Below are 576,716 nucleotides of genomic sequence, written 5' to 3'. Positions count from 1 at the left end.
TATGTGTGTTTGACTTGCAAATTAATGTAATAAAAGAAATACAGACCTTAAGCTTTTCAGACCAGTTCAGTTGACCATCTTGAAAAGTTTAAACTCTTCTTGCAAAACTTGTGCAAGAGGAATATCACTGAGTTAATTCCTACTCTTTAAAAACAGCTAAATACAAAATGCAGTATGCTATCCTAGATTTGAACCTGAAACAGAAAAAGGACGTTAGTGGGAAAAAGGGTCTGGAGCTTAGTTACCAGTAATATGCCAGCGTTGATTTCTTCCTTATGTCAGTCCTTCCTTCTTGAAATACACCCTTTGCCCAGGCTTCCAGAAAATTCCATTTCCTCGATTCTCCAAGCAACTTCTTTTCAATCTCCTTTGCTAGTTCCCTTTAGGTGCCAACCATGGAAACAAACCAGCTCAACCTAAGCAAAGCAAATGATAGTTCTTTGGAAAGACACGGGGGAAGGGAGGCACTCACTAAATAGCAGTGCAAAGCTGGACAACCAGGCTTGGGGATCAGCAAGAATCAAGGACACACTGGTGGCCCCCCAGATTGTCATGCAGCTAGAGCTGCGATAAGTGCCTCTGACAGTTCTCTTCATCCACTTGCTCCAGAATCAAGGTTCCAGCGAAATGTTTACAATTGCCCAGTGTGGATTAAGGACCTTTCTCCTATTGATCCATGGGGCCACAGGGGACTTACCCTCCCACCAATTCTTCCCTTAAGGCGAAGAGGTAATTCCTTAAAAGGAAAAAGAGGCATGGCTGCCAGCTAGCCATTAAAACACCAGCCCCTCTCCTCAGCAAGAATTTGGTAGATTTTGTTCTTAGTAATCTACATTAATTGGTCTTCCACTACTGTTGATTTTAGGTGATGTAGACCAGGATTTTTTTTTTCTCATTGAACTTTGTTTAAATGGGTGTCAAAATTCTGTGACGGGGCGCCTGGGTGGCACAGCGGTTAAGTGTCTGCCTTCGGTTCAGGGTGTGATCCCGGTGTTATGGGATCGAGCCCCACATCAGGCTTCTCGCTGGGAGTCTGCTTCTTCCTCTCCCACTCCCCCTGCTTGTGTTCCCTCTCTCGCTGGCTGTCTCTATCTCTGTCAAATAAATAAATAAAATCTTTAAAAAATAAAATTCTGTGACAGATTTATGGTCAAATTATTTCTATTAAAAATTACTGATTTTCACGGCACCTGGGTGGCTCAGGGGTTAAGGTGCATTTCAACAGTTTACTGTTTTGCTTCAGTTATACTTACTTCCTTTGTAGCGTTGACTGGAGCAAAGGGGACCACCATGCCAGGTTTGAAAACACCAATATCCACACAGCCCGCAGGGACAGTACCGATACCACCGGTTCTGTAGATGTCCTGAGGGGGCAGATGCAAGGGCTTGTCAGTTGGATGAGTTGGGGACACGATGCAGTCTGGAGCTTCAAGCCGCGTGATTCCACAGGCATTGCCTTTTTGCAGGTGAGTTTCCATCCCTCCAACCAACACACGATAGCACTTGGCTCAAGCGTGATGTCATCATTCCAACCAGAAATTGGCACAAATGCCACTGTGTTAGGGTTGTAACCAATTTTCCTGATGTAGGTGCAGATTTCCGTAACGCCTTCCTCATATCTCTTCTGGCTGTAGGGAGGATCCAGTAGAATCCACTTTCTTAACACTGACAATTAGTTGTTTTGCACCCCACGTATAATCCAGAAGACATGGGCACGGGTCTGCCCATTCTTGGAAGTACCTGGTGCAAATTCACCAACCCCAGCAGCAGTAGTCAGGGCAGTGGAGTCAGCCCATGAGCTATGTCTGTGATTGTGTTTTTTGATAAAGTCTCTATGTCCTGGGGCATTAGTGATGGTAACATAACACTTGCTGTTCTCAAATTTCCACAGGGAGATACATCAATGGCGATACGACTCTCACATCGGCTTCCAGTTTACCCACGACCCAGGCACAATTGAAGGACCCCTTTCCCATCTCAGCAGCCTCCTTCTCAAATTTTTCAGTGGTTCTTTTGTGGACCTCACCACGTTTGTAGATCAGATGGTGGGTATCGGTACACCTGCCCAGATCTACACATCCAGCAATGGTGATGCTGACATCTTTCTCTTTCCCACTGTGGCCTAGATTTAGTGGTGCACATCAGGACGCCTGTTGCCTGGCAGCAAACCTGTTGCAAAACAAACAAACAAACAAACAAACAAAACCCTAGATTGTGAATTTTTAAGGATCACAGACTCTCATTACATTTTAGTATATAAAGTGGGTCCTTGACATTATACAAAAAATAATCTGGCCCCAAAGGTCAATATTGCCCAAATCTAAGAACCTGCTTAAAGGCTTGACAGAGATGGTCTGAATATATTATTGATGGGCCTCAAGAAAAACATTTCAAGGCCTCACCCATTATCCCTGTTTCTATCATTTTTCCTTTGTCCCCAAGCAGTCTCAGGGACAAACTGAGGAGTATGTCAAAGGGTACTTCCAAATAGACACTTGCTTGGGGGGGGGGGTGTGCCTGGGTGGCTCAGTCGGTTAAGTATCCGACTCTTGATCTCAGCTCAGGTCTTGATCTCATGGTCCTGGGTTCGAGCCCCGTATTCCACACTGAGCATGGAGAATACTTAAAAAAAAAAAAAAAAGATCAACAACAACAAAAAAACCCAAATAGACATCTAGGCATGCTCAAGGTAAGCTGGGTGTCAGCTGTCCTTGCTGAGGCTCTTGCTAAGTCGAGTGCCTGACTCTGGAGCCCTAGCCCCACCATGGGAGGCAGGCTGGCATATGAGGAGACAATGGCAGAACCCCCAAATGTTAGAATTCGTTGTATAGTGTATAAGCTGAAGTGTTTGTCCCCACTAGCATTGTGTCACTATGGACCGAGTTATTTGGGGAAAATCATTTTCCCCACAGGAAAGATACATTATACCTATGATCAAAGAAAGCAACCTTAATAAATAGAAGAATATGGCACAATACAGATATTTGAAGTTTTTGCATAAAATTCTCCCTTTCCTTTTAATTGAGCTAGATAAATACCAGGCATTTACCAGGATGATGGATTTTTTTTAAAGTAATTTCTACACCCAGTGTGGGTCTCCATGACCCCGAGAACAGGAGCCACATGCTGCACCAACTGAGCCAGCCAGGCACCCCGATTTATTTTTAATTGTAGGCTATTCGACTTTGGGGTTAAAAAAGTAATGATTATCAACATGTAACATACATACAGGAAAGCAAGGTATCAAAAGCATGCAGTTCATTATGTTCACAAACCGAACACACTGTATAACCAGCACCCAGATCAAAAAAGGGGATCATATTCACTGCAGAAGCCCCCTTCCAATCTCTACCTCCAGCAGGGTGACCAGTACCCTTATTTCTAACAATGTTGGCTAGTTGTGCTTCTTTTTCTACTGGATTACTTTGGAATTTTAATTTTTAAAGTTTTGACTAAATACAGACATTTATTAGGATTGCATCAGTCCAAATTTTCAAAATTCATTTAAGAATTTCAGAATAAGTGCCAGAATTAATGTTAAAATGCAATCCAATAAGATTAATTTCAGAATTATCACACTTTGAAACTTACCAGATTCCAGTATTAAAACTACAGTAAAGTTGACATTTTTCTCTACTCCTCTTGGAAGTCCCGTAAAAGCAATAAGAGGAATGAGAAGCAGACCCACAAACAACGTCATAATGACACTAGGAGGAGACATCTGAAACTCTTCAAATTAAAAGGAGAAAGGGCTACTGAAAGCCATGCGGAACTAACAGGCAGATTAGATGCTTGTGGCCGCAGATGTTAGGAAAGGCCAGCAGAGGGCGCTTCTCCAAGGGGAGGGTCACAACTCAAGAGGCAAAACAATAATCCCTTGTTTGCAATGACAAGACTGGGATGTGCGGACAGCGCCTTGTCCTCACAGGGACAGATCCGTGTTTTGGGTATGGATTTGTCTTCCTCGCCTGGAGGGCTTCTACTAGCACCACCGTTTCCAGATTTAGACATTGCCAGGATTTACTGGTCCAGGAATCAAGGAGAGATGGGAGCGGTCCTTCCCACTATGACCCCTAAAAACTCACTGGAAGAACTTTTTGCTTTCCTTGCCAGTGATCTGGGCTCAGTGGGTCCAGAGGTCTAGTGCCCAAGGGAGAAATGTTTAGACCAGGAAACACCATCATGGGTCCATTCATTCGGAAGCCGAGACTTGCCCTTTGGCCATTTGGGATTCCTCGTGCTGTTTAAGACAAAGGAGTCACTGTTATGGGCTGAATGTTTATGTCGCCCCAAAATCTATATATTGAAGCCCTAATCCACAATGTTATGGTAGTAGGAAGGGGGCTTTGGGAAGTAATTAGATTTAGATGAGGTCATAAGGGTGGAGTCTCTCTCTCTCTCTTTCTCTCTCTGATACAGCTGGAGGTTCTGCAAGCCAGGAAGAGAGCTCCCAACCATGCTAGCACCCTGATCTCACACTTTCAGCCCCAGAACTGCAGAACTGTGAGAAAGAAATGTCTGTTGTTTAAGCCACCCAGTCTACGGTACTTGTTAGAGCAGCCATGACTGTCACTGAGCTAGCCTGTGTGATTGATACGATCACCAAGTGGAAAATGGCTCTGCTAGACAATGTCTGGAACCCAAGGATTTGCCTTTGTCCTCAAAACCTGGCTAATGGGAAAGTACAGCAACCTGATAAAGACAGGACTGCCAAGAACTCAAGTTCTGCAGGAACTAAGTTTTGGGTCTCCATACCAGCCATAGGGCTCTGCCCAACTGAGAGGAAGGAAAACAGAATAAGTAATGGAAGAAGGCAGCCTATTATGGCCATTTGTAGAAGAGGTCTCTAACACTATGTTTTATGTTAATTTGCTCTTTTTCCTTCTTTTTTCTTTCTACCTTATATAAAGAGTGGCTTTTATATATATAATATATATAATATATGTATATAATATATATATACACATACATACACACTCTTGTGTATATATATATATATATACTCTTGTATATACGTACGTGTGTGTGTGTGTGTGTGTGTGTGTGTGTGTGTGTGTGTGTATATATATATATACTACCTTATATAAAGTAGAGGCTAATGATTTTGGTATCACTTGATTACTAGCTGTATAACCTATCGGCCTTTATGTGCCTAAGTTATTCAACTGGAAGGGTAGTAAAAGCATCCCCTCCTAGGTTTATGTAAAGATGTAATATTTGAAATAGTGCTCAGTAGGTGCCAGCTATTATTATAATCATCATTATTACTAATAATAGATGTTCTTTTTAATTTCATTATAACATTAGACAGGGAAGTCCCTAAATTAAGAAAGGAAAAATTTCCCAATTTTATTATCATTAATTTAAAAGACTATTTATCGAACTGCAAGTGCATGTTTATATTGGATGTTCCAAAATTTGGAATTAGAATTTTTTTAAAAAACTTTCAAAATTAATTCATAAGACTTTTTTTTTTAAACAATAGTAGTTGCTATAGTCATAATAGGAAAAAAACATCCGAGAGAAGGGTAGAAACCCCAAGTTCAGCATAATGATTACCTCTAGGAAGGAAAGGAAATTGGATGAGGGAGGACATGAGGGGCTTCAACTGTGTAGTAGTTGTCTATTGCTGCAAGACAAATTACTCCCAAATTTGACAGCTTAAAATAATAAACATTATTAATCACACTTTCTGTGGCCCAGGAATCTGGGAGTGCTTTAGCTCGGTGATTCCGCTCAGGTCTCTCAAAGTTTTCAGTAAAGCTGCGGGTTGGGGCTGCAGTCTCATCTGAAGACTCAAGTGGGAAGGGTCTGCTTTCAAGCCCACTTTTTGACTTTTGGCTGAAGCTGTCAGTTTCTTGTCACATGAACCTCTCATAGACTGAGTGCCCTCCCAACTTAACAGCTGGCTTTCCCCAGAGTAAATGATCCAAAAGAAAGAGAGAATGCATACCCAAGATAAGAGTTTGGACTCGTTGCGGGGCGCCTGGGTGGCACAGCGGTTAAGCGTCTGCCTTCGGCTCAGGGCTTGATCCTGGCGTTGCAGGATCGAGCCCCACGTCAGGCTCCTCCACTATGAGCCTGCTTCTTCCTCTCCCACTCCCCCTGCTTGTGTTCCCTCTCTCGCTGGCTGTCTCTATCTCTGTCAAATAAATAAATAAATAATCTTTAAAAAAAAAAAAAAGAGTTTGGACTCTTTGTAACCTAATCTTGTAAGTGTATATTATCACTTCTTCTATATGCTATTGGTGACTCAGACCAGTCCTTCTACAATGTGAGAGGGGACTACACAGGGTGTGAACACCAGGAAGTGGGAGTTATGGGAGGCAAGCCATCTTGGAGACTACCAGCAACTATATAATTTTTAAAAATTAAATCTTTACTCTAAAATTATGATACCTCAACTATATTGACTAAACAGTAGTTTTTTTTTTTTAAGATTTTATTTATTTCTTTGACAGAGAGAGAGAACAAGCAAGGGGAGTGGCAAGCAGAGGGAGAGGGAGAAGCAGATTTCCCGCTGAGGAGGAAGCCCAATGCAGGGCTCGATCCCAGGACCCTGGGATCATGACCTGAGCTGAAGGCAGATGCTTAACCAACTGAGCCACCTAGGTGCCCCAGTAGTTTCTTTTTTAATTAGACCCTGTTTGAGACAGTACAATTTTTGGAATAATGGAAAAAGAGAGTAATTTTTTAATCTAAGAAAATATGAAGCAAATATAGAAAAAATGTCAAGATTTGACAAACCTGGGGCATGCTTATGCAAGTATTCACTATGTTATTCTCAATAACTTTCTAATTGCTTGTACTATTTCATAATAAAAATATCTTCTCTTAAAAATGTTTGGAGGAAGAGCACACCTCAAATAATGATGACAAAGAATCCTGAAGAGAATTTCAAGAAACAGGCATTCTCAGAAAAATACAAGAAGACATGGTCCTTGTAATCAGGAAATTATAAGAAGGGAGTAGACTGAGAAGAAAGAACAATACGATAAATAAAAAAGCCAACTAATAAGAATTCCTTAGCTTTGGGGCGCCTGGGTGGCACAGCGGTTGGGCGTCTGCCTTCGGCTCAGGGCATGATCCCGGCATTATGGGGTCGAACCCCACATCGGGCTCCTCCGCTATGAGCCTGCTTCTTCCTCTCCCGCTCCCCCTGCTTGTGTTCCCTCTCTCTCTGGCTGTCTCTATCCTCTCGAATAAATAAATAAAATCTTAAAAAAAAAAAAAAAGAATTCCTTAGCTTTAAAACCCAAAGGCAGAGTAGATAGTACTGAACACGAAATCAGGGACATGATGTATAGAAAAAAAAAAAAAAAAAAGAAAGAAAGAAAGAAAGAAAGAAAGAAAGTCTCCTAGAATGAAAAAGAAAAAGGGGTGCTTGGCTGGCTCAGTCAGAGGGGTGTGCACCTCTTGATCTTGGAGTTCTAAGTTTGAGCACAATGTTGGGTGTAGAGATTACTTTAGAAAAATAAATAAAACTGAAAAACTAAAAAAATAATTAAAAAGAAAAGGAAAAAGATCAAGAGATTAAAATGATGATGAAGATAAGATATATAGAAGACACCATCAGAAGAGCACTATTTAGGGGTGCCTCGCTGGCTCACTGGTAGAGCACGGGACTCTTGATCTTGGAGTTGTGAGTTCCAGCCCCACACTGGGCGTAGAGCTTACAAAGAAGATCAATATTAAGGAAGTGACAAAAGAATAGGAATATTCGATAGATTCTAAAGGTGAAAATGGTGTAGGAATACAGATAAAAACAACTTAATGAACTTGAAGCAAAATTAAGTGTTTAGCCACTTGAAAGTGAAACATTTGGGGCACCTGGGTGACTCAGTTGGCTAAGCGTCTGCCTTCAGTTCAGGTCCTGATCCCAGCGTCCTGGGATTGAGCCCCTCTTAGGTCTCCCTGCTCAGTAGGGAGTCTGCTTCTCCCTCCCCTGCTCTTGTGTGCACTCTCTTTCTCTCTCTCTCTCAAATAAATAAATTCTTTTTTTTTAAAAAAAGTGAAACATTTGAGGTATTCTCTATACATGAGGAAATACTAACAAAACAAAGATGATGACTATGATTGATATTATTCAACAAAGTTTGGAAAGTTCTTATCAATGCAATAAAGAAGTTAAAGATTTGCGAAGAGGAGGCAAAATATTTTTTAGATTACATGTTTTCCTTTGGGAAACCCAAGGAAATAAATTGAAAATAGTTTGGGGGGGGGCGCCTGGGTAGCGCAGTCGTTAAAGCGTCTGCCTTCGGCTCAGGGCGTGATCCTGGCGTACCGGGATCGAGTCCCACATCAGGCTCCTCCGCTATGAGCCTGCTTCTTCCTCTCCCACTCCCTCTGCTGTGTTCCCTCTCTCTCTGGCTGTCTCTCTGTCACATAAATAAATAAAATCTTTAAAAAAAAAATAGTTTGGGGGGCACCTGGCTGGCTCAGTTGGAAGAGTGTGTGGCTCTTGTTCTCAGGGTCATGAGTTCAAACCCCATGTTGGGTGTAGAGATTACTTAAAATAAATGAATAAATTAAAACTTAAAAAGAAAAAGAAAACTGGAATATTTTTGGATATACACAAATTGGGACATACAAAATGTATGGATATGTAAATTAGTAGCTTTTCTATATATCTGCCAAAAGCAGTTAGAAAATAAAAAAGACTGGGGAACCTGGGTGGCTTAGAGGGTTAAACGTCAGACTTCTGCTCAGAGTCCTGGGATCTCAGGGTCCTGGGATCTCAGGGTCCTGGGATCGAGCCTGAGCACTACATCAGGCTCCCTCCTTAGTGGGGAGTCTGCTTCTGCTCCTCCCACCACTGGTGTGCGCTCTCTCTCTCTCTCTCTCAAAATCTCTAAATAAAAAATATAAATAAACAAAATTTCTAAAAAAAAAGAAAATATAAAAGACAAAAAGATCTTTCCTACATTACATCAAAAACACAAAGTATCCAGGAAATAAATTTAACGTACAGATGTGTTGAGAGCTTAGATGAAGAAAATGAGGATATTCTAACGGGGTAAAGAAGACTCAAAGAAATATAGAGATATACCATCTTCATGGACAGAGAGACAATATTGGACAGCTGTCAATTCTCTTACAAACGAATCTATCCATGTAATGCAAATTCAAAAAATCCAACAGAATTTTCAAAATTTAGCAGAGTACACATGGGAAAACAAAACACTGTGATAGACAATTTTTTCAAAGAAAAATGTGTTATAATATCACTATAATTATAACAATGTCCCAATATGGGCATATAAGCATGGGGGTAGACAGAGAGAGTAACAGAAAATCTAAAAATAGACCTAAATTTATTAGAAGTTAATACTCTCTATGTTAAAGGTGACATCTCAAATTTAGAAAAGGATGGATTTATTTGCCAATTGGGTTGGACAACTTTCTAGTTATTTCAGAAAAAAATAAATTAGATTCTTACCTCATACTACATATCCAAATAAATTCCAGATGGAATCAAGACTTAACTACAAGCACTAGAAAAATAGAGGCTGATATATATATAAGCATTATATATATATATAATTTTGAGTTGGAGAATGGCTAAGCACAACACAAAGACACTGGGGACATTGTTAAACAAAAGACTGACGGATTTTACTCTACAAAATTTAAAAATTTGATTTGGCCAATAAATCACAAACAGGTTGAAAATCAACAAAATTTTGTGAGGAAATATTTGCAATATATATCGTGGACAAAGAGTTAAAATTCTTAGGCTGGAAATAGCTCCCCAAAGAGGAAAAGAAAATGAAAATCCTAATAAATAGACAAAGACTAAGAACAGGCTCTTCGCCAGAGAAGAAATCCAAATGGCCAATAAATCCACGAGAAAATCTACACTATCACCAGCAATCAAAGAAATACAAATTGAAACAAAGAGAAACTTTATTTTTTTAAAGATTTTATTTTTAAGTTATCTCTATGCCCTGTGTGGGGCTCAAACTCACAACCTGGAGATCAAGAGTCGCATGCTCCTCTGACTGAGCCAGCCAGGTATTCCAGAAACCCTTAAAAACCAAAACAAAAACCTTTTTGGAACAGCAAGGATATCAAATACAAATAATGTGATATCCCAATATGGAGAAATAGGCATTATTACATACCTACATTGATTGCTGGTCAGTATTTGGGGGCAATGTTTTTGGGGGACAAATCAGCAATATGTAGCAAAAACATTGAAATTATCATATATTTGACCCAGCGATACAATGTTTAGGAATTCAGTCATTAAAAATGACCATGGCTTGGGGTTGGGGGGGGGGCGCCTGGGTAGTGCAGTCGTTAGGCATCTGCCTTTGGCTCAGGGCGTGATCCCAGCGTTATGGGATCGAGCCCCACATCAGGCTTCTCCGCTATGAGCCTGCTTCTTCCTCTCCCACTCCCCCTGCTTGTGTTCCCTCTCTCGCTGGCTGGCTATCTCTGTTAAATAAATAAATAAATAATCTTAAAAAAAAAAAATGACCATGGGGGCACCTGGCTGGCTCAGTCAGAAGAGCATGGGACTCTTGATTTTGGGATTGTGAGTTCAAGCCCCACAACGAGTATAGAGGCTACTTGTAAATAAAAAAAATCTTTAAAAAATATTCTAAATACATACATACATATGATGGAATCCCATACTTATTGAAACAGAAAGATGTTGACATATCATTAACACTTTTTTTTACATATTTTATTTATTTATTTGAGAGAAAGAGAGAGAGAGCACAAGCAGTGGGGAGGGGCAGAGGGGAGAGAGAAGCAGGCTCCCCACTGATCAGGGAGCCCAGCGTGGGGCTGGCTGGCTGGATGGATCGCAAGACCCTGAGATCATGACCTGAGCCGAAGGCAGACGCTTAACCGACTGAGCCATCCAGGTGCCCCAATCCCACGTTTATATAAAGAAACTGTGTAACATATTTACATGCACATATGTGTAGAAAAAAGTCTAGAAATTGATACACCAAAATATCTATAATAGTTATTTCTAGATAATAGGATTGTCGTTGATTTTTTTCTTTTGTATTATCTATTCTGCAAAGAATATGTATTACTTATATATATTTTAAAGGCTTTTATAAAGTGATGGAAGATCATCACAAAAAAAGAGCCAACAGATTCGACTCTATGAACTAATAACATTTCTTACGTAAGATTTCAAAAATTATTAGGTCAATCAATAGAACACTTCCACCCCTCAGAAACCACCACCCCACCCCTGCCCTACTCTTTCCAGTACCTGCTCCCCGGAATATCCTGATTTTTTGCACCTTGGATTAGTTCTGTCTATTTAGGAACCCATAGAAATGAAATTACATAGCATACAGTGTTCGCGTCGGACTTCTTTTACTTGAGATCACGTTTATGACGTTGATCTATATTTGGCTTTTGTAGCTGCAGCTCATTTATTTTCATCGGTTTATAGCAACAAATGTGGTTCACGATTCTGTCTCCAGGAGACATTTGGCATCGTCCGGAGACAGTGTAGACTGCCATAACTGGAGGTGGGGAGCACTAGCGTCCAGTGGAAAGGCCAGGGGCACTGGTCAATGTCCTGCCCTGCACAACACAGAATTACCTCGGCCTGAATGGTCGTAGTGCCGAAGTTAAGAAGCCCTGCTCTAGTGACGTCTGGCTGGCTCAGCTGGTAGGGCACGCAGCTCTTCATCTCCGGAAAGCCCCACCGTGGGTGTAGAGATTACGTAAAAATAAAATCTTTAAAAACAAAAAAATCCCAAACTCTGTTCAGTAGTCTCCCGGTATGTCACAATATACCCATTCCTCTAATGACAGGGACACAGAAAGATTTACTATAGTAACGATCGTAAACAGCCTGAAAGGGTCACAAATTACGGTTTGCCCAAATGACCACATATTATGTAGTTATGAGATTTCACATTTCCAACGAGTTTTTAAATAGTATTTTGAACAGTTTTAATTGAGTAAGAGCTGGATACAAAATTGTACGCACAAAACATTTAATGGGGTAGCATTTCTGTCATGGTGTCATGTGAACAACACAGGATCCAAAATAGTGTAGACACTCCGCCCACACCTGTTAAGAACGATATCCCAGAAGGAGCCTGGAAAGAAATACCGGGAGAAGTGGTAAGGCCGGTGGGGCTCTGTAGTTCTTGTGTCTGCCCTTCTTTGTTTTCCAAATGTTCCCTTACGATAATGGAGAGTGATAGGGAAATACAACAAAGAATTTAAAAAACAGCTACTCACAACCTCTCCTGGACTCCCCGTTGTCTGTAGGGCCTCGAGGCTCTCCAGCACCTTCTTCCATCGAGGGTCCTTCCCTGGGGCGCCACCACGCTCCCGGGGCCTGGGTGGGCTCGTGATCGCTCACACTCCCGCCCGCAGGTGCCGCGGTCCTCCTGCAGCCCCGCCCTCCTTGGTGAAGCTGGGGAACCTCAGTCATTTTTCAAACCAGAGTTGATGTGGGACCTCCAGCCACCTTTACGTGGCCTCCAAGTTCTGTGAACCACACCTTTTTCTCGAACAGGTACAGCGTCTTCTTTTTTTAAAAGATATTATTTATTCATTTGAGACAGAGACAGAGAGAGCACAAGCAGGGGGAGACAGAGGGAGAGGGAGAAGCAGGCTCCTCGCTGAGCTGGGAGCCCCACATGGGCTCGATCCCAAGACCCTGAGGTCATGACCTGAGCTGAGCCAAAGGCAGACACTTCACCATCTGAGCCACCCAGGTGCCCCTAACACGTACAGCTCCTTAATTGTACTTCCCATTATAACTGAATGTTGTTTTCCACAGTGAGCCACGTGAGGGGAGGATTTATGTCCTAACATCCCAGGATCAAGCCCGATCCCTGTGGGAGTAAACCTAGGGGTTACCTTTGAAAGTCTGAAGACTTTGGGGAGACCCTGGTCGCCATCGAGATGGTTCTGAAATCGAAGAACTGGAACGTGACCGTCATTTACCTAATGGAAACCAAAGCAAATATTCCACTTTTTTTTGGAAGAATGAATATGACTGAGATTCCTGGCTTCTAACACAGTGCCTGGAACATAGTATTTTGATACCAACCGATGGGTAACTTCAGTTCTGGCACTCGTCACCCAGAGTTAGTGAAGACCCCACTATTTAAGGGGCGTCCTGCACAGCGATACCGCTCCAATTTCGGACCACCTGGCTACAGACCTGGGGCTTCTCATGATCCCCCACAGGTGTGAGAATTGTCTGTAACGCACAGAACTCAGGAAAGCACTCTACTTATGATTGCAATTTTAATATACAGGAGGCAAGTCAGGAAAGCTACACGAAGAGACACATAGGATGAGATCTGGAGGGCCCCAAATGCATACCTTCCGTGTTCTCTTTCCGTGGATTAGGGCCCATTGCCCTCCTAGCCCCTCACCAACCAGGCAGCGCCACTGAGCTTTCGCTGGGGTTTCATTACCTAGGCCGGATGGATTAAATCATTGGCCATGCAACTGAACCCAATCTACAGCCTCTCTCCCCTCCCTGGAGGTCAGGCAGGCTCAAAGTTCTGCCCCTCTAATCGCACGGTTGGTCTTTCTGGTGATGAGCTTCCATCCTGGAGCTATCAAGGAGCCCTCCAAGAGTCACCTCCTTTTTTTTTTTTTTTTTAAAGATTTTATTTATTCGACAGAGATAGAGACAGCCAGTGAGAGAGGGAACACAAGCAGGGGGAGTGGGAGAGGAAGAAGCAGGCTCCTAGCGGAGGAGCCTGATGCGGGGCTCGATCCCATAATGCCAGGATCACGCCCTGAGCTGAAGGCAGACACTCAACCGCTGTGCCATCCAGGCGCCCCTCCAAGGGTCACCTCTTAGCAAAAAACTCAGGTGTGATCCAGGAAGCTCATGAGTAACTACGACACTTCTGTCACCTGGGAAATTCCAAGGGTTTTAGAAGCTCCATGCCAGGAACCTGGCACAAATTCTTTATTATACAACACATAGTAGACACTCAATAAATATTTGCTAAGCGGAAAGATACACTAAAAATACCAGAAATTGGCAGGGGAGAGAAAAGCAGTTAGGCTCTTAGATTCTTCCAGCAGACAAGTGTATATACCTATTATGAAGACAGACACGTTAGGCTACGAAAGACCAATACCGTTAAACATTCCAATCCTATGACAAACTCTCTCTGCTCTGGTTTATATTACCAAGCACGCCGATGATAATTTGACTTCCCGTGTGCTTGTTTATAGAAAGACCATGCTAGCCAGGCTGACATGAGTAGCACGTCTGCCTGAGTTGATTTCTCGTCGTAAATTCATAAGCGGCGTTCTGGCTTACGTGGATCAGTCTCTGAGCTCTTTGTGCCGTCCACCATTAGTGTAGTTTCTGAGCCAGATGCTGCCCAAGACCCAACCCTGGACTCTGGCAAGTTCCTCCAGGCTGGTGCCACCCTGGAAGCCTCTAAGAGCCCGTGGGAGCCATCCAGCCGGCTCTCTGCCTCTACATTTCAGGGTGTGGGCTTCAGGGCATTCACAACATTCCTGCCACAGAAGAGTTTCGGGAACACCCCAAATCGGATCTGGGTGACTTGAATATAATCTCAAGCAAGCAGGTATGTCTGAGATGTGGTTGTAAATGAGAAAGCTTAAGCCTAATTAATTTTATTCCACTTGACTTAAAGAAAGAGCATGTGACAGAAGGGGATCTGAGGACATCTGTAAACTGGGCCTCAAGAACACAAGCCTCCGGAGGCTGGAGACACTGACTCTGGTGTACACAGGCTTTGCAGTGACTGGAGAGATTCACTCTTCTGGAGGAAACAGAAAACTCACTCCTCTAAAACCCAAATGAGGAAGATTAGCCCACCATGAGCTGCAATTCAATTTAGTGCTCAATAAGCAAATTTCTGGTTAATAATGAGATTGCTGAATCATCTTTACTATATCTTCTCCATTGCAAGTTAATGAATGATGGTCTGGTTTATACATCTTCCTCTTACGAGTTTGTTTAATATAAGTCAGTCCCACAAATCTGATGCATTGACATGAGTTTCAAGCTAAGGAAAGTTGAGGATCAGACTATAGAAAATAGTGAATCCCTACAACATATCATCAGCCTGTGACTAGCTAGCCAGCTCCTCTCTCAATGAATATATTTATCTCACTGTATCCCTCAAGCCACAGCACACCTATTCAGGAAACTGTTCTACAGTACTTTTTTTTTTTTTAAGTTTATTTATTTTTGGTAATCTCTACACCCCACATGGGGCTTGAACTCACACCCGGAGATCAAGAGAGGCGTGCTCTTCCGACTGAGCCAGCCAGGCTCCCCTGCTCTACAGTGAATGACATTATTCTCTTTGGATACCCACTATGGCTCCATTGCCACAACCCTTCAAAGTGGTCTGCTTTCCTGGAGATCTTGGTTGTTAGAATATCTTTTCTTAAATTGGAATTAAACATGTTCCTTCTAACTTCTACCTACTGGTTCTTTCACAAAACATCACAAATGTTTTTGAGTGCCTAGGCTGCTTAGCCTCCGTTCCTGTGAAGGAACTTGGTGATGGAGCCAAGCCTTCTCACTCCGCTTTGTTCTCCTAGCTTTCCAGTGTCTTTCTTGAAAACACGATCCCCCCCTGAATCTGGTCAGTCCACTAGCATTATTATTTTTGAGATATTGGCGCAGCAAAAGTTTGTTATTTCTTTTAGCAGCTGCATCTCACTCTTGGCTCATATGCTTCAGATAAAATGCCTTCACCTCAGTGCATTTCCCCTTCCTTTTGGGTTGGAAGCTGTTGAAATGAGATACACATTGGTGAGGCTGTGGGTTTACTATGGTGAGCTCCCCCCCCCCCTTGGTGAATGTTATTTCTGTTCAATCTGAGGAAGAGGGTCCTTAGCTCAGGACTCATACACAGAGTCGTTTCAAGAATTCGGACCTAAGCCGTGAATGAGTTTATTTTTCTAATAAAGAAAGAGAGAGAGAAAAACAAAAGATCTACCTTTCTCTAGGAGAGGAGCCATCATGAGAGCGCTGGAGAGGTGTTTTCCTCATTTTTCTCTCCTAGCACCTGGTTGGGTAAAAGGCACTCAGCATGGGCTTGATGAGTCTAGCCAAGGAGATACTAATTTCGATTGAGAGAGAGGAAAGAAAAAGAAAGGAAGGAAGAAAGGGAGGGAGGGAGGAAGGAAAGAAGGGAGGAAGGGAGGGAGGGAGGAAGGAAAGAAGAAAGAAAGGGAGGGAGGGAGGAAGGAAAGAAGGGAGGAAGGGAGGGAAGGAGGAAGGAAAGAAGGGAGGAAGGGAGGGAGGGAGGGAGGGAGGAAGGAAAGAAGGGAGGAAGGGAGGGAGGGAGGAAGGAAAGAAGGGAGGAAGGGAGGGATGGAGGGAGGAAGGGAGGAAGGAAGGAAGGGAGGGAGGGAGGAAAGAAGGGAGGAAGGAAGGGAGGGAGGGAGGGAGGGAGGAAAGAAGGGAGGAAGGGAGGGAGGGAGGGAGGGAGGAAGGGAGGAAGGAAAGAAGGGAGGGAGGGAGGGAGGGAGGAAAGAAGGGAGGAAGGGAGGGAGGGAGGGAGGGAGGGAGGGAGGAAGGGAGGAAGGAAAGAAGGGAGGAAGGGAGGAAGGAAAGAAGGGAGGAAGGGAGGAAGGAAAGAAGGGAGGAAGGGAGGAAGGAAAGAAGGGAGGAAGGGAGGAAGGAAAGAAGGGAGGAAGGGAGGGAGGAAGGGAGGGAGGAAAGAAGGGAGGAAGGGAGGAAGGAAAGAAGGGAGGAAGGGAGGAAGAAGGGAAAGGAGAAGGGAGAAGAGCGACTATTTTGCTGAAGGCTCTTTTTCCTTCTGGTTCTAGAATATAAAAATGGCATATATAGTAAAATAGTTTAACCAAACCTAGGCTTGGTTTCTCTCAGAACCCCTGACACATTCCCCGATGAATTTTTCCTGTCATCTTGAATCCCTTCCACAAGCCCAAGTTGTCTTCAGCACTCATCTGCCTATTTGTTGTTGACTTAATCTGGAAAAAACTTCCTATCACTCCTTCTCCCCCACCCTGTCCCTCAGCCCCTTAACACCCTTATTCTCTCCACTTGCCCCACCCTCTCCTCCCCCCTACCCCAGTCCGCAAAGCCACACGGGTTTCAAGTTGAGGATCTGATGTTGTCACTGCCCACAGACATTCGCAGGGACAACTTGGAGAGGCCATGTGGTTGTCCCCCCTTAGGAAGTGGGAGAAATCCCTGCAGCTCGGTTTTGTTCCAATGGTCTGTTCAGTGAATGATTCCCGTTTCCCCAAAGGCTGCCCCTCATTAGCATGAACGGGGGTGGGGGTGTGGAGAAGGGGTGGGGGGAGAGAAAGAGCAAAAGCCCAGGCTCAGTTTTAGAGCCTGGGAACCGTGTCTACGAAAATGACAGCTAGAGCTTTCTGGCTTCTCTGTTTGATCGTTGGATCATCTCCCGAAGCCCCAGTGGCGGAGAGAAAAGGTAGGATCGGTGAAATGCTGAGTCCTGGGAGAGGAGCAGGGGTGGGGTGGGGGGTGGGGGACAGGGGGAGAGGGCGCGCTGAAGGGCGGGACGAGAAAGGGGTCAGAGTGTGCAGGAGAGGGGACTCCGGGTCCGTGTTCGTGTTCGAAAGGAGCAAACTGTGTCCCCAAGATTTTGTGTGTCCTGGCAGCCGTTTCGGAAAGAAGCCAGTTCAGCTACTGCAATGATCTCGAGCGAGCCGGGCAGGCTGGAGAAAACTTTGCATGTTAAGTAGTTGCTCCATCACAGAGGAGGGAAAGTGTCAAAAGGGGTCGCGGCATGCCTTTCGGGCGCCGTGCGGGCCGGGCTCGCAGGACGCGGCGGGCGCCGGGAGGAGCGCGGGGTCCGCCCTGCGCCGGGGCCCGGGTCCCGCGGGCGATCTGAGGCGCTGGGTGCGCCCGCCGCGGCTGACGCCGGAGGGGAGCCCAAATCGGACATTTCTCCCCGCTCGCTGCAAGCCCCAACGAATGGCCCGGGGGATACCTGAGTCTTTAAAACACACACACACAGAGTTTCATGCATGAGATGAAAATAAGTTACTGAGGGAATGAAACAACGTAGTAAGGGATTCCCTGCGGGGAGGTTTTTGTTTTGCTTTTATTTGGATGTTCTGCTCGATTCACTATCTCTGGGAAAAACAGCTTCCGTACCTCACAGGGCAATTTACTTTGGGTTATTTTTCCACATGGAAATTGAATGACTTCAGTGGCATTTAACCCAAATATCAGACAGTCTTTCCCATGACAACAGATGGTGATATCAATGGGGAAGCAGTTGTGAGGTCAACAGTTGACAGTCAGGAATTGGATACCTACCAGAACTTTATTCAGCTGTGTATGGGACAGCGTTGGACACGATGAGTCAGAAACAACCTCTCTGCAAAAACATGAACTATAACCAGCTATTATTGCTGGGTGAAAGCCGATTTTAAAGGAGATTGTCAATTGGGCAACATAAATCACTTTAAATGCAGTGTTGCAAGAGCTGCGAACAGGCAGACCAAGCTCTTCGATGCAAGAGGAGACAAATGCAGAAAACCAGCCGTTGAGACAACAGAAAAAGAAAAATAAAGACAGGTTCTCATGCCTCTTTGGAGGGCACTGGGACCCAGGCAAACGGGGAGGTGATATTGTGTAACTGGGCATGGAAAGTTGCCCAGCTTCCAAGCTGGCTGAAGTTTGCTCACTAACCTGTCTGCAGAGCTGGGGGAAATCATGAATAATTTTAAAAATTTGTTTTCATGCCGTATCATTTAAGAGATTTTTTCTCCACCAGGGAAGGGGGAAATAGAAGCCGTGTGTGTGTGCGTTTATACTCAACCAGGGGCCTCGGCCTCCCAGCCATGCTTTAAAAATATTTCTTAGCTGTGGTTTACTAGTAAGTGGTGTCCAAGAAGCCAGATAAAAAATCCACTCACAGAGACCAAGATGACAGTGTAAACACGGATGGGAAAACCAAATAGTTCTGTTGTCAGGGGCGCTTAAACAATTAGGAGAACCTGTAATATGAGACCTTTCCCCCTGGGGTTTGCTCTTGGTACTTTCTCAACAAACTGTACATAGCAAAAAGGCGGATGTTTATATATATATTAAAGAAACGGCAAAAAGAGTTTGTTATTTAACCACAGTTGACAGTAGTGTTTAGTCCTAGAACAAATAGGTTGTTGCAATTTTAAAAGCTATAGATTTGAAAAGGTTTCTTAACAAAATGAAATGTTCCCATGTGGTGAGAAAATTTTTCTTAGTTGGCCACATTCTTAGAGGGCAAGACCCTCATCTCTGTCTTCCCCCCGGGGCCTAGGAAACCTGTGCTCCACTCGGACCTGAAGCTGAGGCTTCCCTCCCCTTACCACAGGGGCGCCTTCCTCTCCTCCTCCCGTTCCCCTGCCTTCACTTCCAGGTCTCCCGGACCCCCTCCCCCGCACCCCCGCCATCGCTCCTCTCGCAGGTGCTTGCTAAGTTTACATTGTCCCCATCTCCTCTCCCCTCCCAGAGCCCTTTCTTCTCCCGCCCGCCCATCGGCCTCTCCGACCCTCCGCCCGCCTTCCCACCCCCCCCCCCAACCTCGCCCGCTACTCGTCCCCTCCGCACTCGGCCTCCCCTGCCCTCCCCACAGGGTCTCCCCTCCCCTCTCGGCTTCTCCTCCCCTCCTCTAACCTTCCCCCCAGCCCCTGCCCTGCCCACTCGACTTCTTCCCCCACGCCCCAGCCTCTCCTCCCCTGACGGCCTCCCCGGCCTCTCCTCTTTTTTCCCCTACAGCCTCGCCGCCCCACAACAGGCAGCCCGACCCCGGCGGCGGCCCGAGTGCGGAGGAGACGCCGGGGCCCCGGGCGCAGCCGGTCCCTGAGGTACCGCGGCGGCCGCGCGCGGCCGAAGCCGCTCCCCGCGCTTGGTCCGACCCGCGACGCCGGAAGCCCCCGCCGCCCGCCGAGAACCAGGCGGGCTTCCGGGAGGCCGCGCGCGCGCCCGCCGGCCCGCCGAGCCCCCGCCTCGCGCAGGCCGAGAACCGCGCCTCGCCGCGCCGCGTGCCCGCGCTGGAGGACTCCCCGCGGCGCTCACGCGCCCGGGCCCTGCGCTTCCCAGCCGCGCGGCCCTCCGCGCGCGCCGCGGAGTCTCCCGCCGGCCCCGCCCACCCCAACCGGCCGCGCGCCGCCGCGCCGCCCTCCGGGCCCGCGCCCGCGCCGCCGCCGCGCCTCAGCCAGCCGCGGAGGGACGCGGAGCCCGGCGCCGAGTCTTGCGCGCGCGCCTGCAGGGTGGATCTGGACGAGCGCGAGTCCTACTGCGCGAGCGAATTCGGTGAGCCCCGCCCCGCAGCTCCTCCCGGGCCCGGGCTGCAGAGCCCAGACCGCGAGGCGAGCCTTTCCGAGCCCAGAGCGCCAGGCTGTGCTCGCGGACTCCCCTAGGGCAGACCCTGGAGAAACCCACTCACTCGGTCCTGCAGGCCCCAGACCCATGTGGACTCTTTCGTGATGTGTGCAAAACTCACTGGGGAAAGAGAGGAAATGAGCGTTATGCACTTCTCCAAACTTTTTGTTTTTTGAAAGCAGCAGTGAACGGAATCGTGCATGACGTGGACGTGCTGGGCACAGGGATCCGGCTGGTGACTCTGCTGGTGGACCGGGATGGGCTGTACAAGATGAACCGCCTGTACATCACTCCGGACGGGTTTTTCTTCCGAGTCCACATATTAGCCCTAGACTCCTCCAGCTGCAATAAGCCATGTCCAGAATTTAAACCTGGTATTGAACTGATCTGACCCACTTGTAACTTGGATGCCACAGCCTGGTCTGTTCGTTACCCCAGTACCGTTTTTTTTGGGGGGGGGAGTATTCTAAAATGAATAGAATTTAGACGACAGGTATTATTTCTGCCACTCCGATTTACGCTCCATCAGCCTCCCGGTGCCTCTGGTTAAAGGTGGGAACAGCATCGTTTGACAAAGCGGGCACTCAGGTATTTGTTGGCAAATGGAGTGACGAAACAACGTTGCTAGAGGGACACAGAAGAGGCTTTTAGAAAAAGTTTAGAATGGTCTTTTTTTGGAGGGGGGGATATCCACTCCCACATCTTCCTAGAGGTGTGCTCTGGAAAATCCTCCTCATACATTGTGATCAAGACCTTTGTTCTGTGATGTTGGCTGGTTACGGTCTGTTTGGTTATCTTCTAAAGGTCACTAGACTGTTTCCACCTGTTGTTTAAGGGTGAAACGTCTGAGATCCAACGAGTGCAGCAAAATCATAGATTTAAGCTTAGGGATTCCTTGACGGCCTTGCATTTTTACTGTTTCTTGGCATTTAAGACACTATTTACATGTTGGTTCCTTTCTTTCAGGCAGCAGGTATATTGTGATGGGCCACATCTACCATAAGAGACGCCAGCTCCCTACCGCTCTGCTTCAGGTCCTGAGAGGACGGCTCCGGCCAGGAGATGGACTGCTCGGGAGCAGCAGCAGCTATGTGAAGAGATTTAACCGAAAAAGGGATGGGCAAGTTCAAAGTGCAATTCACACCCAATGCGTCTGAAATGTACTACCCTTGCACTTCTGGATTATGAGAGACTTGTCGCATTCAGCAACAAGACAGGAGAGGTCTGTCTTCACGGAACGGGGTCCTCCTGTGGAGTAGGGCACACAGCTCCTTCTGGAACTGTGTAGTTCCAACTCTAATCTTGAAGTTGCCACTTTCTTATTTGCAAAATGCCTCTTCAGTGATATGCTTCTGAGCTCCCTGGCAAAGTTACTCAACTCTAGTGGCAATTATTCACACGGCTCAGATAACTGACCTGTCCAGTTAGCAGATCACTGCTTCATGTGGTTTATTTTTAATTATTTTAATTTAAATACATTCTTCAGTAGAAATAGTTCACAAAAAACACATTTCCTTGATTTTAAATATACAGCTTTGAATAGGTTATATCACGTATCAAACCAAGTTTCATACTAAAACCATCACATTTTAAAATTTTGTACATAACAGTGCACTAGTCAAAAGACACATATGAAATGTCATTTAGATCAAACACTAGGGTCAGAACTCAAGACAAGTATTACAGTTTTATACTTAAAGAGTACTAACGGGCTTAATTCAAGCAAAATATTATTCAAACAAGTGTTCCTGATGTACCAGAATGTAAGAAAGTTTATTTTCATGCCTCCCTGCTCCTAAAAACGTATGTTTTGTGCCAAACTGGCAGCTATCCCAATGCTAAACATATTCTGGGTGTATCTGATGTCATTTTTCTATTAAGACCAAGTATCATGTTTGTGTTTGTAAAGTAGTAAATCTTGCCTTGAAATCAGATCTTGGATGCACCTGGTTTTTTTAGCCTCACGGAGCTCTAAAGGTTTGGGAAAAAGCCTTTCTCAAACTTACTCCAAAAACACTGGAACCAATATTCAATGACAGCTTGCAAGTATGTGAATTTTCAACATTTTTCCAGTTGGTTTGGAAAAGGTTTAATCACTAGCTGAATTTAAGATTGATTTTTATACTTAAGTCCCCAAAGACATTAACAATTTTTTTTTCAGAAGACCAAGCTGTACATCAGTTAATTTGAAACACTTGACTAGAGATACAGATAATCCACAGTTGAAGATTATTGCCTAAGGAAAGATAAACAGGAACTGCACCAAGGAGGAAAAAAAAAAAACCCAGCCTATTCCGGTCTCAGAGAAGTGCTCAGGGAGCTCAAGATGGGTCTTGAATGACCATACAGAAGCACAATATACCTAAAGGATGTTTCGGACAGGAGAGTAGAGCACCCCCAAGGAAGCTAGTAGCAGTAGCGTAAGACGTAACATCTGATTGTGATGGGAGATACTCTTACCTTATTTGTCCCAAACAGGGGGCAAAGAGAAAAAATTAACATCTGAGAGCTTCTGACTATGCTGTGGTAAAGCATTACTGAGGGATTTTTAGAAAATTTTCCGAAAACGAGTCTTGCCCAGACTTACTAAAAATCATGCTGGAATTGCTTCTTGGGAATGAATCAACTGCATTAATTATAACACGAACTATCGGCAATAGGGTAAGCAGAGATTGAAGAGCGTCTGGCTTGGTTTTTTTGTATTTTTTTTTTTTTATTATAAACATTAACTGAGACATAAGTAGCACCAGTCACAAAAACCAAAGCCGAATTTTTAAATGTGAAAAGGCTAAGTGGTGATCTTGACTAACATGGTGAGGAAAATTGCAAAATGGCCAAATCGATAAATTATTGGTTAGATGGTCGCAAGTTAGGACGTGGAGAGGAGTTAAACCACTTTTACGTAAGCCTGAGGGTTAGGGTTTGATGAGACCACTTTGATGGTACTGTTTCTGAGAAGCTTTGGAAGCATACCCAGTGACAGAATCGTGTCATCTGTGTGACAGTTGGAGGTCATACAGTGTGTACGCATGGGCAAACACAAGCAGGCCAGCTTTTTAGAAACTGCCCAGAGTTAGGGCCATCATTCAAGACCAGGTCGCGATGAGACAGGTGAGGCTCCAGCGGGGTAGAAGAGCGGTGGGGGCGGGGTGCACCGAAGGCAGCGAGCAAATGGATAATCCCGGGTCAGGCAAAAAAGGGTACGAAGAATCTCATTTTCAACCATTCAGTCAGTACCTTGGATGCAATCTTTAATTTTATGGAAAATTTTAAGTGGCAAATTCACTATAGTTCTCAATCCTTTTGTCCCACTGAAAGATTTTTCCTAGCACGTGGATTTGTGCTCCAAAGACTATAAAAGGCCATGTGCCATGTAATCGTCCCTCATCAGTAAAACGCTCCACTGCCTTGACTCAGCAGCATCCCTCCTTTGAATTAAGCTGTTAGAACTCAAGGAAAAATGTGCTTGTCTTGCTTTTAGGTCTATAAAAAATATATACCTTTATTTGGTACTTTTATGTTTTTAAAGATCTCACTTGGCACTGTTTGTATTTCCCTTCAGTCATTTTCAAGGTTGATCAAACGCACGTAGAAACTGACCCGGCAACTGCCACCCAATTTCACGTCCAGGACTTTATCATTTAAGCTTTTCTTTAGTTGAATTGGGTCCAAATTGGATCAAATGGGCATGTGATCTTATAAGAAATGTCCTTTTTGGTAGCTGACTCAAAGTATCCAGAAGCACCTCAGAATATTTCAGATTATTAAAAATACTTCCCAGCTGGCTCTTTCCCCCGAAGCACTTACAAGACACTGCTCTGTCCATAAGATAGCACCATTCTTTGTGGACGAGAAACTGGAGGCTTCCAAGGAAGAGCCTCAATAACGAAGAGTGGGAGCTGACAATCACCGCTTAGCTCTGTCTAGCTCAGCCCGTCCGTCCGTGCACGTTTAGCAGGTGACACCAGGCTGGCTAATATCAGAAACACACACAGATGAATACAAAGAGGGAAAGAATCTCAATTTACAGATTCTGGGAAGGTAGATTATAAACAACGGCAAATCTCAGGGTCTCTAACACTCCAGACCATTTGAAATATAAAAAGACAACTGTTTTACTTTAGAAAAAGATCTCTGAAAGTTCAGTTTTTTTTTTTTTTTAACCTACTGCAGGACATTAGCGAAAATACAAATCCTGCAGACTCTGGATGGGAGAAAAAAACCTTACCAATATTATGAAAATACTTACTATGAAAGGTTTTCAAGGCTTGTGAACTTGGCAGATAAAACATAACAAGCACCGATAATACTTTTAGCCAAGGAAATCTGATGCAAATTACATGTATTTACAAGTCTAAAGACTAGGTAGAAAAATCCTAACCGCATATCACAAATGTGCATTCTACTACTTGGATTATTCAAAGTAAAATAGCTGTGATATGTCTATCTTATTGAATAGCAGGAGCTTGTCAAAGGATACTCATAGAAAAGCAGCTTTCGAAACTCATTGTGTTATAAGAATGTTTTTCAAAAATTACTTTTGAAACAAGACCAAAGCTCTGTAGTAGATAAAACTATAAAATGTCTATTTATATGGTGATAGAAACTGCAAAAGGCTTTATACTATTAAATACACATATGAAATTAGTATCTTCCTGGTCTGAGGATTCCCATAAAGTTTACCCTTTTTGGTACAATTTGGCAATGCCAACGGCTACAGAAAATATATCGACCAACCAAACCACTGTTTCATTAGAAACTGCACCAAATCCAATGTCAAAAACATTACTTTATTTTTCTAGGATGAAATGTCCTATTACGTACAAAAAGAATTGCTGTTTAGAATTTGCCACAATCTGTTAAAAACATAGCAATCTATTGCCTACAGGCAGGAAAATTCTTGCCGCAACAAGTTTTAAATGATTAAGCCCATATATATCTATATCTCTCTCTCTATACGAATAAATAGTACAGAAATACTGTGACGTGACGAGATGCAGAATGATTTTATAATTCATTAATATGTAGGATTCTTGCATCAGCACAGTGCATACAACAGGTAACATTTTTTTTAAAAGTAAAAGGACAAAATAACCTGTATTTGACTACTCCCATGTTAGTATTTTAAGCAAAACTTTGTTTCCATGTTTTCATATTGAGCAATTAGTCTCTTTAAGTTTTGTAAGCCTAGGTTTATAAGTGACATTTTTATGTACAAAAAGGAATGGGCTTCATGAGATAAAATTAACCCAGAATAACCTGCACACCTGAGTCTGGGATAAGGAAGAACTGGGAACCAGAGCAACATCTTTCTTTTAAGAAACTAAGGTCCCGGGAAGGTTTTGCATAGCAGGGTGATATTAAACAGAAGGAAACTTCTTAAAAACATGATTTGACAAATTCCAGAAATTGGTAGGACAAAGCTAATACGAATTAGTGCAAAATCTAGTAAAATTTTTGCAACGCTGCATAAACCCACTATGGCGGATCTCACAGAAGCTATTGATACAATGCGGTAGGTAATACAACGTGTAAGGTTAGAACACCGAAAGGAAAAACATGCAAAATACACCTTCCTCTGCTGTTTCCATTTCCCCCCTGCCGCTTACACTTTTTCTTATGTGGAAAAAACCCCCAAACAACTCAACCTACCAACAAAAAATACAAAATGGATGAAGTGATTTAAAAAATGCCCTGCATAAAATATCAGTAGCTGTAAAATATAAGTAACTGATCATTTGCCTGGGATTCTATAATGTACAGATGAAGGCGATGTGTATTTTGCCACATTGCCCTTTTTATTAGTATAATCAACTGATGCAACAGGATTAGCACCCCTCAAGATTCTTCTCTGATGTGATGACAGCGGGCTGGGAATTATAAACGAAGGGCCACTGCTGTCCTGGGGAAACCCAGGTACAATTGAATTCTTCAGCCTTCTATTTCCCTTGCAGCCCTCCCCTTCCCCTCCAAGGCTTACAGATAACCACTAGCGCACATTCAAAGACACCATCTGTGGGAGAAAAAGGATCTCCATTTATTTAGTTTCATATACATCCATAGTTGAATTTTAATACAAAAAGAAAAAAAATTAGAATCTGACAAATGTTTACAAACAAGATACCTTCAAATAGATTTTACTCAGTTTAGCCTGGTGCAGAGTAAATGACAAATTTTACTGTTATAGTCAAGGCAACAGAGTCTGTAGTCCAGGACCACTTAGCCCAACCTTTATGCAAGCTTAATTTTTATCTACCATGAACAATAAACTCATTGTTGATTCCCAGTTGTGTGTGTGTGTGTGTGTGTGTGTGTGTGTGCACATGTGTACATAGCAGCTCCTTTCATAGAAAGAAAAGACATCTAGAGGTCGTCTTGTACTTTTACCTACAGGAATCATGATAAGATACAGAATGGATTACATGTAACCAGGGCTGAATTTTATAAGAAAAAATAATTAGCTGACAAATGAGGGCAGCAATAAAAAAGCGTCTTTTTTGCAACAATAAATAAATACAGTCAAAAGTTTTCTGTGAGACTCTAAACCAGCTTCTTCACTGAAGAGCAGACGTGGCATTTCCATGGAGTTACACTTGACCCCATATTATCTTTTTTTCTTGCTTTCTTTTTTCTTTTTTTTTTTTTTTCAATAAACACAGTTTTCCCGCTTCTGCCACAATAGTAAAACCATTTGATCTTGACAAGATAATGGTGTCGTTGACTTTGCTTTTCCCTTGTCCGTTGGACAAAATTGGCCAAGAATATAATTGGACTGTTATGACCAATAAAAACGAAGTTTAGGTCAAGTCTTGTCAGGATAACCTGACTAAAAACATCTGGCTCCTTAATTTAAAATAGTTCAGACAACCAGATTCTTGCTGCGTTTTATGTTAGGTTAACACGCTGAACTTTAAGAAGCTGTAGACTGTAGCTTGTTGTTATGAGACCTACAGAATACAGAAAAAAGGGAACAATTAAGCACCCTTCATTTTTGAGAACAATGATGCTTTATGTGGATGCCAAGGTCGGTTTGTCTGGGGGAAGCAGCCATGTTCTTTCATTCACCCTTGGCAAGCAAATATAGGAGAACGAGTAAGAAATTTTTAACCTAAAATAGAAATTTTCACTGTACACTGAAACATGATAGTTCACTGGAAAAGGCCATTATTAAAATATATATATATGTATATATATTCATCTAATAAAGATTACACATTTTTAGCCAGAGGGACAGATAGAAACATTTATAGAAGTATTACCACTGCAGTAAAGACGTGTGTGTGTGTGTGTGTGTGTACGCTTATTTACATTGATTTGGGGGAATATGAAGAAAAAATTATATTAAAAAAGAAATAGCAGTATTAAAATCACATTTTTCTATTAAAGTCCAGAAAGTCTCCTTTCTAGTTTCACAGTTTTATTCACAACTTTCGTTAGTAAAACCAAATTACTGTACAGTTACCAGGACTAAGTCAAAGTATGGTCTATTGCAATAGTGTGTATATAAATACAGTATTCCAGGAGTTTACAATTCTTAAATACATTGTTCAACATGGCTGCTAGAATAAACTGTTTACTACTATACATATATTTTTAACATTAAAAAATTATATTAACTAATATGAACTTTGGGGGGCAATTTTGAATTAGGTAATCACGTGGTACAATAAAAGAAAGAGTGACCCCAACATCCAGTTCTGATTCCAGTTAAAAATTCAGACTAAAGATATCAGAATCTGTAAGAAAAGAAAGAACATGGATGGTATAAATGATGAATTATAACAAAGTACAGTAATGAAAATAATGTGCAAAAAATGCTGGAGATCATAAATTAAAAATGGGGAAAATATGGCAAAAGGAAATACTGGAAACCCATAAATCAATCAAATTTCAATGAATGGCTACATATATGTCTCATTCTGCCTTAACCCTGGAAATCAACAAAAATTCCCTAAAATCTCACATTTCATTTCATAGAACTGAGCAAACTTCTCAATTTGCTCCTGCGTTTCTTAATGAAAATGATGTAAACTCAAATAAAATAAAAAGCTACAAGAAATAACTAGGTGGCAGGCTCTCCGAAGTGGCCCCTTTACTGTGCAGACCCAGCCCCTGGGCCTCCTACTCTCCTTTCCCTAATTCCTTGGTTTTGTCACAGGCCCAAGGACACTCTCCTCTCCATCGGCAGCTGCTACCATCACCACTCTGGGTTCTGCCTGCAAGCCTGGCAGCAGGGTGGGATTCAAACCCCCCAGCTTCCACCTCACAGTTACCACCAAAGGCTAAAGCCTGTCCAATTTAAGAAAAAAAAGCAATTTTAGAAATTTAATTGGAGGAAGAACTGCATGAGGTGCGAATTAAAAAGCAGGGAGAGGCTTAAAGTGAGTCGTGGTCCTCTCTCCTCGAGGATCTTTACCCCACCTGAAGCCCAGGCTCCCTAGGACCAATTACTTTGAAGGTAGATATCTTACACTTCTATTTCTTGTTTTATCAAATTTATATCACTCAATCCTGTTACAGCAAATGAGAACTAAGCTCAGAGAATCATTTTCCCACCGCCCTTCTTGAATCCAAGTTTTACTTCCAGTTTTAAATTAAATCTTTCTGTGCTTTGTCTATAGCTTGATTCTAAAAGTTGAAAATCAATGTATTGTTTACATTACGAGGACTATGTAAATATTTTTCTCCTTGGGCACCTACTCCTTCGCTGAGAGGACATTCTTAACATTCCTATTCAACTTTCTGTTTTTCATGGAATCTTGAACAGCCTTTCATTTTTTCTTCTTACATTCTTAAGCTAATTATCTAATGTATGAATCACTTCTTCTCCCAGACACCTTCCTCTCGGAGTGCTCCATTCTCCTGCTCCAGTCTGGACTGCTTTCTGCTGCGCTGGCCTCTGCTGTACAAATGTCCTCCTGGGTCAGAGTCATGCCGACTGTTTTCTTGAACCTCTTGTTTCTTGGAGCCAAGGTTTTTTGTTTTCTTTATTTGCTTCTTTATTTTGCTAGTGCACATCTTAAAATAACTTGCTAAGAAAGGCTACATGGGAAGGAGTCCCTTTTTGAGTCCTTCCATGACTGAAGATGTATTTTTCTGTCCCTGCACTGGACTGTTTGGCTGGACACAGAATTCTAGGCCGAAAACCATTTTTCTTCAAACTTTTCAATTTATTCCCCCAAAGTCCTCTAGCATTCCATGTTGTTAGAGAAAAGTCTGATACCAGTCTAATTCTTGTTCCTTTATAGGTTGTTTCACCTTCTTTAGAAACTCTGAGAAGAGCTTCTTTCATCCTTGGCATCTGGGAATTTTACAGTGATTACATGTGGGATGGACTTTTTTCCCTTTGTCCAGCTGACTTATTACGTTTATCAACTGTCCTCATCAGCCCCCACCCCACTCCGTCTCCTTACTCCACAGGAACGTGAGCACCGTGGGGATTCACTACTGATGCACAGCACATCTGAAGAACCATGTGCTGAACGAATGAGCTCGTCCTCCTTGGGTTTGAAGTCTTGAGCCTCTCAGCATCAGTTCAGGGAATTTTTTTCCTTAGTCTTTTGACCATTTCTTCTCCTCACTCATCTCTATTCTTCCTTTCTGGAATTTCCATTAAGTGAATACTGGATATGCTATAGTGCATTTTTTCCTGATTTCATATTTTTTCATCTACTTGTCTTTTTGTTCGTCACATTCATTGAGAAAGTCCTTGATTTTAACTTTCACTGCTTCTAGTAAGCTTAGATTTTTTAGGTTTTTTTCTAGCCACTCTGATTGTTCTTTATTCCTAATATCCTGTTTGTCGTTTTGTAGATACGAGATCATCTTCTTTTTTTAAGTAAACTCTATCCCCAATGTGGGGCTTGACCCCAAGATCAAGAATTGCAAGCTCTACCAACCGAGCCCCTAGAGTCAATTACCTTCTAAAATTTCTCTTGGGACATGATTTAGAGGCTTGCTTTGTTTTTTTTTCAAGTTCTCTTTTGTTTTCTCTGGAATCTATTCTTCCGCTCTACCTTGACCTTTCTCTTTTACACTGCAAGCTTTCCTGACATATCTGGCCATCCCTTGCTGTCTGTTCACACTTAAGAAGAGTAAGTTAAAGGACCAGACAGGGGCCTGCAGAGCCCTATGTATGTGTGCAGGGCTGACTGGCAGGTGCTGCCTCCGATCAGGGTTCCTCGATCTCACCACTACTGACATTGGGGATTGGATGATTCTGCGCTGGGGGGGGGGGGCTGTCCTGTGCACTGAGGCTACTCAGTAGCATCTCTGACCTCGACCTATTAGACGCCAGCATGACTGCCCACCTCTCAGGATGACAACAGTGTCTCCAGGCATTGCTAAATATCCCGTGGGGGGCATGGGTGTGGGCAAATTATCCCCATCGAGGGCCACAACTTTAGGGTGACAGGGCTGTGGACCCAACCAAACTTCAGAGGTCAGGGGTCTTTACTCTGGGTCCAATTTTCTTTTGTCTACTCGAGTTCTCGGCAGACAGTTATATTCCATTTCCTCAGGGAAGAACCTTGTGTTTTTCCAGTTCTTTGGGCTTTCTACACAGGTCTATAGGTGGTTTAGGAATTCACAGATATTGTTAACTCTTCTCTTGCCTTCTATTATATTTTGGAATCTCCATGTTGGGAGGCTCTCAGTGGCTCTACTGGTCAGCAACTTGTTACCTCTGCTGAAGAGCCTCTAAGATGAGTCTGGGCTGTGGGGTCCTGGCTCTGTCAGCTCACCGTCTTTCATCTGCGTTCTGCATTCCACGATCTCTTAAAATCTCATCAGCTAACCAACTTTCACCATATTCTCCTCATATTCTGAGTTTATCCCTTTTTATTCCTTTATTATTACTTTACTAGGGGCTTCACCATATTGAGTAAATCCTCTTCCACTTTAGGTTTTACAGCTAATGGGTTAACAGACAGGAGATGATACAAATGGGAAAGTTTTAGAGATTTTGTAAAATCTCTTCGTTTTCGGTCTAGAGCTGGCCTACCGACCTGGTTTCCTTCCTTCCTGGCCTATACTTTTTGATTCCTGGGCCTGTCCCTCACCTTTAGTTTATGTACAGTTCTTGATCCACCTTGCTGCAGGACAAGGGGAGAGACAACACCCTATGGATCGTCCTCAGAGGAAAATAACTAAGCTGAGCACTGATTCTCACACTTTGGTATGCAGAGTTCACTAGATAACAGAGATGCTCAGGTCCCAAACCAGCCAAGATCTACCCAGTCTGAATATCTAGGGAGGATCAAAGTATGCAAGTTGGTGGATGGGGCATGGTGAGTAGTGAATCTCAGGGCTACAGAGTGGTGGTGGTTATCACAGCAAAGGAGAAGAGGCTTGTGCTGGAAGGAAGAAAGTCATGGGCTTGAGAAGCAGGGACTGAGGTTCAGACACAAAAAGGCAGAAGGTGCTACATCTGAATATCAGGCCAAGCTGCTCAATGTTTCTATGTTACTGGAGGTTCAAAGGAAAGGTCTGTGGACTTAGAAGTCTCGTTTCGGCCACAGAGAACTATACAGAGAAATAAAACATTTTATGATTTCAAAGATATAGCAAACATAAATTAAGGAGAAAGTACTTAAATCCCTCTTCCTGGTCTTCCCCTTACTCTACCCTATAAGCAGTCATTTTTATGCTTTTGTAAACTCAGTAAGGGCAAGAACTTGGTCTTGCTACTACCTTTGTATGAGCCCCATGGCATTTCTTAAAAAAAAAAAAAACAAAAAAAAAAAACACCATGCAAATAATACATAAATTATTAAGTAAACTCTACGCCCAGCCCAATGTGGGGCTCAAACTCATGATCCTGAGATCAAGAGTCACAAGTTCCACTGACTGAGCCCTCTAGGTGCCCCTGCCCCATGGCATTTAAGACAGCACCTTACATTCTGTAAGCATCTGATAAGTGCTTTTTTATTTTAAAAAATAACTTTAATTTTAAGCAGATCACCAACCCAACAATTTCTCATTACTGAGTCTGTCGTCTTGTCCCTGGCAGTATGTCATAATGCTAGTCTTGATTTTTTTTTTTTTTTTTAAAGATTCTTGATTTCAAGGTTCAAATTTACCATAAACAGCACTGGCTGATTCCCTAGACAAAACAGTATAGAATTTGAGGAACTGGAGTACTTTAGAACACTAAACACATCTGCTCACCTGCTAGCCTTGAACCCTTTCAATTTCTGTACGAAGAAGGACTCGAGAACTTCCGCACACTGGTAAAAAGGCGAGTCACTCGGATTGTAGTAGCGACAGTTATCAAAAATTTTGGTCATATCTGCCACAAATTCCGTCAGCTTTTCATAATATCGTCTTTGTACTCTTTCTTCCATGGTGGCAAGGTCTTAAAAACACAAAATGTAAAACATTTTCAAAGCTTTAAGGCAGATCCAATGTGAATATTGCCCACAGTTTCCGACTTACAAGAATATATGTTTCCTGCCCAAACAGTCCTAGAACCAAGCTGATTCACCACTGGAAACTACTTAACAATTCATGAAGAAAACAGAAGCACTTCTTCAATTTTGTTTTTGATTGGGGGAGTCAAAAATATAAATCTTGGCTACTGTTAAAAAGGTACTTTTACTTTCAGTTAACTGCAGAGGATATAGCCCTTTATTCAGCTGGGGTGAAATAAAAGCAGCTATACCAACACCATCAATATACATCTAAGTATAATACATTTTTACATGCAAACAATTATGTATATACATTACATGTACAAAGAGAAGGAGGGAATCCAAAATTACAAACAAAAAATCTTTGTGGTTTTGTGTTATCTGTGATACCTGTATTAGACTTTAATAACATGATTTTCTCTTTATGCATTTTTATTGTTACCTTATACTGGTGACAAGTGATACTGACTTAACACTTAAGGTGGCAAGGACATAAACTGTCTACTTAAAATAAAGGGAAAAAAATTAGCTGATATGAATAAAAATATTAGTACGTTAATAATACAGCTAGTATGCAGAAATGGCTAAAATAATTCAGGTGATACACAGGTAAGTGCTTTCAAATATACTGAACAAAATCTACCCAAAGTAACAGTAAGTCCTAGGAAAAAGTTGTATTTGAAGGAAAATTCCATATATGATTTTACATAAAAATCTGGGAGAATAAAAAGCTGGAGATCTCAAATCAATCTAGGATTCAGAGACTCATAGATAACACAATTCTAAATTAAATCTCAATGATTACTTTTGAATTTGAGAAAATGATTTTTTAAGATTTATTTATCTGCGAGAGAGAGAGAGAGAGAGTGTGTGTGTGCAAGTTGGGGGAGGGGCAGAAGGAGAGAGAATCTTCAAGCAGAGTTGGTGCTGAGCACAGAGCCCGATATGGGGCTCAGTCTCACAACCCTGAGATCATGACCTGAGCCGAAATCAAGAGTCAGATGTTTAACCGACTAAGTCCCCCAGGCGCCCTGAGAAAATGATTTTCAAGTCCAAGGATAACTAAGAAACATTTAAAAATAAAAGTAATAGGAGAGAACTTACTCTATAAGGCATTAAAGAAATCTCATAAAGCTGTGATAATGGACGGTGCGGCACTGCGCAGGACGACACAAACAGTAATGGAACCATACTCAAAACAGGAACAGACCTGACTGTATTCAGTGTAAGAATTTTATATATGGTGAGGATGTCATTTCAAATGAGCAGAGGAAGAAAAAACTCATTAATAAATTGGGTTGAGGCAACTATCTACATATCTGAAGAAAAAATTCTACCTCACGCAAATGCCAAAATAATTCTAGGTGGATTAAAATTTAAGGACAACAATGAAAACCATAAAAAGGACTAAAAGATACAACATTGTGGGAGGGGGGAGGAAGCAGACACCCGCCGAGCGTGGAGCCTGATGTGAGGCTCCATCTCACAACCCTGAGATCATGAACTGAAATCAAGAACTGGAGGCTTAACCAATTGAGCCCCCAGGCGCCCGTTATATTTTACCACACGCACGCACACATCGTTGATAGTTCCAGTTTATGTAGATAAGGGAAAAACCACCTGCGAACACGCTCTCAGCCTGATGAAATTTTAAGCAAGGCCTGTGCACACCTGCTGTGTATAGCAGGTCCAGTGAGCTGTACAGAAAAGAGTAAGCACTTAACACAGCACATCATCCTTGCACCTAAGTTCTGGGTACTTACTGCCTGGCTAATTTTAATAATGTATGTGAACAGTGCTTGGACATTTTGTGATTCCAACTTAATTACATACCTGTTAAAAAGAAATACTGGGGGGGGGGTACCTGAGTGGCACAGTCTGTTAAATGTACGAATCTTGGTTTTGGCCCAGGTCGTGATCTCGGGGTTGTGGGGTAAAGCCCCACATCAGGCTCCATCCTTGGTGCAGTGTCTGCTTGAGATGTTCTCTCCCTCTCCCTCCCGCTTGTGTGCTTGCTCTCTCTCTCAAAGAAATTAATTAAAAAAAAAAGGAAAGTACTAGGAGAACATTAACTGAGTATTTATAAATGTGGGGAAGGGCAAAGGACTAACGCATGACTCCAGAGGCAGAATTTAGAATGATGAATAGACTGAAACCCAACAATGATTACATGCTGGGGCGCCTGAGTGGCTCAGCAGGTTAAGTGTCCGACTCTTGATTTTAGCTCAGGTCATGATCTCAGGGTTATAGAATCGAGCCCTGTGTTGGGCTCTGCACTCAGCACAGAGTTTGCTTGTCCCTCTCCCTCTGCTCCTCCCCCTGCTTGCACACTCTCCCCCCACCCCAAATTAAAAAAAAAAATCATATGCCAAAAGAAAAAAAAAACAGTAAAAAACTTTGTTTTGAAGTAGTCTCCATACTGATCTCATGACCCTGAGATCAAGACTTGAGCTGAACTCAAGAGTCCGATGCCCAACCAACTCAGCCATCTAGGTCTTTGGTATATAAAGAGCCCTTAAAGAACAGTGACAACAATATGAATATCCCAAGAGAAAAATGGGCAAAATGCATAAACAGGAAACTCCCATAAAATTCGAACAGTTAAGTACACATCACTAGTTACTGAAGTCATGCAAAGCCAAAGAACCACTTTCTTTATCCAAATTAGCAGAAATTAAAAATAACGTATCAGCCTATTTTCAACCATTACCTCCAACCAAGACAGAGTATGAGAGTGGAAGCACGTTTTATACTTTACACTCTGCATCTCTGTAACATCGGTACACCATATTATTTTAAATAAATACTTTCAAAGAAAATATTTCCCCTCAAAAGTATGATAATACTCTTGTGTTTTCAAGAGTAGAGAGGGAAGGATACGTATATATACTAGTACTGGAAACTGGTTCAATTTGTAGAAGCGCAATTTGAAAATACGTATCAAAAGCCTAAAAAGTACATATGTCCTTTGACCTAGAAATTCTAATTCTAGGAATTTCTTCTCAGAAAATTAACAAGTGCAGGCAGGTGCATAAACAAAGATGTTCACAGAAGTGTTTATAGCAGCAAAAACTGCACACAAGGGAAAACCCATTAATTGGGGTGATTAAATAAATTATCTTAACGGCATACGATTAACAACGATGTAGGTCTATACCACATATTTTCACGTGGTATGAAAAAAGTACTGACAAGTTTATAAAGTATGTTATAAAACATGGTCTGTTTATATAATAACCCTATTTCTGTTTAAGAAAATTTATAAAAGCTGCTGACCTTGTTGGCCCCTTCACTCCCTGAAAAGAAACTACTATCTTCAATTTAGTCTCTATCTTCATAGACATCTTCTCTGCATTTCTAAATACATTTATGTGCCCTTGGAAAATACAGAACTGTTTGCTACTTGAAACCTAGGTATTTTTCTGTAACTTTGATTCTTCTTTCAACAGTATGTCTTAGAGATCTGTATTATCTTCATGTACATACCTACTACATAAGAGAGTGTTTACACCATGGTGGTATAAAAAGAATGAGGAAAAAAAAGAGCAGAAAACAATCCAGCTCTTCAAGAAAAGAATTTTTCATAGAATAAGTTAAGGTATATTCAATTCACAGACTACCAAAAGCCCTTACAGTCATGTTATTGAAGGTTAATGACACAGGAACATGTTTGTTAAACAGATGATTAAATAAATATATTTTTAAGTTTATTTATTTATTTTAGTAATCTCTACATCCAACATGGGGCTCGAACTCACAACCCCGAGGATCAAGAGTCACATGCTCCCGATTGAACCAGCCAGGTGCCCCTCAAACAGATCATATGACATCATTTCTCTCTCACACACACACACGCACACAAAGAGCACACAAAAATGGGATTGAGTGAGGAAAAGATAAAGGTGCATTTTATCGTTTCTTACTTTTTTATTTCCTAGATTTTCTAGAATTATGTTATGTTTAGAAGCAGAATTATCTATGTAAATAAATATCCCCAGATACTTTCTCAAAAGGGATTATACAAATCTAAAATATGTACACAGATTAACTTCTTCTACCTTCAACATCAAAACAAAGGTAGTGGCTACTTGTTTAGTTTTCAGATAGTTTTAACTAAGCCCTCACTTATTTCCCCTTCACATTTTCTCCCCCTCTTTGAAGCTGCGTCAAACACAAACCCTTCTCATTTTTAAAAATTGAGATACAACTGACATACAACATTGTATCAGTTTTAGGTGTACAACATGATTATCTGATGTATGTATATACTGCACAGTGATCACCCAATAGTTTAATTAACATCTATTACCAACCACATATAATAAAAAAGTTTTTTTTTCTTGTGATGAGAACTTTTCAGTAACTCTCTTAGCAACTTTCAAATACATAATAAAGTCCTTCCTATTTAAAAAATGCTTAGCTGGCTTTTGAAATACTTCTTTCATCAGCTGGAGCTAATCCTTTCTTTGGCAATTTTGGAAGCTTTTATCTATGTTTTAATTTTTATAATTTCATTTGCAGATAAACTATTTTTAACATCATCACCTGAAACTGTTCATCGTAATACAATCATTTGTGGCTGTTACTTATTACCATTTTTTGTCCTGGGAAATGAGGAATTTTCTCTCTTGGATCTTTTGTAGGCCCATCAAATTTGCTTTCCTTCAGGAAAAGGTGAGGAAAAGGTGACAGACCCTGACCCGGGCACTGATTTCATTCACCTTTTATACAGCTGCATAATATTCTGCTTACATGTCGTTTGATTCACCTAGTCCTTTACTGATGGCCACTGAGTTCATTTCTGGTTTTTCTGGACTTATAAACAGTGCTGCGATGAACAACATACTTGTACACATGTAAATCCTAAGAAATGAAATTGCTGGGTCCAAGGGAATGCAGATTTAAATGTTAATACACGCTCCCTTTTTATCCTACAAGTTACTACACTAATCTATTCTCCCACCAGCCTTGCTCAACATATCCTCACAACAGATCAGTTTCATGGATGATCGATATCTGCTGAGACATGCGACAACACTCCATATTCAACTCCAGTACCTACCCATAGGTTCCTTAATGACACCGTAATAATCTGGTGCATCATTAGGGTCCACTGGTTCAAGGAAAGGCCAGGCCATCTTATGGGCCTATAATGGGGGCAGAAAACATTACTGTCAGGTGGAAATACTAATTTCATTTAAGTTTCCCAACTGAGTTATTGTATCAATCAACCCTTAAACTCCGAAAGTCAGTTTTAAACCTGAGAGATGAAATTATTCTGTATTTAGAGGAGTTTTGCTCTAGTCATAAATCATTTCAGGTGAGCGTACTCCGTACTAAGGGTTCTCGAAGGGTGGTCTGAGGACCTCGGCTGGGGGGAGTGGAGCACTAGCTTAGAAGTCAGAAACTTGTACTCTCATTCCTACGTGACAACCTGCTACCTGTTCAACCGGAGTGGAACAGGTTCAAAGTGTGGAATGGTTCCCACTGCTACGAGGTGGCAGAGACATGCTATTAATAACTTCACCCACATATTGAGACCACTGTTCTCTTTTAGTTCTTTTTAAAAAATTTTTTATTTTCCTTTAAAGATTCTATTTTTAAGTAATCTCTACACCCAATGTGGGCTTGGACTCACGACCCCAAGATCAAGAGTCGCAAGCTCTTCTGACGGAGCCAGCCGGGTGGGCCCCCCACTAGAATTTAATCAAATTGTTTTTCAATCTATAGTGGTGAGGTAAACTTTTCTTTAAAAATTAAATCTATTAAAAAAAAGGGAGTCCTTTTAAAACCAAGTGTTAGATAGCAACAACTGAGCTCATGTGTGGAGATGGTTAACCTCCTGATATCGGCATGTAAAGGACTGAAGTCTGGAGTACTTCACTAGACTAGCCAGGAGTCAGGAAATAATCACAGACTCTGAGACTGGAAGGTTCAAACCCTAGAAACGTCTCCAAAGTCACGCTGGTTGACTTCCCCTTCACATGCTGTACACAGTGCGGTTTCTCACCTGTAAAGAACGAAGCACCCTTTTTAAACCCTCATAATCTTTCTCCGTGAGTGGCGTGAGCACTGTCATGGCATCCTCTGTTGACTGGCACTGTGGACAGACATACTCGTCAATGAGCTCTGCCTCACTTTGCAAGATGCCAACGCAGCGCCCATGGTACCAATTCTGACACCGATCACAGCCAATATAAAATCTGCAAGATCCGAAATGGAAATGTGAGTTCAAAACAGATGGGATCACATTACTTATAATTTACTTTAAAAAATACTAAAACATGCACCTGGAAAGATTCTAACTCTGGGTATAAAATAGTTTTAGTATTACAATTGTTTTAATACTTTTGCAGATTGACATTCAACTGTGTTAATTTAGTGTTTTGAATGTTAAGAACAAGCATTTAAAGTTTATTAAGAACACTGTGTAATACTGGAGAACTAATATGAAGAAAAAAGCAAAATATTTCATTGACTTTAAAGCTCAAAGCAAAATAAACCAAAAATATTTCAACTAGTACTGTATCAAATGGGAAGCTGGTATTGGCCACCCAACCGGGAGTTCAAAATCCTAAAAGCTAATAACAGAGTCTCAGAACTTATACCCAAATTAGTGTTTTTTTCCTAACCTACAATAAAGCACCATTTCAAACACTGATAAAGTCCAAACAAGTCAGGCTATTTTAATCTCATTAATTTCTATGTTACATATTGAAGAATCAAGTCTACCATTAAACCATATTTTTTCCCCAATGCATCTCAAACATTCACTATGAAGCAACATAAATTTTGAAGGGGAGGTAAAGAGGGAAAAAAAGAGAAAAAAAATTGGAAAGGAATTGGTAATGTAAGTGTATAATATATGCAGAAAAAGATCTTGCTTTTTATTTAAAAATAAATAAGTAACCAGTCAGAGCAATTTGGCTTCCTAAATTATTAAATATGATGCTCTTATCAGAACTCACTGTGACTCATCATAAGGTGTTCTGCAGATACAGTACAATTCCTCACTGCTGCCCTCTTGTGCCCGTTTACAATCATTACAGATGTACACATCCATTTTCTTAGCCTCCTTTTCTGTGATGCCAACACATTCTCCATGATACCAGTTAGTACAAAGATCACAGCCAATATAGAACCTAAAAGTATTCACAATGAAAATGACAATGTAATTGTCATTTTGAGCTGCATGATACTTAAATCTGTCTTCCCTTTCCTGATTCACTTTCTTACAGGATTACTTTCTGCAATGAGTCAGCTAAACATCCTGCATCCAACCGTTCTACCCCTGGCAAACTACAGCATCTGACACTGTATCAAGTGTAGAAACATAAAATCACTCACATCAATTTCAACAAATACACTGTTTAGTGAAATATGGGTCTTTAAAAACATACTGGAATTTGCAAAAATAAACAACACACTGATGGTAATGTCTCCCTCTTAATGAATGTGTGTAAAACTGTAACAGGCACAAAAACCAAAGCCAAAGAATCAAAGACTTACATCTGTCAAACCTATGCCACAGAAGCCATTTCAAATTCAGGGCTATTTCTTAGATAGGTTTGAAAATGTAGCTCACAGTTTAAATTTGGAAACAAAGCAAAGCGCAAACACCAAGGAGAAGTTATACTACAAGGAACATGCAGGTCAGCCAGGTGTAGAACATAAATGGTCAAAATATGATATGAAGAAGAAATCTAAGAAAGGTACATGTGGTAATTCAATTTGTACTAAGTTTTCTAAATTAACCTGGGAATTTAATCTAATTGTAACAGATTATGACATGGGCCAGTTTTTCAATGTAATGTATGTGACAATGTGGAGAGTGACCAGGTTAAGTACCCGGTAAGGAACTGCTTCAACTCAAAACGGGGGATACACAGCGTGGAGTGAGAAGTAAGAAAAGGTAGCCGAAACAGCAAGAGGTTCCGCAGTAACTGGCGAGCTGGGGCTGTATGAGTGTGTAACTGAGGGTAATCCCACTCAGTTAACCCTCAAGGCTTGAGTAAGGTAAGATCCCAAATGACAGAATGAATGAAAAGCATCTCTGTGACAAACACAGAGTGTATCTAAAAATGCTGACGGGAGCTATGTAGGAATGCCATGTAAAACTCATAGCAAGAACTCGTGTGACTCTCAAGGGATCAGACTGGCCTTGCTGATATGATTCTACCCAAGTGCTTCTTGGTAGATTCACTTGGAGAAATGGAAGTAGTCCTCAAACTAACCTGCCGTATGAATTTGTAAAGGAATAATATATGATTGTGTAGTTCATCCCATTCCATAATTTCGTAATTTTTTTCTTTTGAATTAAGACTCCTGCATGATTTTCACTGCCACGTGTGGGGGCTGAGCCTTCAAGGTGTTTCTGTATGTTGCCTTCACCAGACGGCAGGCTATGTATTCTGGAAATAAGCTCGGGACTTGAATTTCAAGTTTCAGTCACTCTCACTAGATTCCCAAACCAGCCTAGTCTGGTACAAGAGACTACAAAATACTCCTAAAAAACACTAACTCATCCCAACTAGAACAGGGAGTGAATGAACCTGGTACACTGGAATTTTAATAACAAGAAACTGAAAAATATGAAACACCCACAAGATAATGAGGCGAATGTAGCAGAATGAGCACGTGTTCATGCGTGCCTCAGATACGCAACTGCAGTATGACAAAAGTGTTGTGTGCGAAATGAATTTCTGCGGTCTGAATATTTTAAATAAGCCGAAGAAGTCTAATTATTTACATAAAGTCCATAAGCAGATATTTTTGTAAAGAAAGTAAACCATGTTGTTTTGTTCTGTAAATCATTGAGTATTCTTGTGCTTAAGGGGAAACATGCTTGTATTAGACTAAGGGCAAAATCAGTTAGCAGGGCCCCACTTTCCACATTATCTATCATTTCCAGTAAAGACAATGAAAAGGGAAGATGCCAAAACAGGTATTTAATTCATCGCACAGCTAAATCTAGCAACAAAAAGTGCTGCTCCAGCACCTGGTTATAATTCTAAATAGCACTGCCGAAGCAGCTTCAATGTTGCAACTTAAAAAAAAAATCACTGAAGAGATCACAATTTTATAAATTGGTTAGGCATCCACTGAAGGTAGATATTAAGCATGGCTAACCCTAAATAATATATTTTTAGCACAAACTTTTTCATACTGCAAAAAATACCGTAGTTAATCTTGGCTTTAAAAAGCTGGCCTACATTTAAATGCTCGAAATGAAAGCTAAATACTTCGTTGAATGATAATGATAAAAAAAAAATGAAACTGCATTAATGGATTAGTGTTTCTAAAATCTTGTATGCATCACTGAATACAAGTCACAACAGTCAAAAACAGCTTCCAGCTGCCATGCTTTATTATCACATATTTGAGCGTCATTCTTGAGGACTGAGTGAAAAGAACACTCCAGCTTTTGTCCCCAAAAAGAGAGTGGGAACTTCGACAAAAATAATATTAAGTTTCAGTATTCCAATATAAAAAACATAGAATTGCTTAAAATTAAACATAAAACCAAAACCACTCAAACTTGAAACCTTGGGCACCATTCATAGTCAGATAATCTCTAAGATTTGATGTAATCATAAGGCTGTGAACAGATTCCAGAAAGGATGCTCTCAACTTTGGGCAGTGGTAGTTATATACCTCCTTCTCCGGACAGCATTATCGATTGATGTGGAGTTAATCCAGAGAGAAGAGGAGAAAGCAAAAGAGCAACAGATAGCTTGTTTTTGACAGAAAAGAAAATGATGAAGAACAAACATAAATCATGAACACGTAAAATACAAAATTTTTACTTCTCTAGTGTCGAGTTTAAGAATATCAGCTTCAAGACCACAGATGAAACATCATGACCCTTACTTTCAAATACTTTCATTGACATTGCTACCAATATACTCATTTTCTTCACAACTGGAAATTTAACAGCTAAACTTTTAAGAAAATAAACTAGAGCCCAGAAAGATCTACTCACTTAGATTCATCGTAAGGCGTTTTACAGATACAGTAAAGCTTTGTGTCCTTCTTAGTTTCCTTTGAGGTAGTAGAGATCATTTTCTTCTTCTTGGACTTGGAGCTTGAGTCTCTTTCTTCTTCTCGCTTCCTCTTCTGGGAAGCTGCAGGCAGAGTGGCCGTGGCCGTGGACAGGGGGCCTGTGTGCTGCGGGGGAGGCGGAGGCGGGGGTGAAGGCGGAGGGGCCGGAGGCGCAGGCGGTGCTGCAGGCGAGGTGGCCGCCACTGCTGTGGCCTGCACCATGTCTTTTTCTTTCTTAATTTTCAAGTCTCTCTTGAGCTCTTCCTGTTGTCAATTAAAGACAATACGAGACCGTCATTCAACTTACGTAAATGCATGACTTGGCCAGAGGACTTTACATGACCTTCCTTCTTACCTTACACCTCCCTTGTCGGAGCAGCTCCACAGTTCAGCCTAGTGTGAGGAGGTGAGGAAATGCAGTGTCCTAACTATACTTTAAACCCAATCAAAACAACTAGAAATATAAAGTGAAGATTATTTAACAACTAGAAAGCTGCTAACTGTCTTCAAAGATCTGACAGAAAGATGACCAAATTTCTGAAAACAATGTCCCCTCCTGGCTTGCCCATGTTGTGTCCGGGTTATTTCAGTTGGTGCTCAGAATGGGGTTTCAAGTGTCCTCACCCACTGGCTGCTTCCTTCTCGCTGCTCTCCATCTGTGTCCTTAGAGTGAGACCCAACATGAACTGAACATGATATTCAAAAGCTGAATGAGAGACAGACTTGCCTTGTTTATTATGCTCCTATGTCTAGAATTTAAGAATGCAGGGAAAGCTATTTTATCAATATGCATTTTGACATAAGTTACAATCCTTATTTCTCTTCAGGTGAAATACTTTATAGACACACCTCTGTTACCTAGTGCTACAACTTATTCTTTGAAATGATTATTTCTCTAGAGAAAAAAAAGCCATTGTCATTGGCATCCATGTACAAACTTGGTGTAAATAAATCACTGCTATGAGCAAGCTTTTTTTTTTTTTTTTAAAGATTTTATTTATTTATTTGACAGAGAGAGAGAGAGACAGCCAGCGAGAGAGGGAACACAAGCAGGGGGAGTAGGAGAGGAAGAAGCAGGCTCATAGCGGAGGAGCCTGGTGTGGGGCTCGATCCCAGAGCACCGGGATCACGCCCTGAGCCGAAGGCAGACGCTTAACCGCTGTGCCACCCAGGCGCCCCTATGAGCAAGCCTTTAAACATCACACACAAAAAAACATTTTAGAGTAATCTCTACATCCAATGTGAGGTTCAAACTTGACCCCAAAATCAAGAGTCACATACTCCAATAACCCAGCCAGTCAGGTGCCCCATAAACATCACAAAAATTCTAACAACCAAACCTGAATGGTCCCTGTTTAATGAATCTATTTTTTCTCTCTAGCATCTAGATAGTCTTGTAAGTGAGAAGGTAAGTTGTACGACTATTCAGCAACCCTTCTGTATTTAAAAAGAAAGTCTAGGGGCACCTGGGTGGCTCAGTTGTTAAGCGTCTGCCTTCGGCTCAGGTCACGATCCCAGGGTCCTGGGATTGAGCCCCGCACTGGGCTCCATGCTTGGTGGGAAGCCTGCTTCTCCCTCTCCCACCCCCCCCCCCGCTGGTGTTCCCTCTCTCGCTGTGTCTCTCTGTCAAATAAATAGATACATAAATCTTAAAAAAAAAAAAAAAAAGTCTAAACTTCCTCCAAGGGAAGAAAGTAAATCTTGGGAGCCATTTGCCTAGTTAATATGATGTGTTTGTAACGTAATGAAACAGATTTTAGAAAAATCAAGATGGTATAGTGGGGGTGGGGCACCTGGCTGGCTCAGCTGGGAGAGCATGTGACTATCGACCTCGGGGTTATGAGTTTGAGGCCCGTATTGGGCACAGAAGTCACTTAAAAAAAAAAAAAGATGTTATAGTGGTTACACACTTTGATCCCCTGCTTCAAAAGCATACCAATGATAGTAAAATATAAAACAGAGAAAACTGAAAAGATAGAGCCATGCTTGAATAATAAAAAATGTCTCTGTGAAATGGAAACACAAAACTGCACAGGGCTAACACTGTAGGCCTGCAGACTTCAGATTCAGAACTAGGAGGTGGTAGCCCAACAACAACCAGTTTCTACACAGAGAAGGGGACTCAAGTGTGGGAGCGGGCCCCAAGAATAGGCTACCTGCTTGATGGAAGGTCTGGCTGGTCTACACTGGGCCTCCAGAGAGGAAACAAAAACAAAACTCTTCTCAATTAAAGACCAAATGCTGGGACGTCTGGATGGCTCAGCCAGTTCAGCGTCTGCCTTCAGCTCAGGTCATGATCCCAGGGTCTTGGGATCGAGTCCCACATCGGGCTCCCGGCTCAGTGGGGGGCCTGCTTCTCTCCCTCTGCTTGCTACTCTCCCTCCTGCTTGTGCTGACAACTAAATAAATAAAATCTTAAAAAAAAATCCAAATGCAAACCAAATGAAAACATGTGATATGAAAAAAAACCACCAACAAAATCAATAACTGAATCTGGGGAGCCCGGCTGGCTCCGTCGGTTAAGTGACTGACTCTTGATTTTGGCTCAGGTCATGATCCAGGGTTGTGAGATAGAGCCCTGCATCAGGCTCTGTGCTGGGGGTGAAACTTGCTTAAGAGTCTCTCTCTCTCTCCCTCTGTACCCCATCCCCACCCCGCTCGCACTCTCTCTCTTACAAAAAAACAAACAACTGAATCTGAATTCATTACAAATGAAATTAATTTTATAGAACAATTTGACAAAAACTGTGTAATACTATGTTTGAGGTGTTCAAAGAGCTAAATGAAGGTTTAATTTCTACTAAATAATAAATTATTTTATCAATAAGAGAAGAACAGGGGGATGGAGGAGAGAGAAAAATGTGGAACACAGGACATTTTTAGGTCAGTGAAATTATTCTGTACGATACTATAATGATAGGATTCTGTATTCTGTATGTAACATGGATACATGACATGATGCATTTGTCAAACTCCTAGGACTGCATAACACAAAGAGTGAAACAATGTAAACCATGGACTTTAGTTAATAATAATGCAATATTGGCTTATCAGCTGTAAAACATGGCCACACTAATGCAAGATGGTAACAGAGAAATCTGGGTGTGTATGTGGTGAGGGGGCGTGAGAGGATAGTATACAAGAATTCTTTCTCCATAATTTCTCTGTAAATTTAAAACTGCTCTAAAAAATAGCTTATTTAACAAAAAAAGAGACAAGTAGAAATCATACAAGAACATAAAGGACCAATCACATATCTTGAAAATAAAAAAATAAAATTAAAATTAAAAATTATTTTAAAAATATGCTAGTACATATACATTTGAATATTGCCCTTCAAAGCAAATTATCTTAGCCATAAATTCTAGTTAAAATAATACTGAACGTCTTCTTTCTTAAACTGTAACAAATTTTCTTCCTTATTAGATTATGTAATGTACTGTCAAGAAGACCACACTGAGAATGTTTATAGCAGAAATATTTTTAAATGGCTGCACAGTATAATGAATGCAGAAGAATGTTCAGTATATGTTGTCTCCAGTGTGATTCCATTTCTGTATAAATTACATTTATACACGAATATATCTATTAAAAATAATACATACAAGATACATTCTAAAATTATTTTAAAATGGTAATCTATGGCAGGGGTCACATTGACTTACAGATTATTTTTATTTGTTGGCCAAGGTAATTACTTTGAAAGACATCTGAATGTACATGTCCAATATACTTATTTATATGTAAAGAATACAGACTGTTAAGTATCTCCCCACTCTGTGCAGAATATGGAGTGGGAATAGCTAACGACACACATTAGATGTTAAATAAATACCTGCTGAATGAATTGAATGGGTAAGTCACAGTACAGATACTATTCTGCAACCTGAATTTTTCGTTGAAGCATTTATCATTGAGAATTTCCCCAAAGAATTAAAAACGAAAAGGACCAATCCTACACACACTGTTTTGTTAAAATGGTAGCCCATTGTGTGGACACTCTCAAGTGTATTTAATCCAGTGGTTCCCAGCTGAGGGTGCTGCTGGTACCTTGAGTATTTGAGAATGTAGGTAGAGGGGACAAGCTCATTTTTTGGGTTGAAGATGATGATACTAGCATTTAGTACCCAATGCTATACTTTCTACAGTGTGTAAAAATCTGGCCTGTGGAAAGGGCCCGAAGTGCTTCTGTTGAGAAATACTGATTACCAATCTCTTCTCTGTGGATTTCAGGCTGATTCCAAATTTTTGTTATATTTATTAACATTCACTATGTCCTTACTCATATATCTTGCCTGTTTCTTAGATGAATTTCTTGAACTGAAATTATGGAATATCAGAATATCCACATTTTAGAGTCTTTTTTTTTTTTAGAAGATTTTATTTGAGAGAGAGAGTAACAGAAAGCGCGAGAGGGTCACAGGGAGAAGCAGACTCCCTGCTAAGCTGATGTGGGACTCGATCCTGGGACTCCAAGGTCATGACCTGAGCCAAAGGCAGTTGTTTAACCAACTGAGCCACCCAGGTGCCCTAGAGTCTTTTGATATACGCTGACATAATGTTCTCTAGAAATACATGATATTTTCTCTAGAAAAACAGTATTTTCATTTCACTCCTAGTATTTAGGTTGACTTTTTTTTTTTTTTAAGATTTTATTTATTTGACAGAGAGAGCACAAGCAGGGCGAGCAGCAGGCAGAGGGAGAGGGAGAAGCAGGCCTCCCGCTGAGTGGGGAACCTGAGACGGGGCTCGAGGGCCCCTGAGATCACGACCTGAGCTGAAGGCAGACACTTAACCGAGCCACCCACGCGTCCCTAGGTTGACTATCTTTTTATATGTTTACTGGTATTTGGCATTTTTACATTTGAAAATTGCCTATTTGTATATCTTACACATTCTTGTACTAGAGTGTTCTTTTTTTTTAAATTTCAGCTTTATTGAGGTATCACTGACAAAAATTGCAAGATATTTGAAGTATATGTTGTAATAACTTGCTATACGTATATATTGTGATAGGATTCCCCTTATCTAATTAACCAATATTCATCTTTTTCTTACTGACCTAAGAGCTCTTTAAATTTTTGGAATACTAACTCGGTCATCAATGTCACGAAATTTTTTTCCTGTTCGTTACCTACTTTTCAATACTGTTTATGGTATTTTCTTTCTTCCTATATAAAATTTTTTTCTTGTCATCAAATCTTTTTCCTTTGTGGCATCTGAAATCTGTAATGCGCAGGAGTGGTTTTCCCTACTCTGAAATTACAAAAATGACAATCTTGTTTTCTTCTATTATTTTTGTGGTTTCCTTTCTCATATTAGAATTTTCTTTTAAAAGATTTTATTTATTTATTTGACAGAGAGAGACAGCCAGCAAGAGAGGGAACACAAGCAGGGGGAGTGGGAGAGAAAGAAGCAGGCTCCTAGCGGAGGAGCCTGATGTGGGGCTCGATCCCAGAACTCTGGGATCACGGCCTGAGCAGAAGGCAGACGCTTAACGACTGTGCCATCCATTAGAATTTTTGATGGGAAATGGATCTTAAGGTGAGAGGGAATATTTGCTACTGTGAACTGGCTCTTTTGTTTATGCAATTTCACAACGCGTGTAGTCTCAACATGTATCTAGCGTGTGACCACCTCACCGAAATCTCTCACAAATAAAATTCATCTTCTGGGGTTTTGATATAATAATTGTATCATATACAATAAGAATTTTATCTCCTTTTTTTTTCTTTTCTTGACTTAACACACTAGCTAGAAATTTTCGGAGGTGATAAATAATAACGTTGGGTTTTGGCACCGTCATCTGGCTTCTGACTTTAGTGGGAAGATCTCTCATGTCTCAGAGTTGTGTCATGTTGGTTGCTGGGATGATCACTTTTTAAAAAACACTTATCTTCTTAAAATATACAAGGTACTTCTAGGGATGTTTAGATAGCCTACTTCTTTTTAAAAAAGCTGTTCAAATATGTGTGAACAGATGTCTTTTTTTCACGAAACTTAGCTCCCGATAACTACTGGCAGGACTATGTCATAGAACATAAAAGCTATCCCAAAGAGGGTTCTCAAAATGTTTTTCTTTAAATCAATAGACTGCTTAGAGTGATTACATTAGAGATTACAATATACCTTCAAATATAAAACCTGTCCTATTTCAAAAGACCCATGTCCCACTGTTTTTAGTTTCTGTACAAAAATGTAAGTTCTGGAAACAAGCTGACATTTAAAGCTTAGCCAAAGTTGTAAGTGGAAAAAAGAATAAATTTAAATGCTAAATGTTGGACACAGAAGGAAAGGAAATACCTTCCTACCTGCACTTCAATCTGTAGGTCTTTGTCCAGGAGCGCTCTCTTTTTTAATATTTCAGCTTTGAGTTGTTCTTTGTGTTTGAAGAGCAGTGCGGAGAGCTTGGTGGCATTCTGCTTGCTACGTTTCTGTTCCACGCTCTCTTCACGCTTCCGTTTTTTTGCTGCCTGTTTTTCTTCTTTATCTATCTTATCCAAAATATACTTCATCACCTGGTTACAGACAATCATTCTAGAGAGAAATACACAATCCATGTAATGCTGGGCATTTCATTCCGAAAGGCTTAAGAAATAATTTTTCTATGTCTCTACGGCCGATAAACTTTCTGTGACTGGAAAGCTTCAAAGAGTGATTCAAACCAGTTACAAGCAGCTAATAGTGCCAAGTGTTCTCATTTAATGAACTTCAGCCAAGATTAAAAAAACACAAAACTCAGACCTCCGGTGCATGTGCACGCTAAAGAGGAAAGGCCTAGGTATACGAGTCCCTGTGTTCCTGGGTTATAAACATTTCTCCCTACCTTTGATTCTCTTCTCTTTCAGCTGGAGTCATGGTCTTTTTCTGCTTTAAATGTTCTATTACAGCATTATGCTTCATCACCACCTTCAGGACAGAACAAAATCCCAAAGTGCATATTTTATATAATGACTGCAAGTTGGTATAAGATAACAACAGCAGAAATCTGAGCACATGTATGTTTTCCAAAGAAACTGCAAGAATTTTATATCCTAATACAAATAAAATTAGAGCTACAACAATATGTCCTGGGTGCTTACCGTGTACTGGGCACTGTGCTAAGTAAGCACTTGATGTTACCTCAATTATTCCTCCTAACAACACTGAAAGGGATAATTTTGTAAATGAGATTCTAAGACATGAAAAACGTAACTCACTTGTTTGAGATTAAGTAAGTACTATAAGCTGTAATTTTAACCCAGCGATCATTCTCCAATAGCCCCCCCCCTTTTTTTAACATTACACTCTCTTCCTCGGCATTAATTTCAAGTACTTCCCCTCCTCCCCATCCCACTTGGCACAGAGATTAGGATAAAGACAGACATTGTAATAATTCTCAATTTACAGACTACACAATACTAAAAGCTGGGTAATGATGCATTTGAACATATACATGACATCAATTTATAAGAATATTACCATACACCTTTAAAATCCCTTTGCTGTTTAAAAAGTACTTCTAACCACGTTGTATTAGAATCATCAAACGTGCTAAGAGACCAGATCTTAATTATTCCCACCACTAAAAGACATGATGCTCACAGGACGTGACAGAGGTGCTGACTACCACTACAACAGCAATCATGTTCCAAGTATCAATGTATCAAATCAACACGTTGTACACCTTGAATTTATACAACGCCGTATGTCAAACATATCCCGATAAAAAATAAAAAATGCTTCTACATACATGACACCTCATTCAATCATTACAATAATCTTGTACGGCTGGAAAGAGAGGGAGTATTAATGAGATATAGAGCTCAGGGGAGAGAGATGAGTTTCACAGACTGTGAATGGAAGACCCCGGAACTGAACGCAGGTCTCATGACTTGGGAACACTTGAAATCCACACTCAATCTCCTGACTAATGCTGAGTGGTGCACGCTGTTGATGCCAAGACGGTTTTCTCCAGTGATGCTGCAGGATCTTATACCTGTGACTTCATTTTAAGCAGAATAATTCTAACTCCTCTAAATGGCCTTACTTCACTAAGACGCTACTGCAGGATGCCACTTTTTATTTAAGCTATGGAAGAGAAGAATGTCAGCCTTTTACAAAGGTGTGGCTGGAAATGCAAATGAGTTTCCACTGTCTAGAATTTGCTTAGTCTACATGCAAACTAAGGAATGACAACTGCAAATAACTTCAAACGAAGGGCTATGACGCCTGAAGTGGCTTTGAGCTTAGTCAGACCTTCAAGTTTTGTATTCATGGTACTTAAACTCCTAACTCCATTCTTCCCATCTTAGTTCTCCCCGAATACAGGTAGTTCTTCTAATAAGCACTGATTGTTTACATCCAGCAAAGAGTTCCAAGCCATGGTAGTCATTCGTTATTTCTTGTCAATCCAGTGCTGCTTCTAAATTGACCCATCAATGACTGTTGTCTCATGTCGGAAACCTAACACAACCAACACTAGGTCTACTGCACAGCACAATAATTCAAGCTACTGAACATGCTGCTTTTACTTAATAACTTTACCTGTTTCTGAATGATTTCACTTTGATTAGAAGCTTGGAGAGTGTGTTCCCGCTTAATTTCTATCTGTTGCTGCTTCTTCTTTTGCTGCTGATCCCTGAGTTGCTGAACCCTTTGCAACTGCTCTTGCACACTGGCTGCCTGCACTGTAACCACATTCTGAATCTGGTGAGTCTGCACAGGACTGCTTTGCTGGATTTGAATAGGTAACTGGAGTTTGATTTGCTGGGGCACACCACCTTGCTGAGCCTGTATCTGAGCCACAACCTGCGACTGGATCTGCGAGAGAACCTGGACTTGTTGTTGCAGCTGAGGCACAGCAATGACTTGGGGCTGTGGCTGCTGTATCTGTAGCTGAGGACGGGATGGGGATGAAACAGTAACTTGACTTAACGTCTGTCCTGATGAAAGAGTTTGAGTTGGAGACTGTACCTGGGGTTGTGATTGTGGCTGGCCCTGGGAAGGTATCTGAAGAGATGTATGTGGCTGAATTGGAATCGGTTGTGAGGTTGTAGTCTGAACCTGGGATTGCTGTCCAGGAGACACTTGGGATGGAGTCGATGGACGTATTCGAGTCAGTGGTGGACTTTGGACGCGAGCAGGAGACTGTCCTTGGACATTACTTTGAGGCTGACACTGCACTGCGACTTGGGATTTGGATGACTGTGCTGGGGTGGGTTGTGCTTCAGAAGGGACATGGGATGCGACAGTTGTTTGGGTCTGAACTTCAGGCTGAGTCTGAACTTCAGGCTGAGCTGGGGATGGGGGCTGGGTTTGGGGCTGGGGCTGAGCTGAAGGCTGAGCAGTCTGTGGCTGGGCTTCTGGAGGACTCACACTTGATGACTGAGCTGGTGGCAAGGTTTTGGCTTGTTGCACCTGTGTTGGGGGTGATAATTTACTCTGTCTTTGTTCACTTGTACCTGTGAAAAAGAAAGACCAAATATATCTATTACTCTAGAACACAGGACCTTGGTAAAAGAAGAATTTGAAGCAATTTTCTAAAGCTGAGAATTCTCAATTTCAGTACAGAAGACTGATGCCTCAGAAATGTTCCACAAACACACTTGAGTCAGACTCTCCTAACTGGGGAGCCGGGTCCCGCTTCAAGGCTGCCCTCTGCACACACTGTAAACTCTCCAGAGCGCTGGTTTTTAAAGGAAGGTGGTCTCTGGAAATCAGCCAGGACTTCCGGCACAGGCTAATGCTAACGCCTCATTTTTCTCCTATGGCACAGTGAGGGCAGCTTGCCAGAGGAGGCTAACGAAGTGGTTCTGGACCTGCAGCTCTCAGATGTAGGCTATGAGCTGGACAGGCCCACCTGCCCTGAGATTATCTGCATGACTCAATCAGTGCCTCCAAGGCCGGTCAAGAAGCAAGTGTGGGCACAGTTACCATGATAGCCACTATTTTTTGCTCCCCGCCCCAATTTTCTATATTTCTTATAGGGGGAAAGGGGGGGCAGGGGGCCTGCAGGAACAAGAGATCCTGTGAGGCTGACCAGTCATCTTGTAAGCTCACTGGCTTGAGGCATATCCTCTCAAAGATAAGCAGTGGGCCTCCCATCCCACTTGAGTAATAACATGCAGCATTTCTGGTGACCCCAAGTTCTACCTGCTGCTGTAGTGGAAACGGTGGTGGTGGTGGTGGTGGTGGCTGCTGTGGCTGCTGTTGCCAAAGGCGTGAAGAGGAACCGCTGAACGGTGCCATTTGGCATGGCGGCTTGCATCAGCTGCTGTCCTGGGCCCGGAAGTATAGTCACCCCTTGAGGTATCAACTGCAACTGTCCAGTCGTTTGACCTTGTCCTTGAATCACTACCGTCAAACCTTGATTGCCACCCTGCGGAAAAGAACAGACAACATGTAAACAGTATTCACAGCATCAATCTGTAAGTATATCACTTTGACGTTGGGAAGATCCTTTAATGCCATGAAAACATATACTTCGATGTCTACAGAATAGCATCAGAAGGAATTCAGATAAGCTAAAATAAGAATATTTATTTGGAAAGACTGATGTTATATAGTGGAAAAAACATGAACAACCCAGAGTTCCAGTCCAAACTCTCCAAATGGACGGCCAGGTATCTGTCTACAAGTAACATTACTCCTCCAGATCTAACTTTCCCCAACCTATAAAATAAGGGCACTGGGGTGAATGACTAACGTCCCCACCAAATTCTGATTTTAAACCATATTATATTCACATTATTTTATAATTTTCAAAGCATCTTTATACATGCTGTCTTGTTTGATCTTCATAATGGACTTGTGACTTTGTGGAGTAGGGAGAGAAAATATTACTATGATCTTATCACTAATTAGAAATTCAAGGTTTGAAAGTTCAAGTCACTTGCGCCTAAAGTTAGAGACCAAGTTATAGGTGAGATAAAATGAGAAGCCCCGGTCTCCCGGTTTCAGTTTTTCAACATGCACCGCGTTACCCATGGTGTGTGTCTGTGTGCGCTCAAGCATACAAAGCTTAGGGTTTAGACAGGGAATGCAAACATCAAGTCAGGAGGGCTGCTAATGCCACAGTTATCAAAATGGGGACCAGGAAGTAAAAGCTCTGTATGTACTCCCTCTTTTGTCCAGGACTTACTAATCCAGTGACCTTAACTACCAGGGACACGGCGGAGAGTTAGAAAGCGAAGTAAAAACAACCCACCCCAGATTCTCAACAGCCAAAACCGACACCACAAAGTTCATGTACTGAACTCCATATTCTTCACTCATGAATCCCTTATTCACTCTTGCATTTTGAAAATTTGGTTTTTTACATATTCAAAATGACATAAAACACAAGAGTAGTTTAAAAAACAATTATAAAGTAAACATCTACAGAATCAGCATTCAGGTCACCATTACGCCTCCAAGAAGCCCCCGCTGGGATCTGCTCTGACCTCCATCCCCTTCTATCCCCCCTGAGGTAACCACTACTCTCACTGCTACCACGACACTGCACTTCCTCATAGTGCTACTGCATAGGCATGGATTTTTTTTTTTTAAGATTTATCTTTAGAGAGAATGTGGGGCGGAGGGGAAGAGAGAATCTGGAGCAGACTCCCTGCTAAGAGGAGAGCCCGTCGCAGGGCTTGATCTCATGACCTGAGCTGAAACCAAGATTTGGACACTCAACTGACAACCATCTGGGCACCCCGTAATTTTGGATTTTTGCTTTTAAGATTTATTTTATTTACTTCAGAAGAGAGAGAACATGTGTGTGGAGGTGGGGGCAGAGGGAGAGGGAGAGAAAGAATCTCAAGCAGACTCCCCGCGGGGTGCAGAGCCCAACATGGAACTTAATCTCACAACCCCGAGATCATGACCTGAGTCAAAATCAAGAGTTGGACACTTAACTGACTGAGCCCCCGGCGCCAGTTAGAGATCTTTATAGGGCTACAGGTTCACAACTTCAAGAGCACCATCCATGAAGAACACGATGGGAATGATGCCCCTCCAGGTAGGCAACGCGACAGCCTATATCCCTACACAATAGAGCTAGTTTTGCCTGTTACTGAATTTTATCCAAATGGAATCATAATATATGTTTGTTACTTGCTCTTTTAGCTCAACCATGTGGTTCTGTGTGGCTGCAGTTTTTCATTTTCATTGCTGTAGGCATGTACCACAATTTACCTAATTGACAGTAGACAGACATTTGGGTCGTTGCCAGTTTTTTACTCTTGAGAACCATGCTGCTATGAATACTCATGTCCATTACCCTGGTGCTCACATGAACAAGAACGTCGTTAAGAAATACACACCTAGAAAAACTCCTGGACGTATGCACATATCCCTACTTTGCTAGATAATGTCTAGTTTTCCAAATGACTAAACCAATTTATACCACCAGCAGTTGTGCATGAAAGTTCATTTTGTTTCATGTCGTTGCCAATTCTTGATCCTGTCTGATATTTTAATTTATACCAAGCTCTTATGTACATGTTTTTTTTTTTTTTTAAAGATTTTATTTATTTATTTGACAGAGAGAGAGACAGCCAGCGAGAGAGGGAACACTAGCAGGGGGAGTGGGAGAGGAAGAAGCAGGCTTCCTGTGCAGGAGCCTGACGTGGGGCTCAATCCCAGAACTCTGGGATCACGCCCTGAGCCGAAGGCAGACGCTTAACGACTGAGCCACCCAGGAGCCCCTGTACATGGTTTTTTTTTTTTTTTTTTTTTTTAACATACTACCTTTATTCGACAGAGATAGAAACAGCCAGTGAGAGAGGGAACACAAGCAGGGGGAGTGGGAGAGGAAGAAGCAGGCTCATAGCGGAAGAGCCTGATGTGGGGCTCGATCCCATAACGCCGGGATCACGCCCTGAGCCGAAGGCAGACGCTTAACCGCTGTGCCACCCAGGCGCCCCTGTACATGGTTTTAATATGCATTTCCCTCATTACTAATAGAGTTCAGTACTTTTTTTGATTTTGGACATTTAGATTTCCTCTTTCCTCTTCAAGTTTGTTTGCCTTTTCTTTTTTTACTGAGCTTTGCCTTTTTTCCTTTTTGATTTTTAGTAATTCTTCATGTATTTTGGATAGTCCTTGTTTGACTGTATTTATATCTTCTCTCATTCTTTCCACTTTTATAATGTTTGCTGAACTGAAGTTCTTATTTTTGATGTAGTTGAATTTATAAATCTTTTCCTTTACCATTAGTCCTTTTTTTTTTTAAAGTAAGAAAGCCTTTCTCTTCCTACCTTAGGTTATGAAGGTTTTCTTCTATCATATCCTCTGAAAGCATTATAGCCTTACCCTTCAGAGGTAGGACTTTTATCCTCCTGGTATTGAGTTTATGAGTGAGGTAGTGGCCTAGTTTCATAGCTTCCCATATAAACTCAATTGTCCCAACACCATTTACTGAACAATCTGTCCTTTTCTCAGTGACATGTAATGACACCTCTATGGTAGAATAAGTGCCCACATATGGTCACTTTCTGCATTCTCTGCTGTGCTACTGGTCTATCAATCCTTGTTGTCTGTACCTTTCTGTATTAATGAGTGAGGCATTGTGAGAAGTTTTGGTATCAGGTTATCACATAGGGCAAAGCCTCCTGTTCTTCAAAAGTGTTATAGTTATTCTTTCTCCTCTCCACTTCCACATAAATTTTTAAGTTCCACAAAAAAATCTCTTGGGATTTTTATAGGAACTGCATTCAATCTACTGATTACTACTAGAAGAACTGATAATAATATTGAATCTTACAAGAAAGCAACTTACGTAATTCAAATTTTATTTCTCCCACGGAAATCGGTCAACTAGTAACGTTTTGGTAGTTAAAAAGATTATCCATCTGGCTGTTTTAGTTTACAGTCTAAGGACTCTAGACAACTGAAATTTATTACATCTCGCCCTTTAGAAGCATTTTTGTTCAACTCTAGGAAGCAGCCATTTCTTTAAAAAGTGCATTATAAACTTTTGAGAATAAGTACATGGTTTTGGTTTTTTTAAAAAAATGTATTTGAGAGAGAGAAAGCAGGCGGAGGGGCAGAGGGAGGAGAGAGAGAATCTCAAGCAGACTCCCTGCTCAGCATGGAGCCTGACCCAGGGAACCAATCTCATGACCTTGAGATCGTGACCTGAGCCAAAACCAAGAGCTGGATGCTTAACCGACTGAGTCACCCAGATGCCTTAAGTACATGTTTTTAAACTTACTGCAAGAATAAATAGATGATCACCTCTAAAGTTAAAATGAAGAATGTTAACTAAGTTGAAAAACTTTAAAAAAGGTTGAAATGAAGTTGCATTACTTACATGGCCCTGTGTTAACTGAGTGAGCTGAGCCATGGTAAGCTTCACCTGTCCCTGTTGGGGGCGAGGGGACTGTGAGGTTGAAGACTGCAGATTTGTGCTGGATGTTCCTGAAGTTAATCCTTTCTGCCCAGGTGCTGAGGAAACAGCACTAGGGGCGGAGATGGCGGTGGAGACGGGCTGCCCTCTGATGATCTGAGTCACCACTTGCTGAGGAGCACCTACACACACAGCAAACGCGATGAAGGCTTACACGTCCTTATGCAGTATTTTGAGTTGAAATATTGTTCAACATGTCAGATGAACATATACTTTTCAATTTTCAAAAACACCTACGTGATACTGTCAGTCCAAGGATGATGCACTGAGACATATACCCCCACCCAGAGTCCCGCCTGGCTGTCAGTGAACCTGTTTTCGCTCGGCTCACTGACACCCTTTCCCCAGTTCTTGCTATCTGCAGTAGAGTGAAAACACAATCAATATTCCTCCCACGAGTCTGAAGCTAAAATGACAATAGGGAAGACCGAAAAAAAAAAAAAACATATAAAAAGCCACTTTAGAAGGCTGCCTTTCCTCAGGAATATTTCAAATAAGAAGATAATCCAATACATAATGAATTCATATGAATTTCATATGAGTTTTAAACATAACAAACAGAATAGGACTATTTTGAACCAATTATGTTTATAAATGAGCTTTTCTCTTAGCTCTTCACCAGACAGTTTGGGAGAACCACGAGGTCAAGGATCACTTTATCCTCCATATCAGGGCAAAATGCTCAAAGAATACTTCCATAGTTCATTGTTCAAGATCTACTGAATGAATGAATTTAAATTAGAGTGGCTCTATAGTCTTCTAAGAACTTTCACTTCTCATTTAACTTGCTGAAACTAGAAGAAAAAACAGGTGGAATTTTTCCCTTGTGGAATAGTTGCTAAGAGTAATTATTTGGTAGCTAATTTTACCTTTATGATGTCCCAATTCATTATTAATTAGTAAATGCCATCACATTTCTGAAGTTTTAGACTCATTTCCTGTTTTTTCCCATTGTACATATACACAGATATTTCTTTTAATGAGTGGTGGTTATGTATAACATTGCATATGTATAACACTGAAAATCTTTTGACATTCAGAATACCTTCTCCTTCTATCTTTTTTAAAATAATGCTATTGTGAAATCCCTGTTTATAAATTTTTGTACACTTCTAGTTATTTCCTTAAAATAAACTTCCCCCAATATTCTAATAGGAACACAGTACTAAATTGAATTTTAGAGAGGCTATACCAACCCATACTCTCACAATCACTGAGTTTCTATTTCACTGAACCCTTGCCAACCCTAGGTACTATCACTAAAGTACAATATTCCAGCAATCAGAAATGATGTGAGAGCATCATGGTCTCTGAATTTCTTCAACTACTATAGAGGGTCAGCATCTAAATCTGTGTCAAGTCATTATGCTTCATCTGTGAATTCTCTCTCCACACTCTTCTCATTTCTTTTCTTTTCCTATTTATAGGTGCTTTTTACAGATTAAAGTTATAAATTACAATTATATATTCTTCCTGCTTCGCATTTTGCCTTTTATTTCTTCTTTTAAATCTCAGTTTTGTGGGGTTTTTTCAATATGTATGTGTGTATTTTTTCTTGTTCTGGCTTTAATTATTTCTTTTAAAGTTTTCCTGTATTCTCTAATCAGATATATCTTCTCAAGTACATTCTTAGTCATGGTATGTGTTGGCAGAGGTCTACCCCCACCAAAACTATAAACTGATTATTCCAGTATCATTTGCTGTAAGTCCAGTCTTCCCTTCCTAATTCAAAATGACACCACTGTCACAATGCAAATTCTCACCTGTAATGCCTCTTTAATTGCTTCTACTGGTCTCGTTTCCTTTGGTGTCACAGTGCTAATTCGGGCGGTGTACAACATGCTCTAACAAGCAGCAGTACACATTTTCCACCATTACTCTATCTTCTAAACTTTCCTCAGTCTCTCCCATTTATTCTTAAGATGGACCAAAAAAAAGTATATCATATGAAGTCAAGTGCTTTAATTTGAGAACTTCTGGACCCCACATTATGTCCTTGCACTGCAGTTTGAGGAACAATGCATGAACAATTACTTTAGTTGATACCCTGGTACTGATATGATGCCATCATGAACACAGATGGATTAAAGGGTTGGGGCTGCTCATTCAGATGATCCTCAACATGTACATGTTAATTTATTTTGAGATTATCACCAAAATGTAAATTCAAAAATTAAAAAATTTTTCTTATTACATCCAGGAAATCTGTGGATTCCATTTTGGGAAAGGCTAGTGTGGTGATAGGAATAGGATAAGCTGATCTGCACATGATCAGAGACACACTACACACACCCACCCACCCTCCACCTCTCTGGCCACAACTCCTAGGAATCTTCTACATCTTCACTGGGCCCCACCGGACCCACTGGCCATCTTGCTTTTCTTTGACACATGAGACACACTCATATGTATAACTACGGATTCACATATGCAAGTCAAACACATAATTCAAGCTACATAAGGCAATACGGAACAAAGGCTCTATAGATCTTGCAATTAACAAATTTTCAGTTTTGTAAGTATATTACCATTTGCCCTATAATTTTTTTTCTCCTTTACATTACTTTTATTGTTCCCTTTAGTTACCTGAGAGCTATTTTTAAATAGTAATAGATACTAAATTTTATCAATTGTCCCTGCAGCATTAAGTGAAATAATGGAGCATGCTTTCTTTTCTAGGGTAAATCCTGTTTAGACTTTAGAAAATTGCCTTTATTTAAATAAAAAAAAACAAAACAGTGCTTTATTTCATATTAGAACTGTGCTAAAACTGTAAAATAAATGGAAAAGATTTAATTTTTTCTTTCCCCTATGCCCTGGAACTTTTTTTTATAAGAAAAGTTGCTTTCTAATCATTTAAAAGAATTTTACCCATAAAACCATGAGGTCTGGAATTTTTTGTAGGAAATACTATGGCAACTTTCCAAACTTCTTTCCTTGATACGAGTCATTGAGACTTGAAACTTATAAGCATAGTATATACTTATGCGTCATTATTTAAATAGATTAAGTTCCTGAGTATGGGGAGTGAGAATTTTCCAAGGTCTTACTACATGGGTTCCTATACACAATTCTCTTTTGATTAAAAAAAGTTCACTCTAGAGGCTCCTGAGTGGCTCAGTTGGTTAAGCATTTGACTTTGGCTCAGGTCATAACCTTGGGGTCCTGGGATCTAGCCCTGCGTCAGTCTCCCTGCTCAGCGGGGAGTCTGCTTGTCGCTCTCCCTCTGCTTGCGTTCTCTCTCTTTCTAACACATAAAATCTTAAAAAAAAAGTTCATTCTATTTTTATAGCACTTTCTCAGTAATTTTGTAAACTAGCATTTTGTTCCCATTTCTCAAGATCAGACTTGCAAAAGAATGGTTTATCTTAATAACATTTTCCCTTTTCTCTCTTTTTTTAAAAGATTTTATTTTTAAGTAATGTCTATACCCAACATGGGGCTTGAACTCTCAACTCCCAGATCAAGAGTCACACACTCTATTGACCAAACAAGCCAGGCACCCGCCCTTCTCTGTTTTCTAATTATTACTTGTATTTTTATTCTACTTCCTTCTGTTTTCTTTAAGACTTGTTTTATATATTTTTCTAACTACTGATTAAAGACTTAAGAATATGGGTTTTTGGTCTGTTTTATCCTCCAGCGTATTTCAACTGCCTGGAGTAGGTACTCAAATATTTATTAAATAAATTTGCCTCTGAGTCCAGCTTTGGCAGCATGACTCAGCTGCTACTTGATAATCTGCCTGACCCTATGTATGTGATATCAAATAGTTTCAACTTTAAACACTCAAATGAAATCTTATTTGGTTCTTAAAAAAAAAAACAACTTATTTTTAAGTAATCTCTTAATCTCTTTTAAGTAACGTGGGGCTCGAACCTACAACCAACCCCAAGATCAAGAATCGCATGCTCCACCAATGAGCCAGTCAGGTGCCCCTTACTTGGTTCTTAAAGATTTCAAATTGCATCTTCATTGCAACTTTTTATCTTTAAGACAATGTAAAAATCATTGACTTTTGCTCTGTTCAGTTTTTTTCCCTTATTGGAAATGCCAGAAATGAAGTAATATGGATGTACCCCACAATGGATTAGAAATTTAGTATGCTTTGAAGTATTCGTTCAAAATCGGTATTTTTTTAGTATGTAGAGTGGCAAATACAGAGTATTACAGATTTCCTAGACTTGTTTAGATGTAAAATGAAAATGCTGGAGGGATGAATACCTGGCTGTACCATCACAGGTGTTCGGATAATTGCCTTTCCTAGTGTTGACTGTTGGAGTGGTGTTCTAATCACCGTCATACCAGGGCGGATCTGAGGCCCTGTGATTACCTACAAATGACACAAAGGACAATGAATTAAAATGTTTTTAAAAGACTAAAAGCATGATGGACTTAGAACACAGATCTTTAAACATTCTCTATTGATATACAGGGCTACAGAAATGACAAAAGCTCTTGGACATTACATCTTAAATTACATTAAGCATCAGAATAAAGATGGAATTCTGAGGGGAGAAAATTTAATTGAAATGAGAGCATATGAAATTCCTGGTCACTGATACCAAGTATAGTTTTGCAGACTAGAAGGGAGGGACAAGACCCAGTGAAGCGCTGTTCTATAACCACCATGGCCGCTCACAGGAAAATGTTGAGTCCTATTTTCCCTGAGGTCCAATACATATCTGTCACCCACAGAATATAATAGTAAGATTGGAAACCCAATGTTCTTTCACAGTTTTAGAGAAGAGACTACAGAGCATATTATTTTCAGTTTTACAATTAGGTTCAGAACATTTTCGAGTCTACAAAACTTCAAATCTTTTCCATGATACTAGAGCCAAAGAAATGATGTATCTGATATGTGTGCATACCAGCTGATAACAAACTAGTTATAATGCCATGGATTCTATTTTCATTCCACTTGTTAGCTGCACAGCAAGTTTCCCTGGGGGCTCTAATGCTGCCCAATGTTTCATATGAAGGAATTTTCTTTACAAAATCCTAGAAAGCATTTATGATGATTCATAACATATACGAATATGCTATTAATTAAATGTTAAAAATTAACATTTCACGTATGATTTATCCTTAGAAATATAGAAGGTTTTTTAAAAAAATCAGTACTTTGTCAAAGATTAAGTAAAAGGCAAAGGAAAATTAGAAGCTGGATTAATCCTGGAAAAGGCGGTTCTAAAACTTCCACTTAGTGTGCTTAACACTTTAAAACAAAATAAGCCCGTAAAGAATTCTTACTTGTGAAGTGGTTGTGGTTCCTCCAGAGCCTGAGGTATTGGGCCTAATTGTGACTGTTGCTGTCCTGGGCTGGAATGAAGTAAAGGTCTGCTGACTTGTACCTGTACTTGATGGAATGATACCCAGGACTTTCTGCTGTACTTGAACAACGCCTTAAAAAAAGATGAAGAAGTCATTAACAACTGCCCCTTTAATAAAATGCATCAGGTGTTGCTGGGTTTCTGAGGAGAAACTACGTGTGGCAGGGTTTTATAGTGGGCTACATAGAATGTGAGATCCGAGGACTGAAATCAGTGAAAAGGAAATGAAAAATAATGGCGACAGTATGATCTGGCAAATGTGAATTAAAACTCTTCACATTTCCCTTACCTCCTTGTGTTGCTGGCACATTTACAGCGACAATCTTGCTGTTTGCAGGAAGTGGCAGTTTGGTAATTACTTTTCCTGCCATAGTGACTGGATTGCCTGTAATTTGGAACGTCTGACCTGTGCTGGCAATGGTTGTAGCAGATGTGGCAGCTGTGCTGGTGGCTAATGGGGTATAAGACATTTAATAAGCTTTAGATTTAAAATAACCAGCAACGTAGTGACTTATAGGAAGGGCACCAATGCATGAAATGTGGCTCATTTTGTATTTTTAAGACAAACATTCCTCTCCACTCAAAGTAAGTGAACTATGTAAATGTTGAAAGTGAAATAATGTAAGAGAGGAGTTTCGCTAATGTAATAATTATGAATATTATTTGTAACAAACCAATTGTTGCAGCTTGTTTGCTCAACCAGCTGCAGAAGAAACACAATTTTCTAAAGAAATGTTTCATTTCAGTAAAGGAATGAAATTTCTTTTCCATGAATGAAAGTAATCTTTTCTTTAATAACTGTTGTGTACCTGAATTTGACTGGCCTTGCTTAACCCACGTAGCAAAGGTCTGATGGAAGTTCTTGTTTTGCTGGAATGTTACTGTAGCTGGAGATCCAACTTTAGTAGTGAGTACCATTTTAGTTCCAGTTGTAACTGAGCCACTTATGGGGGCCACCATAACTTTTTGTGCTGGAGAAATGGTACTAGTTGTACTGTTTGTTGGGGAAGTGGTGGAAGCTGCAATTACTGTAGGCTTCTGCTGTTCCAATCGTTTCTAGAAAAGCCAAGGAGAGAAAACATGAACAAAAACAGTTTAAATAAAAACAATACCATTCTACAAGAAGTCCAGCCCTAATTTCTCCAAATCTAAGAAACTGCGTCAAATTTCTAAAATATTTCTGAAAATATGTCCCTATAAATTTGCCTTTAAATTTAATTTCCTGAAGAAGGCAATATTTTTATAACTCTAAATCACAGCCTGTCCAAGCATTCAGACTGCAAATAAAAAGAGACATGGGTAATCTTACTGGAGACAGGAATACCTTGCTGCTTGGTGGCAGAATTTAGAGCACAGAGCAAATGATAAGAACTTTAAAAGGTTTCTGGTTTACTGTAATGTTAACTACTCCAATTATGAAAAACATGTCAATATTTAAATAATCCCTATTCAAGTTGATAAACATGTAAGCAAGCAAGCTGAAAATTATAATAAAACACATTTTCTAAACTTCTTGCACTACCCAGCTCAAACATTCTTACAGAAAAATATTTTAGACCATTTTATGCAGCGAGGGATAATGTGATCAGACTACGGGGTTTTTAAAGATAATTTGTATATCTTTTATCGTAGATTGTTAATATTTCCTGACCGTACCAACATGATGACGTAAGCTTCCACATGTAAGAACAAGAGGAGGCACTGATTTCACACCTGGTGGCGAATGCTTTATCATCATTATCTTATTTAATGCTCAGACCAACCCAAAAAAGTTACTCGTATTGTAACTTAAAGATGACAAAACTGAGACTCAGAGAGATTGTGTAACTGGCCTGGACAGAGCTAGTTAATGGTGGGGCTGAGATGTGTACTAAGACAAAATTGTAATGCTGACCTATCTCCTGCCATTGAAAACTGCTCACCAGTGACATCATAGCCAATCTATAGAGGATGGCTTCTGTACACACCCTATACACCTGAATATAATGTGAGGTATTTTACATAGTTTCTCGTTCCTCAGAAGAAAAGGATTTTAGTTTTGGATACTTAGAGATGTCATCTGACTGAATCAGTTAAAAAAAAGTGGGGGGGGAGACAAACTGAACACAGACTTAGTAGCTATTTCCTCAGGGTATGCCTTCAAAATTGGAAATGTTGACTATATTTGTAAATAAGCATTTTAAATAAATTTTTAAAAGTAAAACACTAGGTTTCACTATAGAGATGACAAAGCACATCCACAAAAATGAAAAACAAAACAACTATCTGGTTTTTCTCTGAATGGACGGACAGACATGAAAAAATCCAAGGGTGTTGTTATCTCAAACTTTGATGTAAGGGAGAGTACACCAAAGTAAAAGATGCATAAAAATGTAAAGGAATGTTTTATAAAATGTGAGAGGAAAAAGGAGTTTGAAAGGAATATTCTGGTTGATATAATATGCAATTTTTATATACTTACGGGTAACTAAGTTAGTGATATTGTAATTAGACCTTTATCGATTTCACCTATATCCTAAACGTTTACATATTTAAGTTGGATAAAAACTTTTATAGTATTTTCTCAAGAGAAAAAAGGGATAATCATCCTTTATGTGAGCCCCTAATATTCAGGCACATATAGTACATTATTTGTAGTGTGGAAATGCAAAGAAACCATCGGTAGCTTTATGATCCTCAATTATAACATACTCTTAGCGTTTTAGCACAACTTGCTTTTTCATAGCCTACGGAGATACTACAGATTGGAACTTGGCAGGAAAACATTATCTTTTTATTTTTTATTTTTTTTTAAGATTTTGTTATTTATTTGACAGAGATAGACAGCGAGAGAGGGAACACAAGCAAGGGGAATGTGAGAGAGAGAAGCAGGCTTCCCACCGAGCAGGGAGCCCAATGCAGGGCTCGATCCCAGTACCCTGGGATCATGACCTGAGCCGAAGGCAGACGCTCAACGGCTGAGCCACCCAGGCGCCCCAGAAAACATTATCTTTGAAAATTACGCACAAACACCTCAAGCTAATGTAACACTGTGTGCCAACAATACTTCAGTAACAACAAAAACTTACCCATTGAATTCTAGAGATAATAAATAAATAAAACCACATGAATATATCATTATTGTGCTTTTGGTGTGCATGAATTTGGCTAAAAATGTCAATCTGCTGCCAGGTGGGACTAGTACCAACTCCCCCACCTGCTGGACAGCCAAGCGCTGCTGTCTGAGGTGAGCCTCCATTTGGGCCTTGAAGTCCTCTGCCTTCTTCTGTTCACTAACCTTAGCCTGTTGCTCAACTGCTTGTGCCTTTTCTTTCTCCACTCTGCAGGGGGAGAAAAAAGGAGGAATTTTATCAGAAACTACACTATTAGACATCTGGTATCAAATATTAAGTGAAATCTGGTCGACTTTCATATTATAAAAAGATATCAAATTATTTCGGTTTAAAAATAAAGACTGAATGTAAGAGAATTAGAAAGTGACAAAGGGATAAAACACATTAAAATTAGAAACAGGACTTTAACAAACGGTCTATAGCTAGCACTTTAAATCAAGAGGGGAAATAAAATTAACCAGAATATACTGAAGTTAAGCTTCAAATATCTCATTACATGTTAACCATTTTCTTACCTTTCAGCAAACGCCCTGATCTCCCATAATTCCAACTCTTCCTCTGCTACCCAAGTTTCAATAATCACAGGGCCAGTCTGCTTGGGTGTTTCTGGTCTCTTTGGCCGCAATGCACTTGATCGAAGGCCTTTCCTCTGAGGTGTAGGTGTTTCTTTGGAAAAGAAATCAGAGCATTTTAAGCAAATATAGCTTCTAAAATTATAGTACTTCTGGCATCTCCTCTTATATCATGAAAAACAGGAGTTGGCAAACTTTTTCTTAAAGGGCCAGATGGTAAAGACTTTACACTACGCAGACCAGATGGTCTGTGTTACAACTGTTCAACTGTGCCTTTGTATCATGAAAAGAGCCAGAAACAATACATACATGAGTATGTATGGCTGTGTTCATATAAAAATTTATTAACAAAAGCAGGTGGCGGGTCAACGCGAGTCAAAGCTCATGGGCCAGGTTTGCTGGCCCCGGATACCATAGGCCCATGAGCCTTTACACAGCCTATTCCAACTGCCTGTAACACTATTCCTAGCCTCCGCCCCGCCTCACTTGACTAACGATAATGTATCCTTCAGACAGCGACATGGATACATGTCCTTCAAGAAGCCTAGAGTATTCCTCCCACATAGTTGGGCTGGGTGTCCTTGGCATGTACTGTTCTGGCAATGCGCATTTTCCATCACAGCACAGAGAAGGGGGATTTGAAAGCTGCCTGTGTAAAGAAGGACTCTGAAACTATTAAGTAGAGGTAAAATCTCCTAATGGTAAGATTTTAAACATAAAAAGTACGACCAGGCAAGCACTGAACCATCCCATTTGTTCAGGGAACAGGGAAGCAGCCGAAGAAAACAGAAACAGCGGTAGGACCTAGGTTATCCAAAGTGATAAAAGGCAAAGAAATGTGATCCAAGGAGACTGCGGTGGTTTGAAAGCTCTGGGTCAAGACTGAAGATAGGTCAGAAACTGCTTGTTCCTGTTTCTCTGCCCATCAACTGAGCTGTCTCAGCTCCACGACAATGCTGTTTTAATTATGCTAATTTTCACCCTCTACTAGGATGGGTATCCCTTCTTGAGGTTCTTTTTAAAACATCTATTCTCATTTATTCTGCAAGATGAACTTTTGAATTAATTCAATCAGATTTCAAAATGTAAACTGTATACATTTGGGGACAATTAGCTTCTATTATTAAATAATACGTTTCTTCTTTTTTTTTCTTCTTAAAGATTTTATTTATTTATTTGACAGAGAGAGACAGCCAGAGAGAGAGGGAACACAAGCAGGGGAGTGGGAGAGGAAGACGCAGGCTCCCAGCAGAGGAGCCTGATGCGGGGCTCGATCCCAGAACGCCAGGATCACGCCCTGAGCCGAAGGCAGACGCTTAATGACTGAGCCACCCAGGCGCCCCTAAATAATACATTTCTAAGGAAAGCATTCTCTTTTTACCCATTTCATAACAGATTTTTTTCCTAAATGTTTTTATTGCACACATGAAATAAAATTATTGATTTTAAGCTATTTATATCTCTTGAATCTGGTCACCTCACTGAACTCTTTTTAGCATTAACAGTTTTGATTGTCATGTTATAGAATTATAATACTATAACCTTTTCTTTGCTTCCTTGAGAATAGGGGCTGAATCCCTTTCTTCCATGTATTTGCTGCCTAGGGCTTATCATGTAGTTGCTCTATAAATGTTTACCGAATCACTCTATATGCCTCTTAGATTATTTTTACCCTGAGAACTGAAGTATTTTACAACAGCTTTAACCCTTGAATCAACAGCTGTTCAGTGACCACTTATGTGTCAGATTCTGCAGCAGGTGCCAGGACCACAACAAACTAGACAGACTCAATAGCTGCCCTCTTGGAGATGACAGTCTGGTGTCAATCACTGCTCCACATCTTAACTAAAGAGGTATTATTATTTTTTAAGATTTATTTATATTTATTTTGAGAGAGAGAGACAGAGAGAGAGAGAACGCGCTCATGTGCACGCATAAGCACGAATGGGTGGAGGGGCAGAGGAAGAGCATCTTTCAAGCAGACTTTCTGCTGAGCTAGAGCCTGACATGGGGCTCGATCCCACAATCCATCAGATCGTGACCTGAGCTGAAACCAAGTCAGATGCTCAATGAACTGAGCCACCCAGGTGCCCCTATAAGAGGTATTATTACAATTCTCTGTATCCTCCCTGTGCTTGGAACAATGGCTACAGATATGTGTGTCTAGTGAAATCCTGTTAAGGTTTATGACTTACATATCATTTAAAAAAATATAATGGATTGGGGCGCCTGGGTAGCGCAGTTGTTAAGCGTCTGCCTTCGGCTCAGGGCGTGATCCCGGCGTTTCGGGATCGAGTCCCACATCGGGCTCCTCTGCTGGGAGCCTGCTTCTTCCTCTCCCACTCCCCTGCTGTGTTCCCTCTCTCACTGGCTGTCTCTCTGTCACAAAAATAAATAAAATCTTTATAAAAAAAAATATATATATATAATGGATTGTAATGAAAAGATATCTTTTTCAAAAGTGGAATAAAGAGTTAAGGAAACAATTATAATCAAATTTTTATTTATTTATTTATTTATTTATTTATTTATTTATTTATTTATTTAATTTTATTTTTTAAAAAGATTTTATTTATTTACTTGACACAGAGAGAGACAGCCAGCGAGAGAGGGAACACAAGCAGGGGGAGTGGGAGAGGAAGAAGCAGGCTCCCAGCGTAGGAGCCCAATGTGGGGCTCGATCCCAGAACTGGGATCACGCCCTGAGCCGAAGGCAGACGCTTAAGGACTGAGCCACCCAGGCGCCCCATGATTTTATTTATTTGTCAGAGAGAGAGAGAGCGCACAAATGGGGAGTGGCAAGCAGAGAGAGAAGCAGGGAGCCCAATGCAGAACTCGATTCCAGGACCCTGGAATCATGACCGGAGCCGAAGGTAGATGCTTAATCAACTAAGCCACCCGGGTGTCCCTATAATCAAATTTTAATTCGTAAAAGATGTGGTTAACAGGTCAATAACAAAATAACAGAATTCTTTGTATTCCTTACCTTTTGGTGCTTCTGGAACTCCAATGGGGCAAATGATTTTCCGGATACAATATTCAGATCGAATGCCATAAGGACCAACATCTCGCCTTTTAATTATCTCTGTTGTTGTGATTTCAGTTTCAGATGTTTCTATGGTGATTTAATCCACATAGTATTAATAACCACCTAAAATATTCAGAGACTAAAAAGGTACAACATCTGGTGCTTTAAAAAGGAGACACACATGGAAGAAGCCTTTGAAAACATTTGATTAATTAATGACTTCAGGATCATTGCTTGAGTGCAATAAATACTGACTTTTTTCCTCACTGAAAAAAAAAATTTTTTTTTAAAAGATTTTATTTATTTATTTGACAGAGAAAGAGACAGCCAGCGAGAGAGGGAACACAAGCAGGGGGAATGGGAGAGGAAGAAGCAGGCTTCCAGCAGAGGAGCCTGATGTGGGGCTCAATCCCAGAACGCTGGGATCACGCCCTGAGCCGAAGGCAGACGCTTAACCGCTGTGCCACCCAGGCGCCCCTCACTGAAAATTTCTAAACTGGGCAAAATGCTATTAGGGGGCAGCTTAGTTTCTGGGGGCAGCTTAGTTTTTGGTAACAAAGCAGTCAAAATAATAAGAGAAGAAAGAAGCAGCAAGCATAGGGTTCCAGATGTCCCAGTTTAACTGACTTACACTCTACAATAATAAAGATCTTTTTTTAAAAAAAGATTTATTTTCCGAGGGAGAGCGAGTGAGCACACACACGCAAGTGAGCGAGCATGGGGGGGTTGGGGGTGGGGTGGGGAGGGAGCGATAGAATCTCAAGCAGACTACCTGCTGCGTGTGGAGCCCAAAGCAGGGCTCAATCTCACAACCCCAAGATCATGACCTGAGCCAAAATCAAGAGTCAGATGCTTAACCGATTGAGCCACCCAGGCGCTCCAATAAAGACCTTTTAAAAATTCAGATTGGTTCACCCGTAAGTGACTCACCTTATAATCTGATGTCCCCACCTTCCCTGCCCCTGGGATCTTATAGCATGTGCTGCCCAACTTTAGCAAAGCTGTATTTTTTTTTTAAGATTTTATTTATTTATTTGAGAGAGAGAGAGAGAGACAGAGATAGCAAGAGAGGGGAGGAGAGGGAGAAGCAGGCTCCCCACTGAGCAGGGAGCCCAATGCGGGGCTCGATCCCAAGACCCTGGGATCATGACCCAAGCTGAAGGCAGACACTTAACCAAATGAGCCACCCAGACGCCCCACAAAGCCGTATTTTTATACACAAGCATTATGTTTTAATAAATAACAGAAATGCTTCAAATTAAATGAACTGTCAAGTGATTTTTTTCCCTTTCTAACTTAAACTAGAACGTACGAAACCCTTACCTGTCCGCGTAGTCCCTCCTCCCGGAGGGGCCTTGGCTGCCATGTCATCCCATCTCAGGCTTGCCCACAGTAACCGTAACATAAGGCTCACTCCAGCTAAGGACTTTACAGTCTGAAGTCTATACCTGAAAGAAAAACCCAAGAAAATCTACATATGTATTGTCTATGTACATACGTGCATGCGTGCGCACGCACACACACACACACACACACACACACACACACACTCTATTATTAAACTGAAGGGCTGTATCTTGTCTTCATTATTTTAATAACTGTAATACAATTTTGTAAGCACTTTCGCTATTATACGTCCCTTTTTGTTCCTAGGCATAATATGCAACTAACAATTTAAAAGGGGTCTGCAGTTGCTTCAAATGTCATATAAATTTGTAAAATGAGCATGTTTCATTTTAAGACTAACATGGCAAGAATTTATGAAGATTTTATACATTTAGCCTAATTCCAAAATACTTGTTAGAGAAATTATGAAGGAGAACAAATATAGAGAAATAACTTACTAAAGGTGATAAAAGAGTTTTGAAGGATAAAATCTTAACTGATTGATTTGTGTTGAAACAAAATGAAACTGCTTAAATTTTCTCAAAACACAAAACAGAAAAAAAAAAAAAAGACTCCCCCACAAATCCAACAAGTCCTTTCCAAACGGACAGAAATGTTGTATCCAAATGGTGGTTCTGACAAAACATGAACTACTAGATGATGAATACCTGCTAATACTAATAAACACTTTCACCACATTAGTATAATAGTTTTAGAATTCTACAATACCATAAGTAATAAAAAAGGACAATACTAGATTAGTTACTGATCAGGAGACAAAGGAATTTCTGTGTTCAGGTTTTTTCTAAGCATTGGGTACAGTTATTGACCATTTTAGATATTCTTTTAAAATAATATTAATTCACAATATTAATTTAAAACTGCAATGAATATTATGTCCCAAGTGGGAACTAATGATAAAATAAATAACTAACCAAAAAATAAAATAAAGGAGCGTATCAATTCTCTATTGGTGTGGTCGTTGTGTAATCAAACTCTGCTGACAGTTTCGCATACTTAAATAAATATACTGGTTGATTGCAGTATACAGAAAAATCTATAAAACTAAAATAATTTCCTCCTCTAACAGAGGTAGAAGATAAACCTTAAGACAATTTGTATTTGAGAGGCAATGTTTTCTATTCTAAACATTAAGCTGGGAACATGAACCATGTAAGAAAGGGAGCACTCCAACCAAAGAGCTGCAGCAGGTTCTTAAATTTCCATCTCCACCTGTGACTCCAGGACTGCCTTTGTTGTGCTGTCGCCCTGTGAATCATCTGACCTGGACAGAACAATTCTTAAATGGAAGGGTGAATGTTCTCCAGTGCAGGGATGTCCTGAGAAGGGGGAAAGTATGTGTCACTTTCAGACCACACCCTACAGAAATGCCTAGGGAACTCTGGATGCCAAATGGATATGTATTTGGGAAGAGAAATGTTTCTCATTCTCTCCCTCACTCTCTACAGTCAAACAGCAACTTCAATGCATCTCTATTTTGCAATGGAAACACCACCAGGAGGGAAACACACCAAAAGCCTGTTCATTCATGTATTCATTCAAAAAATACTTGAGTGCTTTCTGTGTGTGTGAGACTAACTGAAAGGAGCTGGAGACAGGGAAATGAATCATAATCTGTTCTTGTATCCTCAGGAGCCGTAACAGAGATAAGTGCGAGGGGCACCTGACTCGGTTCTGGGATGGGGATCAGAGCTTTGCTTGAGTCTCAAAGGACAAAGATGTGGAGATGGCTACGCCACAGCAAGGGGCACACGTAAGCTCAGGAGCAAAGCGTACAAGAGCACACTCTTCGTCCCAGAAAGCACACCTGGCGTGCTCTGACTGGAGGGAAGGGGCGTAGAAGCGCAGCGAGACGAAGCCAGCATGAGAGTATGGCAGGGTCGGCACGTGCTGCACCATATGGAAGGATAAAAGAAGAGCAGTAAAGGTGATCTGTGTTAAGGCGTCTGGAACATATCCAGTATAGGAGGGGTTGTAAAGGGAAGTACTTCTCACAGATGTGGTGCAGAGGTGACGAACGCTTTCCCCCTCCCAGCCCTGCAGTTGCAGTTAATACTCTGAAGGCTGCTCAGCTTAGTCAGAACATTCACAGGATAGATCTGCTTTTAGGAGAATCATTTGGGCAGCACTGTGGAGACAACTACTGGTTCAAAGTGATAATGAAACACAGTATCAGGGCCCAGGAAAAAGGAAGTAAGGGAATGGACAGTGAGGAGGAAAAAAGAGGCCTAATGAGTTGACAAGACAAGTTTCACTTTTCACCACTGCTCAGCCTTAACATTAATAAAAATCAAACATGCACCTCTTGGCATTCTTAGCTTCTACTCTTAAGCATCAGACATATTTTATCCAAGTGTGACTATAAAAATGCATTTCGCATGCATGGTTTTTACAGCAATACACTTTTTAAAAATGCATTGTAAAGTCAAGAATATTTTACATATTTACCCATGCCTCTGTTAGATACAAGGGATTGTTTCCGTCAACTTCAGCAAATTTAGACGTTAGCATATATTTGACAGTAATATCTGTTTAAAATGTACAGGAAGGAATTTCCTTCCATTAAAAAATGAGAAATTAACTAAACAGGTACCAATTGTGCCCACAGTGCATATTAAAACATAACAATACAAGGCTCCTGAAACCCAGCCGTGCAGAAAAGGGCCCTGGGCAACACTTGATCAGAACTGGTTCAGAGAAAAGTGCTTCCCAGTTGAGCCTACCTTCCACTTCAGAAAAGAAAAGAGCAGAAAGGTTGGCCTCCACAACTGCCAGGTCATTTTAATTAAAGTATTTGTACATAGTAACTTTTCCAGTGGGAAAGAAGTTACCTGCAGGACAGTCAAGGATACATTTTGGGACCGCTCTCAATGAAGAAAGCAGAAAAGTGCAGAGTAATCCTATAAATCCATGAACTGTAATGAAGAGTTCCTTGATTCCCTGCAGGATTCTGCAAATCCTTCATTGCAGGCCCTGCAGAGAAATTGTACTTTTCAGCTGTCTCTATTGAATGTGTAATGGAGTGATGATATTTTAATTCAAACCAAAAGATGAGTTAAAAAAACCTTGGTCAAACCAACTATGACTGGTCATATTAATAAGTTAATTCCTTTAGAGAGAGTACTCATTTACACTTTGTTTTGTTTTTGTTTTATAATACTAATTATAATATAAAAGAAACTAAAAAAAAAAAAGGTATGGTTTTAACTTAAAGAAACTGGAACCATAATAAAGACACACAGAAATGAAGCTTAGAGTGGAGTGGAGTCTGCTCAGTCACTTGCTGAAATAACTTCAGGTTCCTATCAAAACCTAGTAGCAATCGAGACTGTTTCTGACTCTGAGCATGCCCCACAGAACACTTTTCGGTGTTTATGTTCCATCCTTTCCAGTTGTGAGGGTGAAAAGATAGAAAGACAAGGACATGAAAAAGGACAAAGCAAGGACAGATATGTGAAATGTGATATAGCAGATAAAGTACTAGACTAGAATTTAGGAAAACCGGGCACTATTCCTAACTCTGTCCCTCTGTGGCCAGAGGCAAATTATTACACATCTATAAAAGATAAGAATTTCTAAGATCCTTTCCCAATATAAAACTACACAATCTGACAACTGCCAACACTACGTACTTATGACTCATCCCCAAAGTTTAATGCCCGGAAAATTTTAAATTAAGACTATTTCTGGGTTTAAAAAAATCCCTAAGGAACCTCAGAGACTACCTCTTCTCACATAAATAACAGAGAACTCCAAAACAAATGTTTATCATGCAAATAAATTACACTGGGAAGATTTCCACATTATGATGAACTTTGTGTGATTCACAGGCATGTTTCCTATGTCTTATGTGTCTATGAATTACCTAACAGAAATAAAATACAAACATTCCAGAAAGTCCATTATCCAAGTCTGTAATTCTTTCCCAAGGCAAACACAAGGCAATAACTTGCAAAGTAAAACCACAAAAACAACTATGTTTGACATGTTTCTTCTGTCTTGTGAAAAGTAAAACTGAATTTCATTTCAAAGAATTCCCTTACATTTTTTTCAGTCTTTTAACATTTTTCCATAAGAAACTCGAGTACCTCCCAGCTGGCCAAATTCAAGATTCTCTGTACCTTATTTCCATCACTAAGTTGACCCATTAAATTTCTGCTTCCCTGTCTCATCTCTTATTATCTCATTTTTTTCTGTAAAAATGAGATACGCTTACTAGATAATGCTTTTAAGACTTTCTCCCTCCCAGCCCTGCAGTTGTAGTTAACACTCTGAAGGCTGCTCAGATAATGCTTACTAGATAATGCTTTAAAGACTTTCTCCCTTCCCCAAATACATTTTAAAGTACATACCTCCAAGTGATACCAAAGGTTGGTCTAGGAGAAGGATATGGCCATATATCCAAGGCAGGTTTTGCATTGTAATTAAAATAAGGGACTTCTCGGATTCCTCCTTTTCTGGCCAACTTTTTTAAGTCATCATTAGGCAAAACAAATATGCTCTTCTTGCTGCTCTTGGTGATGAACTTCCTATAGGATGGCAGAGCTGTACCTGAACGAGTCTTCTTGGGTCTTGAGAATTTCATGAGTTTCACTTTGTCTCTTGTAGAATATTCTTTGCTCACGGTCATAGATGTCACCAGAGTGCCCCCTGCAGTGGTCAGTGAGTCTGTCACTGTTGTGGTGACCACAGTTTTGCTCTGCTCCTTCACAGAGATGATGTCTACGCTGCTGCCTGTGGAGGGTGTGGAAAGCTTTGTTACTGTTGTAGTGGTGGTTGTGACAGTGGATTTGGCACAATTTTCTGTGGAAGATACCACAGTCTGCTTATCACCCTTGGCTACTTTGATTACGGTTTTTGATTCTGTGGCCACTGTGGATGTCATAGTGGTGACTTCTGTGATGACTGTTTTTCTCTTGGACTCTCCGTTGACATTTTCATCTTTGTGGGTGGGCAGACCATTTTCATCAACAAAATCATTACTGAGGTTAGATTCCTCTCCAGAAGTAATAGGTGAGGGAGTAACTTTCTTAACTTCTGAGGTTTCAATTTCCATATCTTCTACCTGATTTGTGGAACTGCTTTCTGGACAAGACAGTGGAGGCATGGTAGTGTGTGCACTCTCAGACTCTTTGGTTGGTGGCAGGGTCTCTAGGCCATCTTGGTAGTCGCCTTCAGCATCTGAAGAGCTCAGTAAACATGATTTTGTTTCCAAGTTGTTTTTTTCATTAAAATCTTCCATGATGACATCACCGTTCATGAATGGCTTTACAGCAGATTCTTTAGCAGTCAAAGACTTAATATCATTTTCAGGAATTATTTTATTTATATTATTAAGCTTTGGTTCAATGTCACCACTTACTACTTTGCTCTCTGAGACTTCTTTCAAGCACTCCCCTTTTAAATATGTTTTGGGTTTATTATCTTTTCCATTGATTTGAAAGGTACTTGCTTTCTGTCCTTTCTTTTCAGACTCTCGATTTTCATTATTCTTTTTGTCAGTGCTACTTTTTAGATTGACTTGATCAATACACTTATTAACTGATCTCTCCTCTAATTTCTGTTCTTGACTTGGCTTTCTACCATTTGCTTCAGTTACCTTACCCTGTGGTCTTTTATCATAGTTTCCAGTGGGCTTATCTGGAACAAACTCCCGTTTCAATGGTTCCAAGCCTTCAATACCTTGTTCCTGAGTTATGAACTGCTCAGAGAGACTTTCATTGCTATTCTGAACAATCATATCTTCTTCACTGCTGTCCTGAATAGACATAGTATCAGAACTATTTTCCAAAGTGCTGTTATATTCAGAGACACATCCTAGTTTTCCTTCAAAGTCCACTGCTTTTGACAGAGACGGGAGATCTCTATCATCAGTACTTTTAGGTACTGATGGAAGTGAAGGGCTCTGGGAAGGAGAAACAGTGGTGTCATTATCCTCCCGTATGAGTGGTTTTTTGTTCCTATAGATCAAAGTACCAATTTCATCTGCACTGGCTAGTTTGGAGTCACCAATGAGAAAGTCACTTCCTCTTGTTTTAATCTTACTAGGTTCCTGGCCTTGAGTGGCAGGTTCAGAGAGACTCTCATCTATGTCACTTCCAACAGAATTTTGTTTCTGACAGTTTGTCTCTGGGCTCTGAATGGAGACGTCACCTAACATTTGATCTTTTGGATAAAGTCTGTCTGATGTATGATCAGGATCACCAATTCCAAGAATTGAAGAATTGCTTTGGGAACATCCCCGAATCACATCTTCAGATTTACCATTACTTGCATTAGGGCTTTGTTCTTGTCTAAGTGAGTCACTCTGACACGCTTCTTTTGCTTTCATGGTTACTGGTGACTCAGAAAGGCTTTTCAAAGAACTTGTAGAGGTCTTTCCTATACCCTTAATTCCACCCTCCAACTTCATTTTCTCGAGACGCTGTTTTTCTTCCAGTGTAAACTGTTTAATTCTCCTTTCAAGAAGTCCATCTAGTTTAGATGATTTAATTTTCTTTTTATAACTAGTCCTTAGATGGAAGCCCTCACTGACATTGACCACATCTACTTGAGAACCTTCCTGACAGTTTATACGTGGCTCTGTTTTCACATCATCATCTATCTCCATTGGTTCTTCCTTATAGGGTTTCTCATTGTCAGAATCTAAAATTTCTTGTACATCTGTGAAACAAAGACATTTACGTAAGTGTAACTTTCAGTCTCAACTGTGGAATTCACAATATTTTTATTTTAAAAACTACCAATGTTTCTTATTTTCACTCAAGGGCTTCAATATAAATATATATTTGAAAGCTCCTGATACAGGATTAAGATAGGTCAACAGACAGGGCTAAACCTTATATATAAAATATCTCAGGGCTCATATATTATCTAGCATATCTGGTTTTTAAAAAATGACTTTTCACAAAAGACAATGTAAGTTCCTCAGAAGGCTGGACACAGAGTCATTAGCTGATGACCCAGTAATTCCGCTACTAGGTATCTACCCAAGAGGGATGAAAGCATATGTCCATATAAGAACTTGTACACGAATGTCCTTATCAGTATTCATAACAGCCAAAAAGTAGAAACAACCCAAATGTCCATCAACTGATGAATGGATAAACAAAATGTGGCATATCTATACAATGGCCTGTTATTCAGAAATAAAAAGCAACAATGAAATACTGACACACGCTACAACATGGATGAACCTTGAAAACATTATACCAAGTCAAAGAAGCCAGTCACAAAGGACCACATATTACATGATTCCATTTATACGGAATGTCTGAAATAGGGCAAATCCATAGAGACAGAAAGTAGACTAGTAGGCTGGGGGGATTTAGGGAGGACCAGAGACTGACTGCTACTGAGTATGAGGTTTACTTTTGGGGTGATGAAAATGTTCTAAAATTGATTGTGGTGACAGTTGAACAGCTCTGTGAAATACTAAAAACCACTGAACTGTACACTTTAAATGGGTTAGTTATATACCAAATGAGTTATGATTCAACAAAGCTGCTCTCAAAGAAAGATAAGAGAGTACCTCTCCTGCTGTGCGAACCAGATCCAGTGCAATCTTACACCCCCAGGCTGCCCTCCACACCTGACTCTCCTTACCTTGGTCCTTCTTCTCAGTAATCTTGGAAACGTCCATTTCACTTTGGTCTGCTCCTTTGGCAGCATCTGAATCTTTTACCTCGCCTTTCTCAGAATCCGGCTCTGTTTTTATTTTTTTTGGACTCCGTGGACTTTTTCTTCTATCTGACTCATCCATATTTTCATCCACATTGTTTTTGGCTAAAAAGAATTGAGTGTATATATAACTATGGATATTCTGAATATTAGCAATTTACTTTAATAAATCTAGTTTAGTGGAAATTATCAAGTAATTTCCAGCAATTTATACCATTGTTTTTTATTAAAAAAAAAAAACACAAAAGTTGAAGATAGTATATACTTTCCTAATATGCTCGGCTGACCTAAAGCATGAAAGGAATGACTGCATTTTAGGTGTTCTTCAGAATCCTTCACATATGAGACTATCTCAACTGCTCAACAACTCCACAAAGTCTACAACGGTGTTTTTAACACACTTTGTGTTAAAGAATCACATTAGAAAGATAAATACTTAAGTATTTTTCACCCAGAGTCCATGGATAGACTTCAAGGCTATCCAAGAGCCAGTGAAATTAATTACAGAAGTTTGTTTACGTATTTTTTTTCCTGGGTAGGGAATCATAGCATTTATCACAGAACAAAAGAGACTTCAGAGAAATAACCAAATGCAACATTTGGCCTTATTTGGACTTAATTTACTGCCAACAGTAAAATGGCATCTCTGGCACAACTGGGGTAATTGGAATAGGAACTGAGACTCTTGAGATGGATGCGTTAAATATCATTAGTTTATTGAACAGGTAATGTCATGATGGTTATGGAATGTCTACTCCAATTAGATATATATACTGAACTGGTAAATAACATGATTTCTGGAATTTGCTCTAAATACATGGGGGAAAAAAAACTCCAGGAAAAAAAGTAGGCGATGACAACTAACAGGAGAGCGACAGAAGTCGAATGATGGTTGCATGGGAGTTCATTATTCTATTCTCTTTTACTTTCGTGTAGCTTCAAATTTTCCATAAGAAAAAAAAAAATCAAGCCCACGATACAGTACTATTACCCAGATGAATTTTCCTGGGCCTTACAGGCATTTTCTACTTTTTATTTTCTTCACTTGATTCCAAATATCCCAAGAACTTAGCACCATATACCCACTTCTTATTTAAATAAATGACTTCTTCCAGAAAGATCTGGCTGAGAGAATGGAGAAGAGTGCAAAAAACAAACTAGCTATCTGTTAAGACAGTAGGATACTGGTGAAAGAAGAAAAAAACACAGAAGACGGTGACAGGATGTGTCTGGACCCCCAGGTACCAAATGGGCAAAAACTAAACTGATACTCTCCTTATTCAATGCTTCTTTAAGTTATTTCAGAATAACCGGGCAATACGTTTTTGATGTTAAGTTGCTCAGAGAGCTTTATATGATGGCAGTAGCCCCATTTAAAAGCTTTAAGAACGTGGATATTTAAAATAGGCAATTATAAAGTATTTGTGATTTCCTCTCCATTAAAGTTCTTCTTGACATACAGACTATTAATTAATATCTTCTGTTAATCCTTGCATATCAATACCTTTATTGACACTTATAAACTAATATGCAAAACAAATGGATCCAGTCTGAGTTAGAATGGAGGTTAGAGATAAGGGACACAGTCAGCAGTCAAACAAGTTGAACACTAGTCTTCTGATGCAAGGTCAAGGTTCCCTGAACTGCATTTCTGTTCTCCCTAACACATCTGTGCCTCTATCATATGATCAGACTATATCAGCCATTATTACAGGGACCATTAGTTCTGAGATTATAAATTGGTGGTTACTAAGGCCTTCACTATAATTCCTATTCTATAGTTAAATTAAGCTAACAATGTGCATTGCTACCACCTAAGAGAAAAGGCTCAAGAGATGCTGGAAGACCAACTTGGTACCCAACTGGATAAGGGCCCAGCAACTGGACAACAGAAACTGGATGCTAAGGAAAGTAGACATAAGATAAATTTAAAAAGCCTAAATATTTTGCTTATTGATAATCTGGATTTTACTACACAAGACAAACCACGTCAGACACAACTAAACAAAAGCTCTCTGTAATTCTAATTGCTACATGGCTAACTGGAGCAACAAAATAGCAATAAAAAAATGTTAATCTTTTACAATTTATTATAAAGGACATTTTAGCTTGAATATAATCCAATCATAATAGAATTTAATACTCAACAGTTCTATCTGGCAAACAGAAATACTCACTGAGCATCTATTATGTGAAAGACACTCCCAGTCCGTATAAATTCCAGTGAGCCTTATGAAATACGTATTTTTTTTCTGTTAAAGGTAATCCAAAATGATAACTTTACCACATTAACAGTTTCAAATATCTAACCAGTCCAGGATTCGCCAGAACCATCCACAAGGAAGTAAAATTAGTTAGCTACATATGTACATAGTACCCACTGTAGCACAGGCTTCATAGGAGAGAACACAGCACACCACACATTAGTAAAATTACACAGCACAGTGAGCAGAACTGCTTTTGAAAACTGCTCAGGTAACAGAGAGAGATGGCAATGTAGAGTGTAAAAAGGACAGTGGGAGCGAGGAGACATGGATTTCAGTCAGGGCTCTATCCCTATCTATGTGAACTGTATGTAACTTCACATCTTCATGAAATAATCTGCTCATGGAATGTGAGTTTCAAAATAGATGATCTCTTAATAGGGCAGTTCCCCTCTAGAGCTCTGTGATTCTAAATACTGAAGTTGTTAGCGAATAGCACAAACTGAGTTAATACCTCCCTCATTTATGTGGAAATGTTAGAGAAGTCTCTATCACTTCCTTTCTGGCTTTGCTATGTGCTATAACTTTGAGGTTACCAGAGAGGTGGTTCCTTAGGAAGTAAGGTAATACTGAATTTAAGATTTTAGAAAAACAATCAGGTGGCTGAGGCCTTTTTTCTTTTTCTTTTTTTAGTAAGTTCTATTCTATCACCTTTAACTGAAATCCTAGCTATAAAAATTCTGAGAATAAAAGTAATTTAAAGTATTTTACAGTTTATTATTAATAAACTACACTGGTAGTTTTGCGTGTTCTATTAAAAATTTCAGAAAAACAGTTTTAACAAAATATGGACAACATACTACAAATTTATAAAAAATAGTACAAAATCAGAAACTATAACATAGAAAAAATAACTTCAATTACTTACTTCCTTCTAACGACTTTCTGTAATTCACATTAGTATTGCCCGGCAATTTAGGAACAAACCTATAAACATGAGTTTTACTAATCCAGCTCCAACCACCATATCCTGTTACTCTGTATTCCTCTCCTTTTTGTTTCCAAACCTGGTGTAAATGAAAACATTTTGATTAAACAAGAATGAGAATGCTTATAAAGCACATCTGGTTTTATACATTTTTATCAAACAAGATCAACAGTCAGGCAAATAATTTTACCAATTTTATTTTCAACAGGAATCAAAGATTTATGAAAAAACTGATTACAGCTGACCCTTGAACAACATGGGGATTGCTGCCCCCCCAATGCAGTCAAAAATCCACATATAATTGATTTCCCCAAAACTTAACTACTGATACCTCCTGTTGACCAAAGTCTTACCAATAACATGAAGAGTTAATACATATTTTGTCTGTTATATGTATTACATACTGAATTCTTTACAGTAGAGTAAGCTAGAGAGAAGAAAATGTCATTAAGAAAATCATAAGGAAGGGGGCACCTGGGTGGTGCAGTTGGCTAAACGTCCGACTCTTACTTTTGGTTCAGGGTCATGAGATCGAGCCCTGTGACTGACGCCACGCTCAGCAGGGCGTCTGCTTAAGTCTCTCTCTGCCCCCCACCCCCACCCTTTCTCTAAAATAAATAAATCTTAAAAGAAAAAAAAGAAGAAAAATTAGAAGGAAGAAAAATACACTTACAGTACTATACTATATTTACCGGAAAAAAAGAAAAAAAACCTGTGTGTAAGTGGACCCACGCAGTTCAAACCTGTGTTCTTCTAAGGTCAATTGTACCCCTTTTTAATATGAAAAATGTAACACAATTTTACAGTTTCCTAACAATTTCAACAAATTAGTCTAAGAGCCCACCTATATTCTAGTAATATAATCCTATGCTTATAAAATTGCCAGAAAGATTTACTTTGTTCCAACTACATTAAATAAAAGATCGTGTCAAAAGTAAAACAATATTTAAGTATTCAAAGTTGCAGAATACAAGTCTCAGAAATGGCTAACCCTATTTTAAAAGACTACAATAAAAATTACCTGATGTTTAACTGGAAATGTATATTTTACCCATGTAGCTTGTTGCATCGTTTCTTCCTCTTCTTGTTTTTTCTCTTTTTTCTTGACTTTCTCCTTTTCTTCTCTTTCAATTGATGTCATCCTGTGTAACCTAAGAATATATGAATGGAAAGGCAGAACTGCATTTAACTTTGAAAAATAAATTAAAAAGATAAAAATACAGTACTGCAAACTAGGAAGACAGAATCCAAAGATGGTTAGCTATATTCCCATGACCTAGACAACTACAACTCACAAAAATAAGGATATATATAATTCCATAACAGGAAAAAATCAAACAGTAGAAAGAAGAAAAAACATGCCAACCTTCCCATATATGTCCCTATAAGAAATACACTCGCTTATGGCTTATTCCTGAAACTATTCATATATACACCAACATCATATTTACACAAAAGGGATACTACATAACAATCACAGCTACACAGCTTGTAATCAATGAATAATTGTACTAGAAGATCTTTTCATACCAGAAGATACAGACCTTTTCAAAGAACTAAATAATATACCCCACTGCATGGACATACTATAATTTATTGAATTAGCCCCCTATTAAAGAATACATTATTTCCTTCCCACCAAAAAGACCAATAAATCCAAAACCTTTTATTTTAACAACGAATATTTCTAATTCTATCTAGCACTGGGGGTTTTCAAGCCATCACAGGGTCCACTAATGTAGAATTCAGGCTTCCTACACCCACAGAGAAAAAGGCCCACAAGGCTCCCGCTTTTGGGTGAGGGGAAGGGCTGGGAAAGAAGGACCCACAGTGATTTGCGTCAGTCATTAAACACACTCTTTTTTCAGGACTGAAAATGGCTATCATTGCACCCAGCAGTAAGGAGACAGGCGGGCCTGTGGTAAGGCTCTACATTAAGATGATTAGACTGGATTTTTGTGAATGGGAATATCTCCCATAAACAAGGACATTGACCGAAAACTATGAAGAGAAGAGTCTGTCTCTAAGGGCTCCAGTGGTAGAAATACTGCTTTATCACACGCTACCCGGATGTAGCCAATCTTGCATGCATAGCTACGTGAAAAAGAAAACAGAGATCTTTTGTCAACTTGGGGGAGGAGGTGGTGCTGGAAAGATGTGCAAGGGGATTTAATTCTTTTTATCTCTATCCTCCCACTAAAAACTCCTTATTTATCTCCACTTTCAAGAAAGCTTTGTGTCCCTATGAATATAGGACCCTAAAATCCAGCCTACCCCAGGCCAAGAGAGCGCATGCCTATTAGCTGCACAACATGAGTATGGCAAACAATCTTCATTCTCTTACAACTGATGGGAGGAGGGGAAAGGGAGTAGATTCTCACCGGGGACTAACTTAGTCAAATACCATCAATGTGCCACTACTCTTGCAACCAGGGAGTGGGGAAGCTCTGTAGCTACAGCTTGGTGGATAACCTGACGGCCTCAGCCCGCCAGAGTAAGACAGGAATGACTAAGCCAGGATCAAGGAGTGTTTCTGAACATAGTTTTTGTGGGCTAAGCTTTAAAACTCTCTAAAGTTCAGGTCTGATACAGCAACTGAGCCATCTTCGCTGACAGTGGCCGGGAAGGGAGCACTGTGCGGGGAGACCACCAGTGCAGTGATAGGCTGGGAGCTCACAGCCGGGCTGGGCGCTCAGCTTGTGCTCTTGGTGTTCACATGGGAAACAGACACATTTTCATCACCAAATACAAAGGGTTCACTTTGCAGAGGATGCCAGGCCAGCGAGGTTGTACTGTAGCTGATCTGTGAGGTTAGCTACTCCAGAGTAAATTCTGTTGTTCTCACTGCCACCAAGACAAACCTTATGTTTTGGCAGCAATAAAGCTCAGCTCTGAAGGAGTTCTATTCTGTTTGGCTGGGCAGAAATCCTGGCTACTGCGGGCAGCCTAGAGGCCCCAGGAAGGAAGCTTGATCGGGCTGGTACTGTGCAGCCTCCAGCTGCCACTTCACACTGGCAGGAGCACTGGGTGGCAGGTGTTCCCTCCACACCTCCACGGTTCAACCGAGAGCCGACCACGCTTCAACTCCACTCCCATTCTGCACGACGTGCCTAGGGTCTTGTTGTGCTTGTTTTGCTGTTATAAACAAAGCTACAAGAAAAAAATGTTTTGTGTCTTTCTTGGCAAACTCGGAGGGTACCCCCAGTGTTGCCCAGTGGTGGGGTAGCTAGGTCCAAAGGTTCTGGCACTTAAAATGCTGACAAGTAAAGCCACAGAGCTCTTCAGAATTGTACCCTTCACACTGCCGCCGATTATAAAGCCACCCTTTCCCACACCTTCACTCAAGTTAGTACCAAACTTCTCAATTATTAGCCCAATTGAGAGAGAAGAAATTATATCCCACTGTTTTCATTTACATTTCCTTAATTATGAGAAAAGTAAACATTTTTTTTTATGTCCACTGGCCTTTCACATTTATTTTTCTGCAAAATGCCTGTTCAAATCCTTTGTCTTGTCTGTACTGGACTATTAGTCCTTTTCATTTATAAAAGATCTTTGTCAATTAAGGTAACTTCCCATTTGTGGTGCAAATATTTTTCCTCAGTTTGTCATCTGTCTTTTGAGTTTGATTATAATATTATTTTTCCACTCAGAATTTTAAATACATATATCCACTTTTTTCCTCTATGGCATCTGGGTTTTACATCTGTTTAAAAAGAAAGTATCACAACAAAAACATAATTAATCCATGGTTTCTTATTGAAGTTTTTTAGTTTTTGTTTTTTAAAAAAACCTTCCTTGATCTGAATGTTTTTGCTGAGGCAGGGATCTAGGTGATATTTTCTCCACACATGTCCTCTTTCCTTCACTTACATGTAATGCTGTCATTGCTAGATGCTCGCATGTGTTTAGGTCTAGTTCTATCCCGCTACCCTAAACCTTATTTTTTATTGTAGTTTCAAAAATGTTCTAATATCTATTCCTTTTTTCTCATACCTACTTCCCTTTTCTTGCAATTAATTTTTCTAGCTGAAATATTAGTATCATTTTGATCAAGCCTGTCTGCCCCCCAAGGAGGGAAAATCCTATTCATAATGGAAATGAATATGAATTTTGATAGATTAAGTAATCATAATGCATAGTTTTAGAAAATGTGTACGTATCTGTTTAGATATGTATACTACATATATAAAAGTATATCTTTTTGTATGTCTTTATACAAAAAGATAATGTATCTTTACCTTTTCATTTTTTAAAAAGATTTTATTTATTTGAGAGAGAGAACGTGAGCGAGAGAGCAGAACCAGGGGGAGCAGCAAAGGCAGAGGGAGAAGCAGACTCCCCGCTGAGCAGGGAGCCTGATGTGGGGCTCGATCTCAGGAAACCGAAAGCAGCTGCTCAACCAACTGAGCCACCAGGTGCCCCTCTTTACCTTTTCATTTACCAGGTATCCTTTCTATCTTTAGTAAAGTTTTAATAATTTCTTTACATGATCCTAAATATTTCTTGTTAAAGTTATTCCTAGTTATTTGAGAGTTTTTGCTGTTATGGGGATCTTTTCTTTCACTGTAATTTTTAAGAATATGTAAGATGGGGGTGCCTGGGTGGCTCAGTCGTTAAGCATCTGCCTTCAGCTCAGGGTGTAATCCTGGCATTCTGGGATCGGGCCCCACATCAGGCTCCTCCCCTGGGAGCCTGCTTCTTCCTCTCCCACTCCTCCTGCTTGTGTTCCCTGTCTCTCTCTCTGTCGAATGAATAAATAAAATCTTAAAAAAAAAAAAAAGTAAGATATAACCAGGTTAAGAAAGAGAACTTTGTATCAATAACCAAATACATCAGAAGCTAGTGTGTCCCACTCTCAGGCAGTCATTACCCTGACTTTTGGGTTATCGTCCCCTTGCTTTTCTTTATAGTTTTATCACTCATGTGTATATCCCAAACAGTATAAAGTTCGGCTTTTGAAAATTCACTAGCAAGAATAAAACTAGCTGCATGAGCAAAAGAGCAATATTGTTACTGTTAAAAGAAGGTTCCCAGGAAAAAAACTTGTCACTGGGTCACAGTAGCCTCTTCTGGTGAAATCTGAGGGTGAGGGTCTGAGTGAGGCCTGGAAGACACTGGGCTCACCATACTCATGGTTATCTGGCAGGACTGTGTAGAAGTAGGTACACTGCACAGATACGGTCCAAAATGGACTGCTATGGACTTCCTGCTCCTATGCCTTCTGATGATTCTCTGGTGTAACTCATGAAAATTCTCAGTTCTCCCCACTGACTTGGGCTATGGCCTTCCTAGGCAGTTTACCATTTGTTCACCTGTATTCTTGCTTCCACGGCTTTGCTGCTGCTGTATTCTCTGCTGTTCCCCTTTTCTCTGTGGGTTTATGCTTTAAAAAAAATCCCCCCGCCATGGTTTTCAGGGAGTTAAGGAACAAAATTAAATGTATTTATACAATTTGTTATTTTAACTCAGAACTCCCACGGTGTTTTCTACATGGTTACTGTTACATAAAATGTATTGTTCAGTGGGCGCTTGGGTGGCTCAGTTGGTTAAGCATCTGATCTCAGGTCAGACCTAAGCATATGGCTCAGGTCATGATTCCAGGGTCCTGGGACTGAGCCCAACATTGGGTTCCCTGCTCAGCAGGGAGTCTGCTTCTCCCTCTCCCTCTGCTCCGCCCCCAATTCGTGCACACGCGTGCGTTCTCTCTCTCAAATAAATAAAATCTTTACTTAGTTTTCAGATTGCTTCTGATAGTTTTTCAATTTTCTTGGGGTTTCTAAGCATCTAATTAGGTCAACTGCATATAATAATTACGCCTTATCTGCCAACACATACATACATATATATACACACATATATCTGTATGTTTTATTTCCCTTGACGAACTGCAGTAGCTAACACTTTTAAGAAAAGTTAAAAGACAGCATTGATGGTGGGCATTTTTGTTTTGTTCCATCTGAATGTTAATGGGAATGTATCAAGAAAGCATGATGGTTTGGTTTGGAATACATCTTTAGGGGGGAAAAAAACAAAAAAGACTATTTATTCTCTATTCCTATTTAAGAATTTTTAAAAGAAGAATTAATGAACTTATACCCTCTTGGTATCTAATGAGAGGATCAAAGTTTTCTCTCTTTGACTTCTTAAAACAACATGATATTATTAATCTCCTAAGAGTGGACAAGTCTTCCATGTCTAGGGGAAGCCAATTTAGCCATGGTTTACAATTTTTAAAATTTAGTCCTGAATATATTTGCTAGTGTTTTAAGAGTACCTGAATGCACATCTACTTGCCATTAATTATTAACCAATGATAAATATTAATAAAGGAGACAGGGCCATGATTTTCTAGTTATCTTTTGTCTATTTCTATGCATCAAGTTTTTTAATAGTATTATACTAACAATAATCTGCGAGATTTCCTTCTTTTTCCATTTTATAGAAGAGTTTGAATAGAATTATCTATTACCTGAAATCTGAAGAACTTCCTTATGAAGTCATCTGGTCCTGCCCACCTCCTTATTGGTAGGTACAGTGATATCCTTTAAACTGAACCAGAAATCCTTTTCCTGCCTGAGAAGAGAGCATGGCCTATGCCCTACTGTCCAGTAACTGAGATGGGGGTGGCAGACCCTCTTCCCCAATCCTTCTACCCAAAAGTAGGAGCCCAGTGGGCCCTTCCTCTATGGATGTAGGAAGCCTGAATACTATGTTAGTGGACCCTCTGAAGGTTTAAAATCTCTAGTGCCAGTGAGAGTGAATCAGAAATACTGATTGGCATAGTCCCTTTTCTATTTTTGATGGTTATTTGTGTTTTCTCCTTTATTTTTTCTTTCCTGATAATCTCATCAGAGGTTTGTAAAATTATAATGGGATCTAAGGCATGTTCTCTGTTTTATCAAATATTTAATGTTCAACAGTTCTTAATATTTCCTGTCTTCGGGGTGACTAATTAATTTGCAGCTCTTCTTTTCTAATGTAAGCACTGAGGGCTACCAATTTACCCCTGGGTACTCTTCAGTGGCAGCCTACAAATTTCAATATATGTAGGGTTCTCATGAACATTCAATTTGAAGTGTTTTCTAGTTTCCATTACAACTGTTCTTTGAATATTTGTTATTTATTTAGAAGTGTACTTCTTAGGTTTTAAGCATATATCTCCTGTATTTCTTTAAGCTTTTACCACAAATGTCTGTATCCACAAACAGCATTTTAACATACTAGAACACATGCTTTTAAACTTTACATAAATAGAATCATACTACATGTATTTTTAAGAAAAGAATTGTTTTTACTCTATTGTACATTCATGAGATTCAATCTCATTGACGCTTGCTCTAGTTTCATGGCTGTATAATGGCCCATTACAGAACCACCCCATAACTTAAATGTGCCTAATTATGGGCAGTTAGGGATTGTTACCAAATTTTACCATTACAAAGTACTGTAAGAAACATTTTGGGGCACACCTGAGTGGCCCAGTCGGTTAAGCGGCCGACTCGTGATCTCAGCTCAGGTCTTGATCTCAGGGTCATGAGTTCAAGTCCCATACTGGACTCCACGACGGGCGTGGAACCTACTAAAAAAAAAATTTCTTCCTACATATCTTCTCACGTACACATGTAAGGTCTCTCTAAGGTACTGAGTTAGAAGTAGAATTGCATTTTCAACTTTGTTTTTACCAGATGATTCTTTCCCATGGTTGCAGTACCCACTTCTCTGGTTGCTCTTTCTATTATGTCACCTATTTGCCTATATTCGTTAAATTTTTAACAATCCTATGGGCGTGGGGGTGAAATAACAGTCCCTAGTTTTAATGTGCATTTACCTCACCTTACCAGGGAAATTTTCATGTTTTTGGCTATTTGTGTCTCCTGTGAATTATATTTGTATCTTTGACCTTTTTTCCTACTAAATGGTTTGATTTTTCTCTTACTGAACTGTAGAAATTCTTGAATATATTATGAACACTAACCCTCTTTTGATTATACTATGATAAAAAAAATAAAAACTGTTAACCAGTCTATGACTTAGTTTTTTAGGATGACACATTATTATAAAACTCAAGCAACAGAAAACAATCCACCATTCACTGATCTATACATATGTGATAAAACTACATAGTCAAACAACGGATATAACAAAAAAAACTTAAAAATTACAGTTATCTCTCAGGGGAGGCAAGTAATGTGAATGGAAAGTAGATGCAATAATGATGATGTTCTTATTTTTGAAACTGGTTGATGAGTTCACAGGTGTTTTTTTTATTATGACCCATTCTTGCTTATATATTACAATCTTACGTATGTATTACAATATTAAACATGAAAAAGGAAAGTCACCTGTAGTAACAGCAGATACACAGATACCTATATGCACACTCATTCTTTTTTTTTTTTTTTTTTTTTTTTTTTTTTTTTTTTAAAGATTTTATTTATTTATTCGACAGAGATAGAGACAGCCAGCGAGAGAGGGAACACAAGCAGGGGGAGTGGGAGAGGAAGAAGCAGGCTCATAGCAGAGGAGCCTGATGTGGGGCTCGATCCCAGATCGCCGGGATCACGCCCTGAGCCGAAGGCAGATGCTTAACCGCTGTGCCACCCAGGCGCCCCCTGCACACTCATTCTTATCTGATAGATAACAGCTTAACAATGGAAGAAATAATGCCACACTTTGGTGCGTTCTGAAACAGAATGAATCAGGAAGGAAAGAAAACCATCAAGAGTAAGAGAAAAGGAACGAAGTATGGGAGGAAGTGGAGGGAGAAGGAAAAAATATGTGAAGGAGAGGCAAGGGGAAAAGGGAAATGGGATAGAAGGAAGAAAGGAAGGAAGTGGAGGAGACAGAAAGGGAGGAAGGGAGGAAACGTTCTTCATTCCAAAATCATTATCTCTTATATTTTCTTCCTGGGAGTTTTGCTTTTTACATTTAGGATTTACTCTACCTGGAACTGACTACTGTGTATGATATAAAGAATGGGATCCAATTTCCCACCATACAGATAACTCAAATTGCCACATCACACCTGCTAGTGAACAGTTCAACCTTTTTAAAATGCTACTCTATCATCTATTACATTTCTATATATGGGCTGGTCTCTTTCTGGATGGTATATTCTGTACCACTGGTTTATTTATCTTTGTATCTATACTGCAGGATTATTATAGCTACCAAATAAGTTTTTTTTATCTGGTAGGACAAGTCTTTCTACCCCGTCCTTTCTTTTCTCTTAAAAGATTTTATTTATTTATTTGTCAGAGAGACAGAGATAGAGAGAGCACAAGCAGGGGGAGCAGCAGGCAGAGGGAGAAGCAAACTTCCTTCTGAGCAGGGAGCCTGACATGGGACTTGATCATGACCTGAGCCGAAGGCAGACGTTTAACCAACTGAGCCACCCAGGCGTCCCTCTACCCTGTCCTTTAAATGTAAACCCTACTATTGCCCTTTTCCATATAAAATTTTTAATCATCTTGTCAAATTCTGCAGAAAGCCCAATGATAATTATTCATGCTATTAGAATTAATTTATGTAATAATATGAGAAAAATTAACACTATTAAGACACTGAGTAGTCCTATACATGAACATGAGATATATTTCTACTTATTTAGGTATTCTTCCATACCTAACATTGTTTTTCAACAAAGGCTTTATAATTTTCTCAAAAAAATCTTAATTTACTAATATTTTTTAAACGTCCTGCAACTGTTAGATATTTAGAAGGCTCTCAAAGCTTTATTATTGACAATCATAATAACCAATCATTTAACGAATAAAATAACTGGCTGAATTTGTAAACAGTTCCTTAAGGTCAAGTCTTAGAAGTTTGTCACCTGGAAGTTTTTGACCACAGTACTAAGAGAAGTTAGTGCCCTGTTATTAATCTCTAATTTTTCTGAATCGTAGTCTCTAATTTTTTAAAAATTCAGAGCATTCTATTTTACCTCATCGTATTAAAAAAGATTCTTTCATATATTACCAGATGTGTCATTAATACAAATACAATTCATGATATAATTTTATAACTCTAAGTGACATGCTTAGAAGGCTAGCCATTAATGACAAACCAGGAAGAAAAAAAACCAAACTCATTTTAAAAAAAAAGTTGAATTCCATCTTCCATTGGAATGTTTAAAATCGAGAAATGAATTTAGAAAAGGTATGATTTAGTCACTTTATTTTTTTTTTTAAGATTGTATTTTATTATTTATTTGACAGAGATAGAGACAGCCAGTGAAAGAGGGAACACAAGCAGGGGGAGTGGGAGAGGAAGAAGCAGGCTCATAGCAGAGGAGCCTGATGTGGGGCTCGATCCCAGAACTCCGGGATCACGCCCTGAGCCGAAGGCAGATGCTTAACCGCTGTGCCACCCAGGCGCCCCTGATTTAGTCACTTTAAGTTATATTTGAGTATTGGAGTTTATTTACTTAGCTAAGCTTCAGTTCTCAAAGTATTGATTTCTTTTTTTTTTTTTTTAAAGATTTTATTTATTTATTTGACAGAGAGAGACAGCCAGCGAGAGAGGGAACACAAGCAGGGGGAGTGGGAGAGGAAGAAGCAGGCTCATAGTGGAGGAGCCTGACGGGCTCGCTCCCGTAACGCCGGGATCACGCCCTGAGCCGGAGGCAGACACTTAACCGCTGTGCCACCCAGGCGCCCCAAAGTATTGATTTCTTGTCACTAGAGACATGGCTGCTTCAGGATGATCCCTGAATAGAAGAAAGTTGGGACAGAACAGTTTGGGGCAAGTCTGGAGGTAAATGCAAGAAGGAGCAACAGAAACCCAGCGTACTGCTTCACAATTGCCTCTGACTCTCTGCTCTACCTTGTAAAAGAGATCAGTAAGAAGTAGAATAAAGCTATGGCAGCCATTCAGCTCTCCTCTTCTAGCATGCAGTCTGTAGCACCTGAACTTAACCCTCTTTTTTTAATCCTAGGAAGAATTAAGTCCATTCCACTTGTGGAAGCCTCTATTGGCAGCAGCAATTACATTCAAAACAGGAGGTAGAAAAGAGAGAAAACAAAGTTATCTATAAGATTTATGTAAGGAGAGCACACACACACACAAAAATCTGAGAGCAATCCTTAGGAGATGAAAATTTGGCAGGTGTAAACTACTTTTCTTAAAAAAAAACTTTTCATCATAAAATAAAACACAGATGTGGGAAGCAACACAAAATATTATTTGTATTAACAAAATAAGTGTCATACCTTCAGAATGGGCTCTGTAGAGGGGCGGGGAAGGTAAAATGATTCCTTCTTTTCACTTTGAATAGTAATTTTCATTTTTTTTTACCATAAGCTTATATTAGTTTTTATAGTAATAACTTTTTAAAGACTAACTAAAGTTAAACAAATCCATTTGAATTAAAAAGTAGATTCAAGTCACAAAATTTATCAATTTTTTTTAACAGTCTGCTGAAGTCACACAACTCTGGTCTACTCAGGAGCTGAGTCATGTCTAGACATTCAATTCTAAGTAAATCAGATGCCCAGCACAGTAACTGAAACATTCTAGGATATTAAAAAAATGTGAGTGCTCTTTCTGTTCAATAAAAATGCTTTTTACTTTTAAATAATAATAGAAATAATATTTATTTGTGTTACATCTCACAGAGAAGGGAAAAGGCCAGGAAGAGTTTAATTTAATTGTAATATGGCCTTTTAAATACACGAACTTTCATTAACAGGCTAATATTCCAAAAGGGAGTATGGTACACCATTTACAAGGCTCAGAACTCACTTACCTGGTGTGGCCTAAAGATTCTCGCCATATTGGTAGCATCACAACAGGTTTGACTGCACACTCCAAAATCGCTAAAGCCAGTGCAAATTCTCTGGGTTTGCTACACATCTGAACTGCTTTGATCCAATTTGCCCTGTATTTCAGGAGGGAAAAAAAGTTATTTCACTTGTTGGTCTTAAAAGCACAAGAGCTGTAATTTCTGATCTTATAGGGCATATGTTCCTAGGCTAAGCAGGTTTAAATATACTGCTACTGGAAGTTCCTACCTCACAGAATCATAGATTTTTAAATTTTTATTTATTTATTTTGGTGCAAAATAGTGGTTTCATTAAAGCATGGGGACAGGACCTCTGAATCACAGATTTTTTTTTTTTTTTAAGATTTTATTTATTTATTTGACAGAGAGAGAGACAGCCAGCGAGAGAGGGAACACAAGCAGGGGGAGTGGGAGAGGAAGAAGCAGACTCCTAGCAGAGAAGCCTGATGTGGGGCTTGATCCCAGAACGCTGGGATCACGCCCTGAGCAGAAGGCAGATGCTTAACAACTGTGCCACCCAGGCGCCCCTGAATCACAGATTTTTAACACTAGAAGGAATCCCAGAGATCGATTAGTCTTCCAATTCCTTAAACCTTCTACAGTGTTCTGGAACTTTGAGTGGCCTCCTCTGGGCTCCAGAGGAGTCTTCCAAATGCTAATGCTGGTCCAGTAACTTAGAAGTATACTCACATCCCTAATGTGCTCAGTGTCTTGCTAACTAATTCATTGGTAATGCGTTTCAAGTGAGCACGTGCAATAATCACTTCGTAAATTTTTAGTATATCCACAGAAATAAATGAACCTTAGTTTCCTTTACCTGTGTGAAGCCCAATTTGGATGAAGAAAGGATGAAGGGATATTGTTTTCTAGTTGGGTGATAGTCAGTCTTAGAGTAGATATGGTAAGAACTTTGGACCCATGGACAGAACCATTCCATTTGAACTCTCCTGCTGGAGTCAGACAGAATTTATGTGCAAGATGTCTTCTCTTATCATGATCTTCTCTGTGCTGGTGCTTATTCAAAGCAAATGAATTGGTGGAGTACTGATTGTGGTAGACACGATACTTCCCTTCTTGACCCAACTTAAAATAATTGTTGATATTTCCTTTCATGACCACTTCCTTTTTGGTGCTCAACCGTGAAATTTCTCCTTGAGAGTTAACTACCAGTACCTGACCAAGAAAATAAAAAGACTGATTATTCATATCAAATATGTAAACTTAATCAACTGTCTTTCAATAATCTGTAATTTATCATTCAAAATAAAGTTCAGGTATATCTTACGACTGAACTTTTGAAATTTATCAGCGAAGTTAAAAGCTAAACATAATTGTTTATAATTAAACAACCAAGATCTTCCCATAAAAAGAACCTCTAAGTGCTTATTGTATGTCAGACTTTATGAAGTATTTTCATGTATCTCAAATATACACACAAAACCACATGTGTACATCATTCACCAACCATTACTTTAAGCTTATGATATATACGGTAGGGAAAACGTAAGGCACTACACGTACTATTCCCCAAAAAATATATTCCTAAAAATATCTTTTTTTCTGCTCCTTTTATCATTCCAGCTTTAGTATGAGAGCCCATGGATACTTTAAAAGCCTGTTTTCCAACAGCTGATCCCAATCCTTTAGTGAACCATGAGATCAATAGTGGATCTTTTCAACTTAAAAAAAAACAACAACAAAATATAACACAATCAACTAGACTAGAAAAGAAAATACCAGAGTGCTTCCCACATGGTAAGGTAAAATACTATTTCAGGAAACTTCTGAATGTGTGTACTGGAATGCTATGAAAAATGTCATACTGAGGGTCAGAGTGAAAAACCAGCTTCGAAGCTATTGCTTTAAAGAAATTCCTATGTTTAGAAAAGAACACTATATATTCTTGCATATCTACCTTGCAAATAATTCTTAAATATGGAAGACACAGTTGTGGCCTTATACTGCTACCCTAGCTAGCTGGGGAACAGAAACACCAAGTACTAGCTGAGGCACCCGGCTGGCTCAGTCAGTAAAGTGTATGACTCTTGATCTTTGGGTTGTGAGTTTGAGCCCCACACTGGGTATAGAGATTACTTCTTAAGAAATAAAAAATAAAACTACTAGAAGCACCTGGGTGGCTCAGTCGGTTAAGTGTCCAACTCTTGACTTCAGCTCAGGTCATGATCTCAGGGTTGTGAGATCGAGCCCCTCATTAGGTTCCCTACTCAGTGGGGAGTCTGCTTGAGATGCTCTCTCTCCCTATCCCCTGAGCCCCCAAGTGTGCATCTCTCTGAAATAATAAATAAATCTTAAAAAAGGGGGGAGATGCCTGGGTGGCTCAGTCGTTTCAGTGCCTGCCTTTGGCTCAGGTTATGAACTCAGGGTCCTGGGATCAAGCCCCGCATAAGGCTCCCCACGCAGCAGGGAGTCTGCTTCTCCCTCTCCCTCTCCCTCTGCCCCACTCCCCGCTCGTGCTCTCTAATAAATAAAATCTTTAAAAAAAATTATTACAGCTAGAACTGAGCATTAAATCACCTATAACTCTTTACTAGCCCACAAACAACGTACTCTTTACTGTATGTGAAAAAGAAGTCTCTACCTCTTTAGAATCATATACAATAAAACTAACTATACAGTAAGAAAGTATACCACCCAATTATAGCATTTCCCCACATGAACTGAAATTTGGGTATACAACTGTACTTATTGTATAAAATATGTATTATATGTATTATAGACCTAATCACTTTTAACCTGCTACCCACTACACTCTTGGAAGTAGAAAAATACAATTCAAGAGTAGGTCCACACTTCCTGCCCCTATTTTTCAGGTCTGATAAATAAAATTATTTCACATTCCAGAGATTTTTTGTTTTAAACAGAAAGAACATACCTCTTTGCCCTCCTTAAATAATTTATTTGCTTCATGGGCTGCAGCTGCCACCTGTTGGCTCTTCAGCTGGCTAAGTTTGCTGTCTGGATTCCGTAATCTGGTGATAATTCGAGTTGACCCAGATGCCCCTCTTCCTGCTCCAGGAGACTCACTTATTTCCCCATTAGACTTCTCTGATTTGAAATCACCTGTTATCAGATGAAAAGCCAAAAGTAATTGCTAACAGTAAGTTATTTATAACAACACCTTATTTATCCAAAACTCTTATCTGATGCACATCTAAGATCCAGAAAGTAAACAAAAAGTCCTTGAATAGCCAAAGCAAACATATTAATTCTTAAAGGTTTTACTTAAGAGAACTTTACTGTGAGTCAGTTATTACTGTACAGAAAATTCAAATTCAAACATGCCAAGTTATCTGTTTCAAAGCTCATCTACTAGAAAGCATGAAGGGCTACTACAAATGTATAAGCAACAAACATTGTAGCTCAAAATGCACACTAATAGAACTCTGCCTATATATTCAGTATGGTTCCTGTACAAAAAGTAAAGGGTATAATTAATTTTAGAAAGATTTCCATTGAAATTATTTAAAAACCTAATGGTTTAAAGTTTATAAATATAAATACCAAGTGAATTTTCACCTAAGGAACCTAGAATTATCTGTGTATGCAAATAATTATACATGTGAAATCAACTAAATTAGTTTTTTTACTATAATAAAGGCCTCTCACATTTTCATAACAACTTAATTTTTTAAAGTGACAGACTGCACCACCAAGGGACAATTACTGCTTTGCCATAAATCTCACTTTGGCTGAAAATTTCCCTACATTTTTAAAACTATCATATCACCATCCAATTTCCATTGGCCAGACAGTTGAACAAGATTTCTCTCTCTGTTTAATTTAAAGCTCTTTAAAATGAAGAACAGTGTGTCACTGGCAAATGAAAGGCCAAACATAAAATTTACAATATATTATAAAGATGGCATTGTGAGTAGAGAAAAAAATTAGACTGGGAAAACTGGCTATTCTGAAAAATATAAAAGACAATTTAGGAAACATTTCTTAATTTTATCTGACCAACACCCTTTCTTTCCTTTGGGAAGATGCTTTTCCCCCACTTCAATTATGATTCAGCGGGGGCCACAAATCCTACCATACTGGGTGAACAACCTCCTCCAGCTTAGCCATCACCACCTGGCCACAGTGACTGTCCTAGATCTGGCTATGTGGCCCAAGCCATTCAGCATACTATTCTAATTTTTAAATTCGGGAGATGAATAAAGGGTCTTTTTCTTTTTTTAAAAAAATTTTATTATTTATTTAAGTAATCTCTACACCCAACATGGGGCTTGAACTCACAAACCCGAGACCAAGGGTTGTATGTTCTTCCAATTGGGCCAGCCAGGTGCCCCAGTTGTGCTTTTTGTGTTAGCGAACAAAAAGAGTATAAATAAGAGGCTGTCTACTTTTTTTAACCCACAACATGGAAAAAACTTTTAATAATACGAGACAATAAGCTCATCATGGGGGCAGGTGGGAGGCGGGGGAAAGTGGAGATAAAAGGAAGACCCGCAATAACCTCATTTGGTGCCCAGGGTCCAATAATGCGCTACCTCTAGACTTGCCAATTGCATGACCCAATTAAATTCCCTTTTTATTTTAAGCAAGTCTGGTGGATTTCTGTCACTTACAACCAAAAAATTCTAAATAATCCAGAGTATTTTAAGATTTTTGACCCAATATATGGCACTGACTCAATCAAGATGGGTAAGGGATATTGGGTGTTTTTCCATCCCAGGCTGGAAAGCTAGAAACCTGCAATGTGTGACAGCAAAGCAGTTAATCGGACTATCAACAATTTTCTCTTGGGTCTCAGACCATGAGCCTATCCACGATAAAGTTTTATGCCAAGATATTGAACTATGGTGGCTACTTCCTGGGACCATCTATACGGACCTACAATAAAGACTTTTTAGACAGCATCTGATCTAAGCTGGACTTCCTAAAAGCAGAAAGGGAAGGCACAACACTTTTTAAATGCCCTTCAATTTAGAGCCAACGATCCAATACAGCTGAGAGTCAATCCTTTGACACTTGCTAAGGTGTTTTTTTTTTTAAGTTTATTTATTTATTTAAGTACTCTCTACCCTCAACATGGGGCTCGAACTCATTACCCAGAGCTCAAGAGTCAAGAGTAGCATGCTCTTCCGACTGAGCCGTTAGGCAACCTGACACTTGCTAAGTTTAATAAAACAAGGGAAAGGAGGCAGCAAATTCATCCCTAGGGGTAAGACCTGAAAGGGCCGAGGAAGAGAACAAGGCTTATCTAACATCCCCTGCCCAAAGGCCACATTCCTCCTCTTATAAAGGAGTGACTCACGGCCATGCAGCCTGGAGGCAGAGTACAGACAGAGCTGCTTTACCCCAGCCTCTGGAGCTCATTGTTTAAGGGTAGCAGGAGGCAGAATTCTGCCTAGGCAGGACTTCATCCACCTGAAGGCTAGGGAATTGGGTCTGCAAAGCAGACGACAGAGCCAGTAGAGGGGCTTTACCTTCAGAGACCCTGAGCAGAGTTTCTGGCTATTGGGTACCCAGGCAATCTATGAGGGATTGCTACTGCCAGATCCCCAGCAACCCATCCCTGACAACAGCCAGAAGGAACTAGGCTGCTAAAGCAGAATGGCCTCCAGAAGGGGGATCTTCCCATATAGTTCTCACGTTTCATCCACAGCCATCCTCCCAAAAACCAAGGGCAGCCAGGCGTTATCAAAGAACACCCTCCACTATCAGGACAACAAGTGTGACAGGCAGTTAAATTCATAATTTGGCTCATGGATTGTGAGATTGAGAGAAGCTATATCCAGACCTAATCAAAAATAATATACGACACACAGACGTTGTAAATAAAGTTACAACTACCAGAGGTAATTTTGGGAAGTTTCTGAAAAAAATCTTCAGTTGTGGGTGAGATCTTTGCATTGTGTTAGGCAGAAGCATTTTTGAATTTGAATAAATACGTTTGTGCTCAGCTACCAAAGGGTGTAACTGTGGGGATATTTGTTTCCTATCTTTGCAACATTCCTCTGTCTTTGGAAAACCATTCCTACCCCACTCCAATCATACACTTTTGCTGGAGCCATCAATTATAATACCTTGCCTGCCCTGGCCACAGGGGTGGGAACAATATGTCCAAGATAGGCCACTCAAATTCCTTCCTCAAGGACTTTTGATTTGGAGCAGGAGTAGGGGCCTTGCCTTTGGGTCACAGACCTTGGAAAGATATGAATACAAACCGCTGATGCCATCTTCCCTGCCACTTGGAAAAAGCCTGTCTGTATTAGGAGAGAATGAAGTTAACACACAAACATATGCACATCAAAAGGTGGAGAGAGAGAGAGAGAGAGAGAGAGAGAGAGAGGAAGACAGAAAAGCTTTGATACCTGGGACTCCAGTTATGCCTGATGATGGTTTGGACTTCCCAATTACATGAGCTAGTTAATTTCCCTTTTCACTTAAGCTAGTTTAAGCTGGTTTGGCAGCTTGCAACTGAAAACAAGTTCTAATTAAAACAGATCTCCATCTCCTACCATACACAAAATTATAGAGCAGGATTAAAAACAAAGTTACAGAAGTATTATGTGAAATTATTGTAAAACATGTGTATATGCTTGGGATAGGATCTTCCTTAGTAAGACACAAAATCCAGACAAACCCAAAAGAAAAAGATTAATAAATTTAACTATATAAAAATTTCTGTATAACAAGATAACAGGAAGAGGTAAAACAAGCGATGACTGTATAAGTATATACATAAAATCCAAGATAACAGCCATAATACATAAAGCATTCCTAAGACTCATTATGAAAAACTATCAAAATGCAATAGGAAAAAATGAGCAAAAGATATGATTAAGCAATTCACTGAAAGTTCAACAAACACATAAAGAGAAACTAAACCGCGTTAGTAAGCAGATATGCAAATTTTTAAAAGAAATACTTTTCATCATTAGCAAAAAAGAGACTGATGATGAATTTAGGTGAGAGTATGAAAAAATACATATGTATGTAAATTATTGGTATAAATCCCTTTTAAAGTACAACTGAGCAGCAGTCATCACTATTTTAAAAATGTACCTACCATTTGACCCAGCAATTCCACCTACTGGTCCTATACTGCCAGAAATCCTTGCGTAAGTACACAGAGATATATGCCAAGGATGTCAAAACAAACAAACAAACAAACAAAAACCACCACTATTTGTAATAATAAGAAAAACTGTTAACAGCCTGTATGTCCACTAACAGAGAAATAGTAAATGAGTTACTGTTTATCCATACTGTGGAGTACCATGCAGCAGTTGGAAAAAAAAAAAAAAAAAAAAAAGAATGAGTTCAATTTATATAATGAAAAGATCCCCTACATGTACTACTGAATGAAAAAAAGCAAGATGCAGAACAATGCATGCAGAATGATTCCATTTATGTAAAAAAATAATAATAATTTAAAAAAACCTTTTGGTAAACATAGATACATTAATGTAACCACATGGAGAAAGACAGAAAATGTTACACACCAAATTGTTGACGGTGGTTACCTCTGGGGAGGGTACCCAAAAAGATTTATTTTTTCCTCTGTGCTTTTGCATTTTTTTAAAATAAAAACAATGACAAGTGCTACTTGTGTTCAAAAAAAGAAAAAAAAAAAAAGGAAAAAAAGAAGAAAAGAAAATCTAAGTCTTCCCACCCCATCAAACTTTTATTTAAAAAATTAAAAAATTAAAAAAATTAAAAAGCTTGCTTTAATGCATGAAGTGTATTCTTACCTATCTCTTCTTGAATAGAGACAGGTGTATGAGACTCTCTTTCTCCATTTTCAGGCTCATCAGCTGCCTTAGCAGATTCACTCTGGGAAGAATCTAGTTCACTGCTGCTGTTACTGTTTTCCAGATTAGGCTGGATGGAGGTAGTGGTAGCACTAGTGTTACTGCTGTCACATGTCTTGTTAGGTTCTTCTAGAAAAATAGAATATCTGATTTTTAGATTAGAAGTCACATGAAAAGTAACTACTTTGTCAGAAAAGACATTTAATTGTTTGAGGACTGCATTGCAAAGCTAGAGTTAAAGAGAAAAGCTGCTCATGTATGAAGAATGCAACATCTGAGATCTATAAGCAACACCCTCTGAGTTATTTGTGAAGGCTCTCAGCCTACTAACTCAGACTCTTATTATCTTAGTCTCTAGTACAAGGCAGACAGTCTTTCAGATACCCCAGGGCTGAAGAAGAAGAATAAAGTGATGTAACTATCCCACAAAACTTAGAACTGGTTTTGAGATAATCCCTCAGAATCTGAAATTTATACTCTTACTTTTCAAAAAAGCAAACAGGGTTAGAAACAGCATTAAACTAGATTATTTATCTCTAAGATTTTCTGCTTGAATTCTGTGCTCCCAAATTAACTAGAAGGTAATGCTGAAGTCACTGTAAATTTTAACACAATTTAATAGTTATCACTAAGAATACTATTCCTAAAATTATATCAAAATGAACACTACCATGAACTGAAAGCCTAGGTCTTTCCATGGTAGTTCAGAAATTAAGAGCCTCCTTCCTTCTGTATTTCATTTTGTCACTAAGATATTCTTCAAATAGTTAAAAAAGTGGTTGACGGTATATCACAAAGGCTACCCCTAATGTATAACGAGCTATTATTCTTTTAGGAAAAAAAATCTCAACAACCTGATAGAAAAATGAAAAAATCTGTAAGCAGTCACAAAAAAAATGAAAACGGCCTTTAAGCATTTGGGAAAACGCTCACTTAATTCCAACTAAAAGAAATGCAAAGTAAAACTATATGGAGCTATCCAGCTATTTGGTTGGCAAAAATCCGAGCCTCACAATACATTCAGGTAAAGAGGCAGTTTGTTAATAGGCACTCCCACACAATACAGCAGGAGTGAAAAAAGGGGGAAAGTGGATAAAAAGGAACTGACAATATCTACACATGCACTCTTAACCTACCAATCCCATGCCCTGAAATCTATTCCAAAATACACTGGTTAAAATACTAAATTACTTATTTACAGAGCTATGCATTGCAGCATTATTTTTAATGGCCAAAGACGGAGACAAAATGTCCATCGATGGGGCACTGATTGAATAAAAGGTGATACACACAATGAAATATCATGTACCATAACAAGAATTGGGGAAATCACCAGATTCACACATGAATGATTAAGCGTAAAAAGAAAAGCGCAGAACAGTAGTTACAGTATGCTAACTTCTGTGTAAGAAGGGGAGAGAAATATAAATTTATAGGGAGATTTTGCCTTTATTTAAAAAATTTAAAAACACTGGAAAAATAACCAAAAATTAACAAATGTGGCTACCTATGAGGGAAGGAAAGGAAATGACTACCTAGAGAGGGAAAGGATGGATGTGAAAACTCTATAGTTACACAGTTTGATTATGGAATCATGTAAATGTTTTACATTTTTCTAAAAATTAAAGTTAGAAATGCAATCCCTAAAAATTGAAAACTGAAACAAATTAACCTAGTTGTATATCAAGTTGTTGGCATAACCAGACAGAGAAAGAAACTATTTCCAGTGACTTTGGAACACAGTATTTTGACTGTATGTGCTTACTAGAATCATGGCATAAGGATGAATAAGGAACTATAAATATCACCTTAAACGCTATTCAGTGGTCTTACTGTCAGCAGTAATACTGGTATTACAAAATTACTCTGATATATAAAATCATTTCTTATTAACGTACACCAAGATGTTAATAAGACATATATTAATAATATGCTATTATTAATGGACATTCATATCAGGACAAAGCAAATGTGTACTTAAGTTACTACTCTGTTAGGAACTAAAGCTTTCACTGTAAGGGAAGAGATACAAGTTTAAAACCAAGGGGGGAAAAAAGAAAGGGAAAGAAAAAGGAAAAAGAAAAAGAAAAAGAAAACTACATCTAAGTATGCAATCCTCAGACTGAAATCTGAAAGGTCAATATGAACTGATGATCTTTTTCTTTTCAAAAATACATACTTCCTAACACCACCCACCAAAAAAGCCTAAAGGCAATGACAGCCCAAGAGCAGTAAGCACCTCTGGGCCCAGATTGTGGTCTCTAAATATTCCCCACTAAAAGTAACAAGGACTTCTTGGAGGAATGACTGATTCCAGGTCTGGGGCAGGAAAGATGCAAGATAAGCTTCATACATCTTATTCTGTCAAAAAGCATGGAAGCTCTCTAAGAGTACCAGGGTCATGGAAAAAGGATGCAAATTTTGTCCGATGCTGGTCAATATAAGCAAATTGATAACTAAAACTGACTAAAACAAACTGAATACATAAAGACCCATGAGTTCAAACGGATATTTAAAATGAGGAAACAACGCCCCTGTATAAAAGTCCATAACTCATGAATCACCACTGTAGGTAACTGGACACCAACTCCTGACTCTGAAAAATAATTCAGCATTTATCCCTGCTCTAACTACATTTCAAAGTATTCAAACAGCCTCAGTTAATGAGGGAAAATTCTTCACAGAATTCCAGTTAAACAAATACAGAAAAAAGAATTAAAAACCACCATATTATAACCTCCAAACAAGCAACTGATTCTGAAATGATCATCAGTGAATGAGAGGTTAACAGGAAACTTTACAATGTCACTACCTGAACTCACTGATCACTTTCAGCATTTATAAAGGCAGACCACAAACAGACATCACGAGCCTTTTGATGCTATATGATATGAAGTACCCAGCACATAGCTTATGGAATATTCTTGCCAAAAACACTTAAAAATTATTTTAATCAAGATTTTAGAATAAAGAACACTAAGAGGAAGGCAACAGACAAATCCTGAATGTAGGATATCCCATAGCAAGATACACGATTCTTCAACAAGTCAACAGTGTATAGAGGAGAAAAGTCGGGGAAGGGGAGAGTGCTCTAGACTAAGAGACTCAAGAGATATAAAAATCAACTGTCACATCATATGGGAACCTTATTTGGAGTTATTACAAACACAACAAATGTAAAAAAAAATTTTTTTAAGTGAGGAAATTTTAACTGACAGCACAGATGATATTAAGGAATTGCTATCAATTTTACTAAAATGGCAATGGCACTGTAATTATGTAAGAAAATATTCATATTTTTTAGAGATTTATGTAAGATTGATATAACATGATGTCTGGGATTTGCTTTAAAATACTGCGGTAGGGGGGCGCCTGGGTGGCACCGCGGTTAAGCGTCTGCCTTCGGCTCAGGGCATGATCCTGGCGTTATGGGATCGAGCCCCACATCAGGCTCCTCCGCTATGAGCCTGCTTCTTCCTCTCCCACTCCCCCTGCTTGTGTTCCCTCTCTCGCTGGCTGTCTCTATCCTGTCGAATAAATAAATAAAATCTTAAAAAAATAAAATAAAATAAAATAAAATACTGCGGTAGGAAAGAACCCAAAATCATATTGACAAGAAAGGGGATAAAAAAAAACCCCAAAACTGTGGTATAGTTGCACAGAGGATATTACAATGCAATTAATATGAAAGAACTCCAGCAACATACATTATATTAGTAATATAATATAAAGTGAACAATTAAGTTCCAAAAAATTACACTTAACACATTACATTTAATAATATATATTTAACACAATACATTTGCAATAAAGTTTAAAACAACTAAAAGAAATATATAGTTTTTAGCAAATTATGTAAATCAACTCAGTGAAGCAAAAGCATGTGAATTATATATCACTTTGACCTCCAGTATCAACAGTCTTGATTCTACTGTGTATCCCTTATAAAAACAAAAGAAGATGTTAGTGAGAGCAGGATTCAGAGTGACAACTACTTCAGGTAAGGGAGACAGAGGCAGGGGATGAGACTGGGGAGATGATTATAGATGCAGGTTAGTTTCAAAGCAGGACTTAGCTTTTTGTTTGGGATGACAGGTTCCTAGGTATTTATTTTCATTATTAAGTAATTTAAAACCTGAATGAATAAATTAAGGGATGCTATGCAATGACCAATGATGAGTACAATTAACTAAGGATTGTGATTTACCTAACAATGTACACCTACGGTCAAAGAGGAAACATTTTTTGAGCCAAAAAAAGAAAAAACAAGGAGTTAAAAAAAAATCATGGATGAAGCAAGTACGACGAAATCTTGATAATTCTTTTTTATGTAAGTGTTAGATATATGGCAATGTGGGTGCAGTCATAGTATACTATTCTCTTAACTTTTATGTATGTTTGAAAATGTTTATAATAAAAAACTTCTATATGAAGGATTTCAAAATGCCAAATTTAACATCTGACGCTACAACCCAGTAATAAAATCAACTAACTCAGAAAAATCTGGAACAAAAGAAGTCTCTCACAAATAGTATCAAATTCTTCACTAACCATTCTTTTCACAGCTGTAAGATTTATAAAGTGTAGTAGTCCCAATGTATAATGGTCTAAATATAATCTTCTCAAATAATGAAGCAATATGAAAAGATACCCTCTCATGAGCTCAGAGTGCAATGTCTCATAGAATAAGAAAAAGAGAGATTCTAGACCAGCCCACAAAAGCTTTTTTAGCACATAATATACTCCAAGTATGGTAAACTAAGAAAATTCTGGGATAGGAACTTAAGAGATTCTGACTATATACATCTTAAAATACTTTAGAGAAAGTATTTTCTGCTATTAGGGAGATAATGGTACTTCATACAAGAACAGGCAATCAATCCCTTACCAGGTATTTTCATATAAAAAAGCCAGTAACTCACTGAAAGCAAACTGAATTCAGATTGTATCCATTTAAACTCTCAAGGCTATAAAAAGCTGAGGACTACCACAAACTCATAAAACACAGCTTTTTTGTTAGTTCATCCAAAGTTAATCTGTCTTAAGTGGAAAACAGTGTTTTCCTCCATTTCAGTTTACAACAGCGATTTGGGTTGGTGGTTTTTTTTTTCTAAAGCACTGCTCGAACTCATGACCCTGAGATCAAGACCTTAGGTGAGATCAAGAGTCGGATGCTTAACCGACGGAGTCACCCAGACACCCCGGTTATTGTCGCCGTTGTTGCTTTAAATCATTGTTCTAGGGATGCCAGGCCGGCTCAGCCAGAAGAGTGTGTGACTCCTGATCTTGGGGTTGTGGGACTGAGCCCCACCTTGGGTGCAGAGATTACTATAAATAAATAAAGGAAAAAAAAACCCCACACTTTAAATAACTGTTTTACAACACTTCACTTCTTTACTTCATTTGGGTATAAATTAAGGAAATCTGAAGCAGTTGCTTCAAAATACCAGCACGAAGGTATCACCCACCCAGATGTACGTTTTAAACTTCAAAGTCCAAATGTTCTAGACCTATGGCAAATATTATAGGTCTTGGTATTTACAATGCTATTTTCATTAGACATGACAAACACTGCAAACGAATAAAAATAGGGTAAGTTTTGTAGTCATCCCTCAAACCAAAATTACATGTAGATCTTGATCTTCAACTTCTGAACAGTAACACCAAAGCCTAAAAAACAAAATTCTACGCAAAAAACTACAAAGGAAAAAAGTAACTTTTCTATCTGAAGTTAAAAAGGGGAATTTTTTTAAAGGACCCTGGGATCATGACCTGAGCCGAAGGCAGACGCTTAACTGACTGAGACACCCAGGCACCCCCACCAAATTTCCCTTGTAATAAAATTCAAAACTAAAGCAAAGTGCCTTTTAATACGTCATTATCCCCAAAAGTTAAGAAATAGGTTAAGTCAGTATATTCTTTTAGTTTAACTTTATAGCTGTTAGAGTTTCAATATGTCCATGGAAACATTTTCAAAACAATTATAGTTATAGAAATAAAGCCAGTTTTATCTACTACTGATATGTTCTTAATCCCAGGCATTAAATCTGGAGGCATTAACTTAAAACAAATGCTGTCTGCACTATGTTTGAATACAAATTCTCAATAGTGGATTTGACTTTAAGATGCTAGCAAGTCATGTGTCTGTTTCTCCACTTACAAATTTAAAACTCGACATTCTGGTACGAAAAGGTTCTAATCTAAAATCCAGGACAAAAATGTAACTCTGAAACTGAGCCTTTTGTCAATTACAAAGAAGTAATACTAAATAGCATACTTACTACATGGGGTTGTTTTTGGTAACATAACCATTTTCATGAAACATCTGGAACACAGATGGCAAATATCTGGAACGCAGGGGCAGAGGGAGAGGGAAAAGCAGACTCCCCACTGAACAGGGAGCCCAACGAGGGGCTTGATCCCAGGACCCCAAGATCACAACCCCAGCTGAAGGCAGATGCTCAACCGACAAGCCACCCAGGTGCCCTGAAAGTAGATGTGTTTCTAAAAAGATTCTGGATATATTTCTAAAGAAATTCTAGGGGCACCTGGGTGGCTCAGTCAGTTAAGCATCTGCCCTCAGGTCAGGTCATGATCCCGGGGTCCTGGGATGGAGCCCCGCACTGGGCTCCCTACTCAGTGGGGAGTCTGCTTCTCCCTCTGCCCATCCCCCTGCTTATTCTCTCTCTAATAATTTTTTTAAAAAGATTTTAAAGATTTAAAGAATCTTAAAAAAAAAAAAAAAGGAAATTCTAAATTCCCAGGTTATTTTTTAAAAATCTTTCTATTCTAGAAAAGATACATAATACAAACACTAACCAAAAGCAAGCTATTATAGCTTAGAAATGTTACTTAAGATAAAGGACACTTTATGGGATGCCTGGGTGGCTCGGTCAGTTGAGTGTCTGACTTTTGATTTCCACTCAGTTCATGATCTCAGGGTTGTGAGATCAAGCCCTACGTCAGGCTCCATGCTTAAAGGGGAGCCTGCTTGAGATTCTATTACTCCCCCTACTCTCATGCACGTTTTCTCTCTCTCTAAAGTCAATAAATAAATCTTCAAAAAAATTGAAGACAAAGGATATTTTACAATGATAAAGTTAATTCAACAAGAAATATGAAGATTATGTGCACCTAATTATACAGCCTCAAACTATATAATGCAAAAACTGAAAAAAATTAAAAGAGAAAAAGGCAACTCCACAGTAAACAGAAATAATTTTAAAATACCTTACAGAGAAGGAAGAGGGAAAAAAACATAACAGGCATATATAATTGAACAATACAATTCAAAACCTTGGCCTACTCTAAGTGTACATGAGACATTTATCAATATTAACCATATACTGAACCATAAAACCTCAACAATTACTTTCATTACAGTAGCTTAAGCTAAAAATCAGTAACAAAAAAGATAACCAGAATGGATTAAAAAGAAAACTATATCATAATGAAAATCAGAAAGTATTTTAAACTGAATGACAAAGACAACACAGAAGTTTGTGGGATGCAGCTACAGCAGTACATAAAGGGAAAATTATAGCCTTGACAGAATAGAAAAAATAAATAAAAACTAAAAATCATCAAAGCATCCATCTTAAGGAGCCAGGGGAGAAATAGTATTTCATCTAAATGTAGCTAGGATACTCTTTTGAGGAGCTCTTTATTTTTTTTTTTTTAAATGCAATCAGCAACAACGATAAAAAGTAAAAATTTTAAAAGCAGGAGGAAAAAAGCCAGGTGATGAATATGCTTATGCCACAGACTATGGTGTTAGTTTCATGGGTGCATATTTATCTCCAAGCTTATCAGATGGCATACATTAAATATGTAAATATCGTTTTGTATGTTAATTATTATACTTCAATAAAGTTATTAAGAAAACAGAAAAAAAAATCCACGAAGATGCAAAGAAAATAAAAGGAAAAAACGAAGACATGAACAGACATAAACTAGAAAAAAAAACACAATAAAAAAGGATCACCAAAGCAAAAAAAGTCATTTTTTTAAAAAGAGACTAATAAAAATCGTTAACAGTTTTGTAAAATGATTAAGAGAGAACAGATAACCAATTTCTGGATAAAAAAAAAAGAACATCACTATAGATCCTATAGACATAAAAAGATAGGATGTTTTTAGGCCAATAAAATTTAAAATTTAAGCAAAATAGGTAGATACCTAGAAAAATGTAACTTACTAAACTGACATAAGAAAACAACAGAAAATATGAATAGCCCACTCTCCATCAGGGAAATGCAGCACTTGATCTCAGCCAAAAGGCCAATCAGCAATCCATCCATCAAAGAAATGAAATCTCAAATTAATCTTTCCCACAATGAAAATTCTAGGACCAAGTGGCTTCAGGGGGGAAAAAAAAGCCTTTTATTTAATTAAGGAATAAATAACACCAACTCACAGAAACTCTTACAGACAAAAGCAGAAGTGGGAACTCATTTAATGTGGCCAGCATAATATGGACACCAAAACCTGACATGGACATTATTAGAAAAGGAAAATTACAAACCAATCTCACTCATTAATGCAAACTCCTAAATGGAATATTAATAAACTGGATACAACAGTATATAAAAATGAAAACATATCACAACCAAGTGGTATTTATTCTAAGAGACTGGGTTAACACTTAAAAAAATCAATGTGGGGCGCCTGGGTGGCACAGCGGTTAAGCGTCTGCCTTCGGCTCAGGGTGCGATCCTGGCGTTATGGGATCGAGCCCCTCATCAGGCTCCTCCGCTATGAGCCTGCTTCTTCCTCTCCCACTCCCCCTGCTTGTGTTCCCTCTCTCGCTGGCTGTCTCTATCTCTGTCAGATAAATAAATAAAATCTTAAAAAAAAAAAATCAATGTAGGTACTTAGGCTTCCAGATGGAGCAGAGGGACTGGATTTAACCCTCCGTTATGAAAACAACCACAAACGAAAAAGACACCACAGAAGAGAAAACAAAAGAATTGACAGGTAGTTTACAAAAGAAGGTAGCCAAATGGCTGTGTATACATATATTTAACAAATATATGCATACACACACATACACACACACGAAAAAGTGCTCAACAACCAGGGAACAAGTTCAAACCACAATAAGATATCCCTACAATGCCATCGGAATGGGTAAAATAAAGGGAAAAAACAAATGACACTGATGATACCAAGTGTTAGCAAGGATGCAGAGGAACTAGAACTCTCACAGACTACTGATGAAGTCTGAACTTGTATAATCACTCTAGAAAACTAGCCATATATATATTTTTTAAGATTTTATTTTATTTTTTAATTTATTTGACAGAGACAGCCAGCGAGAGAGGGAACACAAGCAGGGGGAGCGGGAGAGGAAGAAGCAGGCTCCTAGTGGAGGAGCGTGATGCGGGGCTCGATCCCAGAATGCTGGGATCACACCCTGAGCTGAAGGCAGACGCTTAACGACTGCGCCACCCAGGCGCCCCTAGAAAACTAGCCATATTAAGGATGAGCATACACAAACTGAATGACCTGGATTTGAAATTCACAACTAGACTTACACCTCTAGAAATGTACATACAGGCACATAAAAAACATGTAAAAGAACATTCATAGTAGCATTATTCACAAAGGTCCCCAAATGGAAACCATTCAAACGCTCATCAATGTAGAAAATGAATAATTATAATTAGTAATTAATCATTATATATCTGTATAACAGAATATCATACTGCAATAAAATAGAATGTACTACTATTACAAGCAACACTTGGATGGCTCTCATATATTGTTGAGGTAAAAAAAAATTGGACATCAAAAAGTACATGCTGTGTTATCATTTATTATCTTTTTTAAAGGCAATCCTAATTGATGGTTACAGAAGTCCAGATAGTAAATGCCTTTGTGGGAGTGGGCATGGTGGTGGCTAAGAGGGGGGCATGATGTGGTTATACGGGTGTGTTCTATCAAGCTTTTTACTTAACACTTTACCGTATGTTATACTTTAATGAAAAAGTTTATCAAAAAACATCTTTCCATACCAAACACTTTCCAATCTGACAGTCTTTTATTGATTAGCCTGAGTCATTAAATTAGGTGTCTGAATACATTCTGAAGGTTTAAGAAAAGAAAGCCAGTGAGATGCCTTCTATCACAGATATTGTTTCTCATCTGCCTACCGCTCCAGTTCTTCTAATACCACATCTCATCTATGGACCACAGAGTGGTCAAGAGTGGTAACAAAGAATGGTCCAGGGATACCACAAAGTACCCAGCACACTGCCAGGCACCATAATAAATACTTAATAAATATCTATTGAATAAATGAGTGCATAGAGAAAGAGACAGAAACAGAAAGAAGCAGAGAGACACATTACAGTCTTCTCTGAGGGGCAGGACTCTACCATTAGGCCTGTCTACTGCCCACCAGAAAGTAAAGTCCTCAAGGGCCTTGACTTTGTCTACTTTGGTCACTGATACATTCCCACTAGTGTCGTAAGTTTTACAGTCAGGGATCTATTAAAATGTTTATCTACTTTAAATGTACCAAACTCCTCTTTAAAAACTGGTGTGGTGTGTTTCATATATGTCTTTAAAAATGCTTTTCGTATTGTTTTGGAAACAAGTATGACACTATCAGGTTTCTAAGTTTAGTTTCGTTTTTTAGTCTAGGCAAGAAGAGAGCTATGATTTACTAAATGGTCAGGTTTTGAAGTTATAGCATCTTCAGCTATCTGGCACTCTGATCCTGCTAATGAACCTGATCGACTCCAATTACAGCTATTGACAACTGCTATTAGCTCTCACTCTAGCTTTCTTAACACTTCTTGTTCAGGTTCTCATCTAAATCAATTTTTCGCGACCTACACATGAAAAAACCAGTTGATTGCGAAGTTTAAATACGAAGGATCTCACTTACAAGAATTATGTCAACTACTACAGAACCAGTAAATGTTTAATTCAACTCACCCACTTTATTATTTTTTACTTGCTAGGCTTTCTCACTCTTTCAAAGACTTGACTGTATACAGCAATAACAACAATAGTCAACATTTACTGAGCAATCAACATGTCAGGTACTCCCCTAAGTCTTGTATACATATTATTTCATTTGGGATCCTTTAAAAGTATATGTCAGATACCAAGATACGAGTTTCTCCCTTAAACCACTCCAGTAACAAAAGAACAAATATCTCAGAGACATTAGTAAACTGGTAATAAATAACTTAAAAGCAAATGTCTGCTAAAATCTGTGCATAGTTGTTACTCTACTGTGTTTGGTTTAAGAACCAAACAACTAACCAGTATATAAACCCACTAGTAAGACTGAGGTTTACATTAAATATCAATCAATCTAAAAGCACAAAGAATATTTTAAGAAGTATTTACTAAGGATGTAATCATAATTCCAATAAAAATAGAATTCTGTTCATCATTTTTGGGGGCCTAGTACTCTACTTCCAAAGTCTGATTCATGAAGATATTAAAGTCACAATAATGCAATGCAATTAATTGGACAGGATCTAGAGATCTAACCATAGAATTATAGATCTCTGATTCTCCAGTCCATTCAATAAAGGACTCTTGCTGAAACCATTTCTGATAGGTCAGATAGATACCAACATTACTACTTATTCCTTCATGAAATGAAATTATCTCTAATACGTATTTACTAAATTCATCAGGTAAAGGGAAGTTATTACTTCTGTTTTCTAAACAGCTGTAATTTGAAGGAAGTTGTTAATATTCACTTATAATATTCCTACTATTTCTACTTATTTGACTTAATATCCTACATTTCAAAGAGAAGTCTAATCCCCCCAGCCAACCTCTCAGCGGACAATTACATTATTGCCAATCTAGCTTCCTCTTGATACCAAGTCTATTCTAGGTTCAAAAATTTGTTTTCTTTATTTATTTCACCAGTTAGCACAGTTTCCAGACTTTTCTTCATCTTAATGACCAATCTCTTATTAGTATAAAATACGGTGAACTTATTATTGTGATTCTTTTGGACCCTACACATAGATCTCTGCATGTAATCTAATGTTACACTGGTGTTTTCAACAATAGCTCACTGTTTATAAGCACTCAGTTGAAAGCAGTCACACAAGAACTGCTGATCATCAAAATCCTTCAAGTTACAAAACAGGAACACTGAGGCTTTGTGAGATTAAATATGACAGTACTTAATGGCAGAAGCAGATCTAGAATCAAGTCTTCCAACTACTAACTAATCCGGTCTTTCCTCCCAACACATCAAAATCATAATCCCCAGAAGCAAGGACAGTACCACAAGTTGGAAAATATGTGATATTCTTATAATATACAGAAAAAAAATCATTAAGGACTTCCAGAAAGATATTAGCTACAATTCTTGATTTGTGATGGGATTACCAGTGTTTATTTTGTTTTGCTCATCTAAATTTTCTAGTTTGCTTTTAAAAAATACATATAGCTCCTATAATAAAGATTCTTTTCCATTAAAAAAAAGGCAAAAGGAAAGGCATAATGACATTCTTTGTGTGATATAACTTACTTCAAGTATAATTTTAATTTTAAAAAGGTTGAAATATGGATTATTAGTTAACTTACATTTTTATGTCAAAGTATATCTTGCAAAAAATGTTTTGTGACAATGGTTTTCTATCATAACATTATGTTGAAATGTTTAAAAAAACTACATGAGCACATGCAAACATAAATTAATTTGTTAGTACATACAGAATTGGAATGGTCAAATCATTCAACACTCAGCCATTAGTATGTAAGTACTTAAAACCAAAATATCTGCCACTATGATCTGATGATAAAATATACAAATAAGTCTATTAGTCAAAACCAGCTAAATGAACTTTAAAAAGCATGAAGATTATGATGAGTTTCAAGCACTAACTGCAAGAACATGGGTCAAACTCCAAATGTTAGGTGACAATTTAGCAATCAGGGATGGCACTTATGTAAGCAAGCAGCATGAATGAACACATACTTTAAAATTCCAGGTGACATTCAGCTTTTACTACGAAAGGGAAGGATTCCCCCCATTACAGAGGCATTGGTACACTGCCCTCTGTACCTGGCACATCCTGGGGGAGCTCAGATGCCACCTTCTTCTCTGCCATGTTGCTGCTATCGTGGGTTTCTGAGAGACACCCCACGGGACTCCTCCCTTCAGAGGGACTAGTCTCTTCGGAAGAAGCATTTGTTGTGTTGTCGCCAAGATTTGCTGACACAGAGTTACCTTTATCCCCAACTTCTGTTGGCTCTACAGTAAAATGCACAACAAAACTTTAAAGATATCCTTTAAAATTGCTTTAGGACAAATGGCCACATTCAATCAACTACCAAAAATGAATGATCACCAAGAAAATCTGCCTTTATCTGATGGCCATTTTGAAGCAATTAGATTCCGGGATATTTTTGCAGTAAGTAATCCAAAGAATATTTATGAATATTTAGAACATTAAGAATGTTTAAGTAATTAATATAAAAATGAACATATCTTATCACATACAAAGTGTATATTCTGGTATAAAAATAGGGATTCTTCACCAACAAATCTCATAGGAAAATGGCATTTTATCAGGAAGTATAAATAGAGATACGGGTATATTATAGCCAAATCACCAATACATAAAACTCATTACAATGATTATACATGTTACAAGGGGAAAAGATATCCTAATTTCTTTAGAAATGTAAAATTAAATAGGTATTAGTAATAACAGATTCATTTTCATTTTGAAAGTAAAAGTGAAGTTTTCATAAATAACACTGATTAAATATGACTTTCTAGCAAAGTAATTTTTTTACCCTCAGATTTTCCTTGCTCAGGATCATCATCCGGTGTTTTGTCGTCATTGTCTTTTTCAAGGGACTGGTCTTCAAACTCCTCTCTGCTTTTCTCAACATCTTTGGAGTTATTATTCTCAGTCTCAGTCTTGTCCTTTTCTATTTCTTCTGGGCTTTTAACAATATCAATGTCTCCTTTTTTGGCTCTTATGGATTCCAAAATTTCTTCTATAATAAAAACAAAAAATTTTGTTTCCCTCTATGCCAAATATAAAAGTACTATAAATGCCACTTATGAGTTTCAATACAAGTTATTAAAGTTAAATATGTTAAAACATTAGAACTATGAAATAAGGATTAAGATTACCAATACAATGTCGATGCTTACAGAACTCAACCAATTTGGTTATCTTCACTTCTAGAAAATACATGGTAATTATGACTACTCTTTTTTTTAAAAAAAGAAAATCAGTCTAACTTTTGAAATTGACATAACAGAGATTACTGTCATCTCTTCTACCATATGAGGAAAACTGTAAGCTGCACAGACCCACAGTCCAGGCAGTGTGGTACAGTGGTCAAACCCCAGGTACCTATGACCCAGTGCACATCTGACTTGAATTAGCTGTTTAGGCTTACCGTAGGCAAGCTATTTAACCTTCAGGCTTCCACTGCAAAATGAGAAAACAAAGTCCCATTTGGAAAAAACACTTCTCTCTGAAGTCCCATAACTGTTTTGAAAGTCAATAAATCCCTAAGGGCTCTAATCCTCTTTTAATTTGGGGAGAATGATACTATAGCATGATGTAGACCACAAGTATATCAGCACAGACTCTTAGATATTTCCCTGCCCCAACCCTAGAACCCATGATCTCTGTAAGGACTCTTGGTCCTTTTTCTTTTTACTTTTTAAAAAATATTTTATTTATTTATTTGACAGAGAGAGAGAGAGACAGCCAGCGAGAGAGAGGGAACACAAGCAGGGAGAGTGGGGTTGGAAGAAGCAGGCTCCTAGCAGAGCAGGGAGCCCAATGCGGGGCTCGATCCCAGGACCCTGGGATCACGCCCTGAGCTGAAGGCAGACACTTAACGACTGAGCCACCCAGGGCACCCCTTGGTTCTTTTTCTATTGGAGAATGCTTAGAAGACATGATCTGGGCTCTAGGTGTACTTGTTATTATTACGGTATCACTGTTTCTATACTCTCTCAGCTAACAGCTAGGAAATGTTGTGTATATGCATACTAACCCATGTATATATACATCTATATTTTTTCCCTATGTGGTTTGTGTGGTTCATTCAAGCATTGTCCTGTTGCTTCTTTGTAACTTCTAACAAGAGAAACCTTGTTCTCATTATCTATAATATAACTATTTATTCAGTCAATTCTAATCTTAGTTTTTCACATTCCCCTAAATCAGACCACTGAACATTTTGATTACCAATTCCTATTTTAGTTTTGTTCTTTAATTAAGATGATACTGGCGTGCCTAGGTGGCTCAATTGGTTGAGCATCTGACTTCGGCTCAGGTCATGATCTCAGGGTCCTGGGAATGTAGTCCCACGTCAGGCTCTGTGCTCAGGGGAAGTCTGCTTGTCCCTCTCCCTCTGCCCCTCCCCCTGCTCGTGTGTGCCTCCTGGTCTCTCATAAATAAATCTTAAAAAAAAAAAAAGATGATACTATCTTTGCAATTTTATACATAGGCAGGATCACTCTAGAAAATATTTCTAATTCAACATACTTGATAAAAACGCATTTAATATTGCTTTTTAAGGGACTGGATATAGTTCATTATTATTGTACTAAAAGCTGAGAATGCAAGAAAGTAAAAATGGATTTGTTGGGACACCTGGGTGGCTCAGTTGGTTAAGCATCTTGCCTTTGGCTCAGGTCACGATCCCAGGGTCCTGGGATCGAGTCCCACATCAAGCTCCTTGCTCAGTGGGGAGCCTGCTTCTCCCTCTGCCTGCTGCTCCCCACCGCTTGTACTCTCTCTCCCCCTCCCTCTCTCTCTCTGACAAACATATAAATAAAATCTTTAAAAATATTAAAAAATAAAAATTGATTTATCCATTTTAATGCCATGATTCACGAAAGAAAACTAAGAGGGAAGTAAACTGACTAAAATTAATAAAACTTCCTATTATCTGATCCATACTGTGGAAAGAAGTAAGAAGGGGATACAAATGCCCCCCAAAATTCTAACTAAAACTATCTTATGAAAAAGTCGCGTATTTTTCTAAACAGATCTAATAGAAAAATACATCCAAAAACCAGATATGAATAAACACAATCCTTGGTATTTAGTCTGCTAACCTGAAGATGAAGTACACGTGTATGCAATGGTATTTATATATGACACTATGACTATCACCCTCAAAAAAAATACACATGAATTCAAGTGAATACTGATGTAGAATATGTGAGAACAGCTTTGGATATACCTTAACTAAATATATTTATTTATTAAGTATAGACATTCTATTTTAAACAAATGGAGAAGAGGGAAATTTTTTCAGTAAATGGAGAATCAAGAATATTAAAAGGATTATATGTACAGCAGATAATGTATACAGAAAAGCAGAACCAGGCAGTTAAAGTGCACTTTCAGAGTCTTACCTAATCATTTTACCTAAGTTTAGATTAAAAGACACCATCAGAAAACACATGTGATACTTATCAAACATGCAGAGATTATCCGATAGGATTTTAAAAATGGCAATAATAGCTGTCTCTGGAAAAAAAAAGGTGAAACTAGAGATTATGAAGGAGATTCACTTTTTACTCTATACCCTTTTGTGCTATTTAAACTTTTTTTTAAAAAACACACATATTTATTATCTTTTTTTATAAAGCAAAAAGTTGAGCAACAAAGTAAATCAGGTAGTACTGAAATATAATCCAAAGTATAAATACCCATGGGTCCACGCTGATATAAATACATAAACTAGGAGAACAGACAAATGTCCTCTGCCGAAAATCCCAAATAATTTACGTAGATAGCTGCTACCTCTAGGGTGGAGCCTAAATCCTCACCACCCGAGTGCAGGCGGTGCACAACTGACTTTCTTCCCAAAAGCACAGCACAGGTGGGAGCAGTAATTTTACAGCGGAGAAACTCGACAGATGCCACCTGAACCAGATGAACACCATCAGTGATAAGTCATGTTGACAGCATGTACTCCTGACAGGATGAGGAGAATGGCACTTCACCTGTGTGGTCTCCCTCCAATACCCATATCTCAGTTCTGAGAACATGAGACAAATCCATATTGAGGGCTTTCTACCAAATACCTGACCGGTACTCATCAAAACCATTAAAGTCTTCAAAAATGTGAAAAGTCTGAGAAATTGTGACAGTCCAGAGGAACCTAAACAGACATGACAAGTAAAAATAATGTAACCTGGATGGGATTATGAGACGGAAAAAGGTTATCAGTAAAAAGAAGGAAATCTGAATAAAGTGTAGACTTAAGGTATTATAATGTATCGATACAGGTTCAATACCCATGACGAATGTGCCACACTAATGTAAGAGGTTAACAATCGGGGAAACCTGGTGCTGGGTATCCAGAACCCTCTGAACTACCTCAGCAACGTTTCCATAACTATGAAACTATTCTAAAATTAAAAGTTTTATTCAAAAAAAAAAAAAAAAAGAAACAAAGATAAAGCAAAGAGTATCTTTTAAAAGAATAATATTTCTCATAATTAAAAGCAGGATTCACGGGGCGCCTGGGTGGCTCAGTCAGTTGAGCATCTGCCTTCAGCTCAGGTCATGATCCCAGAGTCCCAGGACTGAGTCCTTCATCAGGCTCCCTGGTCAGCGGGGAGTCTGCCTCTCCCTCTCTGCTCCTCATCCCACTCATGCTCTCTCTCTCTCTCTCTCTCGCAAATAAATAAAATCTTAGACTAAATAAATAAATAAAAGTAGGACTCGCAATAATAAGATAACCTGAATTAAAGAAAAAAACAATTGGGGGGAATATTAGTAATGACCAGGCAAGATACAATAGGCTAAAATGCACAGAATGCCCTAATTTATGCTGGGATGAACAAGATTCCTTAGGAAAAGGAAAATACAGAGAAGTGAGGTGCCTGGGTGGCTCAGTCAGTTAAGCATCTGCCTTTGGCTCGGGTCATGATCCTAGGGTCCTGGGATGGAGCCCCACATTGGGCTCCCTGCTCAGCAGGGGGTCTACTTCTCCCTCTCCCTCTGTTTCTCCCCCTGCTCATGCTCTCTCTTGTTCTCTCTCTAAAATAAATATATAAGATCTTTAAAAAGGAAAAAAACTACAGAGAATTAAAACACAGATAACTTGAAATTTTAGTATTTTCAAATTCTACAGTGATTTCATAGCAAGAGCTTTATTTCAAATTTAATAACAAGTAAATTGAGAAAATTTCTCTCTCACCATTAGCTGCCGCCAGAAAGGATTTGTTACTGCCCCGAGCCTTATTGGTCAGGTCTTCAGTTATGTCCATGTGCCGGTGGATTTCTTCACGCATTTCTTCCAGAATTTTGCAGAGTTCTGCTTCCCAGTAATCTTTATCTAGACAGTCAATTAATTCTGCAAGTTGGACCTTTGTGCTGTAGTACCAAATTTTCTTCTCATTTTCATTTTCTGTATCTTCTTCTCTGTTTAAAAGAAGTATAAAAACACTTCCTACGTTAGACATAACAGCACTGATTTGACAACTGCCATCTATCCAGGGAAAGTTAAACTATGTAACACAAAGTCTACCCACTAAAGCTCAGCATATTTGCTCACAAGAAATCCCCTCAAGTCTCATTCAAACTCAAGTTACTTTTATTTTAATTGAGCAATCTCTAATGATTTTGATTTCCTAGCCCACAGCAGCTTATGATAAAATAATCTTGTGAGTAATAGTGGGGAGAGAGGATGGGGCGCCTGGGTGACTCAGCTGGTTGAGCATCCAACTCTTGATTTCAGCTCAGGTCATGATCTCAGGATTGTGAGATCGAGCCCCACATTGGGCTCTGTGCTCAGTGTGGAGCCTGCTTGGGATCCTCTTTCCTTCCCTCTCTCTGCCCCTCCCCACTCACTCACTCTCTCAAAATAAAAAGAAAAAGAAAATTAAATCTTTAAAAAACAAAAATAGTGGGTAGAGAGGAATGAGTATATCAGCAAAGAAAGATATCTAGCAGCGCCTGGGTGGCTCAATCGGTTGAGCAGACAACTCTTGATTTCGACTCAGGTCATCATCTCAGGGTCCCGGGACTGAGGTCTGAGGCTCCTTGCTCACTAGGGAGTCTGATTGAGGATTCTCTCTCCCCTTTCCCTCTGCTACTCCCCCCCCCCCAAATCATGTGCACTCTCTCCCTCTCTCTAAAATAAATAAATAAGGGGCGTCTGGGTGGCACAGCGGTTAAGCGTCTGCCTTCGGCTCAGGGCGTGATCCCGGCGTTATGGGATCGAGCCCCACATCAGGCTCCTCCACTATGAGCCTGCTTCTTCCTCTCCCACTCCCCCTGCTTGTGTTCCCTCTCTCGCTGGCTGTCTCTATCTCTGTCGAATGAATAAATAAATAAAATCTTTAAAAAAATAAAATAAAATAAAATAAATAAATAAGCCTTAAAAAAAGTTATCTAAAAACATGACAGACAGAAAGAGGACCTCAAACTTCAGCTGTGTAAGTACTTGGTGGAGGACAGTCTTGGTTATACTTCAGTTGACTTTGAGATCACCACTGCAACCGCGTGAATGGAATTTTAACCAGAAATATTTAAATTATGGTCAGTACCTGGCAGGTACAGAGAAGACTGACACTACAATTCAGTTTAGAACATTTCCAGCAACATGATATAAATGCTCTGCTAAATTCTGGTCCTTGAAGGAGGCATCTCAATGAGTGCTAACGTCTCCCCTCCCTTTCTTATGGACAAAGTTCAAACTGAAGAGAAGAGGAGCAGCTTCTTGTCCTGCTGGCATCTCTCCAAAGGTCCTATTCACTTGTAATGGAGGTGTAGACTTCAACTGAAAACACAAGGAAAATTCATGCCTAGGACCGGACATTCAGAATACGTGTGATGATATTTCTTCTCTCATTCAAAAGGAATTCAGGAGCTTGTGTGTGCAACCTGATAAGAGAGTCTAACTTTCCTGTCTATTCAACAGCAAACTCACAGAACTGAAAGAACTGGGCTTTAAGAAAGATCTGGCTTTAAAATGGGCTCAGGCATTTATGAGACAGACAAACATGGACAAGACACCTCTCTGAGTCTCTGACCCATTTTATTTACCTTGCTGATAAAATGGGGATAATGGTAACTCTTTCAGGGCCACTGTAAGAATTAAAGGTATTATCATAAGGCACAGATTGTAAATAAAATAAAATAAAATAAAATAAAATAAAATAAGGCATAGACTGTAGCACCTAGACACACTATTAGTAGTCAATAAAAATACTATTGTTACTATTATGGTAGTAAATAAATAAAAATTGGGCAAAATTCCAGAAATGAGTCATTCAGTAATTCTGAAGAAAGGAGGGACATATTAAGTTGTGGATAAATAAATGGATATCAAAATTATCAAAAATGAAAAAAAAAAAAGAACTAATGAATGTTATCTCACTTTGCTCTTTATTTAAAGTTTTATCATTTAAGTAATCTCTACCCGCAAGGTGGGGCTCAAACTCATGACCCCCAGATCAAGAGTTGCACGCACTTCCCAGCCAGACACCCCTCATTTTCCGCTTTCAAATCAGCATCTGCTGACATATGAAATTAGTATATTGCTCTGTTAGAAGCTTTTTACAAAAATTGCTGAAAATCATTTTTTTAAAAATCTGCTCTCAATTTCTGACTTCTTATGACTGAGTGATGACAATAGTCTTACTCCAATTTACAATGTTAAAGCTGTCAGAGTCCTCTAATAAAAAAGACTAATAAAATACTTTTAAAAGGCAATACCATATCAAAAATCTAATGAAGCGAGGCTATCAAATCAGAAAGTACTTAGTGAGCTTTGACTGAGTGTTAAGAATTACAGGACAGGCAGGTTCTTTATTCTTTAAAAAAATCAATCTTAAGGATTCACTTGTTATAAAGATGCTGAATTCTTTCTTGTACTATTTGCTTTTTCCTCTTTACTCAGAAATATCTACAAATTTCAATGAAACAAGAAAAGCATTCTACATAAAAACATTTTTGGTGTAGAAAACATAATTTACATGTGTAAGATTTCAACACAAAAATGAGGTGGTATGGGAACAAACTTAATTAAATGGACTTCTGTCCATTTTTTCAAGTAACTCAGATACTACTGAAAGGGTTCCTAATAGCTGACTTAATCCATACTGTCACTTGCATAATTTCTAACTAAACAGAGAATACTTAATTTCATTTTTTTTTTTAAGATTTTATTTATTTACTTGAGAGAGAGCTGAAAGAACACAAGCCAGAGGGGAGAGGCAAAGGGAAAAGCAGACTCCCTGCTGAGCAAGGAGCCCCATGCAGGGCTTGATCCCAGCACCCTGGGGACCATGACCTAAGTCAAAGGCAGATGCCCAACTGACTGAGCCACCCAGGCACCCCTTAATTTCAATTTTAATCTTAATTTTCATCTTAAAAGAGAACTTGCTACTTCATATAGCAGAAAGTTCTTCCCTTTTTTTTTTTTTTAAAGGTCATAGAGCTTGAACTCCCAATCCTGAGATCAAGACCCAAGGTGAGATCAAGAGTCAGACCCTTAACCAACTGAGCAACATAGGCACCCCAGAAAGTTCTTCCTTTTAATGAGATGACACAAACTTAGTGTTTCCACCAATTAGTCCTGGTTCTGCCTGTTGGGAGTCATGTGAAATAAACTTAACACCTCCTCCACACAGTCCTTCGAATCATTCACAACATCTACAATTTTACTCTTGTTTTTTCTTTTCAGGCCAAACATGCTCAAATACTTTAATCATTTCTTACAGCACATTTTCCAGTCTTCACAACCCTGATATTCTTCCCCTCAATGTCCCTCTACAAATGTGGCACCTGAAAATTATTTCTTATTCTGCTCATCAATGGTCATACAACACTGACAATTTTTTTCTTCTTGAAGCTGTAGAAGGATAAATTCATTAAAAGCATAAAGTAACAAAACAGAGTGAACAACTGCTAATGTTTTCAAAGAAAAGCTGTTTTGTTGTTGTTGTTTTTAAAGTAATTCTATGCCCAACGTGGTGCTCAAACTCATGACCCTGAGATCAAGAGTCACATGTTCTACTGACTGAGCCAGTCAGGTACCCCATGAAAAGCTGTCCTAATCCTTGTGGACTTGGGCACATTTACATAGTTTATATAATCAAAATTATTTGTTCTAATCATAAATGTGACGAGCTTTCCTATACAAATATACATTGATTTGTATATATATTTGGTTTGGGGTTAGCATGTGGTTTCCACAGAAGCTCTGTTCCTACAGTGTCTACAATGTTCCTTCTACACACCCAAACTGGCCTGGCTTTCCTAAAGACACTAATCAGCTCAAAGGAGCTCATAGGTGGCAGGGGAAGGCAGGCTGGAATGAAAACATTTGCCAAAAACATAATTAAGAGCAAGCATAAGTATTATAGGTCTCCATTTTAAAGTTTGTTTGGCTTTTACTCAGGCAAGATAAGTAGGAGGTTAATGACTAACAATAAGTTTCAAGTTTCATTTCTAAACAAACCCACAGAAACTTCAAAGTAAGGAACACCAGTAGTGGATTGAATAGTATCCCTCCAAAATTCATGTCCACCCGAACCTTAGAATGTGACCTTATTTGCAAATAGGGTCTTTGCAGATGGAATTAGCTAAAGATCTTGAGATGAAATCTGGTATCTTTGGGGCGCCTAGGTGGCTCAGTTGTTTCATCGTCGGACTTGATTTCGGCTTGGGTCAAGATCTCAGGGTTGTGAGATCAAGCCCCACCAAGTCTGCGTGAGATTCTCTCTCCTTCTCCTCTGCCCTTCCCCCTACTCGGGCATATACCCTCTAAAATAAATAAATCTTAAAAAAAAAAAAAAAAGAGGGGCATCTGGGTGCTGATTCAGTTAAGCATTCAACTCTTGATTTTGGCTCAGGTCATGATCTCAGGGTCATGAAACAGAGGCCCGTGTCAGGCTCTGTGCTCAGCAAAGAGTCGGCTTGGGATTCTCTCCCCCTCTCCCTCTGCCACTGTCCTCTCTCACTCCCTCTCTCAAATAAATATTGTTTAAAAAAGAAAATCAGGAAAGAAGGAAGGAAGGAAGGAAGGAAGGAAGGAAGGAAGGAAGGAAGGAAGGAAGGAAGGAAGGAATCTGGTATCCTTGTAAGTGGAAGAGAGGACACAGAGCAACACGCAGGAAAGGTGATGTGAAGGTGCAGCAGAGAGTCACGTGATGCATCTGTCTATAAGCCAAGAAACGTCAAGGATAGCCAGAGACCACCAGAGCTTGCAACAGGCTACCTGAGAGTCTCCAGAAAGAACCAATCCTGCTGACACTGAGATTTCAGACTTCTGGCTTTCAAAACTGTGAGAGAACACATTTCTGTTGTTTTAAGGGACTCTGTTTAAGGTAGTTTGTTCCGGCAGCCCTAGGAAACTTATATTTGGGTGCCGGGGAAACGAAGTGCTGCTCAACAGAAAAGGCTCAGACCACTTTAAAGAGACAGAGGTAGGCAGAGAAGCTAGAAAAGGCAAGAGTGGATTCTTTCCTAGAACCTCCAGAAGGAGCATGGCCCCACTGATGCTCTGAGTTTAGACTTTTCACCTCCACAACTCTGAGAGAATAAATTTCTACCGCCTAGTTCGTGGTACTTGGTTACAAGAAACCAAGGCAGCTATGGACTCAGCAATTAAAGCAACAGCTAGGTCGGGCAGCCCGAGTGGGTTAGGAGCACACATTCTGGAGTGAGAATACCTGGGACTTAATCCCGACCCTGCTACTTACTACTAATTGTGTGATACTGAATAAATTATTTAACCTACCTATGCCTCAACTTCTCCATCTGCAAAATGGGGTTACAGTACTTGTATCAAAATGTCTTTGTGGAGATTAATAAGTTCAAATATATAAAGCACTTAAAACACTGCTGGCACCTACTGGATGCAATATGCAGAGTTGCTATGATTTTCCTCATCTTATGAAGTATGTGGTATCTACCTTAAAACAAATAATTACAGGGCGCCTGGGTGGCTCAGTCGGCTACGCGTCTGCCTTGCCTCAGGTCATGATCCCAGGGTCCTGGGATGGAGCCCCACATCATGCTCCCTGCTCAGCGGGGAGTCCGCTTCTCCCTCTGCCCCTCCCCCCCACTTGTGTGTGTGTTGTCTCTCCCAAAAATAAATAAATGAAATCTTTTAAAAAATCAAATAATTACAAGTGGGAAGGGTGTTTTTGTTCTGTTCTGTTTTGTTTTAAAGGAGAAGTCTTCTAGGGTGCAAGAGGGGAAAGAGGTTCAGACAGAGAACGCCCTAGGAAATGACATACAGAGGCCAAAACTTGAAGGATAAGTTAGGCAAATAGGGTTTGGGATGTTTTAGTTTGGTTTTTATTTATTTTGCTTTGGGAGGGGGGAAGCAAGAGAATTAAATGTACAAAATTAGGGAACTGTGAACTTTCTGTTAAGGAAAACCTGTAAGGTTTTTCAACTAGAGGGAAAAGAGACCTGATCAAAACTGCTGCTTTAAAAATCATCCAGGGGCACCTGGCTGGCTCAGTCAGTTAAGCGTCTGCCTTCAGTTCAGGTCACGATCCCGGGATCCTGTGACAGAGCCCCACATTGGGCTCCATGCTCAATGGGGAGCCTGCTTCTCCCTCTTCCTCTGCCCCTCTCCCTACTCATGCTCTCTCTCTCACTCTCTCTCTCTCAAATAAAGAAACTCTTAAAAAAATAAAAATAAAAATTAATAAAGATAAAATATTGTCCAGCTACAGAACAGAGACTAGAACTGGGGAATGGGAAGTTACATATAAAGCAGTTTGGAGGCAACTGAAGTAGTCTAATTGAGATGATATTGGCTTGTATTATGGCAAGAACAGTGAGAATGGAGAGAATGAGATTCAATATTTAAGAGGTCATGAAAAGATGGGGGCGCCGGGTGGCTCAGTCAGTTAAGCGTCCAACTCAGTTTCAGCTCAAGTTGTGATCTTAGGGCTGTGAGATCAAGCCCCGAGTTGGGCCCTGTGCTCAGCACAGAGTCTGCACGAGTTTCTCTCTCCCTCTCCCCCTACCCCTCCCCACATGTGGGCACACACTCTCTCAAATAAATAAATAAATAAATCTTTTTTAAAAAAACGTTCACTAACACACTTTTTTTTAGGTATGCCCCCCTTGGGCAACAGGTCCGCTGACTCATCATCTTAAGCTTCCAAGGAGAGCATATATCAAACCTCCATACTGTCAACTGAACAATTACATGACCGAAAGTTTCACCAGCAGTCCACATATAATCTACCACAAGAGGGCATCAAACTGAAATTGTTCTAATCTAACTTTTAAAAAGATGTAAAATCCTTCTGATTTACTGAAATTATTGACAAGGAACACTTAATTACCACTAACAATGATATTTAATGTTTTTTATTTGGCTTTGTAAAAATAATAGTAAAAAATCGCAGCATGAAAAAAAGACATCCTTATCTGTCTGAAGTTGTCACTAAATTTTGTATACTTTATTATGTAACAAAAAAGGCAATTTCAGGGGCACCTGGCTGGTTCAGTAGGTAGAGCATGCAACTCTTGATCTTGGGGTCATGAGTTCAAGCCCCACATTAGAGTAGAGTTTACTTAATAAAAAATACATATATTTATAAAAAAAAAGAAAGAAAGAAAGGCAATTTCAGGGAATGAGTAACTCTTTCAAAAAAAATAAATCAAATGAATAGTTCCACTGCCAAATACAGAACTTAAAGAATTTTACTATTCAATTTAGAAAAGCAGATTATTTCATCTCATCAATGATGTATCAAAAATCCATCCCCAGGTGCTTCAAAGGTAACGTAAGTCCTCTGACTCACATAATTACAAAGGTTTATACACATTTAACTACATTTAAAGAATATTCTCTCCGACCTGAGTGTTGTTTTAATACTAATATCGATTTATCAGAGAATAGAACTTTTTTGGAAAGCCACTTACATTTTCAAAAATGCCTTTGTCTCAAATTTTTAAAGATCTCAGAAATACCCAGTCCAGGTATAGCAAAAGTCATTACACTATCTCCACCCCCAATCCGAGTATATAAGCACTGATTTTTAACAACTAAAACAATATAAGTTGCAGACATCGCAAGATAATGCCTTGGAAACTAGACGACAGTATAAAATTAGTTAACTGAAAATATTCTTAAAATTAGGTTCTGAGAAAAAATTCCAGGTCCCACTTAGTAATAGCCACAGTGTCTTGGGCAAGCCCTAGGGCAAGTTATTTAACCTGTCTGAGCTTTAGTCTCTTCATCTATAAAATGCAGACAAAAATAACACCTACATTATTGGGTTGTTGCAAGGATTCATGAAAAAAACATAAATGCTTAGAACACTATGAGGCACATAGTAAGTGCTCAATAAAAGTTGTTGGCTATTCATTACTAGTCTATCACCTACTGGTTCCACCTTCGGGTCCCTAAAACCTAGGTTTAGACCTTACAATTATATTGTAATAAATCTTATAAATGTCAAGGCCTATCGATTTTTGGTCAAAGCACCTTTAGCAAGCATCTCTCTGGCCCAAAAGGGCAGGACAGAGAAGGAAGAGAAAAGCAGGGAGAATGAACATCCAAAAGGATGAGGAAGGGCAGGATAGGGAAGGGAAGTATAGGAAGGGAAAATAGCACAGACTAAATTTCACTTACTTCCTAGTTTGTTCACAGCAATCCCAAGGACTCTGAGCCCTTTCAAGAGGGCATTTGAGACTGAGTATGAACATGGCGTGTTACTGCTGAATGTCTATAGAAAAGTACAAGCACCAGGCTCCCTGAAGGACAGTGTCACTGACTTTTCACTTAAAATGAAATACAGCATCAAACTTCAAACCAAAACATGGTTACAGTGATCTCACCAATTGTAATAACCTTGCCAACAAAAAGTTTCCATGCTACAACCTCCAGAGCAAGAGATCAAAAAGATAGCACAATAAACACCATGACCAGATATTTGGGAGGTAGGGGGGCAGGAAAAAAATTACACAGATTTTAAAAAAATAACTGATCCAAATCAAAAGATGCAAAATATACATTTTAAAACTCATATACTCTTTCTCTTATCAGTTTCTGAATTAAGGTAACAGACTAAATCCAAGTATCTCATTTTGCTCCCTCCTGAAACCGTCTTAGAACTGCCAAAGAAATATTTCTTAAAACATTAAACTCACAAGGATAGAGAAAATAGCAGAGACAACAAACAAAATTTGGAAGCAGGAAAGCAAACAGACGAGTGATAACTGCAGTGAGCAGAGCCAAGAAAGCCCAATCCCAAACCAAAAGGGTGACGCTGAGAACCAATAATCACAATTCCCAAAAGACAGTGAAAATGGAAAAAGGAGTATCTACAGCAGAGAACTGCTTGAAAGCTGCTTAACGAGCAGATCCCTAGACCACCTGTACCTGTCCTCTTCAGCCACTGAAGGCTTAGTCTCTAACAGAGGTAACACTGAAATTCTCTGGACTAGGGGACACCAGTTCCCTGCTCAGGTGTGAACAAAGGTACTGCTGTAGAGAAAATCAAACACCGAGGGGCTATACCAGTCAGATTCTCATGCTCCAGAAAAGGCCTCTCTGGGCCATCTGATCAGCTCAAGAAGGACTAAAAATAGTGAGTGACATCAGCGATGCCCAATAAAATAAATAAAGAAAATCACCCAGTGGTTAAGCTCAAAACTGATAAAGGCCTACCCACTTGCTCAGAGCCTCCTATCAGCTGTATAATCCCACAGTGTTAATCAGGATCAGAAAATTATGAACTAATAATCTGAGGATGGAAGAGACCAAAACAAATTCCAGGAAGAAGCAATTAAGAAGAAAGAGACTACGCACAGAGGGGAAACACACACACACACACACACACACACACACACACACACTCTCACACACTCATACACACAAAAGTATCACTAATATCCTCAGAAAAGAGAAAAAATTATATCCATGAAACAAAAACAGGATTTTTATTATTTTTTTAAAGGAGGAAGATTCTAAGAACAAAAGAGCTCTTAGAAAATAAAAATAGGATAGCAGAAAAGAAAAACTAAATAGTAGGACTGGAAGACTAAGATAAGGAAATTTTCTAGAAAAACTGAGCAACACCCCATACATACACACAGGTGCGCTTACTCACTCACACCTTAAAGGAGAACAAAGACAAAGAGGAAAACTGGAGAAAAAAGATAAGAAAATCAGAACACCAAAATAGGAAGTCCAGTGTTCAATAAAATAATGGCACAAGGTAAATACAACAGGGAAAAGGGGAGGAGGAAGTCCTCAAGAGAAGTTCTCAACTAACTGCCAGATTGAAAGTACCCACCAAACACCCAGTGGATGAAAAAACACTCACACAAGGCCATACCACTCGAAAACTGCAAAACACTATAAGAGAAGATTCCATAAGTTTCCAGATAAGTCCAAACCAGTCACATACAATCAATGAATGGATTCAGATTTCTCAACAGCAACACTGCAAGAAGACAACTGCACAAAACTCGGAGGATCTCTGCTTACTCTGTACCATTTTTATAATCAAAGGATGAGCCCAGCTAAGATTCTTATCTCTACCTGGCCTGGCTCACCCAGGTACTGATGAAGTTCCTGCTCTCTTCTCCATGCCCTGCTCTGATGTTTTATCTCATCCCACCACAGATTTTCTGATTTGACCTAATTCTGAGAGCTGAAAGAAGGCTCTGAAGACTTCAGAAGCTGAAAATACAACGTAGCCCACTACCTCTGATCATATTTTTACAAGATGTCAAAACCAAGTCCACACTACAACCCTAGCCAAGATCTGACTGAGGTACATGCTCTGCTTTTGCAGACCGCCTCCTGACCTGCCTGGAAGAGATTCTTGAAAACCCCCAGAAAAGCAGAAGCCTATGACCATAAGTCTGTTCAGCTTATCTCTTCTCCTGCAAGGCTACAACCAATAATGACAAAACTGATCTTTTATAAGACAGCTGGTTTGTTCTTGCCAGCCCATTTTACATATAGATATAGCAAAACTAAAAAGAGAAGCAAGAAAATCCTAACACCAAAATTAGGGTGGAGATTACCTCAGAGCAGGCTATAGGGAGCAGAACCAGGGAAGGGCCCACAGCAGCATCTGCCTTGTAATATTCTGATTCCTACCCCAGGCAATTAATACACTGGTGTGTAATTTGGTTTTTTTTCACACATTTTTCTTTCTTTGCAATTTAAGAAACTTTTAACGTACGTATTCCTTCAAGTTAGAAATTATTTAACTATATAATTCATTATTAAATCACAAAGGTTTATATTACATCAGCAGCATAGCTCTGTTGTATCAGTCATGAAGGAACTGGCTTAATTTTAAATACACACAAAAATTAAGACCGGATTTACTTACATTATGAGTCTTCGGTTTAAGAACCAGTATTTCCTCCGACTCCTGTCATATCCAATAGGTTCATGTCGAATATATGGTTTGTTTTTTTGGATTTCAGCAACACAGTCAGTCACACCAGGCACCTTATGTGCTACACAGACTTCACACTGCCATTCATCCTCTGGCACCTCCTCAAGAGGTGGTTTCACACATTCCAAATGGTATACTGCTGAACATGTTTCGCAGCAGAGCAAATCCCCAAGTTTGTGACAAACCCGACAATGGTCGTCATACTGGATCACCCCTTCAGACATCAACTCCTCACGAGCAATATTTGTGGTAAGAAACTGATCAACTAAGAACTGCAGAACTTTGATTTTGTTCTCTACTGGTCCATACGGATAGTCCTCTGCTTCTTGGTAAGGAAGAACGTGATGGTACTCCTTATCACTCTCACAGTACACCCGCAGCACCTCCGGCCACGTCATCCCGTCTATGAAATACAGCGTGGAATTAACGCTATCTTTCAGATCAGCAGGTCCAAAGGTAGTATTGGAAGTGTCTTCTTCACGCAAAACTGCTTTCAAAAGCACAACGTGCATTTCCGCCATAAGTGTGCACTGCTCTTGACTCACCAGAGCTGCACAAAAGTCCTCAAAGCGAAAAGGAGATAACCTTAAAACAGTGCCAAAGTTCCGCAGTACCTCATAAATGGCAATAACATTCATTATATGCTCATTAGGCACCATTAAATCCTCAGAGGACTTGGGAAATTCAAGGGGGGGGATGTCTTTTTCTTCCAATATCGGAGAACGAGGCCGATGTACTCTTGGTTTTCGCCTACCTGTAAAGAAAAAAAATGGCATATTTACAAATCAGTACATTGTTTCTTTTTTAAAAATATTTATTTAAGTAACCTTTTTTTTTTTTTAAGATTTTATTTATTTATTTGACAGAGAGAGACAGCCAGCGAGAGAGGGAACACAAGCAGGGGGAGGGGGAGAGGAAGAAGCAGGCTCCCAGCAGAGGAGCCTGAAGCGGGGCTCGATCCCAGAACGCTGGGATCACGCCCTGAGCTGAAGGCCGATGCTTAACGACTCAGCCACCCAGATGCCCCTTAATTAAGTAATCTTTACACCCAAAGAGGCACTCGAACTCACGACCCCGAGATCAGGAGTCACACACTCTTCCAAATGAGCTAGCCAGGTGCCCCACAAATCAGTGCATCATTTCTAAAACTAAGAGTTTTCTAGTTTTTCCTACCTGGATATATACCTCATAAAATAGGTAAGCATACTTCTATTTTCTAGTAACTGCCGAGTTAAAATAATACCAATAAATAATGATTTAGCTCTAATTTTTAAGTCTATAAAAAATCTGAATTCAAAGTTCTCCCACTATATTACAAACTACAAGTAAAAAAAATTCAATTATAATCAGCTCTCAATTATCTAGAGGGGTTAACTGGTGTATAGGTAACCATGATAAAAAATAACTGCATTTATGAAAGATGTGAAAAGAACGTAAATGAGAAAAAACATCCCCATGTAAGATAAGAGGCACACTAGAGCTCATACTGCGTCTGCTGCGATACAGAAATGCCTCTCAACGAGGCGCCTGGGTGGCACAGCGGTTGGGCGTCTGCCTTCAGCTCAGGGCGTGATCCCGGCGATCTGGGATCGAGCCCCACATCAGGCTCTTCTGCTATGAGCCTGCTTCTTCCTCTCCCACTCCCCCTGCTTGTGTTCCCTCTCTCGCTGGCTGTCTCTGTCAAATAAATAAAATCTTAAAAAAAAAAAAAAAAGAAAAGAAATGCCTCTCAACAACCAGACACGAAGCTCTCTGGTGAAGCTTCCCTTTTCCTCTGCCAGAAATGCTTCCTGAGAGCCACCTATCGGGAGAGCTCCACAGTGAAGCACAAAGTTAGGGCTGACAAAGAAAGGAAGGAGGAAGTAGGAGAGGAGGAGACTCCCGGTGCTGGGAGAAGGAAAAAGGGAGGCTCAGACAGGAAACAGACAACAGACTATGTCTACTTTTTAGCAGTTAAACAACTGTAGGCTCCTCTTCCCCAATTTATGAGATGTGATGTCCAAGAATACATATGTATGCATATAAATTATCAATATACAGCACATTTGAGAACTTAGTTTGTACCAAGCATAGAGATCTCATTTAATTCTCTGAATGAGTCTATGAGGTATTTTAATAAGCCCTGCTATATAAATAAGAAAACCTGCTGAAAGAAACAAGTTTCTGGGGAGCCTGGGTGGCTCAGTCAGTTGAGCATCTGCCTTTGGCTCAGGTCATGGTCCCTGGGTCCTGGGATCGAGCCCCAAGTCAGGCTCCCTGCTCAGCAGGAGCCTGCTTCTCCCTCTCTCTCCTGCTTGTGCTCTCTCTCTCTGTTACTGTCTCTCTCAAATAAATAAAATCTTTAAAAAAAAGTTAAAAAAAAAAAAGAAACAAGTTTCTCCTAAATTACTATGCCTGTATTACTATTATTATTATTATTATACTTTCCAATGATGTTTACAGAATAGGAAATGTATTTTTTAAATATCAGAAATAGGGACACCTGGGTGGCTCAGTCAGTTGGGTGGCGGCTGCCTTTGGCTCAGGTCATGATACCAGGGTCCTGGGATCGAGTTCCACATTGGGCTCCTTGTTCAGCAGGGAGCCTGCTTCTGCCTCTGCCTGCCGCTGCTCCCCTGCTTGTGAGCACTCTCTCTCTGACAAATAAATATTTTTTTAAAATAAAAATAAATAAAATAAACAATTCTAACAAAATCAATTAACATTAAATTCATTTTTGTACAATTAACTTTTATCAATCATGATTTTGGGTTACTGGTAAACCCTTAACTGCCTGCTCCCTCCCGCATTCCTGAGCTCTCACGTCTGGCTTTGTCTCATTATCTTCAAACTAAAAGGGTGTATGGTATCAGGAGAAAAAAGTATGCTAAAGAAGATAAAAGGGCAGATATTTTAATTTCTACAGTGCACACCCAATATTCATTCACTGAAAAGATTTTCCAAATTAAAGTATATCCATTACTTTCTGCAGGAAAAAGTCCAAGGGATCACCCTGGCCAGACATTGATGGTGAGCCTATATAGTGAGAAAGGAGCCCACATCTCAGCAAACTTCATAAAAGTGACACCATCCACACAGATGCAGTTTTCACAGATTCCATTAAATCACAGAATCACCAAGAGAGTAAGCATCGTGATCGGTAATCCAGTCCATTTTACTGTCTCCTGGAAATTATCTGGGACTTATCTCCATAAATATAAATGAGAAAGGAGTAAAAGGAAGACTAAACCTAGAGGAATTCCCTCAAATAAGAGAAGAAACACAAGTCAGCAGAGGAGACAAAACTGCTTCTAGAAACAGTCCCTGCATTCCTTTTCGATGTTTATGCAAAATGCTGTCAGCATCCAAGTAAAGAATCACAGAAGGAAAGGCTGGAAAAGCAGTTCTAGGACCAGAAGAATGTAGATGTCCTTAAATGTTAGGTGTAAGAGTCTGTATAGTACTTTATATCGGCAGTAATGAGGGTTGTTAACAGGTTTTCTAAACAGGGCGGGGCAAAGGGTAGAATGTTCCAGAGAGACTTCTCTGGCTTCATTGTATAGAATGAGACCAGAGGCAGGGCATCTTCTGCAATTAACCACAAGATGAAGACTGGGATTCAGAGTTTGGCTGTGAGAACAAAAAGATGGATACAAGTGACCTTATGAAAAAGAAATCAACTGGTGTGGAATATACCACCACCACCACCTTGAGATGTAACTGCATAAGTTACCATTTCCTTCAAAAGCTTATTTTAACCTCCCCAGGCTCTTCTGAATTCCCGTAGCTTTCTTCAAACCATGTTACCTCATATTATAATTTACCTTTTCATGGTATCTACTACTCCATCTCCCCAGCTGAACACCTCTTATGCCGAAGAGAATCTGGCGTATTTCTTTCATTAGTAAGTATTTGTCCAGTATCATTCCCTATAGAGAATTTCCCTTCCCCCACACCACATGATAAGGATGGGGCCCCCAATCACAGTATTCCAACTCCTCATCACTGGCATGGGGATATGACCCAGGGCAGCCCAGCAAGGCTGCCTAGGATTTTATATTCAGATGTTAAATGACAAGTGCTCTGAAGCCCTTTCTTTCCATGAAGGAGGTGAGAGCTGTCCGTGGCTAACCCATCTCTACTCCCCTCATGGAAGAAGGGAATAAGAATGATGGACAGAAGCAGAAGTAAGATATTAAGTACTGATAATTCTTGAGCCCTCGGTGGAATATATCCTCCAGTTTTCCCAGCTACAGAAACCAAAACCATTTCCCTTATGCTTAAGTGAACACGTTGGTTTTCTATCACTTGCAAATAAGAGTACTCATTAAAAAGTATCTGACACTGTAACCCGTAGCCTTTTTATAATGAGAAACACAATAAATTACTATTTAAAGTCTATCGATGAAAGCAGTTAACGTTAAAAAAAAAAAACTGCTGATAGTAATCTATTCGTAAAGCAGTTAACAGAAATACTGTCTAAGTTTTTTTATTTATTTATAATTTTATTATATAATTATTATCTAATTTTATTTTTTAATTAGTTTATTTTTTCAAATTTAATTTAATTTTTAATTTAATTTAAATTTAATTTTTTAAATTATTTTTTTAGAGGGGGGAGAGTGGCAGAGGGAGAGGGAGAGAGTCTTAAGCAGGCTCCACGCCCAGCGCAGAGCCCAATGCAGGACTTGATCTCACGACTCTGAGATCATTATCTGAGCACAAATCAAGAGTCAGACACTTAACCCACTGAGCCACCTACATGCCCCTAATGTCTACGTTTAAGGCATCATCTTTCATACATTCTGAAAGATTTTGGATAACCACTGTATAGATGTGATCTTTAACAGTTCATTTAACTTTTTATTAATAAGCTAAAGTCTGTTCATTTTCTGTTGGTATTAGAGGTAAAAGGAAAAAAGGCAAAAAAGGCCCAAAAATTCTACATCCTACATATCTAGCTGGAAACCACAAAACAGCTTCTATTCAAAATATGACTATAGTCATATACATACTGAAAGTGTGAGCGCTTTTGAAAGTTAACATTAAATATAGGTCAGTTCCCTCTCATTATCGACATATATCAGTTCCTTTTCCATTATTGGAAAAGTATAAATTGTTTCCATTTTTTAAAAGGCAATTTGGCAAAAATCTATCTGAATATATAACCCTTTGACCCAACAATTCAACCTCCTAGAATTTATCCTACAGATACACACCCCACACACATCTTCTTTTTCCATTCATCTGTTGATGGACATCTGGGCTCTTTCCATAGTTTGGCTATTGTGGACATTGCTGCTATAAACATTGGGGTGCAGGTCCCCCTTCAGATTACTACATTGGTATCTTTGGGGTAAATACCCATAGTGCAATTGCTGGGTCATAGGGTAGCTCTATTTTCAACTTTTTGAGGAACCTCCATACTGTTTTCCAGAGTGGCTTACACCAGCTTGCATTCCCACCAACGGTGTAGGAGGGCTCCCCTTTCTTCGTATCCTCACCAACATTTGCCGTTTCCTGACTTTAATTTTAGCCACTCTGACCAGTGTGAGGTGGTTGTCATTTTGATTTGTGTTTCCCTGATGCTGAGTGACGCTGAGCACTTTGTCATGTGTCTGTTGGCCATTTGGATGTCTTCTTTGTAGAAATGTCTGTTCATGTCTTCTGCCAATTTCTTGATTGGATTATTTGTTCTTTGGGTGTTGAGTCTGATAAGTTCTTTATAGATTTTGGATACTAGCCCTTTATCTGATATGGCATTTGCAAGTATCTTCTCCCATTCTGTCGGTTGTCTTTTGGTTTTGTTCACTGTTTCCTATGCTGTGCAAAAGCTTTTTATCTTGATGAAGTCCCAGTAGCTCATTTTTGCCTTTGTTTCCCTTACCTTTGCCAATGTGTCTAGGAAAAAGTTGCAATAGTCGAAAAGGTTGCTGCTTGTGTTCTCCTCAAGGATTTTGATGGATTCCTGTCTCACATTTAGATCTTTTATCCATTTTTTTTTAAGATTTTTATTTATTTGTCAGGAAGAGAGAGCACACACAAGCAGGCAGAGTGGCAGACAGAGGGAGAAAGAGAAGCAGGCTCTCTGCCGAGCAGGGAGCCCAACACAGGGCTCGATCCCAGGACCCTGGCCTGGGATCATGACCTGAGCTGAAGGCAGACGCTTAACCGACTGAGCCACTCAGGCACCCCTCTTTCATCCATTTTGAGTCTATTTTTGTGTATGGTGTAAGGAAATGGTCCAGTTTCATTTTTCTGCATGTGGCTGTCCAATTTTCCCAACACCATTTGTTGAAGAGACTGGTTTTTTTTCCATTGTATATTCTTTCCTGCTTTGATGAAGATCAGTTGACCACGGAGTTGAGGGTCCATTTCTGAGTTCTCTATTCTGTTCCATTGATCTATGTGTCTGTTTTTGTGCCAGTACCATACTGTCTTGATAATTACAGCTTTGTAATAGAGCTTGAATAACATCTTCTCTTCCATCCTAATACCACCTATTCTATTCTGTCAGCTTTTATTTATTTATTTATTTATTTATTTATTTTAATGATTTTTTATTATATTATGTTAGTCACCATACAGTACATCTCCGGTTTCTGATGTAAAGTTCGATGATTCATTAGTTGCGTATAACACCCAGTGCACCATGCAATACGTGCCCTCCTTACTACCCATCACCGGTCTATCCCATTCCCCCACCCCCCTCCCCTCTGAGGCCCTCAGTCTGTTTCTCATAGTCTATAGTCTCTCATGTTTCATTCCCCCTTCTGATTACCCCCCCTTTCTTTATCCCTTTCTTCCCCTACCGATCATCCTAGTTCTTATTGTTCCATAGATGAGAGAAATCATATGATAGTTGTCTTTCTCTGCTTGACTTATTTCACTTAGCATTATCTCCTCCAGTGCCGTCCATGTTGCAGCAAATGTTGAGAACTCGTTCTTTCTGATAGCTGAGCAATATTCCATTGTATATATGGACCACAACTTCTTAATCCAGTCATCTGTTGAAGGGCATCTTGGCTCCTTCCACGATTTAGCTATTGTGGACAATGCTGCTATGAACATTGGGGTGCATATGGCCCTCCTCTTCACTACGTCTGTATCTTTGGGGTAAACACCCAGTAGTGCAATGGCTGGGTCATAGGGTAGCTCAATTTTTAACTTTTTGAGGGACCTCCACACTTTTCCAGAGTGGCTGTACCAACTTGCATTCCCACCAACAATGTAGGAGGGATCCCCTTTCTCCACATCCTCTCCAACAATTGTTGTTTCTTGCCTTGTCTATTTTTGCCATTCTAACTGGCGTAAGGTGGTATCTCAGTGTGGTTTTGATTTGAATTTCCCTGATGGCTAATAATTTTGAACTTTTTTCATGTGTCTGTTAGCCATTTGTATGTCTTCATTGGAAAAGTGTCTGTTCATATCTTTTGCCCATTTTTTGATTTGTTTATTTGTTTCTTGTGTATTGAGTTTGAGAAGTTCTTTGTAGATCTTGGATACCAGCCTTTTATCTGTAGTGTCATCTGCAAATTTATTCTCCCATTCCATGGGCTGCTATTCTGTCAGCTTTTAAAACATGCTGCTTGCAGTCCACAGTTTGAAAATCACTTCTCTAGAGAAACTTTCCTCATGCATATGCAGAATATTCGGTATTGTTTTAAAAAGCAAATAAACAGCCAATCAAACTGAAACAACCAAAATGTGCATCAGCAGGGGAAAGATTAAACTGTGGAAATGTCATCTGATAGGATTCTATACAGCAGTCTTGAGTAATTTAGGGTTTCATATGTCAGTATGTATCAATCTTAAAAAAAAAACAACTCAAAACAAAAAAAAAATTGCCGACAAAAGGATAAACAACTTGAAACCATGCAAAACAGTTTTATCTGTTGCTTATGGGGAGATATATAAATATACATACATACATAGACACATATACATACGTGAAGTAGTATTTAACATAACCACAAGAATGTAATCTCCTTCAAGGCAGGGAGTTTTCTCTACCTTGTTTGTTGCTATGACTAGTGGCTGGCACATAGTAAGATACATAATATTTACTGAAAAAATTAGTAGTTTTTAAGCGCTAGCCCAATTACACAGAAAATTATGTCTCTACATTATTTGCAGATGTTAGAAATGTGCTTTTACTCTTCACTATGTAAGTAAACAGAGGACTATAATGAGAACTCCTGGAACAGTGCTCCTCAAACTTTGTACAGCAGTATCACCTAGAGAGCTGATTCTGATTAAAACAGTTTGATTTAATGGGTCTAGAATAGAGTCTCAGAATGTGCATTTCTAACAATTCCCAGGTGGCTAACTGTGCTGGTCTGAGGCTACACTTTAAGAACCACTGCCCTAGAACTTGGAAAGGCTATCCCTCTGAGATCCAGACAAGCAATAATTACTACACATCAAATGAAATTCACTAATTCCAAAAAGCACCTTCAAGCCTTGCTACTCAAAATGTGACCGGCATCATCTATGATGCTTGCAAGAAATTCAGTAGCTCAGGCCCCAGGTCTACTACATGAGGATTTGCAGTTTCTCAAAATCGTCAGGTGATTCACACGCTCATTAAAGTTTGAGAAACTGCCTGAAATAGTCCATCATAAAACTGGAGATGCAGCAGAGTCACATGATAAGGTGTTAAAAGTAGAAGGCAAACGTGCAACCCAAATTTACAGAACCCCAGGTTAAGTCCAGTAATCTGTATTTTTATCTTTCTCCCCAGGTAATTCCCTTGTGCAGCAAAGTTTGAAAACACTGCTTTACAAGAATTAGATATTTCCCCCATCAAACAGAAAGTAAGGTTTTCGTGGAAACTCAGGCAAGAAAACTAAGGGGTTGTCTCCAAAGACATGATTTGAATAGGACTGATGTGAAAGAAAGCTGAAGCCTAATCAAAGACATTAATAAACCTACAAAAAAGAAAATGCTGAGGATGGAAAGTGGTCTGCAAGAATTCTGGGGGAGAAAAAAGAGAACCAAAGAGCAAGGATTTGCCCATGAATTTCCAAAGCACAGTCAAGGGAGAGAATTTCTTGACTGAATAACAAAGATTCTGGCCCATCAGATATGTTACTACCTTAACAGAAAAACTGTGTTACTATGTATAGATAACTTAAAAAAAAAAAAAAAAATGACCTGGCACTTACAAAACTTTCCACTCTTCTATATTTCATAATAGAAGTCTAACTTACTAGGTCTACAGGAATGATCTCTTCTAACTCTTTGGAAGAACTGTTCAACAGTACTCACCAAGTGTTAACCGTTGCTCAGGGCCCTTTTCTACATACCTGAGTTTTTAAAATATCCAGCGTGGGCACAATCTGCATTTGTTTGATAATTTCTCTCTCTCTTTTTAAAGATTTTAAGTAATCTCAAGGGATGCCTGGGTGGCTCAGTCGGTTAAGCATGTCTTCGGCTCAGGTCATGGGATAGAGGGTACTGGGATCGAGTCCTGCATCGGGCTCCTTGCTCAGCAGGGAGCCTGGTTCTTCCTCTGCCTGTTGCTCCCCCTGCTTGTGCTCTCTCTCTCTCCGACAAATAAATAAAATCTTAAGAAAAGGGGGGGGGGATTTTAAGTAATCTCCGCACCCAACATGGGGCTTGAATTTATAACCCCAAGATCAAGAGTCTTATGCTCCACCAACTGGCTGAGACAGGCCCCCCATTTCTTTTTTAATTACATACACACACACACACACACACCTTTCTCTATACATTCTACAGAGAAAATGCCTTAATTTGCTGAAGTTGTGAGAAATCCCCAACCTTACCAAAGGCTCTGATCAAATGTCACCTCTTCTCTCCTGTGCCTGCTAGAATTGTGCTTTGGCACTCTATATAGCTCTTCATTACAGCTGGAGTATATTTATGTTACATGCAATTATTCATGTGTCCCCAGCTCATCTGTTAACTTCCCTAGAGCACAAATCTAACTACAAAGTATTTTTTCAACTAATGACACCCAGAAGCAACACTACTTGCAGAAGAAGGTGGAGATCCAGAGGCGAAGTCACACTAAGATTAAAACCCTGATGCCACTGTAGATTTTTCAAAATTTGGTTTATAAATTTTTATCATATTCATTCTAAGAAGAACATTTACAGAGTGTTTTCAGACTTCTAGACCTTGTAACTCTCTATTCAATGTGTGTTTCTAGAGGAAAAAATGTAATATTGTCTCCCTATTTCTAAGCAGCATATCTGAAAGATGGACATTCGGTATTGGTAGAGGGGGTAAAGGAGACCGTTTTCATCAGAAGTTAATACTCTAAATCTAACAAAATTGAATTATTTAATCTACAGTTACACATACATAAACTATGAATGGCTTAGCAAAAATAAGTCACCTATAATACATTCACTAGTCATCTTTCAAAAATTATGAAACTCATTTGTCATAAGTAACAAGGATTCCCCCTTTCATCTGGAATAGCGTCCCATTCTGGCTCAGTCGGTACAGCATGTGACTTTCCATCTCAATGTCATGAGTTCAAGCCTCATACTGGGTGCAGAGTTTACTTTAAAGAAAAGGTGGGCGGGGGGACACAACTGGCTAGTTTCAGTTGGAATAGTGTCCCAACCCAGTTTCAAGGTTATTCACAAGGTTGTGCTCTTTCAGTAAGTATATTCCATTTGTCTCCATTCCCTATCCTTTCGTGACGGTAATAATATGAAAAAACAGCAGCTAACTTTCACAGAGGGCTTCCAATATGCCAGGAATTGTGCTAAGCACATTTAAATGCATTATATCATTTTATCTTCAGATCAACTCTATGAAATAGGTACTAAATTTTATCATTTTTAAAGATACATATGGGGGGGCTGGCTCAGTCAGTAGAGCATGTGACTCTTGGTCTCAGGGCTATGAGGCTGAGCCCCACCTTGGGTGTAGAGATTACTTAAAAAGAAAAATCTTTAAAAATTAAAAAAAATAAAATAAAATAATTTAAAAATTAAAAAAAACGAGGCATATAGAAAGGCTAAATCTCTTGTCGAAGGTAAAACAGCTAGTACCATTAAGAGATAAAACTAAAACACAAATCCACCTCAGGGGCACCTGGTGCCTCAGTCGGTTAAGCATCCGACTTGATTTCAGCTCAGGTCATGATCTCAGGATCGTGGGACTGAGCCCTGCATCACGCTCCACGCTCAGCATGGAGTCTGCTTATCCCTCCCTCTCTGCTCCCCCCCACACATGCGTGCATGCTCTCTCATAAATAAATAAATCTGAAAACACACACACACAAACACACACACACACAAATCCACCTGTCTCCTAAGCTTGTGCTCTTTACATTAGACTTCCTCTCTTGTTAAAAACCACCTGAGTTGACCTCTCAGCAAAAGGGCATTTGAGAAATAACAAATGCTCTTTGTGCAGGTGGGAGAAACAGCAGATAAAGATCAATGACAAGGTTAGAAAGTATGAGCCCTGAGAGCAAGTTTTAACAAGAGCCAGCATTTCGAGTGCTTAATAGCTGCAGGCAGGTAGTGGCTACCCCGCTGTACAGTACAGATAAGGAACATTTCCATCATCACAGAGAGTTCTACTGGACAGCCTTGGTCTAGAAATACATCTAGGGACTACTGCACAATGACTGGAGTTCAAATAACAACTGCACCAGGTTATTAACACAGAGCTAGAATATATTTAGCACCCTCTCTCTTTAAAACAATTACAAAGTACTAAAAACATTTTCTATGGATTTCCAACAAAATAAGAATTCCATTAAAACTGATATAAAAATGTAAGCATCAAAAAAAGAAATCCATATATTTACACACAGATGTATGAACTGATGCTCTGAAGAAGCCATCAAAACTGGAAATAACCTTAATATTCATCAGTATTAAATGGATAAATATAATGAAATACCATACAGTATTTAAAAACAAACAGGGGGGGGCGCCTGGGTGGCACAGCGGTTAAGCGTCTGCCTTCGGCTCAGGGCGTGATCCCGGCGTTATGGGATCGAGCCCCACGTCAGGCTCCTCCGCTATGAGCCTGCTTCTTCCTCTCCCACTCCCCCTGCTTGTGTTCCCTCTCTCGCTGGCTGTCTCTATCTCTGTCGAATAAATAAATAAAATCTTTAAAAAAAAATAAAAATAAATAAAAAATAAAAAATAAAAACAAACAGGGGGTGCCTGGCTGGCTCAGTCAGTAGAACATATGACTCTTGATCTCAGGATTGTGAATTCAAGCCCCAGGATGGGCACAGAGATTACTTAATAGTAATAATTAGAAAAAAAACTTAAGGTGCAGAAAGATTGTTCTAAGTTCCTTATTTTTAATTATTTCAATTACTTGTTTTAATTGTTTCAATATTTATAGCTAACAGCCTGAATACAGAACAAGATTAAATAAAAAATATTCTAGTTAGTTAAGCATCCAACTCTTGATCTCAGCTTAGGTCTTGATCTCAGGGTCATGAGTTTAAGCCCCATGTTGGGCTCCACACTGGGCACAGAGCCTACTTTAAAAAAAAAAAATACACTACTAACTGTAAAAACTGACAAAACTTGAGAACATCAACTGATCCTTGAAATATAAATCACTATAACAATTCACCTACTTTACCTAGCCTGGCTGAAAACGTCTGCCACCTTAGGGCACAACATCCTTCTTCAACTTCCTACTGCTACCTAGGACTCAATTTTCTTGAGCAGCTGTTCCTCTGTCATACACTGCTTTTACATGTGGGCATTCCCCAAAGTTCAGTCCTCAGCAGATTCTCTCACTTTCCCTCAATTATCAGTGGGCTCAATTACCACCAAAATATCAATGACTTCTAAATGGATTTCTCCACCCAGACTCTCTTCTAAACCCCAGATACATTATTTCCAACTGCCTATTAGCTATTTTCAACAGGATGTCCCAGGTAAACTTCCACTATAGGAAATGAAAAGGAAAAGGAGTTATAAATATTTAATTCAAAGCAAATTTTAAAAACTCCTAAAATGAAACAAAGATTTTGTAACGATTAAGGATGCAGTCCATATGGGGCACCTGGGTGGCTCAGATTGTTAAGCATCTGCCTTCAGCTCAGGTCATGATCTCCAGGTCCTGGGATCAAGCCCCATGTCGGGCTCCCAGCTCAGCAGGGAGTCTGCTTCTCCCTCTGCCTGCCACTCCCCCTGCTTGTGCTTTCTCTCATGCTCTCTCTCTGGCAAATAAATAAAATAAGATAAAATGAAATGAAATGAAATAAATAAATAAAATAAAATAAAATAAAATAAAATAAAATAAAATAAAATAAAATAAAATAAAATGTGATTGTTCCAGTTCCCAACTTTAAGCCTTTCAATGACCCCCCCACCATACCTGCTTTAAAATCCAAATTCCCTTCTGAGACCTAAAGGCCCTACATGATGTGCCAACTGCTCCAACCTCAGCCTCTTTGCCTCCCTTCTGCTTCAGCCATATTGGCCTCCTTGACCATGCAAAGATCTTTGCCTCCCCACAGCTCCACTGCCTCCCCAAGGCTGTTCTCTCTGCCCAGACTACTTTTTCACCCATTCTTTCAAGTGCTGGCTTGTCATTCATTCAGATCTAAAATTAAATGACATTTCCACAGTGATACCCTCCCTTAACACACAACTGAGAAAATGTACCCCTGGGAAGTGTGAGGTACAGACTTCCAGCTATGGAATGAATAAGTCACAGGGATGAAAGGTACAGCATAGGGAATATAGTCAAGGGTATTATAATAGTGTTATATGGACAGATGGTGGCTGCACTTGTGGTGAGCACCGCATAATGTACAATTGTCCAATCACTATGCTGTACACCTGAAACTAATGTAAGACTGTATGTCAGCTATACTTCAATTTAAAAAAGGTACCATTCATAAATTTTTTTTCAAAGTACCTGTTCTTTTCCCTCGTAGAATTTTATCACATTTATAATCCTTATATTTTCACTCAATTAATATAGGCTTCCGCTAGACTGCAGTTTCCACAATGGACAGAACAATTTACGTTTTGCTTATCAGGTCCTAGTACTTATTACAGTGCCTGGCACAAGGTAGGTTACTGAATAAACAGTTGTTGCATGGGGCCCTGGTTGGCTCAGTCGGTGGAGCATGCAACTTTTGATCTCAGGGTTGTAAGTTCGAGCCCCACACTGGGTACAGAGATCACTTAAAAATAAAATCTTAAAAAAAAAAAAGAGGTTGTTGCATAAAGTAATAAACCAAATAAATTGGAATCAAACTATATAAAGCAAAACTGTAAGAAATCCAAGAAGAAATGGATAGAAACAGAATTAAAGCAGGAGACTTAAGGCAATTCTTTATGTCCCTTAACAGACCAAGTAGATTGAGTAAATAAACAGTTACATGGAATGCAGGGTGCAAATTCAAAAGTGTACAAAAAGGAAGTACAAGAAGAGTGAGTACAGCACAAAGGTAATCTATATGATCTATTTAAACCAGAACTAACCTGATGAAGAAAAAAGCAGGATATTATTCAGCCATAATAAGGAATGAAAGGAAATCTTGCATTCGCAACGACATGGATGCATTTAGAGATTATAATGTTAAGTGAAATAAGTCAGTCACGCAAAGACAAATACCACAATTTCACTCATACGTAGAATTTAAGAAACAAAACAAAAGAGGGATACCTGGGTGGCTCAGTCGGTTAAGTGTCTGACTCCTGATTTCAGCTCAGGTCATGATCTCAGGGTTGTGAGATCAAACCCTGACTCAGCTCCAAGCCCAGCATGGAGCCTGCTTAAGATTCTCTCTCTCCCTCTCCCTCTGCCCCTCCTCTCTCTCTCTCTCTCTAATAAAAAAAAAAATTAACTACTGAGAACAAACTAATGATTACAAGAGGGGAGGCAGGTGAGGGGATGGATGAAACAGGTGATGGGATCTAAGGAGTGCACTAATCATGATGAGCACTGGGTGACGTATGGAAGTGCTGAATCACTACATTGTACACCGGAAACTAATATGTAACACTGTATGTTAACTGTATTGGAATTAAAATTAAAAATAAAAATAAAAATAAAAAAGAAAGAATTAAAAAAGGAAAAAGTAGGAGAGCACAATAGATTAAACTGGTGATGACAAAGGGGAACTTGCCACAGGTACAAAGGCTATTATAAGAATGCTAATAAAGTGTAACTCCTGGGTGAAGGAATGTTTGTTACAAAATTACTAATCACCAAAACTGAATAAAAAAATAGAAAATGAACCAATAATGAGAAATTACATGATTATCTCAAAAGAAGCTAGGAAGACATCTGAGAAAATAGAATAGCTACATCTGATTTAAAAAAAACTATAAATAAATAAATAAAAATTAAAATCTCAGAGAGAAAGCAAAGAGAAATAGGTGAATATAATCAACACAAAGGTCTCACTCCACCAGCCAGCATAACAATTAAAAGTGAAGTATTAGTATCAGTCCATTAAATTTGGAAAGCACAAAGAGGCCCAGCATTACAACATTGTTTGAAGTAGTAGGCAATGCAATTTGAAAAAGAAAAAAAGGAGATATGAACAAAAGAAAAGATTTCTGCACATGATTCATGTTTGCAGATGGTACAATTTCATTTCTAGAAAATCCAACTAAATCAACAAAGAAGTTATTATATACAAAAAAGAATAGGTGAATAAATACAAAATTAACTTTTAAAATCCACGAGTCTCTAGAAGCCCCACGAGAGCAATATGTGTGTTTCTACACATGTGAGTATTCACTCATATATGCACACATATTCTAAGGTGGTTACCAAAGGAGAGCGACCAAAGCATTAATGTAATCTCCTGAATTTTAGAATTTTCTATATTTCTTTACTAATATATGGGAAAAGAAAAAATAAAGTTCTTACTGGACTTTCAGAAAAGCTATGTTAAAATTCAAAGCTTTCTTCCTAATTATCCAAATCACAGATTAATGAACGCCAAGAGTTCAAAAGGGGTTGACAAACCATGGCCAGCCACCTCCTGTTTTTGCAAATAAAGTTTTATTCGAACACAGCCATGCTCATTTGTTTACTTATTGTGTGTGACTGCTTTTGTGTAACAATAGCAGAGTTGAGTAGCTGCAACAAAGTCTGGCTCACAAAACTTAAAATATTTACTATCTGACAATATGAGAGAAAGTTAACCAATCCCCTGCCCATTAGATCATTTAGTCCAGCCAAGAGTTTACAGATGAATAAACTGAGGCCCACAGAAGATTGACTTTTCTAAGGTCAAACTCAAGCTAAGAAGCAATAAAGAGGGGTGCCTGGGTGGCTCAGTCAGTTAATCATCCTACTCGATTTTGGTTCAGGTCATAATCTCAGGATGTGATCTCCATGCTAGGCACGGAAACTGCTTAAGAGGCTTTCTCTCTTTGGGGCGCCTAGGTGGCTCAGTCAGTTAAGCATCTGACTTTGGCTCATGTCATATCTCCAGGTCTTGGGATCAAGCCCAGCCTCTGGCTCTGTGCTCAGCAGGGAGTCTGCTTGTTCTTCTCGCTCTCCCTCTGCCCCTTATCCAGCTTGCGCGCTCTCTCTCTCAAATAAATAAATAAAACCTTTAAAAAAAAAAAACTCTCTCTCCCTATCCCTTTGCTCCTCCCCACCACCTCTCTCCCATTCTTAAGAAAGAAAGAAAGAAAGAAAAAAAAAAAAAAAACAATAAAGAACTCCATTCTAACCTAGACAGAAAATTTTCATAACAAACATCTGCCACCAACCCCCCCCTCCAGTCTGGAAGTTCAACCTGAGGCTCGCAAATCACAGTTATATTTACCAATAAAATGATGAGAAGAGGATGTGGGGCCTGATCTATGCCCAACACCACCTACTAAAGGTCTGAGTAAACTTTGGTAGATTCTGGAAAAAAATTAATTTAAAAACCACATAAGCCTGGGGATGTAATGTATAGTATCGTGACTCCATTTAATGGTACTGTATTATATACTTGAAGTGTGCTAAGAGAGTAGATCTTGAAAGTTCTCATCACAAGGAAAAAAAAACTGTAACTACGTGTAGTGACAGATGTTAAACTTAATGTGGTAAATCACTTTGCAATATATACATGTATCAGATCATTATGTTGTACACCTGAAATTAATATAAAGTCATACGTCAATGATATCTCAAGTAAAAATAATTAATTTTGAAGAACCATAAGCACAGATGAGGGGAAGCTTAAAAACAACTAGGTGGTGGGAGTATAATGTAGTTCAGCCTATTAAAAATACCACCCAACATCGGGCGCCTGGGTGGCTCAGTCATTAAGCTTCTGCCTTCGGCTCGGGTCATGATCCTAGGGTCCTGGGATAGAGCCCCGAGACAGGCTCCCTGCTAGCAAGCCTGCCTCTCCCTCTCCCTCTGCCTGCTGCTCCCCCTACTTGTGCTCACTCTCTGTCAAATAAATAAAATCTTAAAAAAAAAATTCTCACCCAACAATCCCACTCTTGGAATCCCCTACAGAAGCACCAGCCTGGTAACTACAGATACACCTCTAGCACATTTAGACAGCACTGTCAGTAAAAGCATAAAGGGGCTATAATTTCAATAGAGCCAGATGTTTATTTTTTCATTTTATTTTATTTATTTTTAAGTAAGCTCTACTCCCAATGTGGGCTTGAACTTACAACCCCAAGATCAAGAGTTGTATGCTCTACCAGGTGCCCATCAATATGGCTAAGGTTTTTTTGCAGGGGGGGGCAGTTAGAGAGAGAGAGAGAGAGAGAGAGAGAGAAAGAGAGGGCATGCCGGTGGGAAGGGGCAGAGGGAGAAGGAGGGAGAGATTCCCAGGCAGGGCGTCCAACGCAGGTCTCGATCCCATGACCCTGGGTTCATGACGGGAGCGTAAATCAAGAGTTGGACACTCAAATGACTCAGCCACCCAATGTGGCTAGTTTTTTTAAGGCAAATAATATTAACAGCAAATGCAGTTATGTTTTAATAAAGGAAAAAAAGTCTATTTTAAGTCTTTACCTTACATACTTGAACCCTATAGGCATTTGAGTTTATGACCCCTGCCATTAACAATCTCCACCATTAGGTTTCTTCCAAGACACAGGGAAGAGTCACAACTCAAACAAGAATAACATATCTGGAAGGAGGCAATTTTCTAAGTTTACAGAAAATCAGAAATCGAAGGCATTTCACCTGGATAATTTCAAACCCAAAAGTTCAAGTAAGTTATCTGAAATTACAGTAAAACTGCTTTTTAAATTTTTTATTATTTGCATAGCAATTTGAAAGCAGAATATGGTCATGAGTCAGAGAAAGGGGTAATTTACTAAATAAGGCTTCAAGGAGTATGTGAAATTATTTCAATGTCTAGAAGAACAGTGAAAATTGCACTGATCGGAGGTGCTAAAATTTTACTAGCTATTCTAAATGTTGGAAAATTTCCTCAGACAAGTCTTGATATCGCTGTGCAAGCATTAGAAGGAATAAGGACAAGAAGAGAAATTCCACACAGATTAATATGTGCATTTCTGAGATACTTTTTAAGTTCCATAAATAGAATATACTATAAACAGACAGACCTCAAAAGGAGGCAATGTTAACATACTGAAATCAAGCAGGAAGCCATGACAGGAAAATATAGAAATTGAACCTACTGAACACTGCCACTTGGTATGAATCACTTGGCTGTGCAGTCTCCCAAGTGTGTGAATTCTAGAAAACATCCATGAGTAGAGAGGTCTAGGCATTCACTTTCTTGGCAAATCTCAGGAGGGCCCATAGCTGCAATTTAACATCAATTAAGGAACAAAAGAATTCCAATAAAAAAAAAAAAGTGATGTGTTTTCCTTGAAAACTATCAGTTAAATAATCTGGCTAGAGCACCTGAGAAGAGGTTTTACACAGGAAAACAGACACACTGGAAAGCACCAGTATCTGACAAGTCAGCTCATAGACCAACTGTTAAACTTTTACAACACTGAATACTCGAAAGTTACCAAATTAAATTTCCCAACCAAAAGCCTTGAAATTGTAATCCTTTCCCTTATGTCCCTCATCTATCACTCTTCACTTAATTTTATCAGATTTTCTAAAACTAAGTAGTAACTCACTGCCTCTAACAATAGGCAACTCCATGTGTGGCTACTGGGGGTGCCTATGGCTGACTCAGTCCGCAGAGCATGCCACTCTTGATCTCAGGGTTGTAAGTTCGAGCCCCACGCTGGGTACAGAAATTACTTAAAAATATTTTTTAAAAAAATTTTAGGGTGCCTGGGTGGCTGTCAGTTAAGTGTCTGCCTTCAGCCCAGGCTGTGATCCTGGGATCCTGGGGTGGCGTCCTGCATTGGGCACCCTGCTCAGCTGGGAGCCTGCTTCTCCCTCTGCCCCTCCTCCCACTCATTCTCTCAATCTCCCTAATAAATAAAATCTTTTTATAAAAAAAAATAAAATAAAAATTTTTTAAATCAATCAATCAATATCCACATGTGGCTAGTGGCTGCCATAGTGGACAGCACAGAACTAAGAATGAAAAGAATCCAGAGGCTTTCTTTGACTCATATACTCATATACCTGTGCTGCCTACCACACACTGGAGATTGAGCCAGGCACTAAGGAGAGGAAAATGAATGAGGCCCTGCCCTAACGTAGGTTCTTATGAAGGTGACAACCAGATAATTAGCAGTCCATTTCAATACAATATCTTGATTTAATGATAAAGGGGTCAAATAATCTAGAGGATAAAATAATCCCTCCTAAATATTTATGCGCCTAATAACAGAGCCTCAAAATATATGAAGACTAACAGAACTCCAAGGACAAATAGGCAAATCCATAACAACAGTTGTAGATTTCAACACTCCTCTCTTAGTAATCAATAAAACAACTAGATGAAAAATCAGCAAGGATACAGAAGACCTTAACAGCACTGCAACCAACTTAACCTAACTGGTTATTTATGGAACAATCCATCCAAAAACAGAGTACGCCTTCTTTCCAAGTACACTTGGAACATTCACCTAGACAATATTTTGGAGCACAAAACAAACCTCTAAAAATGTTTTACAAAATTAAGTCATACAAAGTATATTCTCTGACCATAATGGAATTAAATTAAAAATCAGTAACACAAAGAGGTCTAGAGGGGCGTCTACATGGTTCAGTCAGTTAAGCATCCCACTCTTGGCTTTGGCTCAGGTCATGGTATCAGGGTCCTGAGATCAGTCCCGTATGGGGCTTCCTGCTCAGCAGGGAGTCTGCTTGGGATTTTCTCTCTCCCTCTCCCTCTGCCCCTACCCCAGCTCCCTCTTTTTTTCAAATAAATTAATAAATAAATAAAATCTTTAAAAAAAAAAGACAGCCAGAAATTTCCCAAACATTTGGAAACTAAAAAGCATGTAAGTGGGGACGCCTGGGTGGCACAGAGGTTAAGCGTCTGCCTTCAGCTCAGGGCGTGATCCCAGCGTTATGGGATCGAGCCCCACATCAGGCTCCTCCGCTATGAGCCTGCTTCTTCCTCTCCCACTCCCCCTGCTTGTGTTCCCTCTCTCGCTGGCTGTCTCTATCTCTGTCGAATAAATAAATAAAATCTTTAAAAAAAAAAAAAAAGCATGTAAGTGTACAAATTTCTGCAGGATGAAAGGAGAGGTAAAAGAACTTAGCCCTACTCGGGGAAAAGAGAACAGTGACCAGAGAAGGTAAGCTGGACAAGGTGACGGCTGGGTGACTAGGAGTTAATCACCACAGCAGTGAATAACTATAAGGTATGTAAGGAGAACTACAAAGAATTCAGTATTACTTAATGATCAAATTCAAGGTGAAGAGAAATAAGTTGTGAATATAAAGAAATAAGGGAGATTCAGAAGTCAATTCATCCTTGACCTTTCTCTCCTTCACCACACTCGACCTAATCAACCTATCACTAAGATAGGTCATTTTAAGTCCTAAATTATTTTTTTGAATTCTTTCTCTTCACTCCCACTGATACCAACCTAGCACAAAACCTGTCAACTGGTTTACTTCAACGACCGAACTCCCTTCATCCATTATCTTATCCCACTCCGCTTCATTCTCCATTCTATAGCCAGAGAGACCTCTTTAAAAGCAGTCTGATCACGTTACTCCTTATAAAATCCTTCACCGTCTTCCCACCAGTCCATTGCACGTAAGGATCCTAGGGCCTACAATCCTCTTTCCTCTCTTTAATTTTGAGCCTAATTGTCAGCTCTTCAGGGAAGCTTTCTCTGACCCCCACATACTAGATCATATTTACATGCCCCCTTTTAAAACACTCCTCTTACTGATACACTTGCTGCCTTCCCTGCCACACCAGGGCAGGGGCCGTATCTGATTTATTCCCAGCTCCATTCCAGGTAGTGCCTGGAATACAGCAGGACTCAACAGCTTTTTTTTTTTTTTTTTTTTTTTTTTTTTTAATAAATGAACAAATCAACGAAGCAACAGAAGTTGAGGCTGGACATAAATGAAAGGAGGCCCGGCAGGCAAGCCAGTTCCTTCAAGAGGCCAAGTGAGGGATGAAGAGGGCCCAATTTAAGGAACCATTAGCATAAATGAACAAAAGAGTTAAAAGATACGTAAACTGAATAGGACCTGGTAACAATCTTACATATGCAGGGTGAGGCATAGGGAGGAGTTTCTTACTTCCTCACTTCTGACTTGGGCAATTCAGTGGGCAGTGCCATTATTTGCTGAGCAAGGAAATGGGAGGTTGGGAGTGGTCACTAAAGCATGAATTTTATTTGGAACACGTTCAGTGTGATGTGCCTATAGGACGTATAAGTGGAAGGCTTCAAGAAGTATTCATCCATTACTAAGTTAAAATACAGGAAAGAAATCATGACTACAAATAGAGATTTGGACATCAGAGGTCATGAAAATATTAAATTTTATCAGAAAGAAATGCAAAGTCAAACAAGAGAGCTTTTAACCCACTAAATGCAAAGATGCTTTATAAAAGTGCTGGCAAAATGAAAGCTGGTGAAATACATATCTATATACTGCTGATGAAAATGTATTTACTGTACTTATAATGGTATGTCATGTTATATATACTAGAGTATGCATATTGTTATATGTTACATATTATGCATGTTACATATTACATATGTACGTATATTAATGTGTTTAACTTTTTTGAAAGATTTTATTTACTTATTTGAGAGAGAGAGAGAGCGCACAAGCTGGGGAGAGAGGCAGAGGGAGAGGGAGAAGCAAAATCCCCCCCTGAGCAGGAAGCCAGATGTGTAAGACCCTGGGATCATGACCTGAGCCAAAGGCAAACGCCTAACTGACTGAGCCACCCAGGCACCCCAAGACTTCAGTTTATATATGACAAAATTGTAGCATGAGTTAATATCCTTTTCCTCCTAACACCTGGAAAATTGACAGTGAAGAAATAGGAAAGGCAAAAACGTACTAGAACAAAGGGAAAAAATCACTATGAGGTATCACCTCACACCTGTGAGAATGGCCATTATCAAAAAGGGAAGAAATAACAAGCTTGGCAATGGTGTGGAGAAAAGGGAAACTTTGCGCACTGTTACTAGAAACGTAAATCAGTGAAGCCACTATGGGAAACAACATGGAGGTTTCTCAAAAAAATTAATTACAGAAAACTACCACATGATCCAGCAATTCCCGTATTACTCAAAGGAAAAGAAACCACTATCTCAAAGAGCTATCTACATCCCCACGTTCACTGAACATTAGTTACACTAGCCAAAACATGCAAACTACCTGTGTTCATCGACGGGTGAACGAATAAAGAAAACATGACGTGTACGTGTACGTGCGCACGCACACACGCCAAAGAAAATATGGATTATTATTAAGCCATAAAAAAGGAAATCCTGCAATGACATGGATAAACCTTGGGGACACCATGACAAGTGGAATAAGTGAGACAAAGACAAATACTGTAGGATCTCACTTATACGTGGAATCTAAACAAAACAAACTCAAAGACAGAAAACAGATGAGGGATGGGGAAAATGAGAGAAGATAGTCAAAAAGCACAAACTTCCAGTTATAAGATAAATAAGTTCTGGGGATATAATATATAACATGTAACTATAGTTAACAATATTGTACATTTGAAAGTTGCTAAAAGAGTAGATCTTAGGGGCGCCTGGGTGGCACAGCGGTTAAGCGTCTGCCTTCGGCTCAGGGCGTGATCCCGGCGTTACGGGATCGAGCCCCACGTCAGGCTCTTCCTCTATGAGCCTGCTTCTTCCTCTCCCACTCCCCCTGCTTGTGTTCCCTCTCTCGCTGGCTGTCTTTCTCTATCGAATAAATAAATAAAATCTTTACAAAAAAAAAAAAAAAAAGAGTAGATCTTAGGGGCGCCTGGGTGGCTCAGTCAGTTCAGCATCTGCCTTCAGCCCAGATCATGATCCCAGGGTCCTGGAACCTAGCCCAGAGTAGGGCTCCCTGCTCAACAGAGTCTGCTTCTCCCTCTCTCTCTCTCTGCCCCTCGCCCCACTCGTGCGCACATGCACACAGTCTCTTTCAATAAATAAAAATCTTTAAAAAAGAGTATATCTTAAAAGTTCTCATCACAAGAAAAAAAAGCTTTATATTAAGTGATGGATATTAACTCATTGCAGAAGTCGTTTTGCAATATATATCAAATCATTATGATGTACACAACTAATATAATGTTATATGTCAATTTTATCTCAATAAAAGTGGTGGGAAGAAAAGTTAAAAAAAAGAGAGAAAAGGGCACCTGGGTGGCTCAGTCAGTTAAGCATCTGCCTTCAGCTCAGGTCATGAACTCCAGGTCCTCAGATCGAGCCCTGCATTGGGCTCCCTGCTCAGCGGGGAGTCTGCTTCCCTCTCTCTCTCCCCCTGTCCCTTCCCACCGCTCATTCTCTCTCTCTCTCAAATAAATAAAGTCTTTTTTTAAAAAAGAGAGAGAGAGAGAAAGAAAAGAGGAGACATAAGCAATCAAGCAATTTCAGTGACTTTGTAGAATGTGGAAACTGGAAAAAGAGGTATTCGACTTTGCAGAGAGAAGTCTCCATTCTAAGAACTTTCAGAGGCAAAGGGGAGGAGCAAGACAGCTAATGATCTGCAGGCACCAGGACTCCTGGACCATTGGACCTAGAAGGCTTAGGGTTCCTAATGGGAAATTTGGTGACATGTGCATACCGTAAGGTGAGAGCCCTTGCTACCTTCCTTCACTTAACTTCCCAAGATACTGGGCATACACTCTCTCTCAGACCCCTAAATCCCAGCCACAGGCAAGAAAAAAGGAATCTTCCTTTAAGACACCAAACAGACTCACAGGAGAAAAATAAAAAAGTGAAAGGCAAAAACAAAAATACACAGAAATAAAATACTGGTATCTGGGATTCCACCAAAGAAAAGGTTGGCTCACTGCCCAATCACCCCACGGTGAAACCTACCAGTTGGGAAACCACGGCCACCCACTATACAGCATCTTGCCCCATGAACAGCTAAGGATCATGAGGTATACAAAAAAAAAGCCTCCACTATTAGAATTAAAACAGAACAATAGAATCTGGGGTGCCTGGCTGGCTCAGTCAGTAGAGCATGCGACTCTTGATCTAAAGACTGTGGTTTCAAGCCACACATTTCCTGTAGAGCCTACTTAAAAAACAAAATAAAAATAAAAACAAAAACAAACAAACAAAAAGAATGGAATCTGAGGTAACAAAAGAAACAAAGAAAAGTTTTAAACAACTAATAAATGTCCTCAGAGAAATAAAGGGTATTACATCCAAGAAGAGGATGGTTTGAAAAAGGAACAGAGGGGGCGGCTGGGTAGCTCAGTCGTTAAGCATCTGCCTTCAGCTCAGGGCGTGATCCTGGCGTTATGGGATCGAGCCCCACATCAGGCTCCTCTGCTGGAAGCCTGCTTCTCCCTCTCCCACTCCCCCTGCTTGTGTTCCGTCTCTCACTGCGTCTCTCTCTGTCAAATAAATAAAAATCTTTAAAAAAGAAAAAGGAACAGAGAAAAGAGCTCTGGGAAATTATATAACTTAAATAATTATTGTTAGCTAAACTTTCCAAATTCAAGAATAAGAAAACAGGGGTGCCTGGGTGGCTCAGTCATTAAGCGTCTGCCTTCGGCTCAGGGCGTGATCCCAGAGTCCTAGGATCGAGCCCCACATCAGGCTCCTCCGCTGGGAGCCTGCTTCTTCCTCTCCCACTCCCCCTGCTTGTGTTCCCTCTCTCGCTGGCTGTCTCTCTCTCTGTCAAATAAATAAATAAAATCTTAAGAAAAAAAAAAAAGAATAAGAAAACAAACACACCCAATTAAAAATTGGGAAGAATATTTCAACAGACGCTTCACCAAAGATTTGCTTCACAGACAAGCAAATAAACACATGAAAAGATGCTCAGCATCATTAATCAGTAGGGAAATGAAAATTAAAGTCATAATGAAACATACCACTAGGGGCACCTGGGTAGCTCAGTGGGTTAAGCAACTGCCTTTGGCTCAGGTCAAAGTCCAGGATGGAGTTTCCCTGCTCAAGGGGAGTCTGCTTCTCCCTCTCCCTCTGCTCCTCACTCGCTCTCTCTCAAATAAATAAATAAAATCTTTAAAAAAAAAAAAAAAGGAATAAAAGAAAAGAAACTACTACTACATACCTATTACAATGGCTGGAATCCTCATCCATTGTTGGTGGGAACGCAAAATGGTAAAACCACTTTGGAAAACAGTTTGGCATGTTTTTTTTCTAATTTTTAAAAAGATTTTGTTTATTTGAGAGAAAGAGAGACAGAGAAGGGGGGGCAGAGAGGGGGAGAGAGAAGCAGACTCCCTGCTGAGCAGGGAGCCCAACTAAGAGCTCAAACCCAGGACCCGGGATTACGACCTGAGCCAAAGCAGACACTTAATGACTGAGCCACCCTGGCGCCCCTAGCAGTTTCTTATAAGGTTAAAATATACATGGTATGTAACCCAGCAATTCCACTCCTAGGTATTTACCCAACAGAAATAAAAACTTGTGTTCACACAAAAACCTGTAAGTAAATGACTTACATCAACTTTATTTATAACCTCCAAAACCTGGAAACAACTCAAACGTTCTTGAACTGGTGAGTGGATAAGCCAACTGTGGTACATCCGTACAAAGGACTACCTACTCTGTGATAAAAAGGAATGAACTATCGATAAAAACAGTATTTTGGATGAATCTCAAATTTACTATGCTAGGTAAAAGAAGCCAGACTCAAAAAGCTAAATAGCCTACTTATATGATATTCAGAAAAAGGCAAAAACTACAGGAACAGCAAATGCATCAGTGGTGGCCTGCGGTGTAAGGAAGGGGAGAGGGCTGACTGAAGGAACACAAGGGAATTTAGGGCCGATAATGGAACTATTCTATACTCATGGTAATGGTGGTTACATGGCTGTATGTGTTTGCCAAAACTTAAGAGTCAAAACTGTACACTAAAAAGGGTGAATTTTACTATATATGTAAGGTGTACTTCAATAATTTTAATTAGCATTAGTAAGAAATATGAGAAGATATGTCATTAAACAGGATGCTATGAAAAAGTAACAAAGAAAGCGGCTTTTAGGGGCGCCTGGGTGGCACAGCGGTTAATCATCTGCCTTCAGCTCAGGGCGTGATCCCGGCGTTCCGGGATCGAGTCCCACATCAGGCTCTTCCGCTATGAGCCTGCTTCTTCCTCTCCCACTCCCCCTGCTTGTGTTCCCTCTCTCGCTGGCTGTCTCTCTCTGTCGAATAAATAAATAAAATCTTTAAAAAAAAAAAAAAAGCGGCTTTTAGAAATTAAGTATCTGACAGGTGAAATAAAAACCTAACAGAAGGCTTGGAAGAGAAAGAAAAAGAAATCTCCCAGAAAGCAGACCAAAAGGACAAGACAACAAAAATTTAAAATGACAAACAACTTAGTAAGATCAGTCTACAAGATCCAACATCTAACTAACTAGGAGTTCAAGAAGAGAACTGAACAAATTTGGGAAAAAATGAGCAAATAATAGAAAAAAAATTCGCAGGACTATAGAACACAAATCTCCGTATTAAAAGGGCCACCGAGGGGCACCTGGCTGGCTCCGTTGGTGCAACGTGAGACTCCTGATATCGGGGTTGTGAGTCTGAGCACCACGAGCAGCACTGAGTTTACTTAAAATTTATTTATTTTTTTAAAGATTTTATTTATTTATTTATTTGACAGAGAGCGGAGAGGGGACACAAGTTGGGGGGAGGGAGAGGGACAAGCAGGCTTCCTGCTGAGCAGGGAGCCCAACTCAGAGCTCGATCCCAGATTGGGACCTAAGCCAAAGGCAGACGCTTAATGACTGAGCCATCCAGTCTCCCCTACCTAAAAGGTTACAAAAATTTTTTAATTAGCAAAAAGGGCAGGAGCCACCAAGCACGCAGCACAATGAATGAAAAAAAGAGCCACATCAAAGGATATGGTGTCACTGCCAAACTTTACAATACTGGAGACCATAAAAAGAGCCTAAATGCTTTAGAAAAGAAAAAAAAACTGAAGGAAGTAATCAGAATGGTCCTAAACTTCTCAAGTGCAACACTAGATGCTAGAACACAATAAAGCCAATCTTTACATAGTTATGATCATATAACCAATCCCCCAACATTTATCCAAAAATCATGCTATAACGAGAGGATAAGGAAAAAGTAAGAGTAATTATGATAGGGCTAACTCTTCATCTACCATTAACAAAGTCAAAAGAGAAATGTCTAAAACTGATAAACCAAATATAAGCATATTATTTAAAAATACTGTGGTAAATGCCAAGGGGAGAAAAAAAAAAACCATAAGAACTGCAAGCCACTGCCTCTAGAGAGGTCTCGGGCAGAAAGAGGTATATCAGGGGCGCCTGGGTGGCTCAGTCGTTAAGCGTCTACCTTCGGCTCAGGGCATGATCCCAGCGATCTGGGATCAAGCCCCGCATCAGGTTCCTTCGCTGGTAGCCTGCTTCTTCCTCTCCCACTCCCCCTGCTTGTGTTCCCTCTCTCGCTGGCTGTGTCTCTCTGTGTCAAATAAATTAATAAAATCTTAAAAAAAAAAAAGAGGTATATCAGGGAAGTGCTTTTGTTCACTATGAGCCTTTAATACAATTTTAATTTGTTACCTATGTTCATGTACTACCTTGATAAAGACAATGATAGGTGAAAATTTTGCTATATATCAAGCAAAACCAATTTGTTTAATATAATCCTAGTTGAACCTTTAAAAAAAAAGATTTATTTATTTGAGAGAGACAGCACACACACACGCCAAGTGGGGAGAGGGAGACAGAATCCCCAAGCAGACTCCCCAGTGAGCACAGAGCCAGATGTGGGGCTCGATCCCAGGACCCTGAGATCATGACCTGAGCCGAAACCAAGAGCCAGACGCTCAACCAACTGAGCTGCCCAGGCACCCCTAGTTGTACCTTTTTAAAAATCCATAGGTAAAAACATGTTATAGGAAATGGTATAAAAACATCGCCAGGAGTTATCTTTGGTTGGTGAGATTACAGATTTCCATTTTCATCTTTGTATTATGAGTATTTTCCCCAAAGAGTAAATCTGCACTATTTTTATAATTTTTCATCACGGTTCTTAAAAACAACTTGAAAACAGATGAGCTTTCCAGGGAAGGAGGGAGACAGGGAGAGGGCCATGTACAGGTAGGTTTGAAAACCTGGAATACTAGTGTTCAACAGGGAAAGAAAGACAGCACGAACTACCAAGCGTTAGAAGTGTCATGAGTGCTTTCTCTGCTCTAATTTACCACTGTGAATAACTGAAGTAAATATATTATTTACCATAGCTCTGGAATGAGTTAGATGGTAGCTAAACTAAATTTTTTAAATGGGTAAGTTAAATATTTAATATTTCTTTTAAAGTGGGAAAATAAAACTCTGTTTTAATGCATATTTTTACTTAAATGTGGTCCTCAAAATATGTTTATATTTTATAAGTCAAATGACTTTTTTTTTTTTTTTTTGAAGAAGGCTCCATGCCCAGCATGGAACCCAATGTGGGGTTTGAACTCATGACTCCGAGATCAAGACCTGAGTTGAGAACAAGAGCAGAACGCTTAACCAACTGAGCCACGCAGGCGCCCCTAGATGACATTTTCTCACTATACTTGAAGTAAGGTCCCTGTATCTTCATACATTCTCCATCTTCAGGGGAGATTCCCCTGGGAATCCTGGGATCAAGAGTCCTGGGATCAAGTCCTACATCGAGGGGCACGTGGGTGGCTCAGTCGTTAAGCATCTGCCTTCAGCTCAGGGCGTGATCCCAGGTCCTTGGGATCGAGCCCCGCATCGGGCTCCCTCCTCCACTGGGAGCCTGCTTCTTCCTCTCCCACTACACCTGCTTGTGTTCCCTCTCTCGCTGGCTGTCTCTCTCTCTCTGTCAAATAAATAAAATTTACAAAAAAAAAAAAAAAAAAAAAGTCCAGCATCAGGCTCCTTGCTCAGCGGGAAGCCTGCTTCTTCCTTTCCCTCTGCCCACCACTCCCCCTGCTTGTGCTCTCCCTCTCTCTCTCAAATAAATTAAAAAAAAAAAAATCATCATCATCTCCATCTTCAGTTCAAGAGCAAATCAACAGATAGTAACAGCTAATAGTTGTTAAATCTTTACCACATGCCAGGTACTGTTCTAAGCATTTCATGTATATTAACCATTTAACCCTCATGACACCTTGAATTGAGTGCTAAGATATCTCCAGTTTACAAATGTGGGGCTCGATCCCAGGACCCCAGGATCATGACTTGAGCCAAAGGCAGATGATTAACTGACTGAGCCACCCAGGCGGCCCAAGAACTGTTTTAAAACTATTGTAAAAAAGTCTAAATAAAATGATTTTATTAAAAATGTATTGGGGTGGAGGGAACCCACTGTATTTGTGGGGCACCTGGCCGGCTCAGTCAGAAAAGCATGTGACTCTTGGTCTCAGGGTTGTGAGTTCAAGCTCCACACTAGGTGTGGAGATTATTTAAATAACTTTAAAAACAATAATAATAAAATAAAACTGTACTTGTAATGATCCAGCAATTCTACTCCTAGGATATACCCATGAGAAATGAAAACATATTGTCCAGACCAAAACCCATACACAAATGTTGACAGCAGCATTATTCATAATAGCCAAAAAATGGAAACAGTTCAAATATCCATCAACCGATGAATGGGTAAACAAAATGTGGTATATCCATAGAATGGAATATTACTCAAACATAGTACTGATATATGTGCTACAACATGCATGAGCCTTGAAAACATTATGCTAAGTGAAAGAAACCACATATTGTATCATTCCACTTACATGAAATGTCCAGAAGAGACAAACCAACAGATAATGAAAGTAGTGGTTGCCAATGAATGGCAAAAGGGGAGGGAGAGAACAGGGAGTGACCTATGGGTATGGGTTTTGGGGGGAGGGGAGCATGATTAAAAAATGATCTGAAATTAGGGAGTAGTAATGGTTGCACAATTCTGTGAATATATCAAAAACCACTGAATTATACACTTCACAAAAGGGTGAATTTTATAGTATGTATATTTCAATTAAGCTATTTTTTTTAAAGATTTATTTATTTGACAGAGACAGAACAGGCAGAGGGAGCTGCAGGCAAAGCGAGAGGGAGAAGCAGGTACCCCGCTGAGCAGTGAGCCCAATATGGGCCTAAATCCCAGGACCCTGAGCTGAAGTCAGATGCTTTATCGACTGAGCCACCCAGACCCCCCACAATAATGCTATTTTTAAAATGGAATTATTAAATATTGCTTGAGAATTATTTAGCTATTTATTTATTTTTTAAGTAGGCTCAATGCCCAGGGTGGAGCCCAACATGGAGCTTGAACTCAGGACCCTGAGATCAAGACCTGAGCTGAGATTGAGAGTCACACTTAACCGACAGAGCCACCCAGGTGCCACTCGGCACTTCAGATGTCCAATAAATGTGCTATTACTTTTACTATTTTTAAAAATTATTCAGCAGTCAAAACGTAATATTTGAGTAATATAAATATCTAGAAAAATGTAAAATAACCTGATATATACCAATAGACAAAACATAATTACATTTAGTTATATGCATTTTCATTCTTTCCGTATGATTTGACTTTCCATCCTTTTTTTTTTTTTTTTAAGCAGGCTCCACACCCAGCATGGAGCCCAACGCGGGGCTTGTACTCATAGCCCTGAGATCAAGATCTGCGCTGAAATTAAGAGTTGGACCCTTAATGAAGTGAGCCACCGCATTTTACTTTCCATCTGTCAAAGTGCATTGTGCAGGAGCCCCTGGCTAGCTCAGCTGGTGGTGCAACTCTTGATCACAGCTTGTGAGTTTGAGTCCCATGCTGGGTATAGAGATTACTCAAAAAAATAAAATCTTGAAGTGCATTTTGCAAGTTTAAGTTTGTTTTGTTTTAAGCAATCTTCTGCCTCCTGAGGCTCATCATTTTAAAGAACTGAAAGCATGAAAAAATTAGAACGAGGGTCAGTGCTAAACTAGCGCTCAATGATGAAGCTGAGGCTGTAAGAGCTATGCAGGCACTCAGGGGCGCCTGGGGGGCTCAGTCGGTGAAGCGTCTGCCTTTGGCTCAGGTCACGATCCCAGTGTCCAGGGACTGAGCCCTGTGTCGGAATCCCTTGCTCAGTGGGGAGTCTGCTTCTTCCTCTTCCCCTGCCGTTCCCCCTGCTTATGTGCACACGCTTTCTCTCTCTCTCTCTCTAATAAATAAAATCTTTAAAAAAAAAGCGGTATTCAAAGAGAAAAAAGACCAAGGAGAGCAACAGTATTCTGGGAAGACTTCTGGAAAGATGCCTCCTGGGAAGTGGAATTCGAGTTTAGCTAAGGACCAAGAAGGGAGGAATCTATTCAATGCAAAGAAGGCATCTGCTAGGATTGGCTCCTGTCCATGTCACCCAGATTATCATAGTCCCTCACCACAACCACCACCTTCTCATCCCCTACACGCCCCCTCCAAGGATCTGCAGTCACAGGGAGGACACAGGGTACTGAGGTGGAAAGGAGAATCTAACACAAGAAATCAGAGTTCCTGGCCTCAACATCACCAGTGCTGCTGTGCAAACACATTTCAATACACAGCTCCATTCCCAAATATACACCAGAAAAGATGAACACGAACTGTACACAAGACTACTCACTACTGCATAACTCAGACGCATCTCTTTACCACTCACAGATCATGTTGCCCAACTTTTTAGTAACTCTTCGGGGCCCTCACTTTCTTTCTTCCCATTCTTATATTTAATCTCTTCAGATACAGATACCTGAAAACAGATCTCACTCATTTCCCTTATAATCCTGAATTCCTAATGGGTATGGGTTTTGGGGGGGTGCTACCATTCCTACGGAGGCGTATGTGATGCATTCTTCTCTCCATCTACATAAACTTCTGATGTTGTCGAGGTCTGGGGAACCTGAAGTGCCTCCTTTTCTTTTTTTTTTAAGATTTTATTTAATTATTTGACAGAGAGAGAGAGAGAGAGAGAGAGAGCGGGCACAAGCAGGGGGAACAGCAGAGGGAGAGAGAGAAGCAGGTTCCCCGCCGAGCAGGGAGCCCGATGCGAGGCTGGATCCCACGACCCTGGGATCATGACCTGAGCCGAAGGCAGACGCTTAAGCGTCTGAGCCACCCAGGTGCCCCCTGAAGTACCTCCTGAATTGATTTGCCATTCGGCGCTTCAAAACCCATCCAGATACCCACTAGCTATCTCATCTTCTTCCAATCCATCCTGCAGAACAGAAGCTATGCTAAACTTGCTAACATCCCACTGAAATCATATTCCACTTGTTCCCCAATCTTCTGATTGATCACCAATACCCACAAATGAAATTGATTTGAAATAGATGGGGGGGGGGCCTACAGAAATCACCTCCTCTAATAATCCTCTCAATTTGGGGGGAATGAGCTGGCTGCAACAGTGGCTTAACAGTATCTCCGTGATTTGATTTGGTTTTGTTTCATTCTCCTGCACGTTGCTGATGGAATACTGCATATCCCTTGGGTGTTGCAAGAGTAAAAAATAAAGAACACTGATCTAGCCCAATATTCAGCCTACAGATGAGAGGCAGAAAGTTATAGCCTGGTTCTCCAGATACTGCCCAACAACAGACCTTTATAGCTTATTTCTTATTCACACGCTCAGGCTCTTGCTAAACCAGGACACTTAAGACTGCCCACACCTTAAAATCGGTGCCTTAGGGGCACCTGGCTGGAGGCCAGGTTGGCGGGGCATTGGACTCTTGATCTCAGGGTTGTGGGTTCAAGCACCACACTAGGTGTAGAGATTACTTAAGAAGTAAAATCTTGGGGCGCCTGGGTAGCGCAGTCGTTAAAGCGTCTGCCTTCGGCTCAGGGCATGATCCCGGCGTACCGGGATCGAGTCCCACATCGGGCTCCTCTGCTGTGAGCCTGCTTCTTCCTCTCCCACTCCCCCTGCTGTGTTCCCTCTCTCGCTGGCTGTCTCTCTGTCACATAAATAAATAAAATCTTTAAAAAAAAAAAAAAAAAAAAAAAAAAAAAGAAGTAAAATCTTAAAAAAAAAAAAAAAAAACAACCAGTGCCTCGGTTCATGCTGCCCCCTCCCTTGATCTATCCATCCTCACCTTGCACATGCCCATCCAAGAAGCATATACCCACACCAACTCCCCCAAAGAGGGTACAAACTTCCCCTTCTCTAAATCCCTACTGCACTTTCACTTGTAGCAATCCGGAATTATACAAATACCAAAAAGACACTTGGTTCACACTGGTGGGAATAAGTACTGCCGAACTAGTAACAAATTCTGCTTCAGATACATCTACAGTTCATTCATGGCATCTATACCACTGCTCTCCTCTGTCATAATCCTTAGAGAACATAAATCACTAACTCTCCCGGGAAAACATCAGGGCTTTGGCTTTCTGAAGTCATCAAAGGTTCCAAATTCCAAAATTCAGCTAAGTATAATACCTCAGAAGTCCAACACACGTTAAATGCAAAAACTACCCAGTTTCAAGCATGGTTGATTTTTATTTAGCTAATGCTCGATTTCAAGATACTGTCAGAACACCAAACACCTATTCAAAACAGATTTTCTATGTGTTCTTTCTCAATGCGTTGACAATATATGTCACAAAACCAGGTGCCTGGGTGGCTCAGTCGATTAAGTGTCCAGCTCTTGGTTTCGGCTCAGGTCATGATCTCAGGGTCCTGGGATCCAGTCCCATGACTGGCTCGAAGCTCAGTGTGGAATCTGCTTGAGATTTTCTCCCTCTCCCTCTGCCTCTGCCCCTTCCCCAGTTCATATATGCGCATGCACTCTCTCCCTCAAATAAATAAATAAAATCTAAAAATTATGTCATAAAGGGGCACCTGGGTGTCTCAGTCAGTTAAGCGCCTGCCTTCAGCTCAGGTCATGATCTCAGGGTCCTGGGATCAAGCCCTAGTCAGGCTCTCTGCTCAGCAGGAGTGTGCTGCTCCCTCTCCCTCTCAAATAAATAAATAAAATCTTTTAAAAAAATACATCGTTAAACCTATAGGGTGAAATAACTCTATATTAAACAAAAATAAATAAAAGCCTTTTTCAGCCAAATGCTTTTAGCTGAAGCAAAACCAGATGATTTCAATTTTGAATTAATAAACTGTCATTTCTATTGTATTATTTGTCATGTGAATATCTTACACACCCATTTAAAATTTTTCTCCATAAAAGGAAAACATTTAATCTCCAATGAAAATACTTTTTAAAATCTATGATTTTTAGGGGTGCCTGGCTGGCTCAGTTGGAGAAGCGTGTGACTCTTGATCTCGGGGTCATGAGGTTGAGCCCCACAATGGGTGTAAAGATTACTAAAAAAATAAACTTTAAAAAAAAACCTATGATTTTAGAAAAGTAAGCTCAAAGAATCAACCAACATCTCTGCATCATCAACAGTCCATATTACCTGCAAACCTGACTCAACAGACGACTAGACTAAGGAATAATTTCTTACGGTAGGAATTTAATGCTAGTACTTAAAGCCAACAGTAGTACTGCCTACAAAAATTAATCGAATTGTTCTAAATTCCCAGTAAAGTATAATCCCTTTTTAGCCTTGACGGTACAGGATTCAAATCCACCAATCATATCTTTTTCTGTGCTCCTGGGATATCAGTCCCAGACGTTTTTTTCTCCCGAAGCATTCACACATATACACATGTACCTGACAGCCTTCTCCCTAGCCTTTATTGTCTGGAAATACAAACAATAAAACCAATGAAACTGGTGCTTAGCCTCAACAACTCACTGTCATGCACTGTTACTCATTCTAGCCAAGTGGACATATTCTCAAAGTTAACACAAAATGCACGATCCCTTTCACCATAATCTTGAGGAATAATGTGTTTCAAAAAGTAAAGCATCCAACAAGTTAACACCACATCCAATAAAGAAAGGAGAATGCCTGGCAAGTAATACGAAAGAGAAGCTTCAAACACACTAGCTCTGCTACTAAAACAGTCGCTGGTCAAACTATCAAAATCTAATTACATCAATTTTTAGTTTCCCAAATCCAAAATATTTAGGAGCTAGGGCACCCACTGCAGAATTATCAAAACTTCATCTATTACAAGCTCTCACCTAACAATCATTTATCCAACTAATCTTTGATGAGCAGCTGCTACGTGCAAGACACTGTACCAGGAACTGCAGGAGATATAAGATTAACATAAAGATATATAATCCTTAATTTCATATAAAGATAGGACAAGTATACACAAGGTATCTACAATTTCATTAATAAAAACAAAATGTCATGGAAGTACATAAATACACAAATATTTTTTTAAAAGAAGGAAACCTAAACACAAATTGTAATGTAACTCAGCAAATACACAGCTAACAATCCTAAGTATTATTTGCTAGTCCCTCAAAGAGGTTAAAGTTAGCTGAACTGCCCTGCCAAAATGCCTCAGCTCTGTCTAGCCCGAAAAAACTTCTCTGATAGTGTAATTCAGTCTCTATGGGTCTTTCAATTCTGGTTAGAAAGAACCACATATGATTTCTTAAGGTAAAAACTATTACTATAAAAGATATTAAGTTGGCTCAGAAATGAAAAGTGGCGTACAGTTAGTTCCTTCTACACACAAGACATAAATACTTGACACTTGATTCATTCCCTTCACTCTCCTGCCAGCATCCCCTCCTCCCCGACCCGGCGAAGGCAGGCAGATATTGTCAGGCAAAAGAAAATTACCTTTTGCATTTGCTGTTAGGACAACCTAAATGAGTCTTCATCTGGCTTAATACTCACACTCCCCCATAAGTAGTTAAGCATTTATAAAAAACGGAAACATCTAAATTTAACCCCTTATACTACCCTCGTCTCTATTAAAAACAAGTGACACACCTTAATTACTTTTTTAAGATCCTATTTCCTCATAAACTTCACTTTGTAAATGCTCTTAAAACTGGAATCTAATTTAGTTAATCCAGATTAACAAAAATATAAAGGAAAAATCCTGTAGGTTATTGCTACAAGTTACTTCAACCCACCCCCCCCAATTTAGTAATCTGCAACTACGTATTTAATACAAAGCAGCAATTGTGTGTTTAAAAAAAAAAAAGGCATCTCAGCACCAGCCTAGAGAAACTTTCTGTGAGAAAATAGGAGAAAAATCACTCTGGAGAAATTCATTACAGATCCAGAGAAGACTTTTATCCTTAGAAACAGAATCAAGAAAAAAAGTCATTTTGTAATAAATCCCCATGTACTTCTGTCGTGTGACTAAGAAGTTGGTCCAAAAGTTCACCTTCAGCAATTATGTCTGCATGATCAACTATACATCTTCTGCAACAGGTGACACGAAACTGCATTTCTCAGGCGAAGCAAAGGGATCCAACTAGTTAAGATGCACGTTGCTGCAGTTTCTTACTTTCTTTTTTTTTTTTTTTTTTTTTTGGATTTTACCAAAATGATTTGGAATCGAATGAATTGCCAAATTTGTTTTGGTTTTGTTTGATTTTCTACTTTGCTTTTTAATCAGCCATTTACCAGCAACTGTTGCACGAGCCCATTAGCACTCAAGAATAAAAACAAACACACAGGACCAGATAAGGCTCCCCTACTAACCCAACTGATCCATTTCCTTAACACAATTTTAAAACCACACTGCTAGGGGTGTGAAGAGAAGGATGTTTTTGCGTGTGTTTGTGTGCCACAATCTGTCTAAATCCTCAATTCCCTTTTAAGGAACATATATATAATAAAAATCTAAAAGAAACCACATTAGAAATGCAAAGAGGTTTGCAAAACAAGAGGCTTCTTTCATTCCAAAAACCAAACCAAAACAAGGGGCGAAAAATGAATGCAATGGATATGTGTGTGCCAAAGTTTCAATCCTGCCCGGTGGAGACACTGCACTGGCACAAATTTTGAAGAGGAAAAAGAGGGGGTTGGGGGGAGAGAAAGAGAGAGCGAGTGTGTGGCCTGCAAACTGCAACAATGCAATCTCCATTTTGAACAATGCGCCTCTTTCCTCTTGTAAATCTAGTTTTTTGCCACTTGATGTGCCGTCGCGTTTCCCCTCTGTTTGGGGGGGAGGTGGGGGTGGGGGGAGACCAGAGAGGGAGTGAGCAAGGGGGGAGGGCAAAGGAGGTGGGGAAGGAGTCTGCAGCAACTGGGCTGGGTGGGTACCTGGAGTGCTGCTATAGGTGCTATGGCTCCTGAAGCTGCTTTCCGTGCAGTAACTGGCGTCGTCGTCGTCGTCTTCCATCTCCTCCGGATAATCGGAATCATCGTCGTCCTCCTCCATCTCATCCTCCTCGTCGTCCTCGGAATCTTGGGTCTCTTCGGCGTCGCCGTCCTCCTCCTCCTCCTCCTCCTCCTCGGAGACCATGTCCTCCTCCTCCTCCTCCTCCTCCTCGCTCTCGTGGTCATCGTACACCACTTTGTTGACGGCCCTCCGGGCCGGGGTGGTCCGGGCCAGGTGGCCGCCGCCGCCCCCGCCCCCCGTCCTGCCGCCCCCGCCTCCTCGCCCCCCCCGGCCCGGGGCGCTGGTGCTGGGGGGGGCCGGCGGCGGCGGCGGCGGCGGCGGCTTCCTCCGGCTACTGCTGCCCCCCCTGGGCGAGCTCAGCCGCGTCTTGGGCGCCACCTCAGCCTGGGCGGCGGCCCACCTACCCCGGCTGCTGCCGCGGTGCCGCGAGCGGAGCCCCCCGATGGGTCCGGACGTGGGCGGAGGCGGCGGCGGCGGCGGCGGGGCCGGGGTGCAGCGCTCCGCAGCGGGAGCCGCGGGCTGCTTGGGCGGCCTGCCCCGCCGGCCCCTCATGTCGGAGCCGAGGCGGGGGGAGAAGGGAAAGCGGAGGGGGGAGGGGCGGGCGGAGGGGTGGCGGTGGGGGGCGCCGGGGCCGGGTGGGGAGGCCCGCGGGGCCGGGCGGGAGGGGCCCGGCCGGCGGAAGCGGGTGGAGGGAGAAGGCTCAATCCGAATTGCTGGGGCCCCACTCCGGATCGCCTTCAGCCGCCATCTTGTTTCTTCCCTCTCGCTCGGTGACTGGGGGAACCGACAGCGGCCGCAGGCCCGGAGCGCGGTCACGTGAGCTGCGCCGCCGACGAGCCTGGGACGGAGCGAGGCCGCGCGGCGGCCGCTAGGGGGAGCGCGGGAGCGCCGGGTCGGGGGCGGGGAGCCCGGGGCGCCTCCGCGCGGCGCGGCTGGACCGCGGATGCAGGCGGCGCGGGGGAGAGGGGCGCTCTGCTCCCGCGGGCCACAGGCCTGAGGAGACAGCTGCTTCCGCGGAGCTTCCGCTGATCCCGGACTCGGCAGGTCATCCCTCCCGCGTCTCCTCTTCCCCGGCTCGAAGAGGAGGTCAGGAGCAGCCCCATACTGGTCCCCCGCCCGCCCCCTTGGGGGAAACTGATGCTGAAAGAGTCGGAGGATGTCGCGCAGGGGGACCGCCTGCACCAGCGCGGGAGGGAAATTAACTGGGGCCGGGGAGACGAGCTCCCAGAAATGTGAAACTCCGAAGGATTGGTTCTAGAGAGTCCTAAAATTGATCCCAATGACAACTGCTCAGGGGCTGTGCCAGGAACCACACCCTGGGCTGCCAGACCCCGAGGGAAAGTCACTCTGAGACTCACTGGATAAAATGCCCATCCGAAAAGCCTCAGAGAAAACCCAGAACGCACCTGCATTCCCATCCTCCTCCACCTTTCTCAGTGTCCCAGTTAGAAACTCTACCACCTCAGCAAGAACTTTCCCAGTTTCTCAGAAGCAGTAGGATGACTTCCTAAAATCTACTTCGAAATGTTGTTTGTGTTATCTTATGGGGAAATAATTTTAATTTCTTTACCTGACAAGTCACCAGGTCTCAGTTCAGCCCAGCGAAGGAATTATGATGATGAAATGTCAGGCACCGCCAGACCAAATCAGGTATTCCAACTCACAGGGGTCAAGGTCAGCTTGAGATTCGAGAAAAGTTTTATAAACATATTAATATTTATCGAATATGTGACAACTAAAAAGTGATTTAAAGAAAGACAGTAAGCAGGATTCTGTACACCGAGTGGCTTATTACAATCTAGTTAGAAGGATAGAACGCAAGTGAAATGAAAATGAAAATACAAGCATTAATTGCCAAGTAAACTCAGTATAATCTGATTGCATCAAGAGTGGCAAATGTACATGCCTTCAAGGACCATGTAAGTAAGGAAAGTAAATGAAGTGGGCAAGGTGAAGACTGACAAATGGAAGGGCCTGTGTTTTGCTTAGGGAGGGCAGACGTGGGAATATGGGTGTAAAATAGCCAGATCTTCAAATTCTTCAAGAGAAGGTGGAAATGTGCATTTCACATGAAATCTCTTGGTTTTTATATGGCAACCACGAGGATTTAAAAAAACAAACTAGGGGCGCCTGGGTGGCTCAGTTGTTGAGCATCTGCCTTCGGCTCAGGGCGTGATCCTGGTGTTCTGGGATGGAGCCCCACATCAGGCTCCTCTGCTAGGAGCCTGCTTCTTCCTCTCCCACTCCACCTGCTTGTGTTCTCTCTCTCTCTGGCCGTCTCTATCTCTGTCAAATGAATAAATAAAATCTTTAAAAATAATAATAAAAAAAATAAAAATAAAAAAACAAACTAAACTTCAGATCAGTCCAAATAAATGCAATTGAGTTACAGCCCAGAGTCTACAAGTTTGCAACCTGTATCCTGCACTACGTACAGGACAGTATTCTGGGGCACCTGTCTGGCTCAGTTGGTGGAGCAAGTGACTCCTGATCTCTGGGTTGTGAGTTCGACCCCATGTTGGATGTAGAGATTGCTTAAAAATAAAATCTTTACAGAAAAAAAAATCCTTTTTAAAAAATTTTTAAAAATCGGTTAAGTGTCTGCCTTCAGCTCAGGTCATGATCCCAGGGTCCTGGGATCGAGTCCGGCATTGGGCTCTCTCTGCTCAGCGGGGAGCCTACTTCTACCTCTCCTCTCTGCTCATGCTCTCTGTCGCTATCTCGGTCTTTCTCAAATAAATAAATAAAATCTTTTAAAAAAATAAAAGCACAGAGTTCTATATACCATGGGGAATACAAAGATACTGGTGACAGCCTCTAGAGTTTGCAAGCTAGTAGTGGAGGAAGACATTTTATAAAAAATAAAAATTAAAAAAAAAACCAATAGATGGCACGAAGAGAAGTGTGTGTGTGTGTTTGTATGTAAGCTCTATGCCCAATGTGGGGCTTGAACTCACAACCTTGAGATCAAGAGTCGCATGCTCTATCAACTGAGCCAGCCGGGCACCCGAGGGAGATATCTTTGTATTACTTGGAGTTTTTAGTTGCAAGCAACAGAAACTAACTGTGGCTCATTGAAACAGAAAAGGAACTCATGAGAAAGAAACAGACACCTCCAGAAATGCTGGGTCCGAGTATAAGTGGAATCCAAGCTCTTTAGCTGTTGTTTTCCAGCTGCTTCAGTAGCTGTCTTCCACGGGCCATTCCACTACAAAGCCAGCTGCTTCCAGTTGTTGGGGTCCACAGTAGGGCTAGTGAATCTAATAGGATAGCCAGTTTCTTCACTCCTTTCACTGTAAAGTTAGTTCCTTAGTCAGATGCTGTTATGGACCCAATGTTTGCATACCCACAAAATTCATATGTTGAAACCTTACCTCCCAATGTGATATCAGGAGATGGGGCCTTAGGTAATTAGGATTAGATGAGGTCATGAGGGTGAAGCTCTCAGGAATAGGATTAGTGCCCTTATAAAGTCATGAGAGAGCTTCCTTCCCGTTTCTGCTCCCCATCATGTGAGTACATAATGAGAAGTCAAAAAGTCTCCAACCCAGAAGAGGTCTCTCACCAGAACCTAACACGCTGGCATCCTGATCTCAGACTTCCACGTTCCAGAACTCTGAGAAATAAATTTCTGTTGTTTAAAAGCCACCCAGGCTATGGTAATTTGTTCTAACACCCCAAACTGACTAACACAGGTGCCATGATGTATGTATAAGATACTGTGATGGCAAGGGACGCCTGGATGGCTCAGTCGGTAAGCGTCTGACTTGGGCTCAGGTCATGATCTCGGGGTCCTGAGATTAAGTCCCATGTCAGGCTCTGTGCTCAGCATGGAGTCTGTGTCTCCTTCTGCCTCTGCCCCTCCCCACGCTCATCCTCTCTTTCTCTCTCAAATAAATAAACAAAATCTTAATGAAAAAAAAAAAAGAAGAAGATACTGTGGTGGCAAATAAGGTCTTCATTAAACCTATGTAGGAGGATGGTGATGGTAAAAGCATCACTGGTGGGAAAAACAAATCCAAATTCGGGAGCCTGGGTGGCTCAGACGGTTGGGAGTCTGCCTTCGGCTCAGGTTGCAATCTCCAGTTCCTGGGATCGAGTCCTGCGTTGACCTTCCAGCTCAGCGAGGAGTCTGCTTCTCGTTCTCCCTCTGCCTCTCCACCTGCTTGTGCACTCTCTCTCTCTCTCATGAATAAAATCTTAAAAAAAACAAAGCAAATCCAAATTCAGTATAAATCTCTTCCCAAAGAGATTGACTCACTGCATCCACCATGATAAAAAGAATCCATTATAATGATTCCTTCAAAAACGGTCACCCAGCAATAGCAATAGCCAGGTCAGCCTCTCCTTGGAGAAGCCCACGCTGAGCTTATGATCCCAATAAACTGGCACTGGCTTGACTAGGGAAGGAGCTTGAGCTACATCCACAAGGTAGGTCTTCTTGTCCCATAACTTAGAGCTTCTTTTGCAGAGGGGGCATTTTGGTAAGTATTCATATAGGACACAAATAGTCCCACTTTCTCGTTCTGCTCTGAGAGGTTCATCTATGTCCTCTCTCCCAAATCTTGTCACCAACCTAAGTCCCTGACCACTTGGCCCATGAACTGGTAATAGAGTCTTTTTCAAGGCAAAGAGAACCGTAAGAATACAACTCAAAACCTCTACCCACTGGGAGACTTCCTTTTGCCATTGTCCTTTCAAGAACATTTGCAAGTGCAACTATAACAGCCCCTCCCTGCTGATGCCATTTGTAAACCAAGCTCAAATGTCCTCCTTAGTCACCTGGTCATGCGAGCTTTCCATGAGGCTGTGGCTGTGAATTGAGGGAGGGATGGTAGTAAAACGTGAGGAAACATACTGCGAGTCACATGGTTGTGTCTTCTCCGAGAAATGCTCAGGCCTGCTCTTATATAGTCCACGTCCTCTTGAGGCACAGGGCACTACCGGGCACTTTATGGCCAAGTGGGACAGATACTCAGTTAATAAGCCACATAGGTCACGTGGTCACTGGTACTCCATGGCCAGGCTGTCGATCTTGACAGGGCCCAGGAGAAATTTCAGAACAGTTTCTAAAAAGGAGAATAGTTGTTAGCCAAAGAGAGCAAAGCTTTCCTCCAGAACCATAAACACAACAGAGGGATGCTCTTTTGGCCACAGGCTCTGTACAGCATCCCAGCACATGGCTGTGCAGAGAGCACCGGCAAATCCCCTGGGTCATGGGGACCACTGAGCAGAAATCCTTGCACTGTAGCCGGCCCCTGCTAAAGAACCTACTCCCACTCTGTGCTGTTGCTTAATGTTAGCAAGCTTTCGGGTCATTTGGAAAATGCGTGAAAGCAGCATATATACAAATGTGGTATATATTTGCATATATGTAGTCTTGTAAATCTGAGAGAGCTGCCAAGTATCCGGCACTGTTGGAAGAAAGCACCACACCCCACAGTCAAACTTCTCACATCCATTATATGTTAGATGGCTACTGCCATTCACCCTTCTAAAGACTTGCCTTTAATTCCAGGTGACACATATCTTGAATTATTTTGCCACGAGTTGCTGTGGGGTTTTTAAATCTCAAACCTCAATATTAGACGCGTGTTCTCCACCATCCACCTCAAAAGACTATACAGGCACAGACCACCCTCACCCCATTTCCCTGCGAGTCTACAGCCTACAACCAGCCTGGTTCTGGTTTCTTATCAGTTGGGTTATTGGTTGTAAGCAACAGAAACCAGCACTGCCTGCTCTAAGCTCACGGAATCTTTGCGAGCGCCCAAGAACCAGCTTCTGATTCCTCAGCCAGGAAGTGCTACAAAATTAGGCTCCTAATCCGGTGAAGACAGCATGGCTGTCGCTGCCTGGCACGAGGCCCGGCTTGTCCTGATAATGCACCAACACGAGGCGCTGGGCCCTGCTCCACAGCCCCGCTAGCTTCCAGCTCCAAGGCTGGGGTGTCTGTGCCTGAGCGCAGAGTCTAGTCACCGGGGAGGCCAGGATGGCAGCACCTGGGTTTCACTCCCGTCATGTGGAGGGTTCCTCCAACCTGGGAGGGGACAGAGGTGGAGTGAGAGATGACACACAGAGAAAGAAGTCAACATGAGTTGACTTGGACTGGAGTGACTCAGAGAGTGACGGATCACAGACCCGCAGTTAAGACTCAGAAAGTCAGCATAGGAGCTGGTTTAGGAAGGAAGTGATTAGCTCTGTGACCTTAGCTCTCTCAACCCTGATGCAGCCCCAGGTTCCTCACAAATTAGTGGAGGGGGCTGGGTAGATCTGTACTTTCCAACACATTAAAATTAGAGCATCTAATGGAAACTAGAAGACAGGGGCGCGTGGTGGGCTCAGTTGATAAAGTGTCCAGCTCTTGATTTCGGCTCAGGTCATGATCTCAAAGTCGTGAGAGCCAGCCATGTTGGGCTCCTTGCTGGGTGTGGAACTTGCTTAGGATTCTCTCTCTCCCTCTGCCCCTCCCCTCACCACTCACGTGCATGCTCACACTCTCTCTCTCTCTAAAAAAAAGAAAGTAAGAAAGAAAGAAAGAAAGAAAGAAAGAAAGAAAGAAAGAAGAAAAAAAAGACTTTCCAGACTCTAAGACTGAAAAAAAAATTACCATGATTAAAAAAAAAAAAAAAAAAGAGGGGCGCCTGGGTGGCTCAGTCAGTTAAGCATCTGCCTTCAGCTCAGGTCATGATCCCGGGGTCCTAAGATCAAACCCCTCATTGGGCTCCCTGCTCAGCAGGGAGCCTGCTTCTCCTTCTCCCTCTGCCTGCTACCCTGAGGAAACTGTTTGTGATTTCTCTCTGTCAATAAATAAATAAAATCTTTTAAATAAATAAAATTTTTATTTTATTTATCTTTTTAAAAGAAATTTATTTATTTATTGAGAGAGATAGTAAAAGATAGAGCATAAGTAGGGGGAGAGAAAGAAGCAGACTTCCCGCTGAGCAAGGAGCCTGACGTGGGGCTCGATCCCAGGACCCTGGGATCATGACCTCAGCCAAAGGCAGCCACTTAACCTACTGAGCCACACAGTGCCCCAGCTTTTCTTTATTAAATGAGAAACTTGAACTCGAATCCTGGTACCTAACTTTATATTCTCAGCTTTGTGTTTTAAATAGCTCATGCAATTCCTGATCCAGACTCTTTAGCAGTGATCTCTTTAAATGACAAGAAACTCTGTGCAGCAGTAGGTGATAAAAAAAAAAAAAAATTGAAAGAACTTTTATAACCACTGGAACATTTACAACAGTAGAAATTATATTTAAGTTATATTTAAAGCTCTTTCTTTTCTTTCATTGACAAATGTGCTTATAAAATTTCTTGTGGATTTTAGATCCAAACATTTTCATAGCTAGTAATTCAAAATAATGATGAGGTTCTAATTTGCAGAACACACAGGCATTTTGAGAATGGTCACCTCACAGCCTGGACATTACGTGTGGCACACCGGTCACAGACAAATTTTCTGACATAAAAGTATGCAAAGGCAGCGTTTCTGAGCGGCGTGCACCAGAACCTCCAGCCCCCCCCCCCCCCCGCCCCGTCCAAACGCGCACGCGCACACACGCACTCACTCATAGCTCCCGCTCCACTGCATTGCTCCTCATGATCCTCGCGCACCTGGGACACAGACCCCGCCAGCATCTTTACGCAGGCAGTGACGTGCCCTGCATCTGACTGCCAATGGTGGCCTTTTGCTCACTATCAGACCCCACTGTCTTAGGGCCATCAGAGGATGAGGCCATAGTGGACAGAGGTAAAAGGTCCAGAGGCCCCAGCCTCGCTGGGGGCTGCGAGGATGACCATCTGTACCTGCCCAGATCTCATTCGCTGTGTGCTGGTGTGTGTCATAGCTCCCTGGTTTGGCAGGTCTGGATTAGGTCATCCCTAGGGTTCCTTCCACACTAATGTTGACAATTGTGATCCTGCCATGTTTCATCTTAGGCAGGCTGAATTTGGCTTATTGGTGGGGAAACAAAGCAAAAATGTCCAGGAGACCGTTTGAAATGGGGACTGAAGCTCTGCAGAAATGGATGCTAGAGGAGCAATTTGAAAACCAGCCTCTTTGAGATGAAAATGGCGGCCATGTGGATAAATGAAACAATCATGGAAGAGGGGCACCTGAGTGGCGCAGTCGGTTGAGCGGTCTGCTCTTGGTTTTGGCTCAAGTTATGATCTCAGGGTCCTGGAATCGAGCCCTGAGTCAGGCTCCACACTCAGCGTGACGTTTGCTTCAGGATTCTCGCTCTCCCTGTGCCCCTCCCCCTGCTCACTTGTGCGCGAGCACTCTCTCTCTCTCTCTCTCTCTCAAATAAATAAATGAACCTGAAAAAAAAAAAAACTGTCATGGAAGAGAGTGCAGAGAGAAAAGTGTACCTCATACAGAACTTAGGGAATCACTTACATTTCAGGAACTGGAGAGAAGTCCAGAGAAAGATCAGACAGTAGTAACACTGGCTCTGGGGTAAGACACAGTCAAATGGAAACCAACAGCTGATTGTGGAAACTGTGCCCCAAAGCTGCAAACCTCAAATCCTACTTTTCCTCCTATCTCTTTAGCCACTCTTCTCATTTCTTTTGTGGACATGTGTTCCCCTACTTATTGGCTCAGATGTCATGATTTTCAAGCTTTTGTCCTACTTACAAAGCTCCTAGATCCTCCAGTCACTCCATGGTTTGAGCTGCCCTCATGAGTTCCTGTTCCCCAGACCAGCATCTCTTGTCCAGACCCGCGCTCTGATCACTTGTTTCCCAAGCAACCTTTCGATTTGTTGTCTCACTTCCCTGGAACCAAGGATAAAAGCCCCCTGAATTCAAGCCTGAATATTTGGCTCGCCCCATCCTCTGTGCAATCCACCAGTCTTTATTTTACGAGGAACACAGCCTGGCTCCAGCTGAGAAAACAAACCCCATTTGGGGACCTAAAGACTTTGCAAATTTCGGAGTCCCCTACACAGTGAGATAAGGTGGCCAATTTATCCCAGTTCGCTAAGGACTTTCCCAGTGTGGGCACTAAAAGGCTGGCATCCCAGGAAATGTCTCAACTCCAGGCAAACCAGATGGTTGGTCACCCTATAGGGAGGTGTCTTTTGTGAGGTTGGCAAGAGCAAACACCTGGAAAAAGAGTAGCTATGCCTATCAAGTACCTACATTTTGAATATTGGGGTGGTGGGACGAGGAGCAAATACATTCTAGCTACTCCCTAGGGCCCCTAGGGCCTTTGCAGAGGTCTGCAGTAGCAGGTGGGGGCACTGAGGCGGAGAAATTTGAGTACAAGGTGAATGTAGCCTCATTTAAACCCACAGGCTGGAGAGGCCCAGGGACTTTGGGGATGTATTTACATAGCCAAGATGACACCATATACACCATTTTGTCCAGTGCATTGCATCTACGACTGTACAATACATTCTCACAATTTAATGGTTTCAGAATGTTCCATCAAGAGGTTTTTGCTTGCTTCAAAATTTTTCCTGTTATAAACAACAACTTTTTCCTATTCACAACTTTGTACTAAAAGCTTTTTTTTTTTTTTAAAGATTTTATTTATTTATTTGAGAGAGAGAGAAAGAGCACGAGCAGGGAGGGGGCAGAGGGAGAGGGGCAGAGAGAAGCAGAATCCCCCCTGGGCAGGAAGCCCAATGCGGGGGTCGATCTCAGGACTCGGGGATCATGACCTGAGCCAAAGGCAGACGCTTAACGGACTGATCCACCCAGGCGCCCCCGTGCTAAAAGCGTTTTTTCCCTGTATTTAAACTGTTTATCAGGGCGGCTGGCTGGCTCAGTTGGTAGAACATGCAACTCTTGATCTTGGGATCATGAATTTGAGCCCCGCATTGGGGGTAGAGTTACTCAAAAAACAAATTAAAATTGTTTATCGACAGTAATTTAAATGTATCATTGATTAAGTATATACATTATGAAATGTTATCTCATTTAATCCTCACAGCACTGCTCTGGACTAGGTATTATTTCCCCTAGGTAGAAACGAGATCCCAGGGGTTACAGAATTTGCCAAGGTCACATAGCTAGTGCGTGGAGCCAGGATTTGAAACCAACACACCATATATAGTTTAAATGTGTTGATGGTGAATTTTTATTTGTTCAGAGCCTCATCGTCTCTTGCCTACATTTGCTCTACTGAGCCTCCTCGAGCCTTACATATGCATCTCTTTATTTTATTATTATTATTTTTTTTTTTTTGAGAGAGAGCATGACTGGGAGGGTGGGGGAAGGGGACAGAAGGAGAGGAAGAGAGAGAATCTTAAGCAGGCTCCGTGCTCAGCACGGAGTCCGATGCAGGGCTGGATCTCCTGACCCTGAGATCATCAACCGTCAGATGCTTAACTGACTGAGCCCCCCAGGCGCCCTGCATCTCCTTATTTTCGATTACGTGTTGTGCAAGTGATCATGTGTGCCTCTCTTTTGCATTTTTCCCACTGTGTTGTATTTGCTTGTTCACACATCTGTTCAGCCTGCAAGTGGAGAAAGCCCCTTGAGGGTAGAACTGCTCCTCATTCATTCCCTTCCAGCAGATCCAGCATGATGGAGACTCAAGAGAGATTGTTGTTGAGTGTGCAAAAAGAGACATCGATTGATCGCTTGAGAGTGAAGGGAAGGACTATTTCAGGGTTGAAGGGACTGGAACAGCTTGATGCGTGAGGGCTGACAGTCTTGTATGTGCTCAGAGAAGGTGGTATCATTGGGGGAAAGGACTTGACCCAGGCAGACAAGCTATCCTGGCCTGTGGGAATGGGGGAAGCAAACATAGGGGGCTGGGAATGTCCTTGGGGTGCCTTCACTTACTCAGTAACTATCTATTAAGCACCTACTATATGCAGGTAGTACATACAATGCTACTTCGGATAGGGTGAGGAGGGAGGGCTTCTGTGAAAAGATGACATTCTAACTCAAATCTGAACATAGAAACCATCTATGTGAAAATCTGGGGAAGAACATTCTGGACATAGTGGACCCAGCATATTTGGGAGACAATAAGAAGACTAAGTGTATTGGGGCAACTCTGTGGTTCTGGGCAGGTTTCTTTTCTTTTCTTTTTTTTTTTTAAAGATTTTATTTATTTATTTGACAGAGATAGAGACAGCCAGCGAGAGAGGGAACACAAGCAGGAGGAGTGGGAGAGGAAGAAGCAGGCTCATAGCAGAGGAGCCTGATGTGGGGCTCGATCCCATAACGCCAGGATCACGCCCTGAGCCAAAGGCAGATGCTTAACCGCTGTGCCACCCAGGCGCCCCCTAGGCAGGTTTCTTAACCTCTGTTTCATCATATGAGAAATGGGAATGATTATAGTATCCACCTCATTGGGTTGTTATGAGTATTAAATAAGAGAATGCACAGAAGGAGCCCAGTACAGTGCCTGAAACTCAGCCGACACTTAATAAAGTTTAGTGATAATGACACTGTCATGAATTTTTATTATTTATTATTTTATTAATAGGAGAACACTGAAAACTGTGTGGAAAGTAACACAGAACAGCCCAATGTTACTATTCAGGCCTCAGTACCTGCCTGGCTCGGTTGGTTAAGCGTCCAACTCTTGATTCTGGCTCAGGTTATGATCTCAGGGTCTTGAAACCAAGCCCCACCTCAGGCTCTGTGCTCACTGGGGATTCTGCTTCTCTCCTTCTCCCCCGTACCTCCCCCCCAACTTGCTCTTTCTCTCTCTGTCTCTTTCAAATAAATAAATAAGCCTCAAAAAATAAATGAACAAACAAAAAATGCAAAGAGTAAAAGGGTACCTGGGTGGCTCAGTCAGTTAGGCGTCTGACTTTGGCTCAGGTTGTGATCTCAGCGTCCTGGGATCGAGCCCCACATTGGGCTCCACACTCAGTGGGGAGTCTGTTTCTCCCTCTGCACCTCCCCCTGCTAGTGCTCTCTCTCTCTCTCCTAAATAAATAAATAAATAAAATATTTTAAAATTTTAAAAAAGAATACTCAGGCTTCAGGTGTGGATTCAGCCCTGGGACAATCACATAGGAGCCTCACCTGCCTCATTTGTTCCCTCTCTGAGCCTTAGTTTTCTCAGCTGCAAAACAAAAGTAAAAATAGTACTTAGGATTTTTTTTTTTTTAAGATTTTATTTATTTATTTGACAGAGATGAGACAGCCAGCGAGAGAGGGAACACAAGCAGCGGGAGTGGGAGAGGAAGAGCAGGCTCCCAGCAGAGGAGCCCGATGTGGGACTCGATCCCACAACACCGGGATCATGCCCTGAGCCGAAGGCAGAAGCCCAACCACTGTGCCACCCAGGCGCCCCAGGAAGAAGCAGGCTCATAGTGGAAGAGCCTGATGTGGGGCTCGATCCCATAACGCCAGGATCACGCCCTGAGCCGATGGCAGACGCTAGGATTATTTTAAGGCTTAAATGAAAAACACACAGAAAGCATGTAACACAGAGCCTGGTATCATGGGAAATTCTCAAAAAAAGTTTCTCTTTTGATTATTGTCTTTGAAGTACCTGGAGATTAAAGCCCAACACTCCCCCCCCCCCCAGGAAGAACACTTTACCTCATGTCAGCCTGGAGCCCATCTCTGACTTCCCCTGTAACTGTTAGCTGGGGGAACAATCCATTTGCAGCACAGAAACTTAGATGTGTTTTGTTCTTTACATCCAAGCGTGTATTAGCAATGCACTTCTTGTGGAAAATAACTATTTTACTAATTATACAAGAAAAGAATTAGTAGACTCTCCTGATTTCAAAAACTAAAACATCATGGGGCACCTGGCTGGCTCAGGCGGTAGGGCGCGCAACTCTTGATCTTGGGGATGTGAGTTCGAGTCCCATGTTAGGCATAGAGCTTACTTTAAAAAAATTAATACATTATAAAATTCTGATTAAACCACAATGAGGCTATGTCACATCCACCAGGATAGTTGTAATTTAAGAAAAAAGGAGGGGGAGGGGCGTCTGGGTGGCTCAGAAGGTTAAGCATCTGCCTTCTGCTCGGGTCATGATCTCAGGGTCCTGGGATCAAGTCCTTCATTGGGCTCCCTGCTCAGTGGGGAGTCTGCTTCTCCCTCTCCCCTTGTCCCTCCCCCCACTCACGCACGTGCTCTCTCTCTCTTTCTCTGTCAAATAGATAAATAAAATCTTTAAAAAAAGAAAAAGAAAAGAAAAGAAAGGAGAGGGGATAACGAGTGTTGGTAAATACAGGGAAATTGGAACCCTTACGTATTTTTGTATAAAATGGTGCAGCAATGTTGAAACCACTTGGGTAATTTCATAAAAGGTTCAACATGACTTACCATATGATGCAACAGTTGTTCTCCTAGGTACACAGCCAAGAGAATTGAAAATTTACGTTCATGCAAAAACTTGTTACACAGATGTTCACGGTAGCATTACAATTGCCAGAAGGTGAAAACAACCCAATGTCCATCAACTAATGAATGGGTAATTTAAATGTAGTATAGCCATACGATGCAATATTATTCGGTCTTTAAAGAGAAGGAAATTATGATGCAGGCTACAACATGGATGGACTTTGAAGACATTATGCCAAGTGAAATGGGCAGACACAAAAGGACAAATAATGTATGGTTCTGCTTATATGACTTCTCTAGAGTAGTCAAATCCATCGAGACAGGAAGTAGAGGGGTGGTTGCCAGGGGCTGGGGGGGGAATGGGGAGCTAGTGTTTCAATGGGTATGGAGTTCCATTTGTGGAAGATGAAGAAGTTCTGGAGATGGATGGTGGTGATGGCTGCACAACAGTGCAAATGTACTGAATGCCACTGAATCGTATACTTTATTTTTTTTAAAGATTTTATTTTTAAGTAATCTCTACACCCAACATGGGGCTCGAACTCACAGCCCTGAGATCAAGAGTCACGTGCTCCACCAACTGAGCCCGCCAGGTTCTCCTGAACTGGGTACTTTAAAATGCCTAAAATGAGGGGCGCCTGGGTGGCTTAGTGGGTTAGGCATCCAACACTGGATTTTGGCTCAGATCATGATCTCAGGGCCATGAGATCAAGCCCCGAATCAGGCTGTGTGCTCAGTGGGGAGTCTGCTTGAGATTCTCGCTCTCTCTCTGTCTGTCTGCTCCTCCCCACCATGCTCTCTCTCTAAAATAAATAAATAAATCTTTAAAAATAAGTAAAATTTCTAAAATGCTATATGAATTTTATATTATGTATAGTTCTCCACGATTAGAAAAACTTATGCTTAGTGAAAGAGGCCAATCACTAAAAGCCACATATTACATGATTGCATTTACATGAAATGTCCACAATAGGCAAATTCATAGAAACAGAAAGTAGACGAGTGGTTGTCGGGAAATGAGAGAGGGGAGAATGGGGGAGTGACTGCCAGTGGTCACGAGGCTTCTTTTTGGGGGTGCTGAAAATGTTCTGGAACCAGATAGTGGTGATGTGGGGATGGCCGCACAACCTTTTGACTACACTAAAACCCACTGAATTGTACACTTATTTAAAAGGGTGAACTTTATGGTATGTGAATTATAGCAATAAAAATTAGTAAGAAAAATCATAAGTGGTGTAAGCAATGGAGAAAAAATCATAAATATATCTTAACTCGTCCTTTTTTTTTTTTTTAATTACTTTTTTGAGTGACCTCTATACCCAGAGTAAGGCTCAAACTTACGACCCTGAGATCAAGGGTTGCATGCTCCGCTGACAGAGCCCGCCAGCCACCATGACTTCAGCCTTCTTTAATAAGTTCTTCTCATCCTTTCAGCAATAAAGTTACCCTCAGCTGATAGGGTTTTTTTTTTTTTTTAAGTAAACTCTACCCCGAACATGGGGCTTGAACTTGCCACCCAGAGATCAAGAGTCACATGTTCTACTAAGACAGCCAGGCTCCCCTGATATTATTATCCATTAGTAAGGTTTCTAGTCCCTTTTCTAACATTTAGAGACAGACAGACAGACACAGACACAGAGAGACGGAGAAAAATACGCAAGGTGATTTGTGGGTTTTTCTTTGTGATTTTTATACTTTTCCAGTTTTTTTCTTTTACTGTGTCTGTGTTTCCACACCTTCCTTCCCCCGCCCCCCGCCCCTGCCATGGGCTTTCTTTCTGTCTCATTTGGACCCTGCTTCCATGACCTAGTTTTGTCTTTAATCAAATCTTCAGGAACCAGTTCATCACCATTAGAAATGATCTAACCAGCTTTATCTTGATCGTTGTTAAAAATCCTTTTTTATTTTTGGATAACGCAATCACAAAGTGAAGACTGTCACCATTCCTTTCGGCCAGTAAAAGACAACGCTTCTGAATGAAATATGAAAAGAACACATGCCAGCAGGTTTACCTTGACGGTAAAAATGACCGCGGCCGAAAGCGGCGCCCGCCAGACGGTTCTAGATTCGCCGTGCGCTCTGAGAGCCGTGGAAAATGTATCGCCCGGCATCTTGATAAGGAAATCAATTACTTACCTCATTCTGAGTGAAGGGAATGAAAAGATTAGAAAAAAATAAATAAATAACCCAAAGGGCAAGAATAAAACAAACTGGGAAGAGACGCACATTTCAAGCTCGTAGGGCTTTGCCTGGAAATAGTCTTGGGCTCCAACTATTGATGGTGATTTCTATCCCTTCGTTCCCGAGTCCTCCGAAGCCACCGGGAACACCCAGCCTGGAGAAGCCAGCTGCCGGCCTTCACAGCTTTGTCAGGACGGTGACAGAGTCGCCTCTGACCCCCCCCACCCCAGGCACACCGTTCAAGAATTCGCAGCCCCCCCTGGCCTGGCAGCAGAAAACAAATTTCGTTTCCAGGGGGGCAGCTACACACAAGCTTCTTTTCTGAACAGGGTTTCCATCACACGGTTTGGGCCCTCACTGCTCCCTGGAAAGTGCTGGCACATAGGAAGTGAAGCAAGTACAGTATTGCGAAGCCCCAGTGAATCCTCCTAACAAGTCATCTTCCCCAAGCAATACGGGACAGAATAGTTCGATTTCCCGACCGTCGAAAGCCCACCCCGAGTTACTGTAGGCTTCATCATCTCCTCACTCTTACACAGGCCGCTTTCTCAGCCAGGAAGCTATAAAGCCAAGTGTCTTAGGAGCTTCCAAATTTTATTAAACATTTATTTGCTTTACTCAAAAGTGAATATATGTTAGCTTGATCATAAAACGAACGACCTTTTTCTTAGGGGAAGAGAAGGGGTAGATGCAACGTGGGATTCATTTGCCAGCTGATGCTGAAGGCATAGAACAAATAAGAAGCTTCTAGGGTAATGCTCCCCACACCTCGGCTCGGATGGTGTATCCATGGATTGAGACTGGAAGGAAAGGCTCTGTTTTGCCCTGCCCTGGGAACACGCGCATGCACGTGCACACACACACGTGCACATGCGCACAGTGGATTGCCCTGAGGGCAGTCATGGCCAGGCTGGACCTCATTTCATAGGCTCTGCCCTCAGCCAGGGCTACCGCAGTCTTAAAGCACTCGCCACCCAGGACGGTGCCTTGCTTTGCTGACTCTCCACTTTCTGTCATGCTTAGAAACTAGAAGCAGATCACAGAGTAAGGAACGGAAGGCAGTCTTGCAGACATGCCTCAGCCTGTTTGCAAGGATCGGATCCCTTGGCCGGAACAGTGGCCCAGAGATGAAGAGACAGAACCCCTTCTAGCAAGGGGTCCCAGACTGTCTGTAGCTCTGCCTCCTTCCTGACCCCTCCGCTAAGGGACCCGGGGCTCCCTCTAACTAGGAAAGGGCTGGAAAGGGCTGGCCAGGGTGTTACTGGCTCCTCAGTCTAGCCCTGCTTGCAACCCTTTCCTTAAGGAGGTCACATGTATCTTTGCCCTTTAAACACTCAGAGTGCGTTTTGATCAGAAGAATTTTTTTCTTTAAGTTATATTTATTTAAGTGATCTCCTCACCTGATGTGGGACTCGAACTCACGACCCCGTGATCAAGAGTCACATGTTTTTCCAACTAAGCCAGCCAGTCGCCCCTTGATCAGAATTTTTAAAGTGTGTCTTGGAAGGATTCGTGGTAAGACCAGATTTGAAATGTTTTACAAAGAAACCGGGTTGTAGTATTTAAAACCCAGATCACTCTGGATCTGAGGGGATGGGATTTAAAAACAGATTTCAAGATGAGTCTTGAGCAGTTGGAAGATACGGCAGTGCTCCTAGGCTTGGGCAATGTCCTTGTCCTTTTCCAGGAGATGATGAAAGGGACCAGCCTTGGGGTACCTGGGATGTTCAGTCAGTTAACCATGGGACTCTTGATTTCGGCTCAGGTCGTGATCTCAGGGTCATGAGGTCGAGCCCTGCTTCTGGGGACTGCTTGGGATTCTCTCTCCCTCTCCCTCTCCCTCTGTGCCTCCGCCCCCTTCCCCTCACCCTCACTCTTTCTCTCTTTAAAAAAAAAGGGGGGGGGGGAGAAAGAAAAAGAAAAGGACCAGCCTAACCCTCTGGGTATCTTTCACTGGGTAACGTCCTCATCCCTTTGCCAGACCCGCCTGAGTGGGGTCCGGTGGTTCCAGACCAACAGCAGGGGCGCCACCTCCAGGCCAATCCTGAGAAGTGTAGTTTTGTGAGCCAGACCCTGGACACGTTCATTCTAGGCAGTATGTATCTGCAAGACGAAGGGCAAAGGGTCTGGGCTCCTGGGTTAGAACAACTTATCCCAGGCAATTAATTCTAGAATGGGGTTTCTTAGGGATCAAGAATCTGAACAGTCCATGCCCTGCTTTCCCATCCTGATTGCCCCAAGTGACCTCAGAAAAGAGATGGGATTCCATCTCTCCAGCCTCACTGTGTGTTTTCTTTCAGGGATTACTCTTTATTTCTAACATGTCCTTTACCTTCCTCCAAACCAGCCAAACCTTACATCCTCCAAGTCAACTCTTCCAACCTGTCCCAAGAAGTCCCCAGACTAAGTGACTTCTGCTCTGACGCGGTGTGAAGGAACCTATGATGGCTAATGCACGTGACTTGGGGCGGGGGGGGGGGGGGGGGGAGATGTTGCTAGCTACTGAGCCAGGCGGTGTGCAGGGAGGGGATTTCCCATCACCTGACAGCCAGCAGTGCCTGGAGCTCACTTGGTTCTGCTCCTATCTGATCAAAGTCTCCAAAGAGCTGGACATTCACATTTGCCAACTAAGCAGCCCAAACTGTCCAGCAGAGAGCCCGTCACATGAGCTGAGGATGGCAGGAAAGCCCCACCTCCAAAGCCCAACGGCCTGAGAACTTTGCGGTCACGCCAGCTTTGTTGCTGCAGGTCTAAGCAATTCTGCAGGACCATCACCAAGTTGCCTGGAATTCAAGTTCACCCAAACGTACAGAATGAACAGGACCCTCTTCCTTCCAAACAGCCATCCATGCCCTGGCAGCAGGATCCTGCATATCAGTGTTGAGATCAGACATGACACCACTCCTCGTGTCATCGAGGATCACTCAAAATCCTGAACATTATCGTTCAAGGGGACTTTTGGTGACCCTGTGATCTGGAAACTGCCCCTTAAGTCCATCATCTCTTGGGTCACAGGTACTCTGGCCGAGAATAAACAGCAGTGCTCCTAAAGATCAATGGCCGCCTTGATGCCCACGGCCATCACATCATCATGGTGGGAAGCTGGTACCCCAACTAGGGTGGCATTGTTCAGCCTCTAATCGGGACTTTACCACTGGATTCCTGGTAGAACACGTCAGTCAAGCTCTAGAGAACTCTATCTGCTGCTCCCTGCTCACCAGGAAACACAGCTGCACCACTGACCATAACTCTGCAAAATTTGCATACAGTTCACTACATTCCCGTGTCCACAATACACGGACACACACAACCTTTTAAATCACCAACCACCTTACCAGCAAGTGGTCAGGACCCCAAGGGCTTGCACCCTAAGGATGTGCACCAGAATCAGAATCAGAGGAGCTTTTAAAAAACAGAGGTCCCACCAGAAATAAACACTTATGTGGCCACTTGGTTTTCAACAATGGCATGAAAGCAAACCAGTGGGAAGAGGAGAGTGACTTCAACAAATATTGCTTGGAAACTGGATATCCATATGGAGGTAAAGAAACAAACCCCAGCCCCTTTACCTCACACATCATATATGAACATCAATCCACGATGGATCCTAGACCTAAGTATAAAAGCTAAACTTTAGGGGCACCTGGGCAGCTCTGTTGGTTAAGCGTCCGACTCTTGGTTTCTGCTAAGGTTGTGATCTCAGGGTCATGATCTCAGGGTCGTGGGACTGGGCCCCGTGTTGGGGTCCATGTTCAGCAGGGAGTCTAGTTGAGATTCTCCATCTCCCTCTCCCTCTGCCCCTCCCCTCCCACGTGCGTGTGTGCTCTCTCTCTCTCTCTCTCTCTCAAATAAATACATAAATCTTAAAGAAAAAAAAAAGCTAAAACTTTTACAGTTTTTAGAAGAAAACACAGAGGGGCACCTGGGTGGCTCAGTCAGTTAAGCATCTGCCTTTGGCTGAGGTCATGATCCCAGGGTCCTGGGATCAAGCCCCATGTTGGGCTCCCTGCTCAGCAGGGAGCCCACTTCACCCTCTCCCACTCCCCCTAATTGTGCTCTCTCTCTCAAATAAATAAATAAAATCTTGAAAAAAAAAAAGAAGAAAACAGAATATCTTCATCACTCAGATATAGGCAAAGGTTTCTTAGGATACAAAGCAACAACCATAAAAGAAAAAAATTAATAAATCAGACTTATCAAAATTTAAAACTTCTGCTTATCAAAAAACATCATTAAGAAAATGAATAGATGAAGGGCTCCTGGGTGGTTCAGTCAGTTAAGCTTCTGACTGCGGCCCAGGTCATGACCTCAGGGTACTGGGATGGAGTCCCACACTGGGCTCCCTGCTCAGCTGGGGGTGGGGGGGTCTGCTTCTCCTTCTTCCCTCTGCCCCTCCAATTCTTAAAAAAAGAAAGAAAAAAAATGAATAGATGAGCCATGGACTGAGTAAAAGTATTCTCAAAATGTATATCTGACAAAGGAAAGGTATCTGGGATATAAAAAGCATTCTTAAAACTCAATAATGAAAACAATCCAATTTTTAAAATAGGCAAGGGATTTGAAAAGACGCTTCGCGAAGACAGATGGATAGCCAATATGCACAGGAAAAAGCAGTCTCCGTCACTTGGCCATCAGGGAAATGCAAGCTGAAATCACAATGAGATACTTCCACCCTGCCACCGAAATGGCTAAAATTCAAGACTGAAAATACCAAATGTCGAAGAAGATATAGAGTAACCAAAGCTCTACATTTTGGGCGAAAGTTTAAAATGGCTCAGTTGGCAGGTGCCTGGGTGGCTCAGTCGTTGGGCGTCTGCCTTCGGCTCAGGCGTGATCCCGGCGTTCTGGGATCGAGCCCCACATCGGGCTCCCTGCTCAGTGGGGGTCTGCTTCTGCCTCCCCCTCAACCCCACCTCTCCACTCAAGGGCTCTCTCTCTCTCTCTCTCAAGTAAATAAATAAAATCTTCAAAAAAGAAAAAGAAAACGAATGGCACAGCTTTGGGAAAATGTGTGACAGTTCCTCATAAAATTAAACATCTACCTTACGACCCAGCACATCTATTCCCGTGTATTTACCCAAGAGAAATGAAAACCTGTGGCCACACACATACACAAAGTTGTACAGACATGTTTATGGAAGCTTTGTTTGTTTGTTTGTTTGTTTTCCTTTAAGTAGGCTCCGCAGCCAATGTGGGGCCGGCCTGAACGCAAGACCCCGAGATCAAGAGTTGCATGTCCTACCGACTGAACTCTCCAGGTGCCCCTAGAAAGGCATTTCTTCCGGCTCCTGCTTGAAACCAACAGCTTCAGCAAACTGCTGGCCTTGACTCAGGGCCAATGTAATTTACTTTGAAATGCATGAAAAATGAGGTGGGCTGATGGATGGAGAGACGGGTGGAGAAATGCACAGTCGCGTGATAAAACAAATAGTAAAATGTAAATTATAGAATCTTATGGTGGGTATATTGGTAATTACCACACAATTTTTTCCATTTCTCTGAGGCCACAGGAACACTAAACTAAATAGGCAATTTTTGTTTCTGCAGTGGCAAACATATGTGGATGTTTGTTATACGTCTGTCACCTTTCTGTTGTTGAAATAGTCCATAATAAAGACATTAATTAGCAGGTAAATCAATAAATGTCCCCTGGTGATTCTGACACCCGCCTGTGGGGCTGACAGCTCGGGTCTCCCAGAACGCTGAGGAGTTACACGGCACTTATCTGAAAGGCTGGACGGGAGGTTCCGATGGCTGCTGGGACAGAACGTCACAAACGTAATGGTTTACAATCACACACATCTGCTATCTCCCAGTTCTAGAGGTCCAGAGTCAGACATGGGTCTCCCCGGATTAAACTCAAGGTGTTGGCAGGGCTTCTTCCTTCGGGAGACTCTAGAGAATCAACTTCCTTGCCCTTTGCAGCTTCTAGAGGCCGCCTGCATTTTCTGGACTCATGGCCACTTCCTCCACCTTCAAAGCCAGCAACAGACCATCTTCAAATCTCTCACCGACTCTGGCTTTTCTGCCCCCCCTCTTTCACGCTGAAGGACCCCTTGTGATTCCACAGAGCCCACCCAGATAATTCAGGATGATGTTCTTGTTTTAAGGTCATCTGATTAGCGACCTAAATTCCCTTTGCAACCTTAACGCTCCCTGGCTATATAATGTAACATCATCACAGGACACCAGCATCTTTGGGGAGCCATCGTCCTGCCTACCGCAGGACTCTGCCCACACGGAAGTGGCTCCCGAGTAAGGGCAAGTACCGGGATTCCTGACACGCACGTGCTACCCAGCCTCGATGAAAATGGAAATGTCAGTTCTCACAAAGCCATGGCAATGCTCTCCATTCATGTGGCGCCCCCTCATCCTCCACTGCCCCAGCCTACCCTCCACACCCGCACAACCGGCCTGGACAAGTCAGAGGGGGCAAGTGTGACATGTGGGACAGGAAACGCTGAATCCCCACTGGCCCTGGGACCAACTCCACCATTTGGGGCTAACAAAAGGGTGTGAGATGGTAGACAGATGATTGGCCCCATCTCCCTGTCAAGAACTCCTCTGAGAAAGTGAAGACATTCCACCGGGTAATGAAGAGATGCGGTGCCCTGCTTAGGGGAGTTGGAAGGGTCCGGTGCCTGCCCTAGTTCTGGCCCTTTACTTGGCTAGCCCGGCCACCCCCAAAGCCAGCCCTGATCCTCTGACACCCGCAGGAAACCCGCCCCCACTTCCCCAGCTTGATCCTCATCTGCTCAAGCTTTTCTCTCCTCTTCCTAGTTCAGGACGTTGGTCCCATCTTCCTTCCTAGGTGTCTCCTCACGAATGTGAACCCCAGTCCTCCTGTGGAATTTTTGGCTCCTCCTCCTCCAGCTTCAGTGAGGGAGGACTCCTTGATTCAGGCTTCCAGTTCTGAGGACTCCACCTGGCCATCAGGGGCCAGGGAAGGTCTAAGCCCCAGCACCCCTGTAAGGAGTATGGAGAGAATTAAATCCTTTTGTGCTGGACATTTGTCATTTTATTTTTAAAGATTTTATTTTTAAGTAATCTCTCTACCCAACATGGGGCTCGAACTCACAACCCCAAGATCAAGAGTCACACGACCTACCAGCTAAGCCAGCCAGGAGCCCTGACATTTGTCATTTAACATTATTTGTGTCAGTGGGGTCCATTATACTGATACTCCATGTTTTGCTTTGTTGTATCTATGTTTTAAGCTTTTGGGACATTGCCAATCTACTGCTATTATAAATATCTCTGCAATGAACTTCTTTATTCAAATTACTTCGGTTTCCTTTTGGGTTATCTCCTTGGGACCAATTTGCAACCAAAAGATAATTGGGTTGAGGTATTCATTTGTTCCTTCTTTGAGGCACATCCCTTTTCACTGGGAACATCCCCCTCCATTTTATGGTTCTAATGTGCTTTCAAGCAAAAGTCCCCACCTGTCCTGTCCCAAGGGTGGGTGTTTGAGCCAATTTGCTCATGGTAGATTAGTAACAACAAACCACCAGTCTCAGTGGTTTAACGCAGTAAGAGTTTATTTCTTGGTTATATCATTGCTTGATAAAGGTTTTTGGGAGGTGGAGGGGGCAGGACATGGGGAGGCTCTTTTATGAGCAGAAATCCAGATATAAGGTCCTTCCTTTTAGTGTCTTCAGGGTTCTCTAAGGCTTCTTGGGGGCCTTTCCACTAGACCTGTGCATGCATCAACCATTAATGAGCAGAGAGTAGGAAGACTGGGAGACGGAGTACACTCTAGGAGCCAGCTCCAAAGCTGTACACCTCACTCCTGCCGTATTTCATTGGCCAGAACTAGTCACATGCTTCCACTGGACGTGAAGGCACGTGAGAAGTGTAGTCTTCTGAGCCCAGGAAGAAATGAAACAGAGGCCAACACACAGCATTGTCTTTGCCAATGAGAGCACTTCATACTTGAACGTGAGATTGTCCAATAATGGGCATATGCCTAGGTAGTTTATCTGAATTATTCTGGGGGATTGCTATGGATCCTGGGAGTCTTTCTAAGGACGAGAGCTATGCAGCTTTTGCTAACATGGAGGTGGCAGGACTTCTTTCCCAGCAGAGCAAGTGAGGAAGGCTGCTGGAAAACAAAGCCAGGGGCACGGAGAACCAAGGAGCTCAAACCCCTGGGAGGTGCTTTGAGCTCTTGGATCCAAGATCAACTCTTCTGGATAAATTCCCTTTGCTTGAGCCAGTCTGCGTTGGGTTTCTGTCACCTACAACCAAAGGAGTCCTGACTAATAACACATAGGTCAAGGGATAAAAAGATTTAATAATGTTTGAAATATATTTCTAGAATGTTCTCTAAAACATCCTTGACATCGTGTAATGCAGCTTGTTTCCCCAATTTTTGTTTTTATAACTTACATTTTTTAAGCAAACCTTAATGTTGTTGTATTCAAATGTTTTATTGCTGGAAGAGTGGAGTCTTTTTTCACAGTTTACATGCTGTGTTTCTTGGGTTTATCTCTTCTAACCATATGTTAAAGATATTGACTTTATAAGTCTGGATAAAAGCAGTTTTATGAATCTTACCTTCCTTATGTATTGTGAAGGGTGACCTCTTACTGGCTACATCCATCATATAGAAATGTGCACAGAGCCTTACGTGGGTGGTTGTAGCAGGAATGTCTCTATTCTCTCAACAGAAATTTATGGCTTATTATGAGAGTTGGTACAGCACAAGGGTTGAGAGCAGAGGCCTTGAGGCCAGACTTCCTGGGCTCAAACTCTGGTCTATGTATTACCAGCTATGTCACCTTAGCAATAACATTGAGCCCCTCCTCAGCTCCCAAACGCAGACAACACCTACCTTGCAAGTTTGGTTGTTTTTTGTTTCTCCTACGAGGTTTTTTATGAGGATTGGATGAGGTAATGCATATAGAATGATCAGAACAGTAACTAGCTTCAGGAAATACTCATTAAGATGCTGTTTTGGGGGGGGGGCTCCTAGGGGGCTCAGTCAGCTAAGTGTCTGCCTTTGGATCAGGTCATGATCCCAGAGTCCCAAGATCGAGCCCCACATCAGGCTCCCTGCTCAGTGGGGAGTCTGCTTCTCCCTCTGCCTGCCATTCCCCCTGCTTGTGTTATCTCTCTCTGGCTCTCTCTCTCAAATAAATAACTAAAATATTTTTTTAAAAAGATGCTGTTTTGGGGGCACCTGGGTGGCTCAGTTGGTTAAGCAACTGCCTTTGGCTCAGGTCATGATCCCAGGGTCCTGGGATTGAGTCCCACGTTGGACTCCCTGCTCAGTGGGGAGCCTGCTTCTCCCTCTGCTTCCCCCCTATCCCCTCACCAATTGTTTTCTCTCTCCCGCTCATAAATAAATAAATTTTTTTTAAAAGATGCCGTTTTTGTTAATATTATTACTGAGCACCTAGAGTGTGCCAAATATTGGCCTGGGCACTTGCGATATAGCAGCAAAGAAACCAGATAAAACTCCTGATTGCCCTATGGAGCTTACATTCTTTTTTTTTTTAAGTCGGCTCTATGCCCAGTGTGGGACTTGAATTCACAACCCTGAGATCAAGAGCTGCATGCCCTACCAGCTGAGCCAGCCAGGTACCCCTGGAGCTTACCTTCTAAAATAGACTAATTAAATAAGGGAAATATAGGTGATTAATGCAGTGGAGGGAAATAAAGCAGGGAAGGAGAGCTAGAGTAATGGGGAGAGATGACATTTTATAGAGGATGTTCTGATAAAGGCATCACTGAGAAGGTGACAGTCAAGTACGCACCTGAGGAAAGGGAAGAAATGAACCTCATGGCTACCTGGGAGAAGGGCAGAGGGAGAGGCAAATGCAGAGGCACTAAGGAAGGGACAGACCTAGACACACTGCCCTCCATGCTGGTTGGAATTAAGTGAGTGCTAGGAGAAGTCAAGGCAAGGGGGAGGGATGGGACTGGATCACGTGGGGCCTTGATGGCCTTCTTTGCAACACCTTTGGATTTTGCTCAGAATACGATGGGAGCCACTGGAGGGTTTTGAGCCAGGGAGTGGCCTCAGATGGCATGTTTTAAGGGTGCCACTCTGGCAGAAGCAGAGACTAGCTAGGAGGCTACTCAATAATCCAAGTGGAAAAGGATGGTGACAATGTGGAACAGGCTGCCAGCAGTGAAACCAGCAGAGTGGAGTCAGAGTCCAGATATATACCGCAGATAGAGAGGACAGGATTTGCGGGTGGATAAGATACAGGGAGAAAGAGAAAGACAGTCTTCAAGGATAACTCCGAGGGGTGCCTGGGTGACTCAGCTGGGTAAGTGTCTGACTCCTGATCTCAGGGTTGTGAGTTCGAGCCCCGTGTTGGGTTCCATACTGGGCATGGAGCCTACTTTAAAAAAAAAAAAGGTTTCTTAAAATAAAGAAATACAGAGGCACCTGGGCGTCTCAGTCAGTTAAGCATCTGCCTTTGGCTCAGGTCATGTTCTCAGGGTCCTGGGACTGAGCCCCGCATTAGGTTCTCCACTCAGTGGGGAGCCTGCTTCTCCTTCTCCCTCTGTGATCTCTCTTGCTCTTGCTCTCTCTGAAATAAATAAAATCTTAAAAAAAAATTCACATCTTAAAAAAAAAAAGAAAGAAATAGAAACGGATGGCTCCAAAGTTTTGACCTGAACAACTAAGAGAGTTCCATTAGCTGATGTGGGGAAGACTGGGGAGGAACAGGTTAGGGAAGAAGATCAGAGTTTAATCTCAGAGTTGATCGAAGTAACTACTAGTTCTGTGTTTATTCTTTGTTACATTTGTGCCAACTTTCATATAGCATGAGTGATAACTATTTATGGTTAGTCATATTTGTTGTAAATAAAACCTTTGTCTCGGTATTTTTCCTATGACACTGGTTTTGTTGATCTTTCAGAAAGCAGAGGACTGGGAACCTTCACAACACTGTCTAGGTCCCAGTGATGTTTCTGAGGGCTTTGAAGTTCTACTATTCTGTGTCCTTTTCCTGTTACCCACTAAGGGAATTTTTTTTTAAGTAATATCTACACCCAAGGGGGGGTTCGAACTCACAACCCCAACATCAAGAGTCTCATGATCTATTGACTGAGCCAGCCAGGCACCCCGGAGATTCTTTTATCCGCGCAAACGGGGTTAAGTTTGGTGAACTTGCCACTCCTAAGCCCTGTGTATCATAAAATGCACCAGAAGGGGGCGCCTGGCTGGCTCAGGAGGTAGAGCCTGTGATGTTCGACCTCCTGGCGGTGAGTTCCAGCCCCCATGTTGAGTGTAGAGATTACTTTAAAAAGGTAAATAAAGCAAGATGCACCAGAGGATGATGAAAAAGAGCACGTTATTACGATTAGAAATAAAGCTCTAGAAACTGTTGGCTTTGACTTCACTATAAAACTGCGAAGATAAAGGGGACTGACGGTAGATCTGACCTTTTCGGTTTAACCTCAGTGTAGTTTTAAAGTCCCATGAATAGGAGGTCAAATATGTCAGATAATATTTATTACTGGCTTTTAACCAGTGTCCCATGGAGATGTTTTGGCAGCAGGGTGCTGAAAGGATAGGCTCCCAGGGTCACTCTGTGTGTCCAAGGGCAGCTCACTCATAAATTACATGGACACTGTCCTATATATAAAGCCTCTGAATATGAAGGACTTCATATGAAACAAGTTTCTGCCATTTAAAAAAACTGTGAAAATAACGTGGCTCCATATTATTTCAAGAATTAGGGTCATAGTGCGGGGCGCCTGGATGGCTCAGTCCATTGAGCATCTGACTCTTGATCTCGGCTCAGGTCATGATCTCAGGGTCGTGGGATCAAGCCCTGTGTCAGGCTCCACGCTCAGTGCAGAGTCAGCTTGTCCCTCTCCCTGTGCTCCTCCCCCCTCACTCACGTGCTATTTCAAATAAGTAAATAAATAAAATCTTATTAAAAAAAAAAAGAACTAGGGTCACAGTCACATGCCCTATCTCCCCAACCAGTGCTGGTTTATAATGGCTAAATTTGAGAAATATGTCCTTTCTTTGAGGGGTTCTTCTATATCCAAAGTGAAGTTAATTCCTAAATGTTTATTGGTTGATTTGCATTCACTATTGTCTATGGGACCTTTTCCTCCCCCCTAATTTCCAGCAATGGACTCCTACGACCTGAAATCTTGCTGAACCCACTACCAAACTCCAGTAGTGTTTAGGATGATTTTCCTAAATATAAACAGCTTGACTGCCCAAAGTGACACATGTACTCCTTCCTTCTCAATTCTTCTGTCTCTTACTTTTCCTTCTTAGAGAACTATGACAAGCGTTTCCAATACAGTGACTATTAAACTAAATTGTGTCAGTTAAATTAATTAAACTACATTACATTAGGGCATCTTGGTTTTGCACTTTGAGAAATGAGTGTATATACAGGTTTGAAAATTCAAAGTCTACAGATAATAGCTAAGTGAAAAAGAAAATCTTTCTTCCTTACCACCTGCCCTTCTCCCGAAAGGCAAACAATTTCTTGAGCTTCCCTCCAGAAAAGCAAACCACTGTATACGTAAGAATGAGTGCGTGTGTAGGCACAAGTTCTTAATCACACGTCCTTTTACACCTGTCTTTAAGCGTAATGATTCTAATGCTCAGCGGTTATGTGAGGAATCCGGGTCTGAACAGCGCTCTAGCCTCTTAAGCCATGAAGCAGATGGGAAAGAATGCGTTCACCCGATGAGAGGTGGGGCGCTTGGGGGGCGGGGCGGGGAGGCAGGGCACATCCCAAGAGGAGCCTGCTTGAGACAGGGTCACACTACTGATTCATGGGCGATTTTGCAAGAATTCTGCCCTTTCCTTATAGCTGTGAGTATGAGGTCCTCTTTAGCATTTGCCATTTTGTCAAGAAAATTCTTTCTGGATTGTTGCATAGCCTCTCTTGTCATCCTTAGTATTTCTTTTCTGATTAAAAATACTCTGGTTAATGCTTTTTAACAAGTCTTTTCATTTTTGAGATGTTCTTGTTTGGAGTTCCTTGTCAGCTTCCCTTCCCTTTTGTGGTGGGCTTACGGGGGCTCCAAGGGGTGCGTGCACCCCTGCGGCCTTGGAATGTGAGCGCCTGGGCAGGCCAGGAGTCCTGCTGCCTGGAGGCACGTCCTGGGAAAGAATGCATCCCAAGGGAAAGCAGCTTCATTCGGGCAGACAAACCCGGCCTCAAGAACAAGCCTCGGGTGACAGGGTAGAGGGGGTGTTTGTCACTCTTAGCTGTCTCATCCCCAACCCAGCCAACTGGAACCCAGCGTCCCTGGTCCGAGCTGTCTCAGTCTCTAGGCTACACATGTCAACTGAACCCGGAAGAGCTGTTTCTAGTGCCACGTGCATACAGGACCGGAAGGAATGATGGCCCCCCTCATTCTGGCTACATGACAAAGTACGCGGTAAAGGGAGGGAGCGTGGCCTTGCTCCCCACTTCAACACGGACATGTCACAGAAGGCGGCACCCCTGAGCTCGCCACAGAACACAAGGCAGCTCTGCCTCGGGCTCACGGGTATGGGCCGCAGCCGCGCCTGAGGAGTTCAGTGCGTCAGCGTGGCTAAGCTGTCATACGCAGTGACTCAGGCAGATGCTGGTCGAAGTGCTGCCGTGAAGGTATCCTGGAGATGTGATTAATACCTACCATTGACTGAGTCTAAGTAAAGGAGATTATCCTTGATAACCAGGGTGGTGGGTCTCATTCAATCCACTGACAGGCCTTAAGAACAGAAGTGAGATTTGCCTGAGGAAGAAGAAATTTGCCTATGGATTATAGCATCGGCTATAGAGTTTCTTGCTCAAGAATTTCTAGCCTATATTTTTCACAAACTTGTCTTAATAAAAGATGAAATGGTTTAAAAAAAAAAAAAAGAGTTTCCAGCCTGACCTGCCCTACAAGTTTCAGACTTGCCAGCCCCCACAATCCCACAAACCAATTCCTTACAATAAATCTTTTTGTTTTTTCCTAAGTAATCTCCACAATCAGTGTGGGACTCAAACTCATGACCCCAAGATCAAGAGTTGCATGCTCTTTCGACTGAGCCAGCCAGGCTCCCCTACAATAAATCTTTTTATATCTATCCATCCGTCCATCCTTCCATGCATTCATCCTACAGGTACTATTTCTCTGGTAGAACCCTGACGAAGATATCATGGAAGGGGCAGTGCCCAAGAAAGGCAGGGGTGAAGCATTTTGTAAAAATGGCGGTGGCTGGGTGCCTGGTGGCTCAGTCGGTTAAACATCTGCCTTTGGCTGAGGTCATGATCCAGGAGTCCCGGGATCAGTCCCGGGATCAAGTCCCGCATGGGGCTCCCTGCTCGGAGGGAGCCTGCTTCTCCGTCTGCCCCTCACCCCGCTCATGCTCTCTCTCTCTGCCCTCTCTCTCAAATAAATAAAATTTTTAAAAAATGGCTGTGCCTATGTGACATTGTCCTGACTGTGAGTATCAGACAAAATGCCAAGATGCGCTCCCACTCCTTCTTCACCGTTAGCACCACTGAAGGAAGCCAGGGTGGAAGAAAGAGTAGATGCCTCCAGGAAGAAGTCAGAGCGTAACGGTGAACACGCAGGCACAGCCTCTGGCGGTGTTCAGACATATCTGGGGAAGACCTGGAGGTGGCTGGGGTCCTTCCTCATCAGCAGGTGTAAGTGGGAACCCAAATAATACAGTTAATCCTCACGTGACCCCGTTTGTAGTTTCAGAAGAATGTGGTGCAGAAAAACACAGGGCTAGAGTTCCAGCAGGAAACAGATGGCATATTCAAATTTATGATCATGCTGGGGGGGGGGGCTGACAAACAGACTATTCACTCAAGGGTAGGCACGGCATAAGGACACCACAGAGATAGTCCAGTACTTCTGGAGCTGGTAACAGCCCAACTGTTACTTCTCCTGGGCTGAAGGGACAAGAGGAGGGAAGGATTCCCAGAACTGGAAACAGAGTCGTGTGCAGAAGTTTGCCCTGCAAGGACCTGTCAGTGGAGGGACAGCCAGAGCAAGGTGACTCCTCAGGAAGGGAGCTGATCTTACTTTTTTTCTTTCTCTGATGTCTTGCCTGGGCTCCTCCCGACCAGAAGCCAGGGACACGAAAGGCCCTTTATGGGATCCATGTAGGTCAGCCTCTAGCTAGAAAGGCAGATAGAGAATGATGGAGAATCATCTGGAAGGGCAGGGAAATGCTGTCTGGACTACACAGGTTATGCTGGACTAGTGAGCTGAGGTGGATCTTTCCCCTCTCTGGAAGACATTTTTTAGTGTTATACTCTATAGTTTCTCTTTGTCCTGGTGATTCTCAAACAGGGGCAGCTGTGTTCCCCTAGAGGGCAAGGGAAATGTGGGGGCCTTTCTTTGCTCGTCTCAATGACTTAGGGGCACAGTCGGCATTTGGGGGGCAGAGGCCAAGAATACTAAATGTTTTGCAAAACCAAGAAAGAGTGCTAAAGAATGAAGAACTTGTGGAAAGCCCTGGTGGCCAGGATGGGCTCAACCAGGCGAGGGGAGCAGAGGCGGTGAGGCCAGAAGCGGGGCATCTGGAAGAACGTGGATTATGCCTGAGGGTAAGAGTCTTGGGCTGCTTTCGGCTGCATGGGCAGCTGGGCCGGGCAACAATTACCAGGGGGTCAGGAGCTGGGACAGAAAGACCCCGAACCAGGGGAGAAACGATCCATGGGCTCAACAAGCAAGATGTTAGAAGTATAAAATCAGGTTAGCAGGTATGTCAAGAACATCAGTAGGCCCACGGGGAGGCCCATGGGCTCAAGGGTGAGGCAGATGCCATAGGTCTCACGTCCAAGCCAGGGTAAGGAGCGCGCTCGAAGTTCATACGGCACCAGCACGGGTGGACGCTGTCATGGGTTTACACGGGGAACACCAGCAGCTCACCCTCCCTGGAGCTCCCGCGGGCCTGTCTCCCCCTTGTCCCACGAGTTCAGGTGAGAGGAGTGTTTAGCACCTGCTGGAGTCATAGGTGGCTCTGGGTGGAGTGTGCCCGTGGGGGCAGCAGCGGGTGCTGCTGGCCCTTCTCGAGGTGGGAAGTCGGTGCACTAAAAGGGATACACACACACACACACACACACACACACACACACACTCCGTGTGTATGTGTGCTATTGATGGTAACGCACATTCCAATTTCAGAGATACTATATGAAGAAAATGAGTATCTTAGACTCAATGAGATATAGTTCTCTTACTCGGTTCTCTCAGTAACCCTGAAAAATGTAGCTGATACTATCTCCATGTACCACGGAGAAAATTGAGGCTCAGAGAGAGTAGGTAACTTCCCAAATGTAAGGTTTTAGTTCAACAGGATCTTATTTCTTCCAGAGCTTTCTCTGGAGCCAGAGATGCTCTGAAATGTCCATTTAGCAGGGATTTGGGAACAGCAAGTGGATTGGAAGGGGCTGGAAGCTCGCTTGCCTTAAAACCCATCTGGGAGAAGCCATAGGCTTACTTGGGGTGTGCTAGGGGGACTCAGAGATTTTGGTGGGGATTCAAATCTCCCACACCACTCCCCCGGTGTTGCCACGGCTCAGAGATGTGAACAGTGCTAACAGGGCTTGTCTTATCTGTCAGAGACCACCAGTCCTGGCTGGGGACTCCACCCTTGTAGACCCGCGTCAGGACACTGACTCCGCCCTGCACACTGCCCCTTGGATGACCCCAGCTTGTGTGACGCCATTGTGCATGTCAGCTTTCCTGGAACCAGGTCCCAGATACCTCAGGGCTGCCTCTAAAATGGTGAGGGTCTATGGGGACTCCACATAGGCCATGCAGCCCAGCCCATACCTACTCTCTGCCTAGGGGCCCTCCGATTCCAGGCAGGCCCCACTCTCCTTTGAGACCCTTGGTCTCCTCCAGGACCCAGTCTAAAGTGTCTAAGTAACAAGGCCAGGACCCTGGGCTCCGACCCCAGATGCCCCATCAGCTCTTGCTCAGAGGAAAGATGATAGCTCCAGGCTCTTATTCTGACCCCGCACGGTAGAGAAGCTTCTGCTTGGGTAGAGAGCACATCTGAGAGAAAATGGAGGCCCAAGTGCGCCTCTCAACACGGATGCCTGTGTTTCTGAAAAGTGTGCTGGAACGTCTTCTTTATGGATAAAGAAAGCACATTTATCCCCCATCGGCTTATATCTTCAGCTAAGAATCTTGTTTTAAGAGGCTCACGTGTTAAGAATCCTAGCGAATTTGCCCTTAGTAGGGTCTTGCGGTTTCTTCATGGTTTTGGAAGCCAGTGTAACATTAAAGCAAATGTCAGGGTGCCTGGGTGGCTCAGCTAAGCGTCTGCCTTCGGCTCAGGTCATGGTCTCGGGGTCGTGGGATTGAGCCCCACGTCGGGCTCCCCGCTCAGTGGAGAGTCTGCTTCTCCCTCTCCCCCTGCCACTCCACCCCCACCCCCCATTCCTGCTCAATCTCTCTCTCAAATCAATAAGTAAAATATTTTTTTAAGATTGTATTGATTTGAGAGAGAGACAGAGAGAGACAGAATGAGTGGGGACAGGGGCAGAGGGAGAAGTAGACTCCCTGAGGAGTAGGGAGCCCAACGCAGGGCTCGATCCCAGGACCTCAAGATCATGACCTGAGCTGAAGGCAGACAGTTAACGCACTGAGTCACCCAGGTGCCCCAATAAAATTTAAAAAAATAAATAAAGCAAATTTCAAACAAAGAAAAAACTTCATCCCCAACCGCACAACCTCAGCACTGTTCCCATAGTCACACGTCACTCCTGTTACCTACTGATCGAGCATATGCTATGTGCCAAGCACTGTGCATACGACCAGTGTGCCGTACTCTTACTTACAATCATCCTGACTCCATGATACATTCCGCTTAAGACAGCAGGGTCAAAGCTGATTCATACATATTATTCACATTTTCACATAACCTTCGTGATCATTTTTTTCATGGTTATTTTTAAAATAGAATACATTATGCACATTTTGAAAACTAATTTTGAAATATATCCCATCTTAGCACCTAACAACCCATTACCTTTCCTATATACTTCTCTCTGCGCATCTATACCAAATAGTGATCCTATGTGCTGCTTCTCCTAACATCGCGTCATAAGCGTTTCTCCATCTTGTTACCCAGTCCTCTTGCAAAGCAGCCTTTGCAAGAAATTTCCAGCTTAGGGGCGCCTGGGTGGCTCCTTCAGTGAAGTGGCTACCTTCAGCTCAGGTCGTGATCCCAGGGTGCTGGGATCGAAGCCTACACTGGGCTCCTTGCTCAGCAGGAGGCTGCTTCCCCGCTCCCTCTGCTTGCCACTCCCCCTGCTTATTCTTTCTTTCTCTCTCTCTCTCTTTTTTTTAAGATTTTATTTATTTATTTGACAGAGAGACAGCCAGTGAGAGAGGGAACACAAGCAGGGGGAGTGGGAGAGGAAGAAGCAGGCTACCAGCCGAGGAGCCTGATGCGGGGCTCGAACCCAGAACGCTGGAATCACGCCCTGAGCCATAGGCAGGCGCTTAATGACTGCGCCACCCAGGTGCCCCAAATAAATAAATTCTTAAAAAAAAAAAAGAAAGAAAAAGAAATGTCCAGCTTACTGGCATTTTCCCGCAGCTGACTTCCTAAGCATTGCTGGAAAGGCGCCAGGACGATTGTCTGAGTTGGGATTTGTTCTGAGCGGTTTCTTGGGTTAGGAACTGTCTCGCTCTGTGGGAGTCTGTCCTGTCCACGTGTGAGCAAGGGCTCTTCTCCATGAGCCCCTTTCAGAAAGGGATGGCAGGGACAAGATTCAGCATAGCCTTGCAGCTCTCCCTCCACACCCCTCCCCACCCTCTCTCTCCATCTCTGCTGCCCATTTCCTCCGGTATTGGAGTCAGACAGTCCTGGGCTCAGCCACTCAGCAGTGACCACATCTCTGAACCCCTCTGTTTCCTGGGCTGTGGGATGCAGCGCTGTCTTGCAGCGCTGTCTTCACAGGGCTGTCGTCTACTCCCGAGATGACGCATGTAAAGTGCGGAGAATAGTTGCTATGCTCAGCAGTCATTCTGTGCCTGGGGTTCGATCTCCACCATGGAGTCCCTCTGTCAGGACCTGACCTGCAGACTCCCAACCGTGGGAGCGGACCATGAAGGAGTCTGGCTCTCGTGACTCGGGTCCTCTGGGTCTGAGATTCTACAACCTTGGAACCCACACCTTCTACCTCCTGACTTTTTCTTTTTTTTTTTTAAGATTTTATTTATTTATTTGACATAGAGACAGCCAGCGAGAGAGGGAACACAAGCAGGGCGAGTGGGAGAGGAAGAAGCAGGCTCCCAGCGGAGGAGCCCGATGTGGGACTCGATCCCAGAACGCCGGGATCACGCCCTGAGCCGAAGGCAGACGCTTAACGACTGCGCTACCCAGGCGCCCCTACCTCCTGACTTCTGCCTTCAAGACCTGTCCCTCGTTTCGACCTCCTTACCAGAACGGTACTGCCCTTACTGACCAGCGGCAGTGTCCCCGAGCTCCAAATGTTAACAGTCCTGTTACATCTCTGCTCCCCAACTCCTTCCCCTCTTGGCTTTGGACCCCGGACAGAAGCTCCCGTCCATACCCAACGCACTGTGACCGATTGATGTCCTCTACTTCGAACCTCGCTCCTTCTCTACCTAGAGCACGTACCACGTGGCCGCAGACAGCGAAGGGTCTTCGACACGCATGCTTTACCGTGCTCAGAAAGCAGTCCGATTAAACGAGGTACTGAGATAAATAAGTAAAAATAAAACCTTGCATGCATATGGCAGTGAACACTGCATATAAGGCACTTGCTGGCACGTTACCACCTTTGACGATCACAACAGTCCCATGAGCAAAACAAGAATGGTTTCGCTCACGCTGAAGACGGAGGATTAAGGCACAGAGACGTGAATTGCCCAAGTCTGTCGACTTCGTGGCGGCGCTGAAATGAGTATCCTATGGCTTCAAGTTAGTGTTTTCTCTCCCATTCCACTCTACTTCCAGAAATGACAGCTAGCCCCCTTGCCCCCCTCCGAGATATATGCAGTGCAGGGGAAGATGCTTATTAATGACTCGAAAAGAGTCTGTCTTTTCTGGCTGGCCATGAGAAAAAAGGAAGAACGTGAGCCCAAGCACATTCTGTAACACGAAAGACGCATCCCTGTGGCTACGCTGAAGGCCACAGAAGCTAGCCGCCTCAACCACTTCCATTTTATTTTTATTTATTTATTTTTTTAAAGATTTTATTTATTTATTTGACAGAGAGAGAGACAGCCAGCGAGAGAGGGAACACAAGCAGGGGGAGTGGGAGAGGAAGAAGCAGGCTCATAGCAGAAGAGCCTGATGTGGGGCTCGATCCCAGATCGCCGGGATCACGCCCTGAGCCAAAGGCAGACGCTTAACCGCTGTGCCACCCAGGTGCCCCAACCACTTCCATTTTAAAAGGAGGAGTGACAGGGGAGCAACTCTGGGGGCAGCAAGGAGGGACATGGGGAAGGAGAGAGACCTTCTGGTCCCAACAGGAAGGGCCCCCACGCTTACACTTTGGCGTGCTTTGGGGAAATGGCAAGTGCTCAGAGGGGAATGGCTTCTGGTGTCCCCAGGAGTCTAGATCCTTGGCTCGGGGCACCCAACCCCACCATGGTGAGAATTCCTGGATTCCAGACATGGCACAAAAACAGAGATCTGCCAGACTTCAGGGGATCTTGGACATCAGGGTTTTTGGACAAAAACTATGGTGGACTGATGATCCCCCAAATCTCTCTCTCTCTCTCTCTTTTTTTTTTTTTTTAAGATTTTATTTATTTATTTGAGAGAGAGAGAAAGAGAGAGAGAGCTCGAGCAGGGAGAGGGGCAGAGGGAGAAGCAGGACTCGATCCCAGGACTCTGAGATCATGACCTGTGTTGAAGGTAGATGCTTAACCGACTGAGCCACCCAGGCATGCCTGACTCTCTCCCATATCTTTGGCATCACATAAACCTCCTAGAAGCTACGGAAGGTGAGGGAAAGCCAGTCATGACTGAGAGAATTTCCTATAATTCTGTTGAAATAGGGGCTTGAAGTAGGATTTAAGTTGATTTGATTTAAAGAATATAATTAGGATCTTTCTTGGACCCCTGTGGCTCTGGATGCAACAGCCACCAGTCCTCATTCATTCATTCATTCATTCAGAATTCAGCTAATATTTACTGAGCTCTTACTAGGTACCAGGCATTGTGTCAGGCCATAGAAATAACTTTTGTATTGATATTATCCTTACCCAGCAAAGCAAATAAATAATGGTAAACACTTAGGGCATCTGGCTGGCTCAGTTGGTAGAGCATGTGGCTCTTGATCTTGGGGTCATGAGTTTGAGCCCCACATTGGGTGTAAATTGCTTAAATAAATAAGCTTAAAAAATGGTAAATAGCAATACACAGCAAAAAAGGAATGAAAGATGTCGAAGTGACAGAACATAAGGTAAGTAAGAGGCAAACCAACCCTACTAAGACAAGGTGGTCAGGGGGCACCTGGCTGGCTCAGCCAGCGAAGCGTGTGACTCTTGATCTCGGGGTTGCGAGTTCGAGTCCCACGCTGCGTATAGAGTTTACTTAAAAAAAAGGAAAGAAAAGATAAGGTGGTCAGGACAAGCTTCTCTGAGGAGAGGACAGCAAAGCTGAGACCTGAGAGGTAAGGAGGAGCCAGTCATGTTCAGGCAGAGGGAATTGCTTTGTCCAAAGGCCCTGTGGTGGGAAAAAGCTTGATAGGTTCAAGGGGCTGAAAGAAGACCTGTACACTTGGAGCACTATGGGATGGTGAGAGAAAGAAATGCAAGGAAGCTGGAGGCAGATCATTCAGTTTTGTAGGCCACCAATTCTATTCTCAATGCAGTCTGATTTGACTCTTAAAAAGATGGTGGTATACGCATTGGTGGAAGCAGGTGTGGCCCCAGAGAGGCAGGAAGGATCCCGGGGGAGATTCTAGAGGCTGGCTTATGCAACCACTTCTCCTTTGTCTTCCCTTGCTATTCAGGCTGGAGGCCAAACCTCACTTCCCCAGGTTCCCTTGCAGCTCCGTGTGGCCTTGTCACGTGACACATACTTGGGGAAGGGCTTCCTTCCCAGAATAAAGAAACGAAGCCCAAGTGAGAAGGCTTTTATCCGTGACCCTTTGCCTTCCCTTTCCTCTGGAGCACAGATGTGTCTCTGGGAGCTGAGCAGCTGTCCTGTGAGCCACTGCAGAATATGGAACAGGAAGAGAATCCTGGGCCCCCTTTCTCCATAGTTATTGTCACATTAGTAAAATACCCTTTTCCTTACTTAACCTTCTATAATAGGTTTTTGTCTGTTTGTTTTTTAAAGCTTTCATTTGCTTGAGAGAGAGAGAGAGAGAGCGAGCGAGCGAGCGCATGTGCACCAGGGGGTGGGGGCTGCAGAAGGAGAAGCAGACTCCCTGCTGAGCAGGGAACCTGACTCGGGACTCCATCCCAGGACCCTGAGATCCTGACCTGAGTTGAAGGCAGATGCTTAAACAACTGAGCTACCCCCAGGACCCCTATTTGTTTGTTTTTAAAGATTTTATTTTTAAGTAATCTCTATACCTGACATGGGGCTTGAACTCACAATCCCAAGATCAAGAGTCACATGCTCTACTGACTGAGCCAGCCAGGTGCCCCTATGATAGGGTTTTTTGATATTTATAACCAGTTTTGATATGAGTGCCTTCACAGCTGTCCAGGAGAGAGGTCATGGTGGCTTTGACTGTGGTGGGGATGGATTTGAGAGACAGTGTGGAGGAGGGCCTCGCCGGGGAACTGGACATGGGGAGCGAGGGAAGGGGTGAGCTGTTTCTCCAAGTATGCAGCTAGCAAGTGGCAGAGAGGAGAGTCAAACCTAGCTCGGCCTTGCCTCTATTGTACACGTTTGTTAAATGCTGCTGAGAGTGACCTCCCAAGGCCCCAACTCTTTTCTCCAATGCCAAACCCATGCCCACGGGGCTTCCTCTAACCTTGGGTTGCCTGCGGGAGCTGCCATGGGTTTAGGGAAGCAGAACCGTCAGTGTGGCCAGCCTTCTGCCAGTGTTGGCTAAACACTGACTAACAATGTAGAGGCAGGGGCTCCTCAGCAAGCTGTCTTGGGGAGGAGGGGGGATATTTCCAAGACCCTGATTCCCGTAGGCTCCCTCAGATGTCCCCCCTCTCCGTCTAGAACCCAGAGCTTATTAAGCCCATGAGCCTACCTGGTCTGCCAGCCAGTCTTTGTGAAGATGAGGGCTGAACTCTGTGGCTGACGTCAACATGAAGATTGCAGATTCAAGAGATTGTCTTCGAGCCCATAGAACAAGTGATTCTCAATTGTACATCCTACTGGGAAAATTGGACAATGGAAGAGGATTTTATTCTTCCTGAGCGTATGGTTGTACTGGTTCCCTGGGGTTACCATATCAAAGTGCCACAAACTGGGGGCTTTGAACAACAGAGACTTATTCTCTCGCAATTCTAGGGGCCACGAGTCTGAAACCAAGGTGTTGACAGGCCTATGCTCTCTCTGAATGCTCCAGAGGAGGACCCCTCCTGGCCTCTTCCAGCACCTTCTGGTGGCTGTAGACCCAGCACTCCAAATCTGCCTCCATCTTCCCTTGGCTTCTCAGCGGATGCCTGTGCCTAAGCCTCTTCTTATGAGGACACCTGGGAGTGGATTTAGGACCCACTCTAATCGAGTATGACCTCATCTTCACCAGATTACACTTGCAAAGACCTTTATTCCGAAAAAGGTCACATTCACAGGTACTGGAGGCTAAGGCTTCAACAAATCTTGGGGGACACAATTCAACCCACGACAATGTCACCATATCTAAATAATGGCAGGAAATTGACAAATTATCCAAAGGGAACATTTTCTCATTTTCCTTTGTTTCCCACATGAATGGAATAGTTTTCCTTGTTGTAAATTATACTCCTTCCCTTCACCTTTTACTTTTTAAAAAAGAATAGTTTTCTTTTTCTTTTTGAAAGTCATCTCTACACCCAACATGGGGCTTGAACTCACAACCCTTAGATCACGAGTCACATGCTCCACCAGCTCAGCCAGCCAGAGGCCCTGAAAATAGTTGGTTTCTTAATTACAGTAGGAAACAACTGCTCACTGTATAACATGCAGAAAACAGAAAAGCACAAAGAAAATCACCCATAATTCTACCTATCGAAGATAACCATGATTTAGAGTATTTTTCCATGCATATACAGTTTTTCTTTGTATAAACAGTATCCCATTCCATAAACTGTTTGAAGCCTATTTCTTTTTATTCAAGAGATCATGTATATTTTTCTGTGCAAAGAAATAGTCTTATACAATGTGCTTTTTAATGGTTGCATAGAATTTTTTTTTTTTTAAGATTTTATTTATTTAAGAGAGAAAGCACAAGCAGGGGGAAGGGAAGAGGGGTGGAGGGAGCGGGACAAGCAGACTCCCAGCTGAGGAGGGAGCCTGATGTGGGGCCCAATCCCACCTGGGGTCGTGACCTGAGCCAGAGTCAGACACTCAACTGAGCCACCCAGCGACCTGGTCGCATAGAATTTCTTATAAATTACTTAATGACTCGTCTATTATTGGCTATTTAGCTTGCTTACACTATTTGCTGTGTAAGTAGCACTACGATGAACAACCTTTCACACGTCTTTGTACACATCTACGATAAATTCCTAGAAATGTAATTGTTGGATTAATAGATATGCACATTTTAAGGGTTTTTAAAAAAGATTTATTTATTTTATTTCAGAGAGAGAAAGACAGAGAGAGCATGAGCGGGAGAGAGAGCATGAAAATCTCAACGCGGGGCTCAATCTCACAACCCTGAGATCACAACCTGACCTGAAACCAAGAGTCGGACGCAGGCGCCCCATCGAATTTTAAGGTTTTTGATGTATATTGATAAACTGTCCTCCAGAAAGACTATACAACACCACCATATGAAAATGCCAACACCCGAAAAAGGGTTGGGGTGGGAGGGGGAGGAAAAAAAGAAAAAAAACAAAAAAATGCCAACACTAAATCACATAGGCCTCCCTGAAGAAATCTGCCCATTATATTCTGGGAGTCTTATTAAAAATGCAGATTCTTTTTAGGCTCCATGTCTAACGTGAGGCCTGAACTCAGGACCCTGAGATTGAAAGTTGCGTGCTCAATGGACTGAGCCGGCCAGGAGCCCCTAAAAATGCAGACTGTGAGCCTGCTGGTCAGGAGTGAAGACAGCAACTCTCGATTTCCAACTTCCACGGCTGCTGCCACTGCTGACCTGCTGACCTGACCGTGCTTTCGACAGGAAGGCCTTAGAGGACTTCCAAATCGAGCAAGTCAATAAAATGAAAAGCATTATCTTAATACCAGGAGATCTTAATCACCAAACACTTTAATGATTACTCCATCTGAACAGAAGACAGTGTAAGTTGCCAGGTGAAGATGGTGGAAAAATCCTGCACCTATTAGTCCTTTATTTATTTATTTAAAAGAATGTATTTACATACTTATTCGAAAGAGAGAGAGAGCCTGCGCAAGAGAGCACAAGCAGGGGGAGGGGCAGAGGAAGAGGGAGAAGCAGGCTCCCTGCAGAGCAGGGGGAGCCTGATGCGGGGCTCAATCCCAGGACCCTGGGATCATGACCTGAGCCGAAGACAGACGCTTAACTGACTGAGCCACCCAGGTGCCCCCTTTATTTATTTTTTAAGGTTTATTTATTTGAGAAAGAAAGAGAAAGAGAGACAGCGTGCATGCATGACTGGGGGAGGGGCAGAGGAAGAGACTCTCGAGCAGATGACCCGCTGAGCGAGGAGGCTGACACAGGGCTTGATCCCACGACCCATGAGATCATGACCTGAGCAGAAACCAAGAGACGTTTAACCAACTGGGCCACCCAGGTGCTACACCCCCTCCACTAGTCCTTTTGATGCCCCTCACCTTCCAAGGTTCCTTCTTTCTTGCATCTGACTCCATCTTGGTCCTGACTTCTACATCTAGGACGATGCCCTGGTTTTCAACCGTGGTTTCATGAACACAAAATCGTGTCTTCCTCAAAGAACTACAATGGTCTTGACCTCATTCTTGTCCCAGTCCTCGGCCCAGCTCAGCTCCTTCACACTGACTGTGTCCTCTGAGCATCTACCTGGACCTGCTTTAAGTCCTTACCTACATCAGGAACACCTGTAGGTCCTTTCCCCTGGCTCAACCGCCAGCTTTTCCTACTCAGTGAGAGTTAGAAGGAAAAATTGTTGGCAATGAGAAGGAAGTGTATTTCTAAGAGGAAAGTAACTCCAGCAAAAAATAATCATTCCTTTCGGAGACTGCTTATCACGAGTTCTATAATTCCTCCCAGTCTATGGGTCTGGGGGTGAAGGCCCACTGGGGGAGTCCTCCACGCAGAACACTTTGGGACTATTTGATCCTCAATTCCACCCGGAGCTCACTAAGCCTGTCCTGTGTGGCTAGGAAAGAAAACCCTATGTGGAGTATCTCTGGGAGTTCCGGGACCACCTGGAAGGACGTGGGGAGAAGCAGAATTCAGAGAGGGCCATGGCACGAGGGTGGGCTCCCCAGCACATATGACACCTTTGTGACAGAGTTGATACCCATTGATGACATGGCCAATCACCCTCTGGGTCTCACCAATGACAGGAATGACACCCAGAATAATTCCAAGGACCTTCCAAGGGCAATGGTTCAAGGACCACTGTTTTCTCTAATTCCTTGAGAACTGTGAGATGTGACTATCTTGATTTTACCTCTGACCCACCCACTATCCACATGGGTGTGAGCCTGTTTTCAAGATGGAGGATTCTTTCCCAAACCAAGTCCCTTCCAACTATTCAACCTAGCAGCATCCATCAATCTGCCTAATGTGCCTCATCCAACTTCCTTTGCCCTGATTCTGACACTCTCTACTTGTCCTAAGTCCTCCGTGGAGCTCCTGACCATGTCACCTTCACAGGAGCCAAGAGACAGCCCCAGCAGCACAAAGTGAGGTGAGAGGAGCTCGTGTCATTGAAGAAGGAATGGGGCCTGCATTTTCTCACACAACTATGCAGACAAGGGAGAACTGAGGTAACAGTGCTATCCTATCAACACTATTTCAGGTGCTCTTGTGAGATGCAAGCTTCTGTGGGCCGACCTCTAGTCTGTAAGCTGCGTGTGAATCAGGGGCCACATTGGTTTTGTTCAATGGTTGTATCCCCCGAACCCAGAACTATGCCTGGCACAAGAAAGCCTTCACTTAACATGTGCTGAATGAGAAACAGCCTGGGGTCAAACTACCAGCTGTAGTCTAAATTCCAAACACCTAATCACATTCATGGTGACAGCTGGCACTCGTACAGAGCCCACAGTGCCCTGGGCGCTCATTCACTGCATGGCTCCAAAGCACTGTGCAAGGCAAGTCTTGTTATCCCACTTTCTCGATGTGTAAACTGGGCTGTAGAGTTTAAGTTCCTGAAGTTCCATAGAGACTAGGAACTGGGGTTTGCAAAGAAAGGCTAGGTAGGGCATCCCATAAAGCCTTTCTGTTAATACATGCTCCCTGGGATACAACCTGGGTCCAGTTCCTACAGATACATCCTTTTACTAATTTATTTTTATTTACTCAGTTCTCTGAGTCCCTTCTCACTGGGTGGACCCCATGGAAGCAGCCAGGCCCACTGCACCCCTGGAGTTGGGTTACTCTGGACAAGTCACTCAACTCACCCTGTTTACTTCTTTTTTTAATTTAATTTTTAAAACGATTTTATTTATTTGACAGAGAAAGCACAAGAGAGCACAAGCAGGGGGATCGGCAGAGGGAGAGGGAGAAGCAGACTCCCCACTGAGCAGGGAGCCTGATGCGGGACTCGATCCCAGGACTCTGGGATCATGACCTGAGCTGAAGGCAGACGCTTAACTGACTGAGCCACCCAGGTGCCTCCTGTTTACTTCTTCACACAGTTTTTAGTGTCCACATTCCTCAGAGATATTGTGAATGTAAGGGAGAAAAGATGAAATTAAAGCACTATTTATAATAAAGTTTTATACATTCATAAAAATGAGATATCCAGGTGTGACTGAGTGATGAACTTAAGAATACAAAATAAGTCATTCTTAAGACTTGTTCTCTGGGGCGCCTGGGTGGCACAGCGGTTAAGAGTCTGCCTTCGGCTCAGGGCGTGATCCCAGCGTTATGGGATCGAGCCCCACATCAGGCTCCTCCTCTATGAGCCTGCTTCTTCCTCTCCCACTCCCCCTGCTTGTGTTCCCTCTCTCGCTGGCTGTCTCTAGCTCTGTCGAATAAATAAATAAAATCTTAAAAAAAAAAAAAAAGACTTGCTCTCTAACCATGACTTGACTAGCTCCAGTCCTCTGCTATGGACAGGGCCAACTGGCCATTTCAACACACTTTACAAGAAGACTAGAAAGAGCTAGAAACACCCTATATTTAGAAAGTATTTTGGGGCGCTGGGCTGGCTCAGTCTGTAGGGCATGCAACTCTTAATCTCGGTGTCATAAGTTCAAGTCCCACATTGGGCAAAGAGCCTACTTAAAAAAAAATGCGAATAGGAAGCATTTTGTATTGGTTATGTATATGTACGAGTGAGTGTATTTAATTTCTTCTTTAAGTCATTATGGAAAATTAATTTCAAATGTGTACGAATGTAGAGACTGTATAATGAATCCCATGAACTTATTTGTAGATTGAACAATCATCAAATTCATGGCTAAGGACATTTCATCTAAACCCTCCTTTCCCCTTTCTATATTATTTTGAAGCAAATACTAGAAATCACATACTTTCTTACATATTTTAGTATATATCTCTGAAGGAGAGGGACTTCCTTTTGAAAAATATAAAACCGTTAAAATGAAATAAAAAATAATTCCCCTTATCATCAAGTATCTAATCAGAAATCCACCCTCTCTTTGTTAATACTTAGCATACATTTTCTAGGTTTGTTCAAACTGAGATCCGAATACGGTTCCCATATTGCAATCGAATGATGTGTTTTAAGTCTCTTTAAATTTATAGGTTACCCTTCCCCCTCTTTATTACACTCTTGCATTTATTTCGTATCAGAAGACCTAAATTATATTTTAAAGGCTCTACATTAAAATTTTCTTGAGATCATATGTTGGTCTTAAAGAAAAACAGTATCAGTTAGAAGACAATCACCCATACTTCCTATCTCCCTTTTGTAGTCACACATGGATTCATTTACAAGGTGGTAATCAGTAAAAAGATAGCATTACATTGTAATATTAAGGTGCACAGGCGTACCTATTTAAGATAGTTTTTAAATTTAATAAACCAGTTTCTAAGCAATCTCAACTCTCTAGAGTACTCCTTTCATTCGTGGTCTCTAAAGGGAAAAATAAAGTCACTGATCACATTTGAGGTGAAAGAACGTGGCATATAGTTACTGCAAAGGGCAAACAACCTGGGGCACAGGGCAGAGAGTGCTCTGCGTGGATAAGAGCATGAAAGTGCATAAAGATTAGCCGCTCTTTATTAAGGGGCTCAAGGCTTCCAGAAACAGGAAAGTTTAAAGATACCTTGTTGCTATGGCTGCACAAAGTAAAGACAGAGACAATCCTCATTCACCTACAACGTAAAGAAGAGTTTCAGGGACCGCTTTTATCTCCGTAATTGCTTTAATTCCCCATTATCCATTGCAGGAGTAGAATGAGCTGAGCGTCTGCCCCCAAATGGCTTTGGCGGAAGCACTGTGGTCCCAGGGATTAGCCTGTGGGGGCGGGGAGAGGGAGAGGGCCTTCTTTCCCTCATCCCTTCTCTGGGCCCTTTCACCCCTTGCCCTTTGCGTCTTGCCAATGTACACCCTGCCCCGAGAGGGTGGGTCCGGGAGAGCGGCAGAGCAGCTGGGCCGGGCGGTTGGTCAGAAGTGACTGGGTGTGGACTCTGGTCTGGACGACACGAGGGACGCCTGGCCCTGGGAATGGGGCCAGGCTGAATTATTTTTCTGGCTCTTGTGGGCCTCAATATACATTCCTTTCCCTCTGTCCAAGCTGGAAATTCCATTGCGCTGAGCATCTGTGTGCGTGAGCACGTGTGTGGTATGAAGAGCATGTAGGGAGAGGCTGGAAGGGCCCAGGCTTGTGGCTTTCCCGGCCCTGAGATCCCAGCCCGTGGCTCCAGTGCCTGGGTCTGTGGCCTTTCAGGAAGCTTGCAGGTAGAGCAGAGAGAAGAGGCCCTCAGTCCCCGACAGGCCACCTTGGCAGGGTAATGTCAACGTGGAAAAATAATAGTAACACACCTTGGTTCAAGGCTTATGACCAGAGGCAGGCATGGTCCCTGTATTACTGATTCTCACTGCAATTTCCCCGGGAGCTGGGAAAGGACTGGAGGGACACAGGAACCGGACCTTGGTGAGGCCAAGTAACTTGCTCAAAGTGCAAGAGAGGATGACCACAGCTGGCTCCAGTGCTGCCGAGCCGCAACTCTAGGCAAGTCATTTGGCCTCTCTGAGCCTCAGTTTCCACAGTTGCAAAGGAGAAATAACAAAGACCCACCTGGAGAAGTTCATCCAAAGAAAAGAGCTAATGCACGGACGTGCACGTGATGAACTAAAGCACTACCCAAAAGGAAGGTCAGAAGGTTGGAAAGGAGCTGGCTCAGCACAGGCCAGGTGCTCTGCTCGTAGCAAGGCACAGTTTCTTCGATAAAATACTTCTAGTCAGTCAACTAGGTTATCTCATGGTAAGAAAAGCTTGTCTCTTTTCCTAACATTCAAAAGATTTTTTTTATTATGTTTTATTTACTTATTTTTTTAAGGAAGCTCTCCGCCACCATGGGGCTGAACTCATGACCCCAGGACCAAGAGTCACACACACCTTGGATGGAGCCAGCTGGGCGCCCCTCACTCCGTACATTTGGAGGCTGTCTGCACTACCAGGTGCTTTCTAGATTCTGGGACTACAGGACAGCCTTGGTCTTGCCCTCAGAGTCTAACGGCGACAACAGAAAACCTAAGCAAACAAGGGAATAATGTTGCAATCGGTACTGGGAAGGGAAGTGAAGAGCCGATGCAGAGCCGGAAGAGTCAGGAAAGACCTCTCCAAGGTGGAAACCAAAAGACCAATAAGAAGCCAACCACATGGCAGGGCTGGAGACAGAAGAGCAGGCAGAGGGGACAGCCTGAACAGGGCTGGAGGTAGGCGGGCCTGCAGGTGAGGCTCAGAGTACAGGAGAGTAGTCAGGGGCCGGACCACAAAGGGCTTGGTGGACTCTAGTAAATAAGGACCATGATATGCATTTTTTTTTTTTTTTTTTTTTTTTACTGTAATCCCTATGCCCAACATGGGGCTCGGACTCATGACCTCGAGATCAAGAATTGCATGCTCTACTGACTGAGCCAGCTGTGCACCCCTTCAGCAAGCTTTTAATTATTTAATTTAATTTAATTTAATTTAATTTAATTTTTAGTAAGCTCTACGCCCAATGTGGGGCTTGAACTCATGACCCCATGATCAAGAGTCACATACACAGCTCTACTGACTGCGCCAGCCAGGCGCCCCTATCGTAAGCTTTTTTTTTTTTTTTTTAATTTATTCGACAGATATAGAGACAGCCAGCGAGAGAGGGAACACAAGCAGGGGGAGAGGAAGAAGCAGGCTCATAGCGGAAGAGCCTGATGTGGGGCTCGATCCCAGAACGCCGGGATCACGCCCTGAGCCGAAGGCAGACGCTTCACTGACTGAGCCCCCCAGGCGTCCCCATAGTAAGCTTTTAAAAAAAAGACTGGTAAAATTCACATGACATAAAATTCACTGCTGTAACGTGTACTCCTCCCTCCACTCGCCCTGCCCCTGGCCCTTAGAAACTACCTATCTGCTGTCTGTCTCGGGTTTACCTGCTCTGGGTGTTTCACATGAACAGAATCATATACCATATGGCCTTTCGTGACTAGCTTTCTTCACGCAGCATGGTGTTTCTGAGGTTCCTTCGCACTGGGGCTGTATTAGTGCCATCGGTACAGGCTTCTTATTTTTATTTTTTTAAAGCAATCTCTACACCCAACGTGGGGCTCGAACTCACAACCCTGTGATCAAGGGTTACACACTCTACTGACTGAGCCAGCGCGGTAGAGGTTTTTTTTTTTTTTTTTTTAAGATTTTATTTATTTGAAAGAGAGAGTGAGCGCACACGAATGGGGGTGGAGAGGGCGGAGGGACAAGCGGACTCCCCACCTCCCCATTGAGCACAAGCCCGACTCAGGGCTCAGGCCCAGGACCCTGAGATCCTGACCTGAGCCAAAACACCAAGAGTCAGAAGCTCAACTGACGGAGCCACGCAGGCGCCCCCCAGTACAGGCTTTTAAAGGACACGTGTGGCCCTGCCTGATGTACGTTACGTTGCAGGATCACGTCTACCGCTATGGAGAGGACGGACAGGAGAGAGGCCAGAGTGAAAGTGGGCAGGTGAGCCAGGGGCTGTTGCAACAGGAGGGTGAGAGATGAAGGAGGCGTGGGAAGGTGGCCGCAGTGGAAATGGAGAGGAGGCACTTGGGAAACATTTTCTAGGTGAGGTCGACAGAACCCGCTGACGGATGGGGGGCACGGGAAGTGTGGCACCAAGTCGCCAGGAAGTCCAGGGCAGGGGGTACAGGTGTTGGGGGGGAAATTAAGAATTCCATTTGGGTATGTGAAGTTTGAGACAGTTCACTGGAGATGGTAATGAGGCGGTGGAAATTCAAATCTGGGAATTCGTGGGAAAATCCGAGCTGTAGATAAAAATTTGAGGGTCATCATCCAGAAGACTGACTCTACATCCAGGCGACATGTGTTAAACGAAATGCATTGTAACAAAACGATTTCCACCCTGAGGGTGACCCAGAGTAAGAGGTCTCTAAATCCAGTATTTCTCAGCTCCAAGCTACTAGAATGTTCTGCTTTGAATGTGCCCAGAATTTATAAAGACAGAAACTAATGTCCCAAAGTCTGTATTCAGAGGTGCCAGCCTCACCTAACAGATCTCTTTGTATTTCTTTTTTTTTTTTTTTTAAGATTTTATTTATTTACTTGAGAGAGAGCAAGAGTAGAGCAAGAGAGCACAGAGGAAGAGGGAGAAGCAGACTCCCCGCTGAGCAGGGAGCCCTAAGAGGGGCTCGATTCCAGGACCCTGAGATCATGACCCAAGCCCAAGGCCGACGCCCAACCGATTGACCCACCCAGGTGCCCCCTCTTTGCATTTCTACTGCCACTCCAGTCAGTCAGCCCCAACCACCAGTAACTCACTGAGGGTGTTAAGTGGAAGGATTCTAGCCTTTCAATAAGAAAACCAACCAAGTGGGATCAGTGTCTTGGCTTGCGTAGAAATGAATGCTTTGTCCATTGAGGTCACTTACATTGAAGAAATCAAACTTTTTTCTTAAACTTTTGTCTAACAGAAGGGAAACATTTAATAGCTGACCCCTGAACAAGAGAGGTTTGAATTGCACTGATTCACTTATACGTGGGTTTTTTTGATAAATACAGTAGAGTCCTGTAAACGTATTTTCTCTTCCTTATGCCTTTCTGTTAAGGTTTTATTTTTATTTTTAAGTAAGCTCTATGCCCAACATGAGGCTCAAACTCACGACCCAGTGATCAAGAGTCACATGCTCCAACTCTTGATCTCAGGGTCATAAGTTCAAGTCTCATGTTGGGCATAGAGCTTACTTAAAAAAAAAAAAAAGTCTCATGCTCTACCGACTAAGCCAGCTGGGTGCCTCCTTATGATTTTTTTTAAAGATGTTATTTATTTATTTGAGAGAGCGAGAGAAGGAAAGCACAGAGGGAGAGTGACAGGGAGAAGCGGGCTCCCCACTGAGCAGAGCCCGATGTGGGGCTCCATCCCAGGACCCTGAGATCATGACCTGAGCCAAAGGCAGACGTTCAACCGCCTGAGCCACCCACGTGCCCCTTACGATTTTCTTAATAACATCGTCTTTTCTCCAGCTGACTCGTCTGAGAGTACAGTATATAATGCACACGGTTCATGCTATCAAACTTCCGGTCAAGTAGGCTATTCGTCAAGCTGTGGGGGCAGTCAAAATCTATACACGGGTTTTCAACTGCAAGGCAGTTTGGCACCCTTCACCCTTATGTTGTTCAAGGGTCAACTGTATTCATAAAGCGCTTCTACTTTGTTATGTTTTCAAGTGATCTATAACCCTCCCTGGACAACCCATACTCCCAGATGGGTGGTTACCCTAATTGCTGACGAAAAGTCTCTGGGAGAAGCCTTGTAACCAAACACCTTCCCAAGAGGGTCCACTTTTGTTCAAATAGCAGCGACTGTGCCCCACCCCAGGCTCTGGGTGGGCAGCCCTGGGGAGGAAGGGAAGATGTCCACTTCCAACAATTGTCGTCCTTTTGTTTACTTCAATCACTGTAAAACCCAGGTGCAGGCACTCGGGCTCAGGAGGAAGCGGACTTGAGCTCTCACATCGGAGAGCACCCTTCTCCCTTTGCGGAGGTGACCCGTTAGCCAGCAAGGGCACCCACTGGCAGGGCTGCTTACAGAGGACATCGTCGGCGCTAGAGCGTTCTGGTAGCTCACGTCAGCAATGTCAGGGCAGAGGGCTTCGTTTCTTCATCTCGTGGCCTTGGCTGCTCTCCTCACTCATTCAACAAATAAATGCCTGCCGGGTGCCAGGCGCTGACCCAGTGCTCGGAGGGAAGCAGAGAACAAGACAAGGGTTCTGCCCCATGGAGCCGAATCCCCTCCAGCAGACGAATAAGTAAAATCTAGGCTAGACTGTGGATAGTGGACAGTTTTCTGGGCGGAAGTGAATGAGACAAAGATATTAGTGCCATCGTGGGCACCGAAGGGGGTAAGCAGGGAGGTCAGGGAAGGCTTCACTGAGGTGACATTTGAGGACAAACCCCAAGAAGATGAGGAAAGAAAGCCTCCAGGAAGGAAGAATAATGTGTACGATTGCAGGAGCAAGACAGAGCAGGAGAGCAGTAGATGAGATCGGGAGGAGGGAGGGGACACACGGACACAGGTCTGAAAAAAGACTGATGCGATTTGGCTTATTATTACTATTTTTTGTAACAGGATTGCTCCGTCTGCTACGTGGAGAGTGGACTGCAGGGGGCGAGGATGGAAGCTGGGGGACTGAGTGGCAGGCTTTTGTAGTAATCCGACCAAGAGGGCACCGTAGTGGGGACAGTGTGGGAGCTGCCACCAGAGTCAGAACTAAAACAGCGACGCCTTTCAAATCACACCCACGATGAGTTACCACCTCGTACCTATCAGAATGGCTACTATCAAAACCCAAAACCAAACCCAACCCAGAAAATAACAAGTGTTGGCAAGGACGTGCAGAAACTGGCACTCTTGTGTCTTGCTGGTAAGAACGTAACACAGCGAGGCAGTTCCTCAAAATATTAAAAACAGAATTACCGGGGCGCCTGGGTGGCTCAGCTGGTTAAGTGTCTGCCTTCGGCTCAGGTCATGGTCCCAGAGTCCCGGGGCTCGAAACCCACGCTGGGCTCCCTGCTCATCAGGGACTCTGCTTCTCCCTCTACCCTTTACCCCCGCTTGTGCGCACGCTCTCTCTCTCGCTCTTGCTCTCTCTCAGATAAATAAAATCTTAAAAAAAATAAAAATAAAAATATAATTACCATATGATCTAGCAATTCCACTTTGGGGTATAAATCAGAACTGAAAGCAGGGTCTTGATGAAATACTTGTACACCCAGGGACGCCTGGGTGGCTCAGCCCGTTAAGCGTCTGCCCTCAGCTCAGGTCATGATCCCGGGGTTCTGGGATGCAGCCCTGTGTGGGGCTCCCTGCTCAATGGGGGGCCTGCTTCTCCCTCTCGCCCTGCCCCTATTTGTGTGCTCTCTCTCTCTCTCTCTTGCTCGCTCTCTCTCAAATAAATAAAATCTTTAAAAAATATTTGCAAAGCCACATTCACAGTGAAGGGGTACAGAGTACACACTGTAAAATATGCTTCTCTGGCACAAGAAATTGTTGTTGTTGTTTATTTATTATTTATTTATAGTAAGCTCTACTCCCAATGTGGGGCTTGAACTCATGACGCTGAGATCAAGAGTCACACGACTGAGCTAGACAGGAGCCCCTGGCACTAAGGCAATTGAAAAAAAAAAAGCAAACACAGGAAAACCTGCCTGCCCTCCCCCACTCTACAGGCAGGAGGGCAGGGCAATTCTTAGTCATCAGAGACAACTCTAGACTCCAGCTCAGGAACAGCACCCGAGGACTCCACACGACAAACCCTACTAAACAGCCCTTATCTTCCAGCCCTTCCCCCAAATAGTTACCTTCCCATACTTGGCTGCGCCTAGCAGCACACAGTCCTGGCGTTTTGTCCTGTCGTTGCTCTATGAAGTTTCTTGTTCTTTTCTTAAGATGCAATACAAACCCGAGTTCTAATCACCCCCTTGAGTCCCTCATCACTGAGTTCTCCAGGGTCTACACACCAGTGAAGAAACCATTTTTCTCCTATTAACCTAGCTTGAGTCAATCCAATTTGCAGGGCCCCAGCCAGAGAACCTTCGTGGGTAGAGTGAAAAAGTTAAGTTGTCCCTCCCTTACGATAGCAGCATTAGTCACAACAGCCAGACATGAAAGCAACGCGAGTGTGACAGGACAGAATGGATAACAAAACATGCGCCGTACGTGCAACGGAATATTATTTGACCCTAAAAAAGGGCCGTCTGTCACAGGCTACAGCGTGGACGACCCCGGGAGATACGGTGCCGAGCGAAAGCAGCCAGTCACAAAATGAGTTCCCAGACACAAGTTATCTGGAGTAGCCAAACTCAGAGACCGAAAGTAGAATAGTGGTTGCCAGGGGCTGGGGGTGGGTGGGAAGGGAAGTTGTTTAGTGGGTAGTTTCAGTTTTGCAAGACGAAAAAGCTCTGCAGATGGGTTGCGCAACAACGTGAATGTACTCGACATGACTGAACTGCACACTGAAAAATGGTGACGATGGTAAGTTTCATGGTATGTGTATTTTACCGCATTTTTTAAAAAAAGCAATGCTTTTGGGGCGCCTGGCTGGCTCAGTCAGTACAGCATGTGACTCTCGATCTCTGGGTTGTAAATTCGAGCACTTCGTTGGGTATAGAGATTACTTAAAAATAAAAAATAAAGCAATGCTTTTATCTACAAGATAAAGGGGTTCAGAAACCACTAACTTAAAAATCATTTATTTGCAATGGAAGTGGGTAGTAAAAAATTCCAAAGACACAAAAGGGTGTAAATTGTAAAAAGTAAGCAGCACACTCAACCTGGTCTCCTCCCCAAAGGCAATCAGTTTTTAATTTCTTGTATGAAGGTTCTAATTATAAACATATCCCCTTTATTTATACTAATCATAGCAAACCCATTGCTTTTTGTTTTCATCTATTAAATTCTGGGGATTGTTCCATATCAATACATGCTCACCTGCTCCTTTCTAAATGCCACTATATCAAGCCATTGCGCAAATGTACCATATTTATTTATTTAGCCAGTATTCTTTTGGACATGTAAGTTATTTCCAAATGTCTCCTAGTGCAAAAAGGGTGGAAATGATGAACATTCTTGTACAATGCTTCTATAGGCACATGTACCAAATATCTGCAGGATAAATTCCTAGTAACAGAGGAGTCAAAGGATATCTGATTTTCGATTTCAGTAGATACTGCCAAATTGCCTTCAGACGAGGCTATGCCAGATTTATTTGTATTTTTAAATTTTTTTTTTTAAGATTTTATTTATTTATTTGACAGAGAGAGAGCCAGAGAGCACAAGCAGGGGCAGGGGGAATGGCAGAGGGAGGAGAAGCAGGCTCCCCACTGAGCCGGGAGCCCAATGTGGGGCTCGATCCCAGAACTCTGGAATCATGACCTGAGCCAAAGGCAGGCACTTAACTGACTGAGCCCCCCAGGCGCCCGAGGTTGTACATATTTATATTTACACCTAAAATGTAATGCATGCCCGACTGCCCACCCTTCACCACATTTGTTCATAAAAAGCCCAAATCAGCACAAACATTTCATTGGCTGGCCTCATCCAGTCTACCATCCCTCTTCCCCGCATGCCAACGGGAGGTGGCTCTTGAGCCCTCTTACTCCAGGCCTGATGGATTTACTTTCCTTGTTTTGTATCCAGAACAAAACTTCTGATTTTTATCCTTGAACCTCAAGACTTGTAAGAAGCATTCCATCCTAGAAGGCTAGTAAAGAATCCTCAATACCCATCCCTCTCCACCCCTTCCTATGGGGGACAGTGGTCTGAAGATGGAGGATTCTCCATGAAGATTCTCCCTTCACAACAGATCTTTCTGGAACATGAATTGCATTACGCTTGCCAGCTTATATTACTCATTATGCAGTTCAAGCGATCACTTCATAACCCTCATGGCACTTAGTCACTTGAAAGCCTTGCTACCAACTCTGCAAATCCCTTCAACTGGGAATAAATAGGCTCCCCAAGCTAGGTGATAAAGAAGTATTCTAACTAAAATTCGATTTATCCTGATTTGATGGGCAGTGCGTCAAAGTGTCCTTCCTTTTGTATTATCTGCCCTTCGTGATCCCAAGCTGTGGGTAGGAATTCATCAGTAGACTGAGCTGATCTCTAGGTCTTGCCATATTTGCTGCCCTGGGAGACATCGTGATCTTAGTTTTTGGTTTTGTTTTGTTTTTTAAAGATTTTAAGTAATCTCTACACCCAACGTTGGGCTCAAACTCACAACCCCAAGACCAAAAGTCTCATGGTCTACCAAGTGAGCCCACTAGGCACCCGTTTGTTTTGAAAGTAAGCTCTGCACCCAACATGGGGCGTGAACTGAGGGCCCTAGATCAAGAGTCACATGCTCCACTGACTGAGCCAACCAGGCACCCAGTGATCTTGGTTTTGACTCTTCTTTTAGGAGTGTCCTTCCCTCTCTATTCCATATTCCTAGTCTTTACCCATCTTATAAGATGGACTTCAAATGCCACCTCCTCCACAAAGCCTTCCACGATTCCCTAACTGGGAGCAAGCTTCACCCACCTCAAAACTCCCCCAGCACTTAGGACATTTAATGATTTCTAACCGTTTTGCTTACAATGTATCTTGGCTTCCCCATAGGACTGGGAGACACTTGAAGATGGGGATAGCATTTTATTCACGCATGGGTTACTTAAGTCATAGGCTCCTGGATAACCTAGCCTAAGTTACTAGGCACGTCCTGTTTCATGCTGACCCCATAGAAAACTACCTGCACCCAGTGTCACGATGCCTCCTCAAGCTGTGGACTCTGCTGGTCAAATTGAAACCTCTGAGCAGAATCCTGGCGCCACCCGTACTGCCCGCATCTGGCTGTGAGTCTCTGCAGCCTTCCCGGGCCTCGCTCTTCTCAGCCATGTCTACCCGACCCATCTCAGCCTTCCGTACAAAGCAACGCAGTCACTGTACTAGAAATTATATGTCAACTCTCAAGTGTTGTACAAATCCCAGTCTAGGCAGAGTGTGATTCTTTCATCCTAAGTTATTTTATTTCATTTCCACAGCAGTCTCAGAAAGCAGATATTACCGTCTTCACCCTGAATAAGGAAAGTGCAGGCAGGGCCAGTTACATAATTTTCAAAGTCTAGGACAACCTGAAAATGTTGGGCATCTCGCTCAAAAGCAGGTGAAAAGTGTCATTAAAGGTAATACAAATAAAACATTTTCCCTTCTTCTGCAGTGTCTCTCTCAACTTCTCATGGTGCCTTTCATTTGCTATTTAATGCTGTGGTCCCTTGGGCATGGGTAGGACTCACAAGGCCTGGCCCTACAACGCGGTAACTACATAACCCACCAGCCGCCAGGCAGTGTTATAGACGCTAAACTTTGAATTCCATATAATTTTCATATATCAAGAATTATTATTGCTTTGATTTTCTTTCCTAACCATTAAAAAATATAAAAACCACCCTCAGCTTGTGAGCCATACAGAAACGGCAGTCAGCTAGGTACGTCCCATAGCTTAGAGTTTACCAACGTCCGAACTAGATGACCGTCTTAGTAACTGAACATTTAAAACCCGCGTATGCTAACAGGAAAGCTTTTGTACAAAATAAAGGGAAAATGTTGTCACGGCTGCGTATAGAAACGGAAAGCTCGTGACAGTTCCGAGAGAAAAATGGAGGGAGACGTGAATCATCACATGCTTTTCAGGAGATTACATTAAACTCAAAGCAGTACCATATGCATCTTGTAAGCAGCAAATTCATTTCAGAAAAATGTAATTCATCACAGTAAATTAAAGATGCTAATTTCAATTTATTGACTATAGTTCTGAATTATTTTTAGTACTTATTTCTGCCTGTACAAATCTTATCCATTGAGAGCCTAGGTCTAACCTTCTTTCTCTGACAATACTCTAGACCTGTGTCTCCAAAGAGAACTCCATGGGTCGATGCCCTGTGACTGTTAGCACAGTATGAGGTGAACTGAGAAAAACTAGGGCAAAACAGAGTTCTTCTTAAAGGTTAATTAGCAAAACAAAGCCTTGGTAACCTGACGTCAGATCCCAGAATCTTTCGGCAGTTGTACTGATCCATGATACTAAAGGTTCGGGAAACACTGCTAGATTTGTCTTTACGTAGCACTCTAGAAGCCTCAACTATCAGACTCCTTTGGTGTACAAAGGTGAACGTGTATCGCTATTGATTTTGCTTTGTCCTCTCTTCTTCTGAACAGGAGTAAGCACGTAAAAGGCAGGAATTCGGCTTCCGTGTCTAACCAATCCCTTGGTTCCTTACTTAGCTTCATGTTTGTAGGAACTTTCCTCCATCTTGTTATTTCCCATCCAGCCTGTCCTGCCAATCATTAGCACTCAGTAATTATTTAATCACATTTAATCTTCATACTTCATCTGCTAACAACTCCCAACAGAGGCTGATCCCTTGCCTCTTCCTGAACTACAGTCCAACTCGCCCTGGCGCAGGGGTTCAGCAAGAAAGGCTGAAGTGCGTTAGCCGAATACCTGGGGTCCTAAGTGATGTTCTCCTGAGGGTTTTAGTATATTTGCACACAATTTAAAATACTCTTATTGTTATTTTTTAAAAAGAAATTTTAAGTCCTTCTTTTTTTTTGAAGCAGGCTCTATGCCCAACATGGGGCTTGAACTCATGCCCCAATACTTATTTATTTATTTTTTTTAGATTTTATTTATTTATTTGACAGACAGCCAGTGAGAGAGGGAGCACAAGCAGGGGGAGTGGGAGAGGAAGAAGCAGGCTCACAGCGGAGGAGCCTGATGTGGGGCTCGATCCCGTAACGCCGGGATCACGCCCTGAGCCGAAGGCAGATGCTTAACCGCTGGGCCACCCAGGCGCCCCCCCAATACTTATTTTTAAAAAGAACCTGAGTTTGAGCCCAAACACTTCCACTGAGTAGCAAACAATCGAGCAAATCTCTCAGCTTCTTGGGGCGCCTGGCTGGCTCAGTCAGTAGGCATGTGACTCTTGATCTCGGGGTCATGAGTTTGGGCCCCACGTCAGGTGTAGAGCTTACTTAAAAAAAAATTGTATTAAAAAAAATAAACGGTGGGGCGCCTGGGTGGCTCAGTCAGTTAAGCGTCTGCCTTTGGCTCAGGTCATGATCTCAGGGTCCTGGGATCGAGCCCCTTGAGGGCTCCCTTCAGCAGGAAGTCTGCTTCTCCCTCTAGCTCATTCTCTCTCATTCTCCCTCTCAAATAAATAAAATCTTTTTAAAAAATAAGTACATTATTTTTAAAAAGTAAGAAAAAATCTCTCAGCTTCTCTATAGGTGAGGGGTGAACTTTTTTTTTTTTGAGAGCGAGAATGTGCGCGTGAGTGGGGGTGGGGGGAGTAGAGGCAGAGGGAAAGAGAAAATCTTAAGCAGGGTCCGTGCCTACGGCGAGCCAGATGCAGGGCTCAATTTCACAACCCTGAGATCATGACCTGAGCCGAAACGGAGTCAGATGCTTAAGCGACTGAGCCACCCAGGCGGCCCACTATGAACTCTTAATAGCTAAGGCACTTTCAGCATCATACACCATCAGTGCTACACAAACATTTTCAGCCTCTCTCTAATGCGACAGACTGCCGTTTTAGTTACACAATCTCTTATTAAAATATCTCTTTGATCAAGGTGAGCCAAAGCACTGAGGGTTTAAAAAGTTCCCTGTGTCCTTCTCTATTACACTATAAAGGAAATCACCACAATGTGTAAACTTTACTTGTCCTGATTCAACTAACTTGTAAAAATAAATGAATAAAATATTCAGAGATGAAATTATCTGATGTTTGGGATAATATAAGAGTGAAGTAAGAGGAGGTACAGATAAAACAGGATTGGGAAAAGTACAGATAACGGTTGAAGCTGGGGGATACATACACAGGATTCATTATGCTCTGTCTACCTTTGTATGTTTGAAATTCCCCATAATGCAAACAACGAAAAAAAAAAAACCATAGAACATATAAAGCTTAAAATACATAACCCGGTAGTCTTTGTGAGCCTAAAGATTTTGTTGACTTTTGCTGTTGCCATATTTGTATGCACCTTCCAGGGACTGATTATTTATTCCTATTATACTATTTGCTGTACATTTCTTTGTGAAGCAATGTACAAATAAACGAAAGGCTTTATAACAAAGGTTATAGAGTCTTAAGTGTCCTAACTTTCCTAAGAGAATCATGCACCAATTGAACTGTTGAAAATGGCACAAATTTCATTTTGTAGACTTTATGTTATTGCATATTACATGTTACGGCCCATCCTAGTAATGAAACAGGGATGGTAAATATGGTCTGGGCAAATCCAAGAGCCTTCCCTTCCAGCATGTACTTTAAGTTCTCCAAGTTCACTTTAAAGTAAAATAAAACAGGGGTGGTGCCTGGGTGGCTCAGTCCGTTAAGCGTCTGCCTTTGGCTCAGGTCATGATCCCAGGGTCTCTGGGATGGAGACCTGCATTGGGATGCCTGCTCAGTGGGAAGCCTGCTTCTCCCTCTCCCTCTGCTGCTCCCCCTGCTTGTGCTCTCTCACTCTCACTCTCAAATAAATAAATAAAATTTAAAAAATCTAGAGTAAAATAAAACATCTACATGCTAACTATACCTTACATAACAAACAACATAAAATATAACATTTAACAATAAAATATCCAAATAAACTGGAAGAAATAGATGTGAACCCTGTGGCCTGAACATACTGTAACAATGCATAACAAATTTGGTACTGACAACAAAAGCATACAAATTCATCCAGAAATGAAAAGTGGCCAAGGATAATTAGGTTCACATGAAATATATATATATGTATGTATGTTTTTTTTTTTTCTAAAGATTTTATTTATCCATTTGTCAGAGAGAGAGAGAGCACAAGCAGGATGAGCGCAGGCAGAGGGACAAGCAGGCTCCCTAATGAGCAAGGAGCCCGATGCAGGACTCGATCCCAGGAACCCAGGATCATGACCTAAGCCAGAGGCAGAAGCCTAAGTGACTGAGCCACCCAGGCATCCCCATTTATATATTTTTGAAGATTTATTTATCTTAGAGAGCGAGTGACAGCGTGTGAACGGGAGGGGCAGAGGGAGAGGGAGAATCTCAAGCAGACTGGCCACTGAGCATGGAGCCCGACCCGGCGCTTGATCCCACAACCCTAAGACCATGACCTGAGCCAAAACTTAACTGACCGCGCCATCCAGGCGCCCCTATTTTATTTATTTTTTAAGTAAGCTCTAGGCCCAACATGGGCTTGAACTCAGGACCCCGAGATCAAGAGTCACAGGAAATTAAATTTTAGATAAGAATTTCAATTTGCTAATCTATGAGGATTATAGGGATCTGTAAGTACCTCATCACCTCTCATACCAAAGGTATCCGTGTTTCTGGGAAAGCAAACCGGTGTCAAGTGCCTGCGGAGTGTGGAACCAAAGAGATGAAAGAGTTTTTTTAAAAATGTCCTTTGGGGGGCGCCTGGGTGGCTCAGTCGTTAAGCGTCTGCCTTCGGCTCAGGGCGTGATCCCGGCGTTATGGGATCGAGCCCCACATCAGGCTCCTCCGCTATGAGCCTGCTTCTTCCTCTCCCACTCCCCCTGCTTGTGTTCCCTCTCTCGCTGGCTGTCTCTCTGTCACATAAATAAATAAAATCTTAAAAAAAAAAAAAGTCCTTTTGGAAACAACATTCACCTCTCATAAATTCCCTCTTCCCTTCCAGGGCACTTAATTATTATCATTATTGTTTAAGTAATCTTGGGGTACCTGGGTGGTGCTGTGAGTTGGGTGTCCGACTCTTGGTTTCAGCTCAGGCCCTGATCTCAGGATCCTGGGACTGCGCTCCACACTGGGCTCCAGGCTTATCAAGGAGTCTCCTTGTCCCTCTCCCTCTGCTCCTACCCTCTCTATAAAACAATTAAAATATGTAAAGTAATCTCTAAAACCAGTGTGGGGCTCAAACACACAACCCCGAAATCAAGAGTCACACACCACACCAACTAAGCCAGCTAGGTGCCGCAAGGGCACTTAATTTTTTGGTTTCCCACTCAACAAGCTGTCCACGATCTCTCATCTATTCTGCATAAACACCACTAAATTTTTTCTCTAATTCACATCATTCTTTCATCCTTAAACTTAGACAAATCCACTTTTATCTATTCCAGACTTAGACTACCATAATTTTGATCCCATGTCTTAACAGTTACCACCCAAGGTATTCCATGTTTGATGAGAAAATTTGCTAGGTCTTGGAAGTAACAATGCTTTCTGCTAATCTGCATATTCATGCTATAGGTATTTAGAATCTATCAGATAATCTTTTGAGGATTATATAGATGGCACCCGTATATTGTCAAAAAATGTTCCTATAAACTACATCCCAAGAATGTCTACTGTGAAGGTCTTACACAAAATTTTTCCTACACAAAATGACACAGTAATTCAGGGTTACATTCCTAAGATTAAACAACAAATTACAGTATCCTGGGGCGCCTGGGTAGCTCAGTCGTTAAGCGTCTGCCTTTGGCTCAGGGAGTGATGCCAGCTGTCTGGGATCGAGCCCCACATCAGGCTCCTCCGCTGGGAGCCTGCTTCTTCCTCTCCCACTCCCCCTGCTTGTGTTCCCTCTCTCGCTGGCTGTCTCCCTCTCTGTCAAATAAATAAATAAAATCTTAAAAAAAAAAACAAACAAATTACAGTATCCTAAGTCTGAAAATGAGCATAAAATAGTGGAGCAACAGGGATCTGAATTGTGTTAGAAATGAAATATCTAATACAGAAAAATCACAACTCTATCCGGGATGCCTGAGTGGCTCAGTCAGTTAAGTGTCTGACCCTTGATTTCAACTCAGGTCGTGACCTCAGGATCGTGAGATTGAGCTGGGCCCACATCAGGCTCCAGGCTTAGCACAGACACGGCTTGAGATTCCCTACCTTTCCCTCTGCCCCTCCCCCTGGTCGTGCTCTCTAAAATAATAAATAAATAAAGTCTTAAAAAAAAACCCCACAACTCTATCTAATTATTGGCTGTGTTAATCTAAGTAATAGTACGTGACCTAAAAGCAATAGGGTAACCTTAACAGACATTTACTTAAAACCACTTTAGGGGCATCTAGATGGCTCAGTCAGTAGAGCATGCAACTCTTCATCTCAGGGTTGTGAGTTCAAGCCCCATGTTGGGTGTGGAGACTACTTAAAGAAGATAAAAATGAAAGAAAATAAAACCACTTTAATAATAGCACACTGCTTTCTTAAGTGATGAAAAGGTTCTGGGAGGAGGTAATTTAAAATGATGACTCTTCAAAAAAGTTGTCCAGAATTTTTAGTATTTTTTTGCTTAAGATATTTGTCTGTAGCAAACAGAAGAATTCCAAATATCCTGCTAATTTGGGTATGCTTTTAAATGTCCCAAAATTATAATGCTGATGATTTAAAGAAGTGGAATGATATAATCTGAAGTCACACGTTAGTTTTGCCAAGTACAAAGCTGTGGGAACTGTGTGAGATATTTAACATTTAGGAATAAATTACTGGTAAGCCTTTTCAGGTCCATAGTTTTCTGAGTCTAAAATTTTTAAGAATTGAAACGTATTAACTATGTAAAAATATATTTTTATGAAAATATTAAATGAAAAAAATAGACCACACAGTGTATGCTCAATGTGATAACTATTTAAATCCGTGAAACAGCTCCATCCATTTATCCGGCCATTCATATATAGATTAGAAAGCAGACAGCAAAGATGAGAATGGTAGCTATACAGCACAGCATTCGGTTTTAAAGTGAAATTTATGCCAACACAATTTTACAATTTCCAATCACAACCACCAATGTAAAAACTGATTCAGGCAAAAATTACCAATAGATCTAAAACCACTGTTAGGGAAGAATATTCCAGAATAAGATACTCACACGGTTTCAAAGCTATACACAGGTTACCTATGGGGTTACAAACGGAAAAGGCAGAGGCAATCTGGTAAACCCTACCTTAACTGAGTGATCCAATTTAACATCACCAATGATGGGACAAGTCACATCAGTGCCTCGTGATGCTGTGTCTTCTCTGTAGCATTCCCTGTCAAAAACGTTTAATCTGAATCTAATCATGTGAAAACAAGACAAATCCAAATTGAGGGACATTCAGCAAAACAACTGGCCTAGATTCCTCAAAAATACAGTATCTCGGGAGATTAAGGAGACATGAAAACAAAATACAATGCAAGATCCTTGGAAGGATTTTAGGAGGAAAAAGTCCAGCTCTAGGAGACTTTACTGAGGCAATTGTGGAAATCTGAAGGACTGTAATTATTCCAAATAGTACTGTATTAATATTAATTACCTGAATTTGATAACTGCATTGCGGTCACATAAAATAATGCTCTTGTTTTAGAGGATTAAGCTGATGTATTTATGGGATTAAACTGAATTATGGGATCAATCTGGATGTCTGCAAATAACTCTCAAATGATTCATTAAAGAAAGAAAACATATATGGAGAGTGGTGAAAGGAACATGGCAAAATGTTACCAATAGGTAAATTTAGGTCAAGAATAATGGGTGTTCACGGTTTTTTCTTAAAACTATTTTGGGACTAAAAATTTTTAAAACAGTTGGGGCAAAAAGTCCATCTTTGTTTTAAAGTTCTATACATGAAAAAGAAATAAAATAAAATAATAAAGTTCTATACATGATCCAGGGGTACCTGGCTGGCTCAGTCAGAAGAGCATGTAAACTCTTTTTTTTTTAAGATTTTATTTGTCAGAGAAAAAGAATGAGCGAGCACAAGCAGGGGAGTGGCAGGCCGTGGGAGAAGCAGGCTCCCTGCTGAGCAAGGAGACAATGAGGGACTTGATCCCAGGACCCTGGGAGCATCTGGAGCACGTAACTCTTGATCTTGGGGTCGTGAGTTCGAGCCCCACTTTGGGTGTAGAGATTCCATAAATAAACAAACTTAAAAAAAAAAAAAGAGTTCTATACATGATCCAGAACGGACCCTATCATAGTTACGATCACCAAATATTTACAAAGAAACCAAAAGAAGCAAAAGGCAAACAAATGTCTAATTTCAAGTATTAATGATAACTTGTTAGTCCACATTTCCCTCAAAATACATTAATTTTTTTTTAAAGATTCCATTTATTTATTCAGAGAGAAAGAGAAAGCGCAAGCAGGGGGAGGGTCAGAAGGAGAGGGAAAACCTCAAAGCAGACTCCACGCTTAGCAGGGAAACCAACGTGGGACTCAATCCATGACCCCAAGACCATGACCTGAGCAGAAATCAAGCATGGGAAGCTCAACCAACTGAGCCACCCAGGTACCCGTCCCTCAAATTACATCAAGTTCACAGCAGGAAATCATCTCCTAGATGGAGATTTTAAGTGTAAAAAATTACTCTTATTTTAATAGATGTAGTATATAATCAGAAACAAATGTGAGATATAATTTGGTGTTATAAAAAATAAGTATAGGGGCACCTGGGTGGCTCAGCCAGTTAAGCGTCTGTCTTCAGCTCAGGTCATGATCTTAGGGTCCTGGGATCGAGCCCTGCATCGGGCTCCCTGCTCAGTGGGGAGTCTGCTTCTCCCTCTGCCCTTTGTCCCCATGCTCTCCCTCTCTCAAATAAATAAAATCTTAGAAAAAAAAGTAAGTATAGAGGAAAAATGTATACTGCCTATATATAGTGAACATCGATGGATTTACTTTCCAGAAAGATTACTGCAAACCCTCAGAATTATTACTCTATAGCTGGACAGATAAGATCCTTTATTCAATAAATTTCTTCAAAGACTATTTGCTGAACGCTAATTATGTGCCAGTGGTCCTGTGTTTAGTGTGCAGAAAGGGTAAGACACAATCCTTGGCTTGAAGGACTCCGCTTATAAGAGTCTACTGTCAACTGTACTTCAATTAAGAAAGTTTTCTATATGTCCTTATAAAATCTTTATTTCTAAATTTAGTGACTCAGACTGTAGGCAAAACCTTATTTTGTACTTATACTGAACATCAGCAATGTTTCCATAATATTTACAACCAAATTATTATTATTTTTAAAGATTTTATTTATTTATTTGACAGAGATAGAGACAGCCAGTGAGAGAGGGAACCACAAGCAGGGGGAGTGGGAGAGGAAGAAGCAGGCTCATAGTGGAGGAGCCTGATGTGGGGCTCGATCCCATAACGCCGGGATCACGCCCTGAGCTGAAGGCAGACGCTTAACCGCTGTGCCACCCAGGCGTCCCTACAACCAAATTATTAAACTTTACAATAAATACTGTAAAGAACCAGTATTTGTTTATTTATAAGGACCATATACAGAAACTCTACTATGAAAACCTGCATTTTTTATTCCTGCTGAGAAGTACTGTATCACTTTAAATTGAGCAAGAAGTCCTATTATATAGAGTGAGCATGACAGTTAATATATGGGGTTACCCTCGTGATTCTTTTCTTTCAGGATTAAAGAGAGATTAAGCAGACTGAGAAGCAGCAGCTGTCTGTTAATTGCCATAGTTGTAACCAAAATTTACAGAGAACGCCTGACCTACAATGAAGCCTTTCTCTAATGCAAATTACGATGAGCAATTAGGAATCTGTAACTCTGGGCTCATATCTGAACTTACATTTTTGCACTAGAATTTACAAGAATTTTTGTTTTTAACATATTCTAACCCTTCAAATTAAAACAAGTTTCAAAATTATTTATTCAACAGAGACTTGCACAGCTCAGAAATGTTTCAAGTTACTTACAGAGATCTTAATTCATCACCTGAAAGAATCATTTCATTTTTAATAAAGATAAATTTGAGTTCATTTTCAAGGAACAAAATACCCATTTCATCTACATAAAATCCCTCATTTGTTCTAAATCCAAAGAGTTAAAATGGGAAATTCTATGGTCAATCAACCTATAAAACTATTTTCAGAGGAGACTTTTTTTATTATTTAGTAGTACAAAAACCTAAATTACCAACTAATCATGAAGATACTCTGAGAGATAATAAATAGAAAGAGGTGTTGTTCAACTCCTGAGCATGTAAAGCAGGTAAGTGGAAGTAGGTAAAGGACAGAAGTGGCAGAAGAGAAGCATATGCCTGTACGAAGACCCTTCCCCACCCTGACGGAATGGACCTCCTCTGTCACCGGTGAGCACAGACGTGCTGGGACAGCTTCTGACTCTGATAAAACTACATTCTTCTTAGAATCACCATTTCAATGGTGATTTTTTTTTTTTTAACTAAATGAAGAACTAATCAACACACACGGTAAGAAATTAGATTTTTATCAATACACAAATAAGTTTACTTAAAATCAGCTCAGTTACATATTTAAAAAAAGTTTCAGAACCTCTCCCCACCAATGTCCATAAACTAAGAGGTTCACATGAAACCTACAGTCCAACCCAGGAGCACCAGTGATGGTCCAGGTACCAGCTGACGCATTTCTCGTCACTGAGACACAGTCACAAACAAAACACATCTCTTGCCTGGATGAGTAGGAAGAATTCACATAAAAGAGCTTCATAAAACGTCTATGAAGGAGAACTGGTAATATCAGAAGAGTTCCAGCACTTCAATTGAATATAATTCTCTATTGTTCTTTTCTTGATTTAGTTTCTGCAGCTCACGAAAACTTACTTCAATCTTGTTGAGCTCGGAACAAATGCATATCTAAAGAAAAAAGTTTCAGAGTAACTTTTACTGTTAACTCCCCCAAGAACAAATCCTCCATGACTACTTATAACTATTCCAAGATAAAAATTTTAAGAATAAATTATAATTTAAGTGATACTTGGGTACCAACGAAACTCAGTATATATCAAATAATCACACACCTGGGATTTCACAAACTTGTAAAGACTTAACAGTAGCCTTTTTGCTTCTGGTATCATTACCACAACAGTAAAGTTAGCATCCAGAAGTAGACATATCCAATCCATAATCTGAAGACAAAGAGGAAAAGGAAAGTTAAGATTTTAAATTTAATTCTAGGTTAATTCATTTTACAAAGTCCAGAATTATATCAGTTATAAAAACTAGTTTTGTTTACAAAAATCTAAACATTTAAGTTCAGAAGTGGAGTAATTTCTAACCAATATAAAAGACATTCTTCTTTGATTTACATTTGTTATTTTACAAGCATAACTGAATCTTTTTCATAGCATTCATCAGTAAAAAGAAAGCAGAGTGGTATTTAATCCAAAGGAGAATGAGTACTTTTTATTTAAAAAATTTTTTTAAATTGGGGCTCCTGGCTGGCTCAGTTGGTGGAACATGGGAATCTTGATCTCAGGGTTGTGGGTTTAAGCCCCATGTTGGGTGTAGAGATTACTTAAAAATAAAATCTCAGGAGTGCCTGGGTGGCTCAGTCGTTAAGCGTCTGCCTTCGGCTCAGGGCGTGATCCTGGCGTTATGGCATCGAGCCCCACATCAGGCTCCTCCACTGGGAGCCTGCTTCTTCCTCTCCCACTCCCCCTGCTTGTGTTCCCTCTCTCACTGGCTGTCTCTCTCTCTGTCAAATAAATAAGTAAAATCTTTTAAAAAAAATAAAATAAAATCTAAAAAAAAAAACATTATTGGCAGTTACAAAAAACAACCTGCTCACCTCCTACTCTGAAATATACACTATGTCCCCCAAAATAGGGTATTAAAAATAGGGTATTAAAGATGAACTACCACAAACTAAAATACATTACTACACATTTACTAAAGTATTCTACATAGTTCTATATCTTCAGATGGTATAGTTAACATGAAAATATCACTTGTCATGAAAAAGCATTAAGGATTTTTATCCTTTAACCGATTATCCATCTGGGTAGAGAGAGGAAGGCTGATCCCTAAGAAACTTCTTACACCAAAATAAATTTTGTATGTATCAAGGAATTAAACACAGAAAAGGACACCATGAATGTACCAGGGAAAGAAAGGGTGGTTATTTTTATATTCTCAGAGTGGGAAGAGCCTTAAGCATGACATAAACATAATGAAACCAAAAAGGAAAAGCTTAATAATTTTAAGAGTTAAAATTTAAAGGGGCGCCTGAGTGCCTCAGTTGGTTAAGTGTCTGCCTTTGGCTCAGGTCATGATCTCAGTGTCCTGGGACTGAACCCCATGTCAGGCTCCCTGCTCAGTGGGGAGTCTGCTTCTCCTTCTCCCTCTGCCCACCTCCCCACTCATGTTCTCTAATAAATAAAAAGATCTTTAAAAAAAATAATTAAAATTGTAAAATAAAATTAAAAATTAAAACTTATCTATGGCAAAAATTACACTGAAGAAAGTAAAAAGTGATAGGAAAAAAGTACTTACAGTACACTCCACAAAAAAAGGCTAACTTTCTAATACACAAAGAATTCTTTATTAGCCAAAATTAAAAAGACAGAAAATGCAATCAAAAAACGGACAAAGAGCCTAACATGGCAATTCACGAAAGGGAATATAAATAGGCTAGAAGAGATGGCCACAACCCCTCAGAAAGGTACTGGCATTTTCAAAACTGAAAATGTGGAGCACCTAGCTGGCTCAGTCAGAAGAGCAGACTCTCGGGGCGCCTGGGTGGCGCAGTCGTTAAGCGTCTGCCTTCGGCTCAGGGCGTGATCCCAGCGTTCTGGGATCGAGCCCCACATCAGGCTCCTCCACTGGGAGCCTGCTTCTTCCTCTCCCACTCCCCCTGCTTGTGTTCCCTCTCTCGCTGGCTATCTCCCTCTCTCTGTCAAATAAATAAATAAAATCTTAAAAAAAAAAAAAAAAAAAAAAGAAGAAGAGCAGACTCTTGATCTCTGGGTCCACATTGGGCGTAGAAATTACTTAATAAGAAGAAAAAAGAAAACTAAGAATGTATGTACCCTTTCTCCAGTAATTTCACTTGTGGGAATAAACCCCACAGGTGTTTTCTCATAACCACACAAGAGTATCTGTATAAAGATGCTCACTGAAGGTTTGTTTACAATAGTAAAAACCTGTAAACAGCTTAAATGCCAATCAACAGGGCACTGAACTCTCCACAAAATGAAATCGTATGTGTGGTTAAGAAGAACAAGGCAGGAGGTGCCTGGCTCAGTTGGAAGAGCGTGCAACTCTTGATCTAAGTTGTGAGTTCAAGCCCCGCGCTGAGATTACTTAAAAAAAAAAAAAGAAGAAGAAGGTGGCAGATGTAAATTGCTCTAGAAAATGTTCTGGGGCACCTGCGTGGCTCAGCTGTTAAGCGTCTGTCTTCGGCTCAGGTCATGATTCTGGGTTCTTGGGATCAAGGCCCGCAAAGGGCTCCCTGCTCAGCGGGAGCTCTGCTTCTCCCTCTCCCACTCCCCCTGCTTGTGTTCCCTCTCTTGTTCTCTTTCTCTGTCAAATAAATGAATAAAATCTTAAATAAATAAATAAATAAATAAAAAGAAAGAAAGAAAGAAATTGTCCAAAACAGAATACAGAATGAAAACAGTGAAGTTCAAATAGCATGAATACTATGATCTAATTAGTATTAGAAAGACAAGAGGAAGATAAGTTAGGGTATAGAAAGAAAATTTCCAAACAAAAAAGAAACTTTTTCTTTTAAAGGTTTTAAATAAATAAATAAACAAATAAATAAATAAAGGCTTTATTTTTAAGTAATCTCTACACTCAACGTGGGGCTCGAACTCACAACCCCAAGATCTGAGTCGCGTATTTCACACAATAAGCCACCCAGGCATCCCAAAAGAAACTGTTGTTTTTTTTTTAAGATTTTATTTATTTATTTGAGAGAGACAGCAAGCTAGAGAGAGATAAAGAGCATTAGTGGGGGGAGGGGCAGAGGGAGAGGGAGAAGCAGACTCCCCACTGAACAGGGTTCTTGACATGGGGCTCAATCCCAGGACCCTGTGATTATGACCTGAGCCAAAGGCAGACACTTAATCAACTAAGCCACCCACACCCTGCAAAAGAAACTCTTAATGTTGGTTATTCCTAAGAGGGACTATGGGAGTGGAGATGCAACCTTTGGTATTGCTGCAATTTTTGACTATGAAAATTAACTACTTAACAAAATTTTAAGTGTTTCAAACACTTAATTAGGGTAACATATCCTTAGACCACAATAAACTTTAAAAAAAATTTTTTTAAGTGGGGCTCCAAATGATAACCCCGAGATCAAGAATCACTTGCCCTCCTGACTGAGCCAGCCAGCCAGGTGCTCCTAACCACAATAAACTTTTTAATGTTTTAAACTGCTTCTCAACTAAATACTATATTTAAAGAGTACCAGGAGATTCTTTGAAAACATTTTTTCGTTAATCTTTATTCTCTTATTCTCAAGAGATTAGGACGCTTATTATCACCCTCTCCCAAAGAAGCTAAGAAAATTCTAGAAAACGGTCACAATAAAGAACCAAGAATTTTTTTCTAAGATTTTATTTATTTCAAGAGAGAATGTGCACATGCGTATGTATGAGTGGGAGGAAGAGGAGAGGGAGAGAGAATCTCAAGCAGATTCTGTGCTGAGTGCAAAGCCTGATGTGGGGCTTGATCTCACAATCCTGAGATCATGACTTGAGGTGAAATCAAGAGTCAGACGCTTAACCAACTGAGCCACCCAGCTGCCCCAAAGAATCAAGAATCTAAGATGTAGGGGTGCCTGGGTGGCACAGCGGTTAAGCGGCTGCCTTCGGCTCAGGGCGTGATCCCGGCATTATGGGATCGAGCCCCACATCAGGCTCCTCCGCTATGAGCCTGCTTCTTCCTCTCCCACTCCCCCTGCTTGTGTTCCTTCTCTCGCTGGCTGCCTCTATCTCTGTCGAATAAATAAATAAAATCTTAAAAAAAAAAAAAAAGAATCTAAGATGTACTTTTCTTTAGTATATAATTACGACTCAAAATCTATCTACCAACTTGACAGATCCTCCCCACCTCTCACTCCAGTGGTTTGTATATATGGTGAGGGAGAAGGTTCATATGAACTAGAAGACAAAGAGACATCAGTAACTGAATTCCAAGTTCTGACATTATATATATAACCTTATTTCCTTTTTTTTAGTTTTTCCAGTACCCAATCAAATTAAAAAGATTATCTCACACCTATGTTTATTGCAGCATTATTTACGTTAGCCAAATTATAAAAGCACCCCAACTGTCCATCAATAGATAAATGGATAAAGAAGAGGTGGTACATATATACGATGGAATATTACTCAGCCATTTGCAGTAACAAGGATGGATCTAGAGGATATAATGCTAAGCAAAATAAGTCGATCAGAGAAAGACAAACACCATATGATTTTATTCATATATGGTATTTACAAAACAAACAAAGAAAGAGACAAACCAAAACACAGACTCTTAACTAGAATGAACAAACTGTTGATTACAGAGGGGAGGTAGGTGGAGGGATGGGGTAAAAAGGTGAATGGGAATAAGAGTTTACTAATCATGAGTACTGGGTGATGCAGAATCACTAAACTGTATACCTGAAACTAATATAATACTGTATGTTATCTATACTTGCATTAAAACAAAAAGTAAAAAAGTAAAAAAATAAAAATAAAAAAACAATTACCTTACCTGGTTCAGGGTTGGAGGGTGTAGCCCAGGAAGAGTCATAGTAGCATTTTCACTACACTTCAGATAAAGGAAATACAAATACTGGAGAAATAACTGGGTAGGAAGAAAAAGGACAATTTAACACCTTGATAGAAAAATGTTCTCTCTATATAAAGCTAATAAAGAGACTGAAGATTTTAAGATACTACTGAATTTAATTATATATCAAACAAATATGTTAGACATCTGGGGACACAAAAATGAATAAGATACAGTCTTTGCCATCAATGAGTTCATCTGGTTTGGGAGAGGTGGACAGGGAGCTTATTCTGTTTGTAAATAATAAGTAGAAGAGAGAAAATCCACCAGCAATTTTTAGTTTCTACTTAAAAGAAAAAAAAAACCACCAGGGGCGCCTGGGTGGCTCAGTCGTTAAGCGTCTGTCTGCCTTCGGCTCAGGGCATGATCCCAGCGTTCTGGGATCGAGCCCCGCATCAGGCTCCTCGGCTGGGAGCCTGCTTCTTCCTCTCCCACTCCCCCTGCTTGTGTTCCCTCTCTCGCTGGCTGTCTCTCTGTCAAATAAATAAATAAATATAATCTTAAAAAAAAAAAACACAAAAAACCACCAAAACATGTATGTATGTATATATTTTAAAAGTAATCTCTAACACCCAACATGTGGCTCGAACTCACAACCCCGAGATCAAGCATCACATGCTCTATGGATTGAGCCAGCCAGGCACTTGTTTTAACTTAAATGGATTAATCTGGCCTTCAGGCTTGGCACCAGAAACATGCTAAGATCTGCCAACCAAAAGTCACTGTCTCCTAGGCACAATTTTTCAGCACGGGGGCTGGGAAACCTCTTATTCACATGAAAGAACCTGATAACCTTTCAAATGCCCTAAAGCTGCTTAGAGTTAAGCAGTAAAATTTAAACCAGAAATAAGGAGTGCCTGGGGTGGCTCAGTCAGTTAAGTGTCTGCCTTCTGCTCAGGTCACGATTCCGGAGTCCCAGGATTGAGCCCCACTTCAAGTTCCCCGCACAGCGGAGAATCTGCTTCTCCCTCTGACCCTCCCCCATCTCGTGCTCTTTCTCTCTCTCTCTTTTTCAAATAAATAAATAAAATCTTAGAAAGAAAAAAGAAAGAAAGAAAGAAAGAAAGAAAGAAAGAAAGAAAGAAAGAAAGAAAGAAAGAAAGAAAGAAAAAGGAAGGAAGGAAGGAAGGAAGGAAGGAAGGAAGGAAGGAAGGAAGAAAAAGAAAGAAAGAAAGAAAATTCTATAGGATGTCTAAGAACACTTACAGTGACATGTTGTGCCGGGATGTCTTTCAAGTGAGGCAGAAGAAACATTTCGCTGTAAGCTGAATGAAGAATTGCATTTCTACTTAGGAATAAAGGAAAACCCTGTTTTAATAAATAAAGCCTTTTCTACTGAAATTATGATGAACTCCCTTCCCCAATGATAGCTCTTCTAAATTTATATGAAGTTTTACTTTTCTCAAAGAGCTCTATCACTGAACTTTCTCATAAATACTAGAGGTCACTTGAAATACTTCACCCCTGTAACTGGTATTTATCCAGAATACTAATTTTTAGAATCAATAAAGCTTCTGCCTTCACAAAGCTCCTTAAATCAGGCTTAAGTAATTTGTTTGCATATAACACTGACTATACTCCATTTTCCAGCAGAAACTGAAAAAAATTGAAAAACAGTAAAGAAAGGATCTGAAATGATGTATTTACTCCCTACTTACTGCTTGGCACTTGACTGTGGGAAAACAAACAATGCGGGGGAAACTATTTCAAAGGATACAGCAGAGCTGCTCTCTTTGGTATCACAGGGCACGAAGTGGTCTCCTCTGCTGTGTCCTGAGGCTTTTCATTTAACTCCCGATCACAGTTACCACAGTTTTCTTCTTCAGGATTGAAGCCATTGTGAAGAATTTCCGTTTGCTCTTCCATTTTCTCCTCTTGCACAGAATCACTATAGTCAGAAACTGATTCCATATTGATTTCTGCTTCTTGAAGACTGTCATCACTAATGCTATCATGTAAATTGAAAGTAAGAAATGAATTCTTATCACTGCATGATCTCATTGGAAAAATGTTCATTTTGTAAGCATTCAAAGTTTCAGAAATCAAGTAATGCAAAAGATTAAAAACGCAGTAATGAGAAACCACCATCAGCTTCTAACTTACCTCAAGAAAATTTTTAAGCAAGCGCAGGTGACTGATTCAGGAATGTCAGGGAACTGTCGTAGACAGAGCTGTAACATCTGCACATCTGCCTTTTCTAAGGCAGCCTCCATCAAGCCAGGGCACAAGCTAAGACAAAAAACCATGAATCATTTTTGTATATTAAGAAAAATCTCAATTGCAAAAAATGTATAAGCTTTTTCAGATGATGAAAATTAATAAAAACAAGGTCAAAAGAGTTACGCGCATCAAGTTTGGTATACACACTTACCTGTAAGAAAGCACATGTGTTTGGATAAGCTGCATCAGAGAGTTCCGGGGATAAAATGATGGTTCTGCTTTATGTCTTCCCAGGAGTTCTAATACTATGTCCCCAATAATAGTATGAAAGTCAGGCGTCCGCTTAATAGCCAAAAATTTACATAGTTCTACTTCGATGTGTTTTTCTGAATCTTTCTGAAAGGGCAGAAGTAAGAGTTCGGTCTGGTACATTAATGTCACTCTGAACTTAAGAGTTCCTAGCTCAACATTTTCTTAAATCATTAACAGTATTCATGCATTCCTGTGAAACTGGGAGTTGATGCTATAATTCGCTGCACAAAGACAAAGTACAAAACACAAAACGAAACAAAACACAATGCCATGGTTTAGAAATCAAATTCTTTAAGAGGCTAAGTTACAAATATAGTCAATGCAAAGGGGAAAGAGATAGTGATGAGACCACCACCATTACACTGACCACACAAAATACTTGGTAAGAGCCAAATAAGCCGAAGTACTGGATAGCTCTTAATACATATACAACTGTTAGTTACAGATATAATAAAAAAAAAGATCGTAAAAATTAGAATGAAAAGTAGATGGGATTTCTTTTAACCACTTGAGTTGATTTTTTGTATTTTTTTTTTTTTAAAGATTTTATTTATTTATTCAACAGAGACAGAGACAGCCAGCGAGAGAGGGAACACAAGCAGGGGGAGTGGGAGAGGAAGAAGCAGGCTCATAGCAGAGGAGCCTGATGTGGGGCTCGATCCCACAACACCGGGATCACGCCCTGAGCCGAAGGCAGACGCCCAACCGCTGTGCCACCCAGGCGCCCCATGATTTTTTGTATTTTTAATATTATATTTACCTTTATAGCTGACAAAAGTTGTTTGGATGCTGAAGGCTGTACACTCACTTCAATTTTTCTTCTCCTTAACTGGAATTAAGTAAATTGATTAGGATCTCAAAACAATGCCAATGGTCCAAACACATTTAGAGGAATATAAAGTGTCCTAAGGACACTAGAACAGCACACTTATCCTCTAATCAAAAACTTTTTAAAATATTTTAATTTTGTTATAGTGAAAAGTGGGTTTATCTCAACTAATCAACTAAAATACCTTTAAGACTTGTAATGTTTTTGTTTCTTTTTTTTTTTTTTTAAAGATTTTATTTATTTATGTGACAGAGAGACAGCCAGCGAGAGAGGGAATACAGCAGGGGAGTGGAAGAGGAAGAAGCAGGCTCCCAGCGGAGGAGCCCGATGTGGGACTCGATCCCGGAATGCCGGGATCACGCCCTGAGCCAAAGGCAGACGCTTAACGACTGCGCTACCCAGGCGCCCCCAATGTTTTTGTTTCTTAAACACAAAATCTCTGTACTCAAGAAGGCATTACTACTAATTGCAAACTGTCCATTTTCACACCTGTGTCTTACACATACACACGCCCATAAAAATTAACTACTAGACTACACGTCATTTCTGGATGAAAGATGTCAGGTTACTGGGTTCAAGATTCCAATTGCTCTGCCATTAAAATCAAAGCTATAGGGGCGCCTGGGTGGCTCAGTCCACTGGGCATCTGCCTTCAGCTCAGGTCACAATCTCAGGGTCCTGGGATTGAGTCCCGATCGGGCTCCCTGCTCATTGGGGAGTCTGCTTCTCTCTCTCCCTCTCCCCCTGGTTGCGTGCACACGTGTGCTCCCTCTCTCAAATAAAATCTTTTTTAAAAAAAGATCAAGGCTATAAGCGTTGTACAGATGCGAATCATTAAGATAATTCCACCTTTTTCTTTTTTTTTCTTTCATATTTGCATTAACATTTCTATTTCAACTACCAAACTTACAATTCTCTTCGACTGCTCTGAGTTCTGGGATCCGAGTCCATATCCCCGAGATGTTTCCCAGTTTACAAAATGAGGCACAGTCTGAATGCCTAAGAAAACACAAAGTATACAATTTCTGGAATTTTTTGACCTACTGTATTTAGCCAACCAATCAAACAAAGAACAACAAAAAACGACCATTTGTGCACAATTTAAGAGAGGCTTTAGAGATCACTGAATTTCCCTGGGAACCCCAGATCGGTACGTCACAATACAGCATAAAGCTGTGTGCCCAGCAACATTAAGCCAACAGATGAGACCACTGGTAAACCCGGGTGAGGGAAAGTATTAATGATTTTGTCTGGGGGACTCTCCCGTTGTCCCTGAAGTCAGAACACTGGTGGTCAGAACAGTGTAGCTCTTCAGCCTGAAGCAGTACTTGCAACGGAGACTGTTCCCAGGGTAGCTACCTGGGTCAAGGACACTTCAATGAACAGTGGCAAATTTCAACATCAAAAACGGGCTCTGTAAACTGATGGTTGTGGAAATCTACATCAAACTAGAAGTTAATACAATGGTTTATATTAATAAAAAACAGAAGGTCCTGGGGTGCCTGGCTGGCTCAGTCAGTAGAGCATGCGACTCTTAATCTCAGGGTCATGAATTCGAGCCCCACAACAGGTACAGAGGCTACTTAAACAAACACGTGCGTGCACGTGCGCACACACACACACACACACACACACACACACACACAGAGGTTCCTACCTGGATCCTGACTATGCTTGAGTTTTCCAAGAGCACCTGCTAAGGAAGATACTTCACACTTGTATGGAATCACAGTAAGAAATTTCCCATGTAGCATAAATAAATTTTCCCCGTAATACCAGAGCTACAAAAAAAGTTACAAAAAACAGAAGTAAGATCTGAGTTGCATTTATAACAGTAACTTACCGTATGAGCAATCTTAATATAACAAAAAATGACAAAACAAAGTTAAACAACTTTCAAAATAATCTCACATATACAACTTATTAATTGGGTAGGTTTACACAGCCTTTATTTTTGCCCACATGTGAATAAAGCATAATTTAAAGGATACTCTTTACTCATAAAAATCTGATCAATATATGCATTTAAAATAAATTATTTTAAAGTAATATTGCCACTGTTATACATCTATTAACGTAATAATTACCAAGGGTACTATAACAGGGCACTCTGTTAACGATGTGCTAGAGGAAAAAACCAGAATTTAACGGTTCTAGCTTATCATTCCAATTTTTAAAATAATAAAATGTAAGACAGATATATGAACAAAAAGCTTAAAGGAACATGGAAATCAAACTAAGTTTGTTAGACTGATAGAATTGTGAGTAGTTAATTTTGTTATTATTTGTTTAAATATAAATTAAAATTATACTGTATTCTGTGAAATCTAGTCTCCTTATGCTCTAATCACAATTATCTTAATATCGTATTATCTTGATTACATTTTATTTATATATGAACATTCACTGAACCAGTCCTTAGTGAGCACCTCTGATAGACATTGAAGATGAAATGGGTAACAAAACAGAAAAGGACCCCTGCCTCAGGAAGTTTGGTCTGGCTGGCTAAAATTTTAACTCTTCAATAATTCTTATGTAAGGGGCGCCTGAGTGGCTCAGTCAGCTAAGCATCCGACTCTTGATCTCAGCTCAGGTCATCATCTCAGGGTCCTGGGATGGAGCCCCATCGAGAAGTCTACTTGATTTTCTCTCTCTCCTTTCCCTCTGCCCCTCCCCCTGCTCACAGCTGCTCTCCTCTCTCTCTCTCTGTCTCAAATAAATACATAAACGAATCTTAAAAAGATAATAATTCTTATGTAACTCCACAATAATGTTTACTATATAACCTAAAAGACTAATTTATTAGGAAAAGTAATAGCCCTGGCGCAAGGTTCAAAACACAAAAGTAAGAAGGGGCTCCTGGCTGGCTTAGTCAGTAGAGCCTGTGACTCTTGGTCACAAGGTTATGAGTTCAAGCCCCACGTTGGATGTAGAGAATACTTTAAAAAATAATAAAAGAAAAATACTTATCAAGAAATACAAAAGTAAAAACATCAAAGAGCAGCTATGTTTTATTTATTTCTTGTTCTCCCTTGATCTAAAATTGCCTATAATTTAAAGTGACAAACTTAACAAAAATTGAAACAATAACCAAATTAAATATCATCTTGCAGGTAAAAAATATTTCTCAATTTATTTATTTATTTTTTTAAAAAGATTTTATTTATTTATTTGACAGAGAGAAAGACAGCCAGTGAGAGGGGGAACACAAGCAGGGGGAGTGGAAGCGAAAGAAGCAGGCTTCCAGCAGAGGAGCCTGATGTGGGGCTCGATCTCAGAACGCCGGGATCACGCCCTGAGCTGAAGGCAGACGCTTAATGACTGAGCCACCCAGGCGCCCCTCAATTTATTTTAATCAAAACCTGCCAAATTATTTAAATCTGGGGTCTCTTCCTTTATACTATATTTATCATGCACAAAAGTAACTAAATTTGAAAATCCTCAAAAACAAAAACTTACTTGACCGCTGGTCCCCTGTGGTAGCTCTCTAGAAGTCTGTAGCGTTTGAAATTTTGTGTTCCATATGGAGAGGCATTCTGTAAAATGAGACAAATTCAGATGTTGTGCCACGTACAATCTGTGACACTGAGGGCGGTGGGGAAGTAAGTGGTGAGACTAGGGAGAGTCACAGTTAAACACATACATCTTGCTTTTAGGTATAAAAGGAGCAATGAAGACAGTGAATGCCACAGAAACTCAAGGAAATGAGATCATATGACAAGAAGTGGACATGTGTGGGGGCAGGAGGCATATGGGATATCTATATATCTTCCCCTCAATTTTGCTGCGAACCTTAAACTGCTCTAAAAAATAAGGTGTTAATAATAACAATAATAAAAATTAGTAATAACTGTTGATATGGAAAGGGCTCTACGATCTCTCAGGTGAGTAAATAAGGCACACAAGTGTGAACGGTATGCTACCATTCATATAAAAAGAAGAGGAAAGAATAAGCAGTAATATTTGCTCATATATACCTGAAAACACTCCAGAGACAAAGGAAGCTCTAACAGTAGTTACCGGGCTTTGGGGATTAGAGCAGGAACCAAAAAGAGGGATGATGATGGTACGGGAGAGAGGAGCAGCACAGCATGGAAAAGTGACGAAGCACCAAGACTTAAGAACAGTAAGGTCTGCGGCCTAAGTAAACAGTCATTCTACTTAGTTCTCCCATACCTGTTTGCTAATTTGTGAAACAGGAGTGTTATTACTATTTTCTCTCCTAGTGTTCTTGAAAAATTAAATGATACAAACGAGATAATATACACGAAACGCCCAGCACAGGATAGCTATGCTGTTAACTAGTCACCCCAATCTTAATAAGAGGGAGAAATATGAGAACAAGGAACACAGATGAGGATGGGCAGATTAAGTACGCAGTCAGCAGGGAGAATGGACTCAATAAACCAAAGGACTCTTGCTCTGAAATTGGGAAAAGAGATTGGAAAAAGTGAACGGGGTCTAGAATGTGGAGAGACCTGAATACCAGACAAAAGATTCTGAGTTTTATAACGTTGCCTGAAAGACCCCAAAGTCGCACTAGCCAGGAACAAATGTATTCTTGGTGATAGACAACAAGTCTGTGTATGTGTGGAGGGGTGTCTGGGGGCACGGTGAGGTGAAAATGAGAATGATGCTGTGAAGTCAGAGATGGAGAAGCATACTAGCTTCAAGTTGTCCGAGCCCAGTGGACTGCCATTCTGCTGAAATGTCACAAGGCGATGAATTTGAATTTACTGCAGGGCTTTCCAATGATCAAATGCCTATGGGCTCGCACAGATATCTGCAGTTTTTATTCCTTTAAGACATTAGTCATGAGCAAGGTAGTGATACAAGGAAATGTTTTAGAAAGATGGGATGTCTGGCTGGCTCAGTCAGTACAGCATGTGACCCCTGATCTCAGGGTCGTGAGTATGAGTGCTGGGTGTAGAGGTAAGTAAAAGTAAACAAATTAATTAATTAAAATACAATAAATAAAATAAACTAAAAAAAATTATCTAATGTAAGATGAAATCAAAGATCTATTCAAGGAGAGTTAGGAAGCTACAAAAATAATTTGAGTACGACGCTAAAGAAAATGAAAGGGTGGTAATAAATAAAAAAGAAAAGGAAGACCAAAAGGTACACTTTGAAGGAAAAATCCAAAGGACTTCTTAATTGCTCAGATTTCAGTCACCCTTGGAAGCTGGCAGCGGTGGTCCTAGAACCGCTATGTGATCGTGATCCAGGACGGTGAGTGCAACACCACTTCGAGCATTACCAGACACCACGGTCTTGAGCAACAGTGATCTAACCACCCTCTGACTTTTTTCCGGTTCACGTGGATGTATTGGTATCAAGGTTTCATATATACATCCATCAGAACCTGCTGGAAACAAATATTTGTTATTCATTATCAGCTAAAGGACAGTTCTGTATCTATTACAGTTAAAGGCCTAGGATGCTTTCAAGACATATCAATTTGATACAGGAGACAATTAAAAAATAAACAAATTTAATAATCACATCACTCTATGCTTTCCCTTAAATTGTACTACAAACCTAAACTTGAGGGAGGAATACTAGTAATAAAACTCTCAGTAAGAAATGTCACAACAGTTAAATACTTATAATAACTTAAAATATGAGAGGAAACTGCAGGAATACAGACAATCTAGTCACTAAAAGGCTGCACCTCAAATTCGAAACTAATTAGCCTTCTGGTCTATACGTGACATTTCTCGTTAATATATATCACACTGAAAACCGTATGAAATTGCTGTTTTTTGGCATGTCAATTGAATTTTGGCAATTTTATTGTGGTTCTAGCTATGTTATAAGATTTTATAACCCTTTGGTTCAGACTCCCTCATTTCAGTGTTCATTCAGTAAGCTCAAACTTAACTCATAAACTTTCATTTAACAATAAGTATATCTGGGGCACCTGGCTGGCTCAATCGGTAGGGTATGCAACTCTTAATCTCAGGGTTCTGAGTTCAAGCCCCATGCTGGGCATGAAGACACTTAAAAAACCAAACTAAACCAAACCAGTAAGTGTACCTTACAAATTAGACTATAAGAAAACCAGTCCCTCCTAAGCAAAGGCATTAAATGGATTCCAAAGACCTTCTAGATAAGATAAATAATGGGAAATTTTTCTTAATAGCCATTGCAAACATTTGCACATTAAAAAACTTCACAGATTTTTTAATTGGGGTGAGAGGAAAGGATAACTGGGTGATGGGCATTAAGGAGGACAACTGATGTAACAAGCACTGGGTGTTATATGCAACTGATGAATCACTAATTCTACCTCTGAAACTAATTAAAAAAAAGATTAAAAAAAATCTTTAAATTGTGCTAACATGAAAATAATGTCCTTGCTTTTTCCTCCCTTAATTCTCTCAAGACAACTCCGAGAGGAGCCATAAAGGGCAGGATGAAGAGGACACCACAAAGGCATTCTTCTTTTTACTAGTCACCTAAGATTAGGGTTATACTCTAGACCATTAGATAATCTACAAGGGATCAACAAATCTATAAAACATTGACTGGCATAGGCCACGAATGCTTTGTTAGATTTCTTTAACCCACCCACCTCCACCACTGTTCAAAGAAAGGTACCGTAAATCTTAAGGCTAGAAAAGAGAACCAGAGTGGTCACTTGATACCAACCTTATTTTATTTTTTATTTATTTTTAAAGATTTTATGTATGTATTTGACAGAGAGAGAGAGAGCAAGCACAAGTAAGCAGAGTGGCAAGCAGAGGCAGAGCCTTCTCCGAGCAGGTTCCCCACAGAGCAGAGCGCCTGATGCGGGGCTCGATCCCAGGACCCCAGGATCATGACCTGAGCCAAAGGCAGACGTTTACGGACCGAGCCACCCAGGGGCCCCTTAGCTATTTTATGCTTTACTAATTACAGTATCAAAGAACCTGGCCTTATGATGATAAAGATAAAAGATGATTTTTTTCCTTTTTTATTGGTATTATATTATTATTTATTGCTTATGATAAATCCTAAGACATAAAAGTTACTGCAGACAACCACTGACTTAATGCATGACCGGATATGGCAAAGTGCAAAAAGTGAAGGCACGAACGCTTGTAAGGAAGCATGTGAAGGAAAGTGCTAGAACAGAAAACTGCAAAAACCCTAAGACTCAGAAAACCCACCATCCTTTATTTACAATCTCTGAAAGTTTAAAGAAAAATACTTACTTAATGTCATCAAAGAGATGAATTTCCGATCCACGGATGCACTGAAACCCTGTATAACAGATTTTTCTTCTTGTCCAAGTACGAGCGTGTATTTGCTTAAGGTACGTGAGTTGAACATTTGTATGTAAGCAAAGTAATCTCCATGCTGCACATAAAAAGGTTATTTTATTTTAAAAATATTCCCATTTCAACCAACTATATTTAAATGTTAAAGCCAGTTATTGCTCTCTTCTAATTACTTTAATGAGTGCTTAAAACCCTCTTGTTCAAAGTAAAAATGTTCTAAAAAATATTTTTTTGTAACTAGCAGATTTTTTAGAATTTTAAAAAGATACACAATAAAAAATATCTTCTGAAATACTGAAGCCCCATTTTAGTTTAAAAGTAATATATGTGAATTTGCAATCTCACAAAATAGGCCAGGAAATAAAGATATCACTTACTTTTTCAGTAATAAAGATTAAAACAGGATGCTTATATACCATGAAAATCTTTGTCCACCTAAAAAAATAGGCAGAAAAATTATAAAATGCCAAATCACCAGCTGAAAGAAACCTATCAATCTAAATTTCAGAGAATATCTTCTGTTAAATATTTTTTAAAGTCAGAGAGACATCAGAGAACTTAATTCAGTGTTTTGAAATACACATCACAGAGAATTACCAGGCATTTCTCTGTCAAATGCATTTCTGGATTAAATGCAAGTTGCTGAACTTCCCAGAGCTTTAAAGACCACGTGAACTGTAAAGTTCCAAAGGGGTGGGTGTGTGACAGTATGCAGTGTTATTCAACTTATTTGACTCCTCCCCTCCCCCCTTTCAGTCACTTTTGGGACTAGTGCTCTGAGGAAAACATCAGAATCTCACTTGCCTTCTTTAAATGACAGAGGGCTATGAGGCACAGGGAGGGTAAGGGCTTCAACCAAGGCTACATAGCCAGATTCTGGCAAAGTGGCCATTAGAACTCAGATCCTCTACCTATATCCCTTTTTCCTAAAGATTTCCTCCAAACACAGGTGCTCACGCATTAGAGACATTCAACAGGGCAGTCCAAGATACACCTGGTCATTGTCCACAATGTTCACTAAGCACAAGCCTTCCCCTTGACTTTTAGAAATTTAGCTTGCATCAGGTGGACCAGGAGATGCAGCAAGTTAACTAAACAGGAAATGTGATAAAATAATGGGGATTGGAGAAATGTGAAATCATGAAATTTCCTTCTATCATTTGAGTGAGTCACTTTCCCAGTTTTATTCCAGACTCTGGGAAAGCAGGGTGCTCAAAACACTATCATGATGTCACTAACAAGAAACTGTACTTGTCCTCAGGGGTAAGGGTGCTGACCTTGGCAGTCAGGGCAATGTAACAGAAACAGAGATTTTGGTCTCATGGCATTACCCATTTCATCTTCAAATAACTCACTATCGAGTCTTCTGTCATTAAACAGGACTCTTATGACCCTACAGTTTCCCCAATCACCTATCACTCTAGAGGCTTTTGGAGGATGCTAATTTGGTTAACGGCATATAAATCGTTTTTAATTAAGCTTTTATTACATTTATAACCAAAATACTTTTGAACAAGGCAAAGAATGTTATAAAAAACCTGCACAGTACATTTTTATCATGGAAAAAATTCACTTACAAGTACTGGAACTTACTTAATCACTTCTTCATCAGAGATAACAGTTTCAATTTTCTGCTGGGGCTCTGCAAGCAAGGCCTCTAAACCACGAACAGCCCCTTCCTTGAAGAGCACTAAGGGTTCTGTCCCTTGTATTGAATGTATCCTATATATCTCAGCTGACAACTAGAAGAATATAAGAATACATTAGTTTTTATTCTAAAACAAGTGCTACCTAAGAGAATAAGGACATTGATAGAAAGCTTATTTTTGAAGAACTGATTTGTTTTCATTTTGACTCAGCTTTATATGGTTCCAAAGTCAAATGTACAACATAAAATACATACAGAAGCCTTTTGCTCCTATTCTGTCTACCCTGTCTCCTGCTCTCCCCTTACATCATCACTTTTTTAAAGATTTTATTCATTTATTTATTGGAAGACTTTATTTATTTAGAGAGCGCATAGGTGAGCAGGGGGAGGGGCAGAGGGAGAGGGAGAGAAAATCTCAAGCCGGCTCTGTGCTGGACGGCTCCGTGCTAAGCGCAGAGCCCAATGTGGGCTTGATCCCACGACCCCGAAATCATGACATGAGCCTAAATCAAGAGTCAGATACTTAACTGACTGAGCCACCCTTACGTCATCATTTTTATGCATTTTTGGTTTATCCTTCCGTTGGGAGTACTGGAGGTTAGGTACGCCCTGGCTCTCCACATCCTGCAAGTGGGGAGAGGTATAAAGGAACCCACTAATGCAGCTTTAAGCAGTTCTGGTGCTAGATAGACTGACGCCATAATTATAACTACAGCCTGTAAGCCCAAGAAAAGAAGGTAACCCCACTATAAAATTAAGGATCGTGTTACTGCAAGGTAAATAAAAAGACTAGGGCCAGGAGACAGCACAGTTAGCTAGCTAGAAGTTTTAAGGGTCCAAGTGATAACTGTCATTATATCTCAATCAGTTCTATTATGTGCCACTTCTAAATATGCCAATTATATTTAGTTAGACATTTAGAACTGGAAGGAACTTTCAAGGTTACCCTAGGTTGAGATGCTCATTTATAAGTAAGAAAAGTCAATTAACACACTTTGGGTCAGGGGTGCCTGGGCGGCTCAGTCTGTTAAGCTTATGAGTCTTGATTTTGGCTCCGGTCATGATCTCAGGGTTGTGAGATCGAGTCCCGCATCCAGCTCCCCACTCAAGAGGGGAATCTGCTTGAGATTCTCTCTCCCCTCTCCCTTGCACCATCCCCCCAACCACTTGCGTATGCTCTCTCTATAATAATAAATAAATAAATCTTTAAAAACACACACACACACACACTTTAGGTCATTAGTAGAAAAGGCACAGTTACTCAAAGTTCTTTCTTACTGCATTCTGTGCACTCTTAAAATACATAATGTATAAAATTAGCAGGCTCTGTTCTACCTATTTTAAGCGAGGGCACAGTGAAATTCTCACCATAAACATCTAAACTTGTGGGAAAAAACTGCAAACATATCATTCAGGAATTATTTAAATCCTTAATCTCATGTAATAATAAAGTTTCTATTTTCTAACATACTAACTCATGAACTAAGATGTGTTCCAAGATATACCATAACTAGAATGAAAAGCTGATATAACTTTTATGCTCACTTTCACAGATGTATTAAAGTAAACAAAATACTACATTACAAATTATTCTATCTCACCAATAAGCTAACAGACACATTAGAAAATTCAAAGACTAATGTGTGAGCCTGGGTGGTTCAGTTGGTTAAGTGTCTGCCTTCAGCTCAGGTCATGATCCTGGGGTCCTGGGATTGAGCCCCACATCAGATCCCTGCTCAGCTAAGAGCCTGCTTCTCCCTTTCCCCGCTTGTGCTTTCTTTCTCTCTCTCAAATAAATAAAAATCTTAAAAAAAAAAAAAAAAAAAGGAAAGAAAAAAAATCCAAAGACTTACTGTAGCTTTAAATACTTTATCGAGGTTTACATCTTCATTACTCCATATTCTCAAAACCTTAAATTAACACATACAAGTTAAAAAAGCATTCCAATTTCCACTACATCTAACACAAATGGTTAATAAATGAACATTTGATTTGTTGTATAATTATATAAAACGTTTTAAAACTCACCTTATTATCATGTACAACGATGTACTCTCCAGTTTGAAAGTTACACACAGCTGGACATGTTATAACTTGACCTTGTTTCACTGACCAGCTTCCCAAGGGTTTCTGATCAGAAACCTTGTAAAATCAAGGTAACATACAATATTCAAAAGGTCAATTTCAGACACATTAAAAGCAATTAAATTTACAATCAAGACAAAGAAAGAATTAAAATAACATTTAATAAATTTCCTAAATTAAAAGAGTAAGTAGTCATAAAAAGATAAACATTGTATGATTCCACGTAAGACAGAAAGCAGAATGGTGGTTGTCAGCCACTGGGGGAATGGGGAGTTACTGCTTAATGGTAGAGGGTTTCCGTTTTGCAAGATGAGAAGAGTTTGGGACATGGATGGTGGTGAGGGCTGCACAACATAAACATACTTAATAACCTGTACGGTACACTCAAAAATCATTGACATAGTAAATTGTATGTTGTGTGTATTTTATTACAATTAAAAATATAAAAAACATGGGGTGCCTGGGTGGCTCAATTGGTTAAGCATCAGCCTTTGGCTGGGGTCATGATCTCGGGGTCCTGGGATGAGCCCCTCATCAGGTTTCCTGCGCAGCGGGAGTCTACGTCTCCCTCTCTCTCTCTCAAATTAAGTAAATAAATAAATCTTTAAAAAATAGGAAAATATATTTAAAAAGTAAATTAACACTTTCTAGTAAATAGTATATTTAAAAAATGGGATTCCACTGTGCCTTTGAAGAGAGGCATAGGAAACTGAATAGGTAGAGGTGGGATCATGCCAATTCCAGTCACTGTGTTTCTACGCAGAAATTGCAAAATTTTAAGTCTACTTGACAATGGAGGTAAAAACCAACGGTGTCATCAGAAAGAGTCAAGACCAGCAAACATTATAGGGAATGTTAGCAACCTGTTCCCAAAACTTCAAAGTAGATAGCTAGCTTCTTAAAAACACAGGAAACTAGGTTCAGCAGTCCAGATAAAAATAATTACTTTCTACGAGGCCGCTAAAAACAAAACTGCTTAGGAGTGTTGAGTCAAGAGTTTGGATAAAAAGGGGGTGGGACCTATAGAGCCTGCCCAGGGCTCAACTCCAGGATTTACAGCGTGTAGTTAGTTGGCAATACACAGCTCACTCGAAATAAAGATTCCCATCAAGAAATCAAACAAACAAAACAATCCGCAAAACTTCTTTCACCAAAGAGAGGGTAAAAGTGGGCACAAAGTTAAACCACTGTTCCCACGCTGCCAGTCATTCTCTCCCGCTCAATCTCCTTCAATCCTTCTGCGGGGAGCTGGGGTAACAGAAACCCCGGGAGGGGATCTTAGGGCCATCTCCGGGAGATGCGAAGCGAAAGCACAGGTTTTCCTTTCCGTTCTGAGTCTAGCCCACGTGCACTCAGACGCTCCGCCGCCTGTAAGTCGGAAATATGCCTCTCTCCAGAAAAACAACCAAGTCCTATTCTAGACCCCATTCAGCGTCCCGGAGAGGCCAAGACAGCTCTCCAATAAGCCGCTCGACGATCTCTTTCTGAAGCTGTGAGAAACCTGCAGCTCTCGCTCCGTGCTCAGAAAGGGGCGAGCCCTCAGCGGGGGCTCTCCGATCATAGCACCCTCACCTTATAGAGGATGACGGTCCTGCCGCCGTCTGTTACTAGAAACTGGTCTGTTTTGTCGCTCTGCTCCACGCCTAGGAGTCCGTGAGGCCCGGCACCCAAGGGTACCGCAGACAACGTGAATCCTTCCTCCAAGGCTGCCATTTTGGGCAAACCACGGCCTGCAGCGCATCCCTCCCGGCAGGCTCTGCGCTTTCTCTCGCGAGAACTAGGAGCCCGACTGGACAGACACACGCCAAGTAAGAAACCTGTTTGCTGAGCCGGCGACCTCTGGCGGGCGCGGCTGGCTTGCCTGGCCGTGGGGGCCCCCGGGTGGGCGGAGCCGGGACTTTGCTTCTAGACCCCGCCTCCCAGTCACGCCCCTCAGAGTCCCGGATGTACTTCTCCGGAGAAGGGATGGGCGGGCTTACCTGTTACGTTCAGCCGCTACAGGGGCGGTGCACTTTTCAGCTGAGGATTTGAGAGGCGGATGGGTGGGCGTGGCAAGTAGGCAAACATATATAAGCTCCTTTTTGTTTTGTTTTATTTTGTTTTGTTCTTTTAAGTGAACTCACTGGGAATTCTTACCACGGCCTCAAGAAACCGTGTGCTAAAGAAATGTACCTCTTTCGATACAGTCTTGATAAAGTGCTGTACCGAAGTGAAATGCCTAATCCCCCTGCTTCTCCGAACCTTCTCTAGGCGTCTAGTATCCGTGGCTTTTCGGACCTCCCAGCTTGTCTCAGTCTCCTTTTGTTGTCTGAGCTTGCGGACAAAGCTCTCTCCAGCTAACGAGAACTTGTCAGGTGGAAGGTGAAGTCAAAGGGTCAGTCCCCTCAGGCAATTTTTAGCAAGACGTCATTTCTGGGAAAGATTTCTAATGTTATGGGATTGATTTAATTAGTAATGTAAAAAATAAAAAAAGATAACCAGTTCAGGTTCTTAGGGAGAAACCATCTAAAGAGGCAATTACTAAACAAACCTGTACCATGTGTAACGTCACATGTCAAACTTTAAGCATCCACACAGATCAGATCCCCTTGTGTGTGGAGAGTCTTCATGGCTACAACACTGCAACACTGGAAAAAAGAGAATATTTAGCTACTGAAAAGAAATCAAATACCATAAATTCTTTTTTTTTTTTTTCTTCCTTAAGTAGGCTCCACACCCAGCATGGAGCCCAACACAGGGCTTAAACTCACAACCCTGAGATCAAGACCTGGGCTGAAGAGTCAGACACTTAACCGACTGAGCCACCCAGGTGTCCCAAATACTGTATGTTCTTAATAGGGCTAACAGACCTTTTATTTTTCAAAGTTGCCAAGGAATTAGACTATGAATTTGTGGCCTCTTTGTTGGTTAGAAAAGAAACACTGTGAGATTCAGTCCATCTTGGCCTCAGTGAAACCTTCCTTTTCCTTCCAGTACAATTAATCAGCCTCTCTACTGAAAGTTGTTTGGTGGGGTGCCTGCGTGGCTCAGTTGGTTAAACGTCTGCCTTTGGCTCCAGTCGTGATCCCAGAATCCTGGGATCTAGCCCCACATCAGGCTCCCTGCCCAGAGGGGAGCCTGCTTCTCCCTCTGCCACTCCCCCTGATTGTGCTCTCTCACTCTCTCTCTCTCTCTCTCAAATAAATAAATAAAATCTTAAAAAAAAAAAAAAGAAAGAAAGTTGGTACGTACTGCTCACGATTTGATCACGATTTTCCTCCTCCTCCAGGAAGTCTTCCCCAACTTTCTGGGACTGGATTAAATGATTTAGTGTACCAATGTTACTGTAACATGTGTTATCCAGTACTGGGATGGCCTCATTTCTCATATATCTGCCCCATCGTGTTTTATTTCTTTGAAGGAACTCTGGATTTATCACTAGTATCTGGCATAATGCCTGTCCCATAAATATTTGTGGGACTAGTGAATAAACAGTGAAAGCTCATTCATAATTTTGAATTTGTGCTTTCCCTTTCCTTCAGCTTAAAGACTTTATTTATTCTCATTTTTTAATGATTTCTTTCAGATTTTTTTTTTTTTTTTTTTTTGAGAGAGAGAGCATGAGAGAGTACAAGCCGGAGGAGGCACAGAGGGAGAGGGCGACTTCCCACTGATCACAGATCCTGACATGGGAATGGATCCCATTACCCTGGGATCATGACCTGAGCTGAAGGCAGACACTTAACCAACTAAGCCACCCAGGCTACCCAGCTTAAAGGCTGTAAAACAGGGGTTCTTGGGATAGCTGACTGGCTCAGTTGGAGGGGCACCTGGCTGGATCAGTGAGAGAAGCAGGTGCCTCTTGATCTCAGGGTTCTGAGTTTCAGCCCCACATTGGCTGTAGAGATTACTAAATATAAATAAGTAAATAAACATTTTTTAAAAAGGAGCTCTCAAACTTTGTGATTTCAGGATTCCTTTACTTTTTTTAAATTTTATTTTTAAGTATTCTCTACACCCAGCATGGGCCTTAAACACACAACCCCAAGATCAAGAGTCACTTGCTCCACAGACAACCAACTGAGCCACCCAGGTGCCCCTAGAAATAGATCTAAAATTTTCTTTCTGTTCTTTCTTTTGATAGGTGTTATGGGCTGAACCATCCCTCAATCCCAGCCAAATTAATATGTTGAAGACCCAGCCTCCAGTTCCTTAGAATGTGACTGTACCTGGAGATAGGGCCTTCAAAGAAGTCATTAAGGTAAAATTAGGTCATTAGGGTGGGCCATGATCCAACATGACTAGTTTCATTATAAGATGAGGAGATTTAAAGGAAGAAGGAAGAGGAGAAGACATTAGGACACAGACCCACAAAGAGGAGGTCATGCAAACACATGGGGAGAAGATGGCCATCTACAAGCCAAGGAGAGAGGCTGGAAGAAACCAACCCTGATGACACCCTGATCTCGGATTTCTAGGATTCATTGCGAGAAAATAAATTTCTGTTGTTTGAATCACCCACTCTGTGGTACTTTGTCATGGTAGCTCTCATAAGCAAATCCAATAGCTTACACGTTCGCAGAATTCCAAACATAAAATGGGTATACGGTGTAAAAATCTCCCCTCCCGGTCTCCAGCTATCCTGTTCTCCTTCCCAGAGATGATCAATGTTAACAAATCTTATGTACCATTTCAGATAGATTTTCTACATATACAAGTCATGCATGTGTACATGTTTTCTCCCCCCACTTTTACAAAAATGATGGCATAGTGTTTCCAGTGCTCTGCCCTTTGCTTTTTTTGCCTAAGTAACATGTCTTGTAGCTCACTCCCTATCAGTACACAAAGAAACTTTCTCATTCTTTTTTACTTTTCCATAACTGGTAATAGATTTTTTATAGTTTTGGGGATTTCATGAAATATGAAGCCATCTATAGAGTAGATATTGATAATGTCCTATTTCTTAGGTTGGGTGGTGGGCTCAGGAATATGTGTTTTATTACACATATGTAATGCTTCATAACTTACATTATTCTAAGTGGCAAGGAGGAAAAAAAAAAGCTCAGAAGGGGGAAATGAAAAGGGAGGGAGGAAACAGACAATATTTACGTGTAAATGAAATTTTAGTAAGGATGGGACCATAGAAAGCCTTCCTGAGGGGATGTCTTTTGAATAAATGACATGAAGGAGGAGACAGAGCTCATTATGAGGTTAGCCGAGACAAGAGTATTTTCAGCAGCAAGTGCAAATGTCCCGTGGCACAAGCAGGGAGCTTCATTAGAAAGCTATTGTAGTTACTGTAGTTATCCAGGTGACAGATGATGCAGATACTATTGTTGGAGAGGACTTCCTGTCTACCTTGTCTAAATCAAGTTTTGTCCATTATTCTTTTAACAACTTGTTTCCTTTTTATCATGGTTTATACATTTTTAAAAACTTGGTTGCTCAGTCAACTAGGCTCACCAACTACATTATCAACGTCTTGAGGGTAGGGGGTCCATGGCTGTCATATTCACCTATGCATCCCCATTTCCTAGCACTTAGTAGACAGTAAAAATGTGCCATTTGAGTGAATGAATCAACACTTTGTATTTGTATTCCTGGCACCTGCGATTGTGTTTGATCCACATAAAGAGTTCCATACAGGGACGCCTGACTGGCTTGGTCAGTTGAGCACGTGACTCATGATCTCAGGGGTCATGAGCTCGAGCCCCACGTTGGGCATAGAGTTTACTTTAAAGGGGCACCTGGGTGGCTCAGTCGGCTAAGTACCCAACTCTTGATTTTGGCTCAGGTCATGATCTCAGGGTCCAGAGATCAAGCCCTGTGTCAGGTTCCCCACTTAGCAGAGAGTCTGCTTCTCTCCCTCTCTCTCTGCCTCTCCTCTCATTCTCTCCCTCTCTCTCCCTAAAATAAATAAGTAGATCTTTGGGGAAGAAATTTTAATTAAAAAATGTTTGAAAGATTTTGGGGCGCCTGGGTAGCTCAGCTGGTTAAGCGTCTGACTCTTGATTTTGGCTCAGATCGTGATCTCAGGGTCGTGAGACTGAACCCCGTGTCTGGCTCTGTGCTGGGTATGAAGCCTGCTTAAGATTCTCTCTTTCCCTCTCCTTCTGCTCCTCCCCTGTTCTCTAAAAAATAAATAAATAACAATTTAAAAATGTAAAAAATTGATTAGCGGTTCCTGGGTGCCTCAGTAAGTTAAGTGTCTCTCTCTCTCTTTTTTTTTTTTTTAAGATTTTATTTATTTATTTGACAGAGAGAGAGAGAGACAGCCAGGGAGAGAGGGAACACAAGCAGGGGGAGTGGGAGAGGAAAAAGCAGACTCCCAGTGGAGCAGGGAGCCTGATGCGGGGCTCGATCCCAGAACCCTGGGATCAGGCCCTGAGCCGAAGGCAGCCGCTTAACGACTGAGCCACCGAGGCGCCCCTAAATGTCTGACTCTTGATCTCGGCTCAGGTCTTGATCTCAGGGTTGTGAATTTAAGCCCCATGTTGGGCTCCATGCTGGACATGGAGCCTCCTTTAAAAAAAAAAGAGAGTTTAATATATGCTTGTTGAATAGATAACACTTACATGGTAAGCCATTGTAATAAATGGGACGTGGGCCTGATCCATTAGGAGAAAATAAGACTTACTGGTTGAGGAAACTGAAACTACTCTTGATTGTTCATCTGTAAATTTGAGTCCAAGTTTGGTAAACTGTTAAAGGAGATTGCAATCCTTTCTGGAAGGACACCAGCTGTAACAAGGGAACTAGGAGTCTTTAGCAGCCTGGCTTAAGATAAGAGCGGGTCAAAGTGTTCCACTTCCAAGATGCATCAATCAAGGTCGATGAGCAAGAACAGGGCCTGGATATCCATCAACAGTTGGAGACACGTGAGGGCCAGTCTTCAAAGGCAGCTGTGACCCCGTACATTTTACTGAGAGCTGGGGATGTTCCGTCTGAATTGTTTGTCATGTTTATGCTGCTTGGCTGCCTAGCTGTGAAGACTGGGGGAAGATATCGCCTCTCACATTCAATTCCTAGAATAGAATTAGGTGATAAATATACAATGAACAAGTCTAATTATATAACGGGTAGGAAGGAATGCCTGCCCATATTCAAAAGGGAGAATGTTACCCATTATGGATTTTTCATGGAAGGTTGACAGTTGGTGGTATGTACATTGCATGAGTGGGATATAGTAAAAGCTTTGCCAAAGGAACATTTCTAGAAGGACCATTCTGAAAAGAGGATAGATGGTAGGTAGATGTATATATATATATATACACACACACACATACGTACACACATACACATATATTCCACCAAATCTCCCTATGATATGGAAGTTGTGGTGGTTCTTAAATATGGTCTAAGATGCTCTGTGATATGTTTTCTGGTGTTAGAATCCCAAGCACTTCGAGGCAAATGTTGAGAACACCACAGTGAATTGAACAGTATTATTGAACTCAGGTAGACCCTCTGAAGATGTTTCCCACAGTAAATTTCAGAGATAAAGGAAGGACCTAAGCTCTTTTGTTGTAATTTAGGGCACACATTTGAATCTAACATTAGTGCCCTCCCAATGAGTGCCCAAACTCAGTAGAGTGTATTTGGAATTTGAGGTCAAGCAAACACTTGTGACTTAGTTTAACAGGATGGGGAAGCGGGAGAAAAATCTTGGACTGAGGCGACTTTTTTCCCCCTCAATTTTAATTTTATTTTTTTAATTTTATTTTTAAGTAATCTCTACACCCAACATAGGGCTTGAACTCACAACCCTGAGATCAAGAGTCGCGTACTCCATGGACTCAGCCAGCCAGGCGCCCCTTGAGCCAAGAAGGTTTAGATGGGTGGGAAGAGTACAGTGCCCACAGAACGCAACAACCTTCAGGAAGAGTTTGGGCAACTTGTTGTCACTAAGGGTCCAAGTTGAAGTCAGAGCAGTGAGCAGAGCTCCGGAAAAGTGAGCACTGGCAGGTGGAAAGTAAAGAACCTGGGAGGGGTCAGGCACTGGAGGTGGTTTCCAGTTGCTGGGCTGAGGATTAGATGCGGCCAGAAATCACCGATAACTTCCTCTCCCTTGTCTCCCAGATCCAAACTGTTCCCATGCATTCATTTATCTCACAAATATTGATGAGTGCCTTGGAGCTGTAAATTTGGCAGAGAATGAGAGAGTTGAGTCTCCTGCTCCCAGAGAGCTCTCAACCCTGCGGGAAGCGGGGGAGACAGTCTGCTCAAGAAAAGTCTCTCCGAAGATGGGACCTCCCCACTGAGATTTGGTGAACCACAAGGAGTCAAGTGAGGGGGACAACAGACAGTGAAGAGGCTGAGAAAGGCAGCAACTTTGATCTCGTAGGACCGTCTGTAAGCGGGGTGAGGAGTTGGCACGTTCTAAATGCAGTAAGAAGTGATTGAGGGGTTTTAAGCTAAGGTTTGATTTCTATTTTTAAAAGATCACCCTTGCTCCCAAGGAGAGAATGAGTTATAGGTGAATAAAAGTAGAAACAGAAAGACCAATCTTGAGGTGCCAGCATTCATCTGGGTACAACAGATGGTGGCTTGTGGTCAGTGGTAATAATGGGAATAGAGGGGCGCCTGGGTGGCACAGCAGGTTAAGCGTCTGCCTTCGGCTCAGGGCGTGATCCCGGCGTTATGGGATCGAGCCCCACATCAGGCTCCTCTGCTATGAGCCTGCTTCTTCCTCTCCCACTCCCCCTGCTTGTGTTCCCTCTCTCGCTGGCTGTCTCTCTCTGCCAAATAAATAAATAAAATATTTTTAAAAAATGGGAATAGAAAAAAGTGGACTGATTCAGGATGGGATATGGGGGTAAAGTCGACAGGATGGTAGCTGGATGGGGTGTGGCCGTCAGAGGAGGAGAGGAATCAAGGGCAAGTCTGAACTTCTGCCGTGAGTGACTAGGTGAATTGGGGTGATTTTTTACCGACATGGGAGGTCGGTGCAGGGGAGGGGAGATTTGTAGGGAGTGGTTTGGAAAGGCCAGACCCAGAGCTCTATTTTGGCAGTGCCAAATAAGCAGTAGCCCACAACCTGGAGTTCCTGCAAAGGTTTAGTTTGAAATTCCAGACGTGAGCATCGTGGACATGGGGACGGTATCTACAGCGGTGGGACCAGAGTGGGTACCAAGTTTCTGTTGATTTGATCTTCTAAACCTCGCTCAACTTGTCCAAATCTCTCCTTCTCCACTACCATCCCCCAGGTCCAATCCGCTGCTCTTCCCTGGACCTCTGTAATTGCTTCCTTGTCCCCCTGCTTCTCTACTTACTCCCTTTTAATCTGTAGCCTGTATGACATGTTCAAAATTTAATCAGATTATGCCACTCCCAGTTTAAACCCCTTTAATAGCTTGCTCTCAGGATGACCAAAATCAAATCCTTACCTGACCCACAAGTAGGGTTGCCAAAGAAAATACAGGATGCCCAGTTAAATTAAAATTTCAGATAAACATTTGTAGTATGAATATCATTACTTACCTTAAATTAAATTCAACCTGGCATCTTGTACTTTTATTTGCTAAATCTGGCAACGCTACCCATAAGGGCTTTGCAAGATTTGGCCCCTACCACTCTTTCCTGGCTCATCTCTCATCAGAAATCCCTTGTTCTCTGACTCAAGCCATATTTGTTTTCTTCAGAACCTGGAACAGGCTATGCCCTCTCCCACCCCAGGGCCTTTGCACCTGCCATTCCTTTGCTGGAAATGTTTTCAGCTCTTCTTGAATTCACTGACTGTGATCCATCTTTCAGATCTCAGTGTCCAACAAACAGCCTTCTTTTCCTTGTGTTCTATACTCTCCTAGCATGATGTAACTTTCCTTCATTGACCCTGTGGCAGACCCCAATTATACATTTATTTGTATGACTATGTAAGTATCATGTATCTTTTCCAATAAACTATAAGGTGAGAGGCCAGATTTATTTTTGCTCACTTTTGTGTCCTCTGTGCCTCTTCTAGCATCTGGTATGTGATAGGCACTGTGAAGGGAGAAAAGAAAGGAGGTAAAGGAGGAAGGAAGGAAGGAAGGAAGGAAGGAAGGAAGGAAGGAAGGAAGGAAAGGAGGGAGGAAGGAAGGAAGGAAGGAAGGAAAGGAGGGAGGAAGGAAGGAAGGAAGGAAGGAAGGAAGGAAGGAAGGAAGGAAAAGAAGGGAGGGAGGAAGGAAGGGAGGGAGGGAAAGAGATGAAAGATAGGACTAGATTACAGAATAAGTTCTATCAGGACTAGAGTGAGGAATGAAGACTCAAGTGAAGATTGGTCCTTTGAACTAGTTCACGGTGAGGGTAGGCAGGCGATGCAGGGTAATGATAAAATACCCACATCAGCCTGGGATGAAGGTGACAATATTTTGTTCCAATATGTTGGGGCTGAGGATGAGGTTTGAGGCTGCTGAATCATATTCTACTGCTAGGGGCCCCGGGGTGGCTCAGTTGGTTAAGCACTGGATTCTCAAGTCATGATCTCAGGGTCATGGGACTGAACCCCACATCAGGCTCCTCGCTGGGTGGTGGAGCCTGCTTGGGATTCTCTCTCTCTCTCTCCCCCTCCCCCTCTGCTCCTCCCCACTCGTGGGTTCTCTCTCTCTCTCAAAATAAAATAAAATCTTAAAAAACAAAAACCCGAAAACATATTCTACCCCTAAACTCTCTTTCGTCTGGCAAATGGGGCAGCATGGCGGTGGGTACAGCCTCTCTGTGTAACTGCTCCCTCAGGGAAAGGTCAAGTGGGTCTGGGCTGAGACCCTGTTCAACTATGTGGGGACTGTTCCCCTCCGCCCTTAGCATGAGTATGTGTAAGGGTGTGTGTAGATTAAAGACAACTAGTGCAACTAAGCCCCTCCTTCTCAATCAGCTCTCCAAATACATTGGTTCTATTCTTCTTTAACCTAAACAGCTAATCATACTACTGTTTTGGGTACACATATGGATCTATCAATTGGCTCAAGTTTTGTCTTGGTTATAGAAGAGGAAAGAAGCAAGACAGTTGGTGCCGTTGATATGAACATCCCCATTTCTTTGCTAAACGCATTAATTAATTAATTATTTTATTTATTTATTTATTTATTTTTGGGCTGTCTTCATGGCAGATGTTAGCTATACCTAGTTTTTTAAATCTAAATTTTAGTTTGGAATTTTTTTTTGGAAATAAGGAGAATGGCAACTTACGTTTAGAACTTTGTACATTATACACTGTTTTCATATCAAGAAATTGCTTTTTATGGAATTAAACTAGATTTAATTCCAATAGAATTAAGTTCATTATTTCAAAAAAAGTGACTTCTTCCCTGAAGCGCATCTAATTCATATCTCTTTTTTAAAAAATATATTATTTATTTATTTATTTATCAGACAGAGACAAGAGAGCACAAGCAGGGGGAGGGGCAGGCAGAGGGAGAAGCAGTCTCCTTCCCTGCTGAGCAGGGAGCCCGACGTGGGGCGTCATCCCAGGACCCTGGGATCATGACCTGAACCAAAGGCAGGCACTTAACCGACTGAGCCACCCAGGTGTCCCGTGACAGTCTACTTTTTAATCCACCATTGTTCGGTTTTCATTTGAGGAATCAAGAAACATTTGGTGGGGAGAGGAAGAGAGGAACTCACCAAAAACACTTAAAATAATTGATTCATATTTGGATCCAGATCTGAAGAGGCTCATGCTTCAGATACGTACAGCTCTCTGAGTGCACTTGTTTTAATTTTACTTAAAAGGAATCACTGAAGAGTTTCAGCTGAAGCAGTGGTATTGCTCAGCAAATCCGACTAACAAAATGTTGGTTTTTCTAGTTAAACTTCTGTGTGTTAATCAGATCTGTCTCAAAAGCCATTCATCAGGTTGGGGAGGGTGTCCTATTATGTGAAAAAGCTTTCTCATTTAGATGTAAATTAGACCTAGCATATCAGGAAGAAAGAAAAGTTTTTGACATTTTGATATTCTGACGATACAAGGTTCACGTTGCTCAAAAGAATCTGGATGTACATACCATTGACCCCCCCTCCCCCCCGGAAAATAGGAATTAGCCAGTTTTTTAAAAACGACCCAAGCACCCTCATTCAATTATCTTCTTAGAAGTAAAACATTATTTTACAACTGCATGCATAAAAATAGAGTGGAATTTGCATGTCTGACTTCCTCTGTGCAGTTCTTTTCCAGCAGAAAAGTATCCCACGTTATGCTTGAAACATCATTATTTCTACTTGGGATATTATGAATATTTGTTGGAATCCTCGGAAGGGATGGAAAAGTTGCATTTCTTGTATTTATTTCCTCTGGCAAGCTTGTTTCTAGAATGGACATTTTAATGTACTTTAAACTGCTTTTAGTAACCTGTGTCTGAAAGGAAGAGACTCACTCAAAATAAACTCAAAATGAAAGGAGCTTTACATAATCACGGAGCTCGGGGGTACTGGCCATGCTCTTAGTTTTTCTCATGAGCTACCTGCTGTTTCTCACGGAGATCCTATTTCAATTTGCCTCTGCTCTCTCTCTCTCTCTTTTTAAGATTTTATCTATTTATTTGAGAGAGAGAGCACGAGCCAGCGAAGGGAGGCAGCAGAGGGAGCGGGAGAAGCAGACTCCCCACTCAGCAGGGAACCCGATGCGGGGCTCGATCCGAGGACCCCGAGATCATGACCTGAGCTGCAGGCAGATCCCTAACCGACTGAGCCACCCAGGCGCCCCTCTTTTTAGTTTTTCTGATTCCTCAGCTGCAACTTCCACTACCAACTGGCAATCTTGTTTTCCTGTACTTGCCTTTGAGATAGAATAAATGCCACCTGTTATTACTGGTGTTGTTAAACTTGAAGGAATGAAGGCTCAGAAAGATAAAGTGAGTTGCCCAACATCACACAGCATTAGAAGACATTTGTTTCTATGGTTATCAGCTTATCTGACTTTCTACCATAGCATAAGCCTTTAAAAATGTCTGATACATGCAATTAACATAAATGGACCTTGAAAACATTATGCTAAGGGATAGAAGCTGGACACAAAGGGGACAAATATGGTATGATTCCATTTATACGAAGTGACCAGAAGAGGCAAATTCATAGAGACTGGAAAGGAGACGAGGGGCTACCAGGGGCTGGAGCGAGCAAAGGACAGGGATTACTACTTGATGGGGAGAGTTTCTGTTTGGGATGAGGAAAAAGTTCTGGGAATGGATAGTGGTGATAGTTGCATTCACAAGTATATTGTGAATATACTTAAACACCACTGAATTGTATACTTAAACATGGTTAAAATGGTAAATTTTATGTTACGTGTATTTTGCCACAATTTAAAAATAGCCAAAAAATATTTGGGAGAAGTGATGAGTATGTAATAGTGGGGAAAAAAATGATATGGCTTTTTCCCTTAGTGAAATACTTTCTTTGTTTTTAAAAGTAAGGGTTTTTTGGGAGGCAGAGCCAGGGCCTGTGTCTAGGAAGGGGCAGTACGAGGGGGTCTTCCGGTGATGGAGCAGTTCTGAACGTAGCTCGAATATGGTGGTGATTGCATGAAGCTGCACGGGTAATAAAATTGCATAGAACTACACACACACAGGAGTGCCTGGGTGGCTCAGTTGGTTAAGCGTCTGCCTTCGGCTCAGGTCATGATCTCAGGGTCCTGGGATGGAGCTCCGCCTCTTGGGCCTCTTGGTCGTAGGGCTCCCTGCTCAGCAGGGAGTCTGCTTCTCCCTCTCCTTCAGCCCCTCCCCCCGGCTCATGCCCAAAAATTTAAAAAATCTTAAAAAAAAAACCCAACCCTACACCTGCACGTGTGCTCAGACACACACACACACACACACACACACACACACGCGCGCGCGCACGCGCGCATGCGGAATTGGTGAAATCTGAATCAGCTTTATGGATTATATCAATTTCTTGATTGGCATACTGTAGGATATCATACAAGCTGTTATCATTGGGGGGGGGCAATTTAAGGCTTGAAGGGTGTACCAGGACATCCATATACATTTCCTTGTAGCTTCCTGTACATCGTAATTACGTCAAAACGAAAAGTTAACACAAACACACAACACCGACAACCAAAAAGTAAAGACTGCAGTAAGACTGGAAACTAACTTCAGGGTACATTTTATACCGTGTCCTTATTAGTGTGAGGAATGACCATTCTCCTTGAGAATTCTCCGTTCTCCAGGAATGGCTCTCACGTGGCTTCAGTAAAAGAGGCTGACGCAGACTGTTACCGTCCTTTCTTGGAGCACATGTGCAATCTGTCATCACATTCTTTCCAAGAAGTTATAGGAAAGATTTAAGAAAGATTCCGCTCTGTCCTTACCAAGGTTCTGTTAGAATCAGGAAATCGTCGATTTGAAAATAACCGTGAGCTTTTTACTTTCATTCTGTCTTAAAAAAAACAAAACAAAAAACACCGAAAAATCTTGTTGGTATGGACATGGTGGTTTTCAGGAACTCCTCAAGTAAAGATGCATCCAAATGTTTGTTATCACCGAAAGCGTGAAAACAAAATGATGGAGAATTGATGTTTGTTTATTCGATTAAATGCTGTTCCTTATGTTTTTGTTTCTGTAGGAGCCAGTCAACGTTTCTGCGGCAGTAAGCTAGCAGAGGCACTGAACATCTAAATAAATCAGAGAACTTCTTTGTCTTAAGTTCGCCCTTCATCACATGAACACCCAGAAAGAGAATATGAATACATTAAACCAGCAAAGGATTTATATGGGAATTGGATGCTAGCAATTGCTTAACAAGTTGAGGAGAATAAACTTTTAAAACTGTAAATACTTGTTTAAAAAGACAAATGTTCTCACTCGCATGTTGTCAGTGGAATTGTAAATTGGTACAATTTTCTTTGGAGGAGATGTTGGCAGTAAATACTCCAAGTCATAAAAATATTCATATCCTTTGACCCTGTAATTCAATTTCTGGGAATTTACCCAAAACAAATAATTAAAAAGAAGACACAAACGACGTTATAAAGATGTTCCTAACAGCACTCTATATAATACCAAAATCCAGACGATAACCTCAATGCCAAATAACAAAGGAATGTTTAAGTAAATTATGGATTTCCAACGCAGGGGAGTATTCCATAGCTACGGAAACTGATAAGCATGCTATGTACCAAATGTAAAGTGCTTGTAAAACAATTCAGAACCTTCAGCATTCTGAAGAAAGGTATGCATTTATGAGTTATCTTCTGCAGAAGAAAGAGCAAATTCTAAAGTCCTTGATGAAGGTGGAAGGAAAACTCCTGTCCTTGGGTCTACAGAAGAGATTTTAACAAAATGCAAGGAAGCGGAGTAAGCCTAAGATGAGTGTGGGAAAATTCACACTTGTAGAGATTATTTCTCAATTTTCAAGTTACGGCCCGAGAAGAGGCACACCATGAGGACTGATGACTAGATTTTAACGATTGTGCAGGGAGGGCAGCAAGCTATCTTTGGAATGCTCTGGATGTAATCACTAGTGTGCTTAAGATCACAAAACGATTCTCAAGGGTTGCTAACGAGCAGCAAACCGCCAGCATCTTGCACGTACAACCCCTTGGGAGCAGGAAAGTTATTTTGGAAGATTAAGATTTTTAAAAAATCACAAAGGTCCAGATTTGGCTGCCCTCAAGCACCCTCCAGTGACACAGTGGCCAAATCTCCCTTCTGTAAACTAAAGGAGGGGGAATGATGATCTCCAGTCTTTTCTGTCTGCCTTCAGCACAGAAAGTGGGTAATTCTAGTCCAACATAATCATCCCCTAATTCCAGGTGTTTAATTCAGCTCAGTAACGTTGCTGTACTGAACCGCCACATTAGGTAGGATTTGAAGCCACGTCCGCTTTCTGTGGTTACGTCTTACCTTGAGTCCTCCCTGCTGGGACCGGAGCCAGAGCATTAAGGTCAAGTACCAGGCTGTTTCCAATTTTCCTAAGAGCAGAAGTAGTTAAGTGTTTGGACTTGAATGGGATATCCTACTAGGTTGCATGTTATGGAAAGGAAGAATTTATGAGGGCATGGAATCTTAGAGGGCCAAAAATTAAGTGGAGAAAGTCAATACAACAAACTTAAAATCAAGGCTTGAGTTACACACACACACACACACACACACACACACACACACACACACACACACACAAATGTATGTCTGCACACAGGTTGATTGTTGTTCCAAAGCCATCAAAGCTTCGGGTCTGAGAGGAACATTTCATAGAGGGATATTTCAGAACAGGGCTTGGCGGAAGGATACCTGATGTTTTCCGAACTTGAGAGGCCAAGGTACAGTTGGAGGTTGGAGGCAAAAAACCCCAAGTGGAAAATACTGAAGGCAACGGAATTTTAGAAAAGAATGTGGGCGTTTGGAAGTCGAAGAGGAATACTCAACAAAAACCGCTGTGATTAAAGGCAGTACTAGTACACTGGTAACCTATGAACATCTCTCTACTTACCGTTAAGCATCCACATGTTTAACAACCTACGTAGGTTGGCCCCGGGGATCAACAGCCAGGCTGGCTGCACCTGAGTTTGCTGGCTCAGTCACCCCGCGACTACGCGTGTGAGGTCTGTGTGTCTGGAAGAGAGAATAAAAAGGCGGGGTGGGGGTGGTCCTGGCGAAGTCAGAACTATAAAAGTGAGCATGTCTTAGTTCATTGGCTCAGTTCCGTGATTTTGGGAAGGTCTGCAGTGTAGACAGCCTCGTTACGGTGCGCTGTGACATGAATCAGTGGTGAACGCACCGGACGTGGATGCCGACAGTAGCTTCAGGTTTGAAAGGGAGAACACACAGTGGGAGGTGCGTAGCGGAAGACTAGGGGACGAGGGGCAGTAAAGCGTTGCTGTCCTCACTCCACCCACCCCAGAGGACCCTTCCGTGAATAGGAGCTTCTGGAGATGGAGAAACCACATCAGAAGGATTGCAGCTCACCTTAGACTGGCCCACCCTACAATGGAGAGGATCCAGGGTCCCATTGGGGTGCTGGTCCTATGGTTTCCCATGGGGAGATTTTTCTCGGTTGTCATTCAGACTTAGAGCCTCACATTTGACGAGGGGGAATCAAACACCTGTTAATGGATAGATGAGTCTATGTGTGTCCTCCACTGGGTTATAGATTCGCGTTGGGTATTTTGTGGCTGGACAGTTAGGGCTGGCCCCTGGCTTTTCCTTTCCAGGCCCCTGGCCCTGAAGGCACCATAGGCCTATTAGCAGGCCAGCCTTCTTTGCATCTGAGACCCCTCGACCTGGGTCCAAGTACCAGCCGTTGGCTTCTTCCTTCTTCCTTAACACCTTCTTTCCCATCGACCCACAGGTTCACAATTGCCAACGTTCCCTTGAGAATGGCTGAGAAAGAGAGAGAAGGAAGCTACGCTTGGAAAGATTGCTTTGTAGTTTATTTACACCAGAATGTAAGAAAAAGTAAGTTATTAACAACAATAAATAACTGGGAAAAAAAACACAAAACAGCCATAAAATGACACAAAAGGGTGGCATGTGTGAGGATCAACTCTTGCTTGCTTTGCTTGTAGTCTGTAACACTGTGCATTCCAAAACTTGGTCCTTCCGCAATGGCAGTGGTATTTTGACTCAATATACGTAACTAATCAAGATCCCAGCTTGAAACGTAAACCCTAAAAGTGACACTTTGAAGCTACGTTAAGCGGCATAGGCATTAACAACAACTCAAAGAACCTCTTCGTGGTGATAACATAGAAACTGAAGGGAGACTTGCAGTTCAACAGACATGCTTTCACTTGTAAGCAAAAACATTGAGAGGTTTACCCTACAGCACTTGTTAACAACAGAAGTATAATTAATAACAGCGTCTGCAAAGTTCTTAGCATAATCACATTCCCTTATGGCACTAACTCCTAAAAAGCTGAACCACTTCTATTTCAAATGCAAACATATTGTTTTGAAGGTAGAACACAGAACCCGGTGTGTGTTGCCTCCGCATGCCAACGCTGCGCTCGAGTTACACTTCAGTTTTAGCAAGAATGAATAGTTTTAAATGGTCTATTTATGATCAATTGCGGTCACTAAACAGACCCTTTTTTTTTTTTAATTTCAAGCATTAGGGCTTAGATGGCAGGTTGTCTCTCACCTAGCCTGCTGAGTCAGATGATCAGAAAGGGACTAAAACGATTGACAACTGTTCTCTATTGGATTATCTGAGTACACATTGCATGTGACTAAATTATATGCTGGCCCTTGTGAAAAGTAAAATTCCTATAGACCGAATCCAGCCAGTGACCTTGTTGTTTCTGAGCCACGACGAGATGCCAAATTAAGCAAAACTGAAAAATCCACATACATACATTAGCCTTCAAATTTTCATGGCAAAATGACTTTCTGAGATGTGTCAGAATCTTTTCTCTTAGGTCACTATTTATTCCAGTGTCTTGAAAGAAAACCGCGTATTTCTTTTGGAGGTCTTGTGTTTTTTAACTGTCTGTGTTTGTTATGCACGCATAACGGTGCTCCTTAGAGATTTATTTTCACAATCCAAAACACGCCTAATAAATACTCCCAAATTAAAACCATTTCCCCCCCAACACACAGATGCAAACCCAAAGCAGAAGGGTTTATAAACGAAGTTCACCAATGAACTTGGTTTGGGTTTTTACGGTGGTAACTGAAAAAATGTCACAGACTTTTTTGTTGTTATGCTGTTCCTTTGCTTTGTTTTATTTCAGCCCAACAGTAGGAAAATGAAATGGTCTCCAGAGCTCGCCTGGACAAAGTTTATGCAGTAAAAACACCAAGACCTTCTTATCCTGGGAAAGCACAACCAAAGCCAACGATGCCGTATTACAGTCCATGAAAACCACGGGGGCATTTCGTCACTGGAAATCCATCCAAAGTGATGACATTTATGGCCACTTTGATGGTCTCCACTAACACTGGAGATGAAGATGGGGTGAACGTACGTGTTATTCTATGGGTTATTTATTTTAATTTGGCTACCAGAGACTTAACACTGGTGGTGCCTGACTCACTATGCTATATTTATATATGTACAGGTATAATACAATTTTGGTGAACAAAGTTGAAGGTTTCCACATTGCAGACAGAGGCACTGAGTTAAAGATTTTATTTTTCCCCAAACATGCTTAATGAATTCAAGTTTCTGCTTTTTTTGTCTTCTACGTTTCCATCATGCAACCATTTAATTTCCATCCTTATAGGAATTATTAACGTTCTATATACACATTCATCGCAGGCTTGTATCCCACAGTAAGCAAACTCAGGTATGGAGAATATGAAATGACACTTGGAAATCAAGAGAGATAAAATATTGAAGTCATTTATGCCTTGTGATGACTTGATTAAATATTCAAAGCAGCTAAAGGAATATTTGCACCGCCCCCACCCCGTTTAAATGCACACAACCACATGTAGACAGGAAAAACCGAACATACTTTAAGAGAACACACATTTGTTGGTTAAGAATGACACTATCATCGGCAGCTTTGAAATTGATGTCTGTGGTATCGAACTGGCTAACAAGAGAAAGCAAACTCACAGAAGGAAATCAGAAATTAGCTTCCTAAAGCATACAGCATCGTTGGCCTTGACAGCAGAAGCTACTTTACAAAAAAGAAAAATGGCAGTGGTGTTCATGGGAAAACAAGGTGCCAGATGTGCTTACAACCTGCCCCAAATTAATCTGTTCTATGCAAAAATAACGATCCCACCCCCTCCTGATTTCAGCCGGCAAATGGTAAGCAAATACGTATACTATGTCAGTGTCTTCTGAAAGTAGAATTTTGTGTTCTAAAGCCCAACATTCTCATTAAGTATTACTGTGTGGGGAGGGGACCACTGAGAAGTCCAAGGGGTCTGAGAAGATGAAGATTTCCCGCAAGCAGAAATCATGCTACTAGACCATGCAGAGATCTCTTACTGCAACGCTGTCGTTCTCAGGGAAGAGATGCACTGTCCATCTAAACCGGTTGCAACTGGTTTCCTTTGAGTTCTGGGTTTGTTTATTTATTTATTCAGCGAAAATGTCAACCTGGAGATAAAGAAATTATCTTGACAGTCTGACGTATGACTTAGAATACTCGGTGCTGGGTTCCTGGGACCAGCGCCTGCACCAGGGAGAGTTTATCCGTTTGAAAGACACCATGTAGCGTGTGCTGAGCACTGAGAGAAGCAGGCAGGGTCCACTGGCTGAGAGGCTGTGTGGGAAGGAGGTCATACTCCTTGGTTTATGTTGTTTCCTTTGGGATCTTGTGTTTTGGGAAGGTCCCTTTCCTGAGGTTGGAGGTCATGGTCAGGAAGGCTAGCTGGGGCCTCGGAGTTGCCCAACTACCTTGTTGTCTTCCTCTCCTGGAGGACAAAAAGTAAATGCTAGATTCTGCTTGCCCTTCCTTCTGCGTTGAAAGGCAGTGAGGCGCGACGGTGGCAGAGTTTTCTCTTTAGATCAAAGGAGAGTTCGTTTTCTGCCACTTGGGTTGAATGATCTTGCTTCCCGTCCACCTGGATTCTAATCTTGCATTACCACCGCTCGCAGGAAAGAAAGCTAGACAGAAGGGAATCTTTTCCCCTTTTTACTCTACAAATAGATGTCAGCAATTCTGCTCATCTGTCCTCCCACTCGACAGTCTTTACTCCACTTCTGCGACATTCCCAATATTTGGGTTTCAAGTAAGGGCAAGAGAATGGCAGTCTTTTTTAAGGTCCGGTGATGGGCAATCTGTTCCAGGGAAATCTGGATGTTATTAAAAGTAAAAGCAGGAGGGGGATGGGAGACAGTTCTCTTTTTCAGGGTTCCCGAACCAGACATTCTGACAGTGTTAAAAGTCCTGTGAGCTTAGTCTACCCTTGAACTTCTTTGAATGGGCAAATAGTCAACGAATTCTACTCAATTAATTGCAAATACTGAGAATCTTAATGGATGATGGAAGTTAACAATTCAAGGTTTGTTGGTACCTGTAGAGAAAAATGATGTTTGCCTCACCTGGGCCTCTTGGTTCCTAAACCAAACCATCCCCAGTCAGTCAGTCATGGTCACATTCATCCGTGCAATTCTGAAAGATTTCTGAGGCCACAAGGGCACAAAGGGGAAAGTTATTAAAAGACAGAAACAAGTGGAATCTTTATTAAATTCTGTGAAAGGTATAAATAAGTTATTGTTAATTGCACTTGGAGCCACTATAGGTTGATAATTAAAATTTTCAAAAAATTTAAAGAGTTAATTAGGCCCCAAATCCTGAGTCAGACTAACCAAAATAGGAATCTCAGTTAACTACTAGTATTCAAGTATTGGTGATGAACAGTTTGAAAATTTAACAATTACGTATGTTACGCCTGAGAGTACTTTTGAGAATTTCAGGTTTGATGAGAGGAGACTGACTTCGCTGTTTCACCACACATTCTAACACAGGGGCATGAAGTTTTCATTTATTTGCTCTTGAAGTCCACACCGACCTCATCAAACGCTCAACAGCAAGGCTTCCTCCCTGGCTTCCAGCTATGGCTACAGAAGATTCTTTCTGTCCTTTGCAAGTCTTACAATTTACATCTAGAGGGATGCTGTGTGGCATACTTAGGGAATCCTATTATATGGGAAGGTACTTAACCACATGCACACTCAGAGATTGAAGGAACATGTTTGAGGGACAAAGCAGTCTTTTTCTATATCAGAAGATTCTTAAAAAAAAAAAACAACCCAAATGAAAATATAAAACCCCATGAAATATTCATAGGAAGTTACTCTAATTTGGGCCGACATGGCTTATCTGAAGAGTGTATGCCAGGTAAATTCAGGGTGGCTCTTTTCTCAGGGTCTGGAAGCGTGAGAGTTTCTGGGGCTGACTTTTTCCGGGGTCGATCTTTGGGCACGGACAGAAATTCTGGGGCGTCGGTGGCCAGAGGTGTGGATGGAGCACTGGAAGGGGCGCTGCGGACGGAGGAAGGCAGCAGGGGGATACTCGAGATAGAAATCGCAGGTGGGAAAACGCCAATTTTTCTGTTGGTGGCTTCCTGAGTGGCTCGTTCAAATTCTCGGACTTCATCCATTGTCATGTCTTCAAAGAAAAAAAAATAGAAAGAAAAATGACCAGTTATTTAGAAGAGATGCAAATGTATTTACCTCCATGCCTGATTTTAAGGGAACTACAGGAATCCTATCATAACGAGGCCCGTCCAGATTATAAACCCAAATTATCACTGAAATGCTAAACCCTGATTTTTTTCTTTTTACTAAGGCATAAACCTCTGAAAAACAATATTCTTTTATGAATATCCATCCAAGATTTTCCAAAGCACTCTTCAGTGAGTAGTGTTAAGTATTCCGAATAAGGACGGATCAGGAAAGTACAGAACCAGACCAGGGAAGTATCTGGGTGTGTGTGTGTGTGTGTGTGTGTATGCGTGTGCGTGCGTGCGTGTGTGTGTGTGCGAGCCATTGGCCTGGTGTGATATATGGAGCTATTATTAGACCTAGTCATCTTTTCTATAAAGGGAGGCTAGTTCCAGCAATCGATGGCCCAGAAATGATACGTATTATTACCTACTTTAGGGCACGTAAGTACAAGTACACTGTTACAGGGGAAATAGGCAAATCATCAGAATTTCTTCTTATTCAATAAATACACTTTTTGCATTCTGGGGGTTACTGGTTTCCTGACTGTGTACCCATCCTCAGATTGTTTAAATGCTGTGTTTTATTTAATTCAGCTTAAAAAACAAATAAGATAATGACAACCACCACAAACCCTGCTAATTATCCCAAAGCCAAGAAAAATAAAACCATTTTTTCAAGGAAAAAAAAAAGCATTATTTGGCATTCAGGAAACAAATTCCGTGACGCCTCATTAAGAGGAACTGTCAGGTGATGTAAATACCTAAAATGTTTTTATTAAGTGAGAAAGTAAAAAAAATATATATATATATTTTAAATTTTAATCTTTCCCTAACTTCTTTATTTTTAAGTAATGTCTACACCCAACGTGGGGCTTGAACTCATGACCCCGAGATCAAGAGTCTCATGCTCTTCCGACCGAGCCAGTGAGGCACCCCCACTAATATATTGACTGTATTACACACACCTGCTACCATTTAGACATAATATATTGAAAACATAATAACACTGTGATGACTTCTCTTATCAGGGCCTGTTTGTTTTTTTTATAGTTTGAGATCTCTTCTCCCATTCTCAGAAACTCTATTACTATTACTGTCATTACTATTGTTATGGTTCTTATTAATTACTCTCTGGCTAACCCTGGTATCCTTTGTCATTTTTATTTACTGGTAACAGAGAAAACAGGTGACTGCGCTTACTGGAAAAAGCACCGAGTGAAAGCCTAAGGACTTGTTCTTGAGTAAAAGGGGAAATCTGCTGCCCGTGGATTTTCTACATGAATTTTAGCTTCCCACAGACCCATTTTTCATTCTTGTCCTCTCCCGTGACCCTAGTGGTTAAAACGTCATTAGATGATATTGCATAAGCTAAAATGAAGCAATAGATCCACTTTGGAAATATTAACTATGGAATGAATATTCATAACATGGTATTAATCATTAGGATACATATATAAAAAATATATGTAATATATATAAGGTCGTATTATAACATGAGCAAGCCAGAAATATTTTTCTTTTTTAAAAACTTTTTTATTTAAATTCAATTTAGTTAACATATAGTGTATTATTAGTTTCAGGGGTAGAATTTAGTGATTCATCAGTTGCATATAATACCCAGTGTTCATTCTATCAAGTGCCCTCCTTAATCCCCATCACCCAATGACCCCAATCCCCCCCAACCCCCCACCCTCGTCTTCCCTCCAGTGACCCTCGGTTTGTGCCCTATAGTTAAGAGTCTTTTATGGTTTGCCTCCCTCTCTGTTTTTACCTTATTTTATTTTTCCTTCCCTTCCCCTATGTTCATCTGTCAGAAATATTTTTCAAAAAACAAAATCCTTAAGAGGATTTCCTGGAGCAATTGTTAAAATATTATGAAAGGAAAATTTTTCTTATAGAGGAAATAAAATATGATTGTATTGATATCATATACAATTTAGAATTTACCAGGAAAAATTGTACCTATACATTTGCCACTTTAGAAAATACTAAGACTATTAAATAAGTGAATAAATGAGATTAAGTTTTTAATAAAGGTGTATGCACTTCAAAGTAAAATTGAGACTCTCAGAAAAATTTCAGTGAATGGGGTATGTTTCTGCTATAATAAGCATCTTTGAAAAGTGGCAGAGTATAATGCTCTATTCCCCATATCCAGCAGGGGGCAGAAATCATCCAAAATACAGAATTGCGATTTTACAATTCCAGAGTCTCTTAGAAGTTCCCTTCCTTGAAGGCATAGACACCACTCAATGGAAAAGGAGACTTACTTTCTTACTGCCGTGTTCCTGGATGTTAATTCTGCATAATTTCAGTCTAATGTGTCCCTGCTCAGGTTGAGGGTTTAAATTTTACTGAGCACTCTTGCAGTTTTTATTCGGGATGGACAGCAGCCTCTTGATTTCAACTGTTTTTCATTACGATAGCGTAGAAAGACAATGGAAAAATAAATGATCTCCAATTTGATGGAATTCCAAAGAATAAGGGAAATGTCGTAAGCACTCAAAATAACCACTTTGTGTAACTTCTGAGGACATAGGCATTTCTTACACTGAATTCATGGGAACGACAGTGAATTGCAGCCAGAGAATGCATGGGGCTTTCCCACGGGAGAACCATTCTAGGTACCACTGTCTACATAGTAAACTGACTTTCTAATGGTAATAATGGCAGTAAAATGGCAAGAAAACCAAACAAAGAGCCTGAAGCTAAAAACCGTAAGAGCTTAGAATGAGAAAAGCTGGGCACTTAGAGTCCTTTGAATGTGGCATCTCCCCCTTTCCTCTGGCTTCCTTTGTCTGATCAGACTTCTAAGCAAGCAGCTTTCAGAGGGCGGCTGACAGAGAACTAGAGTCTAACATTCCAAAAAGCAAAGGGAATTGAGAATGATGGACTTCCAAGGACAGTGTCCTTCACGAGCATTTCTAATGTTAGAACAGGGACAGAAGGAGAAGGAAGTCCTATTGGCACAGGCCTGTGCATAGAGAGGAACACCCCAGGTAAGCTGACCCCATAGCTTTCTGAAAATGCAGTCATCGACATGCAACATGGGGAGGAAACGTCAGGGCCATCTGCGCCTCAAGGGTAAGCCACATGCACTTGAGCCTTGCAGGGCACACTCCAAACACATGCTCTAAAAACCGAACCAAAAACTTCTAAAGTGCAACCACAAAGATCGTCACGATTCTAAAGCACCCATTTACGGCAACAGCCGTTGCTCCATTGTCTTTACCTACAATATCAACTTCTTAAAAGTCTAATAGGTACTTCTCTGGGGCGTGGGCTAGCAGACATGCAGGCTCAAGCTGACACCCAGGGAGATCCCAACGCTGGCCAAAGATACATACAAATGACTTATGATTACAATTTCTTTGTTCTCTTAGCTCCTCTTCATTAGCATGAATGATTGAGAGATAACTATATTTAAAATGCTGGCATGCACCATACAGTCAGCTCTCAATTTCCCACGTGCCACCAAATAACCCGAGGCCCTCTGAAGCTCATCTTGAGTCCCAGGACGAGGCCCAGCACACACCCAGCTCACCACACCTCCGCTGCTCAGCCAGTGTGTACACAGACTGCAGCCCCGTCTTGAGATTAACCGAAGCAAAAAGGAATGGATTGGCTAGAACAGCTCTAAAGAGCCGCAGAAAGCATTTCAAAGCAAATGTAAAGAAATCTCAAACACCAGATGAGCCACAAGCTGTCCCTTGAATGAATAACTTGAGCGTTAACTGTGTTTTTAAAAGTTACTGTCACGATAGTCTAGTTTTCAGATGACACCTGTTTGTTTCCTCTCTTCTTTCACGGTGCAAGCCATTCACCAGCCACCAATGTTTCCACTCTCCACGTTCGTGGGTTTTATGAGCGGAAAAGCAACCCCCAAATCAAGTGGCTTTCTTAAGAACTGGAAGATAATAGAAGCAAGAGGTGACACTGTCCAGTTTAGACCTAGCTCAGGTTCTTTACCAACAGCCTCTGGGTGATGGCATGTTTGTGTGTGGAATGTTGAGAACTGAACGTCTGCAGTATTTCAAAGATCAGTTTATGTGTACGTTTGGTAAAGGGCGGGCAACATGTTTTAAAAATTCTACATACACTTGTTTGGGCATGGCTCTCTATGTCATCCACAGTGGAGGAATGCTGATTGCAAACTTTTATGTTGGTTTGTTCATGCATGTTTTTCTCGTATTCCCGAACATCATCCATTGTCATATCTGCAAAAAGGTCAAGACGTTGGCAACTACTGTTATTAAACGCAAACTTTCAACGGGGAGACTTTAGGGAAAGACGGTAGCGGAAGCCAAAGAGAGGTTTTAAAAAAGCAGGGAATTCACTAACTTTATGAAGAGTACGTCATAAAGTTAGCTACACCAGCCAAAGGGGGAGTGAGTGCAAGGAAGTTAAGTCGAAACAGTCTTAGAACAGAGAAGAGTGGAAATTATTTAGGGGTGAATCTTGTAAAGTGAGCTAGATGGGTGGAAAGTATTAGCACGTGGGCAGTGCCATAGCCTGAGATCTCCTAAAGCATTCTTAGAAGATCCCGTTAGGGGGGACAGGGTCAGGCTTGTTTGCTTTAATACTTACCTTCCAGATACCTTTCAAAATAGATTTGGAGATTTCTTTAAATCAATGCATTCGACAAGAGAAAGGACACTTTCATTGCTACTACAGGAGGCAGGACATAGAAGGCAGACGTTTACCAGTACCAGGGATACTTGGTTGCAATGCTCGCACGGAGCCGTATCTCTGCACAGAATTCATAGTGTCAGAGAGTGCGGGTCTATATCGAACTTCGAGTCTAGTCTAACAGCTTGGAGATGGCTGGCTCTACTTCCACCCACACTGATCTATAAATAAAATGGCACATGACATTATGATTTTGGGCCTGAGTCTGTAGTTTTTCAGCATTCCAGGATAACGATCTCTTCCATCCAGTGGTTCCCAATGGGGGACAATCTTGTGATAGTTTTTTGGTGGTCACAACTGGGGTGGTAGAGCTATTGGTATCCAGCAGCTAGAGGACCGGGAGGTCTTGGAAAAACCTACCAATGCCCATTCTCAACAGGGAGGTACCGGGTTCAAAATGTCCATGGTGCCCAGGCTGAGAAACCCTGTCTAAATCCAACCAACAAGAAACTGCGGTTAAACAAAGAACCCATCCATCTTCAGTATACAAAATGCATACAAATAACAATTATTCTCACTTGAACTACGTCTGCTGTTTTATCCTCCACTCCCCACCTGCTCTTTGGTTACTTGACAACATTCTATCAGCAATTTTCCCAGACAGGCATTTCTCTGTTGCGGTCATGGCAGAATTTAACTTCATGCCTCTCTACAAGGAAGGGATGCTTGAATAATTGGTTATTCGACCACCCTGATGGTGAATTAGCTTGGTGGGGATTTAGAGCGGGCATTCACAGCTGGAAATTTTTCCCTAAGTATTTCCTGCATCATGTGGTTTGGTGTCTTTTTATATCAATCCATGTATGTCATGTGAGATTCTCTTCATTTCCACAGGGCACGCGTGCCAGAACTTTATGATTCAGTTCAGTGTGGTCTGGGGCCAAGAGGGAGGGCGGCTCTAAATCCAGACCTGGGCTATTTTATTTAGCTGATGATGCCCAAGCCCCCACACCCCAAAACCCGTAGATCACAAATGTTGTCCATAAGCAATGTAAGTCTCAAGGATGCTAAGCAGCAGTCTAGCCAAGCAAAGAGCATGCTTTTCATCGAGGTAACTGGAAAGCAACAAACACAGGCTGCTTTGTAATTAGAACAAATGTATCTTAGTTAACAATAACAGCATATTCGTTCAGTGCAATCACTTTAATTCCAAAGGCTGGTTATCAAAATTTCTTAAACACAATACACCTGGAATGAATACTGAGGTCATTTTTAAGCCCAAAGTTTAAGATTTAGAGAAATTTCTCTATACGAACGTTCATTAGACACTTCCCTCCCTCCATCCCCCCCTTACCCCCCTCCCCTGCCCCCGCCACAGGCATGACAGTAATTTGGAAAACGAAAACAAAGGCATTTTAGTTTCTTTGTTCTAGTAAATCCCAACAGAAATCGTTCTTTATCTTTAATTAGCTCCATGTTAAGAGAAGGGCTTAAACTGCGTGACTGTGTGCTTTCAAAGATGTCTTAATTTTGTAGATGTGAAGAAGGATTTAACAACAAAGATAGGCATTACTGCCTTGTTCATAATAGTGAAAAATGGGAGAGCCCAGGGGACAGACGGTACTACGGAACCATTAAAGAGTGATGTAGGAGAATATTTAACACTACAGAGAAATGTCCTTAGCATATTGTTAAAAATAGGAGGTAAAACAACTCTACACATTATATGAAATCTTCTCTGTCAGAAAAGCATTATGTACATTTTAAAAAGGCTAAAAGGATACATTTTACAAAGTTAACAGTGATTGTTTCGAGGAGTTGGAATTATAGATAATTTGCATTTTCTTCTCTTTGTTTGTATTTCCTACATCAAATATGCTAGTACTTGCGTAAGAATGAAAAAAAGAACCTTATTTAAAATTTATTATTTGGGGTCAAATACCACCAGTTTGGAATTGGTAAGGAGAAAATATAGTTTTCTAGAATTTCAGCTCATTCCAGAAACATCCCTTTTTTTTTTTTGTTAAAATGGAAGAGTTATGAAACAAACTTTCAGAAAATTGCAGCGCAAAGAAAAAGATCTCCCAATGAGACCACATAAGAATGAACATTTCTAGTAAGGTCATTCTCTAAAAGATGGTGATAATCGGGTCCTTACTGAGGAAGGAAAATACATTGGTCTGAATCCTCAGTTCTCCTTACGTATCATACATGCTTATGGAAATGATGTAAATATTTTCAATATTTCTTAGTAATTCATGGAAAGCCTAATCAAGTGAAAGTATTCCTATTTAGGTTACCAGGCAAAACGTATTATGTCTTGCTTCTGCGAAGTATATTACCTCAACATCTATATAGGAATCAATTTTTTAGTAAATTCGGTTGTATTGCCCAATGAGAGATTACACTTTCAGGGATGGCTCATCTTCATTATGGACTGATTTTCAATGATCAGAGAGTGACTTCTAACAGTTTAGGTTCAGACCTCTCTGCTTCCAGCAAACAACTACTTATGTGCATCAACGATACTCTTCAAGGAAACTTACATCAATTATTTTGCGAAGAAACTAATAAATGATCACCCCTTAGTACACAGATTTCAAAGGTCATAATTTACTTTTCGGAAAGAAGGTTTCTCAGATAAAAGCTTTTAAACAAGGAACACTGGGCTAATTCCCTGATTTCAGAGAACATGGTAAGTAGTACGTTATTTCTGCTGGTAAGAAAGGTACGCCACAGTATCTCCGACACGAGGCTGTTGGAGGCTGTCTGTATCTTTGTATCTATGTCTATAACTGACATGATCAGCACTGGGAAGTAGTCTGGGGTATGAATCCCCTCCTCATTAGACCTCCGTGGCACAAGATCTCCTTTCTTTGCCCTCTTGTGAGTGCATTTCTTTACCTCTCTTTCTTACCCTCTTTCAGATGGCGGGAGAGCTGATCCTATTTCTCCTGCCCCAGCCCCATGGAGGTCATGTAGACTGAGTAGACCCTCCTCTGCCAGGTGACTGGGCTGAGGTCGGCATCTCCAACTCTACAACTAGTCCAGCTTTGTCCAAGAAGCTCTCGCCCCGGGGGATTTGTTAATTGAGGAATCTGCTTTGATTTCCTCAACCGTGAACTAAAAGCTTTTATTTATTTTATTTTATTTTAATTAATTAATATTTATTTATATTTATTTGTCAGAGAGTGAGAGAGTACAAGCAGGGAGAAGCAGATGGCAGGAGAAGCAGACTCCCCACTAAGCAGGGAGCCCGATGCAGGACTCGATCCCAGGACCCTGGGATCATGACCTGAGCCGAAGGCAGATGCTTGACTGAGCCCCCCAGGCACCCCTAAAAGCTTTCATTTAAGAACAAAATATACCTCCACTCTATGAGTCTTGGTCGGCTTCAACCATTTTCTGCTTTTTTATAAAATATGGGTTTTAGTGATTATTTATTGAATCACTCAAATAATACATGAATTATGTTCCAGAGAAATAATTCAAATAGTACTGATTTTTGTTGAGAAAAGAGTTTAATTCTTTTTAACCTCTCCCACTAATCTTATTCCTTCTGGATGTAACCAATGTTAAGCGTTTGAGGTACAGGCTGCCAGATTTTTTCCTATGAATTTACATGTATATTACTGCACACACAGATAGTCTCATTTATTTTTAAATTTAAGGAATCATTCTATGGTATACTACCCCATTTTTATTATACCTATTGTCCTTTTTATTTTTTAGTTTTTTAATGTATTTTTTTAAGTTTTATTTAAGTAATCTCTACACCTAGTGTGGGGCTTGAACTTATGACCCCAAGATCAAGAGTTGTATGCTCTTCTGCCTGAGACAGCCAGGAGCTCTCACATATACTGTTCTGACTTGTTTTTCCTGCTATACATATACATATTTCCATACTGGTAATATAAAGCACTACCTTATTCTTTTTTTATTTTTAAGTTTATTTATTGAAGTAATCTCTACACCCAATGTGGGGCTCGAACTCACCACCCTTAGATCAAGAGCTGCATGCTCTTCTGACTGAGCCAGCTGCATGCCCCAGAACTACCTTATTCTTTTTAACTGTTGCAAGCAATATTCATAGCACGGGTGTATCATAATTTATTTGACATATTCCTGTTAATAAACATTTATACTGAGACTAATTTCTAGCTTTTATAAACAACATTACACTGAATAGCTTTGTACCTATGTTCATGAACACGTCTATTTCTTTTTTTTTTTTTTTAAGATTTTATTTATTTATTCGACAGAGATAGACAGCCAGCGAGAGAGGGAACACAAGCAGGGGGAGTGGGAGAGGAAGAAGCAGGCTCATAGCGGAGGAGCCTGATGTGGGGCTCGATCCCATAATGCCGGGATCACGCCCTGAGCCGAAGGCAGACGCTTAACCGCTGTGCCACCCAGGCGTCCCATACATGTCTATTTCTTAAGAATAATATTTCTGTAAGTGGAATTGCTGGATCGTAGGTTATATGCACTTATTTTTACAGAAACTGTTTATTTGTTCTCCCACCTTATCCAAAACTGGATATTATCGCTAGTTTAAATTTTTGGCTATCAGATGAACAAATGTCATATATTGTTTTTGTTATATTTCTTGTGATTAATACTAAGGTTATCGGCCATTCGTGGTTTTTCTACGGTATACTTATTCATGTTCTTTACCTTTTTTTCTATTGAGTTGCTGAATTTTTTATTTATAGGACCTCTTTATACATTGTAGATATTAATTCTCTGTTGGCTACCGATGTCACAAAGATCTTGTCCTAGTCTTTCAACTTTGTTTATGGTGGCAATTTTCTTTCAATCACTTCATTTTTTAAAGAAGGCAGGTTGACTTCACAGTTTGCGGAGGCAAGATCATATATCTGCAAGGATAGAAGTCAGCAGAACATACAGAGAAACTGCAGATGGCATGGAACACAACGTCTGCAAGCAAGAATTTTCCTTCATTGTATTATACAGCTGCAGCTGATAAAATTTTAATAAAAGAGTTATATACATTAATTCAATGACCTGCCCAATGCCACATGTTTATTTCCTTCTACAAACATTTTCTCTCCACTTCTTGGATCCTCGACCTAAACAGAAGTAATTTTTCCTTATACGAAGTGAAAATGGACGTCCTGAACAAGCAGTTGGGTTAGGGGTAGGGGGAAGGCTCCAGCAACCATGAATGAGATTGGATACTCCTTTGGCCCTGGCAAAATGGAAGTCATCCTTTGGGAAGTGTTTTTTTTTTTTTTTAAACTCTTTACAATGATTATAAATTCAATACATGCTTGTCATAAATAGCTTAGGGGTGGCTCCACTTTTTTGTAGTGAAAGTAGCCAATCCTCAAGTCTTGGTGAATACCCTTTCCATTTAATTCGGACAAGTAAGATCTAGAATTGCAATGTACAGTTATGATTTTTTTCATAGTTCTTCATTTGGAGAGGTAAAGGAGAGTCACAGATCCCTTTGAAAATCTGATGAGAAGCTATGCGCTCCCTCCCCAGAAAAATGAGCATTAAGCACACACACGTAAAATGTGGCTTATGGGCATGGCACTGAAATTCATATTTCAGGAACATGGAGGCCACTGGACAATGCTGGCTTGCCGAAGTCAACCAGCTAACGCTCGTCCCTAAGTAGGCTTCTTTCTCCCCCTTGAGCTTGCTTCATTCGTTATTAGGTCTGCTCTCGGGATTCCAGAACAATTTCTAAGCCATTTTCATGAGGGACTTTCATCTGCACTAGCCATAACTACACCCCTATACTTTTTTTGGAAGGGTCTGGATTTCAAAGACGCTCGTGAGGTTCCACTCAATCACAGCCTCCCTCTGGCAATCCTTTGTTCCTCTCCCAAAATACTGTCAGATTTGTAAAGCAAAACTATGTTTTTGTGAAGCTGGGCTGCCTATTTTTATCTGCCCCCCTATCACCCCATCTTCTGAAATGTGTTGTTTCTTCTCTGATTAGTGTTCCAGTCATGCAGGAGAGACCCAAGGCTCATGGATAAAGACCAATCAAGGCTTTGGGGAAAAAAAAGAAAAAAACCTCAACTCCTCCAACAATGGATATGGTTATACTTTACAAGAACATGAGCAGAATAAAATTTGTTGAGGGAATTAGTTATGTGACAGCCATATGCTCAAACTCAGAAATGATACAAATTAATCCTTGGGTAAGAGAAGATCAACCACCATCTACAATGTCCTTTTTTTTTTTCCTTCTTCTTAATTAAGCACTAGAGGTGGTTAGCTTAATTAGGGAGAAAGACATGCAGGCGTGCCACTGCCTATGCAGTAGGTTTTATGTGGTATGAACACACAATCAGGAGGTCAATGGGACTAAGATTCAGCCCTAAGCCAAGAGCACCTCCTGAATTTGCCCAGAGGGATGTCATTCTAATTCTCACAAGGCACTGGAGCTTACCAGTTGGCCCAGAAGACATCTACTGTTCTCTAATCTGTTTGGACTGAATTAATTAAACTGTCCGTATAATCTAATCTGATTTAAATTTCTTAAACTTAAGCCAGAATCATCTGGAGGGCTTGTTAAAACACAGATTGCTGGGCTACACCCCCAGAGTATCTGGTTCAGGTTTGGAGTGGAGGCTGCGAATTTGAATTTCTAGCAAGTACTGAAGTGGGAGCTGATGTTGCTGGCCTGGGGACCTCACTTTGCACCAGAGCCATAAGCTACAGGGAAAGGTTTTTTTGTTTTTTTCAACTTTGGACCTTTTCCATGTTGACTAATGCAAGCCTCACTGAGCCCATACAGACCAAAGAAAAATACACAACTTCAGGTAGCCGAAACTGAAGGCGAACGGGGACACACCCATTTCCCTGAAAGGCCCACAGTCCTAGCGTTACCCCAATAAGGGGCTGAGAAGGCAGGCTGTGGGCAGCGCTATTTCCATTCATTTGATTGACTGAGTGTGTGCATCTGTGTAAGGAAGAAGCCAGTGTTTTCCGGGCAAGCAGCTCTGCTGGGGGCAAGGATGCCAGTAATTTACATGAAATTGATGGCATGTTCTTAGACCCCCTTGCTGAGTGAAAAGGCTGCTTGTTTTGGTTGGAGGGAAGATTGTGTATACAGGGGGTGGAGACCTTCTCTGGGGAGTACACAGCTCCCCCATGATCCAGATCCACTAAACCACACACTATTTTTCTGCACTCAGATACAGAAAGGCTTTTTGTGAACAGCCTCCTTGAGTTGTTAATGTGTCCACCTAAGCCATCCTGAGTAAACAGGTAGTTCTCCTCTGAGAGCTCTCCAGGACTGGAGGCCTATATTTTCCTCTGATGCATTAGTCTAGCTTTGGGCCCTTGTAATAGTCTGAGGATTTTTTTTTTTTTTTTTTTTGGACTAAAAGTCTTTAAGTCTCTTTCTTGCCTCTGGCGTGAGAGAAAAGAGTCGGCCTCCATTTTTTGTACATGAGCAGTTCACTTACTGGATGCCCACCCACGTTTTTGTTTTCCTATATCCTACCTGTGCTCAAACCCTCTTTTCTGATCAACAGGCTTGCGGTGTTTTGCCCTCTTCATCAGGAACCAGCCACCCTTTCTGGAAAGTCCTCTATGGCATTCTGGCACTAGAGAGAAATCTATCAAAGCGCCCTGTCTCCTGGTCTTCAAAGCGGCAGATTCTTGGCCCTTGAGGTCCCCATTCACTTGCCAATTAGACTTTGAATATCCTTTTGATCTTCCCTTAGTGTTGGTGGCAAGGACACCAGGAGCTTAGAGGAGCCCAAGTTGGGAGAGACCAGTAGTTCTTAAGGGTTTTTGTGTCTCTGCTCCCTTTCTAAGAATCTGAGAAAATCTCCCCTGGAAAAAAAAAACAAACCCAGAAACATTGGTTTCATAATCAGGGGAAGTCATCACAGCAGACTTTCCCTCTACCTGCCTCACAAAGACAACCACAGATAGGTCCTGGGGAGACGTCATGAAAACGCAGCAAGCCAGCAGCATCCTAGGGGTGTGCGGTAAGAAAGAGCAGATGACGACCTTTCAAAAGAAATCTCTTCCAGAGGTCCGCCTTTGGACAAACCCAGGAAGATGCATGTGCCTTTCAGAAGATGAGGATCTGGGAAAAACGCAAAAACAAAAAACAAAACAAAAACAAAAAACACAAAACCAAAAACCTCCAGAACCACGTCTTTTAAATGTGGCCCGGAAACAGCTAACAAGATCGTTGTCTTCACCCGTTCAGTCCAATGTAGCTTTTCACTTTAAACGTGATCCCTTCTGCTAAGAGGAGGCAGGAATTGGTGGAACAATGACAGAAAAGCACCAAAATGCAATCTAGGTTACATTTGGGACAAATTCAATGTGACTCAGGAACAGGCCAAGGAGGAGGGCATTTCATTAGACGATCAGATCTAACCCAAGTCACCGACCGGGTATGTTCGTTTCTATTTATAGTCAAGGACACCAGCTTCTGATGGCTGATTCTGGGAATGCAGAAGATTCGTGGGGACCAAACGACAGTGCTGAGGATCTGGAAAGGGTGGTCCATCCATCATGGGATGAAGCAAACCTTATTTTCATTTACTGGAAATGTGCAGAACTTGTTTCACTCCTCCCAAATCATGAAAAGAAAGAGTCATGAAAAGAAAGAATCATGAAATGAAAGGAAGGAAAGAAGGAAGGGAGGGAGGAAGGAAGGAAAAAAGCCACAATAGTCTCAGGATGGAGGGGCACCTATGCCTCTGGCTTTGAATTCTTGCAGAATCCTTATATTTTTGGTGAGGGAGTGTTTCAAGTGTTCTCTGAATCAAAGGACTGCTTTTACTCCATACGATGCTTCAGACAGTTTTGATCTTGAATCAAAGTTTGGGATAAATCAGGATGGGTTTGAAACGTACCCAAGAGAGAATGATGGAGCCTGTGTTATCAGGTATGCCAGTATCAAATGTACTGAGGTCCTACTTACTAGTCAATAACTAAGTACAGTTGACCCTTGAACAATGAGAGCATTAGGGGCGCCAACACACAACCTCTCCCCCACCGAATCGAAAATACACGTGTAACTGTTGACTCCCCCAAAACTTAACTATGAATAGCCTAGTGTTGCCTAGAAGCCTCACTGATAACATAAGCAATGGATTAACACATATTCTCTATGTTTTATGTAATCAGTTCTCTATTCTTACAATAAAGCTAGAGAAAAGAAAATGTTATTAAGAAAATCACCAGGAAGAGATAAAAAAAAGAAAAGCATAAGGAAAACACATTTACAGTACTATACTTACTGGACAAAAATCTGCATATAAGCGGATTCGCACAGTTCAAACCCGTGTTGTTCAAGGGTCAGCTGTATCATGGTTATTTTCGACCAAGCTTCTATCATTACACCCCCCCCCCCATTATGTTTCACAGACAACGGCTATTTCCATTTCAGGGGGTAATAGTCCTGCCTTTGTTGTTGTCTTTCTAGGTAGCATTTGAAGCCAGATGGACTGAAGCCCAAATCAACAGGTTATGAAGTTGTTCTGAAAGTTATTTTGGGGAAGTTGACTTACCATACCACTCATCAACCCATGCAAAAGCCTGTCTATGTCCAATCAGCAGAATGTCCCGGACCACCTAAAAAAAGCAAAAGAAGGAAGTTGAAATAATACCATATTTGGTTAAAACTACCTGGAAAACAGATTGTTCTTAATTCTAGGAATCCTGGCAGTTATAAATTTCTCAATCCCTCTGTCCATGTGATGGCAAATACAGTCTCACATACACAGATAATGGGCTCGCTCCCCTGCTCAGCCCTTTCATGGTGCTATACTTGCTGTCAATTTATCTCTTCCTCTTAATTGGGAGTTGGGCTGGGAATGTGCGTACACTAAGGACAACTGTGTGGCAGTCATACAGCAGCGACGACAACGCATGTCTAGGCTAACCACCTTGAGATTTTTCTCTTCATTTATCTTTTTATTTATTTATTTATCTTTATTATTTATTTATTTATTTATTTAAGAGAGAGAGAGAGAGAGAGACAATGAGCATGGGGAGGGGCAGAAGGAGAGGGAGAAGCAGATTCCCAGCCCAGCAGGGAACCCAACACGGGGCTCGATCCCAGGACCCTGAGATCATGACCTGAGGCAAAGGCAGACGCTTCACCGACTGAACCTCCCAGGCATGCCTGTTCATTTATCTCTACCTGAAAGAGGTTCAACTTTTCCTTTGTGGAAGGGTGTCTTTCACTGGCTCTAGGAGGTCATGAATGTGGGAAATCAAGAATGCTGTTCTGGGCAGCAAGTGACTTCTAAGCAGAGAGCACCTGTTCTTCTCTGATAAAATAAATCCTAAATATTGGTCAATTTTTTTTCCCATTATGGAAGGTGTGGGACACAAGCTAAGTAAATATCTTTTTGGGCGTGACTTTCATGAGCAGAAGGGGGAAAAGGCAGGTTAGTCAACTATTACTGACAGAGATAAAATCGAGGCCTCAACTAGAATAGAACATAATGGGAATGAGAAGCCTGACTAGAGATAAAAGGAATGAAGTTGTTTCTTATGGTGACACAAAATGGCCTTAGAAAACTAAGAAAGATATATAGTGTGTGTGTGTGTGTGTGTAACGCTGTTCATGTGCTTTAATTTTATGGTATTCGTGGTGTCCTCTATAAATATGCCATTTTACGTTTCCTAGATACTCACACACTCCCTTCAACATTCCTTTCTTCCTGCCAAACAAATCCGGTGATGGTCAAAAACCTCTTGTGAAAGGTTCAGGCACGTTTCAGTAAATGAAAGATTTTAATCTGGTGAATTTGCAGAAACAAGGGAAGCACTTATAATGATGTGTTTATTTCTCCCTGCCTCTGGATAGCTAGTGAAGCTTTTACGATGCGGAAGGAGGAAATATGTCATGAAAATAAGAAACAACATGTAACTGTACCCACTTGAGTGCTGACTGTGTCAAATACATGGAAATGAAAAGAACAGCATTGGGGCATCAGTAAAATATACCCTATTACATTAAGCACAACACAGCTGTCTGCTGGAAACAAGAATTCAATAATGTGCTAATGGTTCGCTTTCGAACATTTTTCCCCCCCTTAACTGTGAATAGATTCTTAAAAACAAAGGTGTTCAGAGAAAGGCGGCCCTGGTACTTCAAAACCATGTAAATACTAGCCTCGTGTATTCATTAGCAACTCATGTGCCAGAGCAGGTGTGTTTTGGGGGTGTTGATAACACTTCCTTATATTTGGAAATGGGCAATAGGAAGGCCTTTTCCTAGAGCATAATTCCTACAGGTATTTTAAAGAAACAGAATCTCAAAACTAGCCAAAGTCACCTGCGAGAAAAGAAACACAGTGAGCCAGCCCTATGGCAATCTAAATAGGCCTTGTGAAAGGATGATATGCTAAGTGCACTAATATAGTGGCCCAGTAAGAGATCATTTTGGGTTAAAAAATAAGGGGGTGCGGTGGGGTGCATGGGTGGTTCAGCTGGTTAAGCGCCTGACTCTTGGTTTTGGCTCAGGTCATGATCTCAGGCTCTCTGCTCAGTGTGGAGTCTGCTTGGGACTCTTTCTCCCTCTCCTTCTGCCCCTCCCCTCCTGCTCTCTCTCTCTCTCTCTCTCTCTCTAAAATAAACAAATAAAAATCTTAAAAAAAAAAAAGTAAGGGGCGAGATGTTACAGGAAGTCAAAGAAGATACAGCCTAAGCCAAACACAGAGCTGAGGCTAGAAGATATATATTCTGCGAGCATCTTTCTGCTTAATAATTGGGACACAGCAGGTAAACACGCGGTCCCCCAGAATTTGATTTCTGTGTGTCTCACTCGGCTTCTGCTTCCGGTTGGGCAGAATGCGTTCTGGAGCACAACTACAGGAGCAGATCGACACACTTCTCTGTTTAAGAAAACACCAAAGCTCTCAAATATGTTCTAGAGTTTGCTATCATCATAAGCCCAAGTTCAATCTATTCCTTGGACCTCAAAAATTTACACACCTTATTGCTAATAGGCCTCCAACCTCAGCAGACAAATCCATCTAAGTAATACAAAGCTCAGGGCATTATGGTTAAATTCCAGGGCCCCCGAAAGAATTTCAGAAAGCTATTCTTTATCAGTTTTTAAGTGGAAAAGTAAACAGATATCCAGCCTATCTGGAATGTAGAGACAACTTGGGGAGTATTTATTTTTATGAAAATGGAGGCGTTACAAAAGGCAATGCTCAACATTGCATTTTCCATTTGTTTCCATGAGGGTAAGTGTCATGTCAGACGCCCCTAACAAACGTAAATCATCACTAAGTCCTGTTCCTGCGAGAAAATGAACGTGTTTAGCTAACGTGGGCATACAATTGACATCTGTGTTTTGAGGTTGTTAATAATTCTTTGGAAACAGAATTAGTAAATGACCAGAAATACTGAGGTGCACTATCTAAAGGACCACTGGGATTTCTTGGAGTGTCTTACCTTAGGTGTCTATATTTGCAGGACTCCCCCCCCTTATTTTTGAGAGAGAGAAAGAGAGAGGGAACACATGAGCGGGGAGGGAGGGCCAGAGGAAGAGGAAGAGAGAGAATCTTAAGCAGGCTTCATGCCCAGCGTGGAGCCTGATGTGGCGCTCGATCTCACAACCCTGAGATCATGACCTGAGCCGAAATCAGGAGTCAGAAGCTTAACCGACTAAGTCCCCCAGGAGCCCCTACATTTGCAGGATCTTTTGAGCGAGAATTATCTCGGGGGCCGCATACGCACATCAGCCCTGTGCCTCTACCTGGAACCCAAGAACCTGAGTACCAAGTACAAGTACTTCTGTCCACAACTAGATTAGTCTGATGCCAAAGAGAAGTACTTAGTCCTGAAAACCTGACTTCCTGAATATACTTATCCAATAGAGGCGGAGGTCACAGAATGAGAAATGAGGTGTGCTGTGTGTTGTGCACTCAGCTTATGGTCAAGACAGTCCCTGTGTCCACAGCCCAGCAACTGCCATTTATTCACTTACCTTGTGTACAAATTGTTCCACTCTGGTCTGAAGCCCCCAGACCTCGAACTTCACGGTCACCAGCTTGTAGGAACACATGATGGGTTGATGACTATCTCTCCAACCTTCCCTTAATTGCCCCCGTCCTGTCTTCTCTGACTTGAAGTGCTTAGGATCCTGAAAAACAAAAAACAACCCAAACAAACCATATCAAAGAAATGGTAACATAAAAGTTTAACCACCATGAAGAGGAAATGTCCAGAACAGGCAAATCCATAGAGACAGCAAGATTAGTGGTTGCCAGGGGCTGGAGTGACTACTAGTGGATAAAAGGGCTCCTGTTGGGGTGATGAAACATTCTGGAATTAGCGGTGGGAATTGCATCACTTTCATGAATATACTAAATACCCCTGAAGTGTACAGTTAATTAAAAGAGTGAATTATATACATCTCAATCAGAAAGGGACTTGCAATGTAAAGAAATGCGAAAATGATAGCTCACCTATTCACATGTCAAAAATGTGACTGATTGATTTTATTTTATTTTTTTAAAGATTTTATTTATTTATTTGACAGAGATAGAGACAGCCAGCGAGAGAGGGAACACAAGCAGGGGGAGTGGGAGAGGAAGAAGCAGGCTCATAGCGGAAGAACCTGATGTGGGGCTCGATCCCATAACGCCGGGATCACGCCCTGAGCTGAAGGCAGACGCTTAACCGCTGTGCCACCCAGGCGCCCCTAAGGATTTTATTTTTAAGTAATCTCTACACCTACTGTGGGGCTTGAACTCATGACCCTAAGATCAAGAGTTGCATGCTCTACCAACTGAGCCAGGCGGCTCTCAAAAATGTGATTTAAAGAGGTACCTGGGTGGCTCAGTCTTTAAGCATCTGCCTTCTGCTCAGATCATGATCCCGGGGTCCTGGGATCGAGCCCCGTATCAGGCTCCCTGCTCAGCAGGAAACCGGCTTCTCCCTCTCCCACGCCCCCTGCTAGTGTTCCCTCTCTCGCTCTGTCAAATATATAAATAAAATCTTTTTAAAAATGTGATTTAAAGCTAGATTTGTGCCATTGCATTTTTTCTCTGGCCTTACGTTCTATAACCTTAACAGAAACATTTTTTTCCCCCCACTGTCCAACCCATTCCTGGGTGTGTCAATTGTTTCAACAACTTTGGACAACTGCTCAGCAATACCTATGACTAGCTACAGAGCTAAGCATATGCCTACCTATGACCCGACAGTTCGATTTCTGGGTGAAATGGATGCATCTGGCCACCAAAAGGCTGTACTAGAACATTCACAGCAGCTTTACACATAACAGGAGCTCGAAAGTGCATCAGCAGGAAAACAGGCAAACTGTGGTTTATTCACACAATGGAGTACCACACAGCAATGAAGAAAAGCAAACTGCTGGTACATGCAAGAGCATCTATGACGCTCACAGACGTTATGTTGAGCAAAATAGCCAGACACATAGTGCACAAAGTATGATTCCAGCTGACGCTCAAGATTACGGTGTTAAAAGTTGGAATAACAGGGGCGCCTGGGTGGCACAGCGGTTAAGCGTCTGCCTTCGGCTCAGGGCGTGATCCCGGCGTTCTGGGATCGAGCCCCACATCAGGCTCCTCCGCTGGGAGCCTGCTTCTTCCTCTCCTGCTCCCCCTGCTTGTGTTCCCTCTCTCGCTGGCTGTCTCTATCTCTGTCGAGTAAATAAATAAAATCTTAAAAAAAAAAAAAAAGTTGGAATAACAGCAGTAACCTTTTGGAAGGGAGGATAAGTGTGAAGACACACAAGGGAAATGTCTGGGATGATTGTCAATCTGGATGATTATATGTAAAAGTTCACCGAGCTCTAGGGCCGCCTGGCTGGCTCAGTCTGTAGAGCGTACGACTCTTGGTCTCAGGGATGTGAGTTCAAGCCCCATGTTGGGTGCAGAGTTTACTTAAAAGTGAAACAAAAATTAAAGGAAAAAAAGTTCACTGAGTTTTGGACATAAGATTTGTGTTCTATTTCGCTTAAAAAGGAGATAAGATAAAAACATTTTTAAATGTTTAACCATTTAATATTTCCTCAATGACGGCCAGGTGGAAATCAGCTACTGATGATTTCATCAGAGGATTATTTTTTGGAGCTACCTCGAAAGGTGTGTGTGAATGAATAAAGTAAGAGAAATGTACATATACATTTAAAAATATTTTTATTTATTTTTCCAGCTTTTTTTTTTTATTAGATTTTTTTATTTATTTGACAGAGATAGAGACAGCCAGTGAGAGAGGGAACACAAGCAGGGGGAGTGGGAGAGGTAGAAGCAGGCTCCTAGCAGAGGAGCCCGATGTGGGGCTCGATCTCAGAACGCCGGGATCACGCCCTGAGCCGAAGGCAGACGCTTAACGACTGAGCCACCCAGGCGCCCCATTTTTCCAGCTTTTGAGTTATTAACACACAACATTGTATACATTTAAGGTGTGCAATGTATACAATTTTAAAAATGTTAAAAAAATTTATGTATAAGGTAATTTTTTCTTTTTTTAAAAAAGATTTTATTTATTTATTTGAGAGGGGGAGAGGAAGAGGGGCAGAGAGAAGCAGACTTCCCGCTGAGCAGGGAGCCCAAGGTGGGGCTTGATCCCAGGACCCTGGGATCATGGGCTGAGCCAAAGGCAGTCGCTTAACCAGCTGAGCCACCCAGGCGTCCTTGTAAGATAATTTTCATTAACATCAAGAAGACTGGGCTCTGGGGACTGCTGTCCAGCTCTGTATTGGGGCCCTTGTACCACAACCCTGACCCTGTTCAGGGGGTGGGATGTAGGACTTTGGAGGCAGAGAGCCTCTCTAACATAGCAGAGGCCACAAGATGAAGCAGAATGAGGGTCTCCCCTCCCAAGCGAGAACTGGGGACTCTGTGCAGAAAGGGAGGTGGTCTGAGACACGTTACTGGATTAGCTCAGACCGCCCCCTGCCCTGACTGTACCTCAGGGGTAGGCCCGGCAGGTGAAAGCAGGGCACTTACAACCAAAGACCTTTATTCGCTGGGGTTCGGCTGAGGCTCTGGCAGGGCCATGCAGCTGGGCTCTGAGGGGCTTGTAGGCTGCCCCTGCCTTCCCTTATAGACCTGCCTCTTGTGGAAGGGCCTTTGGCGGGGTGGCCATTTAAACAACTGCAGCTCCCCCAGAAAACACAGCACACCCCCCAAGACCACCTCCCACACGAGGCTGAGCCAGGCCTTCACGACATCCAGGCAGAGCCCTCAGCCTCCCTGCCCCTGTTATCTATCCCTCTAGCTGACATTCCGTACCTTGCTGCTGGGGTGACCTCCCAAATAAAGACCCAATTCTAGAACTGCCTTCCTCAAAATCCATCTCTAGCAACATGACTTCAGGATAATATTAAAATGCCTGGCATGAAGTACAAGGTGCTTATGTTCTTGCCTACCTTCCTAGCATCTTTTCTGGACCATTATTCCAAAGCCACAACCTTTCCCTTCAGACTTATAAAGCTCCAGAACTTTCTAGGTAAGTGTCTGTTCTTCCTGAAATTCCTTCTCCCCAGCCAACTCCTCCTTTGACCAACCCTTCTTTTCCTTCTTTAAGATTCCTCAAGACTTTAAGACTTGAGCATCCCCCCCTCCCAGAACACTGTCCTGTGTAGTTCAGAATGAATGCTCTCCTTTATGCTTCCGAAGCCTCTTCTGCCATGAACCTGGCAGGTGGGCAGGACCCTCATCATTGATGTGCTTGTCCATCTCCATAAGACACAATCATCCTGACTTCAGTGGATCCTGAATGGCCATGATCCTGATACATAACAGATGCTGACTAAATGTTTGTCAAATGAATGCCTGAACTCTATTTGGACCCATCACACACACATGTGGCTGGGCATCAGAATTTAGCTACATTTGGGTAAATCCTTAAGTAAAAGACAGGTTAAAAATGCTATGTGCATCATTACAAGCGTTGGCAAGGATATGAAAAAATTAGAACCCTCACACATTGCTGATGGGAATGTAAAATAGTGTGGCCAATTTGAAAAACAATTGGGTAAATCACTCAAAAAGTTCAACACAGAGTGACCATTTGGCCCAGCGATTCCACTCCAAGATACCCACACAAGAGAACCGAAACCTATGTCCATGCGAGCTTGTACATGAATGTTCAAACTTATAATAGTAAAAAAAATAGAAACAACCCAAATGTCCATCAACACGTGAATGGACACACAAAATGTGGTCCGTCCATACAACATAAGATTATCCAGGCATTAAAAGGAATGAAGTATTGATCCACACTCTAGCACAGATGGACTTCAAAAAACATTATGCTGAGTGAAAGAAGCCAGTCACCAAAGGCCACATTCTAAAATTCCATCTATATGAAATATCCAGAGCAGACAAATCTACGGAGAAAAAAAGAGTAGTGGCCCAAGGCTGGGGAGTGGGGTGGTGAGGGGAATGACTGCTATGGAACCAGGGTTTCTTTTGGGGGTGATGAAAATGCTCTAAAATTAGACGTAAGGTGCTGGCTTACAACTCGGTAAATATGCTAAAAACCATTTAACCGTACACCTGAAATGGGTGAACTTTATGTTATGTAAATCATATATCAATAAAGCTGTGAAAAATACACAAATGCAATATAAAAACACGCTACGTGATACCTGGGTAGGATTTTTCAGGGTGTGTACTAGTTCTGAGTTTGCTTATATGCCTGCATAAAATAATATTATCATAGTCATCATCCTAAGCACACGTTTACTGAACGCACAACGTGGGCACAGTAGAGAACCAGGTATTACATTATGCTCTCCCTTAACCTGGTTTCTTTGCCCTGAAGGGTGTGGGAGGGCAGCCGTTGTGTGTGTGTGTGTTTGTGTGTGTGTGTACGCTCACACACACACACACACGGCCTGGAAGGTGTGGTCTGTGTGTGGTCACAGAGCACTTCCTTCCACTCAGCATGAACTCAGCTCTACTTCGATGATTTCCGTTCCCTCACCTTTCCCCAAGGTCCTTCATTTGCATTGGTTGCAATGGAAGACATTGGATCTGGGGGTAGAAGGGACCAGAGTGGGACAAATAAATAATTAATGGAATACCAAATTGACAAAAGAGATTCTGAAAGAGAAGAAGGAAAAGAGAACGCGTCCTAAGTATCCCATGGGAGTAAGTGCTCTGTGAAGGGACGGGCTGGCAATCCGAGTATGGGTAGCATTTTCAAATCTTTGGTACCAATGTTGTCATGCTGTATTTTTAGCACCGGAACCCACCCAGAAACTGCCACTGAAATTATATGCACAGGCCTGGAAAGATTATGTTAATTTAATAACATGATACATGAAAAAGGTACAAGCACGGGGTCTGGCTCATGGCAAGTGCTCAAGTGATGTTAGCTATGACTGTACTTCCTAGGGCGGTCACAGAAGCATCCAAGTAACACGTGCAATCCTGCAGCCTGGGGCAGAGACACTAATGCCTTTCCAAAGCACCCTGGAGTTGCTGGTAAAAGATTTGACAGTTTAAGGCCATGGGACCAAGGCCTGCCTACCCCATGTTCCTATACCCTATAATGCCATTAAGAATAAAAAGAGAAGACCAATAAATCAAGAGGTATTACCAGGGAGAGACCACGGTAGAAAATCTCCAAAGATGGCCTCCATCAATTCCTTCCCTTTCTGTGCCAGAATGCTGTTCCTCTCACCAAGAGTTGGAGGCTGTCTCCCCTCATTTCAAACCACGCAGGACCTAGAACTTGCTTTGACCAATTGCAAATGGCAGAAATGACACTGTGTCAGTTCAGGTCTCTAAAGGAAGCTAGAAACCAGAAGTGTGATACAATGTAAAAAGTCTGGTCTGATTCCCCTGAGACCACCATGTTGGGAGGAAGCCCAAGCTAGCCTTGGGGAGAGGTGCTCCCCATTCCAGCTGAGAAGCCACGCATGTGAGTCAACAGGTCAAATCTGATATTTCAGTACAAACATATGCCACGAGGAACAGAAGATCTGCCCAGCTAAGGCTAGTCGAAGTTGCAGAATTGTGAGAAGTAAATGCTCTGTTGTTGTTTTAAGTCACTAAATTCTGCAGTGGATGATGGTTCCTTAGCAAGAGATAACAAAATAGATGCATCACTTGGATCCAAAACAGGTGCAATCACGGGGTTCACCATCGATGAAAAGAACGAATGCTGCTTTGTTTTTTTACAGAACACACCAGAAGTTCATACAATAAACCACATGCCTGAAAGCCACAAAGGAAATTTACAGCTGCCAAGTAGCTCATGTGAGTTAAAATGTAGGGGCTGGAGTTAAACAGGGAATAGCAAGTAGGTAAATAAAGGACAGTTCCAGAGGAAAGCAGAGGAAAGCAGGAGGGCAACACTCCCAGTAATGCAGACGTGTAAGAGACAAAGGAGCCAGCAAACAGAGCAAGGGGCCAGGCACAGAAGGTGGAAAAAGTAAAAGCCATGGCTGGGCTGTGGCGGGAGCTGCCTTCATGCGTCTGCGGTCTCGTGCAGGGGTGTGAGAGAGGCCAGAAGATGGGAGGCCCCTGGGCCATCTGGCTGCACCCCACCCTGATTCATGGACTAGCCCTAGCTTGTCTCTTGGGCCGACCACTCCTGGGTTTGAAACAGCACCTACTCCAGAAGCTTCGCTTACATTCCAGGTTCAGGATTCTCAAGAAATAAAACATGGAACACTGGTGGATTGCATTTCCAAAAGAGTTAAAAATGACGGGGCCTCACAGCAAACATCAGCCCTGAAAAAGATTGGAAAAATAACGTCTGCACAGCAGAAATTATGCAGATGCTAAAATCTATGTGTGGGTCCTGATCACAGCACAGAAGCACTAGGTAACAAGGAGGACACTAGAATCCCAGGCTCCCCTAATTCTAGGCCAATGCTCTTTCTACTATATTTACTTTTAATGTTAAATAGCAAAGGGTGTTTTTGTTATACCCAGATGCCAAAGAAGCAATTAACAATTGGGCTTTTTATGGTAACGGTGGGTTGATTTTTTGCAAGTCTGGTGTCCTATCTACAGCTGCTGATTTCATCTAGTAAATCTTATACATGGCCTATAATTAGGGATACACTTTCAAAGAGAGGGAGGGAGATAAGGGAGAGGATTTACCAGAGGACTCCTTTAATAAAAACTCAAGATCAGAAATGAACATTCAGCTGAATGCCTTTATGAGAAGATGGGGAAAAACAATCTTATCTGAAATATTCTGGTCACTGCAAACCTTTCTCCCTGGTCACATTCTACCCCTCCCTGACCCGTGCCCATGAACCAACCCCCCCATATCCATTCCACTTGAAATCATTTTCTTCAACTGTCATTTCTCTCACTTGAGTTTGTGAACATAAATATCTAAATTGCCCCATTCACACATCAGTTGACCTTTCATCTAACCTTTTACATTTTTAAATAAATTTCTGGGGGCGCCTGGGTGGCGCAGTCGTTAAGCGTCTGCCTTCGGCTCAGGGTGTGATCCCAGCGTTCTGGGATCGAGCCCCACATCAGGCTCCTCTGCTGGGAGCCTGCTTCGTCCTCTCCCACCTCCCCTGCTTGTGTTCCCTCTCTCGCTGGCTGTCTCTCTGTCAAATAAATAAATAAAATCTTTAAAAAAAAATAAATTTCTGGTTTGTGTTTCTACAGCTTCTGTACTTTTTTGGTCCTGACTCAAACTCTGTTATATGATTCATGTCATTCTGTATAAAAGACCTGGATTGTTTTTAGATTTTAAACCTTCATTTTTCTATCTTCAAATGAAGTTTGTAAACCTCCACTTTCATCTCCAATATCGGAATTCCATACTTGCCCACATTTTGCCTTTTTTATAAGGACACCAATCACATTGGATTAGGGCCCACTCAACCTCATTTTAACTCGATTCCTTTGGTCAAGACACTATTTCTAAATAAGGTTACACTCTCAGGTACTGGGAGTTAGGACTTCAACATATCTTTTTGAAGGACACAATTCAACCCATAATAGTGGGTCATAATTTTCACAAGGCAAATCTGTATACAGAGTTCCTGGTGACTAACTCATCCGTAGCTTTGCTCACTCACTGCGTAATGGAGCACTGAACGTCCCCCTGGCTACAGGTGGAGCCACTGGATGATGGGGAAGCTCCCTGAAAGCAATGTTCTTGCCTCCAGGGTGCTCCATGTATAGCTCCCCAGAGCCCAGCAGCTGGCTGGGGGCTTCTAAATTCATCCGCAATGAGACCTCTGGCTCCAGAGCCTGTTGGTACTAACCCCCAGGCTTGGCGGATGGCAAATTGGACCCTCGCAGTTAGTTAAAGCCCATCTAGCTGGAGGTAGGTGAGCGGGGTGCCAGGGCTTTTTCCCAAGCCAGACAGATCAAACTGGTGAAGGGAAGGAAAAATTCTTCCTCTACCTTTCAAAGTCTTCCAGCTGGACTAAGAATTAAATTTAGATGAGATAGGTTTGTTAAGCTAACAGGAGAAAAAACTCCAAAGTTTTATTATGCGTGCACAGAGGGCCAATAATGATATGGAGACCTGAAGAAACGACCAAGGTAGGTTGTTTTCATACTTTTTAGACAAAAAGACAATAAATCTGTGAGGAATTGACAGGACAAAGAAAACTTCACTTTGGGATCTTCCGTTAGGAAGGCACTCTATACAGAATTTGGGCTGGGGTGGTAAACTAGTAAAAATGTAACCAAGGTTGTTTATAGAGCCTTCTGTGCCCTGAATGTCCCATTTCTGGTGATAAGGATGTCTCTCTACCATCCTGATACGGGCCGGACACCTTTCACAAGAGAGATTTATTTCCTGCTTTCAGGAGGACAGAGGAGGGTCTGAGTGTTCTCCCCCCGCCTTTTTTTTAAGTAATCTCTACATCTAACATGGGGCCCGAACTCACAACCTTGAGATCAAGAGTCCTATGCTCTACTGACTAAGCCAGCCAGGTGCCCCAGAGTGTCCTTCTTGCACAGCCAACCTCTTAAGTAACTTTTTTTTTTTCTCCAATAAATTTTTAAAATTTAAATTCAATTAATTAACCTATAATGTATTATTAGTTTCAAAGGTAGAGGTCAGTGATTCATCAGTCTTATATAACACCCAGTGCTCATTACATCACGTGCCCTCCTTAATGTCCATCACCCAGTTACCCCACTCTTAAGTAACTTCTATTTAAAATAATCAGATGCCAAAGTGGCACCTTTGGAGCAGCTGCCCTTGGCCCCTACATTGGCCACCTCTTCCAGGCAGGCACATCTTCTTTGGAAGGCTTTCCCTCCTGAGAGCCAATGACACCTCCAGGCTTCATCCATCTTGCACTTGGACAAAGCAGAACAAAGGTGGACTTCATTAGTGCAGCCCTCGTGAAACTGTGTCCCCACATTTGTTAGAATCAGCTTCACCCCCGGGAGGTGCAAGAAGAAGCCTCCAGGAGGTCTTGGCCTGGCTGGAGCTCAGCTGGCATCTCAGAGGCAATATTATTAGTCAACGTTCACCGAGACATAAAGTCTCTGTGATTAATTATTCTTTCAATTTGAACCACAAAGGACTAAATCCAACAGGGGCTTGCCCTGTTAATTGAAATTAGAGGTTTTTGATAAATGTTAAATGAAATAGGGCTAAGCAGTAACTGGCTAGGGATTGTTACATTATGTAACTATAATACTCGGTTCCAAAATAGGGATGAACTAACAACACTTATCAGATTTTTTTCCTGCATTCTTGGAGTCTTGAAGACTCCAAAGGGAGGCAGATATTCTCATTCCCCATCAATGAATGGCATTTCAACCGGGTAAAACTTAACTCTGAATTTGGACCCAGATTACCTGAGCTAGAATCCTAAACGGAATGCACATAAAAAATATGGGGCTTTCAAAGACGCTAGTCACAACAGACCATATATTAAAGGACCCCATTCATATGAAATATCCCGAACTGGGAAATTTACAGAGAAAAAAAGATTAGTGGTTTCCTAGGGCTGGGGTGGGATTGGGGGTAAAAAAGTAGGGGAGTGACAGCCAAAGCAGACAGGGTTTCTTCTTGAGGCGATGACCATGTTCTAAATTTGAGTGTGGTGATGGCTGCCCATATCTGTGAATATACAAAAATCCATCAAATTCTCTACTTGAAATGGGTGACTGTATGGTACGGGAACTGTTTCTCAATGAAGCTGTTGAAATAAGACAAAACAAAACCAAGAACCTTTCAGAGTGTGTTTGAGAACTGACCTAAAACTTCACTTAAAAGGTCAATTGCTACGCATCAGCTTAAAAAAAAGGAAAAAAAAAAAAAACCCAAAACAACACAACCCCAAATGCAAATTGTAGCCACAAGCAGCCAATTCTGGCTTTGTTAGCAGTTAATACCTAAAGTGCTATTTTTAAAGCATTTGCTCTTGGCACTAGAGTGTACCACAAACACTGAGCGACTTGTGCTATTCCTCTGCAAAGTGCCTCTCTTAAAGGAGCTTGACTCAGAAAGTGCAACTGAAAGGCAGAAAGGCCGAGAAAAAAGGGGGATGTGGTGGAGAGGTGTTTTGGTGTGTGTCCTGAGCCCTTCTCAGTTATCATTCGGTGGCAGAAACCCCCCAAACTCTCTATTTGAAGAGGGACCATGAGCATGGAAATTTTAAGCATAAACTACAAAATAATTTAATAGTCTGTAGCCACGAGGGTGGCCGCGGTCAGTGCTCGTGAGGACTGAGGGAGAAGTCTAAGTCAAAAAAGACTCCCTAGAGGTGATCAGAAGAAAGAGCAGGATGGAAGGAAAATGAACATACTAGCTAATGTTTATCAGATGCTCCCCGAGCACCAGAGCCTGCTTTGTTATTTAATCTTTGTATAAGAAGAAATTTATTTGAGGTGACTTCGGGTGGGGCCCCTAGATAGCCTCAGGATGGAGCTGGTTACAGAAAGCTCTAGCAGGGAGAGGGTGGGAACCCTCAGCTCCACCCACTGATCTCTGGGGAGGGAGAGGGGGGGGTTGGAGATTGAACTATAAAAACTTTTGACAAGGTCTGGAGAGCTGCCAGGCGGGTGGGGGTGTGGCATGCCTGGAGAGGTAATGGAAACTCTGCACCACCACCCCCTTACCTCGCCCTGTGCATCTTCCGCTTGGCTGTTCCTCAGTTGCGGTCTTTGTAATAAACCAGTAAACGTAAGTAAAGTGTTTTCCTGAGTTCTTCGAGCCTTCCTAGCAAATTCTTGAACCAGAGGAGGAGGTGGTGGGAACCCCCGATGTGGACAGGTGGCCCCGGACTTGCAACTGGCATCTAAAACGGGAGTGGTTTTGTGGGACAGAGCCTTGAACTTGTGGGGTCTGATACTAACTCCAGGTAGTGTCACAACTGAAGGAATCGTTGGTCTCAGGGCAAACATCCCGGAATTCTCACAACAAATTCTCACAACAGGACACAATTATCTTCATTTCCTATGATGACCAAGGGAATGCCTGCATCCTATTCCCAGACTGACTCGCCCACACTTCCACACCAGCTCCTGCCACGGGCTCTTTCCACAAGCCCCCTCCTTCAGAAGTCTCCAGATGGGCAGTAGGCATCAATCTCTATGTTCCCCTACAAACTTCTGCGGCCACTTTTCAGTCTCGCTCCCGTCCCATAGGGTGGCAGGGCTGAGGGTGGACCCGTAGGCTGGCAGCTTGGCAAATAGTCAGCTTTTTTGCAGATGTTCCAGTTTCTGTAATGAATCCTCTTAGAATACTCCCTTCACACGGCTTTGGGGTTAGGCAAGAATTGTACCCCCAGTGACTCTGAGAAGTCCCCTTCCCCATCTCCAAATACAGCCTAGGAGCTGGGGAGGGCCAGCTGGGCCCCCTGGGTCAGCCCTGGGGAGAACCTGGCCTTGGTGACTAGCAGCTGCCTGTGGAATGTGAAGTCATAACCCCTTTGTCCCCAGCCTTGGGTCTGGCTCCCAATTCTAGAGCTACAAGAGACAGCGCCCTAAAATCCTGTTATGTAACACTAACCTGTTCCTTTCCACACGAACACATATGGCTCTGTATTTTTAAGCTCACCTAATCAAAACCGGTACGGTCACTCAAGGGCGCACTGGAGAGCACCACCCTCTGACCGTGTGACAGTGAGGCCAGGCACCGGCTCTCCCAACAGCCAGTGAGCCAGGTTCTCCCGATACAGGAGGGTGGTTCGGATGTGGCTCAGTTTGCAGCCTTTGAACCGGGGCTGCTTGCTGTGGATTGTTTCTGCTCACCCTCATTGTAGCAGTGCTGTTGGGACACAGGCTATGAAGCATGAATAGCCTTGACCCATACCGAGCACATACAATTTGGCCCTCAGCTTGATAAATCAAAAGCTCATAACAGACTAACAAATATTCTTGATGACTTGCAACATGGCAACAGCGATCAGCACTGGATTAACTGTCCCTAAATCTAGCTTGCCTCTCATGTACTGTATTATTTTGGGAAACCTGGACCTCCAACGTGTTGAAGAGAAACTGGGATAGAGATGTTCACTCGGCCAATCAATTTGTAATTTGAAAGCACTCAAGGATTTTCATTTTTATTTATTTTTATTTTTTATTTTTATTTTTTTTAAAGATTTTATTTATTATTTATTCGACAGAGATAGAGACAGCCAGCGAGAGAGGGAACACAAGCAGGGGGAGTGGAAGAGGAAGAAGCAGGCTCATAGCGGAAGAGCCTGACGTGGGGCTCGATCCCATAACGCCGGGATCACGCCCTGAGCCGAAGGCAGACGCTTAACCGCTGTGCCACCCAGGTGCCCCAGGATTTTCATTTTTAAAGCGTAGATGTCAAACTTATTTTAGCTTTAGAACCCATTTCATTTTTCCAAATATAATATTATTGGGAATCCCAATGCATATATAAAGCATGAAAGTGACAAGTGGAGCCCTATAGCTGTATAGCAACCCTTGTTGTTTGATACAATGTACTGCATTGTTTACTGGGCCCAGAAGCAACTCTGTGGGGTCCAAGGTTCTGTGGAGCAGAACCGAGGAAGCAACTAAAAAGGCTTGGAATGAGATATCCGTGGGTTCGAATTTCTGCTGTAGCAACTACTCCCGGTGTCAATCTGGGCAGGTTATTTTAACTACGAGACTGTTGCGAGAAAAGGAATGTTTCCCAAACTGGGGTCTGTGGATGTCTCTTCGGGGGCTGTAACATTTTTTTTTCTTTAACGGGTTCCTGCATTACCCAGTTTAGGAAGGCCAGTTTTTGTTTTTGTTTTCCAGACTAGGTTTGTTTTGTCCAGTACACTATTTTCTAGAATAGCCACAGAGAGGAAATTCTTCCCCAAACGCGGGGAGTGGAGGTCCAGTAGATCATTAAACCCATAGAGGGTTAACGAAGGGACTAGAAAGATCCCTTTTCCTATTTACCCCGTCCTTCCCAAAAATTCTCCATTCAGATGATCTGTGAGACTCGGGGGTTAATGCGGTACATTTAGAGATGAAACAAATCGAGGGTTTTTCAAAGACGACAGTTGTTTGTACCTCCAGCTCTACTGGAAGGAGCCAGCTAGGTTGGGGGAAGCTCACTCTTTAGGGATGGACACTTTGGGGTCTGACCTGAAGCTTCCTAAAACTTCTAGCAAGTTACTTAAGGTTCTCTGAGGCTTGGAAGGCACCTGGGTGGCTCAGTCACTTGGGTGTCCTACTCTTGGTTTCGGGTTGGGTCGTGGGATTGAGCCCTGGGTTGGGCTCTGCGCTTGTCCCTCTCCCTCTGCTCCATCCCCCTGCTATCTCTCCCTAAAATAACTAAATAAAATCTTTAAAAAAAAAAAAAAAAGAATCTCTGAGCCTTAGTTTCCTTATTTATAAAGTGGAGGCAATATCTGTTCTGTTGGATTGTTGGGATCAACCGAATAAAACAACTTAGCAATGACTTTTATTTTTCTCGAAAGCAAGTCCTCTTTTTTTAAAAATTTTATTTATTTATTTGAAGGAGAGCACAAGCTGGGGAGAGGGGCAGTAGGAGGGGGAGAAGCAGGCTCCCTGCTCAGCAGGGAGCCTGGTGGGGTTCAAACCCACGACCCTGGGATCGTGACCTGAGCTGAAGGCAGACATTTAAAGGACTGAGCCACCCAGGAGCCCCTCAGAAGTTAGTTCTTGTCCCTCTGGGTCTGGGTTTAGCAAGTGTGTGAGCGATCTGTGGAAAGTTCTAAGGCCCAAGTTAATGAGCTAGTAATTGTATGTCTTTCTCTGGGCCCCTTCGCAATACAAGATGGAGACAGGCAATTTAATAGCACCTATTCTTTCCTGGATATTTCTGGAGCAGAAGCTAAGCAGTTGTACTTGGAATCTGAATAAACAGAAGAAGTGGAGGAGAGAATCGCTGGGTCAAGTCTTGTGTCTCAAGAGGAAAAATACAACCTCCATCATCAGACTTGTAGAGATTCTTGGAGATCCTTGGAGAGCCAGTTGGGAAAAGTCTTGGACAAGATTGAGCCAAAGGACCTGCCGGACACCGATCAGTCTTAGAGTGGAGGAAATTAACTTAGATGAGGGTCAGTCCGAAGCCAGTCCCCGGCTCAGAAGCAATGTGGGAAGAAACTAAGCTAATGTATATTATAATTAACACCATTGGCTGGCAAGGAAGACGTTGATGTGACTCCCCAGATGGTATCAGATACCCAATAGACAGAATGAAATTCAAAGGCATTGACCCCTCCCCTCAGTAGTGAATAGGTGGTCTTCCAGGTTTACCTTGCTATTTCCTTTCCCTCCACAAAATTAAGTAACAGTAAAATGGTATAAGAAACTTGAACACAGGAAATGGAGCTCTCTTAGGCAGAGCTGCGTTACCTTGAATAATAGAGGTGACAAGATACTGCTCCTCTTGGCCATTGGGGAAGCACACTGGGTCATCTGACCCTTGGGTGGGTCATCTCTGACCAGGAGCTCCTCCCTGATATGCCAATCAAACCCCATGATTTTCCACATGTGTCATGGCATGAAAAAGGTTGGGAAACTCTGCTCTGAGGCTATTTCCCCAAACCTGGTGAAATGACACACAGATCCTTGGTTCCCATCTTCCTGTGTCTGGTTTGGTAGGTCTAGGGTAGGGTCCAGATACCTGGCATTTTGTAAAGCTGCCAAGGTGATTCTGACTTGATTTGGAAACTCTGCTCTAAGGGCTAAGAAGTTCTGGCGTTTTCATTTACTAAAACTAAAAATAGCAGAAGCCGATGTCGCTGGCTTCTGAGCAGGCTGTGGATTTAAAGCCTGTTTTTTTGAAAGTACGGAGGGAGATTCCCCATGAGACAGAATTGAAGAAGAGTTTGGGTGCATCTGTTCACTTTTGGCTGAAACCCTTGGGTCTTTTGGCTCCTACTTTCTTCTTTTAAAGTCTTAAATGTTATTCTTCTAAAATACACCTGGTAAGGGATGCCTGGGTGGCTCAGTCATTTAAATGTCTGCCTTTGGCTCAGGTCATGACCCCAGGGTCCTGGGATCAAGTCCCACATCAGGCTCCCTGCTCAGCGGAGAGCCTGCTTCTCCCTCTCCCTCTGCCCCTCCTTCTACCTGTGCGCGCGCACACGCTCTCTCTCTCTCTCTGACAAGTAAGTAAATAAAATCTTTAATAAAATAAAATAAAATACACCTGGTAAGAACGTTGGACAGTGATAGAATGTCAAAACTGCACTGGGCACCACCTTGGGACTCCGGTGCCACAGAAAGCCTGAAGTTCGCACAACAAACAATAAATGTAACTTCTAAGGCTTCTTAGAGGTGACGTATCAGAGGCACATGCTGTTCTGAATTCAGGTGACATAGTAACAGAAGAAATAACAACCCATTAAAAAAAAAATCTCAGCAATAAAAATGGCTGTAGTTTCTGAAGGAGCTCGCTGTACACGCAGAGGATTCTATGATCTTGGGAACCAACCCTCTGTTTCTCTTCTCCATTCAGTCACGCCAACAAGCAAAAAGCGATATGCAAACAAATTCCCAAAGTACCATTCACAGCAGCCACTTTCCGAAGACACATGGTTTCTACTGAGCAATCATCCCAGCAACACATCTGCAGATCTCAATGCCAGAGCCCAAGCAAGGCGAAGGGAACATTTATTAAATGCTTACTGTGTGCTAGGGACTGTGCTAGTCACTTTAATGCCTTGCCTTTCCTATCATATCACCCCACCCCATCATCTCTCCATCTCTCCATCCACTCATTCGAAGGAAGGAAGAGATACAAGATACAGTAATTGGTGGTGATGCAGTACGACGATTGTAATCACTTGGGAAGCGTGGCAGAGCCAAGGGCCCCTTGTTACCTTTGGGTTGAGTCATTTTCACATGGAAAGCATGGGTGGGAATCCCCATCCATAGGCTCTAGAGGTTATCTCTTGCATAGATCCCTCTACAACAAGCCCAATTGTTTCTCCCTTTTATGGATGTTTTGCTTGGATGAGTCCTTCCTGTTGGGACGTACAGCCATTTCCCCAAGGACTTTTTCTATCGAGTCAATGATCCCATGCCATAATCAGCAACTCTACTCCTGGCAGAGACTTAGAATCTCTGGGTTTGTCTGGTATTTGGAATTTATCTGCCTCAATTTTGTTTGACCTACTTGGGTCTGGCCTTTCACTACCAGATCCAATTGTTAAGATTTCCAACTACTACTCTAGGCACTGAGCTCAGGGGGACCTCATTCGTGCAAATTACTGCAATAGTTAAAAAATTTTTTTTCCCTTGGGGCGCCTGGGTAGCGCAGTCGTTAAAGCGTCTGCCTTCGGCTCAGGGCGTGATCCTGGCGTACCGGGATCGAGTCCCACATCAGGCTCCTCTGCTGTGAGCCTGCTTCTTCCTCTCCCACTCCCCCTGCTGTGTTCCCTCTCTCGCTGGCTGTCTCTCTCTGTCAAATAAATAAATAAAATCTTAAAAAAAAAAAAATTTTTTTTTCCCTTGAAAAATTAAGACTTGAAAACCCTTTCTCTAGGATGGAGTTCGGCACTACTGTTTTGCTAATATATTTGCCTTTGCTTAACACATGGTAAATAGTTCCACATAATCAGGCCAAAAGAACAGCAATAGTTTTCAGAATCAGCACTACGCATGGTACTTTGGTAAGACCTGGTGACCCAGCTTTCTTTTGTTTGGAAGGACTGAGATCCTAAAGAGATTACCTATTTGTTCCTAGGGAAGTGAGCTGCCGATTATTGGTCTAAAATTGAGGTTGCCAGGGTTGTTGAGGCCTGGACGGCTGTTTAATGCCTTTTTACTTCCAGAAGTTTCTGTCCGTTAATGAAATATTATTGCTGCTGAGACGGCTGAAGGCTACTTGTTCATGAAAGGGGTGGAGGGACAGGGAAAGAAGTAGGTTGATGGAGTTGCTGGATCCCCAGCCTCTTGGCATCCAGAAGCCTGCCCTCACCATCCCCCTGGTGAGGTCACAAATGGAGCCCCCTTGCATGGCAGCAGGTGACCTCTGCTTTGAAAGCCTGCTGCTGCTTGCAGAATAAAATCCAAATTCCTTAGCTTGGCATTCAAGGCCTTCTGCCTCGGTCAGACAGCTAGTTATTCACTCCCCCTTGAATATGCACTGGGATTATTATTCCCTCTGCCCTCACTACACTGCTCTTCAGTCTCACTGATTTCAAAATTGTTTGTGGGTACAAGTGTGGGTCAGAAGGTAACTTAATATAGTTTTGGAGTGGGGGCAGCTTGGCTGTATCTAGCAGGATTGAAATCCACATACCCATGGCTCCACAACTTCACTTTTAGAATCTAATCTACAGAAACATTAGAACAACACAGAAAAGATGTCATATCAGATGCTATACTCTACTATAGACTACACTATACTATGAGATATCACATAAGACTCCATACTGTACTATAATAGCAAGAGGATGGGAGTGCTCTACATGTCACCCAATGAGGAACGGCGTAATACGGCATAACCGGACGATGGCACATTATATAGCCGTTACAAAACCTGCCCGAGACACGCATGCGGCCACGAGAAGATGGCAAAGTTATACTGTTAGTGAAAAAAGGCACACTGCAAAGTGGTACAGCGTGGTCTGGTTGCAGAGCGTGGGCTTATGTTTAAAAAATAACGTTACTGATGCATCACATTTATGTATAAAGATTGGAACACCAACTTTAACCACAGCTATCTCTGTGACGAGGCATCTTAGGACACTGGTTTTTTCAATGTTACCTATTGATATGCTGGAATTCTTTACAAGGATTACTTTGTGAACAAAGAGCAAACCTTGTCATTTTTTACAGGCCCAACTCAGGTTCCCCTACTCCTGTAAGGTCAGCCCTGACCACCTCTGTCCGTGGAGCTGCCCCCTCCGTGATATCGTGTGGTGAGGACGGGGCAGAGTTTCCAGGGAGTAAACTTCAGCTGGCTGTGAAGCCATTTCTCCTGCCGCCTCCAGCCGTTCCTTAGCCTTTTATGCTGTGACACCTTCTCCTCCCAACCGGATCACAGGCTTCTTAAAGGTGTCCCACTTTTTCCCTTTTCATCTGCTGCTCTGGCTACTTCCAGAGCTCCCCCTCCCAAGTGCTTCCCTCTCTCAAGCACTGGCCTCATGGAGAGCTCACCAAGGAGGAGGGCTCAGGGGCCTGAGACGCAGAAGCTGACGATCTTAGGGTCTAGGACCAGGGAGCCCTTGGGCAGCCAAGGGTCCCTCCTTCTCTCCACGCCAATGATAGTAACTCTTCTGACTACCCAGAGGGGCCCAGCCCCCCAGTGTTGGAACCCATCACTAAACAGCTGCGTTACTCTCAGAGAGGAACTGATGGACAGAGGGAAAAGTGGGAAATGATAGTCACAACACAACAGCAAACTCAACTCAATGACATGCCCCAGCACGAGGCAGCTGGGTTAAATCTGGCCATTTGGAGATCACTGAAAATTTTTACCATCCTCCATCGCCAACATGAAGACCAAAATGATGGTATTTTAATTGGAGGGAGCGGCGTAGTTTGGATGAAGCACTTTGTACCAATGGGTACTGAGCGTGACAATATTTGCTCATTTGGCCTCTCTGTTCCCTTTCTGGGGCCCATCGTACTTAGCAAACAGCATTTAATCTCTCATCCTTGGCGGTTATTGGAAAAGTCAGATGTTTCTCTCTTTGTTCTGTTCCTTCTCCCTGAAGAGAAAATTTCACAGATGTTTAGATCCGTGTGACCAATGGACTGGCTGCTAGTCTGGGAAGACTCTAGAATCCAGGGGCCTCGAGAACTGAGTTCAAAGAAATCCCCTTTGGCAACCCACTCAAGGGGAATGCTCTAACTCAAATTCTGCCTAAAACCTCCCCTGTACTGTCCTAATTCAATCAGACCTACTACAGGGGTTCAGACTTCTAAGACAGCCTCACGTTAGCCTTTCCCTTCGTCTCTCCCTGAGTTCAAAACACTGTAAATTTTCCCATTAAAATGATTATGCTCTATTTCTTTCTTTCTTTTTTTTTTTTTTAAGATTTTATTTATTCATTCGACAGAGATAGAGACAGCCAGCGAGAGAGGGAACACAAGCAGGGGGAGTGGGAGAGGAAGAAGCAGGCTCACAGTGGAAGAGCCTGATGTGGGGCTCGATCCCATAATGCCAGGATCACGCCCTGAGCCGAAGGCAGACGCTCAACCGCTGTGCCACCCAGGCGCCCCTATGCTCTATTTCTATTGGGATTATGCTTCCCAATGAGGGAGACTTCTTTTACATCCCCCCCAAAAAAGGGAAAGAGGAATTTCTGTCATCTTAAAAAGAAGACCAAGTACAAAGGATAGTAGAGACGAGACATAATCACGGCCTCTAGAGCCTCGGCGCCTAGCAGCGCCTGGCACACAGTAAGCCCTTAACGAAGGCAAACTCAAGAAATCCACTAAGGAGTCTTGCTACTAATAGGTTTTACTAAATTCCCTTTCCTTGGACTGGTCTACAGCAGGGTTTCTCGACTTAGCCTCTACCAGCATCGTGGGCTAGATAATGTTCTGTTGTGGGGCTATCCCGTTCATTGTAGAATCCTTAGCGGCATCTCTGGCCTCTCCACCCACTAGATGCCAGAAGCGCATCACACCCCCGCCTGTGGTGACAATCAAAAATATCTCCAGACACTGCGAGGTGTACCCTGGCAGGAAAAATTGCCCCCAGATTAGAACCAATGGTCTAGAGACTCCCCTTTACTTTAAATAAATCAATGAAGATTAAAAAACAAAACACGACACAACAGAGCACTCGAAAAGTCCTCTACTTCTAAACCCCCTCCACCGAGTGATTACCTTTCTCCCCCTGAGCCCTGCTTTCTAGCGAAGGCATGTCTGAACATGTAGAAGCACATGACCCCCACACTTGTGTCCCTGAGGGAGAGCTGTGGGGGGCAGCACCTAGGAGGCCAACAGCGCTACCACTGTCTCTGGTCAGTCAAGGAGGCAGGGTGCTGGACTTCACATTCAACCAATACCAACAGCCTCCGACTTAGAACTCTTGATGCATGGCCTTGGAGTTGTCCTGGATAGGCTGGGTGCTAAGATTTAGTTCCTGTGCCCCCAAACTGCCAACTCAGCTTTGCAGGTAGGGGCTCACTGCTTGCACCTTCAGCAGACGCCTTATGAGGTATCGTACGGGGTTTCCTCATTCCTGAGCTGGGATCCTCCCCTTGAAGCCCTGGCAGAGCATGAAAGGTCGGGATGGAACTCCTGGCAGAGGAAAGGAACCACGTATCAACTGGCTCGCAAGTACGGCCTGCTCAGGTCCTGGCTTCACTTCCTCTTTCCTGCTTTGGGGTGGTAATGTCACTGGGTGCAAAGCGCTTTATGACTGATGGGGGCAGGGCCTTGGCGGGGCCGTGTTGAGGTTGAATGAGGTGCTCCCTGTTTCTGAGAAATCACACTGGTTTGTTTTTTTCTTTTCTTTTTTCTTCTACAACAGAGGCGCCGCCCTGCAGAGTCCTGCAATGGTTATGAGAACAGAACCTGAGGCTAAGAGGCTCTTGGGAGTTGGAGCTCAGGCCCTCGCTGTGGATAGGAAACAGCATCCCTGCAAAATGAGAACGAGGAGAGCACTGGGTTGTCACCTGATTCCGAGTCTCCAGAGTGTCCTTCTGAATCTCTGGTTAGGGGTGGCACAAGGTTCTGCCAGGCAGAGGGCACCCAGCGGAAAATTCCCAGCTCCAGTCACCTTAACGAGAAAGGCATTCTTGCCTCCCGTGTGGCTTGGCGGTTTCCAGGGAGAAAGGAAAGGAGAAAAGCAAGCGCTCCAGTCCCCTGCCTCGGCCCGGACAGCGGTGTGTGTGACCAGAGCTCGGAGGAGACGACTGACCCAGATAGCCCTGGTCTGAATGCATAAGCATCAAAAATCTCAGACCAGAGTCAGCCCACCAGCACTTTGGCTTTCTCCGTGGAAAACGTGTTCCTATTTATGATGCTGACATAGTCAACTCACAAAGATGGATTTTGGAAGAAAAAAGCCTGCAAAGCTGTATGCCTCAGATAAAAAAAAAAAGAAAAAGAAAAAAAAAGAATTCTGATTCATAACTGTTAGCTTAATGGTAACAAATTCATTTTCTTTGCTAGCACTTGCTCTGAAATTGTTGCTGCTGGAAGGAAAAAAACAAGGCCCCCGGCTTTCACTTATTCATTCAACAACCGTGTTGTGAGCATCTGCCTTGTGCTGGTGCTGTACTCACTGGGGAGGTAAGGTGATGGAGTAGACAGCTCTTGTTTTCATGGGGCTCATGATAGACCTGTGAGATAGTATGAGTAGCATGCTCTGCTGATGGCGGGCGGGTTAGTGGGAGGCCCAGGAGAGGCCCCGGAGGAGAAGATTCCCAGCTAAATGGCACGGAGGTGGGGAGGACCAGGGAGTGGCGAGGGCAGAGGGCCCTGCTCAGGGACTGGGCTTCCTCCCAGCCAGTGAGGGTAGTTTTAAGCAGAAAATGACCAGGTCAGTCATTGTACAAGAAAACTCTTGCGGTGGGGAGGGGGATGTTAATTATCTACAGTGGGCCGAGTGGAAATTTATTTGGAAATGGTTTGCCTCTGAATTGGCTGTTCCCCTTGTTCTCAGTGCTTGGCTGATGACACACAACCAAAACAGCCTAGGAAACTCTTCTGTCCCTTCTCTCCCTTCAGCTGGGTTCCTATGCAGTCTGGATTCTGGAAGCTGAGTGATATGGGGTTGGGGTTACAAGGGAGTCCACACAGCATACTCCTGATTATGCCATTCCTTTGTGGTCTAACTGCTAGGGCAAGTGAGGAAAAATTCCACCTGCAACATCGGCCAGTGATCCTCTGGGAAGCAGTACTTGATGGAGAGTGTGCAGGGCTGAGACCTCTGGGGCCCCTTTCTTTCACAGCTGCAAAGAAACCCTCATACTCCCGGACAGGCAGGGGAGGCTCTGAGTGAAAGAGCTGAATCCCAAGTTCCATTAATCTCTGGTGACCTTTTCCTCTGGGGCAGGGTTTCCCTAGGGTGTCACTAGCCTCAGCACTAGTGACATCAGGGGGCCGAAAATTCTCTGGTGGGGGAGGGGGCGCTGTCCCGTCCATTATAGTACGTTTAGCAACGTTCCTGGTTGCCGGTAGCATCCCCAAGTTGTGACAACCAAAAATGTCTCCAGACATTGGAAACACCACTGTTCTAGAGGATGGTTATGCATTCTTGTCTTACTGGACCTCACGGCAGTGCTCAGTCCAGTGGATTACTTGCTTCCTCCTGAAACGTGCATTCCCTTGGCGCACTCTCCTTGTCTTTCCTCCAACTCTCTGCCAGGTTCCTGTAGATTCGTGGAGCCTCCCCACCCTCTTCCTGATCTCCAAATGCTGTCATCCCTTCATGCTCGGACCTGAACTCATTTCCTGCTTATACTTTATGCTTTCTCCCTCTCATTCATCTCCAGCATGTTAAGTATCTTCTGTTTTCCAATTACTCCCACATTTGTCACCATTCCAGATCTCTCGTCTATGCTTTAGATTTACACTTCTACTTGCTTTGGATGTCTCGTTGGCATCACAAAATCCATCCATCTTTCTCAAAATCCATTCCTCTTCTCACCCCTGTCTATCTGTTGGCCAAGCCATTAATAAGGTCATCCTGACATCTGCTTTTCTCTTATCTTCATTTCCCGTCCATGACCAATCCCTGTCAATTTTGTCTTCAAAATATACCTCAAAACCATCTGTTCCCAGCCCTCCAGTTCAAGCCACCACATAACGTGAAAAACCAATAATGCAGATAACTCCAAAGACCTCAGTGATTTCCTGACTTCCACTCTGCTTCATTCTAGTCCCTTCTCCATCCAGAGCAATCTTTTACAAGCACAAATCAGATCATATGATGCCCAGCTTTAATTTCTGCAAAGGCATTCCACTGCACTTGAATAAGACTGAAGCATCTCAACACGGCCCCAACCTCCTTTGTGCCATTCATCCTTTTGTTTCTGCTGCTGCTGCCATGTTGGTCTTCTTTCGTTTCCTCATGTGTGTCACACACAGGTGCCACACATTATTGCCTTCACCTGGAGCACTATCCCCCAGTTCTTTTCATCCTGCGGGTCTTGGTATGTCATTATTTCCAGAACTTCTTTCCCGATCCCATCCTCTTAAATTCAGTTTCCCCAGCATGGTCTCTTTCCCCCATCATGTATGCTTCCTTATGGCACTGACTCTTAAGTCCATCGGTACTAATGTGATTCTCTATTGTTGGCTCCCCTGCCAGACTGGAAGGATCCTGAGGGAAGAAGGGACTCTCAGTGGCTCTTCCGCTCATTACTGTGTCGCCATTTAATACTGCATGTGACACTCAGTGAGTACTCAGTAGATATTTATTGGATGAATGACTATTTACCTCTCGCGTCCTTGAAAAGAATACTTTATGACCAAGAGAAATGAATGACTATGAAGAATGAAATAAAAGGTCCTCGCTTGTCTGTGTGAATGAAAAGAAACTTTCCAGGGCTGGTTCTTGGGAGCACAAAGCACAAGGAGATGAATCAGGCACCCGCTGACTAGAAATGAGACTTGTTGATTTTGTCATTAGTATTCCATATTTATCCCAAGACTTTCCACCCAATCAGGAGGGAACTCCCTGAGTCCCAGGCAGGATCACACCAAAGCAATCTAAGACGAAGAGCTGAAATTAATTCAGTTTTCTTCCTGAAAGGCCTGAGATCCCAAAGAGGTCAGGATGCCTGGGGAGAACAGCAGCCCCCACCCAGGCTGAAGGAGCCGAGGAAGTGACCGGAACGGCTTCACCCGATTCACGACGGCTTTGAAGCCCCGTTAAGTATTGGCGGACTCGCTGTGGAACCACAGAAAGATCTCCTCCGTAGAATGAGACAAGGGGAGGCCAAGTTTCTCCTTCTCCTCTGCAGGCTCAGTTATGCAGAAAGCATTTCACTTGGTTTCTCTGAAAATTCATGAGCGTGGCTGGCTGCAGAGCACAGCGTACACGGATGACGTTAAAACGCTCCGCCTTTGAGTCAAACCGAGAGTAATTCTCATCAGCCTCTCCCAGTGTTTTGAAGAGGGGACAGCAGCTGCAGAGCACACGCCTGCAATGAAGCAGCTAGGCATCTGCTAAGAGCAGGTTAGAATCCCAAAATATGGAGGCAAAAATGAAAAAAAAAGAATCTGAACCACATTGGGAGCCCAGCTGGTCAAACAGTGGACTTCATTTCCAAAAGGTTTATGTTTTATGTCTTACATCAGCCTTCCTGAATCTGGGAGAAGAGAGTCAAGGTCCATGTGTTACGGCTCAAGGATGAGTTTGGGGCCCCGAGTCCAAACATATTGTGATTGGCTGCCCTGTTGCTAAACAACCGTCATTGCGGGACAGGGATGTCATTTCCAAGGGGGTCCCCCACGTGCCGCCAGCAGCCGTTAATAAAGTACTACCGGGGTATCAGTGTGACTTGCACCCACAGTAAGCTAACAAGATTGGAGTGAGGCACACCACGGATCCCAGCAGGGGGGAGGGTGTAGAAAAAGACATGCTCTTCAATCCATTCGCAGTCAAGAATGAAAAAAAAGGAGAAACCCTTTCAAAGGCATTTCCTGTTTTGAGAGAAAGGTTCTGCAACAAGAAGAGCTGCTGGAGTTTCAATGTTCACTCAGAGGGCAGGCCGAGCCTTTTCTTGGTGTTACACATAAAGATACCCATAAACCCCAGCCCCGGCCCTCACGGAGCATGCAGATAGCGACGCCGGTCACGCACGTTCTAGCAAAACAGGAAGTCAAAGAAGGCTGCTGACTGCCAGAGGCCGGTATGTTGGCTGGCTCAGCCTGGTGAAGGTTTTGCTGCCCAGAAGGATGGCAGAGCAGGGGAGACAGGAAATCTAAATGGAAATGGAGTGGCAGCCAGGGCCCTGAAGAGCAGGAACTTAATTCTGAGACTCGCATTAAATAATCCAGCGAGATGTGAGACCAAGTTGAATCAACACCGAGATGGATGAAAGTCTCCCAGGTTAGGACTTCACAAATATTTGTGGAATGAATGAGTGAGTCTCTTCCATCTGTCATCCCCATTTATTGCTTACCTCAGATTCTTTGTAGTAACGTTCTGGAATCTCATCGCAGGCGATATCAATAAAGCAAACTTCTCTCTCTAGGTCTTTGGCTTCATTGTCAAAAATCTGAAAGAGCAGAGCAACATATCAAAGGTTAGCGATGCGAGTGTCCTCAAGGTGCCCGTGGTTGGCACAACTGTGCCCGGGGCAGAGTAACACCCCGCAGAGCATCTTCACCTGGCTCAGCGCTCCTGGCGGGTGCTTTCTGCCTGCCTCAGAATGTGCGAGAATCCTGAAAGGCTTTTTTATTCATCGCTTACGTTTTGTCACATCAGAGGCAGCTGTAGCATCAATCACCGCTTGGTGAGGGGTAGAAGGAAAAGTGGTCTGTTTTTAGAAGTCCGAGAGTGAAGAAACAAATCTCTTCCAAAAGTCTCTTCCAAAAATGAGGTCTGCTGATTTTTGGCAGTTAATCTGAACAGGGGGAGTGAAGAGGCTACAAAGGGTCTGGCGTGGAGAGGAGACAACAAGCAGTAATGGAGCCCAAGATTTATGGAAGAGAAATGTGGGGTGGTTTTGCTTTGTTTTTTCATTAAAATTTTTTATATATGTTTAACTTCACAAACAACACATGCTCATTGCAGAACATATCACATAGATAAACAGAAAGAAAGTAAAGATTGTCCCCAATCTCATTACGCAGGAATAAATACATGTATCACTTCTGATCATTTAAGAGCACAATTTACTTGGGACATGCAGGGGTAAGAAGGTAGAGCTTGGGGAGAAACTGAGGTGGCTCCCTGCCACGTCTACACTAGGTTCCACTGGCCCCGGGATGTCCACCACTTGCAAAGAAATATGTAAGGCAGCTACATACACACACGGATATATATAAATTTTGGTGCAAAGATTAAGTGCCTCTAGTTTTTCTCATTGCCATTTTTCTGATCTAAAGGGATGATCTTCCCAATCCTACTGAAGGATGGTAAACAGATTACGTTTTCAAAACCACTTCATCCTTGGAAGACATCTTAGCTGTAACCCGGCCTCACTGTTTGGCTAATTCCTGCAGGGGAATCAACCGCGAACACTGATTACATCTGATTCTTCAGTAGAGAATGAAATATTTTGGAAGAACAAGGTGGTTGATGCCTAAGAACATTGTCTTGACACAAATTCCGTGCCTGTTAATAATGTGATCTCCCACAGGACAGCCGGTGTAGGGCCCTTTACAATGCCACACTCTCCTTAGTTTGATTCTTGTTTTGAAACTACGAGTCCTTTCCAAATACTTTCTGAATAATATTTGTGCTGGTATTCATGCTCCAAGTCTGATGTTTGCTCTGCTGCCTATTTTCTTCTCAAATGGTCAGAGACTGGACTCTTTAGACTCCAAGGAGACTGACAGCCCGGTCTGCCCCGAGGTGGCCACTGTGTTTTCCTTAAAGGGAGAGAAGGCCGGGTTCTCGGATCAGCTGTGGCTCCTTCCACTGCCACTTGAAGTCAAGTGCTTGGGGACACTCCTAGAGTGTTTAGGAAGGACAGGTGGATGGCTTTGAAATGAAACAGAGAGACTGTAGGGAGACGAGTTCAAGCTTGAGTGCAGAAAAAAATTGTCAAATGAAATACTGGGTCTCAGGTTATTTGCGTGAGTCTCTCTCTCCCACTCTGTCCCCTCCCCTCTTCCCCTTTCTCTCTGCCCCTCCCCCAGCCCACCCTCTACTCGTGTGTGCCTAGAGAAGAAAGACATGTACCTCATTAACAACACAAAACAAAATGGAACATCTCAGAGGGAAATGAGCTTCGAGAGAGTAAATTACAAAAGAAGTTAGAGGGATTTGACATTTATTGGTGGTAAAATTTATGGGACTAAAAGACGAGGAAATAAACAGGGGTTAACGGAGTTACTGACAGATTGTGTGGCTTTTCCTAATTTAATTCAAACATTTTTGATCACCTATTATACCGGTTATCATATTATTGCCTCTCAGCTGCAAAGTCACCCGTTAGTCTCTGCTTGGAGCTAATGGACTGGGTCCCTGGAAGCTCTTCTTTACAGCAAGTAGGACATGACGCCATTTGCTGGACGGACCCTGCAGGAAGAAAGGGGTTTCTCTTCCTGAGTTTGGACCTGCTCCTGCTGCAGAGTCTGTCCGTGGGGACACTGCGTGGTGCTCTGTCTCAGCTGCATGGCCCAGAGCACATGGCTGACTGGTGACCTTGCAGCTCAGGCCTTCATCGCGGCCTTGCACATGTACCACCATGGGCTCGAGAGTTCACAGCAGCCATGACACTTTGACTCTACACACCTGCCTACCAGTCTCATCTCACCAGTGCTCAGACGGCTGTTTGCCACTGCCTAGCAACTGTGGACCAGCTCTGGTCCAGGAAACCCAGCCAACTTCTCCACCAACCAGTGGGCTACGAACACAACCTTTCTCCCGTGAAGTCTCAGCCCCCACAGACAGGGGCCCCTTCCAAGTTTGTTCTTCCTTGTGTCTTTTCCCTCAGTCTTAGGTACCCTTTGGAGTTCTCTTTACATCTATACGTTACTCCTATCACTGTTGAGTAATTCCTTATATTACACTCCCCCTATTCAAATTATTGTGTGCTTTATGCCTCCCGCGTGGGCCCTGAAGCGGAATGAAGTATTTGCTACAAAGAAAGAATAGACAATAGAAGCCAGGGAGAGGAGCCATTTCTGCTGAGCCAACAAGTACATCACCGTCAGGACACTGAAAGAAAACCAAGCTGAGGAAATTCTCATTTTTCAGATGAGAAAACCAAGGCTCAAAGATGGAAAGAGCTTTGCCTGGGGTCACATGAGAGTCAGTAGAGAAGTTTAGATTCAGGGCGAGTCTCCAGCCTTCACAACCAGGCTCCTCCTGTGACAAAAAGCTGCCTCTTGGCACCCAACTGGGAAGATAAATATCAGTCAGAAGTGCTTCCTGCTTCTTTCCAGAAAGATGAAACTGGAATCCAGTTCTCTTCCTGCTACTAATAAAATGTATGATCTGAGTCGCTGAGTTGGGGAACTCCTCCCAAACTGGGAACTTTTCTGCTGTGTTGAACAGCAGAAATAGTAGTAAAATAGGAGTAGAATCTACTTAGGTCCCCTTCAGTGCGGATTCTGGTCTCCCTCCTTAACATGACACTTCATCTGCACTGAAGATGATGGCCAAGCACCTCTGTCCCCGACGTTTCAGAGCGGGGCTCCCAGCACTTGAACGAAGCCACACACACACAAAATCACTTTGAGGCTGGAGACTGAAAAATCTCTTCAGGCTTGAGATTATAAAGAGTTCTAATTTTCAATAAATAATTAATCTCCCAGCAGTTAGAGATTTTGGGAGATGCTCTTAGGTGCTCCATAAGTGCTTACTGAATTAATGGAGGGCATTAGCTTTTACTTTCCAAGAGGAATCTATGGCAGGAATATGGCTTACTAATTGATCTCCGTTTCCTTTTATGAGCGGGGCTTCGATTTCCTTGGTTGCGAGCACCCTAACTTTCCGTCATTCTCAAAAGAGGGCTCAACAGAGAGTGGAAACTTCACGGTATTGGCTGACAGGGCCTGACTGGGAATCAGGTGAGCTGAGTTTGAACTGGATTATCTCCTCTGTGTAACCTTGGGTAAGAACGCTGCACCTCTGTGGGGTCTCCATATTCCCACCTGAAAATAAAAGGCTTTATCTAGATGGATGGGTACCAGGAAGTTGTGAAACATCCTAGAATTGTACCCAAAATTTGGGGAGGTGTATTTTTCTGGAGCAAGGGTTCAAGCCCTTTCATTTGATTATCCAAGAGATCCATGGTCCCAATGAGGTTGCGATCGAGAGACCCAGAGGACCACTATAATTCTTTCCTGTTAAAATGCCTGTGATGTTGAGTGACCTCTGGGTCATGTTAGTCACCTGCATCGTGCTCTTTGGCTCATCCCTTCTCTGCCCCTTCCCTCCACAGCCAGCTGCCTTGGGTGGTACACAGTGGGGCTGCAGCAGAGAAACGGAACAGGGGCGGTGGTCATGATGTAGCATAATCAGAGGCCATACCCGGGGGGAAACAGTCTAATTCTCATGCTCAGTGTAAGGGCACGATCCAGATTAAGCCAACACCGTTGCTGACAGAGGCTTAGTCAGGCCCCAGAAGAAAACAGGAAGAGTAGCTATTCATTTGGGCTTCCCCGGCAGCAATGGCAGTAACTGCCAGAATTCTGGTCAAACCACTGGCTCTTTGAGGTGGAATAAGAGTTCTGCTGAGACAGCTTTTTGATGAGGTGCATCTTGTTGATACTTCAAGCCAAAGCTTCACCAGGACTGCATCTGACACAGGTGCTGTGCACCTTGATGGTCTTGGGAACTTCTTGGGCAGAAGCTGTTCCCTTCTGAGATGGGAGCTGGGTTTGGGAGTTAATTGCGGTACCTTCCCTATATCCCCTATAATAATGTTCCCATCTTTGGGACATACCCACTCACAGGTCATCTGCAGTGGATGTCAGTGCCAATCCGGTTGACTCTCCTGACCTCCCCCCACACCCCACTAGGCAATGAGCACTCAATGAACAAACTCCTTTTGAGCCCTGAGCTCCTTTTGAAACAGGGAATACTACAATGAGAAGGCGATCTCCTGAGTAAATATTATCTTATAGATTCCAAATAAAAAGAGAGTAATCTTCCCTTTTTTGTAATGCATTATGAACATTAAGTATGAAGCACCTTTAAAATCTTAATATACCTTGACCTAGTAAGCTTAAGCTTTGAGAATTTATCTTAAGAATCTTAAAGGAAAAGCTTTATGCACAAAGATTTTCATCCTGACATTACTATAATGGCAAGAAAAAAACAGAGAGAGAAAGGAAGCAAACAGTTTAAATATCCCAGTATGGGAGAATAGCCATGTAATGTACGATAAATCCATCTGATGAACTATTATGTAGTAGCCATTAACAACTCCATTCTTAAAAATGATTCTCCCAGGAGAATATACATGGAGGTGGGTGGGATGGAAAAAGGGAGATACCCCATATATTTTTTAAGATTTTATTTTTAACTAATCTCTACACCCAACATGGGGCTCAAACTTACAACCCTAAGATCAAGAGTCACATGCTCCACTGGCTGAGCCAGGCAGGTACCCTAAGATACCCCATATTTAACATGAGTCATGTGGTCATAACTCAGAAGGGAAAGGCACATTGATAAATATGAAATGTGTTTTTAACAATGCACTAGATTTCTTCCTTTCTAGATTATGAATCTCTCTTGTTACAGTCTAGCAAGGGACAGCACTGGGTACAGTGGCTTTTCAGAAATCCACAATTCTGGGAATCATGGATTCTGCATCCGTTTTCTATCATGGTTACTCTGGTGGTTTAAGATCCAAGTTTGTTTGTTTGTTTGCTTTTAAAGTAGGCTCCATGCCCAACGTGGGGCTTGAACTCATGACCCTGAGATCAAGAGCTGCATGCTCTACTGACTGAGCCAGACACATACCCCTAAGATTCAAGTTTAGATTAGAACTATCTGTACTTTCAGGACAATTTTTCTGTAAATCTAAAACTCTCTAAAAAATAAAGTCTATTTTTTTTTTAAATTGAAGAGTTAAAAAAGATCTAAGCTTAGTGGCTGTGTTTATTCACCTTCCCGCCATCTGCCCACGGTATCAAGGATACAAGGTAGGGGTGGGTGATTAGTAGGGATTGAGAAAAATCTACCAATCATCTTGCTTTATGCTTCAGATAGAATTTAAGCGGAAAGAATCCCAGCTAAGCCACTGTTCTCTAACTTCATTTTGCAGCGCTTGGGAGATCTCAGGTAAAGCACCTGACCAAGGCATACCAACAAAGAACAGTTTCAACAAGAAGGAACCTTGAAAGCACAACGACTGTTTTAACAATGTTTTAACTTTACTGCTCTATATTTGCAACGCGGCCAATGGTTTGGTGGAGGGCAGGTGATGATGGTCACTGGGTTAACACATTAGGCATATGGGGCTAGAGTTTGATTCATGGTTGATTGACTATTATCTATCAGCAGCATACCTGGTGGGCAGAGACTGAAATGCACGAATGGCTGGGATGAAAATTAGTCCAAGTTATCGACAAGGCAAACCATCATTTTGTTACCCCGTTTTTACTGGTATTCTCACCAAGAACATTTTCACACCTACACGGTTCAATGGTGACTATTTCATAAATATGTACGCTCTATGATCCAATCCAAGAGCATGCAACTTGTCTTCCAATTGCCACTAAGACAGAGATTTTTAGAAAAAGAAAAAAAAAAGGATGGTCTTCTTTGGTCTTTTAATAAACATTTCTCCTCTCCCACTCTGCCACCTAGAATACAGAGTTGGGTAACTTATTTGTTCTGTAAGTGCAGTTACTTAAAGACAGTGGTCCGAAAAGAAGAAACTAGATGCACAGAAAAAAAAACCCAGCAAACATTTATGAACCGCCTACTATGTGTTCAACACTGTGACTTCAAACTTCATCCCCAGTTTGAGCACACGGGGGCTTACAATTACGGACAGAACACTAGATTGAATGCAGGACTGAATCAACACCACCATACAAAATATAATCTACATATTACTAAAGTACTGAGTACGAAAAGGTACGCTTCAGACAAAGAGTATTCCAGTCCAATTCAGCAAGGAGGAAACTCAGCAATGGCCCATAGTACTCAGGGCCCAGGATCGTTATTTAACTAGCATGGGTGATTTAAAAAATCGGCCAGTTGGTGCTGTGTACAAAGGGGCCCCACCATGTGCATGCATGGTGTGGTTCTGAGACACCAGAGCCTCGGGTATAACTTATGGCTGCTAGGGTTTCTGTGTGGGGGGCCCCAGAGAACTGTCTGACTGTGCTGGAGGTGCAGGGGTAAAGGATGGCCCCAGATCTGCTCCTAAATGGACCTTGGTTTTAGAGCCGAATTAGAGCCCCATCTGGTAATATGATGGGAGGTGAACTGCTTTGACTTAATCCTCATTAAATGCTCCACTGACCATTGGATTTAGGGGTTATTAAGGCTGAGTAAAGGAAACTCATCTGTCAGGGTTAGGCCAGTTTGTCTTAGCTGCTGGGTAAACTTCAGTGCTTCCCCAGAGAATGCTCCCTTGTGGACAGTATCATTAGGCTTTCAGTGTAGAAGGGAAAACTATTTTCCCAAAGCCAGTGGGAGTAGCAAAGCAAGCTGAAGGCAAAGGTTTCCACCCACAAGTGTCTGAGAAAATTCTGTCTTCAATGAGGGGGAAATGACACCTGCACAGAGCTGAAGGGGTGGAAAGGGTGAGGGATTGGGCAGGGGCACTCCAAAGAACACCTCTGTGTATCTAGATGGAACGTTCTGGATGCACTGTTCTGATTTCCTGATACAGCCCCCTCTCCTTTGACTGTCAACTCACCTTCCAGTGTACTGGGTTTGAGTTTTGAGGGGCTCTAGAGAGACAATGGGAGGAAGGGACTCCGAGGGAATCCTCTCCTTAGAAAGCTGCTTTGGATCTATGTTAAATTTCCAGGTGTTCTAGTTACCCATCCTTATAGAGTGTTTGAGGGTGGGGCAGAGCTCTCATGGATGTGAGTTGACACCACGAGGACCTCCGTGAAGAGAAAGGGTTCAGGGAGCAAGGGCTGAGAAAGTAAACTGGGGAGAATATCGTCATGACCCAGTAAGCCTATAGTGTCTTAGGGGAGGATGGGGACACGTACAGCTCTGGGTGGTGGGAGACAGCCTAGATCAGAGAGGGAGATGGGTGCTAGAGTAAGTTGGCTTCCCTTGGCACCACCCGTGGGTTTCTGCACATTATCAACAGGTCTCTGGACAGTAACCAAGGGAAGCTGGCACGTGCTGGGGGAAGGCCAGGGCTCCCAAATGGAGGTAGAGCTTCTAACACTGTGAAGACCACTCCCACCTTGGCAGAGGGATAAGCATACCCGTGGGGGTCCTTGGGAGGCCAGGAAGCATGAGTATAAAAGAACGCCCCATGGTGAGCCATCTTGAGGGAGCGGATTCCAAAAAAGTGGGGCATTCATGGTGTCAGCAACAAAAGCTTGCCTGTTTCTTACACAAGTCACTGAATAATGTTTCTCCAGATTAGTTCAAATTAATTAAACTCCTAAACAGAGCTCTCTGCCAAAAAGGCTTCCAAGATAGGTGCTTTGGGAAAGTTCAGTGTAATGGTCATCCCCAGTGCAAGCGCATGGGAACAACTGGTAGGACTCCCAAATCGCTCAGTCTGGCCCCTTCATGGTTGAGCTAGCACACAAGGCACCCACACCCTCCAGGGTTTTTCTTTTCTTTTCTTAAAAAAAAGTTTCTCAGGAAGTAGATGTTTTTCATTAGAAGAATCAAGTACAAAAAAGAAATTAGCAACCACCCATAAAGGTTATACATATCTTAATCCTCTCATCCTTCTAGTATGGGACAAACAAAATTTTTAAAAACTACCTTTAGACAACATCTAGTGCCATTTCGTCATTCACAAAAAATAAAGGACAAGTCAATACCTTAGTAAGATATGTTGATCCTTGTTTTTTATTTTAGACTCCCTGCCCCTGAAACAACCTTTTTAAAAATGATTTTTTGGTGGGTGTACAGGTCTATAAATGTTAACACAGGGATGTATTCCTGGAACCACCACTACAATTAAGGTACAGAACCCTTTCATCAGGGGCATCTGGGTGGTGCAGCGGTTAAGTGTCTGCCTTCGGCTCAGGGCGTGGTCCCGGCGTTATGGGATCGAGCCCCACATCAGGCTCCTCAGCTATGAGCCTGCTTCTTCCTCTCCCACTCCCCCTGCTTGTGTTCCCTCTCTCGCTGGCTGTCTCTATCTCTGTCAAATAAATAAATAAAATCTTAAAAAAAAAAAAAAAAAAAAGAACCCTTTCATCAGCCCAAAAAACTAATTTATAGTCACACCCTCTGCATGCCGAACCCCTGGCAACCACTGATTTGTTCTCCATCCCTATAGTTCTTTTCTTTTTTTAAAAAAGATTTTATTTGTTTATTTGCAAGAGAGAGAAAAAGAGGTGAGCAGGAGAGTGGAAGAGGGAGAGGGACAAGCAAGCAAACTCCTTGCTCAGCATGGATTCCCGATATGGGGCTTGATCTCAGGACCCTGAGATCAAGACCTGAGCTGAAATCAAGAGTCGGACGCTTAACCGACTGAGCCACCCAGGCGCCCCTAAGTTTTCTTCTTGTTAAGAATGTCATACAGAGGGGGCACTCCAGTGGCTCAGTTGGTTAAATGTCTGCCTTCGGCTCAGGTCAGGATCCCAGGGTCCTGGGATCGAACCCTGAGTTGGGTTCCCTGTTCAGCAGGGAGCCTGCTTCTCCGTCTTCTGCTGCCCCTCCTACCTGCTCATGCTCTCTCTCTCTCTCTCAAATAAATAAAATCTTTAAAATGAGAATTTCATACAAGGATGCCTGGGTGGCTCAGTCGGTTAAGCGCCCGACTCTTGATTTCAGCTCTGGTCATGAGCTCAGGGTCATGAGTTCAAGTCCCACAATGGGCTCCACGCTGGGGATGGAGCCTACTTAAAAAAAAAAAGTCATACAAATGGAATCATACAGATTTTGTCCCATTGAGACTGGCTCCTGTCATGCATATAATGCTTTTGAGATTCATCCTGTTGCGTAAATCAAAGTTCACTCCTTTTTATTGCTAAGTACTATTCCATTCTGTGGATGCCCCACAATCTGTTCATTACCCCATTTCTAGCCTGGGGCAATGACGAACAGGCTTTTGTGTGAAGACAAGTTTTCATTGCCCTAGGGTACATGTCCAGAAGTGGGACTGCAGGGTGGGAGGGTGTCTATTGATTTTTCTTTATAAGCAGATGTATCCATACTCCTGTAGTGGAATGAATAAAGTCTCCCCCAAATTCACATCTACCAGGAACCTCAGGATGTGACCTTATATGGAAACAGGATCTGTGCAAATCTAATTAGTTAAGGATTGCTATGAATCTGGAAGAGATGGAATCCTTCCTGGAAACCTATAAACTACCAAGATTGAAAAAGGAAGAAATTGATTTCTTAAACAGGCCAATTAATTATGAAGAAATTGAGTCAGTGATAAACAACCTTCCAAATAACAAAACTCCAGGCCCGGACGGTTTTCCTGGGGAATTCTACCAAACATTCAAAGAAGAAATAATACCTATTCTCCTAAATCTATTTCAAAAAATAGAAACAGAAGGAAAGCTACCAAACTCATTCTATGAGGCCAATATTACCTTGATCCCCAAACCAGGCAAAGACCCCCTCAAAAAGGAGAATTACAGACCGATTTCCCTAATGAATATGGACGCCAAAATCCTCAACAAGATACTTGCTAATAGAATCCAACAGTTCATTAAAAGGATTATCCACCACGATCAAGTGGGATTCATACCTGGGATGCAAGCGTGGTTCAATATTCGCAAATCAATCAGCGTGATACATCATATCAACAAGAAAAGACTCAAGAACCATACGATCCTCTCAATCGATGCCGAAAAAGCATTTGACAAAATACAGCATCTCTTCCTGATTAAAACCCTTCAGAGTGTAGGAATAAAAGGTACATTTCTCAATCTCATAAAAGCCATCTATGAAAAGCCTACTGCAAATATTATTCTCAATGGGGAAAAGCTGGAAGCCTTTCCCTTAAGATCAGGAACACGACAAGGATGCCCACTCTCGCCACTATTATTCAACATAGTACTAGAAGTCCTTGCAACAGCAATCAGACAACAAAAAGGGATCAAAGGTATTCAAATCGGCAAAGAAGAAGTCAAAATGTCTCTCTTCGCAGACGACATGATACTCTATATGGAAAACCCAAAAGAAGCCACTCCCAAACTATTAGAAGTTATAGAGCAATTCAGTAACGTGGCAGGATACAAAATCAATGCTCAGAAATCAGTTGCATTTCTGTACACGAATAACGAGAACGAAGAAAGAGAAATCAGGGAATCCATCCCATTTACAATAGCACCAAAAACCATACGTTACCTTGGAATTAACTTAACCAGAGACGTAAAGGACCTTTATTCTAGAAACTATAAATCACTCTTAAAAGACATTGAGGAAGACATAAAAAGATGGAAAGATATTCCATGCTCATGGATCGGAAGAATTAACATAGTTAAAATGTCCATGCTACCCAGAGCAATCTACACTTTCAATGCTATCCCGATCAAAATACCGAGAACGTTTTTCAAAGAACTGGAACAAATAGTCCTTAAATTTGTATGGAACCAGAAAAGACCCCGAATCTCCAAGGAACTGTTGAAAAGGAAAAACAAAGCTGGGGGCATCACAATTGCGGATTTCGAGCTGTACTACAAAGCTGTGATCACAAAGACAGCATGGTACTGGCACAAAAACAGACACATAGACCAATGGAACAGAATAGAGAGCCCAGAAATGGACCCTCAGCTCTTTGGGCAACTAATATTTGATAAAGCAGGAAAAAACATCCGGTGGGAAAAAGACAGTCTCTTCAATAAATGGTGCTGGGAAAATTGGACAGCTACATGCAAAAGAATGAAACTTGACCACTATCTCACACCATATACAAAAATAAACTCCAAATGGATGAAAGACCTCGATGTGAGACAGGAATCCATCAAAATTCTAGAGGAGAACATAGGCAGCAACCTCTACGACATCAGCCAAAGCAACCTTTTTCATGACACATCCCCAAAGGCAAGAGAAACAAAAGATAAAATGAATTTATGGGACTTCATCAAGATTAAAAGTTTCTGCACATCCAAGGAAACAGTCAGAAAAACTAAGAGGCAGCCCACGGAATGGGAGAATATATTTGCAAATGACACTACAGATAAAGGACTGGTATCCAAGATCTACAAAGAACTTCTCAAACTCAATACACGAGAAACAAATAAACAAATCAAAAAATGGGCAGAAGATATGAACAGACACTTTTCCAATGAAGACATACAAATGGCTAACAGACACATGAAAAAATGTTCAAAATCATTAGCCATCAAGGAAATTCAAATCAAAACCACACTGAGATACCACCTTACGCCAGTTAGAATGGCAAAAATAGACAAGGCAAGAAACAACAATTGTTGGAGAGGATGTGGAGAAAGGGGATCCCTCCTACATTGTTGGTGGGAATGCAAGTTGGTACAGCCACTCTGGAAAACCGTGTGGAGGTCCCTTAAAAAGTTAAAAATTGAGCTACCCTATGATCCAGCCATTGCACTACTGGGTGTTTACCCCAAAGATACAGACGTAGTGAAGAGAAGGGCCATATGCACCCCAATGTTCATAGCAGCAATGTCCACAATAGCTAAATCGTGGAAGGAGCCGAGATGCCCTGCAACAGATGACTGGATTAAGAAGTTGTGGTCCATATATACAATGGAATATTACTCAGCAATCAGAAAGAATGAGTTCTCAACATTTGCTACAACATGGACAGCACTGGAGGAGATAATGCTTAGTGAAATAAGTCAAGCAGAGAAAGACAACTATCATATGATTTCTCTCATCTATGGAACATAAGAACTAGAATGATCAGTAGGGGAAGAAAGGGATAAAGAAAGGGGGGGTAATCAGAAGGGGGAATGAAACATGAGAGACTATGGACTATGAGAAACAAACTGAGGGCTACAGAGGGGAGGGGGGTGGGGGAATGGGATAGACCGGTGATGGGTAGTAAGGAGGGCACATATTGCATGGTGCACTGGGTGTTATACACAACTAATGAATCATCGAGCCTTACATCGAAAACCGGGGATGTACTGTATGGTGACTAACATAATATAATAAAAAATCATTATTAAAAAAAAATAATTAGTTAAGGATTGCTATGGACAAATATTTGTGATGCCCCAAAATTCCTATGTTGAAAACCAAGGCCCAATGGGATGGTGTTAGGAGGTGGTGGGCTGTGGCGAGATGAGGTCATGAGGGTAGAGCACTCATGAATGGGATTAGTGCTCTGCAGAAAAGACCCCACAGAGTTCCCTAGACTCTCTTACCACGTGAGGACACAGGAAGAAGTTGGCAGCCTGCAACTCAGAACCCAACAACGCTGGCCTCTTGGACCTCTTTTTTTTTTTTTTTTTTTAAGGATTTTATTTATTTATTTGACAGAGAGAAACAGCCAGTGAGAGAGGGAACACAAGCAGGGGGAGAGGGAGAGGAAGAAGCAGGCTCCCAGCAGAGGAGCCTGATGTGGGGCTCGATCCCAGAACGCCGGGATCACGCCCTGAGCCGAAGGCAGACGCTTAACGACTGAGCCACCCAGGTGCCCCTTGACCTCTTGCCTCCGGACTGTGAAATAAATTTGTTGTTCATAAACCTCCTAGTCTGTGGAATGAAAATCACCCTGGATTTAGGATGGCCCCTAAATCTCATGACCAGTGAATGTCGTCCTGAGAGGAAGACACAGAGAGACACATAAGAAGATCAGATAAAGTCAAGCAGAGATTGGAGTGATGCTATCACAAGCCAAGGGATGCCTGGAGCCACAAGAAACTAGAAGATGCAAGGAGAGATTCTTTCCCAGAACCTTTGCAAGGAGCACAGCCCTGGCCAACACTTTGATTTTGGACCTCTGGCCTCCATAACTGTGAGGGATTACATTTCTGCTGTCTTAAGTCACCCAGTTTGTAGTAAATGGTTATGGCCACCCGAGGACACTAATACAACTCTCCACTTTTTTTTGGTGGGGGAGACCCCTTTCCTTTCTCAAACCCAAGATGAAACTCCCTGGAGTCGACAAAGTTGCCTTTCTACAAGGCCACATTGTTCTGAATGAATGAAGGCAACCTGGCCTTCTTTGTTCTGTTATTAAATGTGTGCGGTCAGAAGAAAGAGGTTAGAAGATGAAAAGCAAACTTGAGCACATGAAGTGTGGACTTCAGGCTGGTGATGAAGATTCTCCCCTAGACCCAACTTTCACCTGCGGGTCCACTTTTTGACTAGACCTCCCACTTGGGCTCTGTCCTTGGCCGGTTCAGTCCATTTTTTTAAGCAAGAATCCTGCTGATGTACATTTAGGGAGAAATCTACCACTCTTTGCTACCACCTTGGCTTGCCTTCAGCAAGAATCCTGGCAAGTCAGGGGTGTTTGGGTCAGGTGCAGTCAGTTAAGTGACCAGCTCTTGATTTCGGCTCAGGTCATGATCTCAGGGTCATGGGATGGAGCCCATGTTGGGCTCCACGGTCAGCGGGGAGTCTGCTTGAGATTCTCTCTCTCCCCCTCTACTTTTGCCCCTCCCCTTGCTTGCACTCTCTCTCTCTCTAAAACAAACAAACAAACAAACAAACAAACAAACAAACAAACAGAAAACCTCCTGTCAAGTCAGCCAGAAACCCCTTCCATCTACTGACCCCCACCCTGCACCTTGGCTGGCAATCTCCACTAGTCTTTCTTGTGCTCAGAGTTGAGCCCATCTCTCTCCCTGACGACAAACACCCGTTGTATTAGTCCCCCTGAATAAGGCTGGCCTTACCAACTTTAACGAGCGCTATGAGTAAATTTTTCTTCAACATTGGCCAACGGAGGAGATTTGTCCTTGTCGTTTCTCCACCTACCTCAAAGGTTGCAGACAATTCAACAGGGACAGAAACCCAATGACAACTGTACAGAAGAGACAAGGGCATTGCTCATCAGTGAAGCTCAAAATAAAAAGCTGTTGGTAAATGCACCTGGGAAGTGAGGGCGACAGAGGAAAGGGTGCCTGGGCACGGGGCAGGGTGGAGATCTAAGGTGGAAAAGAGAGTAACAAAGTTGGAATGATTTCACACTGTGACCCCTCTGAAGGAAAGGACACGTCTTTCTATTCTAGGATGTGTCCAGGAAGAGCTCTGGTACACCAGAGGAGGGCTGAGAACCACTTCGAGCTGTGACCTGAAGGCCAACGCAGGGAGCAGTGGTGAACCCTGGTTCATTCGGGTGAGATGAAAAGGTAGGGAAGAAGGTTCATGAGACAGTAATCAAAATGACACAGTGACCAATGAGAAAAAAGATTCTGATTGGAAAAACAATGTTCTAATAAGGTGCTCTGGCTCATGGCAACTAATTAACAAAAGGACAGGAAAGTACATTCAAGCAATACAGAAAGGGTCACAAATGCTCCAACACAATTCATTTGCTAAAAAGGCTTCAGCAGCACAAAAAACGCTTCTAAGTTACGGTTCCCAGGGCAGCTGGAACAAGGCTCTTTTCATAAACTTGGGCTAATTTCGGCACAGAGCGGCCTCAATCCGAATACTTCCTCTAGGCCATGGCCCCCTTTGGACACCCAGGCTGCCATGAGATCAGGCCCACGCAGCCCACGGGCACGTGGGGACACAGGCCCCCGAGGCGCTGGATGGTTTCCCTGCAGGATGATCAATAATGCTTCCTAAAATAAGTCTCAGAAGCGGAGCTTAAAATAGTTGCAATTTCTCCCAGTTCTTCTTATTGCAATTCACAGGGTGGTCTCTGGGAACGAGAGCCCATGGTTTTCTCTGAAGCTGACAAATCGACATTTCACCTGGAAGCCGTCAGGGGCTCGCTGTGGAGCCCGGGCCTCTGGGGTTTGCCACATCAAGGTGACTCCGATCTCCACCCCCCGCCCCCGCCCCCCATCCTTCCTTAAACCCTTCTTGAGCCTCAACAATGAATCCTTTGCACAAAGCGGCAGAGTTCCTGACAGAGAAAAATGCCTAGTACCTGCTTCTCCCTGAGAAGCTACTAGCTCAGCCTTGAGGGAAGGGAATCAGTGGTGGAGACAGATGGCTCGCTGAAGCCCGTGTGGCGGGGAAGCCACACCGGGGAGGCAGGAGGCAATGGGGAGAGCTGCGAGAAGGCTGCCAGCAGCTTCACTCCAGAGGCCAGAGAGTTTCTGCCTCTTGTTTGCCACACAAGCGTCCTGAAGTACTTCAGGGCCTTGTGTCTCCTTCCAGCTCATTCCTGGCGTGCCTCTCTGGGCAAAACAATGTCACGGGCACCAGCCCAAAACCACTTCAGAATCATGAGAGATTGCATCTACTGTCAGAAAAAACAAAATAAAGGAACAAATTGTTACATTTGTCTGGTAGGTTGTGTTTTGTTTGGTTTTCCTTTCCGTGGGATTGGTTCTAAATACCTCTCTAGGCAAAGGTGGGGAACTCTGCTGAGATAGATATAGATATAGATATAGATATAGATATAGATATAGATATAGATATATAGATATCTATCCATCCATCCATACGCTCACCATGTTTTCTTCCCAATATGCTAGAATGGTTTCTTCATTAGAATTCAGGGGTCAAAACACCTGGTTCTAATCCTGGCTCCATGGCTTAGGAAGTGATGTGCCAAACTCGAGGCTTCCATTCCACCCTCTGGAAATGAGCGCTGTGTTCTGCCCCCTCACTGAGCCATCAGGACCAGGTGAGAGAGTGGATATGAAGGTGCTTCTCAAGCTCCAAAATGCTGCACAAATGTATGGAATTAGTACACCTGTGTCCACCTATCAGCTCACACTCCCTGATCTGTCCTCTTTTCTCTCGTCACTGCTCCAGGCATGCCTCACTCCCTGAGGAAGAGCATCCGCTTTTCTAATTCACCATTTCAACCTTCCACGCCCTGGCTCTTCCTCCTCATTGTGTCATGAAGGTTCTTCCCCATCTTACCTACCTGACTCACACCAACTCATCTTTCAAGGTCATGGCCCCTGCCAAGTCTTTCTTTTACTAAAGCAATGATCCGTATAGTGAATAATGAATTCATTTTGGCGGCGGGGGAGGGGAGGGATGACATTTGGTTATGGTTCAATTGTTGGGCTCCCAAAGAACCCAGTGCATAGGTCCCTGATAGAATTCCCAGGGGAACACGACCTGGAAATCAGTACTTTGTCTCAGCTACTGCTACTTTCGTTAAATTAGAGGGTCATAAATCATTAACACTCAAGGCAACGTTGAACAATGATCTTTTAGCTCCAGGCCTTTGAAGTCTCTTCAACTGAAGTCGAATCTAACAAGTGGCAACAGGCACACTGTCATTTTTGTTTTAAAAGCTACTTATCTATCAAACTGGAGAACCCACAGTAAATGTCCCAGTTGTACTCGTTTGGAGAGCTGTCTGGCCATGGGAGAGGAAATCAACTTGACAGGTGACAGCAGAAGTTCTTCAATTCACTGAACTCTGCAAATCTGGACCAGCAGCATCTCAATGGCTCTAGTAAGAAGATGGTCCCACAACCGGAGCACCGGTGGCCCCAGGGTCGTGGGGCCTATGCCACACAACTGATATTTCTCATTCACCTGTACATCCCTCTGTCTTTTAATGTCTCTTCCATAATCCAATCTAATATTTTGCTGCTATTGAGCTTAACCGTTGGACTAGAGTCCAGCTCTTGAGTTTTAACACGAGCATTTGTTAGCTGTTAGTTCATTCAGTTTGCTGTCTGCCAGCACAGGACATCTTGTTAGTCAATGAGTAGTAGCAGATGTCAAAGGTTTAGGGAGAAAGGAAAAACTGAGAAAGAGCCCATCCGTGAAACTTCCTTCTTTTGGAAAATTAGAAAAAAAGAGCTGCACCATTTAATTTTAGGGGCTGAATCCTTTGGATCAAAGAAGAGTTCCCAGAGTCATGCCTCAGTACCAAGGACAGCAAGAGCCTGAGGGGCAACTTAACGAGACTGTGCACCAAACCGGCCCTTCCAGACCATTCTCAATAGCCCTTCCTGCTCTTTCATGTGCACACAAAACTGGGGAATCTTGCTAAAATGCAGGTTCTGGTTCAGTAGGCCTGGGGTAGGACTTGAGATGCTAATAAGCTCCCAGGTGATGCTGACGTTGAAGTCTCTATAAACATCTGAGATTTGGGGGCTGTACAGCGAGGCAGGGAGTACGGAATCAAGAAACTGCAGAGGAAAGTAGTGGCTGGCAGGAATGCCATCCTGGCAATGGAAGCCACTGGGAAATGTTCTGATGTGGGGTCTGCAGGGATCCCCTCAGGCAGCTCTACGGGAGGCAGGTTTAGTGAAAGAGTGTTCTAGAAAAGAGGTAAGGACTTCCACTAGAGTGATAGTCACTGGAATGGAGAAAAAAGAGATGGATGTTAACAGTTAGTAGGTAAAACCATCCAAATGGAGTTTCCAGGCTCAGCAACTTAACTTTGCCCTCTTTTCCCCCAATCCAGTCAGACCTCCTTCGGCTCTGAAGGAGCCTATTACAGACTCACCAGGAGTCTGCACACGTTAGAAGCCAGGTCAGAAGGAGTCCACTGTTGGCCCTGCCTTTGGGTTCTTCCTGGTCTCTTTCAGGGTGACTTTCCAGGGCAGGGGCCCTCATGCCTTCTCCAGCGCCGGAAGAACCTTCAGCCTGAGCCTCGGCTGACACCCACCCCTCACACCTCGGCCTCAGCACCAGCTCTGTGACGAACCCAGCTTGGAAAATGGAAGGAGGCCACAGTCTTCTCAAAAGCCGGGTAACAAAACACACGGAAGCCATACAGGTTGGCGAAAGGAGATTTTGAGAGTCCACGAAGACCCAACATACCTGCAGAATTCCCACCAGAGGTGCACAGTCTGAACCCAAACACGGGAACACAGTCGGGAAAACCCAAGAACTAGGGACACCCACAAAACATGGCCTCTGCTTCTTTTCAAAATGTCAGTCTCACGAAAGACAAAGAAAGCTGAGAAAAGTCCTCTGGACTACAGGAGACCAAAGAAAGTAGCAACTCTACGCAACATGTGTGCCTGTGTTGAACCATGAACCATGAAGGTTTTTTTTATTGTTGTTGACTAAAAAAGTCATTATTGGGACAACTGGCAAAATGTAAATATGACTCTATGCCAGAAAACAGCATTGCGTCAATGTTAAATTTCCAGAACTTAATCATTGCATTAGGGTTGCATAAGGGAAAGTCCTTGTCTTTTTTTTTTTTTTTTAAGATTTTATTTCTAAGTAATCTGTACACCTAATGTGGGGCTTGAACTCACAACCCTGAAATCAAGAGTCACCAGCTCCACTGACTGAGCCAGCCCCGTGCCCCAGGGAGAGTCCCTGTTCTTCAGACGCTCACACTTATGTATTTAAGGGTTAGGGGTCATGAGATCTGCAACTTACTCTCAAACAGTTCTGGAAAAAAAATAAAGTGTTAATATTTATGGAGAGAGAAAGAGACAAAGCAGATGTGGAAAAATGTTAACAACTGGTGAATCTAGAATCACTGTATTCTTGCAACTGCTCTGTAGGTTTGGAAAAGTTTTAAATAAAAGGTTGAAAAGAAGGTCACAAGAAATTGTTTGCTGGTCTGGAGAAAGCAGCTAGGATTCCAGAGGCAACTTCTGACCAGGAAAACTAGGCACATCATTGAGTCTGGAGAGTTATTTTTGCAACAGAGGATCTCCTGCCCATCCGGGCTGGACGGGCTCTGGACAGTCAAGGCTGCGTGTCCTGAGATAGCGGGTGGGGAGCCCTCACGTTCTCTTGGAAAATGCTCCCGAGGCACTGCCACGTCCTGGGGCTGACTACCTCTCCCGAAATCTCAGAAGGCTACACCCTAAAGGGAGCTTGTTAGAAAAGTGCCGTCTTGCAAAAGGTCTCACTGGGCCCTGTAACGATGAGCCACCATTCTGGGCGGTGGTACCCCAGCCTTCCAACCACCGCGCATTTCTTCCTCGGAGATCCGCAGGGCAAGAAGGCAGCAACCTGAATTTTTGCCCAAATGGTATTTCCTCCGACTCCACGTGGAAAAATGGGCCTCGCTGATCCTTCTTTTCCTTTGGCACCTGGGCCAACCAAGGACATCAGAGTGGGGCCAGCTGGAAGGCTACCTCCAAGACCATTTGCACTTGTCAGATAGACAGACAGGTTTGTTCCTCTGCGTATCTGGATATCTGAGGAGAACAATCTGAAGGAGGGTGGCTAAACAAGAATTCTCTTGCACTTTCCTTCTTTCCTCCCCCCTTCTTTCTCTCTTCCTTTTTATTATTATTTTTTAATGAAAAGAAAAAAAAAAAAACCTCTCCTGGCCCTGAGCCTAAAACCTCTTACTTGTGATGTTAATCTCTCTTCCCTGGCTCCAAGCCATTGCTGTTGGCTCTGTGCCTGTTTAATATCGTGGCTGCTGATAGCAGGTTGTGTCAGCGTTTCCATTATGAGGCTTGGCTTTAAATCTGTTTCTGAGAGGGACATACAGTCTTCCGGGCAGAGGGCCCTCGTTCCATGCCTGGTCACCCACGTGTGGGCCGCGGGGCCCCAGCCTGCATTTATAGGCTGCTTGGCCTGGAAGGGTGCTCCTGGAGGGCTTTTTGGGAAAAGCCGATTTTCTGTGAGATGCTTCATTCTCGAAACAGCTCTTGGAAGACATTTGAATTTGGGTTTGGGGTAAAAAAAAAATGGGTCTCTGGTCTTAATTTTTTTTTTTTTTTTTTAAAGAGAAATGCCACATTGGGTATTTGAAAAGAGTGTTTTCCCTCAAGGCTTGATACAGAAAATATTTTTGTCTCTTTACTCTCCTGTTTCATTTTTCTCAACCTCATTTTTCCTGACTTATGTAAGACTTGTTTACATACTGAAGACTTTTTCAACCAAACTACTGAATAATTCTTTCATTTATCACCCATGGGCCATTGTTCCCTGAATTCACAGACAGCCGGTTTAGGGCAGAAAATCTTCCACCTCTGACGCTTCCCACTGAGGTGCACTCTGGCCACAGGATCTGTTTCTTGGCAGCTGAGGTGGAATGTGGCAAGATCAAAGGACACAGAATCACAACACTGGGGACCTCGGTTTTGTCTGTTATTAATTATGCGGCGTGAGGCAATTTATTTAAATACCTTTCGAGAGGAGTGCTCTCATCTGTTAACTGAGCATTCCCAGCGCCCACCTTCAGATGTGGGGAATATTAGCTGAGACAATACCTAACACGATGCTCGCTTAACTTTCAGGGCTGGCTATTACCCTCTGGTGAGGGCACTTCACAGGCGCTCCACGAGCACCTACTGAATTCATCTGATTTCTGGATAGCTGCAGGTGGCCTTTGTCTGTCTGGCGCTGATGGAGTTTCCCCACATGATTAAGAGCTGTCTTCCTGCCCATTCCTTATTACCTTTTCTCCACTCCAGCTCCCAGGCGTACCCCACAACAAACACGAGGACTTACTGTATTGCCTGTATGTGCCACTCACATCATTTAGGTCATCTTTACACCCAAAGTGGGGCTCGAACTCACGACCCTGCTCTCAAGAGCCGCGTGCTCTACGGACTGAACCAGCCAGGCGCCCCATCCACAGCGTTCGCATCATTTAGAAGGATGACGGAAATACATGAGCCATTAATGTGATTTCTCCCAACTAAAATCTTCATTAAGAAAAGGTCAGGAGGCTTTCAGGGTGAATATACAAATCTGGGGAAAGTCACGCTAAATCCGGTGAGGGCTCTCCTGCATCAAGGGCAAGGTCATCCCCAGGCTGGGTGGCAGCTGCCAGTTGGCAGGCGGCATGTGTCCAAAGTCTTGCACAGACTATGGAAAATCCATAAACAGTTCAGGACAAAGACTTTTGCAGAGCTGTCCTTCCCTCCACATGGTGAGATATGCTGAGTAGTTTTGGCTGTGGATATTTTGAGATGTCCTTTGGCAGTTGATCTCAGCTGAGGAAGGCGCGCAGGGACTCACAGTTAGGAAAAATAAATGGTTCAGACACTGGGCTCTAGGAATAGAGTTGTCGCTTCAACTTTGCTCCTGTCAAGGAGCCCTTAGGTTTATCATTAGCCCCGTTTTATTTTTAACTTCTTTCCTTTGCCTTTCGGTCTCTGGGGCCAGTTTCTCTTTCTTATCATGGTGTTTCCACCTAGATCCTACTTTTCTCAGAATCCGATCATTTTCATCCCCTTTGGCATGTGCCACCAGCTTGCCATCCTTCTATCTCTGGGTACTTGATTTGAGGCAGACTCAAGATGACCCAGCTGTCCTTCACCTGTACTTGAATATGTATAAGAACTGAAGACACGTTTGGAATGCTATTTTCCTGACTATTCCAGTTGATCAACATGCTTTATAAGGCACTAAACCTCGAGAAGATTCCTACTAATAAAGAGTTTTTGAAAAAACAAGATCATAAAGGATACCATTACAACCACAATTCCTTTCAGGAATATTTGCTGCCCTATAAAACTTGGAAGGAGGAAAAAGCATTTTTTGTGGGTTTTCTTGACATTGCTTCTGTAACATGGGAGGGACTATATCCCTTGCCTATGAAAATTTAAAACCTCAGCTAGACTTTAAAAACTCAGGTAGCAGATCCCACATACGGTCTTATAATTCAATTTTTAGAGCCAAATATAGCATATTAGTTATATGAGAGCTTATGCTCCAAGGCCAAACTGACCTAGAATCAAGTCCCAGGGCTGACGCTTGCTAGCTCAGATCATGTGCGGACGGCTCGCTCTCAGACTCAGTTCTTAGCTGTAGAATGGGGATAATAATAGTTGTGAGCATTTAGTAAGACCATGGCTATAGATAGGCTAGCAGGATGCTGGGCTCGTGCTCAGTACCGACTGCTGCCAACACCCACATGACTGTCACCACTATTACTTCCCCACTCCTGAAGTTACTTCCTAGCGGGGGCCAGCGGTTTACCCTCTACCCTTCTGCCACCCTTTCCCTGACAAGAGGGGCACAGGAGAACCTGCTTGCTCCTCTTGTACTTTGCAAAAGGGCCATTAGATGGGGCCCTGCCATCATTACCCAAGTCAGCGAGTGGCTCAGATTCTGGACTTTGGAACCTGGGCAAAAGGTGTGAGAGAACTATTGAATTCTGCGATTACTGCTCGGATCGAACAAATGAACCCACTGGCTCGGGTTAGGAGGTGGCTCAAGGCCTGCAATGCAGCAAAGCCCACAGCCCCCGTGGTTTGGCACCGTGTGGGAGGAGCTGGATCGCCGGCATGAAGGAGCGGAGGTGGGCTCCCTTGGAACACAGAGCTCAGGAGTGAAGAGACAGCATGTGCGGAATCATTAATCAATCCATTTCTAGAAAAGGACTATAAAGACTCCTTGGGAGTCAATTCCTAGAGGTTAGTGGTCACTGATAGAGTGACTGGCGCTCCTCCTGCCAGGCTCATGCTGTCTAGCCACAACGCCTCACTGCCAATGGGTGTTACTTACAGACCACCGATCTGGAAAACCTTGGCCCCTCAATTCACTGAACAAGGTCCAAGGAACCATGCTCAAGGTTCTGCTGTACTCCAACTCATGCCCACAACTTGGGATTTCAGTGTCCAGGTGGGCAATCCATCCAATTCGAGAGCCTAATTCCCTTTCTGCTCCTCCTCTAATGACCTTCACTTCTGGTCTCCTTCTTACCCACTTCCTTCCAAGCCCTGACCCTGGTCGTGCATCTCCCGGAACTTCTTCCACTTCTGAAATCTGAGAACTCTAGTTGTTTTTTCTCCAGTCTCAACCTCCATTCCCTCACTCTCACTCCCAGACACCTTCACCTTGACCTTTGCCTAGCTCTCCGACCCCTAAGAGCTTCCACTGGACTCAAGGCTCATCAGGACCTTCACTTATTCACTCGATTTTTCCATACCCTGCTGAACCTACCCTGAAAGCAAATCATGAATCAATTCAACCATTTCCTCTGCTCCTGAATGCAGGCTGCAAAGCACAGCTGGGAAAATGACACAATTACTTAGGCTGGTGGCACTAAGTCATTCAAAATTTCTCAAATCACCAGACTGCCAAATCTTTCAAGATATCCTCTTTCTCTTCTGGAGCTGGTTCCCTCATTATTTCCCATTAGGTTATCTTGAGCTCTCTCATCAACCTCCCTAAGCCCTTTTTTTCTATGGCCCTCCTTTTTAGTAGATGACCTTTCCTCTCACATTCCTGGAAAGAAGAGGCCAGCAGGCACGAGGCCACTGACTCTCTGCCCCTCTTTCCTCTCCCTGTACAAGTAACCCTGCCCTCTGGCCTTTCCCTCTCTCTCAGAGGTTCTAGAAGGTCCTTCCCTCTGACTTCTGGGAGCACTCTCTTTCTCTTCGACTTCCAAAATCTCATTCACCTGCTGGCTCCTTCCACTCAGTATTTCACAGGCCATGGTGAATTTACAACATTTTATCAGTTTACGGGCCCACATTTTTGTTTTGTATTCCATGCCTTTCCCTGGGCCCACTTATTAAATATATCCCTTCATTAACTTCTTCATCTACGGTTGCTAACCAGAAGTGTGCCACGGTCAGGGTTCTTGTTGTCCCTTCGTGTGTGATCTGTCTTCCCTCTGAGGTGGCTTTTAATGGCTTTTAAAAAAACCTTTGATACTCTGGAGTTTCATTACAATGTGACTAGGCCTGGACTTACTTTCCACCTATCCAGGGTAAAAACCTGAATGACCTCAGACCCCTGAGCCAGTCTTCCCATCCCATCCTCAAATTCAATTCAGCACCCATGTCTCTCCCTCTTCCTAATTCCCCCTTTTTCCAATTTCTGCTGTCGTTGCTTTCTTTAAGATTTGGCCTGTGTTCTTTCCTACCTGATCTACTGCAAACCTCCTGTTTTCTCAACTAGCCTCTCCCTGCATTACAGTCCTGCCTTTCTTTCCAGTCCCACCCTCCCTCCTGTATTCTTTATAGCGCCTACCACGTTATGCCGCAATGACAGTACTTGCCTCCCCGAACTGACAATTCCTGGTACCAAATAGATGTTCAACACACGTTTCTTGTGCGATGAATTAATCTCCTTTCAGTGCAAAGTGAAAAAACTTCTCAGATTCCCACTGGGAAGTTAAGACAAAGGGACTGGAGGAAGACAACTGCTATTTACTAAACATCTAATAAATGCAGGAAATGGGCTAGAGGTGGCTTTAACAATTATTGGTTCAGAACATTCATTATCATTGAAAAAACCAATCTAAGAGGGTAAGGAAAATCCAGGGGGAAGAATCTTCAAAACATATGAATTTACTACACCTCTAGGGAAGAAGGAAAAACTAGTCTTTCAACCAGAAAACTTCACATTCTTGTCAGTTTAGAATAATAATGGTTGGGAACAACCTAACTTACTAAAGTCAATCAAGGTCTGTTGAAAACAGCTCTAGTTCCTCCAGCTTTCGAGGCTTCTGACTACCCTTGAGACAAGGTAGGACTCTTCAAGGACATTACCCCAACACTGCAGCAGGAGAAACCTGTTCAAGCCCCTGAAGGTTTCCCCGACACAACCACTTCTTAACTCTGTCCAGTGTAAAACCAAATACCTGTTATCTGAGGGGCACTGGCTTGGTACAAGATAAAACAGAGTTTAAAAAGTCCTCTACATTGGACGTCCCTATTTGTACAAGTATGTAATGATAATTTTGACCCACTGCACATTCTGTTCCTCCACACCCCCGAGGTGCAGACTTAACAAAGTGGGCGCCAGACTCAAATCTTCAGGGCAGTGGGAGAACCAACCTAACAAAAAACCACAACTTCCAAAAATCTGTACCCAGAGGAAGTCACTAATGAGTTTTTATCCTGAACTGCATGACAGGATATTTTTCGACAATAGTAAGATTTTTCAAATAGTAAAAGTAAATCTTAGGACGAGGAAGCAATATGCAGTTACACGAACTCTTAACCGAAGCCACTGCTAGTATCACACGACTACTATTTTTTTTTTAAAGCAAAATTGTTTTCTATTTCAAACAGTTACAAAATCCCTTAACAAAGGCGTATCATGTGTGCAACTGGTGGATCTGGTTTAATATCATCTATTTCAAGAGCCCCAGATGGTTCTAAGCAAATTTAGCTGGGTGCTGAAAACAACGCTTCATACATAAATCAAAATTAAGTTACGAGAAAAATCAATCTTTCCAGTGTCCTTCATTCCTGAAGACCTTCCTTAGTATGTTTCATATTTCATTTCGATATTTCACCGTAGTTTTGACATGCCAACCAAGGTGAATTTGAGTTTAATAACAAACTCAAACTCATGACAGATTTCTGATTTCCTCTGAACCTAGGTATGAGTGATAAAACATTTCAGCACCTAATGGTCAATTATCTGGTTTCACCCCGAGTCTCCACTCCGTGACGGCATTTCGTTCATGCTTTTCAACATCTATTTATTACTAATCTAATTGGCAGAGCCAAAGAAAATTGAAATTACCCTTCATCATGGTCTGCATATTCCACAAGTACTTAGTACTGTCTCTTTAAAGGGCTGGGAACGAGATGGAAGATTTTCGGATGCAGCTCCAAGAAGTTTATATTTAATAAGTTTATGTGCCAAATGGCTGTAAAGTCTGATGGGCTATAAACAGGCCTTCGGTAAGTATTAGTGCGGAAATATGATTTAAATATGATTTAACAGCTTAGTATTAGTCAGACAGAATCGCTATTAGTCTCAGAAGATCAAGTACAGAATTTGGTGTGCAACAGCTGACCTTGCTACTTGGTTAAAACACAGTCTGTGTACAAGGAGCGGAACACGTGGAAACGGCGCTCTCAGTACATCAAAGGGGAAAAAATGGCTTTTAAACCACATCCACTGGAATCGTTAACTTCTTTTCCCTTCTTTTTAGCCCCTGTCATCCCCTTGCCCCATTTTTTTTTTTTTAAGTCTAAAATATACTAGGAGAGACTTGGTCCTTGCAGGTATTTATCAGCAAGATGACATCCAGGGATTTGAGAGAAATCCATTTTACAAAGATGATGGCTCTGAACCCGTGAGTGGAGGAGATTCACCTGTTCCTTTTTCAGAGCTCTATCAAGTCATTTGCTGCGCTAGGAAGCCAGGGAGTGCCCTGGGAAAAGTTAACTCACCACCTTCCAGACCTGAACAACTGCATAGCTTACTAATCAATGACTTCTCTTTGGCAGAAGCCAGTTCAGTGTTCACACTTGACAGGCAAACATTATTCAGTGCTTAAATTCACTATTCAGACATCTCGACATCCTGGAAAGGAGGACTCGTGCTGAATTCACACTGACTCTAAGACATTACCAGTCACAGCACCAAAAAAAAAAAAAAAAAAAAGGGAAAGAAAAAAAAGCACAAACGACCACTTATAATTGCACAATGCCATCAACTCCAACACACATTTCATTTTTAGGGTTGTTAAAAAGTAAAAATCAATGACCACCTTAGACTTGATGACATACGGAAATGCCAGTTATAGCTAGCATGTTGAGAACCTACTATGCGGACCAAGCACTACTCTTAGCCCTTTTCATGATTAACACATTGAATCCTCACAAGTACCCAATGAGTAGGAACTATTGTTAAACCCATTTATGGGTCACAAAGAGGTGAAGTAACATGCCTTCACCAGTGAAATGGAAGACCCAGGGAAGACCCTCCGCCATCCTGATGACTCTTCTGGAACAACAGGACAGGTGTCTGTCGCCTCTTGGAGCTGCCAAGGTGTGCCAGTCAAGATCCCCTACAGGTGAGTGAGAGCCAAGGTTAGGACTGGTTCTGAAACCAGAATTCCCAACCTCCAGCCAGGAGGCCACCAGACAGAGGTTCCAGCGCTCCAGCGCTCCAGCCTGTGATCACTCCCTTCTCCCTCTTGGAAAAGTGAACTTAAAATCTCCCAGGGACATATGTCCTTTCAGCTTATGTCTGAGGATGCCCCATTCTAGATGGTGGAAAAAGAGAAGAGACTACAGACATCGAAAACATTAACAAGAACCTTTCCTCTGAAAGAACTCAGCTTACTTCTCTCCCTGCATATCTCTGACACCCTAACTCTGAAGTGGTTTTCATGAAGCGTAGCTGAAGTTAGAGGAGAAAAGAACCACTGTTTATGGAGTATCTGAGATGCATCCTCTCACCAATCCTCCCAATAACCTCCTATAGTGGGTGTCGTGTTCCCCTTTTCACAGCTAGGGAAGAAAAATGAAGCCCCGTTACCGTTGAGTGCTTGAGCCTTGCTTTGGACTCTGCTTAGTTCAAGGTTGGTGAGTTTCCTGAATCTAGTGCGTCATTCTGCTAAACAGGCCTTGCCAGCTGCTAGCTTTGGGCAGATTCGTAAAGTATCCTCATCCAAGATGCTCCAAGACCCAAAGGTTGCTGGCCACCATCAGCTGTAAGCAACCCATTCACTGAGGTACCAACAACTGGGCTCAACAAACATAAACACAAAGCTCTAGGTAAATAAACGGGAAAGCTGTGCCTTATTTCTATGTGAAGCGCACTGTTTTCCCGGAGTAATTACGTCTCTCTCTTTTTTTTTTTTTGAAGAGTTTATTTTTATTTATTTGAGAGACAGGGAGAGAGTGAGAGTGTGCAAGAGTGTGTGGGGAGGGGCAGAAGGAGAGGAAGAAGCAGGCCCCCCGTGGAGCAGGTAGCCTGATGAAGGGCTCGATTTCTGTACCCTGAGGTAGATTTCAGGACCCTGAGATCGTAACCCAAGCCAAAGGCAGACGCTTAACCGACCTGAGCCACCCAGGTGCCCCAGGAATTAGGTTTCTTATGTGGGGGTAAAAAGGTTTCTAAACTCCTTCTGGAGCTTATTAATATGGAGTGAGGTAGGGATCTAACATTTTATTTTTCCATTTGAAATGTCAATTGACTCAAACATTATTTTCTCCGAGGATCACCCAATGTCCTTTCTCCTTATTAATTTGAGATACTTTATCTACTATGTATCAAACTCCATTATCAGCTTAGATCTACTTCTGTCTTTATATCAATACCACACTCTTTTAATATGGTTTTATTATCTGGTGGGATGAATTTCCTCTCCTTGTTTTTTATTTTTAGAGACAGAGCACACTAGTGTGGCAGGAGTCAGGGGGAAGCGTGAGTGGGAGAGAGAGAATCTTGAGCAGGCTCCATGCCCAGTGTGGAGCTGGATACGGGGCTCCATCTCACGACCCTGAGATCACAACCTGAGCAAAAATCAAGAGTCAGATGCTTAACTGACTGAGCCACTGAGGCACCCCTCCTCTCCTTGTTCTTTGTTCAAAATTTGTTCTGGCTACTTTTAGACTTTTATTCTTCATTTTAATTTTACAATCTATTTATGACAATCCTATTGGAATTTTGAATGGAATTACATTTAATCTGGAAATTAATTTAGAAAACGTCTAATTCCTTATTGTATTTAGTTTTCCCATCCAGGAACACAGAGTATTTATCATTTATTCAGGTCTTTGTTATGCTCCTTTTAGTCTAAATTGTTCCTAGGTACCTTAAAGGTGTCTTGGTATTAATCATGCTATTCGACCTCATATGAGCTTTAAATGGATTTGGCGAGACCAATGATTAAATGAGCAATTACTATAGAGCCTGACAAGTGCTGTAGGGAGGGAGGCACAAATATGGTAGTATACAAACATCTAGAGAGGCACATAGCCTGGGCTCTAACCCTTAGCAGAAGGGCACACTTAGAAGGCTAGTCTTTTTTTTTTTTTTTTTTTTAAGATTTATTTATTTATTTATTTATTTGACAGAGAGACAGCCAGCGAGAGAGGGAACACAGCAGGGGGAGTGGGAGAGGAAGAAGCAGGCTCACAGCAGAGGAGCCCGATGTGGGACTCGATCCCGGTACGCCAGGATCACGCCCTGAGCCGAAGGCAGACGCCTTAACGACTGCGCTACCCAGGCGCCCCTAGAAGGCTAGTCTTAGTCATCTCCATCTGCCTCTTCAAAACGTCAGGAGACATCCCATTGCATGAAATTACTCAGAAAGAACCTAGGGTTTCTACAATTCAAAAGGATCTCCAATTCATAAACATCTTTTGGATGAACAGAATCAATGTTGATACTTATAATAGTTATGAGTAGGCTACATTTTTTGCTGTTTCATTAATGAAATCAGGGTATCACTGGAAAATGGGGTGCCTGGGTGGCTCAGTTCATTAAGCGTCTGCCTTTGGCTCAGAAGAGCCCCTGCTCAGTAGGGAGTCTGCTTGTCCCTCTGTCCTTCCCCCTGCTCATGCTCGCACTCTCCCTCTCTCAAATAATAAAATAAAAATTTAAAAAATCTTAGAAAAGGGGCGCATGGGTGGCTCAGTCAGTTAAGCATCTAACTCTTGGTTTCAGCTCAGGTCATGATCTTGTGGTCATGAGATCGAGCCCTGCATCGGGCTCCACACTCAGCACAGAGTCTGGTTCAGATTCTCTCTCTCCCTCCCTTTCCCTTCCCGTCTGCTTTTCCCCCCACTCATGCTTTCTCTCTAAAATAAATGAATAAAATCTTAAAAAAAAAAAAAAAGGATGTCACTGGAAACAGAGGACTAAAAATTTCTGCTTTGTGGCTACAAAAAAAGAAAACAAAAGACTCATTGGGTAACCCTGAGTAAGTTATTTGACATCTCATTGCAACATATGCATAGTTCCTCACTTTTTACAAGGCTTTTTAAAGGAAAAAAAACTCATACATAAATAAAAAAATTTTTTGGCTATGCCATGTGAGTGTAAGATACATTGCCTGATTCTTCATTCTTGAATATGTCAGCACATATCTACCAGGAACAAAGACATTCCATATATACATAATGTAAAGGTCACAGGCAAGAAATTTAATGTTGCCTCAATACTATACCATATTACCTAATACATAGGTCCAGACTTAAGTTTCCCCAAATGTCCCAAGAATATCTTTTCTTGTCCTCTGCACTGGCCCACCCCCCCTTAATTCAGAATCTAGTCATGGTTTTGGGTCTTAAATTTAGTATTTGAATTACTTTAGTTTTTAACCTAGGGCAGTTCCCTAGGTTCATGACACTTCTCTTAAAAAGTCTTGGGTAGTTGTTTTGTAGAATGTCTTTCGATTTGGATTTGTCTGATTGTTTCCTCCTGATTGACTCAGGTTAAACATTTTTGGCTAGGATAATCCACTGGGATTCTGTGTCCTCAGTGGGTCACAATGGAAGGCACATTATGTCAGTGTGTCCTATTACTGGTGATGCAAAATTTGCTTACTTAATGGTATCCGCTAGACTCCTCCACTGTTTGTAATTAATACATAATCTCTGGGGTGATACTTTGAGACAGTGTGAATTCCTTCTCCCCAATACTGTTTTAGCATCCATTGATGACTTCTGCTTGAGCCAATAATTACTGTAACAGCTGTAAAACGGTCTCGTAGACCTTGATAGTTGGAGTTGCTCCCCTAGCCCTGATTTCTGATTTCCCAACCATGATTCAGCCTTGTCCCTTTGATTATGTTGTTTCTGACCAGTTCAGTTAACTGTCTTCCTTAACTAACAGCCATGCCTTTTTGGATTTACCACAATGTCAGTGAACCAAGCCTAGACAGAAAGCAAATACTGCTTTACACTCTATCTATTAATATAGCCTGCATTCTGACTATACCTTTGAGAATCAGAAAGCTAGTCGGATAGAGGCTGCCTTTGCTCACGTGTCTTTGACATCCAGCCTCTCAGATCACAAATTGTACCACAAATAGCAAAGGCACCGTCTTAAGGACTCAAACATGATCTGTTTCCCATTGTCCTCAAAATGATACTATTAGACACCGAGTGAGCAAGGACATTTACTTTCCACTTCATGGACCAAAGTGGATAATAATCCTTCAAAACTGCAAATGGGGGTGTATTGTGCAACCTTCTTTTTAGCATGTACTGATTTATTAAAGAAATCTGCAGATTTTGTAGGTGGCTGGTTATAACAATATAAGGTTAAAAACAGAACCATAGAAGTTGAAGACATCAGAGATCACATCTAAAAATAAAGCAAATGCTTTTTTTCTTCTGTAAGCCTCAATGAGAAGCCATTTGAGGAAAAGATAATCAGCTTCAGAGACCCATATATATGGATTCTACAGTTCTCAATGCCATCCTCCTGTACATATTAATGTTAGCGAACTTTGAATTCTGTAAATAAATTATTTTACCTTACGTCCATCCATGTTGCTCTCTTGGTGTTAAAAATACAAAAGTAATTACTAATAATGAAACAAACTTCACAATGGCTATTGCAATAATAAATCCTCAATAAACAGAGTTTTTAACGATAAAATTCCTTCTTTGTCAGTTGGTAACTACCCGTGGAAGCTATTTGTGGTCAAGAGGAGAACTTTTCCGGCCAATTCCCCAAGGCAATGCAAGTTAGGAGAAGTCAAAGAATTGAAATGTTTACTCAATTCAGCCAAAGAAGGCACCCACCCAAGAGAAGAAACTAGATTTCTCAGTTAACTCAATGAGAATCTAATTCCCTAAAACCAAACCCAATTTAGTGATTGAAAATGAGTCTTTTTATTTCTTTTTTAAAGAGTTTTTAAAGTAATCTCTGCAGTCAGCATGGGAATCGAACTCACAACCACGAGATCAAGAGTTGCCTGCTCCACCAACCAAGCCACCCAACTGCCTGGAAAATGAGTCTTAGAGAAGATAATAATCAGAAGCGGGACTTGAAAGCCATGGGAAGGGAAAGTCCTTATCAGGACCAGGGTGCTCTCCATCCTGGAGCACAAGAACTTTCCTTTTGCTGTCACTTCTCTCCCTAGATAATCTGCCTCATTTCATTCTCTGAATCATGACTTACACTTCTCTCTGAACCCCAGATTCACACATCCAACTCCTTACCTGCTGTTCCCACTTGTAAGTCTCAATGGCACCTCAAACTGATTGTGTTTCAAGTGGAACTCTCGATTCCCTCCACTGTTCCCCAGTATGCCAATCAGGGTCAGTATACAAAGCTGTTTATCCTGAGGTCATATTTATTTTGCCTCCCTCTAGTGCATCAAGTCCAATAGAAAATCAGTCTATTTCCAAAATACATCTATCCTCGCTGTCTTTATCCACTGTCAGCTCTCCGGCCCAAGCCACCATTATCTTTGGTCTGGATGATTGCAATCACTTGCCAACTAGACTCCCTGCTTCCCATCTCGCTCTTACCCCCCTTTCTCCATAGAACAGCCAGAGCAAACATTTAAAAACATAGATGATATAAAGTAACATGGTCTCCTAAACTAGATTCTAGAACAGAAAAAGGACATTAGTGGGAAAATCTGGTGAAATCTGAACCAAGTCCACAGTTTTGAGAAACGTAACAGGGTCATATACCATGTCAACACCAGGGGAAGCCGGGTAAAGGGTATATGTGAACTCTCTGTACTATCTTTGCAACTTTAATGTAAATTTAAGATTATTCCAAATCAAAAAGTTTATTTCAAAACCCCATAAATACCGTGTTTTGCCTTTGTTTAAAATCCTTGCATAACTTCCCACTGTACTAAAATCCAAACTCTTTGCCATGGGCTCATAGATCTTACATCATCTGGCTTCTAATACTTTTTTTTTTTTAATTTGTTTATTTAAGTAATCCCAGTGTAGGGCTCGAACTCATGACCCTGAGATCAAGAGTCACAAGGTCTTCCTACTGAGCCAGCCAGGCGCCCCTGATACTTAAAAGAAGAAGAAGAAAAAAAAAAAAAAACCCACAAAACTCATTTTCTACCAGCAAATGCTCTGGCTACTGGTTTTCTGGAATGTGCCAGGCCGTGTCAGAGGCTGAGGTCTTGGCCTTTATTGTCCCTATATTAGCTTGCTAAGGCGGCATAACAAAATACCACAGATTGAGTGGCTTAAACAACCTAATCCTATTTTCTCACAGTCTCCCTTGGACTTCAGGTGGCCATGTTTATGCTGTGTTCTCACATGGTCGTCTCACATGGTCTTTCCTCTGGGCTCATGTGCCCCCAGTTTTGTGAGTCCAAGTTTCCTCTTCTTTAAGGCCAATCGGTTGGATTAGGGCCCATCCCAATGGCCTTGTTTAACTTAATCACCTCCTCAAAGCCTGATCTCCAAACACAGTGACATTCTAAGGTACTTCAACATAGGGATTCTGGGAGAACACAACTCAGCCCCTAACAATCTCCTTTCCTGGACAACCCTGCAGATGGTTGGCTTCTTCCAGGCTCACGTCTCACCTGGACCTGTCACCTCTTCTGAGACGCATTTCCTGACCGCTTGGCTTCAAGCCGAGCACCCCCTCCACCCTATTTCTTGCCTGCTTTGCATTTACAGCTGGAATTGTTTACTTGCATTATCCGCTTTCTCCCACTGCAGGAGTAGGAGGCCTTGTCTGTCTTATTACTGTATCCTCACTGCTTCTTGTAATACCTGGCCCATTAGTAATCAACATTTGTTGAACAAGACATGGCCTATTGGCAATTCGGACAAAAGCAGAGTCTCGTTAGGAGATCATCAATACAGTTAATTCCCTGGTATGACCATTAACAGAAAAAGCACCTAGTATTTTCATGGCATTTTACAGTGTATGAAGTGTTTCCAGGTGAATGAACCTGACTGAATCCTCCCCGCAGTGATGCAAGCATTATTTACTCTATTTTCTTGATAAAGAAACCATTGCCTAAGGTCACGCAGCTGGGACCTCAATATTCATCTTTATGTGTCACAAAGAATGACTTTGTGTTCTTTGATTACAACTAGAAACTAAACAGACCAACATACCACTTTTCAGGAGCCCCCAAGGAGAGCTCTGTGAAGGACGCAGACTCATACTTCCAGGAACTAAGCTGGACATTCTTTCCATCTGCTCAGAGAAGTTTTGTTGCTGAGGAGTAATGGCCAAACAAGAATAAATACGGTGCCCTAAGGCCCTTTTATTGTGTGTGTGTGGGTGGCGCTGGTGGTTATATAAACACGCTTTTTGTAAACTATTCTGTTTCCAGGGATATGAAGAAGTGAAGAAATTGGGAGAACCTGATTTCCTAAGTCTTCACAGTTGGTTTTAAGTAGCACTTAATATTTCCTTTAAAATCTGTACTTCTCCACCTTGACACTGCTAAGATTCACCTGGGGGAGCTTTACAAATCCCCAATGCCTGGACCCCACCCCCTACCAATGATATCAGAACCCTGGGGGGGAGGGGAGGAACAGTGGCATCAGTGAGTGCTAAAGCTTCCCAGGTGACTTTAATATGTGGCCACCATTGAGAATCACTGGTCTAGATCCTCGAATGGGGCGGGGAGAGGTGGGTTGCATCTCCCCTCCATTAATGGGAGGATGCACTCTCTAAAACTGCAGACACTCCCAACTGGAGAATTCGGCATTCCTAGAGGCATAATGTTCTATCCTTCCTGCGTGGTGGTTGGTTTACACCAGTCTGCACCCAGGACCAATTAAATCAGAATCCCAGAGGAATGGAACTCAGCCAGGAGCTGTCGTTAAAATTTCTCAGGTAAGTCCAATGTGCAGCCAAGGTTGAGAGCCACTGCTTTAAATGGTGCTGACTTTGTTTGGAAGAGGAAATAAAGGCGAGTCTGCTCCCCATTAACCCCCTGGAGCCACAGTAACCCGGCAGCAGCTGTCACACGTGTGCGAAGCACCTTCTCTCCCAGATCTAGATTTATGGCCTCAGACAAACAACAGAACCCTACCTTGGCATGGTGCCGTCTTCCCCAGCACTAATTAAAACCTGAATAATTCTCATTATTATGCGCATAAAATAAATGCGCTTCAATTTAAGACAACTTTCCCACTGTGTCCCAGTTAATGTAATCACAACTTACAGGTTTTCACAATCATAAATATATGAGTTTTATTTTAACAAGATATTTATAGCTAGTCATCTCACTACAATTTTTTTTTTAACTAGATATGGGGTCTTGTAAAAAAATTACTTGTATGGTGATTGATAATGGGATAACAACATGTACTCTATTCAATCACTAATCAATATGATTATCACTAGCGTCTTTCAATTTAATTATTGCTTCTTATCGTCCGTCATCAATTTCATTAAGTTTTTGGCAGGTAGGGGAGGAAACAGGGTGCAGATAACGGTATGAAGGCTGCTAGCTGAATGATAAGACTATACACCCAGAAAATGCAGAGAAATAAACTGAGTTTATTAAATAATTTGGCAAAGCAATGAGACCAGAGAAATACCCACTATTGCACTACATTTTCTAGCAACTCTGCCTCCCACCAACTCCGTACTCCTCCCTGGACAGAAAAAGAGCATGCCAGCACATGCCATCTGCTTGAGGCTCTAGTTAAGAACCCCTGGACAAAGTTATCTTTTAATAATGAAAGTAAGTATTATTACATAAATATATATTTGCCATGTTCTGATTCTGAAGCAGTAACAAGTGTGAATGAAAACCAATGAAGTCTTCCTTTTCAGCCTCCCTGGGACCAGCCTCGAAGCAGCTGGGTGACCCAACAGCTGCTGTTGAATATGGAAATCGCAGGAAGGCAAATTGGCAAAGAAGTCTGATCAAGCCAGGGCTGGTCCGTCTGGTCCTGTGGCCTCCGAAGCAAGACGTGCGATCTATGGAGTGGAGCCAGGCAGAGGCTGGGATGGGAACTTGGACAAATTGGGAGCCATGACAGAGAGAGGTGGCACGGGCCCTACAGGCAGTCTCAGAGTCAGCAAGCTGGGGAGGAGGAGGCAATACGGGGGGCAACAGCTGGCATTTCTTCCAGAGGAAGCAAACTGTGTGGACAAGGACCGCCTATAAGCACCCAGGGGCTCAGCGCTTCTCTTATGGGCCGGACTACATCTCAGCATGGACAGAGGATGTGGAAGGAAGACGCGGATGCCAACCACGGGTCCTGACTTTCATGTCCCTAACCTGGAATTTTAAGGTCCCACCAGAGTAATGAAAAGAACTTAGCATCCGCCACAAAGTGATACGGGATAATAAAATGACAACCATGAACATTTTTCTTGACTAGTTGAATTGAGCAGAGAGAATAAACCAGAAGATCACGCTGGTCCTATCAACTTATAAGGATCAATGGTGAGTCTGCACATCCCCCTCACACCTCTACAAATGGAGCAGGTTTTACCTACTCACGAGGACAGAACAACAGGGAAAAAGAGAAAGCAGGGGAATGTGTTTATAAAGACTAGAAAACATTCGAAAACATTCCCCACGCCATGTTCCCCACGTTAACCAGATCGCACTGGTGTGTCTGGTCTGTATCAGCCTTTTCCTGATGGTCCTCAGCTACATCAAAACATCCAAAGGGTCAAGCCCATTTCAATATCAAGTGTGTGGCAACTGTTCAACGACGTACACTTAAGTATGGAACACAGTGCAGCCATTTAAAAATCATACGGTGGAGGATACTTCATGACGTGTTAAAAACAGCATAAAGTGTGATTCAGTTTTGGGGGAATTGGCTAAAAAATAAATTGATGGTCATCTGCACCATGAACACGAATTGCTATCAGCAATCATCTCTGAATTACAGAAAAACTATTGGTTTTTCTTTTCTTTTTTGGGGGGGACGGGTGCTCTTTTGCATTTCCCAAGTTTTAGTAACCGTGTATGAATTTTCCAATCAGAAGTCATTGTTTTATAAGGGTTCAAGTTTAAGGATGATGTAACATTATTTTAGACACTGAGGTTTTGATGTAGTTGGCCACCAAAGCACCTCTTATTTCAGCCTGTTGCTAAACTTTTCCTTTGAGGTTACCAACCACGAAGGGACACCAACCATTGGGGAATCCTGGACTGGCTGGCAAGAATACCCCAGCCAGTTGCATTCTTCTCTCCTCTGGAAAGTTCCAGGAATTTTGGAGAAGGCATTCAGCTGGGACAGCTGGTGACATCTATCAACTGGGTCAAATTCTGAGATCTGGTGGGTGCTGTTCTGATCTGAGTCTCTTCAACCAGGGGTTAACAAATTTTTTCAGGTAGTAAATAGTTTAGGATTTATGGGCCATACGAGCTCTGTTGCCAGTATACACCTCTGCTGTTGTAGCAGGAGAACAGCCTTGATAATACACAAATACATGTGGCTGTGTTCCAGTAAAACTTGATCTACAAAAAAGTAGTTTGCCGACCCCTGATAAGCTCCAAGTTTCTTAGTTCAAGAAGGTGAAGTGACAGGTACAAGTCAAATTGGTCCCTACAAATATAGTAATATCCCCTCATCCGCATTTCGCTTTCCAGGGATTCAGTTACGTGTGGTCAACCGTGGTCTGGAGGCAGATGAACCTCCTTCTGACCTATCATCAAAAGATCAATAGCAACCTAACACTATGCCTACCGCATTCGCCATACTTCACCTTATCACGTAGGCGTTTTATCATCTTGCATCATCACAAGAAGGGCGAGTACAGTAAGATATTTTGTGAGCGTGAGAGAGATCATATTCATATCACTTTTACTACAGAATATTGTTACAACTGACGTTGTTGCTGCTAATCTCTTATTTGTGCCTAAGTTATAAGTTAAATATTGTAATAGGTATGGATATAGAAGAAGAAACAGGTGTATGTGTGGTTTGGTATCATCTGTGGTTTCAGGCATCCACTGGGATCCTGGAATGTATCCCCCACAGGAAAGGGGTACTACCGTGGAGGGGTCATGACTGAATGCCGCTTTTTAAGCTCTTTCCAACTCTGAGGGTCTAGCAGTGGTGACTCTATACTGAAGGGAGGAAAGCCCATTATGGTGCTTATGGTTTTATTTCTTATGTTGGTTTTTCTTCCATCTAAACTATGAGTACCTGAAGTTTGAGAAATGAGTCTGCATTTTTAATACCATGCATGTAACTCATACATACTCATCCTCAAAAGAGAAGGTGAGTGATATGTCCTTGCTGAATACTGCGTGAAGGAATGAGTGTCCTCCCACACCAAGCTGGTGTGAAACATAGTTCTTGAGTGACGCCCCTTGGGAACCACTCTAGTTCTGTGCAGGCAGACTCCACTTTGAAAAGGACAACCTGTGCTCCCCCACAAATACACCTGTACCTTCCAGAAGAATTTGTTCCCGGACATAGGCAGGAACTTTCTTTCTTTTTTAAGATTTTATTTATTTACTTGTCAGAGAGAGAGTACAAGCAGGGGGAGTGGCAGGCAGAGGGAGAAGCAGGCTCCCCAACGAGCAAGGAGCCTGATGCGGGGCTCGATCCCAGGACCCTGGGATCATGACCTGAGCCAAAGGCAGACACTTAATTGTCTGAGCCACCCAGGCATTCCAGGCCAAGAACTTTCTAGTAGAGATTTCTACAAGATATTGACACAAAGAACCATAGTGTAGGCCTGGCCAAAGCTGGGTTCTTTCTAAAGGGTTTCTAAGTTCTTCTCAGGGACTGTTTTCACCTGAAAAAAGGATTTCAAGCTGATGATGTCTGTGAGTACTGAGATCTTGCCTCAGGGCACTTAGGTGCCTCCACAAACTCCCGCATCCTGGTCTGCATTCCCTTGACTCCGTGAAGGCACCAAAGGGGTTCCCTTGTCAGGAAATGCTCTCTTGACCCTTTTGACACAGTCTCAATCTTCATCATTCTCCACAAATGCAAAACGTATAAATGAAGTAGAAATTAATAGGGGAAGCTCTATAGCTTCTAGATCCGGGCTCTTCCCTGACTGGGTCCCAGTGGAACCCAGAGACCAATCTCAGGTGAGGCTCTTGATAGATTAAAACACCCACTCCCAAAACGAAGGCAACTCAAAGTGACACTGTCCCAACAAAGAGGCGGGGTGAAAGCCAGGTCAAAAGATGGGTTCTCAGGAATACTAATAAAGTACAGGGCTGAAATCTAGAAAGAGTCGGATTGTCCTGTAAGGTATTTTACAGGAGGGGTACACTGATTTTAATGTGGGATATGTACGTGTTAATGTGTATATGTGAACATAACCATATCCAGAAAATCTGCATAGTATGCACACCTATATTTGGTAGTGTTCATTTTTTTTCTTTTTTTTTAGATTTTATTTATTTGAGAAAGACAGAGAGAGCACAAGCAGGGGGAAGGGCAGAGGGAGAAGCAGACTCCCCGCTGAGCAGGGAGCCCAACATGGAGCTCCATCCCAGGACCCTGGGATCACGACTTGAGCCAAAGGCAGACAATCAACTGACTGAGCCACCCAGGTGCCCCCGTATTCATTTTTCTAAGTAAATGTTAACAATCACTGAGAAGACGTATGCTCAATCCAGTGATTGGAAAGCAAATCCTGGAGTTCAAATTCCCCACCATCCCCCTCAAACGCCAATGACAATCATTCTAGGTCACCGAGATTTCTGCACAGAGGCCGGTGGACAGGACATAAAGATGGGAAGAAAGGCTGGACAACAAAGAAATTCCAGGGAGAAATCCCACAGACATGGCCTCAAAAAGCTTATGCCAGAGCTTCTCTGAGGTCCCAAGCACAGATCCTGCTGGCCCTTGGCACCCATGGGGCCAGGAAACTGTCGAGACTCTCAGAGCCCAGGGGGTGAGGGCACAGTACAGAACGGGCGGGGGGGGGGGGTGCTACTCACGCGGTCGTTGCTTCCTTTGTTGTCCTCATACTTGGTTTCTATATGAATGGAGAATTTCGGCAGAAAGGAACACTATGGGAAAAAAGTAAAGTTCATTAGCATACCATTTTTCCTGTCTTCACATCTGCCATATAGCCTCTGGATGCTCTCCTATCACGTTGGGAGCGCTATTTCCGATCAGTAATGTTAAGATATTAGGTCAATATCCAAATTCAGAGAAAGCCAACTTTGGCAACATGAGCACGCTTGCACCCAGAAGTCAGGCCAGAGTGAATGACCAAGCAATGGAAGGCATGTTGTCCATTTCCGAAAGGAGTATGTTCTGAGAGTCCTACCACAGGCTTTAGAAAAGCAAACCCCTGGGGCGCCTGGGTGGCACAGCGGTTGGGCGTCTGCCTTCAGCTCAGGGCGTGATCCCAGCGTTATGGGATCGAGCCCCACATCAGGCTCCTCTGCTATGAGCCTGCTTCTTCCTCTCCCACTCCCCCTGCTTGTGTTCCCTCTCTCGCTGGCTGTCTCTATCTCTGTCAAATAAATAAATAAAATCTTTAAAAAAAAAAAAAAAAGAAAGAAAGAAAGAAAAGCAAACCCCTGAAATAGGCAGTTCCAATTCTGGGGTGCTTACCTTTGCAGGAGAAGCTACCGCTGCTGGATACCTGGGGACTCGGCCTTAACCTTTATAAAAATATTCATAGCAAGCTAGGGAGGTGGTATATAGTAGGAGAACTTTAAGATAACAAATTATCGACGTCAGACACACCTGGCTTTTAGTTTTGACTTTATCACTTGACAGTTCTGTGACTTTGATCAAGTCATTTAACTTTTCTGAACCCAGGCAGCATGAAAACGGGGATAATAATTATCACCTAGAGTGACGTTTTGAGGGTTAAATAAAATCATGTGCGTAAAACCCGTAAGTGCCGGGCACAAGGGAAGCGTTCAACAAGTGAGAGCACTCAGCATGGGGCTGCAGCTGAGCTCAACATAAAGGGCAGCCCCTCTTTTTGGCAGCACGGGGCGGGGGCGGGGGAGAAACCCCAAAAGCACACTGCCCTACTGTCCCAGTCTCACATTCTGTGCATTAAGTAGATTTGAAGGGTTAAGGTGGCTTGAGAAGCGGGTGTTGATGGATGTTGATGTAACTCCCTCCTGCTGGCACTGAGCTGGGCATTAACTTTCCGGCCACAAGAGATGGGATTGAAGACTAATGGGTAAAATGACCCAGCAACTCCACTGGGAGCTGCAGGTGTCAGAGAAATGAGACGCTAGCTGATTTGCACACAATCCTGAGTCTGGCTCCTTTATTTATTTATCCAACACACATAGAGCACGCACTCTATATTACCAGGCACTGGTCTGAGTGCATTCGAGTTCTCATTCATTTATTCCTCGTAAACATGCCGTGAAGTAGGTACTATTGTTATCACCCTGCTTTAAAGATGCGGAAACAGAGACACAGAAAGGTTAAGTAAATAGCCCATGATCACACAGCTCGTAAACAGTAGTGTCTGGATTACAAGGCTGGTGGCCTGGGGCCCAGCGTCCATGCTCTTCATCACTATCCCACTGGTTCTCAGAGTGGGGTCTCCAAACCTGCCACAGCAGCAGCATCCCAGAACCGGTTAGAAATGCAAATTCTTGGGCCCAGCCCTGTACTCACTGAATCAGAAGTTCTAGGGAACGGGCTCAGGTATCTGTGTGTGTGTGTGTGTGTTTAAAGATTTATTTATTTATTAGAGAGAGAGAGGAGAGGCAGAGACAAAGAATCCTCAAATAGACTCCCTGCTGAGCTCAGAGCCCAATGTGGGGCTCCCTTCCAGGACCCTGAGATCATGACCTGAGGTGAAATCAAGAATCAGGCCCCTACGTTTAACCAACTGAGCCACCCAGACGCCACTAACCACCCCCACCCACCACCCCAGGCATCTGTGTTTAACAAGCCTTCCCGGGGATGTAGATGCAGGCTTTCATTGGAAAACCACCTCACTACCCCACGCATGGGAAGAAAACAGCGTGCACTACCTAAAATTCAGAAATCTACAGTATCTCACCCCATGTGCTTCATCCCCCCTCAGTCCACGATCCCCCTTCAGTGCAGCTCAGAACCCATAGCAGCATGTGTACAAGAAGGCAGAGGCCTTGGCCATGCCATTGATAATTCTGACATCACATGACTGTGTGCATTCGGCATTCATCTGTCTTAATCCAAGTGAAACAAGCAAGCTGAACCGTGACTAAGGAAACAGAAACAATCAATCCCAGTAATTGTCTTTATGGAGAATGAAGTTCCGCGATTATTTATTAACACCTTCTTTGCTGTCTCCTCTCAAAACTCTCACTGCATAGCTGCTGCCCTCACACATGCTGTCCCGGGGAGTTCCAAGGAGGGGCTGCTCATCACGCATTGTCACGAGTCAAGACTCTGGAGGGACCGGAGCAGCTCAGAGCCCCACAGCAGAGCTCTTGATGTGAGAGGCTGGGGAGATGCACCTGCCGAGACCCTTTTAAAAATATCAAGCCTCCCGGCAAGCTGATTGGTCCTTTTTAACCCATAATTCATAAAAGAATCAATGCAGTGCATGCACAGCTCCAGATGGCAGGAGAACAGAGCCGTCCTGGGCGGGGAGTTGGGTCTGGGTGCGTCACTGTGGAACACTCCGCGAGGAGTTTTTATCGTTTGAACCCCTAAACCACTTAACTAAGGTCAAACAAATGAATGTTAGAATTTGGGTATTAAGTCCAAATATGAAATGCAAAACTCTTATGCAAATTAGCAGATGCTGTTATTTTTTGAGTCAAGGACTTAGGTTATTTTCATATCAGAATGGTAACCTGCCAGAGGCTGGCAGTGCACCTGGTTTGGCCAGGCAGCCGGGGGGAGGGGACCCGGATGGGACAGGTCAACTCTAGGCTGGTCAGGATCTTCTCCTGCGGCAGGGGTTTGGGACTGATAATCGCCTTGGGATATCGGATGGCTGGTTCTCCAAGCCCTGGAAGTGCGGTGTCTCAGTTAAAATCAGGAGTACCTCTGGCCTGGAGCATTTTCAGAATTGTCACCAAAATCTTTCTGGCTAGAAGTCCATCTTGAGATCAGGTTCTGCTCACCCTACACAGGTGGCCCATTAATCCTAGTAGAGCCTTAGCAATTAAGCGAGGTTTCTCATTCTTCCTGGCTGGCTTCATATTGTGCCTCACAACTGAGGTTACCCTAAATCCCTTTGCTTCTCGAGACCCCCTGGGCTTCCTTCTTCCTCCCCTGCAGCGGGTAACTTTGACTCATAGTTTCGTAAGACCATGTGATAGAAACACCCAGAACTTCCCTCTCCTCCATTGCAGATCCGCTTATTTCTTTATGCTGCTTCTTATTCTTTGTGAATCAAAGAAAGACGTTGTTTTACGAGAACTGAGACACAGGGGGCAGCAGACCAGGGCTCAAATCGGAGAGGTATGGACTTGAGCAAATTATTTTGCATTCCCAGCCCCAGTTTCCTGGCAATAGAACGGGGACCACGCTTCTCTACTCTATAGGAGCGTTGAGAAGATCAGTGAGATCACTGGGGTCAACCCCAGCACGGTGCCTGGCACATAGCGGATGCACAGCTTAATGTATTTGTAAGTCTCTTCTCTGGAAACCTGTTTCATTAATTATTTGCATTTTCTCCTGGCTTCCTTCCTGCAGCCTAAAAAATATCATGAAAAGTGTCATATTCCTAAAAAACAAGCATCAATTTCCTTCAGTGATATTCCTTCCTTCATCTACAATTAATCGCATTTCTCCTTGTGTCCACAGTCTAACTCTATTAAAAGAGTAGCCCGTGGGATGCCTGGGTGACTCCGCAGGTTAAGTGTCTGCCTTCGACTCAGGTCATGATCCCGGGGTCCTGGGATCGAGCCCCGTGTCGGGCTCCTTGCTCAGCAGGGAGTCTGCTTCTCCCTCGGCCTGCTGCTCCCCCTGCTTGTGCTCTCTCTCTCACTGTTAAATAAATAAATAAATAAATAAATAAATAAATAAATAAATACATACATACATACATACATACATACATACATACATACATACATAAATAAATAAATAAATAGTAGCCCATGCTTGCTGTCTGTACTTTTTCACCTCCCGCTTTTCTCAACCAGAGCAATAGGGTATGGAGATGACCGAGTGCCAAAGAATTGTCAACCCAGCATCGCTTCCCTGTCCACACCCTGAGGGAACTCTCTGCAGTGTTCAGTGTAAGCCAAGAACTCCGACTTCCTGAAAAGCAGTTCCTTCTCCACCTTCCCTTCCTTCCTCTACCCCTTCAACGGAGGGGTCCCCTAGGTTCTGCCCTCTGCCCTATTTTCTTGCTCTGAACCCTCTCCCCTGGTGATCTCACCTGCCCCTCACTTTTCTGCAACCATGTTCTAGCTGACATCTCTAACCCCACCTGCTCTTCTCACATCTCCAGTGGCCCACCAGCCATCCCCAACAAGGGTCCTACAGGCATCCAAACCGAAAGGTCCATACTGAACTCAAATGTTCTCCTGCCCCGTTCGAGCTTCTGAGGACTGCCATAACGAATTGCTATGAGCGGTGCGGCTGAACACTCACGGGCCTGGAGGACAGAAGTCTAAAATCAAGGTGCTGACAGTGTTGTGCTCCCTCTGAAGTGTCCAGGGAGAACCTGTCCCTGCCTCTTCCAGCTTCTGGTGGCCCCAGGTGCTCCCCAGGAGGGTTGCATCACTCCAAGCTCTTCCTGTGTCTTCATATCACCTTCTTTTCCCTAGGTGTCCTCTTTTTATATGACACCAGTAACTGGATTTAGGCCCACCCTATACCTAGTTACGATTTCATCTCGCGTCTCAAGGTCTGTAACTAATTACATCTTTGAAGACCCTATTTCCAAAAAGGTCACATTCTAAAGTTCCAGTGGACATGAATTTTGAGGGGACACTATTCAAAACACTACACTCACCCATCACATCCAATGAATGCCCAAATCCTGCTGGCTCAGCTTCCCTCCTTAAAGGTAAGACCTAGAGTCCTCTGTTATCTGTCCCTAACTTTCTTAATGGCTCTGCCCTATATTCCTTCCGTAGTCAGTCCCAGAAGACCACTCGCCATTCCCTGGAACATGTCTGACTGCCATGTTTTTTTTTTCTGCCCACAGTTCTCTCAGCCTGAAGTCTCCTTCCTAAATCTTATCCACAGACCATCTCAAATCCCAAGTCAGAATGATGATCTCACGTGTGCAGGTAGCATTCTGTTTTTACCATTGTCACACACTTATCTCCTTTCCTATCTTCACGATTAGCTGACTATGTGTCTGGCTCACCAGACAGAAGATAAGCTGCAACATTTCCCTCAGGAGGATTCCTCCCCACTCCCTGTTGTCACTGCCACAGTCACCCAGCCATTCAGGCCTTAAAGCTTCTGTTTCAGCTCTGCTTTCTGTGACTAAGGGCTTTGCTCCAGCTAGGAATACACCATCTCACCTGGTCACTCCAACTATCTCAAAGGGAGCACCCCACCTTCCAACCCTGGACTTTCTCAAAACATGTGGTATCTCCTAAAGATTCTGACACATTTCCATCAAGGAGGGGGATTCCGTATCACTGGAGGACCTGTCAGGAGTGTGGGAGCAGAAAAAAGAATGGGGAACCTTGACATAACCAACTGGAACGTGTCTCTCCTGAAGGGAGACATCAGGAATGTCACCCATTGGCTAAACCTGGAAGGCGGCAAGGGGTTCAGGAGACTCCTATGCTCTCCATGGCATGGTCACTTGGGAGCACTGAACCCTTAAAGTCCCATTTGGCCCATGACGACATGAAGGAAAGACTAAAACACTCACAGCAGACAGAATTCTCAGGTGGGCCCCCCAAGACTCCCAGCCCTTGGGAGATACACCTTGCCCAATCCCTCCCCCTAAAGTGTGGGCAAGACCTGGGAGAATAATGGGATAGTGGCCCCTTTGATTAGATTACCAAGGTGATCAGATGATGTTACATTATATAAGACTTCTTTTTTGAAGAAGCAGAGATTCTGGCTGCTTGGAAGAAGTAAGCACCCACATGGTGAGACGGCGATGAGGCTAGAGCCAGGGAAGCTTCCAGAAGCTGAGAAAGACCCTTGGAGGCCAACCAACTAGAAAATCGGACTTTAGTCCTACAACAGCAACAAACCGAAACCCGCCAACCAGGTAGCCTGGAAGAGGACCCTGAGCCTCAGATGAGAATGGAGCCCAGCCTACTGAGCCAGGACCTAGCTAACTTGGGCCCAGTAGACACTGAGATAATACAATCGTGTCTGAAGTTGCTAAGTCTACGGAAAATTTGTTACGCAGTGATAGAAAAACTAATAACAACATCTAACCTCAAGAATCCAGGGGCGCCTGGGTGGCACAGCGGTTAAGCCTCTGCCTTCGGCTCAGGGCGTGATCCCGGCGTTCTGGGATCGAGTCCCACATCAGGCTCTTCCGCTATGAGCCTGCTTCTTCCTGTCCCACTCCCCCTGCTTGTGTTCCCTCTCTCACTGGCTGTCTCTATCTCTGTCGAATAAATAAATAAAATCTTTAAAAAAGAAAAAAAGAATCCAACCACTGCTTCCCTTTCACATCACCCGTTTGGCTTTCATCTGCGTAAAGAAAGACTCCCATGGAAGTCTGAATAGGTCTCACGAAAATGGGGGAATCTGTGCTCTTCTATCTTAGCAGCTCCAACTCTGACGTCAACGGCTTTGTCAATGACCACTGCTTACGGCCCAGGGTGATGTCTGCCAGCAACCGAGGGCACTAAGCTTGCCACGAGTGGGCATCCGGATGGAGCAGGACCCGCCTAGCCCACAGGAAGCAAGAATACAGTAGAAAGCATACAGGTTTTGGAGTGAAACAGACATCAGTTCAAACCCCAGCTGCTTTTCTCACAAACTGTGTGACTCCGAGGAAATTCCTCAGTGCCTCTGAGCCTTAGTCTTCTCACCCATAAAATGGACATGGTACCAACCACATCACTGTGGGTGAAGATGAAATGATCTAGCGAAGGGCCAGGCAGCGTCTGGAGTAACAGGTACCCAGCCCACTGCACCCCTCCCCACGGAATCCCACAGGCTCTGTGGGAAGGAAAAGGCGGGGGGGGGGGGGCAGAGATCCTGCCTGGCACTGGCGCACGGTCACACGGGGAGGCTGTGGACTTGTGGGAGTGGTGGCAACAAGAGGACACCTGACGGGTCCTTCCCAAGACGTGGACGGTGGCCATGCCACAGAGCAGGTGTGCGCTCTCCCAGCCTCACTCTGCCGCCTGCCCCGCTGTGTGGTAGAGGGCATGTCGGATCGTCCAGCTCCATCCTCTCCCTGTCCTCCTTTTCCCTGAAGGCCTGGCTGCTCCTGCTTCTGTGCAGGGGGCCTGCTCCCCTGACCTCTTCCCTGCTTTCTTCGACCCCCCGCCAACTTCAGGCAGGGAAACAGGAACACTACCAGGATCCCTGGGGACTCTCTTCTTTCCTGGATGTAAAAGGCTTTAAGCCCGCTCGTTCACTCAGCCTTTTTACAAAAACCGAGGCTCAGACAAGTTGAGAAACAGCATCAAAAAAACAGTATCTGGGAGCCCCAGAGGTCCCCCGAGATGACCCTGCTTACAGGCGGAAGATTAGGGCAGTGACTCTAGAGCGGCAAGATGAGGCAGGGAGAGAGGCAATAATGTGTCCTAATCCCCTGGAGCCTAGGGGACCTCATGAGTCACGTCAGCCCCTCCCTACTCTCCTTCCTCCCCTGGGCCCATTTGAGATCTGGAATCTTCTTTCTCATGAAAAATCTCTCTCTCTCTCTCTTCTTGCCTAGAAAAGCAGCTTGGCCAGGAGAATCGTAATAGAAATTCACTTTATTACATGCAGGGTTTGTTTGGCCCCTAACCCCCTAAAAATAGTAGCCGTGTCATGGAGAAATCAGAGAAACGAGGCAAAGCACTCCTGTCATCTCCTCTTTGATTTCCTAGCTTAGATCCTCCAGAGCCACAAGAGTCTCACTAGGGCTGCTATCATCTGCTCTGGCTACAACCAGCTTCTTTTGTACCCAGTATCTGTGCATCTTTAATCTGCCTTCCAGCCCCAGTGACTGCCACAGCCACCACCGGGTAGCTGTGAAATCTCTAGCACCCAAAGCCGAATGTGCAGGAGAAGCACAGAAACGTGTGTACTTGTATCTCTGGGAAGTGATGAGAGACTCTGCAGCCAGGAAAAAGAAAGCCAGGAAAAACAAGTGAAGTACCGGGCTTCTGCAAGAATAATTTCCAGACCAAGCACTCCCGGGTTCAGTGTCGGGAAAGGAGAGCAGCCGATGCAAAACTGCACGGCAGGGCTGGATTTTCAATTCACTACAGACATGCTTTGGAAAAATGAAAGAGCTATTTTTAGTCCGGTGATTGATTAGGGTTGCTATGGCAATAAGAAACACGAGAAGAAAACTAAAGGTAAGCAAGTCTTAAAGAGAAAGGGGCAAGCCCATGGGAATTTCATAGTTTCTGGGTGTGGTGCTGGAAGCCCTTTCTGCAGGCCCCGCCCGTGCATGGGAAGAGGGGACAGTGGCTGCAGAGACCGGAGCTGGGGAGTTGAGTCTGAGGCTCTCCAGGGGCTGCACCTCAGAGGCGTGCAGCGGCAAGACTTCTGGAAGAATGAGCACCGCTCACGGTGAGGAGCACCATTATGGGCATGCCATCCTCCCTCAGCCCCCAGAGCATGATGAAAACCAGAAGCTAAAAGCGTATTGATCCCGACCTACATCAGTTTACAAAGTAAAGTGAAAATCACATTCTCTCTCACAGATTTCTAAAACTTTCTTAATGATGCCTCGTCTGGTGCGCTCGTTAAAAATGGACTCCAGGCCCCTAGACTGATGACTTGCTCTCAGAAAGTCGGTGGAGCCTCCGGAACCCATGCCTGAAGCCAGGACTTGATTGTTCTGTTCTTTCTTTCTTTTTTAAAAGATTTTACTTATTTATTTGAGAGAGAGTGAGAGAGAGCACAAGCAGGGAGGAGGGGCAGAGGGAGAGGGAGAAGGAGAAGCAGGGTCCACACTGAGCAGGGAGCCCGACGAGGGGTCGATCCCAAGACCCTGGGATCATGACCTGAGCCAGAGGCAGACACTTAACCGACTGAGCCACCCAGGTGCCCCTGTTCTTTTCTCTTTTAAATAGCTTTATTCACATCCCAGATTATTTACCATCTTAAGTCTACAGGCCAGTGGTTCTTAGTATATTCACAGAGCTGTGCAACCATTAACACAATCTAATTTTAGAATATTTTCTTAATCCCAAGAAAAAGCCCCATACCCATAAGCAGTCACTCCCCATTCCCACCTCCTCATGACCCTACACCCTAAGCAACCACTAATCTAATTTTCTAACTCTCTGATTTGTCTCTTCTGGACATTTCATATAAATGAAATCATATCATATGTGGTATATTGTGTCTGGATTCTCGGACTTAGCACACTTTTTATAGCAGAGTAGTACTCCATTGTATGGATATACATTTATCCATTCATCAGCTAATGGACATTTGGTTCTACTTTTGGGCTATTACTAGTAATGGTGCCATGGACATTCCTGCCAAGTTTTTGTGTAGACATCCATTTTCATTTCTCTGGGGTATATACCTAGAGTAAGACTGCTGGGTCATATGGTAACGTTACGTTTAACCTCTTGAGGAACTGGCAGGTGGTTTTCCAAACTGACGGCACCATTTTACATTCCCACAAGTAGGGTATGAGGGTTCTAGGTTTTCCACATCCTTCCCAACATTTATTACTGCCCAGGTGTTTCTTTTTTTCTTTACCTTTTTCTTTTTATTTTTTTAATTAGGCTCCACACCCAGCATGGAGCCCAGCATGGGGCTTGAACTCACGATCCTAAGATCAAGACCTGGGCTGAGTTCAAGAGTCAGACGTTTAACTGACAGGGCCACCTGGGTGTTTCTTAACCCAGGGAAGTTTTGGTGTATTTTTGGGTCAAAATGATGATGCAAGGGAACCACAGTCAAAATTCTTCATGTCCAGTCTGAGACAGACATGATGCAACACTGAGGTCATGATGACAACAGTATGGAACCCTTCCAAGTATCATATATATAACAATTCATTCTTAACTCTTAACCCTCACACAACTATAGGAGAGACGTACTATTATTACCCTCATTTTACAGAGAAGAAACAAAGCATGGGAAGCTCACTTACGTCATCAGCCCAAATCACATCCCATGTACACGATGGAGCTGAGATTCAGCTCAAGCTGTCTGGCTTGGAAGTTCATGCTCGTGACCCTACATCCTGCAGCCTCTTGAGCATTAGGTAATCACACGAGGGTTTCTAGTGGAGTTGAGGGCTCAGTCACGGGTGATGGTGACAAAGGCACAGGCTTTGCTTCTCAGTGTGTCCTGTGGCCACTGAGAGCAGAGCAAATATGGCTGCGGGCATCAGCCAAATGATAGACGTGCCCTGCTTCAAACGAGCCCGAAGAAGGAAAAAACCAGTTTACTCAAAAGATACACTGGGGAAATAATTATTCATTTAAGAAATTCACAGTGGTATTCCTTTAAATGCCAAAATATCCTAGTACCCTTCAAATACAATCATTTTCAAAAACTGATTTTAAATATGATGGCTTAAGTTAATTCCTGCTGTGAAATGCATTCAAAACCCTGCTCAGGACTCAAGGAAGGGCATAAGCTCCCAGGTGTAAAAAATATTACGAAATGAAAAAATGTCTGTTACTGCACTGTTGGTCCTATAAGACACAGAAGCAACCCAAAGTCCACCAGTAGAGGGTTGGTTAAGCACATTATGGAGAACGCTAAAGCCATTAAAAAAAAGCAAAATATGGAGTGCTTGGCTGGCTCAGTCGGTAGAGCATGCGACTCTTGATCTCCAGATTGTGAGCTTGAGGCCCGCACTGGGTATAGAGATTACCGAAAAATAAAATCTTAAAGGGATGCCTGGGTGGCTCAGTCGGTTGAGCATCGGGACTCTTGGTTTTGGCTCAGGTCATGATGTCAGGGTCATGAGATTGAGTCCTGCATAAGGCTCCTCACTCAGCGGGGAATCCGCTAACGATTCTTCCTCCCTCTCAGTCTCCCTCCCCCTGCCCCAGCTTGTGGTCAATCTCTCCAAATAAATTAACTAAATCTTGAAAAATAATAATAAAATAAAATCTTAAAAAAAAAGCAAAGTGTAAAACGGGATGATCCAGTTTTATAAAAAGGAAAGAAAAGCATGTTTAAAAAAGCACATTAGTATATGCACAGAAAACACAGGAATAGACATCAAAATATTCTCATGGAGGACAGCAGTAGACATCATGAGGTCCTTTTGTTTTCCATGATATACAGTTTTATAATGCCAGTATTTTATAATAAACATCTACTTTTTCAGTAAGCAGAAAACAAATTCAAATCCAATAAAAAAGTAAATAAACACATCAAAGAGGTCCCCAAGTAACTGTATGGGATGTAATGGAAGTCACAAGCTATTCTAAAAATTCTCTTAATTTTAGTCCACTTTAACTAAAAGGGGAGCATATTATAAAGAGCATGGTTGAGAAGATGGAGGAGATGAAAGTGTGGGAAGTTTGGGAAATCACTTTTTCAAGTCTCATCCATCACACTTGTTCATAGAGTTCCAGGATGAGGAAGGATCTGAGAGGGGATACGGTTCTCTAGTTCAAACTGCTTTTTAAATGGCACCAGAGTTCTTTCTACAAATAAAGTGTTACATAGAGACATGATGGCTGGTGAGGCATATCCATGGAACCTCCTGGATAGAGACAAGCAAAGTTTGAAAAACCAATGACTGACCTCAATAATTTAACATTTTATTCCTGGTTATCAGCCAGAATCCTTCCATGTCTGAGGACAAACTTTTCAAGGAGGCTTGGAAACAAGAATGTTAAATGGAAGAGCTGAGAAGCTGGCTTGGGGTACATGAAGAATTTATAGGCTTTCCAGAGATCATTTTCTTTTAGCTCTTCTCTGGAACTCAGTGCATTCCTCTCTGGCCATCTTGCTCTGTCTCCATGCACACGTGTCCTCCGCTATCAATGGACATTAACTTGATATAGACTTGACCTTCTCTCTAATGGAATTCCCCTGAAGACATTGATTCTCTGGTACAATATTCTATATTATCATATTAAATGTACTCCAAGGCCATACAGGGTATTTGAGCTTGAGCTGGGATTATTAATAAAAAGGAACCTGCAAATGTTTCCAACTTTCACCAACAAGAGACTTACATCCAGAACGTTCCACAGGGCTAGTGCGATCAAGTCTAGAATTTAGGATTTGCTCTTTTCGGACTCTGAGGCTATAGCCTGTGCTATTTGTAAAATAGTAGACTATGGGGGGGGGGGTTCGATCTGTACGTAGCGGCAGTTGGGAGACACCTAGATCTTAAAGTACCTTCCAACTTCCTTTATTCTTCATCAGGACATTTTATCCTTCCAATTTGACAGAAATTTATATGGGGGAGAGAGAGAGCGGGGGGAGGGGCAGAGGGAGAAGCAGACTCCTCACTGGGCGCAGAGCCCAGCTCGATCCTGGGACCCAGGAATCATGACCTGAGCTGAAGGGAGACGCTTAACCAACTGAGCTACACAGGCGCCCCCACACACCAATTTCAAGAAGGTCTATGTCCAGGTGTCCCTCCCATCTACTCAGAATCTTAGTCACCAGGCAGAGAAAGATGCATAGGAAGTAAGGCGAGATATTTGGGTTCCATTGGGTTATTGGGTTCCAAGGGCTGTGTATGACTTTATACATAGATACAGGGTGGGTGGCAATGGCAATAGGGTAATTGGGAAAAAAACTGCAAAGATAGTTCCAGAAAAGTGAGAAGAGGAACCCAGGTGGAGGGAAGGAGGAGGAGGGGGGGAGGAGGAGGAAAAGAAGGGAAAGAAGAAGGAGAAGGAGAAGGAGAGGAAGGAGGAGGAGAAGGAGAAAAAGAAGAGGAGGAGGAGAAGAAGAGGAGGAGGCGGCGAAGGAATTACTTTAAAGCAAAGAGAAGGAGAAAGGGATTGCATGTAAATAATAGAGATGAGGATAAATCAGAGTGACTTCCCTAATATATGCTGCATAGGAAGAAAAAGGTGGCCCAGAGCAGTGAGACCTGAAAGAGAAGTGGGGGAGGAGGAGAGGAAGGGAGCCTGTGGAGGTGGAGCCTGGAGACACAGCAGGAAAACATCTGTTTGCATTCCAGCCCACACCAAGGAAATGAATGTCAGCCTCTCCCAGGCTCCCCGGCAGCCTGCGCCCTACACTGAGGCTCTGTTCATTCATTAGTTCATTCATCGCTGGAGCCTCTTCCGTCCTCTGACAAGCTGAGTAACAGCATCTCACAGGAGAAGCAAGGCCAGGATGGAGAGGCAGCGAAGACATGAATGAAAATATGTTTTCTCAATGGGGCAAGGTTTGCCGCTGGTGCCTCTCTGAACATCAAGAAGGAAAACTAAATTCGGGCTCCTGCAGTCTAAAGCTGGACCTGTCAAGGAGAAATAAGGCATCCTCCGATGCCCGTGAATGCTGATAGCTGCACACAATAAAGGGAGGACAGGGATTTAAAGAGACAGGCAGAACGCATCCAATGAAAAAGAATTACACATAAATAGCAGAGATGGGAACGCATCAGAAGGGCTCCCCAAACACATAGGTTGGCATACAGCTGGGTAGGAAACTTTCAGATTACAAGCCTTCTCAGTTAAAAACTGTAAGCACCGCCCTTCTGAACCAAACTGGGCAAATTCCTTACCTAAAAATATATTTTAAAAAATACTCACTCTTAAAAATAAGAGCAATGTTAAAATTCTGAACTGAAAAGACAGTTACATCCTTGTGGCTAGCACATAGTTCAGACCATCTCAGTGACGAGAAGATCAAATACATGGGCGCAATTCTGCTTTCATTTGATTTCATCGCTGAAATTTACCATTTCAGCATATTCATAGTTACAGGCAATTTATTGTATTTTTATGCAACGGAATCTGCCCCACAAAATCTGTCCAGTTGGATTATACTTACCTCCCCAACATCAACTGAACACAATTCCATAGGTATTAATGAACCGGAGGAAAGAAAACCGATTTTCAGTGCCACAAGTGCAAAATAGAAAACAAAGAAGAGAGGAAGACTCCATTATACAAGTATTTCTTTTCCTCTGATGGCTGCCCTCTGTCAAGTTGCTCAGAGAGGTGTTTAAAAAAAAATGCAGACAATTTCCAAATGCTCAAGTTATGGTAGCGAAGCCCATTCTATCTCCTGCCCTCTCTCCCCAAGATGGCTGAATTAATTCTCTTTGAAGTACAAAGAATAGCTTGGGAACAGCTAGAGGAAATGTAAAGGAGATACACCAGCCAGACTCACAGCTCATTGCAGACTCTTGCTTCACAGACACATACAGACTGTGTTGCTGGGATGGGGAGACAAGTTCAAGTCCTGCACAAAGACCACGGCACATCCGAGAATAAGCTGCTTTGCAACTGTTCTCCCCCCGCCCCCGCCGTACGACCAGTTCATTTCTTAAATGGAAACAAATCTGATGCTTGATCTTACGGTCATCTCGGTAGACTGCTGCCTTTGTTGTGTGGTCTCATAGCACTGACTTTGAAAAGACATTTACAGGTTATTACTGTTGGGAGCCCTTCAAACCACTGGAATTTGAGTAACAGTAATCATTATGCAATGTATTAACCCACTGAAATTTTAGAGCAAACAACATTTCCTGAAATAGAATTGACCCACTAACCTATTTTGTGGGTGCATAATGGCTCTAATCCGGAGAGAAGCTTCTGGCATTCCCCTAAGTTTTAGAAGGCTGTCCTTGCAAAATCTAGGGTCCCAAGGAAAAGTTAAGTGTGGGAAGTGCTGCAGCTCCCTTTTGGAAGATTCACAACATATGGCAGAATTGTAAAGGCTCTGAGAAGTCCTGCAATAACAAAAATCTGTGCAGCTCTGCATGACCCAGTGCTTCCCTGCTTAACTGGCTGTGCACCATTTAATGGTAGGTATAAATGGTTTTAGACTGTCTCCATCTAAATTCTCTTGACCCCTGAAGATTTCTGAACTTGGCCATTCTGATTCTATTTATGACACCAGCCTAATGCCATGACCTCTGTCTCCACTGACTTCAATTATCTGTCTCTGGGAGGGTCCACCTCTGGCCTGTGGCTAATTGCTGCCTTGCTCCTCAGTGCCCCCCAACTGGAAGACTGTTTCTTTGACCTGTCCCTACCAAGTCCCAGTTCACAGGGCCTCATTTCTAAAGGGACACTGCTCTGCCCACCACCTACTGCCCACCACAATTATGTTCTGCCCTGGATACTCAGGGTTAATTGTGATGTGGAGATAGAAGTTATTTCCTAACTAACTCTCATCCCTACCCGTCTCCAGGACTTCAAAGAAGGAATACTTAGGGACCATCATTCTCTTAGCTTACATAGTAGTTGAGATGGCCAGATTGTCCTCTCATTTCCAAACAAACAAGACCAATCCTAGAGATCTGGTATGAGTGTATTTTCTCTGTACTTGCACCTTTTCCTTGTTACGTAATTCAGTGGTTTCTACTACCCTTGGCTGGGACTTAGTGGAAGGTGGGAGAGGGGGAGCTCAAGAAGGCTTGACAGGCATGGGGGTCATCGGTCTGCACACACACCACCCGTCAGCTCTTTCAATTATCAGGGACCTGACGAGGCCAAGATTTCAAGTGAAATCCTACCCAGAACCATCAGTTGCTTTCAGAAATGTACCTCGATCTCCCTGTTGTCACTCCTGGGAAGATGACCCGAGTTCACCCTGGGTGGCTGATGAGACAGTCTCAACTGTGAGCAGGCTTGATTCTTTTCCCTGGCTGGACTGATCCAACCCTGAACGACCCCATCTCTCACTGTGGCTCAGCACCTTTCGAGGTACTCAGACAAGAGTCACCTCCTCCTCCCTGCTCTGTTACAATTTACCTTCTCTACCTCTTTCAGCAAAATAATTACAACACTGGGGAACACCGGATAGGCCACTACTACCTCTGCTCCTTGGGTAACAGCAGCCATTCTACTAACACAAACATGCTTCCCATCTGTCATTGTTCCTTCTGTGGATCCTTATTAAAAGATATTTTGGTGGAGGGGCAGCTGGCTGGCTCGGTCGGTAGAGCATGTGATTCTTGATCTCGGGGTTGTGAGTTCGAACCCCATGCTGGCCGTAGAGATTACTTAAAAAAAAAAAAGATCTTAAAGAAAATAAGTTAAAAAAAAAAGATATTTTGGTGGAACAGGATGGTCATGGCCCCCAAATATAATGTAGCAACTGTGTATCTAGGTCACTGCTGTCAAATTAACTATAGCTTACATTTTCAAATTCTTACAATTAAGAAAAAACTTTTTTCCCCTTTATGACTCCCAAGGCTGAGCTGATGCTGCTGAGCTATGTTCACAGTCCGGCGTTGCTTTTTTTTAGCTCTAGAAAAACAAAATTAGTGACTTTGGAAGGCAGCCAGTCTCTTCGGGCACCTTCCTTTGTGACTTTACAAACTATAGAAGAACGGCAGGTTTTGAAGAACTGGGAAGATAGTCTGTCCTCTGGAAAACTGTCGTCGTGTGACTCTTTGTTGACTGTGTAATTAAGACTCCCCCCCACCCATAGCCAAGCTAAAGATATTTTTTCCACTTCCTGGGCAAATGGCATCTCCACATAATTCTAACCACACAGTCATACACGGTGATGAAAAAGCTTTTACGTTTTGGTAACTGTGATCATGTTGAAGCCCTAGATGACCCTAAATAGAAAGTTCTCTTGTCTGGGTTTTGTCACAAATGAGGGCAGCATGAGGTCTCAGTAACAGGCTGGACAGTCAGATACAAGTCTGAGGGGATCCTAGGAATAGATGAACACTGCTCTGGGCTAATCCTATGAGAAGAGACAGCTGTCTAGAGTCTTCAGAGCCCCTCTGCCTCCCTGGAGGGTAGGGAGGCCAGGGTGTAGTGACCCCAGTGGAGAGTCAGGCACTGGAGAAGTTTTGCTTTGGGCAAAATTTTGGGCACAGACAGGAAATATGGGCTTGAAATGACATCAAGAAGAGGTATTTAGGATTAAAGGATTAGAGGACAGAGGGGCCAATGGAAAAGCATTTCAAATGGGGGGGGATGAAGACAATTGAAAGCATCTGTCACAAATCCAGAGAGCAGACCCTGTAGTCAGAGAGAAGAGTGGGCTCTTCCGCCCAAGCTGTCTTGGGCAGAGAGCGTGAGAACTCGGCCGAGTCCAAGGCAAGGGGAGGGGGTAGCTTCCGAGTGACCACTGCAGGCCTGACAGAGTGCACCTGCAGCCCGAGGGACCAACCCAGACTCCCAGGCACTGGGAAGGCGGAAAGAAAAACTGTGCTATGTTTAGGATGGAAAACCAAAGTGAACTAGCCGGGAACAATGTTGCTTCCCTGTGGAGAATGAAATACAGACCTTGCTTGACATTCAAAGCCACCAGGACTTGACCTCCATGTGTCCAGGATCCAGCAACAGCACTGGACCACTGGCCCTGGAGAGAGCACGCTCTGGACTGGACTGCGTCCCTCGCCCCATACGGAGAAGTTCAAGTCCTGAGCCCCCAGTGTGATGGTATTGGAAGGTGGGGCCTTGGGGAGGGGATTCGGTTTGGATGCCGTCATGAGCGTGGGGCCCTCAGGATGGGACGACTGCCCTCATGAGAAGAGATCAGAGGGTTTGCTTTCTGTTTCTCCTAGTTCTATCAGGACACGGCAGGAGGAGGGCTTTCTCCAGGAATCAGAGGATATCCTTGATCTTGGACTTCGCTGCCTCCAGAGCTGTGCGAAGTCAATGTCTGTTGTTTAAGACAACCCATGCATGGTGTTTTTTCCTTTTTAAATTTTTTTAGATTTTCTTTTATTTTTTTAGATTTATTTATTTGACAGAGAGAGAGAGAGCTCGAGCACAAGTAGGGGGAGAGGGGAGGGAGAAGCAGACTTTCCACAGAGCAGGGAGCCCGATGCGGGACTCGATCCCAGGGTTCAGGACCTGAGCCGAAGGCAGACGTTTAACCGACTGAGCCACCCAGGCACACCCCCACAGTGTTTTATTATACAGCCCAAACTAAGACAGAGCAGGTGTCTGCAGGTTCTACTACCCCTACGGTCCTGCTCAAATCTCACCTTCTCCAGGAAATCTTCCCTATTTGCTCCAGGGAGAATTTCTCCTTTCTACGATGCTCTGGGCTTCAACCATAACACTTAGCACAGATCTTCCTGGAAATACTGACAGTTGTGAATTCATCTGCTCTCACCAAATCTTCCCCAACTCCACCCTCTTCAATCCACTTCACTTCCTGAGCCAAACCTACCTGAGGCAGGAAGTACGGACATTGTTCTGACAGGTCATTTGATTCGCCTTAGTGTTAACATGGCACGTTCACGTCAGGACAAGTTCCTGGGTTATACATTCCTTCTCTTCCTTTCCCTTTGGTCCAGCCATGTGCCCTTGTTCTTATACCCTAATTATTGAACTTGAGTCTCCGAGACCAGTTCTGCCCCCTTGCTACCCCTCCTCCCCTAGGGTTGCCAGAAAAAAACCACAAGAGGAGTAATCCTTCACTAAAAGTCTCTTCTATGCAGTATAGTGAAAACTATTTGCTATCAGTCTGAAAATTCAGTTTAATAGGACATTCAGCATTTTTACTTGCTAAATCTGGCAACTTTATCACTCCCGAATCTCATGATCAAGTTACCTGTGAAAGATGGCTGTGTCCTGTTCTTACCTGGACACCTTCTTGAGGACTAGAGCCCTGTCCCTGAAGCTCAGGGCCCCCTTCCTGTCACACTGCAATTGCTTGTCTGGCTGGAGTGCCCAGGGCCATTCATTCTGCCTGCTGGTATGCATTTCTGCTGTCAGCCCCACTCTGAGCTCATCTAGCTCCGTTCGCAGGTCTGGTGCCAGCCTGCCCTCTGGGCTGAATGATGGCCTGTCCCATCTTGCCTCCAGAAACCCCTATGCCTTGCTGGTAGCTGCCACCGCAATGTCTAGCTCTTTCCCACAGGACTATGACTCCCCAAAGGGCAGGGGCTATTACTTGAGGCAACCTGCTCCCAGGATGCGTTACATTGTTGGTGCTTAATAAAAGGCAGTTAACCTAAAACTGAAGGATGGTGTTACTTACAGGTTGAATTAGGTGTATGCCCCTCCCCCCGCCCCCGCCCCCCCGCTGTGTCCAGATATATGTTGAAGTCCTATCTCCAGTTCCTGAGAATGTGATCTAATTTGGAATTAAGGTTGTTGCAGATGGAATTTTTTTTTTTAAAGATTTTATTTATTTATTTGACAGAGGGAGAGGCAACGAGAGAGGGAACACAAGCAGGGGGAGTGGGAGAGGGAGAAGCAGGCTTCCGGCTGAGCAGGGAGGCGGTGAGGGGCTTGATCCCAGAACGCTGGGATCATGACCTGAGCCAAAGGCAGACGCTTAACGACTGAGCCACCCAGGTGCCCCTGCAGATGGAATTATTTAAAAATAAAGATGAGGTCATACTGGAATCGGGCAGGTCCTTAATCCGATAGGACTGGTGTCCCCGTAAGAAGAGGAGACACGGCAAGGAAGATGCCATGTGAAGACAGACAGAGATTATAGTGATGCAGTCACCAGCCAAGGAACACCTGGGGCCACCAGGAGCCTGGAAGAGGCAAAGCATTCCTCCCCTTCAGGCTCCAGAGGGGGCCCGGCCCTGCCAACAATGGATTCAGACTTCCAAGCTTCCAGGAGTGTGAGACAATGAGCTCCTGACATTTCATGGCACTTTGTTTCGGCAGCCCTAAAACATGACCCCAGGACCGCATTAGGGAGGAACTGACAAAAAAACAAAAACAAGAAAAATAAGGGCCTAGAAGCGATCAAGGAATATCTAGAGTCAAACAGAAGGGGGTGAGCAGGAGACTATACAACCATAGCTAAGTTCCTTACGATCAGTCCCAATGTTTTCTCCAACAGAAATAAAATAACATGTCCCTTTGAAAGTCCGAGCTGTGTGATTAGAACTACAGGAGTCCTGTGGGGTGGAGGCTAGACAGAAGGAAAGGCCACGACCCCTGAGAAATCCTCCATCGCCTGCACAGGAGACCAAGTTCAGGGTAACAGAGGCGGGCCAGAAAGCCTTCCACAGGAGGGCTGCCTTAGGAGCTGCGGCCTGGAGGGGACGGCTTTGTCGGGAGCTATGGTTTTCATTCTGTTGCATTCTGTTTTCAGAACTTCAGTACTATAATACCTATTCTTAAAAAATGAACACAATGTCAAACATTTTTCAGACTCCATTTCTCCGTTAATCACCCCCACATTCCATGGTACCGTCCTTGGCTTATGGGGAATAAGAGCCACCAGTTTTGGGTCAAGTCAAGGTGACCCAATTCTGAGGCTCATCGGGCAAATAACTGCCTTTGCATAGTTGTAGGGACATGAATTCTCTTGTCCCTGTAACTATGGATTACATTTCAAATGAAAACTCCATGTACAAGCTTTCGGAGAAGCAGGAACTGGGGATAACATCAGGAATCAATCAAATCAAATCATATCCTAGACAATTAGTGCCATCCAGTCTCATAACTGGAGCCCAGTCTGCTTTGAAGGACATCAAGATCTCTTCCCATTTACTTGCCCACAGAACTCCCACTGTAATGATGGCATTTCCCAGCGCTGCACAATAAATAATACCAGTGAACACATCCTGAGCATTTACCATGAGCCAAGGACCAGGCTAAGATTTCACGTGGATTACTTAATATAATCCTCATATCACCCTTATGAGATAGTTACTACGTTTCCCCACTTACAGATGATGAAGTAGAGGTTTAAAGGGAAGCAATTTGCACAACTGTTAATAGAAGCAGGATTCAAAAGATACCAGTGTGTTCCTCTTAGAGACTGTGCAATTGCTAGAAGCCGCGGAACTGGGGATAGTGTTGCCTGCCGTGTACAGGCAACATGCTAGCAGTCGTATACATCAGGGGCTGGCAAAATATAGCCTGGGGCCAAATTTGGCCTGTTGCCTGGAGAAACTCCACCAGGCCAGTATCTTTACATTTGGTCTGTGGCTGCTTTCGCAGTGACAGAAGTTGGCCCAAAAAGCAGAAAATATTTAGCATATGACCCCTTACAGAAAAAAAGTCTTTTATTTATTTATTTTTTTGAGTAGGCTCCACACCCAGCATGCAGCCCAGTGTGGGGCTCGAACTCACGACCCTGAGATCAACAGTTGGGACGCTTAACCAACTGAGCTACCCAGGTGCCTCCAGAAAGAGTCTCTTTTAGATCACTGACTCCTTCTACTAATGGCTCTACGAAAGAGGGTTTATTCTAACTTTAAAGATGAAGAAACTGGTTCCGAGAACTTTAGCTGCTTACTTCTGAAATGTAAAATTTGTATTTTGCCATAGAATTGCCTTTTTTTTTTTTCAAAGTTATGGACATTAAGGAGGAAATGCTATATATATTCCTCTCATCTCATAAAAGAAGACATTTTAGTACCCAAGAATGGGGGGTGTAATTTATTCTCCTTACAGGAAACTTTAAGTGAAATAAATTTAATTTTATGCACAACTTGGAACACTATTCCTATTTTCTTCATTTTGCAAAAGGCAGGTGGGAACATGGTCATGGACTAGCATGAGTTCAAGAACTGGCAACTGGGGGTTCACTTGCTTAAGAACTCTCGGCAGTACGTGGCAGAGCCAGAGCTACAGGAGGACACTCAGGCCTGACTCCAAAGCCAGTGACCCTTCTACTCTGTCACTGAGATGATCTGTCTTTGCCTCAGGCATTCCTCTTGCCATTCAAGAACTCCTTATTGAGCACCCACTGTGTGCAGGGTACCAGACTCATGCCAAGGACACGACGAATCACTTTCCTCCATTTCTCTCTCACCACCTCTCTTTCCTTTGGCTGTTCTGATTAAGACCAAAAACTTGACTCCTGTTACAACTCAGTTAACCATTGTCTTGTTATGACAACTTGACCTGCTGGCCGTTGAGGAAAATGATCCACATGAAAATACCACAATGCAGTGATACTCTAGGGTCTCTTTTTTTAGTGTTAAGTACTAACTCCTCGAAGCCTTTAGGATAGGAAGAAATTAAATGATTTTTATCAAGTCACCAAGACTGTCCAATTCAGAGCTCAGAGGAAAATAATCTCAATGAGGGGTGAATGGCTGGCCCTGTCAATAGAGGAGGCAACTCTTGATCCTGCGGTTGTGAGTTCAAGCCCCACACTGGGTATAGAGATTACTTAAATTTTAAAAAAGTTTTTTTTTTTTTTTTTAATCTGAATAAACGTCTTTCTAGTTACAAGGTCCTCTGATAAGTGATCAGGTCACAGCCTATAGGTAGAAGCCCTGTCTTCTAACAGTAGCTACTATCATCACTTTAATAAAACCATGTTTCTAGAAACTCTTCTACTACTGTGAACTATCACAAGTAGAGCAGTCAAGCTATTTAAAAATACAAGCAAAAGTTAATTATGTAAAGTGACTATCAAGGCATTTTAAATTAACATTCATATTCTTGAACAAATGAGAACATGCCAGTGAGTGCATTATATATAACTATGTAATAGCCTACATTTAAATATTTCTGATTCTGAATTATTCCTCTATTTTTTTTATTACATGGATAAGATGAGAAGTGCCCGGGAAGTTCCAATTACTCCACTGATCTTAAGCTGAATATTTAAAAATGATTAAATGAAACTTACTGTGTATTCTGGTCCCAGATGTTCATTTGGACAAGAGAGAAAAGAAAAAAGAGACAAAATGATGATTTAGGTCATGCTTATATGCAATATAAAACCACAGAACTAACAAATACTGGTGAATTATATTAAAAATATGTTAAAGAAACATTTCAAAAATTGAACTTTCATAAATATCTCCATATTTGCTCTTGAAACTCTTTCAGATGATACTTCTGTGGTTGGGCAGATACGGACTGTAAGACAAGATTCAATTAGCCTATAGGTTTGTGGCTAATTAAAAACCGAAGAGCTGGCATTCTAGAGGCAGAATTAAAGACTAATAATTCCAGCGGAGCATTTCATTAACCACAAAGGAAATCTTTTAAGTGGAAAAGCAGCTTTTATAACCAATAAGAAGAGCTTGTTACGATGACATTCAAGTGGGATCTTGAATTTTCACATTTGAGGGCAAGAACCATACCTTCCAAATTCAGGGCCACAGTTTCTAGGTCAGTATCAGCACAGCGTTTATTACATGTGAGACGGAGGGTGAGCTTAAAATTATCATATTATCCCACTGCAAAGGAAGTAGTTTGGGGCAGAGAGAGCCAATAGAACTTTTTACATAAATTATAGTCAAGGTTTGGGGGTGAGAGTAGGACTCTTGGGGGAAGGGGCTGTAAAATAAATCAAAAGACACAATTTGTTTATAAATAAACCCCATCCCCAGATTACCTGGGGACTACCGAGGAAACAGGGAGAAATGAGGATAATGAAAACTCTAGACATATCACTGAAAAGAGTTTCACCTGCCTTCTCCATAAGCTATTTACCACAATCACTTTATTTATTTATGTTTTTAAAAGATTTTATTTATTTATTTGACAGAAAGAGACAGTGAGAGAGGGAGCACAAGCAAGGGGAGTGGGAGAGGGAGAAGCAGGCTTCCCGCCAAGCAGGGAGCCCGATGCAGGGCTCGATCCCAGGACCCTGGGATCGTGACCTGAGGTCTAAGGCAGACCCTTAACTGACTGAGGCTTAAAGGCTGAGCCACCCGGGCACCCCACCACAATCACTTTAAACAGGAAGATGGAATGGTTGATCTTAATTCCTACCAGTCCCTCCCTCCACCCCTCGCTAGGAAGAGCGGTGACCTAAAAGGATGAAGGCAAAGGGTGATGGGCAGATACTACAGGGCTCTCCCAAGTGCCTGCTTGGATAATAAACCCTAAATCAGTGAAATCTCGCTACTACTAGGTCCTATTGCTACATGTAACATATGGGTTATAAAAAGGACTTACCTGTAATTGTGTAGGGATAATAGTTCCAAGCCTTTTCTGTAACATAAAAGATTTTGGGAACAACAGCTCTAGCCCAGCTAGGCAGTTTGCTAAGAGGAAAGAAACAGAAAGAAAGAAAAAAAAAAAGACCATTAGAAAGACTCTGCCCAGAGCCTCATGTGCTCCCCACACCTTCCTGGATAAACCCCTAGAGAAAGCAGTGGCGCTCCCGGGCAGCCCTTCTCCCCACAAGTCATCCCTTCCCCACCCCTCTGGTCTTTGTCAGAGCTCAACATTCTCTGTGCATATTCATATGCTCTTAAAATGTGGAAGGCAGGTGACACCACAGCCTGGTGGTGGTGGTGATAGGGGGGGGTGTTCATAGGATTGTTAGCCTCTCCTCTTTGATTTGATTTACAAGGACATGAGATTTCAGCACCTGGCAGGTGCCCTGTTGGGAGGGTTTGGCCAGCCTGGCCTAGGAGTCATATGGCATAAGTAGTAGGATAGGATGTTTAAGCCCCAATATGGAGGGGAAAGAAGCAAAATGGTAGAGCCAGGCATCAGCTTAACAATCCGCAAGAGTGAGGTTTTCAAAATGAACTAAACCAACAGACAGTAACAACTGTAGAGATGTGAAGAATAACAAAATACAGTCCCTCGATGACTGCAGTCCTTTGACCTGTGTCCCCCACCAAAGATCTATCCGTCCTAACTCCCGGTACCTGCGAATGGACCCTTATCTGAAAAGCAAGACTTGTGAGGCTGTAATTAAGGACCTCAAGGTGGAATCCCCTTTGGATTTAGGGTGTAGGCCCTCACCCCAGGGACTGGTGTCCTCCTGAGAAAGAGGAGAGGGAGATCTGGAGACAGGGACACACGCAGGGGGAAGCCACGTGAAGACAGAGGCAGATGCTGCAGTGATGCCACCAGCAGGCTACGGAGCACCAGGGATGCCGCGGACACCAGAAGCCAGGAGGGAGGGCATGGACCAGCTTCTCCGTCTGAGCCCCGGCAAGGAGCCAACACCGCCGACACCTTGATTTCAGACTTCTGGCCTCCAGAACTCAGAGAGGACACATCCGTGTGGTCTAAGCCACCGAGCTTGGGAGGATTTGTTGTGGCAGCTGCTGGAGAATAAGACAGTGGCACAGCCCTTCCATGGAGCAGGAACCCAGGCAGCCAGGCGCAGAAAACCAATTCTTAAAGAAAACCCGGGGGCACAGGTCTCAAGACCTTTTGTAAGCCAAAATATAATGAAGTTTTGTTTTATTTTGTTTTATTTTCCTTCAGGGGCAAACTCTACAGTGTAGTACAGACGCAGAGAACTCCCTATTACATTTAAATAGATGGGATCATCTATTCCTTAATACAAGTCTGCACGATTTTATTCCCCCGCCAGCGCTATGCCTGGGGTGGGTTGTGTCTTTCCAGAGGCTACTAGTGTTATTTCTTTCCTCTTCTGGTGCCTACAGCGAAGTGTCTGGGACTCTGAGGCCTAGCGGGACTCCAGACCCTCAGATGATGTCGCAGACTTGGGTCCTGAAGGCAGCACGTTGGCAAGAAAGCACATCACAGGGCACTTCTGAGTTTCAAGCCAATGGAACTAGACACCGGGGATGTGGAGCTAATAGAACCCCAAATTCCCCAACCCCTCTTGGACATGGGACTTAAATGACAACCAGAGCCTGAAAAAGACCGTGTATCTTGCACGTCTTCTCAAATTGTTGCTCTTGTTTCTGACGGTGTCCAGGACCTGCTTTTAAAAAGACAAATCTGTATTTCCTACGGCTGGCCGCACCTAACTCAAAGCTCTGGGCCGTTTATCAGGGTCCAAGCAAATGGGACTCGAAGCTCCCGTGAAGCAGGGTGAGTGTCAGACGAGGCCACGGGCTGGGCGGCGGAAGCGGGGAGCCGTGTTATAATCCACAGCATCGCTCTCGCGGCTCGAAAGCAGAAGGTCTCACGCCTAGAAAATCGTCTCAGCGGGAACTGCTCATTTACCTGCCGTTCCCACCGCTCGAAAGGAAGGGGCTACCTCCTGACAGGGGTTTTTATGGCTTTTACCTTTGATTTATTCTTTCGCTCGCTGGAGTTGGAGAGCAACCAGGGCGGACGTCTAGAGTGGGAAAATCGCGTGGGGCTTGCTTGCGGGAAACGGGCCTGAGCGCATCTTCCCCTGGGCTCCCTCCTTTTTGCCCCCCAGCCCTGGGCGATGTCTGGCAGTGGGTGGTGTAGGAAGCCGTGGCTTCTACTCACAGGCAGCTGGTGTCCTTGTGCTCTTAGTGGACTGAACCAGAATGGTAGACTCTCCCCCCAAAGGAAGCTCGCATTTTCAGTGTGTCCGTCTCCCTACAGGCATCAGGCCCCATTCCCCACTGTCCACTGCACCCCTCCCCAGATGCTCCTCACACATAAGGCTCTGGGGCCCACGCCCCCTCCCTCCATAAATCACTCCCTTTATCACTTAAAAAGCCTCCAGCAGAACCACATTCCTAAGCAACAAGCATTTTCTGGAAGGAGGATGAAAAACAGTGGCAATTTTCCACTCATGTTGAGACTTTTTTTTCCTATTTGTCTAAGGTCAGGACCCCAGCCTTCAGAATCTTCATTTCTTGTGTCTCATCCACCAAGTCCTACAGGATATCCAGCACCATCATCAGAAAAAGAACCCCATAACGTTCAGCCAAGATGGCTGATACCATTTTATGTGACTCTTCGGAGGAGTCCTGGGAGGAGACCCTCCCCGTATAAGCCATCCGTCAGGCCAGGCGCAGGAGGCATCGACAACAAGTTCCAGGACACAATTTAAGCCCATTAACAGATCTCTCAGCCCCCACTCTGCCCAGAGCACATCATTATTCAAATCGTTTTTGTCTGAGGAAGTAAAATTTATTTTTCCCTGTGGCAATGATTTATCAGGGCTGCAAAGGAAAATGGAATGAAATTAGTCCCCACTGCTGCTGTCACTTTCATGATGTATGCTGTCACACAGCCTACAATTCTAAGGAGAAGTCTGTCACTCAAACACACTGCCTGGTGTCAGACAAGAGTCTCTCCTCCACAATGGCGCCATGGTTTCAATCACATCCTCGTGGCCCACTGGCCGGGACCAGACCTCCCAATGGCCCCCGTCACCGTGGCTCAGGCTTTAGAGACCCTGAGGAAAAAGGTGGACAAAACCCTGAAGCCTTCACAGAATCGGAAAACGTGCGGATGGGGAATGATACTGTTTCCCAAACACCTTTGTCAATACCCCCAAAGACAGATGTTTCAAAACATTTGGTTTTTTACTTTTAAACTTTAGTATGATCTAGAACCCGTTGATGACACAGCCGGGGGGCCACCTCGTCCCCGTCTCCATGAGACTGTCCTGCTTGCAGCATTGAAAGTCCCTCCATGCTAGAATTCTTCAGTCCTGGGCAAACTGGGATGCTGGTCAACCTAGAGCAGCGGTTCTCAATGGGGCAGAGGGGGAATTCTGCCCCTTCCCTGGGGGGTGGGGACATTCGGCCACGTCTAGAAATGTTTTTGTTTGTCACAACTAGGAGGTCGCGGAAGGGGGGCAGGGACGCTGCTGGCATCTAGCGGGTAGAGGCCAGGGATGCTGTTCTACATCCTACAATGCTCAGGAAAGCCCCCCGCCGCAAAGAATTCTCTGGTTCCAAATATTAACAGTGCCAAGATTGGGGAACCCGGCCCTGGACGTAAGTGGATATAGTTACCGCCACCTCCTCACGTATTCCCTAGGCCTCCCTCAATTACAACCGACCTGGATGAGCAGGACCCCTTAGGCAGAATCTGAACTGGGCTCAAGTTAAGAGTGTTTACTGACTCCATAAAGAGCGTCCGGAACGGAAACCTGAACCGTCCCTCCGTTAGAAGCTTCTGGCACTTTGCTATCCAGATTATCACCAGATTCGCCCTGGTATCTAATCTCTCTTTGCAATTTATGCTCATTTGGGACTATTTTTTGGCCCCGGGAGGTACTGAACATCATTAGGCCAAATGTGGTCTAAATGGAGTCTAATTTCATTTTCTCAACAGGGGTCAGAATTATGATGGTCTTTACTAGCATCTTGATTTTAGCTGTTTTATCCACCAACTCATGCAGGATGAGCAGCACGATAATCAATCACCTTTTGGACTTAAAACATTCCCAGCAGAAAGACAGCCCCTCTGAGCTCCCTTCACTTGGGCTTTTCTCCTCCACGGGGTCGCTGAAACCTGCCGCCGTCCGTGCTGAGATGACGCTCAATACCGTCAGCCCACTTCCGTGACTTCTGAAAGGACTGAGCTACCTCTTACGACCTCATTCTCCACAGTCCAGGAGGGATATTCTGACCTTTGGTTTCAAACCTGGCATTTGACGATGATTTGATAACAATCAATTGTATCTACCCAGTGACCTGTGAGGTCTTTACATTTCTTCTCCAGCGGCTGTGAGATTTATTCGCTTACTCTTCTTAATGGCTATTCTGGCTGCTCTTTTAGCTCGGCTCTTAATGTAATTCTTTACATGGCAGCAAAGAGAGGAGCAGAATTTCCAGACTGGAGGCATCACCTGTGAGAGGCACGGATGCTGGGGCTTCGCCCGCAGGGAGCTCCTTGAACTTGGATCCCACCCCCACTCTCCCTATATAGAAGAGCAGTTCGCGTCAGGGTTCCGGGAAAAGAGGGCCTCCTTCGTGTCGGTTCTTGGAAGGCTCTGCTCGGACAACATGATGGTAACCCAGCTCGCATGCTTGGAAGCACCAGGGAGGGGAGAAGGCCACATGTGTCAAGAGCACTGGTCAGGAGGGAGGCAGGACCAAGGTGGCACATGCCTGACTGGATGTCCTGCTTTCTAAGATCCAGCCAGAGGCGTACATTCTGTTCCTGGGAGCTCCCATGGGAGAAGGTGAATGAGGGAGCAGAAGGGAGCATGAGAACTTCTGGCATGTTCTTAAGGATTGAGATGGGAACAGAACAGAATAGCACAGACTCAAAGGTATGTTCGGAAGAAGTCCCTTACACGCTCTGCTCCCCTAGTACATAAAATACTATAAATTATTCAGTTTCATGTATTTAGTATTATATTCAATATTTGGAATACATAAGACTAAATATCCTTTTTTTTTTTTTTTTTTTTAAGAGAGAGAGAAAGCACACCTGAGTGGGGAGATGGCAGAAGGAGATGGAGAAACAGAATCCTAAGCAAGCAGCGAGCTCTGCACCCAGCGAGGAGCCAGACCCGGGGCTCGATCTCATGACCCTGAGATCATGACCTGACCCGAAATCAAGAGTTGGACACTTAACTGACTGAGCCACCCAGGCGCTCCTGTAAGACTAAATAGTCTAAACCAGTTGATATTCATACATATTACAGCTGTTGTGCATGGTCCCGCCCAACTAGAAGGTAAGTTCTCCCAGGACAGGGATCTCTGTTCTGCTCATTGCTGCATGCCCAGCACCTCCAACAGTGCCTGGCACACAGGAGGCAACAGTAAATATTTCCTGAACGAACAACAGTTGGCTCTGGATATTCAATAATGACCAGAAGATTCTTTCAAAAGAGCCAGGGAATAAGCTCTCAAGGTCAGAATCCTTGAGAATTTCTCTATGACCTGTGGCTTGGGCAGCACACAAGCTCTGGGCACTGAGCTCTTTACTTTGGGCAAGATCTAAGAAATGAGATTAACTTGCTTAGCAGATCTGGAAGACCTGGGAGAAGAGAAAGAGGAAACGTGAGAGAAAGACCCAAGTCCGGCCACAGAGCTCGACCGATGAGCTGGTAGGGAGAGTGACCAGCCGGTGGCTTCGCTTGTCCAGCCAAACCCCATTCGTAGCTTAGAGAAGCTGTACCCTCTCCTACCCAGAGACACAGAGGACAGGAGGGGTTGCCCTGGAAGGCAGGAGCCATGTAACAGGAGAAATGTTGTCTTCTTCACACAAATCGATTCAGGCATTAGGCGGAATCACCGTGAGAAGCTGGCAACCCTCCCTGAGTGGCAGCTGCCAGCACAGCCTAATTAATCCAGCAGCCGTGGTGGGGAAGAACATGATGCTTCATGACTGAAAAACAAGCCTAAAAATAGGCTCCATCTTTTCTCCAATGCCCCTCCACCCTCACCCCTGCTTCCCTTCCCTCACAGGCTTCATGGGAAGGCATCGGAGAGACGCTGTGGATGAAGAGAAAACACTAGGGGACAAAAGAAGAGCCCCATCCTCGCATGATTCTGGGCGACGGGTTTTATTCAGAATCGCTATTCCAGAGACTGAAGAGCAACCTTGCCTCCTTTCCCTGAATGCCAGCTGGAACCAGGATTTTTGAAAACAAGCCAAGAAATACCACTTATTTGGTTAACTGAACTGGATCGAAGGCCCAAGGACAACCACCAAATGCACTAACATATTAGAACTAACGAGATGTTCCAAGTATATTAGGCAGCCGCCAAAATGTACTGTGCACCCAGCAGCGTCTCGGACGCTGCAGGGAGGCCCCGAGCATGGGGCACCCCCACGGTCCCTGGGAGACTAAAGGCAAGCAATAAAAGGATGAGTGGCGTTTTAAAAAGGCATGATACCCACTTTAGAAATGGGAAAAGGATATCAGTAGATATGTCTCCAAATAAGACATATGAATGGCCGACAGGCACAAGAAGAGATGTTCCACGCTCATTAGTCAGGAGGGAAACGCCAATCGATAATGAGATACCACTTCGCACCCACTAGGATGGCTAGAATCAGAAAGACAGACAACAGCAAGTGTCAGTGATTATGGGGAGAAACTGGAATCCTCGTACATTGCTGGAGGGAATGCAAAATGCCGCCCCTCTCCCCACTCGTTGGTAGCCCGAGCCTGGACTGGAAACTCAGTGGGATGCTTTATGGTTGGGATTCTGGAAGAAGTGATAGAAAGAAAGGGACAATTTGGACCGAACCACGGCAGTTGTGGTGATGATGGCAGAATGGAGCGGTCTGTTTGCTGCCCTTGGCCCACTGGAGCTGCCCCTTCTCCAGCCTGCAGATAATCCTGTGGGTCATTCACATCCCTCCATGAAATGTCCTGCTCAAGTCAGACTCAGAGAGAAGGTTCTGCCTACACAGGCTTTGAGTAACTCCAGTCTCTAACAGATGCTTCGGGTAGTAGAGTGATAAACCAATCTCCAAATGCGATTTAGCTTCCCATATAGATTGATGTGAGGAAGAATTGTGCTCACTTTCTGCCAGCTCATGAATTCAGGTTCATAAGACAATGATATTTCTTGGCATAAATTACTAAATGGGCAGTAGGACATCTTAGCCAATGTCAGAATCTACTTCCCTGTAGCCAGTAAAGGGGTCGACAAGATGCCACCCACAGGGGCAGAAGGATTCTCTGGAGCTGAAGACATCTGAGAATCAACAGTTGCAGGAAGATGCTTTTACTGAACTCCCCTTATCTGCATAAAAACAGAGCCTCCTGAAAGAATTCAACTGTCATAAATGCCCTCCCCAGGAGTTTCACAACCAAAGAAGACTGACTCCTCTCACTAGAGATGAGAAGGAAGCGCCAAGATAAGAAACTGCCTCAACAGACACTGTCACAAAACTATCTCCTCTCCATCCCCCTAAAGCCCTGTTTATTTTTCGTAAAAGCCATTTGTTTTTCCAGAAGTGCCTTTTTCCCCCTCCCCTATTAAAATGATATATAAACCCTAACTTCAAATTGCCTATTTGAGTCTTGTTTGTCTGGGTGCTCCCCTGTACATCGGTGAATAAAACTCGGTCTTTTCTCCCATTCATCTGTTGGTTTCAGTTTAATTTGCAGATCCCACTGACAGAGCCTAAGTGGGCTGAGGGAAAGCTTTTCCTCCCTGACACCACACATGAGATGGACAGATGGAGTCACAAATGCTAGAACCAGTTAGCCTGGACCCTACTCTGATCAGAGGACAGGGCCATGTCTTACTTATTAAGGGATTCTCTCCAGTACCAGAACAATTTGTTATACATTGTAAGGTTCAATAAATATCCATTCGGTGAATTTCAATTATGAAGCAGTCTTGCCAACACAGGAGTCCCAAGACTTGTGCATGCAGGACATGATTAATGCAAAGGGGCTCCAGTCTGTATCAAAGTAATGGATTTGGTTTTCTTTTATGAATATGGAAATCTATCATATTATTTTATAGTATGTCACATATACATCTTTTCCTTTTTCTCTTACTAAGCCATAATCTCCCTAGTCCTAAGATATGTGCCATACTCTTCCAAATATTCCAAGAGCCTTTTAAATTATAAAATGATGGACCTGGTTCAGACTTCTGCAAAGGGAACAGAAGGTACTTTTCTCCTGGGCTTCGTTGGTCATTCACTTCTATATGCTGGAGGTAAGTCAGGACAATGTCTGCAACTTTCTTTGAGCATAAAAAATTAGGATTGAAAAGGATCTGAAAGGATGCCCAGTTTAACCACCTACTTGATGATGTTTGAATCTGCTTAAGGACAGCCCAATAAGTGGGTGCTATGCTCATATAACTGACTGTAAGGCACCCCACTGTGTTGTCATATGGCTCACATACTTACATTTCTTCCTTCAACTGAGCCTAGCCCTATTCTCCTGGCGTTCTCACCCCTTGATCTTGGTCCAACTGGTCCGTCTGAGGTCTTATAGAATACACAGGTCTAATTCTTTTCCTATCTGCCCACACCATTACACACCCTGGGTCCAGCTCTTCTAGGTTAAATGTCCTTGGTTTCTTCAGTCATTCTTCATATCACCTGGTAGCTAAAATCTTAAAACTCATATTAACAATTTTGAAAAAAATGAATAAGAAGAAAGGACTTGCCCTACCAGATTATTAAGGCACTTCATAAAGCTATAATAATTAGGAATTTCAGGATCCTACCCTCAAATTCTGTTTTTTTTTTTTGTTTTTATTTTTATGTCGTTTTTAAGAGGGAGACAGCATGTGCACATGTACAGGTGAATTCTTGTCCATTATTTAAATTCCACAAATAGGGGCTCCTGGGTGGCTCAGTCAGGTAAGCATCTGCCTTCAGCTCAGGTCATGGTCTCAGGGTTCTGGGATCAAGCCTCATGTCTGGCTCTCTGCTCAGCACAGAGTCTGCTTCTCCTTCTGCCCCTCCCCCGGAAATTTCACGAACATATCCCCAATTACTCATTATTAGTATTTTTGAAACATCCTACGCTCGTTCATATTTGTCCATATATTTATCAATTTGGGTTTTTTTAAAAGATTTTATTTATTTATTTGAGAAAGAGAGAGAGAGAGCACGAGCAGAGAGGAGGGGCAGAGGGAGAGGGAGAAGCAGGCTCCCTGCTGAGAGGGGCTCGATTCCCAACCTGAGCAGAAGACAGACACTTAACCAAACACCCAGGTGCCCCTCAATTTCCTTGTTTCTTATTACCTCTAGCTCCTCCCCTCCTTCTTGGGTTCAATTTCCTTTTACTTCAAGTACAACCTTCAGTAGTTTTGTAAACATGTGCCTCTCTTGGTACTCGACCGTCAAGAATGATTTTTGTGCACGACTCTCAGCTTCCCCTCCCTTTTGCAGGGGCCCAAAGTCACATTTCCTGTCCCTTTACGGGCATGCCATCCCCCTACATGTCAGTTCTGACTTATCCCAGCTTCCTGAGCATTAGCTCATCTGCTTGCCATTCTGGTTTGTGTTTCCTCTTTATTTCTTGTACCTAAGGATTTCCCTTTCTTTGTTTTGAGCTCGGCTTTATATTGTTATATTTCATCCTGTGTTTGTCATAGGAGGTGGGGGGGAGGGTCCACATTAATCTTTTTAGTTTCTATTACTGGAAGTCCAGATATTCTATTTATAACAAATTTCCCTCTTACTAATGTTTATTATTCTCCTTTAAAATAAACATCATATATTTTGATAGAGAAAACAGACATGACAGAGACAGCTGGACACTTCTTGCTCTGTTTCAGGAAAAGATATAAAGTTTTCTAAAGAAATTTTTTTGAATTTGGTACATAGGGAACATTCCCTAAGTCATAACTTGAGAAAAGGCAATCATCTGCCAAAAAATGGATTTTCCCATAGGTCTCTATCTATTTTCTTACATCACTCTCACTTCTGTTTGTTCTACAGAGGTGATTCCTGCTCAATATTTGATCTTCACCCTCCACGCTAAGAATGCCAAAGCAGCATCTTGAGAAACAGGTCTCTGCAAGGAAGTCATCCTCAGGCCAGTCCCAGAGCTCAGCTACTCTTGCAAATTAGCAGCTGGCTAGAGGCTGAACTGGTTCCAAATCCTGGGAATTCACAGCCCCTAATAGATGAACAAGATCAATCTCATTTGCATTTCATCGTGACTCAGGAATTCCCTGATCCTGCATTCCTGGGTAGATTAAAACGAGTCAGTTTAATCAGCCCAAGACCTCCGCTGTCAGGATACTGGCCTGAGAGATTTCCATACACCTTAGTGACGGGACCCAAATGCTCCCATCAAGAGGGAATAGCCCACTTCAGCCTGCTGGAAGAATCCCCAATACAGCTCCTCTCAGAAATGTCTCATGGTCAAGGCACAGAGAATGGATAAATATTCACGAGTATCAGTGACTAAATGGAGGCACTGTCCAGTTATTATGTTGGAAATGCGTTCTCAATAATCACATATGGGCCAAGAGGAGAAGCCATAGGTGAGGGTAAACAGTATGCACAGAAATGATAGCAAAGGCCAACCAGTCACATGCTGCTTCACTGAAGCAAACAGTCCACTTCAATAAAATGTGTGACTCTACAAATGTCCTCACCTGGAAGAGAACAACGGAAAAAGACGGGCTGGAAGAGGGTCGAGGGTGGGGAGAAGATCAGACAAGCCCCAATAATCAACTATGCCATTAATGATAAGAAAACAGCAAGAGAGTAAAGGATATACTTTGCGAAGCATAAATGGCAGTCCTGATGAGTGCTGGTTTATAATCCTTGATTCTTTACCCTTCCAAAGGAGCAATGACAAACTCTACCTTGGGAAGGCTGGGTCCCCTTGAGAAATGGAAACCTCAGCACTGCGTATCACTCTGGTCACAGGTGGCCCTTCACTGTGTCAGTTCCCTTGGCGAACACCTGAGGGGTGGTCGCTCGGCAGGAAGTGGAACGCTTACCAAGTCAAGGCCCCAGTGGCACACCACCATCTTTGGCACTTCTCTACAACATGCAGGTGAAGTCACCTCTTTCCCTCTGCGAGCACTGAACCAGGGGGAGAAGACAAAGTCCTGTATTCCTTAAGACCGGGTTTCATCTTAACATGTTATCCAAGGGGCAGGAAATTAAGAGGAAAGTCCTCCTACTGAAAATGCGATTGAAGAACGATTTTGCAGAACGCAGGGGATTCTGGTTTTGGAAGCAACTAGACTGGTGGCTGCAGAGGCGCAGATGTGGTGACTTTCCAAGTCACCTTTTTATCCCAGACCCAGCCTCCACCCCAGCCGTCGGGGTGTGCTGGAAGGCTCCTGTGTGGTGGGAGGGCCCGAAAGCGGAGGGCCCGCTGCCATGACTCACCTGTTGAGATACACCCGCTTCTCGGTGAACTGCCCGTTGCCATGGTGAGGATCCTCAAAGGGCTCATTCTGGACGACCTCCACCCCTTCTCCTCGGTCGCTCTGTTCATGGCTGTGCTTGCTGATCATATACAGCTGTCCGATTCTGTACTACAAAACACACGGTGACAGAGAGGTCAGTCCCACTGCTCGCCGTCACCCCCACCCCCTTCCACGGCGCCGCAAGCTGCGACAGTCAGCACTTTCTGCCAGAAAAAGAAGGCAGACACGGGGGCCTGGTGTTATGTTTCCTCCAGAGAGAGGAGGAGAACCAGTTGTGAGTCGAGTGTAGATACGGCATGTTCCTGTGAACAGTTTGCATCGCCAAGGTGACGCTCACCGGGGTGGCTGGCACACTCAGGACTGGCAGCCCCCCAACCCACGGGCAGCAACAGGAAGGCCGGAGCACCGGAGTCCCCCCATTCCACTCTGGCCCTACCGGGTTAAATGGCACGAAAGTCCTATTTTGTTTGGACAACAAACAGGCCAGGATGTGATATTTCTATAGCCCTTTTCTGCCTCATTAACTGCACTATCGGTCACAAAGGGGTTAGATGTCACCTATCTCTTCCGTCACCTCTCTCCAACTCTCCAAGTCTCCTGAAGTGTCTTGGCCCCTAGAACAGCAGTTCTCAAGGGTGGCTCAACATTAGAATCACCTGGAAGCTTTAACAGACTCCGACTGACCAGGTCCCACCATGAATGGAAACTACATTCCCGAGACTGACGCACAATGATGAAAGTCTATGGCGTCTTTAACTCCTTTCTGTCCAATTCCGCCCACAGTGTAGAGCCTTCCAGCCTGAGGGCCCAGAAGCCACACGTACTTACAGGAAAATCATAATATGGAGCAATAGACAACGTCAACATTCTCTGCCCTGTCTGCATTCGTGAGCTGTTCTACGCTCCCTCCTGCCTCTCTGAGAGCCCCAGGGCCCATAGGCCTGTCTTCCCCCAGTGAACTTTCAAAGTGGCAAAACTAATTTGATGGAGAAAATAGAGAGGCAGAGAGAGAGGAAGGAGGGAGTGAAACGACTTTTGCAAGAGGGATGTCTGCTCGGAGCCAGGAGGCAGGACGATGCCCCCCTGCTGTGGTCCTTCCCATGGATTTGGTGTGAAGAACCACACACATGTGTCACATCATCAAGGCCCCTGCGAAAGGGGAAAGGGGCCTGAGTCTGCAATGAAATAATGACGGGTTGTTATAGGTTGTTTCCCAAGGAGCCCAGGCCAGCAGGGATGCAGGTCTACTGTCTGTGCATAAGAGAGAGAAATAACCTATTTTTGAGAGAGAGAAATAAACTTTAAATTACGGGGGCAGGTGAAATGGACAGATCAACAGTGCAGTCAGTTCTAAGACTGAGAGGACACACACCTCCAAAGGTCCCTCTTTCATTGTGAGGCAGGTGCAGGGAGGGGAGTGTGAAGAAAATTCAAAAGCCTCTGGTCTGAGGGCAGCCCTAGGGCCCAGGCCCAGTAACCATGACACAACCAACATAACCAGCAGCAGCATGGGCAGTGCTACCTGCCCCACACCCCTCCCCAGAATGATCTGCACTTAAAGTGCTTCCAACGCGAGTGTGTACGCGTGTGCACGTGCATGGATGGGCTGCACACACTCTGGGGAAGAGGGAGTGCTGATGATAAGAGCAGGAAAGGGAGAGAGAGAAATCAAAGATAAAAATCTATCTTTGAATTTATTTTCAAACAGAAGCTTGACCTGCTTCCCCTTAGTAAGTGTTGCTCTTACTTTTGCTCATGAAGACTAACTAGGACCCTTTCAAGAAGGAAGAAAGTGGGGCGCCTGGGTGGTTCAGTAGGTTAAGCGTCCGACTCTTGCTTTTGGGTCAGGTCATGATCTTGGGGTCCTGAGATCGAGCCCCACGTCGGGCTCTGCACTGAGCGTGGAGGCTGCTTGAGATTCGCTCTCCTTCTGCCCCTCCCCCCATTCACACACTCTTTCAAAAAAAACAAAAAGAAGAAGAAGAAGAAGGACGACAGTAAGAAAAAGTTTACAGACTGGGGATTCTTGCGATACACCTGTGAGATCACACTCCACCTTACACAGGTGGGCACACGAGCCTCTAACAGGAAGGATGCTCGGCTGCCCAGGGGCTGGCGACCACACTGGCAGTTGCTTTGTCCTTGGTGTTCAAAAAACAAGTGTTGGCCTACAATGGAATATCATTTAGCCATAAAAAGAAATGAAGTACTGATACTGATACTGCTTAATGGGTGTTATGGGTTGAACTGTGTTTCCCCCAAATCCTATGCTGAAGTCCCAGTACCTCAAAGGGTGACCTTGTTTGGAGACAGAGTCTTTACAAAGGTCATTAAGTTAAAATGAAGTCATTAGGGTGGGCACTAATCAATAGGACCGATGTCCTTACCCACAGGGGCAAGTTGGACACAAGACACGCAAGGAAAGAAGACAGCGTGGAGCGGCGTGGGGAGAAGACAGCCATCTCTAAGCCAAGGACTGACAGAATAGCGGCTTCCCTTACAGCCTTCAGGAGGAACCAACTCTGCCTGCTGCACGTGATCCTGGCCTTCCGGCGTCCGCAGCCACAAGGCTATCAGATTCTGGTTGTTCAATCTCCCAGTCTGTGGTGTTGTTATGGACGTCCTAGCAAACGAATACAAGGGGCACAGGGTTTCCTTTGGAGGGGATGATCATGTCCTGGTTCTGGATAAAGGTGCTGGTTGGCACAACACGGGGGACGTACCAGGTGCCACTGACCTGAACTTAACGTGATGAATTTTATGGGATGTGACTTTCACCTCAATTTTTTTTGCTTTAAAAAAGTGTTGGTTGACTCTGCTTCTGACGCAGATACCCCTAAAACCAAAATCCCATCAAGGGCTATAGTGGTGGGGGGGGGGGTTGGCAGAAGGGACAGGTCTACCACTGGATGGTCTTTAGGAGCTCCAGCCCACTCACGTATGAAAGATGTATGGCATCAAGGACAATGCATGACCCAGAAGGGCCATTAGCCAGACGCAAGTCAGCCCTGGCTCGAGTGCTTCCCACTCTGTGGAGAAGGGAATGGGACGAGGCAGCCGGCAGCTGATTCACCAGCGGCCAGGGAAGGGCCTGGCTGCGCAACCTCATTGATCATTCCAGCGGCTCCTGAATGAGCCAGTGCGGGGCAGACGTTGGCCTTAGCTCACCGAGATAACGTCAGTCTGGGGGCGACCGACAGACGCTGGATGCAGTAACATAGGTGACATTACTGAGGGTGGCGGGACACTCAAGGCCAGACGCAGAGATGGTCAAGGGCTCAGCAGCTGTCACTCCTTTCCCTCCCAAGCACATCAGGCCTGCTCTGCGGGTTGTAGCCATCTGAGCTAGGCCATCCAGAAGCAGAGGTTTTGTTCTTGTTTTTAAACCACAAATTAACTCACAGACACATGCATTAAGCAGTTTCTCGGTGACAGGGTAGACGGCAGGACAGAGACAGCCCTTGAACCATCTATCTCAAAATCTCCAGGGATACTCCTCAAAATGTTGGATCCCAGGCCATCCAGACCCTGGGGGAGAGGGAAGTTGGGGGCCTGGCTAGAACGCACACAAAATGCTGAGAGCCACTGGGGTCAATGCAGTGAAGGCATTCATCAGCACGTGCTCAGCACCATATGGTGCCGAAGCCAAAATGTTCCATCTTTAGGGGGCCTGCCTTTTCTTTCCTCTTTAATATTCATTTTTTGCAAAGCTCTATCCCTAGTTTAGTGAAAATACCACATTCCTCATCACCATCTCCAAACAAAGTTGTATGGCAAAGGAAGGTGCAAAATACATAGGTTCCAAAGGGCTCTTAAAACGTTGAAGCCAGAGGGGCACCTGGGTGGCTCAGTCAGTTAAGAGCCTGCCTTCAGCTCAGGTAACAACCCCAGGGACCTGGGATCAAGCTCCGTGTTGGGCTCCCTGATCAGTGGGGAATCTGCTTCTCCCTCTGCTGCTCACCCTGCTTGTGCTCTCTCTCTCTCAAATAAATAAATAAATAAAATCTTGAAGGAAAAATTAAAAGACTTTGAAGCCAGAGAACAGATAACAGATCTGATGGCTTCATGATCACAATGACTTCCAAATGAGGAGACTGAGTCTCAGACAGGGGCGACGTTCTTGGGGCCATGCAGCAGAGCTGGGATTTGAACACCACAGGGTCTGTACTGTTTCTTCACTACCCAATTCCAGCCCTTATTTCTCTGACAGGCGAATGGCTTTCACAAATCTAGGCCTCACTATGATTTTGAAAAAGGGAATAGTTGGGAGCCACTGCCTCTGAACTTTGCTATTTCAGAAGCTGAACAAGTCTGAGATCATGTGAAAGATCAAAGTTGTTTAAACTGTGCCCACATATGGAACAGTGGAGCAATTATGCTCTAACTTTGTAAAATCGATTGTTATAATTCCAGAGTTTGGGTAATCATCATTACAGGCAATCACGATTAGAGACAGCTCCGCGCTGCAGGGCTGAGCCTCCATGTGAGCCATCATCAGAACAGCTACCCCAAATAATTATCTCCATAGTCAAAAAACATCATGGGGATTCAGATCTTTCCCACTTGCACACAGCGCTGCATGTCTGAGAGAGCTGCAAAACTTGAGGAAAGGCACAGTTGCATAAATGTGCCTGGGGAAGCCGAGCACTCTCATCAGTCGATACAACTGCAAACTCTGTGACTGGGCAAAACCAAGTTACTCAACATAGTTCAACCTCGGGGCACCTGGGTGGCTCATTCGGTTAAGCGTCCAACTCTTGATTTCACCTCCAGTTGTAATCTCAGGGTTGTGAGATCGGAGCCCCGCGCCAGGCACTGCACTCAGTGGGGAGTCTGCTCGTGATTTTCTCTCTCTCCCTCTGGCCCTCCACCCCGACTGTCTCTCTCTTTCAAATAAATACACAAATCTTAAAAAAAAAAAAAAAAATACAGTTCGACCTCAAACCTTGATGTTAGAAAAGGTGACCCTAAGCCAGAACTCCTGAGTATATGGGTTATTAATAGAGCAACACCAAAAACTGAGACATCATCCTTGCCACAAGTATTGGACCCCACATTTTAGGCTCCATAGAATCCCAAACTATGACTGATTTTCACTTAATTGGCCAACCCCAAGTGCTGAACTTCAGAGATCTCTGTGAGGCCAGGCTCTCATATTTCCCCATCTTAAAGAACCAAGGCAGTGGGGGGGAAGGGGGGTCTTCCTTCCAATCAATTCCTATGTCCTCCCTTCCTGTCCCCTTTCTCTGCCTCCATTGGTCCTAATAACATTTCTAAACATCAGGATGACAAAAGTGGAGGCAATGCTTTGTAATAAACGTTACCTACTCTGGTTGAAGTTATTCCCCGAAGATATGACTCAGTACATCCAAGGGGCCCCGGACCCGGAATCAAAATGTACATCTACTTTTGCTTTTGCCATCAAAACGGATGGATGCCACATAACCTAATAATCACGGAGAGACATCTGTCCCTCTGACTTAACACGATATCATGCATTTTTCCATCTGTGAAATGGGCGCGATTCCTGCCTGTCTCTCTGGCTGTGTGGACAGAGGAACAAGCAGGAGGTGATAAAATCTGGCGCTCTATGACGTTTGCCACATTATTCACACTACTATTCATGCTTTTGTCAAAATTCTTCCCGCTTTCTCCACTCTCAATACATGGGCCTCAAAGCACACTGACGCATCTGCCTCGTGACGTGCAAAATGCCCACTGAAAAGAGAGTCTGAAATGTTTTATCTTCAGGTGCATTGCAGTCTTCGCGCCAAGTGGTGCCAAAATTGTAATTACACCCAGGGAAGGAGATACGATGAGTCTAGCTTTTAACAACCTCCTCTCAGAACGCTAGGGGCTAGAGCTGGCTGTTTTCTATAACCCAGAGCACAGCTAAGACACCAGGACAAATGTTTTAGGCCAGTGGTTTGCAAACTATGCAGGTTGGTGCTTTCTTTCCTTTTTCTTTTCTTTTCTTTTCTTTCTTCATTCATTCATTCATTCATTCATTCATTCATTCATTCATTCATTTAGGGGTGCTTGTTTTTTACATAAAACTTTCATGGAACACAGCTCTGTCCATTCATTCCATAGCGACTTCCACCATAAAGCAGCAGAGTTGAAACGGTATGGCCTGCAAAGTTAAAAAAATTTACTAGCCAACCCTTACAGACAAAAGCTGCTGCCTCCTGTTCTAGTTCACTGGTACTTAGTCCAGTCTGGGCCAGCCTTAGCTGTTCACCGAGACCTGTGCTGTCTGGCATGGTATCCACGTGTCTACTGGGCACTTGGAACGTGGCCTGTGCTGTGGAGGGGCTGAATTTTAAATTGTCTTTCACTTTAATTAATTTAAATTTTAAAACTGACACTTGATTCGGCTATTAGAAAACTTTGGGGTTGAAACATCTTGGGTATGTGAATCTACGTTGTCAGCTGGAAATTTTTATGAAATTTAAATTCAGATCAGATGTGTCCGATTGAAATTTAGAATCCGATTTGGGATTGCTGCACGTGTAAAATACACACTGGATTTTGAAGGCTTAGTAACAACAACAAAACATGCTTTTACACATAATCTGTATGTTGATTACATATCGAAATGGTAGTATTTTGGATACACTGGGTAACTGTAATCTATTCTTAAAATGAACCTCACCTGTGGGGTGCCTTGGTGGCTCGGTCAGTTGAACGTCTGCCTTTGGCTCAGGTCATCGTCTCGGTCCTGGGATGGAGCCCTGCTTCCAGCTCCCCTCTCAATGCAGAGTCTGCTTGGCAGGAAGTCTGCTTCTCCCTCTGCCCCTCCCCCTACTCATGCTCCCTCTCTCTCTCAAATGAATAAATAAAATCTTTTAAAAATTTAACTTCACCTGTTTCTTCTTACTTTAACATGGCTACTGGAAAATTATGAATTATTTATGTGGCTTGCATTTGTGCCTCCCATATTTCTGCTGGATGGTGCTGGTCCAGACCCTCATCTAGACCAACAGGGACTAAGAGTCAGGCCATGATACCACACCAAGACTTCGGAAGCTGGCTGGTCGGGCAAGCATTTCCATGTATGTCCAAGCTAACGAGGTGGAGCACTGACAATTAGGAATACATTTGGAGACGCTTTCCTTTTCTGAGGACTGGCGATTTACCCGGGCTCTGGAGAGGTGATAATTGCTCACAGTGTGCTATGGTGGAAAGCACCAGGGTTTTAAAATCGAAACCTGGAGTCCAAGTCCTGATGTGGCCTTTGATTAGTTCTATAACCATAGACTATTTATTTATCTGAGCCACAGTTTCTGATCATTAAAATGGGACCAACAAAATACCTCACAGGATATAGTGAGAATCAAATGAGGAACAATTTACAAATTAAAATGCTTTGTAAAATATAAAATTGTACACAAACCACCATAGCCATTGCTCTTTCTGTTGGGCAACGCAGTGAACTGGGTCTTGAGCTCTGTTTACTCATTTCCCTGTTACGCTACAGTCTCGTAAGGGACGCGAAAACAAGGCATTGCCGCACACCTGTATGACTCGGAACACCAAAGAGGACTGGACCATCTGCCCAAGATTATCTTTTCCTTCTGTAAAAATCTGAGTAGATGGTAGTCAGATTGAACGCCTCCCCAGTGTAAAAAAGCCTGGGAACCTCCACTTACATGAGGTACCTAGAGGAGTCAAGTTCACAGAGATAGAAGAAGAATGGCGGTTGCCAGGGGGGGAATAGGAGGTCAGTGTGTAACATTCTGGAGACAGATGGTGGTGACGGTTGCCACAACACTGTGAATGCACTCAATGCCACCAAACTGTACACTTACAAATGGTTAAGATGGTCAGTTTTACGGGATATCTACTTTAGCTCAATTGTTTTTATGTTTCTATTTAAATTCCAGTAGACTTAACCTACAGTGTAATATTAGTTTCAAGTGTACAATATACTGATTCAACACTTCAATAAAACACCTGGTGTGCTCATCGTGACATGTGTACTCCTTCATTCCCGTCACCTATTTACCCAGTCCCATACCCTCATCACAGTTCTTTTTTTTTTTTTTAAAGATTTTATTTATTTATTTGACAGAGATAGAGACAGCCAGCGAGAGAGGGAACACAAGCAGGGGGAGTGGGAGAGGAAGAAGCAGGCTCATAGCGGAGGAGCCTGATGTGGGGCTCGATCCCAGAACGCCGGGATCACGCCCTGAGCCGAAGGCAGACGCTTAACCGCTGTGCCACCCAGGCGCCCCCCTCATCACAGTTCTTAAAAAAGCCTGGGAACGTGTCATTCTTCGTGAGTGTGGCTCACCTGCTTTGTATCCCAAGAGGGCCATCTATCAGTGATTCTATTTTTATCATTATGAAAAAAATTGTTTTTCCATTATGAAAATATTTTTTAAACAACAAGCAGGGGGAGGCGCAGACAGAGAGGGAGAAGCAGACTCCCTACTGAGCGGGGAGCCGGATACGGGACTGGATCCCAGGACCCTGCGATCATGACCTGAGCCAAAGGCAGGCGCTTAACTAACTGAGCCACCCAGACGCCCAATAACATGGTTTTGACTATGACATCTTACAAAGACCCTAACAGAAGGGAAAGAATGATTAACTGAATACAAACGCATGCTGACCTCACCATCCTCAACACGAGTCAACAAGAACACCAGCTCCTTACTGAACATGACCCTCACATTTCACGACCTTGCCCCTCCATTCGCTAGTCAGCCCGGCATTCTGCCAACGCTACAGGAAGAAAAATTCCAATTTCTTTGGGGAAGGCAGTATCTGTTTTTACTTCTAAGGGCTGGATCTGATTTGGGTCCTGCAAGGACACGACACGACTGCTAACCCCTTAGTCTTTCTGGCTCTCTGATTCAAGGTCCAGATTTCTCCATGTAGACAAGGAGGTTTCAAAAAAAAAAAAAAAAGGTGTAAGGTTCTCGGGTGTTTCGTCAGATCTCTCCCTGCCAGGTCAATAAACCACGAAAACCAATATCCGATCCCACAAAGAAAATACAAACCTGCAGCTCATATTTTCAAGATATCAGTGTATCATCACATATTTATCTTTTCTCCTGGATTTTTATAAGTAGCCCTCTGAGGTGTCTTGTTTACGTAATACCTGTGTCATTATGCCAGGGAGCAGGAATGAAAAAGCTGATAAAAAAAGATTTAGGAGCTGGGTTATAGACATTGAGTTCAAAAGAAAAGAAAAAAAGTCCCCCTTTTGTGACAAACTCGTATAAACAGCATCATACACCGATGCTTAACCCATCCCAAGTTTTGGACTGAACTGAATAGAAATAGAGCAATGTACCACTCAGGATAGTCTTTGTGCTGGTACAAGCGTAACTGTGACCCTGTCTGCCACAACCCTGCAAATCATTTCCAGGACACTCGGTGTACTCTACCCGCCCCGGTCCAGGAGGGTGACGACATTCTTTACAGTGTAGGAAAAGTAAGAGTGCACATTTGATCCGCTCCTTCCAACACTGGCTCGCCCTTGGGGTGGCATTCCAGCCCTGAGAATTCATTTGATGCCAATATTGAATAGCCCAACTGGTAAGATGCAGGATAGATCAGCTACGTTACAAGCATCGGCTAGAGCACGAGGCGTCATCCCTGCGTGTTTATAAATGAGAAGCTGAACGGATTAGCCATCATCGCATGCCAGGAAGAACCATTAAGAAAGGAAAGACAGGAAAGGCAAAACTCAACTCAAGACCACAGGGGTAGTTGGTCTTTATGGCAGAACGCGAGATTTCTCCATACAGTGGTTATGGGGACGTCTTAGTTCTAGACAGGCTCGTCCGTTCTGGTTTGTGCGATGAACAAGCATTCGGGGTGCGCCAGACCCAGCAGACATTGGGAGCAGAACTAGGAACAAGACAGACCTGGTCTCCGGTGAAGGGGAGGGTTTCCGTTGGGAGTTCCACCGTGAAGACATAAGGCTACGAGCTGCAAGAAACCTGGGCTTCTGTCGAAGCTATCAAACCATTTGCTGAGAAATGTGAAACCGACCGCAACTCAAGTAAATGGAGAGGTTTGGTGACAGGTCTGACCTTTAGAAAGCAATCAAGGCACTTGCGTTTACTGTAGAACATAAACCCACAGCCAATCACAAGACCAAAAAGGGGGGAAATGGAGATCGAGCTTTCCCAGGAAAAGTATCCTGCACCACCTCCGTGCTGCCCCCTTGTCAGTGCTCTTCTCCTTCACCTTGGTCTCATACTAACCAAAGGTATCTTCAGGGGACAGGTCTACCTACACTGCAGGCAGCAGGGGCTTTCCAGAATTGGAGTCCTTCCTTTTTGTGAACCCTATTATTGTGCCTATCAATCTTTTCGGAAAATGACCATTAGCATCCAGGGAAGCTATAGGATTAGCTAAAAGTAGAAATATACTTGCAGGAATGATAGCAATTAGTTTTCGTGTCCTCCAGACCTTTTGAGAACAGAAGGGCAGCTGAATGCAAAGAGAAGCACTTGTGTTTCATATACAATTGAACAATGGGAGTTCTCACTGTTTTGAAAGAGTTATTCAAGCCACTTCATGCCTAGAATAACATTGGAAGGTCACTGAACTCCTTTGCTTGCTTAAGTGCTAGCTGGCTCTGCGAGCTATCCAGCAATGCTGAGAGTTATGACCAGGTTCTATCTGGGGATCTAAGATTGGAAAGTTCCAGTATCTTTCTTCACCCCACTTGGGAGCGGAGGCCCCAGGTTTCACGTGCATGATACTTGCAGCCCTTAGGTAGCCAGCATTTGTAAGGCATGTGGCTGGTTGCAGGGAAGGAAGCCACCGTTCTCTTATAGCAATGGCAGCTTAAGGCTGTTTTGTCCTTGGTAAAAAACAGCAGATAATTGATAGAGAAGAGCAAACAGTTGTCAACTTCTGTTCTCCTGAGACTGTTAATGAAGACAGGCAAAACACAGTGAACTGGGTACAACGGCAGGAATTACTATATTAACAAATCTCTCTTCTGAGCTCCTCTTGTATTCTGGACTTATTCTAATGACCTGGAGAAATATTTTATCGACTGGTACTTTGAAGGCCAAGTGCTGGCCCTGTCTTCCCAGGGTCTACAGCTGGCAGCCTTCCGACTCTCTGCATATCCTCCTAAGGGAAGATGGGAATGAGTCCCCGAGGCAACGCCATGATGAAATTGAGTGTATCGTGTTTTCAAAGGGCTGGGAGAAAAGAGAACGTAGCAGACAAAAGGAGGAACAGGAAGTGTTGCTCTTCAGAGGATTTTTTATTTTTTATTTTTTTACTGTGGTAAAATATGCATAGCAAACTCGACCATTTTAACTATTTTTAAATGTACAATTCAGGGGTGATAAGTATATTCACAATGTTGTTTGACCATGACCACAACCCGTTGCCAAACTTTCTTACCATCTCAAAACAAAACTCCATACCTATTAGACAACTTTTTTTTTTTTTAAGATTTTATTTATTTGATAGAGACAGCCAGCGAGAGAGGGAACACAGGCAGGGGGAGTGGGAGAGGAAGAAGCAGGCTCCCAGCAGAGGACCCCAATATGGGGCTCAATCCCAGGACTCCAGGATCACGCCCTGAGTCGAAGGCAGACGCTTAACAACTGCGCCACCCAGGCGCCCCTAGACAACAACTTCTAATCCCTAACACCGCCCCCCACCCCGCCCCCCGCCAATGACCCCTAATCTCCTTCCTGTCTCTTTGGATTGGGCTATTGTAGGTACCTCATGTAAGTGCAATCACACAATATGTGTGTGTCCTTTTGTGTCTGGCTTACTTCACTTGGCATAATGTCCTCAAGGTTCATCCCTGCCGTGGCATCTGTCGGAATGTCCTTCATTTTGAAGGCTGAGTAATATTCTACTGTATGGATATACCACACTGTGTTGATCCATTCATCTGTGGAGGGGTATCTGGGTGGCTTCCACCCTTTGGCTATAACTCTGAGTGACTGTTACAAACACTGGTGTATAAGTAACCATTTGAGTCCCCACTTCTAATTCTTTTGAGTTGATACCTAGAAGTGGAATTACTCAGTCAACTCTAGGTTCTTTCTTGAATCTCTCTCTCCTGTACAGCTCATTTTAGGTGGTTTGTGGGCATCTCAGACTCTTCTTCCAAATAAGTACTGAGACAACCCTGGGAGAGATGTCAACCGTATGATTTGTTTAAACCAGAAATGTTTTAATCTGTAGACCCTTCTGGTGAAACACAGATGGGCTGAGATGGTGATGATTTAGGCTGGTGGAAGGTGTCCTTTGGAAATGCTCTGGTTGCAAATGTAAGATAAACTCAATGCAATAAACTCCTTTAAGTCAAAAAGGCCCCAACACATTCACAAACACTTCTGACTCTCTGTAAGCGAGCCACCAAGAGGCAGCCCTGAGTAATTACTCAGGGAGCTTGGTGGTGGGCTTGACCTGAAAAGACACTTCTATTTCTGTGACAGGAGCTATATTCAGCATTATTTTGATGGCCCAGGCAGGAATGTAGTAAATCTCAGAATCACCACGAAGAAGGCAGCCAACAGTCCTGAGACGTGACTTAGAACCACGCATGTAGGATTTATATGCCAAGGTTTGGGGTGAAAAAGCCATTCTTGGTAATATGCATTTTTCATTTTTTTCTTGTGAATTAAGTCACTTTCTATTCTATTTTAGGTGACAATGACTCTTGAAAAAGTAATCCTGGAAATGACTTTAAACTCTGCAGTAGACGATATGGATTTTCTCATCCCCCCCCCCCTTTTTTTTTGAAGTACATAGTTTGGTGGTTTTTAGTACATTTACAAGGTTGTGCAACTATTACTACTATCTAGCTCCAGAACATTCTTATCATTCCCAAAAGAAACTCCAGCCCCAATAGTAGTCACTTGCTACTCTCCCTCCTCCCAGCCCCTACCAACCACTAATGTATGTTCTGTCTCTATGGATGTGCCTATTCGGGACATTTTATACCGATGGAATCATTCAATATGTGGCCTTTTGTGACTGACTGTTTTCATTTAGAATCATGTTTTCAAGATTCATCCATGTTGTAGCATGTATCAATAGTTCCCTTTTTTTTTTTTCTTAACCAAAGAATGTTCCATCTTATGGCTATACCACATTTTATTCATTCATTCATCAGCTGACAGACATTTAGGTTGTTTCCACTTTTTGGCTCGTATTAATAATGCTTCTATAAACATATGTGTACAAGTCTTTGTGTGGACGTATGTTTTCAGTTCTCTTGGGTAGATACCTAGGGGCGGAATTGCTAGGCCACATGGTAACTCTACATCTAACCTGTTGAGGAACTGTCAAACTCTCCACAGTAGCTGCACCATTTTATATCCCTACCGACAAGATGTGATAGTTTTCAGTTACCAGTGGAAACAAGAAAGTCAAACAAGGGACTTCAAAAGCCAAGAGTAGGCTCTGGTGTGGCCTTGTTTGCTTCTGTCACCATATTTTACACTTGGGCATATCCAATGAACAAATATCATGGGCAACTATCCAGCCACATGGCATCTCTTCATTACACTGCAGGAGCAACGAAGAGCTACACTTGACACAACAGATGATTAGAAGCTAAAGTAGCAACATCCAAACGTACTCATTATTCAACGGCACAGACTGAACATGTGCAAGGAGTGAGGAATGAAGGAGCAGGGTGTTTGGTTGTCCAGGAGGGCATCACATGGAAAATAGGGCTTGACCTGTACGTAGATGGCACTCACTTGGCAAAAAGGAAGGGGGATATCACAGCCTACAAACAAATCCTAGACATTTTTCTTGCTCACAGCAAAATGTCACTATTCCCAGGACACCTGATGATGTACAACAGAAATATTAATAAAAGCTGCCACCCCATTCTAACTTCTCTGGGCCAGCATGGTTCTTGTTTGTTTGTTTGTTTGTTTGTTTGTTTTGGGGGATTTTTTTTTGAGAGAGAGAAAGAGCACACATGTGTGAGTGGGCAGAGGGAGAGAGTGAGAATCTTAAGTAGGCTCCACACTCGGCACGGAGCACAATGCGGGGCTCGATCTCATGACTCTGAGATGATGACCAAGAGTCAGTAGCTTAACTGACTGAACCACCCAGATGCCTCTAGGCCAGCATGGTTCTAAAGTGTTTATACTTCTTTAATCCTCACAATGACCCATTGAGGTAGGTAAGTTTTTTTTTTTTTAAGATTTTATTTTTAAGTAATCTCTATACCCAATGTGGGGCTCGAATTCACAACCCCGAGATCAAGAGTTGTATGCTCTTCTGACTGAGCCAGCCCAGCACCCCAAGGTAGGTAAGGATTTTTATCCCTATTTTACAAATAGGGAAATTGGTGCCCAGGTAGGTTGCACAACTTGCCCAAAGTCACCCCATTAGGAAGTGATAGAGCTGGGATTTGAACCCAGGCAGTCTGGCTCCAGGATTCACTCTCTCCTGTCTCTGGCATAATCTTCTGGCCACTTCCTTGGCATCCAGATAAAAGGCTATGTATTTATAAGGCTGGGGAAAGTACCTTGGTAAGTTAAGTGGCCTTCCTCACCCTCCCATGCTGCTGACTGTTTCATGTTGATGTTAGGAGGAGTTTCTTAAAGAGGTGGGGGACAGCAGTGCCAAAGGAGAGATGAGGTCACAGGGGAAGTTACCAGTGGGGACAAAATTAGAAGCCAGGAGCCCAAGGTTCTTGGCCCTGCTCCTGGAAAGTCTTCCTCCTACACAAATCGTGACATGCAGCAATTAAAGGAAGCATACCCACTCACAGAAGTCCCCGAGATTTTAAAGTAAAAATTAAAATTAATGAGTCCATCTAATTTGGACTCACAAAACGCGTGGGTGGGAGAAATCCCTGCAGCTGACGGCTGATGTGACAGTTATGTCATGAAAAGGAGTAGAAGTTCCCTGCCTTCGGATCTGAATGTTTCCAAATGTGATTCTAAATCTCAGCCTGAAACAATACACAGGACAAGAGCTGAATACAGATATTTTGCGGGAGAAAATCCCTTCAGCTTACCCAGTCAACCTGACGGGTAAGAAAATGAAATGGAATATCCGCTTCTAGGTCACCCTTCTTGAGAGCTCGCCCCATCTGAGGCTGCGGGTTCCCGGTCTAGCTCATACACTCTTATCAATTGAAAATTAGACTCCTAATGACATTGTGGAAGGCAAGAATCCTGTATTCAAAGGCTTCATTAAGCTATTGCAATGATCTGAACTGTTTTGTGATGCAACGAAGGGATATATACTATACACTATTCTTTGTGCTCACTCCTCCAGAGGCAATGTACAACCTCAACCCCCACCTGTTTATCCCCCCTAATGATGGGTCTTATAGGACAGTCCACAAGGCAAAGCACAAACTCCTTGAAAAATTACATCTTCCCTGGTTTTCCGTTCTCTTCTCTTGTTCTCTGTCCTCTGCCCCATTCCCAGAGGAAGACATTTCCAGAACTGCAGACAACCCCCAGAGGAGGAAGGCCTTTCTTCCTTCCTCCTCTTGGGCAGATGGTATTTGCATACTGACATATTGTAAATCTAGTCACCCAGGTAACGGGCTCCAGTTAGCAACAGCGCAATGAAGGTCAGCCTGATTCCTTCTAAAATTAGAAGTCAGACCAATCTGATTTTTAACTGTTCAAGGTAGGATGCCCAGTTACATGGCAAATTCAATTCTTAGAGTGAATTTTCACTTGGGAGATTGAGCACTAGCTAATAAAGGCAAGTTGGGGCATTTCAACATGATAATAACAAAGGTTTTGACAGGCCAAATGAAGTTTTAGCCACGAGACTTTTGGTGTTTCTGTAAATAATCCTACTAGGACTCTAGTCTCCGTTAGTCAAGTCATCTTTGGCCTCCTAGCTCCCTCGACCTTCACAGTCGGTTGGTCATTAAGGACTGCTGATTCCATGCCCGGCATTTCAGTCCTTCCGCAGTTGGCCTCTCGACTCCACCGAGGTCCCTCTGCCCGCACGATCCCTCCCCACCCCCAGCCAAAGTGACTGGCGCTAACCAAGCCACATCTTTTCCAGCCTCTTTTGTCCTGGCCCACACGCATCTCTCCTGCTGCTCCCTTCTATTTTCCTGCAGCCATGGACAGGGGTCTTGGACGGACTTCAAGGAATGCACGAATTGGGTACAATCCCCCCTCCCACCATTACTTTCTCAAAAGGTCTATGTCCCCCAAAACCTTAAGAGCCACCAACTTATCTAATTACAGATGGTATCTACACCAGCATTTCTCTCAAATGATTTTAAGGAAGGACAGTTCCACAGGATGTGAAATGGTGAGGGGAAAAGAGCTCCACAGTCAAATAAGTGGGGAAAACACTAAGTCAAACAGAGTTAAGACGGGTTTTTTCATGCAGGCTTTCTCTGGGCCTTTGCTGTACTGACATGCGCCATGAATCACCAATTGCACCCGGGCGCCCCGTTCCCAGCAGACACTTCTTGGTGTCCTGAGTTTCCACTAGGAAAGCTGAGCTTTACCTTCACTTGACAACCAGCAAGCCAGGCACTGCTTTGTGGTAGTTCTTCCCTTACTGTTTTGAGCTATTTCTGTTTTACTCTATATTTTTAACACTTGTTAGAAATTTTACCATTGCACGTATCACATTATGTTGTGCTTGCTTTATATCGTTTTACAGCTGTCTCCCCTTCTAGACAGGAAGCCGCTTGACAGTGGAGTACACACCTGGATCTCTCTGCATCCCCAGGGCCAAGCTGACCAGACCTTAGAAATGCCATACTGTTGGGGCGCCTGGGTGGCTCAGTCGTTAAGTGTCTGCCTTCAGCTCAGGGCGTGATCCCAGGTCCCTGGGATCCAGCCCCGCATTGGGCTCCCTGCTCGGCTGGGAGCCTGCTTCTTCCTCTCCCACTCCCCCTGCTTGTGTTCCCTCTCTCACTGGCTGTCTCTCTGTCAAATAAATAAAATAAAATCTTAAAAAAAAAAAAAAAAGAAATGCAGTACTGTTGAATAACTGAATGAATAACGGAACAACTGATCACTGGATAACGAACTCCTTCAGAATATAAACTACATTTTAACCTTTTTGTATTCCCATGGCACCTAGAAAACAGTTTTTCACATGGCCAAAGAGTCAATAAAATTTTTTAAAGAATTAAATCCATTAGAAAATACTTATCGAACACCAGTTATGTCCTGGGCACCAAGGATATTAACGTGGTAATGTACCATCAAGGAGCTTAGATTCTAGTAAGAGAAACAGACATGTAAACAAAAAAATGATGGTAAAATACAAATACTCTAAAAGGAAGGGCAGGCTGCCTGGGAGTACAGGGTGGAGTATTTCGGTCTGTCTGAACTGGCAGGAAGCCAGGAGGGGTCAGTACCGTGATGCTTAGATGTGATGGTGGGACTCACCACACAGGTCCTCGACTGACCACACAGAGCCACATTATGTGGGGAAACTGGCCAAGAGGCAGCTCTAGTTGAGGCACTACTCATACCAACGAGATGAAAGCTTTGGCCTCAACCCCAATGTGGATCCCAAGCCCAGGTGAGTGGGGCTGCACTGTAGCTGGTAGGCCCCTGTTGCCCAAGGAGAGCTGTCCCGGGGCCTAGAGCCAAGCAGTATGTCTGCACTGTCCCCAAGTCCATAGCCAGAACCTGGCCCTTGTCTTGTTACTTTGAGACCGAAGGATGGGTCCAAAGAAAAGAACACAAGAAAGAAAGAATCCAAGTGCTTCTCTCCTCTCTGAGAACTAGGGCACGGCTGGGCTCATTTGGCTACCTGGCCTTTTGGGCAGGGCAGCCTGGAAGCCAGAACTTATAACCCTCAGTTTTGTGGGGAATCCTGAGCTCTGAAGAGACAGTACGCCAAGGAAGACAGATGACACTCCTAGATACAAGTCCAATAAACCTTCCTCTCTCGATCCATTCAAAACAGTTCTCCTGCTCTTTGGGAAAGCAACTGAGGCAGGGGGTAGAAGATCCCAACACCCAGGTCTGAGTATTTTTTAAAACGTCCAGTTTAAGACTGAGAACCACTGGGGTAAAGGGGGAAAGAGAGATCCCCGGAGCACCCCCTAGGGGCAGGCTGTTAGCACTGATCCATACATGAGTCCCATATATCTCCCTGGCCTTGGCAGGTCGAGTCCAGGAAGGAAGCCAATGGCAAAAATGACATAATTCCTTGGCAAATTAAACACGTGGGAATATTCTTTACTTATACATAGAAATATGCTCGCGTTAGCATTTTTGTCTTGGTACATGTGTACCAAGAAATATTCCTCTACCGTACGGAAAGCCACAGGGCACTGTGGTGATGGGTTACGGAGGATACCCAGCTGCATGGCGTGGAGAGGACAGAACTCGGGGTGGCCTGGAAACTTGTCTACAGGGGGCAGCAGCGACCCAGCTCTGGTGGAGGCCTGTCAACACTTCCAACTTCTCGAGAAATGCTAGAAATCTAGATTTTTATATTAATACCCTAACTTCTAAATACTGACTTCAACTAAAGAAAAAAACTCACAACACTCTGAATAAATGTAAGAAATTGGTGAGCTCCATTTAGCCACACAGTTTTAACCTCCAATCAATGTAACCCGGTTACAATAGAGAGAACAGAGGTGCAACGTCAGAATCATGCAGTAAAGTGTTACATTCAGAGCCAGGCCAAGTTCTTTCATGCCTGAGCCTCAGGGCGCTTATGGGAACGGAGAAGATCTAAAAACACCGTCCATGCTTGAGTACAGCTCCATTTCCAAAGAGTCCCCCCATATCCTTTGCCATCTCAATATTCGTTCTGGTCAGAAAGCATAAGTTAAAAAACAAAGGGCACAACTTATTATAGCAATAATAACAGTAATTAGTATTTCCTGAACATTTACAATTTTAAGAGGCAAGGTCTAAGTGCTTTACATAAAAATTATCTCATTTAATCCTGAAGGCCAAATTACCATCTGTTTCCAAATAAGGAAATGGGGTGGGTAGGGAGGTAGAGGGTTGCAGATAGGGAAGTTAAGAAAAGTGTCAAAGGTCACACCGTATGTGGGGCAGCTGGGAGTCAGCCCCAGTCTTTCTGCCCACAAGTCCTGGGCTGGACATCGCTCTGCAGCTTTGAGGCAGGAAGTGGCAGTTGGCACAGGAGTCTGAGGGAGGGAATGGAATGAAATGAGGAATAAAAGCGCACAGTCAGGAGAAGCCTGGGCGGGAACCTAATGAAATAAAACCGCCTATAAACAAATGAAAAACGAAAAACCTTCACAACCTCAGGTCATCAGGATCACCTCAGTTTGGCAATGAGAGAACAAGTGACAAAAAATTTAATGCAAACTAAAACATCTTTCAGCTATCAGATTAGTCAAGATTTAAAAGGCTAGCCAGGGTTGGTGAGGTGAAGGGAACAAACCCTCACCCATACTGTGGGGGAGAGCAAAGTGGGTAAACCTGTTAAGATGATTTGGCCATTACAATTTAAGATGTTTCTACCATTTGACCTAGTTACTCTACCTAGGAATTTCTTCTAGAGAAAGTCTTTTGCGATGGTGCAAAGATCTATATGCTTAAGATTATTCAGGGCTTCATTACATGCAGTAGCAAAGAGCTGGAAAAACTCCAATTGTCTATCAGTGGGACCGGTTAGATAAATCAAGGTACATTCAAATAATGAAATACAATACAGCCATTAAATCATGAAAGAGATCTCTACTTGCCAAAATGGAAAGATGCCCCAGATGCATAGTTAAGTGAAAAAAAGTAAGCTGCAAAACAGTAGAAATAGGAGTTTCAGTAGAGTGCACACATATGGGGGGAAAATGTGCATACAAGTGTGCATACTAATACGAAGTGGGGAAAAAAATAGAAATATATATATGTATATATATATATGCCAATTTTTAAGTGCAATTAACTAAGAGAGGATTGCAGGAAGTGTACTTCTATAAGGCAGGAAGTTTTTATAAGGAAAATGTGCTTTCCAAGTAAAGAAATAAACTGGCATGCTGACATTTCAGGGCAGGATTCCAGTTCCTGGGGAGGACGGTAGACAGAATATGGAAGGGACCTGGGAGTCTTTATGGACATGGGCAGCCACATAGGTTGTGTACTGCACAAGGGCACCCTCTTGAGTTGTGCAAGCTTGGGGCATTAGGTGAACTCCTGAAACAGAAATTCAGAAAGGCAACCAAAGCAAAAGACTGGGCACCTAAGCGAGGCAGGAGGGCTGTTCTCACAAGGGGCCTCAGAGAGAAGAGGGTGAGCATGCCAATTTTGAACATCTCAGGGTACAGGGGTCAGTGATAAGGCAGGATCAGGGTGGCCTGAAAATGGGCTACCCTGGCCAAGGGAGCCTGAATGTGGCTCTGATTCTCAGATCTAGAGATAGTTTTTTAAAAAAATTCTTAAGTAACCTCTACACCTAACGTGGGACTCGAACTCACAACCCTGAGATAAAGAGCTGCACACTCTTCCGACTGAGCCAGCCAGGCGCCCCTGCAGATGGGGTTTAAGACATTAAGCGTTCAAGTGGGCTGAGCCTCTAAGCTACTTCCTGCCTCAGACCCAGATTGGTCTGGGTCCTGGGACTGGCAAAAGGAGGAAGAAATGGAATGTGTGAAGCCGCTCATCTCACTACCTCTTCTCAAAGAATTCCCTGTGGTCAACCTTGAGTTTTGACACATCTAGACTGGAGCTGTCACCACAGCCTGGAAGTTACCCAAAATAGGCGGAACCTCCTATCCTTCAAAATAATTTGCAAACTTCTACATAACGGGAGCAGATTGCGTACTCAGACTTGTGGAAGTAAATCTGTCTTCAATTTGAGTGAACTATGTTCTAGAATTTCCTTTTCAGGCTAAAGTGTTTTAAATCTCCAAATACCCTCTCCCATAGAAATAACGTCATTAGGTCAGCCCAGAAACTAGCTGACCCATAATTCCCCCTAAATAAAAGCCCAACCACCATTTCTAATAATGTTTCTTAAGGAAATGCACTGAGTTCCAACAGGGTGTGAAGCAGTAAGCAACTTAATTCCTCTCCTCTGCCCCCCCAAAATGTGGGAATGGTCCCCGAAGTGTGTTCCTTTAACATCAAAATGATGTAAATATATGTTATACTTTAAAACACTTTTTTCTTTTGATAGAGGGTTCCATAGTCAAATAAGTCTGGGAGAAACTAGTTCAAACCAAATCGAACAGGCTTTATTATTTTTTTTTTAGTTTTTTAATTATGGTAATATACACACAACATAAAATTTACCATTTTTTTAAAAAGATTTTATTTATTTGACAGAGAGAGAGCGAGCCAGCGAGAGACGGAACACAAGCAGGGGGAGTGGGAGAGGAAGAAGCAGGCTCCCAGCAGAGGAGCCTGATGCGGGGCTCGATCCCAGAACCCTGGGATCACGCCCTGAGCCGAAGGCAGACGCTTAACGACTAAGCCACCCAGGCGCCCCTAAAATTTACCATTTTAACCATTTTTAAGTGTAACACTCAGTGGCATTAATTACTGCCACAATATTGTGCAACCATCGCCAAACTTTTTTATCATCCCCAAACAGAAACTCTGCCCCCATGAAACCCTAACTCCCCATTCCCCTTCTCCCATCCCCTGGCAACCACCATTCTACTTTCTGTGTCTATGAATTTGACTGCTGTAGAGACTTTGTATAAGTAGAATCACACAGTATCTGTCCTTCTGTGTCTTTTGTGAGGACTTTCTAGTTTTGGGCTCAAGTAGCTGGTAGGATGGGGAAATGGAGACTATCCTCAGCATCTAGATAGAGAAGGGGGAGAAGCAGACTTTGGAAGACAGACAGACGTTTCTGGAAAGCTGGAGGGTCAGAGAGCAGGGGAAGGTGAACTGGACATAATTAAACACACACCAGTTCGGAGCTGAGGAAAGAGATCCAGGCTGGAGCTCCAGGTGGAAACTGACAGCATTCCAAAGGTTAGTATAGCGGTGGAATAATGGGGATGGTACCCAGTACCCAGGAGGACCCAACAGTTAAGGGAGGGGTAAGTGTGATACACCTGGGAAGATGTCTGGAAAAGGATCAGCTAGGGGAACAGAAAAAAGAACCCAGAAGCACAACTCCGACGTGTTTCCCTGCCTCTGGTCCTCAGGCTTCCAATCAACCTACCCTTCACTCCTTCCAGAGCCATGTGCCTAAAACACTGACCTACTCCCGATCTGATTCTCTCACCCCACATCTAAAACCTTTAATGATTTCTCCAGGGTTCAGAGCAAAAGCTGAACTCCTTACCGAAGTTTCCAATGCTCTCCCCAACTCAGCCCTGATGCTCTTCCTACTCACCCCCACCTGGTCCAGCCACCCAGTTCATTTGCTGGGATTCTGCACATTTTCTTAAGGAGGCTCTTCTGTTTGGTGTATGTGTTGTTCTTTCTGACTATTCACTTATTAAAGGTTGATCTCCCTTCAAGGACCAGCTTTGATCCCACTTTTTCTGAGATGTCAAAATAGATCCCTGAAGTGTGGATAAATGTGCCCATTCCCTATAATCCTATAGAGCAGGCATACGTCCTTAAAAAACAAAACAACAAAATCATACTACCATCTGGCTATAAAATCAATTTGGGTTTTTTTCTGTTGTTTTATTGTTTTGCTCATCCAATAATATTATAATATCAACATTTAGGTACATATTCTTTCCAGTCTTTCCAAAAAATTTTTAGATAAATAGAAAATTATACTGAACATATCATTTTGTAAAGTCCTTTCTTCAACTGATTATATTATTAGCATTTTCTATATTCTTATTCTTCAAAACTTAACTTTTTAAAAGATTTATTTATTTATTTATTTGAAGGGGGCAGGGGGAGAGGGAGAGAGAAACTCTAAGCAGACTCTGCCCTGAGCACAGAGCCTGAAACGGGGCTTGATCTCACGACCCAGAGACTACGACCTGAACCAAACCATGAGTCCAGGGCTTGACTGACTGCGCCACGCAGGCGCTCCTCTTCAAAACTTATTAATGGTTGCATAAGACATCCTCTCATATTGGCATAATTTAATCAATGTCCAATTACTGAATAAGAATTTTAAAAATATTCACCTACTCCAGTACATTTCACCTAGTAAGTATTCAGAAGATGTTTGTTGAACTGAATTGTTATTATCAGTAGAAGACACTATCAGTAGCCAAGTCCTGTTCTGAATTGACTTTATCATTCAAACAGTAAGTGATTTAAAAGGAAAAAAATCTGTTTTCAGCTTGTGTGATAACACATATTTGCAGAATTTATAAGCTTTTGTCATAAAACCCAATTAAATATGATGAAGCTACTGCTTTCCCCAACCTATGAGGATCACCCCATCTTCTCCAAAGACTGAAATCCATGGTGAAAGTAGTGATTTGGAAAAAACAAAGAATGGAGACTCTTAACTATAGAGAATAAACTGAGGATTGATGGAGGGCGATGGGTGGGGGACGGTGTCAATGGGGGATGGGTATTAAAGACAGCACTTGATGTGATGAGCACTGGTTGTTATATGTAACTGATGAATCACTGAATTCTACAGAAACCAATACTACACTATATGTTAACTAACTAGAATTTAAATAAAAACTTGAAACCAAAAAAAAAAAAAAGGAAAAATAAAGAATGTCTTAAATCTATAAGGAGATGGTATATTCAGGAAACTTCTACAGATCGTTAGTATCATCTAATCTGAACACTTGTGTAAAAGCCTACGTCACCTTTTTCTTGCTTCTCTTTTCTTCAGTATTTTCTCTTCACAATTAAAGTATACTGAATTTTTCTAGTTGGTACAAGCCAGTTAAATAAGATTTATGTACTTGCCCACAATACAATGAACTTTCAGTATCACTCATTAATATCCACCTGGCACACAGTTTTATCGCCAAGAAGGATGATTTGAGGGAGGAAGAGGAGATAGTGGAAAAGAACAGAAGGGGACTGAGCTCGGAGGTCATGATCTCAGTACCCATGAGGGCAAGAAAGGGGCTCCAGAGGTGGACTTACAACAGAGGACAAACCACTGGACAAAGCATGCAGCCAAAAGCCATGACGGCAAGCTCCAGTGCAATTTATGTGAAGAAGTAGAAGCTAGCATCGCAGATCAGAAGGGGAAAAAAAAAATCAGTGAATGGATTTTGGGAGGAAAAGACAGTGACTCCAAAATCTTACATAGGACCCAGCTGCCGTTTGTGTGAAAGGGCTCACCCGCAACCCCTACAAGTGTTCCCAAAAACAGCTACTTGAAGATCTCTTCTAGATGTCTAAGAAGTATAAAAATTAAGAGCTCAAGGGATGCCTGGGTCACTGAGTCGGTTAGGTGCCCAACCTGATTTTGGCTCAGGTCACCATCTCCAGGTCCTCAGCAGGGCTCTGCGTTCAGTGGGGAATCTGCTTGAGATTCTCTCCCTCTCCCCTACCATTCCTCCCTCGCCCCATTCACTTCTCTTTCTAAAATAAATGAATGAATGAATGAATCTTTTCAAAAAATTAAGAGTCCAAGATAGAGTAAACCAAGGTATAAAAGATCTAGCAGTGTACGTTGAAACCAGCGAAACGGTTATGTCTAAATAATCACTGCAGAGTGCCTGGGTGGCTCAGTCGGTTTAGCGCTCTGCTCGGGTCATGATCTCAGGGTCTAGCTTGGATTGAGCCCAGGGCTCTGCCATCACTGCAATGTCTGCTTGTCCTTCTCCCTCCTCTGCTTCTTCCCGCTCCTGCACGCTCTCTCTCTCTCAAATAAATGAATAAAATCTTTAAAAAAACATAATCACTGCAAATATGATATAATACTGTCTGGCAATTCAAAAATTTGAACGTAATATACAATGTGAGAAAGCATTAACAGCATTAATAGCATTCTGAGTTCCACATATTATTATGAGTGAAGGTGGCCTGCGAGTTCATGAAAGAGGACGGGAAGAGAGAGAAAAAGTACTGCTCCAAGTATTGATTATCTTGACCTTGATAATCCAAAAAGGGAAAGGCTGAGGAATGCTCTTGCAAAACCTAAAGGTAACCACCAGAATTAACAAAAGGACATGGATTTGCAAATTGCTAGAGAAGATAAAGTGCATATAGAAAACAGTAGACGTTAAAAGTAAAATATAAAGATAAAATGAGATGAAATAAGATTGTACCATTAGTTGTCATAACAAATAGAAGTCACACTTCCCTATTAAAAGGAAATAACTTCCATATGGGCTTGTAAAATAAAGCCCAGTGACTTTTTGCTTACAGGACGCAGAACTAAAACAGAATGAGACAGAAGCGCTCCCAATAGAAGGATGATCAAAGATTTAGCAGACAACAAACAAAAAGAAGTGCCTTTAATTCATAATAATAGAAGCCATATTTTCTTTTTATGTGCTCATGCAACACTTATAAAATTAATCATGTCATAAACCAACATAAAGACCTAAATAAATTCCAAGAACAAACTACACAGGACTCATTGGCACACCCTCCTTCGCCTCCAAAATACTCCACTAAAAATATCAGAAGTTTAAATCAAACCCCAACACTCAGAAGTTTAAAAGAACTTTTCAATAAGCTTTCAGTCATAGCGGAAATAAAAACTATAGTTAAACGCAATTTAAAATTAGGAAATAATGATGGGAGAACTACACATTGAATCTTAGGTGACAAAGGCAAAGCTGTGTTCAGAGATAAGATAAGCAGATGGGAACATGCCTATTATATAACTCGTAGGCTTAAAGCAACCTAAATCCAAATTCGGATGCCATTTACATATTGTATACATATAAACCTACACACACAGAGAGAGAGAGAGAGAGAGAGAAGACTCTCCAAAATATTATGAATAGTAATCTCTAGGTTATGGAATTTCTATTTTCTTCTGAATTTCCTAAATAGTCTCAATGAGCATGTAGCACTTTCATAATTAGAACAAGATTAAACAAAAGCACAACAAAACATAATTTACAGTCATAAGGATAGGAACAAAACAAAACAAAACACCATCTTGCCAAGATGATCAAGGCAATTAAAATTCTCTCCTTTGCTTTGACTTTTAAGCTCTAGCCTGGTGACGATTATTACAAGCCTGTTTTTACCATGTTGCAGCACAGTTCTGTCCTTTGGTCTTCCGCCTGGAAGTCGGGGACGATGCACTGGCTGACAACTTCTAACCAATGTTGTCTCTTTCAGGGGAAATCAAGCACCCAGACAGGTGAGCAACCAAGGTTGGCATAGTGACGGCTATGTTTTTAAGTGAACAGTCTCACATAGCAGCACTCACATTCTAGAACTGGTGGGGAAAAAACAGAAGGCCTGAAGAGAATTCCCTTTGTGGTTGTGGTTGTGTGTTGTTTGGTCTTTTTGTGGTTTAAAAACAAACAGGTGGGAGAGAATATTAAAAAATAGTATAAATGCATATTTCTTCTCCTTTTTTGTCTCAACTGATTTAAAAAGCAACAGTATAAGACAATATGTATATAATTGTATTGCTGACCCCATAACATATAGAAATGTAACATATTTGACAGTGACATATTTGTCAAATGAAACATTTGACAATTTGCAACCAAGGAGGTCAGTGTGAGCAAAGCTGTATTAGGGTAAGGAAATGGTACCAGATGGTAACTCATATCCACAGACACAAACAGAGAGAGCCAGCAATAGGAAATAAGGTTAATATAACAAACTCTGTACATCTATACCCCCCTTTCTTCTCTCAGCTACTTCAAAAGATTTCAAATTATGTAAAGTAATAATTACAACAATGTATTGTTTAGTGTGTAACATACACAGGTGTGCTATGTATAACAATAGTACCAAAAAGGGAAGGGGGAATAGACCTATATAGGACTCACATTTCTATATCTCACTGTAATTAAGTTAATGTCAATTCTGATAAGTTATGGTGCATACAATAAGCATAAGAGCAACTTCTAAGAAAGTAACTTTTTCAAAAGTTTTAAAAATCTTTAAAATGGTATAAATACCGCACTAGAAAAAAGTCACATAATGCCAAAGAATTCAGTAAAAGGAGATCAGAGGAACAAAGAAGACACAAGAGGCACGCCTGGGTGGCTCAGTCTGTTGGGTGTCTGCCTTCGGTTCAGGTCATGATCCCAGGGTGCTGCCATCGAGTCCCGCATCGGGCTCCTTGCTGAGCAGGGAGCCTGATTCTCCCTACGCCTGCTGCTTCCCCTGCTTGTGCTCTCTCTCTGTCTCTCTCTCTGAGAAATAAATAAATAAAATCTTAAAAAAAAAAAAAAAAGAAGACACGAGATATAGAAAGCAAGAAGTAACACACATGTAAATCCAACTATATCGATATTACATGTTGAGTTGATAAACCAATCCAATAAAAAAGCAGAAATGATCAAGTTGGTTTGAAAAACAAGACCCAACTATATGCTGTCTAGAGATTTTTATTTATTTATGTGAGAGACAGAGCAGACAGAGGGAGAGGGAGAGGGAGAGGGAGAGGGAGAGGGAGAGGGAGAGGGAGAAGTAGACTCCCCACTGAGTAGAGAGCCCGATGCAGGGCTCAATCCCAGGACACTGAGACCATGACCTGGCTGAAGGCAGACGTTTAACCGAATGAGCCACTCAGGTGCCCGTATGCTGTCTATAAAGGAGTTTAGATTCAAAGTTACAAATAGGTTGAAAGTAATGGGAAAAAATATACAAACAATAACCATTAAAAAGTTAGAATAGCTATACAGAAGATCAACATGAAAACAAAAGGCTTGAAGAAGACCATGAGCCCACCAGACCTAACGTATCCATAGAACACTCCACACAACACAGCAGAACGTATTCTACTCCGTGCACATGGAATGGTCTCCAGGATAGACCATATCCTAGACCATAAATCAAACTTCAGTAAATTTAAAAGGACTGAACTCATACAAAGCATTTTCTCTGACAACATGGAATAAAGTTAGACATTTGAGAAATTCACAACTATGTGGAAATTAACACATTCTTAAATAACCATTGGGTCAGAGAAGAAATCACAAGGGAAATTAGTAAATACTTTTTCTTTCTTTTCTTTTTTTTAAGTAGGCTCTATGCCCAGTGTAGAGCATAATGTGGGGCTTGAACTCACAACCCTGAGATCAAGACCCCAGCTGAGACCGAGTTGGATGCTTAACCACTTAACCAACCAAGCCACCCACGCACCCAGTAAGTACTTTTCAATGAATAAAAATTAAGACACATCATACCCAAACTTAAGGGATGCAGCTAAAGCAGATATAAAGAATGAATTTAGTGAAAAGAAGATCTCAAATCAATGGCCTAACCTCCCACTTGCGGACACTGAAAGAAGAGCAAACTAAGCCTAAAGCAAGCGGAAAGAAGGAAATAATGAAGATCGGTGTCGAAATTTATGAAAGAAAGAGAAAAACAGAAAAAAATCAATGAAGCCAAAAGTTGGTGCTTTGGAAAGATCAACAAGATGGACCACCTCTACTTAGACTAACCAAGGACAAAAAGAGAGAGATGATTCCAATTACAAATATCATCGGCATGCTTTGTCAAAATACATCTTCCAGGTCTTCTCTTTGCCCCCAGGGAGGAATGGATTCTAGAAAGGTCTTAGCCATCTCCTTACAGCTTTTCAGCAGAAGGCTGAAAACTTGCTCTTCCATAGTTTTGCACATTTGGCTGCCTGTTCCTGGAATAGCAAAGCAATTACTGCCTCTGTACCTCTTCAGCTGCCTTAGCAGAGACCCGTTTTGTGCCTACCTGAGAAAACCGGAAGATCTGAGTAGCTTTCTTGTGTTGTGCTTATACAGTGTTGTCGTGTTTTCATTTGCTTCAGACTTCAAGGCAGGTACCAAAGAAAATGAAGACAACTTCTATTCAATAGAGTGGTCAAGTGGTCTTTTATGCCTTTAGGGAAGAATGCTCCTCAGACTCCTGGGAGGTTGGAGAAAACACCAGGGCTACAAACAAGTTACCCAGAATGTGAGGGGGTGACTAGGCAACGTGACCCCCTTTTCCACTCAAGACAGAGCCAACCATCAAGATTCCATTACCAGCTCTGTGAACCAGAGTCCCTGACGTTTGTTAGATGTTAGGACGCTCATATGTGAGAGGGAAGGGTTCAGTAAGTGGTACGATTTCTCCCAATTCCTACCACCCTTCACCCAGGTCTCCATGTGGGAAGTCCAGGAGTCGGCGTTCTTGATGCCCTCCTGCCCCACTCCCCCCACACCCCCCAGAGCATATCCTGTAGATTGATTTCTCACTAACTCTCACCTCCACTGACTCTGCTCCATCCCACAATCCTCTGGACCCTGTAAGAGCTCCCAAAGAGGTGTGCCCGAATCCATTCTTGTCCCTCTGTCCCTTGGTTCCCTTCTCACTGCAAATCTATTTTTGTCACTTCCCAAGACAATCCCTAGTCTTCAACATGGCCCACAAGGGCTACCTGACTGGACACCTCCTCCTCCAGTTCAGGCATGTGCCCTCCTCTCCTTCAGAGTTTTGTGCCTCAGATACACTGAACTCCCCCCTCCAAGGAGCCTTTGTGCTTACGGTTCTCTCAACCTCTTTCCCTTTGCCTAACTGACATCAGCCTACCAGGCTCACTCCAGCTTCCCCAGACACCTTCCCTGAGCACCCAAGACTACACCCAATCTCCCTTTCAGAGCCTCTTAATAATGCCTTGTACTGGGGCGCCTGGGTGGCTCAGTCAGTTAAATGTCTGCCCTCAGCTCAGGTCATGATCCCAGTGTCCCGGGATCGAGCCCTGTGTGAGGCTCCCTGCTCACCGGGGAGCCTGCTTCTCCCTCACCCCCCTGCTTGTGTGATGGCTCTCTCTCTCTCAAATGAATAAATAAAATCTTAAAATAAAATAAAATAATACCTTGTACTTTCTTTTATGAGAAAGGGTTAAGGTGAGGCCAGGAATGACAGATGTCACCACCCATGGCAGCCATCGCTTATAATCAACCGTCTAAATGCCACCCGGAATCCTCTTCAACACAGCCTTCCAAGCAGCAACTATAGATTGATCTGACTGATGATTTTATGTTTTTTTGCTTTTGTACTTGAGCCAACCTATTCCTTAAATCCTTAATATCCTAAATTTCCCATCCTCCTTAAGTAGCTTGCATTGTTACTCTCCAAACCTGCTTTCATACATCTAAACCAAGTTTGCATTACAATTTAAATCCATTTCCTGGAACCCAGAGAGCTGAAAACAGCCTAGTGACCTAAAAAAAAAAAAAAAAAAAAAAAAAAAAAAAGTAAATCCTAAAACACCGATTGCAACTTTATGAAAGAAGAGAAGAAAAACACTACGAAATAATTCATAAGCCTATGGTGCCACTATGGAAATAGGATTGTTTCCTTCATCACACAAACTTTCATCTGACTGTTTTACTGTCAGTCCATACAATGTTTTGGCAGAGTGCTGAACGCTACCGTGCATCTAATGTGCTTCAATTACAACATGAACGGCTGATGCTTACTGAACAAAGTTATTACGTACCAAAGACTGTCTAACAGCTATTCACACACGAACGCATTTAATCCTCACTAATAATTCTAAGAAGTGGGTGCAATTACGATCCCTTCCCCATTGTACAGATGAAGCAGTGGAGGCACGGGCACGAAGCAGACAAAAGCCGAGATATTTTCAGGCATGCTAGGAGGCAGAAAGTTTAGCTCTCCCATACTTTTTCTTATACGTAAGTTCCAAGACGGAGACCCGTTCAAAAGGCTTCAAAATAAGGGAAGAGAATAAAACAGAGAAAGATGAGCTATTCAAGAACAGGCTGAGCTACGCAGAGAAAGGGCGGGGATGGTGCTTAGTGGGGTGGGTCAAGATGATAGCGGCCTTGAGAAGTAAGGGGACGTCATGGGACCAAGAGTATGGTAACTGCACTAGATGAGGAAAGAACGTTATTTTTTGTTCCTATAAAAAGAGAAAGGTGGGTGACTAGGTGGCTCAGTTGGTTAAGCATCTGCCTTCGCTCAGGTCATGATCCCAGGGTCCTGGGATCGAGTTCCGCATCAGGCTCCCTGGTGAGTGGGGAGTCTGCTTCTCCCTCTGCCCCACCCCTCATGCTTTCACGCGTGCTCTGTCTCAAAAATAAATAAATAAAATCTTTAAGAAAAGAGAGAGAAAGGTAAGTAGTAACTCCAGGAAAACAAAACCAAAAAAGCTGTAATTGGTAAGAAAACAGGGCAACTCTGTTAAGAGTAAATTTATGCTGTGCATTGTGGGGTTTATTTGTTTTTGTTTTTTGCCACAGTTGAAAAACAAGAAGAGATGAGAGCAGGGAGGACAGAAGATGCTGTGCCGCAGGGGGGCATGACTGCTAGTGGGGAAACAAGCCAGCACCCACAGGGGGGTAAACCGTGAATGAGAAGGCTCATCTTTCTAAAGAGAGCTTGTGATCTTGTCAGAAAAATCCCTCTGGCAGCAGTAAGGAAAACAGAGATGGTTTCCCAAATCTTTCTCCATCACTAGAAGGTAAGATCCCTGAGGGAACAGGCCTTGTCTCTGGTATTAGATAAGCCAGAGTTGCCAGATGCAACAAATAAAAACGTAGGACACCCAGTTAACTCTGAATTTCAGTTAAACAATGAATGACTTTTTTTTTAGTGTATGTCCCAAATATTTCATGAGACATATTTATACTAAAAAAAATTATTCATTGCTTATCTGAAACTCAAACTTTAACTGGATATTCTATATTTTATCTGACAACTCTGCAGAAATCCAATCAATACAGTGGAAGAGAAGGAAATAGAAGTAACTGAGAACAAAAACAAAACAGAGCATTGAAAAATGGAGATAAAACCACCAGGCATTCCTTATTAAGTTCACAAAGGTATCTTACTGAACAACTCTGTCTCCTGCTGGAAGCATGTGCTGTTAAACAGAGTCAAGGGGAGCCATGGACAAGTCATGCCATGAGGTATGTACAGCCAAGGTTCTGCTGGGGGTGTTCCCTCCTATCCATCATTACGGCCATTGCCAATCCAACCATCTGCCACGTGTCTCCAAACAAAGCCCAGAGAAGGTGAGGTGAGATTGCTACCATCCCATTTAAGTTGCTGCATGGGCAAGACACCAGCAAAAAATAAATAGTCCTCACTTGTTTGCTGAGGGAAGCTGGGCAAATAATCAAATACTCAGACTTTTCTGGAAAAGATCCCATTCACAGGAGCGACCCAAACCATAAAATCGTTGGACAACATTTAACAACAACAAAACATATCCAAGGCCTATATGAAGAGAGAAATAAAATTTTATTGAAAAACATCAAAAATAAAGAGCGGGAATAAGTGGAGAAACTTAGGAATTATATTCTTCTAGAGAGTCTGATTCTAAATTTACTAACAAAAAACAAAAAAAAAAGAAAGGGAGAATATTTTTATAGTCTTAGGATATAGAAGGCATTTCAAAGCAAGACATGAAATCCAGGAGCCAGAGAGAAGACTGATGGATTGACTATGAAACAATTTTAAATTCCTCTACAATAAAAGACGTACTCATGGGGCACCTGGGAGGTTCAGTCAGTTACACGCCCGACTCTTGACTTCAGCTCAGGTCATGACCTCAGGGTTGAGAGACTGAGCCCTGTGACGGGCGTCAAGCTGGTCATGGAACCTGCTTAAGATTCTCTCTCTCTCCCCATCTCCCCACCTCCCATACTCACTTGCACTGTCTCTCTAAAAAATAAATAAATAAAAACAAAAGACATACTCACATAAGCAATAAAAATAGTCTGGGAGAATATATTTATAGCCTAATACTAAAGATTAACAGTCCTAATATGTAAAGAGTTCCTAAAATCAATTAAAAAGATAAACAACCTGATAACAAAAATAGTGAGCAAAAGATATGAGGAGGCAAGTTACTGAAGAGGATATACACACGGATCATCAACATAAGATAAGATGCTCAGGGGCGCCTGGGTGGCACAGCAGTTAAGCGTCTGCCTTGGGCTCCGGGCGTGATCCCGGCGTTATGGGATCGAGCCCCACATCAGGCTCTTCCGCTATGAGCCTGCTTCTTCCTCTCCCACTCCCCCTGCTTGTGTTCCCTCGCTGGCTGTCTCTGTCTGTTGAATAAATAAATAAAATCTTTAAAAAAAAAAAAGATAAGATGCTCAATCTCATTAGGAATCAGGGAATGCAAATTAAATCACCCAACATTTTCAGCCAACAGATTAGCAAAAATTATAAAGAAATATGAAATGGCGGCATGGGATAAAGTGTGGAGAATCAGACACCTGTTCACTGCTGGTAGGACCATAAAGTGGTATGGCTTTGGAAAGCAAGCTGGTCTATCAACAATGAAGATGTGGGTATTCTGGACCAACCATTCCAATTTAGGAATCCATCCTGGGAAAACACAGACACATGCATGATGACATAAACAAGCAGACAAGCGAGTTTGCAGAGACAGAGATTTATCTTATTTGTAATAGCAAAAATGGAAACTTCCTAAATGTCTATCATTAAGGGAATAGTTACATTTTTGTTCATCTATTTAATGAGCTGATGTTCAAAAGACTGTGGTAGATACAAGTGTACCTGCACAGAGAGACTCCCATTATGAATTTTTTTAAAAAGCAAGTTTATAATAATGAGTCTTGCGTGGACACTTATGCTTTAAAAAAAAACCCTATATATGTTTTAATCTTATGTTTGCAAATGTACAGAATAAGATCTGAAAAAAAATGTACATAGCACATTTTTTACTGTGGTGAGCTCTGCAGAGAAACGCAGAATTAAGATTGTTGAAAGTGATTGCCCTTCATCTTCTCTATTCTAAAACAGAAATAATTCTCCTAACCTTCTGTGGTAACATTAACTCTTTCAAAAACCATGAATGAGTCTGGGTTAAAACCATTCCAGAGGACTGACAGCATTGAAACCATGCTTTCTAGAACTAATGGGCCCTCACACTCTCCGGGGGGCTCAACCAGAGGGGAACAGTGAGTGCTTCCTGCACAAAAGGTAACTCAAATTCAGGGCTATCTGCAGACCCAATAACTTCACCGTAAATGCGGGGAGACTGGCACTCAATTCCCCCCTTAAATGGACTCAACCCAACTTGGTTTTTACAGACAGAAGCAATAATCTTTACAGAAAAGGACTCGAAGAGAACCATGGATGCCTTTGGAACTAGTAAAAAAGCTGCACATCTGCTTATGTTGCTGGAAAACTGAAAATATTTTTCATGTAATTTACATGGGGGAATTACTGCGTGCATGAATCTGCAGTTAGGAGGAAATGGAGAAGGAAAATAACAGGGAAGGGGAAATGTCTCCCTCGTGAAAGCGTTTGTTAGAGAGGTGGGTGGTATTTTGAAATTTTGGTCTTTTTTTTTTTTCCTGCAATTCAAGTTGTGCTCTCTGGTATTTTGTCCTGTAAGGACACGTATTATACTTGGCATTACTCCAAAAGTGCTGGCTATCATTCCTGCAACATTTTCTTCTCAAAATTCATCTCCCAGCAACACCAAAAATTCATTTGTATTTCAGAATTTCCAAAATCCTAAACATAAGGGATGGGGGAAAAAATCAAATAAAAGATGGTCAACGATAAACTGTCCCATATCCAAAGACATTTATTTCTATGGTATCTTTTAAATGCTGGTTCTATGTCTTCCGTTTCAAACACAAACCTCTCTATTAATGTCACTGTGACAACATTAAGAGAATCAGCTCAAGTTCTCTCCCTGTGAGTTGCTGCGTATGTTATGTTAGTAGCTGTATGAGTCGGGACTGGCCACTTATACTGAGGCAACAACGAACCCCAAGATCTCCATGGCTCAAAACTGTCCAAATTTACTTCTTGCTCATGCAAGTCAACAGGGGTGCTCTGATCCTCCCAGACCTGGGCTGACAGAGCAGTCACCATCTAGGACTTTGTGGTCACCGCACAAAAAGGGAAGAGGGAACTCTGGAGAGCCCACGACCAGGGAGCAAATGCTGAGTGTGGCAGTCTCCTGTTCTCCATACAACTCAGTGGCCAGAACTAGTCACACACATGGTCTCACCCAGCCACAGGGGACCAGGAGCACTGTTCTTTCCTGTGCCCAGAATAAGGGTGAATTACAAATATCTGAAAAACGGCAAGCAATAACCAACAGCTTTTCAAAACCACTGGAAAATGGACTGGGACAGAATGGGAAGTCATCAGAGAGGGAGACAAACCATGAGAGACTCTTAACTCTAGGAAACAAACTGAGGGTTGCTGGAGGGGACAGGGGTGGGGGATGGGATAATTAGGTGATGGGCATTCAGGAGGGCCCATGATGGGACGCATGAGTGGCTCAGTCGATAAGCATCGGCATTTGGCTCAGGTCATGATCCCAGGGTCCTGGGATCGAGTCCCTCATCGGGCTCCCTGCTCAGTGGGGAGTCTGCTTCTCCCTCTGTTTGTGTGCTCCCTCTCTCTCTCTCACACACACACTCTCTCTCTCTGGCAAATAAATAAATAATAAAATTTTCAAAAAAAAAAAAAAGGAGGGCATGTGATGGGACGAACACTGGGTGTTATACGATACTGTAAGTTATTGAACACTACATCTGAAACTAACGATGTACTATAAGTTGGCTAATTTAATTTAAATAAAAATAAATAAATAAAATGGACTGTGTTTTTTAAATGTGATTTTGTCAAAATGGATGTACCATTCTGAAATCCCCCTGGCTGGCAACACTTAGGTAATAGCCTCCAGGTTAAGAAACCCTTGAATCCCATCGGAGCTGTCTTTACAAGTTTAAGTTTGCAGCCCAAATCCATAAACCATTCTATCTTCTGTGAGCATTTCCTGAAGCCTAGGGAGTAAAAAATAAACTTTCAGTACTTTAATTTTTCATAGACTAATATGACTAATTATTAGGGTCTACTGCTTTAGTGAGAGCATCAACCTTTAGCTTTTTCTATGTTACCTCATTATTTTGGCATAACAAGATGCCAAACAAGAGAAATGTCTAGCTCTTCGGGTGATCAGAAATAATCTGAGCCAAAATCTAGGCTTAGCCACTAATTTTTTTAAAAATAAAAAATGTGGGGGCGCCTGGGTGGCACAGCGGTTAATCCTCTGCCTTCGGCTCAGGGCGTGATCCCGGCGTTACGGGATCGAGTCCCACATCGGGCTCTTCCGCTATGAGCCTGCTTCTTCCTCTCCCACTCCCCCTGCTTGTGTTCCCTCTCTCGCTGGCTGTCTCTCTCTGTCGAATAAATAAATAAATAATCTTTTAAAAAAATAAATAAATAAAAATAAAAATAAAAATAAAAAATGTGGGAAGCCTGGGTGGCTCAGTCAGTTAAGTGTCTGCCTCTGGCTCAGGTCATGATCCCAGGATCCTGGGGTAGAGCCCCACATCGGGCCCCCTGCTCAGCGGGGAGTCTGCTTCTCCCTCTCACTCTGCCACTCTCCCTTCCTGTGCACTCTTGCGTGCTCTCTCTCTGTCAAATAGATAAATAAAATATTTTTTTAAAAATCAGAAATGTGATTTGCCAGTTCAATCAAATGTCTAAATGGGAAGTAGGCAGTTGTTGTCTAAGACAGCATTCTGGTTTACCTTATTTTTTTTTAATTTTATTTATTTATTTATTGGGGGGGAGTGCATGCATGTGTGCATAACCTGGGGGAGGGAGAGGGAGAGAACCTCAAGCAGACTCCATGCTTAGCATGGAGCAGATATGGGGCTAGATCCCATGACCCTGAGACCATGACCTGAGCCAAAACCAAAAGTCCGACCCCCAACTGACTGAGCCACCCAGTTGTCCCAGCATTTCTCAAAGCACAGTTTATGTTGTCTAATATAGTTACGAACTGCTAACTTGCATGAAACTCTTGATCAAGCATGCAGTGTACTATTGCCCAATTCACCGGTCAGGACAGCCCTCATTCTAGAGCTTAGTGGATTTTTCCCTCATGCTGCAAGAATTCCGTAGATATATGTCACTAGATCGTTTTCTTTTTTCATTTGTCTTGACCAGCTCAACGACATGACCAGCTAACTATCCAAGTAGATCAGGGGAGTGGAATTCAAGATCACAGATTTGATTCTGACATTGGCTCGTGCTTAATGTAGGTTCTCTCAGAAGCAGACGCTGAGAAAAGAACTCAAATACAAGCAGTTTATTTTGGAGGTGAAGGGAATGGGGAAGTGATATAGGGAAGAAGAAACAGGTAATAAAAGGCATGTTTCATGCTGATTACCACTCTGGCCAACTGAACTTAATCCCACTGGTGAAACCTGCAAAACTCATGTAGACACACCCTTTAGATTTACCCACCCTGGCAGGTGAGGGAGCGTGGGTATTTATACACCAGCTCCTGTCAGTCACTGGTTGGGTTGCTCCCAGGAAGCATTAGTGCATGAGCAGCAAGGTGACCCAGAGGCCAGAAAAATCCTCAAGCAAAGAAATGCAAGTGCTGGAAGTCAGCAGTCAGGCCACCGTGCATTGCAGTGGTGAGGATGAAGGAATAAAGCCAGGGCACCTACATCTGCTAGAGCTATTAACTCATCTGATAATGGCCACCAGCTCTGAGTCTGACTTCAGCCAAATGCCTTGTTATTGGTCACTAGAAGAATCCGCATTGTAGTAGCTAGAATAGCAGAGAACCAAGATACAGTTATTTTTAATATAGGAATAGGAATAGTAGGAATAGTAAAACTAACAGCAAACCAAAAAGGAAAGATTAGAATTCACAAAACTACAGTTATCCATCAAAAGCAACATTTACCAGGGCACCTGGGTGGCTCAGCCGGTTCAGCATGTCTCTTGGTCTTGGTTTGGGTCATGATCTTGGGGTCATGGGATGGGCCCCACACCGGGCTCTGTGCTCAGCGTGGAGTCTGCTTGAGGTTCTCTCCCTCTGCCCCTCCCCCCCTCAAATACATAAATAAAATCTTAACCCCCCCCCCAAAAAAAGGCAATATTTCCCGAAGTGAAAAAAGGGTTCTCAGGCCCAAAAAGCTTGGGAACACTCCCTTCCCACTCAATCACGTCACCTCGCTTTACTGTCTTCTCAACTTTTATCACTACCGGAAACTACTTGCTCTGTATTTCATTTACAGATTTACTTGTTTACCAGCTGTTTCATATCATTTGGTGGCTTCCTAGGTTACACAGACTTGAATGCTAGAAAGGGGAGTTAAAAATGGAGCTCTTGTAAGAGGCAAATTTATTTCTGAGATTCGAGATGGAGGATCCGGCAGCTGTGCCATTCATCTTTCCAGTGATGGGTTAAGTATATTTAAAATTCATAGTTAGAGGGGCGCCTGGGTGGCACAGCGGTTAAGCGTCTGCCTTCGGTTCAGGGCGTGATCCTGGCGTTACGGGATCGAGCCCCACGTCAGGCTCCTCCGCTATGAGCCTGCTTCTTCCTCTCCCACTCCCCCTGCTTGTGTTCCCTCTCTCGCTGGCTGTCTCTCTCTCTGTCAAATAAATAAAATCTTAAAAAAAAAAAAAAAAAATTCATAGTTAGGGGGCGCCTGGGTGGCCCAGTCGGTTAAACATCTGCCTTAGGCTCAGGTCATGATCTCGGGGTCCTGGGATCAAGCCCTACATGGAGCTCCCTGCTCAGTGGGGAGCCTGCTTCTCCCTCTCCTCCCCACTCATGCTCTCTCTCACTCTCTGTCTCTCTCTTTCTCAAATAAATAAAATCTAAATAAAATAAAATCAAATTCATAGTGAGTAGCCCAGCCTCTCTGACTCCCAGAAAGCGGGGTGCTCTAACACTTGCCCAGACCTCTAATGGGTTCTTCTGAGACATGGAGTACTCCTCATTGCGACTACAGAGTTCCTAACTAAGAAGGGGGCCTTGCTCCTAGAAAACCTTAGGTCCAACACTTGGTTCTTACGCAATATCCACATTAAAGAATGGTTATTGAATTCACTGTGGGAATCTCCATTTAACAAAAGAATTCCAAACGTGATTGAGTATTTTAAAAATTAGTTCGAAAACTGTTTGGCATTATCTACTAAAGCTGAACATCCAAACAGCCTATGACCCAACAATTCAACTCTTGAGAATATAACCAACAAAAATGCACATGTGTTCATCAGAAAAACACGTAACAGAATCCCTAACAGCACTGTCTGTAACAGCGCCAAACAGGAAGGTAGTCAAATGGCTCCAAAAGGAGAAGAATAAATAAATTGTGGCATAATCATATCGTGGAACACTAGACAGGAAAAAAAAAAAAAGACTGAATACACAACAATGTAGACACAAATACAGTATTGAAGGGAAGAAGCCTGACATGGAAGGCTACATACTATATGATTCCATTTGATTAAGTTCCAAGAACATAAAAGCTATCTATGATGTTAGAAGTCAGGAGAGTGGTTATCCTGAGGTGGTGTAAAGGCAGGAATAAGGCATGAGGCAAGTTTCTGGGGTGTTGGTAACGTTCTGTTTCTTGATCTGGGTGTTGGTTATTATTTCAGTTTCCATATCAAATTACTACAAACTTGATTGCTTCACACAACAGAAATGTATTCTCTCCCCATTCTGGAAGCCTGAAGTCAGAAATCAAGGTGTCGGCAGGGCCAGCCTCCCCCTGGAGGCTCTAAGGGACAATCCACTTCTTGCCTTTTCCAGCTACTGTTCCTTGTGGCTGCTTCTCCCCCTTCTCTGCCTCAGTCTGCATGTGGCCTTCCACATGTCTGTGTCCTCTCTTCCGTCTCTTATAAGGACACCAGCCATTTGACTGAGGGCCCACCTGAATCCAAGATGATCTCATCTCGAGGTCTTATTTAATTATATCTCCAAGACCTCCTTCTAAATAAGGTCATATTCACAGGTTTCCAGGGACAGCTCTTTTTGGGGTCACTATTCAACCCACTGTAGTTACCCAGGTGTGAGATTGTAGCCAGCGATGCCTACAGGCACTTTTCTAGCTGTGTGTTATGTTATCTATAAGGAATTTTTTAAACGTCAGCTTACCATCTTTTAGAAATACATTTGCTGTTCACCATGAGGCGTCTTGCACACATCTAACAAAAAAGATGCCTCCTGGCATTTCACTGGCCACAGCGCCCACAGAGTTCTGTGTTTTCACAACATCCCATCCCACTTCTGCTCTTAGTACAACGTACAGAAACCTCACGGCAACTCACATGTATGTTTTTATTACGTGATTCCCCCCACCCTCTACTTCCCAAAGTGATGACATCCTTTAACAAATTACAAGGCAGGGACCATCCGAGAGTCTGGGCTCTGCCCCTTGTCAGCTCAGAGAAGCAGGCTGTAATTTCAGACAGATGTTAGCAAACTTGGGGATTCCTGGTATGTGGACTTGTGCCTCCAACCCCAGATGGCAGGGAAAGGAGCCAGTGCTCCTCACCCAGATGACCCAGAAAATGTTTCTTAATGAACTGTCCAGCGTGACTCACGCTGGCTCCCACATCTGGCAGATCTGGGTTACATCACTCACGGTCCTCAGTGTCCTGCGGGTTCCTGGGAACATGCTGCCCAGAGTCAAGTGCACCAGCTGTAGCAGCCGGCTGTATTCACACGCCTCTCTGCGTCATCCTGACGGCCACACGCTATGGGGCAGTTCCAGACACTGAGCCAGCCGCCCCCTGCCCCCCACCAAGAGGCCGCCTCCTCTTACTTTCCCATGGGCCTAAGAAGTCACCATGGAAGTAAAATTCCATGCCCGGAGGTGTCCAGGGGAGAACTGTATTCTCTGTTTTTCCCCACTAATAGCTCCTGGCACCATAACTCAACCGCATTAGCTGTGTTCATCTGGAGAGGGGAGAAAAACAAACACAAAAACCCGAGCCATTCGTAACCCTCCAACAGGCTCAGAGGGGGAGAGAAATAGATCACCTTTGTATAATATAAACTTCGAAAGAATTCCCAAGAAGAAATACGATTGAAACAGCTCATGGCAACAGGCGGATGATGGCAAGAAGGTGACAATCTTTGTGGCAACAGGGGCCTCTGGCACTCTGTTCCACGGGGCCAGTGTACTGCTATGTTCTCTCCATCACTTAAAAAAGTCCCCAACACTCTCTAACAATCTCCCTGGTCCCACATTCCTGCTTTCTTCTTAACTGCATATCCTGCAAGATTTTTATTTTTGTATCCTTTTATTTACTGATCAGAATGGCCCTGAAGGCTGCTTCTGGGCACCAGAACTCCCAGCAGCACCCTGTGGGGTGGTTCTTTCTCCTCCTACTCATGATTACTAGAACATGACACAGTTCACATCCATGCAACAGCAAGCATCAATCCCACCTGCTCACTCAGAGCACGTTAGAGCTGGAAGGGACGTGTTTTGTTTCTTTTTTTAAACCATTAATGTCATTCTTGAACAGGTTTGCTGATCCATATTCTAATTTTGAAGACAAGATTAAAACACACACACACACACACACACACACACACACACAGGCCATGATCCTGACGAGTGAAGTAATTCATCATCCCTGGTTAGATGACATACACAAGAGGAGGATCCAGGTCTCCTCATTCTTGGTTTCAAAATGACATGATGCAGCCTCATTAATTTAAAAAAGCAAGAAAGTCTATTACAAGTCTTTCAAGTTTGGCCTGAGATTTACTAATCTGTATGTTCTAAAGAAATAACCAAAAAGAAGACATCAAGAGAGGGGGAAAATACTCACTTATGTTCTGTCATTTCCTTGAGTGCATAGGAGCCTTCGCCAGCAGGCTTTCCAAAGCCCCCAAGCCCAGGCCAGGCCTCAAACCAACAGAATCAGAATCTCTGGAGGTGACATTTAGCTGTCAGTCACACCCAGGTGACTCCAAAGTACAGCCAACGTGCAGTGCCGTTGATTTGCTGGAGTTTAGGCTAAAATAGATATACAGGCACCAAAACCATAGTTTTCAAAAGAAGAAAAGAGAAAGAAAAGGAGGCAGGAGGAATCGTCTGCATGACTTCAATTTACTTTGTTAATCTCTCGGTGCTTTAGCGGGGTAATCAGATGTAGGTCGAACTGAGAAGGTCTACGCTGGCAATCTCAGCCTAGGAGGAGGCCAGATTTCCTGACCAAGCCTCTGACCACCAAGGCACATGGGCTCCAGGTGAGGGGAGCAGGAAACAGAGCAAGCAGTCAGGTCCTGTCCTCTTTGGGTAGTCATACATTGTCACTATATTTTCTTTCTTTTTTATGTTTTTAAGGAGTCCATTACATATGATCCAGCCATTCCACTTCTGGGTACATATCCAAAAGAGTGGAAAGCAGGGACTCAAAAGAGATATTTGTACAAGCCCATGTTCACAGCAACATTATTCACAATAGTCAAAAGGTGGAAGAAATCCATCCACCCATCGACAGACGAATGGATCAAACAAATGCAGCATATCCATACGATGGAATATTATTCGGCCTGAAAAAAGGGAGGGTGTTCTGTCACAGGCTACAATATGGATGAGCCTTGAAGACATCATGCTAAATGAAATAAGCCAGTCACAAGAGACCAACACTGTAGGATCCCACTTATATAAGGTACTTAGAATGTCAAATGCATGGAGACAGAAAGTAGTATGGTGGTTGCTGGCATCTGGGAAGAGGGGGAATGGGGAGTTAGTGCTTAAAGGGTACAGAATTATAGTTTGGCAGGGCGCCTGAGTGGCTCAGTCGGTTAAGCTTCCAACTCTTAATCTCAGCTCAGGTCATGATCTCAGGGTTGTGAGATCAAGCCCTGTGTCAGGTTCCATGCCAGGTGTGGAGCCTGCTTATGATTCTCTCCCTCTCTTTAAAAAAAAAAACAAAAACAACAATTATAGTTTGGCAAGATGAAAAGATTTCTGTGGATGGATGGTAGCAAGAGCAGTACTACATGAATGTACTTAATACCACTGGACTATACATTTAGAAATAGTTAAGGTAGCATATTTTGTTATATGTATTTTAACACAATTTCAAAAATTAAAAAAAAAAAGGGGAAGCCCATTGTATGTCCCTCACTTACTTCTCTCTGGCGTTCATGGCAGTTACTGAGGACAAAATCCCAAAGGCAGACGTGTCATCTGTTTAACCGTGAAGCCTGAGGTCTGTGCCCAACATACCCCAGGTCCCTGGAATCTATCACCCAGGCCTGGCTGACTCAAGTAAGAGTTATAGAGCCTCGTAACCCCCCCGGGGCACACGGAGGCCTGGCTGGCAGGCCCTGTGTTTCATGTTATGTAACAAGCAGGCTGCTAGCTTCCAAACAACAGGAGGTGAATTCCGATGTGCTCCACGTCTAGGATGAGCCAACTGATGATTAATTCCCAAGTAACTTCATATAGAGCCTTTTCCTAATTCCCAAATGCACTAATGCCACTTATGTATGAGTGGAGAAATCTCAGGTTTTTTCTTTGATGGGTTGACTCAAACGTATTTTGAAAGAGGGGCTTATCTTTCATCTTTTCTCTCCTTTCTACTCAGGATTCTAGGGGCCAAGAAAAACTCCAGCAAGGAGAAAACTCCTCCAGCAACTGCTCAGAGCTGCTCAGTAATCCAAAGCTTTCAAGCAAGTAAGGTGTTTCCTTTACAAGGCCCCTGCAACAGACGCAGAAGAAAAACATGGCAGGTCCTCTCTAGTCAGTGGTCCTCACCCATTCCCTCAGTCAGCAGTCCACGATGATCCTCTGCAGGGGACAACACAGGAAGATGTTTTCTGGGGGAAGTCATGTGAGCCCTAGAGGCCGCTCACCAAGCACGTGCGTCTGAGCTCTGGCCAGGCATCGAAATAAACCAGTGGCCCCAGAGCAGCTCTCACACTTGGCCGAGAAAGTCCATCCCGATGAGTCACCACCAAGCCCAAAGTTTGGCAGCTGGAAAAATGTAAACTTTCCCCTTTCTTAAGAGTTTGCAAATTAACAGTTCTGCCAGAAGCCAATCATTCAATAGGAGTTGGATTAAGTACTTGGACACCCTTCTACTGAGCTCAGATAGACTTAGCAAAAACACTCATTTGTTTCTTTGGCATAAAGTTTTGCAAAATAAAATAAATTTCTCTAACTTTGAGCCATAACAGAAAAGGCGAGAGGTTCTTGTTCATGGAGGGAAAAGGATATCTACCTTAAATGGTACGACTCGTGTGTACTAAGTTCTAACCAGCACTCATATATTATTTTTCCCCAAATAGATACTTAGGAAAACATGGCACAATACTCTTTAATATAGAACATGCCACTTTGGGGAACTCTAGATACACCCTGAACGGTGAGCGTTTCCTGGCACTTAATCACCACCCCCCGCTCCAAAGGCATAGATGCTTTTGAGTCAACTACGGTCCTCATTATGCATATGGATTCAAAATGTCATCACCCCCTGCCCCGCCATTCCCCACGCTTGAGTTCACCCCATCTGATTGTGCGAGGATGGAAAGAAGCCGCCCTTGCTCACAACTGACACTCATGCTTCATGATTTCCATCCACAAGGCTCTCTGGAGTGCATGGAACTCTGGAACCATGAACTGATCCATGAAGTTTGTAGACAGCAGTACCCCAACTGCCCACTGATACCAAAATCGTCTTCTCAGGACTTTGGGCACAGACATAAGGTTAGCAAAACTACACAGTGCCATGGGGGGAGGAAAGAAAGGTGTGTTTTTCACCATTATTTCCTTAAAGGCCTGCCAAGCACCATATGTACGTTAATAGCCTATCCCTTCCTTTGCCCGTAAGAGAGAATTCAGCTCATGAAACCCCACCACCAATGTAATATATAGTGAGTGTTCATTATACATAGCCCGACACTAAGATAATATACTATATTCCAAAACACTGCCAAGACCCTGAGAACATTTTCTGGCACACTGAAACAGCAGAGTGACCATAAATTGTGTAAAGGGAGAAATTTCTTGGTACATTTCAGAAAAAATAACCTCCAGCAACAGAATTCTGTGCATAACAACTCTCGCAGGTTAAAGTTTCAGCTTTATCAATTGTGACTTTTGATATTTTATTTAATACATCTAGGAAGCATCATCAAAAGAATAATTTTAATATTTCTTCTAAATTCAATTAGAAGGGTTACATTTTTATGACAGTGTAACATTTGCAGGGCCGTTCCTTAATACACAAGTTATTAAATCCCACAGTCCCTTAATCCACACTGCAGACTAATCTAATGCATTTAAGCCGCCCCTGAGAAGCCATCCCTCAGCTCGAGGCTTGTACAGCGTGATAGCTTTCATTTTTCTGACCTAAGAAGTCATTTTTTTCCCTCTTGACATCTTAAGAGTCATCTTTAATAATGTTTTTTTCGTCGTCCCAATGTCTTTCACCTCCTGACGTTCCAGACGGAATTGGCACATCCGTTCTTCTCCTGTAGAAATACCCATCAGCTGGGGTATTGCCAACTCCCACACACACAATCCAGCAGACACCCTATTACAAAACCCACAAATCCACATGAAAACCCACACACTTTCCGATGGGCTCCACGCATTTCCCACTGTGCCCACGACAGATGCTCCCAGGAACATGCCCACCAGGACACACACACACACACACACACACACACACACACACAAAGACAGTCTAGCCAAAGGCTTGGGACTTAGAATCCTGTGACTACATTACCAACCTTAGGTAAGTCACTAAGTCTCTCTGAGTCTCTGTTTCCCTATTTGTAAGACAGGATGACTGGTTTTAATCGCCTTCACTGACACAATGACCAACAGTCAAAAGAAATCCTAGTACTTAGGATGACATCCTAAGTTTTTACTAAAATCTTTAGTCTCATTTCTTAGGGAATTGTTCCAATATTTTCACGGGTCCTGGGCGCCTGGCTGGCTCAGAGTGTATGACTCTTGATCTCGGGGTTGTGAGTTCGAGCCCCGTAGTGGGTGTAGAGATTACTTACATAAACAACCTTTAAAAAAAATTTTTTTTTCCCTATGGGTCCAGACTAATTGGCAAAGCAAGAACCAGCAAGTCTTAAATTAGGGTTCTGCTGCCTGAAATACTTTTTTTCAGAACCAGGTCAGATGTAAATTAATAATGACAGCAGCCCCTGGAGAATTATACCAGCTTATGTGGTAACTGAACTAATGATGAATTCTTTGGTATAAAGTCAGGATGGTCCCAGTTTAGAATAACAAAACATTTCAACAGAGGCTTCTGTTTTTAATCTGGAAAAAGTTGGCTATAAATTATCTCAAGCCTAACAGAAATCTAATTAAGCTAAGCGAGAGAGTAGAAACTAGCGTGAGTATCTATCACGTAGGCCCTCCGACAACAACTTTCTGAGGTGGGTATCATGCCCATAGCACAGGCGAGAAAACGGGATGAAGGAACAGGTTAATAGGGATGAAGACAGAATGGCTATTCCGTGACAACCAACAGTGTCGGCTACATTATAAAATTTCCTCCTCTTCAGGTATAAACAGAGCTGTGTTTTGAAAATTAAGATCAATAGGCTTTTCAAGTAGAAAAGTACAATATAAGTACCACGCCCTCTCAGGCTACCTACCGATACAAGCTGTTGGTACTTCTCTGAAAACTTCCCATTCTCCCATTCTGCTCTCAGATGGGTGGGTGGGTGATGGATAGATGGACAGATGGATTTATAGTCTTTGCAATCAATAAAACTAGAGGTCATAAAACATCTTCCAAAACATCTGTAATGGTTAAACCATCCCCAAAGAGACGATTCATCTTAATGTTGATCAAAAAAGTGTAAGAAAATTATTTTAAAAGATGGTATTTTCAGTTCTTTGATCACTTTGTAATCAGAAGAAATATTTTATTTTTGTTGTCACTGTGAAATTTCAAGAAACCTTGAAATGCTTTACAGATGCTTTGGCTGTGGAAACTTCCTTACAAAATGGCCGCAAGTCCCCCAAATGGGCTTATCATTAATCTGAATCAAAAAGTATACCTCTAAGGGCACCTCATTAGCTCAGTCAGTAGGGCGTTCAACTCTTGACTTGCGGTTGTGAGTTCAAGCCCCACATTGGGCCTAGAGCTTACTTTAAAAAAAAAAAATGTAATTCTGCAGATGGTATGCAGGCAAGGCATCCAAGAAAGGGCTGGAGAAGCTGAGATCTAAAGATGGCCCCTGGGGTGCCTGGGTGGCTCACTGGTTAAGCGTCTGCCTTAGGGTCAGGTCATGATCTCAGGGTCCTGGGATCGAGAGCCCCGCATTGGGCTCCCGGCTCAGCAGAGTCTGCTTCTCCCCCTCTCTCTGCCCCTAGCCCCCGCTTGTGCTCTCGCTAACTCTCTCTCTCTCTCAAATAAATAAATAAAATCTTTAAAAGAAAAAAAATAAAGATGGTGCCCTCACTCCCACTTTATCTCATTCCCAACCAAAGCACTAAATGGTTTTTACTATACTCCTTTAACCACTTTCTTGCATCTCATGGACTGTCAGAGAAATACTGAATCGCAGGCATTTGGATTTCAGTGGGTTTTAGGGACCTTATTTGGGGTGGGTTAATGAATGGACCCTAATCTACCATTTGACTTTTGGAGGTTTTACATATAAAACTAGAACTTTTGCTGGTTTTATTAGCTGAAACTCTATAGACTTGAAAAATCTCATGCTAGGCAAAAGAAACGCAAAATTTGATCCTATTGTGAAGAAGGTAATGTATCATATGATTGCTAAAAATCTATGAAAGAGAAAAATTTCTTACCAAGGGGTAAAAACCCCTTTATCTATAGTATGCCTCTGGTTTGCCTTCCAACTAGGTCTAGAAATGCCTTACTCAAGATAACCACATTTAAAAACTTTAAAACCAGGGTGTCTGGGTGGCTCAGTTGGTTAAGCATCCGCCTTTGGCTCAGGTCATGATTTCAGGGTCCTGGGATCGAGCCCTATGTCAGGCTCCTTGCTCAGTGGGGAGTCTGCTTCTCCCTCTTTCTCTGCCCCCCCCCCGCTCATGCTCACTCTCTCTCTCAAATAAATAATCTTTAAAAAAAAAAACCTTTAAAGCCATATTTTTTAAAGTTTATTTTAAAAATAACTCCTATATTGGGGGTGTTTGGGTGGCTCAGTCAGTTAAGCAACTGCCTTTGGCTCGGGTCATGATCCCGGGGGCATGAAATCGAGCCCTACATTGGAGAGCCTCCTTCTCCCTCTGCCTACTACCTCTCCCCACCAGTTTATGCTCTGTGCTCTCTCTCTCTTTCTCTCTCTCGCTCTCAAATAAATAAAATCTTCAAAAAACAAAATAAAATAAAAATAACTCCTATATGATTAAGTCAAGAGTTTCCTTTAAATGGTAGCTCTTCTAAGATATTTTATGCTAAAGGTCACTATGGATTTAACAAAGAATCACAATAAACAACAACTAACTGGAGATCAATTAGCGACTCAAATTATTGTTAGGTCAGTAGGAAAATAAGATTCAGTTATGGTGTAAAGGGAGGTCATGCAACCCTAAAATGTCACAAAACACAAATACTTTACTTCTTCCAAAGATACAAGTAATCCAGCTTTTCAATTCACCTAAGCTTTGTTCCATGATCCTAGCCAATTTACTCCTCTGTGTTGATCTGGTCACTCTTTGGGCCCTTTGCATATATGACTTTGGGTTGATATTGGTCCAGCTCCTCTATCAGCCTGTAAATCCCCTGGAGGCGGTATCCAAATTTTATACCTCCTCCATATGGTTAATTCCTAAAGGAAATGCCCCCCCAAAGACATCTCATCCAAAATTCTACTCCCTTTAAGTTTTTTTAGATTATTTTTTATTTTTCACAGGTAATATATATATAGCGGACATGGAAAGCTGTCCAGCAAAATTCATTTTCTCCATTCCCCCATCACATAGTGTTGTAGCTGGTCACGTAGATACTTTTAAGGACCTTTTCCCTGCCTGCCTTGCAGGTGCCCATTGGGGTTAGCCTTGTGACTATGTGCCTGCTAAGGGACCAAGCAGAAATGATCTGTGCTACTTTGGGACCAGGGTGCCCCTTTCCATGCCCCCTCTTCCTCTTTGTGACAGTACCTAGCCTTGAACATGTAGAAGACATGAAAAGGCCCTGAGGCACGGAGGGGCAGCAGGATGAAAGGAACCTGGGTCCACAAATATCTGAATGGAACAGAGCCACCTCCATATCTGGCACATCTATCTCATGCTGTTAAATGAGACAGAAATTCATTTTTTTAAATCTCAATATTGGGGATCTCTTAGCAGCCTGGCTTTTCACTGTAACTAATACATGCATATTTAGAATGGAAAGAATGAAAAAAGATGAGAAGCAGGAAAAAAGTCACTCTGGATCCTACTATGCCTTAAAAACCACTACTAACAATTTGGGGTTCCTTCTAGACTTTGCTTTATTTACCAAAAAATAAACAAACAAAAAAAACAAATACATATGTTTTCTTATAGAAATGAAACCATATACATTTATAGCCTCTCTCACATAATATCATCTTCTATTTAATATACTGATATTTTTCTGGGGGCGCCATGGTGGCGCAGTTGGTTAAGTGCCCGACTCTTGCTTTCGGCTCAGGTTGTGATCTCAGGGTGGTGAGACTGAGCCCCGCATCAGGTTCCCTGCTCAGCGTGGAACCTGCTTAAGTCTTTCTCTCTCTCTGCCCCTCTCCCCACTTTCTCTTTTTCTCTCTCTCTCGAATAAAGAAACAAAATCTTTAGGGGTGCCTGGGTGGCTCAGTCAGTTAAGCATCTGCCTTCAGCTCAGGTCATGATCCCAGAGTCCCGGAATCGAGCCCCACATCAGGCTCTCTGCACAGTGGAGAGCCTGCTTCTCCCTCTCCCTCTGCCTCTGTCCCTGCTTGTGCTCTCTCTCTCTCACTCACTTTCTCTCTTAAATGAATAAATAAAATCTTTTTTTAACTCTTTAAAAAATATATATCTATTGATATTCTTCTAAATAAAAAATGCCTAATATTTTAATGACTATATAATTTTCTATTGCTTGGATTTATTAGGATTAAATCATTTTTAAAAGATTTTATTTTTAAGCAATTTCCACACCCAACATGGGGCTCAAACTCACAGCCACAAGATCAAAAGTTGCATGCTTCACCGACTGAGCCAGCCAGGCGCCCTCTAACTAATTTTTCACTGATAGACATTTGTGGGTTTTTTCTTTTAAAAATTCCAGTATAGGGATGCCTGGGTGGCTCAGTTGGTTTAGCGTCTGCCTTCGGCTCAGGTTATGATCCCAGGGTCCTGGGATCGAGCCCCTCATCAGACTCCTTGCTCAGCGGAGAGCCTGCTTCTCCCTCTGCCTGCCATTCCCCCTGCTTGTGCTCTCTCTCTCTCTCTCTGACAAATAAATAAAATCTTAAAAAAATAAAATAAAATTCTGGTATAAACAACACTGCAGAGAACATTATTATACTTTTTTTTTATTAAACTTTTACCTATCTTTTTTTTATTATTAAACTTTTACCTATCTGTCAGGTTCACCCCCTCCCTAGGTCTCTATTCTTGACATATTTTTGCAAACAAAGCCGTTTCCTCTTTCTGGGCACCTATACTAAGTTATGTCCAAGAGGTATTTGCAAGGCTGTATTCATTAATTATATTATTGGATGAATTCCCATTCATGTTTTGTCATCCATAGACAACTGGAAAACCAAACATGGTTCCAGCTCCCCAGTCGGTTCCCAGGATGAACATATGACCTCTAACTCAACATAGTCCCGGTTAGTAACACGCACAAAAGGGAAAGCAGTAGTCGACCCTGCTTCCCGCTGACAAACCTTGATCTACATCTGTGTTGCCAATTACTTGTTCAACAAACCTGTTACTTTTTTAGAAATAATAAATAATTCAGGGAAAGTCATTTTGAATCGTCTGACATCTGTTGCTTGTATGACTCTGAATTATTCATCAGTGAGCATAAACAGTATTAATTAAAGAAAAGTACTGGAGCAAACCACTGAAATAGAAATGAACACTGCAGGAGAAAATGCCTTTACTCAAAGCATACTCACTTGTCATTGACAAATATCTCAAAGAACCTACCAGTCCTTGGGATTTAAAGGAACCGGTACCCTTAGAAATCAGAAGGCAAGATCGAAATGATGAGCACTATTTTTGTTTCCAAATTTATTTTTTTCCCCCTCCTGCAGAAAAATCACCCTCTCTGGTCTGGTCTCTCTACCAAGCATTCTACCTGCTTGGTTTGGAGGGGTTTTACGGTATTCAAAGGGGAAGAAAGTTGACTAATTTGAGATTCAAAAGACTCACAAGAGTATCAGGGATCAGGTCCTCTTGTGCTGATTTGTGAACTGAGACTTCAATATATTAATGGGAGAGCTCCCCGCCGCCTCCAAATTCAGGATGGCTTGAAGAATCTGGCTGCCACCGCCTGATCACTTATTTCCATGACGACTTTGGCACTCCCTTTTGACAAAGCGCTTTCTTGTGGTAAAGAGCACAAGAGGAAAACCTCACAGCCCCGCCACATGGGTGGCTCTCGGCTAATTCTTCCCTGGCCTGTCTGTTGACTCAATTAGAGCGACATGAGACTCAGCACCAGCCTCTGCCTCAGAAGACACTAGGGAACATGTGTGTGGGGAGGAAACGTGTGAGCACAAAGCAAATGTGTTACAAGAGTGTACGAAACACTGTTGGTAAACAGATGCCTGGGGGTGGGGGTGCAGGTGGCAGGGGTGGCACTGTAACTGTCTTCTCAGGTACCAGAAGAAACAGGCCTCTCAGGGGAGACAAGGTGGGGGAGCGGCGGTGGGGGGGGGGGGGAGCGGTGCTTGAACCGGGAGATTTTCACAGAAACCTATTCCTTTGTATGGCTCCAGTGAATTGCTCAGCAACCACGGCTTGACTCCGAGGTAACCAGGCCTGCTCCCTCCACTCCAGTACCAACTGCTGGGGTTGCTGTGGGCAACAGAGGAGAAACACTAGGGAGGGGAGAGGGACAGCAGAGAATAGACCGACAGGAGGCGGAAGAAACATCAAGGAAAAGACCGAAGCAAGCCCCAAGCCCAGTTTGGGGTCCTTTCAAATGGTCTGAATTCAGAGGGATGGCAAGCAACTGGCAAGGTCTTCTGGCTAGTGGCGACTACTGAATGGCTTCTCTGCATAAATTAGCACTCCAGTCTCTCCAGATCGGGGCCACGGAGACCCCACCAAAGCTTCCAGAAAAAGAGGGCCACAGAAACCCACCACAGGTCTCTGGCTCCGCATTCAGGGACACACTTTCAAGGGATCTCACAAATGGGGGACAAGCCTCCCTTGTTTCTCAAAGTTTGGTTTGTCACAGTGGTTTTGTTCCTTTGGGGAAGAAGGTTGGAGGAGGTACAGGAGATGGGGGGAAGCTGGGAGAAGAACAGAAACAGCCCTGCCTGCCTTCGAATGGCCCTTCATCAAAGAGGGCTTGTTGTTAAAGACGGCAGAGGAGGGGCAGAAAGAAGCCAAGGCTCTCAGTTTCCCAAAAAAGGCTGAACAGGGACTCTAGTGTCTCTTTCAGGCACTCCCCAAAATGAAACTACAGATTTAGAAAAAGATCTCTCCTATAGCATCGGATTTTAAGAAACGAACTAAAAAAGATCTCTTTTAGAAAGACAACGGATGGATCTGCTGACTCAGAGGGCTGCAGGGCCCAGACCCCTCAGCCGAAACCCAAGTCAGGCCCGGATAAAGCCTGTCTGTCACGTCAGATGCTTCCCAGACACCCCCACGGCCTTCACTGCGTTCAAATATTCAAACACAAACATTTACATGCAGAAAAACAGCAAAGAAAAAGAGGTGCTGCCTCCCTCCTTTCCCACACAAGCAGCTTCCAAGCTAGAGGGAAGGAGGGGGAGTCTCAGGAGTTGAACTTAGCATGGGTTCACCCAGCTCTGACACGCCATCAACTCCACAGCAAGAGCCCAGAGGCAACCCACCGCTGGAGTCTTGGTTTGGTGATGACACCATGACGCACGCAGCCATTGGGTGCTGTGAAAGCTTGCGCTGAGCACAACTTTGGGCAGGGGTAGCAGGAGGGCCCCGGGGTTCTCTTGTGGCTGCAATCTGGGAGACGCAAGACACTCACAGAGCAGGTGGAACCAGGGGCCCTCCATGGAGGCCACCCAAACCCTGAATGCATTCTGGATGAGAAAAATGAAATAACAACAGGTGTCCTCAGGGGAGACACCCACAGGCGACTCGGTAAACCCCTCCTCGGAGGCAACACCTAGCGTTGCCAAACTTCACCGTGCCTGAGGATCACCTGGGCATCTTGTTCCGGTGCAGATTCTGACTCTGAGGGCCTGGGGTGGGGCCTGAGAATCTGCATTTCCAACAAGCTTCTAAATGAGGGCCACACTTGGAAGATAGAAGAGTTTGGTGAAGGCACACAGAATCCCTGGAGTTCCAACAGGGAAAACCCACCACCCAGACCTTCTCCAGGGTAATGAAATCAGTCCCCACGGCAGTGAAGCCAACCTCAGGGATTTTTTGTTTAAGTTTTCCAAGTGATTCTTCTGTGTGGTCGGCTCTGGGAGCCCACTGGCTGGACTCATTTGGGCTCTCATTATTAACTAGAGATGTGGCCCCAGGAAACCTAGGGTCTGGGAATCTCAGTTTTCCATCAGAAAAGGGTTGCTGGGCGAAAGACTGATATAGAAACAAATACACGGCATTTGAAAGCACACTGAAGAAAAGATAAAAAAGGATAGTATTTGACATGATCATGTGTTAGCTTCTTTCATTAAAGTGAGGAGTTACTAGTGTCCCTGACTAATCAAATTCCACAAGTATGGGCTATACGCTAACTCTCTAGAAGAAATTGTTAGTTAGGGACCTCCCTGCTGTTCTGTTAATCCCCCAAGGCCAATGCCTTGGGGCTCTAACTTTCTTTCTTTCTTTTTATTTTTTTTTAAGATTTCATTTCTTTATTTGACAGAGAGAATGAGAGAACACAAGCAGGGGGAGCGGCAGGCAGAGGGAGAAGCAGGCTCCCCACTGTGCAGGGAGGCCAATGCAGGGCTCAATCCCAGGACCCTAGGATCATGACCTGAGCCGAAGGCAGTCACGAAGGCAGTCACTTAACCGACTGAGCCACCCAGGCGCCCCTGGGGCTCTAACTTTCTTAAATGACAATGCACTCGTAAATGGATTTTAGGTTCTAATGGGATGCCAGCTAGTACCTTTAAAAAGTCCTCCTAAAGGGGCACCTGGGTGGCTCAGTCAGTCAAGTGTCTGACTCTTGGTTTTGGCTCAGGTCGTGATCTCAGGGTCGTGGTCTCATGGGTCAAGGGATCAAGCCCCATGTCGGGCTGTGCACTCAGTGGGGAGTCTGCTTGAGATTCTTTCCACCTCTCTCTGCCCCTCTCCCCTGCTCACACTCTCTACGCTCTCTCTCTAAAATAAATAAATGAATAAATAAATAAACTATTTTTTTAAAGTCCTCCTAAAATTCTTTCAAATATGGACTGCTGGCACCAATGAATGACCGATGCAGGACCTGCAAAGCAAACCCATGTTCCCTTCCTTTCCACTCCCGTTCTATTCCTCTAATCCAGAGCTCCAGGGTGCAAGGAAGGTGCTCTGCAGCCAACTTTCCATTTTTCTGTGCAATAAACCAAACTCCAAAGGGCATCAGTTCTGCCAGCCACCAACAGATGGCATCAGCGGTCGGACAAGGTCGTTGGAGCCTCAGCCTTGGCTTTGTTCCTTGATCTCTGTCATGTTTGCTGTTGGAAATGCAGTGTCTTGTTAAAAACTTACTGAAGGTGAAAAAAATTAGGTCAAAATGCAAGCATGTCTAGATAACAAAATGAGAGCCGTAAAGGAGTAAGAGTCCCCAACATCCCCAGCTCCCTTAGGAAACAACTTTACCAGCAACCAACACACACCCAGCTAGGTAAGTGTCATATTGGTGTGAGAACAAATGGGCTTTCAGAAACTCACCTGTGAAACCACTGCTGTGTCCCCAAGTGACAAAACAACAAAGTTGCTTCTCCCGGCCCACAGAGAAACCAGAGAAAGCAAAACAACCTTCCACCATGAAGCAAAGCTATAACCACAGCAACTCTTTTCAGAACCAAAGACCCTCTGAGAAGCAGAACTCCACTTCCCCTTGATTCATCGGGCTCGTGTGCTCAGCACACCAGCTATTCCCAAGAAAACAGGGCCCCCCTTTGCAACAATGCCGGGTGTTCAAGCTAGGCCAGCTTAGTTCCTTCTGCTGGAACTTAGGTGAATGCCTTGTCTTTCAAAGGTAACACTCAGGAATCCTGTGGATCGCCCGAATTACGCAGAAATTCTTTTACATCAGTGGTTCTCAGCCAGCGGCAACTCTGCTACGCCGGGGACATTCGGTGGCACTAGAGACACTGTGATGGTCACACTGGGGGAGGAAGGAAGGATGCTGCTGGCGTCTGGAGGGGAGAGGACAGAGAGGCTACTGAACATCCTACAAGTGCACAGGGCAGCCCCCACAACCAAGAACGATCCAGTCCAACTGTCAGTAACGGTGCGGTTGAAAAACCTGGCTCTAGAACCAAGAATGTGGGCCAAGAGAATTTAAATTCCAAAAGTCAATTTCCCACTTGACTGAGAAGACAAAAGCTAATTAATGGGAACTCCCTCCTGACGTCAAAATTGGCCGTCCCCGTCTTTCCTGGTCCCTGTTTTTGAGAACAGAGTGTCCCCTCATTGTCACCAAGGTCTCCCCTCTGAATCTCATCGTGGCTGACCTTCTCAGGAACTTTGCCCCATCCAGCCTGGGCTCTTCCTCAGCGTCTACGCTCTTACCACCTCCCTCCACCTGATTCAGAGAGGCTGTTTTCCTATTTCAAAAACAGCTTTTGGGGCACCTGGCTGACTCAGTCAGTACAGCGTGCAACTCTTGATCTTGGGGTCAGGAGTTCGAGCCCCACATTGGATATTGAGATTGCTTAAAAATAAAATCTTAAAAAAAAAAAAAAGATCTCTCACCCAAAGAATGCAACAGATATCCATGAGTCCTTACTGATAAAAACAAACGATTGGATAAATAAATAAATGGAAAAGAAGGGACAAATCTTCCTTACAGAAGAATTCCAAGTAATAAACATGGAAGAAAGGAGAGAGAGAGAAAATCGCTTGTACAATGTTACAGTATCACAGCTGCAGGGAAGAGCCCCTGATGAATGTTCAAAGTTTTTAAAGGAGAATCAGGACACTTGCAGCACCTCAAAGCATCTCTCAGAAAGTATTTATTCGTAGCTGTGGCGGTTTCAGCCCACCTGACCAATCACCTTTCTTTGATCCCCCTCCCCGGAGGAGGTAGACCTGAATGTCTCTCCTCATGATCGCAGGCTGGGTTGAATGGCTTCTAATGGAGAGAGTTATGTTCCAAGGACAGCTTTCTGGAATGTCAGGCTGACCTCTTCAGGGGTTTTATTCTAAGGTCATGGAGATATTTGAGCACAATACCCAAATGCAACATGCACCCGGGTGTGGGTGGTAGGTGGCTTTGCTTTTTTTTAGGATTTTGAGGTTTCCATCAAGATATAGAGCTTGGTGTTTATCCTTAGTGACAACAGCTTGTCAAGCAAATCTGTTGTGGGTGCAGGCAAAGCAAACTTATTAGACCCCTAAGGGGACTTGCGGGTATGGCAAGAGAACAATACTGGGTTTCAGCATTCAGAATTTTGCCACGGCCCTTACGTCACAGAGCACTTCAAAAGCCTTGATGACAACATCCATTAAATTCATACCCGATTCACTCAAGGTCAGAGTAAAGACGAAAAATGTACCACTGAAAACTCATTCCCCATTCCACAAGTTTCTCTTCCAGGGTCATATCAGGAAAAGAAATTGGAGTTTGGGGGGGAAAATTTCCTGGATGCCTCCGAGCCCTTTTCAGCTACAACGGGAAAAACGGGCAGGTTCAGGAAGGAATCAAGTGGCCCTGGGGACAAGAATGCCAGGTTATTCTCTTGCAGAAAGTACGGTCAAAACTCTGTTCATAGGAGGAAAATACTTATTTTCTTATTAAAAGCAGATTAGTTGCTGGGTTGTTTGGGGCAGAAAGTGAATACGCCCTTCTGACGCCTATTTAGCTGACTCTGGAAGACGGTGGTTGAGAGATCAGGAGTAAAGCATCCACCTGTCCCACCCAGCGCCAAGGACCACCACTCCTCCTCAAGCCAACAAAGCCCCGTGGGCTTCAGCGCAAGCCACAGGTGCAGAAGGCACAAGGCATCTGATTTTTCTTCCCTCTGTGTCCACCAGTGGAGTTTTTCAAGGGAGGGGGCTGAGGACACTGAATTTGGAGGGCAAGGGGGCACATTGAAGAGGGACACTTGGAGGACAGGTAAATTATGTCAAAGGGGATGAGACAGAAAAAGGCCAAAGCCTGGCCCTAGTCTCTTTGCTGGGTAATGCCAGAGGGCCCTGCCTGGATCCCTTTACTAAGGAAGGTTGCTGCGAGTGTTCGCTGCTGAGGGGTCCCATCTGCAACCTACTCTGTCCATGAAATTGCCTTTTGTCTATGGAAGCCACTCCTCCTGGGAGGTTATACCTGCCCTGAAGGAGGCCCACAGCTGATCAATGGCTGACCCTTGGGTGGGGAGAGACTAGCTCTGTAGTGCAAGTCACGCTCCCCAGTTCCCCAAGAGCATGGCTGAAGCTCAGCTTTCCCCCATCTGTTCCGCCACTCTCCCTACCTCACCCCCACGCCATACATCAGCTCCATGAGAACAGCTTGACTTCTAAGGAACCTGACCCAAGCAAAACTCTAGGAGTTAAGCTTCCATGAAGTCTTGGGAGTATTTGGTAGATACTGGATGAGAAATTCCAGTTCAAGGACTCCAGCACTCCCTTGAGAACTAAACAGAAAGGACGTAGACCAAAGCCCAGGTGATGCCCCAAACACCAGAACTTCCCGGTTCTTCCTTATTCAGATTGGAGAAAGAACATCAGAAGGAAGGGCTCTGCCATACCTGGGTGACAGACCTGTCTCCTAAAATAAGATTCTACAACGAAAGGCTGGTTTTGCTAGTTCCTGGGCACCCTGTACCCAAGTTGGGAAAAACTCAACATAGGCAAGTCCAATCTCACTGATCACTTATAAGGCAGAAGGGTTATGCCAGCCATCGAGTCTTTTTCAACAAGGTACTTATGGGATTTCACAATGGCGCTACCGTCATGGCAGACTCTTTTCTTAGCACCTTTGAAGACTGTTTCCTATATACTGGATCAGTCAGAAATTTATCCTTTACACACACTCTATTACCTTCCCTTGCTCTCTTTTCTCACTTCTCCTGGGGCATCTTAGGATCACTTCCCCAAGACTTCATCTTAAGGTCAGCCTCTGGAGACCACTCTAAGACAGATGTACATCCAATAACATAAAACCTTAAAATCCCAGCCCCAGAGGGCACACTCACAGTGAATAGCCCAAGAATGCAAAGCATGCCTCTGTGACCTAATTGGGAGTAACGCTAGTTAAAGTACTCGATTCTTGGGCCAAGTAGCTTAAAACACCAAAAATTGTAAAAGAGTGGTCTAAGACAGCCTAACAACATCATACACCTCATAAGACTGTGCTGCTTTGGTACAATTTTAAATTAGCTTTTTAAATTAGCTTTCATAAATCTTTGCCTAGTCCATTATATTTCAGATGTTGAATTTAGAAGAGCATTCAAACATTTTTATGGAGCAAGTTCCACGGTTCCAATTCCAATTTACCATTCTCCCTTTCCTGACTTCCTTTTGGAGTTCACCAGTATATGAGTCCTTGAGGACTAAAAACCCAATGAATTAATCAAAGGAAAAATGTTCTGTTTCCCCCATTTAGAAATTCGTTGAAATATAAATGAAGTCCATCCTGAACAGCAGGACGTTCTGAGAAAGCCATCAGCCTAAATGCCTTTATGAATAACTATTATGTTAGAAGCTCAAAAGATTTTACATCTCGGCCACATGAATAATCAGACCACTAAGGAACACAGGGAAGAAAATGCACATAATGCAGGTGTATACATTTTTTTTCTCTGCTTTTGTGTAATTTTTACCACCACATACACATTCAGGTAGCTTCTCCTGATATCTGTGGTGGTGCTTCTTGCTCCTAAGTTAGGGACTTCTGGAAGCTGATTTTGCTTCCTCAGACCTCCAAGGAACTATGTGGAGTACAAAGTAATCACAGCAGGAAGGCAACATTCTGCTTAATTTGTAAGAACTCCTAGTTTGGGCTCAAGAAAAAATGAATCAATGTTGCCACAAATGCATATTATGGAAATAGATGCCACAAATTCAATTAAGAAAGTGATCAATCATATTGCAAATAAGTATTTAAAAAAGAAAACTTGGGGCGCCTAGCTGGCTCGGTCGGTGAAGCTTACGACTCTTGATCTCAGGGTTGTAAGTTTGAGCCCCACGTTGGGTGTAGAGATTACTTAAAAATAAAATCTTTAAAAAAGGAAAAAGAGGGGCGCCTGGGTGGCACAGCGGGTAAGCGTCTGCCTTCGGCTCAGGGCGTGATCCCGGCGTTCTGGGATCGAGCCCCACATCAGGCTCCTCCTCTGTGAGCCTGCTTCTTCCTCTCCCGCTCCCCTTGCTTGTGTTCCCTCTCTCGCTGACTGTCTCTATCTCTGTTGAATAAATAAATAAAATCTTTAAAAAAAAAAAAAAAGGAAAAAGAAAACTAACACAAATCACACTTTCAACACCCCCTACCTGTCATTCAGAGGTACAGAGAAAGAACTACTGTCCACCAGTGTTCATCCCCCTTCAGCTATTATAAACTGTTACTTGCTTTGTTGCAGTGTTTATAAGTCTAGTTGAACTACTACAGGATGCTTATCATTTCTAAAATTACAAATGTGAAATATCATTAGTATATTGCTATATATACATATGTGTATATATAGACACAATCTATGTATTTATCTATGTCATTGACCCTTGAAAAACATACGTTTGAACTGTGCAGGTCTGCTTACATGCAGATTTTTTCGATAAATACAGTATAGTACTGTACATGTATTTTCCTTATGCTTTTCTTAATAATATTGTCTTTTCTCTAGCTTACTCTATTGTAAGAATACAGCATGTAAAGCACATAACATACAAAAGATGTGTTAATTGACTGTATGTTACAGTAAGGATTCCGGTCAACAGTGGGCTATTAGTTCAGTTTTTGGGGTGTCAAAAGTTATATGTAGATTTTCAACTACACAGGATAGGGGGACAGTCATCAATACCCCTAACCCCTACAATTGTCTGAGAGTCAACTATAATTATTCAGTGATCAAACTAGCCTTTTTCCCCCAGAAATCTGCCAATTAGGAAATGTCATTACATGATATAATTTCCCTGGCTCCGCCCCATTTGTATAAAAGCAGTCTTTTTTCCAGCAAAATATGTATTTGGAAAGTGCCTACTATGTGCTAGTAGGTCACTATAGCTTAACCTACCAGATTACCAAAACTTGAGCACATGACAGAAAAAAGAAAGAAAAATTGTTGCTAAGCCCCCTCTTCCCAACCCATAATAAACAAACTCTCCTCCTGATGAAAGGACCAGGCAAATGAACTTCCAAGATGAGAGCTACCAACAGCATTCAAGAAGCATGAAAGCAAACAGAACTCTACCCAGGAGAGAAGTGGGAGAGAAGTCCTCCCAGGAACAGCGACAGGCAGGAATTCCAGAGACGAGGTAGTCATCCTGCCTGTGTAACTGACTAGTTCTGGGACAATGAACAAGCTATCGAATACTTTCAGGCTTCAGATTCCTTGTCTACAAAGTTAGAATAGTGAACTAAAAGATCTAAGGTCCATGCTAGTTCAAAATTCTAAGATTTTAAAGACAACCGCTTCAATATCTGGCCCTTCCTGAGGATCAGCGACCCTGATCCTGACTCCCGAGGCTGAACAGTGGTTGCTGAAAAGATTTTGCTTCGTCACTCTCCAACACAATGGGATGGGTTTGGAAAAAAACAGGAAAGCATGTCCTGTGTGATAGGCATGTGGTCCCCTTAAGTGAAAGGAGACTCCCTATTTCATCAATTCCCACAAAAAGTTCAATGTCATCAACTAACACAAACCAGTCTTACTCAGAAACTGCTCTAACAGCTGTATGTTATCCTGTCCTGTTTTACTGAGCCTATTATTTGACTCAAGTAGGAAGATTCTAGAAGCCTTTCCAAAATGGGAGTATAGAATATGTTTTACTTCTAATTTGCGTAATACCAGATACCACTGAAATTTATTCTTCTCATACACGTGGTTTAAGGCAGGAGAAAGCAAAAAGCTCTGAGCCCTAGAAAAGACACAGGCCAACCCCCGCAGCCAAGTGCCCAGACTAGGAGAAAACCCTGCCACCTTGAACGGTTTATTCACCTCTAATGAACAATGGCAAGCCAGAGGCTGACAGGGAAAGTATGGAAAATCAATGCGTACTAACTCTGACAGACAATTCTGGGTGCAGAATACCTGTCGCAGGTAATAAATCACTTCATTTAAGTTTATCTTTTTAGCAGTGCACAGTGGATTATACCCATATATCACTTCAACCTCTCTTTTCTGTCCTGTTGACAAAGGACAAATTGAGAAGGATGGTAGCAAAGCTGGGAGAGAGAAGGGGGGAAAACAGAGAGCTCTATTACTAGGCCAGTGCAGTAAGAGAAATAACAACAATAATAAAACAATGTCATTCTTTTCTAACGGCGTCAGTTCCATCTGTAAAATCTTAAGGCGCTTGATAGATTTACTGATGAAGTTACCATGGATTGGAAGACAAAGGCATTTTCTTTCCAAACTCCTCAGGATGTATGATATATCTACAGTCTCAACAGGATCCAAAGCTTGGGTTTTCTAATCCTGGGTGAGGTTATGGGTTTCATGAACAACACTGCTTAGAAGCCAGTGCCTGGAGAAGGCTCAAAGCATAGAACTGAATGTGGCAAATACGACTTCTGGTTCAACAATATGGTGACAGGCTAAAATAACGTGGGGAAAAAACCAAAAAACAAAAAAACCACCTCCCACTATAAACACATAGGAATGCTGGGTAAATCTGACCTGAAAAGGAAAAGGAAAGACTGAAAGCATGTGAGCTGCTCCTAAGGCTGCTTTGGTCACGCACAGACTTGGATTTTAAAACCCAAGTGGACAAAGGAGGTGAAACCTTCAGCCACCATGAGGTAGAGTTGGAACTAACACCCTTGAGAGGAGGTAGGATATTCAAAGCGTTGCTTCCTCAGTGAAGATTAAGGAGAAAAACTTTTCCCCTCGGAAAGGGGTCCAAGAGGACATTTTCGTAATGTCCCTGGACTCTAAATGGGGAAACCAAACCAAAACAAAACAAAAACTATCCCCTGAAAAATGGATATCCCATATGTGAGCCTTAAGCTTAGTGATCCAAGAAATTCCAAATTAAGAAATTAGCAGAAACGTTGGTCCCAAGCCAGGGATACTCCTGGGATCTCTAGAACAACAATGCAAATCGTTCTGGAGGGGTCCCACTCTCAGGCCACATGAGATACCACAGAACAAAATAATCCCCACTAAAGATTTGCTTATAAGAAAATTTAAAATTACACTATACCATGAACAGAAAAGAGCAAACACAACAAAAAAATCAAGGAACTTGGGATGATAAAATTACAATCTGAAACGAAGAATACTAAATAAGTATGTTTAGAACACTAAATAAGTATCTTTAAAACTATTAAAGACATAAAGGAGGAAATAAACCCCTGAAGAAAAAAAATGTGAAAAAGGCAATAGTCAGACATGAAAATAAGCCAAATAGAACTACAAATATTATAATCGCTGACATTAAAAATTCAACAGAGAAGTTAAATAGCAGATTAGACACAAATGAAGAGAGAATTAAGTAAAAGAGAATACAGGTATGAGGAAATTACCAAAGGGCATCAGAAAGAAGAAAGGGACATGAAAGTGGCCATGGGAATAGGGACAATGGGAATGTAAACAATAAGAAGCTCCATATGCAAGGGAGAGAGAGAGGGAGAGAGAGGGAGAGAAGGTCCATATGCACTGAATGCAAGATTCAGATGACAAATATAGAGATTGTATTCGTCTGGGTCCTCCAAGAAGCAGATGCCAAGGAAGGATGTTAGATAAAACAGGAGTAGGTGAGGACAACGTTTAGACCATGATGCAGGTGTAACTTCTATAGGACAGAGAGGAAGATGGCGTGCTGGAAAGGATGAGACTCAGAATGAAGCACAGCTTTAAGAAAGTTTTGACCATGCTGCCGAGGAATCCTTGAGCCAATGCCACCCATTAGAGGAGTCCTACATCTTACAGGAATAGGCTAGCACATCAACCCCCATCTCCTCAGCTGCCAACAGGGAACAGCCCAGGGGAAGCATGGCGTTTGAGTAAATCCTTAGATGTGGCATCTGGGGGTCAGTCAACTATGCTTCCCACAGCAGGAAATGTGGAGGCACACTTGGAAGCACATTTTTATGGCTGCTGAAATGAAGGAGAAGCAATATGCTAAAAGTCAGGAGTTAAGGATGTTCCAGAATTGTGAAAGCCATGAATGCTCCAGGTGGAGAATAATACCAAATTCTGAGCAGAATAAATCAAAATAAACCTACACACACTGTAGTCAGCCTGCAGAGTATCAAAGACAATAAAATACCAAAAATGGGGAGAAATTATAACACTATTTTAAATAAAAAGAAAATAAACCAGGCAGAGGTATAATTGGAGCTGATTTCAGGCTGTGATTTCGGTACACACATTAAACATCTAAGGGCAACAAAACTAGTAGATAAAGAAAAGGAAGGAATTGATAAAATTCAGTTCAGTAAGAGAGAGGAAGGAGAAAAAAAAAGGAAAGGAAAAGTATTGGAAATACAAGCATGAAATAAGAGAAATAACCTAAAATATATCAACAATTACTATAAATGCAAACAAACTAAAGGAGATAGTTAAAAAAACTCAGACTGGATTTTTTTTTTAAAAAAAAACTGTTTATATGCTGTTAAATATTCTGTTTATAAGTGGTACATCTAAAATATAACATAGAAAAATGAAAAGTAATGGTATTAGAAAACATATACCAGGCAAATGCTAGCCATAAAGGCAGGGAGAGGCTGAAATTAACCACATTAATATTATCAAAACAGACTAAAGCAGAATCATCATTAGGATTGCACACTTACTGGTTTGTACCACTTACACAATTACTTAACCTTTTGGAAACTGACTGATCTCATCCATGAGATGAGATCCCATTTGCATCTGTAGAATAGGATGACGATAATAAACTATTTCTAAACCTGCAACATGTTTTTCCTAAAATAAGCAGGTACAGCAAAATATTAATGTCTGTTTAATCTTTCTGGTGGGGGCACAGGTGAGAGTCTCATTATTTTCCATTCATTTTTATCTATTTGAATTGTTTTAAAAATAAAAATGTTTTAATTAAGGCCAGAAACCCAAGATAAGTAAAAATATAAGACCACAGTAAATGACAACGTCCTCATACACCACTTGGGAGAGTGGTAACTATACAGCTTTCCTAGAGGACAATTTTCTAAGACACACAAAAGCTTTTAAAATGTAGATATCCTGGGGGCACCTGGGTGGTGCAGTTGTTAAGCGTCTGCCTTCGGCTCAGGGCGTGATCCCGGCGTTATGGGATCGAGCCCCACATCGGGCTCCTCTGCTAGGAGCCTGCTTCTTCCTCTCCCACTCCCCCTGCTTGTGTGTCCCTCTCTCGCTGGCTGTCTCTCTGTCAAATAAATAAATAAAATCTTTTAAAAAATTAAATAAAATAAAATGTAGATATCCTGGAGCGCTTGAGTGGCTCAGTGGGTTAAGCATCTGCCCTCAACTTGGGATCGAGTCCCGTGTTGGGCTCCCTGCTCAGTGGGGAGTCTGCTTCTCCCTCCCACTCCCCTCCCCCACTTGTTCTCTCTCTCGCTCTCTCTCTCTCTCTCTCTCTCAAAAAAAAAAGTAGATATCCCTTAATCCAGTGATTAAAATCTTGTAATTTATCAAGGAATTAATCAGAGATGTGTACAAACATGTACTAGTTTATAGCTGTTATGTCTAACAGTGAAAAATTCAAAACAGCTTCGATGTAGTTGGGAAGTACTTTAGCAAATTTTAATGCATCTGTATAACAGAACAGTATGTAGTCATCAAGATTCAGGTTATAGAAGATATTAATGGCAAGTATTATATATTAATAAGTGAAAAAGATATACAAAGCATTAAACATAGTATGAGCTTATTTCTATTAAAAAATATATGTGTACAGAGGCGCCTGGGTGGCTCAGCTGGTCAAATGTCTGACTCTTGATTTCGGTTCAGGTCATGATCTCAGGGTTTTGAGATTGAGACCCACGTCTGGCTCCATGCTAAGTGTGTAGCCTGCTTAAGTTCTCTCTCCAGGGCGCCTGGGTGGCACAGCGGTTAAGCGTCTGCCTTCGGCTCAGGGCGTGATCCCGGCGTTCTGGGATCGAGCCCCACATCAGGCTCCTCCGCTATGAGCCTGCTTCTTCCTCTCCCACTCCCCCTGGTTGTGTTCCCTCTCTCGCTGGCTGTCTCTATCTCTGTCAAATAAATAAATAAAATCTTTAAAAAAAAAAAAAAAAAGTTCTCTCTCCCCCTCTCCCTTTCCCCCTCCCCCTCTGTTAAAAAATGTGTGTGTGTGTGTGTGTGTGCACGCACATATGTACACTATGGACTGGAAGGACATACAGTGACATGCTACCAATAAAACATCTTTGGATGATGGGACATTCTGGATGACTTTTGTTTTATTGTGCTTATCTGTGTTTTCCAAGTGTTCTGCAGTGAGCATATGGTGGTTTGCAATTAGAAAAAAGTAATCATTATTTCTAAAATAAGTGGCAATAATTCCAGTTTACACACTTCTGCAGGGGTCCATAAACTATGTCCTGCAGGCCAAATCCAGCCTGCCACCCATTTTCATACTGCCTGTGAGTTAATAATGTTTTCACATTTTTCAATGGCTGAAAATCAAAAGAAGAATAATATATACAATGTATCTTTCTAAATCTCTGTATTTAATCTTTACAACATCCCTGTGAAGGAGGTACTATTACTCATTTTATAGATGAGGGAACAGAAGCTTCTAGAGAGGTATGTAAGTAGTCAAAGATCTGATAGTTAATGGAGTCTTTGTGCTGGCACTCAAACCCAAGAAGACTTACCCCAGAGCCTATGCTCTTCATCTGCTTCCCCTGTGAAAATTTTTCCAACACTATCAGAGCTGACACAGCCAGCACATTCTGGTGAATACTCAGGATGGAAGACCATGGTGTTTTCAGGGACGCTTTGTTGGATAATGAGGCCCCCTTTCTACCATGATGATAGGAAACCCTAACTTTGAACTCTAATGAAGCAAAATGTTATTCTCCCCTGCCAAAATTCTATTCTCCTCATTAGCAAATCTGCATTACAAATAATTGTACCCAATTATTATTAGGTTTTGAATTTCATCAATAAAAATTTGTGTTAATTTGTTTTCTCTCTTACTATATGAGCACCTACGCAACATCCTTGATATTATTTCTTGGCCCACAAAGCCTAAAATATTTACTATCTGACCCTTTACAGAAAATGTCAGCAGACCTCTGCTCAAATTGAGAGAAAAGCGGGGAATTGGCAGGCAGTCACAGTACTGATAGAAATCCTCCCTCCTGGAACTCGGAGTAACCAATTAACCCAAATGGTTCTCCTTCCCAAGCCATTCCACTAGCTCTTAGTCATTCAGAGATTGACTTTCTTCCTTCTTTCCAATGTTATGTCTGTATGTTTTAATTTCCACCAAGGGGAGAGAAAAGAAAAAGAGAAAAAAGAAGAGAAGAGAGAAGAGAAAAGAAAGGAAAAGCAAAGCAAAGAAAAAAAACCTTAGTTCATAATAGCCTCAAATTGTAAACAACCCAAGTATCCATCAACTGGTACTGGGTAAACAAAATGTGGTGTAGCCATACACCAGAACACTACTCGGTGATAAAAAAAGAACCAACTACTGATACACTCAACAATAAGGATGAACTAAAACAGTACCATGAGTGAAAAGGAGCCACTCTCAAAAGACCACGTATTGTACGATTTCGTGTGAAATTTCTAGAAAAAACAAAACTATAGAGACAGAAAGCTCATCAGTGGTTGCCTGGGATTGGGGTGAGTACAAGGACTGACCACAAACAAGCATGAGGGAAATTTGGGGGATGATGAAAAGTTATAAACTGGATTGCAGCAATGGTTGCACAAATATATGCATTTACTAGAACTCTTCGGGACACTGACCGTGATGCATTAGCGCATGCAGATTATACCACAAAAAAAGCTGGGGGGTGTGTGTGTGTGTGTGGTGGTTTGTGGGTTTTTTTTTTTTTTGAAGAATTTATGTATTTGGGCACTTGCATGGCTCAGGCAGCCTTCGGCGCAGGTCATGATGCCAAGGTCTTGGGATCAAGCCCAGCATCAGAATCCCTGCTCAGTGTGGAGTCTGCCTCTTCCTCTCCCTCTGCACCCCCATCCCACTTGTGCACTCTCTCTCTAACAAATAAATAAAATCTTTTTTTAAAAAAATACTCTAAAAAAAAAAGAAGAAGAAGAAAAGATGATTTAGAGACAAGGACAAAAAGCAGGAGGCTGCATCCAGGGAAAAGATAAAAATGAACTCAAAGGGGCAGAAGTCAGATCAAAGAGACATCTGCAAGACAAATGAGCCCTTTGGGTTCTAATGAGGTGGTGGGAGAGCGGAAGCAGATGGCTTCTGGTCTCAGCACCTGGGAAGATGGTGGTGTCACTGGAGAGGCAAGGACCACAGCAGCAGAAGCTGGTTTGGGGGAAGGAGGTCACAATAAATTCTAGCTTGGGTTGATTCTGAGGTGCTGTGAAGATATTCAGGTCCCAACATCCAGGGTGCAGCTGCAAAACTGGCAAGTATCTGGGGCTGAAGCTATGCCTTGGGGAATCCTTTGCAAAAAGATGGTCACAAAAACCGCTGAAGTGAGTTAAGATTCATATGGACTCACATAAGCAGCAAGGTAGGACTCAAGATATAAAAAGCCACGAAGAGTCTACCTTCCGTGTCATGCCTGCAAGACACAGAGAAAATGCATTTTCCTCCCTTGTTCGGATTGTCAGTTTGTTCCTAGCAGACTACTAACAGATTTTTATAAAGAGTTAGTGATTACAAAACAAACATGCCAAAGATGATGATCAAACTAGGAATAAATATACAGATTAGAGCGCATCACGGGCACAACGTAACAGAGGTATAGATCTGGTACCTAGAACGCCAGGTGCAGGGGCGCATGGGTGGCTCAGTCAGGTAAGTGTCTGCCATCAGCTCAGGTCATGATCTGGAGGTCTTGGGACCAAGCCCCACCTTGGGCTCCCTGCTTCTCTCTCTCCCCCTCTCCCCTTCCTTCCCACTCATGCTTGCACTCTCCGTGTCTCAAATTAATAAATCTTAAAAAAAAAATTGTGTGTAGAACGCAAGGTGCATGCTTTAGCTGCCTTTGAAACTCTCATACTGCTAATATGGGCATTTGTCTGCTCTTTTAGGTTCAGAAGTACAGGGGTCAGATTTCACCTGTTGCCCTCAGCTCACCCACAACCATCCAAATGCACAACAGTTCTACAATTCTGTCAACAATATCCCATGCAGATCAGTACCCTGCAGACTTACTTTCCTGAACCTTCCCAATGCCCAACAATGGCTGACACAGAATGGCCAAAAAATTTCATACACTATTACACACAGGATATTAAGAGTCGTAGACAAAAGAACAGTGGACTCAGTGCCAGGAGATCCAAATTCAACACTCTCTTCTTCCATCATAGACAAGTTAATTATATTCTTTGTATGTACAAATGAGAATATAATGCACCGAACAGATTTCGAAATTTTAAGTGTTGTACGATGTATAATAACATTGCTTGAAAGTTGGTCATATCATACCCACAACCTCCTATCGAGGGGCCCTATGTGCTCTACTGTTTTTGGAGAGAGGAGTTTTTGATGGTAAACCTTGAAAATAATTCACAAGAAATCATTCATAGGACTGGAGCGATCCCAGTATTACAGATTCTCCTTCTGTATATGACTTTTAATTCTGTTCATGTCTATTTCTAGCTTTTTGGGTAAGACAACTTTGAATGTGACCTAGAGCCATTCATTCTTCAGATCTGCCCTCCACCCACCCACCCACTCACAGTGAATGTGGTCCTTCTCCAAGAGTGAGTCTCCCAGCCTCTTCTGCTTGGGTGGCCATGTCTCTGTCCAGAATGCCAGACAAAAAGTTATCTGATGGCAGGTTCATCATTATGTTCTCAGCACCTAGCGTCATGCAGGGGGTCAAAAAATGACCCCCAAAGTAGAAGCAGTGCAGGGAATTAGGAGGAAAGACTTCCAAGTGGGACATTTTAAAAATAAAATTTTTACATTATTTTGTTTTTTTTATTTTCTTTAAAGATTTTATTTATTTATGTGGGAGAAAGAGAAAGAGAGAAAGCAGGGGGAGAGAGAGGGAGAGAACCTCCAGCAGACTCCGCACTGAGAGCAGAGCCCGATGGGGGAAGGGGGTGCTCATTCCACCACCCCAAGAACATGACCCAAGCCGAAATCAAGAGTTGGACACTTAACCGACTAAGCCACTCAGATGCCCCTATTTTAATTTTTTTTTTTTTTTTTTTTTTTTTAAGAAAAATTGTGTATGGGACACCTGGGTGGCTTAGTTGGTTAAGCGTCTGCCTTCGGCTCAGGTCATGATCCCAGAGTCCTGGGATTGAGTCCCACATCAGGCTCCCTGCTCAGTGGAGAGTCTGCTTCTCCCTCTCCCCCTGCTTGTGCTCTCTCTCACTCACTCTCTCTCTCTGACAAATAAATAAATAAAATAAAAAAATAAAGAAAATAAAGAAAAAGTGCATATATGTAAGGTGTACAATATGAGGACTTGATATACACATACGCATTGAAATGATTACTACAGTAAAGCTAATTAACATATCACCTCACACAGTTACCTTTTGTGTGTGTGCATTAGGTGAGCAAAACTAATGTTTTAAAAGTCTCTTGTTGGGGTGCCTGGGATCAGTTGGTAGAGCATGCAACTCTTGATCTCAGGGTGGTAAGTTCGAGCCCCACATACATGTAGAGATTACGTAAATAAATAAATACATCTTTAAAAAATTAACTAAATAAAAATCTCTTATCCATTCGTCAGCTGATGATAAACAGAATATGATACAAACATCATACAATGGAGTTATGTTCCAGCCTTAAAAAGGAAGGAAATGCTGACACACACTACAACATGGAACTTAGGAGGCATGATGCTAGGTGAAATAATCCAGACACAAAAGAAAAACACTGTATGATTCCACCCATATGAGGTACCTAAAATAATATAGTCAAATTCATAGAGACAGAAAGTAGCAGGGTAGTTGACAGGGGCTGCGGGGAGGGCGAATGGGGGAGTTAGTGTTTAAGGGGGGCAGAGTTTTTCTTGGGATGATGAAAAGTTTTTTGGGGATGATGAAATGCATCGCAGCGGTGGTTACACAACACTGTGAATATATTTAATGCCACCCAACTGTACACTAAAAAACATTACAGTGGTAAATTTTATCTTTCATATGTGTGTGTGTGTGTGTGTGTGTGTGTGCGCGCGCTTGTGCCCTCTCCCTCTGTCAAATAAATAAATAAAAATATTTTAAAAAGAAAAAAAAGATTTATTTATTTGAGAGGGAGAGAGAGCGCACACGCGTGCACAGGTTGAGGGGGGGGGACAGACGGAAAGGGAAAAGCGGACTACCGGCTGAGCAGGGAGCCTGACAGCGTTGGGGTTGGGGTTAGGCTCCAACCCAGGACCCAGGAATCATGACCTGAGCCGAGCCAGACGCTTAACCGACTGAGCCACCCAGGTGCCCCTAACCACCATTTTTTAAAAAGTCCCCTGTGCAAGATTCCACCTGAGAAAGCATACGAGACTGTGGCCTCTAGCCCACTTTTAGGTAGCTATTTCTTTATTAGTTAAGTATCTAATTAATAACAAGAGTAAAAACACGTTTATTTGGCATTCACAGAGCTCAGTGTCCAAATGTCTCAAGTCCTTAATTTGGAAAATACCACAAGAATCATGAAACTGATTCTAAATTTACTTCTAAATCATGAAAGCAAAAATGAAGTGTGATTTCAGTTGGGTTTTCTGGGAGTGTTAAGTGTTGTAGATGTCCTGTTATTTTAATTGTTGGTAATCACTGGCTAATGTGTTACCCTCACTGCCTAGAAAGATAAACAGCTAAGTAATTAAAATATTCAAAATCTGACCTAAGAAAGGAAGAAGCTTATGTTTCTAGCACTTTCCTCTTAGCATCAATTGTGATTCATACATCAAAGGATTAACCTTTGAAAATGAATTAGCTTTCGTATTTGCCTATTTGGGTAACTAGCTGTGTATAACTCCCTCAATGTCCCTTTCCCCACCCCCAAACAGAGAAAGTTGCTCAGTTTGAGTTTTCCAGGACCTCTAGATTATCATGTTGAAATTCTCATGCAAGCAAAACCTTCCACCAATGTTAGATGTCTTGTCAAGGTAAAGACAGAAAGACTTTTTTCTTTGGTATCTGTCAAGAAAATATAGAAGTATGCTTATTACTTTTTTTTTTTTGTCCTTCTCCCTTTAAAGAACAGTGTTATGCTTATTCCAATGGCGATTTAACAAATAATCCTGGGTTCTCAGCAAGGCTTCCGATGGGTGATTATAATGCATAAACTGACAGGCTCCAAATTAAATGAACAATTCCCGATGTCAGGCTTCAAAAGAAGTGTGTATCAACACTATCAAAAGCAATTCTCTGGGTCACTTTTAACTTCTTCCAAACACCGACCCCTTCCAAACTCAAACATGGAAGAGGAGAAAAGGCAAGAGAAGGGATGCTGCTATGTCAACACGGACAGCCCTCCGCAGGTCAGTGCAAATTAAATAAGTACAACCAAATGGTTTTAATGGCCTGTGTCTCAATGCACAGGTGACAAGGAGGAAGAGCAAAGAGATAAAAATGTTAGCACCTAAAGGGGCAGAGGAATGAAGATTTCATGCATGGACTCACCAGGGCAGTTCGGTAAATGCGGCTGAACGGTGATTTCAACTGTGGATGATGAGAAAGACCTTTGAGAAGGACTAGAATCACAGGGCCAGGAAAGAGAGGAGAGAATGGCCCGGAGGTGGTTCTGGACAGGCCCAGGGAAGTGGAGAAATGGAGGTAAGATGATGAAAGCAGAAACCCAAATAAAGTTCATATGAAGCAGCTACAAAGGACAGCTCTCTGGGTCCTGAATTAGTCTTGCTCCCTCCCCTCTACGTCAGGGAAAACTGCCCCAGTTTTGAATACAACTGGTCCCAGATGAGAAAATCACTTTTACTCTGGGTAGAAGCAGCATAGACGGCCAGGCCATGCACTGAGAGACACAAGCGGGCTGCTTGTGACCAAAGCGGGGGGGGGGGGGGGGGGCGGGGGGGACCACCCAGATTAAGCCCACACATCATTTTCAAGAAGCCGTTTGAGCAAGGCAATGTACTAAGATAAGCACTAGGGATGTAGTGTATGGTATGGGACCACAGTTAACAATACCGTGTATGTAAAAGTTGCTAAGAGAGTAGATCTTAAAAATTCTCATTAGAGGAAAAAAAAAAAAAGAAACAACAACAACAACAAAACAGCAATGCGTTAGCTGAGATCCCAGGTAAAAACTTCAGGAGATCAACACCTTCCAAGAAAGGGGCTTCCCTCTGTGGTTTCAAAGACAAAGCGAGCATCAGATCCCTAGTTCCCAGGGCCCAGAAAGGCATATTGTGCTGGAGAATTGGGGTGTGCAAGCTTTGAGCCTTGTATAAATAATCAAACCTTGCTTTAGAGATTCTTAAATGTCTTATCCTAAGAGATTCCAGGGAGCAATAAATTAATAAGCTCACTCTGCATCGTTCTTCTGTTTCTCCTAACTTAAATTTTGAAAAGATCTTAAGCAGGGACAAAATTATTTCTTTACCATAATCCTCTTTGCCATATTCCCAAATTCTGTGTGATAGATATCCTGATTCAGCTTGCACCTACTTTTCCTTTCCATCTTTTTTTTTTATCCCCTCTCGGACCAGAAGAATTTCTCCCCTCTCTTGGTAGAAGAAACTCCAGGAAAGGGGTTGGTTGTGCCCTAGTTTTAGAAAGTGCTGAAGAGGCAGGTCCTAAAGCAATATGGAGAAAACTACTACTTTGGCGGGGCGGAGGGGGGGGGCTGGGGGACGGCCAAACAAAGATACCTGCGTGGAACTTCTGGAGCAATTTAAGCCTTACGTTCCAAATACCTAAACAATGGCCTCTATTTATTCACAGTTCAAAAGACCTCATGGCATCAGAAGGCACCTTCCGAATAAGATTGCAGCTAATTCTCTCCACAGCAGAAATCCACCCCCATGAATAACAAAGCTTCGCTCTGTTATTCATAGTAAGGATTAAACCCAGTGGGATAAAATGCGCAGCTGCCAGGTCACCTTAGTGCAGCGCCGAGCAGTGCAAAACCGAGTCCTCATTTCTCCCCCACGAAAGCCTGATGGGTGGGTACTGGAACCAGTTCCTTCAAATCCCTTCTGCTGTTAGAGGAGAAATTAGTCAACAAAGAAAACGCTTCCAGAGACAGAGCTGAAGGGGGCTAAGTAAATACTCCTAAGTCCTTGGCCCCATGTCACCATGGTGAGGGCAACCCTTCAAGGTAACGCGCTGATAAGGTAAACCGAAAAGGGGGCCACCTGGCTGGCTCAGTCGGTAGCATGCAGGACTCTTGATCTTGGGGTCCTGGTTTCAGGCCCCACGATGGGTCTAGAGCTTTTTAAAAAAAGGATGAATGAATGAACGAATAAATAAATATAAAATTAAAGTTTCCCAGCCTATCCCTACCCCTCCAAAAGGCTGCCTCTAGAGCATGGGGGGTGGGGGGTGGCTAGCAGCCCCTCCGATCCATGGCTGGGTTTCCTTCCCACTCACTGCTCCCCACCCTGTCCCATGCCGGCTAATCCAATCCGAGGACCACGTGCGTGGGGCACACATGACTTCACAGCTTCCCAATTACAAACCTCCTTAGCCAAAATCCATATCCATCCTTCAGGACTTGCTTCATGGGGCCTTCCCCATGCCAACCCATTGGGAGCTCTTCTCTGCACCTGGTTCATATTGAGTTTTTGCAATCAATTAAAAGCTTAATGTCCTTACTGAAATAATTATATGCAGACGAATAGGTTGTCTGGGATCTGCTTCCAAGTCATCCAGGGTTGGGGGTGGAGAGCAGGGCATTCCAAGAAACTGGACTGGCCATCAGGTGACTGTTGTAGTTGGGGGTGAGTACCTGTGGGTTCATCACAGGCTTCCCTACTTTTGCTTGTTTGGAAGTTTTCATCATAAAACTCTGAAAATGTCTAGCATCACAAAGCCAGCTAACGACAGAGCCAAGATTCGACTCCATATTTTAAGACCAGTGCCCTCCCTCCCTGCTATTGTTTTTAATGGATTATTTCATAGTTGCTGTTCCTGCTTTTTTCGCTGTATCCAAAATTGTATTTATTATTCATTTGACATGAAAGCCCGGCTGCTCTCCTCAAGGAGCAGGCAGTGTAACTGGGGACACAGGTAAACAGATAAATCACAGTGGGAAAGTGAGTGCAACAGCCGAGATAGGAATCCGAGGGGAAGGCGAAGAGTTTTATACGAGGGAAACTGCATTTAAGCCGGCGTGACGAGCCCAAAAATGCAGCCCAGCCAGGAGGTGGTATCCCAGGGGGAGCTCAAGAGCCAAGCAGGCATATTTTAGGTGAATGCCTTTGGGAACAGAGGCATTACTCAGGCAGGGGCAAAGGGGAGGTCTGGTGGAGGCTAGGTGAGGAAGAAACCAGCCAGGTGGGGCAGATGCCCTGGGGAGGTGACCGGAGGCCAGGCTGTGACTCGGCTTGAAGCCAAGCCAAGGGGGTTGGATTTCACCTCTCAGGCAATCAGGAGCCGACATGCAAGTGACATAATCACCGTTGGTCTATCAGGAAGGTAGCTGGCAGCTGTGTACATGACAGCTGGGAGTGGGCTCTCACAGCAGAGTGGAGCCAGGATCAGGATGAACGAGGGAGGTACAAAATCAAGGGGGAACCAGAAAGCTCAGCAATCCAGATAAATATTACTTTAATGCAGTATTTTTTAAAGATCGAAATTAATGCAAGAAAACCCACAATTAAAAAAAAAAAAATCCAGGGGCGCCTGAGTGGCTCCATCAGTAAGTATCTGCTTTCAGCTCAGATCAGGCTCAGGTCATGATCTCAGGTCTTGGGATCGAGCCCCTCATAGGGCTCCCTGTTCAGCAGGGAGTCTGCTTCTCCCACCCCCCTCCCCTGGCTCTTGCACTCTTGCTCCCATGCTCACTCGCTCTCAAATAAATAAATAAAATCTTTAAGAAAAAAAATCCAAATTGTAAATAAAGGCAGGCTGTTGCTGTTTGTTTTACAACCCTGGTTTCTTATGCACCTGGCCGTGAAAACCTCCCCCCACCTCCCCATCCTCCACCCCCACTCCACTGGGTGAGTCGTGAAAACCTCCCCCCACCTCCCCATCCTCCACCCCCACTCCACTGGGTGAGTCGAAGAGGGCTGACAATGATATGGGAACAGACTGAACAACATGAGGCTTTATATATATTGGTGGTTTTTTTTTTAATATCGTAGAGCTTTTATTAACTTTTCCCACTCGGTTCACAATATGGGAGGATATTTTGATAAGTGCACAGAGGGACACACAGCCTTTTTGGCCTCGGGCTCCAATATGGCTCAGCAGGGCTCTCAATAGACCGGGCAGTAAATGAAGAGGGACTGCCCTAAAAAGCAAGAGCAAATGCCCAGAGGGAGAAAGAGGAGAGGCTGGATTCAAGCAACATTTCTAGGGCAGACAAGAGAGAGATGGAAATGCAGGAAGGAGTGTGAGCCTAGGGCTCAGCTCGAGCAGAATTTATTCTACCCAACTACAACCCAAATGCTTCAGGGGCAAAAATCCCATTCAGCTCGCCTTTTGTATCATTTTGTACCCAACTCAATAAGTTCCTATTAACTAAGTGGAAAAGAAGAGCTTAAATCCAAAGCACACACGACTGAAACCAGAAATGTGTGGTTCCTACTTCACACTGCCTCCCTCAATGAAGCACTGGGCACACTCATGGATATTCAACACACACAAGCCATGAATGATGACTAAGACCCCCAAAGTCTATTAGGGTATTGGAGCGACACTCTCCTGTCATCCTCCCATCTCCTTTCGCATCCTTAGGACCAAGGAGGAGAATAATTAAAGTAAGGGCTCAGCTTCTAGTCCCTGCAGCTCCAATCAGACTAGAAGAAAGGCTGACAAAATTGTTGTTTCCAGCCCCCTCATACAATTGGAGAGATAAGTGAGCTGCTTGACAGTTTTCCGTATCAAATATTAACTGCGCTCCCACTGCGCCCTCCTCCCCTGATTCCCACTCTGCTCATGTTAGCTTCAGCCTTACGCGATAAGAACATTTGCTCCATCTCCGTGGTGCAAATCAAAGGCCAGCTCAGGACTGTGGACAGTTCAAGGGACAATAAGAGGGAAGCGTCATCCAGATGAATCACCAGGTGTAGAAATCGGCTCAGGAGAGACTGACAATGACCAAGGAGACCTTCATAAACAAAAGCCGTTACGAAACCTAACTTCTAAATGGCTTCAGAAGGCTCAGGGGCTCTGAGAGGGAGGTACAGAGATGACAACTTGGGGCCCGTGGCGAGGCCCAGGCAAGAAGCTATGACTAAACAGGAAATGGGTTACTTAGCAGTTGAACGGATGTATGAGTGTTCAAGGCATAGGCACGGGGCTCCACTCTGATACACCCTACAAAGTGAAAACAAAGCTGTGTTAACCCTGACAGCTGTATGAGAGGCTTGTGTGCTTAGGTGGTACCTGCCTGGGTCTCCTGGAGAACTTAATTCTCTGTGAATAATAATGAATGTGGCTTAAAGCCACCATTTACTGAGAGTCTACTATGCACCCAGTGCTTCCGGGGCAGAATTCTTAAACCACCCAAAAGCCCGGCAGGCGGAAAGCGTTCTCTTCGTTTTACAAAAAGCAGCTCAGAGAGGTTAAGTCATTTGCCTGAGGTCACGGAGCTGCTCCAGAGGGAGCTAGATTCCAAACCCGGAGCAAAGCCAGCCTTAGAGGAATGAGAAACTTTTCATTTCAAGCTCTCAATTACCTCACTTTTGCTCAGAGGGAGGTGAATGAGGCCGAGTCCACCGGTGCAGAGTGAGAGCCAGCCTTCGACGTTTTAATATTTTGTTCATCATGGGGTATTTGTGCTAATTAAAATTTTTTTAAGTATCTCGTATTAAAATATTATTTATGAGTTCTTTGCACCCAAGAGGCATGTCTCATTGGCCTCACCCTCAGTTTGGCTCTGCTTCAGGCTGCTGGTGACCTGTGATCACCTGAATGAAGCTTGTGCTCTCACTGCTGTTTGACTTTTCACCTTCCTCCCGGCTCTAGAGTTTTCTATACTGCCTACTGGGAAAGAGGTGTTTGTTTTCAGTTTTTTATTTGCTTCTTTCCTTCTTTTGTTTGTTGTTGTCATTGTTGTTCTGTTTTGTCTTTTCCTTTATCCTCCTTCTTTATTCACCCCTGGCCGGGATGCTTATAAGCAAGAAATGTGGCAAAAGGTGATAACTGGAAAATGCTGCAAAAACTTTCTTGCAATTCATGAATATATCTAAGCACACTTACCAAGGAAGCATCTAAGAGTAATGTCGTGCCCCCTGCCCAAGGCTGTAGAATACATTTATTTTTACAAGAAATGAGCTCCCGCAATAATCAGATCTTCACACATCTGCTTCAAAAAATTATCTCCAAGTCCCATTACCAGACACAAAATTAAATAAATACTCTGAGCTGAGGCTGTGGGTTGTCACTGGTAGCTGCAGGGAGAAAAGTCATCCTTTTTATTTCTAAACTTTTGTTTCTACGAATGTGATACTGTTATGACATACCCTGGGATAAGGAGGGGAACGGCTACGCCAACAGCAAACACAGCTGTTTTGATTGGTATTCTGTGGGTTTTTTTTTTTTTATTAACTAAATACAGTGTTGATTAATAAAAAAATCAACATTAGGATGCTGATCAATGAACACAGAAGAGAAACTGACATAGAAATTGACTCCGTCCAGGTACACATCCCTAACCAGGTTTGCCATTTCAGCCCTGATTTCAATAAAAGAAGCATTCATTCAGCACCTACTGTGTGTCCAGAAGCCAGGAATTCGAATCACCAAGACTAAAGGCCAGGTTTCCAGGGCATCACCGTTTGAACCCACGTTTTACAGGAGAATGCAGTCCATTTGTTTAATTAAAACAAAAAAAGGCTTGATCTCGGTCCATATACATTTTCTATAAGACAGGCCAAAAGAACGTACACGAGCAGAGAGGGTGGACCTCTGGCAGGATTACAATAAAATTAAATTTTTGTGGCCTGGGGTTTCCTCTCCCTTTTCAGCACTTTCAACGCTAAACCAAAAAAGAACAGGAGCAATAAGCCCATGGCAGGACGGCGCTTCTCGATTGCTCCTCCAGTTCCCCTAAGTTGACCTAGCTAATGAACATTTAAAAGGGAGGAAGGAGAAATTACCGCTGGGCTCGGAAAATCGATGTTTAAAAGTCCAGATTCTAAAACCCACACCTACTATGCATTAGAAAGTCATTTAGGCCCTCACTCTGTCCTCTGCACCCGAATTCTAACAAAGACCTTAATCTGGTTTCTCAACCCACAAGAGTTTAGAGGACACACAGCAGAAGGGGTGGTGGCTGCACTGACTCGAAGAGCCCATGCCCTATGAATGGCCAGTTATGATTATCGTATTTAATGGCCCAGTCTTGGGCCTATTCACTCATTCATTCATTCATTCATTCATTCATTCATTCATTCATTCATTCATTCTACCACATTCATCAGAAGCCTCCTCAGGCTCCTAGTGCTCCTTCAAGTTCCCAGTAATACCACCCTCCCTGACTTCAAGGGAGGTCTACAGAGCTACCCGCGCTCCTGGTAAGACCACGCCCCCCACCCCCACCCCAGTGCAAATCTCCTGACACCAAAGACCCTTAGGAGGTGTATCAGTCCCCCATTACTGTGGTAACAGAATACTATAGACTGCAGGGCTTGAAGCAACAGAAATTGACTCTCCCACAGTTCTGGAGGCTAGAAGCCCACAATCAGGCATTAGCAGGGTCATACTTCCCCTGAAGGCTCTAGGGAAGAATCATTCCTCTCCTCCTTCAGCTTCTGGTGGCCCCTGGCGTCCCTTGGCGTGTGGCTGCATCCCTCCAATCTCTGCCATGTGTCTTCACATGGCGTCTTCAGTGCCTCTGTGTCCTCTCTTCCTCCTCAATGACACCAGTCATTGGATTTCAACCCAAAAAATGATTTCACCTCAAGGTCCTTAATAATTATATCTACAATGACCCTATTTCCAAATAAAGTCTCATTCTAAGGTTCCAGGTGGATGTGAAGTTTGAGGGGACCCTATTCAACCCACTACTGATTCCCCATCTTCCAAAAAAAAGCTGTCAGGACAAATCCCCTTTACCTCAGCATCCGCGGAAGTCCAAGAATCCCAAGCGCCCGACTTTTACCCCTGCTCCCACTGTTATCTCAACTTTCCACACAGCAAACAGAATATATATATAATTATACACAGCTAAATATATATAGTTATATATTTTATACGTATCATATAATAAGTACAAATCAAATCATATCACTCCCCTGCTTACGAATCTCAGTGGCTCCCACTCTAAGAGAACATTTCCCAAACTCCTGGCCACCTTCCAAAGCCCGACAGTCTGCCCTAGGTGTACTTCCCAACTTTCCTTTGTTCTCCCTCCCCTACCTCACCACTTCCTGCTCTCCTCCTGGTGCACCCAGCTTTCCCTTTACTCACTTCCTTGCCCAAACACACCAAGGTCATTCCAGCACTCACTGATCCCTCCCTCTGGACGACAGTCCTCCAGATTGTCACATGGATCAGACCATTGTTCAAATGTAAAATCCTCAAAAAAGCCTTCTCCACCCATCCTATTTAAAATAACACTTGTGGGGGCCCTGGGGGGCTCACTTGGTTAAGTGCCTGCCTTCAGCCCAGGTCATAATCTGCTCAGCAGGGAGCCTGTTTCTCCCTCTCCCTCTGCCTGCCTCTCCCCCTGCTTGTGCTCTTTCTCGCTCCATATCTGTCAAATAAATACATAAAATCTTTTTTAAAAATTAAAAATAAATAAAAATAAAAATAAAATAACACAGGCTCCCCACCCCCTACCCCACATACACGTACTCCTTAGGTCACTCTTGATTACATTACCCTAATTTAATTTTTCTTTACAGCATGTAATACCATCTAAAAACATCTTACTTCCACATTTGCTAATTTACAGTGTGTGTCCTACAATAGATTGTCAGCCCCATGAGGGCTTCACAGTTTAGTGAGGGGATGCAGATACGTAAAAAGTACTAACACTTAGGAGGCCAGAACTGTTCTGTGGATTTTATCTCACAACAATCCTACAAGGTAGGTACTGTTATTATTCCTATTTTACAGGTGAAGTAACTGAGATAGGGTAACTTGCCCAAGGGAAGACAGGGTTCACACCAGGCGGTCTGACTCTAGACCCTGTTCTATTGGCTTTCTTGTCTTGGCCAGCCTCCCAAGCAAAGATTACAGCACTTTGCCACAGGGCATCTACAGGTGATGTAATAGGCCTTTGGGGGCCGGATGAGGAAAGTCCGCTTGAGTGGGGGTGGGGTTTCCTTTTGTAGCTGAGTTCTCAGGCAGAGGAGGCAATCAACAAGTGCAGAATGGACAGAGAGCACGAGACAGTGTGGCCAAAGCAGACTGCATTCAGTGGAATGCACAGTAGTTTCTGGTCGTCCTCTGTAAACATGGGGAGGGGACACTGGACTCTGGCTCCAAGTCTGAGGTGTCAGCATGAAGTACTGTGGCTGCAAGACTCATTCTCGACCTGTGGCCTGGTCCTAAGCACTGAGCTCTTGCCTGCTTAACACCTGTAATCAAGGCTCTCTCTTAAACCAGACATAGCTTGTGCTTCTGGGCCCCAGCCTTGCTCAGCTCCATCTCCCAGAGAGCCAGGTCCTGTTCTAAGCCCCAGGAGCAATGCCATTTGCCAGCTGATGCCTTTCTAGAGCTGGCTTCCCTCAGTCTGGCTCCACTAAGCCCATATCTGATGGTGATGGCAAGGAGAAAATAAGAAAAGGATCAAAAGCAGAAGAAGGAGGGGGAGCCTGAGTGGTTCAATTGGTTAAGTGCCTGTCTTTGGCTCAGGTCATAATGCCAGGGTCCTGGGATGGAGTCTTAAGTCTCAGGCTCTCTGCCCAGTGGGGAGTCTGCTTCTCCCTCTCCCTCTGCTCCTCCCCCTGCTTGTGCTCTCTCTCTCAAATAAATAAATGAAATCTTAAAAAAAAAAAAAAAAAAAAGAGGCAGAAGGGAAACTATTTAGTGCAGGAAAAAATGGCCCTTTTGCCAAACATCTGCAAGTCCTATTCTGTGATTCATTTGGGTCTCTGTTCAAATGTCACCTCATCAAAGACTTTCTCCCATCTCTCTCCCCATGCCTGCTCTCTGTCCCTTTACTCTGCTTTTTAAAAAAATCTCTCCCTGACATTGTATTTGTATGTTTTGTATGCTTATATGTTATTGCCTGGATCTCTCCCACAACCCCCAGCAGAAGACAGGGAGTCTGTTTTAGTCATTGTTGCATATCCTTAGGGCTCAGAGCAGTGCCTGGCACATAATACTCACTTACTAAATAGTGGTAAGCTGCAAGAAAACAACAGTCCCCACGTACCTGAAATCGGTAGGTAGAACACACTCTGAAAGCTGACGTTTACAAAGATCTCTGAAGAAGTCAAGGCAGGGAAGTATTTATTTTTTCTTAGGAGTAAACAAGATAATGTTCCTAAAGACAGTAACAAAGTTTCTGGAATACAGCAAGCTCATAGAAACATTAGCTACAACTATAGGAAACATTCTAGAAACATTTACATGCTCTGGGTAAACCTCCCTTACCAGGAACACCCAGCTCATTTCCTGAGAGTTTGAGATGATTGGAGCTTTCCTGGAGAGCGAATCCACTGGGGAAATAGGAGGTAGTGCGGGTGTGGTCAGTTTCTGGACAAAACTGAAAATATCTGATAAAGATATTTGCCAAAGAGAGGACACTCTATTTATTTATTATTCTTAGGTGTGGGGGGGGGAGGGAGAGAGAGAATCCCAAGCAGACTCCCCACTGAGCACACGGCCGTATTCGATCCCAGCACCCTGAGATCATGACCAGAGCCAAAACCAAGAGTCAGTCGCCCAACTGACCAAGCTACCCAGGTACCCCACCACAAAGGAGACTTTAAATAAAGGTGTTCCTGCTGAAATAAATATACAGTCCGCTGTCGAGAAAGGCATGAGTTTAGACGAAACGATCGGCACTGAGCCCTTGCAGATCAAGTATGTGTGGAGATGTGTGAACTCTGCGTGTCTCCCTGCTCCTGCTTTGAAGAGGAGCTGTGGTGGGGGACAAACCTTTATCAGCAGTCAAGGCCACAGAAACTAGTCTGTTTGACAAATTACCATGTAATTAAACAGAGGGCGCATGAGATCTATTTTAAGCACATCCTTTCCTTAGTCTTACTTTTCCGCTCAACTTCCAAGTCCTCACCAGCCAAAACCGCAGCTGAAAAACTGCAGTTTAAAAACTGCAACCTCACTGTACTATCAAGGAATTTTTCTCATCGTACCCCAGAACCAAACTGCCTGGCGAGCTGCGGTGCTGTCGTGAATGCTACTGTAGAAAGAGGCTGACAGGAGGTGAAAACGGGTAAACTTGAGGGTAGACAGGAAACAAACACACAAGTGTTTTTCACGTTAAGGATCCTTCATGGGATACCACATCATCACGTGGAACACATAACAGACTTCTTTCAACGCTCCAAGTTTTCATATCCCAAAAGCAGCAGAGGGAAGGAATGATTCTGAGAGGTTAACGTTTGTAAACTCCTTTGCATTGGAAACCATCTTAAACTCTCTATTAATCTTATCTCTACACCTCTGAAAGGTACCCCTTTTGCAGATGGGCAAAATGAGGTTCAGAAAAGTTGAACAGGGTGCCTGGGTAGCGCAGTCGTTAAGCGTCTGCCTTCAGCTCAGGGCGTGATCCCGGCGTTCCAGGATCGAGTCCCACATGGGGCTCCTCGGCTGGGAGCCTGCTTCTTCCTTTCCCTCTCCCCTGCTGTGTTCCCTCTCTCGCTGGCTGTCTGTCACATAAATAAATAAAATTAAAAAAAAAAAAAAAAGAAAAAAAAAAAAGAAAAAGAAAAGTTGAGGGATGTGCCCCAAGTGGCTGGGATTCAGAACCGGTCCCTGAAATTGGGTTGTTCAAAAGCAATGCTCTTTTGGCAACATTGATGACTCCTCGATGATTCCTAAATGCTACTGTATCTCCAAGTTTGTAAAGGTTCATTGCCAGAGGGAAAAAAAAAACAAAGCGAGTGCAGTCTGTTGTCACAAAGCTAAATTTATTCACTACTGAAATCCCTAAACTATACCCTTTTCAATGTGTCATGTTGAAATATTCTTTCATAAAAGCAAGGATATTTTGACATGAAAATTTCCCCCAAATCATGAAAACAAGCATGAAAAATTAATGAAGGAATCACAATATAAGTTTTAGAATATCCTTTTTCTGCAACATCATAAGTGGATGATCTTACATCAATCAATGAAATTTCTTCTGAAATTTTACTGACCCATGAAATAAAAGACTGGCACCACTGCACTATAATCAGTATTTTTCAATTTACCCATCAGTAGCTCATGAAATGATTTTAGTCGGTCAATACCTACACCCTCTCCTTTCTTTCTTTGCCTTCGATAAAATAGAATAGACAAGTAGGAAAAAAACCATCACAGCTAAGGACAGGTAGCAAAAAGGTTAACTAATGTTTCATGAAACTCTTGTTTTAATTTTATAAATGTAAATGCAGGTTTGTCCTGGGTCAGATTGTAAAATGTACTTCTTACTGTGGGTTACGGTCAAGAAATTTGGAAAGCCTCAGCACAGTTTTTCTTGAGAAATACATTTTCGTTATTGAACAGTTGTAAAACATAGAAAAATCACAGAAGTCATCTATAATCCCATTATTCACAAATGACTATAATTAATATCTGTATCTCTTAGGCACAGTCTGGTTCTCTATCATAGAAGACACTAGCTGGACACACAAACACTGAATATCCCTAAATCCTATAGCGCTGGTAGCATGATTTAAATAAATAGAAGACCGTCCCTCCATGGCATGGGGGTAGAGGGGAGATGCCCTCAAACAAAACCAACTAGTGTCACTTCAGATGCTCAGGCATCCATCAATCTCTGATTACATCCACTGATAGGTAGAATTGATTTCTACCCACCCACTCACAGGAAAAATGCAGTCTTCCACCTTAAAGGTAAGCATCTGATTCCACCATTAACATCTTCAACGAAGATTCAATCAAATCAGATGATATATTCGCCTGGAATTTTGCTTCCGAGTGTTAGATATGGTTTATTTTTAGCCTTGGGAGTGAAGGAACTTGCGTTAACAGGTCCTGGTGTGAATAATCAGTTCACAGCCAAGCTCGGGGTGCAGCCAATGTTCATGTGCAACGGAGGATGACTTTGAAAATATGGCAAATCCAGCTTGCACTCCTCTTGTGAGAGCGGTGGGGTCAGAGCAGGTTTCGGTAGTGAGAAAGTGTAAACTGTGGGAGCAGAATAAAGTAGCCAGGGTGGTCTCACAACACCACAAAGACCTCCATGCTAGTGTGGACTCATCCCAGACAACCAGGAGAACTTCTCCCGCGGGAATTGTGGGAGACTGGCTCAGGATCAGGAGAGTCACCTGGGATGGCACTAAAGAGTTTGAGGGATCTCAGGCTTGCGTCTCCTACAGAGGAGAAATGCATGAAACATGCTTCTGAGAACCTTGCTGGCATGTGAAAATTAACTTCAAAGGGAGTAAGAATTCAAACATCAATTAATTTGTTTCATACCAAACACGGGTGCCCTTACCAAGCTTTTATAGGGATCCAGTTTCCAGGAAATAAACGTGGACCACTTATGTAAAAATTAAGTTGTGAGAAAACATTGTGATAGGGGCGCCTGGGTGGCTCAGTTGGTCAAGCGGTGGACTCTGGATTTCGGCTCAGGTCATGATCTCAGGGTCATGGGGTAGAGCCCCAGGTCGGGGCCTGCGCTCAGCACAGAGTCTATTTGTCCTTCTCCCTCTCTCTGCTCCTCTGTCTGTTTGCTCTCTCTCTTTCAAATAAATAAATAAAATCTTAAAAAAAAAAAAAAAGAAAGAAAAAGAAAACACTGAGATATGTAAATATGGAAACTCTTTTTCTCTATTATAGTCAAATGAGCTGCTTACTCCAAAGTATGTTTTTCATACTCGCAGGGGTCCAGGAAGTTTATGATAATCCAAGCCGGTGTCAGCACACCAGGGACTGCAGGCTAGTGGCCCCTTTGGTTAAATAAAGTTTTACTGAAACACATTCACATTCATTCCAATAAACCACTGTCTATGGCTGTTTCTGAGCTACAACAGCAGAGCTGAATGATTGTGACAAAACGTGTGATGGCCTACAGAGCCAAAAACAGTTACTTGCTGACCCTTTAAGAGAAAGTTTGCCTATAGCAAGGATTTCTGTGGAAGCAATGTGCCTCCATAACAGGTGGCATATACTGAATAAGTCCTGGCCATTCTGAGGGCCTCTTCCTCCTGTACAAGGAACTGGTGATTCTTCTCCCTCTACAGAGGTCATTTATTAAGGGGCGCATATGAATAGCTGTAAAATGTAACAGGAATGCCAGTGGAGTCTGGATTGGTGTTAAGCCAATTTCAGAGAAGTGTGACTTTCAGGGTCACAAGGAATCTACTCAAAACCTCCCCTATAACACCAATCTGGATGTTTCAGTACTGAACCTAGAAGAGGATAAAGACACCCAAAAAGTAACACTGCAGGGACACCTGGGTGGCTCAGTCAGTTGGGGATCTGCTTTCGGCTCCGGTCATGATCCCAGAGTCCCTGGATTGGACACCCCATGGGGCTCTCTGCCCAGCGGGGAGTCTGCTCTCCCTCTTCCTCTGCCCCTCCCTCTGCTTGTGTTCTCTCTCAACTCGTGCTCTCTTTCAAACAAATAAATAAGTAAGTAAGTAAATAAATAAATAAAATCATTTTTTAAAAAAAGTAAGAGTGCAACTCTCTGCAAGTAGAACTGGGGCTGCATATTCCTTACAGGCTGGATACAAATCTGGAGCCTGCTCTTGAAACTCTCCTTTTTCTTTTAGCAACTTTCTTCTACTTGGCCTTTGCCTTTGGATGGAAACCCAGACACACACCTGGGCACACACCCATCTGCATTCAAACTCAGGCAGACCACACACCCTTGTAGGCTGAAAATCCTGGCCACCAGATTTCAACTCTCTATACCAAGCCCCTGTCCTCACCTGCTGAGAAGGCCACACCTGCTGAGCAAGGTCACAAGGATGCTGCAGGTGAATATCACCTCCTCCATGCAAGGCCTTTGGAGCGGACAGATTTTTCAACACATCATGGGTCTCATGTCTGTCAGGGGAAAGACCTTTATCTGACTTGAAACACATGATCTGAAAGCCAAACCCAAATCTCAGTGTCATCTTGACAATATTTCTATTAAATAAAATCCTCTGTTTTGTTGGGGGCTTTTTAAATCAATCTGCCACAAAAAGCTTCTGGACAAGTTAATAATGCACATGCCTGACTCACACTCTCCAGCGAGCACTCCTCCACAAAGAATCAATGGACTTTGTTCAACCTATCAAAACAGTGGGCAACTGAACAGTAATACAATTAAAATGCAGCTCTTCCTTATATTCTTTTCTATATTAAAAAAAAAAAAAAAAGCAAGTATGATGAAGTCTTGGGAGTCCCAGAACCAAGACATAGCTGGGTTCAAACCTGAGCTCCAACCCTGATAGCAGAGCTAACACCTACTAAACGTATATTCCATTTAGGCATGTACACACAACCACTACTTTTCAGCCCATTTTTAAGGATGAGCAAATTGAGCTTAGGGAGTTGAAGTGACTTGTTCAAGGTCAAACACTTAATAAGAAGTGGCAGAACTGGGATTCAAACTTAGTCTGGCTCCAAAGCCGTGTTTTGTCCCTTCCTCCCACCCCCCACCCCCGACTCTACAAAACAGTAGTCAGACAATGTCAAAGGTCTCTGACCTCCTCTCTTCCTGGGAGAGGCCTGAGAACATGCTGTTTCGTCTCTCCTTTTATTCTTTCGAAGCATATGCTAGCATGTCGTTTCTTCAGATGATTTGGCTTAAGCCTTCTTCATTACAGTCACAATTGAGTCATACTTCCTGCAAATTCTACCGGCTCACTTGCTGGGTTCTGAGGGTTCACGGATTCTTGGCTCATCTCTCCTACTGTGAATCTTAACTTCAATTTGAGGTCATTTCCTGTCACCCTCATGCATCACCTACATGTGGAATTTGCCTCTCAATACTATTTCTGGAAGGTCTCTATAATTGCCTTGACCCTACGAGACTGTGAGCCCCGTCGAGGAAGGATTTGCTGGCTCATTCATCACTGTATTCCCAGAACTTGATATTTACTAGATGGTCACTGCATCTTTGCCACATTTCAAGATTAAAGTTAACTTCGCCCCTCTTAACACTGTTGGTGGGAATGCAAACTGGTGCAGCCACTCTAGAAAACAGTATGGAGGGTCCCCAGAAAGCTAAAAACAGAACTACCCCATGACACAGCAATTGCAGTACTAGGTATTTACAAGGACACAGAAAACAGATTTGAAAGGGTACACGCACCCCAATGTTTACAGCAGCATTATCAACAATAGCCAAATGGTGGGAAAAGCCCAAATGTCCACTGACTGATGTATGGATAAGGAAGACATGGCATATTTCTACATTGGAATATTACTCAGCCATCAAAAAGAATGAAATCTTGTCATTTGCAACCACGTGAATGGAACTAGAGGGTATTATCCTAAGTAATACAAGTCAATCTGAGAAAGACAAATACCATATGACTTCACTCATATTTGGAATGTAAGAAACAAAACAGATGAACATATGAGAAGTGGGAAAAAAAGAGAAAAGGAAACAAATCACAAGAAGGTGATTTAACAACAGAGAACAAACTGAGCGTTAATGACAGGAGGTGGGTGGGGTTGGCCTGTTACGGTTATTAGGGAAGGCACTTGTAATGAGCACTGGGTGTTGTATGTAAGTGATGAATCACTGAATTCTACTCCTGAGACCAATATTACACAATATGTCAACCACCTAGAATTTAAATACAAATTGGAAAAGAAAAAAAAAATTAAGTAACTTCACTAAGGCCAAGCAAGACGACAGCTTTAGGCAAAGTGATTTAAGAACAGTCATAACCTGGGTGAGGGCTATCTGGTAGAGGAACCTGCCTTCTCTCGATGCCAGACTATGCATAAGGATTTTGAAACAACATAAATGGGTTCCGGGGTTACCGTTCTCTGTTTCAAGTCTTTGGCACCCAGGTAAAAGCTGTACATCCTAGATATGGGCTGTATGTGTGGATGAATCCAACACAGGGTAAAAAACTAACAAGTCTTGTTCCATCTGCCAAGTCCTCACTAGCGCCACAAAGAAGAAAGCCTTCTCGCAGCCCATGTGAGAGGAAGCCAGAGAGGGCTATGCAGCGGTCTCCCGAATTAAGTGCCGTCCTCCCTTCCACCCCCACAAGGACCTACAGAGCCCACCAAAGAGACTGGAGCTGAGTATGGCCTCGCTAACATCATGGATAACATATTACTCATGGCTGATGAGACTCTTACTAGCTTCATTACGAAGCAGGACCCACATGAGGCATTGATTTTCTTTCCACTACATATGGACACAAGTAAAGGACGAATGATTTGATCTGAAGAAATACTGGAAAATAAGCCTGAGTACTGAGACACTTAAGTGCTCCTAGAATGAGAAAATATATTAAATGTCAGACAATGGCACGTAAATAAAAACACAAATAGGAAACTGAACTGCTTCATCTCTGTACGCCCCCCAAGAATTTAGAAACTTGGCTGCACACAGAGATTCCCGCTCCAAGGTGTCCAGCTGTGTTTAGAGGCATGCCGACAGGCCATGACTTAGTAATTCCCGAGAACCTTCCTTTGAAGGTCTTCGAATCATATTTAATACCAAGCATGTCATAAAAAGACTCACTAATCATTGATCAATAAAATATATTCCCTTCCACAGAGTGCCTTTTTTTAGCTCCAATCTGAAAAGCATTGTTTTCCTGCCACCCACTCAGGGATCAAAGACAGAAGAATGTCAGGCCCATGAGCACAAAGCAAAATGAAAGCGTGACTGGTCTCTGATCACTTTGTGCTTTAAGTGCAGGCACACGTGGATCATTCTGGAACAAAATGGGTTTTTTGTTCTTGTTGTTTAATGAGTCAACGTACTGTGTAATTCAGGAAAAAGAGGGTCTTCCTTTTCTCAGAATTTTCCTGATCTCATATTTAAGGTCAAAACTAGAAAGTGTCCCACGAGGTAGGAAAGTCTGGCTAGCTCTTACATCTGAAGCATGCACCGAACCCACAAAACTTGAGGCAAGGACACAGAAAAGGATCCATGAGTCTGGCACAGCAATTTGAGATGCTATATGCTGGATATAAATCTGTCTTCCTAGGAAATGCACCATATCTATGCTCTGCCCCAGAAATAGGAAGCTTCTAGAATCAGTGCCAAGGAGATGCAGCTGAGGGAGCAATGGAGAGCACTTCCATTTCTTCACCATATGTACCTATTTTTCCCTCCTCAGCCGCTATACCTGCCTGTCTTTTCCAACTTCACACGGCCATCTTTCTTTTTGCTTTCACAATTTTTCTCTCCCTAAACAAGCTCTTCCTCGTGGTTGTGAGCCACAGTCCCTGCTTAATTTCACTGAATTGGCAACCCAGTGTTAATCTGGGCCAGAGGATACTCTGCCCCTTACCAGATCAGCTGGCATAGACAGAACCAGTTACTTTGTAACGCCAACCTAATCCTAAACAGTAACCCAAGGGATCACACCGTGTCCATGTCCTGTGGTCAAGGGCATTTGTTTTCATCATGATCACACTAATAACCAGGATTCCTAAAATGACCCCATACTTAGTTGCTGATTTCTTGTTTGTTTCCTCCCCCCTCCAGCAAGACTGTTTCGTCCAACATGTAAATCTGTCTATCTAGCCAAAGAATGAAAAATGGGAGGCTCTTGTGATAGAACTCTTTGCGTGAAAACACTGAAATTCCGGCTCCGTGCATTGTAATTTTTAGGTCACTACTTACTAAGCAAAGTTAGAATATTCCATTTAAATGTAAAATTGTCTTCTCCCAGGACCAGCAGAGCAGCACTGCCATAAACAAACCAACTGGGCAAGTTAGAAATTTTGTCTCTAATAAAAATGAGTATTCTGGAGGCTTTGTATATAGACTGCAAGGCAATGAGCAGATCTTAATCTACTGCCTAATCACCTCCTGATAATGAAGTCATGTGCCTAGGAGCCTAAAGACTCCAGTCATCTGTGGGTAAGAAGATTTATGCCACAAACTTCCCAAGGAAAGGATACTCCAATATGTCTGCTTCACTTCACCAACTAAGCAGTCAAAACTCCATGTCTGCGGGATATCAGGGAGATATTTGCAATGGTAATGACCCCAAAGGTAGGCTACCAGCAGGACAGCTGATAAGTTATTTCAAATGTGTGCAAATATAAACATGATCCATAGCAAAGGACATTCAGAATTTTATAGAAAAAAAGAAGAGATTCAATTTGGGGCTTTAAATGCTCTTTGTGTGGGGCGCCCGGGGGGCGCAGTCGTTAAGCTTCTGCCTTCGGCTCAGGGTGTGATCCCAGCATTCTGGGATTGAGCCCCACATCAGCCTCCTCCGCTGGGAGCCTGCTTCTTCCTCTCCCACTCCCCCTGCTTGTGTTCCCTCTCTCGCTGGCTGTCTCTGTCAAATAAATAAATAAAATCTTAAAAAAAAAAAGAAAAGAAAAAAAAAAAAAGAACCAGGAGGGTCCTGAATGTTGGGACAATTTCCATTTAAAGGGCAACTTAGATCATTGATAGAACTTCTTCAATGGTGATGGAGATGCCACGTTAAACGAGAGAGAAATGTGATAGAGCGAACATCGTATTTCTCAAATATGGCAAGGACCCCACCCAGGAACCTCAGCATCCCTGCACCTGGGAACCCTGGGGTGGGGTGGAGGGGCAGGGGCAAGGAATCTAGGCAGAAATACACTTCATCTGCCACAGCTCCCCATGACCACCTTGTTTTTCCTAGGTTTATACATCTGTATATTTTTATACACTATAAGCTAACAGTGGGTGAAATTATGCAAAACCCCACAGTAAATCAAAGAGCATTACATATGGACAACGGAAAGGAGGTGTAGGGCGCCTGGCTGGCTCAGTCGGTAGAGCATACGACTCTTGAGGGGTTGTGAGTTCATGCCCACACTGAGTGTAGAGATGACTTAAAAATAAAGTCTTTTAAAAAAAGAAGAAGAAAAGGAGGCGTACATTTATGTACAAAAAAGGACAAAACCTTATTTGGAAAGTTAAGTGAATTTTCAGAGTTGGTACATGTGTTCATAAGACTCCAGTCACAGCCAGGACTGTGGAAAAAAAAAAATGCTATTTTCCATATTATTCCATACATAACACAGATACTGCTGTGCCTTCTCACAAGCAAATCAATGTAAAAAAAAAAAAAAAGACAGTACCTTTTTACATGTATAATAAATACAGAAAGTATTCATTCAGGTGTGTTTTTCAGGCAAGCAGGATTTTCAAAGTCAATGTTTTCATTCTGAAAGATATCACTACTGCCGAGTTAACACGTCTCAGTCAGGACTTGATCGCTTTCGACCAAAGCTCCTTGCAAATCATCCAGAAGAAAAAGGAATATAACATGAACTTCAGGGGCGCCTGGGTGGCTCAGTCGTTAAGCGTCTGCCTTCGGCTCAGGGCGTGATCCCGGGGTCCTGGGATCGAGCCCCACATCAGGCTCCTCCGCTGTGAGCCTGCTTCTTCCTCTCCCACTCCCCCTGCCTGTGTTCCCTCTCTCGCTGGCTGTCTCTCTCTCTCTGTCAAATAAATAAATAAAATCTTTAAAAAAAAACAAAAAACAAAAAAAAAAAACATGAACTTCAGAAAATGTTATAGAACTTCAGAGAGAATAAAGCTTGAACCCAGAGTGAACTTCTGGGTTCAAAAAAGATGTACCATTTTAGATTTCATTTATTAAGGGCATTATATAACCATGTCCATGTAACTGTAACAGCCAACGTTTTATTAGCACAGGATGCAAGGGAGGGGCAGAGGCTGAGGCTGGGAGAAGTCTGCCTAGGAGGACTTTAAATGGACGTAGACTCATATTGTAAAAGAGGCTGCACTGACCCAAGGGATTAGGAGAAGAATGGGACTTGGGTCTTGTTATTAGGAATCTTACAATCTAATGGAAGTGACACCCAGAGAAGTTCATGAGCTAAAGAAAGCTGAAGAGAGGTATGCCCAGCTGGCTCAGTCATAGAGCATGTGAATCTTAATCTTGGGGTCATGAGTTTGAGACCCTTATTGGGGGAAGAGTTTACTTTAAAAAGAAAAAAAAAGGCAGGAGAGAACTGAATTATAACTGGAGAGATGGCGGAATCTTCCCTGAGAATGCAGCATTTAAGTGGGAGCTAAGGAGTAGGTAGCATTTGACAGTAGTGCAAGGCAGCAAAAGAGCCTAACAGATGGAGACAATGCGCAAAGACGCCAAAGCAGAAAACCATAGAATATACTTGGGAAATGGATTTCAATTCAAATGCAGATTATGATGCACCCTACAGAAAGAGGCTGTCCTTTGCCCCTGTTATTCTCTACTGCCATAGTGCTAATCATGATTTTTTTTAAAAAGATTTATTTGAGAAAGAGAGAGCGCACGCACAGGGAGGAGGGACAAAGGGAGACGTTCGGTTTTTGCGTTTATTTTTAAGATTTTATTTATTTGACAGAGAGAGAGAGAGCACAAGCAGGGGAATCAGCAGGCAGAGGGAGAGGGAGGAGCAGGCTCCCCGCCAAGCAGGGAGACCAACGTGGGGCTTGATTCCAGGGTCTCAGAATCATGATCTGAGCCAAAGGCAGATACCTAACCAAATGAGGCACCCAGGCTCCCCAAGAGTCTTAAGTAGACTCATGCTCAGCATGGAGCCCTTCGCTAGGCTCAAGCTCATGGCCTAAGCCGAAACCAAGAGTTGGATGCTTAACCAACTGTGCCACCCAGGTGCCTCAGTGCTAATCATGATTTGTCGCGATCCCTGTTTGTACTTATTTCCTATTGTTTATTGTTTGTGTCCACCTCTAAACCAGGGGATGGCAAATTTTAAGAACGTACTCCTGTTTTGTCTGGCTTTTTTCATGCAGCATAATTATTTTGCAATTCTCCCATGTGGTGTGCATAGGTTGCTGTTTTTATTGCTGAGTAGTATTCCACTGAATGGATATACCAGCATTTGTTGATAACATTTACCTGGGGATGGACGTACGGTTGTTTCCAGTTTTAAGTCTTATAGGCAAAGCAGACACAGTTGATTTTAATTCTTGCCTTTACTATTTAGTAACTTTTCTGCTCTCTTTCAAAAATACTGCCATACCTGACCATGGATTGACAACTGGGGAGGCTGGGTGAGGGTACATGGGGCATCATCACACCATTCTTTCTATTTTTGTGTAGCTTTCATGTTTTCTACAATAATAAAAAAATTTAAAGGGTACTTGGTTGGATCAGTCAGTAGAACACACAACTCTTGATCTTAGGGTTGTGAATTCGAGCCCCACTTTGGGTGTGGAGATTGCTTAAATAAGTAAACTTAAAAAAATGTTAAGTTATTATAAAGAGTGTGTGTGTGTGTGTGTGTGTATGTGTGTAAACGCTAAAAATACTCAATAATTCTTTAGCTGAGCTAATGCGCCATACTTGGGGGCTTTATATAAAGAAGGTTTAAGTTTGATTTCCATATTTGGTTTATTATAGTCATGGGAAGTGTTTGCTAAAAATATGAATTCTTTATTCTCACCTCAGGAGTACTAAATCAGGTCATACTACTAAGTCAGTCTTATAAGCAGACAGTTTAGAAAACACTGAATGCTCTCATTCTGAATGATCTAACCTCCGGTTTTGATTTCATACTGGAAATGAGGAACAGTACATTTAATTCTCCACTATCATCTCTTATGTTTCTATGCTTTCCACTTCTCTTCCATCATTCTCATATTCTCAATACACTGAAATTATATCCAGTAACCAACTAATTACAGAGAAACACCATAATGGAAAAACCATGGGGCAGAACTAGAAAGAAATCTGCAAATGAGAAACAATATAAGAAAAAGGGAAGGGGTGCCTGGCTGGCTCAGTCAGTGGAGCATGCAACTCTTGATCGCAGGGTCATGAGTTCGAGACCCACATTGGGTATGGACCTATGGGAGGGGAATAAATTTAAGTATAAAAAGAAGTATGTGAGGTGCACCTGGGTGGCTCAGTTGGTTGAGCGTGTGCCTTCCGCTCAGGTCATGATCCCAGGACCCTGGGATTGAGTCCCCGCATCAAGTTCCCTGCTCAACGGGGAGTCTGCTTCTCCCTCTCCCTTGCTCATGCATGGGAGCGTTCTCTCTCTCTCAATAAAAATAAACAAATAAAAGTATAAGGTTGAAATGAAGATTCGAATCCAAGACTGTCTCTAGAAGAGGCATGGTCCCACGGTGAAGGAGCTTGGGCTCTGGAGCCAGAATGTCTGGGTTCAAACGCTGCTTCTGCCATTCACGAGTTGTGTGACCTTCGGAAAGTTATTTAACTGCTCTGTGCCTCAGTTTTCCCACTTGTAACATGAGGCGGTAATAGAATACACTTCATAGGATAGTTGTGTGAATTAAACAGGTTATTTTACATAAATGCTTAGCCCATATTAAGCACCCAAACAATGATAGCCATTATTCGTGAGAGGAATAATGGTCAAGCCCCCCTATCTGCTATTGTGCACCAGTTCTAATAATTAGTTGTCTCAGTCCATTTGGGCTGTTATCACAAAATACCATAAACGGGGTGGCTCATAAACGGAAATTTATTTCTCACAGTTCTGGAGGCTAAGAGGTCCAAGATCAAGGCACCAGTAGATTCACTCTCTGGTGAGGGCCTGCTTCCTGGTTCATAAACGGCTAGGTTCTATGTCCTCACATGGAAGAAGGGTCGCAGGGGCTCTCTGAGGTCTCTTTTGTAAAAACACTAATCCCATGCATGAGGGATCTCAAAGGCCCTACCTCCAAAAAAGCACCATCAGATTGGGGATTGGGTTTCAACATATGAATCGGGGGGGGGGGGGACATAAACGTTCAGTCTGTAGCACTTGGGATTACACCAACTAATTCCTGAGACCAAGTTGCCTCCTTAGGAACTATTCTAGTTCCATTTTCTTTAATACAGGGCCTGATGACCTCCTCAAGAGCCCCTAGGGCTGGGGAACATGTTAATAACCTCCTCCTTCCCCCCACCCTCCCTCCTGCTTCATAACTGACATCCTGTCCCTAAGGCCCACCCTGAGCTGGAGAACTTCCCCACATGCTTCTGGGATGCTGCCAGGCAGGAGGCCAGCATGCTCCATCCACCTGCCTTCCAGAAGCATCTGATCACCTCCTGATGGCCATCCCTGTTGATACCCACCTGCCTGGGCCACACTGGTGGTCTGGCACAACCATGCTGTACTACCCAGGGGCGACTCCCGTGGATTTGTCCCAACCCGGAAGCCATTCCCATCACCCTTTCACGCGATACTACAGGATAAGATAGGGCGTGTTTCTCCTCATCCTCGACACAGTTTTGTCTCAGCCTAACCCCCGTGTACTAATATGTGGAAGCCAAGAAAGGGACGCATCCTCCCACCCCTCCATACCCTGATTCTGCCAACGGCTCTATCAAACTCGCTCCAGATTCTGTGCCAGGGAGCAATAGTAGGCCACCCATGATGTAGCACACATGCTCCTTTACTCTCAGCGAAAACTTTCACCATCTCAACCAGCCAAACATCTGTTTAAACCTCACGCTAATATTTACAAATTAAAGAGATACTAATTACATACTGGGTTCTCCAGCTATTGACCTTTCACTTGTTTAAAATAATTCTTACTAATCAAACATCAGAAGTCTAAACGGCAGATTTCACTTGCAAATACTACAACCTTCCTCTAGGTAATGACTGTTTTCAAAGAGACAACTAAAGAAACAGAATGTTTAAAAACTGAGTTTTCCCAAATGTAACTCTTACACACTGCTGATAGGAGTATAAAATATTACCAGCACCTTGGAAAACATGTGCAGAACTCTACACTCCTAGGCATATTCCCTAGACACTCTCGCACATGGGTAGTAAGAAAGAGTTTCAAGTATTTTCTCAACAGCAGTGTCCATAAAAGCAAAACTCGAGGAACAACCCAGTGTGCATGGATCGAAGAGTGGATAAATATATTTTGGCAGATTCACATGAAGGATACTACATAGCCGTAAGGGGCACCTGGGTGGCTCAGTGGGAAGACCATGCAACTCTTGACTTCAGGGTCATAAGTTCAAGCCCCACACTGGGTGTAGAGATGGCTTAAATAAATGAATAAATACTTAAATAAAAAAGGATATTATACAACCATAAAAAATTATTGAATTATAGTTAGATGCATCAATCTCACCATCAAAATGTTGAGGGAGAAAGAGCTAGCTTGGCAATACAATGGGGAGAAACAGTCTTTTCAACAAATGGTGCTGGGACAAATAGAAAGTCACGGGCAACTGAATGAATTTGGATAACCACCTTATACCCTATACAAAATCAACTCAAAATGGCCCAAAAACCTAAATGTAAGAATTTAAACTATAAAACTCTTAGAAGAAAACGTAAGTATAAATCTCTGTGACCCTGGATTAAGGAATGGTCTCCTAGACAGGACACCAAAAGCACAAGGAACCAAAGCAAAAATAGATACACTAGTCTTCAACAAAATTTTAAATGTTTGCACTTCAAAGGACATTATCAAGAGAGTGAAAAGACAACCGGAAGGATGGGAGGAAATATTTGCAAATCATGTATCTGATAAGGATCTAACACCCGGAACACAAAAAGAACTCTTCTACCCGATGATAAAAAGACACATAACTTGAATAGAATTTCTCCCAAGATTTGCAAATAGACAATAAGTATGTGAAAAAGATGTTCAACAGCATTAGTCTTTAAGGAAATGCAAATCGAAACCACAATGAGATACTACTTCACACCCTCTAGGATGACTAGAATTAAAAAGAAAGAAAATAAAAACTGTTAGCGAGGAGGTGGAGGAATGGGAGCCCTCATACACTGCTTGTGAAAATGTAAAAAGTGCATCAACTGTGGAAAACAGTTTGGCAGCTCCTCGGTAAGTTAAACAGAATTTCCATACGACCAGCAATTCCACCCCTAGATATATTTCCAAAAGATCTGAAAACTGGTGCTCAAACAAAAACTTTTACATGACTGTTTATAGCAGCATTACTCACAATAGCCAAAGAGTGGCAACAACCCAATGTCCACCAATGATGACTGCATAAACAAAATGCGGTATGTCCATACGATGAAATATTACGGAGCCGTAAAAAGGAATGAATCACTGATTCATGCCATAACGTGGATGAACCTTGAAAACATTATGCTAAGGGAAAGATGCCAGGCACAGAAAGCCGTATATTGTATGACTGCATTTATATGAGATATCCAGAATATACAAATTCATAAAGGAAGAAAGTAGATTTTGGGGCACCTGGGTGGCTCAGTAGGTTGAGCCAGTATGACTCTTGGTTTTGGCTCAGGTCATGATCTCAGGGTCATGAGATCGAGCCCTACACTGGGCTCCACACTCAGCCCAGAGTTTGCTCATCCCTCTCGCTCTGCCCTTCCATCCATGTTGCTCACTCTCTCCCTCTCAAATAAGTAAATAAATAAAATCTTTTAAAAAATAAAGAAAAATAAAGTAGATTTTGGTTGTCAAGAGCTGGGGGAAAGGGAGTAATAGGGAGTGACTGCCAATGGGTATAGGGTTTCTTTTTGGGTGATAGAAATGTTCTGGAATTAGGTAGTGGTGATGCTTGCACAACTGCTCAGTGAGGAGTTTGCTTCTCTCTCTCCCTCTGCCTCTCCCCCTGGCTTGTGCTCTCTCTCAATCTCAAATAAATAAATAAAATCTTTAAAAAATATATAAATAATAAATAATAAAACCACTGCTCTGTACACGTATTTAAAAGAGTGAATTTGGGGGCACTTGGGTGGCTCAGGCACTTAAGCATCTGACTCTTGCCTTTGACTTTGGTATGATCTCAGGGACGTGGTATTGAGCCCTGTGATGGGCTCCATGTTCAGCTCACAGAGTCTGCTTAAGATTTCTTTCCCTCTCCCTCCTTATGCACATTCCTTCCCCCCCTTATGCACATTGTCTCTCTCTAAAATGGATAAATAAAATCTTTTTTTTTTAAAGTGAATTTTGGGGACGCCTGGGTGGCTCAGTCAGTTGAGTGTCTGCCTTTGGCTCAGGTCATGATCTCAGGGTCGTGAGATCAAGCCCTGCATCAGGCTCCCTGCTCAGTGCAGAGTCTGCTTGGATTTCTCTCTCCCTCTCTCTCTGCCCCTCCCACCGCCCTTGCTCGCACTCTCTCTCTCTCTCAAATAAATAAATCTTTAAAAAAAAGAAAAATGACTGGTGGGGAGTTAAAAAAGAAGGACAATCATGACCCTCGGAGGAGCTCATAATCTAAAGTATGAGTGGCCACCAGCTCCTGAAAGCCACAGCCTCATTTCTTCCTCATAGAATAATCTCAGCAAAGGTTTTGTCATTCCCAGCACTAGCTATGATAAAGGAATCCATTTCATACAATTAAAATATTAAATACATCTTACTTTCTGGGGTTCAGAGTTTTATTCAAAAATTTGTTTCATCTCCCTTTTATAAATTTCCTTTTAAAGACTCAGGAGATAAGTGGAATTAGAATGCATAGTGAATTATAAAAAACTTGTTTACAAGACTTCCTTTTTCACTTGAAGTAATGTACTTTTAAAGCCCTGTTTTAAATGATATCTTTAGATTATCACGCATTCTTATCTAGGCTCTATTAGTTTTTGAATATTCATATAATGACATCTTGAAGTGCCTTGTTGCAAGATACAGTCTAGATAAATATAGAAGCTTTCTAAAAACAATCAAGATTTCCCTCAAGATTTATAATAGCTTTAAGGTAATCTAAAATTGTATCTATGTTTCAGCAAAGAGTTTTTAACTTGATCACTCTCTTCCCAGGAAGGAGGTCAATATTCTCATTTTATATCACAGTTTCTGGGATATACACCGCAAAAGGTATCATTTCTGTAAATAATTCAGGAATACATTTCCATTTTAGGATCAATGGTCTCTACTGATAAAATTAACTTGCTAATGAACAAATAAATGTCAACTTCTCTGGCTGTACAAAGCAATGGTGTTACTGGAGAAAACAGATGGAATTTGTAGTAAAGAGCCCTGGGTTTGAATCCAGCTCTGCCATTGACTTACTGGGTGACTAGCAAATCCTGGGAGCCTCAATTTTCACATCTGTAAAATGAAGATAATAGGATCCACCTTGGATGATGACTGTAAGGATGAAATGAGATAATTGACATAATGGTCCTGGCACGCTAGAATGTTCCACAAATGTTGGCCCACTGTGTTTTCCCTTCCCCTGTGAAAGCAAAGCCTTGCTAAGTGAATGCCCACATTAACAAATATATAATTTTAATTAAATGTTTATACACTAAAAAAAATTGGCTTCACCCATTTACTAAATTTTCTCCTCTGCATGCTCAATTATAATCTCAGTTAAAGGGTTTCACAAAACATCTAACAAGAACCAGTTTTTGGGGGCGCCTGGGTGGCACAGTGGTTAAGTGCCTGCCTTCGGCTCAGGGCGTGATCCCGGCGTTGTGGGATCGAGCTCCACATCAGGCTCTCCTGCTATGAGCCTGCTTGTGTTCCCTCTCTAGCTGGCTGTCTCTATCTCTGTCAAATAAATAAATAAAATATTTAAAAAAAAAAAAAAAAAGAACCAGTTTTTAAAAATTAAAACTAATGAGGAAGCAGAGAATGATCCATTCTTAAGCTTAGGAAAACAGAATTAAGGGCTTCATTTCTATACCCAAAGGCCTCCTAGTTTCTGAACCAAGCTACGCGGTTATGACCCCTATTTTGTGATTTGGAGGTTACCAAAAAATTGGTGGCTTGGATAAAGACAGAAAGGCATACTTCTTACATCTGCCGCTAAGCTAAGAGAATTCATGAACATGGTAAATAACAGAAGCAAGAATCAAAAACATTTTGTCCAACTTGAAATCAGCAGATGCCATTCATCACATTTACATTTCAAAGTCCCATGGTAATTACACTGTTGTTGCTATATGGCTGCCTGTTTTTAGGGATCTCAAGCACACACCAGTACAGAGACTGAGCTTTGCGGGGAAACTGCAGGGAGCTGATCACCTTGTGAGAAGCAGCCAGCAGTCTGACACAGCTTCTGAAAATGGCAATGCGCACACTCAAGTATCAGCAGAGCCTCGGGGGCCAGGTCCTCCAACATCTCGGGCCACACCCGGGGCGTGCCTGTTACTGTATGGTCCTCGAGCTACAAATGGGTTTTGCGTGTTCCAAAGGTTGAAATAAATCAAAATTAGAATAATATCCTGTGACGTGTGAAAAGCATATGAAATTCACATTTCAGTACCCATAAATAAGATGTTACCAGAAGAGAGCCATGCCCATTCATTCATACCTGTCTTCGCCTGCTTTTGTCTTACAGGCCAGAGGTGAGTGGTTGTGATAGTAACGGGATGGCCTACAAGTCTGCAGCGTGCCTATCTGACCCTTTACTGAAAGTCTGCTGATCCTCTACAGCATTGTGTTCAGGATTTTTTAAATGGCAGCAACAAAGGAGAACCACGGGAATGATGAGGGAATCCGGAAACCATTTCCTAAGGTGAGTCATTGAGAGAATTGTGGATGTTAGGCCAGTAGAAGAGAAAACCAAAGGACAACAGGACAGTTTTCTTTAAATATTTAAAGAGCCAGCATGTGGAAGTGGCTGGTATTTCTGTCACCATAGAGGGGGGAAATGAGCAACAGCCATGAAAGTTCCAGGGAGGCAGTCAGCAACAAAATGTAAGACAGGACCTTCTAATACATCCAGGTGGACAATCATAGGACAATCGTGGCTTCTGAGGTCACCCCACAGAACAGTGAGCATCCTGCCACGCTGGTATTTAAGCCAAAAGGCAAGATGATCACCATGCAAGATTATTCTAGGAAAGATTCTTACAGTAGTCAGGAAGCAGAACTGTTTTAACCATAGTGTTCTTCCTATCATTTTATCCCAAAAGAAAGAAAATGATCATTTAATAGCAGGTGAACACTTAATGACAGGTCAACAGAAACAACTTCTACTACCAAATTACTGAAGATTATACCCTACAAGGAAATAGATCTATAATTGGTCTATATGGATATAATACATAATACATACGTGTATATGTAAAATGGCATGTTAAAAAGAGGTCTTCCATTTAAATAAAGAGTACATCAGCTATAAAAAGAATCACATTAAGAAAAGAAGGGTTATTTTTAGGAGGAGGGCTCCAATTACACAAATAAGGAAAGGACATCCACCACTAAATAAAATGAGCTGAAATCTTTCCTTGTGTTACTACAGGAAATTGGCATGGCACTGCTGCAAAGAGGGAAAATCTATATATAAAGTAGAAAGGGGAGCAATATGTTAAAAAAAAAAAAAAAGCATGGCTAAGATATAGAATACGGTGAAGGGCACAGTTGGGTGATTTACTTTGCAAAACAGCTTTACAAACAACATCACAAAGCACAGCCACCTGTCAAGCTGTTATTTTGGCCGGCCTATTTTCAATGGCAATCTTGACACCCAAGCAAGAGACACACCACCATAGCAACATAAACATCACGGTGTCGGAGAATGAAATTTTAAGAAGCAATGTATAGCCCCATGCAGGCTTGGAAATAAATCTAATCCTATAGCATTTGTTACTATTGATGAGGTTTTGGAATATAGGTGAGGTTCAGGGGGGTGGAGTCCGGAGCCGACGAGCAAGAAAGAATTCTTGAGACGTCTTTGGTGCAAAATGGTGGTTTATGAAGCCCAGGGACAGGACCTGTGGGCAGAAGGAGCTGCTACCCACTGGTTGTAAGGGGCGGCTGATATATACTATGGGGTTGGGGGAAGTACGGAAAAAGGGAGGTTTCAAAAGGATTTTCATATGTTAAAGAAGACTCACAGGATACCGGAGGCTTGACCACTGTCAAGTTAAGGTTGTTTTTCCCCCTCTAAGAAGGCATTAACAGTAAGATAGTTGGGAGATTTCTAGAAGAATGTCACACCTGTGCCACCCAGGAGTGGGGGATGGGGGGGTTGCAGGGTGTCAGCTTATGCTTTGTCCTCAGCTTGCCTTCTGTTCCCTCATCTCTATGATGTAACATTTCCACCGGCCAAACTCAGATCCAGTGGATAACTCAGGATTCCCTTCCCATGGGCCGTTTGGAAAGGAGACTCCAAAATGTCTTTGTACTAGCTGGTCCTCCTAATATAAAGGTACTTCAAATGCGAGACAATATCATTTTCTCCATAGCTCAGGGAACGCACAATTACCAAGAATTCATGCAGCATCCATGGATGGACAATTATCACCCCTTACATTTGCCAAGTCAGCTCTCTACTTCCTATGACTGGCCCCTGATGGAAGTGGGGGGGGGGGGGAGGCATTGAACAGTTGAGTAAGCTAAGGCATGGGAAAATCGAGTCTTCCTAAATCGATTCATAGATACCACACAGTTAGGACTCAGCTTGTTCTTCTAAGTTCACGTTCATACTCCTAGATATACCATACCACCCTAAACCAGAAACCCCAACATAGTGCAACCTAGATTTTGGTTCAAGGAGATAAAATGCAACGGTGCCTCATTAAAGGAAAGGGTAGGGAAAAATGAAAGGAAAATCACATTTGAAAGTAATTATGCCTTTTTCAGGGATGATACTCCCTATGAGAGGTGGAGCAATTACCAGGACTTAAAACGTGAACACTGTAAGGCGTGACTGATTTGCAATTCAAAAAACTCCAACAAAGGCAGAAAGAAAGCTGATCATCCAGCTTAAAGATGAGACACACCCAAAAGGTGCGCAGCAGAGAGGATGGGGGGGGTGGTAAAGGGTGAGCAGGTCCTATCCTGGGGTGTGTCCTGAGCCCCGGGGTCTGCAACAGAGCCCTGGATTCCAACCCCAAACCACAGTCCATTAGGCCTGGCCACCACCTCCTCCTGCCTCTTTCTGCTTTCTTCTTAACTTTCCTCCAAAACAGAGGCCAGCCAGTAAGGCCCTTGGCAGTTCCTTCTCCAGGTCCACTCGAGGACAGCCGGTCTAAAGTCCAGCACAACCCCGAGAGTAGCTGTTAGATGAAAAATACACGAATCTACGATGAAGCTTCTGGGATGCCAGGGACTTGGCTGCTTTTGATCTGAGAACCAGGACGGAACCCCTTTAAAAACTAAGATGGTTTCTGACACACATCACCAACATCTTTTAAAAAAGAACCAAGTCCTAAAGCAGCCTGGGTAAAAAGCTGAACACCTAGGTAAATAATGGCTAATCTCAAATACACCTGACCCTTTTGGAAATGTTTTTCTTGAAAAGGCTTAAGGGGATTATTCCATTTGGACAACTAATAGCCTAATTACTATTTTTTTTTTAAACCACCACCAAGCTCCTTTTCAGCCAGATCTTGGCAAGGAATCTCGAAGTACACCCCTATCTGCAGCACCGTAAGTCACGCCGCTGAAAAACATAATTACACTCAGCTGTGTCCAAGTTTCTGTCAACCACAATCCAAGAGAGGTGAGCTATTAAATCTTGACTCTAAAGGTTTTTGGGTTTTTTTTTTCATTCTGGACACGATGCCTCTTTATGAGCCGCAAAAGCATAATATAAAAAAATGAGCATTCATCATGGCCTTCCACACAACAGGCTTTGGATCTCCAGCACGCACAGTACAATCTGTACCCCGATGATTAAATGCAATTCTAGTTCTCAAACTCTTTGCACTTTGAGGGGGGAGGATTAAATAACTAAATTCCATATCTTTAAATCTGTCTCATTGAGCAAAAGAACTGTCTACTTTCATGGTACTTTCTAAGCATGAAGAAAACCACTTTTATCCACCGCATCCGCTCTCAGGGAGGTTTGAACTACTCCAGAATGATGATCCGTGTGCGGTGATATCAAGGGTCATAATGTGTTTTTTTTCATCAGCACCAGCATCGTCATTATTTTAGATCAGGACAAACTTGCAGAATGTTCCTGATGGAGGACCCTGTCATCAGGGTGCTAACCACAGGAAACTCAACATTTCAGAGGGCCTGTCCATGGGCTCAAGGAGTTAGTGGTAACCCCTGTCTTCACAACTGCCTGTCCAGACAAGTAGGCGATTACAAATTTAGCTCTCTCACACATCTATCCAGTCTTGTTTCTCTATTTTAATTGACAATTACTGGTTTAAGGCGAGTGTTGTCCTCTGAGGCTTCGTGGTTCTGATGCATTAGAGGCTAAAGAGGCCCGTAAGGTGTTCAGGCACATGCTTCTCGGACTGGATGCATATTGAGAGCCAACATTTTATTAGATCCCACTACCTTCCTGGATAGTGTGGAACACACTCCTCGAGAGTGGCAAAGCCAAAATCCTATAAAAATCTAATGAAATCCAAGTGTTTGGCTGGTCAGTTGAAAACCAGCTGCAGACATCACTAAGAGAATTGACAAGAATGAAAATGTTCCAAAGTTTATTTATCAATAAGCCATTATACTGACAAATTATTTTTTCTCCTGCATTAAACATTTACAAAAATTTTTAAAAAGCCGACATTATAACTGTACTTCTTCAGAAAAAGGGTCCAATTAATGTCTATTTCCACCTAGTACAGGAATAAAGCATCATTAATCAAATATTCTGTCTTTCGCTTTAACAGAAGAACACTTGTCCGTGCCAATCCTGTTTGTTTGAAATGCTTCCAAAATGCACTGGTCTTTCTTCCTGCCTTAGTAAAGATTCTGAACAAAATGCACTTTTTCTGTTAAATGACAACAGAAGTAGTCCTGAGTTGTAGTGGCCAAGCAATTCATCTGTTGCCACAAAGGTACAGGTTACTGTGTCATTAATCCCCCCCCAAAGTATGGATATGAACACATTTTGTCATTTTCCTTCCTTGAAAGAAGGCAAAATTCAGGAAAAAATTCTATTTGGTTAGATCCTATGAATTTAATTTGTATTAAATTTGTTTCGGGAAATGGTATAGGAGTTAAATGAGAAAGTAAGGAAAGCAACACCTTAAAAACAAACAAAACACAACTGACCAGATACCTAGAGTAGAAAATGCATAGGGATGCAGGCAGGTGGAGTGGGGATTTCTTCTTTAATGGGTATAGAGTTTCAGTTCTGCAAGACAAAGACAGTTCTGTGGCTTGATGGTAGAGATGGTTACCCAACAACACAAATGTACTCAATACCACTGAGCCCTACACTTAAAAATAGTGCAGATGGCAAATTTTGTTTTATGTTTTACCACAATTTTTAAAAATTATTCTTTAAAAAACTGACCAGAACATACACATCCAGCTGTGTGTGGTCCCCTTCAAATAGTCCATTTTAGGAGATTATGTACCTGGGGGCACCTGGGTGGCTCAGCCCTTAAGCGTCTGCCTTCGGCTCAGGTCATGATCCCAGGGTCCTGGGATCAAGCCCCGAATCAGGCTCTCTGCTTGGTGGGAAGCCTGCTTCTCCCTCTCCCACTCCCCTTGCTTGTGTTCCCTCTCTCACTGTCTCTCTCCGTCAAATAAATAAATAAAATCTTTAAAAGAAAAAAAAAGGTGATTATGGACCTGTGTGGTTCAACAGTGCTGACACAGCAAAACATCTCTGGATCTCCACCATGGAACTTAGTAGAGCAGGTGTGTTTGGGTTTTTTCATTATCTTTACCATTTTTGATCATGGTAAATGTCTCTTGAGGATCATTTTTAATTTAGGAAAAAAAAATATTTCATTTTTAATTTAGAACAAAAATACCTGATGGCTCCATTTTTGAAATAATTATCAAGTTAAAATTTTTCATTTTAGTCCACGTGAGGTGTGACTCTAAAAGAACAACGTTAATTTGTGAGGGTGGGCTGTAAACTGCTTTGGAGGCGATGCTAGCAGAGGGGAACCAGAAGTTTCCGAGCAGCAGCTAACTCAGCAGGAAGGGTAAATATACAACTTTGAATGGTACGTTTTGATGATTTTCATACGCTCCAATTTGCTTACCTGCATGTGAAGAGTCTTTTAAGTTTTCAACTAAATGTGCCAAAAACATGGCGTCACTTCTCTGTTCCCATTGTTATTCCTGATACTAATTTTGAGAAAGTCACAGGTGCTCATCAGCAAACCAATCTGCTGCTGATGTCTATGAAAGCCAAAGGTTTTTACTGCCATTAAAAGGAATAATTTCCAAAAGTGTAGGGGTGGTTCTCTTTTTAGAGCATGAACTACAAAAGTTATTTTCAAAGGAACATGATTCACTTATCAAAGCTACACAGAGGAATGTCACTTGGTTTAATACTTGGATAGAATGGATGGTTCCATGGAAGATAAAACGTAAGGACCACTCTCTTTGTTTAAGTGGAATGGAGGAACTACTTCCCCCCAATTATTTCCTTTGATAACCCTGAACAAGTTTTCTCATCTTGAAGATTTTTATTTATTTGTTTGGGTGTGTGATAGATCTGGATCACCTTCTGTGGTTCCTTCCGGCTCTCGGATTCGAGGGAAGGCAGAGCAGGGTAGAGCAAGGAGCGTGTACTCTGCAGTCTGACCAGCCTAGGTGTGGATGTAAGTCTAACACTGACTAGCCATGCAAGCACCCACGACTCACATGGGGAAAGTGGGATCATAATACCCAACTCATAAGGGCCGTTCTGAGGACTAAACCAAAAGGCACTCAACAGATATAATTTCTCTCCCCCCTTTGCGTGTGAAACGTAACTGCTATCAGCCCAAGCTATAAAAACAGAAAACAGGGGCGCTTGGGTGGCTCAGTCCATTAAGCGTCTGACTCTTGATTTCAGCTCAGGTCATGATCTTGGGGTTGAGAGATAGAGCCCCATCTCGGTTCCGAGCTCAGCACAAGTCCGCTTGAAAATTCTCTCTCTGCCCCTCCCCCGACCACACACGTGCGCTCTCTCGAAAATAAATAATCTTAAAAAAAAAAAAAAAAAGAACCAGAAACCACATTTTAAAATACTTTCCAAACAGAACGTTTCCCAGGATGCATTGCTGAGGCATACGGTGCTGACTCTTCTATTATGTATGTAAAAGCAAGGTTACTGCAAGGCCACAGTCAGCCAAGACCTTGTGACACAGGGTAACTGCCTAGCTCCTGGATGCTGTGGTCAGGAGAGGCAGGGCAAGGATCTGCCACAATTCATGTAAGCCACAAAGATGGAGATGGCTCAGATAAGCAGGTATCACTGTCTCTATAAACTATCTATACAAGTTGGAAACATTTTTGCCAGACATACTGATAAGTGAAACTTTGCCTCTTTAACAATAAACAAATTATCCCCCACAAAAAAGTACAAACAAAAAATAATAGGGGCGCCTGGGTGGCTCAGTCAGTTAAGTGCATGCCTTCGCTCAGGTCATGATCCCAGGGTCTCAGGATCCTTGCTCAGCAGGGAGTCTGCTTCTCCCTCAGCCTCTGCCCCTCCCCCCACTTGTGCACTCTCTCCCTCTCTCAGATAAATAAAATCTTTAAAAAAAAAAAAGAATAAATAAATCCCACTACAATAATTAAAACTATAAAATATGGAACAGCACTACAGAAGACAAACAGTCCAGAAAGTAAGATACAGTGCATTTGAGGTTTTCAACAACTTAATTATATCCCAGTTAGTGGAGACTTCTCATTCCCCACTTGATACATTTGCTTTCTTTTTTCTTTTTAAGTAATCTCTATACCCAACATGGAGCTCGAACTCACAGCCCTGAGATGAAGAGTTGCATGGTCCACCGACTGAGCCAGACAGGCGCCCCTAAATTTTCTTCTAATATACAGATTAGTTATTTTTGGTGTAAAAATACACAAATTAGTGCTCAGAAACACCTGGATCTGGCCTTAATACAGCAAATAGAATGACTTCAATGGTGTGTGTGTGTGTGTGTGTGTGTGTGTGTGTGTGTAGACATGGGGCAGGGACCAATCTTTGGAGATTAGCTGCTTAGATTAGGTGCTTAAACAACATTATTATAGGCTGTCATCAAATTACATTTGTTGGGCCAATCTTACTTCTCTAAGTGATTCATTCTGGGAAAGAAACAACACCCTAAAGATTGTCAGATATAATCCAAAGGAATTAAAGAATGATTTTTTTTTCCTTTGCTCAGAAACAAGAGGAATCTAGAAGGTCATGCTTTACCCAAACTTAAAAGGAGCAAAAGAAGAGACTTAAAAAAAGTGAAGAGTCATTAGATAAACTTGATAAAGAACCTACGTTAGCTACTTGTTTAGATTATGAGTCGACTTCCACTAGAGTCTAAAAAGGAGTTTCAAGAGCAGGCCCCCTTTGTCAGAGCGCTGGGAAATGAAAGAATGAGTCACTTTAATACTTGATGTCAAAACCTTGTGAGGGCCAGCTTTCGTGTTTCTAAATCGACAAACAGCATCGGATAATGCGGTTCAGGCGGTCTGCCAGAACGTGGCGGGGGGACTCTAGCCTCCTTCCTGTGACGTGGGTGAAGCCGGTGGCCAAGGCAGTAGGGCTCCCTTCGAGTGGTCTGTCATCCGGGGAGATTTGCCCAGCCTAGTGTAGTATGATCTTGACATCCCAGACAGAGACTGTTGAGACAGAGTTTGAACAGCCAGTCAGCCTCCTCTGCAATAAAGCCAGTGATGGGAAGTCTTCAGGACATCTGTCTGAGATGAATCAGGCAGAAGGTTCAACTCCCATGCAGAACCATCTCCTCCAGAATGTGTTTTCTAGGACTCATTTGGCTAACACATGACTTCCCATTCAATGCACACAGAAAGCAGAGACATGCACTTGGAGCTGTAGCCAGAAAGGTCCCCAGGTACTGTTCCTTCCATTCATGATAGCCACCACCCTCTGTCCCCTAGGGGTGGGAAGGAGGCGTGATGGTCCCCCAGTACCCTGAAGCCGTACAGTGAGCCTCAGGGCAGCTGTTCAAGCCGTGATTGCTTCTTTCCCCTAAGTATCAAGTTCTGACCTAAATTGTGGTCACTCTGGTCCAAATCTGGCAGATTTTCTTCCCACACTGCTGCAGAAGAGAACCTCCTCCTTTGGAAAGCTGTCTAAAATCAGGACAACTACAGCCATCTCCTTGAGGACAGGGACCACAACTTTTCAGTGGACTCATAATTCAATTTCAGCACTTTCTGTCAATGGCTCTCTGTCTCTAAACATAGATGTCTATGTTTATCCATAGCCACCTCTATTTTTTTAAACAGTTTTATTGAGATGTATTTTATATACCAACTCAATTTTTTTTAAAGATTTATTTATTTTAGAGAGAGTGAAAGTGAGTGGGGGAGGCCGCAGTGGGGGAGGCAGAGGGAGAGGGAGAGAGAAACTCAAAAGGAGACTCTGTGCTGAGCACAGAGCCCAAGGCAGGGCTCAGTATTATGACCCTGAGATCACGACCTGAGCCAAAATCAAGAATCAGATGCTTAACCCACTGAGCCACTCAGGTGCCCCTGTCATAATCTATTTTAAAATGGCAGTGAGAGGCGCCTGGGTGGCTCAATCAGTTAAGCGTCTGCCTTCAGCTCAGGTCATGATCTCAGGGTCCTGGGATAGAGTCCTGCATTGGGCTCCCTGCTCTGCAGGGGGTCTGCTTCTCCCTCTCCCTCTGCCCCTTCCCTGGGTTCATGCTCTCTCTCTTTCTCAAAGGAATAAATAAAATCTTTAAAAAATAAAATTTAAATTTAAGAATAAAATAAACTGGCAGTGAAACTTCTCCAGTGGCCTCTGGACTATAAGCTCTAGGAGGGCAGGAATTATGTCTGCCTGTTTGCTGCTCTATCCCCAGCACTCGGCCTCGCACCCGGCACATAGCTGGACTCCAATAAATATTTGTGATATGAACACTTTCATGCTCCCCCTAATGCCAACCTAGATACAAGAAATAATTACTTCAAGAGAAAGTGTCAATCCAGCTATTCCCCCTCCGGTAGGCAGAAAGCCCCCCCCCCCATTCCTGCTCCTTGGTGTGCACACCCTGTTTATCTGTAATTCCTTCCCCTTGAATGTGGGTGGGCCTGACCTAATCCGGCCAGTCTTTTTAAAAAAAGAGTCTGAAGGTCAGAGATAAACACATCAGAGACATTCAAAGTGGCAGCAGATGCTCTCCTTCTGGAATTGAAGGGGCAAACTGCCATGTTGTGAACAGGGTCACATTGGAGGAAATGGCAAGTAGCCTCTAGGAGCTGGCCCCTAGCTGATAGCCGGCAAGAAAGAGGGGATCTTAGTCCTATAACCATGAGGAACTGAATTCTATCAATAACCACACAAGCTTTGAAGAGACTCCAAGCTCCAGAAGGAAGTGCAGCCCAGCTTAACACCTTGATTTCAACTTTGAGAGACCCTGAGCAGCCACGCCATCCAGCCATGCCATCCCCAGACTTCTGGCCTACAGAGACTCTGAAATAATAAAGGGGTATTGTTTTAAGCCACTAAATTTGTGATAATTAGTTACAGAGTAGTAGAAACCAAATACTCCTCCAGAAGTTAGGATGAAAGCAGAATGATTACATTAACTCCCAAGAAAGATTGGCCTCAAGCTTCTCAGGGGGTACTGCTGAGCAATTTTTAAATGAAGATGCTTGTAATATAAAAGAATCACTAGTTTGCAAAATTTCAGGTGGTATCAAAACTAAGTGAAAAAAAATTTTAAGGAAGGAAGACAACTGGCTCAGCTTTCCAGAAATGGTTCTGTTTTTCCCAGCTTCCTCCCATCCATCCATTCATTAAGCATCTACTATGTGCTACTTGAGGTTTAAGCATGAGAGCTGCCTTGTCCAATACAGCGGCCACCAGCCACCTGTGGCCCTTGAGCACTGCAAAGTGGCTAGTGGGCATTGAAATGTGCTGCAAATGGAAAATACACACTGAATGTCAAAGACTTAGTATGAAGGAAAAATAAATTAAACTATGTTGTCACTATTTTCCTATGTGGGTTACACATTGAAAAGATGATGATGGGAATGAATGACATATAAGCAAACAAATAAGTACAGATTATGAGAAATGCTCTGAAGGAAATAAGTAAGTACAGAGATAAAGAATAGGAGAATACTACTTGAGACAGAGTGGTCAGGAAAGACGTCTCTAAGGCAGGTGACATTTCCACTTATAAACCCACAAGTTTGCTATAAACGTTCAAGTTTTAACACATGACGGCAGCAGAGGCTGGAAGCTTGAGAGGGCTGACTGAGGCCGCGGTTGGTTGCAGGGCCATCACACCGCACTATTCCCACTTGGGTTCCAGGGAAATAGCGCCCACTAGAGGTGTGCAGCCCCGAGATCCCGTCTGTGCAGATGAATTGTTTTTAAGTTGAAGGATGTACAGTATGAAAAGTCAAGCATTCAAGATAATTTTTTTTCAAACAATTTTACATTTTCCAGATACAATTTGTTTTCCAGTTTTACACTTGCACTTCATCTTCCCTGGAGCCTACCAAAAAAAAAAAAAAAAGACACTAGAAAACCGCAAAATTCCCGACTGCCAGCACGAGGCAGGGAGGGCAGGCAATTGGCAATCTACAATCTGAAATTCTCCTTTTCCTCTCCCAGCGGGCTGAATTTACAAAAGATATATAAAACCTTCCTGACTTCTTGCTACAAATCAGCTGATGTCTATATCCGTCTTTTTCTCCAAACAGGGGCAGAAGTGTTAGCTAGTTTCCAAAAAAGTTTCCCAAGTTATCTGACCATAGAAACCTCCAGGCAACAGAAAGCAGGCCAAAGCCCACAGGGGGCAAACAGGGGCACCTGGGCCCTCACTCAGGCGGCTAAAGCAATGAACCTCGACGTACTTTTCCAGTAATCACTGCCCCTGAAAAACACGTTTACTGCCTGTCATTGTGCGCACACTTTTATATTAAAAAAAGAACTTTGTGAATCCCTCCCCCCACACGCACACTTTCTAATTGACACTCCGGGGCCGGGGGGAGGGGGGGCAGCACACGGTGAATCTTCAAGAGAATGGGGTGTTGAAACTATATTAATTTTTTTTAAACTGCTTACAAAAAAAAACAGTATTCTCTGTTCACCCGAAACGAGAGCTTTTCTGAAATGAAGTATTACTCACTTAATCAGACACGAGGTTTTTAAGTCAGTTTTTAAGAGCCTCAGGGACTCACTCGCTCCTTTTGTAATGAAAAGCAAAAGTTAATTACCACCCACTTTTAACTAAGGTTTCCTTAACAATAACGTCCGTTTTTTTCAAGGCCCAGAATGTTTTCGTGTGGCAGACATTCACACCCAAATCACGGGGGAAATGCAGTGTCCTTCGCACACAAAGTCAATTTCACTGACCAGCCGGGGAGGACAGCATCTGCTGCTTGTTGTCTGTTCCATTAGTGGTGAAAGGTTTGCTCTTACCCATTAACCCGCCCACGTGCCCCTCCCGACAAGCAAGGGCGCCGTGCAAGATCCCTGGGCAGTAGGAGGAACGTGGTTTTCTGACTGCGGGACAGGCGACAGAAGCCAGCAGGATCACCCAGAAATCAAAGTCATGACCCTGGCGCCTTGGTCCCTCCCAGCTAGGCTAAGAGTCAGGAGGAAAAAAAAAAAGTCAAAATAGTGCTTGTTCTTAAAATTTTCCAAAATCATGTTCCTGAGGAACCCTGGGGGAGGTATGTGAGATTAATCCAAGGAAGCTTTACTCTTCATATTAGGGAGTATCACTTTGTACAAAAAACAGTGTCAATGCCACTCAAACTCTCTTTCCCGAAAGAACTTCTGCCCTAATACTTGCAGACGCATTTCATGAAAATTATTTAAAACAGAGAATAAGGAGCATTATCGGGCATTTTGGAATCTCCATTTAGGTCATTCCAGACTCGGCACCACCCCAATCCCAAATCTGTTCTCAGAAATGTGCGCAAGAAAATTCTCCCGGGACCCAGGATAAAGTGCACTGGCTCCTGGCCAGGGCAAAGAACAAAATAATATTCTGTATTAAAAACTTGTTTTTCTTTCCTTTGCTTTCTTTCTCTCGCTTCTTTTCTTGGAGGGGAGGGAAGTGTTTCTATTTTTCATTGTGCAACGAATCCCTGAGGACCACAAATAAATCCCTAAAAGTATGCCCATTAATGTTAATGCAGTCAGAACAGGAACTGTTAAAACGCCAAAGCAAGCAATGGAAACAAAAGGATTCCTGCCTTAATATGTGGATGTGCTCAGCTCCTGTGGATGTGCTCTAACATGTGGTGCTCGGCACCACGGTAAGGTGCTGATCTTACTGATAAGAACCTGTCGGGAAGGACTGATCTTCAGGTTGCTCCAAGGAGTCCCGAAGGTGGAGTTTGGGATGCTGGTAGCACCAAGTGGCAGCACCGAGAGGAGAGAGGCTTGGGGCACAAGGGCCTTGAACTCCACCATAATCTCCTTAGAGCCACACAACCAAAAGAAGCCACCCCAAATAAATACACAATCTAGGGGCGCCTGGGTGGCACAGCGGTTAAGTGTCTGCCTTTGGCTCAGGGCGTGATCCCGGCGTTGTGGGATCGAGCCCCACATCAGGCTCTTCCGCTATGAGCCTGCTTCTTCCTCTCCCACTCCCCCTGCTTGTGTTTGTGTTCCCTCTCTCGCTGGCTGTCTCTATCTCTGTTGGATAAATAAATAAAATCTTTAAAAAAAAAAAATACACAATCTAAGGAAAACCATTAGACTTGTTAACAAGAGCACCTTCAAACAAAGCTCCCAGGCCTTGCTTCTGGTCAGCTGACCAAACGTCCCCTAAGTAGACGGAAGGGCAGAGTCTGTCTCCAAGCCACCTTCTACTAGAGGCTACCTAGGATGCTTAGTGTCCCTGCTTTGAGGAGTGGGCTTAGAAATAATATTTCCTTCCAACGAGGACTCTCCCACAGGAGGAAAAGTGGGAGAAGCCCTGGCCTACAGTATAAACAGCTCTGCACCAGAAATCAGAAGACCCGGCTTCTGGCCCAAACCCTGCCCTCGGCCGCGAGATGGGCAACTAACCGGATCTTCCACAACCACAGTCTTCCCCACAAAATGAAGTGGCTCAACTACAGCAGATCTCCGCGAGCCCTTCCAAGACTAAAGTTAAAGAATCTACATCACCAAATGCTCCAAACGAAGACGGTGACAACTGTCTCTTTAGAGCCAACCATTGGCCCCCAGGAACCTTTATTGTTTAGAACTTTCCAATGAATGGGTATATATTGAGTTCAGAGATGACAGTGAACATAAATGAAGAAACTATTCTGATGAAGTTTATTAAAATTAATCCATGGGATGTTACCTCTTAAAATTCTTCATTCTGAAATAGTCTAAAAAACTAAACAAAACACCAACACTGTGATCTAGACTGATCTAGACCGTAGTTGAGCTTTATTTTCTTTAGGCCCCAACACTGCTCCTCTTTCCTGGAACTAGGGAACATTTTACGAGTTAAAATAAGGCTTAGAGAAATAGTAGAATCTAGTACTCTATGACAATTGAAAAGGTCTTTGATTTTTCATTAAGTTGATAGTGTCAACTCTATTTTCAAGAACTGTCTTTTCCTTTTTCTGCATTAAATACCAGTGACAGGCAAAGAGCAGCATAAAGAAAAACACTGGGTTTTTACAATGACTCTGGTTGTGCCTTGGCTATTAACTAGTTGTGTGACCTGGTGCACATTACTTAACCTTTCTGACTCTCAGTTTACCCACCTGCAAAATGTGGATAATAGCACATGAGTTCCCCTTACGCTCCCCTCTACCGGGAGTTAAACAGGATAAGGCCAGGGAAGAAGAACGGACACAGTGTTGGTTCTCTCACTGACCCTCCTCATTTTCAAAAATATGGGCACTCCTAATTAACTGCGGGGGTTAAACAGAAATAAATTCCTTAAGTACTGTGTAGGCAGAATCAGGCCCCAAGCAAATAAAGCCTTGAAGCAAAAGTTAGGTTTCGAAGAGTCTACCTAAGTTGATGGTAATTGTCTTCTTTGAAGACACTACTAAGTTCCTTCCCAGTTTTAATGTGAAGGACAGGACACGCCTAGGTGGCTCAGTCGGTTAAGTGTCTGCCTTAGGCTCAGGTCAGGCTCCCATTTCAGCGGGAAGTCTGCTTTTCCCTCTCCCTCTGCTCATGTGTGTTCTCTCTCTCTCTCTCTCTCAAATTATTTTTAAAAATAATAATGTTAAGGACAGTAGGACACAGCGCAAGGGGGGGATGGTGGACACTGGGGGGTTTACCACCAGTCAAACTCCAGGGATCCAACCTCTGGTGCACTGGGCCTAGTTTCCTCACCCATCATCTGGCTTGGAAAATCTGAAATCCTATCAGTCTGAAAGCTCTATCAATCTAAACTGTCCCCCTGCTTCTCTAACCAAGTGGAAAACTCCAAAATGTAGCTTTTTAAGAAACTGAATCATGCTTTAGTCCAAATGAATTACACATTAATTAAATCATAATTATACATTCTATTACAAGTGGAGCCTGATTTTATTTGCCAATTAAGAAAGGGCCTCCGAGGGGAAAGAAAGAAAGAAAGAAAGAAAGAAAGAAAGAAAGAAAGAAAGAAAGAAAGAACCTCCATCTGTACATTCAAAAGTGATCACTTCGCCCTGAAGTGGTGGGTATTTGAGTAGCATAAATAAATAAATAAATAAATAAATAAATAAATAAATAAATAAATAAATAAATAAATAAATAAATTGCTTAAGAGCTGTGCCTGAATGTTCAGGAAAGCCTATGAAGAAAACCAACCAGAATGAAGAGAACAAAAAGATTTTGTAGGTAGTAAGAAGATTCTAGAACTGGTTATTTATCACCTGCGCTGGAGGGGTATTTCATGCAGTACCAACATTACCCCTGGATTCCAAACTCCTAATCAATAAATAAGTCACTGGGGACAGAGAAAGAAGGACACACACCTCCAGGCTGAACTGCTCTAGCTCAGCTGCCCAGGGTGGGAAGAGTTCAACCTTTTCCAGAAATACTCTGGTTAACCAGGGTCACTCGTTTGCCTCCCCCACTCCCCATACAGCTGTGTGCTGCTCGTCCACTTGATTTACATGGTCGGGATGCACCCCCAAAACTCTGCCTATCCGCATGGATTCCATCCTTCAGGACTACGCCAATGTTACCTCCTCAAACGCCCAACAGGCAGAAACGCTACGTTGATCACTCTGGCGGGAGCTGACCTTTCTCTTCGGTAGCCAGTGTTCCTGGGATGTATGTTTTGTCAACTCGGAGCTACTTTCATCTTGCCTTAGATTGTACTTGGGTCCTGCCTCAACACTTGATCCAAATGACAGATTAAGACAGCCCCTCGGGAGCACAGACACTTTATCGGTTAATATCTTTTTCTTTCCGAAAGCACCTATCCCCTTCCATAAGGCAATGGCTCAATAATATATCCGATGGATTAAATACTTTATATTTAAGCATAAATTCAGTTTGGCTCGCCGGTTTCTTTGGCACACTAAACCACACCAGTGAGTTTCAAATTTCCCTGATTGGCTTCACGCTTCCTTGATGTCCCTGGACACGCGCTAAGCAATTGTGAAAGCACCAAAAAGGTAGGGAGGCGAGGGAGAAGAAAGGGAAGCCGGGGCCTGAATAATCCTCACTGAGTCATCATTTCCTGAATGATGGAGCTTGCTGCTTCGGGAGATCTGGAGAAGGGAACAGGAGCAGCGGGTAGAAGACGAACCCCTGCCCCTCGCCCCCCCGCCCGCCCTGCAGCGGCAGGACCCAGGGCCCGGGCGGGCCCGCACCCACGTGCTGGAGCGCCCTCCTGTGGCCGCGCCGCAGTCCCCGCCGCTCCCGGCTCGCCCGCAGACCACGTTCCCCGCCGCTAAAGAAAGAGACGCAGAAAGTTTCCGAGCCAGGCGGTTTGCGAAAGGTCGAAGCCAGGTCTGCGAGCCTCGATGAGCGGGCGTGGCGGGAGCGGCGCCCAGGCTGGCGGCGACCGCGAGAAGTCCGGGCCCGGGAGGACTCCCCTAGGGCTCCGAGGTGCCCCCCAGCGGGGCTCGGGGCCTGGAGATCCTGAGGGCAAAGGCTTCTCTCGTCCCCAGACCTTACAGCAAAACGCGGGAGGGGAGCCAGGGCCCACGCCAGAACGGGGTGCCTCCTCCCCACCCCCAAGCGCGCTGGGGTGCTTAGGTTTGCCTTATTCATTTTATTAATTGGAGGGAGGGGCGCACAATTCCCTTTGGTGCATCTGGATCCCCAACAATCAGGATTCTGCGTGCCCCCCAAGACTCCACCTAGAGTCTACCGCCCCACCCAACGCCGCCCTCCCCCGCTGGGGTGACAAGTGGAAACAGCAACTCCCCTTCCTCCTCCCCTCCAGCCTTCTGGCTTGGGAGGTAATGCTCCAGCAGGGTTTCCCTGCCGCCCGCAGTGGACCCGCCGACCGGGAGGCGGCAGCGGGATACGCGGCGCCCTGGGGCGGGGGGCGGGGGGCCGGGAGCGGGCGAGGCCGGGCCCGGTGCGGCGCGGCGCTTACCTCGTCCACGGTGAGCGGCATGCAGATCCGGTACTCCTTCAGCAGCATGGTCCTGCCGGTCGCGCGCCCCCGGGGCGGGAAGCGGGGGGCGCCCCCCAAAGCAACAAAGCTGCCGCCCAGGCGCAGGGCAGGGCGCCCGGAGTCCTGCGCTCGGAGCCGGCCGGCGAAGCAGCCCCGGAGGTGCGCTCAGCTCCTGGCTTCCTCCTCTCCGCCCGAGAGCATGTCAAGGTTCGGGTCCGGGTGTTCGGGGCTCCCCCGCCTCCTTCCTCGCCGAGTCGGTCCTCCCGGAACGCGGTGTTGCAAAGTCAGGGAGGGATCAGGGAGGAAGGGAGGGAGACCCGCTGGAAACCGCTCAGATAGGCAGCCCCGGGCGGTAGGAGCGGCCGCCAGATCAGGACATGCCCGGTGGCGGGCAAGGGAGGAAAAGAGAGAGATTTCCGAAAATTAAAACGAATGCACAAAAGTCACCCGCTCGATCCGCCTCCGAAAGCAGACATGAACCTGGCGACCCCCCTTCTCCGGCGGGTCTGCCAATGCTAATGTCACCAGGAACACATTGCAGCCGGAGCTGGAGATGCTGACTTTCCAGACAAAGGCTCGATCGGCTCCTCTCCCCGGGCGGTAAACAAGATTTCCTGCTCTTTTTAGGGCCGGTCCCCGAGGCGCTCCAGGGCTCGCAGCGGGAGAAAAAGGAAGCCGCCGCCGCCGCTCGGCTCTGTCGGGCTGGGGCCCCGGGTTCCTCCAACCTGGGCTCGCCGCGGCGAGGGGCGGGCGAGAGGAAGCTGGCGCCTTCCGCGCACGTCCCCTCCCCCGAGTCCCTCGGCTCCCCGAGCGCCGTGCGTGCCCGCGAGTTTGCAGCCACAGCGCCGGGGCCGGAGAGTCCGCGCGGAGCTGCAGTGTGCCTCGGGCCGGGGAGGTGGGTGCGGGAGGAGCGAGCGCCAGCGAGGCTGACATCAGCAGCGGCCGCGGTGGGGAGGGTAGCCCCATCCGGCCAATGGGGAAATGGCAAAGAATGTGGAGGATTTAAACAAAACAGCATGTCTCTCCCCAGCTCCTGCCAGACGGCAGGGCTGCCCCGGACCAGAGCCCGGCCGGCGCTGGGGAGGTTCGGCAAAGGGGGCTTCCCTGGCTCCTTTACCCTTCGAATCTGTCCTCAAGGTGTTCCCTGGGTGCTCTGCCCCGCCCCCCCACCCCGGTAGCTTCTGGTTTCCAGAGGCAGAAGTGTTTCTTGACCTTCGGAGAAGGTCTTTACAAATGCCCACCCGAGCGTTTTCACTTTGGTACGGCGTTGAAGAGGCGATGGGCTTTGGGAGCCTGAGACCCAACTCTTGCCTGGTTTCCTGCCTGGTTTCGGAGAGGGAATCCTGGATAACTGGGAAGTGCCACGGCGTGGAAGAGGGAACGTGGGGCAGACGTAGCCTTTTCACCTCTCCTGGCCTGCTCTGCTGGCCGACCGCAGGCTTCTCGGGGCGGCAAGAGTAGGTTTTCCTGTCAGCACTCCTAAGTTCAAAAAGTCACAGTGAAATGTCAATGAAAATGCCTGGAGTGTTGGTACTTCATCCATATTAAACAGATCCCTCATTTTAACCACAAGAGGCACATTCTTCAGTTACTCAGGAAGCTGCATGTAACTGCTGAAGTCTGTTTTTCATTTGTCTGGTATTTTTAAGCTTGTTTTTCTGAAAAGTTGCTGGATGAAAAATGCATCGTTTGCCTCTATGCAGAATAACCTGCAAGCATCATCTTTTCTCAGAAAAAAATATGTGTGCTCTACAGCCCTCCAGCTACTCAGAGAGCTCGGGTGGTGCTGCAGATGGTCTCGATATTATAGTATTTAAAATTATGATTAATAAATAAATAACCAGTGTAACTATGGTGGGCTGTGGCGAAAATCACCCAGATGGCTGGAGAGAATTTATAACTGTGTGAACATGATACAAAGCCTCATAGAAAAACAACACCCTATATCCAGTTTATATTTTAGGGAAAACTATTCTCTAGATAAATGCTTCCCGGAGTTGGCTCGGAAACATTCACAGCAACTAATTAAAGCTAAACCAAATTCCTCGAGGTGGAAAATCTAAATCTGACACTATAGTGGTGAATAATAACACATTGAAAGCCTGTGATACGGAAAGAAGCTCAAGCTGTTTTTCCTTTTTTTCCTACTTCTTACTTGAAAACAAGTGTAGTGGTTTCGCTTTCTGGCACCTAATCCTCTTCCCAAAGGCAGCTAGGCAATGCAATGGCTAAGCCACATACACACACGCACAGGACGTCAGAGTGTGTGGATATACTCCCAGCTCCCTTGACGTTTCCTGACATCGATTCTGTAACTGTGTTTACTGAAATTAATATTATGGTTGAGAAACTACCTCTCCTCATTTCCCAGACTGCAAATCACACTGTATGTGCTTCTCTCTTGACTCTGCTAAGCTGCCTGAACTTCCTTTTCATTCAGTCCATCCGCATGCCTGGTCACATTAATCTTGTTCAAGCACAGCTCTAATCCTGCCACCTTCCAAACCTTTCACTGATTCTCTGTGGCCTACTGAGCTAGTTAAAATTCCTTGGCAGGGAGATCAAGACTCTGAATCTACCTTTCCCCTGCTAGTCAGTTACCTCCCCCCCCACAGCCAGGTGAGACAAATCCGTTGGCACATCCAGGTGAGACAAATCCGTTGGGGGGAGAAGGTGCCCACTTTACCTTGACCCTTCTGCTCCTGCCATTGCCTGCACAGAGAATCCCTCCCCCATTCCATCCCCCATGACACCATTTTTCAGCAATCTGTTTTTGGAAAAGTGATTTCTGATGGCAGTGTGTTGGATGGGAGAGGACAGAAGGATAGCAGAAGCAGGAGGTTATCATGTTATTAGAATACTACAGGAGACAGATGGGGAGGGTCTGAATTAGAATGCACCCAAAGAAAAGAGGATGAATTTTAAAGATTCGATAAGGACTTGAGGACGGATTGGTTTTCACTATAACAGCGCTTGGGGGAGGGGAGGGCAAAGGGAGAGCTTATTCATTCATAACTCATTCACACAAAGGGAAGAGATCGCCATCTACTGGTCAGATGCATTTTTTGAAGTGTTTTAAGTGATCTCGTCAGCGAGAGTCTGGCAAGAATTCTATCTTTGTTTCTTTTCAACCAGTGGAATCCGCAATATCTACTTCCAAAGAGCTTTGAAGGGGCTACTATCATCATTAAGAAGAGTAGTAATAAGCCATTAACAACAGTACAATCTACAGTTACTGATTATCACATATTTAAAAATGGGCATGGGGCACAAAGGGAAAAAAGAGGAAAAAGAGTAAAGTTACCAGTGCGGAATGATCACAAGAGCAGACGGGAAAGAGTATTAGCCTACACACGTCTGTGACAGCCTATATCCTCGGATAAGTGACAGTCTGTGACGGCAGGGGTTCTCAAAAGGCGAGATGGGGGAGGTGCACATCAAAATCAATCATCTAAGTAGCTTTTTCGATCCATTGTCTTCACCTGGATTCTGATGATGTACCCGTCTCCCCCACTGAAACCTCTTCTCCGTTTGTGTGAAAAAACTGTGACCCACTCTGTAAGTAGCATCTGAAAGAAGAGTGTACCAACAGTCTTTGTGACTATTCAAGTCATGTTTCATTCCTAGAATATCCCTGGTACCTCTAAAGTAAAATACTATGGTTATTTCCATCTTCCTCTTTCCTACTCACTGTATATAAGGTCTGTGGGTTTGTCAAAGCCCATTGAAAGTTCCATCTCTTACATACAGAGCTGTTCTAGACAACTCTTTACCTTTCTAGACAACCAGGAACACTTATCTGGACTATTCATTTTGGTTCTCGTTTGCATGTAAGTGTGGCCTTTATATAGAAAATGTCATATACAATGCTAAAGTATTCCACCTGTTTTCCAATTGCCCGGCATGATCTTAAGCTTCCAGAGAAGACAGACCATGTCCTCTCTGTATCATCTGGAAAATGTATCCTGGTATAAGGCGTGGTGTAGGAACCCAGTAAACATCTATTAAGTGTATGTATATAATTAGTTCAGGGTTCGCAGTCTCAGAGGTACTGAAACTTGGTGCCAGATAATTCCTTGTTGTGGTGGTCACTGTCGGATGTTTAACAGCATCCCTGGTCTCTACCCACTAAATATTAGTAGCACCCCCCCACACACACATACCCTGCCAAATGTGAGGGTGCATAGGGAGGGAGCAAGTCCTACCGTAGAGAAGCACTGTATTAGTGTAACATTCATTAATCTTATCTAAATGTTTAGCTACTCCAAGAAGCTTTTGGAGACACTGACTTCCAACTTGTCAAAATTAGGTCTAAGGAGAGAAGGATAAAACTGTTACATCACAGTAATATAAAGATGTACCTTCTCATTCCCATGATCTGCCTTACATTACCAAAGTAGCCCTTGATGAAGGGCTTGACCTTAACCTCAATCACTTGGTGAAGGTCATATCTGCCAATTTTTTCCATTGTAAAGTTACTATTTTTCCTTTTCCATACTCTGTTCTTTGGACGTGGGTCATTAAGTCCAGCCCACAATCCAGGGAGGGGAATTATGCCTGCCTCCTGAGGAGAGAGTACCTACATATATAATATGGAATTCTGTGAGACTTGTCTCTTCATTTATTTATTCAATTATTTATTTATATCAGTTGGACTCATGCATATTTATTGAATAACAATTCAATACTATGTTAGTTTTGTTGCTCAAATTGTTCCAGCTTTGGACACTGGAAGCTTTTGCAGGTTGGTTCCTGTGTCCACATCACATACCCCATTTTTAGGGGTTATTTTTGAAAACCAAATGTTATCCTTTGCAATTCGTTTTTATTAAATATTGTTTAATTCCAGCAAAGTCCATGTCTGGGTGTGTGTGTGTGTGTGCTTTAAACACCTGTGTCTGACCTTGTTAGGTACTAAGCAAATGATAAATTCATTCTTAATACAACTACAAACAGCAAGACCCAAGGCAATTCTTATGTGTAGACCCATTTATCAGGCCTCTATTAAATACAGAGAATGCCTTTGATGTATAATCGCTTGGAGCTGTGAGCTCATAAAATAAAAATTAATTGACAATGATGTGGTATAAATTGCTTCACACAGAAAAAAACCTGAAAGTTCTGTGGCCAAAGGTATAGTTTTGTCTTTTTTTTTATTTTAACAAATAAGCTAATAATAAATGTATCAATGTTTTATTGCATTTCTTGTTTTTATAGAAATTGGCAAAACATCAAATATTTTAAGATAAATTATGAGACTATATGTAACCTATACTCACTGGAAACAAGTTTTAGTGATGAAAGAGGACACTGTCCTTGATCCTGAGTGTCGTTTAAAAAGAAGCACCTGTACAATCATTGTAGCTACTTAATGCCAAAGCATTTTTGAACTAGCATCACCAAATGATCTCTACACAGATCTGAAAATAGTATTTCTTCTTTTTTTTTAACATTTACTTTTTAAGATTTTAAAATTTTATTTATTTAACAGAGACAGCCAGCGAGAGAGGGAACACAAGCAGGGGGAGTGGGAGAGGAAGAAGCAGGCTCCTAGTGGAGGAGCCTGATGTGGGGCTCGATCCCAGAACGCTGGGATCACGCCCTGAGCTGAAGGCAGACGCTTAACGACTGTGCCACCCAGGCGCCCCAAAACATTTTATTTTTTTTTAAGTAATCACTACCTTTGTTGTGGGGCTGGAACTAACAACCCTGAGATCAAGAGTCACACACTTTCCTGACTGAGCCAGCCAGGTTCGCCTGGAAATAGTATTTCTTAGCTATGTTGTACCATAGAGATAGCATGATATTTGACTTTTTATGGAATATTTTAAGTGTTACCAGAGAGAAAAAGAGGGAGTTATTGTTTGTATATGTATATTGTTTGTATATATTGTTTGTATATATTGTATATGTTTGCTATTAAGAGTATGTAGTCATAAGGGAAGAACCGATTTGTGTCTCTTGTTTTCTATGAAATCTTTAAGGTCAATTAAAAAAAAAAGAAAAAGCATGTAGTCATTTATATCAAAACCACAGTGTAACAATTGGTTAGGTGACTGTGATTAGGCTAAATAATGGCTCCCAGAGATATCAGGTCCTAAACCTAAACTGAAAATGTTACCTTATTAGGAAAAGGGTCTTTGGGGGGCACCTGGCTGGCTCGATCAGTATGGCATGGGATTCTTGATCTTGTCAGGGTTGTCAGTTTGAGCCTCATGTTGGGTGTAGAGATTACTTAAAAATAAAATTTTAAGGGGCGCCTGGGTGGCTCAGGCGTTAAGCGTCTGCCTTCAGCTCAGGGCATGATCCCGGCGTTCTGGGATTGAGCCCCGCATCAGGCTCCTCCACTGGGAGCCTGCTTCTTCCTCTCCTACTCCCCCTGCTTGTGTTCCCTCTCTCCCTGGCTGTCTCTCTCTCTGTTAAATAAATAAATAAAATCTTTTAAATAAGTAAATAAAATAAAATAAAATCTTAAAAAAAAAAGGAAAAGAGAAAGAAAGAAAAAGGGTCTTTGGAGATGTGATTAAGTTAAAGACTTTGAGAAAAGAAGATTAATCTGGATTATCTGGGTGGGCCCTACATACAGTCATAAGTGTACGTAAGAGAAAAGCAAAGGGAGACTGATACACACACTGAAGAGGAGAAAGCCATGTGACCGTGAAGGCAGAGATTGGCCTAATGAGGCCACAAGCCAAGGAATGGCCACAACCACTGGAAGCTGGAAGAGACAAGGAAGGGATTGTTCCCTAGAGCCTCCAGAGGGAGCATGGCCCTGCGATACCTTGATTTCGGCCCAGTGATACTGATTTCAGACTTCTGAACTCCAGACTGTGAAAGAATCAGTTTCTGTTGTTTTGAGCCACTAAATACAGGATTATTTTTGACAGCAGCAAGAGAAAATGAACACTATGATTCTTTTTATTCACTTGATATAATGGTACTTGACATGAAATAATTCTAACACAGGTCCAAGAGATTTACTCAAAAGATAAAATGCAGTATAATTTTCTTGAAAATGATTTACAACAGACTTGAAAATACAAAGTTCTCCCACTGCCCTTATTTTAAGTTTTTATTCATTTAAGTAATCTCCACACTGAACATGGGGCTTGAACTCATGACCCCAAGATCAAGAGTTGAATGCTCCCTACACTGAGCCAGCCAGGCGCTCCTCCCACTGAAAAGAAGCAATTTACAAAAACAAATGTTTCACATACATTTCAGGAACATTTCTGTAATATAAACCTCTTGGCTTTAGATGCAATCAATATGTTAATGACTCCTAAATTCAAACGCTCTGGCCCTAAGGACTCCCCTTAATTTGACCCTTGTCTATGCATTTGCCTTTTCAACATTGTCACTGGATACCCATAGGGCCCTCAAACTTACCATATCCAAAACTGGGCTTTTGTCCTTTTCTGTCTGACTTGCTTGTCCCTAACCTGCTCCTTCTTGGTAAATGGCAACTCCATCTTTCCGGACACTCACGCCAAAAATCTTGCTGACATATTTGACCTCTCTCCCCGCATGGCCAACAGCAAATCTGATCTTGGCTCTATCTTCAGGTTGTATCCAGGATCTAGCCCTTTCTCACCACTTCTGCTGTCTCCTACCTTAGTCCAAGCCACCATCATTTCCCTCCCAAATTATTGCAATAACTTCCCAGCTGGTCTCCCAGCTTCTGCTCAACCTAGTCACCATACAGCAGCCAGAATGATTCTTTCACTGTATAAGTCGACTCGTGCCACTCCTTCACCTAAAACCCCCCCACTGGCTTCTCACCTTACTCAGATTAAAAACCAAGTCCTTACAATGGTCGAAACCTCATCTCCTGCAACTCCTGCCCTCACTCGTTCTGGTCTTCACGCAAGCCAGGGTGATCTGATTGCTCTCACCTCAGGGTTCTTGCTCTCACCTCTGCCTGGAATCTTCTTCGTCCAACTAGCTGCAAGACTCCTTTCCTGGGGCGCTCAGTCTGTGGAGCATACCACTCTTGGTCTCAGGGTTAGGAGTTCAAGCCCCACCTTAGGGGTAGAGATTACATAGGAGAAAAGAAAAAAGAGAAAGACTCTTATTTACTGCCGGTCTTGGCTCATGAGTCTGGCCTTCCTTGACCACCTCCCATTCACTATCATCCCTGCTACATATTTACATTTTTATTATCTATATTCCCCATTAGAATGTTCACTTCACAAAGGTGGGAACTTTGGGTCTGATGTGTGCACGGCCAATAAGCCAAACATGCAGAGATGCCAAATATGAAAACAAACATAGTTGTTAATATAGAGACACATGAGTTTCAATAATCAGTATCATGATATACATTACCACAGTTTTTCCAATCAGTATTTCTTTCTGTTGCAGAAAATCGACCTCTGTGCTCCAGAGCAGTAACTCGGAGACAGAGTTTGGGTTTACAGAGGCAAGACAGTTTATTACTCTGCCAGGCAAAGGAGGCTGCAGCCGGCTAATGGCTCCAAAGACTGCAAGCCTGCCCGGGGTACAAGGCTGAGGGGGTTTATAGGAAAATACAGGATCTGGGCGGTTTGGATAGGAATCTGGTCTGTGCTGCCAGCTGGGAAGGTCACATCTTCAAGGTGGTCTCATGACCAGCACTGGCACTGGCCATGAGTCTCGTTACTAAGTATACATGGAGGTCAGCAGGATGTCAATATTGGTAAGGAGTTCCTGGAACAAAGGATTCTACAGAAAAACAAATGAAGGGGAACGGGAGGGGGAGCCTTCAAGAATGAGGAAGAGAAGTGTTCAGTTTAAAGTCAAGTCTAGCTGAGGCTCTAGAGTGTCCATCGTTTTTTTTTTTTTAATTGCATTGTTATAACCCCTATCTTTTTTTTTTTTTTTTTTTAAATCTCTCAGCCTAGCGTGGGGCTTGAACTCAGAACCGGAGATCAGCAGACTGGGGACTGAGCCAGCAAGATGCCCCAACTACTGTGTCCGTCTTACTTTCCATCTATCTTTACATTTCTGTTGCGGTTTCATTTCTACCTTTCAGATTCCTTATTCTTTGCTAATTCTCTCTTCTGAAACTAAATTCTTACTTACAATGTCAGACTCCCCCAGATAAAGGATTTATAAAGAGTCTATCTATATAACAGTACTTTACCTATTTTCTCAGACCATTTCTCAGACTTTTACTGAGTTCCTTCTTTACTTTTTGTTGTTGTTGTTGTTGTTTCCTTTTCAAGCTTTTCCTTAGATTTCAATGTGCTTTCGTTTTCCGTTACCTCTAAGCCTAGTGAGGAAGGGCTTCAGTTTGGTGTATTGAGAGCCAATTAGAGTTTTCTCCACCTTTAACCTCTCTCTTAGACCCTCTCTCACTCTTATTTTTTGAGTCCTGGAAACCATAAATCCATTTACTCCATTACACCTTTGTTACTTTTTGTGTTTTCACACTCTTCATACAAAATGTAGACCTCCAAATACTTTGTCTCTAGTCAAACCACGTGCACACCGAATACAGAGCCAGAAAACAGCTTAGCCTAGCCTGTCTCAACGGTTTTGGCTCCTAGTGTACGTTCTAGAAATTTGTGTGGGTATCGGGTTGTCACGATCATTGGTGGGGGGAAGGGAGGTATCAGCATATAATTGGGATGCCAGACATCTACAATGTAACAAATTTGCACAGCAAAATATTGTCCCACATTCCACCTGATTTTTCAATGTCCTGCCAGACACCTACTTATGTGTCTGAGGCCTAGGCTATAACTCCATTTCACACATGCTAAGCTATTTTTTTGAAGGTTCAATATACACTAAAACTTTTTTTAAAGATTGATGTATGTGAGAGAGAGAGAGCAAGAATGTGAGCATACACATGTGAGGGCAGACCGGGAGGGGCAGAGGGAGAGAATATCAAGCAGACTCCCCACTGAGCACGGAGCCCAACCCGGGGCTGGATCTGACCACCCCGAGATCATGACCAGAGCAGAAATCAAAAGTTGGACGCTCAACAAACTGTGCCACTGAGACACCCCTGCACAAAAAATTTCTAAGAATTCTTCTATGTGAAAAACAATGGAAGACTGTACTTTCATACAGACAGAACTTTACCAAGAAGTTGTACACCATTTTGGAAAAATCATGCCACTCACAGTAAGCCCTTATGATGCCTGGGGAACCAATGAAAACATATCTATTGCAGATTTTGCTTTTACAGTTGTTATATATGTGTACATGCAAATGACTACTTCTTTTTTATCTCCTATGATAGACATATGTTAGCCTTTATATTTTGAAGTTTATTTATTTATTTACTTAAATATCTCTACACCCAAGGTGGGGCTGGAACTCACCACCCGGAAATCAAGAGTTGCATGCTCCTCAGACTGAGCCAGCCAGGCACTCCTAACCTTTATATTTTGAAATATATATTATTTTGCTATTTTGCAATGCCTCTCCTTTACATTACACCTAGGATATTTTGTTGTTTTTTTTAATTATGTGTGCAGATGGGTTATATTACCCATGATTTTGATTACAGAACAGTAAAACAAACAGTAAAAACAAACAACAACAACAAAACAAGTCTATTCAGCATATAGAAAGCAATGTTGGTGCTGATCAAATTCACTAACAGGTAGACCATTCCAAGATTTCCCATTTGCTTGGGAGGCTACTGCTGACTGACACTTTGACCACACACCACACACAAACTCATTCTCACTTTTCAAGCATCCTAAACTTTTTAATAGGGACCTAGATGGTGCGAATAATAATGAAAACTTGTACGGTCCTTAAATATTGAAATAACCTCGCATACATGAACTGCTCGATGCCCACAAGAGTCCAGATAGCCAATAAAATGTCTTTCTAAAGATTCCTATTATCCACATAAGGTATTATAGTAAAAATGAAAACAAATACTTGTTTTATCACCGAACCGCTATCATACCTTCTCTTTGAGCTTTAAGAGATGCCACAGATTAAACCCCCAAGATTCTCAACCAGGTGAAAACTTTAGAACTTTTTTCTTTAGGGTTTATTTCAGCCTGCTCATGCAGAGATGAGAACACTGAGATGCAACAAAAGTTAAGCGACTTGCCTACGGTTCTGAGAAATAATATTTCAAAGCAGGAATGTAAGAATATATGGGGCGGTCTAGTCTGCTAACACTAATTCTCCTCACCGCAAATTTTGGATGAAAAGCCTGTCACCGAGACAAAACCGGACGTGAGCTTCAGGGGCGAGGGTGAGCCCCTCCTAACCCCGCCCCCCAGGGCTGTCCGCGGCAGTGCCTGACTGGCGGCCAGCGCAGGGGGCCTCGTGGGGTCCTTCGCGCGGGCTCCCGACGCACTGCCTGAGCGGGTGAGCAGGAGGCTTCCGGTGTGGGTGACGAGTGGTGGCCGAAGCAGGGGGACATCAAGGGACGTTCAGGCAGGGACCATGGCGGACGGCGGCTCGGAGCGGGCTGATGGGCGCATCGTCAAGATGGAGGTGGACTACAGCGCCACGGTGGATCAGCGACTGCCCGAGTGCGAGAAGCTGGCCAAGGTGAGGGGAGGCCGGCTGGCTGTTGGCGGGCGCCAAGGGCTGAGTCACGGCGCGGAGCTTGCTTAGGCCTCGGGGCCTGCCGGCTGGAGGGCGCGTTCCCCACTGCCTGCCCAGCCCGAGTTGGGCCTGCATGAGTAGGAGGTCCCAGGTCCGCTCCGCAGCGGGAGCATGCTAGTGCATACAGCTTCCCAAACCCTCCCCAGGACAGATGGCCACTTCCCGGAGGAGTTGGGGCCCCATAGTACTTTTTGCCTTTTCTTGGTACTGTTTAACGTTTACTTTAGCAGTTTCCCAGGGGTTAAGGCCGCTTTAGCGTTCAGGCTAGGTTAGAGAGTTGAGGTCTATTGCCCTTGCTGAATCAATTTATGTCGTTAAGTTGTTTACGGATCATGGGATGTTCCTGGCCTTTAGCCAGGCGAAGGGTTAGGAAAGTGGTAGGGCGAAGGTGATTAGCACAGGACCCCTGCCCTTACGGAGTTCGTATACATCACGAATTAGACGAATCAGGCATGGTGGTGAGTGTCACACAAGTATAAACGTGCCGTTGGAACACAGAGAAGGAAGCTGTTCGTTCTTACTGGTGGGATAAGGGAAGGTTTTCCAGAGAAGTTGACGTTTGTATTGGGCCTTAAGAAAAGTGGGATGGGGAGGAGCCGTTCCTGGAGCGGGAACTGCAGAAGTAAAGACCAATAGTCACAGAAGTTCAGGATAACCTCATTAGGGGAGGTCATGAACAGTGGCTTAGCTCAACCGCTTATCTCCCCTGGAACAGGAATTTAACTTGATCCTAACATTTATTAACCCCCCCCCATGTGCCAGGCAACTTCATGTATCATTTTACATATAAAGAAACCAAGGCTTGGGGAGTTTCTTGTGGAACATTACAGTTAGTAATAGAACTGAGGTTTCAAAACTAGGTTTGTCTGACTAGGGTTTGGATGGTTGTTGCTAAGAATCCTTACACTCAGGAGCTCCTGGGTGGCACAGCGGTTAAGCGCCTGCCTTCGGCTCAGGGTGTGGTCTCGGCGTTATGGAATCGAGCCCCACATCAGGCTCCTCCGCTATGAGCCTGCTTCTTCCTCTCCCACTCCCCCTGCTGTGTTCCCTCTCTCGCTGGCTGTCTCTATCTCTGTTAAATAAATAAATAAAATCTTAAAAAAAAAAAAAAAGAATCCTTACACTCAGTCCTCATTAAATTCCTTGACCAATCCAGCCACAAATATTTATTGCTATTCACCTGGGATGCATGTACTAATAGAGTTGTTTTTGTCCTTTAAAAAGCTTACTGCATAAGTACATTTAAGTGTAATAAATTCAGGGACAGGAGGAGTGTCAAGTATTATTTCACAGTACTATTTCTTGGAAAGAAACCTTTTCAGTACTTCTCCTTTTTCTAATAAAGGATTTAATAGAGCTTTACAAAAGACAGGGATAGGGAAAGATGATGAAGTTGATACACCTGAATTTCTTAACTGCAGTACACTTGATGGAGGGGAGCCATAAATTCATCTCTGTACTTACTGGCAGCTAGTGTAAAGAAATATCTTGTATATAAGGGTTGGAAAACACCTATAGTGCCAGGCAGATAACAATCGCTGGCATTTAGTGAATACTTTCTACAGTGCCAGACACCCTTCTGAGTGCTTACATGCGTTAGCTCATTCGGTCCTCACCTTAGCCCTATGTGATAGGTATTGTTGTTCTTCTTATTTTACAGACATGAAAACAGTCTAAAAGAAGTTGAGTCACGTGTTCCAAGGTCATACAGCTAGTAAAGTGGTGGAGCCAGGATGCAGACCAAGCTGACTGATTCTGGAGCTTGTGCTCTTACCATGCTATCCTGCCTAGTGAGCCAAGTGAACTTCTGAGCACCTGTCCAGGGAAAGGGGGCAGCTTCACCTCCAGTTAATCTTTGCCTATTGGGGATGAAGGCCAAGCCTTGTCAACTCTTCTAATTTGAGGGAGAAACCAGGAAAATGGAGGTTTTTTTTATATGAATTACCTCAATATTTAGAAATGACACAAATCTGTTTTAAAACACGTTTGAGCCAATACCACATAGATCGAACAAAACATACGTACGGGTCAAAGTCAGCCCCTGAACCACCACTTTGGAAGTCCTAGATTGCTAGTGTCCAAAGGAAGAAACCATTTGCTTTAAAAAAAATACAGCTATTCCTAAAACTGAGACCTGGGAGGAAAAAATCTTCCCTTTACCTTTTTCTTCTAATAGCCTACTGTCAGTAGTCAGTGCTAGACATTGTGGGGAGTACAAAGATTATTATGAGATGAAGCTCTTGCCCTCAGATAGCTTATAGGTCAGTAAGAAAAAAATTTTTCATTTACAGTTGTAATCGTGTGTATGGCATTTATTTAGGAGATTGTGGTTAGTTCAAGATGGTTGAAAAGACTTCCAACTCAGATGCCTTTTTAGGTGTCAAATTGGTAACGGAATGTTGGTGCCTGTTGAACTGGGTAAAATTAAAGCCATCTGGATTTGTTTTTCTTTTTTAAGCTAGTGAACCAGTGGAACAAAACAAGGCACAGGTGTTGGTTATTTTTTTGTGAAGGAGGCAGGTAGAGGACTGGGGGGTGGCAGGGTATAAGTGTTTTGTTTTTTAATGCAAACCCACAATTTTCAACTTTTGGATTAGATGGTTGTCTTACCATCTAGTTAAATTTTATTAAGGTTTGTTTCTTTGTTTTGCCTTTTATTTTTTAAAAGACTTTATTTATTTGACAGAGAGAGTGAGAGTGCACACATGTGCGCACAAGCTGGGGGTGTAGCAGGCAGAGGGAGAGGGAAAAGCAGGCTCCCCGAGGAACAGGGAGCCTGATGCAGGGTTTGATCCCAGAACCCTGGGATCACGACCTGAGCTGAAGGCAGATGCTTAGCCAACTGAGCCACCCAGGCGCCCCTATAGAGCACTTCAGCATACATTCTTGTTTTTTACTTTGAGCTCATTAGTAAAACTAAAGAAAGTTTTATTGTTTTCACCTTACTTGTGAGAAAACAAAGGTTCTTGCAGCTTAAGTGGTTTATCCAAAGTCTGCAGCAAAGCCAGATCAGGCTCAGGTCTCCTGGCAACAGGTAGTGTTCTTTTTGCTACATCCCACGACCTCTTTAAGAGACTTACTTTTGTATTTAATTTCCTTAACACATTTCTTATTTTTAATATGAAAGACATTTGAAGATAAAAATTATGTTTATGGAAACTTAATAAGAATGTACCCAGTGAGGAAAGCACAGATAGCAGAAACCTTCAAGAGGCAAACTGAAGTATAGACGTGGGTGGTAAAATTGCCAAATCTAGGCCATATGAATCTCCTACAGTGACCTAGTACAATTCTGTTTCTGTATCCCAACACTCACCTAACATTCAACAAATAACACCCAGTCACTAATATTTATTGCTGTGTACTTTCCTTTTTAAAAAAAAATATGTATTTATTTATTTGAGAGCACAGTTGGTGGCACCGGGGTGGGGGTAGGGACAGAGGGAGAGAGAGAGAAGCAGGCTCCTCACTGAGCAGGGAGCCCAATGCAGGGCTCCATCCCAGGACCCTGGGATCACGAACTGAGCTGAAGGCAGACACTTAACTGACTGAGCCACCCAGGTGCCCCTGCTGTGTACTTTCTATATAACATTAGCTGTTGTGATGATGATAATATATTCCAGGCATATCTTCCTAGGTATTGCTTTAATCCTTAGAGCAACCCTGTGGGGCAGGAATTTTAGTATGCTCATTTCACTGAAGAGAAAATAAAGGGTCAGAGAGGGCAAGTGTCTTGCCCAAGGTAACACAGTGGTAGACCTGGCATTTAGACCCAAGCAGTCTGGCCGCAGAGCCTGTGTTTTTAACCATTACATTCTGACGCCTCTGTGATTGGTATTTGAGGTTGGTGAGATAATAGGAGTGATACTAGTTCTTGGTAATGGTTAGTGCTTCACCCGTGTATTAATTAATCTAAAGAGGGCCTTTTCTGAACTGCAACTATATAGTACTTAGCGGTTCTTACACAGAGGATCACCACCACCCTTCTTGATTGTGGTATATTTGTTACGTGGGTATTTGGGGATTATTTACATTCTTAAATTGAATATGTCCTTTGGTTCTCCTTCATGTCTTTTCATTTGGTTAGCTGTAGCCTCTTTCTCATCTCTTTTTTTTTTTCTTAAGATGCTTTTTTTTTTTTTGCCTAAGATTTTATTTATTTATTTGACAGACAGACAGCCAGCGAGAGAGGGAACACAAGCCAGGGGAATGGGAGAGGAAGAAGCAGGCTCCCAGTGGAGCAGGGAGCCGGATGTGGGGCTCAATCCCAGGACCCTGGGATCAGGCCCTGAGCCAAAGGCAGAAGCTTAACGACTGAGCCACCCAGGCGCCCCTAGCTGTAGCCTCTTAAGGTTACTATCAAAAATAAAGAAGAGGTGAAATGTAAAACAATTTATTGACTGTTAGTAGTTTGGACAAAAAGACCCCTTTAAGAAAAAGGTCATGTGAAAGCATTGAATTGGCATTAAATTTCAACTATTGGCCTTTTTCTTACTTATTTAGGTTGTTTAACAAATCATTAAAAGAGTGGATCCTTTTAGGAATTAACGGACACAAACATACAGAATTTACAGATACCCAACATGTATTAATGTTGAACAAACTCCTTAGTCATTTACCTCATTTACAAAGATTATTTTAATGAGAAAAATGAGTCACAAAAGTCACATGTTCTAACGAGTTAGTTTTGATAGCTCTGACCATCTTGTCCCTCTGAGTTGAAAAGCAGCATCAGAAGGTGGAATTTCAAGAACTGTGTGAATAGATAGGAAAGAAGGGAGGAAGATGGTTAGCCATAGCATTGAACATGGAAGAATGGGAGGAAAAAGTGGGATAATTAAAGAATTGGGAGTTGTATTTAATGAAGTTGATGGTAGCATCCCTCAAAGAGCACTGAAATGCCAGCGATGTAACTCGTCACATCCTACTTAGTGTGACAGTGAGAATCAGGAATTCTGAGCCATTAAGGTCTTCTGATAGTTCTATCATTGTCAATGCATACTACGTACAAGTTGGTGCATGGGAAACAATCAAACATGTTCCAGCCCTGAAGGAACTTATAGACCACTTAGGCAAGACATGCATATTAATAACTGGTACAAGGTGTAAAGGGATGTACCATAACATGTACAGAAGCAACATGATGTGCTTTGCTAGGTACAGAACTCTGAGCTGCAGTGGTGGGCAGCATAGATGCAGTCCCCACTCTTACAGAATTTACATTCTAGTGAGATTCCAGTGTGAAAATGGAAAAGAGTTTGGAGTCATTACAAAGCAGAAAGTCAGTGGGCTTGTGAGTTAAACAAGGAAGTGCTGAATAACTACTGACTATGGGGAGTTGTTTAAGAATGCCTTCCTGAGGGGCGCCTGGGTGGCACAGCGGTTAAGCGTCTGCCTTCGGCTCAGGGCGTGATCCCGGCGTTCTGGGATCGAGCCCCGCATCAGGCTCTTCCGCTATGAGCCTGCTTCTTCCTCTCCCACTCCCCCTGCTTGTGTTCCCTCTCTCGCTGGCTGTCTCTATCTCTGTCGAATAAATAAATAAAATCTTTAAAAAAAAAAAAAAAAAGAATGCCTTCCTGAGAAGGTAACAGCTGATGTTTTGTTGATACAGCCCATGGCTCTAGAGTCGTATGTGATTCCTTCACATGTAGAGTGCAGTTCTTTAAAACCCATACTCTGGGGGTGCCTGGGTGGCTCACTCTGTTAAATGTCTGCCTTGGGCTCAGGTCATGGTCCCAGGGTCCTGGGATCAAGCCCCGCATTGGGCTCTCCACTCAGTGGCAAGTCTGTTTCTGCTCCCTCTCCCTCTGATCTCTCTCACTTTCTCTCTCAAATAAATAAAATCTTAAAACAACAACATACTTCTGTATTAAAATACTAGAGACTATACTCTGTTGATTATAGTCACATGACTAATAGTAATTGCAAAAGTGATAGGTGACCATTAATGAACAGTATTTTATATCTTAATTATTTTTGCACTACGTTTGTTGCCAGATAGTAACCATTTCCCTAATGGAAATTACCTTGATGGAAGCAAAGATGTGATTTAAACTGGTTACGGTTTGCTGTCATGGAGGGAACACTGGACCAGGAAGCAAGAGCCCTGGGTTCTGGTTCTGCTGCTAAGTTTTGTGGCTGAGCTGTTTGGTCCTTAGTCTTTTTATACTCTAAAATGAGGTGATTGATCGCATTAAATAATCTGCAGCAGTCTTTACAGTTCTAAGATTCTTTGATCTTTTATGATTTATTAGCCTTTACCTTTGAAGAATTTATGGATTTGTTCTTTTCCTCTGATGGACATTTAGTCAGCATTTATCATACATATGAATCTATAGAGTTTGCAGAACTGAGGCTCCCCCTCTGCATACGAAACATTGTTGCAATTCTAATCTTACATGTTTCAGATTTAACTATAATAATCATATAGATTTGAGTTAAAGTTCAAATAATGCCTGTATAGTACATATTCTGTGCTCCATAGAAAATTCATAGTTTAAATGTTATCTTGGAAGATATGGAAAGAGTATTTTGAAAAGTCCAAACATTATTTGTATCCTTAATTCAAGAACTGTTTGTTTCATCAGTAAAAGAGTAGTACTCATGTACTATCCATGAATGTCATTAAAATAAGTTTCAGGGCACTTGGCTGGCTCAGTTGGTGGTGCACGTGGCTCTTGATTTTGGGGTTGTGAGTTTGAGCCCCACATTGGGTGTAGAGATTACTTAAAAATGAAATCTTTTAAAATAAATAATAATAAATTTCATTTATAGTTAGAAAACCAATTTCAAAATAAAACCATCCTCATCACTTTTTTTTTTTTTTAAGATTTTATTTATTTATTTGACAGAGACAGCAAGAGAGGAAACACAAGCAAGGGGAGTGTGAGAGAGAGAAGCAGGCTTCCCTGCCGAGCAGGGAGCCTGATGTGGGGCTCCATCCCAGGACCCTGGGATCATGACCTGAGCTGAAGGCAGACGCTTAACAACTGAGCCACCCAGGCGCCTCCCTCCCCATCACTTCTAATTCATTCACTGTTACTAATATCAGTATCTTAAATACTTACAATTTTTTTTTGCTGTGGGCTGGTTTTGTTTTTATCACAATGTGGTTTGTTTTGGTTTTGTTGTTTGTTTTTGTTTTTCTTTTTTAGAGTTTACTTACTTAGTTGAGAGAGACCAAAAGCGAGAAAATGATCCCAGGACCCCAAGATCATGACCTGAGCCAAAAGCAGACGCTTAACTGACTTAAGCCACCCAGGCACCCCACAATGTGTGGTTCTTAATAGGATAGCTTATTTTAGTCTGATATATTACCACTTAAGTTTATATCATTTGAATTTTGTTATTCCCATTTCCTGACGTGCGCCCCAGGAAGAGTATTTTTTGTATATAAGAGATACAGGTTATTGTCATTTGACAAAAAGGGGTATTCCATTTGGATCATTATCTGCTTAGAAGCATGACCTTTGGTATAGCATATATGGATATTCTCAGATGGTCTTCATTTCCTTTAAGCACAATTATAATTTATTTTAAAAGTCATTGAAGAATTAAGGGCCCCTGGCTGGCTCATTTGGCAGAGCATGCAACTCTTGATCTCGGGGTCGTGAGTTCAAGCCCCACTCTGGGCATAGAGCTTACTTTAAAAAAAAAAAAAGTCATTGAAAAATTAAACCAGGGTTTCTTAGCTTTTCACCACCAAATATCCTTTTTATTTTTCCTCAAAACTTAATGTTTTAAAGTATTTGTTATGGTGACTTCATAAAGAAATCATTCATTTTTCCCATTTTTATTCCTCAAAGACACGTACGTGTAAGTGCCACTTAGAGTCTCAGTTTGAAACAAGATAATCTGGTTACCACACTGACTTGATCAGTTAGAATCCAAAACAAAGACTTGACTTTTTTTCAGGTGTTAAATCATTGTTCTTTTTTTTTTAAGATTTTTATTTATTTATTTGACAGAGAGAGAGACAGCCAGTGAGAGAGGGAACACAAGCAGGGGGAGTGGGATAGGAAGAAACAGGCTCCCAGCAGAAGAGCCCAATGCAGGGCTCGATCCCAGGACTCCGGGATCACGCCCTGAGCCGAAGGCAGACGCTTAACGACTGAGCCACCCAGGCGCCCCTAAATCATTGGTCTATATTCAGTTTCTCCTAGGCACTTTGAAATGTTAAAAACAGCTGTGGGCCCCACTTTGGGAACCACTGACTTAAGGAGTCCACAGGAAAAGCAAGCACTACCAAGAGGAGAAAACCAAAACAATAGTGGTAATGGGGGTGGCGCTTTTCCTCTGAAATGGATTTTTTTTTCTTTTCTGTGTCAGAAACATCTCATTTTAGACTAGTTTGTTTGGTTTTGTGTTGGTGGTAGTGTTTTCATGGTTCATTTTTATCTTTTGTTTTAGGAAGGAAGACTTCAAGAAGTCATTGAAACCCTTCTCTCTTTGGAGAAACAGACCCGCACTGTGAGTAGATTATAGTGAAAACCTCAATTATCATTAATTTCACTTAACAGTGCTCCATTAACTTCAATATATTTTCATTCTCACAGGCTTCTGATATGGTGTCTACATCCCGCATCTTAGTTGCAGTAGTGAAGATGTGCTATGAGGCTAAGGAATGGGATTTACTTAATGAAAATATTATGCTTTTGTCAAAAAGACGGAGCCAGTTAAAACAAGTGAGTTCATGACTACATTTGCATTTAAATAAGGACTTTAGAAAACCGTTCTATGAATCTGTTTTAAATTTACTGTTAAATCAGCATTACATTCTAGACAGTTTTTAAAAATTCTGTCCATATTTTTATGTCAGCTGTTTTTATGTTTTCTTCTAGTTTTTATATATTTGCATAGTTTTACAAAATTGTGCTGAGTGTTGGTGCAGCTTTGTTCTGTTTCCGTGTGGCTCCATGTCTTAATGTTTATTATTTTTTTATTTTTTAAAAAAGATTTATTTGAGAGAGAGTACGCACGTGTGCGCACACACACGGTGGAGCATGTGAGGGGTGGGAGAGGGAGAGGGAGAGAGAGAGAATCTCAAGCAGAATCCCCGCTGAGCGCAGAGCTTGGAGGGTCTCAACCCTCAGATCACGACCTGAGCCAGAATCAGGAGCTGGACATTCAACTGACTGAGCCACCTAGGCACCTCCTCATGTTTATTATTTTAAATGATTGTGTTATAATCCATCAAATTGATCATCCGTAACTTACTTAGTCATGTCTTTTATTAAATATTTAAGATTTAACTTATTTTGAGGCCATTTTTCAGACATTAGTTTGACTAATTTTGTTTAAAGATTATGTTCTCATTTGGTGTTTTGGGGAAGCTAGATTTTCTTTACTGTTTTCCCTGGTTTTTTGCTTGAGTTTTTGTTATTGTTTTTTAGTAAACTCTGTGCCCAACATGGGGCTTAAACCTATGACCCCAACGTCAAGAGTCACATGCTCTACTGACTGAGCCAGCCAGGCGCCCCATTCTGTTTGAGGTTGAGATATTTAAATGATCCTCTGTACAAGTAGATTCCACTTGCCATTTATATCTCATCTTTCAAATGCTGTTCCCTGAGTAGTTTCCAGGTTTTTATTTTTTGCTTTCAAATAAAGGTATTAACATTGTAAAACAGGATAGTAGTAGTGGAACCAAAAACAGAAACATGGTGTTCTTGTTCAAATCTCTTGTTTTATTAATTAGGTTACTGCTAGAGTGAACCTAGTGTTAGAGTGGGTTAAATTATTTTTTTGCAAAAAACAAATTGGTTTTCTTCTTTTTTTAGATAAGTTTACATGCATATAATTTGTTGTCAAGAATTAACATAGAGGGGCTTCTGACTGGCTCATTTAGTTGGTAGAGCATGTGACTCTAGATGTCTGGGTTGTGAATTCGAGCCCCACATTGGGTGTAGAGATTACTTAAAAATAAGATCTAAAAAAAATTAATACAGATTTGAGGCAGTCTAGTATATATGAATGAAATTGACTTAAATATGCCTTTTACTGCTGAATTCTGTGGTTTGAGAGACCATCATAGAGTCGACTGAGAGACTGGCATAGATGAACCATTGTCTTCCTCTGATTTTCTAAGAGATTTGCTTTCTAAGGACAATTGGAAAGGGCTGCTTATTTGTCTTGAGGCAATCTGGGTTAAAGTAAACAAAAATATGTGTTTTATGTAGTACTAGTGCCATTCAAAGCACATACCCAAAAATACAGATTATTAATAGAGTCATAACATTTCAGAGCTAGTAGAAGGGACTGTTTAACTCTGTGGCTTTTCTGATTGAAAAACTGACATTTGTATGTAAGACTCTCAGAATGTGAAGAAATGTGCCAGGTAACTTCTAGTTCCTAGACGAGATAAATCACAAGTAATAGTAGTACATCTTTAGCAAGGTGATTTGTTTTTTTAAAAGTTACACACAGAGGGGCACCTCGGTGTCACAGTCGGTTGAGAGATTGACTTTGGATTTTGGCTCAGGTCATAATCTCGGGGTTGTGGGATGGAGCCCTGCATCAGGCTCTGCACTCAGCACGGGGTCTGCTTGTCCCTCTCCCTCTGCTCCTCCCCCAGCTCACTCTCTGGCTCTCTCTCTCTTTTTTTCTAAAAAATAAATAAAATCTTAAAAGTTACAGACTCACACAGCAATATATAGTGAGTGACATAGAAGAATAGTGAGTGGCGTTAGGAGACATGAAAGGGGGAAGAGGGGGTTTTGATTAGGTTTGTCAGGGGAGGCTTCCTGGAGAAAGAGGAGTTTGAGCCAGTCTCACAGCTGGCTAATGGCATGACCACAACTGTGGTGGGGCTTCTCTTTTTGCTGTGACATAGGTCTTCTTAGCTCTGGAAAGTGCTTAAGGACTCAAAATGTGCCTCTCCTTTTCCCGTAATTACTTTTTACCTAAAACTTTTCTTTTTGCTCTACCAGACTTAGAAAGTAATGATTTTCTTAAAATAACCTTTTCTAGATTGCTTAAAATTAATGGTTTCTAATTCACTGTCTGTCACTTGAGCCCAGGGGGTAAGCCTCACTCCAACTATGACTTACCTGATGACTTGTAATTTTTCAGGGAGCAGCAGGATGTTCACTTACCATTAGAATATTGATGTAATTGTTTTGTTTTGTTTTTCTTGTACCCCATCTGATTTCTGTTAATGTAGTTTTTGCACAGCTTTTAGAATTACTAAGTCGTATGCCCTTCTAGAAATCATGGTTATAATTAGTGTTAGAAGGATCATTTTTTGAGATGCAAGGTGTCCCAGAGCCTTGCACTTATTGAAAGAGTTATATTTTATAATAAAACCTTCGCTTTCTGGAACTCCTGTGTCTGAACAGCCAATTTTTCAGGTAATTAGAAGTTCGACCTGAGCTACATGAATATTGTTTTTCAAGAAAATCTTTGCAAGCTATACCATGGGATTTTTTTTTTCAGCTTGATGTATAATTGACAGAAGGTATTCTGTTCACTTTTCTGCTGTCTTAAACAAAATAGGCATTTTCTTGATTACAGAATCCTAATTATTATTCTCAATGATTATGATAATTGATAATGCTGTTTAGAATCTGTATTAGAGGGGCGCCTGGGTGGCTCAGTTGTTAAGCATCTGCCTTCGGCTCAGGGCGTGATCCTGGAGGCCTGGGATCGAGCCCCACATTGGGCCCCCTGCTCCACTGGGAAGCCTGCTTCTCCCTCTCCCACTCCCCCTGCTTATGTTCCCTCTCTTGCTGGCTGTCTCTCTCTGTCAAATAAATAAGTAAAATCTTTAAAAAAAAAAAAAAAAGAATCTGTATTAGTGGTTACAAAATACAGGCCATGGACCAAATCCCACCTGCCAGCTTTGTAAATAAAGTTTTTATACATAGCCATCCATTTGTTATACATCATCTGGCAGCTTTGTAGTTACAAAGGCAGAGTTGAATACTAGCCACAGAGACACCCTGTGGCCCACACAATTTAAAATATTTACTATGTAAATATTTACCAAAATTTACCAAAATGTTCAGAATGTTAGAGCTAGAGGTAATGTAGTCCAACCCATTTATATTATCTTTGAGGAACCTGGGCAAAGGACATGTGACCATCAATGTCATATTTCATTGGGGGGAGTATGGGTAGGACTATGGTTTCTCCTCCCTACCCAGGGGGTGGAATTACTTAACCTTCTGCCTCTGCCACTGACTCTTTTCTTTAGTCACAGTATCTGCTGGCTATGGCTTCATTGTGTTCACAGCCACCGTTGAACTCTGCTTTTCTCTTTCTTCCCCCTTTCGTCTTTTACAACTTCTATGCTTTTTTTTGGCTCCAGAAAAAGCCAGTTAGGAAGCCTTTTTTAGATTTTATTTATTTGAGAGAGACAGAGAGAGAATATAAGCAGAGAGATGAAGAAGCAGAAGCAGACTCCCTGCTGGTCAGGGGGTGCAATGCGGGACTCAGTCCCAGTACCCTGAGATCATGACCTGAGCTGAAGGCAGACGCTTAACCGATTGAGCCATCCAGGCACCCCATCTAGGAAGCCTTCTAATAGACATCCTTGAACACCCCTTTTGTGTAATAAGTTCATGGTTTGTAGTGGAGAGGTGTAAAGTCTTTCATCTGAGGTTTTCCTAACCTTTTTGAATTTATTACTAGGTGTTTAGTACTTCTTAGCTATCAGAGACATTTTTTTTTTAAGATTTTGTTTATTTAAGAGAGAGAGGGAGACAGAGCATGAGCAGGGGGGAGGGGCAGAAGCAGGCTCCCCAATGAGCAGGGAGCCCTATTCCGGGCTCAATCCCAGGACCCTGGTATCATGACCTGAGCCGAAGGCAGCTGCTCAACTGACTGAGCCACCCAGGTGCCTCCTATCAGAGACATTTTGAATTTTTTTTTTAAGATTTTATTTATTTATTTGACAGCACAAGCAGGAGGAGAGGCAGAGGGAGAAGCAGGCTCCCTGCTGAGCAGGGAGCCTGACGTAGGGCTCAATCCCAGGACCCCAGGATCACAACCTGAGCTGAAGGCAGTGGCTTAACCAACTGAGCCACTCAGGCACGCCATGAATTTTTTATTATTATTATTTTTTTTTATTTTAAAGCAAGCTCTACACCAGCGTGGGGCTTGAACTCACAGCCCTGAGATCAAGAGTTTCATGCTCTACCAACTGAGCCAGCCAGGTACTCCTTATGTTTTTTAATAGGCATATCCGTATCTATAATTGTTTGGTAAGAGTAGATTTGAACATAGTTCTTCCGTTGATGAAATACTTCCTTTTAAATTCTATGAGGAATGACTCTTACTTATGCATGGTTTTTACTATTTTAGGCTGTTGCAAAAATGGTTCAGCAATGCTGTACTTACGTTGAGGAAATCACAGACCTTCCAATCAAACTTCGATTAATTGATACTCTACGAATGGTTACAGAAGGAAAGGTAAGTTTTCCATTGGCATAACTCACAGTGGAAAGTCCTGTCTTTTCTGTATTCAGAGATTCTTATGTAGACATTATATTAATAGATACGTATATATTTTTTAAGATGACAAAATAGGTCGTCACCTTGATTCAACCATTATCTTTGTACATTTCCTTCTAGTATCTTCCCATATACAAATGAATGTATTTACTTATTTATATATATATATTTTTTAAAGATTTTACTTTTACGTAATCTCTGCACCCACCGTGGGTCTCAAACTAATGACCTGGAGATCAAGAATCGCATGTTCTTCTGACTGAGCCAGCCAGGCACCCCTAAATGAATATATTTAAATAGTGGCAGTCTCAATATAGCCAAATTTTTCTAGGAATTAGTGATCTTACTCCAAATTTACATGTAGTAATAATGAATCAAAGATAAAGCTAATTCTTCACCCTAGCCTAGATCTGCTTGAGAAATCTATGTTTGGGATAGCTAAGGTTTCACTCTACTATTTAAAATAATAGAGTACTGGGGTGCCTAACTGGCTCAGTTAGTAGAGCAAGTGACTCTTGATCTTGGAGTTTGAGTTCGAGCCCCATGTTGGATGTAGAGCTTACTTAAAAAAAAAAAAAGTAATAGCGTATTCACAGTGTAGGTTTAATTTTCAGGATTTCACTGTCTTGGCAGAATCCATTTGTATTTCTTTCGATCCCTTTTTCCCTCCTAATTTTTCGTTTCTCCAAAAACGACAAGTATGAAATGGTGACTGAGGTAAGTATATATTTTTTCTGGACTGATTTTTGTGATCTGAGAATAAAAACTTAGCTTATAATTAACTTATTAGGTCTTGACTGTCACTTTAGTAAAACTTTTTAAAAGATTTTATTTGTTTTTAAAGATTTATTTATTTTAGAGAGCGTTGGTGGGGGGAGGAAGAGAGAATCTCGAGCAGACTCACCACCGAGTGTGGAGCTCAACATGGGATTCAATCTCATGACCCTGAGATCATGACCTGAGCCGAAATCAAGAGTCAGACGCTCACCGCACTGAGCCACCCAGGTGCCCCAAGATTTTATTTTTTTAAGTAATCTCTATACCCAACATGGGGCTTGAATCTGCAACCCTGAGATCAAGAGTCTTACGCTGTTGTGACTGAGTCAGCCATGTTTATGGAGCACCCGTGTTGTGCTAGATCCAGAATGAATATGACACTGTTCTTTACCACCTCAAAGAGATCCATCATAAAAACAGTCACTGGGCTGTGTCTTGACTGTTGATTTCGGCTCAGGTCATAATCTCAGGGTCATGAGATCGAGCCCCGTGTTGGGCTCCCCGCTGAGCAGGGAGTCTGCTTGAGATTCTCTTCCTCCTTTTGTCCCTCCCCCCGCTTGTGCCCACGGTCTCTTTCTTTCTAAAATAAATCCTTAAAAAAAGAAAAGAAACACATGGAACATTTAGGAAAATGAAAATAGTTTGTTTTTCTTGGAGATTGAGGTTTTTGGGGGTGGAGTAGGGAAGGGGGTTGCTGCAGAACAAAGGCTAAAGGGATAAGGAAGCCTGAGCATGAAAATTAGTTCCCTAGACTCCATTAGGCTGTAGTTATATTTTTGATGTTTAATTTGCTGGAAATTATAAATCCACTAATATTACTTAATAACTGCAAAAAATGCTAGTAACTTTTACAAGGTCAAATAGTTTTACTTTATTGTTGTTATTTTTTTAATAAGCTCTGTACCCAATGTGGGACTTGAACTCATGACCCCAAGGTCAAGAGTCACATGCTCTACCAATTGAGCCAGCCAGGCGCCCCTCAAATAATTCTTTTAAAGGCTCTGTTCTGTTTTCTGTACTATTCAATGTAGCTTATGGTTCTGTTACTCATTAAACACAATGATTTCATATTTAGGTTCTTGAAGCAAAGCTACAAAATATGCATAATGTTTCATAGAGACTTTTTCTTAAAAATTATGTGATTGTGGGGCGCCTCGGTGGCTCAGTTGGTTAAGTGTCCAGCTCTTGTTTTTGGCTCAGGTTGTGATCTCAGGGTGGTGAGATCAAGCCCTGAGTCAGGCTGCACATTCAGCGGGGAGTCTGCTCTAGATTCTCTCTCTCTCTCGCCCCCTTCTCCCTGGGCACGCATGCACGAGCATGTGTGCGTGTGCACATGCACTCTCTCAAATGAATAAATTTTTAAAAAAAAATTATGTGACTGTGAAATGTAAAATGTCACTCAGCTGTATTTGTGCTTGGAGGATAAAGTGCACAATCACTGCAGGATAAATACTGTTAGGCTTAGTTCGAGTAATAGTTCAAGTCTGTCTTTAAAATGTTAACACATTTCTATGGGAATTTTGATAATATAAATTTCTCATATTTGTAGATTTATGTTGAAATTGAGCGTGCTCGACTGACTAAAACATTAGCAACTATAAAAGAGCAAAACGGTGACGTGAAAGAGGCAGCCTCCATTTTACAAGAGTTACAGGTAAGGAGTTGTATTTAGAATGTGAAAATCTTTATATTTATTCAGCAGTATTTCTTGTGGCAATAGCTTACTTTGACACCTTATCACTTTTTCAAAACTACCCAGACTAAGAGTGAGCGCAGTGGAGAGGGAGGTTACTCAGGTACCTGAAAATTATGTAATTAGGGTCCTGACTAAATTTAACTGCTCAGAAAGTTTTGAAGGAAAGTTAGAATCAATGCATTAGTCTTGATTTTGTGCTATTTGAAAATTTTCATTCTCTTTAGAACTCAAATAAAACTAGTAATTCATGTACTATGCATGCCTGAGGGAGTTGCTGTTAATCATTAGCCTCATTCTAAATGAATATTTGATTGATGGTCAATTTCTAGGCTAAATTGTTCTAACAAAGAAAAATTGCCTCATAATTTGCCATGTTTCAGGACACATTTTTAAGAGAGATCTTAAAATGAGACAGCAACGTACTAAGAAATCTGAGTAAAGCCATAGACTCATTCTCTCAAAATTTTCCTTGTAATTTTGGCCCATCAAGGTTCCCGCATTAAGTTAAATTTCTTATTTGGATTTTTCCGTCATGTGCTAGTTTAGCTTAAAGGAAGGGAAAAAATAACACAGAGGATCCTGTGTGCTATGCATTGTCTTTGTTGGTTTTTTTTTTAAAACATGTCCTGTGTTCTCTACACATTTTATCTTCTTCAGTGTTCATATACAACACTATTTTTATCCCCATTTTTCTGCCAAGGAAACTGAAACTCAAAGTAATGTGCCTAAAGTCATTGCCAAGAAGTGGTGGAGTTCAAATTCCTACTAGTTCTGTTTGGCTTCAGACTTCTTTTCTTCTTTTTTATTAAAAGACTTTATTTTTTAGAGCAGTTTTAGGTTCACAACAAAGTTGAGTGGCAAGTGCAGAGTCCCCATATGCCCCCTGATGCCCTCCCCCTGCAACAGGCGCACACACATGCACAATTTCCCCTTCTACCAGTATCTCCCACCGGAGTGGTACATTAGTTACAGTTGATGAACCTACGTCGACGTGTGATCACCCAAAGTCTGTATTTTGCATTAAAGTTCACGCTCGGTGTTGTATGTTCTGCAGGTTTGACAAACGTTTAATGACCTGCGGTCATCAGTGTAGTATCATGTAAAAAGTTTCACTGCCCTAAAAATTCTCTGTGGTCTGCCTATTCCTCTTCCTCCCCATCCCAACCCCGGCAACCACGGATATTTCTACTGTCTCCATAGCTTTGCCTTCAAACTCTGTTTTCAACCAGGAGGATCGTGTGCCTCATGATTCAACATCCTCTGAAATATTCTTACCAAAAAAAATTCACCTCAATTATATAAAGCTTCTGGTTTAACTACCAGTTTACAGGATATACTAGGGACAGAGGAGCCTATTAAATGATACCACAAGGATGCAATCAGCGTAATTTAGACTCTAGGAAACTGTAGGATGATTGGCTTGATTTTGTCAGTAAATGGCAAAGGAATAAATGGCAAGGAATAAAGAGCCATAAGAAACATATCTGAGGGGAGGGGGGTGGGGGAATGGGATAGACCAGTGATGGGTAGTAAGGAGGGCACGTATTGCATGGTGCACTGGGTGTTATACGCAACTAATGAATCATCGAGCCTTACATCGGAAACCGGGGATGTACTGTATGGTGACTAACATAATATAATAAAAAAATCATTAAAAAAAAAAAAAAAGAAAGAAACATATCTGATGATTGCAAAGCATGAGCCTTATTTGGATTCTGACTTAATTAAAATAAATGAGATAGATATTGGGAACTGACTAGATATTTGGTGATACAAGGAATTTTTAGATAGAGACACATACTGAAATACAGATATGTTGTCTGAAATTTGCTTCAAAGTAATTGACACATGGAGAGTGGGTGAAGATACATAAATGAAACATTGATGGCTTATTGTATAAGTTTTTATTTTCCTTAACAAAAAATTACAAAGAAGACCATGAAATCAAAACCTTTTTTAGACCTAATAATAATAAGAATGAAATAGCCTTACTTCATTTCACTTTGCCATTCTACATTTTATAAATTCATTTGCAGTATGTGTATCCAAATAATAAATTGTTTTTCATAGTATTTGACATAATTGATTTTCTATATTGTATCTGTTGTATATTTACTGTAACTCTACATTCTACATCCGTTAGAAGTCATATCAGGCTCGTTACCTGAATTTTAAAAAGGCTAGCACCTCTTTTTTTCTATAATTTTTTGTTCTGTAAATAGAAAGCCTGTGAGTGGTATCTTTTTTGTGTTTAGAATTGTAATTTCTGGGGCGCCTGGTGGCTCGGTCAATTAAGCGTCTGCCTCCTGCTTGTGTCATGATCCCAGGGTCCTGGGGTCGCACCCCGCATCGGGGTCCTGGCTCAATGGGGAGTCTGCTTCTCCTCCCTCTGCCTGTCTCTCCGGCTTTTGCTCTTTCTATTTCTCTCTCTCTCTCTCAAATAAATAAAATCTTTTTAAAAAATGAATGAACTATTGATATGCACAACAATTTAAACGAATCTTAGTATTCAAAGCATTATGCTGAGTGAACAAAGATAGTCTCGAGATTGCGTTCTGTGTTTGACATTCTTGAAAAGACATCTGTAGTGATGGAGAACAGATCATTCTGAGTGGGGGAAGTATGTTACTATAAATGGGGGAGTTTGGGGGTGATAGAACTGTTCTGTATCTTGATTGTGATTACACAAGTCTATACATATGTTAAAATTCACAGAACTTTTTATGCCAGAAGAAAAAATATCCATTTTCCTATATAATTTTTTTTAATTGTAATTTCCTGGAGAAAACTAGCTTTTTATATCATCATCAGCGCTCTCCAGTGTGCAAGGTTCTTATTATTTGACAAGTGTGAATATTTTCAAACATTTAATCTTGCAGTTTTTAGAAATTACCGAATAGAAACTTATTTGGGGTCTTACTTTGCTAGGTGGAAACCTATGGGTCAATGGAGAAGAAGGAGAGAGTGGAGTTTATTTTGGAGCAAATGAGGCTCTGCCTAGCTGTGAAGGATTACATTCGGACACAAATCATCAGCAAGAAAATTAACACCAAATTTTTCCAGGAAGAAAATACAGAGGTAAGCATGTCTCTTACTGCAAGTTTACTTTATAGGTGTTTGGAAAAAACCCATAGGCCCCAATTTATTTTATCAACTCTTTTTCAGAAATTAAAGTTGAAATATTATAACTTAATGATTCAGCTGGATCAACATGAGGGATCCTATTTGTCTATTTGTAAGCACTACAGAGCAATATACGATACTCCCTGTATACAGGCAGAAAGTGAAAAGTGGCAACAGGTGAGAATATATTCTTATGCTTGACATTGATACCTACTAGGAAGAATTTGCATTTTTTATTTTGAAATGATTATATGCAGTTGTGTGGTGCTGATTTCTATTCAGTGTGTTGATTATTCAGTTTATCTTTACTGATTGAAATGAATTGTGCCAATATTCTGAATTATTTATCACTTTCGAAGAATGTAGCCTTACTGTTTAAAATATGTATGGCAGGGGGGCACCTGGGTAGCTCAGTCGGTTAAGCATCCTACCCTGGATTTTGGCTCAGGTCATGATTACAGGGTCATGAGATCAAGCCCCACATCAGGCTCTGCACTCAGCTTGGGATCTGCTTGAGATTCTTGCTCTCCCTGTTTCCCGCATTCTTGTGCTTGTGCATGCGCACGTGGGCATGCTCTAAATAAATGAATAAATAAATAGATAAAATCTTTTTTAAAAAAAGGGGGGGGATGCCTGGGTGGCTCAGTCGGTTAAGCATCTCTCTTTGGCTTAGGTCATGATTCAGGGGCCTGGGATCGAGCCCTGTGTCAGGCTTCTTGGTCAGTGAGGACCCTGCTCCTCCCTCTCCGTCTGCTGCTCCCCCTGCTTGTGCTCACTCTCTGTCAAATAAATTAATTTAAAAAAAATCTTTTTATATAGATATATTTTTTTTTAAAGATTTTATGTATCTGAGAGAGAATATGAGCAGGGTGAGGGACCAAGGGAGAAGCAGACACCCTGCTGAGCAGGGAGCCTGATGCGGGGCTCGATCCCAGAACCCTGGGGTCATGACCTGAGCCGAAGGCAGATGTTTAACTGACTGAGCCACCCAGGCGCCCTCCAAAAATAAACTTTAAAAAAATAAAATTAAACATGTATAGCAGGAGCGCCTGGCTGGCTCAGTCGGTAGAGCATGCAACACTTGACCCTTGGGGTCATGAGTTTTTAAGCACCATGTGGGGTGTAGAGATTACTTTAAAATATGTATAGCAGGTCACTTGCTAGCAGAGGTTGTAGGTAAAAGACCTAGCATTACTTTGGAAAATTATTTCACAAAACTGTTTCAAATAGTTTATATGTATATTCCACGTTTGTGCTGCTAACGTGTTATAAGAACTTTTTCTTTACACATCTGATGCCAAAAAATGCCAGCCCAGGTAGTAATTCAAATTAGCAAAGATTTAGTGTAATTGTTTCAAGAAACTAAATATGACAGGAAGCCATTGTTAAGGGTAGCTTGGTAGGATGTTTATTCCCTAAGACTTTGAGAATAATATCAAACATGAATATAGACAATTCTCCCATGATTTTGTAGTTCCTGCCTGAGTTTCTGCTTTGTTTCTAAGCTTGTTTATAATTCATCGTGTTATACATTTTTAGGCTCTGAAAAGTGTTGTCCTGTATGTGATCTTGGCTCCTTTTGACAATGAACAGTCAGATTTGGTTCACCGAATAAGTGGTGACAAGAAGTTAGAAGAAATTCCTAAATACAAGTAAGTACTTTTATAGCTAGTGTAGTAATGTCAGCAGAAACACCATTTTGAAAGAAAATTGGTTAACCTAAGTGTACACCTGCTTCATTTGGTTGCTGACAGATTGTATTGGTGAATAAAATTAGAGTTTATAAAATAGTGAAATGTTTTTTCACACTGCATTAGAAATTAATGAGGCTGTAACACACTTCATTCTAAACCACTTACCAAGGGGTCCCTGGGTGGCTCAGTCAGTTAAGCATCCGACTCTTGGTCTCAGCTCAGGTCTTGATCTTGGGGTTGTGAGTTTGGGCCTCACGTTGGGCTCCACGCTGGGTGTGGAGCCTACTTCAAAAAATAAACAAATAAACCACTTATCAAATAGAAGTTGCATTTCAAGCTCACTTAGCAGCTTTTGGTTAATTAACCATTTGCTAAAGTTTAGTGTTAGTAGTTTGGGGCTTTGTGATTTTCAGAAGTACGTGCTATATAAAACAGACATACGCTACCTGAGGACAGTGGGCTTTTATCTGTTAAAAGCTGTTTTTCTTTTATGTGTCTCATTGGTAAGTTTGCATTAATTTTTCCCGAGACTGGCAAATATATTGGAGGAGGAAGCAGAATGTTAAGTAGGGGGAATGCTCCATTCAGATTTATTGTGGAAAAAATGGTAGTAAAGTAGGTAAAATAAATAATAATCAACTTATGTTTTGTTCTACAAATAAAAATGTTTACAGTCTTTGTCGATATTTAAACATTTGCTGTTATAGTACATGAAACTTAATTTTTACAGATTTGGAATATTAAGTTTTATACAATTTACAGGGATCTTTTAAAGCTTTTTACCACAATGGAGCTGATGCGTTGGTCCACACTTGTCGAAGACTATGGAATGGAATTAAGAAAAGGGTCTCTTGAGAGTCCGGCAACTGATGTTTTTGGTTCTACAGAGGAAGGTGAAAGAAGGTGGAAAGACTTGAAGAACAGAGTTGTTGAACATGTAAGAATCTGGCATGGTAGAGATGCCAATCTGAAAGTAAACTTTGGCAAATTTAAGCATAAACTTTTATTTTTCAAGTTTGATAGATGGTTTTTTTTTTCAAGGTTATGTCTTTAATTCTTTGCTTTTGGGTTTTTGTTTTTTGGGGTTTTTTTTTGCCCAATGTAGTGATGTAAATTTGTTGTTGAATGTTTATTGTATATTTCCAAAACCACATCAGAATTTATCTCCTCCCTCTTGCTTTTCAGGAAAACAAACAAAAAAAAAAAAAACCCCTGTATTTTAGCATGCTTATTTTGAGGGGACTTCTCAGGAATCCAAAATTTTAGGGACACCTAGCTGGCTGAGTCAGTAAATCATGTGACTCTTGATCTTGGGGTTGTAAGTTTGAGCCTCACATTGGATATAGAGATTACTTAAAAATAACATCTTAAAAAAAAATCCAAAATTTTATAGCCTATAAACCAGAAGGAATTTCTTAAGAATGCGGGGGATGGTTGTGGGTGAAAGGATTTCTTTCGGATACTCGCTTAGTAGTTTTGGGAATGGGTAACAAGTCTTAAACTTGATCTTTGATCTTCTTGGCGTCACTATAAGTTGAATTATCTCAGCATGCATTCGCATAACAAACATTTATTGTGAGCCTTCTATGTGCCAGATACTGCACAAAGTTGCCGGGACACGTGGGAAAGTAAGACATGGTCCCTGCCATCAGACAGCTTAAAAAGAAGTCCTAGGAAAGGTGCATTTATAAATAAAAGTATCCAAGATACTAGGCACAAATAGCTATCAAATGGAGTGGAGCATAAGTAGAGGGTGATTGGTTCTACCTGAAGGGGTTGCCTGGCTGGCCCAGTTGGAGCATGTGACTCTTGATCTTGGGGTCGTGAGTCCAAGCCCTATGTTGGGTGTGGAGACTACTTAAAAATAAAATCTTAAAAAAGAAAGAAAGGTCAGGCTAGATCTGCAGGAATTGACACAGGAGGTAAGATTTGTAAGAAGAGTACCTGGTGAGCAGGCAAATGCGATACTCTGAGCGGCGACTTGGAGACGCACCAGCAGGGGACGTAAGCACCTGCAAGAACAGGGCTCAGTGAGGAAGAAAGTCGGAGATACGGAAAGGGTCTGGAACTTAACAAAGTTTATATATTGCAGTAGAGGAAACTTTGACCTGAGAGGACAGTGACCAGGCTTGTATCTTACAAAGACCCCTCTGGCAGTAAGTGTGGAGAATGGATTTTGGGGAGAGACAGGAATAGAACTAAGACTAGGTGAAGGCCCCTTGTGGGCTTCCGCCAAGTCTGTAGCTGAGGGATTGAAGAATGGATGGGGTGGAATTATTTTAAGAAAGAAAATCAATTGAATTTGGTCCCTGATTACACTTAAGGGATGAAGGAAAGGGGGGTCTAGAATGATTGTCCTTCTTCCTAAGAAGTTGGTGTTGCCAAGGACCCAATAGAGACGCGAGGAAGGACAGCTTCTTCAAAGATCAGTTCATTTGCTCTCCCCACTGTTCCCCATTTGTCCTGTGAATGCTGTTGTTTTGTTAATAACGTAGAGAAGAATAAAGGGAGGAACGTGGCTCAGTCAGTTAAGTGTCCCACTCTTGATTTTGGTTCGGGTCACGATTGCAGGGTCGTGGAATCCAGCCCCACTTTGGGCTCCAAGCTCAACAGGGAGTCTGACTGAAATTCTCTTTACCTCTCCTTCCACCCTACCCCTCTCCACACTCTCTTTCTCTAAATAAATTAATAAATTATTTTTTTAAAAGAATAATAGGGGTGCCTGGGTGGCTCAGTCGTTAAGCATCTGCCTTCAGCTCGGGGCGTGATCCTAGCATTCTGGGATCAAGCCCCACATCAGGCTCCTCCACTGGGAGCCTGCTGCTTCTTCTCCCACTCCCCCTGCTTGTGTTCCCTCTCTCACTGGCTGTCTCTCTCTGTCAAATAAATAAAATCTTTAAAAATAAAATAAAATAGGGGCGCCTGGGTGGCTCAGTCGTTAAGCCTCTGCCTTTGGCTCGGGGCGTGATCCCGGCGTTCTGGGATCGAGCCCCACATCAGGCTCCTACGCTGGGAGCCTGCTTCGCCCTCTCCCACTCTCCCTGCTTGTGTTCCCTCTCCCTCTCTCGCTGGCTGTCTCTCTCTGTCAAATAAATAAAATCTTTAAAAATAAAATAAAATAAAAAATAAAAAAGAATAATAAAGGGAACAGTTTCCAGTGAAAATTAGGAAATTTAATTTCAGGTTACCTTTAAGTAGTTATAATGATGATAATGTGTTTTAAGATACTCTGAATCATTTTTTTGAATCTGAGCCTTTTAAACATTTGTGTCATAATTACTAAAGTTTAACTTTAGATTCTTCCATTTAGCAAAAAACTTTTAGTACAGTTACAGGGTTTCGTTTTTCTTTTTAAGATTTTATTTATTTATTTATTAGAGTGAGCATGCACAAACGGGACAGGGGCAGGGGGGGAGGAGAAGCAGACTCGCCGCTGAGCAGGGAGCCTGAGGACCCTGAGATCATGACCTGAGCTAAAGGCCCATGCTTAACCCACTGAGCCACCCAGGCGTCCCAGTACAGTTACAGTTTTTAACTACTATTTTAGTTAAGATAAGCCTAGCTTTGACTATATATCTTTTTTTCCCTAAGATTCTGTTTATCTGAGAGAGAGAGAACGAGTTGGGGAGAGGAGCAGAGGGAGAAGCAGACTCCCCACTGAGCAAGGAACCCGATGTGGAGCTCGATCCCACACCCCTGGGATCAGGACCTGAGCTGAAGGCAGATGCTTAACTGAGCCACTCAGGCTCCCTTGACTATATATATTTGAAAAGAGTTGTGGAGAGTATTCACAACAACTTACAAATAACTGCAGACACCAAAATATCTAAATTTTGCTTCGTTACTGAAATTTAGAACCAGCTTCATTCCAGTGCTGGGCTATAGAGAAATGTTTGAATCTGACATTTTAACTAAACCTATTTGCATATGAAGAAAATAAAATAAAATAGACCTATTTGATTATGAAAACAAATGGGATTTTAGCCTTACTGATGACTGTTGTGTGTCCTTCATGCCTCTGTCTTCCCCAGAATATCAGAATAATGGCCAAGTATTACACAAGGATAACAATGAAGAGGATGGCTCAGCTTCTCGATCTGTCTGTCGATGTAAGTAGTTTGAGTTGTTTGTAGCCAGTCATTTTGAATATCAACTGACTTGTAAAAATTGAATGAGAAAATCAATTTTGTTTTATTATTTAATTTTAAGTTTAGTGTCTCCAGGCTATCTTGAATACCAAAAAATAGCTTAAATATCAAGTTTATAGTCACATTAATATTGTGTCCTAGTTAAAATTTTTCACTTCTATGTGGTAGTTTTACATCGATTCATCTGCAGTCCAGGGTTTATATTTCTATAATGAATGTGTCTGGGTTCCCAGAAATGAATGATAGAAAATGTGAGGGAGACTTGACTGTACTTCCCTTGCAGAGAGAGGTCCCAGGTCACGTTAGAGGAGCGCTGTGTTCAGGTATGGGTTCCTGTTGGTGACATGTACACCACCACAGAGGCAGGGGTCAAATGGAGTGATCCAGAAGCTGTTTCGGTCACCAGAGTTTTTCAGTTTAGCTAAAAACGAAGGATCACGGATGTTAGAGGTGGAAGGTTTTGATCCTTGGTTGGCTCATTAGCTCCTCACATTTCTGGACAAGGGTACCAGAGTCCTTAGAAGTAAAGTATCTTGTCCTTGGCCACGTAGTCTCCAGTGGCAGAGCATGCATTGTAACCCAGCATTTCTGGAAACAAATTATCTGTCTAATGGTTAGGGGGAAACATTGTAGACCAAGAGTGGACCAGGTTGCTGTTGGCAGCAGGCTGGCCGGCTGGCTGCAGTACCGGCAGTGTTGAGTTTGCCGGGAGGCTGATGCAAACTCCACCCTGATTCTGGGTAGACTGGGAGTCTCTTCATTCCTGGACTCATAGTAAAATAAGTATGTCAACAGTTGCTAACTATGACTAGGGAATTTTAGCTGCATATTCTTAGGTAAAGAGTTTAGAAAATGCTTTCCTTAAATTTTATTTATTGTCTGTAATTATCCTGTCTTAATCCAATTTGTCTTTCTCTCTTGCAGGAGTCAGAAGCTTTTCTTTCGAATCTAGTAGTTAACAAGACCATCTTTGCTAAAGTAGACAGGTTGGCAGGAATTATCAACTTCCAGAGACCCAAGGATCCAAATAATTTATTAAATGACTGGTCTCAGAAACTGAACTCACTGATGTCTCTAGTTAACAAAACCACACACCTCATAGCCAAAGAGGAGATGATACATAATCTACAATAAGGGTCTCAACGCCCCTAATGCTTTTAGAGAAGAACTAAAATTGGAAGTCATTAAAAAAAAAAAAAAAAAAAAAGACTGTTATGGTGTATATGTTGGGGTTTTTTTTTTTCTTTCTATTCTCAGCTCCTTTGTCTAAAATTTAAGAGATAGTGAATATGTTTAAGGCCCCTTTCGACCTCTCAGTTCCCTGATTTTATCGTTAACTTTGCATTTGCAATTGGTGCAAAAAAAAACCCACAAAACATTTCTATTGTCTACGTACTCAAAAAATTGTGTCATAACTTACCCAAATGTGTTTTTCTATCATTTGAAAACTTTTTAGCTATTATTTGTTTTCATTCAGCTAACAATTACCATAATTATAATAATAAAAGCAGTATATGCACATTGACTTTCTATAGTTACCTATGTTTCTGAACATTTTGTGGGATAGTGATTTAAGTATTTTTTAAATAAAAGAAATTCTGTTGTAGAGCTATCAGTTATTTGGTAGAATTTAGGAAACAGCATAGGACATATAAGAACATTTGGGATAGAGTTGTGATTTGTGAAGAATTTGTATTGCAGTATTGTGGAGGAGGCCTCTATCTAGACTGAGTGTATATAGCGTGCTCTGGTAGGCTGAAGACTTCACATAGACATCATTTTTCCCCCGTGAGTCAAGCTGGCTTCAATCACAGGAGCTTGACGATTTTCATTCCCATTCCCCAACTTGAGCAGTTGAACAAAATCAAGTGACATAATGTTGACGTAGTTTAACACACACAGTCATTTTTATAAGATTCCTTTGTGGCTTTCACTTAAAGGTCTAATTACATCATTAGTGTTCCACATTCATTATGTCCCTATAGGAACTTTAGTCCATTATGTGAACCCTGGGTACAACCTAAAATGCTTTAAAAAATAGCAACAACAACAAAGACTCAGCCACCCTCTTAGCAAATGGCATAGTATTGACTTTGTTTTTTTTTTTTTTTTTTACAGAAAAGTAGTTTTACTGTCAAAAGAAACATCTGAAATCAATTAATAGCAAATTTTGGAAGTTTTTAAAAATTTGATTTATTTCAGGGAAAACTGAAGAATGAAACAGTGTTAGAAGCTTATTTAAAATGATGTTTAAACAAAGAAAGTATGAGGTCTACTTTTTTAAAAATTCAATTGAAAGGAGTGGGGGAAAAAGACATTCTGGAAATAGCATTTTTCATAATTTTCACTTAGTGGTCACTAAATTGTCCTACTCCATGATCCCAGGGCTGGGGACAATTGTGGGATCTCTGCTATTTATGCTGAGTCATTTTGAGTAATAACCTAGTATTAAATCTAATTCTCTTCTTTGGAAATTTAATGTATTGGTCACTTAATAACATAAACATCTGCTACCACTTATCTTTAAAAATCTAACCAAAAATATGGCAAGGAACATCAGAAGTTCACACGAGCAGTAGGAATATGGTTTAAATTTTCTTCGAAACGAAAAGGATAGACAATGAAATCACTTCATATTGTTAATTTGTAAATCAAGTTGGAGCTAATTTGAATCTAGCTCCTCATTAACTCACTAACTACCCTTGTACTTGCCAAACCTAGGCTATTTGGCCAAATGCTTGGTTGTTGTAAAGATCGCAAATGGTCCTCTTCTTTGGTCTTTATTTAACATGCTTGCCCTCAAACTCAGCTCTGTGTGTGTTCTGATTTAGTGCCATTTGTAACTGTCCCAAGAACTGAATCCCATTTGATTTAACTGCTCATCCAGTTCTTGTTTTTTTCCCCTCCAAGCAAACGTAAATTTCTTAGTGTTACAAATAAGAATCCATTAACACAGGGCAGTAAAATATTTGCAATGTTCAGAACCCAAAATCCTGGCTTCCATTTCAGACCTAGAGCTGGCTATTTGTGAAAAGGAAGAACCACTTGGTTTTAAATATGGAAAAGATAATACTTGACTCCTTTTCATTTTCATTAGGTTACTAACTAGCAGAGAGGTGATAAGCCACTGGTTTTTGTTTTTTAAATGAAACGTTTTTTACCCTTTTATATAATTTTTGTTTTTATTTTAGAGTTCAATAGCTATTTCTGTAATTATCCTCAATTTCCATGTGCTCACTGAATCACTGAAAAACTAAACTTTAAAATTCATACTGTTTCCTTCTATCTTCTACGTGTTATATGTGTGATATAAGTACATATTTTATGTTGTTTGGCTCCTGGATAGAGCTACAGTAAAAGCACTAATCTGTGGGTGTGTAAAAACCTGGAGAATAAACTCATACTTGTAAAGATCACTTCTTTTTTCAATTATCTTGCTGTTTAAAACAAAAAGCCATAGGTTTTTCATTCTTTCAAAATCAGGTTCTCTCCATAAACTTGTTTTTTAAGTGGTGGGAAAACATGGTGCACATATGTTTCAAAAGCCAACTGCTTGGCTTTTTTCCTCCTGGTTTCTTCTGATCTGGGTTTGGTGACAGTCCGTGCCCATGGTTCTCCAATGTAGCCCATGTCAGAATCACAGGCAGGACACGCTACAACAGGTGGTTGGGCCCCACCCCCAGAGTTTCTGATCCAGGAGGTCTGGGGTAGGGCCCAAGAACTTTCATTTCTAGCAAGTCCTCAGGGGTTGCGGATGCTGCCGAAAATAGTGGACACGAACATCAGGACGGTGAGGATTATACTCTCGTGTGATGCTTACTCTGCTGGTTGTTTCCAAGTCTAGTGATCTGGGGTCTGGTTATATCTTAATCACTGACATGTAGAGAAACGTTCTTGCTTTCTGAGTGGATGTAAAGCAATGTCCCTCAATATTTACCATGTTGAAAGAATTGAAGATTGGGGAAGTCTCATCATCTTGCTGTCTTTTTCTGTCTATGAGATTGGGAACCATGTTTATCTTGGTATCCATCATTTCTGTTACATAGTAGAGATTTAAACACTATTGAGTTAAATTGGTTTTTTTTTTAAAGATCTTTTTTCTTTGACAGAGAGAGACAGCCAGCGAGAGAGGAACACAAGCAGGGGGAGTGGGAGAGGAAGAAGCAGGCTCCCAGCAGAGGAGCCTGATGTGGGACTCGATCCCAGAACGCCGGGATCACGCCCTGAGCCGAAGGCAGACACTTAACGACTGAGCCACCCAGGTGCCCCAAATTGTTTCTTAACCAAGTTTTTAAAAATCCTTCCTTATAGCTTCCTGGGATTTTTTTGATCCTCACATCCAACTTTATATTATCCTGTAAGGGTACAGGTCAGTGGCATTAATTACATCCACAATGTACAACCATCACTAATACCTAGTTTCAAAACGTTTTTCAATCATTTAAAAAAAAATTTATTTTTGAGTAAGTTCTCTACCCAATGTGGGGCTCAAACAACCCCAAGATCAAGAGTCACACACTTGGAGCACCTGGGTGGTTCCGTTGGTTAAGCGTCTGCCTTCAACTCAAGTCATGATCCCAGGGTCCTGGGATCGAGCCCTGCATCAGGCTTCCTGCTCAGGAGCCTGCTTCTCTCTCACTCTTCCTCTGCCCCTTCCCACCACTCGTTTTCTCTCTCTCTCTCTCTCAGCTTAAAAAAAGTCATGCTTTACCAACTCCCCCAACCTGGCACCCCTATTTCCAAAACTTTCTCAACTAGAAGCTCTGTTAACCATTAGGCAGTAATTCCCCCTCCCCCTTTCCCTGGTCCCTCGGTAGCTCCTAGTCTACTTTGTTTCTATGAATTTGCCTACATGAGATACTTCATACAAGTTGAGTCATACAATATTTGTCCTGTGTCTGGCTTATTTCATTTAGCATAATGTTTTCAAGGTTCAAGCATACAACAACTTTCTTTCCTGGCTGAATACCATTCCATTGTATGGATATACCACATTCCATTTACTCATCTTCCGTGGTCACTGGGCTTCCACCTTCTGCCTCTTGTGACTAGTGTTGCTATGAATCTGGGTGTACAAGTGTCTGAAGTCCTGTTTTCAATTATTTTAGGTATATCTGCATATTGGCTTTTAAAAAATAAAGATTTAGAGGAAACTGTGCAGAGTACTTCTCACTCAGTTTGCACATTTCCTTTATTTTTTAGAAGTTTTTGTTTGCTTGTTTTTAGTAATCTCTATACCCAATGTGGGGCTCAAACTCACAACCCTGAGATCAAGAGTTGCGTGCTCTTCTGACTGAGCCAGGCCGGCACCCTAAAGATTTGCATTTATTTTTATTTTTATTACAGATTTTGTAAAAATTATTTTAGAGAGTGTGTGAGTGAGGGAAGGGGCAGAGGGAGAGAGAGAGTCCTCAAGCAGAGTCCCCGCTGAGCATGGAGCCCAACACAGGACTCGATCCTAGGACCCTGAGATCATGACCTGAGCTGAAATCAAGAGTCAGACCCTCAACTGACAGAGTCACCCAGGCGCCCCAAAAGATTTTTACTTTTAAGTAATCTCCACACCCAATGTGGGGCTTGAACTCATGACCTTGAGATCAAGAGTTGCGTGCTCCACTGACTGAGCCAGCAAGGCGCCCCCGCATATTAGCTTTTAAAACCAAAAGAATATTTACGTGCAAAGGAATGATGTGGAAGGCCAGGGAGGGACCGATTTCTGGCAAAGCTGTGGCTGTGTTAAATCTTACCCCCTTCGCCATAAAGACAAATTCTGCAAGAGTTCTTGTTCTCTTGCGCCTACTGTCAGGTGGAATAGGAGCTACTTGTGATCAAGTTATCAGACCAAGTCTCAGCCCTTTGGAGCGTGTGTCCCGCGCACGTATCTCAGGACAGCAATTAGCATTAAATAAGGCACTCCTATCTCCGTCATAGGTGCTCTTTTATCTGATACCCTTAAGGACTTTTCAGGTTTCAGTACCAAAAAGTCTCAACATTTGGTATCGCTGGGACAAGTAAAAAGAGAACTGTTCAGTATGAATCGCAAGCAGCTCAACAGAGGCGCCCGGCTACTTGAATAGAGCATCCTACTTTTTTTTTTTTTTTTTAAGAATTTATTGATTTATTTGACAGAGAGCACAAGCAGGGGGAGCAGCGGAGGGAGAGGGAGAAGCAGACTCTCCACTGAGCAGGGAGCCCGATGTGGGGCTCGATCCCAGCGCCCAGGGATCATGACCTGAGCTGAAGGCAGACACTTGAACCAATGGAGCCACCCGGGCCCCCAAGCATCCTGCTCTCGATCTTGGCGTCATGAGTTCAAGCCCCACACGTTGGATATGGTGCCTACTTTAAAAAAAAAAAAAAAAAAAAAGTTACATATTTATAATACATCCACAAAAAAATATTTGGGCCAAGTGTTCAGAAACGACTTACGCTGTAGAAATAGTGCTCTCAACAGGAGTAGCTTTATCTAAAGGAAGAAGGTAGGTGTCACACATTTTTTTTCCTTATTTTTTCCATATTGCCATATGTACAGCCTTATTATTCAATATGTAATGAGTACCGGCTCTGCAGTAAAAATCGTCTTCAAGAGTTTAATATTTCTAAATTTAGTTCCCTATTCAATTTCCGATCTTAATTTGAACTTTGGACATTTTCCCTGAACCGCGGAAGAATACTTTCCGGTTTCATAACACACGCCTTTTTTATGCTTCAGTGTCACTTCCAAGAGCAGAAAGTAAAACGGTTATGAAAGTAAAAAGCAAGATGATGTAAACTAATTTTACTTCATCAAGATTTTAGCATTCTATTCATTTAAAAGTTTTTAGGATTTGAGGAATTAGATAACTTTAAAAGAGCTAACCTTCGGGGCGCCTGGGTGGCACAGCTGTTAAGCATCTGCCTTCGGCTCAGGGCGTGATCCCGGCATTCTGGGATCGAGCCCCACATCAGGCTCCTCCGCTATGAGCCTGCTTCCTCTCCCACTCCCCCTGCTTGTGTTCCCTCTCTCGCTGGCTGTCTCTCTCTTTGTCAAATATATAAATAAAATCTTTAAAAATAATAAATAAAAAATAAATAAATAAATAAATAAATAAATAAATAAATAAAAGAGCTAACCTTCAAGAAAGAGCAAAGATAATGCTGGAAAGAAATAAGACGTCGCTTGAGATGAGTGTCATGTCTTCTGCTGAATGCACAGCAGAATGCCTCACTACAGAATACTCACCAGCTGGCTTCCTGATGCTTCCACATTGATTTCCATTGTGTCTGGAATGCAGGGCAGATATTTTATTCAAAATGTTCCCACTTTATGGAAACACTCTTTGAAACCACATTTCCTTCACCTTTTAGAATGCAAATCTTGAAAGAGAAGGATAATGTGCTTTTTTTCTGCTGTCAGTATTTAGGGATTACAGTAAGAGTTTGAAAATAAGTTCTTCTTCTAAGATTTAGATTATAACAGCAGATTCTGGGCCAGAGTGGATAAGCAGACACTTACCGGCTCCCTGGCTCGCCAAATCTGACTGCCAGAAGGTAAGTGTCTGGCGGGCAACTTTGACAATTAGCTGACAACTAAATTTCCCAACATCTGGGATTTGTGCCCTGCCTATCGTTACAACTTGTATGGACTTTGAAAAATGACCAGATAACTGACTTGACTAGCTTTGCGATATATAACGGAAGAAAGAATGTGTTAATGATCAAAGAGTTAGCGTGAAAGGTAGGAGGGTGGGAGCTACAGAAGCCCACGCCGCTGATGTAAGGGGGACAGGGATCCCTAGCGAACAGAATCCAAGTGGTCCAGACTTACGGTCAAGGCCATACAGGAAATGCATCCCAAACCCTGTGATGCCCTTGCTGGAAACATTTCTCTCAGGAAATTGAGGCAGCGTGCAAAAATGGCCTAAAATAATTTAGGGAGCGGGGCACCTGGGTGGCTTAGTCAGTTAAGCATCCAACTCTTAATCTGGGCTCAGGTTATGATCTCAGGGTCAGCAGGTCAGGATCAAGCCCTGCATCAGGCTCCCTGCTCAGCAGGGAGTCTGCTTGAGGTTCCCTCTCCCTCTGCCCCTCCCTGACTCGTTTTTTTTCTCTCTCTCTCTCAAAAAAAAAAATTAATAAAAAATAGAAAATAAATCCTATAAGGAGCTCACCTTGATCTAACCGCATGCTCAATAAGCAAACTTCTGATGATGATTTAACTTATTAAGTTCATGATCACTTACCGAGGGTTATTTGGTAACTTACCAAGTATTATTTTCAAAAAGGCAAAATGGAATGTAAAATGGATCCGTCAGGTGGAAAATAGTTTAGTGGGTCCTCAGAAACTTAAACACAGAATTAGATTTGACCCAGCAATTCCACTCCAAGGTATATCTACCCAAGAGAACTGAAAACAGTATTCAAATACTTGCAAGGGCATGTTCATAGCAGCATTATTTGCAATAGTCCGAAGGTGGAAACTACCCAAATGACCTTCAGAGAGTGAATGGGTTAGTGTCTGTACCATAGGATATTATTCAGCCGTGCAAAATAGTGCTGATATGTGCTACAGTGAGGACGGGCCTTGAAACATGCCAGGTGAAAAGTCAGACACAGAAGATCACATATGGTATGATTCCATGTACATGAAATAATCCAGAACAGGTAAATCCAAGAGAAAGAAAGTAGGTGGTGATTGCCAGGGACTTGTGGGGAGTGGGGAGAAAGAAAATAACTATTCGATGGATAAGGAGTTCTTTTTTTTTTTTTTTTTAAAGATTTTATTTATTTGACAGAGAGAGAGACAGCCAGCGAGAGAGGGAACACAAGCAGGGGGAGTGGGAGAGGAAGAAGCAGGCTCCTAGTGGAGGAGCCCAGTGTGGGACTCGATCCCGAAACGCCAGGATCACACCCTGAGCCGAAGGCAGACGCTTAACCGCTGTGCCACCCAGGTGCCCCTGGATAAAGAGTTCTATTTTGGAGTGATAAAAATGTTTTGGAACTAGATAAAAATGATGGTTGTACAACACTATGAATGTACTAAATTCCACTGAACCTTTCACTTTAAAATAGTTCATTCCAGGGGCTCCTGGCTGGCTCAGTCAGCAGAGCATACAGCTCCTGACCTTGGGTCACGAGTTCAAGCCCCACATTGGGTGTAGTGTTTACTAAAAAATTAAAAAAAAAAAAGTTAATTCTGGGCCCCTGGGTAGCATAGTCGGTTACGCATCCTACTCTTGGTTTCAGCTCAGCTCGCGATCTCAGGGATCTCAGGGACACGAGAACAGGAAGGAGTCTGCTAAAGTTTCTCCCTCTCCTTCTGTCCCTCTTCTCTCGCTCTAAAATAAATAAATAAATAAATAAATAAATAAATAAATAAATAAATATTTTTAAAAAGAATGTTCATTCTATGTTATGCAAATTTCACCTTAATTTTTTAATTTTTAATTTATTTTTAAAGTATGCTCCATACCCAGGAGAGAGGCCAACACAGGGCTGGAATTCGTGACCCTGAGATCAAGAGTCAGATGCTTAACTGACTGAGCCACCCAGCTGCCCCTCACCTTAATTTTTTTAAAAAGGTAAAATCATGACTCTTATGTAACTATGAAATACATACATCAAAGATTTTATTCAGCTTATAACTAATAAGGGAACTAGTAAAATTTTTAAACCAGTTCAAAGGGATATTTATTTAAGAATAAAATTGTGTCTCAGTCAGTTAAGCGTCTGCCTTCAGCTCAGGTCAGGATCCCGGGCTGCTGAGATCAAGCTTCTGGCTCCCTGCTCAGCGGGGAGTCTGCCTCTCTCTCTCCCTCTGCCCCTCCCCACCGCTCATGTGTGCTTGCCCTCTCTGCTCTCTCTCTCAAATAAATAAATAAAATCTTAAAAAAAAAAAATGGAAGAAAATTGTGGGGTGCCCGAGTGGCTCAGTTGGTTTTCGTGCAGGTCATGGTTTTCGTGCAGGTCATGATCTCAGGGTTGTGAGATCCAGCCCTTTGTCAAGCTCCAGAGAGATGATTTTCTCTCTCCCTCTCCCTCGTTCCCTCCCCAACCCACACATGCTCTCGCTCTCTCTAAAAGAATACAATAAAATTGCGAGTGACACAAAATTGGTTGACATCTAAGAGGGCCACGCGCTGTAATGTGTTAAGGCTGTCTTTTTCCAGATGAGTATGACTTGCATCTTTAGTGCACAAAAGTCTATAAATTAATCTCTGCTTCTACAAAATTTTTAAACAGCTGAGACAATAAAAAGTCATGCTTAGCATCGCACTGAAACAAAACCCAGTGATCTCTTTTACTCATTTCCAAGGGGTTTTTCCTCTCCATTTCCAAGTTTTAAATACTTTTTCTGGGGTGCCTGTGTGGTGCAGTCGTTAAGCGTCTGCCTTCGGCTCAGGGCGTGATCCCGGTGCTCTGGGATCAAGCCCCACGTCAGGCTCCTCCACTAAGAGCCTGCTTCTTCCTCTCCCACTCCCCCTGCTTGTGTTCCCTCTCTCGCTGGCTGCCTCCCTCTGTCAAATACATAAATAAAATAAAAATAAATACTTTTTCTGACATCATATATGTGTGCAAGCCAGGAGAGAGGAAGGGCTGATTGTGTGTTTTCTAGGATGACCATTGAATTTCTTCTTAGTAAGGAGTAAATGGTCATTCTGGTTTTCTACACCTGTATGACCATGGATGGATAAAATCCCTCCATCTCTGAGAGATGGATCTGCTCTTTGAGCTGGAAACACTGAGCTTCTGTGCCTATTAGGCCAGAGGCCAGACTTGCCCTATAGAAAATTCACCAAGGTGACTAGTGTGATCCAGTCAAGTCTTTCTAGCTAGACAGTTTCTTGTCCTCTCCCCAAAGAGAGAGAGCGTTTTTTCTTTCCTTTTTTCAAAAATTGTGTTTATTTATTTGAGCGAGAGCACAAGTTGCGGGGGAGGGACAAACAGAGAAGCAGACTCGCTGTTGAGCAAGAGTCACACTCGATCCCAGGACCAACCCCGAGATCATGACCTGAGCTGAAGGCAGATGCTTATTTGACCTAGCCACTCAGGCGCTCCCAGAGTCCTTTCCTTATCTGAAAATTTAACAGCTTCACATTTAGCCTGGACTCTTTTCTTCTTTCTCCAGATCTTGAAATTTAATGTTTAATCATTTATGCACTTCTCTGTTTTTGGAGATACATCATATTGTTAAAATAAGTTTGCTAAAATTTCAACAATTGCTATTGAATGTCTGTTGATAGATTCAGGCAAATTATCCGCTCCTTGAAGTCATTCTTTTTTTTTTTTTTTTTTTGTACTTCTTTTTTTTTTTTAATAATATTTATTTTGTTATATTAGTCACCATACAGTACATCCCCAGTTCTTGATGCAATGTTCCATGATTCTTTACTTGCATATAACACCCAGTGCACCATGCAATACGTGCCCTCCTTAATACCCATCACCGGCCTATCCCATTCCCCCACCCCCCTCCTTGAAGTCATTCTAAGTGTACTCAGTCGTCAGGAAGGATTTGCACGGGATACAAGTGAATGTAGAACACGCCTGTCTCTCTAAGGAAGTTCTGTTCCTTCCCATGAGATAATGATCATTCGTTTCCTTCCTGGGGTTTGAATTCCCATGCTATTTGTGAATGTTCATGACAGGTTTTCTGTTGAGGAAAACATTGACCAGTGTTACATTCAAGTGCTCTTCCTCTGAAAAGCATTTCCCCCCCTGATGAGTCATGGTAGTTAGACTACAGCTTGGCAAAGTTGCATTATATGTGCCATCTTTCGAGACAGTAGGCTGAGATACGCTTTTCCTGCAGGTGGTAAACTGTCAAAACGGCTTCCTTGGAATCCTGGGGTTTGCAACAGCATCGTCCAGGTCGACTGCTCCAAGTGAACTTGGACCAGGACAACAGCGGAGAGATGCTTTCTTTCCTTTTCTCAGGGCCACCTGGAAGCAGAGCCACTGGTGGCTTTCAGAATTTAAGTCTTAACAGTATTTCCCATCACTTTGGGCAAGAGAACATTTGGAGCCCCACACAGGCAAACCAGACCAAGATGAGGTAACTGTGCATTGATCCACCCAGGAAAGAACTCGCACAGAGAACCGGGACCCCGGGACGCTCTCCGCCATTTACAAACATGGAGGTCATTGGTGGAGCTCTTTGTGTGGCGTTCCCGCGGCTGCCGGAGGACACTCAGAAACAAGCACGAGGTATTTCTCCCTCTTTCACCCCAGGAAGCCTTTGTGTTTCTAGGGCCCATCTCCCTTTCCTAAAGGGCTGTGTGGTGTGGGCAGGGAAGACAAGTGAAGGGCACGCTCCCCGCTCTGTCCCTGGATTCATCTGCGGAATGAACACTCTATTCAGGGAGGCCAATGTGGGCCGAGGGGTGCTGGCAGGAGAAGAGGGGAAGAGAGATGATTACACCTTGCCTGGAGCCCAAGCCACTTTTGGTGTAAGAGGAAAAAAAAATTTTATTTATTTAAGCCATTTAGAATCTTAGGGTTTTTTTGTTATTGTTGTTATTTAGGAAACCAAAATATCCTAACAGACCTACCTCTCTGCTCATCTTTCCAAAAATGTACACAAAAGAAACTATACTAGACACACTGCTCTCAATTTTCTTTTTTTTCATATTATATATCTTGGGGATGTTTCCAGATTTCCTGGTACAGGTCTACCTTCTTATTTTCTAGTGGATGCCTAGATTTTTAATGTATTTAAAACCCTCATTTATTAACCAGTCCCCCATTGACTGAACGGTTGCTTTCGGGTTTAATTTTTAATTTTTTTCTTTTCCCCCCCCTTAACTTTATTGAGGACTGATTGACTAATAAGCATTGGATTATATTTAAAGTGTACAACATGATGGAATGCTTGGTGGGCTCAGCCGGTGGAGCACGTGACTCCTGATCTTGGGGTTGTGAGTTCGAGCCCCATGTTGGGTGCAGAGATTTCTTTAAAAAATAAATAAATAGGGACACCAGGGTGGCTCAGACAGTTGTGCTCAGTCTGCTTCTCTGTCTGCTTGTGCTCTCTCTCTCTCTGACAAATAAATAAAATCGTTAAAAAGTAAATAAAATAAAATCTTTTTTTTTTTAAGATTTTGTTTATTGGGGCGCCTGGGTGGCTCAGTCATTAAGCGTCTGCCTTCGGCTCAGGGCGTGATCCTGGAGTTCTGGGATCGAGCCCCACATCAGGCTCCTTCGCTGGGAGCTTGCTTCTTCCTCTCCCACTCCCCCTGCTTGTGTTCCCTCTCTCACTGGCTGTTTCTCTCTCTCTGTCAAATAAACAAATAAAATCTTTAAAAAAAGTTTAAAAAAAAGATTTTGTTTATTTATTTGACAGAGCGAGAGAGCACAAGCAGAGGGAACAGTAGAAGGAGAGGGAGAAGCAGGCTCCCTGCTGAGCAGGGAGCCCGATGTGGGCTCGATCCCAGGACCCTGAGATCATGACCCAAGCCATAAACCTCCCTGAAGACCTATCTTGGTTCAGTTCTCCTAAAGTCATACAGTCTTACTGACATTTCTGATTATTATTCAGGTGACATATCAGGTCTCTTATGCATCACTTCAGATCTTCTTAGCGTTTGCTGTCATGTCTCCAGCCACCCATGCAGCGATCACTCCTTGGTAGGCGCAAATGATTTCAAGCTGGTCCAACCATACCGTATCTTGCCTTGGGTCTGCCCCACTCTCCTTCTCTCCCTCTCTCTAGGGCTTCCCTACTGATGAGACCCCCAACTCTTGCTACCAAAAGAGAGTGGGGGTTAGCATCCCATGAGGTCAATCTTTGACTGATGGGAGAAGGGAGTTGGGGGGGGGGTTCTTCTTTCCCGTTTCTCCCCCCTGGACTGTCCGAAGTGCAGGTTATATAACTTCTTAGAGGACAAGTCCCCCAGGATGGCGCAGTCAGCCACATGTGGCAGTGGCCGGTTTAATAATGCATCTCCCTCGTGGCAATGCCTCCTCCCCTTTCCCAGCCCGCGTCCCCTGGCCCGTCTCTGCTGCCCTCGCAAATCGCACTCCCTAGTCAATGAATAGCACCCCAGCTCCGGCTTCAGGCTGTGCTTTCCGGGGAATCCAGGCTAAGACAGTTGGCATTTTCCACATGATTATACTGACTTGAAATTAAGCCATCTGTAAATCTTTCTAGTGATCAGTGTTGAAATAGAATCCTGAGTTCTTGGGATTGTAGAATACGGTATATAACACATGCCAAGCTGCTCTTTACTCTTCTGAATACGAGAGGAGTGAGAGTATAAAGGAGTCCAAGAAACAGCAGAGACTCTGACATAAACATTTTCTATAGCTTTACTCACTGGGTCTACTTTCTCTCGTCAGCACACTGCAATTGGCTGTGGGCTCTCTTTTCTTCTGAAATGGCCCTTTTGAAGACACCAGTGCCCACCATCATGTCACAGCCAAAGGTCAGATATTGTGTTCTCACAATATGTGGTCTCTCAGCAGCGTTTGGCTCCGTTAACAACAGCCTTATTGACACATTTTCTTCTTTAGGCTTCCCCGATGGAGTTGCCACCACACCCTACCTTGATGGCTGTTCTTCTTCCAGTGCCCCCAGGCCCCTGGCCGTCTAACGGTGCCAGGATCTCTCCTCAACCTCCTCTTTTCCAACTGTGTTCTCTCCCCAGATAGTCTCATCCAATCCCATGGCTTTAGATATATCCCTAGGCTGATGACTTCCAAGTCAGTATTTTCTACCCTTGTCTTCCTCTTGAACCTCGGACTCCAGCTATCAACTGGCTTCTACTTGGATATCTAAAAGGCAACTGCAATCTAACATAGTCACAGCAGAACGCCTGACGTCCTCATCAACCGACTTCCCTCTGTTCTTCCACATTTCAGGAAATGACACCATATGGTAGCTCAGGTCAAAAACTCAGATCACAAAAAAAAAAAAAAAAAAAAAAATTAAAACAAGCAAACTCCAATCACATCCTTTCGCTCTCTGGCTTCATCCTATCCATCAGCAAGTCCTGAATCTCCACAATTTACCCCAAATCCAGTTCCTTGTCACCACATCACTGCTACCACCCTGACCCAAGTCACCATTGTGTCGAGTCTGGACTACCTCCAAATGCAACCAGGGCGATTTTTGTAAAATTAAATCTGATTGTATCTCATTCCTGCTATAAATAAATAAATGAATAAACAAACAAACAAATAAAATCTTCCAACAGCATCCCTTGCAAGGATAAAATCCACCAGCCCCTACCTGATCTGTCCCTGGCCGACCTCTCTGATTTCTTATCCGGATCCTCTTCTCCCTCTTCTTTTCTGACATACTAACATGTTCAGCTTTTCTTGCGCCCACATCTTCCCATGCAAATCTCTCTCTTCCCAAAACACTCTTCTCCAGATCTTGACACGGTTGGCTCTTCTTGGGCTCTTTCGTATTAGCTGGGTCTCAGCTCAAGTGTCATTTCTCCAAGAGGACTTTCCTGACATCTGTGGTTAAGGTGGGCCTGGTCCTGAGATCCTCCCTGTCCCATTATCCAGCTTTATTTTACCATGTCACTTATCACTGCCTAAAATTATCTTGTCATTTATTTTCCTCCTTCCTTATTCCTTTGTGCAAGTACTGGCGGTCTCCATCTCCTACACTACTTGACCCAGGATGGTGGACCTTGTCCTGTTCCCTACTAGATCCCAGGAATTTAGAATAGAACCCAGCCTAGAACCCAATAGGAGCTCCAGTTTTAGAATAGAACCCAGCCTAGAACCCAATAGGAACAAATATGAAATACATATTTGTTGAATGAATGAATGAATGGTGTGTGGTAGCATTCTGGTCGTTATTTCCTTTTAGCAGGCTGTTTAAAAGACTTAGAGTAAAAGAGGTCAGAAGAGTGGCTTCCAATCTTTGGAAATAACTGGCTTTTTTTTTTTTTTTTTTTTTTTTTTTGCCCATTAAGAGATATATTTCCCTGGCTTTTCTTTCATTACCTTTACAACTATTTTTTTAACTTTTATTTATTTAAGCAAACTCTATATCCAACCTGAGGCTCAAACTTGTGACCCCAAGATCAAGAGTCACATGCTGTACCTACTGAGCCAGCCGGGTGCTCCTGCAATTATTTTTTTTGCTCAAAGGGTCAAGGTCACCGAAGAGCTTACTGGACTGTGAGAAGCAAGAATCATCCTGTACCTCCCCTCTCCGTATCTCATGGGCTTGGAGAGTATCAGAGCTTGGAGCAGGGACTTGAGACACAAAAGACCAAACGTGGGGTGAGTCCAGCATGCAGGAATGTTCCGAGAATCCTTGACCTCAGTGCAGCTCTAGCTCAGCATAGGGGTTAATGTTCGGTCCTCTCGCTGGAACCTGGACACTGATCCGGACTTCAGACTTCCTTATTCAATAACTCTGTGGGTAAGTCAGGTACCCTCTCCGAACGTTAGTCTTCCTGTTCGTATGGCGATGATGATGATGACGATGATGACGATGATGATGGTATGATGATGCTTCCTAGGGTTTGAATGAGGATTCAAAAAATTTAACTATCCCAGTAAAATATTTGACACCGTTACCAGGCTGGATTCTGAGCTAGTTTGCTAAAAGGTGCCAGGCTTGAGGTGGCAAAGAGCAAAAGGCCTCATGGTGCTTTTACAGAAATCTTGAACTTTGCCTCACATTTATTAAACAGGTTAAAAATTCCCACAGTCCTTCCTGCACCCCTCTCACCTCGCTTCTTTCTCTCCTTTACCCTCTCCCTCCTCTCTTCCTCAGAGATACAGGGGAAAAGAGGGAAATAAGTGCGCTTTCCAATATTTAATTTTTTTAAAGTTTTTTTTGTGTTTTTTTTTTTTTTTTTTTTTAAGAACTCTTAAAATTCCAACACACGACTTCCTGGAAAAGCCTGCATGGCCCTTAGAAGCCACTAGGGGGCAGCTCTGCTCTGGGGTCCCGGACGCTCGACCAGGACGGGGCTGTAAATACGCCGCAAGTAGGGTCTGAAACCCCTTCCGCTCCGTTCCTACTCCTGTTCTCCCCCAAGAAGTGCAGGGCGTGTGCTGGGCACACTCGCAGGTCTCTAAACAACAGCAGGAGACTGATGCTGTCTCCTTTTTGTGGCGGCCGGTGGCCCCGGTGATCAGTGTATGGAGTCGCCCAGGGCCTTGGTGTCCGTCCATGACCCACAGCCCCAAGAATGAATGGGGGCTGCAGGAGATGCAGGGGCTGAGCCCTTGGGGATTTTCCCTGGTGACATGGAGGGACAGGTGCCCTCTCCCTCTTACCCACCACCCACAAGGTGGGGTTTGCCCCCAAGGCGGGCAGGTTGTCCCCCCTCTCTCCCTCCAAGCAGGGGATCAGAGGTGGCCCAACTGATGTCGTGAACTTCCTTCCATTGGCCTTTTATCGGCCCTTCCACCTCCACAGACAAACCCTGACCGTCCAGTCAACCGAGGCGAGGGGAACACCACCACCCTGGGCTGTCCGCCTGTGAATGTGTGTGTGTCTTGTCCCAAGACAAAGTCCAGAGGCCACTGGGCCTGCCAAGGACTGTAGTCATTTGCTCAGACTGCAGTAACAAAATGCCGTGGACGCGGCAGGAGGCTGGAAGTCCAAGATCAAGGTGTGGACAGGTTGGTTTCCTCTGAGGCTTCTGTCCTTGGCTTGTAGAAGGCGGCCCTCTCACTGCCTGTCCACATGGTCCTGACATGGCATGAACCCTTAGAGACCCCTCCTCTTCTTTCAAGGACACCCCCTAACAGCCCCATTTGAACCGCCTCACCTCTTTCAAGACTCCTCTCCGAATCTGCTTCCATGCTGAGGGACTGGAGGTTAGGCCTTTGCGATAGGAACTCTGGGGACACAGTGTAGCCCCAGTGCCCTGTGACTCACGGGGCTCGGTTCTCGTCAATGTCAAGGACGGCTAAAGAGGCCACCAGAGATTGTATATCCTCCCCACTGGGATGATAGAGGCAAGGAGGGGAGATGGGGGTAGGGAACTCCGTGAGGATCCTGGTGGGAAGACCAGGTCTCACCCTCCTGGGATGAAGCGCCTTTGTGTGGTGCGGGAAGGACATAGAGAGTGGGAACCATATTCGGAGTCCAGTTCAGTCCAAGGGAACTCATTGGAAAAGGGACATTTGTACTGCCCAGGAAGCTAATTAAAGGGTGTTGACTTGACAGGAGGGCGGGGAACCAGGACCCCCTTTAACATTGAAACCCTCCCCCTCCTCCTGCTTTCCTTCATTCCTTCCGGGGGAGCTACACTTCAAGAGATCGTAGCAGTTGGGCAGCCCCAGCACGATGGTCTAAAGATGCCACCTCTTCCCACCTGCTGTGATGTGTGTGTGTGTGTGTGTGTGTATGAGTGTATGAGTGTGTGTATTACACCTGGAGGCAGTAACAGCTGCAGGGGTGGGGGAACTTTCTAGCTCTCCTCACCTCCTCACCGCACACTTCTCTCAGGCTGGGGCCAGTCTCCAGCACTCACCCAGCTTCACATGCGCCCGTGTCTCCTCCCGGGATTCTCAACGATTAGACCATCTCCCAAAGCAACTGGAACATTCTCAGGGCTGTATTCTCAGGCTCCATCCAGCCCACCCGAAATTCTGAGAAAGCAACTTGCATGATTCTGCTATTCTGGGGTGGCCGTGATCCAGCTTCACTACAGTGTGGATGTGAAGAAACTCCATTCTTGGGGAAATGAGGGCCTCCGCAAAACCCAAGGACAGTCAGGAAAAAAAAAAAAAAAAAGGCCAAGAAATAAAGAAATAGATTTCTGCAGAATCCAGAGATTACTGTACCATCCCCAGTTCTCTCCTGTTCCTTGGGATGAGCTAAGTTTTTCCTTCCAAGGAATAAGCCAAGTATTTCCAAAGGACAAACTGTCTATGTCATTTTCCACAGCTGCGGCTGGTGTTAGCAACGTGGTCCCAACATGGCTAAGGAGGCAGGAGGGATGGTTTAGATGGAAGCCGAAGAAGCACGGGCCTGAAAACAACCAGCTCCCGCCCGGAACTTAGGTCATACGCTCAGAAGTGTCAGAACATGGCTATCTGAGGACGATGCAAAGGGAAGCCCTTTGTGGAAAGTGTTCCTGGAACGTCAGGTGAGGGGTGTGGGGCAGGGAGCAGAGGCCAGGAGTGAATTCTGCTCTGGGAGTTGGGACTGCCTTCCACGGGGAAAAGTCATATCTGCTACGGATTTTCCTTGGTCAGCAGGCCCACAATCAGGGAAACTGGAGTGACTTTGAGAAACACTATAAAGCCAAAAAGCCAGGGGGTGTATTCCACCTCTAGCCTTCCAGATGCTTCCCCTCTCCCCCACCCCCAGCAGCAAGCTCACTACAACTGCCAAATCTTTCCAAGAGCATTCCCCACCCATTTTTCCGTAGCCCACACCTTCCCCCCATGCCCAGGGGCTACTGGGTTGGTGGAGTTCAAACTGTGTTTATCACCATTTAAATAACATGCTCGAGTTGCAGAAAAATTTAAAACCACAGAAAAATGTAAATAAGAGATAAACAATTACCTGTTCTCTCCAACCACCCAGAGAACATCACTGATAATGATTGTAATGTATTTCCTCCTGGTTGTTTCTCCCCCTTTCTTTTTTTTTTTTAACTAAAAAAATATATATATATATTTTTTCCCCAACGTGGGGCTTGAACTGACGACACCAAGGTCAAGGGTCTCAGGTTCCTCCGGCCTGAGCCAGCCAGGCGCCCCTGGTCTTGTTTCTCAATGCACGCTTTAAGCATTTTTTAAACAAAGATGCAATGTCTATTTAGATTATGTTCACACATGTGTTATATGTATGTAATCTTTTTATCTTGATTTTTCCATTTAACGTTATATCTAAGCATTTTTCCATGGGTGGCGTCCTTTTGCAAGAATTCCTGAGACGTCAGGGCAAGCTACCAGGCCGAGGCTGCAGGGAAGGGCTGTCTCCCTCTTTCGCTGCCTGAGAAAGCACAGGGTGTCTGCCGTCAGGGCCGAGCGGACGCCCAGGACCTTCCCCCAGCCTGGTGCTCCCTTCCAGGGTCAGGCCGAGCTGTTTGCCCGCTCATGCCAAGCTTCCTCCCACGGGGCCTTCTGAAGCTTTCCACAGCTTCACCATCAACGACACTTTTGTCTGCTCCACTCGGGGGAGAGGGCTGGATAGTCTGTTTTTTGTGTCCCTGATGGATCCAGACCAAGTTCGATGGACCCATGGACTTGCTCAGTTTCCCTGGATGGCCCGGCTCCAAGCACAGCTCCGAAGCCAAGGAAACCAAAATCCGAAGCCAAAATGGACAGGCTGTTTCCTGATACTCTGTGTGTGTGTGTGTGTGTGTGTGTGTGTGTGTGTGTGTGTGTGTAGGGAAGCCCGACCTGTGATTTTATTTCTGTGATACTATGAAACAACTCGGTGCCTAGTACTGTACTGCTTTCCCGGCTGTGGTCATGCAAGTGGGAGGTCTAGCCCGCCCCCCCCAGCTGACTCAGTGGGAAAGAAGACTAAGTGGCCATGAATGAAAATTTTTTGCAAGTAAATTAAACCAACAGCTGGACCAGAATTTGTAGACGAAAATAATCAGGTTTTTTTTTTTAAGATTTATTTATTTAAGGGGGTGGGGACAGAGAGAGAGAAAGAGAGAGAGAGAGAGAAGCAGACTCCCCACTAAGTGCAGAGCCCGGCCCAGGACTCGATCCCATAACCCTGAGCTCACGACCTGAGCCAGAACCAAGACTTAGATGCTCCCCACACTGAGCCACCCAGGTGCCCCGAAAATAATCGATGTTTAGTAAATGCACTGCTTCCTCAGGTGTGAGCTATGTTGTAGGTGACTTGTTCCTCATAACAGCTAAAATACCAAGGTTTACGGGGCGCCTGGGTGGCTCAGTCGTTAAGCGTCTGCCTTCGGCCCAGGGCATGATCCCAGCGTTCTGGGATTGAGCCCCACATCAGGCTCCTCCGCTATGAGCCTGCTTCTTCCTCTCCCTCTCCCCCTGCTTGTGTTCCCTCTCTCGCTGGCTGTCTCTATCTCTGTCGAATAAATAAATAAAATCTTTAAAGAAAAAAAAAATACCTCTTGAAAAAAAAAAACCAAGGTTTACAAATAACTGATTATTCTTATAAAATATACTTACCATAAAGTTCACCATTTTTACCATTTTTAAGTGTACAGTTCTGTGGAATTAAGTGCATACAACACTTGATCTCAGGGTTGTGAGTTTGAGCCCCACATTGAGTATTGAGATTACTAAAATGGGGTGCATGTGTGTGTGGGGGGGGGGGTATTAGCAATAAATGCTTTGTAAAGAAACAATTACCAGGTGGTCCAAGATAATTTTGCTAAGGAGATGAATTTTTTTTTTAAGATTTTATTTATTATTTATTTAACAGAGAGAGAGACAGTGAGAGAGGGAACACAAGCAGGGGGAGTGGGAGTGGAAGAAGCAGGCTCCCCGCTGAGCAAGGAGCCCGATGCGGGGTTCGATTCCACAGCCCTGGGATCAGGAACTGAGAGGAAGGTAGACTTTTAACCAATTGAGCCACCCAGGCGCCCCTAAATATATATATATATATATATTTAGATTTATTTTTATTTTAGGGAGAAAGAGCGGGGAGGGGGTGGTGGGCAGAGAGAATCTTAAGCAGACTCTGGCTGAGCGCAGAGCCCAACGTGGGGCTGAATCCCACGACCCTGAGACCGTGACCTGAGCCGAAACCAAGTGTCGGATGCCTAACCACCCAGGAGCCCTGAAAATATAATTTTTTTCATAAAACTGTATTGTTTATATTAACATGAAATGGGTTTATTATTGTTGTTTGACAATAAGCTAATACATAAATATTTAAACTTTTCCTGTTTCAGTTTCTAGTATGGTAAATCCCAAAGCACAGCACACATAAATGAAGCTCTTTGGGGTCCTCAACAATTTTTAAGAGCTTGAAGCGGTCCTGAGACCAGAAGTTTGAGAACCCCTAGCTTAACCAATTAGGATATTGGTATCTCACGTCCCTGGAGGTTCAAAGGCAGACTGGTGGGATCTGGGGTAGATGCAGTGGTTCAGCCGTGACGTTGAGGACCCAGGGTGCTTTCCAACTTTCCAACTTTCCATTTGGCCACACTCAGCTTGTTCACAGCATCCCTTCCTCGTGGTCAAAAGACAGATGGTTGAGCAGTTGCAGGCATCGCAGACATGCACACATGAAGCCAAGAAAGGCATTTCCTCCCATGAGTCTCTGCATTAGGGGAACTCTTCCCCAAAAGCTTTCCTACAGGTCCTGCTGGCTGGAATCAGGCCACAAGCCCACCCTCCAGCCCTAAGGAGGGTGAGAAGCAAGTCTTGGCATTTTTAGCTTCTATGGAAGAGGCGGTCCTGCAGCAGAAAAGGCTGGGGGTGTGTGTGTGCTGTGGGGCTGGAGCACTGGAACGGTTCGGCCTGTTGGAGAAGGAGCGAGCAAGCCCGCATGGGAGCATGGGACTGCTGTTGGCTGCATGCATGCAGGGCCGTGGGAAGAAGGTCGGGATCCACAGCTTTAGCTCAGAATCGTTGTTCTGTCTGGGTCTTTGGTTGACCTGGGACATAGGTACTTTCTGACAAAGTTGCGTCAACAGCAAGAATGAGGCCCGACTGTTTTGCTGGGTGAAAACGTGATATGAATTTGGACTCCATTATGTAGGTCTCCTTAACACCCAAGGCATAAATTCAGCAAATTAAACAATGAACTTGTTAAAAAGGAAAGAGCAGGCCCCCAAATGGAATCACCCGTGCTAAACTCCACATCAGCAAACCAAGACTCAATACCTAATCTAGCCGCACTTCCAGCCCCCAAGGAATGTTACCTTTACAGCCAACATGGAATGCGTCAGCACCAGTGACATAATCCACCTGATAGCCCCTCCCATTCCCCTTGGGAAGGCAGCCTTGCCTGAAACAATGCATTCTTTGCAAATAATTTCCTTTTTCTGACCCCTTTCCACCTTTAAAAACCTTTCCCTTTCTTTCCTTTTTTTTTTTTTTAAGGTTTTATTTATTTATTTGAGATAGAGACTGAGAGCACGAGCACTGAGGAGGGAGCCCCATGCAGGGCTCGATCCCAGGACCCCAGGACCCCAGGATTGTGGTCCAAGCCGAAGGCAGACGCTCAATGGACTGAGCCACCCAGGCACCCCTGGAGTCTAACAAGTTGAGACTCTGCGAATTGCTGTTGGGCGCACAGCCTCCTCTCGGCCTGTGCCCAGAACACCTTTTGGCTGCGGCTGGTATAGAAGGTGCACGTGTTTGTTTGTCTTGTTCTGCGTAGATAAAAGCTATTGCTCATGCAGATCTCAGAGGCCAAAAAGCTGCAAAAATTGGTGGTCATGGGTCAAGCACTTAAGATCTATTAGAGGGCTTCCCTATCACTCAGAGACTCCCAGGGAGAGTGAGTTGCTCACAGGATGGGTTAGATTGTCACCAGGTCACCCGCCAAGCTCAAGAACATTTTCATGCAGTGCGCTACACTGCCCCAACCCCCAGCCCGGCAACACATCCCCTTTAGGTGTTATTTTGCCTCCAAGAGACACCAAGGCTTAGCTGAAAAAAAAAAGAAAAAAAAAAAAAAGAAGAAATAGAAATGGGATTCTTAAAATCCATGGAGTTAAACATGCCACCTTCCGACACACCTTCTTATTTTATGTCCAAGACCTTCGGTCCCGGAAGCTGTAAATATCTACAAAGATGACAAAATCTTACTACGCTTGTTTTGTGTCCTGAGAATTTGCCTTGGTCACCTTTAGTTTGGGGGCCCCAACAGGTGGCCTGACAAACATGGGGGTCGCGCCCTGCTTGTGACTAGATAGAGCGGGACAGAAAATGTGAGCTAAATTTCTTCTGCGGCTCGAGTCCTACCAAACTGATGCCACACCTCACGGGAATCACTGCCTAGAATTACAGCGGCCGTAAGGAGGAATGTTCCAATCAGATAAGATCGCTTAGGAAGCGCATTTAAAAGCAAGGGGGCACCTGGGTGAGTCAGTCGATTCAGCGTCTGCCTTTGGCTCAGGTTGTGATCCCAGAGTCGTGGGATCGAGTCCCACATTGGGCTCCTTGCTCAGTGGGGAGTCTGCTTCTCCCTTCCCCTCTGCCCCTCCCCCGGCTTGTGCTCTCTCACTCACTCTCTCAAATAAATAAATAAAATCTTTAAAAAATTAAATAAAGTAAGAGAGATTTGTTGGAAAAGACTAATGAAAAATTAAAGGCATAGAAGGACCTAAAAACCAAGAAGAAATAAGATTGATGTCACTTTCCCTGCTCCCTTCTCTCCCTTGATCTGAGTACTCATTCCAGTAATCCTGTCTGAATTGCCTTTAAATGCCTGTAAACAGAAGTTTGCCATGTTAATGACCTTCCCTCGAAGAAGGTTCCCCCTTATGGGCTGCTCCTGGAGTTGCTGGAACTCTGAAGGATTTTCTGCTAAGCTTCTGTTACTATCTTCAACAGCCAAGGGAAAACTAAAATTAAAAATAATGAAAAACCTTGCCAAACTCTGGTAAATACCAGAGCTACAGACGGGATCCTGGAAAGCTGGCAGAAGCTGGCTAAGGGTGAGGATTCTCTCCAGAGTTGCCCTTCCAGATCTTTCTATGTAGTGGCTGGGAGAAAGGAGGAAATAAGTAGCTTCTGCACCTTCTTTGGGGATGCCTCTGGAGTCCAAGGAGTATTTGATACCGCCAGAAATATTTACCGCTTTCCCAACTAAAAACTACAGTGTAGTCCTGTGGTCAGGAATTGGCCGAATTGCAGGAGCCTGATAGAATTCTTTTTAGGCCCTCTCTCTTAAGTTAAAATAAAATTATGAACCCAGAGGGAAGGAAAAGTCTTCTGAAGCCATTGTAAAAGGATTTATGGGTGAATCAACTTATGATGTCATTTCACTTGCAACCCAGCTCTAGGAGCAATGGAGAACTGTCCTAATTTACATTTCTTTGCAAAACTAAAAATGCAGGTCTAGAGGCAGTTCAAAGGTCACATATTCCTTTTCCATCAATCCCCAAACTTGCGCTATTTATGTTACTGCAAGTCTTTTTTTTAAGATTTTATGTATTTACCTGAGAGAAAGAGCAGGGGCAGGAGCAGGGGCAGAGGGAGGAGAAGCAGACTCGCCACTGAGCAGGGAGCTGGATGAGGGGCTCGATCCCATCCCAGGAATCTGGGATGAGGACCTTAGCCCAAGTCAGACACTTCACCGACTGAGACACCCAGGGGCCCCTATCTTACTACAAGTCTTATAACTTGCCTTCTTCCCTGTGCCTTTGAGATGTAAATATTACAGTGAAAATTTTAGGGAGGTAATTCTCAGAAAAAAAAAAAAAAAAAAAAGAGGCAGGGATTGTGGTAGGTCATTTAGAACTTGGCCTAATGGGAAATCTTAAGTGTACTGAAGCTATAAAATTTCTGTTTGCATCCGTCTGCATGTTTATGTGGGTTTTTATATATATATATATTTGTGTGTGTGTGTGTGTGTATAAGTGGTATTTGCTCCCTCTGGATGGTATTACTAACATTAATTTGTAAAAGAGGTGTATTTAATTGGCTTAAACAAACAAGCACATATAAATTGAGTATTCGCAAAACTTCTCAAAAATGTAATAAAAACTGACCCAAATGCTTTTCAGATTCACATGATCTGGAAAAATATCCGATATTAAAGCTAATTTAATTTGGGAGGCTTAATTAACTATAGCATTTCTTTAGAGTTATCAACATTGAATATCATGCATGTATATACTATATAATATCTCTAATATTATATAGCAATATATAATAATGTAATGCAACTTTTATCCTACCTGGGTTTATTAATCAAATAAGTTTATGCTATCTCTGATGCCAAATTTGTCAGCAAGAAAAACGAATTGGTTTGATACAATTTTCAAAAAATAATCTAGGGGCGCCAGGGTGGCTCAGTTGTTAAACATCTGCCTTCGGCTCAGGTCATGATCCTGGGGTCCTTGGATCAAGCCCCGCATTGGGCTCCCTGTTCAGCAGGAAGCCTGCTTCTCCCTCTGCCCCTCCCCCTGCTTGTGTTCCCTCTCTCGCTGTCTGTCAAATAAATAAATAAAATCTTAAAAAAAAAAAACCTAAATATGATTGTTAAGAACAAGTAAATCAAATAGTAGGATAAAAAATTTTCGTTTTTATTTATTTATTTATTTGAGAGAGAGAGAGAGAGAGAGAGAGAAAGCACGAGTAAGGAGCAGGGAGGGGCAGAGGGAGAAGGAGAAGTAGACTCCCCACTGAGCAGAGGGCCCATCCTGAGGACTTGGGCTCAATTCCCAGGACCCTGAGATGATGACCTGAACTGAAGGCAGATGTTTAACTGACTGATCCACCCAGGTGCCCCTTTTTATTTTTTAACTTAACTTAATTTTAAAATTATATATATATATATATATATATATATATATATATATATATATATATATATATATATTTACGGATTAAAAAGTTTTTAGGTGAACTTTTAAGATAGTTTCCCCAAATCTTTTTGGTAACCTGAAACCTTAAAGTTTTGTCAGACTAAATTAAATGATGAGTCAAGTTAAATTCACTAAATACCCAGATCATGTTCAAAAAGATAAACTACTGAAACATTAATTACTAGGTTTTTCTATGTTTCACTTCCTTCTACGGAGGAACTAAAGATATTTAGGTCTATTAGTAAACGTGTTTTATGGCACACTGGGAAATTTTCTATGAAAAATAGTACATGTCTAGAAATTATAAAAAGTATTTGTGTGCCAATCCATAGAATGCAAACGTAAAGGACAGTTCTTAATTGCTTACTTCTTAGTTTTCACTAGAAATTAAGGCTTCTAAGGGTTAAAAATTATAAAGTATGTAATTAAAACTACTAAAAATAGTACAACAGAGGAATTTTGTGTGTGGTCAGGACTGGCTAAGATTAGAATGAATTTAATTAAGTAAATGAGTTAATTTTTTTTTTTTTAATTGAGGTATCATTGACGTGAGAGTAAATGAACTTGTGGGCTGCCTGGCTGACTCCATCAGTGGAGCATGTGACTTTTTTTTTTAATGTATTTATTTAATTGAGCGAGAGCACAAGTGAGAGGGGCAGAGGGAGCGGGAGATAGAATCTCAAGGCGATTGTGCTGAGCGCAGAGCCCCACACAGGGCTTGATCCCACGACTCTGAGATCACAACCCGAGCCATAATCAAGTGTCAGACGGCAGCCGACTGAGCCATCCAGGGGCCCCTGAAATTCAGAAACTTTTAAATATTTTTCTGGAATATTCTTTTCATAGGAATATAGTTAGTTACTCACATAAATTCAAAAAAGAATCTTTTCCTCGTAACAAGACAGAAATGGAAATATTGGGGCGCCTGGGTGGCTCAGTCATTAAGCATCTGCCTTTGGCTTAGGTCATGATCCCAGGGTCCTGGGATAGAGCCCCACATCCCCACATTGGGCTCCCTGCTAGGCGGGAAGCCTGCTTCTCCCTCTCCCACTCCCCTGCTGGTGTTGCCTCTCTCGTTGTGTCTCTCTCTGTCAAATAAGTAAATAAAATCTTAAAAATAAATAAATAAATAAATAAATAAATAAATAAATAAATAAATAAATAAATATTGGTTATATCACCAAAGCTTCGACTAGAAGCTATTTGAGAGACACGTGCATAGACTCAGATATGACCAGACAGTTTTAAGGAACTAAGTTTGACTTTACAGGACCAATAAAGCCCTTTGGAAAAATTGGCCCAGTATCTTGCTTACAAGTTTCCAGCAAAGCAATCTCCCCCCGCACCCCGAGCAAAGCAATGTTAAAAAGAGCTTATATTATCAATCACTACTCTTTTTGTCCTTATGTAAATAAAGAGGGCACGTCTAATGCAAACAAAGTAGTTTTACTGTGAGTACCTTTGGTATTTATTTATTTTAAAATTCATTTTTAAAACCATTTATTAATTTGAGAGAGAGAGAGCGTGCAAGTGTACGCTCAAGTGGGGGCAGGGAGAGAATCCTTAAGCCGACTCCCTGCTGAGCCTGTGAGCCTGATGCCGGGCCCCATCCCAGGACCCTGAGATCGCGCCGTGAGCCGAAATCAAGAGTTTAATGCTCAGCAGACTGAGGCACGCAGGCGCCCCTACTGTGACTATCTTTACTAAAAAGTTGGGAGTAGTTGTAGAAAGAAAAATGACGTTTGTGCTTTTGGAGATCCTCATCCTAATTCTCTTGGTGGTTCTGTTGCTTACCTGTGAATTGCACTGGATCCTGAATTCTTTCAGTTTCCTCAAATATCTGGCTGTGACTCATCAAACTATCATTTCCAAGCATCTCCCACCCTCTGATCTGGAGTCTCTAAGAACAAAGACTGCCTTTGAATCTCCTTGGAAAGGAGGATACCAGGTCCTCCCCGCGACCCAGATGGCTGCCAAAGTTCAGAGACCTGAAGCTTGACGATCTTTCTCACAGCTGAAGAAGGCTCTGCCTGGTATGTGGTCCTGGACAAACACTGGAGATCTCCAAATCCAAATCCGAATCCGAATCCGAATCCGAATCCGAATCCAACTGACCCGGAGGAGAAGTAGCCGACATCGAGGTCGATGGCTTCTCCCCAAGACTTCATACGTAAACTAAACATGAAACCCTTTCTTCTCTTGCCTTCCTTTTTCCTTTACCCTGGCACTGGCCTGGGAAGACAACACCATCATCTGGCTCTCCCAGGCCCTTGCTAAGGGGGGGGTAACCTCTGGAATTTAAAACGAAAAAAATTTTTTTCTTTTTTTTTAGAATAGCTTTTTATTTCAAGCCAGAGGAAAAA

At 42.6% G+C, this 576,716-nt stretch overlaps 5 protein-coding genes, 2 long non-coding RNA genes, 1 other non-coding gene and 1 pseudogene across 24 annotated transcripts; 2 read left to right on the top strand and 7 right to left on the bottom strand.

Annotated features, from left to right (window-relative positions):
* Nucleotides 1-1,891, bottom strand: part of LOC123803094 (putative elongation factor 1-alpha-like 3 pseudogene) — a 2,628-nt pseudogene extending 737 nt beyond the window's left edge.
* A 9,831-nt stretch (nt 1,892-11,722) lies between these two features.
* On the bottom strand, nt 11,723-19,420 carry LOC123803213 (uncharacterized). The gene is made up of 5 exons (XR_006782782.2): nt 18,272-19,420; nt 15,951-16,019; nt 12,856-12,942; nt 12,229-12,520; nt 11,723-12,083 (listed from the first exon to the last, which is right to left on the bottom strand). It is a non-coding gene; the product is annotated as an uncharacterized LOC123803213 (long non-coding RNA).
* On the top strand, nt 16,703-22,254 carry C23H17orf58 (chromosome 23 C17orf58 homolog). 3 transcript variants are annotated; one of them, XM_087854205.1, is made up of 5 exons: nt 16,703-17,417; nt 19,356-19,403; nt 19,715-20,251; nt 20,503-20,740; nt 21,287-21,418. In XM_087854205.1, the coding sequence occupies exons 1-4, from the start codon at nt 17,342-17,344 to the stop codon at nt 20,709-20,711; spliced, it is 870 nt and encodes a 289-aa protein (XP_087710331.1). In that variant the 5' UTR covers nt 16,703-17,341; the 3' UTR covers nt 20,712-20,740; nt 21,287-21,418. The 3 variants fall into 3 exon arrangements, with proteins under 3 accessions (XP_087710331.1, XP_087710330.1, XP_045670342.2); XM_087854204.1 differs by having other exon boundaries at nt 16,716-17,417; nt 20,503-20,694; nt 21,287-22,254; XM_045814386.2 differs by lacking the exon at nt 19,356-19,403 and having other exon boundaries at nt 16,719-17,417; nt 20,503-20,694; nt 21,287-22,254.
* A 4,080-nt stretch (nt 22,255-26,334) lies between these two features.
* On the bottom strand, nt 26,335-168,893 carry BPTF (bromodomain PHD finger transcription factor). 14 transcript variants are annotated; one of them, XM_045814374.2, is made up of 32 exons: nt 168,024-168,893; nt 130,360-131,182; nt 119,226-119,449; nt 114,831-115,037; nt 114,094-114,282; nt 100,983-101,171; nt 96,152-96,339; nt 94,076-94,431; nt 93,223-93,354; nt 82,495-82,624; nt 81,414-81,552; nt 78,207-78,386; nt 74,954-77,264; nt 70,518-70,642; nt 69,153-69,281; nt 66,110-66,260; nt 65,678-65,801; nt 63,291-63,537; nt 62,771-62,932; nt 62,402-62,553; nt 61,370-61,478; nt 57,050-57,267; nt 52,906-53,131; nt 51,298-52,214; nt 49,598-49,680; nt 49,083-49,308; nt 42,713-43,035; nt 39,699-39,872; nt 38,741-38,933; nt 37,793-37,877; nt 32,489-32,675; nt 26,335-27,267 (listed from the first exon to the last, which is right to left on the bottom strand). In XM_045814374.2, exons 1-32 carry the CDS (start codon nt 168,652-168,654, stop codon nt 27,231-27,233), a joined length of 9,567 nt encoding a protein of 3,188 aa, XP_045670330.2. In that variant the 5' UTR covers nt 168,655-168,893; the 3' UTR covers nt 26,335-27,230. The 14 variants fall into 14 exon arrangements, with proteins under 14 accessions (XP_045670330.2, XP_045670340.2, XP_045670332.2 ...); XM_045814384.2 differs by having other exon boundaries at nt 51,727-52,214; XM_045814376.2 differs by having other exon boundaries at nt 65,759-65,801.
* A 1,966-nt stretch (nt 168,894-170,859) lies between these two features.
* Nucleotides 170,860-177,702, bottom strand: LOC148107931 (uncharacterized). The gene is made up of 3 exons (XR_015721260.1): nt 176,747-177,702; nt 172,885-173,171; nt 170,860-172,301 (listed from the first exon to the last, which is right to left on the bottom strand). It is a non-coding gene; the product is annotated as an uncharacterized LOC148107931 (long non-coding RNA).
* Nucleotides 177,703-188,796: 11,094 nt separating this feature from the next.
* LOC123803272 (small nucleolar RNA SNORA2/SNORA34 family) lies at nt 188,797-188,904 on the bottom strand. Its single transcript, XR_006782807.1, has one exon. It is a non-coding gene; the product is annotated as a small nucleolar RNA SNORA2/SNORA34 family (small nucleolar RNA).
* A 44,289-nt stretch (nt 188,905-233,193) lies between these two features.
* On the bottom strand, nt 233,194-254,579 carry NOL11 (nucleolar protein 11). Of its 2 annotated transcripts, none has more exons than XM_045814220.2 (18): nt 254,404-254,579; nt 252,775-252,888; nt 252,600-252,656; nt 250,692-250,840; nt 249,476-249,533; nt 249,033-249,177; nt 247,010-247,201; nt 245,293-245,369; nt 243,491-243,614; nt 242,744-242,832; nt 241,765-241,833; nt 240,904-241,088; nt 240,636-240,761; nt 240,250-240,480; nt 239,739-239,817; nt 238,455-238,547; nt 233,762-233,869; nt 233,194-233,597 (listed from the first exon to the last, which is right to left on the bottom strand). In XM_045814220.2, exons 1-18 carry the CDS (start codon nt 254,542-254,544, stop codon nt 233,481-233,483), a joined length of 2,154 nt encoding a protein of 717 aa, XP_045670176.2. In that variant the 5' UTR covers nt 254,545-254,579; the 3' UTR covers nt 233,194-233,480. The 2 variants fall into 2 exon arrangements, with proteins under 2 accessions (XP_045670176.2, XP_045670177.2); XM_045814221.2 differs by having other exon boundaries at nt 247,010-247,198.
* Nucleotides 254,580-270,137: 15,558 nt separating this feature from the next.
* PITPNC1 (phosphatidylinositol transfer protein cytoplasmic 1) lies at nt 270,138-522,741 on the bottom strand. The gene is made up of 11 exons (XM_045813945.2): nt 522,646-522,741; nt 519,395-519,523; nt 511,479-512,978; nt 393,547-393,695; nt 382,060-382,148; nt 380,780-380,787; nt 358,039-358,110; nt 317,911-318,006; nt 292,444-292,599; nt 289,004-289,067; nt 270,138-274,795 (listed from the first exon to the last, which is right to left on the bottom strand). Exons 3-11 carry the CDS (start codon nt 511,524-511,526, stop codon nt 274,479-274,481), a joined length of 999 nt encoding a protein of 332 aa, XP_045669901.1. The 5' UTR covers nt 511,527-512,978; nt 519,395-519,523; nt 522,646-522,741; the 3' UTR covers nt 270,138-274,478.
* Nucleotides 522,742-522,811: 70 nt separating this feature from the next.
* On the top strand, nt 522,812-551,373 carry PSMD12 (proteasome 26S subunit, non-ATPase 12). Its single transcript, XM_045814073.2, has 11 exons — nt 522,812-523,010; nt 531,477-531,536; nt 531,623-531,751; nt 536,370-536,477; nt 538,846-538,950; nt 541,921-542,070; nt 542,158-542,292; nt 543,655-543,767; nt 544,572-544,746; nt 547,841-547,918; nt 548,882-551,373. The coding sequence occupies exons 1-11, from the start codon at nt 522,903-522,905 to the stop codon at nt 549,089-549,091; spliced, it is 1,371 nt and encodes a 456-aa protein (XP_045670029.1). The 5' UTR covers nt 522,812-522,902; the 3' UTR covers nt 549,092-551,373.
* The last annotated feature ends 25,343 nt before the right edge of the window (nt 551,374-576,716 follow it).

The sequence above is a fragment of the Ursus americanus genome, chromosome 23 (assembly GCF_024610735.1).
Source record: "Ursus americanus isolate L20-20 chromosome 23, mUrsAme1.1.p, whole genome shotgun sequence".
Lineage (NCBI taxonomy): Eukaryota > Metazoa > Chordata > Mammalia > Carnivora > Ursidae > Ursus > Ursus americanus.
The sequence above is the reverse complement of the archived record's forward strand: the minus strand, read 5'-3'. Positions and strand labels throughout refer to the sequence as shown.

Coding starts and splice junctions, on each gene's coding strand:
- PITPNC1 (XM_045813945.2), bottom strand. CDS start 511,526: ATGCTGCTGAAGGAGTACCGGATCTGCATGCCGCTCACCGTGGACGAG. Junction 289,068..292,443: donor TGGAACAATTTGTACACAAG/GTAAGTGAATAA, acceptor TGCTTTTTTTAG/GTGGTCCGGGACATTCTGCT. Junction 274,796..289,003: donor ATGGGTTGATGAGTGGTATG/GTAAGTCAACTT, acceptor TTTTCTTTGAAG/ACATGACAATGGATGAAGTC.
- PSMD12 (XM_045814073.2), top strand. CDS start 522,903: ATGGCGGACGGCGGCTCGGAGCGGGCTGATGGGCGCATCGTCAAGATG. Junction 523,011..531,476: donor AGTGCGAGAAGCTGGCCAAG/GTGAGGGGAGGC, acceptor CTTTTGTTTTAG/GAAGGAAGACTTCAAGAAGT. Junction 543,768..544,571: donor GAAGAAATTCCTAAATACAA/GTAAGTACTTTT, acceptor TACAATTTACAG/GGATCTTTTAAAGCTTTTTA.
- NOL11 (XM_045814220.2), bottom strand. CDS start 254,544: ATGGCAGCCTTGGAGGAAGGATTCACGTTGTCTGCGGTACCCTTGGGT. Junction 252,889..254,403: donor GGACCGTCATCCTCTATAAG/GTGAGGGTGCTA, acceptor TGATTTTACAAG/GTTTCTGATCAGAAACCCTT. Junction 240,762..240,903: donor ACACATGTGCTTTCTTACAG/GTAAGTGTGTAT, acceptor TTTTTGTCTTAG/CTTGTGCCCTGGCTTGATGG.
- BPTF (XM_045814374.2), bottom strand. CDS start 168,654: ATGAGGGGCCGGCGGGGCAGGCCGCCCAAGCAGCCCGCGGCTCCCGCT. Junction 57,268..61,369: donor ACCTGTGATGGTACAGCCAG/GTATTCATCCCT, acceptor CTGTGTGTGTAG/GTGCTCCTCAGCAAGTGGTG. Junction 38,934..39,698: donor ACACCTTATGATGAGTCACA/GTGAGTTCTGAT, acceptor CGGATCTTGCAG/ATTTTATATTGGCTGTGATC.
- C23H17orf58 (XM_087854204.1), top strand. CDS start 17,342: ATGACAGCTAGAGCTTTCTGGCTTCTCTGTTTGATCGTTGGATCATCT. Junction 20,252..20,502: donor CTACTGCGCGAGCGAATTCG/GTGAGCCCCGCC, acceptor TTTTGAAAGCAG/CAGTGAACGGAATCGTGCAT. Junction 20,695..21,286: donor ATGTCCAGAATTTAAACCTG/GTATTGAACTGA, acceptor CCTTTCTTTCAG/GCAGCAGGTATATTGTGATG.